This window comes from Carassius gibelio, chromosome A6 (assembly GCF_023724105.1).
Source record: "Carassius gibelio isolate Cgi1373 ecotype wild population from Czech Republic chromosome A6, carGib1.2-hapl.c, whole genome shotgun sequence".
Lineage (NCBI taxonomy): Eukaryota > Metazoa > Chordata > Actinopteri > Cypriniformes > Cyprinidae > Carassius > Carassius gibelio.
The window spans coordinates 18,539,565-19,025,935 of record NC_068376.1 but is presented as its reverse complement, the minus strand read 5'-3'; the positions used below and the strand labels follow the sequence as shown (position 1 = coordinate 19,025,935).

The window sequence follows — 486,371 nt, the reverse complement described above, 5'->3', positions numbered from 1 at the left end:
TAATTTTAATACAGTTATCATTTTATGATTCTGCAGTCCCATTTGGCTTTTGCGCTATGGCTTGATATCATTGTCTGAGGCCCATTTTTGAAAACTTTAAAGTAAACAGTACTGTGGCATCTGCAGAATTCTTTTCAGCTACATCACAGTCAACAAGTGTTTCGTGTCCTAAATCAGACAGGGGGCAACATCACTCTAGTTTTACCAATGTCGTGACGCAGTTTGTTGCCTGTGGCAAGAATTACAGTAGCTGTTGTCCCAAATGATGCATGCAAACTAACTATTGTATGAAATTAATTAGGTTATTACAACATCGGAGTATGATAAACCCTCACCCTCCCTTAAAGAAAGCCGCAACTATTGAGTTTTAACTTCTGTATTAACCACTTAACCTTTTGATTTAAATAAGTGCATCATCCAGGTATTTTAAAATAATTTCTCTTTGGAATAAAATGGCACAAAAAAGTGCACCAGTACCAATTAAGTTTTTTATTTCCTTCTCGAAAGATCCTCTTGCAAAATAATCATCTGTGCCTCCGAATGACCATATTAGGAACCTGAAAGTTGGACATATTTCAACACACCTAACCATAGCAACATGCGTCGCTTTATATATAATGCGCTGCTGCAAATAAATACTACAACGCCCAGACTCCTGTGCGGTACAGCTTGGGCATATTTTTCAGGGCGATGCTGTACCAGAGGTGTTTTAAAATAGGGCGTTTATGTTTCTGCTCCATTCATTTGCAGAGAGGAGACGTTCGCGACTACATAAAGAGCAGTAGGCGGCGCGTCAGACTGAGAAAGGCTGGTCAGGTTTAACGAACAGTGACCACGGGCTCTGTCTTCAACGTGGAAATAACCGTTTAATAGTACTGTACTGTGGGTGGGTAAGTTTGTTTGTTGTTTTTTGACCTGTAACTTTTAAAGTCATGTCTCTTTGTATGAATTTGTGGCTTTATTCGATGTTACAGGTCACCCACCCCTCATTCTGCACCGAAGAGCTGCTTTAACAGAATTGTAATATCTGAATTGTAATGCAAACGCGCACTGTGTCGCAAACTAGCCCACGTTAAATAAGTGCACGAGTTGCATGATTTCTCTACTTGTAATGCTGAACTCGTTTTTATTGTAAACAGGGCAGTTCAGTGCGGAAATGTCCAGGTTATTCCGGGCTGTTATCATGGGTCCACCAGGCTCGGGGAAGGGGACCATATCCGAGAGGATCGCGCACAGTTTCGGCCTTAAACATTTGTCCAGTGGAGACTTTGTCCGAGAAAACATCGCTGCGAAAACTGGTACTTGCTGCTCGTTATCTCTGGAAACAAGCATGTCGATGCCAACAGATATAAGCAATCTTGCTGGGTTTTGAGACATAGCTACTGTGAAAAAGAAGGGAGCCATTGATCATCCACTGTTGCGCTTTATACGTTTAGATTAAAGGGTTATAGATTCTTTAATTTAAACATTTGGTCCTCCCAATCTGGAATATGTGGTTGGTACACCCGCGGGCGTAATTATGTTTGGGTTCATGTGAGGTAAATGCCTTAAAAAGTTGTCATGCTGGCAAGATGCCAGTCCACATTTCTGTTTTAGTGCACTGTAGCCATACCCGCCTCCCTACTAGACTATTAATACTGCTGGCATTCATTATGTAGATAAAAACTGATTCATTTTAATACTAATCAACATATTGTATAGCCTACTGATGAACACATTAGTTAGAGTACACTCTTTATTCATGCTCAGTAGAGTTATGATGGCTGGAAGATCCATTTTAAGTAAAAAGCCTAAAGTTGAAAATAATTGAACTTTTTAAAGATAATTATAATTAAGGTCACTTTTTGCATTAGCACACATTTTTTTCTCATTTATGCTAAATATATTTGTCCATTAAACTTTGAAAACTTTGAAGGCTGAGCGCTGATTTAGCTACCAAAGAAACATAAATAGTTGTTCCAAACACGAGCCCATCCATGTTTAGGAATTTTATCATACTTTGTTATTTGTATGCTTGTAGATAAAATTATGAAACAAAATGATAGGGTATCAATGTCTCAAGTCTCTCATGTGACCGCTCCGATCTTTTATATGATTAACACTAGTTGCTGGTTAAAAACTTATATGATTAATAATTGCTTTGTCTCAGTTAAAGTTTATGTTTGCCATTTAAAGTATGGTTATATGTAAAAAATTAAATACATGAATAAATAAAAGTCATAGATATCATTTATTAACGATATGTGTAAAGCCGTAAGTTTGATGATTATTATGAAAGATATGTGTTCCATTCATTGTCTTTTCTGCAGAGGCTGGTGTTCTAGCTAAGACGTATATAAAAAAAGGATTGCTTGTGCCAGACCATGTCATGACGCGTCTTCTGCTGCCTAGATTGGAGGAGATGACCAAATACAGCTGGGTGTTGGATGGTATGGTGGCAAATTTAGGAACTGATCCTTTTGCTATATTATTTTTTCTGTGTTTAGGACTAAGGCAAATCTCTTGAGGGGAAGCAAAACTTTCATTTCTCTATTTAACAGACACTCAACACAATCTGTAATTTTAGGAAGTAAGCTAGGAGCATTGAAAAACATGTTGCTTTTTATTGCCTATTTCAGTTTTAGCAATTGATTACTGATTTGTGAGATCAGAAAATTCAAGATGTAACAACTGCTATCTTAGAAAGTCAAAGTCTCTAGCTCCCACTATAGAATGATAGGATATCAAACATTTACTGAAAAGATGTACAGCGTGACCTACAAAACCGGTTTAAGTATTCTTGCTACATGGATTGAAACTAGTGTTCCTTTACTGCAGGACCGTACACATTAAAGCTGAAACTGCAAAAGCTGAAGCTTAATATTTAAGAAGTTGTGAAACTACACATTGCAACATAAGTGACATTTCAAAATAGTATTTATTTATAACTCTCACATGATATCGTAAACATGTAATAATCAAATAAGAACAGAAAAATCAATCACTCATGTGAATAAATCAGGTGTACACATGCACATTTCTTCCTTTATTCATGTATTAGAAGTCATTTTGTGCACTTATCCTTCAGGTTTCCCTCGAACGCTAGCTCAGGCTGAATCCCTGAACAGTGCCTGTGATCTGGATGTAGCTATCAACCTCAACATCCCTCTGGAAACACTGAAGGAAAGGCTACGACATCGATGGATACATCCACTCAGCGGCAGAGTGTACAATATGTGCTTTAATCCTCCCCGCGTCCAGGTGAACATTTTAGTCTTTCAGCTAACAGAGAACATTCTCAGAACTTTGGCTAATGTTCTGGCAAGGTCCTCTCAAGGCTACAAAACTTAATTTTTGTGTAATGTTAACAGAATGTTCGTTCAGTGTTATCTGGTCTTTAATAATGTTTTCAAAATGTAAGCACAAAAATGTTATTAATAAATTGTTCATGGAATAATGATGAATCATAAATCAGAAATACACTGGATACCCAGGTAGCCTGCAACTGTTACCTTAAAGAGCTATTTCTATCTGATTTGACTCATAAAAATAGTTTTGTTTGTATAGATTGATGTACTGTATTGAGGTTGATTCACCGATATGAAATAATAATTTTAACTCAACGCTAATTAACCCGTTCATTTAGATGTTACCATTTTTATTCACAATTTTTGTCAGTCTGGATGACTCCCTGGTGTGTCCCAACTTGCAAGTGTGAGTTGTGTGTTCACTGAAACACTAAATGCTTCTGTGTAGTAGAATTAAAATTTTCCATTTTGAATGACACTACCCTTATAGAATTCATCTACCTTCTTGCAGAGTTTAGTTCCATCGTTAAAGACCCCGGAACCAACTGATAATGGTCTTTGAAATTCATACAAAATTACAACCAGCTGTTTTAAAGCAAGGTTGGATCTAAACTCTGGCCCTCTAGGAGCAGGACTTGGTACACCGCTGTTGCATGTGCTTATTTCACAAAAACCTTGTGAACGTTTTCTAGCTATTACAATGCTACCTTTGTAATCTCTTTCATGAGCACTTAGAGGACTTAATTGACCCAAAAATGAAAATTTGTTAACCTCAGGCCAACTAAGGTGAGTTTCTTCATGGGAAAAGATTAGGAGAAATTACATCACTTGCTCAGCAATGGATTCTCTGCAGTGAATGGGTACTGTTGGAAAGAGAATTATTTCCAACAGTAAATTTTTTGTTTTGTTTGTTTTTTTATACAGGAGGAAGCCTTATTATGGACTCTGGTTTGGTATTTTGGCCAGAAGCAGCGGTTCAAAGTTAAATTAGCTGTATAATAGACTTGTTTCTTACAAATATGCACTGCAATTGAATGGATTACTTGTGGATTGTTATGATGCTTTTATAAACTGTGTGAGCCCTCAATCTAAAAGCTCACTGCAGAGGATCCATTGGTGAGCAAGTATGTAATGCTACATTTTTTTATTTAAAGAAGCAAACTCATAATGTTTGGCCTCAGGGTGAGCTCAGCAGATTTTCAGTTTTGGGTGAACTTTTCCTTTAACTGCTTCCTAGTACTGACATTAAAATAGTGAATAAATTATATATATATATATATATATATATATATATATATATATATATATATATATATATATATAATTTGACCTTGGACCTCAGAAAACACAGTGGACCAACACCAGCAGATGGCATGGCACCCCAAACCATCACACTGGCCTCAAGCAACGTGGATTGTGTGCCTCTCCTCTCTTCCTCCAGACTCTGGGACCCTGATTTCCAAAGGAAATGCAAAATGTACTTTCATCAGAGAACATAAGTCAAGTCAAGTCACCTTTATTTATATAGCGCTTTAAACAAAACATTGTGTCAAAGCAACTGAACAACATTCATTAGCAAAACAGTATGTCAATAATGCAAAATGATAGTTAAAGGCAGTTCATCGTTGAATTCAGTGATGTCATCTCTGTTCAGTTAAATAGTGTCTGTGCATTTATTTGCAATCAAGTCAACGATATCGCTGTAGATGAAGTGACCCCAACTTAGCAAGCCAGAGGCGACAGCGGCAAGGAGCCGAAACTCCATCGGTGACAGAATGGAGAAAAAAACCTTGGGAGAAACCAGGCTCAATTGGGGGGCCAGTTCTCCTCTGACCAGACGAAACCAGTAGTTCAATTCCAGGCTGGAGCAAAGTCAGATTGTAACTTTGGACCACTCAGCAGCAGGCCAGTCCTTTTTGTATTTAGCCCAGGCAAGATGGTTCTGATGCTGTCTGTTATTCAACAGTCGCTTGACACAAGGTACGGACAACTAAAACCCAATCTGTGTGTATTGGTTCTTGAAGCACTGACTCCAGCTGTAGCCCACTCTTTGTGAATCTCCCCCACATTTTTGAATGGATTTTGTTTCACAATCCTCTCCAGAGTCTGGTTATCCCTATTGCTTGTACACTTTTTTTTACCAGATCTTTTCTTCCCTTCGCCTATCTATTAATGTGCTTGGACACAGAGCTCTGTGAACAGCCAGCCTCTTTTGCAATGACCTTTTGTGTCTTGCCCTCCTTGTGCAAGATGTCAATGGTCGTCTTTTGGATAACTGTCAAGTCAACAGTCTTCCCCATGATTGTGTAGCCTACAGAACTAGACTGAGAGACCATTTAAAGGCATTTTGCAGGTGTTTTGAGTTAATTTGCTGATCAGCGTGTGGCACCAGGTGTCTTCAATATTGAACCTTTTCACAATATTAAAATTTTCTGAGATACTGAATTTGGGATTTTCCTTAGTTGTCAGTTATAATCATCAAAATGAAAAGAAATAAACATTTGAAATATATCAGTCTGTGTGTAATGAATGAATATAATACACAAGTTTGACTTTTTGAATGGAACTAGTGAAATAGAGCAACTTTTTGATCATATTCTAATTATATGACCAACATATTCTGTTCCAGAATTGCACACAAACTGCATTGCAAATAATTTCCCAAAATGTAATTTGTGTGGAATTTTTATGAAGTCTGTAAAGAGGAGAACACATTGTACCAGTCAGATCAAGCTCACTGTTCGTAAAGCTCGATATATAGGTTTATATGAATGTATCTCTGAGAGGAACTGACCATCTTCAGAAATGTGTTCTTTTCCTCTTACCTTCAGTTAATGCATATTAAAGTAATGTTTATAAGTGCAGCTGCTTTGTTTACAATAGTAACCAAGGAAACCCTATATCACTGCTTTTCTGTCAGAGATTAAATTAGCATTTTCATTCAGCCCATCTGCTGTTTTTGTTTTGTGCAAGTGTTTTATGTAGCATAATTTCACAAATGTAAAGTCAGACCATTCTTTTTTTGCTTTAAATCTTGAAATATAATTCAAAGCAAAAAATAATTCTTGTGCTACATCTATGAAAAAAATAAAACAATACTTTTCCTGTTGTAACAAACTTTGATCCCAAAACCATGGTACGTACTCAACTGTGACTTCTGTGTACATTACTCCCCTAATGCATACATACACACTTTTATGCATACATACATGCTTTTATTTTTCTCATATCCCCTCTTCTTCTTGCTTGTGCTATGTATGAAGTTTGTATTGCTGGTGTTATTGCATCAATATGATTAATCACTTGTTGTATTCTTCATTTGTAAATTGCTTTGTATAAAAGCATTTGCTAAAGGAACATATGTATGTAATCTTTCTATCAGTTTTACTCATTTCTGGTGTGTTTACAGGGGATAGATGACATCACAGGAGAGCCATTGATTCAACAGGAGGATGACAGACCAGAAGCCCTGGTGGCCAGACTGAGACACTACAAAGATGTTGCCAAACCTGTCGCAGACTTTTATAAGTAAGCTCATAACACATTTATAGAAATTACCACACATTTTGGAATGCAAACCAAATTTCACCCAGTGTCCTTGTGATTGTACTTCTATGAGTCATTTTAAAGAATGACAGAAAACCTTGTTCTTTTTTGTTAAAATCAGTGTAATTATGTGTACCTTTGCAGGGGTAAAGGGATCCTGTACACATTCTCGGACACAGAGACAGATCGGATCTGGCCGAATATCAGCACACTTCTCAGCACAAAGATCCCTACCATCCAATCAGATGCTCGGTATGCTTCAACTCACTGAGGAAATCCACTGAAAGTCTCATATCAGAGATAACGGTGTGGCCTCCTCTTAGAGGAATTACTAATTGACCACATTTGGTTTCCAAAGATTCCATGCTAGTCATTTTTATTATCACAACTTGTCCATTGGTAGTATAGTATTATTCTTCATAGTGCTAGCTTTGATTATTTCAGTTTCTGTAAAGATTTTATACATTTCAAGGACTTGTTCTCTGCTTTAAGCATTTGCTGGAATCTGGGAATCAGTCTGTTAAATTCAACTTATATCTTACAATAGTCGTAAAAGATTGATAAAGGGTCAGTTCATCCAAAAATGAAAATTAGCCCATAAATAACTCACTCTCACTGCTTAGTGCCATTAAACAGCTTGAAAGATCAAAGACAAATTTTAACATGACTCCTACTGGATTTGTCTGAAAGAAAAAAGTCATATGCACTTAGGAAGACTTGAGGGTGAGTAATTTATGGGCTAATTTTCATTTTTGGGTGAACTAACTAGGTTTCAACTCAGAGCGCACAAATTTATATAGATGTTATTAAATCACATTAGAATATTGAAGGGTAGACACATGTCACCTTGTGTAAGTGAATGAGACACTGAACTGTTCAAGCATTCCAGTGAGATTTTGTTATTTCTGAAGGGGCTTTACTAGATATCATCTCTGTCTGTTGTGTTTGCATATATATATATATATGTGTGTGTGTGTGTCTGTGTGTGTGTGTGTGTGTGTGTGTGTGTGTGTGTGTGTGTGTGTGTGTGTGTGTGTGTGTGTGTGTGTGTGTGTGTGTGTGTGTCCAAATCACATACTGTGTGCCTTGGAGAAGTACAAATTCTTGATCTGCTGAAATTGCTATTGTGAACACCAGGCTTTATTCTTTGAAAAACTTTGATAGAGTGCTTACCTGTTAAGAATCAAACCAATGTTAGAGTAACACTATAGAAAATGGCAATATATAAGAATAATGTGATATAATAATCATATACCATATCAGATATTCTTCAAACACTGCCTTTTTTGGTAAATACTGTTCAGTAAGAGCCATACTTATGAACTAAAACCGTTGATAGAAAATAATCTAATGAGGTTACAAGATTATGTATTGTACCCATTTAATAAATGTGCCAGTGTTCATCCAGAACAAGAGTGATGTATTCTGTATCCAGAAGATTTAGGCAAAGATTCGTCAAAAATCACAGATTAAATTACAATTAGATTTACATTGTTTGTCCCCAAAACATATAAACTGAAGGAGTGTTAGGCACACATGACTTTATAGTTATCAACCTATGTTTATATCTTTCTGTTTTCTTTCATTCTTTCATGCTTCCTGTTCTGTCTCCCATGACATGATATGGTCTTACATATCGGACAATATGGAATGGAGAAAACATGTAAAATATCTCCACACATTCTCGTTATGCAATACCATAGACAAGAATTTACATTCCTGAGCTTTCCTCCCCACCCCCAAAGAAAATAAACTTATTTTCACAGAAACGTTGGGTGTATTATTTTGATTGGAATTGAATCTTCATAATTTATTTTCATATAAATTTGTCTTTGGACCTCCACAAGTGGTATAAATAATACCCGTGAAAACATAATACACACGTCATAATAATAATTATAATTACCAATGTCAGCAGTTTATTAATATTATTTTAGCTTTCTGCAGGTAAAAACGTTCTACCTAAAAGCGACGTGGCATCTAACCAGCTGTAAGAAAGGGTGTCCTCTGGGGGGTGGGATGCGCGTTAATGTGTAATAACGTTTCCAAATCCTACTACGGCAAAGGCTTGCCTCATGAATATTAATAAGGTAACATATAACAGACGCTCAGAGCTGCTGGACGTTCCAGGAAGTTTATCGAGTAACGTCACCATCATCGAATTAATATTCATGAGCTCAGCTTCAGTAAAGCCACAAAAAGAAAGAGTAGCACATACCGCCTGTGTCTGTAGGCTGCGTGCGTCATCATGGAAGACCCGAACGTTTTGAAAAAGGGAATCCAGTATGACACACAGCTAAAATTATAATCATCCCTCCCATAAAAAAAGAGTCAAGTCTGACTGCTTAGCCTGTCACTTAAAATAAAAGTACAATAAATCAGCGATAGATTTGACGCTACTGACAGTCGGCTGTGGATTTGGCTTGTGGGTTTTGATTCGATGATGCTGAAGTAGCGCTTATTCAAGACGCAGCACGATTCGCTGGGATTTGCGCCAATCTGACCTTTGACAGCCAGCGGATGACAAATGAAAGGTCAGCGTTTCTGACATCAGCTGGGGCATCGGAGAATGATATACAGTGCATCTAAAGGTAGGAGGAAAACGCTGTTTATAAACCACCGAGTGTGTTTATTATTTAGTAGATGTAGTCATTCAGCATTGGATGAGACATCTTTGACATTACGTAGTAAATTGTTATTATTATTCAAACCGTCGTTGCTGCCGTGATGTCACGATCGATCCCGAGGTTGGATTTTTATCCTTATCTGCATATAAATAAGTAATATGTTTTATGTAGTGCCATAGGCGTTTTGTTTAGATGTGGTCTTCTTCATGTCAACATCGCTGCAGCATAATATCGCATTTGTTAATTTTATATGACGACGGGCCTGTTTTTAAGAAGCAATAACCTAACGTTACATGAGTCACGACATGCAAAGCAGATCAGCTGATCGGATGCATTTCGACACTGATGCATAGGAGGCGATTGTTTAATAGTCATAATAACAACCGTAGCTTTAGTATTATTATTTAGAATGATGAACCGAGATTTCGACAGAAGATTAACGATGACCACATTGAAAAATTCTGTTTTAAGATTGTTGATGATTTGTAACATGGTAGATGGTTTTAAGATGGTCTAAGATTGGCTTATTAGCAGGTGTCATTTAACTTGAAAATCTTAAACTGTCGTGGTCTTTTATTTGTTATGATTTGTATGCATTCATTAATTTACGTATGTATGTATGTGTGTATGTAGCTAGCCTAGCTAACTATCTTTTCCAAGATGCTACAAGAAGGTACCATCATGGAACATCTGCTGACTGGTTTAGACGAGCTAATGATCATCTTAGACCAATTGGAAATCAGCTATATATTCTAAAACGTAATTTTCCAACAGGGTAATAATAATAATAATAATAATAATAATATATATATATATATATATATATATATATATATATATATTTATAAAATTTAGACTTGTTTTATTTTTATTTATTAAAAAAGGGGAAAAAGGACCCTCTAACACTTGCACTCTCTATATTAGTTTTCTATTCTTACTACTTGTTTTCTTTTTTTTATTATTTTTACAAAAAATACCCTCTAACACTAGCATTCTTTATTATTTTTCTATTCTTTTGACTTGCTTTATTTTTATTTAAAAAACGATCTTCTAACACTAGTGTCCCCTATTCATTTTCTGTTCTATCTGCTTGTTTTCTTTTTAAAATGGTAGTAAATAGCACAAGATTAAATAATCTCATCTGATCCATCTTTTCCTCTATGTATAATGGGGAGAAAAAATCACTGAAGTTTGATCAATGACAACGAAAGAGTTATGTATTTGATTGCATTTGATTTATGAGATGTGTAATCTCTAATACACACAAGGTCAGTTTATGGCTGTCTAAAAGGTTAAGGGAAACCCCTTGCATCCTAATGGAGCTGTGCAGAAGGGTGCTCTTACTGCCTCTGTTGCCATGGAAGCAATATTGCATGTCCTCACAGTCTCAACTTTACATTAGAATGTTTCTCATGACTGATGATGTTGCATATTATTCATCTGAATTTACCAATTTCAGTTGTATGCATATATAATTTTTTGAAACCAACTGCAAATAACTATCGGTTTCATCTATAAGGTTTCCTAAAGGGTTAATGCAACCTAAGTAGTTTCTTTTAAGCAAGTCACTACAATTTAAGGTTTCATAGTGTTAAAAATTAATCCAATCCCAGCCATGAATCCAAGTCCACTTCATTCAGCCTACTGTACATATTAACCAAGATACACTGTGGTCTAAGTGTCACCTGAATCCCTTACAGTGTGTGAGAGGTGTGTTAGCTTTGTTAATAGTTTCATCATATTTGTTGTACTATTATACAGATGCCAGTTTGTGAATATGAAGACTGTCTTTTAAACATATGAAAATAAAAAGAGAAAATAATGCTGAAAAGAGTAAAAAAAACATCAGTGCTTCTTATTTATTTTCTCTGGTCCACTCTTGCTTTCTACAAAGGTATAAACTACTAGATCTGAGTGGTACAGTGAATTCTTTTTTTCTTTTTTCTTTTTTTTACTCTTGTAACATTATCAGTGACAGATTATCAGACATTTACATTTATAAGCCTTGAAAATGATCACAAGATGTGTTAAAAAACAACCTTATGTGAGTGTAACATTAACTCCTAGACAAGGCCAAATGCTTTTCTATGAAATCATTTTTGCCAAGAAAAAAAAGAAAGGTAATGTGACTTTTTTTCCGAAAATTGCAAGATATACATTTCTTGCAGTTCAGAGTTTACACTTCACAATAATTTTTTTCTTCTTCTCTAAAGTTTCACTATTTCTTTTCCCTTTTCTGCAATTGAATAAAAAAATGTAATTGATGATTACTACTCCGGCTGCTGGTGGGGGTTTCTTCTAAAAAATATAATGTGCATTATGCTTACCATTTTCTCAGCAATTGATTTTCATTATATATACTAAAATAACAATACTAACATTTTCTTGCTCTTCAAATAGTACCATGAGAGTAAATCAACATTATCATATATTTTTGTCTTTAAAGTTTGCATTTCAAGTGTCCTCCAGCTGACCCAGGTTTACTTAGTTGTTTTTATAATGGTAAAGGTAAACAAATAAATTAGAGTTAGCGTTAAATTGGTAATTAATGGCAGACAGAAACCAGAGCCTTTCTTTTGGTGACACTTCCTAAAGCTGTGTTCTCAGTCTCACTCTTCTCAAAGAGTTGCCCGGGCTCCAGCTCTCTTAGGAGAAAGCATGTAGCCCTAGTGGCTGCCAAACAAGGGGGCTGCATGAAGGGAAGCATCAAGTAGCTCAATTAGACATAAACTATCCTACTAGAGAGGAAGTCTTGGATTGCCTGACTTCCACTGGCAAATCACTGACCACTATATCCGAGTTAAGCATAGACTATAAAGCCGTAAAAGCATATTTTTGTGCAACTGCTTGGCACAGAAACAATGCAAAGCCCATGGAAACAAAATTAATAAGTAGCACTATTTACTTAGCACTGCAGTGTACAGAAACAGCCGAGACAAATTTAGGTTTGAACTAAACAGCCATAAAAGTGCAGTTGGTTTGTCTTTACTGAAAAAAAAAGGAATTTTAACTTTTACATACCGCATATGCATGCCTTATCATAAAGAGCCTTTAGTGTTTAGAAATTACTTGTTCTGAAATGTGTATTTGTACATGCAAAGCAAAAACAAGCAGATTTGAACAAGAATAAGCTGTTTGCTGAATCTACTAAATGAATCAATAAGATTCTATGACTAAATCATAAACAGAAACTGCATATTTACCCCCAATTTCTCTGTGCAGATATTTTTGCATGATGAATTTTAAGTTTTAAATTGTATTATTTTCATGATAGTTAAGCACAATTCCATCCTAAATATTCATTTATGTATCTTAACATTTGAAATAAGTTTTGTTTGCTTGATTTCTATTATTATCAATGATGAATCATATTATTGTAATACAGTAATATTTAACAACTTTTATAGTAATTAATTAACTTTTACTGTAATACAGTGATTTTTTTTTTTTCAAATTAAATCATGGTAAATGTAAATGTGCTTAATTGATAAGGAAATAATGTTGCAATGCAAAATAAAATATCTTTCTTGCCTGTATATATGATGGCCGTCGTAAAAATGTTTGTTATTACTATCATTGAAGTTATAGATCTGTTATAAATTAGTTTCACTGAAATAAAGAGATATAAAGCAGGCACAGGATGTGGATAGAGGGTGCAGAGAGGGATGTTCACTGGCTGCACTGATTGGCTGCTGGCTCTGTGTGTGTGCAGTGTAGTAAATGCGGCGCTCGATGACGCATCCCCTCTTCTCTCCTGCAGCTAGCGGCTGTATGTAGCGGGACATTAGGCTATTCCCTCCCTCCGAGCTGTCACATAGAACATGTGCATTCCCCTAGTCTCTTGAAATCGTCGTTGTCGTACGTCTATGTGATTCCCAATTGTGCTCATGAGCCTGCTAGGTGGCTACAAGAAAAAGAGCAGTTACGATGGCTACGAATCTTTGCAGCTGGTCGATAGCAGCGGAGACTTCTGCACCGGGGGACGAAGTGGTGGCGGTGGCGGTGGTTTGACGGCAGTGACCCTCGGCAGCGTTAAAACAGGCCCTGCGCGACAGGACGACTACAGCACCATGGACAGCTCAGGTATGAAAACCGAGTCGACCGGTTGGCGCTTGCAGGCCAGCCGCTCCTTCATCTGAAACGCATCAGACAACCTGTTTTGTGCTTGTTTTTAAGACATGCTGGTTTCCTGTAAGATTCCAAGGTGGTGGATTAAATATTAGTTGTCGATATCCGCCGGAAGCATGTGTTTCATGTCGCCTGTTCGTGTGCTGTGTCATGACAATTGATCAAAGTCACTGAGCTGGCGTCTGGGAAACTACAGTAACTACTTTGATTGATAGTTCACAGATGAACTATTGAAATTCGAGTATTGTGAATTAGATATATGTGTATAAATGGCGTTTGCGGTTGCCTCGTACATTGAATGCTATGCAGGACCATCCATGGATTGCTCAGCATGCAGTTCGCATTGGACGTGCATATAGTTGGGTTTCTTGCATACAGTTTTGTATGGACTTGGATAGCAATACTTTTGGTTGTCTGTGTTATACTGGGATTGCTGCTGTTTTACTGCAGTGATTTGAGATGAAAGGTGGCCTTCAGCACTGAGGAAGAGCTAGTGTCAGATGTTTTAGTCCCAGCTGATGTCTGCTTCTGGTGTTTTTGCATGTGTTTGTGAGAAAGAGAACTTATAGGATATACCGCAAAAGGGTGATTTTTTTTGTTTGTTTTCTTTTTGTGAAAACAGTGGTAACCTGGATTATCTTGAATAAATATTTCTACTTGATTTAGCCCATACAATGTATTTAATTTTGTTGGTATAAATTTGATGTATTTAGGTTTATTCAACAATATTAAATAATTGTGCGAATTGAATTAAACCAGTTCATTTAGATGTTACCATTTAGATGTTAGCCCCTTTCTCCATTGATCATAAGGTGATACGCTGTAAAAAGTGGTAACCTGCAATTGTTACCATAAAGAGCTATTTCTACCTGATTTTGTCCTAAAAAATGTTTTGTTGGTATAATTGAATGTATTTATGTTGATGTATCAATATATTCTATAATATTTTTGACTTAAAACCAGTTAAGACCATTTTTAGGTTACCATTTTTCTCTATTTCAGTATTTTCCCATTAAAGTATGCACATGGCTTTGTTAAATATACTCTTATCTTACAATATTTTGCCTGTAAAACCTGTCTTTTAAAATACAATGGTATGGTTAACAATTTATATGGTTAATTGCTTCTTCTGTCTTTATTCAAAAGGCAGTTTTGACTCAATATACCATTAGGTTTGCATCATGAGGCATTACCAGTTTGGTGTTATGGGATTTGTTGTGATGTAATGCTGGGTTGTTACATCTATGACTACTTTATTGCAGTGGCCATGTTTTTTAGCATGCACCCTAGTCAGTGTATTTCAAGTGCGAATCTAATATGCACTAATTTTAACAAAAATACTGTGCTTATTCAAACCTCTGTTTATTTAGTTTTATTATTCACTTTTGAATTTTATGAGAGAATTTGGAATGTTTTAAATTGCTGCTTGAAAGGACAGTAGCTTTGTTTGAGCCTTTAGGTGATCTATAATTGAAAAGCCAGTCGGATCTTGTAACAAGACACACAAGCGCACAATTATACCCGTAAACACACAAGGGGGTTGCACGTCACAGAAGAGCTCTCTGTGACTCAATGCTGCTGAATTAAAAGGAGAAAAGAAAGGAGGATTGTGACTGAGAATAAAAGAGGAAATGTGTTAGGAACCAAATTTTTTTATATTACAAATGCACTGACCTGATCTCTGTGCTCAGGACAGCCCTGTCTCTCTCTGACACACACATACAAGTCCTCTTGGGCTCTTTGTGCAATTAAAGGGACACTGACTTTGAAGTCAACTGCACTCCTGCGTATTTGCTCACTTAGAATAGCGCTCCTCTGTACCTTAATGGCAAGTCTGAAAGGAAGCCCACTCTCTGGTTGGGCCCACTGTTAAAGCAATGCCAGACCACCCTGTTCTTTTAGATAAAACAAGAAGTTGGAAGCAGAAAAATGCTGACATGGTTTTTATTTTTTTATTTTTTAGAAGTTCACGGTTTACTGGTCAAAAATAGTAATAGTACAATTTAGCAGTACTGGTAAATATTATTGCAATTCATAACTTTCTATTTGAATATACTTTAAAATGTAAATTATTTGTGTGATGACAAAACAGAATTTTCAGCAGCCATTACTCCAGTCCGTCACAGGATCCTTCAGAAATCCTTCTAATATGCTGATTTTGTGATCAAGAAACATTTCTTGTTATCAGTGTCAGTGTTAATGCAGCTTCATATTTTTTGTGAAATTCGTAATCCACTACCATTCAGGTTTGGGGTTAGTAAGATTTAAAAAAAGGGAGTTTATAATGTTACAAAAGTGTTCGATTTCAAATAAATGCTGTTCTTTGGATTTAATTATTATAATTTTTTTTTAATTAATCAAAGAATCCTAAACATTTTTCTTTTTTTAAAAGACTGGACTTACAGCTGCTGAAAACCTTTGCCATCACAGGGATAAATTACATTTTGAAAGTGAAGTGAAAGTGAAAGTCATGACATTTTGCCAAGTATGGTTACCCATACTCAGAATTGGTGCTCTGCATATATATATATATAACAGTTACTTTAGATTCTAATACTATTTAATACTATTTTTAGTAATTATATTTAGATTGTAATACATAATATTGCTATTTATACTGTATTTTTTGATCAAATTAGTAAGCACAGGGCTGAGGTGAGGAAAAAACTTAAATAATCCAAACATTTGACCACCTTTTATATATTGTAAGCAACATTGCTGATATTTCATTATAGCACAGTATTATGTATTTATGTATGTATTTTTCGGAGGCTCTTAAAAGCCTGAATTTTCACCGCATGACCCAACATTTTAAAAACACAGGCAAATATAGACGTGTGTATTCTTATTATATTTCTCATCCCTGTGAAGACACAGGATGTTTTATCCTAGCACATCTAAAGAGAGCACACTAAACACTAACAGCCTTCTCTAACAGCTGCAGCTCTTTCGAATGAAAAACATTTAATCCGAGTGTAAGTGCACAAGTGTTCAGCTGCAAGGAAGTGATCCGAAAAGAACAGAGAAATGACAGAAAATTACCGTATGTTTATAGATGTTGTCAACAGTTCAATGTGCTGACAGTTCAAATCAGTTTGGATGTGTACATACAACCTGTCTTTGATAGATAAGAAAAAGCACAATAAAATTGTTTTTAAAAATCAGTAATTTATTAGCCATTAGGACAAATTGCATTGCTTCGCTTCAGTGTACTTAGAAAATGCTCTTTTCTTTTCTGTCTTATAAAATATCCCCTTACTATTTTGGTGTGAGAAAACTGCTTCAAATGATTCAGTGCATGAGTGAACTGTTCTAATGACTCAGACCGAATCGTGAACAATTTCAGACCTTTTTGTTTACCCGTTTGACCCATTAGATCAAAAGAGTGATTCATTCGCAAATCTGGCTCGATAGTTTTGATTCTAAGAAGCTGATAAAAAACACACACATGACTTGATTGCTGAAATTTTATCTGAGAAAATGATTCTCAGGTTGGTATGCAGTAATCTTTATTGACACGTAAGGATTTATCAGGGCACACAGCAGTTTTTCACTGGGACTCGTGCCTCATTAAAAATGATCTTGGCGATGCCCTTGCTAGAGAAGCTGTCACTGAGGAAAAAGATGATACAGTACTGATGTATTAGATTTTTATTTTCAAATGTTTTATATGAAATATTTATTCATTTGAATTTTTTTTTATGCATTGGTTGAATGAATGATACAGTGACTCACTCAATAGGCATTTACTTGTTTCATTCCTAAATAAAAAAAAGTGTGTTTGAATGAATCATTTGAATGAATGACTCATTCATAAACTGTCATTTGTCTCCACCTACTGTCATAAAAGAAAATTAAAAGTCATTTCTGTTGGAATGCTATTAGTCCAAACCGATTTGAGAGCTAGAACTGTTGTATAAACTTTTATAATGATAATTTTTATCATCAATAATGATTATTACCTCTTATCATCGGTATGTTATAATTACCTTTGCCCTACATGTTTGTTTACAGTGAAATACAGCATAGGAGAGCGTATCTATTTTATATGTTTACATTTCTGATAGTGTAAATATTGTTTATTTAACTAAGAAAATGTGACTGGGACATGAATTTACATTTGATTTACATAAATCAGAAATATAATTTCTTTTTTTTACTATTTTATATTTTTACATTAACAGTATAATCAGTATTATATTTATTAAAGCTAAGTATAAGTCTCATCAAGTTAGTGTTTTTAAGCATTTTACATTTAATCCAAAATAATAACTCAAGCCTGTAGCAATTTATACAATATATTTTATTTGTGAACTTATGTTGAGCTGTTATTTTTTAATAGTTAACTCTTAATAGTTAACTCTTATTTTTTAATATTTTTTACATTTTTCATATTTTCAGTAAACATTGTTCACAGACACAGAGATTTACTTTACATTTTACTAAGATGATTGCTCACTAAAAACTTCCACAGCTCATGTTTTCATGCCATTTAAGTCTTATTTTGGCATAGTAAAGTGGTTATATCTAAGTGTGTAAGTTGTTTTCTTACTTTTTAAAATGAGTCTTCCCATTAATGCCATTATATTGGTTATTCAGACTGATTTCACGAACATGAAACACGCACGAGCAAAATTGGCCGGATTTATCGCATATCTAATCATATCGCGATGGAGGCATTGCCTCCCCTCACATGACTTTCGCTCATTCATTCTCAATAACCCTTCACCAAACTCACTGTACACTTTAGGGGGTCTTTTAAAACTCAATGGGCTCAGTGGAGAAGAGAGATGATGGACTCTCATTGTAACTTTATCTGCAGATGTCACTGTTTCATGTTTCTTTAGAAAATCAAGTGATTTATACATTATAAGTTTTAATGTTATAATTTGTAATATTGGCGTGTTTTTGGCACTGCCTTCCTTGCCTCCTCAGAGGAAACACCCCTGATCTGTATGTATCAGAATGCTGATGCATGACAGTGTTTGACCTGAATACTGTAGCCTTCCTACTTATTAATGAGAATTGGCAGACTTGTTTTCAGTACAGTTGTGTGTTTATAAAATCTGCAGCTGAGTGGGAGGAGGCTGAGTCAGATTTTTTGAATATGGGTGTGGTCTAGTGTGCCAGGCATATAATATATAAACTGATATATGTTCACAAACATGCCAGATGCTCATTGTTTTCTCCATTTTCTCATGTCTGTTTTATTGGCTCTTTTCCACTGCACTTACACAAGCACTTTATACCATCATCTAATGCACATTTGACATACAGTAGCATCTTTTATTAATAAGCCTGTTTACAGTATGAGGAAGCTTTTGTGAAACTTGTATAGTTTAGAGGAGCAGGTTATGGACCGGCTTTGGCTTTGAGTATATAGTAACTGCATTTACAAGGGAAACTAAACCTTCAGATAAACACGAAAAGCACATGCTTTGACCTTGAGTTTCCTCTGTGAAAATACTTTTTTTTTTTTGCATGTTATATATGCATGTTATGTTATTTAGTCTGCATGCTAGTCATTGTATAAGCGTATGCGCATGTATAATGTGTGGTCTTGACTAGTGGTTTCGCTTAGTTTATACATGACCATTTCCACTAAAATATTAAACAGCAACTGTTTTTAACACTGACAATAAGAAATGTTTATTGAGCACCAAATCAGGATATTAGAATAATTTGTGAAGGCTCATGTGATATTGAAGACTGGAGTAATGGATGCTGACAATTCAGCTCTGTCATCAGATATTACATCTCAAATTGTATTAAAATAGAAATTGGTTGTTTAAAATGTTATTCCATTTCTTATAAACATTATATTTTATTTATATGTTTCGTGGATATTCCAGTCTATCACTAGTCATGACATGTCAAATGTGTGGTGTCCCATCTGCATGTGTGTTGTAAGATATGAAATTCTGATCATTTGAAGGCCCTCCGTCTCCAGATATGGATGGAAACATTGGAGGGGGACTTTTGGATATGGTTAAAGGAGGTGCTGGAAAGTTCTTCAGCAACATCAAGGACAACCTGAAAGACACCATCAAAGACACCTCTACCAAGGTCATGAACCAAGTGGCCACGTGAGTCCTCATTGTGTATTCATGGTCTTGTGTACATCAATTGTCCCAATGTAAAAAACAGCTTGTTAAACACACCAAACAATGTAGCTCAGTATAAAAACAATAGAAGTCTGTGGAAATTCCCCACCATGACAGAAAAAAACACGAATGTGTGTGTTTGTATTATGCATGTTTGCACTTGTGTTCATGTGTAAGACTTTAGAGAAAACAGAGTCAAGGTCTTTCAATAGAGTTCCTGGTGGCCTAGTTTTGTATAACGATTGTTACTATTAATATAACAGGAGTCCTCAATGTAATGACTCTTTTAGATGTGTGTGTGTGTGTGTGTGCTCTTGTTTTCGTGACATTTCAGGACACAACTCTGTATAATGACATGGGTATGACACAGGTATTACAAGGAGAGGGTGACTTATGAGAACATAACCCATGTCCCCATTTTTCAAAACGCTTATAAATCATACAGAATTCGTTTTTTTGAGAAAGTAAAAATGCACAACGTTTCCTGTGAGGGTTAGGGTTAGGTGTAGGGTTGGCTTAGGGCAATACAATATACAGTTTGTACAGTATAAAAACCATTACACCTATGGGATGTCCCCGCTTTTCACAAAAACAAACGTGTGTGTGTCTGTGTACAACACGGCACTCTCAGGAAAGAAGGTACTAAGCTATCACTTGGTACCCTAAGATACAAAAGCTGAAAGGTATGTCTTTGTACCATATTTACCCCTGAATGGTAAAATACCTTAAAGGTAAATATTGGTACTGTAAAAGTACATACAGTATTAGTACCTAAAGTGAACATATTAGTAACTTTTAAATGGGTACCGCCCAGTGAAAGTTTTGACAGTTTATTTCTGAGAGTGTGACATACAGTAAGTATTTAAAATAGGGTCTATGAAACATGAGAAGAACCAGCAGGGTTCTCCTGTACAGCAGGGAACTCCTGTTAACTCTCTGTCATGCATGTGTGTTTTGTGACCCAGCTGGTTTACTGTTATCCAGAGCATACTCTGGTGATACAGGGGATGGCAGAGCTTCCAGAGCTCCTGAACTATTCATGTGCATTTAGCACTCGGCCAGAAGGAAGACATTCAACACTAATGGGCAGACATTGCATGGTGTTCTTATGAAATGTATAATATTACCCCCTATTGACCCAGAAACCGTTCAGATCCACCAGGTTACCTGTGTTGCTCCTAATTGGGCTCAGATCATTTCAGTGAAATGTAAATGTTCTAATTAGGCACATCAGATCAAATTATATAAAATATAAAAACAGCTATAAAAAAGATAAAAGAAAAAATGAAATAAAAATATATATTTCTTAATAAATCATCAGTATGTTGGACGTTAAAAAGTACCTGGGGACTAAAAAATGGCAACATCCATTTAAGCAGTGAACTTATTTAAATAAAACATTTAATTGTGAAATTGTGGGAAAAAGTGAAATAAGATTTCCACTTTTAAATATTGCGATATAGATATTTTATTTGTCCAATAAAAAATGATTGGGACATGCATATGGCATAATAACCCTGCTAAATTAAAAACTATTTAAATTATCGACATGAGGCATGATGAAAGGAACTCTCTTTCCAAATCTATGTGCCTTTCTCTTACACACACTATTACATTTGTAATGATTAAACAAGCTGCTATTTTCCACCAACATGTAAACAGACAGACAGACAGACCACTGCACAAACACACAAACACTGACCCTGTAAACTAGTAGTGTGTTTCATTCACCTCTTGCACAGAAGCTCAGAATAGCTTGTTTACATATGATCTCATTAGAGAGATTACACACTTCAGCAGATTACTCAGGTATTGTGGGTGTTGTGTAATGCTGTCCAGTATGTCTACAATTAGTGTTAGCCTCATGAGTCTGCGAATATGATGAATATACATGCCAATTCAAAAGTTTCACCGAAGCTGCATTTGATAGTACAGTAAAATACTGTGAAATATTACTACAATTTAAAATAACAATTACAATATTCCATTTTAATACATTATAAAATATAATTTATGTGTGGATAAGATGAATTCCTCCATTCCCTAGTGTCACATGATCCTTCCGAAAAAAAAAAAAAAAATAATAAATTTAAAATTTAAAATGCTCAGGAAACATTTCTTGTTATTATAAATGCTGAAAAAAGGTTGTGCTTCTTAATATTTTTTTGTGGAAACTGTGGTACATTTTTTCTGTTCGTTCTCTGAGGAATAGAACTTAGAATAGAAAAAGGCAGCAGTTATTTGAAAAAGAACCATTTGTAAAGTAATAAATGTCTTTACTGTCACTTTTGATCAATTTATTGCATCCTTGCTAAATAAAAGTATTATTTTATTTAAATGCTGCTGACTTTTGAATAATAGTTATAATTGTATACATATTACCACAATAATATAATAATAATATCATTTTTGCATTTTTAGCAATATCAGAACAATTTAGTGAAATATTGTACCTTTAAAATGGATATGAATATATCTTTTGCTGTTGGTTGTGAGTTTAAATGTGCTTTTATGTGTGATTTAGGTATACAAAAGGAGAGTTGGACATTGTCTACATCACCTCACGTATTATTGGTGAGTAATGTATAATTCTGTGGTAGTGAATGATAACCATGTCCGTATACCACAGTATTTGCATTTCCTCTAAGGTATTTACAAATGGATGGATTTACGTGTATCACATACTGTATGTGTAGACATGTTATGTGTGTGTAGTCAAGTTTGAATTTATTTAATGTAGTTGCTTATTTCTCACCCTAAAAACTTTGGTTATATTTATAAGGAAGTTGGTCTAGTTTAAATGCATTTGAAGCATATCCGATACTAATATTGTCATGTTTGAGTTCGGGCTATATATGCTAAATGCATTGTCACGTATTTGTATTGGCCTCATTGGAAATACTAGAAAGAAATATAATTGTCTCCTAATTTTCCTTTCATTTTGTCAGTGATGTCATATCCTGCTGAGGTGGTGGATATGGGCTACAGGAACCACAGCGAGGATATCCGTTCTTTTCTGGACTCACGGCATGCCGACCACTACACTGTTTTCAACCTGTCACAGAGGAACTATCGGGGGGCCAAGTTTTCCAACAGAGTGAGTGCAATAAGCTGCATGTCCTGACTTACATACTTTCAATCACTTTCAAAGACTGAAAATCACTTAAGCTTTGTTAAACGTCCCATTTGGGAAGACAAAAATGTGATTGCTTAACTACAAACAACATTTGGGGTTTCACCATAAAAGTAAATACCTTTTTAGTATAAACCATAATAACCATACAACCAAAAAAATATGTTAAACTAAGTTAAGTTATTAAGTCAAAATATAATTTAAACATTTAATAAATTTAAACATGAAAAGCTAAATTATATAAGATATTATGACACTCATGAGAATGTAGCTTTGATATGAATACATTTAATGTATATATGAAGAATTATTTTTTCCTCATTCCATTCTATGACAGATTGAATCTAATTTATTTTAACAAAAAATTTTTTTTATTAAAGCCCAGAACACGTTTTTCAGAAGAACTCCAATTGGAAGTATCATGGGCCGAGATATCTTTGTTTTCGTTAAAAATTTAATGGAGGGGTGGGGGGGGTGGGGTAATCTTAAAAATGTATAGCTTAAATTGTAATCCATTTTAAATAAGTCATGTAAAATATTTATACAGCAGTACCCAAAGTCTCATTAAAAAAGAGTGCTGAGTATGTTTTTCAATCACAGCATTGATTGATGTTAGTTTTAAAGTAAATCATTACTTTAAATTATTAACCTATTGGCTGTTTATTAGTGACTATAAAGTACATATTTTGCATGACCATATTCTACACAATAATCCTACCCAATACCCTAAACTTAACAACTACCTTCCTAACTATTAATAAGGAGCAAATTAGGAATTTACTGAGGCATAAGTTTTAGTTAATGGTTTTTTTAATCACGAGAATTGGACCTTAAAATAAAGTGTGACTGCTAAGGGATACTAACTATGAGTTAAAAAGGAACACATTTCTGGTTCTGTGTAAATGAAGGGGTATTTGAGCCTTATTGATGGGGCCTTGGTGTACAGAAATATTTGGGGAAACAATGGTGTCGTGTGGAATTCTTGTTCTACGAAGTTCATTTTTGTCCAGAATGAGACTGGTGGCTAAGATGATTTCTCTTGCGTTATTTAATTAAATATTAAACAGTGCTTTTCCCATTTAATTAAATAACTCCCAAGATTAACTGCATGACTCAATTATTTCCAGCACTTTGGCTGCATGGCTTATTTGCTGCTGTAGTTATAAAGGATATCTTAGTTCATTTTGGGATCACATGATTATATTCTTATTTCAATGACAAAAGGGGAGCAACATTTATATGTTATTTATTTTGACGGTTTGGCTTAAATATAATATATTTCATATATAATGACGTTTCATTCTTACTCAAATCCCTTGTTGTCATAGGATCTTGTTTTGTTGTTGTTTTTTGACATGCTGCTGTTTCATAATGTACATAAATATTCTTTTGGATGTATTTTATCCATGATTATCCAGCTCTTTATTCTTTTTGTATTTCTGTCATGTTTAGTTTTAACTATTTCCTATTTCTCTCACACATCTTCCTATCAGTGACAGTAATTCTTTGTCTCATTTCTCTGTAGGTTTCTGAATGCAACTGGCCTTCCAGGCAGGCCCCGAGTCTTCACAATCTATTTGCCGTGTGTAAGAATATGTACAACTGGCTTAAGCAAAACCCCAAGAATGTGTGTGTGATCACCTGTTCGGTAAGAAGATCTCCTGATGTTCATGTCTCTATGTGTTGTGGACTGTTAAACCAGATTCATTTTCTACATTTGAGTCAGGTTCTTTTCACACTGACCAAAAAGGCTTTTTTTAAGGCTAAATATGACTTAAACCCTTGAAAAAATGTACATTTCAACGTTTCTATTGAAAATATTTTATAGTTTGTTATAGAAAAACAAGTTATGCTCAGAATCCAGAGCCTCGATCATTATAACGGGCATCTTCCTAATAGAGACCTGCAAGATTGTGGGACCCATCGCAGCAGAGTGGGGCACGGGACAACACTTGATGGATTGGTAGAGACTCATGTGTTCAGGATGTGGGAGAATAATTAGGGTGTGCTCACACTAGGCAATCTTAACCCCCAAAGCCTGGTTCGTTTGACTAGTGAGATCGTTCCACTTAGCAGTTCATTTATTCCTTCTCTTTCTAACTTGTACTTTATTTGAACAATGTCTAAAACTTGGTATTACAAGCACTTTCTGTGTCTGTTTGCCTCTTTAAAAAGAATCACTTTATGTATCCCCAAATTGTAAGTCGCTTTGGATAAAAGCATCTGTAAAATGATCAAATGTAAATGTCCCTGGCTCGGTTGGAAAAGCGCTGGGATGGAGATCTTCTGATGCATGCTGCATGATTGCATGAATATTTCTGATTGGCAAAAAGCGATAGATCTGTACAGCAATATATTGTGAGAGGGACATGGGGACGTGGGTTACCGCATTCCATACAACTCAAAATAATAAACCACCAAGTTAACAAAATGATTCATTCCACTGTGTTGAGTGAGAACGCTTCTCTGCTGTCTTCACGTGCTATTGGAAACTTCCTTTTTCCAACTAAAAAAAGTCATGATTACGAGCTTGTTGTTTTCTTTTCTGTTAAAAATAACAGTGGACCATGGTTTGTGAATGTTGATGCTTAGCCTAAATAATTTGATCGGGAGCATCCCGCCAGTGAGCAATGGACTATTCATGATATTCACAATTTATTAATAATAATAAAAAACTGTGTTAACGCATGATAAAATAATTGTCGGTGATAATCAATTAATGCATAAAACGATAATAACACTTTATATATATATATATATATATATATATATATATATATATATATATATATATATATACGGACATACACTCACACACTCACATTGTTTATTGTTACTCTGTATATTTATTTTTCATGTCATTACTTGTTTTTTATATAATACTTAGGCAATATTGTATCATGGAAAAATGCTAATAAAATACTTAAAGTGAAAATTTTAATTTAAAGAGGGAGATGCAGACACACACACACTCAAACACACACACACACACACACACACACATCACAAAAGATGCTGACAGCATAAATTAACTTTAATAATATTATATTATATAATATAATGGCTCTTGAGGGCCAGAGTTGAGAACACCTCATATGATATGATATGATAAATCTGTATCCAAGCCTGTCCTAACACTTGTTTGCTCTTTCAGGATGGCAGAGCTCTTTCAGGCGTGCTGGTCTGTGCCATGTTCTGTTTCTGCCACCTTTTCGCCAACCCGGTGCCAGCCATGCAGCTTCTCAGCGCCAAGAGGCCTGGATCTGGCCTGTGGCCCTCCCATAGGAGGTACAGTACAACCCATCAGATTGCTCTGAATATGTATAAATGGAAAAAAAAAATTACTGAATGATATAAATACTCAACAATAATACTACAGTGAATTATGAACTGATAAAATGTATCACTTTGTGCAAGAAATGTCCATTTATTTTCCTGTCAGTTGTAAACAAAAAATAAATTGTTGTTATTCATAAAACGTATGTCACGTAGTAGTGCTGTAAAGAGCACACAAACGAAGGAGAGAATTCCACAAAATTATTTTAATTATAAATCCAAGGAGCAAACAAGGCAGGCGTAGCACAAACACAAATGTAAGCATTACAATACAAATAACCGATGTCCTGACATTTCATCCTACCCATCAGATTGTCCTACCAGGGCTTACTGCACATGTGCACATCAATACCGCATCAATTTTCTCATGCTGAACAACGCATAATTACTGTATCTGCATTACTGTAAGGGTAGGTTTAGGATTGGGGTAGGTGTACATGTTAATAAAGCATAATCTGTTGGGTAGCATTTTTTGTTGTTGCATTGTGCTACCTACTGTTTCAATGGGAGGTAGCAAAATCTGACAGGGTAGCACCAATCATCAGAATACCAGCATAGGAACTGAACAAAGCATGGAGTATAAATGCCAAAGCAAGTGAGGGACTAATGACTAAATTAATGCAACACAGGTGAACAGAATGACATCATTTAACTTCAGGAAAACTAGGTCAAGGGTCAACTAACAGACACGTGACAGTATGTCCTACACATGGTATTTTTCCCAAACCCACTGACAGTCTTGTTTATGTGTGTTTATTTATTTAGGTACATAAGTTATGTATGCAGTTTAGTCTCAGAGAAGCCAACCATACCACACTCCAAACCGCTAGCCATTAAATCCGTCACAATGAGTCCTGTACCTTGCTTCAACAAACAGCGCAGTGGCTGTCGGCCATTTTGTGACGTACTTATTGGCGAGACCAAGATATTTTCTACAGCTCAGGAGTACGAGAAAATGAGGTAAGCCTGTCTATATACAGACACTCTACTAACGGTTCCTTTAAATATAATCTGTGTAACTGAAATGATATGTAATTAATGGTCATATAGCATTCTATCAAATGTGGCTCTTTGTAGTCTTATTGTCAGTTATGACAAAATTTTTTATTTCATATGTGGTTTGGAACAAGTCATACAGCCAGGGATTAGCAAAATCAAGAATAGAAACATTCCAAAATCCCATTAATGCGTGTGAATTTAAATTGAATTGGCCATGTCTCACAGGAAGTTGAAATGGAGTGGAATTGATTGAATTAGAATGACAGGAAGAATTCACTAAATTGAATTTCAAAGATATTCAACATAGTCACCCAACAGATCATTACAAAGCAAACTAAACATGATGACATTAAATAAGCATCTAGTCATCTGGATACATTTAAAAAAATAAAATAAAATTTCCACCATATGGTCCATAAAATTTTAATTAATTTAATAAATATAAGTTATTAAAAAGATATCATCTAATGTTGTTGGAATGTTGAAAACCCCCATGTGTTGTTTGTATGCTGAATACATTCATTTATAATACATACAGAAAAATGTAATGTATTATTAAAAAATACACTAATGGCAGATTAATATATGCTATTCCATTTTAATTATACTTCCATGAAATTATTTACTTTCATTTTATATTTTATTGTATTTAATAAGGCATTTAAGAATTGCGTAAAATATGGTTTATGTAGCATTTAAAAATGATAATATTTTTTGTATACTAGTGAAGTGTCTCTTCATGTTTGTTGCTCTAAAGGGAACACAGAGTTCAAGAGGGCAAAGTGGTCTTTCCTGTGGGAGTGAGTGCCCAAGGAGACGTGGTGATTTCAGTCTATCACATGCGTTCCCATGCACTACAGGCCAAGGTATGAGACTGATAACTAAATGTTACCCCTTTTTAATTTAAAGCTGCAGCAGAGAAGAAAACTATAGATGAGTCAGAATTTGTAGGCTTTTTGTTCTTGCTTGTTGTTTGTGACTGAAAGGTTGCAACATCTTGGCAGTGTATAATGTCAGGTGTGTTCGCAGGTAACAAACACCCAGATATTCCAGATTCAGTTCCATACTGGTTTCATCGCCCCAGGCACCACTGTCTTAAAGTTTCTGATGTAAGTGTTTTTATTCACTTATTTCATTATCATGACATTGTAGTCTGAAGCAGTTAATCTAGCTTTCCAATTGATGCTAAATCCTGCTCCACATAATGTCTAGTCATCCTTTGCCTTTTACGATCAATATATCTTGTTAAGACAATAACTCTGGTTTCCATGAAAAAGATTTCTTGCTGCTTTATCATGTGGTTAGCACATCTGATTGGGGTATAAAACTTCTTCAAAAATGTAATTTTATACAACATGGAATATTTGTGCTGTTATTATAGATTTGTCACACCCCAGAACTATTAAATACACTGCTAAAAGGTGATTAAAAATGATTAAGCCTTTCTTCCTTTTTATATTTTGAATGGACTTTTTAAAATGAATAATTATTAATTAAAATATCATAACTCAATCTTCTAGTGGAAAAAGTCAGACTTCTCGTTAGTGACGTATGCAAGACTAAGTATGCTTAAACACCACCCCTTCACAATGGACTAAAATCTAATCAACAGCCAATGCATGGAACCAAGACCTGACCTACATTTTTGATACGCATGCATCATAATACAGAAGTAAAGATCAATCACTTCTTCCATTTCATTGCAACTTTAAATATACAGTATTGTGTGATCAGTATAACACCCCATCATATAAACTTTCCCTTATACATTCATAGAAATTTTAACTCAAAATATTTGAAGTTGAAAAAAAAAGTTGATGGAAATGTTGTTTAACTATTTGTAGCTCTGCACTTAAGTCTGTGTGTGTGTGTGTTTATCCAGGATGGAGTTGGATGCATGTGATTCTCCAGAAAAATACCCTCAGCTGTTTCATGTGTTGTTAGACATTGAGGTTGAAAGTACAGAGAAACAGAAAGATCTCACCCCACCGTGGGAGCAGCTCCCCACCAAAGACCTGAACCCAAGTGTGCTTTTCTCCTGTCATCAGGAACACCAGGATGCACTTGCTATTGCAGGTAAAACATAAATCCTGTATATTACTATGCCATTTAATGGGCTATACAACACAACATTTTTGTTTGCTGAATATAAAGTTAAAGCAACATTTTTGATAATTTTTGGCCATTTAGTTATGCCATGTTATGAGACTTTTGTATCCATCAACTCAGAAGTATGAGAACTGTAAAACATGTAGTGTTTAATTGAAAAAAAAAAAATCACCCTTTTAACGTATTTCAGCAAATGCATAAATGTTTAATTGAAAAAAAGAAATCACAATTGTTGGAATTGTTTGTGTTTTTTGAATATCATAAATAGTGTAAAGTTTCTTAAGATTACATGACTGCATTTTTTTTATCATAAATACAGTAAAAATAGTAATAAATTGAACACTTATTACTATTTAAAATAATTATATGTTATATATTTTATATTTTGAAATGTAATTTAATCCTGTAATGGGTTTTACTCCAGTCTTCAGTATCACATGATCCTTCAGAAATCATTCTAATATGCTCAAGTCCTCATTAAATTTTTCCTAATATTAGCAACATTGAAAACAGCAGTTATTTTATCATTTGGATCAAAATATTAATTCATTAAAAAAACTAAATCGGCAAAGGGTGACAAAATGGCCTTGTGGAGTTTGGTCACCATTAAGAGCTCAGTAGTTTGTCCCTCAATAGTCTCAACCTCAGACGTCACATCCACAGATCATTGGCTTAACGTCAGATGCATACGGCACACAAAAGTGGTAACATTTCAGGAGTTTCGAAGTTGTCGGATTGGTTAAATTATACAGGATTTCCGGTGGACACGTCGCGTTCTTTAACGTTCTGCCTGGATACAAAGATTCCGTGATGCCAAACCCCCTCACGAAAGAACGTGAGTTTACAACAGTTTACAACAGTTTACAACTGTGACGACAAGCGCTTATCAGGATCAACTAAATGCTAGATTTTCAAAAGCATGTGAAATATTTGAAGTTTGTGGCATAAAATCTTTAAAGTATGTACGTATAAATTTTAAACACCGGTTTGTTATGTCGACATTTCCATGCCCCAAAACATCACGATGAACGAAACAAACTCTGATTACCGTATTTTCCGGACTATAAGTCGCACTTTTTTCATAGTTTGGCTGGTCCTGCGAATTATAGTCAGGTGCAACTTATTTATCAAAATTAATTTGACATGAAACGAGAGAAATGAACCAAGAGAAGACTGAGCAGCATAGAGCGCCCTCTCGCGGCTGGAGACGGTAATGTTTTCTCTTGGTTCTTGGTTCTAAATAAATGCGATTTATAGTCCAGTGCAACTTTTTTTCCTCATCGTGACGTATTTATGGACTGATGCGCCTTATACTCGGGAGCGACTTATAGTCCGAAAAATACGGTAGTTGTTTGGAATTTCGTTCAGCCTTGTCCAATGAAGGTTGCCATGGATCCCAGACCTTCAGCAGTCAGTCTGAAGGTCTGGCTACACGAGACTAGTCCCTCAATGACACTTTAAACAAGCCAACTCATCAGTCACTCGCTGGCATTGTGTCAATGTCTGTGCCCCATTAAACTAAACATCATCTGTTTAATGTACTTTATTCTCTGCTGAAAAGATGAAATGGAGGGCTTGGACTTGGAAGGTAAGATGTAGTGTAGGAGGCTCGTGAGAGTCAACAGAAAATAGATGATTGATAGATCTGTAGTTGACCATTGAATTTAGCTAATTATTTGATGAGTAGCTAAAAACTAGTGACAATGATTTTAGAGGTACAATGTTGTTATGTTTCTCACATTAAGCTGTCGGTTGTCTTCAGAAACATTACAAATATTTATGGATGTTGATGTTGTTCCCAACATAATTTGATGTTATTTTTTTTTTTTAGATCTAACCATTTCTCCGTTCTTTCCTTTAGATCCCGCACAGGGCCATGGGAGTTGCGGAGGCAGAGTGGGCCCTAATGAGGAGAGCGAACCATCAGATGATGAAATGCTCTCCCTTTCTAGTCAGCAGAGTAACACGAGCAATGAGAAATCAAAAGCAGCTAAGAAACCAGAGCCCCATCCTGCAGCGTCCCCTCCTCCAGCAGCTGAGGAAGTAGATCTGCTGGGACTGGATGGTGATGCAGCTACGGTTCCTCCGTCCTCCCCACAACCTCCGACCACCAGCTCCACCACAGACCTGCTGGGGGACCTGTTTGGAGCTCCTCCCACACCACAGCCAGCCAGCTGCCCCACTTCTGCGCAGTCCACCCCGCGGAGATCAGCAGCCTCCTCCTCACCCGGTCCATCACCTCGATCTGGAGACAGTAAGTATGTTTTATGTTTTTTTGGTTTTTCAACAAAAACTGACAGTTGAACTAATTGAGCGGAGATGTTCATCAGGAGTCAGTGAAGTGGAGCAGCATCTTGGTACAGTGAGAAATCTGAATCATTCTTTTGAGTGGGATCCATTCAACATCAAGACACAAAATGGAGACGCAAATTTGTTTAAAACTGCTGTATCTTGGTAGATTGCTTTTATAAAACATCCAAATTCAACTAAAAGTTGCTTTATTAATATGATTATTTAAAATATTATTACTTTACTACTACTGTACTACTAATACTATTATTATATTATTATAATTTTTACTAATATTTTATTATTATCGGGGGTTTTTTGGACTATAAGTCACACCTGAGTATAAGTCGCATCAGTCCAAAAATACGTCATGATGACGAAAAAACATATATAAGTCGCACCGGACTATAAGTCGCATTTATTTAGAACCAAGAACCAAGAGAAAACATTACCATCTCCAGCCGCGAGAGGACGCTCTATGTTTTCAGTGTAGACTACAGGAGCACAGAGCAGCATAGAGCGCCCTCTCGCGGCTGGAGACGGTAATGTTTTCTCTTGGTTCATTTCTTTCGGTTCATGTCAAATTAATTTTGATAAATAAGTCGCACCTGACTATAAGTCGCAGGACCAGCCAAACTATGAAAAAAAGTGTGACTTATAGTCCGGAAAATACGGTATGTTGTTGTTATTAATAGTAATAAATGACAATAATAAACTGTTTTTTTCATCAATAATGTTTACACTACCATTCAAAAATTTTCTATTCAATGTATATTTTTTGAGATATTAAAAAAGGTTGCATTAAATTGATCAAAATTAAAAGATTTAATGTTAGTAATGTTAGTAATATTATAAAAAAATATATATATTCAAAAACATGCTGAACATCAGAGAGTGCATTCGATTAACTATACTATTACTAACTATAGGATATTTACAATTACCATAAGCATATAAGAATAATATACCATTTTATTGTCTGTTTTCCAACAGCTTTGAACTTGTTTTAACCAATTTCAGCAAAAGTCCTTTTTTTTATTCATCAGCTTTCGACCTGTTTGGGTCTGGGCCTGCTCCCGCCCCTAAGCCGCAGGACTTCATGGGGGCTTTCCTGGGTCCAGGTAATATGGGGCAGCCAGACCCCTTCCTGCATGCTGCACGATCTCCGTCTCCTACAATGCAGAACATGGGCATGGGTAAGGCATGTGCCTTTGCCTCTCAGTACTGTCAGTGTGTGGGCAACATCACCATAACAACCAGCAAAGCTCTTTTGTGTTAAATCCTTCAGAATATGATTAACAAAATAGCCTTGCAAATGTATCTCTGTAAAACAGCTCTGTAGTAAATGTCATATTTAACATTTAATGTTTGATGTTTTGGAGAAAGTGGAATTAATATTGGGCCTTGAGTTTGATTATTTATTTTAAGTACAACATGTGCTCTGTTAAGGACAACTGAAACCCTGTTTTATGTATCTGGGAATATGCAAAGCAGATTAACATCAATATGGAATAAAGCAACAACATTCACTGCTTCCAAACATATATTGTATTACAGTCTGTTGTTTGCAGTGGTAGTTTGCATGTATGGAAAAACTGCATGTGAATTTTAAAGACTTACCAGTGCCATATGCTTTGAGACATCTTATCTGAATGCATTACTGTAACATAAAGAGCTTGATATTTGTTTGAGTAATTTTTTTTCCAAGCATGCGACAGAGCTGGAAAGTAGCACTGCATGATGCCAAAATCTGCAGATTGCTACATTCTGTTACTCAGAACCTTGAGAGATTTAGAGAAATATGAGAGAAATCCCACCCCTTTTCCTCATTGCCTGTTTAAAAAATGTAGCACATTGTCATAATATAATTTTAACTAAAAATCAAAAGAGCTTTATTAACCAGTTAGCCCTATGCTAAAATAGTAAGATACGCTTTTAGCTTGAAAACACTAAAGGAAAATGTGTAGTTTGTCATTTTTTTTAGCTACAGCATTATAATTATCACATTTTCATTTCAGCTACCAATTAGAGTACTCATTATTTATATCTCATGCTTTACCACTGACAGACTGCATTTCACATCATGTTACAGTCACTAGTGAAAGTTATTATGGTGCCATCACCAACCAATCAGCGATAGCGTAAATTATATTACTTTATTTAATTATTTTGTATAAAATTGCGGTAATTTCTTAGTCTATGTTGTCATTTTGCTGTGGTTGTTATATGGCAGAATGCTATTTACATGTATTACCTGTCTAATTTTCAGTATTTTGTCTTAAACTGAATATGTAAATGATAAATGGAGAGCCATCAAGACAAGTATGTTCCCTTCATAGGTCGTAGTTCACCTGTGCCGCCCACTACTCCCACTGTCAACATCCAGCTACAGGGCTCTACAGGAGCATGGGAATGGAACAAACCAGCACCTGGAGGTAAGTGTTAGAAACACAAGATGTGTCATAGGGACTCCTGGTGGCCTGCTGTGAAATTACACTTAAAAACAAAATGACTCACTTCTGACCTGCCATCTGGACTGCTGAGATGAGCTCATATAGTTCATAAAAGTTCATGTCTGGAGAAACATTACATGGCTGACTTCATGGTTTTTAAATCAATAGAGCTGGATACTTTTATTATTCTTAATAGCCAGTAAAGTAATATGTGTACATGCACAGTATTTCAATATTCAATACTTTCACTGGCCCCAACAAATGAATGATAAATTATTCATTTCACACACACATACACACACACACACACACACACGTGTGTGGGTGTGTGTGTGACCCTGGCAGTCTTAAGTGTAAATTTTTCGAATTTGAGATTTATACGTCATATGAAAAATGAATAAAGAAGCTTTCCATTGATGTATGGTGTGCTGGCTTGAGATACAACTATTTGAAAATCTGGAATCTGAGGGTGCAAAAAAATCTAAATACTGAGAAAATCACCTTTAAAGGAATGCATTAGCAATGCATATTACTAATCAAAAATGTTGTTTTCATATAAAAACTGTAGGATATTTAAAAAATATCTTCATGGAACATGATCTTTACTTAATATCCTAATGGTTATTGGCATAAAAGAAAAATCTATAATTTTGACCCATACATTTTTTTTTTTTTTTCTATTGCTAAAAACATACCCCAGCGACTTAAGACTGTTTTTGTGGTCCAGGGTCACAAATGTTGATGGAAGCATAATTCACAATGTGCAGAAAACCGGATAACTTAAATTTGTAATATTTTGTTTTATTTTAAATGATCTCACTTCAGGTTACTAAATTATAATCTTGATTAGTCATACCAGGTGGAGGTTTTTCGATGGGAAGTAAGTCTGCCAGCACTAGCCCAACCAGCTCAGTTCATGGTACTCCCACCCACCAGGCCAAACCCAACTCTTTGGACCCTTTTGCTGATCTGGGTAACCTAGGAGCTGGTCTAGGAGGAGGTAAATGAGAGAAAAAAGTTTTTGAGCCTCATGAATTTCCTTCTTCTGTTGAACACAAAAGAAGATATTTTGAAGAATGTTGGTAACAAAATAGTTGATGACAGCCATTAACTTCCATAGTGTTTTTTCAGATTCATTTTTGGGTGAACACTTCTTTTACTACATTCATCATGAATTCGCCGTTTAATATAAGTGTGATCATTCCAAGGTGGTTCAGGGTTCTCTAGCAAGCCAACCACACCTACTGGTGCAGGAGGAGCATTTCCGCCCATGGGCTCCCCCCAGCGTCCCGCCCCCTCTCCCCAGCACACTGCCTCTGGAGGCTGGCATCCCAGCACGGGCTTCCCCTCATGGCAGCCTGGAGGGGGGGCTCAATGGCAGACGCAGCCCCAGGGTGCACAGCACCAGACCCCATCTAAAGCACCGGGACCCTCTATGCCTCACTCTTCACCACAGAACAGACCCAACTACAACGTCAGCTTCTCCAGCATGGGTGGAGCTTCGCCAGGAGCCACTGGGGCAAAAGCACAGTCGAATATGGGTGAGTAACTAGACATAGAATCTGGTCCAGTCTTATGCAGTTGTTTATGCGTATGTGTTAATTGTACAATTCTGACGTTTTTAGGGATGCTCCATTATTATAAGCCAGTATATATAAAGCTAAATAAAATAAGTTGTTTTAAAAGCTACAAGTGAATTTAGGCATCACAACGTGCATATATAATCTATAATAAGAAAGATCAATATTGTTTTTGAGGCTGGCTAAAGATGACATTTAAAGCTGCAGTAGGTAACTTTTGTAAAAATATATTTTTTACATATTTGTTAAACCTGTCATTATGTCCTGACAGTAGAATATGAGACCGATAATCTGTGAAAAAATCAAGCTCCTCTGGCTCCTCCCAGTGGTCCTATTGCCATTTGCAGAAATACACCACTCCCAGTAAGAAACAACCAATCAGAGCTGCGGTCGGTAACTTTGTTTGTGTTCAAAATGTAGAAAAATGTATATAATAAGCGAGTACACCATGAATCCATTTTCCAAACCGTGTCTTTAGCTTGTCCTGAATCACTAGGGTGCACCTATAATAAGTGTTTATATTCGGACTATTTTAGATTGCTTCGGGGATACCGCGGCAAGGTTACCCAGTACCTTTGTGATTCTTCATAAACATAAACAGAGAGAAGTAGTTCCGGCTACGATGTTCTTCCGCAAGACGCAAGCAGTTCTGTTTATTAACCGCTAGAGCGTCAAAAGGTTACCGACTGCAGCTTTAATAGTGATAATATTTTTATAATAACATTATTATAATATTTATATTATAATTATAATATATATATATATATTTTTTTTTATTAAAATTAAACAATAAACATTTTCAATTTAACATTTGCAAGTCGCTTTGGATAAAACTGTCTGATAAATGAATAAATGTAAATGTATATTAATTAAAATAAAATCTAATTAAAATTAAATGAATTAAATTAGAGGAAATAACAAACACATGCAATTATGTAAGCTAATACTTAAGATCACTAATATTGATCAGTGATAACGAGATTGTGTATGCCTCAATATTTTCTTTAGGTTTTCATTACTACTACAACAAAGAATATTTTAAACAGCAATTCAGACTTTATTAATTGTTTCCTTATTCTTCCAGGAACCAGACCAAAGGTTTCGAACGCTAACTTTGATGACCTACTCTCAGGCCAGGGCTTTGCTGGCACTAAGGAGAAAAAAGGGCCAAAAACCATAGCAGAAATGAGAAAAGAGGAGATGGCAAAAGAAATGGACCCAGAGAAAATCAAGGTGAAAAATATTATAAGGCTGACTGGAATATTGCTTTATTATTTTGTGATAAACAGCATTTATGTTTCATGTTCCTCTTTTTAAAGACTTTGTTCAAGTGTGAATCGCATCATTATGTTTTAATATAATTTTGTTATTTGTGGCAGATCCTGGACTGGATTGAGGGGAAGGAGAGGAACATCAGAGCGTTGCTGTCCACCATGCACACGGTGCTTTGGGAGGGGGAGACGCGCTGGAAACCTGTAGGCATGGCTGACCTTGTCACACCAGAGCAAGTGAAGAAGGTCTACCGCAAAGCTGTGCTGGTAGTGCACCCTGACAAGGTGAGAGACGCACTTGTTCAGTGTCAAGAGAAATGATGAAGCCTTAAAAGCACAACTGCCAAATACACTCCTATTCAAAGGTTTGGGATCTCTAAGAATTGTTAAAGTTTTTGAAAGTCTCTTATGATCACCAAAGCTGCATTGCTCATGGATTATATATGATATACGCACTTTTTAAAAATATCTAGTTCAGGCATCTTAAAGACAAAATGTATCGGTTTTCTCTCTCTTCTCATCTGCAGGCTACAGGACAGCCCTACGAACAATATGCCAAGATGATTTTTATGGAATTAAATGACGCCTGGTCAGAATTTGATAGCCAAGGACAGAAAGCACTGTACTAAGACTTACTGTATATGATCACAACCAGTCAGCAGTTCCTGCCTCGATTAGACACCCTGCAGCCCACCAGTTCTTAAGAAGCTCCTTTGTTATCTCTCCCACCTCCAGGACCCTGCTTCATAGAGACGTCAGAGCTTACATCTACAGTATAGTTGTGTGTATCTCTCTATCGATCCATGTGTCAGGTCCCATCATGCACTAGACCAACATAACTGCTGTTGGAAAAAGTAGCATTTCCGCTTTGATTTAGAAACTCGCCAACATAACAGAGATCAGACTTTGTCGTTAAACGGCTGTGTATTGTTTCTGTGAACATTAGCAGTCAACAAGATCATCAACGAATTTATTCAGGAGCTTTCAGGTGAGTTTTGACTTAAATGAAACGGGTTTAGTGCTGACAAAACATCTACAACAAATGAAAGAAATGTTTAGAAACTCCGGAATTCTGCAAGACAAACCTCACACTGCTTTGGCTTGCAGAACTTTATTAAATGACTTTGTCAAAAACCTTTGTCGGCTGTTATTTAATAAAGTTTTGCATGCTACAGCAGTATTCAGGACCTTATCGATTTCTTCCATTGTGTCCAGCGCACCTGCTCACGAACACTTATCTGTTGGCTTTGCAAGACAACTATGAAATAAAAGAGGATCTGGGTACATTGAGCTACGACTGGTTGTAGTTCAGTCAGGGGCTAGAGCTTAAAAAAAGAGCACTCCAGCTAAAATTAATAAAACTTATTTCAGAAGCTAAATGACGTGGTACTGGGGGGCAGAAGCACAATAAGTATAAGAGACTGCAGAGGAAATGGAAGGTTTTTACAAACATGATCTGTGAAATGCAGCTGATTTAACTAGCAGTTTATTCTTATGTTGTTTTCTACTGAATATTGATCTGTTTTTATATGTTGCACTATAATAACATACTGTTTACAACACAAGTCAAAGGAAATTGTTTATTCATCTAGTTATTCTATAGAAAAAGTAGTCTTGCAGGTACCTCAAAGTGACATGGCTTATTCAGAGCTGAAAGTTGACGGTTATGTTCACTTAATGTCTTTAACTGGTTAATGGTGCCCTAAAGAACTAGTTAAACTACTTAGGGGCCAGTTTTTGCTTTGAAAAACATTTCGTGTGCGCGAAGCTGCAAAAAAACGAGAACGTAGCGCATTAAAAAGTAGCGCATTGGAATGGAAAAACAGGCTTTGGGTGAACGGCCCCTTAGTACATTTTTTTTAATTACTAAACGGTTATCAGGAAATTTAAAAGGAACATTTTGCTTAGCATACAATTCAACTGCGTCCATGCTTGCAACTGAAACATCTTTTGACTGAGGAATGTGATGGATGGATAGTGTTCAAAACCTGTTGTTTTATTACCATAGGTGTCTTTTAAACCGACTGAACATATCATTCAGAGTGGACCGTTAATGTTTTGACATGAAATCATGAAGGCCATTATGCAAAACGTAAGTGGATATGTCTTTAAAATCCAGTATCGGTATCCGTATCCTCATAATGTACTGCATGTTTGACTGTAAGTGGCACGTGGTCCAAAGGAAGATTCTAGAGTCTACAGCCACTAAAATCTGCCCTTTCTCTTCTCAGTATATTTGCACTTGAATGGCATTATTTAAATCCAGAACACACTTGTGTCGTAACTTGCAGTACTTGCTTGTTCATGCTCTGCCTTCCTCTTTTCGCAATCATGCAGTGAAATACTGAAGCTTTAACTGTATCAAAACGGTTTTCTCTATCTCATACGTTTTGCTGTTACCTATGGACAAAGACAAAAGATTAGCGAGAACTGAGCAAAAGAAAGGATCCCTGTATCTAGGATGCAACTTTTCCACCCCCGTCTTGTGGACTGAGCCGTTTATCTTCGATCTTAGGATGTCATAATGTTGGAAGCTAACCTCTGCGTACAGTAGTGAGTGTGTGGTGTTCAGTAATGCTGTTCTCTGTAAGGAAGAGATACGTTTGTGATACAGCTCTGTGTTTGTTTGCTGTATCAGTATAAATGTGACATGAATTTGTTTTCTGTGTCCTTTTTTCTGTTCCTTTTCTCCATATGGAGCTGTACATACAATGATGTGCATTGCACAAATAAATGGGAAACATAAAGATGTCAGTGTGATTTTTTATTTTTTTTTTAAGTGACATTTGAAATTTCATGTCATTCCCAGTGTTAATATCATATAATTTATTTTCAGTTTCTACTTTAATTGTAAAGTTTTAACACTTTTGTTAAAAGCCGGTGAGGAATGATGCATGTTACGGAACACCTAAAAGTTTATAGCACAACACATTAGCAGTAAAGAATGTAATGAAAGGTCTGACTATTCCTGCTGAGTCATCAGCTCTCCCTTCATTGGCTGATTCATCTCGCCTAATCTGCCCACATCTTTGGAATGTGGGGGTTTTTGAGCATCAAAACATGTTATGTTGAGAGTGAGGGGAAAGATGATCATCAGCAAAGTTTGATAGGGAACATATGTGACTTTGGCGAGAGAAAGAAAAAGGGAGTCAAGATTAAATCTTTGCTTGACCCTCTTTTACTCTTTGACTTTGAATCTTTAACACAGATTTCTCTGGTGAGATTTCATCAGTGCTGTGGCAGACTGACCTTTGACCTTTAGGAATCCCCTCAGCTGTGACTAGACGTAGAGCCCACAAGATGGCAGCAGTGATCCTCTTCTTTCAACTACATAGAGACTAATTTCCCTGAATCTTTTATCCCTCTATGCAACATTGTCATTTATAAATGAAACCCAAGATAATTGCATTAAAAACAATAATAATTTTCAACCAGTGAAATTATCTTTTAGTAATGTTATAAGACAGCATCTTTAACCAATAAAATTCAAATTTATTTGCCATGCTTCACCTTTTTGGCAACAAGGGAGAAACTAAAACATTAGCACGTTTGGTCACATGGCACCAGGGTGAGTTTATTTTAAATAGAATAGAATAGAATAGAAAAATAAAAATATTTTAAAAAGAAAATTTTTTTAAAGCTTTTCCCATCATTTTTAATTACATTTACATGACAAAAACTCAAAGGCCAAAAACTATATGCGTCATATTTAAATGATAGTCCTTGGATTTGGAACAATTCAAAGATAAAATAAAATCTGTAAGTTTTAATGGTTTTGAAACACTAAGCAATTGCTGTTACTGTAGGGCATTCAGTTTGTTTATGTGACATTAAAGCACTCCAGGGTGTTATGGATATAACAGCAAGGCATAATGAAGTACATTAATACAGTCTTCACTACGTCAGTTGTTACAGTCAGTGATTTTTGTCTTGTAATTTCAGACGGAATATAACAAGAGTGTTTTTTTTTTTTTAGATATCATCTAGACCTAGCTCATAATAGTGAATGAACTGGGTCATTATGTTAAGAACTGGAGTCATTCCTCCACTGAGGGTCCATAACAAAGAAGCTCTTGTGGAATCACTGGTCCTTAAAACAAGGGAACTCTGAGTCATCCTCATATAAGTGACTGTAATGGGGTGAAATTTCTTCTCCATTCACAATCTGCAGCTCAAGAACACTTCACGTCTCCACTTTGTTAATCTTTATAGAGCGCATCTGTCCTTTGCTTCTCTCAGCACTTGAGGAACATTGATGGAATCTACTGTATTCTGGTAAGATATTACCAATCCTATACATTATACCCCAGAAAAAGTTTTCTTATTGATGTCTCTAACATTTTTCCAGATCTTTTGGTACTTGTCCAGGTAAAATATCTTCCCAGGCTTTTTATAGACATGAAAAGAAATATTTAGCTTGAACATTCATCATATTGCATTGCCAATCTGCAAAACAAAATTAGCTTATTCTTTTGTTGTTCAAACTTGCAAACGTATATGAATATCTTTCTTACATTTCCAACTGCTTCGTTAGATTCCAGAGTCACTGTAATTCATATTGTGAACAGCATGAGCTTATCAAACTCTAACTGTTTCCTGCTAAAAAAAAAATGCAAATAATGGCAGAGATGGTTTGCTAATATTTCATTGCCTGATTTTTCCAGTTCAGTGCAATTTTGTTTGTGTATGGGGTCAGTTAGGGCATTTGATTTCCTGTTGTCTGTTAGTTTGAGCACAATCATTGAACACAGCATGGCAGTTTGCATTGTTCACAACTAATATGGCAGTTTCATTATCATGCACCTGCACTGTAACGCACCTGCTTTATCAAAATGACGTCTTCTAATGCATGATACGGAGCTGTACATGGACAGGAATATGTATATATAATTGTCTGTATACTCTTTCATATTCTTTTGTTCGGCCCTCTCAGTTGGCATTGCAGACTCATTCACGTCAGTGGGCTGTGTGGATGAAGTTTTAACAAGGCCAGAGATGAGTCAGGCCAGAAAACTTTATGAGAGACAGTAAAGTAAAATGTGCTTAGCACAAAATGGAAAATTAATTTGAGATCCAAGTGAAACATGAATAAAGGACAAAAGCTGTCAGCTGTCAGGATGGCAAACAGGGGCCTTCGATTTGACAGTAGCTTAAATAAATATTGTGAAAGTTTTGACAGTCTTTCACAGATACAGCTGCCGTCCTCCAGGAAAACGTCCAGATTTTCAGCCAAGCCTGAGGGTTTGATTATAGCAGTCACAATCACATTATAGCAGAGCTGACTGATGGAAATCTCTGGAAATGGAGGCCAGTAGTCTGATCATTACCACATGCTTGACTATAAGTCACATTGATGATTTGGTGTAATTAATGAATTATTCTTGGGTTAAATTTCAGCGGCTTGAGAATTTGGACCAGTGCATGTTAAAGAGCCACACAGACGGGAAATCAAAAATTACCTGTATTACAGTGTATGATGTAGCTGTCCATCAGTGTAAACAATGTGCAAAGTAATTAAACCAAAAAGTGCACAATTTATAAAGTTATTGGCTTCTAAAGTAAGGAGTCGACTATGAATCGCTGAAACGAGTCGTTATAGATTTCAAATCTTTTGCCCATCTCTATGTACGTCACTAGGAACACTTTGCATAATAATCTCCGCCTACCGTGTTGGGAGAAACAAAACTCTGACCTGCCCCACCCCCCCACACAGACGCTCTGGTTGGTGTGATAGCATCATGTCGAGGAGACAGTGTGTTTTTAATTGTAAAGGCAAGTTTGTTTTATTTTCACTGCCAAAGAATGAAGATCAGAAGAACCAATGGCTAAAATTCATTTTCACCACAATACCAGAGCAGTACAACAAATCCTTGTGTTCACAACATTTCACTGATCTCGGTGAGTACAGCGGGATTTTCAAAGCGTTTGGCCATAAAAGAGGGTTCATTACCAACTTAATTTAGAACAACGAGCATCTCCGAATCACAACGCGAAGTATGATTATGAAGTTATGTGTTTGTTTTCTCCCCAGCGTCTTATCAGTATGTGTGCTGTCTGCAGCCTTTGTCTGCGCTGATTGTCATGTACAAACACGTCATTAAAATGAAGTGTAACTCCGTGAATACTCAACGAAGATACATGAGAGAGATATCTATAGAAAGCTTGATATGTCTACTTTAAAACTAAACAAGTGCTGCTAACAGATATTCTGTGATAAAGTAATCCATATGAAAACAACGCGATGTCAGTTTTTCATGTCTCCTTCATTATATCTAATGTGACCACGCCCCCGCGCTGAACGCGCTATTCAGATTCAAACTGAAGCACTCGGCTTGAATACACCCACACAGAAGAAAAAGCAGTGAGACTGTTCAAGTTTTTTATTTTACTGTTTGCTTTGCGGTGAGAGGAATAAGACATAATTCACCCCAAACAGATGCTAACCCATAGTTTACCCTGGAGGTGTGTGCGGAACAACCAATCAAAACTGACTATGTTAGTTGACCAATCAGAACACAGTATGCTACCGAAAGGTGGGGTTTAAGGAAACTGAATCTTTTGAACAGCTTCGCACGAACCGTTTGGGGATCTCTGAGAATTGAGGTAATTTTAAAATGATATTTTGACAAAATGACAATGTTTTTTAACCTTGGATGGATTTAAACCTAATGTACAGGACTTATAAACAGTGATAGGAAGCTTAGAATTTTCATCTTACTGGCTCTTTAAGAATATAAATATAACGTATTTTCCGGACTATAAGTCACACTTTTTTTCCATAGTTTGGCTGGTCCTGCGACTTATTTATCAAAATTAATTTGACATGAACCAAGAGTTTTAAAATAATCAAGACAAAACATTAACGTTTACAGCTGCGAGAGGGCACTCTATGCTGCTCAGTGCTCCTAGTCTAGACTGAAAACATAGAGCGCCCTCTCGCGGCTGTAGATGGTAATGTTTTCTCTTGGTTCTTGGTTCTAAATAAATGCGACTTATAGTCCGGTGCGACTTATATAAGTTATTTTCCTCAACATGACGTATTTTTGGACTGATGCGACTTATACTCAGGTGCGACTTATAGTCCGAAAAATACGGGTAGTAACTTTAAGCATTAATATTGCCTTTTTAACTGTTATAGCACCATCTGTGGTATGATCACCACAAATCTTTGCATGCTTATTTATTTATCACCTGTCGCATGTGCTTACTTAGTTTTGTGAAGTTTTGAGTTTTTGTTTTGGATTTAGAGGCTTTATTTTATAGGGTATATTTGGACAATCCTTTTCTAAACGACCCCCTTATACCGGAGCCCTGCAGAGTTTAGATTCAACCCTAATTAAACACACTTGATCCAACTAATAAGTCCTTCAGGCTTATTCGAAAACTACATGGTATGTGTGTTGGAATAAAACTCTGCAGGGCTCTTGCCCTCCAGGAATTGAGTTTGACACCCTAGCCATTAAAGCTACTTTTTGGACTAGTACGCAAAAGTAGTTTGTTTCTTCTTCTTAAATATTCTCAATTATTTAACAACCAGTTTGATTGACAGGAGTGGTTCTAGAAGTGAAGTTGGAAAAGTTTAGAAAGTTAAGAAGTTTAAAGTTGTTTGAAATGAGGAGGTGTATCAGATGATGTGAATATTGTGTGTATGTGTTTGCACCCTTGAAAATGAGATATCACCCCCTCAGTGGTTCAAATTTCTCACAACGTTTAGGGCCATGAGTCAAACAGGACCACTGAGTTTCATTCTGATCAACCTCCATTAACCTTTTATAATAGGTGTTCATATTTATTTATTTTTTTCGTGTGATCTCAGACTGAACTTTTACATGAACGATATCTCATTCCGTTCAAAAGCTACAGTCATTTCATTAAAAGTGGTCCTGCCATTTTCAAACGTTTTTGGCATCCCTTTGCAATGGTGAGTCGAAAGTTATACTTTTTTGGGGGATTATTATTGATATTCACTCCCCAGAGAATCTTTTTGCACTGGTTTACAGTTTTTTTCAATCGCTAACAAGTACTTCAGATACTTTTTCTAAACTCTTAACACAGACTCACACCTACAAAACACAATTGGCCAAATGGATAATTTTCTTCTCAAAAACACATTTTGTTAAATATATACTAAATCTTCATTTCAAAATAGAACGCATCTTTCTCTGCACACACCAACTTTGTGACAAAATCTGACTCAAAATTAAATTATTCTGTCAAAGAATATCACTTGTTTTCACCTCAAAAGGTACATGCAGTCAATCAAAGTACATCAGGTTTCAAAATACTGGCTATTGTTGACATTACAAAAACTGCATAGACTTTTCAGTCACAGTTTTACAGGTATTTGCATGCAAAACATGCAATTCACTGTTTTACACTAAATTTCTTTGTTAGAAACTGTATGTCCAAATGTACAGTAATGTTCACATTCAAAAGCATTCCAGTAAAAAGCTATTTTTTTCCTTTACCGTTTACTGCAGGAGGTACAGTAGAAACACGGTATGATAGAACAGAAAAGGTTTGACAGTATTACTTACAGTGAACAAAATATCCTTGAAACACATAAGAGCATTCTGAACAAAAAAACAACGACAGCAAAAAGCCCAGAATAAAAAAAGGGGGGGGGGGGGGGTAAAATAAAAACAATCTCTCACTGCTCCTTTCACTGCTCCTCTCACTGCTCCTGCTCCTCTCACTGCTCCTCTCACTGCTCCTGCTCCTCTCACTGCATCTCTCACTGCTCCTGCTCCTCTCACTGCTCCTCTCACTGCTCCTCTCACTGCTCCTGCTCCTCTCATTGCTCCTCTCACTGCTCCTCTCACTGCTCCTGCTCCTCTCACTGCTCCTGCTCCTCTCACTGCATCTCTCACTGCTCCTGCTCCTCTCACTGCATCTCTCACTGCTCCTGCTCCTCTCACTGCTCCTCCTCCTCTCACTGCATCTCTCACTGCTCCTGCTCCTCTCACTGCATCTCTCACTGCTCCTGCTCCTCTCACTGCTCCTGCTCCTCTCACTGCTCCTCTCACTGCTCCTGCTCCTCTCACTGCTCCTGCTCCTCTCACTGCATCTCTCACTGCTCCTGCTCCTCTCACTGCATCTCTCACTGCTCCTGCTCCTCTCACTGCATCTCTCACTGCTCCTGCTCCTCTCATTGCTCCTCCTCCTCTCACTGCATCTCTCACTGCTCCTGCTCCTCTCACTGCATCTCTCACTGCTCCTGCTCCTCTCACTGCTCCTCCTCCTCTCACTGCATCTCTCACTGCTCCTGCTCCTCTCACTGCATCTCTCACTGCTCCTGCTCCTCTCACTGCATCTCTCACTGCTCCTCTCACTGCTCCTGCATCTCTCACTGCTCCTGCTCCTCTCACTGCATCTCTCACTGCTCCTGCTCCTCTCACTGCTCCTCCTCCTCTCACTGCATCTCTCACTGCTCCTGCTCCTCTCACTGCATCTCTCACTGCTCCTGTTCCTCTCACTGCTCCTCCTCCTCTCACTGCATCTCTCACTGCTCCTGCTCCTCTCACTCCATCTCTCACTGCTCCTGCTCCTCTCACTGCTCCTGCTCCTCTCACTGCATCTCTCACTGCTCCTGCTCCTCTCACTGGGCCTGCTCTTCTCCCCGAGCCCCTTTCTCTTACTCTTCCTCGTCCATACAATACAGTGTTTGTCTTTTTCTGTTTCTGTTTCCAAAAATATCACTCTTCAAAGTCCTCCTTTTATTGTATAAGTGTCAATGTAATAGAAAAAAATAACCCCTGCCATTGAGTCTAAGCCAGATTGGAATCAGTTGTGGTTGGCCCAATTTACACAACATAAATCAGCTTAGATATATTGTTTTTTAACTGATATCATTGCAGAAGCAGAGGTTTTTATACTGTATCTAAGGTTTGGAACATTGTTTTTGCTATTGTGGGATGTTGTATGTTAACATTTGTAAATACTACAAAAACTATCCATAATTTTGTTGGGAGGTATAGCTTGTCTGTTCAGAAAATGTAAGCATTGTGGAAATGTGTTCAATGACTCCATATTGTGTGAAAACGACATGAAATGTGTGAATGGTATGGCCACAATAGACAGATGCTGTGCTAATTGTGTTTAGAGTTTTGAAAATGTGACAACTGCTTGGACAAATGCTTGTTAGCGACTGAAAAAAACTGTAGTTCCGATCAGGCAAAAAAACCTAGGACTAGTTCGCAAAAGTAGGGTTTTCAAAAAATCCTAAATTTACTGAATGCACAGCCACCACTGAATATTTTTTAAGTCTTGAGGACAGACATGATTAATCAGTGAGTGAATTATTTATGAGCCAGAGTTTAGGTTTTGAATCATAATAACCATTGTCCAAACAGAACTGTTGGTTCATTATTTGAGATTACATGACGACGTTTACCCAAACTCACTTGAGTCAGACAGGCTTTGCATATGGAAGTTATCAGTGCCTTGAAGTGTGATTTCAGTTGTTGATCACTGCACCTCCTTGAGAACTCGACATTGGCACTGTGACATTCCCCCTTGGCCTAACTCAGAATTTTAATGATTCTTTTTATTCATCTCACATGTTCAAAATGAGAAAATATTGCTCCAAGCTTACTCAAGGTTGCAGCAAAATCTTAGCTTCTCTTCTGGAAACCTAAGGACATTCTAATGAGGTCACATCAGCCCAGTGTTATTGTACATGTAGCAGAGAATAAAGTCAAGTATAAAGCTACAAAGTGTAGAAAGTGCACATCATAACTCAGAAGCTAGTAATAAATAAATATATCTTCACTTGTCCACATCATACAGACCAGATGATATTTTCTCTAGTCAATATTTAGCTCTTATTTTATGGTTATATAATCCTGTGAATGTTTAAACAATATTGACTTTTAGGGTATATGTGTATACATACATACGTACATACATAATTTTTTATAGATAGATAGATAGATAGATAGATAGATAGATAGATAGATAGATAGATAGATAGATAGATAGATATGCATGCTATATCACAAATTAATATATTGTTTTTTTTTAAATGAAATCTTTGCAGTTAATTTAAATATCATAAAAACTGCACAATTTCATTTCAATTACATGTCTTTACACTATTTTTCCACCATTTATATAAATGAGGCTGATACTGAACACTCTTTTGAATGTGTTCCAGGAAAACTAAATTTAGGCAGTTCTCCATCCTCTTTTACTGTTAATCAGGATACATATTGCAGCTGCTGCTGTGGAGACTATAGCTATAATAGTATAAATAATAAATAGTTTGGGGGAAATGTTTAACTGGAGCCAGAATAACAGGTGTAGGGATTTCACACAGAAGCTTTGATGGGGCAGTTTATTCCGTCCATCAAGAATAGAAAACTTTAAAATGTAAGATCACTAGATAGCTGTGAACAGCTGTGTACTGAAATGCTGTGAGATAGTGGTAAAGAGATAGTGATACATTTGTATTCAGGTAATGCACTGCCCGAAAACAATGATTAAGACCTGAATCTTGAATGCAAAACATTTATTAAAAAAAGTAAATATTTCGAATAAAAATCTTATTGAACTTAGATGACATACTATATTTTAGGTCAAGGTTATTTTTTGTCATAAATAGTCACTATTCATTAAACATTTAAACTACTGTAAATGCAGACTATGCAACTGCCAAATAAAGTATATTACAAACATTTTCCAACAGGAAAATTGTATATAAAGGATCCATTGTTTTGCTGAGGTCGAGAAACCATGCTGGCACAGTGTGTTGATAGTCATCCATGAAAGCAGATCTATCTTCATTTTTAGCGTCAGGTTGACCAAAGTGATAATTCTGAATATGCAAGCACATACCCATATTTTTTATAAAAATCTATTAAAACTCAGTATTTGTTGTCTGGCCAATTCGGAAAGAGTCTTTGCCCAAATCTCTCTCTCTCTCTCTCTCTCTCTCTGTGTGTGTCTCTCTCTCTCTCTCTCTCTCTCTCTCACACACACACACACACACACACACACACACACACAAAATAATAGTTGATTGGAGTGTATTTCTAGCACCCCCTCTTAGAATAGCTCCATGTTTGCTTAGAGACCCAAGAGATGGGGGCTTCAAATTCACTGGAACAAAACTAAGCTTTCTTACTTTTCACAAACACTGATTGAGGGTTTCTCTCTTTCAAGAGCACAGGCCACATACAAAGTAAACAGGTGAGCTTCTGGACTTTTTTGGCAATAATAATTTTATTCTTGATTCTTGCTTATTCTTGAGTTAGCAAGTATATATTGGGAGCTCAATAATGGATGCCTGAGGTATATTGTTAAAGCCTAAAATTAGGATTTATAAAACTATGTAAAAGGTCACAGCTGGTGAACATTGAGATTAATTATTATATAAGGTAGATACAATACCAGGTGGAAAATTCATTTGAGTTAGTTATGCTAACAGATGCAATGTGTCAAATGTAAAAGGGTTCATTGTCAATGTAAAAGAGTTCATTGAGCCAGACTGAGTCAAAATGAAACCTAGGTTCAGGTTATGTCATATGTTTACTCAGTCCTTGCAGTAGGAGAGCTGAGGATTGTTTTGTTGTCCCCTAAGGACAGAAAGAGAGCCAAGGAGTGCAGCTTATGAGCTCCTGATCTAGTCTTTGAAGTGTTCTGAGCAGACTGTTCAAAATTACACCCAATTTAGAAGCCTGCAAAAGCACATTTTGTTGTCAACCCTTGAAGGAGGACAAGTGTTGTGCTTTTTTAGATCTGATGATGACCCGGTACTGCTCAGTTGTGTAAGGGCCAATTTTGTGCTGAATTTTGAACTCAACCCCACACCTATTCCTAAACCTAATCATACTGGGGACTTAAGAGCATAATAATGTAGCAGGAATCAGACTTTGGCACAAAACCAGTTCACAAAGCACTGCTTTTTAATTGTTTTTTAATTTAAACATGTGCCAGACGGACATCTTTGAAATGATACTATTGTGAAGTGTCTAATGGACCAAGGAAGACTTGCTGTTTAAGCAGCTAGATGGGATCCCTCAACACACACATTCACTTACATATTTTAGATGCTTTCACCCCAAACAGCTTACACTGCATTCAAGGCATTGGTTTCCCTGGACTTATAATATTTGAGCTAGAAGACTGCATATACAGTACTAGTGTTCAGCCATGCTTTTTTTTTTTTTTTACTCTATTAAAACCGGAAAAGTGAATTAGCCGTGGGTTTCTAATGGGTTTTTAGCACAGCGGTTTTGGATTTATGAGTCTGTGGTTAACATTGCCAGACAAAAGACTTTCAATTGTAAAACAACATTACACTCAGTCATATTTTAAAACATTAAAGGTATAGTTCTGCTAACCCCCAGGGCATCCAAGATGTAGATGTCTTTGTTTATTCGGTAGAACAAAAACAAAGATTTTTAGCTCAAACTGTTGCAGTCTATCAGTCTTATAATGTAAGTTTATGGGAATCATGGCTAAAACGTACAATAAAACAAAACAAAACAAAAAACATACACAAACAAAATCAAATGAAACCATTTGGCTTGTGATGATGTGTAAAGACACAAAACGACCGGTCTTTTTACCTCTGATTCACACAATATCTGAACTCTCCTGTGCGTATTCTCAGCAGAAGGCTTGTGAGGTGTCTTCTTCATATTCTTGCTTTATGTCGGATCGCAGACTTCTAAGTGCATTACAGCCACCTATGTATCAAATGGACCATTGACACTCTATCTACAATCTCAATCAGGAATGTCAATGGTCCACTTGAGCGATAGATTGGGGTAATGCACTTTTCAAATTCCTACACAATCACCACCTCAGAAGATAGTTATGTTTTGTCATGATAGCAGGTTTAATTCAGTAGGGAAACAGTAAAAGTTTGATCCACACAAGGTTCATTCCTTACGCCACAGAGTTTTCAGAATTCAAATTCTGATCAGCCTTTTCAGTGTGTAGTAGGATGATAATGGCTCATATGATTATCTTCACTGCATTAACACTAATGACTTCAGCACAAAAGCTACAGACAGGGCGAGCGGCCGTTAGTACGGGATGTTGCAGTTGTTTTGTTGCTGGGTCATCCAACGATTGGTCAGCAGTTCCAGGAACATGCTGTCTTATTCTAATGATCAATTAGCATTAGTGATTCAGTGCGGTGTGCTCTCGTTCCATTCAAGTGACAGTGTAATCCAGTATGTAGCTATATTATGTGCCATTATAGCCAAGCTGTCAGGCCAGGTGGGTGGCAGGAACTGGTGCCAAGAACCCTTCAGAGCTCCATTTTCCTAACGTGGATACATTCCTTTTTAAGTGTTGTTCTGTTGTCACTGACATGAATACTACTAGCAATATCTGTTTATATTGTTGATTAATGAATTTACATCAATGTTTTACTGTATTATACATTCTATGTAGATTAGTTATTATATTCTATTTGATTATTTTATATTGATAATATATTGAGATTAAGATCTTTTCTAAACATCTGAAGTAACTGATGTGCACTTAGACAGTGATAAGAATCACACACTCATTTTCCTTCATTGGAGATTACATGAATCACTGTTAACCTCATAAGTGCTTTTTCATTCGCTCTTGAAGGAAGTATTTTAAAATAAATGTTTTCCCCAAAGTGTAGAGTTACGCATTCTGTAAACCCATTCTGTGACTTATCGCCCACAAGCTATCAGTTATTTAGTTTGGCTCTATAACCTGAGCTGGTTCATTCAGAAAAAATGGAGCTGTGCTGTGCATGAATGTATCTAATAGGTCCCGCATTCCCCGACCTACAGGATGAATGGTGCTTATATGAGACGCTGAATGCAAATTACATTGTACAGTGTGCACATGCATTACCTTGTCATTCATAATGATTATGTGGGTGATACCAACAGTGTAATGTAGCTTTAATGGTCTATGTATGTTTTCATAACTTGCAATATGTTTTGTTCCTCATGTGCTAAGTAAGATAATTCAGATATTTCTACATAAGAACCAAGCCATGAAGTCTATAAGGTTAGATGATGTGCAATAACAAGTCCTTATCAGGAGTAATGAGAAAAGTTTCCTGATTTTCTGTCCACATGTAAAAATGTGTGATGCGGCACAATCGCAATAAAGGCCAATCGGAACAGTTTTCTCTGTTTATGTGCTCGCAAACTAGCTGAAGCATATACAAAAAAACATACTTTTATGACTTCCATGATATTTAAGCAGATGTCTTTTTTATTGTGCAAACTGAGGGATTTGTCATATAATATTGACCTCTATACACATCTACTTTCACAATCTGTCCATGTTGGATGTTTAATAAACATGAGGGGTGACACTAAGGACCAATTCTCAGAAGAAACTACAACTAATATAATTTATTTTGTTCCCATTTGCCCCAGTAGCGAAATAAAAAATGGTTTGGATACAGTTACCAGATACCAGACATTTACTAATGGAGTAATTTGTGCTTAATTTAAAGCTCTGAATGTTAAATTTTATGTATGCTAGAATCAGAGCCAACGTGCTGTTTTGACAGATATAAGGTGTAACCTCAAAAAAAAATAATGAAGACAGATTGGCTAAACTTTGTTTTTAATTTGTTTTCAAACCAAATCAGGTGTCAGTATTAGTAAGGTTAGGCTTCTGTTTTATGTTTCAAGAAAAGGCTCTGGTTAAACACATCTGGGAAAGTTTGAATGCAGGACTTGTAATACATTACTGCTCAGTTGTCTGCCAGCAAGATGTCAGTTATGAAAACCACTCAATTTTTTCTGTGAAGGTCATTGTTAATCTTTGCATCTTAAAATATTAACTGAACTTTGTTTCACCACAAGATGAAATAAAAACTATGGAAAAAAATTTAACATGGTTATGTGGGGAAAATGAGCACAGTGTGAAACAATGATGAGATCTCTCTGAAACTCTACACTCTAAAAAATGACTGTGATTTTAACGGTAAAGAAACTGTGAAATGCTACAGTACAAACCTGTTTACTGGTTAACGGTAATTTCCTGTAAACTTTACAGGGAAAAACTGTAACTTACGTTCCCAGAATTCTCTGCGTTGCATTTCAAATTTTGTTTGAATTTGATGTTTTTTGTTTGAAATAACTATGTTTCTTCTTAATTTTTTTTCATCTGTTATGTTTATTAGGTTTGTATGTTACATAAAATGTTGTTAAATTAATGTTTATTGCATATTTCAGTTTAATGAGTCTCACCATGGTGGTGTTAAGTGCTTGTGTGAATGACACAGCGCACCTTCTATGTATCTTATTATTTAAAAGATGCTTGTGATGGGATTTTTTTCACCACGTGACTCTCTCATCACCACCTGCTTTTGGTGGTTACCAGTGTAATACAAATGTACAAAACAGATTTCAGTGCTTCAATAAGTTCATATATGAATATTATATGAGTTAAATTATGGTATTAAACTGTAAATATAAAGTAAAACCGTTAAACCTACAACAGTGTAACTGTATTTTTTACGGCATAAAACCATTCAACCAAAAACGGTTTTACCGTATTTTTTACGGTATAATTATTTTACCGTATATTTTATGGAATATTTTTAACAGTGTAGGAAACTATGAAAAAAAGAGAAAATGGAAAAAAGAAAAATTGACTCCTAAATATACTCATGTTACTACATGGAGCCATTGTTAACTGAGAAGATGTGCAAATCCACTTCATTTTCAGCAATGGCTCCATGTAGTAACAGCTGCTCTATGTGAAATCACGCACCTGAGGGAATTTACCATTGATTCGAGAACCGGCTTTACTGATGAGATCCGCATAACGATCGGCCGATGGTGATCGGAGCAGCCCTATTTTAGAGTGACCTTTTATTGTGGCCAGCTTGGCACACCTGTGCAATAATCATGCTGTCTAATCAGCATCTTGATACGCCACACCTGTGAGGTGGATGTATTATCTCGGCAAAGGAGAAGTGCTCACTAAAACAGATTTAGACAGACTTGTGAACAATATTTGAGAGAAATAGGCATTTTGTGTACACATAAAAAACTTAGATCTTTGAGTTCAGCTCATGAAAAATGGGGGCTAAAACAAACGTTTTGAATTTATAATTTTGTTCAGTGTGTTTGTCTATACAGAAAATGAGTTTCAAAAGTAAACCTACCATGACAAATATTTACTGGAGTCAAGTGTGACAATTAGCCCCAGGCTTATACTGTTATATAACCATAAACATATCCTAAAACATGGTAACGTACCTTAAGAACTAGTAAATAACTAGAAAATAATAATCCTGAGGGATCTGTGAAATAGTTTTATATTTGTTTTTGTAAAATAGGGGAAGGTAGTGTATGGAAATGTAATTTGCTGGGTCCCTGTTATAAAAACACGGAATCACCTCCTCAGCAGTTTTAAGTTTTAAATTTCACTTCATCTGAACTGTTTTCATTTTCCTTACTTTTTGGCATATATATATGCTCACTTCTGGGAAATGAACATCTTTGAGTGAAGTTAGTCAGCTGGCGTGCACCAGCCAATCATGTGACATGACTTTATGAGCCGGACTGTGGAATTTCATGCAGTCTGCATCTCATCCTGGTAGTACTGCGTGGATTTCCTGCTCACACATATTCAATTCAAAACATATGAACATTTAATTGGAAGTCACTGAACTTGTATATCAGCACAAAATCATAACACAAACTTTAGAGAAGAAATCCAGAGATTTGTACCAAAAATTTAACTCCTAGACTGACAACTGCACCATTTAACACAGAGAACAGCCCTTTACCTATTATGACGTAAACTGTGTGATTAACCTTTAGGCTAGAGGTAATTTCCTTTCTTTGAGAAGAAAGCATTATTTATTTTGTCTCCTGTGGTGCTTTAACGAAATCCAATTATTGATCTGTTGACATGCATTCCATTCTCCTATATCTGAAGGAAGGTAAAGTCATTAATATTCCAGTTTGCGTAATTTTTCAGAACAGTCATGATGGAGGCTTGAACCAACAGTGCAGAATTCACAAATGAAAATTCCATTCTCAGATAGCATAATTTTTAGTACCCACTGTTTATTCCATCATAAGATTCAGTAAAGGGATTAGGCTAATCATGCAATGACACACAGATAAAGTCATGGTCTAAAATATCGGCACCCTTGGTATTCATTTTCACAGCCTCCTTAGATCATATTCAATATGACCAAAAGAGGCTGTGAAAATGAATCTGCATTGTTAATCCTTTTTGATCTTTTATTAAAAAAAAAATAAAAATAAAATCACAAAAATCTAAACTCGCATTGGATATTAAGAATTTAAAATGGGGGGAAGTATCATTATGAAATGAATGTTTTTCTCAAATACACATTGGACACAATTATTGGCACCCTTAGAAATGATTTTGAGTAAAATATTTCTGAAGTATATTACTATTCATATTCACAGTTTTGAGCACTCCAGGATGATAATGAACATGGAATTATCCAGCCATTGCTTCCTGTTTTATAGAAATATAAATAGGAGGAAAAACAAAGCCCAAATTCCCTTAATCATCAGTCACAATGAGAAAAACCAAAGTATATATTTCTGATAATTAAGTTTCACAAATTAGTGTAGTGGCTTTAAGAAAAGAATTAGAGCAGTGAAAATTCACATTTCCACCATCAGGGCAATAATTGATAATTTCCAATCAACAGAAAATGTTACGAAACTGCCTGGAAGAGGATGTGAGTCTATATTGTCCTAATGCACGGTGAGGAGGAGAGTTGAGTGGCTAAAGACTCTCAAAAGACCACAGCTGGAGAACTTCAGAAAATAGTTGAGTCATAAAACCTTTAAAAAAAATGGCCAAACAGTACCTACATTACCAGATGGTGTTTGGGATGGTTTCAAGAAAAAGTATCCTATCTCATAAATATGCAGCTGTATTTTTAATGTCTTGGGCCAATATTTCTGCTGGAGTTCCTGGACGTCTTGCTCAGACAAATGGCATCCTTTCCATTATCAAATACCAACAGATTGAAAAAACGTTACTGACTCTGTTAGAAATCCTAGAATGGTCCAAGTTTAGATCTTCCAACCGTACAATGATCCAAACACAAACATCAAAAACAAAAAAAAATGGGTCACTGGGCACAAAACCAAGCTTCTGCTATAGCCATTTCAGTCATCTGACCTGAACCCTACAGAAAATTAGTGGAGTGAACTGAAGAGGAGAAGCACCAACATGGAGCTGGGAATCTAGTGATTCTGGATGAAGGAATGGTCTCTGATCTCTTGTCAGGTGTTCTCTAACCTCATCAGGCATTTTATGAGAACATTTAGAGCTGTTAAACTGTCAAAGGTTTCAAAAAGTATTGAATAAAAGAGTGCTGTTAACTGTGGCCAATGTGTGTTAGAGAAAAACATTTATTTCATAATGATATTTCTCCCCATTCGATTTTTGTGATTTTTTAAAATAAAAGATCAAAAGGATTAACAATGCAGATTAATTTTCACAGCCTTCTTTGATTACCAAGGGTGGCGATATTTTTGGCCATGACTGTAAATACACCCAAACTTGTTCTGAAAGTAGTTGACTTTTGTCAATAAGGTCCAATCTCTATAGAAAAGAGGTGTGTTTGCACTCAAAGTCATCCTATCTGAGTGTTAGCCAAGCACATTTAGCTCATGGTTAAACTAGATTGCATAGAAATGATAGATGTAGTTTTTCACTGAAATACTATGCAAATACTATACCCCCCCCCCCCCCCCCCTTACACACACAGTAATTTAGCATCCCTATGTCTCTAATCAAAGTCTGCACACAGGTACCCATCCATATTAGACCCATTAAGCAACATGGCACAGATCCAACAATAATAAGGTGGGAACATATTGTTTAGAGCTTCCATTGTCAGAAAAAAGACCTCTCTTGTATGATTTCAAGGGAAATAAATGATTGCCCTTGATTAGCACCTTTGCAGACATGAAGGGGAGAAATGATCAGTTATTATATAGTTACCAGTCATTTGGCAGAAGTTTTTCCAATGTAGCCTATGGTACAACAGTTGCATTGGTGGAACCCTTAGAGCAACCCAGTGTTAAGTGCCTTTCTCAAGGACACAATAACACGGTAGGAGCAACTAACAGGCTTTGAATGAGCAGCCTGGACCCTAAAACTTATAGCAGCACCACTTCTCTGCAATTAACATAATTGGAATGCAGCCTTATCTTAAGCATATGCTGTGTTTATTTCCTGTCATGCTTTTGCCTTCGGTATTGTATCAGTACAAACCAAATATCCAGTAAATTAAACATTCATTCTCCATTCTTTTTAGTTTCAGGTGAAAGAACATGAAATCAGATATACAGTGGCCCTAAAGATGTATTTGGGCAATTTAGCCATGCTTAAAATATACAAATTTCATTGTATAATGCATCAAAACATTAGACAAATTTATTTTAAAAGAAATTCAGTGCAACTAAAAGGGCATTTTAAATGATAAAACATTTAGTCAAAAGTTAGTTGCAATCAGGACGTACTACAGTATATGCCATGTTGGCATCATCATATGACCTACATCGTCTGTTGTATTGCTCCTTCCCTGTAGCCTCATGGGATGTCCATAGGATATGTATACATTATCCATACTATGATTGAGTATATTGAAAAATAATAACAAAATCAGAAAAGATTTTTTTTTTTTTTTTCAGTTTCCACTTGGTTTTGATAAATTGCTATCAAAATGTAAGGATTATTTATAACAAACTTAAACCCCATGTCTGCATATGCATATTTGATTACAATATAGTATGTGAAAAGCAGAATGTGAAATTAGTAGTATTTAATGACCAAATTCGCAGTATAATCGAAAAGTACGGATCATATACTATTTATGCCAAAATTCTTAAATGACATTCTACAGAAGTGAACTTACAGTGGAGGTCACATGACAATGCCAACATGGTGGGTAGTAGAGTAAGTCCATACTGCTAGTAACTTTTGATAACTAAATGTGTCTATTATTATTGTTTTATCCCTTGAAAAGCATTTTTTTACTTTCTTTAAATATGGGTTAACTGTCCACATTTACAAAACCTATAAAACTCATTACTCTACATTGTTATCAGATTAGTAGCACAAACTAAATAGCAAATATGGCAAATATCCTCTTCTGATTCTCACTATATTGTACACAGAAACATTTCAGAACCTTTTCCTAGTATACTTTGTATGTGTGCTGATTTGTGGTGATTAAGCAGATGCTGCTATGAGTCAGCTCATTAGAGGGGGTTAATTGAAATGGTGACTTAAGGGCCAGATATGTGTCAGTTTGTTTGGGACCAACAGCTTCATACTCAGAATTAAACCTTTAAATCTGTTACTGACCTTTTCAAGGCTCGCAGACCACGCACTACACTGACAAGAAAAAGAGGTGAAGTTCAAAGGTTTTAAATTGATTTCACAGATATTGTATCCTTTTATTGAAAAGATTGATATCTAGTAACGGCCAAAACTGAAAACAGAACATTTATTGCATATTTAAAAACTGTTCAGTATAATTTCTTATAATTATTGTTATTATCTTCCTGCTTTCAATTTGTCTTCCTTGCTATTCACTTGTGATCTTGTAATCTACAAGAATACCCAATAACATCACAAATTAGAGTTACTGTTTCTATCAGAAGGCTGAGGCAGTGTAATATTGCTGGCATTTGTTTCCTGAGCCCTTGCACTGTTCGCCACAGCATGCAGTGGATGCTTTGCAACCTCATTATGGTAGTTATTCTTCTCATTTGTTAGCCCATAAATCTCACAGTCCTCCTTGTACTATATTTCTCAACCATGCAAAAACAAGGGCACTTGTGAATGGTGCCTGTGCATTGGGTGTCAAAGGAAAGAATGTTTCAGACTGTTAATCTCCTTTGGTATTCAGCCTGCTGTAAAATTCTCCCTCACCAATTGCTTAATTTCTTCCCCAGTAGGAACAAATCTCTGACAGAGCCTGTTGTGTTTACAATGGTTTGGCTTCAACATCCACCTCTGTATAGGTGGTGTTTTTGAATAAGGGAGTTTTTTTTACCTCCTTTATTTCCTAAACTAGAGCATGAGCAAACTTCTGAATATTTTATTAAAGCCGCACATACAAGTTCCCCTGAGACATGAAAGCGCATGAGGTCATATCTTCAACCCTCCTGGATGATGGTGAGAGATGATGTCATTCACATACTAAGTAAAGGAATTTAAGCAATTACACCTCTAGTCTTCTACATAACTGCTTCTGCCATACATTCAGTGCTTTTATCTGAGGAAATATATTTGAGCTATGGACATAAACACAGACTCTTGGTATTTCAAAAACTTTGTTTTGTTATTTTTGTAATTTCTAGGAAAAACACACATTTGGCAGATTGTCCATTGGGTGCTCCCTTCAGAATGTTGGTGGAAGTATAGTAGTGCATTCATACTTTTCACCTATACTATTTTGTAAATGTTACAAAATTGAACAACCTACTTATTTAACATTCATAAATTAATTCATATGTTTATTCATTCATTTATTAATTTGCAGTGATGCCACAGAGAGTTCTGAGAAAATGTTTAGCAGAACATCTGAACGTTTTAAATTGATTTATTTTTGCAATTACCACTTGGTTTGACGATTGCTTCTGCCACATTTGCAGTGCTATGAAATGACAGATGCAATATATAGGAGTATAAATATATAGATAGATCAGATATAAAGATGATATTCTCCCATTCTTGTGTCATTTTGAAGACTTTCTGATGTTATTATGTCATAACAATCATTGCACATCAGTGCAACAGTTGTTGTGCAGCCGTACTGCAGTAGTGGCCATGTGGTGACTCATTTGAAATATCTCCCTTGGTGATACAGTACGCCTCTGCCCTCGCCATTCAGCCTCTGCAGGGCTTCCAAGGCGCTAGTGATTTAACCGCAGCTCATGCTATGCATGACTAGTCTCATTCTTAAGGGTCAGACCTGACCAGAAGGAGAGCATCAACCCCACTGCTGTCGAAGAACACCTACACCAATTGAGATTAATACCAAGCATTGGCAGCCCACATGCAAACATACCCACACAAATGAATCTGCTGTCACTGTTTACCATGGCAACACATATATTTGGAAAACCTGTGGAGAGAATAACATGAACAACATTCAACAAATAAGCATCTAATTGCCCTGCATTTTAGGGATGATACAAATGTAGATAAAAATGGCATGACCCTTAATAATAAATGCATTAATCATCCAATACGATTATGAAATGAAAAACTTGACCATTACACCAACGAGGACTTATACATAGACATTAATATGTAGTTGGTTGTCCCATTGCAGCTATAACAGCTTCTACTCTTCAGGAAAGGCTTTCCACAGGTTTTTGGAGTGCTTCTATGTGAATTTTTGCACATTCATGCAATAGAGCACTGAGATCAGGCACTGATATTGAACAAGAAAGCGTGGCTTGAAATCTCCATTCCAGTTCATCCCAAAGTTATTCATTGGAGTAGAAGTATAAGAGCTCAGTGCGGACCAGTCAAATTCTTCCACACCAAATTCACCCAACCATTTTTTATTGGACCTTGTTTTGTGTTCTGGGGCAACAGAGTTGGCACAATACATTCAGGCAGGTAATGTTCTCCTGGCATCCACTAAATCTAGCCTTGCTCATCAGATTTTCAAACACAGAAACGTGGTTTGTCACTACACAGAACACATTTCCACTGAGATTTCAGTGGTACCGTGCTTTAAACCAGTCCATTCAACTCTTGGCATTGTACTTGGTGATGTAAGGCTTGCATTCAGCTGCTCAGCCATGGAAACCTATTCCATTAAGCTGATATTAATGTCAGTGGGCATTTGTAACATGTGCCTCAACACTCGATTTCTCACTTTATGTGATTTTCTGCTTCATGGCAGAGTTCCTGCAGTGCAAAAATGCAGACTGCATAGCTAAGTACTTGATTTTATACACCTGTGGCAATGGGTCTGACTGAAACACCTCAATTCAATAATTAAGAGGTGTCCCCCAATACTTTTGTCTATAAAAGTTAATATTTTGGAAATGGTTCTTCAGTTGTAGAACCTATATTTGTATTATTTTACAGCTGCAAATCTAATCCTAACATGTTTTCTAGGTACTAGAATTTAAAGTTTTGATTTTGATAAGGTTTTGATAAGCTGGCGGCCATCTAAATTGCATCCCACTGACTGTCTCCAACCTGCTGTGAGGAGATACATAGTGTTCTTGGTCTAGATCACAGCATGAGAGGGGCCACATAGTGCATGCCATGCATTTAAATGGATATTGTGAGCACAGACTGCAGTAGCATTATGTGTATATGTGGCTGTAAAATGCTGATAAAGGCTGATAAACATTTAAACCTCTGAGCATCATTATCTTCTGGACTGCTTTGGTGTTTGTATCTGCCTTCACACATGTGACTCAAATGTTTGTGAGTATTAAAAAAAAAAAAGAAAGTCGCTTATGGCTTCAGCATCATCTAAGGTCTAATTAATGTCAAGGCCAAGATGAATAAATGCTTTAATACTGAATAAATGCTTTAATAGTATTTAGGCTGAATTATATAACTAAAAAAAATATTAAATCAAATGTATGCTTATGAAAAGTTATAATATGAGGTAGAGTCTAAGTATTAATACATATGTTTAAGTATTAGTTCTACAGTGAACAAACAGTTGTGGAGTAAATTTCATTTGACCTCAGTGTGTGGTCATTATTACACAGATCCCATGTAAGATCATGCATAAATGAGAGAAGCACGTCACGTGGGATCCTCCTCGCGCTCACTTTAGGTGATGACAGAATGTTGATATCATGCGGATGACGTAATGTCGCTCAACGCAAGTGATACAGAAAGACGTTCATTTTATTAAATTACCGATGACTCATTATTCAGCTATATTCAAGTATTACTCTTTACAGAACTGTTGAAACAATAGCTATAGTATATCATTGCTAAAAATAGCCTACCACGTTATGAATATTTGTGAGAAATGTCAGTTTAAAGGTAGACTATTAGTTTATTTATTTATTTATTTATTTATTTTTTTGTAGTTTGTTCTCAAGCGCTTGGGATTGAAAATAAATAAATTAACATCAAACACTTATATTTAGACTATTTAGAGTGAATTTCACAGGAATAGAGTAGAATAAAGAAGTATTCAAACATTTCCTATAGGAAAATTTTGTACGTTGTTAAATAAAACAATTGCTGCAGATTTTCATTCCCTTGCCAAAAATTAAACAATGAAGATTATGGTGTGACGCAATACTCTCCGTGGATGCTGCCCCTCCCTCCGCCGGGAAGCTCACAGCAGCAGCGACGGCAGTGTGCGCGAGACTCGAGCTCAGGATGCAGAGCTCTAGATACACTCGGAAAGTAACACGCCTCTTCTAGTCTGCAGAACCGACTACAGGCATTCTTCAATACAGGAGGAAGAGCTTAACTCTGGATCTGGGGCTTTCCCCTCATTTTTAAGCGAAGTAGGACTCATACTGTAAGACTTTGCCAGTTTTGTTGGATCAAATCCACGAACACAACCAGAAGTGCGGATCACCTCAGGTGAGACTTACTGCACATTTTTCACTCTATGAGTTCAAGCAGATGATCTCAGGCAAACTGTCCTTCACTTTTAGCAAACCACTTAATAGCGCTTGAGATCTTTTAATCACAAAACAAGGTAGACCTTTTAATTAGTTTCCTATTACGTTACTTTACTCACCTTTTGTAGTTTAGTGACCTGTTTTGTGCGTGCTTATTCAAACAGTCTCCTGTTATTCCAGTCTAATGAACACGATTCATGTTGTGGTTTTGCTTAGTAGCAAGCTGAATATCTTTGGAAGTGTAATTCATTATCTTGGGGTTTCCTCCTGTATGTCTGGAGCAATGTCATTGTTTCCGTGGCCATTATAGCGATGTGCTATTCGTGAATGAATCATTATTTTGAATTGAAACGTTTAGTGAATCTTTTGAATCCGTGGTATACAAATCTTTCCGAGTAGTTTGTGAGTCAACTACTCACTGAACCGACTCATTGAACTGAGCGTCATCTCTTTTGGACATGTCCGATCATAATGAACAGAAGGGCTGAATGTGCTGATAGTCAGATCATGTGGACTGAACGGAGGATTTAACAGATTGGGGGAAATTACAAATAAAAATTACATAAATATGTTCACAGCCTTGTTTTATTTATTTATTTTTTTAATTATGAATTGTCCGCTATTAGTGGACAATCTATAACTATAAGTAACATCTGATTTTTTTGGAGTGTGTATTACCACCATGAGATGTCAACAATTACATGAGGATGCAATAATGACAATCTCTATATGGAGTGTTGGTTCTGGAAGTAAAAGATCCCATTCATTTTCTCCAATCAATTTTTTTTTATGATAACTTATAAACCTCTAAAGACAGACCTTCTGTGAAATATGTTTTAGTCGAAGCCATCAGCATGATGTGATCGATTATGGATGATAACTTCCACATTAAGCTTGAGTGGCCTCAGAACTTCCAGTGCTGCACAGTGTATGGAAATTGTGAGAAAATCAAGCACAAAATTTAATCTTGAGTAAGGACAGAACAAATGAATATAGTACTAACCACTTTTACACTAAAGCTATTTAAACTTCTGGAACTCATTATGAATTGAGGTTAATACAGTATTCAATGTATTGTTTCATACAGTATACCAAAATGTTATGCTTACCAGTGAATAATAAACTGTTTTATAATATAATGCAATTAGTTATTAGAAATATTACAGAACAAGTTTGCTACTACCATGGTTCGCTACGAGACAATACTATACCAGCTTGCGTACCATAGATCTTAGTGGAAATATATATTTATTTATTTGATTATATTATTCATAATGCTTCGATTTTGTGTCAACAACATAAAAACAAATGCTCACCAAAATGAATATTAACTTGGGCAGAATTCTAGAACATCTCAAAGCTTATGCACTCAATGTGTTGCTTGCTTTGACTATTAAAGTGAGGAGGGAAATAGTGATGTAATGAAGCCACTCAATGGAAAACAGAGTCCAGATGTTCTGGGATAGGCTTTATGTTTAACCTATGTGTGATTTTTATTATTTTTTTTTTTAAAGGAACCTAATCAATTAGAGGATATCTGTTGGATGTGGCATCACATATGTGACATTGTAGTAAATGAGAAGATCATTCCAGTAGCTTATTAACTGATACATCAACCAATTCTTAATCTTCTAGTTAAAATCATTGTAACTAAAAATGTTTAAAGATCTGGGCTTGTAACTGCAAGATTGTTGGTTCAAACCCCTTGATGGGTTTAATTATCACCGTTGTGTCACTTGAAAATGGTGATTTAAGGGTTAACCCACCTTTTTTGTTTTTTTGCCAATTTCTGCACCATTTAATTCACATGTAGGTTAAACATAAAACCTATCCCAGAACATCTGGCCTCTGTTTTCCATTGAGTGGCTTCACAATATTACAGCTATATATCAGCTTTGAGATGTTCTAGTATTCCGCCCGAGTTAATATTCATTTTGGTGAGCATTTGGTTTTATGTTGTTGACACAAAATCGAACATCATCAAAGCTGTTTTGATATTTGATAGGGGATTTACATGAATATATGAAATGTTCACAAGAGCCTTCCTGGAAAAAAGGCTTTAGTGAAGTGAATGGCCACTTGCCTTGTCTCCCTGCATATTCACGTCCGACCTGTTTTTATGTTATGTTATTATCTTATATCACGTTTGGTTCAGCAGCATCTCCAGGTGGCTCAAACAGATGGTGTGGAAAGCATTGCATTATGGGGCCTGTAGTGTTTTACTTGCTGAAAGCAAGGCGGGTTATGAAGTATTGGTTTTTACAGTATATTTTTTTCACTTGTGTTCAGACCGATCATTGCAGCATTGTGGCAAAACAGGTTTTAGATTTCACAATATTAATCAGAATAAAATGGGTGTTGTTGTCGTTAACATGTTTGCGCAGACACAGAATCAAAACTTTGTTAATTTAACTTAGCATTTCAGTACATCCAGGAACAGAGGATATGGAAATGTGGGAAGCAGTCATGCTTGTTATTGCCTTCTACAAGAAAGGTGACTTATCTCATCAGAGAGAATAAGCCAGCGAATCAAAAGCAAATAGTCAGAGCAGAGTAATTCACTCTGAAGCCGGTGTCATATTACTGCCTCATACGTTTAATGCGTGCCAAACTCTTTTGCCTGTTTTATTTTCCATTAAGTGACTCAGGGATGACTTCTCCATCCCTTAAGAGAGTAAAACTATTCCTGCGTTCTTCTTATTCTTCAGTGTTTTAGTTCAAATCAAATGAGTCTATCTTCCCACACAGAGGCCATTCCTCTCTTATTGTCTCTTTCATTGCAGATTCCATCACTCCATCAAGAACCCAAATGATGCTCGCCGTCATATGAAATAATGTAAGTATCTCTAATTAAATTTGATTAGGGCTTCGATTTTAGAATGCCTTCATTTGACGTGCTTCATTTAATTGATGAGCCATTTCAAAGTGGTTAATGAACTGTTAATGAGAGGGAATTATTATTTCTGTGAGTAATTTTGTTGTGGAATATATGAAGCTAGCCGAGTAAATTATTGCACACACATTGCACAGTATTGCACAATATTGCCCATTTCTTGAAATCTTGATGTTATGGAAGGCAAATGTTCTTTATGAGATGGAGTTTGTAGTTTGATGGGTAGAGGCATGCTGTTGGGTTTTAAGCAATCTGACTTAAAATTGTCTACTGAAAACAGAAAATAGATCGTGAGATGCACGATATATCGGTACCATATTTTTTTATTTGGTGATATTACAGATCAGTTGATATTTATCATCTGATATTGGATGTTTCATTGTGTGTGTCAATTAACCTTTGTCCTCAAATGAAGTTCCTAATGTAGATTTGGGAGGAGCCTAATTGTTCAGTCCTGTCAATTATCACTATGAGTCTATGTAAGCAGTAGTCATTGTGCCGTGCCTTCGACAATTCTTCCAGCTCTCCACGTTCTCTATTTGTTATTCTCCCTCTATGTACAGTAGCACCATCAGGATTAGATGAGCAGGCAAACTAGTGAACTACAATTAAACCGATAGTTCACCAAAAAATGAAAATTGTCATCATTGACCAGTGTTGGGCAAGTTACTTTTAAAAAGTAATTAGTTACAGTTACTAGTTACTTCTTCCAAAAAGTAACTAAATTAGTTACTCAGTTACAAATTTTAAAAGTAACTAGTTACTTAAGAAAGTAACTATTGCGTTACTTTCAAGTAAAATTAAATTTTAAATGCTCAAATGTGACCCCACCTCTACCCCTCTTTAAAGGAACTTAAAATACATGTGCATGTTCAATTATTTATGATAAATCTGAATAGTATAATGAAATGGACACTTAATACAATACATTATTAACAGAAACATGAAACATTGTACACACATCTGAAGTGAGACTAGCCTCCAATCAAATTCCATGTATGTAGATATTATGTTTATATAGTGGATCAATGCAAATAACACGATAGATTTTTGGGAACTTTTGATATTTCCTTTTATTGTTTCTTTAATTTCTTGAAGGAAAAAGTAATGTATACTTCTATTTAGAGAAGGCTACTGTTGGATTATTTGGGCTCGTCGCCATACCTGTCTCTCGTTGACTGACTGGCTTGTGTTGTTCCTTGTGTGTCCTGTCCTGTCCGACTATGTGTTATGATGGGTTGTTCGCAATTCATGAGCGTTAGTGATGATGGGTCGTTCGCGAATGAGCGTTAGTGATGATGGATCGACTCGTTCGCGAATGAGCTTTTGATGAGTCGTTCGCGATTCGCGAATGAGTCGACTCTAAGAGCCGGCTCTTTTAGTTGAACTTCGGGAGCTGGCTCGCATATCTGAAGAGCCGACTCTATTTTTTTCAAATTTAGCCTATAGAAATTAAATAATTATGTAATAAAAATTGAAATATTATAGTCAAAGTCATTTAAAGAGCCGTTTGTGAGCCAAAGAGCCGGCTCTTTTCAGTGAGCTGAGTCAAAAGAGCCGAATTCCCATCACTACTATGCGTGCTTTCGAACACCCGCCCAACTCTACCTCTGATTGGCTTACAATGAAATTTTACTCTACCTCAGCCAATCGTCAGCATTTATGGGCTTGTCTCGTGCTCTGCCCACTAACCAAGGAAGAACAGTAAAAAAAAAATATTTGCCTCTCGCTCAGAGATCTAGTTGGTCTGATGAAAAAAAAGAACAGCTTCATCATCTGTTATAGTAACGCGCCGCATTTTTTGGCAGTAACGGTAACGGCGTTATTAAGATGAGAAGAGTAATCAATTAGATTACTCGTTACTGGAAAAAGTAATGCCGTTAGTAACGCCGTTATTTATAACGCCGTTATTCCCATCACTGTCATTGACTCACCCTCAAGTTGCTTGAAGCTATATGACTTGCTTTCTTCTTATTTTAGTCAATGGGGACCAGAAACTTTTTGGTGGAGTAAATAGACAAATAAAAAAGAAATATAAATGATAGAAGCACATAAAGTACTAAAATGCAAGCTAAAAAGAAACGATGGTTATAGTATGTAAATAGCCCTAAAATAACAGTACACAGCAACCTAGCATTATATCGGCACCACTAAGATTTGAATCAGAAAATGATCAGAAAAATCTAGCTTATTTACCTGGAAGCATTTTCAAACAGTAGTGCTTTTGATTCAGGCAGCACTGGAATCATATACTGAGTTAACTAAATGCTGTCGCACTGTTTGAGCTGAAATATTTGACCATTCCAGTGTGGAAGATGACAGTGAGTCATATCCATACTGAACCATTTTACAGATGTCCTCTCTTTCCCACAGGACTCGGTTTATCATGCTTGCACTTCTTGTGAATTTCATTACCATTTCACAAGGTGAGTTGTTGTTGTTGTTGCACTAAGCTAAAATTACACTTCCTGTTTTTATTCTGTTTTAAGTTCTGTATGTAGTGTTTTTTTTTAAATTTTTTTTTATTTCCTATTTACTGTCGAGGCAAAGACCTAAATAACATGCTGGACACACACCAGCTGTCAGCAGTCTCTCTGCCCACCTCAGAGATGCATTAGTGTGGGTTATGGTTGAACGCACAGAGTGCAGGAGACTGATGAATGGACAGAGATGTAGTGAGAGAGAGAGGTAGATTAAAAGTAAGGGGTGTAGGAGGGAGGTGATTGAACCCTCATCATGAATCAGACTATAAACTTTTAACAGTCGCCTGGAGGTTTCACATATAGACAGATGTACAGATTAGAAAGCGCCATAGGCCTTCAGGGTGACAGTAGTGCAGTTGGTAACTGAAGGTGATATTTGTTGTCACTTTGGATGATTTTAATTTAAAATGGATATTATTGTAATTATTTAAAAGGATAGGGATGCACAATATATCAGCGCCATACTGATTACCGGTAAAAAAAAAAAAAAAAATCATTATTGTCAGTACTGATCAGTGTTTATATAACATAATTAACTGTGAATATGTATTTCACCTATTAAAATTTTAATTACTTTTCCATTATCTAATGCTTTAACACAATAATTTAACATTGCTAATAATCTTTAGAAAATCTCCAAATTAATATCCATTTTTCCACATTAAACCATAAGTTATTCTGTTGTGATGCCTAAATTCACTTTGAGCATTTGAAATGATTCATTTATTAAATTTTTTTATGTTTAGCTCATTTTGGGAAATCGTAATATAAGCCTAAAAAAATATTGTCTTATCAGAGTTAGCCAGAGATGTGCAGGGACAGCTGTTTTTATGCCATTTGACATAAAATGTAAATACTGTGTCACTATTGCTGCGATTACAGCCTAACACATAAAACAGTAATGCAACCATTGCCCTTTTTTTGGGGCCAGGGTCATCTGTCTTACCAACCGATGAAAGATGGATATTTGGGAAACTTGTTTGAAAATAGTCATTCTTTTTGCAATTCCATGTGATAACACTAGTGGTGCAGAACGTGTAACACACTACATTTAATAAAGTGTGCACATTATTTAAAAATATTTTCTTGAGTCAGATCACACTTTTTAACTAAAAAAAAAAAGTATTAAATCTTTGTTTCGAAATGTACGAGTGCTTGCTTATGTTGCAGTCCTACACAGTTGTGTCGCCCTTGAGTAGCTTTCAGATGAATGGTCAGTTCTGAGCACTTCTGAGAACTGATTCTGTCAATAGATTTTTCTTTCATACATACTGTAAGGTCTCTGTATTATCAGAGATTTTTTTTTTTCCCACTGTTTGTTCAATTTGAATAGTATGGCAAATGAGTGTCACTCACATTGAGATCCTCGTGTTCCAGGTCTTTCTGCTTTGAGTCCTTCTGATGGCCAGGGAGGAGTTTATGAAGACCTGAAGTGGAAGGCTCTGCTATGTTGTGAGCTGCCCTTTGCTCAGACACTTGACGGTGGTCTTTCAGAACCCCCACCTGTAGGACAGTGTCAGCTACTAAATGCTACAAAACCAGAATTCTCAAATACATCACCCACCCTTTTTGGTAAAATCAATCTTCTTTTGGAATGAAGAAACATTATTAAAAATCTTTTTTTTAAATAAAATGTTATATTAATGTCATATTTGTTAAAACCATTGTTGCTAGACACATTATTGTTGATTTTCATAATTAAGCTAATACTGTTTAAAAATCAGCGAAAGGCTATAAAATGGAATTGATTTTCTTCACATGTAAATGTCTGCATTTCATCTGCATTTTGACAGCTAATGCGATATGTTTGTTTACATTATGACTTTTAGACCAGAGAAATGATCAATACATTGAATGACATTTAAAAAGTAAAAGTAGTTAAAAAAAAAAAGTATTTAAGTTTTCCCAAAAATGGGGATCAGCACAAAACTATTAAATATTGATAAAAATTAGAAATATTTTTTTGAGCTCTAAATCAGCTTATTAGAATGATTTCTGAAGGATCACGGGGATAAATTACATTTTAAAGTATATAAAAATATATATATTTAAAATGGTAATGATATTTCACAATACTGCTGTTTTTACTGTATTAATGATCAAATAAATTAACCCTCGGTGAGCATTAAGTGACTAGTAAACGGTAGTGTCCAAAATAAATAAAAGGCAATTTATGCGATCTCCTTGTCATTTTAAGGTCTCAAAAAAAGCAGCTTTGTTTATATTTGCGTCAGAGGTCTTAGCTACAACTGTAAACCAGAGAGACTGAGAGGATTGACCTCTCCAGACAAGTAGATGGGTGCCATTACACTTGCTAATCAATTCTCATTACTTTCTCTTCTCTGCGGTAGGCCAATAATTAAAGTCTATAAATACATTTATAGCATTTAAGTGGAAAATATGTTAAGGTTTGCAATTCTATTAAAGTGTGAAGTGGCTCTGCGAAAACAGAAAAGGAATCAATACAAATACTCAGAGATAGATGTTTATTTTTCCCTAACATTATAAAGCATCCATTAAAGAGGTCATATGATGCGATTTAAAAATGTACCTTTCTCTTTGGAGTGTTACAAGCTCTTGGTGCATGAAGAAGATCTGTAAAGTTGCAAAGACTAAAGTGTCAAATCCAAAGAGTTATTCTTTATCAAAAATAAGACTGCTACACCCCCACACACGTGTACGTCACGATGTGTAAATATTTGCGTAATGCCGCCCAAATGTTCACAGAAAGAAAGAAGGCATGGTTTCAGTAACTGCAGTGTTGAAGCAGCTATGTCAGGGAGACGCTGTGTGTATCTAGGCAAAAGCACTTTATTTGGCCTTCCGAAAGTAGATGCATTTAGGAAGCTTTAAAGGGCTAGTTCACCCAAATATTAAAATTATGTCATTAATAACTCACCCTCATGTCGTTCCAAACCCGTGAGACATGACAAAAACATCATCAAAGTAGTCCATGTGACATCAGAGGGTCAGTTAGAAAACGCGCTCACAACAGACCCGGAAGAGAAGACAATGCTGAATAAAGTTGTAGTTTTTGCTATTTTTGGACCAAAATGTATTTTCGATGCTTCAACAAATTCTAACTGACCCTCTGATGTCACATGGACTACTTTGATGATGTTTTTCTTACCTTTCTGGACATGGACGGTAGACCGTACACACAGTTTCAATGGAGGGACTGAGAGCTCTCGGAGTAAATCTAAAATATCTTAAACTGTGTTCAGAAGATAAACAGAGATTTTAATATTTGGGTGAACTAACCCTTAAAGATTACTAACAACAGAACAGCACTGCATTTTATGGACAATCGTTTTGTGAACCTACGTAGATGAGGAGGTAATTCTGACTTTGCTACGACAATCTAGTGCTTCTGAATCAGCTACTGGAAGTATGCTTGATATAAGTTTAATTATTTGCTATTGAATGTTTAAATGAGGACCTACAATAATGTACAGTATTTGGATTTTTTGAACATTAACACGTAAACATATTCTGTTACACCAAATACACAAAATAATGATCTTTAAAAAAGGCATCATATGACCCCTTTATACATGAAAAAAATTATTATAATAATTTCCCCATCTACATTTAATGGACTCCTGCGATAGTGCAGGTTTAAAACTTAAAAACTATCCTGACAGAATTTCAACTAGACAGTGAATAATTTATGTTTTATGTTGATTCAAAGCATCAGGTTTTTATCTTTCATGTTATTTGCACACTATACAATGAGGCTGTGTCCTGACAGGAAAAAAATGGCATGTTATTTCTAGAGGCTTCTAACTGCGATAGGCTGTGATGAAAGAAGCTAACATAGGAATGCAATCTCTTTTCAGGAAACTGTTTGGACATCCTGTGCTGGCTTGAAGGTGAACGGACAAATTTGATTTGTTATGCAAAGAGCCACAGAGCAGGAACGGCTGCAAGCCTGCTCACCATTAGACCTCAGTTAGTGTGAGTCCTCGCTTTTTATTCTGCTCTCCATAGACTGCTGATTGGCTGCTGCTCCCATTCATGCTTAAACTGGATTCAGGACAAATTAAGGGTGTATGTGGGGGGTTATGCAGAAAATGTAATACATCTAGACGCTATACTATATTTTTAATGGTCAACTTTTAAATGATCTGATAACTTTGTGAATATTTCCCCCGTGATAAAGATTAGCCTGTATTGATCCCAAACTTAAGGCACCATATTATAAATATTTTTGTTTGCATGATTTCCTTAGAGGCTTAATCTAATGTAATGGATTTTCAGTTGTATTAATGTTTTTAAGTATAAATTGTTTTTATTTATTTTTTTCTTTTTAGTGTACAGATGAATGTCCGTTCAGATGAAATCATGAGTACTGGGTCTCATGCTGCTCAGTGTGCCGGGGAAGAAACTGTCATGTGCTCTGTTTCTCTTCATGGCAATGATGCAACTGTCTTATTGACCATCAGCATTACTTTGAACGAGACTACTGCACTGTCACCCAAGATGCAAGTCAGCACACATCATCTGCGTAAGAACTGCATTATGATGTACAATTTTATTGACAGTTTTTTTTTTTTTATCTATCTACTGTATCTGTCTGTCAGTCCACCCATCCGTCCGTGTTATCATTCTGTCGATCTTAGCTCCTTTGGCTGTTTGACAGTAAGCGAGTTCCTGAACAGTTCTGCGAATAATGCTGATTTTGATCTTATGTTGTCAGAGTAATACCAGCTATGTCACAATTGAGGGCTTAAAGTTCCTAGAAGTGCTGTGTTTCCTTTTGGTAAAATGTACTGCAGATTTAGTTATTTCCTGTTTTTTATGTATCTTAAACATGGTCTCACAACACACACCTGTCTTAGGGAAACCTGCTACATTTTTGTACATGATTGATTAAACTGTCATATAGTTATTTGATAACTAAAGTAGAAATGGCCATACATTGTATGTATTGTTTATAATAATTGTCCTTCAAGTTTCCTTCATTAACTATTCAACATAAAATGTTAGAGTAATACATTTGCGTAAGTGACCAAATGACTGATCATTTTATTTTAGTTTAGTTTTTGTAGTGAAAATATTTTGCAAACTAAAATTCATCTTCACAGTCAACTATAAATACATGATTTTAGCCAAATTGTTCCTATGAAACCCGTAAAAGTGTTGAGTTCATGGAGACTGATGCCAGGGCAACAGGTGTTTTATTAGGTTGTGTTTGTTCTTTGGGATTGGACGCTGAAGAATACACATCTGTCTCTCAAGTGTTTTTCCAGTCAGTGGATTGAAATGGAATTTCACAATAGCATGGTTAAATGAAGGTCCAAACCTTAAGTCAAGCTCTTTATTGTCATTGTACACTTTTTTTTTTAATAAAGCAACATTGTGTAACCCCCTTTTTGTTCCATGGAGCAAAGAAAGTCAGGGTTTGGAATGACATAAAGATGAGTAAATAATATCAGATTTATATTTTTGTAGCTAAATAGTTCCTTTTGTTTAATTTTAAGGGAACAAATTGTTCTGACCTTTTCACGTCCTTCTTTTCTTTGAAGTACATTGAACGCTTGTTGGAAAAGAAGAAAATGAGTCAATAACTACAGTAAATTAATAAAAATCCAATCAGCGTAAGCCTCTTTGTATTAATTGCAACAGCAGGAGCCATTTACTTTATTATGTTTTAATGTCATCGAGGTAGCGTTTTTAAAAGAAAATGTTAGTCTGTTAATAAAGCCTCAGCTGATTAGTATTAATGGTATTCCTATTATTGAAATAAAGAAAATTGCTGTGCCTTTTTTTTTTTCAGCAGCTGCTGAGGCCATCGTTATCTAGACACACATAAATACTTTTTATACTTGATACAAAATAATACTTGAATGTGAACAACAGACATATACTTATGTATTCTATATATATATTATATACTTCAAAATAACATTAAAAAAGGCACCAGTTCTCAGTTTGCTCACATCTGGCTTGGTTTTCCATTAGCTAAAGGTGTTTTGCTAGTCTTCATAAACGGGTATTCCCCTTTGAACTATGTGGTGTGAATATGTTTAACTTTTGATATTTGCCTCATTCACACCCTCCACCACTTTTTCACATAATGCAGTGTGTGGATTCCCCTCCCTCTGATAACTGCCATTGAAGACACTCTCATGAATAGTGAAATGTCAAAAACAACATCTCATGAAGATAATAAAAACATATACATATATATATATATATATATATATATATATATATATATATATATATATATATATATATATATATATATATATATATATAATAGACTTATCATTATGAAACTGCGTCCTATCTTTGGGAAGTCTAGACGTAGAGCTGTTATTGGACTTAGAAGCTTTGCTAGATTTTTGAGATTCAAGAGCTTCTTTGGGATCCGCAAATACATCAAGTAATATATTTATCGGTATTCATGATATCTGATGGTCATTATGGTTAATCACAATTACTCTTAACAACTATCGTATTGTAAATATATATATATATATATATATATATATATATATATATATATATATATATATATATATATATATATATATATATATATATATATATATATATATACACACACACACACACACACACACAAATTAATGGTGGGCATAGATTAATTCTTTCAATCTAGATTAATCACACTGTAATCTTAGAATTAACCTAGATTAAAATGGCTCATTTGAATTCTGACGAAGGCATTCAGAATATGTGTGCTACCCAAATAAAATAATGACTGAAAGTAACGTTAAGTCTTTGAGAACAGGTTTCTCAAGACAGATGGTGCATTAGACCAGGTGCTCAACTCCTGTTTCCAAAATGCATCACAAACTGCTTGAGAAAGCTGTAAACGAATTCCACATTGCACAAGGTGCAAACAACCTTACGCCTGTTTCACACATACTCCGTCTGCAGTGTGTATGCGTTTAGTATTTTTTTTACGCAACCATGTTAACGAATTCCAGCGTTACATCAGTGCGTTCCAGGAGCGTTGCATCTGCAGCAGTGCAGCGATCTTTACGTACCGAGTAGCGGACTGCAAACGCGTCATGTGTGAAAACACAATGAGTCCGTGCTGCTTCTGCCCCACATACGTAACGCACACGGACTGCATACGCACTGCAGATGGAGTATGTGTGAAACAGCCGTGCGTCTTGTCGAGGTTCTTTAAAAAAAAAAAAATCCCTAAAGCAAACCCTGCGGCATTTTAGCTGCATCCATGTTAGCAAGTCACGTTTGATGTGATAATTTCACAGTAGGCATACACACAGGTTTGAAGACTCGTTCTCGCCCCCTACAGATTCGGCTAGGTATACATCCGCGCTAAAATATCAAGGTGAAAGTCATCATAGCTCGCATAGTATAGACCCAGCTCCCAACCCAACTTTGATAATAGATTAACGGCGATATATATATATTTTTTTTATCGCCCGATAAGAGTCTCCTGTTAACGCAGCACGTTAACGCTGATAACGGCCCACCACTAATACAAATACAATTTAATATTTTGTGAATATCCTCTCTTCACAGGAAGACCAGACGCACCTGTCAATCTGCATTACAATGTGACGACTGAAGGAGAAGTAATATTCAGGTGGAGTGACACACAACCTGACAGTTATGCTGTAAACTATGAGATCCGATACTCATCCAATTCTTCGCTTCAGCAGTGGGAGGTAATTGCGTTCATTTGTTGGTGTGATGAATGTGTTGTAATAGCATTACAAAGTGATGTTTGTGAGAACTGTTACAGAACCCAAAGGATTTCCACAGAATCAAAATTAAAGGGATTTAAATGTACCTTTCACCTACCGAAAAGAGCTACCTTTATCCAAAGATCTCATTGCAGTTTGTACATATTTGGATCTAAAGTGTGATTTTAGCTCCACATACTTTTTGGTTTATTCAGATAGACTATGAAATATACAATTTCAACGTATTGACAACATCTAAAATCTAAACCCTTATGCATATGAACACTTTTTTTTTTAGTTCCAACCAGTCTCCAGTGCATTTTTATTGATTTATACATCTCAAACTAAAAGGGGATTACAGAAAAGTATAATTTCATCATACAGTCGGTGTGTTGATATTATGCGTTTCATGATATATCCTAAAGTACAAAAATATCAACTGTGAATGAATACTGTTTCAATAACAGTTATATTTCAATTAAATTAATCTAACATTTAATTTAGCAAGCTTCTACAGATTTTCCCACATAATTGTTAAAGAAATTATGTGATAAAAGCATTTTATAATTGACCTTAATAAAATATTTAGACTATTACTCAGGTCTTCTGTTAGTTATTTTTATTTATTTATTTATTTATTTTTTGCTAGAATTTGTATTTAATTTAATATGTCAAAGGAATTTAACCTACACAGTGTGAATGAATTGCTTGAACTATGGCTCTTTTAGATGGTGAAGGTCAAAGGTCGTTCCTGGGTGCCTCTGAATGATCTCAGTTCTGCGATCAGATACACGGTCCAAGTGCGCTGCCAAAGCCACTTCAGCTACTGGAGTGAATGGAGCCAACCCTTCTATTTCACGCTGGATGGTAAAGATTTGTAAATGTATTGTATGATCTGACTCTGCTCATGCTGCACATGTGTACATTTAGGTAATGAATGAATTAAAGACCTCCTTTCATTTAATGGCTCATCAGGTATAGTGAATAAGTAAATATATGCAAATACTGACATTCTTGAAAGGGTACTCAAATTGTTGCTGTCTGATATGCTCATGTTCCCATGACTTACAGCCTTCTGTTCTCAACAATAGAGTGCACAGGTCAACACATTTAACCTAACACCATTCAGTATAAAAGCGGCTTTCAGTGTACATCAAACTTCATGCAAATGAGTGCTTTTGCTGTTCCTGTTATATTTATCTTTCAGAGAGTTCCGTTGTCTTCCCTAAGCCTCCACTTTAAGACTTTGACGTTTGATAATTACATTCATATATATACTCTCTGCTGCTCTGCATGTGTATAGTGCTTTGACTTGTTGCTATGCATTCACAATATCACTTTGATTTGTCCTCTAAAAGGTGAATCCAATTCACTGTTCATTTTCAGAATTAATTACAATGCCAAACAGTCCGTTTTCTAATGTTTTGCGAAAGCATTAATATGCCATTTGCTTGCAAGCTGAGGTTAGACATTGCATTTGCAACGCATATTGTATTTGCATACTTAATACTCTTAAACCAGATTTACAGTGTAGAATAGAGTTTGCACACACATTTAATATGCGTTATTATGCATATAATAATTGTTCATGTCCATAATAACCAATTAAAAAATACAATAGAATATTTAGAGTAATTCTTAGAAGACAATAGGGTAATGTATTGTAAATGTTTACAAGGCCACAGTACAGTATACGTACTGTGCTTGAGTTCTTTTAACTTGGCATTGTTAGGTTAATTAGTAAGGTTTAGATTCCTCCTTGTAAATGTTTTTGTTAAAAGCCTTCATAATTCAAACGGAACCCCAGTTTGCATATTATAAAAGTCTTTTGCTTGACATCATGTTCAGTCTCAGGCCAATAAAAGATCTTTGAATTCACTGAAGTTGAATGTGAGCACTGCACCTATAGCAGTTAAATAGGTTTGAAATAGCTAGGTGATTCATACTGATTCAGACCAAAATTTTACTCTAGATTCACGTGAACTGCTGTGGGTTTTTGTAAGTTTGTCAGATGGCTCAGTATTATGAAATAAATAGATTTGGTAACATGAATAAAGCAACCTTTTCTAAGAAAATTCTTACTTAACTTACTGTTACGTAAAACTGTTTCTTGGTAGAATAGAGCTTCATTTTGTTATCTTCGCTGAATACTGACATTAATCAAGTGGGTGTTTTTGTTGTTGTTCCATCTTTTCTTGCTTTTAAATGCCCACACCACAACAGTGCCCATGAAATAAAAAAATAAAAAATAATCAGTTGAGTTCAGTAGTCAGTCTGAAATACTGCTGCCAACTAATGCTGCACTTTAGTTAATGTTTCAACAGTTATGGCTTGATTTAACATCACAAGAGATTTGATTCTGTTTCTGTTTTCATACTTTGATGCATTACTCGATGCATACACCTGCCATTTTTGTATGTGCTTGTACACAGATCATATATATATTTTTTTGTATGTCAGTTGGGTTGTATATTTTCCGAATCCATGCTGCGCAAGTCACCATAGCAACTAAGCTTCAGGGGCTGGTTGCATAAAAATAGCCATTGTCTCAAGACTACATCTAAGAATTAGCCTGACCAACTCAGTCAGTAGGGAAAGACTGTTGCATAAAATAAGTCCATTCTTGCATCCCAATTCGCCTACTTATACTATGCCCTGAAAGTATGTATTCTTTTTGCAAAGAAAACGTAAATACTTTTGAGTATGTAGAAGAATAGTAGGCTCTATTCTTGATGCTGTAGACTTGCGTACCCCAATGACATCTGCAGCTGCATTAATAAAACATCCTGTGGCAAAGAAGCATAGTGCTAGACATAATTGTAGCAGGAAAGGGATGCTGCAATTTCTTGAAGTTTCGGGCCTCATCTGCTCCTCCAAGTCTATTGCTAATTGTCGAATCGCATGTCTTGGAAATCTAAAGTTCTCCAACAATTCCTTTTCAGAAAGCACTTCCAGTGGATTTGAACGGTCTTTGAAAATGCTTTCGTTTCTTATTGTACGTTCACAAAACCAAAGATGACTATTTGCCGTAGCCCAAGACAAACAAATCTTTCTCTGCTCCTCAAAGTCAGTTACATCCCTGCTGAAGTCTTCACGGCGCCAGGGTCAGAGGTAACGGTTTCGGCTGTCTTCCACAACCGAAGCTGGAGCGCAAGTAAAGCTGTGTGGATGCTTAACGGGCAGGTGAAGATTCCAGAAAGCCATTACAGAGTGATCAACGAGCAGGTTAGCGCAGTCACTGTGACGGTAGATGAACCAGGGTTTGATACTCTGATGTGCTGCCACCAGTGGGGAGAAAGGTTCAAGTGCTTCATCGCCTACGCCAAAATATACACCCAAGGTATGAATTATGGAGGATCTCTAACCAGATGTTTAGTAAAATGTTGTTGTTTTTTTAAAACAAGAAAATGCTCTTTTTTTCAGGGATGTTTAATGCAGATATTACCTGCCAGAGCAAGAATTCAGAGGAAGACACCATGAGGTGTGAGTGGAATAAGAGCACTTGGGCACAAGTTAGACTCCTTTACAGGTATGAACACAATTAGAGTTCATGCATTTCTATTCCAGCCAGGTTGTTTATTACAAAGATTTTACTTTTAGTTCTAGACGATATACAATGTGTGAGACCATATCAGAGATGGAGGGCAGCGAAGAAGCTGAAGAAAGCATGTCTTTGGTAAAGGAGTGTCCATCTGGACCAGGGGACCACAGAGAGTGCACTTTAAGAAACCTTAGCATGTTCTCCTGCTACAAAATCTGGCTGGAAGTGGAAGGAGGGCGTGGGAAAGTGAGATCATTTCCTGTCTATGTTGCACCCATTGACGTTGGTGAGTCCCAAAGTTTTCCAGCAGCATTCCAATGAAATCCAAACTGCTGGTATTCTGTTAACTTTTAATTATAGACTGAATTTCTGAAAGCATAGTGAAAAGCAATAGTGAAAGCAGTTATATTGTGAAATATGTTTACTATTTAAAATAACTGCTTTCTATTTGAATCTATTTTAAAATGTAATTTATTACTGTAATTTTCAATTCAATTCAATTCAATTCAAGTTTATTTGTATAGCGCTTTTTACAAAATAAATCGTTACAAAGCAACTTTACAGAAAATTATGTTTCTACAAATTTAGTAGTAGCTAGTAGTTTGTGCACATTTGACAGGATTTTAGAAAAAATAAAAATAATAATAATAATACAAGACGTAGTCAGCTAGACGATGAACTATCAATATTATTAATTAAGTTATTATATGATTCAGTCACACATTTAGCAATAATTGTTAGTTCTGTTTGTTGATTCAAGGTAGCATCATCTGGGGTCCTCTGAGGGTCAGCATCAATTTCAAACCAGATTTTTTTAGCTTCATTACTGCAGTCTTTAAGTGTCACATGATCCTTCAGAAATCATTCTATTATTGAGTTGCTGCTCAAAAACATTTAATATTGTTATGTTGAAAATAGCTGAGTGGAATTTTTTCAGGTTTCTTTGATGAATAAAAAGTTCAGAAGAGCAACATTTATTCGAAATTGAAATCTTTGTAACAGTATAAATGTCTTTAACATCTATTTATCAATAAATAAATGAAATAAAAATTATACTGGCTGATAAATGCTGATCTTTCTATTCATCAAAGAATCCTGAAAAAAATGGACTCCACTGTTTTAAATATTATTATTAAAAATAATAATAATAATAACAAATGTTTTTTTTTGAGCAGCAGATTAGAATACTAAAATGTGTCTGAAGGATCATGTGACACTGAAGACTTGAGTCTTGCAAAAAAAAAAAATCTACTTCACAGGATTCACAGAAATACAATACATTTAAAAATATATTCAAAAAGAAAGCTTTTGCTGTATTTTGTATCAAATGAGCAGAAGGGAATTATTTTCAAAAACTTTTGCCATGTATATATATATATATAAAAAAAAAAAAAAAAAAAAATATATATATATATATATATATATATATATATATATATATATATATATATATATATATATAATTAATTAAATCTATCTTTAAACATACACTTCTTTTCAAAATTTTTGCATTTTTAAGATTTTGTTTTAATGTTTTTGAATGGCGTCTCCTATGCTTATCCAGACTGCATTTATTTAATTAAATAAATAGTAAAACTGTAATATTGTGAAATATTGTTGTAGTTTAAAATAATCTTTATTTTTATATATATATATATATATATATATATATATATTAGGGGTGTAACGATACGCGTATTCGTATTGAACCGTTCGGTACGACGCTTTCGGTTCGGTACGCGGTACGCATTACGTATACCGAACGGTTCGTTGGAGTAATTAATTATATTTGAAAAAAAAAAAAAAAGAGAGAGAAAGAAATATAATGATATGCGTTCAACAAGGTAGCCCAATAACCCAAACAACGTAACAGGCAACGCCCCTGACACTCCCGAAGAAGAAAAAAACACCATCTTATATGTTTATGTTAGGCTACTCAGCAGGCGCTCGCTCACTCAGTACACGCTGAAGGCTCGTTGCAAAATAGCCAATGCGTTTAACAGACTAGAAATGAGAAGATCCCCCAATAACCAACAGGTCTGGTGTTTGGGTGCACTTTGGATTCCCTTTAAGCTATAATGGTGATGGCAAGAGAGTGGTGGATAAAAAAACAACGGTATGTCGCATCTGCAACATGACAGGGTACACCAGCGGGATTACAAAAAAAAACAAAAAAAAAAAACAGCGGGAATATCTGGGATATATGCGTCAGTACTATCTGGGAAAAGACGAAAAAAAGGAGAAACATGCACGCAGCAAACTATCCCTGCAGCATTTAGACACTATAGCTTACAGGGAATCCAACCCAAACACCAGACCTGTTGGTTATTTTAGGATCTTATATTTCTGGTCTGTTAAATGCATTAGACATTTTGCAACGAGCCTTCAGCGCGTGCTGAGTGAGCGAGCGCCTTAGGGGCCGTTCACATATCGTGCCTAAAAACGCATGGAAAACGCTAAGCGCGTCTTTCTCCTCCTTTCCAAAGCGCTCGGGCAGAAGCGCTCATGAGGCGTCTGTCTTTGCTAAGCAACAATGACGTGCTCTCTCCATGAGACGCGGAAATTTCAGCGAAGGATAAATGGATTTGCAGCTCTAAAAATCGCTTGCAGTAGCTCTGCTACTGAATTTATTTCAAAATTGCAATCCATATACAACTATGATCAGCTGTTCCTTCATCTTGGCTGAGCTCTCAACGTTGTTACGGGAAAGGATGAAGCTGATTGGTTGGTTCTTGTCACATGACCCGCGGTGCGCTTGCGGCATTCTGAAAAGTTAAGATGTTTTTACATTTTGCTGTATCTAAAACGTATCGAACCGAACCGAACCGAACCGTGACATCAGTGTATCGTATCGAACCGAACCGTGAATTTTGTGAACCGTTACACCCCTAATATATATATATATATATATATATATATATATATATATATATATATATATATATATATATATATATAAAATACTTGTTATTTCTGGTTAATTTTTTTCCCCCATTCCTATTTGCCCCTTGCTAATAAGAGTTTTCGCTGTTTTTTTTTTTTTTTGCCCTCAGTGAAACCATCTTCTCCCACAGACCTTGAAGCAACCACTTTGCCGAATAAAACCCTGAGTGTGAGCTGGAAACGCCCAAATTTACCTGTGTATGACATGCAATACGAGCTGCGCTTTGTGGCTTTGCGTGGGATGGCAAATACACAATGGAAGGTAGGAAGAAGTTTCTGAAAGCTGGGGTCTCAGGTGGACAATGAAACCAGAAAGCTGAATAAAATATATCTGAGTGAATGCTTCAGGCATAGTGTTTATCACGGAGGGCAGGCAATGAATTACTGGGCTCTGATCTGTTTATCTGTATAATTGAGATGGTTGGAATTGAAATGACAAGCTAAATTAATCCTAAATTAAAATGGTAAATGTTCCTCTTACAGTGCCCACTAAACTTCATAGCATGTCATTTTCAATTTAACCCTTTTTAAATTTCAGAATGAAGATGGTTGCACTCTGCACTAAGGTATAAGGTCTGCAATTTTCTGTGGCATTTACGGATGAGTGTTATGTCCCTTACAGGTCATGGGTCCTCTTTTGGAACCAAACGCAGAGATTCTGCTTGAAGAGTCCTGTGTTCAGTTTAATGTAGAAGTTCGCTGTAGAAGACTGAATGGGTCTGGATACTGGAGTGACTGGAGCATGAGTTACACTTCAGTTGTTTACAACAGGAAAGGTAACTTCATCAGTATAGTTGTGCTACTGTTACTTAGCCTATATAATACAGAAGCCCGAAGAGGTATGCTGATCTCAGCATATCAAGTTGTGTTCACTTGCTGTACAATTGCAAACCATTTAATTGCCAACTATAAACTCTACAAACACTATTACTTAGATATTCCCAAGCAGTGTTTGTGATTAAACCCACAGTACTTTGACAGCATAAAACAAAATCAAACTCAGTGAAGACAGACCAAACTGGAACTGGTGACAGGAATATGCAGGTGAAAAAAAAACCTTGGCAGCTGATTTAAAAAGAAAAAGAAAATGAAAAAACTTTAGTCTTGGCCTTGAAAGCCCAGTTGATTTTTCATATTTATTCTGAACACACACCTGTTTTGTAATATCCATCTGTGTCTGTGAGTCATGATGAGTAAGGAATAAAGTAGACAAAGTCATTTTTACAAGGATGTATTCAGAGGGCTGATAACATTTTTTAAATAATAATAATTATACAATTTTATTTTAACGGATAGAGGACAGGGAATATATACATATATATATATATATATATATATATATATATATATATATATATAATAGCATTATGTAAAGGCTAGAAATTGATATGCATTTAAGTGAGTGAAATTAGTATTAAATCCCCAAGCAAAACATGACTTGGTACTTCAACTTAGTGCAGAAACCCTTGTTGGCAAGTACAGAGGTAATAAGTTTTTTGTAGTTGGTCACTAGGTTTGCACACATCTCATGATCCACTCCACTTTACAGATCCTCACCAAATCTCCAAGGTTTGCATTTGGCAACTCAAAGTTTCAGCTCCCTCCACAGATTTTCTACTGGATTGAGGTCTTCAGACTGGCTAGGACCCTCCATGATCTTAATGTGCTTGTCTTGAGCCAATCCTTTGTTTCCTTGCGTTGTGTTCCAGGTCATTGTCATGCTGGAAGACCCATCCATGAGCCACCTTCAGTGTTCTGGATGAGGGAAGGAGGTTCTTGTCCAAGATTTTATAGTTCATGACCCTGTCGATTTGCCCCTGAGTGCGGTGATTCTTTCCCTCCAAACGTGGCGAGTCGAGTCAATGCCAAAGAGCTCAATTTTGGTCTCATCTGACAACAAAACCCAAGTTTTCCCTGAATAATTTTTGATGTTCTTTGGCAAACTTTAAATGGGCCTGTACATGTGCCTTCTTGAGTAGGGGGACCTTGTGGGAGCTGCAGGATTTAAGTCCATTGTGGCGTAGTGTGTTACCAATGGTTTGCTTGGTGACTGTGGTCATAACTGCCTTAAGATCATTAACAAGCTCTGACATCCTTTGACAGCTCTTTGTTCTTGCCTCTGGTGGTGGGAGAAGTTAGAATGGAAGATAAAGATACATATTGTGTGGACAGGTGTCTTATACACCTAATGAGCTGACATTAGGAGTAACTTCTTAAAGTGACAGAACTAATGTGTTCCACATGGAGACAAAACCAGTCTGTGGGAGCCAGAACTCTTGCTGGTTGGTAGGGGATCAAATACTTATTTCACTCACTGAAATACATTTTTAATCTTTATATAATGTTTTTTTGGTTGATATTCGGTCTCTATCCGTTAATATAAACGTACCATAAAAATTACAGACCCTTCATTTCTTTGTAAGTGGGCAAACTTACAAAATAAGCAGGTGATCAAATTAATATTTTCCCCACTGTATAATCAGAGTCTTTCTTGTCTGTTACAGTAAGTACAGAGTTGTAGGCATTTGCTTTTCTTAGCTTAGAGAAGACTTGACTAGATGTTTGTAGTCAGAAGTTGCATATAACAAATAAGGGAGGTGATCCATCATACTGTGCAACAAAGATTTGTCTGATTTAAGTTCAAGTCCCAACTTTCCCAGATCTCATTTCCCTCTCTCCAGTCGGATTGTTCCCTGTCTTTCTACATCCATCCTATCTGAATAAAGGCCCAAAAAAAAAAATCATGACTGTATGGTGTGTCATTTCAGCACCAGAGATGGGACCAGACTTCTGGCGCATCATACAAGAGGATCCTCTTAGGAATGTGACTAACACTAACGTCACACTTATTATTAAGGTTGGTGAAGATTGACTTGATTGATTAAACTCTAGCAAAAAAAATGAATGTGATATAAAAAGTTTGAGCTCGAATGTTTTTTTTTGTCACTTTTAGCAGCCCATCTTGGCAGGAGATCCATATAGCTGCGTGGAGGGTCTGGTGTTTGAACACCAGGCCTCAGGCAGAGCCGTGTGGTCAAATGAAACAACCTTGGTTCAGTTTCACTCATTCCAGTGGAGGAAGGAAGCGCACACAGTCACTGTAATGTCACGCAACGCTTTAGGCATCTCTACTCGGAATAGAAACATCACCTTATTTCATCAACCCAAACGTGAGCTGGCTTGCTTCATACCCTTCCTGTAAAATCATGAGGAATTCTTTGATTGTTTCAGTTGTTTTTGTTTGCCTTCAAATTAAATATGTGTCTATTTATTTATGTGCTTATTGCTGGTGTTTTATTTCATTCTGTCCTAATTTTTTGGGGTAATTGTTTTGATTTTAGCTCAGTGTTGTTTGTTTGGTAAAAAGATTGTTGGGGAAGGAGATTTGATTTGGTTATTAAAAATATACAATGAAATATAAAAATAACAATAAGGTAATCTGATATTTTGCTCATTTTTGCTATTATCTACTTTGCATCGTAAGTGTTTTTCACATATAAATTATGTATATTCCCTTTTTTACATGAATTAATGTCCTTCTTTCCTTTTCTAGGACGTGTCGTACGTTCATTCAGTGTAGTTGCAAATGCTAGCTGTGTGCATCTTTCCTGGAGCCTGTTACCTGATCACCCAGTGCCTCAGTCATTTGTCATCGAATGGTTAGACCTGAACAAAGACCCTGAACAGGACATGTCTCTCATTGAGAGGCTGCAGTGGGTCAGAGTTCAGTCCACAGCGAGAGATCTCTCCCTTTGCCGTATGTTATTTTGCTTGCTATTCTTTACATATTCCTTATATTTGCATATATGCGTGTAATAAAACAAAAGAAAGTTTATCCTTAGCAGTATCAATGACAGTGTAATTTGTTTTTGTACAGGCCGTTTTTATGGCTCAGAGGAGTTCACCTTGTATCCAGTGTTTGTGGATGGTGAAGGGGAGCCGGTGCGATACACTGGTGGGTTTTACAGCAGTGACATCAACTAATGCATTGACGTCATGTGATCAGCTAAACCCCTGAAGACATTTTTATGTGCATTTGGTGCTTGGCGAGTTGACTCTGGTTTACAAACATTGCAGTATTATCTAGAAACGGTTTTTTTGACAACTACAAACATTATATAAATAGCTCTCTAAGGTTTTTTAGATGGGTTAATTTAAAAAAAATGTATGACAATGATGTCGATTTGATAGAAAAAGTGTTTCTATTTTCTTTTGTCATCCAGCTACTAGGGGCAGCCCAGCAGCGTACATACTCCTACTGATCATTGCGTTCTTGTCGATGGTGCTGTTTGTCACTCTTCTGATTTCACAAAACCAGTAAGTCCTGCAACTATCTTCTTACAGTCAAAATAAGTTTGCAATAAGGTACGAGAGGCTGTGGTGCATTGTGAATAAGTCGCGGCTGAAGGTTGTTGTTCCTGCAACCCCTTGAGCCGTGACTTCTTCACAAGACAGCGTGCCTCGAGTAGCTTAGTGCTTTTATAAAACGGTTATCACACAATGAAAAATATTAAAACCAAAAATGTATGTATTGATATGTTACTTTTTTGAAGTAAATTCGTTAAATGCTGTTCTTCCGCTAAAAAAAGTTCCTGATAGAAACCTTAAATGGCAAGAGAATGTTCTGATGTGACATGCCTAATTTACCAATCGATGATGGATTAATCTAGAGAGTAAAACCAAAGCTCAAAAGTGCCCTGAAGGAAAAATCCTTGGAATACTGTCAAATCATATTACAAAATCACAGGTCTTTGAAAGAAGTGGCAAAAGTGCAAATAGATTTTTGGGAAGTTTGGATTTTACAATGTAGGCGATAAAATATGGATCGACTCTAGATTATGATAAAGGAATAGTTCACAACAAAATAAATATTTGCTTAATTTACTCAGGCCATCCAACAAGTTTCTTCATTACAACAGATTTGGAGAAATTTAGCATTACACCACTTTCTTAGCAAATGGATCCTCTGCAGTAAATGGGTGCCGTCAGAATGAGAGTCCAAACAACTGATAATAAAAAAAATCATGCTAAGTTTGTAAGAAACATAATCCACAATAGTACTTTTTCCAGTTAAAAAAAGTTAATTCCATGTTGTCCTCCAGCACCAGCACATTTGTTTAAAACTGTTTTGGCTTGCAAACAGGGCTTGACCTGTGCATATTTCTTACAGGATGAGAAAGCTCATGTGGAAAGATGTTCCAAATCCCAACAACTGCTCCTGGGCCAAAGGAATGGACTTCAGGCAGGTCAGTGTGACCAACCATTAAAAGCAACTGTCACTTAAACATATTAGCGTTCAGTGACAGAAGATTAGACCATTTTTATGAAGGTGTTTCTCTCAAGATATTATTATATTTGTTAGCAGGAGCAGAGCACTCAAGCTTTTTTAGCTATTTGTTCTACCTTAAAATGGAGTAGATCCAGATTTAAACAGAGGACCGTTGTTTAAATTATTAATGAAAACATATTTATTAGGGGTGTACGATATGACCGTCTTTGATCGTGGACGATAAAAATGTCTCCATGATCTTTTGAAGAAATATCGTAGTATCGACCTACAGCGCACATTCTATCAGCTGCAGTTCTGGTTCCTCCGTCATATACTGTACAACCACACATGCATTCACAGCAGTGTTAACTCAGCAGTAGAATTACTCTCTCATTATCTTCATGTGCTTTTAAATGTTCCATTCGCGCACTGGTCTGACCTGTGCTTTTTCTGAGCACCGCATACACCGAAAGCGCAAGCTAAAACTTGTCAAACAGTGCCTGATTATTGAACTAAGTTTTATCTTTTGCGCGTATACTGTCAAAACACACAAGGTTTACATGTAGACTCAGTTGTTTATGTCTAAAATGAAAGTAAACAGTATACATGCCTGTATATCAGATGTGTGCAGGTCTTAAAAGGACGGTAGGCCTATTAAACATGCAGCCCACTGTCATTACTGTCAAGGGATAGGTCACCCTAAAATTGAATTTCTGTCATTATTTACTCACTGTCATGTTGTCCCAAACCTGTATTAATTTCTTTCTTTTCACGAGTTCACCCTTATATCTAATCTGAAGGCAAATAGTAGGCATATTTTGGCGTGCTGTCCTGGGGGAGGGGTCCGGGCCCGGAGCATAGCCCGAACCTAAATAACTCCCCCTATCCCTAATTTGGGATAAATAGATTAGAAGTGAGGAGTTGGGGTGGAGGAGGGTTGCCGAAAAACTTTCGTGGGACAGTAGGTAGGAAGACTGGATATATATACGCTTGCGTGCTATTTAAGATGATTAGCTAAACGAGATGCACCTGTGCCAAATTGGATGATTATCTGATCGTGCTTCTCCCGAACTTTGTTAATAAAACCACATTTCACGAGTTCACCCTTACATCTAATCTGAAGGCAAATAGTAGGCATATTTTGGCGTGCTGTCCTGGGGGAGGGGTCCGGGCCCGGAGCATAGCCCGAACCTAAATAACTCCCCAAAAGAAGCTTAAAGCCATAGGACAGCAGCCAGAGAGATAAAATTTAGTTGCCCCCCAAAATATGCGTGTTGGGAAGAAAATGCAGAGCGACCGGGAGAGCCCGCCCAGTGTTCGACGAGAGCTGCGGCTCGCAACGTCTTACCAGCGAGCCCTCCGTCCCGCTTATGGGAGGAGCACGATGCCGGATATCAAGAAATGAGGGACTCTTGCTGCCTCCGAAGGGAGCTGCGGCTCTGCTGCACCGGAAGGGAGAGTCCCTCTTGCGGCTGAGTACGAGGCGCGGTTTGTTGCATCTGATGGAGGGCTCTCACTGCGACTGAAGGGAGCCAGCGACTGTATCCCATCGGGAGGGAGATCCCTGGCCGCCATAGAGTATGCAACATAACTCGGACGGGGGGTTCACACTGCGACCGAAGGGATCCGTGGGTCTGCTGCACCAGAAGGGAGAGCCCCGTCAGATGCTGAATAGGCAATGAGATTCGAGCCGCGGTTTGGCGCGTCGGATGAAGGGCTCCTAATGCGACCGAAGGGAGCCAGCGGCTGTACCCCATCGGGAGGGAGATCCCTAGCCATCGTTGAGCATGCAACATAACTCAGATGGGGGGTTCACACTGCGACCGAAGGGAGCTGTGGGTCTGCTGCACCGGAAGAGGAGCCCTAGTCCGATGCTGAGAAGGCAAAGAGACGCGACTGTTGGAGGGACTCTCGCTGCATCCGAAGGGAGCTGCGGCTCTGCTGCACCGGAAGGGGGAGTCCCCCATTGCGGGTTTATGGAGGCACGTTTTTTTTTGCCTCTGAGGGTTCTCCCAGCCTCCGTAGGGGGTTCGCAACTCTGCAGCAGGAGTGCTGCCCCGGAGGGGAGAGCCCTGATTGACGCTAACTGGAATACGACTGTTGGAGGGACTTTTGCTGCGTCCGAAGGGAGCTGCTGCTCTGCTGCACCGGAAAGGCGAGTCCCCCTTGCGATGCGAGGCATGGCTTGATGCGTCTGATGGAGGGCTCTCACTGCGACCGAAGGGAGCCAGCAGCTCTTTTCCCCCGGGAGGGAGAACGCTGTCCGCCCTTGAGCATGCAACATAACTCAGATGGGGGGTTCAACCTGCGACCGAAGGGAGCCGTGGGTCTGCTGCACCGGAAGGGAGAGCCCCATCAGATGCAGAATAGGCAAGAAGATTCGAGGCACGGTTTGATGCATCGGATGGAGGGCTCCTGCTGCGACCGAAGGGAGCCAGCGGCTGTGTTCCCCCGGGAGGGAGATCCCGGTCCGCCATTGAGCATGCAACATAACTCAGACGGGGGGGTTCACCCTGCGACCGAAGGGAGCCGTGGGTCTGCTGCACCGGTAGGGGAGCCCCGTCCGATACGGAGTAGGCAAGAAAACGCGACTGATGGAGGGACTCTCGCTGCGTCCGAAGGGAGCTGCGGCTCTGCTGCAGCGGAAGGGAGAGTCCCCCTTGCGACTGTATACGAGGCTTAATTTGATGCATCGGATGGAGGGCTGTCACAACGACCGAAGGGGGCCTGTGGCTCTGCTGCACCGGGAGGGATAACCCCGTCTGCCGCTGAGCGCGCAGCGCAACTCAATGACAGATGAAAGGCTCACACTGCGACCGAAGGGAGCCACTGCCCAGCTGCACCGGAAGGGAGAGCCCTGTCCGATGCTGAAATAGGCAAGGAGATTGTAACGATGGCTGGAGGGCCCTTACTTTGGCCGAAGAAACGATAACTGAGAGGCTTCTATTATTCAAGTACACAACATGATTTAAGGAGGAATATTTTTTTTTTTTTTTTTTTTTTTTTTTTTTTTAAATGTCTGATGAGCAACAACCGAGGGCATCTATCGGATTATGTGAGAGGCCCCTTTTGAGCTGCTTAAGTTTAGGGCTGAAACGATTCCTCGAGTAACGCGATTACAAAAAATTATGTAGGCAAATTCCTCTGCTTCGAAGCCTCTTTTAATTTATTCTAAATCTCACGTCAGGTTCTTTCGCAATGATTTATTGTATTTTTTAAAATGTGACAACGCTTTTTTTTTTTGTTGTTGTTGGCGGAAGGAGACAAGCGCTGCGTCCGAAAATCACGTACTGCAAGGAGTCAGCAGTGTTTTGATTTGAGGACGTAAAGAGAACGTTGTGGCATGTGTCCATTGCAAGATAGAGCTAGCATACCACAACTAGGGCCCTACAATTTCCGCGATGCAGAAAACGTGGAGGGGATCGCGGAATCCAGTCACAAAAACGGAATTTACAGTTGAACGCGGAATGGCAAAGAACTTGCCAATTATTATTATTATTATTATTTATTTTATTATTAATTTTTTTTTTTTTTTTTTTTTTTTTTTTTAATGAATGAATCAAAATAGGTAATTGCACTTACATCCAATTCACGAATTAATATCTCTAAATATTAAGCCGGAACAGTATTTAAATGTAAATCCTGCATGTTCTGTGTGTCTCTGTTAATGAATGGAGCAGGAGCGCGACTTCCTTTATCACACACACACTGAAGCGCGCGTTACGCTCACGGTAATTTCTGCGTCTGCGGTCTCACTAAATAAGGACTTGAACAACATCTCCAGAACTGCTCTGACAGTCAGTTCATGAGCATTTGACCATTTGATTTAAGTAAAACTAGCATCACATCACATACACAGAACTGAAAAGGTACGTCAACCCGACTAAATAAAAGTCCGGGGTCCTGACATTTTATCCTACCCATCAGATTTACTGTGCATGTGCACATCAGTATAATTAAGCAAAAACACATTTTATTTTATTACTCGATTTTTTTAAGAATACTTGATTACTAATATTTTTAAACCAGAGTCGTTGATGAAAGGAGGGTCCATCGTGAATTTAGATTGGGCGTTCCGGAGTTAGACAAAAGTGAGCCTGATGAGGTTGAATTGGAGAATGGACATAAAATATATATTTTTATTTATTTATTTATTTATTTATTTTTATTTTTTTTGAGGCTCTTGCGGCAGCGAGAATTGCGGCAGTAGGGAAGGATGGAAAGGGCTCCTGCGGGAGCAGACACTGCTATGGCAGTGGTGAAATATAGGTAGAGGCTCCTGCGGGAGCAGACACTGCTGCGGCAGTGGTGAAATATAGGTAGAGGCTCCTGCGGGAGCAGACACTGCTGCGGCAGTGGTGAAATATAGGTAGAGGCTCCTGCGGGAGAAGACACTGCTGCGGCAGTGGTGAAATATAGGTAGAGGCTCCTGCGGGAGCAGACACTGCTGCGGCAGTGGTGAAATATAGGTAGAGGCTCCTGCGGAAGCGGAGACTGCTGCGGCAGTGAGGAAAAAACAGAAAAGGCTCCTGCAGGAGCGGACAATACTGCGGCGGTGGGGAGATATAGAGAAGGCTCCTGCGGGAGCGGACAATGCTGCGGCGGTGGGGAGATACAGAGAAAGCTCCTGCGGAAGGATGGCTGAAGTGAGGATTGACCATTACAGATAGATAGGGCATGTTAGGAGAGTTAGCTATGGTAGATTAGGAGTTTTAGTGAAAGGGGATGAGCTGGCGTTAGAGGGGTTGGCTGAAGAGGGTTCGAGATAGATATATAAATAAATAAAATAATCGGCCTGACCAATAATAGGTCTGGTACCCTCTGCCTTCTGGCAAATCTGGAGCTGGAGGCCACTGAACAGAAAAATGGTTAGTAGCATGAGGGAGCGGAAGAGTTGAGGGCGCGTTTACGAATGGAGGCGGCCTCACGTTTGCTTCAGCTGCTGTAGCTGTGGGTCGTGGGAAGGGGCTGGGGTGTGTGATGTCTTGAAGAACCTGTGTAGCCTGCACTGCTAGCAGAAGTAACAGGATGGAAATACTGAAATGTGCAGGCCCGTGTTGCAAGTAAAAGTAGCTTCATGCTTGCTTTGGCTGCTGTAGTTGTTGGCTGATTTGACAATTGCTCAAACCTTGTCTGAATTAATACAGTCCTGTTGGAAAAGCATCTTTTCCTCTTGTTTTGGCCTTCGGGCCCTTTTAAACAGCCTCCGGAGCAGATAAATTTGGGATGCTGTTTTCCTGTTGTAGTATGGACTGTGAAAATAGAGGCTTTGAAACGATGTAGCATGTTTAGTTTTATAAACCATTGTACCAATAGACATGTCTATAGCAGTAACGTTAATTGCAGTAATTCAAATTCAAGCCGTTTCTAAAGACATTTACTTTGCATGCTTTTCATATAACAGTCCTAAAAAGACGATAGAAAATTTACTCACACTTGTTGTTCTGCAGCCAAACACGAGGCAGTAGCGTGAAAAATTCTGAATAATCATGCCAGTAAATGGTGAAATATGTCCCTAAATAATTGATCCTGCCGGAATAATTGCATGAAACTTATGTCTGTATCATCTCAGTGAGGTTTAAACATGCGCAGTAAAGCAAATGTAATGTCTTTAGACATTTCGGTGTGGATGACAACTCTGCAAAAAGCCTTTGCTTCGTGGTTAAAAAGTGGCATCGTCATCGGACAGAGTTAAGTCATAACGCCGTTTAACAAATTTTGGCGTCTTCATAAGCGCATTCTATATATAACATCTATTTAAGTTCAGATGAGCAAATCACGAGGTTTTCTTGCATGATTAGCATTTTAATTGTTTGGTCAGACGGTTCATATATTGATCTATATATTCACGTTCATAAATCGGGGATTAAACGTGGAATTTATCTTTTGTATGCTAAATATGTAAACAATATGTGCACAGTACCTATAACTGCGCTTTACATTTTGCAAGATTGACATGCTAAATGGCTAACTGACCCGGTTTACTCTCATCAATTTTGTTAAGATAAGATATGTACCAGTTCATTGCGTTTACGAACGACATGTATCCGTTTAATCAACTCGACATGTATACCGGTTTAGTCCTTTCGTTCACGAATGAGAGCTCTCGATCTCTGAGACTCATATGAAACTCGCTCATTGTGGATGACAACTCTGAAAAATTCTTCATGAATGAGTGTAAACTGAGAATGATTCATTCGCCTAGAAGATTCATTAAAAAAAACGATTCTTTCACGAACGACATGCCACTACAACAACGCACGGTCTTCGCCGCTAGTGGAGGCAGCATCGAACTGCGCCACGGCTGAAAAAGCGAGAGCGGTTTACTGCGCTGAGAACTGGAGCACGGCTGCGATCCAGCATTATAAGAGAGCCCGGTCCTGGTGAGAAAATCGTGTTGTCGAGTGAGGCGAGCTCAAGGATTTGCACGAGCTTTTGGCCACAACGTGTGGCTTGGCGAGAAGAGCAGCTGACGCGATGACGCTTGTTGGTGTTCGGCGGATAGATATCTTCGTCGGAAGGAAGATTGGGCCTGTGATAAGATGACGGACAGAGCGAAACGAATGCTGACAAACGGTCTATGCCGAAAAACTGTCCTGCCGAAAAACTGTCGTGGGACAGTAGGTAGGAAGACTGGATATATATACGCTTGCGTGCTATTTAAGATGATTAGCTAAACGAGATGCACCTGTGCCAAATTGGATGATTATCTGATCGTGCTTCTCCCGAACTTTGTTAATAAAACCACATGTGCTGAACACAAAAGAAGATATTTTGAAGAATGTGGGTAACCAAACAGTTGCTGGTCCACATTGAACTGTTTGGTTTTCCACGTTCCTCAAACTAGCATTTATGTTCCACGTTTGAGTGAGTAAATGGTGGTATAAAATAAAAAAAACACTGTGACAGAATTGACAGACAGCTGACAGAATTTGTATTTTTGGGTGAACTATTTAATAATATTAATAAAACAACAAAACACAAAGAGAAAAATCACTCACTGCTCTTGACTGAAGAAATTTAATACAGTTGCTTTAGGAATCAGTTTACATAGTATTTTATTTTTATATTTGTTCATTCAGTTTCTTGATTGCTCCTGCTAAATACACCTATTGTACCTGAAAATAATGCACTGCTTGTTTTATTTGTGTGTTGCGTGTTTATATATATATATATATATATATATATATATATATATATATATATATATATATATATATATATATGTTCTGTTTCTTTCTGCTTGCAGATTGACACCATGGAGAACCTGTTCCCTCACTCAGAGGGTCTCACTGCCTGTCCACTGCTGCTGGTCTCTGAGAGCATCTGTGAGGTGGAAATCATTGAGAAACCACATCCTGTCACGCTTGAACATGAAAAAGACAATGTAGTACTTACTTATAACTCTGGAGACAAAACAACTACCAGTTCTGCCCTTCTAGCAGACTCATCTGAACCTCTGTCTCTGGAGGCTTCCACTGCTGCTCCTACCCCAGAAACATCGGGCCAGTCCTCAGTGACGTACTCCACCATTCTCCTCTCCGATCAGCCCAGTCTCCTTCGAAAGCAACAGGAGAGTCTGAGCAGCTCCAGTGATGAAGGCAACTTCTCTGCCAACAACTCTGACATCTCTGGCTCTTTCCCTGGGGGACTCTGGGACTTGGAGAACCACGTGTGCTCTGACAGCGCCAATCCCCGTCATTCCAGCTCCTACAACTCTGTGGAAGAGTTCTCGGATACATCAGATCAAGATTATGAAGCATCAGAAAATACGGGTGTAGCCAAAGACCTCTACTACCTTGAGGTGAACGAAGAGGAAGATGAAGATGAAGAGGAGATCAAGGAAACACAGGGTGAACAGGAAAAGAATGAAATAGTTGTGAGGGTAGATGCCAGGCCTCTTCTGGAAAGCAAAGATTCCACATCCGTCGATTCCAATAATATATCTCACAGCATTCCTCTTTATCTTCCTCAGTTTCGAACTGAATGCATTAATCCACCCTGAAATAAGAGCAACAGCACCACTTGGTGGGTTTACTGGATGGAGGTCCACATAATGTCTCAGTGGTTTTCCACTAGGGCTGCACAATTACATTTTTTCAATTAGTTCAATTAAAAAAATAAATTATATATATATATATATATATATATATATATATATATATATATATATATATATATATATATATAGTATTTTATTTAATTATTATTTTTTAAGGGCCAGGCTGCATGATCTTTTGTGATTGGATCACATTTTTTGTGTGATTGCAATCACATTGGAAAAAAATTTGATTGCTATTTTTTTTTTTTGCTCCAGGTTTTCTGTGCTTGCTTTGTAAGGGCTGCAGAATTTGTCCAAAATTAGCTATCAATATGACTATAAAATAATGATTGATATTATTAAAGGAGTAGTTCACCCAAAAATTGAAAATTCAGTCCCATTTTCTATTGTCCCTAATACCTGTGTACTTACACTGTGGTTACACATTGGTACATACTGTACATAGCATCTACAGCTGTAATATGTCTGTAACTAAACACATGTAACAACCTCATGTAACAGGAATTCTATAACTACTTTTTGTAACCACAATAAGAGTAATTGGAACCATTTGATCCAAGGGGAGGAGATGGGTAGGTTTAGGGATATGTAAACTGGGAGAAGTTGGATCTCGAGTTGGAGTTGGTGCACCACTGTAATACCAGTGTACTTGCATGGTCACTCCTCATGAACTGTAACATTCTGGACACCAACCACAAATTATATGTAAACCGAATTTACTGGCCACTGCTGTGTAACATCAGAGTAATTACATGATAAATCTAATATAAAATGTAACATTTTCTTTACCAAAAAGTGCTGTTAGTCCTGATACAGATTTGTATTTTCATTACCAAAAGGTGTTGTTACCAACGTCCTGTTACACATTTGTACCATCCTGAGGGTTGTTACATGTGTGTAGTTATAAAAATATTACAGCTGTAGATACTATATACCAATGTGTACTTACACTGTGGTTACATACTACGTACACATCTAGTTACCATGCAAGTACACAGGTATTAGGGGATACTTAATATAAAATGGGACTGAAACTGTGTTCTGAAAAGGTCTTACAGGTTTGGAACGAAATGACGGTGAGTAATTAATGACAGAATTTTCATTTTTGGGTGTACTATCCCTTTAACATTTTAATTTTTATTATTATTGTTTGATGAAAATATTAGAATAACTAAAATACAGAATGGTCTATTTAAATACTATAATAAAAAACAATGTTACATTATCATTTTATTTTAGAGTACAACTAAAATTACAGTACTAATATTTATGAACTTAATTTTTTCATTTAAACCATCAGCGGAAGGGAATCTGCAGGGAGCCTTCAAAGCTTCTCTTTTGTTGAAACAGCTGGCTTCTCATTACAAGTTTGGTCAGATGGTTGGGACGTTGCATTTTTGCACAAAGTCCATTATTATAAGTGTTATAAGAGATGCAGAGATGAGTTTATGTGGAGCAGCATTTATTTTGAATCAAGTCACACGTAAAAGATAAAAGTGCCGTGCTTCACTCTGAAATGTGCAGGTCTTCGAGACTTGATAACCACACTGAGCCATTTCGCTGTTTTGCTTTTATTTTGATTTAATTGTGCAGCCCTACTTTCCACTCTCGATCTTCAATTAAAAAAAAATCAAAAAAACATTTTTTTTTCACAATCCTCCTGCCAACCCAGTGTATAAGATGGTCCATTCTTTTATGATCCATTTGATTTGTTCTTAATGTATTAAATCTTTGAGGGTTTACAGACAGGTTGCCTAGGCTCAGTTGATAATTGCTTTCCATCTTCATCACATGGAACCTTTTGAAGCCTGGCTCCAAGCCTGAAGTTAGATCTCGTAAAGACCACACTGACTGGTCTGAAGAAGAAAGGACTTTGTCATCTCTCAGTGTGGTGGTCACAGTCACGGTGTAGTGGCTGTTTGTGCATTTTTAGGTGCTTCATCAAGTCCAGCTTATCATAAGTGTAGGGGCTTGTGAAGAGGCGTCCATCAAAATATCAGCTTTGTGAAGAAATCGCCTCTCGTGTCTGCATTTACATTGGGCTTATTCATTCAATATGAATGTATATTTTGTCAGTGAGGTCTGTGTTCTTTGGAAACTCAGATATTTTGAGTCTACAAAGTGTCACCTATTTTCAGTGTATGGGATGTTTTGATGAAATGAGGGTTGAAGTAACTCAGTGAATAAAACTGGTTAAATATGTCAGAGTATCAGAAAGAATGTCTGTACAGTATACAGTATTTCTTGTTCTATTTTTCTGGTCAGAATAAACTATTTATTGCAGTGATGGCCAAATGTTTGTTCTTAAACTGGTTAGATCCAAGTTGAGAATACCAATAGATTAGCTAGTTGATTACAAGCAGGGTATATACAGCAATCCTTAAGTTAAATTTACTACTTTTTAATACCTTTTTCACTACCTTCAGAATATTTTTTAAAACCATCACGACACTGAATTGCAAGTGTTAATCAGCGACCTTTCTATTATTTACACCGATTTTGACATATATAACATACAAAAAATAATAGATTTAGAGACTGATGTTGACAGCATATTGCACATTTATTTCACTTAGTAAATAAAAATAAAACAAATACCATAAAATGTGCAATGGAGAAAATGGATAGACCGAACAATAAGCCTGCCTGTTAGTGTTGTCACGGTACCAATATTTAAGTATTCGGTACCGATACCAGTGAAAATCCACGGTTCTCGGTACCAATTTCGGTACCAAAGCAAAACACAAAAATTTGCTAATAAAGAAAAAAAAATAACTTTTTAGCACTAAAAATAAAACCAGTGCCATTCTTTATACTTATTTAGAATTGTGTTTAAAGTTTTTCTACAAGTTATATAATTATGAAAAACCGTAAACAAGTTTCACCCAAATTTAATTTGTCTTTTAATTTATCAAATTTAAACACATTTTATGTTTGGTAAATAAAGGGGATTTGCTATTAAAATTAAAACATGGGAGAAATATTGAGATTTATTATTTTTTTTAAATAAAGTTTTTTATTTTTTTGCAACAGTGGTAGCAGTATCACATACGTTTTACTAAATAATAGTAATATTTCTAGCACAATGCCCTTATGTAAAAAAATTTCTTTTAGGCCTAATGAATGCATTTGTCATTTTGAAATTTCTATTTGCGCATTAGCTCCGCCCACTACCGGAGAAACCGGTATGTCTTCTGCTTTTTCGAAAATGAATATGAATAATTCTAAATGAACTCGATTATTTTGACAGGAGAAGACAACAGATGCTGAAATTAATGCAAGCGACATGCGCTTCAGTCTATGTAGTAAATAAACCTGCACGTCTCTGCCATTCATTAATTCACACAGAGACGCGCAGAACACGGATTCATATTTCAAACAACTTTTGCGGCTTAACATTTACAGATACTGGTCCATATGTAGATTTGATTTGATTAATTTATGCTTTCACAAATTCCATGACTGTCCATATTAAAATGTAAGTTTCATTTACATGACTGGATTTTGAGATTCCGTACTCGTTTTCTGCTTCGCGGAAATCATAGCGCTGTATGCGTCAAGAACCGGGTTTGAACGGGACCTCGGTACTACCGGTCGTTAACCCAGCTATTAGAAAACTTGCATTTGTCCATGAAGACGACGATGGTTGTCCAGTCGTTGAAGATATGCCTTGAAGCAAGTCTAAAATAAAACGTAAGCCAGCCACTTCTGTTGAGCGCGCAGTGTTCTGAGATGATGCCGAACGACCACTGAATATGACGTCAGCATCAAACATAGAGTGAGACGGAGACGGAAGATCTTTGATTATGTGCCCAGATATGCTAAAGCCCATATAAACGAACTAACACGAACGCAGATAGAATTTCAATCAGAATAAGACACCTGATAGTCTGGAAAAAATAATACCTAATTTGGAAAAAAATAATACCTCTGAGACCACATTTAACACTTTTAATGGCCTTAAATTTGACCATTTTGATTTATCACTTTTTAATACTTTTTAAAACCCCGCGGACACCCTGTACAAGACACAAAATTTGATTAAGCAATCAAATTTACTCAAATTAATCAAAAAATCATGTTATTTTTCCGAATGAAGAGGATTGAAGCGTTTCCATTTTGATTACTAAATGCGAAGGAGATTTTCTGCGTCTTCGGTTCTTCTTCTTCTTCTTCTTCTTCTTTTTTAAATTGGCGGTTGGCAAACAACTTTTAAGTGTGCATTACCGCCACCTTCTGAAGCGTCTTCGGTTGCGGAAGGTTGACTTTCTTGAATGGCCGGGACTCAGCCAATGAGAAAGCGCCTGTAACAGCGCGCGTCTTCACTGTACCTGAATAATTAATATCAGGTGAGTTAAATTTAAGAAACATCTGAAATCGTTACTTTAGCTTTATCCGATAGCAGAAAGTACATACGTGAAGTCATGCAGAATTAATACGGTTTAATCTAAACGCTGTTTGATAATGATGTCTAGCTAGCTCGCGTTTATATAGTTGATTGCACATTTGCGGAGTGAAAGAAACATATGCACGCGCAACATATTCGCGTAGGCACACTGGAATCCAGAAATTTTGTTTACTCGAGAATGTCGGTTTATGGCTGAAAGCAAAATGATTTGCCCATTCATTATGGATAAAAAAGGAGACATAAACCTAATGTAAGCCCCGTTCGTTTTTAAAATATATTTGTAAATGTATTCAAAACTTTACAAAACAATGTTTAATTCGACATGTAATTGCACGTGTTCGTTTGTTTTAATTTGGACGTTTATATTTTGTCGTCAGTGTATGTATATGTATACATTTTTCATAGAATAACAAAAGTATTATTCTATTTAAAAAAATAATAATATTCATAGAACAGCTGGTCATCATGAAGAGAATGTAAACATAGGTTTGATTTTGATTCAGCTTCTATGGTTCTGTGAATAGAGCTGACCGACAGATGGCACTGCAACACTGTTAAATGCCAACATACACCTACAGAGCAATAATTGTTATATATTACGCTATATAATAATTAATACATTATAGGTATTTTACATATTTTGTATATAAACATATTGAATACTTATTACATTTCTTTCCAGCAAACTGACCTCTTGTATTTACTCCATGGGTCCCTGAAGGTGCCTACATGTGCCTCACCTTGCTTTTATGCAATAATTAATGTGATTAATTGTAATGTGCTATTTCTTTGAAAAAAAGAAAGAAAAAAAATCTCATGGCTGATACTTTTTGACAACACTCCATAATCTACTTAAGACAGCTTTAACAGTCTCAAGAGAGACAGGTCAATTGGTTGTGTACTCACTCATTCTTATATCCTGCTTATCCTGCTCAACTAATAGACACACATGTGCTTTAAAGAATCCCCCGGCAGCATCAAATCCAATCCTTTATAATTAGTTTCTTATGTTCACCTAGGCCAAATTTATTTGATCAAAATACTATAAAAACAGAAGTATTGTGCAACATGGTAAAACTGTTTATTTGTAATGTAATTTATTTCTAAGATATCAATGCTGAATTTTCAGCACTCATTACTCCTGTCTTCAGTGTCACATGAGCACCGAATCAGAAGGATTTCTGAATGATCAAGAAGCATTTCTTCTTCTTATTATTATATTTTTGTGGAAACATTTAACAATATTTCAGGATTCTCTGAAAAGCAGCAATGTTTTGAAATAGACTTTATTGTAACAATCTAAAAGTCTTTTGTGTTGCTTTTAATCAGTTTATTGAATAAAAGTATTTAAATCTGTGGTCTGTGATTGGTCAATAAAAAGTAGATCTAAAAATAATTATAATCTTAAAAAAAAAAAAAACGTTTGAACTTGATATATGCCAAGGAATTACATTTTGAATTGGAATCGCATTATATTTTGTTTAGGCCTTTTGTTAGATAAAATGTACAATACATTTCTGAACTGTTGGTGGCGCGAGAGGGTTTACAAAATTGGCACATTTTCACAGCTGCCATGGACTACTAGCCAGAAAGGATAAAAAGAAAAACAGCAGATATTTAGTTTAGCCCCTAAAAATAACCTTATGTATCGAGATTTTGAAGCAAAACATGCTTGTTATAGCTAATTCAAACTGTTGGGAAGGAGATTGTGTTCCTTGAGGCAATGTTCAACCAGAAAATGGTGTGAGAATCTTAGAGATTTATGTCATATCTATTTCCTCTCATGGTAATGGTTGGAAGTTGGATTGTTTTTGTTTTATTGGTGCTGAATTAAAGAGACATTTCACAACAGGCACAAAAACTAGTGTTTAGACAAGAAAGTTTCCTCCGTAGATAACCCTGTGGTCACCTTTTCTTATTACTGGTTGGCCTAAATGTGCCTCAGTGATTTTGGAATAATTCTCTGCTCAACCTTTATGGCCAGTAACTCCCAAGCTTTCAGAAAGCCACTTCAAATATTAGACACTAAACAGTTCAGTGGAAAATCTGTGCAGGGTAGAGAGGACTAAATGGGTTGAAATGGAATCAGATTGTGCTGTGCTTGTACAGGTACCAGTAAGTGCCGCTAAGTGGCTCTTTCATCCAGCGAACAGTCCAAAAACTCCTGCAGGAATCGGCATTTCGTATGAGATATTCCATTAGGTTACATCTGATGGACCTCACTTAGATTGCATAGGAACTGTAATGCTTTCATAATGAGAGTCTTTGATGCAAAGTGGTGATTCTAAGGTCATAAGTATTGTGGGTAGCAGAAGTCGTCAATATCTTCAGAAACATAAGCACTGGAATAATATCTAATGGATATTGGAAAGTTTAAAGTAATACAGGTTCTTCTCAATAAATTGGAATGACGTGATAAAGTTCATTTATTTCAGTAATTCAACTCAAATCATCACAATGAAAAGAACCAAAGACTTAAACTACTTCAGTCTGTCTGCATTTAATTTATTTAATACATTAGTTTCACAATTTGAGTTGAATTACTTAAATATATGAACTTTTTCACCACATTCTAATTAATTGAGAAGCACCTGTATGTGATAGGGACGAGAAAGAAAAGCATAAAGCTGATTTGATATTTATTTCATGTGTGTGTTAGAGAACGCTGCTTGCTATACAGCAAAGTGTTCGAGGAAGAGTTTAAAACTAGCAGAACAGAAATAGAATAAATCATGGAACAAATCAGATGGCTGAAAGATCGGTCAAGGTTACTTTCCTCATGGCTAGGCAACATGTTATTTAACTTGATATATATGTGTAAGTTCGTGCTTCGATTACAGTAATGGAAGGACAAGACTGTCATTCATAGCGCATTCAAGTTTAAATGATAACTAAATAGAATATAAAAGCAAAAACTCACTAACATATCCTATAATATGAAAATGAGAATGGATTTCTTACCATTGTGTTCCCATAACCCCTTCAGTTTTCTTCCAAGACATCATCTGTTTTTCTAAAATTTTCTTTCTTGCAGTATATAAACTGTTTTTATAATATTAAGCTACCTTCATATTTTAGGAACGAGGGTCCCTTTGAAGAGGATCATTATATTGGGGGGTCTTTGGCATTAAACAGTTTGAAAACTTGAACCTGAGTATAGACTTCTAGTATCTTAAACTGAGTCTACTTTGTTTTTTCACTGGCCAATGAAGCTTGAATCCTTTGAAGAGTCTCTAACACTAGGACTTAAATTCATATTCATTAGATTCAGCCACTGAGGTGAATAATATCAGCACGATATGATTGAATGGCCGTGTTTGCGCAGCCAAATGGCTCATTAATGATGACCGCACCGCACAGTTGTTAGCTCAAGTGTGAGAAAAATGAAAGACAGAACAAAAGGAAGGTGTCTTATGAAGGGGGAAAGGAAATGGAGTGGATGGCAAGAACAGCAAAATGGCTTATTAACAAAATAAGATGAAAAAAATTATTCCAGAGTGTATGTGAAGGAAAAAAAAGGTTCAAAGATGGAAGAGAACAGGATCTTGAGAGGATAGAAGAATAAGTGGAGTATTTCCAAAAAAAGAGGGAGTGAAGAATGGGAGACAAGTGGTATAAAGAAAGCAGAGAAGCAGGAGATACAGATGAGAGGTTTAATGATATGTGCTGGACGGATATGAATAGAATCTGAATCTAATAGAAATAAAGGGGTAAGAGAGGTGGGTAAATTAGACTGAGGAGGAATGGTTGGCCTTGTTGGTGACAAACTGCCTGTCATGCTCAGAAGTGAAGTGAAGTGAAGTGAAGTGACATTCAGCCAAATATGGTGACCCATACTCAGAATTTGTGCTCTGCATTTAACCCATCCGAAATGCACACACACAGAGCAGTGAACACACACACACACTGTGAGCACACACCCGGAGCAGTGGGCAGCCATTTATGCTGCGGCGCCCGGGGAACAAGAAGTACCCACAGCACACAGAGGGTGATAATCGGCACTCACCGGCCACATTATTACACCTTGCTAGTATAAGGTCCACGCACTCTGTCCAAGGAAGGTATCCCATAGTTTTGAGGATGAAAACAAATGGTTCCCTTTCAAGGGAACTTCGAATTTCTTCCTCTAGGGGGCGCTATGGGGAACACCTCGTCGTGATCCGTGTCTGAAGCATACATTGAAAAAACACCAACAAGATGGCCGGTGACAGCCTCTGACGTCACTACCGGAGCGAATATAAACAGGCATCGGGAGAACAATTCATTCTCTACTTCGTCTTCACTGACTGTTTTGTTTGAAGCGTGCATCTGAAAGAACCGGTAAGAGTGATCTTTCTCTGTCTGTCATGGCCACTACTAGCAAGCGTTTAAACAATGTGTTCATCTGTGTCTGCGTTATTTGACACCCGATGACACACGTAATCTTTGCGTCATTTGTTTGGGTGAAGAGCACGCACGCGATGTCTTTGAAGAGGCAATCTGCATGCATTTGAGCGTTTTTTCAATGAAAAACCTCCGCTCTCGTTCGTCTCTCTTTCCGAGAAAAAAAAAAAGGGAAAAAAGGCGGCCATCTGCTTCCCGCAGTTCAGGACCCGCCGCTGCTGAGGCACGGAGGAGAATGAGCTTGTCAGAATTTCAGGTGGATCTGTCTGAATGTTTTAGAGAGGGACTTTCCCTTTCACGCTCGTAATGGCGGAGGACGAGAGAATGTAACCATGGTTCCCTGAGTAGGGAACGAGACACTGCGTCCTCTAGCTCCCTGCCATGCTTTGGAGGCAAGCTTCAGACGAAGAAGTTAATTACATGTTCTCCTGGTGCCTGTTTATAGTTGTGCCGGTAGTGACGTCAGAGGCTGTCGCCGGTCAACTTGTTGGTGTTTTTTCAATATATGCTTCAGACACGGGTCATGACGAGGTGTTCCCCATAGCGCCCCCTAGATGATGCAGTGTCTCGTTCCCTACTCAGGGAACCATGGTTACATTCGTAACCTGAGACGTTATCAAAGATCTTTATTGGGACATCTCCCACATCAGAAGAACAGGTTTTGTATTGTTTATTCTTGCCTGTGCTGTTGATGCAAGAGTGAAACCAACTTACCAGTCGCACCTGACGTATTTCTATTGACCACACATAAAACAGCTTGAAACAAAAGATTTTTGAAAATTGGATGACTGAGACCTGAGGGGAAGGAGAGGGGATGAGGAGGAACCAGTGGATATGTGAGAGGTTTTTTTCCCGCATTTTCTCTCATTGAGATGTGGGAACAGATGTCTGTATGTTAATGCACTGTGTGTCTATTGTATGTCTCAGAAGATCAAAGTGTTTGAGGTTCTGTAATTCTTACACTAGTATCAGGTTGGACCCCCTTTTGCTTTCAGAACTGCCTTAACTCTTTGTGGCATATATTCAGCAAGGTGCTGCTGGAAACATTTCTCAGAGGTTTTGGTTCATATTGAAACGATAGCATCATAGCATGTCACAGTTACTGCGGAATTGATGGCTGCATATCCATGATGCAAATCTCCTGTTCCACCACAACATCCCAAAGATGCTCTGTTGGATTGGGATCAGGTGACCTGTTCAAAAAACCAGATGAGATGATTTGAGCTATGGGACATGATGTGTTATCCTGCTGGAAGCAGCCATCGCAAGGTGGGTATATGGTGGTCATAACATGGACAAGGTCAGCAATAATAGGCTGTGGCATTTTAAAAAATGATCAATTGGTACTAAGGGGCCCAAGGTACGCCAAGAAAATATCCCCCACACCGTTACACCAGCAGCCTGAATTATTGATACAACACGGGCTAGATTTTTATGTGCAATACTTTGTTTTATAATTGTTTTTATTAATTAATTTATTTTTCTTGTATATTGTATAACATACTACTATATTGTTTTTCTAATGTATAACCTTTGCCATGAAATAGCCTGTGAAGCTGATGTGGCAATACATTTAAATTAAACTAAACTCATACAAGGCAGGATAGATCCATGCTTTCATGTTGTTTAAGCCAATTAGTGACTCTACCATCTGAATGTCATGCAGAAATCGAGACTCATCACACCTGGCAACCCTTTTCCAATGTTTTATTGTCCAATTTTGGTGAGTCTGTGTAAAGTGTAGCCTCATTTTCCCTTTCTTAGCTGACAGTAGTGGCACCTGGTGTTGTCTCCTGCTGCTGTAGCAGCATCTGTTTGAGTTACTGTTGCCTTTGGATATGAATATGAATATATACATATTTATTAAATTAATTTATTATATTATTAACCATGTTTTCAATTATATACAAATGTAGTATTATGTAGTATAGTATAATATATATTTTATGCGATCTGGGAAAACCTGATGGATGTCGTGCTGGGACGATTTCAGGAAATTAAAAAAATAGGTCTTATTAATAGGTCAAATTAGGGTTTCATTCAATTATTATTTTATAACATCTTATCTATCATCTCTGAAAGTAGCTTTGCAAAACTCACTTGTTTAGTACAGAAAAATAGCGATTTATTGCAGCAAGCAGAAAAGACTGTGTCTTTCTCTCATATTAAGAGTGCTGCGGGGGTGCACTTGTGCAAATGAGACCGGAAGCTAAACCCATAGAATTTACAAATGGCGGCGCCCATTTTTACGTAAGGAAAAGGTGGATAATAAAGGTGTATCAATGCACATTTACTGCCAGTTCCGTGTAAACTACGGCATGCAAAGTTTTATTTATTTATTAATATCTTGAGATGGCAGAGCACAAGAAAACGCAGTCTCAAGCTGCTCACTTAGACGATCTTGCTCGTCTCTGTCTGCTCAATCATGGTAATGTCAGTGCCCTAAAAAATGTTAAAATAGGCTATTTCACATCCAGAGATGAAGGAATGGATGATGATGTTACTAAAGAGGAGTAGACCGATGTTATATGTTATATGCGCAGGTGCGCTGCGCTCGCTTTTCTAACTATTCGTGCTATCCAAACATACAAGGGGTGATACAAAAAATTCAGAGACTATGTATATAATAAACGGAAAACTGTCCTCTTCAACGTAACGTTAGTCTTTTTGTGTAATGATGCAGTATAGCACTCCTGACAGAAAAATGAAAATGATGTCATTAATAACTCACCCTCATGTCGTTCCAAACCTGTAAGACCTCCGTTCATCTTCAGAACACAGTTTAAGATATTTTAGATTTAGTCTGAGAGCTCTCAGTCCCTCCATTGAAACTGTGTGTACGGTATACTGTCCATGTCCAGAAAGGTAAGAAAAACATCTTCAAAGTAGTCCATGTGACATCAGAGGGTCAGTTAGAATATTTTGAAGCATCGAAAATACATTTTGGTCCAAAAATAGCAAAAACTGTGACTTTATTCAGCATTGTATTCTCTTCAGTGTCTGTTGTGAGCGAGTTCAAAACACAACAGTTCAATGATATCCGGTTCGCGAACGAATCACTCGATGTAACTGGATCTTCTTGAACCAGTTCACCAAATCGAACTGAATCTTTTGAAACAGTTCTCGTATCCAACATGCATTAATCCACAAATGACTTAAGCTGGTAACTTTTTTAATGTGGCTGACACTCCCTCTGAGTTAAAACAAATCAATATCCCGGAGTAATTCATGTACTCAAACAGTACACTGACTGAACTGCTAAGAAGAGAGAACTGAAGATGAACACAGAGCCGAGCCAGATAATGAACAAAAGATTGACACTAAGTAGAAGTGAAAATGAAACCCGTCTCACTTTAAACCCGTTTTGCTCAAAACTCCATTTCGGAAAATCATAACAATCAGTCAACTTCAGATAGCCATAATATTTTGTTACGTCCAAGCTATGGACAAAATGAATGGGCTTGAACTCAGCCTTCATATGGTATCAAAACATAAAAAAGGAAAAAAAAATTGAGTTTTCCTAGATCACATTTTCCTTTCATATTGGAAGAATGAATAACTTGTATTCACATACTTTACTTTGAGCTATGATATATATTGTATGGTAAACAGTTGGATTTTTCTTCCATTTCATAAACAGAATTCCTACATGTCAAAGACACACACATGGCTGGCAGATGATAAGGGTTAGGGCAGGGGGATGCTGGGGAATCACTCTTTGCCGAGGTGCATCCCACGCTAATAGAGCATTCTGTTTACCAAGCAATGTTAATTACCCTTGTCCTGATGTGCAATCCTCTTCTCTTTCAGTTCAATTAATTATCTTAATCAGCAGGCTGAGACTTCACACCTCTAACTACACTGTTTGTTTTTTTTTAACAAGAAGAGGAATATAGCACTACAAAATGTTATTTTCGTGTCATTATATGAAATATTATCCTCTCTCTCACTTTTTCCTTGTGTGTGCTTCTTGGATGATTATTCATTATTAATCACAGTGGCATGCCAGTGTTTATTACATAAGTGCTTTCTTCTGACGTCAGGAAACACTCGCTAATTTGAAGGCTTTTTTTTATATAGTTTGGCAGGCTGATTGAGGTTGGAGATTTCCTAGCCTTAAGTGTCCTTATAAATGATGGTATGTCATGAAATCTGTTTAACGAGGGAAATCCGCCTTCATGATCTGAAGCATTAATTTTAAAGTCATCCCACTTGTTTATACAGTTTAATATTTTGGCTTTATGTATGCTTGCATGCATGCATTTTTCTTTCAAACCACATATTTAGAGTCAAAAAGAGTGGAATTGCTCATTCAGGTGGATAAATAAGTATATGTAAGAATTGCATTTACTATTATGCCCAGTTTGTCCCTTGTAATTCAGCAGCTCAAAACGAATGCTCCGTAGGCATTGCTTAGTATGAATTTGAATATGTAAATGATAGTAGAACTAAACAGAGACTGAAGGACAGTGATGTACGAGTGATGAGTCATGCCTCAGGGTCGAGTGAACAGTTGTTGCAGGGACAGTCTCTGATTTGGGTGGGAGGCTGTACTGTGGCTGCTCACACGTCTTCCATTAGATGAGTAACACCACCCCACTGGGTGAATAGTACTGATGCTCAAGTACAACTGCTTCAGCGGATGCCAAGAAGTTCTATTGAAGTAAACCTACAGTCATCAGTAATGCAGTCCTCAGAGTTAAAATCCAAAATGAAGAAGATTAAATAAAAAGACACCGAAGGTCACCTCCTGGCAAGTGTGTGTGTTTGTGTGGGACCAAATGCCAACAGGCATCCACAAGGCAAACAAATTAAAGTAATAGTTCACCAAACAGCGAAATTCTGTCATAATGTACTCACCTAAATGTTGTTCCAACCTATGATCTATGTCTTCTGTGAAACACAGTTAGGATAATATGTTTTGTCCAGTCAAGTCAATGGGGTCCAAAACAACAGCACCTGACTTTCTTTCATGAAAATCATTCATGCACCTGCATTTTTTGTACCTATGTACCTCTGCTATGACCTCAAAACACATTTATACTTCATGATTTGTAAACTAAACCATTTTGACATTTGCATTGAATAATCAGCTTTATATTTATGGCTCTTTCTGACATAGTAAACTTGCTCAGTAGCTCACCTGATATGGCATTGCACTTGAGGCACAATAAGAGCTCAGACTTGTAGCGGCATTATTGCTTTTAACATTTTTAACTCCCATTTTCTTCTGTCAACACTATTGGTTACATTTAAGAAAGGTTTTAGTTTTGGTCTTATGTTATTTTTAATGTGATAGAGCATGTAGTGCCGCTCACAGATTTCAAATATTCTGTAATAAATACCAACTTAATAAAATGGTGCCACATTCATGGTCATCTGTTTTAGATAAAATTTAGATAGAAGTCCAATTTATTAGACATTTCACTTTGGAAGTCACATGAAAAGTGCATGAAAAATCATATTATTTTGCAGAAAGGTTACCACAGGCATGTTGTTTTGTTGTTGTTGTCGTTGTTTTTTTGGAAATGTCCTCATTTGTAAAAATTATATAACTTTTTTATTATTATTATTATTTATAGTAAAGGAGTAGAAGGTTTTATGTTTAGGTTTAAGGTGCTGGTTAGGGTTAGATTATAGTATTTATAACCAGATGTATATAAAAACAATAGACGTCTATGATGAATGACCCATTTAGGTACGTATGTGTGTGTATTTCAGGAAGGTTTTTATCACTTATAGGCATAAAATGTTTTCTGAAAAAGCATGTTCCTTCTTTCCTTTTCAGAAAGATTTAATAAATGCATCGGTATTTTCCTGTGACCTACAGTATATTCAACTGCTTTTCCAGTGAACTCTGTAAACACGTGTGAAAAACAAATCTTGATTTCTAATCTAAACAAGGCCTCTGTGGGGGTGATTAATCGCTAGGCTAATTGCTGGTTGGTTACTAGCGAGAAGACAGTGCTTGTGTTACACTGTGTGTAATTGTGTCCTCGGGGACCCTGATATCCTCTTGCTCTGTCTAGAGTTAATGTGATGAGTCTGACAAATTGAATGCTGTCTTATTTGTCAAGCTTGGACTATAATGTCGGTGTGCTATAAGGTGAAAACATTTCTGAATAGATGTTCTTGTCCACAAACATTTATAAAGCACTTTTAAAATGGACTAGAGGTTTAGATGGACATTACACAATATCATTAATAAAGTGTTTTCTCATTGAAACTAAAATGCTTTAGTAAAATGTGGGCCGTAAATGTTTATGCATGAAAGCTCGACCATATTACACACCTGTGTGCCTGTTTTTTCATCTGAGTTTTGAATGAATGTGTGTGCATGAGAGAAAGAGTGTGCATGTGAAAAACGAGACACTGGATAGCAGATGGTCTTGTTCCTTAATCATGGTCATGGTGCTTAAGCACTAAATCCTCAGTGGAACAATACAACCAGGCTTTAGCTTTAGGCTTTGCCTGACCGACTCAAACACCCGCCTTTAGTTACTGACACATTCCCCGGCCTTGTCCTAATTCCCTGAGTGGTCAACCCAACCTTGTCTTCTTCAGTCGTTATTTGGGATTTCCATCCATCAGTAGTCTGAGTGTCTTATCATTGTTTTAATGCTAAGTAGAGTGATTCCAAAGCAGATTATGGAAATGATCAGTGGAAAACGTTCATGAGGATTTAACCACCTTGAAGTTACTGTGTGCTTTCAACATCTGAAAGATCCCTAAGTGTCTTGTCAGCCAAATTAAACTCTAAAGATGAAACTTCTGATGCATATCCTCGCATATCTGAATAATAAACTGATAATCATGTGGATCATTCATCCATTCATTTACTTCGTCATCAGGATTGAAAACTGTCCAGAGTTTTTCATCTGTATATTTTGGATTTGTAGACATTTAAATCCATCTAATAATCTGAAATTGCATACAGTAGTTTAATGACAATAAATGTCATTGTTAGATATTTATTTTATGTACTTGTACACTCACCTAATTGGATATTCACAAGTTATAGAATTCAAACTTTAAGCAACTTTATGTAGGTTACTTTAGTTTATTTGTGTGACTTTAGAGCTCCCTACAGTTAAATCAGGAAATTACTGTCGTAAATAAATCTGTTGTAATTGTTTGCCATAAAGCTATTGCTAACCCCCTTACTAAACTTTACATACTCCAAGAACAGATGTTTATGGGCAAGCATGGGAAAGAAACAGAAGTCATTATCCTTATTTGTCATTTGTCAGTGTATTATCAAAAAATTATTTTGAAACTGCCATTTCAAGGTAAAAAATAAATAAATAAATATATATATATATATATATATATATATATATATATATATATATATATATATATATATATATATATATATACACACACACACACACACACGTACATACAGTTGCTTTAATATAGGTAAAGTACTGGCCAACATATAAATAGTAGACTTCTCATAGTCGTGTGTGAAAACAACAATGAATTTGTGACGAAAACATAACTTGAGATGAGATGAAGTAACCTAAACCCTGCAGTTATGGTTAAATAATTTAGGCAATTATGGGCTTGACACTTAGTTTGTAAAGGGCCACTTACAATGTATGGCTTGTAACTGAACATCCTTTTCTTGTTTTTGCAGTATTTTAGAGAAGACATTGTACTATTTTATGACGTCCAGCTGTAATCAACATACTTTTGTTCACAGTATGCAGTATGAAAACTGACTTCCTCTTTATATCGTGTGGTGCATCAGTCTTTTTGACCATGTTTGTGTGAGTACAGTATATTCAACAGTGTCCATTTCTTCAAAGTTGCTTTATAATAGCCCTTGGAAAAACTGTGACAAGACCAACACTGTTCATCATATGACTGAATCATTGCTAGCTGACACATAGGGAAATGCGTCACAAGGATGCTCTGGTCAAAATAACACACACTGGCACACATTCATGTAAAGTCTACTGTATAACTAAAGTAGATTGTTAACCAGAAATCTGAACCATGTTCTCATGACAAGTATTTTTTGGATGGGGAGTTGTCACAATATAATATAATATAATATAATATAATACAATATAATATAATATAATATAATATAATATAATATAATATAATATAATATAATATAATATAATATAATAATTAAATAAAAATTGTAGGCCAACATTTTTAGTTTCAAACAACAACCCATCCTTAAAAAAAGTCACTGTTGTTAAAAAAAAAAAGGTGACAACTTGCCCCAATTTCCACCATGGCTTTGATCAGTCTAAATGACTCGTGCAGGTATGGACAAATGTTCTTTTTGAACCAATGCCTGGAGACGGAACATAAAATAAATGCAATAAATTGAGCATTCATCCTCCCATCCAGTGACTTAATCACACGCATCCCACGTCTCAGTGTTCATAAGCGCTCTTGTATCGGAGATCCTCCTCTGCTTTGACAGTCACATTGAACGCTCAGCCTTGAGAGGGGAAGTGCGAGCCTGGTGCGCGTGGAAATCGCTTGCGTCTAGCCAGAGCGAGAGCGAAACCGAATCCCAGCATCTTTTAGGTGGGTCGGAGAGCTCGTTTCTGCACGGACTCCGTATACCAGTTCAGACAGTCTGAGAGCAGCAGTGTTGAAGGACAGGAGCGGAGCGGGTTTCCATACCGGGACAGAAGATGCTGCTCCTTCTTCCTTGACGGCTAGTCCGCCTCATGGGTTATACGCACAAACAGGAAAACACAACGGCACAACACTCGTGTTCTTGATCACGAGTTTAAAACGTCCTTTTGTGCCTCTTTTGTCTCCCACGTGCAAGAAAGTGGATCCGTATTTGAGGTGAGAATGTGATTCTCAGATACTTGTTCCAGCTTTTGTTTTATTGTTTACACTGTTGCCGTTGTTTTTGATATTTGAGTGTTCAGTTTTGGTACGTGAGAGTGTGTTTGCATCTCCGGATTCTCAGTTGGGATGCTGAGGGGCTGTTCAGTGATGTCTGATTAAGTTGCTCTTTTAGATTTGATACCAACGCGCATGACAGCGGGTTTTATTTACAACCGTGACCATTAAGAAAAAGTACTATGAACGATATGGGTAGTTTTTGAGTAGGCCTACTGTTTTTTTTTTTTTCTATTACTCCGTCTCCGTTTGTACAGCAGCATTTACAATGAAGTCTTTTGTAAGCAATTGTTCATTCGCAATCACAATAGTTAATTAAAAGAATGTAAATGCAGCGATGACACGGGGAATTAAAATAACCACAAGATATGGGCTATATGAAGGAAATATTTCAAATTAATTCATCTGTAAATTTGGTATTTTCTCATGTGAACGGAAACCGAGTTGTTGGTTTTGTCTGCTGCAAGGAGCGGGGTTTTTTTTTCATTCCACGAACACGCTTTCTTTTTCGCTCGTGCGTGGGACGTGAAAAACCTGGAGTGGAATTAGGGTCGAATGGTTGCAGAGAGAGATGGGAAATCTGTGGTTCCGGTCCATAGCCTACTGTAGGTTGAAAGTTGAAAAGCGACTGGCTTTAAGTTTGTTTCTTATTCTGCAGTCTTATTATGCAGTTTTGTGCTTCATTCTACAACGTCATCAATTGTCGAATTCATATATTAAAGAACAAAAGTATAGAGCAGGGTTCCTCCAATCTTGGCCTGGAGGTTAAATGCGCTACGGAATTTAGCTCAAACCCTTATAAAAGTAATCTGCTTGTGATTTTCTAATGATCCCTAAAACATTGATTGGCATTGACTTACATGCCCAGGTTTGTTTGATTAGGGTTAGAGTTAAACTCAGCAGGAAAGTGAATCTCGAGGTCTAGATTTGAGGATCCATGGTATAGAGAATGCATGTAGGCTACCTTAATGTGTTCTTGATATCAAGGATGCAATGAATGCAGACTTTAGTGAATCAAACATTAGAAAACACAGGACTCTTTGTGGGCATGACATTCCTGTGTAAGCTTTAAACTTCAAGCTTAAATGTCTCACTGCAAGTTTGCAAATACGTGGTGGCTTGTAAAAGTAAACTTGTCATTTTGTTTGGTTTAATTTTAATAAAGTGATAAAGACCTGGAGTAATCCTGCCATATTGGCATTAAAAAAAAAAAATCTTAACACTGACTAAGCACAAGTAACATTACATTAGAGGTCCACAGGCCTACACCTTTACGTTAATACAACTTTTTTTTTTTTTTTTGCTGCTATTGAGGTGGGAAACAGGTAAGATTAGGGACAGATTTGGTGGTATGGGTAAGTTTAAGGGTGTGTTAAGGTGTAAGGGATGGGTCAACGTGTAATTATACATGTAATTACAGACATTAATTACAGATGTAATTATGTGCAGATATTTTTCAAATATAAGTACAATGTAAACATATGTATGTAAACAATAAGTGCATTGTACCAAATTAATAATTAAAATGTAACCACAAAGTAGTTAAGGCCACTTAATATAAAGTGGGTCCTGAACTGTTATACTAAAGCAATATCGCACTTGCAACTGTGTTTTACTGAATATCAGCATGACTGATTATATGTGGCTGCATCACAGCCATGCTGATCTTGTTCACGACGAACCATTATAAAAAGAAAATGAGCTATTTTTATTTCAACATCGTCAGTCTGATTATGGTTTATTATGATGGCTTTATTGCCAATTAAAGTGAAAGGACACATTGTAGTCTAACAGAAGTTTCCTATATGTAAATGGATTTGAACAGAACACAACCATTAAAAATTACATGCTTGAATAGGTAAATGACTGTTATGGGAGGAATCACTCCTTTCATACAGATTTGTCTAATTCTACTGTATTTATTCCCTCAGTAATTGATCTGATGCACTATAAATTTATATCTGTCCGATTTAGTTATTCAATCTGTTGCCTACATTCAGTATCCAGTTGTACTCTCTTACTTATCCATGCAAAATGTTGGTTTACAGTCAGTGCAATTAACCTTGCAATAAAATTATGATAGTAGAAAGAAGTAAGCATTTGTTAAACCCTGTCTTGTTTGTTTAAAGTCATCACTGCTCAGCCAACAACAGCAAAAGTAAAGTGCTGTCAGCTGCCAAGACAGTGAGCCCTGGGAAATACCCCCATCTATCACTGCATAACCACATACTATTTCCATCTTTGTTTTCTTTGTAGTAAATCGGTGTGTGGTTTTTCTAATATGACCATATTATACTGTTTGTGTCTTGAATAATTCTCCTTTCCCCCTTCCATACTGTCACATTTGTCACACATTATCTGCATCATGTATTGTCCATATACTTCTGATTTTGACAACTTATAAGATCTGTATTGCTGACACACAAAATATTAACTTATCTGCTACCCAAACATATTAAAAATGCCCTTCAGTTCAGCAGTGCTAGGGTCATTTCTCAAACCGAATTGATGCAGAAATGGCAAACAAGTCCGATAGATTCTTATCATGGCATCTCTATATGTGTACTGATCCAGTCATTTAACTTATGATTATTCACCAAGAGAGTCCATCAACCACAACACAGACTCTCACACTACACATTACACCATGGACTACATTTCCCATGCTCCATTAAACCAATCACATTCACCTGATAACAATCACACACACACACACACACACACACACACACACACACACACACACACACACACAGCACAATCATCAGACATGCTTTATAAGCATTGGACTTCCCTCTCACACACTGCTGAGTATTGTTCTGTGTATATCCTTCTCCTAGTGATCCGAAAGTCTTTCTGTGTTATTTCTCTTAGTCTTGTCTTGTCTTAGTGTCTAGGATTCAATCCTGCCTGTGTTTTTGATCATGTCTGTAAATAAAAGCTTGCACTTGGTCTCGTCGGCTCAGTCATTACAATATGGTGTTCCACAAGGAGCTGTTATGGGTTCTCATTGTAGTTTCTTCAACCAGCTAAAATAATATATAAACATAAAGTTCCTTTAGCAGTTAATCCAGATGAAATAATTACATTTCCATATAGTTATCACCGCTCACGTCACATGACAGTCTGGAGTCTACTTAATAATATTGCACATAATTTCTAGTTCCTAATCATCGCAACCTTTGCAACTTTAATTTAGTAACTTTAGTAAGAGTGTATATAACACAGATCATATGTGATTCAGTTTGCCCTCCTAATGCTACTTGGCTTTTCTCCTATTCTGAGGCTTTCCTCATAATTACTTGCCCTGTTGAGACAAGCATGTTGCTGCCATTATCTCATGGACAATCAATCAGATCTTGAACAGATGGACACTCAGTGACACAGGATTAATGGTTTGCCTTACGAATTTCATACCCGAATAACACATACACTGCTTGGTTTGCAGGAATGTGTGTATTTTTATGTTTGAGTGTGGGGGATTGCTGTCACACTCAACTGAATGTGTGTTGTGAGCATGTGCCTATGTGTTATGGGGTCTGTGTGTAACCCATTTGGTGAATTTGAGTGTGTTACTTTTTTAAGACGATACCCAAGGTCTTTTCTTGTAGTTTGTACTGTGTGCTATGATTTCTCATGTATAATTGTTGGTGCAGAACCTACACAGTACCTAATCTATTAGACCTCAGCACATGGCAGTTGTCATCAATCTCCCTGATTGTTTGTTCACTTTGGCTAATGAAAACCATAAATTGTATTACTTCGGTCCATTGTCGGAAATATTTTCTAGAATACAGAATAAACCTCTATATTGTCAACTCACGGCACCTTCTACCACTGAGCCAGAACTGGTGCAGAGATTGAGGGGTTTTGGCAGTGGTGTCACAGTGCAATAAGCATCAGGTGCTTATCTTTACACTCTGCCAGCAGCACTTACTGTATGCACCTCCTCATTGCCACAGACTCCTATTGTGAGCTTGGCCATGGGCTGGTAAGGGAAGGGTCAGGGTGACATAAATTATAGGGTTTGCTTCTCTGTCTGTTTGCATATGCATTAAGATGTAGATAAAGGTCGTCCTCAAATTTTCCAGAGATGGGACTTTGGCCAGTATTTACTAGCTTTGTATTCAAATTTAACATAGAAAAGTGATAGGGCTGCATCTAACATAAATTGCTGTAACCTCTGGCAGTTTAAAATATGAAATTATTTGATTTATTTAATTTATTTAATTTATTAGTCTCCTTTCTCTTATAACATCTCCGTTGTTTCTTAATTTTTATTGTGCAATAAATGCATGACTGACATTTAGAAGAACTGTAAAATGAAAGGTTTGTGATTTAGTGAACCTTAATTGGCCATATTAATAAACTAGGTCACATGTTTTTGCATAATTTTTGAATTCCAAAAAAAGCTAATTTTTAGACTTGTCTTGAAGGTATGCATATATTTGCGTTATTAAAAGTCAAAATAAAATAGCAGTCAAATCAAGCTTTCTGTCCACACTGGATACAGACAGTAGACAGATGCCCGCTGAAATTCTGATGTACTCCACACATTGCAGTTTGTGGTATTTGAATGCAGCTTTGTTGGAGGGTTTGCAAATAAACCTTTTTTGAAAGATGACACAGTGGCCACTGTATTAGATCTGACAGCATCGACATCACAATTCATAAGTAAAGCCAATACTATCAGTGACACTTTTGCAATAGCTGAGGTATTTTTTTTTTTTTTTACTATTCATTTATGTTAGCCAATCATAATAGTCACTGCTTACTCGCACAACATTTAATTAAAATTAATGTTTCTATTAATGAGTTCTCATGCAGATATGCTTAGATTGCAAATGAAATCGAGTAAAACAGCCTGACAGGCCACTGGGAAGGAAGAACACACAAACTGCTGATGTTGTGCAAAGTTGCATGGTTGTGGTTGCAAGCATGTTGGGTTTTAGAGCTGAACTGAAATGGGGATGACACAACAGTCGTTTCTTTTTGGTTCTGCTTTTAGTTATTTGCATTTAAGATAACAAGGTCAAAACAACCATTTCCTCTCACAAGAAATGTCCACACATGCAAACACTGTTCTCTGTAGATTGGAGATTCTTGCATCAATGCAAAAATACTTAAGGGTCTTTAGCAAAACATAACAGTTTCCAGTTGCCATTACAGTATGAGTCCTGTAGGTGTTTTTTGATTAAAGACCCTAAGATCATTGTCTTATGATGCCATGTCATTGTAAATTGTTTTATTTAATACAGTTTAATAAATTTATAAAGGTAACAAATGTTGAGTTTTATTCACTTTTGATGAGATAAGTAGATGCATTTTGTCAGCTGTGAATTTGCGTCTGTTTGAGTGGCATTTTCATTAGTCTACTCTAGACAGAATGATTGGATTATTCTTCACATCAAGATTAATCTATTTTATTTGCCTACTGGAAGTCTTACGGATTCGTATCTTTTGAGCAATATGCAGCTCATTTAGTTTTGGCAGGTAATGTTAGAACCTTTATAGCTCAATAGTAATTGGAGATGATTGCATATGGAATGGTAAGATCCAATGTATTTTCTTTATGGTCTATGTATATAGAGTATTCACATGTATTAGTAAGTTAGTCTGGGAGGTTGGCTCTCAATCAGAGAGATTTCAGATAGTGTATGAGTACATGATCTGTGATCTGTGTCTGTGTGCCTTTGGCTCTCACCATTCACTTGTTCGGTATGCTGTCACAATTTGTCTCAAAATGCATGTTAGCTCATTTTGAAGATAATGTTTTGCATCTATGACTGACATTTATGCCTTATGTGAATTTCTATGGTACTGTTTGAAATTACACATTTTAATTGATTTTAAAAATGACATTCAAATACTATATTTGCTGATAATTATTTTTATTTTATTTTCATGTTAAGTAACCATCATAAATCACCTCTGTAGGCCCAAAAATGCAGCCAAGCTTTACAGCAAGGTTTAACTCAATAAAAACAATGTGCTTCATTGCTATTGATTAAAGGAGCTTTCAATTGAGAGTCACTGAGCATAGTGTTTGTGTTGAATGTACATGACATTTGAATCTGATCAATTGACAGTTTTCTTTTGTACAGTGCACAGTCCCGGCTTGACCTGATTCACCATAGCATTTACAGTGACAGTGATTTGAAAAGCTGCTGTTGAGATGATTTGTCGTGATCTCAGCTTCAGACGCATGGAGAGTCAGATTATCTCTTTAGATTTTAATGCATGAAAGTATTTTAACAAGAAAAAAAAAAAAACTGTATTTAATGTGGTTTGGCAGCCTCTGAATTAGGACACCAATTATGCAGATTAAAAATGAAAATAAAATCCTAGGTTCACATTTTGGCTTAAATCATCTTTGTTAGAAAAGGATAAATGCAGAGGGAAGCAGAGACTGGCTGTGCAGAATTAAGCTAAAGCCAAAGAAAATCAAATCCGTGGCCCTGACAATATTATGAAACCAAAAGGAACAAGGTGGATGTTAAAAATTGGATTCTAAAAGGCATGCTTTGTTTTCATTGAACATCTACAGTTAAATCAATCGGGTCTTTAGGAAACTGCATGATGTAAATAGTAAACAGTATATTCCATTAAAGCTTCAGATCCTGCATGTTGATAAATAACTGAATCAAAAATCCATCCACTTAACTTTTTAATCATAGAGAAAATGGAGGAGGGCACATAATGTGGTGTGTAGAGGCTGGGTAATTTTTTACTCTGTGGTGAGTTATAGGCTTGTGTGTTTGTGTGTGTGTGTGTGGAGAGAGGAAACCTGTTTTTTCCACAGGGTGTCTGGAAGGAGCTAATACATCATGATGAGGCTGGCCAAGCTGCTCCATTTGATGCCTGCATGTGTGGCCTTTGAGAATTTATCTGGTTTCAGCTCTGCTGTTATAACCTCTAATAGATTATTAAATAAGACAGCTGCTCCGAGATGGTTTATTGGGGAATTGTGCAAGTACACATGTAATCGTACCATTTTCTTAATAATACATAGGCTGTGGATGGCCACAAGCATCAAGTCACATGATAATGGATACTAAATGAATCTGTTCAAACACACACACAACAAACAAACACATTACCGTTCAAATGTTTGATGTTGATAAGTGCTCAACAAGGCTGCATTTATTTGATCAAAAATAATTTAATTAATGATTTTGATATTTATATAAATGTTTTATATATTGCAGTAAATCAAAAATAAAATGAAAAATCACATCACATGATCCATTAGAAATCTTTCTCATATGTAGATTTGGTGCTGAGGAAACATTTCTTTGTCAATGTCACATTTGATCAATGTAATGCTCTGTTGCTGAATAAAAGTATATATATATATATATATATATATATATATATATATATATATATATATATATATATATATATATATATATATATATATATATATATATATATTAGTCCTCATTTTTCTAGCACATTTTGCCTAGGATAGTATAAATTGTGCCAACTATGCAGAACAGCCCAAACATAAACTGACAAACTAAATGCTGCATTTAATGCCTTCCACTGAAATTCAGTAGGAAGACAGTTAGGGACTTTGTGACTCTATTCCTTTGTGACAGCATATTTGATCTGAACACTGGCTGAACGATTTTTTACACAGCACTTTCTGTTTTATGAATACATAGTGTTGTTGGTTGTTGTGAGAATGTTTTTTTTTTCTTTCATTTAAATATTTCTGGTTGAAATGTTTGAACGTGTGCCTGAACCTAAAGCATTTGTTCCTTTGAGAGTCTGCCCAAAGTCCAGCCAACGCTGCTCAGGTTCTGCTTGGCCAGATGTTGAATGCCTCTCTGCCAGCCATATTTCACTATATCACAATAGAAAACAGCTTGGCATGCTGTTCCCAGGTGTTCCTAGAGTGTCATTCTGAGATGTCAGTGGAAATCGTGCCCTAGTTGTATTGAATATTTCATGTTGTTTTTAGACAGTGGTTTTGGGGTTCTCATATAGTGGTGTGAATGTTGTTTTGAATTTCTAAGTGTTGTATTATTAAATTTGTCTGTTTTCATACGGTCAGATTTGCCAACTTGCACCATCTGGTGTTCACCAGAACATGAGAGGAAACGTCAGTAAGTTTAATAGAAAACAGGATTAGAAAAGCACATGTGTTGAAAGGGACAGAAATACTTGCGGTAGATTTAAAAGAGCTGGTAGGAGGCAGTGAAATGCATGGATGACAGACAGTTCCACTTGGGAGGATTTTCAGAAAACACCTTGTAATTAGTTGGAAAGCGCAGTTTTCAAAGCACCTTGTCCTCTTCCCAGCCACCGTTGACTTCAAATTGGTGGAGCAGCTGGCTCAAAGGTAATGATCTCAGAATATTTGTTGCAGAACAAGCGCTGCTCTCCGGGGACCTTCTGTTTGCCATGTCTCTGCTTTTACGTTTCTCCATACACTTTCTGAGCAAATAATGAGAGTAGGTGATGGATGGAAAAGGAGTGGGAGGATAAAAGAGGGAAATTGGGCTGGAAACAATGGAAACAAGTGGGAGAGATTGCACAAAATGGCCAGACAAAAAGAAAACTGCTTGTGTTTTTCACAGAAGTGTAAGAATACAGTGTATAACAGAAGCTGGGAGAGAATGAAAAAGATAATGAAATCACTGACAGAAAGTGGTGTATGAACCCTAGAAATGGTCTCCTTTGCGATTTTATTGTCTGAGTGTTTTCTTTACGTTACACAGCAGAACGTCTGTCTGAGGTACATTCATCAATTTTCTTTTTTTTGTCTATATCTATAAATAAAAATATACTGAACACAGCCCCACCCACCCACATATGGTATAATTTTCTCAAATGTTTGTCAAAACATTTCTCACAACGTTAAATAGAATTACAATAATGTCCAGAGATGAATCAAGAAAATAAGAGAATGGAAAATACACAAAACAATTAAAATACAAACTGGTCAATCAAAGATAGTGCATTAAGAAAAGGAGCCCAAATATAGTGAAAGTCTGTGGGGAACAGAATAAAGTATTATCTCAGGGGTACCATAAGATAAAAGCTCATTAATCTGATGTTTTTACTCTGGGGGGTTCGTGGATTTTCAGTTTTTAAGTATGCATTTTTTTTTAGCTGCAGTGCTTGCAAGCAAAATAAAATAGCCTTCATGATAGGTCATGCTAAGTGAACAGATTTCACCTAGTTTTCCAAATTTTAGGATCCAGATCAATATGATTCTTTTGATATTTCAGAAATTGTTGCCATGACATACTTCCAGAATGTCTCTAAGGCTGGACAACTCCAGAGCATATGAAGAAGAGTCTCAGTAGACATTTGACTTCTTTGACACATAGCAGAGATCACACCATTAAGTTTGTTTAGTCTATAGGGGGTGTAATATGTTCTATGTAAGATGTTAAATTGAATTTGTCTGTGTTTGGTGGATACCTATACTGTTTGTGACTTTTCTAGAAGAGTACACCAATCATTAGCATCCAAAGAACACTCCAGATCTGATTCCCATTTATACTTTGTTGAAAATCTTTGGTATGCCTGAAGATTGTTAATAAGAAATCTGTATATACAGTAGAAGATGTTAGGCCTTTTTAGAGGTATGTCTGATATCGAGCAGTCTGGGATTTTTCAGATAGGGATTGACTCCAATGAGTGACGTCTTGCCCAATGTCTTATTTGTAAGTACTTAAAAAGGTTATCCTTAGGCAAGTTAAATAATTCAGATAGCTGAAGGAAGGTAGCAAATATGCCATTTACATAAAGATCACCAATTGTTTTAATTCCTTTCTAAATCCAGCTTTGTATAGTTTTGGGATGGCACTTGGGATATTAGGATTTCCATCAAGAGGAGTGTTTGTAAGTAACAATGTATTTAAACCCAAGAGTCTATGTGATTCCTGCCATGCATCAAATGTGTCCAGGAGAACAGGGTCAGAAAGACAATTTAAAAACATATTTTGGAAAATGTCTTGTTTTTTTCTTTTTTGATCATGAAAAGTCAATTCTTCAGAATGTCTTCTATTGTGTGCAGTTACAAAAACATAGTTACTATTTATCTACATAGTCTATTAAATTATATTATAGTTACAAAATAAAATAAACTTATGGTTGATTGAAAAAAAAAAAGCTTTTTAAGCTACACATTCATAAATGTAGATATCAAATGCCATAAAAAGACTGAGATATGATATTTTAACTCCCAGCCCTGCTACATTATTTACTTACTAGGATCAAAAAAAATAATGACAATACATTTTTAATTAATGTCTGCCTTATTCTTCCATTCATCTTAATAATCCTCAGTGTTTTATTCTCTCTTGCGAGAAACCTATTTTAAACGCTGTTGAATCCTGTAACACTCACCCATGAATCTTCAGTTTGTGTTCATTTATTGTTGCTAGCCAGCTTAGCCTCGTTGCTGAATAGAAAGATTTTACATAGACAAAACTAGCGAGTCAACATTATTTTCTTCGCTAATTGACAGCAGATGCCAATGATAGAACTTGACTTTAGAGTTTAACTAGTTAAACTGGGATTTATTGTCATTGTATTTATTTCAGTGTAAGTGTGAGAGAAGCCATTCTGTCACACCATATGCTCATAATGATGTTCATTTCTAAATTCCAGACTTTTAAAATAACCGTGCCCTGTCAACCGCCCATAAACACATGCCCACACAAACATGCACATAAATATATGCACAGACAAAGAAAAGTATTTATAATATATGCGTTTCTCAACATGTAATCTTAGTTGTGGATGAGGTGGCACTGGTCTTTTTGAAATGAGCTTATGACAGCAGCCATAATTCTTCCACTCAGCTTGGCAACTTGGTTCTGTTTCAGCTTTTAAAACGAACTAAAGCTTAGTCCTTTGAAATCAACCTTCCCTTCAGCTGCAACCGCTTTGCATTTACATGAAAATGCAACTATAGAATGGAAGAAGACAATAGAGAAGGCAAACTCTTAAAATAGACTTGCTCTATATTTTTGTTTAGGAACACTTATATTTCCAAGTTACAGTTGATGGCTAAAATAAACGAGACTTATACACAACTACTTTCTACACAACTTGAAGACTATTGTAATGATGAATCAGATAAAGGCTATGTGATTTTATTTATTTATTTTATGTTTTTCAGGCAGCAAGCATTTTTTAGCATTCTGGATGTCCAAAATTATTTCAATGTTCATTTGACGTTTCAACTGCCTTAGCAAATATACAGTATATGCACAACTGGCTGCTAATAACAGCTGTAATATGCAGAGAAACTATGATTCAGAAATTCAATTAAGCACAATCCTAAAGGCATTACTTGCATGACTAAATGTCAGTAAACAAGTTGGTGTCATGTGGGGGCAGAGGCTACATCAGCTTTGCATCTGCTGTTGAAGTTTAGCCTCTGGATGTTTAATCTTAGGATCGGAGAGTGAACTATAGATTGTGTGCAAAGTCATTCTTCTTAATGCCTGGTCTTCCAGTAAGTAATCTGCACGTCATGTTCTTGGCACTTTTCAGTGGGTAGCATATTCAAGTTAAAATATATATAAATATATATACAGGTGCATCTCAATAAATTATAATGTCATGGAAAAGTTCATTTATTTCAGTAATTCAACTCAAATGGTCAAAACTCATGTATTAAATAAACTCAATGCACACAGATTGAAGTAGTTTAAGTCTTTGGTTCTTTTAATTGTGATGATTTTGGCTCACATCTAACAAAAAACCCACCAATTCACTATCTCAACAAATTAGAATACGTCATGAATTTTTTAGTGAATAGTTGGCCTTCTGGAAAGTATCTTCATTTACTGTACATGTACTCAATACTTGGTAGTGGTAATTGACTTGGTTTAATTCAATCATGAATATTGTGTAGTCTAATAGAGAGAGGGTTGCTCTGAACTTTCACCCTACTAACTTACTGGAAGGGCTCTTTATAAAAGTCACAACAATTGCAACTCTAAATATGATTTTTCAGGTCTTATACCATAGGTCAGTGAGGTGTGGAAATGTCCAAAGATCAGGAAACCCTAGAGAGTCTCGGAGGTCTGGTGTTAGTTGAACTCACTGAACTTTCTGCCTTCTAGCTCACTGAGAGGACCATTATAAAGGTTAAAGCATCTGCTGTATGCCTCTATCTAAATGTGCATTTTTTTAAATGATTTTAAGATTTAAGAATAAAATGTGTTTACTCATCAATAACAGGGTTAAATTTCATAAGTGATGTGTCAGTGATTACCATTCACTCACAATGTCTGCCAGTAGCACTTGCTAAGATATAACTAGATAATGTTTGGATGAAAATTGATTGATTGATTCAGTCATCACTTCTGCCACTCTATTTCTGGATTTGTTTTCATGTCAGTGGTTAATGTCTAAAATGACTGGACATTGTAATGGTCTTTTAAGGTACATCGCAGAACCTGAGCTGATTCATGTTTGACTGGATTCAACAGAACACGCTGCATTCATGCTTAAATAACTAGCATGCTATCAACATGTTGTTGTGAATGCTGTAAGTTGAATGGGCTGAAAAGAAGCACGTTCACAGTGTTTTTCTTTTTATTATTAATTATGAATGCCATGCTTCACAGCTTCCAAATAAAAGATACAATAACAAGTCAGTATTTCGTCATAAAAAAAGAACAAAGCAGAAGCACAAATACAGGAACAGCAAAGTCAGGTTTGTGACAAGATTTCTTAGAAAAGGTGTATGAATATCACTTTTTGTTTTATCTCATACTGTACCACCTACTATCACAGTAAGTATTGCCAGTATCAGTATCTCTGTTAAATGGCCAGTTTGTATGATTTCTAAGGTAAATATAGCATTTACAATTTATACATATATAATTTTTGTTATCATTCATTATCAGAATATGATTAAAATATGATTAAACCTTTTAATAATTTTTAAATGAAATAAACATCACCAGGTGCCCTTTTTCCCTACTGTACATTACCGCTTTCTGTCTTTTCACCATTTCTGATCATTTTGAGATAAATTAAAAGAATTATTTCCTATCTTCCACACCAATTTGCTAGTGCTGTTTATTTTGATTTGGAAGTTTATTATAAATTCTTTAAATAATCACATATAATAAAAATGCTAATATTTAATATCAATAATTTGTTCTGCCCATTAACAGTATCATTTTATTACACTGATGATGTGAGGAATTCACTTCGGTCTCATTGCACAGTTATCAGGCTCAGTTCTGTTGACCCTCTTCCTTATGCAGGGTTATGTTACGGTGGAACTAATTAAGCAAAGTGTCAATTATCCAGTCCTACAAGAGTATGCGATGTGTAATTATGTTAATTATAAGTCTTCACTCTATTATGAGCCAAAAATTGGAGGTTAGTATCTAGAATAACAACAGAGATTATTCAACTTTTCTGAATCACTTTGAGGTCAGAGTCTGCAGAGCACACTATTTTTTAAAAGGTTTTAAAAATTGGTGCTATAAAAAGTGCTCATTAGTGAACGATTTTCTGCTGGAGAAATCCATTCATTTCAATAGGAATCTACACAACAGTGACTTCCGTGTTAGGACAGAAGATATTAGAATCAGTTTAAGTTGGTCACACCGATGCTGCATTGAATAACAGAGAGTAGCTTGGTTTGAAAGTGACTTCTGTAAGCAGTATATTGCTGTACTATTGACAAGAGACAATTAACATTTTTGTCTGATAAATTTTTACAAATTATGGCCAGACATTTATTTGATCAAACTCACAGTTTGCTTTATGTACTACCAACATTTTTTTTTTAGATTGTAGGTATAAATAAATTATATTAATGAATAGTTTTAATAAATTTGAATTCAGATTTTGAATTTATTTGGGTATTACAACCCAGAATAATAGGTATGAGTTTCACTTAAGTGCAGCATTCTGTATTTTGCTTAAAAGAAAATAAAAAATAAAAAACCTTCTACTGGTTCCGAAGATAGCTGTCCTGAACGGCTGTACTCAGAACTCCAGTTTGGAGACGCAGCAGAAGGGAAGAGGTGTTTGTATTTATTCACCCATGTCCCATCTGAGAGCAGAATGCCAGTGTGACTGGTATCTAGTGGTGAGATTACGCCAACTGGGAATCCATTGCACGCAACACATTAGATTTAACAAATAGGACATTTCCATGGTACCTTCATGTGCTTGATTCCTGTGTTCTTCTGACGTCCAGGAACCCTATAGGGAAGACTTAAAAACACATAGATGTACCATCACCAGACCCGCTGGGTGCAATAAGTCTATCATTAACTTTTAACAGATCAGATGATGACTCCTTAAAAATCTGATAAGCTTTAGATACGGTCTGGAACTGCTTTCACAAACTTATTTCCCCCTGGGTCCTGGAGCCCTTGTTTGAGTGTTTAACAAACTCCCGTGCTGTTTCATTGTTGCTACTGGTGTTCTGTAATTGATGCTTGCGCCTCCTCCTGTGTTCAGGTACTGAGTTTGCAGACTATTAAGTGACAAAGTTCTGCCTTTCCAATCCTTGTCACTTTTTTTTTTTTTTTTAAGTCTTTACTTTTCTAATGATACATTTTTCTTCTACAACAGTGCAGCATCTGTTCCTTGCTGCTGCTTGGTTGTTCTTTGATCTGGCGTTGGTACACCGCTTACACCGTGTGATGTAAAAGCATTTGCCACAAGCATAATTGGCAGACTGGAGTTTCTGATGTCAGGCTTTCTTTGAGGGATGTTATCTGGGCTCGGTTAAATGAAACTGTGGTGCATGGCTCACGATCAACCACACTTTTAATCTACGCAAGCCGCAAAGTGAAATAGCACTTTTGACCGAAAGAGCCTTTCTAATCGGGGAGTTAAGGGACTTCAGTTAACCTGGAAAAATTGCTTCGAGGAATGTAATGGCATTGTAAACAACTTGATAAAATGGACATTATCTGCTGAAAGTAGTAATTTACTGTTTTGAACTGTGTGATGTAGTTTTTTTCAAAACATTCTCATTTGCTTTCTTTAAAAGAACTAGAAGTCATCTGTAGAAAAGAAGCACAGTACTGTGCAAATGTTTTATGGTGCAAATGAGGATGTTTAAAGACTTCTTATATTAGCTAAATTAAATTAATATTTAGTTTCCAGTATTATGTTAATATTATTTATATACTATAATAGTTTTGTATTTACAGAGGTTCTAAGCAGCCATGCATTATTATTCTTGTTTTCTTGTTATCACGTTATTTCTCGTGATCTCGGCATAACGAGAGTTGTTTTCTAATTATAGCGACTTAAATTTTCTTGTGATCTCGACATAACGAAAGTTTTTTTATTCATTATATATTATATATATTATTATACATTATATATACTCATTATATATTACTTAATTATCTCGATTTAAGTGATTTTATTTTTATGTTTATGTTCAGTTTATATTTTCAGTTTTCATTTTTAATAAATTATGTACTTTTGCTATTTTTCAGTAGTTTTTTAAAAATATTGTTTTATTTCAGTTCTAGGTTTAGTTCAGTTTCAGTTTTTATTTACTTTATTTACTATTTCCATTTAATACAGGGTGGCCGCGGGTCTTTAAAATGTTTTAAATTCAGATTCGGTGGGTCTTAAATATTTTCGGTTCCAATTACTGCAAAAGATTTCTCCTGTCTGATGGACCCAGTGACCATTTACAATCATTGCAAAAACAGATTCATATAACATCAAATAACATCTTGAGGTTAATATCCAAAACATGCATCAAAAACGTTATTGTAAACACTAAAAGAACACAGATAAAATATTGCTTCAGAATACATTTTACACAACCAAGAAATCCCAGTTAGGCAGTGCTTTTGTGGATTTTTTAGTATTGGATATTGTCTGCTGATATGAAAAGTTTGCTGTATATCTTAATAATAAATAGAACAGCAGCATATAAATCTTTTTACATTTAACAAATGAAATATTACACATACAAAAAATAATGTGTGATTTCCATCAGAGGTTTGGTCTTAAATGTCATATCAGGTGGTATTAAAAAGGTCTTTAAAAGTCTTAAATTTAACTTGTTTATATCTGTAGACACCCTGTAATAACTTTACTGACTCAAACATATTTCAGTTTGTTGTAAACATTTAAAAATTTTATTTATAGTTTTTAATATAATAGTTATATTTTATTCTATTTAATCTTTATTTCAGTTAACAAAAATGTTTTTAATAGTTTTCATTTTAGTTGATAACCATTTTAGTGCCTTCAGAACAGTACATTTTCACATTGTTTTAAAGGTCATTTTCAGGTTTTTCTAAGCATTCTGGAAAGTGGAAATGTTTCGACAGTTCATCTATGTATTTTGACTGGCATTTTTTTCTCGCTTCATGTCTATGAGGTTGAGATCAGGGCTATGTGTGGGTCATACCGTCTGTTGCAGGACATACAAAAATCTCACCAGATTATGAGAGTATTTGTAAAATAAAGGTTTAAAAATTTATTTTTTTCTTCTGAAACTCTAAACCAAAATAATGTTTGTTGTTGTTGTTGTTGTTGTTTTGTGTTTGTTCACATTTGTGTGTGAAGCAGTCATCTACTATTCTTAAAAAGTTAGTTCACCCAAAAAAGAAAATTATGTTATTAATAAAAACGTTATTATTAATGACATCATTTTCCTTTTTGGGTGAACTAACCCTTTAAGCCCAACGTGATCTCATTAGAATACGTGTGTATTTTTACGTTAAATGTGGTTCTACCACACGTACATTTACTTACGTTTTCATGCACATAGAAACGTACAATTTTGACGTATTTATAGCAGTAAAACGTACAAATACTTACGTGTTAGAAGCTAAAAAACGTAAATCTAACGTAAAGTGTGAATGTATATGAATTCCCATGTATTAATATTAAAATCGTGGCTTTAATGATTTAAATCTGTTGTATTTAATTGTCATATCAATACATGTTTTTATTCAATTTATTGAAAGCAGTTTACTCGTCTACTTAATAGGAAATAACATTTCTGTGCATGCTGCAAACCATAGATACACAAAAGCACAGCATACAATTACAAATCACATCGATTTTATTTGTTTGCTGTACTGCATATCTTTAGAATCCAGATGTTTGCAAGGAACATATCCAAATTCAGCCCTTTATCAATCGATCTTCATCTTCATTCTCAGCAACAGCGTCCGTCACAGTCAAAGATCGCGCTCGTTATGATTTGAATTTGAAAATAGCGCCAGTTCGCCACGTTACAACATGGTTTACGGAACTGATATCGAACGCTCATTGGTCCTCATCCAATTCGTCACAGATTGCGACATGTCGTGTTTCAGTTTATGACATTTGAGTACTACGCCAGTGCGTCTTCACGGAGAGAAGACGTAGACATAATTTCATGGATTGATAAATTAAATTCTGCTCTGTACCCTATAAAAACTATTACCTCCATAGAGGACTGCGACTGGAACTCTTTATAATTTGAACTACTTTTGGTACCACTTTTGATATTTTCGCAAAAAATAAATGATTAACGTTACGTTTGTTTGTCTGTTATTTGTTTGTTTATAACAGTAACGTTATGTAGTTTTAAGAAATGGTTATGGGTAGGTTTAGGGGTAGGTGTAGGATTAACGTTAGTGGCTCAAAATATCGTTTTAATGTTATATTTTTACTAATATTGTGTTTTATTATGTTTTATTCTTTTAACATTCTGTATAAAATGGGTAGGTTTAGGTTCGGGTCGGGTATAGGGATCTTACATTTATCAAAAAAATATATAAAAAGGGAAAATATACATAAATATTAAATTAATCAGATACGCATTGAAAAGCAGCTTCATGAGCAAATTTCTATGGATAACTGACTGGTCAGAGAACACGTTCTATCAGTATATATTTGAGGTTGTTTTTACGTAAATTTAGATACTTATCGAACCTGTAATTACGTCCAGATAATACGTAAACGACAGTGTAAATACGTAAAGGCACATACGTATTGGACAGTTTTAATTTACGTCGAAATATGTACGTTTTGATTGTGAGATCAGGCTGTTAAGCCATGGTTCATTGCCACTCATGTTCTCAGCACTCATGTCTAATGAAACCTAATGATGCCCCTTGGTCTTGTCTATGTTTTCTGTGTGTTGAACCAGTTCAGAAAAACAATAATCCAGTAATAATTGAGCAGAGGTGATTCCAATTAACTAGTGTTGCCGTGTCCAATTGTTTTAAGCAAATTTGGGCTTATTTTCCTTAATAAGTTACTTTTAATATGGGAAGTAATGGCTGTCTCTTTATATCTCGCTGTTCCCTCTTAGTTTTAAGCTCAATAGTAATGTTGGCATTCCCTGATCCACGTAAGCCATTTCCCCTCTTACACTCTGGGTTATTACTTGCTATACTCAATGGAGAAATGGAGAAGAAATTCCCTGCTACAAACAGGTTATTAAGGGAACCTAAATTGCCTCACTGGAGGGGAGAGCAGCTTAGTGACTATAAAGTCGTTTTAACTGAGTCTAGGTCATTAGGACATATTAAACACTAAAGACCCATTATCCCACCATAATCATTAACTCTTTAGTTAGATGTCCAAATGGGTGTGCGTGACCCTTACTAAGCATTCCCATGGGAATTTTCTCTATGCTAAAAGCAAAAAAGCAACAAGGAAGCATAGCATAATAACACATTTTTTCTATGAGTTTGTGATTATACCATGACACAAGGATTTGTGCTCCAGCAGTTTTTCATTATTTGTCAAAAGCTATTTTGTTGTATCATCAATTTTCTCTACTCAAGCCCAAATGTTTAACCCTGTGTAGTTTAGATTTCCTCAAAGAACTTTCATACAATGACTGGCCAACTGTTAGTGAATCACAAAACTATAGTTTAGAAACAGTTCAGCTTGGCAGTAACCCTAAAACAAATAAAGAACATCCAGCTGGCATTTTATGGTGGTAACAACCTCTACAAAACTACAAATCGAGCACAAGTATAAAAGCCAAACTCACTTCCAAATCCAAGATTATTGGAACAATGAAGGAAAGTTTAACCAAAAAGATGTATATATTTGTATTAGGAGTTTTGTCAATACATTTTCAAATAATAATACTTTTGGATGGATGATGCAAGAAAAAGCTGCTGATAACTGCCATGAAATAACATTTAAAAAGGAGGGTGTGTGGATTGCTGCACTCTATGGCTCAAAGAGAGAGAAGAAGCAGTATAGTTTAATAATATATATCTTTCTAAAACAATTTATCTTTCTAAAACAAATTTATTCAAACGGACTGTAACTAATTGTGTTTAACCACTGAAACATAGAGTATGTATGTTTGCTTGAAGGGGCATTATACATGCTGCCTGTCATATGTCAAAACATCTGGCAAAAGAAGAGTTTTAGTCACAGTAATTATTTTTCGGGATGTCAGAGCCTTTCACAGAAGAACAACAAAACGACAGCAGTGGGACCAGATTGTGCTGTTGCTCAAAAGCCGCGTCAAATATTAGAACCCTTTCATGTGATTGTCTAATGAGAATAGACTAGCAGTGTTTATTAGGCTGTTTTTAAAGCTTAATGTTGTTGGAAAGTGTGCAAAGCAAGCGAAGAGCAAAACAGCAAACTTGACCTTTATGTCAAAGAAAAAAACGAATCTTATTTAGAATTCCAGGAAATGTATTTGTGAAGTGCTTCTTGCAATACTTCTAATGCAGCTTTACAAAATCAGTGGCAAGAGAGAAACTGCCTCAGATGTTTGAGAAGATGAAAAATATAAACAACCACATACAGTTATTGATATTATTAACTAGATTGACGCTACCATTGAATATTAAAACAATTACTAATACGAATCCATGCAAAATGCAAATATTTGCAAAAACCAGATAACAAACAAGTGAGGAACTGAGTAAAACGTCTATGTGAAAACATAAAATGTAAGGTAAAACAGGATTTGAGATCCACAGATGCTGACATACAGTATTTGTTCTGCATCCGTAGAAGACTTTGTGATTAGCAGGAGGATGTAATGTGGATGGTAACTTAGCTGGCAGTGACTCACCACCATTTCTTTTGGGGGCTGGTGATTGGGCAGATTGCAGCAATTACAGTATTATATTATAACACAGTTATCATTAATTTACTCTTTGAATGGGTAGAGGTGATTAGGTAAATTGGTAATTGGGGCCTCAGACTGTGGAGTATCTGTGAAGCTCATGTTTTTCCTGATGCACATGTTATGCATCCATTCTTTAAATGAATATGAGAGGTTTGCCTCCTGGGCCTTTTATTTCAAGAGTTTTTTTATAACAGTAAAGTTGAAATGTAGACTATAGACCACTTTGAACCGCTCCGCTCAAAGGGTGTTTTTTTTTTTTCCCTCAGTTTTAACTTTAAGCTTCTTGGCTCTCATTCAGCCAGGCAACTTCTTGAAACTCACGTTGTGATTTCAAATCTCACAATGTAATTTGTCAAAACAAATCTCTGAGAGTTTGGCATGGTAATGTACATGACAATGTTGATGTGTTTGGTCTTGGTGGAATAGATGTGCTTCACTGCTGCTGCGGCAGAGCAAGTACAGTGACTCGCTACATCCTCAGATATGCTGCTGTGAGCATGTAAGAAATATTGCTGCTGCACATATATCATATATGTGTCACACTATACGCTGACGGAAGGAACACTGAGCTGAGGATAAACGAAATTGTCTTTATTAGTCCAACACAGGGGTAATTCAAAATATGGAGAACAGGAGGAAGACCCACATATGTAACTGGTAGACCCGACAAAACTGAACTGAAAGGACTAAGGTTTATAAAAGCAGGATAACAAGGAACAGACAGGTGCAGGGAATCAATTATAATCAAACTAAAAAAATGACAGGAAACAGAACAAAATAAGGAAAAACAGGAACTTACCCCCATATAACACAAATGAAATCAGCCCATAGCAGATCTATACAGGTGGAGCTGGGGAAGGTGGATGGTTTCTGAAGCGCACTGCAAATGCTACAGCGAGCACTAGCCAAATCAATGAATGTTGAGCAGCAAGCTCATTGGCTTTTGATACATAAAGAAACCAATCAACTGTAACCTGTGATTAATGATTAGTTATTATATCAAATTAGAACATATCGGACTGCACTATATAGGGTTTCATGGCAGAACCCTGTATTTTATTTGTCGTAAAAATATGACTTCATGTGCCACAATTGCAAATTTATATCTATATTTTTTTCTCTTATGTTGTATCTCTCAGTTGCCAATTTTACTTTTTACTCTGGGGCAAAAAAAAAAAAAAAGTGTTTCCGTAGTCGTGTTGTCACGGTTTGCGCTGCCGGAAGGAACACGGAGCCGATGATAAACGAAATAAGGCTTTTAATATATACAACTCATGGAGCACAGCGATAGACACACGTAAGTGAGTGAGTTAGTAGCAAATAGGCATCAAGTGAGGAGACCCGACAAAACAGAACTGAAAGGACAAGGCTTATGTACAGAGGATAATGGGGAAACACAGGTGGATGGAATCACTAAATTAACACACATGAGGAAGAGAATAGACACACCTGGGAACTAATCAAACCAAATACGGAAGACAGAAACTGGGTCACAGGGGCAAAAACACTAAATGAGTCCAGGTGTGTGACACGTGTGAAGTATTTATTTAGATTTTTTTTTATTTAATATTTTGCACTAATATTGAACAATTTACAGATTTCAGAAGCACAACAAAATACTTATGTCAAGTGATTGGTTGTTGAAAATGTACATTTCCACCTAGTAAACCACCTGAAATGTAAAAAAAAAATCCCTTTTAGAGCTCTTTGTGTAAGTGTCTAAAGATAAGTGAATGTCATATAAAAGACCCACATGGTGCCAGACTCCTTTACATGCTGCATGAATTCAGTGACATTGGCAACATTTAAAGCAAGCTTTTACTTACTATTAGACCCGACCGGCCATCTAACTCTTTCTCTAGTTAATGTCAGTATGGTCAGGCTGCGGGGAGCTCCCTGACAGGGTAAGAAAGCAGAGGTCAAATCAATAGAAAGTGGTTATGGAATCGTGTTTTTAAGGCTTTCAGCTGTTGAGAGACAGCTGCTATATTCCTAGTTCACCATGGCCTGGACTGTCCTTTGCATTGAGTGGCTGTGGATTGAGCTAGGCACAGAAGTGACTGATGGATTGACAAGAAAACATAGCCTTAAAGAGATACTGAAGAGAGAACCTTGGCAGTGGCCGCAGACAGCTGTGGCATAAAAAACAAAATGTTCAGTCAAGTTCAATAACAAGAAGAGGAATGAGACTGGCAGGCCAGAGTGTAAACTGTGTAGAGAACATGCAGAAAAAAATATTATTTTATAAATCTGATGCATTCTGACCTGTGATGAGCTTTCATTCAGACAGTGTTCTCTTTTGTTTTGTTTTTTTCTTCCAGAGAATCTTCCTCAAATTGAATTTTCAAATGCACTTTGTGTCGCTACAGTTGAGCAACTCCAATTTACAGCAACAGAACATTGTCAATGTATTATTTTCCTGCTGGTTAACGTTGCTCATTGAAAATCACATTCAAACCCTGTGGAATATTTCATTAATTCAGAGTCACGTTTATAGTTATAAAAACCAGCTCATCTGTATGATAATTCTCATTCAGTACACAACTATAGAAGAGCAGGATTGTCTAAATAACCCTTTAATTGTACAGTTTTCAGAAAGACCCATCCCAGAACATCTCAATTATGGACTTGTGTAAATAGCATGATTCAGTAAAATGTACTTATACAGCAGTAAAATTGATTGATTGGAAATTATTAATATGTGGGATGTAATAAACCATGATATTGTAAAGCATTTTTATCTATAATTCTGTATTTTAAAGAAACACTATAACATACTTCTAACATAAGACAGTCAAATTTAGTGCAATATCTTTCCACTAGTAAATTAAAAGAGATTATGATTACAATAACATTAGTCCAAAAAAATCTACAATGCACTTTATTTTTCTTATTATTTTCATTTTAGGGATGTAAAAATGCTCCGTTCCGGGATCTCATCTTAAGATCATTTTTGCAAGTCAGTTTAGACAGGCTGGAAAAAATATTAAGGTGATAAAAGGTGACTTGTGAGGGGTTTAAGAGATGCTTGTCACTGTCAGACTGCAGACAAACTTTGCTGCTCTCTTTATCACTTTACTTAAGAATAGTGAAAGACTTCCCATCTTAAAATTACCCTGTGGCATCTCTCTCACAAGCAAGCAAGGTCATATGTCTTTTCTCTCCTCTGTTCTTTGTGTCTTTGCTGCAAGAGTTGATTGTGTGGGTTTGTGTTGATGTTTTGTGCAGGAGTGTCAGCAGAGCAGGCCTGTGCAAGACGGGGAGAGGAAAACTTCACAGAAGATGAGGAAAAGCCAGAGCGTTCTGACTGTGTCACCTAATGAGGTGAGCATAGTGGCACAGGATCATGTATTTCAAAAAACTACTAGTGGATTTGACTAATGTGGGTCAGTTTTTGATTCTGATTAGTCAAGCATTGACAATGATTGACACTGTATTAATATTGAGTTGTAACCATTTGTAAAACCTTTTTACTGCTGTTTTTTTATTTTTATTTAGGCGACTTATTTTAGAATGTTTCCCCATATGTTTCCTGGCTACGTGTCATGTTTGTCACGTGATATACCGCAGCTACGAAAACACTGTATGACAGATGGATCGCATTTATTTAGTTTTTTACTTTTTTATTCAAAATATTTAACACATGCTTACAATGTCATCAACTATCTGATATTCAGATTAACAAATATGTTTAAGTGAGTGGGTTGTTTAGTTTAAAAACGGTCATAAAAGAGCTTGATTGTGATCTATACCGTGAGATGCGCACCGCCATGTTTGTTCGATCTGTAGTTCAGAGAGTCCTGTCAGTCGGATTTACAAGACGTGAATTCATCAATTTCTCCTGAAATACATGCAAGTAGTGGCTGGTCCATAGACATCCATGTGCATTTTATAAATGAAATGTATCGTTTTACTAGGACTTATGTGTATTTAAATATCTGAAACCTAAAATATACATTATATGGTTAAAAGCACAGTTATATGACAAGTGCAGAGTCTGGCTTGAAATCTCAGCGCCAGAATAAAAGCACGAAAGCAGTTTGAATTTGGCAGTTATGTGATGTCACCAAACCCCATATGTTAGAATGTATTCCCAGGGGAACAGAAATAAAAATACCAAATGTGTGACCGCACCACTCAAAGAGTTAAAATGAAATTGAAAAGAACTATGTTTTTAGTCTTCTAATTGTTGATGGGTTGGAGTTCCATTGCCTTGCAGCTTTGACTGAAAATACAAACTGACTAAATGTAAAATAACTGAGTCACCTCTTTCTCCACTCTTTGTGGAAAGATGTGCAGTTGTTCTAATATTCACATACAACCGAGGATTTTGTTGATTCGAGGAAGTTCATTTGCGACTTTTGACACACTGCTTTCATGTATATAAATAATAGTGTCACCCGGATACATTTGGATGTTACTGTTGGGACAAACATGACAAAAATGTAAAAAGCAATGGGCCCAGAATAGATCCTTGGGGAACACCTGTGGATATACTCAAGGGGGCTGATTTATAATTCTGTTTTCTGACACATTGTGTAATTGGCTGTACGCTGCCACAAGAACGCTGATATTTAGTCCACTATGACTTGTATCACTCTGCTTGTCTGTGTTTGCGTGTTCCAGAAAACTATCAGTCTATGCATTAGAGTTGGGGACTTTTCTTTCGACCCTTTATTAAGTTCTTATGCGTAGAGTTAAGAGTTCAGTCTCAAAAGACATACATTATGCACTTGACATTTAATTTTTCCTCGACTCACCTCCCCTTCTAGCCATGAAATTTCAACTAATGTGATCACATCATTATGCAGTGATTTTGTTATCCGGCTTTGAAGTCTGATGGCTCCTCTTCAGCTTAAGGAAATCTGCAACTCTTGAGTGCAAGAAGTGTCCAACATTTCATGCTTATTATAAACAATTGGTCAACTACTAAACCGATTCATTCAAAACACTGGAACATTCATTCAAGAACTAAGCATATGACTGTCATTATTAGTGAGTTATTGAATCATTCCGCCAGCTAATAAAAAATAGCAAATAAATAAAAAACACAGATTCATTCAGGAACTCCATCTCTTTAAATATGATGGTTATTGCCTAAAATGACTTTAATGGTTTTTAGGAGCATATGTGAAGACAAGGACATCAAGAAGTGGATCTATATCCCTGAGGTAGGGAAGAAATGAGAAGGAATGGGAAAAGTTAAAAGGGACATAGAGGAGATGGAGAGGTGCTGGGAAATTGTTCCTAGATAGGAGCTGATCCAGTGAGCTGATCCAGTAATCAAACCATACAAAGTGTTCCTTGACAATCAGACTGTAGGAAGTTGTGTCTCTGTAAAGATGAAAATTGACGATATACATACTGCATTTCCTTACTCATCCCCTCACTTCAGCACAGTATTTGACTGTGCAGATTTATCATTTTTGGCTCCCTCTTGGTTTGCATGCTGCCGGACTTCGTGTATGTGTCTTCTAGTGTTTTCAGGAGCTTTTGTCTTTGTGGTCTTTTGTGTAATGTTGGTTGACCTTGAAAAACACCACACTTATTACAGAGGATGTAACCAAATATTCAAGATTAATCAAATGTAAATGTTTAATTAATAACCATCATATTAAATCACATAGTAACCACTATTTACTATATTAGAATATTAGAACTATAAGGCCCTCATAACTAACCTTGAACTAACAAACATTTCCATCTAACAAAGCAGTACACAGTAGCTGGTGAATATTAATGCCTGGTGTAACTTGGAGACAGTGTTTGAGGATTATTTAAGCAAATATACTAAATATCTCATTTTGACACGAAGATGAAAGATTTTAGTAGGATGTTTGTTTTTGCAGGATACTTTTCAAGGAAATTGTGACCTACATCTTACTCTTACATGCACACATAGATGAATGTGTACTGTCCTCACACTTTAAAGACATTTTGCACTTCATTGGCACTTTTTCAGTTTAAATTCAAAATGAAAATGTGGGGAAACTGTTTTTTTTTATATATATTATTATTAAATTCCTACTACGGTACATACTACGTCTACTACTACTAACCCAGTCAGAATAAAAGTGTGCAAATAGTAATATGTAACAATGTCATATAAGGCATGAATTCACCAGAAACTCAAATTTTAAACCGTTCATGACTGATGACACTCCTTCACATCAAAACTATAAGCTGTTGGCCATAACATTAAACGTTTCTCAACTTTTTTTTTTACACTTTCCTTGCTTTCTCTGCTTCTTGATCTCTCTCACACAATTCCTGTGGGAGTCTGTCAGTCCCTTAGAGGATACATTGAAAAGGCTCTGCACACTCCATCCCAGTAGATATAACACATACTTTTTCCATCAGCACTTGGTAAGTATAAAGCTGATCCTTTATCAGCACTCTGATTAAACTCTACACTTGAACGTTCTTCAGTCTATTTTCTTTGATGAGATTGTTCTTTGTGCTGCAGTCTGGTCTGTGGCCTTGGACCCATTACATTGAGCTCACAGAGCTGTTTAAAAATTGATGGAGACTTTTGCCAATGGCTGACATGATGAAGACATGAAATGCAGTTGATTGATTGTGTAACCACAAGGTTCATTCAGATTGACTGTTAACATAAAATATAGAATAAACCGTAAACTGCAGAGCACTGTCAGACTCAATATTTTTGAATTTATTTTGCTGAGAATTCTGGTAGTGGAGTATTTGAGTGTGTAAACATATGCTTTGATCCATAGTGAGCTTCTTATATGGGCTGTATTTTAAGGCATCATGGATACAAATGCTGATTTAATATCTAAGTATTTTAATTATGCTGCCACCTAAAAAAAAAACGTTTTCCAAATTTAAAGGCAGAATGGCATGCATCCTTCACAGAAAATGCAGTTCTATTAAACACTGAGATAAGTTCTGTGGAAAAATAAATCAAAAATGGCAGGCAAGGCAAAAGAAATGTTTAGAAATATACACATCGTGTAATTGGAAAACTTCTAATCAGCTGAGCCGAGTCTCAACATGAGTGGCTGTTTTAAAATATTGTAAATGCATTGATAACAGCAAAAAAAAAAAAAAAAAAAGATAAAAAATTAAATGCATAATCTATTATATCATGAAATTATTAAACATTAAAGGGGTCATATGATGCAATTTAAATGTTTCCTTTCTCTTTGGAGTGTTACAAGCTCTTTGTGTATAATGAAGATCTATAAAGTTGCAAAGACTAAAGTCTCAAATTCAAAGAGACTGCCACACCCCACTAAAGAGGCTCATTTAGACATGCCCCCACGTCTACGTTACTTTGTGGAAATATTTGCATAATGCTGCCTTAATGTTCACGCAAAGAAAGAAGGCATCATTTCAGTAACAAAAGTGTTGAAGCTGCCATGTCAGGGAGATGCTGTGTGTATATAGACAAAAGCAAAAGCACTTTATTTGGCCTTCCGAAAGTAGATTCATTTAGGAATCAGCAACGCATTTTATGGACAACTGTTTAATGAACCTAGAAGAGGAGATAATTCTGACTTTGCTACGACAAATTGATTCACTTCTGAATCTGATACTGTAAGTATGTTTTGTTATTAATTTAAGTATGTGCTATTGACTGATCAAATGCAGAGTTTTATGAGCTTCATCACTGTGTCAGTCACCCAACTTCTGTACCCCTTTCGGCCACAATGCACTGGGTCAGTTAGCCAATCAGAGCAGACTATGCTTGTCAGAAGGAGGGACTTTGTAGAAAACACGTTTGAGAGAGGCAGGGCATAGAGGACCTACAATAATGTACAGTTTTTGAAAAATAATGTGATTTTTTAACATAAAAACATGTCAATATATTGTATTAAACCATATACACAAAATAATGATCTTTTAAAAAGCATCATATGACCCCTTTAAAGATTTTAAAGGACCTTATAGAAAAGTCCACTCAAACTAAAAGACTGAACTGAATCGAGATATGTTTATGTTTTGAAATAGTATAATATAAGCCTCGTTTTCTGAAATCACATGACATGGTCAGTTTGATACACACTGTGCAGCAATAATTTGAAACAAAAAAAAATTGGTAAATTCATGTTATCGTGATCATCAACAAAAACTGAACTGGCTTGAATAGCTTTACTGTACACAATGAAACTGTCACTGTAATTTGATGGTGGATGTGATGAATAAGCTGCCAGCGATCAAAATATTGATTTTAAAGTCCCTAAAAAATTTATAATTTTGAGAATATGGTTGAGATTGCAAATATGAGCCAGATGCTGAATGTACTGGGGAAGTGCGCTCTGATGATGACAGTGATAGTAAAATCATCTGCTCAAATTGAACCCTTCTAAGCTTCGAAAGGTTAGCAATTTTATTTTGCCATTGCAGCAGTTAGAGATCTATCCATGTTGGATATATAGGTCCAGGTTGCCAAAGACCTTAATATGTAATAATGATTGGCGAAACATCCATGCATTTAAGGGTTAAAGGTCAGCTGATCATCAAGGATCAACCCAAGATTACTGGCCAAACTCAATGAGATTTTCTTTGAAAAGCCCAGCTGTATGGTAACCTGGTGCTGTACTAATGGGGTGGCTAGGAAGATGATAAGTTCTGTCTTTGCCAGGTTGAGCTGCAGGTGATGATCTGTCATCGATGCTGAGATGTCTCTTAGGCAGTCTGAGATCTAAGCAGGTACCATCATCTGGTTGAAATGAGGAGTAGAGCTGTGTGTCATCAGCACTGCAATGATTGGAAAAACCATGAACCTGAATGATGGTTCCAAGTTATGTAGTGTACATAGAGAAGATGAGGGGCCCAACAAGTGATCCCTGAGGAACCCCAGTGACCAGTTGATGTAATTTGGAAACTTCTCCCAAAACTCCCCAAGCTACCCTCAAGGACCTACCTGTGAGGTAAGACTCAAACCAGTTGAATGTAGTTTTGTTGATGCTGAGCAATGAGACGGTGGACATCAGTTTTGAATGCAGCAGATAGATCTTGGAGAATGAGAACTGAAGATTTGGACTCAGCACTTGCATTCCGTAGCATTTCAGTGACTGACATCAAGGCGATTTCAGTTGAATGTCCACTTTTAAATCCAGATTGGTTATTGTCCAGCTGGTTATTCTGTGAGAGAAAGGAAGACACTTGGTTAAAAACAATGTGATTTTGCTATGAAAGGAAGGAGAGAAAAGGGCCTGTAGCTTTCAACAAGTGAGGTCTATTGTAGTTTTTTTAAAGCAGTTACTCCTAGCCTTCTTGAATGTGCCGGGAGAAAATGCCTATGAAAAGAGATGTGTTTATGATATGTGTGATTGAATGCAGAAGTGCAAGGGAAGTAGCTTGTAGGAGATGTTAGGGGAGTGGGTCTGGAGGTGAGGTGGTAGGGTGGGTGGAAAGAATAAGTTTAGATTCTTCATCTTCTGTAAGAGGAGAGAAGGAAGAGAGAAGATGGTCAGCTGTGTGAGTGTTTGCTGAGAGATCCTGGATAAGTCGAGCCAAGAACTGACTGCTAGTGGATGTGGTTTTGTTTGTGAAGTGATTAGTAAAATTGTCAGTAGTTAAAGAGATGTTGGGAGGTGGCAGAGGGTGACAAAGTATTGCATGTTTTGAAGAATTTACATGTGTCTTATGCACTGTGAATATTGTTATGGAAGAAGGTTGGCAGCATGGACTTTGGTGGAAAATGAAGATAGACTGATACCTGCTGAGATCAGATGAATCTATTGATTTTTTGTCATTTTTTTGTCCAATTCTCACAAAGGACATCAGTTAACAAGGGGTTGGAGGGAGTAGCACGTACTGGTCTGGTGGAAATAAGACAGATATTGTCTAGGCAGCTAGCTGTAGTATCTGTGGCACAGTTCACATCTAATGATGAGAAGTGTGTAGGGGTGGTTAGAGAGGATGATTCCACAGAAGAAAGTCAAGAATGAGACCGGTGGTGCAGAACAAGGTAGATTAAAAGTAATAAAGAAATTATGTGAGACATGAAAGGGTTTGACCAAGATGTTATCTGTGATACAAGTGTAAAGATGAGGTTGAGTTGGTTTTCTGATTTATGGGTACCTGTGATGTCGAGCCGCCAAGGTTGAAAGAGGCTAGGAGTGGAAAAGAAGTACAATAAGAGAATGATACTACTGTGTCTTGTCTGTGTCGTTGCTTGGTTGAGTTGCGCAGGTAGAGTCGCAGATCTTTACCTCATAGGTCTTCCTCTACCTCGATCTTTACCTCATCGGTCCTCCGCGCCAGCACATTGACTTCACTTAATTACACATCTTAACCCACTTGATTGAATACAGCTGTCCACGCCTTTCTAATTAACACAGCAAAGCCTATAGGACAGGAATGGCTTGAAATGAAAACTTCTGTGGTACAGTTTGACCCTTTTCGCAAATGAACAGGTGACATATATATATTTATATTTATTATTTACTATTATTATTATTATTTTATATATATATATATATATATATATATATATATATACATATATATATATATATATATATTTTAGATTCTAATTAAAGTAAACAGAAAACAATATGTACAATCAACAAAGTTTTAAATAAAATAAGCAGTAAATGAATTAAACTAGCAGATATGTATTCTAAACGACAGAAACATAAAACTGGTATTAAGCAGAAAAACTCTCGCAGTGCCCACTGACAAATCGCTTTGATGCACATGATAAAGAAATATGCAAGAATGAGAAAATAAAGCACGGAACATGCTTGATGTTAAAAAGAGTTATTAAGTGCAATGACCTATGAAAAGCTGTGAAAAAGAACTTAATGCGATACACACTGACTGACCACAAAGATGCACATTTTCAGCAAATAAGATGAAAATAAAATTTAAAGGCAAAAAACTAACAAACATGAAATACCGGTGGGTCAGGCTAATGTTTTGAAGTATACTTCTCACCAAGTTCAGTCAACAAGTTAGTTATTTTACCCATTATTTGTGAATGCTGTGTATTTTTATGCTTATTAGGCTATCACTCCTATGTGCCATGCTATTTGTATTGTGCAACGATTGCTGCCTATGTAGAGCATGCCAAATTACTCACTTATGAGGCCCAGTTAGGATGCCGCCGAAAGAACTGCCTATTGTGTATTGTGTCTGGTAGTCCTGGTTTCCTGCTGAGCCATGAGATTGATGGGCACAGATCCAGCTACAGTGCTCTACTCTTGATCTGCTGAGCCTTCCTCTATGCTTTCTGATTTCCTTGCTTCTTGCTTCTGCGTTTGCTCCGTCCTTGTCACACATTGATGCTTGACAAACCCTCTTGTTAGCAGCAGGATATGTGATAAAATACATGTGTTCTGTTGTGCAATCTTGTGTCTGGCTCATCTGATAAAGCCTCAGAAACAGTGACATAAATATCAAACAGCAGCAGGATTTTTTTTTTTTTGTAAAAAGAAGCTTACATTTGTAAATTATTAGTAACATTATATATGCCAGTCCTGTCCATAGAATTTTGTGTTTTGCATTGAATATTTATTTATGACAGTTACTTCTGGTCCTTGAATTTGATTGACAGAGTTGTATATCAAGACAAATAGAGTGTAACAGCTGGGTTCTCTTTAGGGAAATTGATTTTACGACATAACAGAAAGTCATTTATTCTGCTTTGGCTTTATTTTTTGACATTCATTTGTGGAATAAAATAATAGTATTTTTATACTATTAAGTCAGTCAGATGTTGATTCATTAAACCACTCTTTGCAATTCGGTTTATTCAATGATTGACTGAATAAACCTTGTGAATTCATGAGTCTTTTAGAAAAAATGATAAAAAGAACCCAAGTCAGTTGCTTGTCAGTTGAACTACTGTCACATATATTTTTTTCTTTTTGCATGCAGCCCTCAAGGACAACTTCTTAAAAAGTTTTTGTCTATTATGCAGTCTATTTTTGTCTATTATTATGCAGTACAGTCTCATTTTTGTCTCCTCATATTCAGTTCAGACTGCAAACTCATTCATAACTCGTAAATATGAGGAAACACTGGTATGTCCAAACATACAACGCCATATAATAATTACAGTAATAAAAGTAATAATGGTGGTGATATTATGACAACTCATTTGTAAGCCACTTTGGATAAAAGTGTCTGCTAAATGAATACATGTAAATGTAACTCAGTATCACAGAATTCATTTGGTCAAAAGTAATTACATTTTGTAAGATCATTTAGTAAGATAATTTTGATCTAAGTAATTCCAAACTTTGGAGGCAAACAACGACATTCTGTGATCAAATACAATCAACTTTTTAACATACTCCATAGCGGGACCCAACGCATTTAGTTATAACTGACTTTTAGTTTGCATGGTTAGGATTTATCATGGATTCCCTGCAATTATAGCTTAAAATTTGAAAAGTGTTTTTATTTTTCCAATAATAATTACAGATCAAATATAAAAATATTTGGTTATTTGTGCACACACCTAAACAGTAAATGGGTATACTAATTAATTTATAAATTTTTAATAGACCGCAAATAAGAAACACTAAGTAGGGCTGTTGCCAGGAAATGGCAAACGAAACTTTCGACTAGTTTTCTCAAGCATGTTGCCAAATAACGTGTACCTTGAACGTACTCTGTCTATGGGCAAAATTTATGAAAAAATGTTTTTAGTGGATATCAACATTTTGTTCAAGAAATCATGAAAATATAGAGTAACAATTTTTTTTCTTTCAATTGATTTGAGTCAGTTTGGCATCAAATGTAATGTGATTTTCGGCAATCAAAATCTGGCAGCAAGTATAGTTTTCCGCTTGCATAACCAATTCATGGATAGCTTTACTTGAGTATGAAATCATCCACAGGCCAGCAAACCAATGAGAATGTGCAACAGTAATGACGAGTCATAGCAGTAAATGGGATTTGAATCCCTCTGTAACTGGTACAGCTTTTGAGAAAATGTCCGTTGTTTGGCTAATAAATGTATAGATTTATGGACAGTTACATACGTATTCCCAATATTAATATTGATTAGGCAGTCTGCAAACTCATTCTCACAAATTGCTTGGCTTTACAGAGCAGTAACAATATATGTATGCTTGACTTTTAAAAAACATTTCATGTCTGTTGTATATTGCTTGTATATTGCCTATGTCTGTTGTATAGGTTGTTTTATAGTTGGTGGCCTTTGCTGGTTGCCCTTTTGTCATGTCAGGGCCTTACATAGCTTGCAGCTGGGCTTGCTAGAGTTTAACCTTGCAGGCCTGAGAGTTTGTCCTTGTGTGCTTTCAGATGGAAATCTTTGGGGTGGTCTGTGCAATAAAGTGTCCCTGGTCTATGTGTAGTTCAGACATGAGGTCAAAAAGTACACTTCTGTTTCCAGTTAATTTGTGTGCAGTGGGGACACAGTGTGGATTCTTTCATGTCTGTCCCTGTCTGCATGTCTCTTTGGATACTTTTCTTAGTCACTCTGCTCTAATGTTCTAACAGTTTGCACTCTTTGTTTAGGGATATTCACCCCTCCAATTGACTGTGTTGTGATGTTGCTTCTGTCTAGTTTGAGGTATCTCTCTGTTTGTGTTTCAGTAATTTGGCTTGGTCAGCTCAGTTTTTATTAATAAGCCATGTATTTGACTAAGTCCTTGAAAGCTTTAAACTTTGTGATGGAGGGCTTGTTTGTCTCTATTTTTAAGTGCATATTAAATGACTATCAGGTATTAGTGGATGCAATTCTTGTTCTGTTGCAGGCACTATTTTGGGTCTGCTCAATTTATTAAACTCTTGGTTTATGAGATGAACCCCTGAACTCACATGAATAGTGTGATGTCTCTTCTGTCTCTCCAGTCACATTTAATCTGCTGTGGGATAATGGCACTAATATTGTTCTCTGATGTCCCCAGTTTGTGTATGTGAAGTTTTATCTCAGAATACCTAATAGATAATTTTTTATAGCTTGTTGAAATTGCCACTTTTGGGGTTATTCGTTTTTGTCCCCTTTAAATGAAACTGCACCACTGCTCCCGCCTCCCTTTTCAGACAAGTTTGGAGCTCAGTGTTGTCCACTGTTTCCCACAGTAACATGATATTTAGCCCCTTTAAATGCAAATTTTTAGCAGGGCAATCCCACCAAAAACGTGTATTTTATCCCACCAGAATGTAATTTTTAAAGGGGGATCACCCTCAAAACAGTTTTGCGTAGCAATTTGGCGGGTTTTATTGTGAAAACCTGGCAACCCTGGCCCGGAGCTTCAAGAGCTCATGCTTGAGGGCATCGCAGTGTTACAGTTGCCCAACTCCAGCGCAGAACTGACCTTCATTTGTGAGGCAATCTGGTGTAAAATGGTAGCTCTAATGTATAGGGTTTGTTTTTTTTTCGAAAATGAAAGTTAATAACCGTGTCCTCATCAGTCTATGAAGACTCCTATGTTCGTTGGTGGATCCCAACACAAAACACGTTTAATGGCTCTTTGTACCTCCAACAGCTACAGCAAGAGAATAGTAATGGCGGACCCTAACCCTAACCCTATGTCATCATAGTAGAGAGAACTGCTAGTGTGGAGAGACTGTTTATGAATTATTGGCATTATAAAACAATGAGTGGGTGGATTTTTACCATTATAGGCTTGTTGTTTTCACCAGTGTTTGGAATAACGGCGTTTAAAAGAACGGCGTTAGGTAACAACGTTATTTTTTCAGTAACGGGGTAATCTAACTAATTACTTTTCCCATCGTTACAACGCCGTTACCATTACTGAAAGTTAAATGCGGTGCGTTACTATGCATTGATTTAATAAACTATACAATCCGAATGCACCCCTGGCTCACACAGCGCGTGTGGAGGTGGGTTAAAAACGAGATAAGCGATTATGATTGGCTAAGGCAGAGTCATGTGTTTCATGGTAGCCAATCAAAGCCAGTGTTTTTACACACATGCCGGCACACGCGGCAGCGCCAGCAGCGCCAAACACACACACACGAACACACAACACACATGCAACAGCTACACAGAGATTCGCAGCAGCAGCAGAAATGGCGAGTCAGGAGCAATCCGATGAAAAGTTGGCATTTTCAAGGTGGAGATATAAGCGCTACTTCAAATTCATTGTGGTCAAAGGCAAGAACATGCATTTAATGTGTACATGTAATGTGTGACATGCATCTACAAAGCTAGTGGCCAAAAACACTTTTCTTACAAAGATAATACTTGAAGTGCAGGATAAAACTCTTGCTGTCTTTTGACGTGCAATAAATATTGAAAGTTATGTACAAACACCTGTCCGTTCTACTCATTTCAACTGACTTGTGAAAACTGCTAAAAAAAATAAAATAATTGACATATAGCAACTTTTTTTTTTTTTAAATAGTTACTTTCCCTGGTAACGAGTTACTTTTATTATAGAGTAATTCAGTTACTAACTCAGTTACTTTTTGGAAAAAGTAGTGAGTAACTATAACTAATTACTTTTTTAAAGGAACGTTCCTAACAGTGGTTTTCACACACTGCAGCCATTCAACTGTGTTCAAACACCTTATAAAAGTAATTTTTGCATTCTATGGCATGTTTAAAGGTACAATTTGTAAGATATTTGCAGTAAAATATCCAAAAACCACTAGGCTAGTGTTATATATTTTGTCCAGCTGATTACTAACAATATCTCTAATGTTTTCAACTACTTTGTAAATCATGAGAAAATTCCCATTCTAAACAGTGACACGGGGCAGTGCAGTCGCCTATCAGTGTAATCAGTAATCTACTCGCGCAAATCGTTGAACTCGCATTAAATCATTTTTAAATCATCTGGAGGCTCCCTTTAATAGTTAGCTGATGCCCTCCTGTGGGCCCTGGCCCTGTGGTTAAGAACCCATGGTCTATCTATGTGCATGTGTCTCTTTGCAGGTATAATGAAATGCTTTTACTTTCTTTATACATCTTTGCTTGCTTTACTCTCTGAAAAAAGGTATAAAGCTGTCACTGGGACGGTAGATGGAAAAGCCAAAAGGTACATCTTTCTCTCTAAATGTTACATATTAGTACCTTTTGACAGTTATGTACTTTGTTATTGAGAGCATTTGGTGTCTTAGAAGTTAATGGTTTACATGTATATGTGTGATAAAGAAAGAGAAAATATTGTGTTCGCATAACCTTAGTTAAGAATACATCAGACTGATTCAAATTGAACTTGAACCAGCAAATATGAGTCATTTGTTGGTGAATCTGACTACTGGTTGTGTTTATGTATTTTTTTTTTTTTTTTTTGTGCGTGTGCACCTCATGGGGATGACTAAACTGAAAGAAGTCTGCTTGTCATGGTTTTTCAGTTCACACAAATGAACAGCGTGTATGTGGGAACACAGCGGTAAAGGAAAATTTATTAGAGCAACCACTGCATGTATCAATCAATGCAGTGCTTCTCATATCTCAGTCCTGTGGGGGAGTTTTTAGTCTTTCCCTTTCCTCACAAAATGTGCAATGGATGTATAGTGGTAATCCATTGGATTTTAGGTGGTAGTACTTTTGCTAAGCAGTATTTTAATATTCATCTAAAAAATAAATAAATACATAAAAATCACAACCATACCATATCACATTTTCGTGCTTGTTTTTAGTATTTGTAACGGTGCTTGATTGATTACTGAATATATTTGACTGTGAAGATTTACCTGACACGTCTAATCCAAATATTTGAAATATTTATCTTCTACGTTCCCGCTTTTAGAGCTTTTGTTTGTACAACAGACTTCTATTAAATGTCATTTTGTGTTTTCAAGAAACCGAAGTTGAATGTTGAGTGAAAGGCGCTGGCACCCTCTAGTGGTGTGAAATTCTTTACAATGTTTTCATTTGTCTTATTTATTAAAATTCCATAGTCCACTTAAAGCAATTCCAATTTTTACCCTCTTGTTTATCTTTCTTTCTCACTTTTTATTTACATTTTCATTGCATTTATAGAACTCCTGTTTAACTGGTAGAACATGTACAATACAGCCATCAAATAGCCTTAGCTGCTGACATTTTTTTTACCATCTACCTACTTCGTTTCTCACTCCAGGACAGTACAGAGCCTCCGGACTGCAGACTAAGTGAATCTTTCACCTCTTCGGGTTGCACGCTGGGGGTGGACCTGCGGCGAGGACGGCGCCGTTTTTCCGGTAACCTACAGTTGCCTCCTTTATCATGGCGGCAGACGGAGAGGTCCCGCAGTCCAGATGACGAGATCATGGCAAGACCAACCACACTCCCCTTCGTTACACCCCCTCGCATTGACATCACACCTGTGGACAATGAGTGGTGAGTCCATGTCAATCAGCTCCTTTCACTGCTCCTCCACTTTCATTTCAGAAATCTATCTTAAAAATGATGTGTGTAAAATATTGGATGTTAAGGAAATTTCTTCAATCTCAGTTTAAAATGCAGTGACAACTGTTAGTAAGCATTTTGTATGTTTTAGTAGTTTTTTGTCTTGAAGAGTGTAAACAGTATGGTTCTGTGGTTCATTAATAGTATTGTTTGAGCTTTAACAAACCTGTTTGGAAACCATTCATTTTGCAAATCTTTGTGAGCAGGTTATATTAGCTTCTATATTATATGAAAATGGGCTATATAATACACTTCCATTTAAAACTTTGGGGTTGCTAAGACTTTTTGTTTTTTAAGTTTTAGAAGTCTCTTCTGCTCACCAAAACTGCATTTATCTGCATTATTACAATTGTAAATAACTGTTGTCTGTTTTAATATATTTTAAAATTACATTTATTTCTGGGATGGCAAAGCATAATTTTTATTATAGTATTTATAGTTGTTCATAAATCATTCCAATATGCTTGGCTCTCATTTATTGCTCAATAAACATTTCTTCTTTTTATCAATGTTGAAAATATTTTTGCTGCTTAATATTTTAAATGGTGATATTTTTTTTCTATTTATTTGATAAAAAGAAAGCTCAAAAGCACAGCAATAAAAATCTTTTGTAACATTTTAAATCTTAATGACTCCAGAGTGTTGAATGATAGTGAGTATTACTGTATTACTATATAAGCATTTTGGTTTATTTGGTCTTGTCTTAAACAACAAACAAACAAACAAACAAAAAATCCTTATATTAGCTGTAAAAGTGGGGTTAATGTTTCATTAAAACAATGCTGACAGCATGCATAGGCCTTTAAAGCCCCTATGGACAGGTGTTGAAAATTAGCACATGTGCTATAACACTTTAAACATTGCATCTGGTTTGTCCAATGTTTTAGCTATGTCCACATGAAATAAATAAATAAATAAATAAATAAATAAATAAATAAATAAATAAATAAATAAATAATATAAAACCTGTTAAAATACATGGGTGAAAATACTTCTTTTTTTTTGGTTGCTTTGGCAGTGTTACTTTTGCTTAATTTATTAATAACTTTCTAATATTAATTGAGAGGAATTGACCTCATCCTTGTGGCATCTCTCAGTATCAAAATTCCCTGCTAATTTGTTTCTGAAGTTGATTCTCATCACTCATGAATTGCATAATGTTCTTTAGTTATGTAGAAGTGTCTGGAAAGCTGGTAAATACTCATATTATACACTTTTATTTACATCTCTTTAAAGGATTCAATCACCCAAAAATGAAAATACTGTCATCATTTAATCATTCTCAAGTTGTTCCAAACCTGTATGAGTTTCTTTCTTCTGTTGAGCACAAAAGAAGATATTTTGAAGAATGTGGGTAACCACACATTTGACGGTTGCCATTGGCTTATATATTCAAATTATCTTATTTGTGTGTGTGTGTGTGTGTGTGTGTGTTCAGCAGAAGAAAGAAACTAATACGGGTTTTGAAGGTGAGCAAATGATGACAGAGTTGAAATTTTGTGGTGAACTATTCCTTTGTACTTGTATGTCTTAGCATCTTCAATATATTACATATTAATATTACAGTGGCTGCCCACTGCTCCGGGTGTGTGTTCACAGTGTTTGTGTGTGTGTGTGTGTGTGTTCACTGCTCTGTGTATGCACTTTGGATGGGTTAAATGGGTCACCATACTTGGCTGAATGTCACGTCACTTTTACTTTCATGTATAGAGTTAGTAGTTGTTGTCATTGTTTGCCAGTGGAGAGCAGCATTGAGACTAAAATACATCATGGATCCTATTCTCAGATGTTTCTGTGTGTGACACCTCTGGTTTAGTTAACCTCATGAGCATTCATCAGTTTGCCCCCTAAAAACACACCTGACCCACATTTGTCATAAAATGTAATAAAGTAGGCCACAACGGACCGATATTCTTGACATCTCACAGGAAAAGGCAGAATTTCAGTGGCTTAAATTTAAATCTGTTTGTCACAAAAGCTGTAGTATGACTTCATTCCAGTTAGAATACTGGATATAGAATATAAAATAAAAAGGTACAAAGCTACTAATCCTTTAACTTGGAGCTTAACAGTCCCAGACATCCTTCATTTCAATTATATGGTAAAGAGTGGCCAGAGTGATTCTGGCTATTACATTTTGTTTCAAAATAAGTCGAGTTTATGTTAACAACATGAAGTTGAGTAAATGATAAAATAATAATTATAGAATTTTTATTAATATAAATATACTGGTTCTTTTTCACTTCTACAAAGGTTTGTATATGCACATTATACAACATGAACACACACACACACACACACATAAAGGTATATATCTATATATATACATTAATGTTTATTTGCCATATCTCTCTGTGTGTGTGTGTGTGTGTGTGTGTATATATATATATATATATATATATATATATATATATATATATATATATATTAGCATTTGTTATTTGCCCTGCTATCTCACACTCTTGCATTTCTGCTCTTGTTGAGCTGTCCGTTTGATGTGTGTGTCAGGAGAATCAGGAGACAAGGTTTAGAGAAAGTGCTATATTTGGAGCACAATTATTTTCCTGCTGATGTGACTCCATTGCAGATTGATCTGGGAGCTCCCAGGTGGCTTGTGGGATAGCTTTATGGACAAGGCATAAGCAATGATGCTGGAGGACAGACACTACAGGGCACTGAGCTGTCTGCCAAGCAAATTCATCAGTGACTTTACCCACTTTCTTGGAACTGAGCACTCAATTGTGGGTGTATGTGTGATCGTGAGAGAGAAAGAGAAATTTCTGACATCAAGTCATGCAGACAGTGTGAGGCAGATTCATTCAGAAGTCCCATTGCACAAGACCCCAGGGCAAGAGACCTCCTCACGCTCTTGTGTCCGGGTCAGATCGAGGTCTATTTAGTTCTAATCTGTCACTTTCCTGCAGGATGAATGGCTATATGATATAAGAACACATCTACCTCTGTGACTTTTAGTCATCAACATCTCTAAGAAATATTACTATACTGATCCTGAAATCTGCATGACTTTGTTTTCTGAGGAACACAAAAAGAGAAGTTCAGCAGAAGGTTGTAGCTGCTGTTTTCTTTTCAACAAGGCGTGAAAGGACAATATGTTGGCGTCAGATTTGCACTCAGAAGTGAACCACTTTACTCAGTTAAATCTGACAAATGCTCCTTTTGGGGACATCCTCATTTGTTAAAAAGATACAAAATTACATTTTATTTTATTTAATTTTTTTGTAAACTGAAGAAAGTGTTCTCTCTTTGTGTGTGGGCATGTTTTTGTGACATATCAGGACACAACTCTGTATAATGACATGGATATGACGCAGGTATTACAAGAAGAGGGTGACTTATGAGGACATAACCCATGTCCCCATTTTTCAAAATGTTTATAAACCACAGAATGAGTTTTTTTGAGAAAGTAAAACTGCACAAAGTTTCCTGTGAGGGTTAGGGTTAGATGTAGGGTTGGTGTAGGGCCATAGAATATACAGTTTGTGCAGTATAAAAACCATTGCACCTATGGGATGTCACCAGAGGTTTAGTGGTAAAAAAAAGAGGTGGGTAAACTATAAATTCTGGGTGACCACATTGTGGTCACGGTAAGGTGGTCCACTGCCTACCGGTGTAGGGGTATCCTGATGACATCGCTATAGGCTATCATTTGATATTACTACCAAGAGTATCACTGGTTATTCCCTCATATAGGATTCAATTCATACATTACATTAATCTAAGTGTTTCCCCAAATGCCCAGGATTGGTCCTCAAATGGTCCTCTCATTTTGTCCACAACTCAAAGATATTCAGTTGACTGTCGCATAAATCAGTGTAAAATTAATAGAAATGTTATTCTGTATGATTAAATATTTTACAAACATGTCATAAAATTATTATCTCTTCAAATGTGCGCACCATTGGACTATAGCCCTGGCGGATAGTGGATATTGTATATATACGAACACAAATAAACCGGAGATGAGATGAATGACTGCTGTATGAGTGATGATTTCTATTCAAAATAACGAATCTTGATGCAGTCTGTTGTGTGTCGTTTATTTTGAACGAATCTTTAATAGAGTCTGGGAACATGACGTCAGCAACGCAATGCTTTCTGGGACTTTAGGACACGGACGCTGCTGTATGTATTGTATTGGATTGATAATAGACCGTTTTGTTTGCCCTCTACAGCTAAAAAATAAGTTACAATGGTCAAACCTTGTTGTGTAATTAAGTGCCATACTCGTACTCATGACCGGCATGGAAGAATAATTTGAATGGAGTGCGATTTCTTTCTTTTTTTTCAGCTTTCCCGCTGGAAAACCGCACCTTGATCTCAGTTCTCCGAGTTAACAAAGCGGCTTCACATAGCTTGGTTGGCAGCAGTAAGAAGGAAAAGAAGGATTGTCCCTTTGGTCTGATATATACACACGCATGTATGTGCATTCATATATATTTATATAAATATACAGAAATGTACGTTATATAAACAACTTTTTTTGATGTGATTAATCGATTTGACAGACTTAACGTTACATTAAATGTTACCTATGCATGAATCACATCTCCTGCATGATCAGTGTTATGCATATTGCATACCACCTGTTACAGAAATAAACGGCAAAATTGATCAATTCTGTATCTCTTTATTTGTGCATTATAACACACTGAGGTTAATTTGTACAGTTTACTGCATATAACGCATATTAAAAAGTAAAGGGGCCGTGTAACTCGCTCGTTGACGCGGAAAATGTGTAGGTTCTGCACCCATCCATTTGTAAATTGCAGGTGAGACTCGAGAGATTTATCATTTTTAAACTGATCAGAGATGTACGCTCTGACACTACAAACAAGGTTAGAAAACACATTGGGGAAGGTTACGAGCGGCAGCTCTTTAAGATCATCCGACCACTCTTTGTGTTCGTGCAGATTGAGTTCGTTGATTGTCTTGATTTTTTTCTAAATACCGCATCTTTGCTTCCTTGTTGAGTTTTTCTTTATATGTAATCTTACACTTGATCTGTATGTCATGTCACTTTCACTTTCACTTTTACTGATAAGCGTGTCCCCAAAAATGGCCGCGACTACCCAGAATGCAATGCGCAGTGACGTAGTTTCCCAAGCTCTATATGACTCAGCACTACCGAGTTGTCTCAGAGAGTGATTCGTTCATTTTGTGTTGACTGCACATGCGGATGACACAACATGTGGGTTCTGAATCGACAGATGAGGTCCGAGTCTTTTAATCTTCCTGTCAATCCCATAGAGACGGGAAGAGAAAAGATTAGTTCATTTTGCTGAACGAGACTCAAAGATCCGAGTCACTAAATGATCCGAACTTCCCACTACTACTGGCAACAGCGCAAGCATTGGTCAACACTGACAAGTTGCAGCGCAATATGAAAGCCTTCATCTTTAACAACAAACAACCTATGAAACTAATAATGAACAAAATGAAACTAAAATGACATAAGCTTAATTTAAAATGTCATAGGAACTGTATGCTATTTAGAGGTGGATAAACTCAATTTAGAGGTGGATAAACGCACTATGGAGGTGGGTAAATGCTATTTCTGAAGTTTGGGAGGTGCGTAAAACGGCGTTTACGTGCGTTTACCCTCCACTACATCCCTGTATGTCACCACTTTTCACAAAAACAAACGTGTGTGTGTGTGTGTATGTTTTTTCCCAGTCTGTGTCATTTTTTCATTACTTGTGGCCTTTCTTTTTGAAGATTAGATTCAACTTTCTTAAAGGCTTTTAATTTTGTCAATTGATGGTGTCAAAAGTTCAACGCTCTTAGTGGACAATTTTAAGACATCTCCTTTTATGTGACCCTTCACCTGAAAATGCCAGAGTAGCCATCAGACAAGAATGAAGATGAAAGATGGCTGGATCTCACACACACACACACACACTGACTGTACCATTAGAATGTGATCACACTGTGGACTGTGGTCATAGTCAGACATATTGTGTGTGCATTTAACAATGTTAAACTGACCTGCATTTCCCACATTGTCAATTACAATGTCTCCTGCTGTGAAGTGGAGTGCTAATTCTAATCATTTAAATAAATTTGCTAACAGGACAAAATAAACGATTTCGCACAAAATTAGCTAAAAAGGAGTAGAATAAGCATGTTCAGTGTATTTGAACAGGAATTAGAGCATTTCAGAAAAAAAATATTTTTCGAAGATTTACCTATTTAAAGTATTTTGTATTATTAAAAAAACATTAAAAACACCATGTTCACCATTTACATGAGAGTCCCTTTGTTAACATTTGAATCCCCATGTTAACGAACTTTCAAGACTTTAAAACGTTCAAATTTATAACTGACCAGCTTCTAAAAACAAATTCATAGTTGTCTTTGTAAAGAAATATGTAACTCTGAAGCCGCAGCTGTGAGGCTGTACAAATGGTTCCAGTGTGAATACTCTTGCGAGTCTGCAGCTGACTCTGAAGCTCAAGCTTGCGGTGTGAAATTATTGTTAAATGTATAAACAGCGTATTAGTTTACAAAAACTAGAAAGCGATGTGACTATATATTAAATGTTTTGGGCTAAATAAATGGGAGAAAATTGCATTTGAATGCACTGCAACTATATCCAGCTTTCTAAATGATGGCTTTTTGTTGTTGTAAAAATAGATCAATTTAATCTCCTTGTAGCTTGATACATTATTTAATATGATAGGCAGAAATCACAACTGATGCAAACAGTGTTTGGAGTGAATCTTCATGGGCTTACAGATTCACAAAATACTTAGCAGCAATGTGCAGGGTGAGAAATGTTGGGAGACATTTACAAGACAGCTTCTCACAAATTGTAATCCTGTGAAGTGATTTAGAATTTAAGTCTGCAGGGGTTGTGTTTGCCCTCATTCTCATTCTGTCACCAAAACTCGTTTTCCCTCTCATCTTAGCTTTCTATTTTCCCCCATAATGTCCCTGTTGGTGCCCAGAATCTCTGATCCTTTTTACTATATGAGCTAGCATTGGGAGCCATATGAATTCCCTCATCGTAACAGTCAGCAGTAAGGAAATGTCTTTATGTAAGACCTTCAGTTATGTAAGACCTCTTCAGTAAGACTCCATCATTGAATAGGCTCACATCTCAGAAAGGTCAGTCAGAGTGACTTGATCACACTCCTTGTCATTGAACTTGGTGCTAGACTTACATTACTACACAAAACACAAGGTTTGGATTTTGCAATAGTAAAAACCCCCTACAAAGATTAGTAGTAGTTGTAGTAGATTAATAGTGAATGGGCATGGTATCCCAAAGTTTATATGTTCAAACCCTAGCAGCAGTGGCTCATGAACTGTCACCATTTAGCAAGCCACTTTACTCAAGTTTGATCCCTGAGGACTGTATGTTGGATAAGGAAGTGTTGGCTAAATGGAAGACATACCAGCTGCAGGGTCCTCAAAATACTGTTTACAAATTTGCACTGCAGTTTTGTATCTTGGCATTATCTCCCTACATGGTAGCTTATATGTCAATAAATAGAATAGGAGTCCCAGTTTCCCCTCTGTGGGAGTCCATTTACTGCAGCGGGGCAAGATCTTTACACTGCAAAAACTGCACTGAAGCCGTGTTATTGCCGTCTTTATGGAATCAGACAGATCCTGTCAAAAGTATGCTTCCAGTCTGTTGATGTCTACAAACACTTTGCATAGACTCGTGAACATTCAACAGGGCATGTGCAAGTGATTTGAGTGCTCCAGAAAACAAAGGTCCACTGGGTACTGCATGAGTTCCGAATACGTCCAACAGCACTCATGCGCCATGTAGTATATGGCTGATACTATATATTATTTTATTTTATTTTGTTTTAGTATTTAATTTTATATATGCTGAACTGTCCATTAGATGGAACAGAACACAGAAAACGAAGTGTACCTAGGCCCTAAGGTTTCCTGAAGAGGAGTATGTTTAAGATTCATCAGCTAGCCACTGAGGTGCCTCAAGGTTCAGTTCTAGGGCCCTTCCACTTTCCGATTTACACAACCTCATTTGATATAAACAACCTCAATCATAGTGTCTCAGTTGACCAGTGAATTTTTATGATGTCCCTGTTTAAAGTGAATGCAGTAGAATATCAGAATCTCAATCCAGTTTAAACCCAGCTCTTTACTTGCTAAACAAAGTTATATATTAAAGTTATATATCATAGGTCCTCTGTGTTGAAAGATCTGTCAAAACAGCTTATAAAATATAAGATTTTACCATCTGTTCCAACTTTTTTGTTTATCCTTTCATTGATATGTTTTTCCTGTTCTCATTACTTCCTCCTCTCCTTTGTCTCCATGGTGAAGTCCTGGCTGCCAGCAGGTGTTGACTGGCAGGTTGATAGCTGGCTAACATACCTATATTCTTCAGCATGTCTCTATGAGAGCCGGAGATAATCCTGCTGTGTTGCTTTCACACAGGGTAAGCGGTATGCTGTTTCATGTACAAATACTCTTTGAATGGTATTCAACAATTCATCTCCAGAAATTACTTTACGGTTCTGCGATTTGTTTCATTAGGTGTTTATTGGTGTATATGTGTCTAGGTGTTACATTGAAGTAATTCACATATTATAATTTTTTGCCTGTATTTTTCCTCTCTGTTTTAAATTGCTTTTGATATATTTGATGATCTATATGTTCAATTAAAATCATTTTCTCTTAACAGTTCACTCCCATTACTTTCTCTTCAAACCAGCCACTTTAGTAAATAAACCTTCATTTACATCAGAGCTATATTTATTTCCCCAGACACTGCTAATCCTTGGCTTAAATTGCTTTTGATTTTTTTCTTTTATCATTGTCTTGAACGCCACTGAGCTGTGAAAGGGCAGAAGCCCTCATCAGAATTCAGCCAGAGCCACCCATCAAACTAAGCACAGCTCAGCCAATCAGTTGCAGGGAAGGGCGGAGCTTTTACAGTCACTATGCACATTTACTTAGGGCTTTTTGTTTTTTAATCCAAGGATCTCAAAGCTATTACATTTATTTTCAAAGCAGACAGCACCTGGGGTAGCAGTTTTACTGTAGGTGCGCTCAGTCGATTTCCTTCCTCAGGGTTTCCTCCCTGCATCAAGTAAACCTCTGCCTGGTAGTTCCTGAAGAGAGGCGCCACTGATGGGAGAGAAGACCTGCTCTTACCCACTTTTGAATAATTTAAGCTGGAGTTTCCTAGTGCTGAGTGAAGTAAGTGCGAGTCTGAGGATCTGCGAAAACGGAGCAGGAGGACTGAGTGGAAGAGAGGCATCTAAATAAAAGAAAGAACAGAGGACATCCAAGGCAGTTATGTCTGTAAAAGAGAGAAAGACTGTCTTTTTTCTTTCGTTTTGCCTAAAAAGAGAAAGGCAGAGAGAGGTTTGGTTATAGAAAAAGAGAGAGAGTTTTTTTTTCTTGTTCTCAAAGGAAAGAGGTGTGACTACACTGACGGGGACTGCTCTCAGTGTGTCAGTGGAACTGAACGAGGCAGGATTATTCTACTGCATTGCCGAAAGCCTAAGCTGACAGAGGGACCGAGAGAACAGAGCAGCTCAAGCGCACACATTTATTCCTGTCTGACACACGAAACATCAGCCTGCATGGCATAACCTCTAGTTGACTGAGAGAAACGGAGGGAATAGTTGGTAGTGTGACCCAGAAAAAGCGAAACATGGCTGTTTCAAACCGCAACATCACCATGTCATCCAATGAGCTGAGTGCTCCGGAATTGGACCCCTGCATTCGTACCTTTAAGGAGCACATGCATTTGGAGCTGGAGCCTCCGAGATTGGGTGCCAGCAGCAAGCGCATCACCTCCCCCAAAATATCTCCCCGCAGCTCCCCGCGCCTCTTCCGCAAGCTCATGGTTAACAAGGGTGTTCGCCACAGGCGCCGATTCACCGTCGCACACACCTGGTAAGCATGTCTGGGGTATGACGGGTGAAGAGTGGTGGATCGCAAGAGGAAGGGTGAATGATGAGGGTTTCAGTACTACCTTGTTTCAGTTTTTTTTGCATGAATGACACTGAATTAGTTTGGGTAAATGTTAGTATGGGTCAGTGAGGAGCGATGGCACTGCAGGTGTGATTATTGTAGTGCTATGACCAAAATTTGATCTTAATGAGAAAAGTAACTAGTCAATGACAAGTGACTTGTCGACTTCAAGAGAAGATGAAACAACAGGGTAATTCTGTCAATGTGAAATGACATATTGTGATGCTCTCTTGCATCCATTGTAATCTACTTTCAGGAACGAGTTAAAGACTGTTAACTCTTTCTCTGAAAACTACTATATAGATTTTTGTGGAATTTATGATGAAATGGTAGACATGGATTTTATAGTCTGTTGGCAATGTCAACATAATGGCCAAACCCGAAGTCTTTTGAAAAGTGCTGTGTATATACATAATATTTATATATTTTAATAATTTTGCATTGATTTCTTAATATATATTCCAATGAAAACATATAATATATAAATATGAATACATATAATGTTAATATATTGTATGTGTATAATGTTATTTTTTTCCGATTTTGTGATTATCTACGTTTTAAAATGGATATGTGTTCATGTATCTATATTTGTTTATCAATATCTTAATATCTAGTTCAAGACAAACTATTATATTTATACAAATCTATTATAATTTTATAAATGTAATGTATTTTGGGATTGAACTGCAATGATGTAAAGTAGTTGATGCAAAATAAACTCTGCTCCATATTAATTATTTGAAACATTCATTTAGAAAATGAGTTTTGTTTTTTGTTTCCTCGTAAAAGTGTGGCTGGTCAAAGCATCAGCTTTGAAAGAAGGTTTTGGATCACTCGTAATAATAACATAGCAAGAGTCCTATCCACTCTTATCACTTACTGTAACAAAATGAAAGCTTTGTGTCGTGAGATGCTTCCTGTCTATTGGAGAGATTGGATCAGTGCTAGGAGGATGTGGGCAGGATATGATGTGACACGGAAGGTTTTTTTATCCTTTAGTAAATAGAACATTTGTCATACTGTCTAGACTCTTGCTACGGTTATGTTTTTACTATAATGGAATGGTGAGCCACTTTTTATGAAAGATCTTATTGAATCCTCTGAAAAGTGGTCACCATGTGCAATAATAATTCCGTTTTATGTTCTAGAATGCAAGGTTATTGCTTTCGTTTGCAAGATGTACACTAAACTTGTGATGTAGGTGAACTGGATTAGGCTTCGCCTTGTTTTAGTGACCAGAATTTAAACCAGTAAGACATGTTACTCTTGGAACTGAGCTTTGGATGTTTCCCACACATCAATGGGAGGTCTGTTTCAAATCCATTCTGTGTCTAAAAGGTGTCCCTTCTTCTGCCTAGTTAGCTTTAATGTGTCAGGTACAATGAACTGAATTACACCGTGAAACATACACGGTACCCAGCACCTATGCATTACTCATGCAGACAGCCATTAGACACAGAGAGAAGAGCATTTAATAGAGGGAGTTTAATGGTGCAGACTGCAACAGCTGCAGTGATTTGTATGAATATAATGGTTGATACGTTTAGCACCTGCTGCGTACAGTCTCAATGTACTGTAAGCGCAGGCTTTCAATCTCAACCATTCATAAATTGAGCCACAAATGGAATCAGAGTGATTTGAAATGTCATAGCAGGTCTTTAAAGAATACTGTAGCCTTGAGCTATGGTTCTCATCCTTTCAATCTGTTTTAATCTTAACAGATTCAAAACTGTTTATAGAGAAGTGGTTTTCTTGACCTAGATGTTACGTCTAAATGCAACCTAAACGTCGTCAGATGATCGGATGTAAACTTTTGCAACTCATCAAACATCTGTGCATTGTGTAACCGGTGGTTTCACATCTTGTGCAACAGAGCATCTGGATTACCGTGAGTGGAGACTTGTGTCATAGTTCTGTTTGTGTTTGGTTCTCCTTGCCATGTTAGGTAACACACATGGAGAAAGAGGGCAGGGCTGTCTTGAGGGAGTGAGCTGGTGCATGAACATGGATGGAGGTGGAGAAAAGACAAGTGCAGTGGTGTGGAAAGACACTGAAGAGAGTCCCATCCCTTAAGGAAAAAATGGAAGGATCATCTCTGATTAACCTTAAGTGTGTCAAAATGTGTTTTGTTCATATTAACCTCTCTATTAAATACAGATATATTTGAGAGTAGCAGGAAATTATTGATGGAGAGAGAGGCAATGGTGTTGGGACATGAGCACCCACTCAGTGTCTTTAATATGTGCCATAATCACTGTGCCATGTCTCTGCCACATTTCTTTGATGCATTTTTTAAATGTTAAAGATTACAAGTAATTATAATACCACATCCTAATTGGGCATGACAAGCAATGAGCGCAAGATTTGGTATGTAAACCTGAGGTTCTGTCCTAATAAGCTGTGACAGTTGACATTAAGTTTTGTTGACTGTTTTGTCTTGATCGATTTTTAATTTTAATTTTCTGAGTAGCCCCACCCACACTGAAATCACATTGGCCTAAATTTCAAAAATGCTGATTTGGTTCTAAAGAAGAAAAAGAGGTTTTAAAATCTAAAATATTAAGGTTTTATAGGTGTTAGGTGTGAAAGAGCGTTCTATGGACCAATGCGAATAAACACGTAATTTCCCAGAATGCCTTGGCTTAGACCTTAGACTTAAATTTCTTTGAAATGCAATTCATTGCAAATCCCACTTTCTGTCATTTCATTAATGTATAATTCATTAAACTTAAAGAGAGCCAGTTCTTTAAATTCAGCTCGGCTTATTGAATCAGTGTGAACAGACAAATTACTTGTTGCTTGGTCATGACATTTTTTAGGGTTAGACAATTCTCTTCAGGTTTTGAATTTGAATCTGAAGGTTATCAAACGCACATTTCACAATGGAGGACTGCAAGGCAGATGTTACTAAATATATAACGATAACATTCCCTCAGCTGTATCTAAAATGAGAAAAATCAACATCCTCCCATTTTTTCATATAATCTATTTATCTAATGAGATATTGTTTTATTCTGCCTCCCCAGGGCCTAATATTTGGGTCTGTTCCCTCTCTCTGTGGGAGACATAATACTGCATTAGCATACATAAACATCCGAAGCGTCCTAAAAAAAAGTTAGGTACGCTCTAGTAAAAGTTAAGCAAACAACTCTTTCGCTACTGAGTTCCGTTACTGTGGCTTTGGTACAAAACCGAGTATGAAAGAGGTTTTATTCACATGCCGTTTTTGGCCAAAGCATCACTTTAAGCTTGGCTCATGTTTGCATGAGGAAATCAGATTTTAAACCTAATGTTGCCCTTATACGATTCTTAATTTGGACACATCAGTGACTTGCATTTTAAATGGGCCAGTTGTGCTAATAATGTTGGCGTGTCTTGTATTTTGTGTTGTAAACTAGCCTTCCTGTCCCCAGTTATACTAAAAGTGCTTGTTTACTCGGTGTTGTGCAGCGTGTCAGTGTCTATGCTGCTTTGCCTGCTGGATTCATCGGGCCGCTGGACTGGAATGGTTGATAATCAGAATAGTGGGAGAAAAAGAAAGATTTGTGCATGCACTGAAGTGGACTTACACACACACGTGTGCAGAGCCTCATACAAATTTGCTTTCTTTAATATGACAGGCCTGAATCAGATTCCATGGGATCACATCTCAGCTCTTGACATGTATCAAGAATTTGTGCCTTCTAGTGTGAAATTATATTTGTGTTAAGCCAAGCACAATGTGGGCAATATTCAGATTTTATCTCTTTTTAGTCAGGCATGTACATTTTATCTTTTTGTGTCATTATTATTAACTGTTAAAGGAATTATACTTTGTTGGCTAAAGTGCTAAAGGTACTATTATGCAGTTCGGTTTGTAGAGAAACAACAGTTAGGAAAGCAGCATGGTTGATGCATGCATGCGTATCGATGACTTGGTTTTAGCACAAAAAGGGGGGAGGGTGGTGTGGTCTTTTTAAAAAGGTGCTGAGTAACAGGATAAACAGAACTAACACACAGCAATACTCTTACTAGACACATACAAGGTCAAATGTCAGTTGCTTTTAGAACCGTAGCAACAGTTTACAGTAGCATGGGCTAAGTACAATAAAGTGCACCAGTAAAATGGGTTCAGTATCTCCTCTTCTCATACTATTGATGCTGCAGTTATGTTGGGTTAAGCGCTCAAGATCATTTGCTGATAAACAAGTTTGCCAACAGCTTCACCACAGAGCTGATCCAATGATGCAGACACTTTAGATTGAATTAGTGATTTCTTTCCTCACATCCTTTATTGGCATCAATAATGCTGATGCAAACACACACACACACACACACACAGGTCCTTTGTTAGTCTTTCAGTACATTTAATTGAAGTTGGGAAAAAGTGTGTGTGTGTGTGTGTGTGTGTGTTATGCTTTGTTTGCTGTGATCGCATCAGAGTCATGACTCATTGAAACAAGATAAAGATAAAGTTTAGACATTTTATCATGTATTGACATACTGTAACAAACATTGTAATGTAATGCTTTGAAAACACACACATACGCATACAGCCATTTTTTTTAAGTTGGGTTCAAAAATGTGATACCACTAGTGAAAATACTTTTTCATTACAAATATCATTGCATCAGTATAGTCATTTGCTTTAGCTCTCTTTACCGACTTTTGAACCCAACTGTAAAGAAGAAAATGTTGTGCCAACTTTGTTAGAATAGCTAGGTGACCTTTTCACTTGCCAGTTGTTGTAAATGCACCTCGTTCTCTGGATCAGACATTTTCAGGCTGGTAGACTCACTTTTTGCCAGTGAGTTAATCAGTCTCCAGGGCTGAAGTATCTGGAACACAGTGGGTCTCCTGGAAGCAGACTCTCTCAGATGGATTTATGGCTCCAGTCTCATCCAGTCATTATTCTGCTATCTTTCACAAGGACGCTGGTCAAGCCCCACATTAAAAAAAGCAAACACACAAGGGACTACAGTTGTAGTTTAGGGTTTGAGAAGCTGTTTCTTTCAATTGATGTTACCAAACAGACCATATCCTTAAAAACAGTTGTGAAATGACCTGCAAAAAATACTCCCTCCCATTCACTAACAATGTATTAGATACAGTCAGGTCTGTTTTCTGTACAATTACATGTTATTATAAGTCATTGTTACTTATTGCAATGCATACAGGCTTTAAAAACTGTACTAAACATTAATGATTACAAGACTCAAAATTATCTCCTCAAATGAGTGATTGCAGTTTACTGACACCCATTGCCAGCCTCCATCCCTCCATGTATTTATTTTGCTGTCTGCTAGATCTTTAATCAATCAAATCGGGTTCTCAGACAGAAAATAAACACTTGTGACATTCATTTTTGTCAAAGCCGTGATTAGGATATCAAAGTGGGCTCAGCGGGCTGGACAAGAAAAGACTGTGAAATGTTGAACTGCACAGGAAGAGCTATTATATATTTAAATGTTGACGTTAATGATGCTGATGTCATGCATACGCTGGAATGATATTCTTTCATTGGCTGCATGGATTTTGTGAGATAATAGCAGATATATGATTTGATACTAGGCTTATGATGTCCACTATGTTGTTTGCAATCTAACTTTCTTTTACAGTAACTTCCATAATTCTTCCAGATTTTTTTTTTCTTTTTAGAGGATTAATTTTGTTCTTAAACATGGTAAGCATGCATGAGAAGGATTGAACTCAGAACCAGTTTGTTATCTGAGTGTAATTGTCTTACTGACTCACCTCACTTCCTTTACCACGAAAGCAACCCCAAGGAGAGTTGCCCTCACACTGTATTTTGGGACCATTGCAGCATCTGCCATTGCAGTGGTTCTGTAATGAATAAACCAAAAGCCAAACACACTCTCTGCTCTTATAGCGTCCCCGTTTTTTTGAGAGTGATTGCAGTTGAAAAGCTTTAACGGTGCTACATGTGTGTATCTGTACCAGAGGAACACATTAACTAATGGTCTGCTCTAATTTACTTGAGACATCACGGCGCTGTTTACTCTTTCTATTTTGAAGTTCAAACAAACACTTCTCTCTGTTTCTCTCTCTCCCGCTCTCCACCAAGATCTCCTAAGCTAGACAGAAATGTATTGTTATTGCTCACTTTTACACATTTGTATTTTTATTTCTCAAAGTGGAACTGTGCGGGGGAGAACATCATCCATTAGGATGAATAGGAATGCTTAGCTTTTTTCCGGTTCTCTACTGTTCAAGCATTTAGCAACCGTATAATTGTTATTAATAAAATTATTAAGAAATTAAAATTTTTGTTCAGCAAGGATGCATCACATTGATCAAAGGTAACAGTAAAGAATTTTTACAATATTACAAAAAACATTTTTCTAATATATATATATATATATATATATTCTTTCTAACAGTCAAAGAATCCTGAAAAAATTATTTAAGTAATCATTTATGACATTTTAATTTTATTAAAAATCATGTAACACTGAAGAATGGAGTAATGGCTTCTGAAAATTCAGATTTGCAATCACAAGAATAAATTATATTTTAAAATAGGCCTATATTCAAATAGAAAACAGTTATTTTATGTTGTAATAATATTTTACAATGTTGCTGTATTTATTTATTTTTTATCCAATGAATGTGGCCTTGTTGAGCAAAGACTTCTTTAAAAACATTTTACCCACCCTAACTTTTAAACTGTAGCCTGTCATAGACCTCCTTGGTTTTCTAATCAAATTATGACCTGTAAAGAGACTGGATTTAGCATTTTATGTGTCCTTGCATTTCCAGAAAAACAGGTGGACTTTGAGTCACTAGATGTCAGCTATAACGCCAGATCAATTTGTCATCCTCTCCAGATTGCCAATGTGAATGCCAAGAGATTTATTAGGGGCTTTATCTGGTCTTTGATTCAAAAGCTGTCTCTAAATATGAGCATGTATCCTTTTATTGAATATATGTTCTCTTTTAATCACTACAGACTGATGGTACATGGCCCGGTGCAGTTTTCCAGTGCCTCATTAGTGCCTGCAAGAATCCAATTTTGCTTCTTAAGAAAGTCCACCCACTCCCTCAAGAAACTCTTACTGCTCATTAACAGCCTATTCATTATGGAGTACTTACTGAACATATGCACACACCACAGGTGACCACCCTCCTACATACTGTACTCCCAAATCACAACTATAATTATAACAGGGAGCTGAATTTGGTTTTGTTTTTAAACTTGCTTTCATCCCCTGTGCCCACCACAGCATAGACACAGAGCTGTCTGCCACTCTTGTGGGAATGTGTTTCTGCATTTGTGAAACTGAAAGTCTAAATTTGTGCAATAAACCGCATCATATACTTGTTTAAAGCAAAAGTGAACACTAGAGTGCCACTGTGGTCATTTCGTAAAGTTTAAGCAGTTGCTATTCCAGTCTTAAGTGTCACATGATCCTTCAGAATTCATCTAATATTCTATAAATTAGTTAAAGTAGTTATTATATAAATTGTTACAAATAAATGCACTATGGCAAAAGTGCTTTGAGGTGATAACATAGCTATTGTGCAAGAAACCACACTTGATTAGCGGCACGACTGAATATCAGTTGATAATCAGTTGTCTGATAAACATAATTTGCATGAAAAGGAATACATGTTGTTGGTGTTTTACTGCCTGTTCATTTCAGCTAAAACTTGCAGTGAATTGTACATATTCAGGTATGTTTTTGGAGTTTTGCAATGTTTGTAAAGGCACATTTCCCCAGTGAGCCTGGGTTGGCAAATGTACACTTTTTCTTTGCAGGTTTCTCATCTTGAAAAATCCGACAGCCAGGGTCTTTTAATTGAATTTAAATATATATTTTCAGGTAGAAAGGTTTGAATTGGTGTGTTTTATCAATATAATTTCTTTTCTGAAAAATGGCATAAGTCTAATGTACATAGAAAGAAGGCATTTGTACTCTGTAAAGTACAATGACATAGTTAAATAGCATATGCATGACACAGAGCTAGACTGTCATAGAAAAAAGTTTCAACTGGTTTACGGGTGTTTGGTTTACCCAGGTTTTTGTGCTGAAATACAGAGAACTGCTTAGAGATTTCGTAAGTCCTTTTTCTCCATTGGTAATCACAATGAAGCTTTCCATTCCACAATAACATGGACAAGGAATGAGCCACATTGCTCTTTCTGAGCGTGTGTGCTTGCATGCATGTTCCATCTGTATGTGTTAGCCTCCTACACTCAGCAAAATCTGTTTATTGCTCTCCAACCTTTGTCCTTGAGTCATGCATGTGTATTTATGTCTCCATACCTTTGCTTGTCATGTGGATGGATTGTTTCTTCTCAGTATATAAGACCTAATTCCTAGGAACCGAGAGGAAACCAATGTAAGTCCCACACTCAGTTGCTAAAGCTGAAGCATCGGAATGCACGGGATGGCAACACACACGTCATTTAAAGGTCATCGTTTCACATTTCTCTGGTGGAATGCTGTGATACCAAAAAGGTTTTCAGTCCTCCTGACTGGTGTACAATGCAAGTTTGGGTAATGGTATTTACATTTCTAACATAAATGTTGAGTGGAATGAGATTGGCATTCTTTGATTGATATTCAAATCTTTTGCAAGAGAGAAAATTAGATTATTATTTTTTTTAAATACTTGAAATTCTGCATGACTCTCATGGCACTCAGCACACCTTAACATTTAAACATGTAAAGGCAGCTATAGAACAAGTCTCTTATGCTCAGGATATACAGTATTTATTGGATCGTGAATACAATAAATGATTACAAATTAATATTGTAAATTTTATTCAATATTCACATGACATTTTCTTTACTTTATTAATATTATATTATTACAGTTGAAACTATTTTTTTTCCATTTCAATATTTCTTTCTTTCAGAAATCATTCTAATAAGCTTATTTGTCTATACAAAATAAAAAGTTTGATATTGTGATCTGTAACTGTAATGCTGCCAAGAACTAAATTACAGTGTGCATTTGTAGAAGAAAAAAAACACACACTTATTTAGACAATCATAATATATATATCAATTATAATTAGCCAATCAATGGGGTATAATTTCCTTTTCAAATATTAAGTTTACAGAAACAAAAATAGCACACTTAAGGATGGAATCTGCAAAGCAAACTTATATACACATATATGGCATATACTGTATAGCCTCATTACTCTAATTTTATCCTCCATTTAATTTAATATGAATAACATATTGTTTACAATATTAATAGTAACATTATCTACAGTATTGAGTAATATTAGAAAGAAGAAAACATCATGTTTTCATCTCTAATTAGATTACACAGTGGACTAGCTTTTCATGTTGAATACATGCCATAAATCAGAATAAACAAACACACACACACACACATTAGAATATGAGTCATAGAGTTGAGAAGAGAGAAGCAGATTTCAGGAATGTTTTTACATGCTTCCTCAAGCGACTGATCGGCTGTGTCCAACATCTGATTTAATGAGTGCATATGAGAATCCCTTAAAGAGGTTAATATAAGGACAAGAGCAGTGGGAAACTCTCATTCTCTCTCTGATAAGCATTTATTATAGATCTACTATAAGCATTGCTCCACAGTGAGAGAGATAATCATATGGTAACAGGTAACTGTTTACTGAAGGAGCCCTGTGCAATAGATTCTGACTAAAATATACATTCTACACTGAAGCTCCTGGCATCCCGTTACAGTTTGTAGAGTTAAGTACATCATTATGATCTACGTGTGTAGATTTTCGACAACAATATGCAGTTAAAGATGTTCAGCTGAAACATAGACACACTCATTTGGAGGTGTAATGTGTGTGTGTTGCCGTGTTCACGAGGTAGCTGTATCGGGAGGCAGCTTTTCGCTGGATGATTTATTGGCCTGTTACGTTTCAAATGAATGCAATTGAGAATCAGTCGATAGCAGCGGCTGCTGTGTCAAGCAGTCTCACATTAACCTGTTACCCAGAGTTCAGCTTAAATATGATTCAGCTCCTCTGGGAGCGCAGGAGAAGTGAGAACAACGAGAGAAACACAGATACTGAAGAATAGTGAGAGAAAGAAAGCAGATAAAATAGATTTCAGATACACACTGAAATGGCCCTTGTTGGTTTCCGTTTAGATTCTGTAAATCAAAAACATGTTTCCTATTTATCACACCACATGGAATACAATAGATACAAAGGAACCAATAGCAATAGAAGCTTTGCTTTGTCCTCTTTTCTGTCTTCCACAACACTGGCTAAATCAAACATTTAGTTTGAGCACAGCTGGATGCATGTTTTGTTGATGAGAAGCGTTTGCTCATGACTGCTGTTTGCTGGAATCTTAGCTCAGATTGCCAGCACGTCTGGTGGGTTAGGTCACATTGTTAGGTTCATTATTAATTTGGGTTGAAGAGAAGGTAATAATGTCTAAAACATGGACTCTGTGTAAACATCTAAATTAACTGGCTTTAAGTCAAAATGGTTTAATATTAAAAATCAGTTTGAATAAATGGGTAACACCTTTTATAATCAGGGTCAGATTAGTTAGAAAGAGCTTGTCAAAGGGATTTTCACAAAAAAAAAAAAATGAAATACTGTAATAATTTACTAACGATTATGTTGAAATCAGTGAGGTTTATTGTTTATTCTGGACCCCACTGAGACAAAAACTTTATTTTATATATATATATATATATATATATATATATATATATATATATATATATATATATATATATATATATATATGTCAGAATGTCAGATTTTAAATGACATGAGGGTAAGTTGATGACAGAATTTGTATTTTTGGATTATTCTTTTAAGGTTACGTATGCACATTTATTTTTAAACTGTGTTCAACAGGTTACAGGACTGCAATATTGAGAACAGGTGTAATATGAAATCTAATAAAAATATTTACAGCCCTTTGCTTGCTTGCCAGAGAATTTTTCATGATGAAGTCATAAAAAGCCAGTTTGAAAGCTTACTTTTATAGTGAAAAAACATGATAGGTCTGTTTATTTTTTTACATGTTGTGCCATGCATTAGAATGTGATTAATGTGAGACATTAATGAATATAGACTTTTATCATGAAGAAAATCACCACAATTGCTATGTGGGATATTTATTAGGGGGGATTGAAGATTTATGGATGGAAAATGCTGAAAGTAAATGTGGTTTTGCCTTAGAAAAAGCTGCTGAATTTTAAGACTCATTAACAGTGAGGTCTTTTGGTTGGATAGTCTCTCATATTGTCAATTCGGACTTGGTGACATTTCAGCAAAAAAAGTTATTTGCTCACAGTTTTTTTGTTTTGTTTTTTTTAGCTTTTTTTTGGCACCAAAGTAATCAATATCTTTGGAAATAGGAACTCTGATGATTTATTTGAAATAGATATTGATGTATTTATGTGTTTTATAGTCAACCATAATCAAGCACACCATCATTTGGAGACAATTTACAAAGTTATTAAAGGGTTAGTTCACCCAAAAATGAAAATTATGTCATTAATGACTCACCCTCATGTCGTTCCAAACCAGTAAGACCTCCGTTCATCTTCGGAAAACAGTTTAAGATATTTTAGATTTAGTCCGAGAGCTCTCAGTCCCTCCATTGAAACTGTGTGTACGGTATACTGTCCATGTCCAGAAAGGTAAGAAAAACATCATCAACGTAGTCCATGTGACATCAGAGGGTCAGTTAGAATTTTTTTAATTAAATACATTTTAATTTATTTAATTTTAAATTTAGTTCAAATTTTTTGAAGCATCGAAAATACATTTTGGTCCAAAAATAGCAAAAACTAAGACTTTATTCAGCATTGTCTTCTCTTCCGTGTCTGTTGTGAGAGAGAGTTCAAAACAAAGCAGTTTGTGATATCCGGTTCTCGAACTAATCACTCGATGTAACCGGATCTTTTTGAACCAGTTCACCAAATCGAACTGAATCGTTTTAAACGGTTCACGTCACCAATAAGAATGAATCCACAAATGACTTAAGCTGTTAACTTTTTTAATGTGGCTGACACTCCCTCTAAGTTCAAATAAATCAATATCCCGAAGTTATTCATTTACTCAAACAGTACACTGACTGAACTGCTGTGAAGAGAGAACTGAAGATGAACACCGAACCGAACCAGATAACGAACAAAAGATTGACTCGTTCTCGAGTCAAGAACCGTTTCTGTCAGACGCGTCCGATTCGTGAACCGAGGAGCTGATGATACTGCGCATGTGTGATTCAGTGTGAAGCAGACCGACACACAGAGCGTCTGAACCGAACTGGTTCTTTTGGTGATTGATTCTGAACTGATTCTGTGCTAGTGTTATGAGCGCGGGTAAACTGAAGGCTTGAATGAAGGGCAATAATCGCCAATGACCCCATTACGAACAGAACTGGAGTTCCGAAGATAAATAGAGGTCTCACGGGTTTGGAACGACATGAGGGTGAGTTATTAATGACATAATTTAGATTTTTGGGTGAACTAACCCTTTAAGACTTTCTTTCTTTTTACTATATTTAGGAAACCATGAAATGAACTGACAAGTGCAGTATTCCTTCACAGTATTATTTTTTGGTCACTATAATTTTTGGTCCATTTTCTCAGAAGTGCATAAATGTGCTTAAACTGAATAAATCTCCTAAAAGTTTCAACGAGTAAATTAGAATTTACATGGTCTACAGATTAATAGACAGTGACAAAAAGCTAAAGCAGAACTCACTTCACTTGCCCTCCAAAAGACCTTCAGAGATTTTATCATTCTTCCTGTTTGAACAAAAACGGCTTCACCACAAATCACCTAAACCTTGCCTTAGGTTTGACTCATGACAGACTAAAATTCCCCCATACTCTGTTAACACACCATTTGATTAACAAACAAATAAACTAATTTTTAAAGTGCCTTCACTAGCTACTCTACCCATGTTTAAGACACAGGACACATAAAAAATCGTATCACATCAGACATTCATTTTGAGAGACAAATCCCTCTAAGATGCACCTGTGTTCACACTCACACACAAACACACACAAAAACAGACATATGGAGCATGTTTCTATGGGGCACAGGCCCACCAGCTAGCCAAAGGTAGAAGTTCTAGCAGGTTGTGTATCTGGCTGACCGCTGGTATCTCTCCTCTTTACCTTCATTTCTTCTCTCGGTAACTGCACGCCATAAACCTGTTGTCATCGCTGTCCTTCAGTAACAAAGGTTTTCCTGACTCAGAGATGTGAGCCAATCGGTTGATCTCTCATTAGAGTGGGTCATTCAGACTGAAGCCCCTTTTGTCATCAATTTTCTTGTTGAAGCTTTTGCACATCCTGTGACAAGTGCTCTGTAACAAGCTCAGTGGCTCGAGCCCCTGCCCCTTTAATCACTGGTGCTAAAGTTCAATCAAGGTGCCCCCAGACCTCGATTTTTACCGAGGGGCACGTCTCTTACCATTCTTCTTCATATCATTATATACATAAAATGTAGGCCTAAATTGCCATTCAATAGTCTGTGGTTGGTAAGATTTTGTATTTTTTTTGTATGTGTTAAAAGTCCTTTATTCTCACCAGAGTTGTATTTATATGGTTAAATAAAGTCAAATATTATTGTAATTTAAAATATGTTTTCTTTTCCCATATATTTCAATATGAACTGCATTCATTTGATTGCAAAGCAGAATTTTCAGCAGCAATTATTCCAGTCTTCTAAAATTTGCTGATTTGTTGATCACGAAACATTTCTTGTTATCAATGTTAAAAACAGATGTGGAAACAGTGATACATTTATTCAGGGTTCTTTGATGAATACAAAGATCAAAAGAAAAACATTAATTTGAAATCAATATTTTGTAATCTAAAAGTATTTCATAAAAAAAAAAAACCAAATGCTTTGTAAGACATAGGCTAATAATTTTGATTATAATGAATGAGCAATTTACCCATAATGTACCTAATTATTTCATAAAGTAGATAAAAAATATATATATAAATCTTTCAAACTATGTTTTTTCTCAAAATTTGCTGTTTTCTCATTTAAGTATCCAGGCATAATATTTTCATTACATCAGTGCCTATGACCTTCCATCTTTGTCCTTCCTAATAGCAGAAATATATGGTGTGTGCTGACAGCGTTCATTACATTAAGCACCCAGCTTAAATAATATGAACAAATAATATCATATAAACAGCAAGCTGGTGTGCATGCTTAAATTTTGCTGATCACAGCGTCAGTTTCTCAAGACAATAGCATTTTAGTTCAGTGTAGAGTCGTGACTGACTGTGGCCATAAATAATTCAACATACATGTCACTCTGTATTTGGATTCAGGCAAAGAGGAGCAAAGTCTAGGCCCCAGAGAAACAGGTGGAACAGGTTGAAAAGTAATCTATTTATGCCTCTATTAATATGTGGGGCAGGCCATTCCATGCCCCTCTCGGCCCTCATGTTCATTGCTGCTGGGTAAAGTTGCTGAACCCCTGTTCACAGACGGCACCAGCTCGACCAACTGCTGCCATCTGTGCCACCACATTTGCAGTGTTCCTGGACAGAGAGGGAGAGAGAGGCAGGCGGGAACGGGGGCGTTTGGCAGCAAGAAGAACAGTCGCATAACAGACCCATTGACGGCACATGTGGTGATGGATGTAGTGATGGATATTACTTCAAAAAATCGTTTGAATGATGGTGATGATGATGATATTCATGATGATGACTGTATACACCTTCATTTTTTCATATACATGTTACAGTTACTATTACATTGTAACGATAAAATCTCCATACTCATCGGGAAGAAGGAGGCGGGAACCGGCGCACAATCAAAACACTTTAATAATTTAAAAATACGGACGACTGGTGCGCATAAATAAAAAGCAAACACATAAAATAATGTCCCAGGCCTGGTCCTCTCTCGTCCTTCACGGTCGTCGCTCCAGTTTTAAATCCTTCCATCTCCTACATGTGACTTGATACTGGTGGTGGGGCGCAGGTGCAGCTCATCTTCAATCACTACACCTGGCCTCACTCCTCGTTCCCACGCCTCTCGGCCCCGCCCCACTTGCCACATACATTATCCTACTGGGATCTGTCTGTCTGTCTCTTATTTTAGTACTGTGTATATGTTGTTGCAGTATTTATAAATGATTTCGAATTATTTTACTAATTAGCTTTTATTTTTATATTTTCTGTTTTTATTTTGAATTTTAGTGTAAGTTTTAGTCATTTTATGTGCTTTTGTCATTTTTACTCTTTAAAAATAAATATTTCTACTTAGCCCATTTTTTTTTGTAAATTATTTATTTGTTTTATGTATTTTTCCGTTTTTTATTAATGAAAAAAAGTAAAATGAAATATTTGCTTAATTATCTTTTATTTTATGCTTTCAGTTTTTATTTGAATTTTAATGTACATTTTTGTAATTTTGTGAATAGATAGATCGATCTATCTATCTATCTATCTATCTATCTATCTATCTATCTATCTATCTATCTATCTATCTATCTATCTATCTATCTATCTATCTATCTATCTATCTATCTATCTATGTATTAGGGGTGCACGATTAATATCTATGTGAAATCAAGCACCTGATGGAATTTACCGCTGAATAGAGAATCAATCATCATCCGATATATATCTGCATAATCTATCTCTGCCATAGTTGTTAAAGTCATTTGATATTGAATTACCTTTAATTATTGGTCCATCTGTTAAGGTCATGTAAAAGTGACTGCTGTTCAATTCTGTGTTTTCATTTAATTATCACATGAATGTTGTTTCTTTTTTCTTTTTCATGCTTTTAATCAGGGTTGAGGTTAGTGCCAATGTCTTCGAACTCTCTACAACTTCTTGTCTTGTTCTCTGTGTCTTTCTCTCTTTCCCCATATCTCTTTGAGCTATTAGCGAGTGAGATCCAACTCTTACATAAGAGGAGGTGAAGTTAATGAGATGGGAGATATACACTCTTACCTCTGGTATCATATATCACTCTGCAATAACACTACTGAGGAATTGGCAGTGGTGTGGCCGCTATTACTTATGCAGAATCTATTTCACTGCTGCCGTCAAAGTGAGGCAATAAGCTTTTTAATTACAGGCTACTTATACCACCTTCTAGAAATTACCATCTCCTTTTGTTGCACAAGCAGCTTCTTGGGGCCACTCAGCTTTGTTTCTCTTGTCCCTGTTCAGTAACATAACATTTAAGTTTTTAACGTGTCTCATAAAAAACCTTTAGGAGGGGATAAAAACAGCAACAACAACACTTGGACATGTCTTGGAGTTGTATAGACATCGTATTATTATTACAATTTCATTTGTGGCTGCTACTCTGTATCAAGATCCACAGAGCTAATTTTTTGTTCACTTTTTCCTATAGCAAAAATATATTTCGGTGAGGTGTTATTTTAGCTAAAGGGTTTTTGTTTAGTTCCATTGAATTGCATTCTTCTCTGTGTTCCAATTCTGTGTCCTTTACTTAATGCGTTCCATTTCATTTACCACAACTAATCAAATTGAACAACTCTGTTTTCCACTAACAGTGTCAGGGACTTTTGTGGTGAAATGGCCTGGAGGAAACATTGTGGCTGAAGAGGTTCAAACAAATCAAATCTAACTTTGCAGGTTCAACATCACCAAGCCCATTTCTATCCACTGATCAATATTTTATGTTGGGTGTAGGTAGCGGAAAGTGGTACTAGGGACGGCCGTGAGGGTTACCCTGGAAACAAGCTCCATGGCATTTGCGTCCTGTAACCAGCCAGACTGTTCACCCAGAGGTTAATTGTCTCTCGTCAATACTGGAAATGGCAAAATGGATAGTGTTTGATTTCACTGGCATTTACAATGTGTAAAGACTCTTTTGTTTGATTTGATTCTACATTCTATCATGATAATGAATGTGAACATGTCTAATGTATTGAAACCTGATATACAGTTTAGTGAATTAGAAAGGAGTGTTTTTTTTTTTTTTTTTTTTTTTTTTTTTGCAGCGCTAAAAAGAGCTTTTTTTATATTATTTTGTAGTTTACTGTTTATTTTTTGTATCCAATCGCATTTATTTCAGTATTCATGCTCATAACTTGTATTACTTATCATAACTTCATAACTAAAATATCAGTTGTTGTGCCTTGTGAAATTAGATCTGCCTAAATAGTGTTGCAATAATATAACATTTATAGTTTAGAGCTTTATTTATCCCACTGGGACAATTAATTCAGACTGTCATCATGATGCTTCTCATTTAGAGACAACACTTAATACACATAGCCTACATACAAAAACTCAAAAGACAATATATATATATATATATATATATATATATATATATATAGTGGCCGAGATACCACTATTTGAAAAAAAAATCTTGAGAAAGTTTTTATATATTTACGGTAGGAAATTTACAAAATATCTTTGTGGAACATGATCTTTACTCATTATCCTAATGATTTTTTTGCATAAAAAATATCTACTATACATGGGTTACCATGTATTCTAAATTGTCTGCTACTATGTCTGCATTATAGAGCATCACAGTCCCGCCCACAGCTGGTGCCGGAAGTAAAAATTCAATGTAATTTCTGCATTGACATTTGGGGTATAAGCCATAAAAACGTAACCATACATGGTAGACTTAAAACCAGCTACGGCAGTACTAAGCGATAGTATATGCTCATATAAACGCAAATGGATCATGGGGCACTAACCTTGTTTTGATATAAATGCCTTTTATTTGTGATGTCTTGGCTAAGTACTTCATTACCCACAATCCTGAACAATCCCACAGTGATTCATCTGATTGGTGGAGCTCGTGTAACCGTCTGGTTAAACCCCGCGAAGGTCCGTGAAGACTGAAGATCATTAATAAAATAAAAAAATAAAATAAAAACCTGTGTTGCGTTTTTGCACGATAGACTTATCAATACAATCTTGATCTCCTTGGCTGCCATGAGAGTTTTGTAGGGAGGTTGGTAACTTAGCTAGGCTACTGTAGCCTTCATATGGTATGAGTCTTATCAAGCATTTTATAATGCCACTGACAAAACAATATTTAGCCTAGGCATACCTTTTTGTGCATTTACTGAACATTTATGTAATGGCAACGACATGTGTTGATGACTGAGCGGTGATTGCAGTCAGGTACAAAGCACTGCACCATGTTGCTGACGTTATTGTTAACTACTTTCACACACGCACATATATAAAATACACAATAATAAATATAAAAATCAATACACAATACCTATATAAAACACTATTTATTTACATGATTGTAAATTCACTACATTCACTATATAAAATAAAATTCACTGGAGGAAAAAGTTAGCACGAGCGGCCGTCATCAGATTTGGAAGTCGCTCAAAAGGCTCGTTCGCGGCTGTGGGCTTCAGTCGAATTCAATGAGGCGCGGTGGTTTATGGGATGAGTAGTTCCTGCGCTCGAAATGAAAATATGTACACAGTCTTGTACCTTTGACTTTTTTGGATTTTCTCTTAATTTTTTCACTCAAAATGATATGTTATATGCTTATGAGTTCAGCCGTAGCTGGTTATCCTCACACATGCTCTAAAACTCTTAAGATACGGATTTTCCCGAAGGTCAATGGGAGAAATGAATGGGAAATTTACTTCCGGCACCAGAACTCTCTCGGGCTGTGGGCAGGACTGTGATGCTCTATTGAGTTGAGTCCATGGTTGATGCTGTTGAAATAATTTTATTTTCCCGTGTTTATCTCATTGAAGCTGCTTTGGTTCGGTCGGGTTCGGGCTTAATTTATATAATCTTACGCGGACTTGGGCTTGAGCCATAGACAGTAAAAGAAATGGACACAGCGACCCCATTGGAACTCAATTGAGACAAGTGAAGCCCATTTTTTGCTATTTTTAGCACTTCCGTTTCTGACGTGCAAACTCAAACTAAGCTTGATGACGTCAGCAACCTGTCTGACAGATGTAAATCTTCTAAGTGGCTGTGCGTGCAAACTGCCATCGTTAATCTTGCAGAGACGGCGAGCTTGAGCGGGGAGTTCTTTGGCGTGAGTGAGCAGGAGTAAGTATTCTAATTAATTATTTTGTATAGTATTTTAAAATGTAACGCCAGTACGCCAAATTAAGTTAATTGCCTGCGAGCTTCTCCTCCTGTCTGTAAGGTAATTTCTCTACTGTGCGACAGAGAGTCGAGTGGTTATGATGCAATCGTTAGCCTATTTTTACAAAAACTGTTTCTATGGGGCCATAATGTAACATAAAAGGTAATGGAGCCCTTTATACATTGTCGTGTATCTTTAGAAATAAATAATCGACAAATGGAGTCTTTAAACGCCTCAGATGTAAAGTTATTCGCTGTCAAAGTGACGCCAAAATGAATGGGAGGTTAATGGGAATGCTAATGTAAGTGAAGTTCTGCTACAAGATGGCGGCACGCGGCCGACTTCAACTTCCGGTCGATTTCCTTGCCGCCTGACTTGAGCTCCGGTTTGCGAGGTGAACGAGCGGTCATGTGATGTGTTTCGATTAGCGCGAGAAAATGCGAAAATGGATGCTGAGTAGGTGAAACGGAGGCTTGCTTCTGACGATTACGTTTTGGTAGCACCAGCAGCTAAAGCAAAGTCTGAGGTGTGGAAAAGTTTTGACCGTGTTTATAATGAGAATAATGAGTGAATAATGACACACCATCAGTGAGCGCAGGAGCGCGCTGAAGCCATCTACAGTGGATTCAATCATTTTCCTCCACAAAAACTGGGCTTAGCCTAATCTCTGTTAGTAAAGGTTTTTTAAATGATAACTAAATATTAATTGAGTCTTAAATGCATAATGTGGACAGAGTATATACGCTAACGTTGACATTACTCTTTAATTAAATGTCAGCTGCTAGTGGCGAAGCAAATCCGGCGGAGCCTTTATCTTAATTTCGTTATTGCCAAATACCCATCTTAATTTAAAATTTATCTTAATTTAATTTGTTAAAAAAGACAAATTTTTATTGGTGTGTTGGTCTATTTATAGGCTAAATAAGCCTATATCTATTTAGAGTGCTGAGATGTTAAGATGTTACAGAGGACTTATTTTATTTCTTTATTCCAACTTCCAAGTGGTCTAGTCTACGTTAGTTATGAATAAATTGTGTTAAAACATGTATAAATGACTCATTTTTGACAAAAGGCAAAAGAGCTGTGTGTGCGCGCATATTTGAATAGTGTCGGGCTGTAAACGGGTTCGGGCTTTTAAAAAGCTGTCAATTAAAATGTACTTGTCGGGCTCGGGCCGAAACCTGTCGGGCTCGGGTCCTGTCGGGGCTAACTTTTCTGGCCCGATTACAGCTCTAATCTGTATTATATAAACCTCTATAGAAATAAAGATGACTTGAATTCTTGGAGAGAGATGAGAGATATAGTGAAATTAATACTTTTATTCAGCAAGGATTAAATTCATCAAAAAAAGGAAAGGGACAGGAAAGACATTTGTAATATTACAGTACGAAGACTTCTGTGCCAATTATGCTGTTCTCTTGAACTTTCTATTCATCAAAGAATCCTACAAAAAAGTATCAGTTTCCACAAAAATATGTTATTTGAGCACCTAATCTTATATTAGTATTTTTACTGTATTTTAACAAATAAATGCAGACTTGGTGAGTATAAAAGACTTTCAAAAACATACAACAAATGATGATGTCGTTAGGTAGAGTAAATAAGGTCTTTCTCATAAGCCCTATCTTCTTCATGTTTGTGCAAAAATATTATAATTCAGACTTATTCCAGGTACAGGAATCTGCTACTATATGCTAGGTGTGATAGACAGCCGCATGCTTTAATTGTTTTCCCCTCCCTCTGTTCTTCACCTTTGATCTGGTTTGTCTCTATTTGGCAGGCATTTCCCTGAGATTTATGAGACCATTTTTAATATCAATTCACCGACTTACTCCACTCAGTCATCTTTCATGTTTTAATACGTGCTCTTTTAAGAAAATTGCTCATGAAATGAATCTTATAAATCCCTTCAAGGCAGTACTTATCAAAGGCTACCATTTATAGTCACGTATACACTGTCTACACAGACACAGACTTCACATGTTCGTTCACTTCTATTCGCCCAAACAGCTACATTTGGCACTGTAGCTTAAAATAAGAACTTCTGGCTTGCATTAGTTTGCTTTCTTCAAGTATCACTCTCAGAAGTGTGGTGATGGCTTTTCTTAAAGGCATAGTTCACCTAAGAATGAAAACTCTGTCATTGTTTACTCACACACATGGAGTTCGACAGCCTCAGGTCACCATTCACTTTCGTTGCAAGGAAAAGAGCAGTGTCAAAATTTTGCTAAATTGATCTTTTTGTGTTCTGTTGAAGAAAGGAAGTAATACAAGTTTGGTAAACAAAGGATAAAAGCATTTTAATTTTCGTGAGCACAGTAAAGTGCCCTTTCTTTTGAATCTTTTGAACATGGCCATTCTTTCCATTTTCGTAATTTGCTGAAATTCTCAGTGCCTTTTGCAGCACAATGATACTTTGAGAAAGAAGAAAGCCTTTTTTCAGTTCTCTACTCGTTCAAAGGTCTGCACTCCTGCTTGTACAAAGAAAAGGGTTTTCAGGTGTGGTATTAATCATTGGTTCTTGCACAGAAAGATCAGTGAAGTTGGCTTTACTTTGGCATTATGTAATAGGTTATATTTTCTGTGATGCTGTGATTCGATCCATGGGTTCTAGTCGAGCCAGACTCCAGGAGATGTGATGTGACATCTCCTGTATGTGGAGGGGGTGTAACACTGGTCCACTTGGGGGTATCAGACGGTGCCGTGCAACAATGGCATGTGGAAAAAGGAGCCTTTACACACACAGTCTTCACAAAAGAACCATCGTCACTGATGATGTCATTCCATCACTGAAAGCTTTCCTGGGTAGTGCTGGCAAAGATTACAATGGGATATTTTATCACAGCTCTTCCAGCCAACATACTTTATAGTTAACTGGTACTGTTCCATTTTAGCTAACAATGCTTTCCTATTCAGGAAGGTATTTTGAGATGAGATCACATGCATGCTTGCTAAGAACGCATTATTTTGGTGATGGTGAATTAGAAATGCATTGGCCACATGCCACAGGAATTGAAATGGAATTTAGTAATTTAGTAAAAAAAATTAACTAAATTTAGTAAAAAAAGATATATTTCAAACAAATAGTTTGTTGAACCTTTTATTCAACATGTACAATAATAGTTGAAAAAAACTTATTTATAATAGTAAGAAATGTTTTCAAATCACCATATTAAAATGTTTTCTGAAGGACCATGTGACACCGAAGACTAGAAATATAAAAACTGAAGACTCAAAATGTAGCTTTACATTGCAGGAATAAATTACATTTTAAAATATATTCAAATAGAAAAGTCATTTTAACTTGCAATAATATTTTTGATCAAATAAATGCAGCCCTGGTGAGCTAAAGATACTTCTTCTAAAAACAACAACAACAAAAATAATATATAATAATAATAATAATAATAATAATAATCTTGCTTACCACATTTTTTTTATATTCTGTTCTGGAAAATGAAGATTTTTTCCAGCCTTTTTTTTTTTATGTAATGAAATATTCAAACTAAAAAAGTAAGTCTGTCTAATTGTAGTTCTGTATCCCGTTTGTTACCAGCAAATTCAGGAATCAAATGTAAATTCAAAAGTCGTTTTTAATTCAGTTCTGAATGACGGCCAATCCTGCTACAAAATCCATCACACATCTAGCTTTAAAATAAAAGAATTCACGTAACCAGATAGAATGTCATTTTTAACCACCATCATCATCTTTAAAATGGGTCACTTAGACCTCTAAAGGGAATTAGTTTGCACTTATCGTGATATTTGTAGTGGTTTAATTCTAACATGAGAAGCGTTTGGAGCAGTGGCAGTTCTCGTGTGCTCTGAAGTGATTGTTCCTCTGAAGATACATCACACTGAGATAAGTGTCGCTGAGTGCATGCTTCACTCTTCTTGGAACGACCCTTAATTTTTCCCTTATACACAGCACTCAGCACTTGCGAAATGTATTTCATATTGATTAGGAGAATATCAAGAGTGATTTAGCAATGGCAGAGGATGTAAAGTGCGGAGGATTGCTTAACGCTTTTGCAAATGCATCACAAAGTGGGATTCCCGACCGTTTGATGCTGATCATCTGTCTTTCTTTCCTAGAAGCCTTTTTGTGCTGGTTTATGGTGTCTGCTAAATGCCAGAAAATTTAATAGAATCTAAAATATTATTGCAAAGAATGTAATTGCATTTAATGATGTGGTTTTATTAATCATTTAATTCAATGAAGGATTTTAGAAGAATCTGTCCTTGTGTATGTAATTGTGACACAGTTTTCTCAGGTATGAGAGGAAGTGCAGGGGGATTTTTTTGAAGGGGCTTCCTGTCCAGATGAGATAAAGAAAGGGGAAAGAGCAACATATCATTCATCTGATGCCTTTGAGTCATGGCAACAGAAAGATCTTTTGTTTAGCTTGCGTCATGCCCAGTGACTAGAAAGGGCCCAATTCAGCACAGACTTACAAATTAGCAAGCGCATATGCACGTCTGTTTCTGTTTGTTGGTTTTAAAGTTAAATCTACAGTCTTTTGTCTGCAAACAGGTCAAATTCAATTTGGTTGAACACATTTTATACACATAGAAAGCCTAGCAGGTGCACATCATATATCTGATGCAGGTCATCCCGTGCATTTAGCCAGTAAGAATCATCTCAAATAGCCACTGAGAGACATTCATTCTGAAGTAGATTGTTTAATCTATCTTTGAGTGGTGGTGAGCATTCTATTCCACATATTATTTTCCGTGTATTGGTTTGTAAGTGTGAGACATATAATGTACTGATTCTGAGCCCAAGAAACATTTCATATAATTTATTTTAAATTTCGAAAACAGCCGTGCTGCTTGATACAGAAATGGTGACACTTTTTTTCATGATACAATGAATAGAAAGTTTAAAAGCACAGCATTTAAAAAGGCTGAAATTCTTAACAATATAAATGTCTTCACAGTCACTTTAGAACAATTGAATGCATCCTATCTGAATAAAAGTCTTAATATAATAATAATAATAAAAAAAAAAAATCAGTACCCGTATTTTTTCGGACTATAAGTCGCACCTGAGTATAAGTCGAATCAGTCCAAAAATACGTTATGATTAGGAAAAAAAAACATATATAAGTCGCACTGGACTATAAGTCGAATTTATTTAGAACCAATAGAAAACATTACTGTCTACAGCCACTAGAGGGCGCTCTATGTCTTCAGTGTAGACTACAGGAGAACTGAGCAGTATAGAGCGCCCTCTGGCGGCTGTAGACAGTAATGTTTTCTCTTGGTTAATTTCTCTTAGTTCATTTCTCTTGGTTCATGTCAAATTAATTTTGATAAATAAGTTGCACCTGACTATAAGACGCAGGACCAGCCAAACTAAGAAAAAAAGTGTGACTTATAGTCCGGACAATACGGTAGTGTACCTTCATATAATAACAAAGATAATTCAATAATGTAATTCTGAATAAATTACATTTATTTAAAAAGCTCACTAGAAGCCATTTTGTATCACATTAATACATTTAAGGCACTGGATGGGTCTACACTATATCTATTCTCCATGCTCAAGTTTGGCCACAAAGACAGCAGCTATAGTGCATTATACATAATTTGCAACTTATATGCATGCCCATAAAAACATGCATCTAAAAAAGACAGTACTCTAAATAAACTATGTTATTATAGTGGATTAAATTTGCATGTGTTGTTATCCACGCAAACCCTCAGTAAATCAGATCCTTAGTCATGTAGCCAGATGTGTAATAAATTTCATGACGATGAGCTAATGTTTCATCTTCTGGGAAAAACATTGCCTCTATTTGGTTGTATCACTATTTAGCACTTATTCTGTGAGGTCATTTCAGAATTACCATTGAATGTTTCCCGTGGGTTTGACGCAGACTTTGTGTGTGAGTGTGCACATGCACCTCTTTCATATACGCTAGTTTATTGGACGTCTGTGCTATCTTGGCGTTGTTTCACAGTAATCTGTTAACCCAGCCAATTAGTATGGTGACAGCACACCATCCATATACCTGGGTCAGATTTTTGCAACATTGCTAATATCTGTACCAGTGTAAAGCACAACTATCACCTCTAACCACAGAGGAGTACATGCTAAATACACAAGAATGAAATTGCATGTTTGTTATATTGCTAAAATTCTTATAGTAATGCCAATTGGTCTGTATAGCAATTTGACCTTATCTACTGGAAGCCACTGGATGTTATAAATGTGTGTTCTCCACATGTTACAGATATTAACACTTACCCACACATGCAAGACACACTAGGTGTAGATTTGCTTTGGGAGGGGCAAAATCACAAACCTGGTTGCCATGGAAACAAAGACAGGACATTAAAGGGATTACGTGACGAGGTTGCCTCGACGACCGTGCGTGGACTTGCGTGATTATGACTAGCATGAGCATGAATACCACGTCATTGAACTGTGGTGACGTTGTTCGCACTTCATCATGAATGCTGTGGATCCGCTGCATCCAGAGGATCCAAGTTTTGCTAGTGATTCATAATGCAGCATGTGTGAATCATCTTTTATTTGCTGAACAAAGCCACAGATGACGCTTGAAGTGACTGGATCTTGACTGGCGGGATGGATGGTTGTGTGTGCGAGTTTGACATGAATGTGAGAAAAACTTCTGCATTCTACAGATAAAGCTGCGTAAACCTTGATTGTGTTTAATGTTACGGTTTTTAGTTACAGCATTAATATTGGTACTTTGACTCAGAAAAACACTACTTACAGCAATAGGATGACCAGGTTTAGAAAAATATGAGAGCGAGCTCTTTAAAAAAAGGATAGTGTTGATTGTGTCAACAAAATTACTGATAGAAATGTCTTGTTGAAGAGTTTTTTTTGTCACTGTTAACAAATAAGAGATGAAAAAGACACACCATGACAATAATATTAGTGTTTAATCACAAAACAAATATTTTATACATTACCATTCAAGTCTGTGGTACAGTAGTGTTTTTTTTTGTGTGTGTGTGTGTGTTTGAAAGAAGTCTCTTGTTCTTAACAATACTGCATTATTTCATCAAATGTGCAGTAAAAACTGTAATATTGTGAAATATTATTACAATTTAAAATAACTAATTTGTATTTGAATATTAGAATTTATTCATATGATGACAAAGCTGAATTTTCAGCAGCCATTACTCCTTTGGTTATTCTAATATGCTGATTTTGTGCTCAAGAAACATTTCTTCTTCTTCTTCTCCTCTCTTATTATTATTATTATGTTGAAACCAATTGTGCTTAATATTTTTTGTGGAAACCGTGATACTTCCCCCCCCCCCAGGATTCTTCGATGAATAGAAATTTGAAAAGAACAGCATTTATTTGAAGTAGAAAATATTTGTAGCGATTGAAAAGTCTTTGCTGTCAATTCAGCGCATTCCTGCTGAAATAAAAGTATTCACTTCTTTATAAAATAAGAACCTTCCCGACCTGAAACTTTTCAGCTGAACGCTATATATAATATATTTTTGGTAATATAATGAACAAACATGAATTGACAATAGACAATCGTGCATTTAAATCAACTAAGCTTAATTAATAAATATTAGCGGGAAAATATGTTCATTGTTAGTTTAATATCAAGTCAAACCTAATGCATTGACTAATATTCATTAATTTAACCTTTTTTTTTAAATGTGCCATTATTTTTATTTGTTGTTTTTTTACAATATTTTACAATATATATTTTTTTACATTTTAGTCTGACTCCTAATAATCTATTAACTCTGTTTAATGTGATGAATTCCTGCTGACTTGCAGGTTTGTGCTTTATGCTTGGCTGGAGAGTGAACTTGAAATGAGAGAAAACACAGACGCTCCAACATAAACCTCTTCTTGTTCCAGCCATAATCATGCAGCTTTGCTCCCCGCTCCACTTTCACTAGACACTGCTCACATACAGTACTCTGGATGTACAGACACACGGTAAAAGAGATCAAAATGATATCCTCTGCCAAAATGGGGTGACTGGACATTTTGTTGATTCAGGAACACCATCATTTTATATGGCCATTGTTCAATTCCTCCTCCAAAATTGGTTCTTTGACCTAATCAGATGTCATTACCTTGGTAGCGGCACATCATTCTCAAACAAATTGCTTGCCTAATGGGCAGATTTCTGTGGTAGTGTGGTTTTAGTTTTTTCGAAAATTGTCTAATTATGCTTTGGAGACAAATTCATGCGCATGAAGCACAGTCACCTTGACGACTTAAGCCAAATTCAGACTGAGTTCAAAAGCACAGTTGTACAAATCTGATTGGAGACTGATAGACCATTATGTCTGACGATTGATTGCTTTTGTCCTTGCATTAAAGCCTAGCTGAAGAAACTATACACTAGTCCAAGCGGCATATGGCATTGACTTTGCCAACAGGATAGGCCTTTGGCAAGTTTGAGTGCACTCAGCTTCCATCCCTTGAGTACATATGTCCAACAGCTGTGTGTCATGTTCCAGCCTTTTGATAGCCAAGTTTGTCTCTAAGATGAAGTTCCAGCATGGGTTTCTGTGTCCAAAACAGGTATCGTCTCAGCTGTAGTAAAAAGCACCTGCAGAAGCCTGATGCAAATTCACATCCTGAGGATACATCTGCGCATTTTGATGTCCTATTCTCCAGCAACAAGAAATTAATAAAACCAATATCCAATTTTGATCTAACGGCAGCATTTTGCAGTTAAAATGATTTCCTTTTACAACAGACTAAGTTAACTCAAGAAACAACAACAACAACAAAAATGTTACAACTGGGGCTGTCGACTATTTCTATCAGTTTTATTTATTTTTTATAATAATAATAATAAAAAAAATTCAGTCTAGTATGATTAATAACCAGGCACTCCAATGTGAACCAGTTAATAGAATAAGTAATGTAAAATCAACATACAAAACCTCTCAGCCTAGAGATCTTTTTTCGACAATATGCTAAATATGTAAGTAATATGTAAGTATATGTGAACTAGTGCACAATGTCACAATATCAGATTTTTACTACACGAATATTGAGGCCAAATTAATTCAAAATAATGATATTATTGCAATATCTATAGACCCCCCCCCCCCCAAAAAAAATAAATAAATAAATAAAATAAAAATAAAAATAATAATAATAATGCGATCAAATTGCATTATTGGGTTTTCTCTTTTTATCCGGTGAACCTCAAAATATAAATGTAGGGAGGCAGAGAGTTTGTAACCAAAACTCTACAAAAGCATGCAGTACAAAGAAAAAACTCACTTTTGATCAGCACTTCCTGCAGACTTCCTTCTCCTTTTTTCTGTTTTATGGCTGGTGGCCACCAGCATTAAGGTACCATTATGTTTTAACATGATTTTCATTATTTTTTAAATATCACAGTTAGCTGTGTCTCATACCTCTCAGTAACATTTCAAAATAGCTAGCTAATGTTGTTGATGTTGTGTGCTTGAAATGATTTATGGCAGCTAACACCGTCTAGCTGTATGGTCAGCTGTGCTCTGGACTGAGCCATTTTGAGCTGGTAACCATGACATAGCTTTAGATATGATTGACAGGGGCAGCTATACTCCATTTTAATACACAGACCTCTGTTTCTTCAAAATAATCATCTTTTACTCTTTTCTTAAGTTTCATTTTGGTCACACAGATACTGTTAATTCCTGATAACATGAGCCAACAGTTGTTCGCATATCCAAACCATATTGTTATTGTTTCATATACTTTTCCTATTGGAAGTATTTGTATTATGCCTAACATCTTTGGAATGTGCTTTGATTTTCACAGCTGTCTTTCAGACTGACAACTTGTGAAATTGTGGTAGTTATCTGAATAATTCACAGATCAGGTCACAAGCTAATTGGAAGGCAATTATAATTTTGTAATATGCAATCGTTTTCTGTCTGTGTATAATTCTGAAACACAAGGACTAAATATTTAAACAGCTGTTAAGGGGGATGTCTAATTATATTATCTGACTTATTTAAATTGCTAAATATTTGGATTCTCGTGCTAAACATGACCACAGTCTCAAAAAATTTGTTTGATGTTTGACTGAGTATTTCTGTGCCAAATACACTCCTTCAGGATTCGTATACATTTCAGAAAGTTTTTTATTGAATGTGGCCCTGTATGACATCATAAAGGGTAAAATTCCTTGTATGTGCTTTTCCCAGAAGAGTGCACACACACATCAACCAGAACAAAAGCAAGAGGATGCACATCAACGTGCTTCATTCAGGTTAAGGAAGACATCGGGATCTGATTTTGGATTTTTGTCCCTGTTTTATTTATGTTGATGTTACAGCTTGCAGACAATCTATATGCAAAAGCTTTGATTGCTTGTAACTCTTTGTGTATTTGGTGTAATGTAATGTGTTTACATGGTTTAAGGTTCAAAAAACACAATATTTTCCACATACAGTACATTATTGTTCCCTTTCAGTCGGTCACGTTCGACGTTACGAATGGGATCTCGCCCGAGAGCCCAATCACCTTCGAGTGGTACAAAACGAGCCAATGGTACACAAATTACCTTGTTGTTTTACTCCCTGACCGAGGGCACCCTCGGCCCGGACGCCCTGGCACACAGCTGGCCGCTTTGGCTGGCTTTGGCTTCGGTGAAGAGTGTCGGGGACCTGCAGGCATTTTCAGTTGACGAAGCGTGCCTGGAATTCTGGCCGGCTACCTCTCACGTTATCTTGAGACCCCGGCCTGGGTACATGCCCAAAGTTCCCACCACTCCTTTAGGGATCAGGTGGTGAACTTGCAAGCGCTGCCCCTAGAGGAGGCAGACCCAGCCCTGGCGCTGCTCTGTCCAGTATGTGCGCTTGGCACCTACGTTGGCAGAACTCGGTGCCTTAGGACCTCAGACCAGCTCTTTGTCTGTTACGGAGGCCAGCAGAAAGGAAAGGCTGTCTCCAAGCAGAGGTTATCCCACTGGATAGTGGATGCTATTGTCCTGGCTTATCAGGCTCATGCCCCCTAGGGGTGAGAGCTCACTCAACTAGGAGTGTAGCTTCCTCCTGGGCGCTGGCGCATGGCGCCTCGCTAGCAGACATCTGTAGAGCTGCGGGCTGGGCGACACCTAACACATTTGCGAGATTTTACAATCTCTGTGTAGAGCCCGTGTCCTCCTGGGTACTCGCCCCTTCGGGCCAGTAAGGATCCACATGTGTATGTCCACAGTAAGTCTCTCCGCAGCATGTGTCTTTCCCTTGGCAAGCCCCTTGCCAGTTCTGTCGTTGAAACTTCCACCCTGCGGGCTGGGTACCTCAGAGTTCTTATGTATCACCACCTTGGTAGATACCTGCCTCCCACGGGCAGGCAGCCTGCTAGCATCTGTCCAGCTGGAATATGCTACCCATTGTATTCTGTACGAGCTATAGGCCCTCACTCGTGCTGGCCTCACTACAGGGTGCTATCACTCACACGGGTCGCTGGAAGACAGCCATATGGCGTTTTGTAAGGGACCCCATTCGTAACGTCGAATGTGACCGACTGAAAGGAAACATCTTGGTTACGTATGTAATCCTGGTTCCCTGAAGGAGGGAACGGAGATGTTACATCCCCTTGCCACATCGCTGTTCCGCTGAACGGCCGGGTCACTGGCTCGGCTCCTCAGCGAAGACTTGAATGCGAGTTGCTCGCATTGCTCCTTATATACCCGCTCTGCGGGGTGGAGCTCGCGAAGTAAATTCTGCAGACAAAGGTACTTTGTGTACCATTGGCTCGTTTTGTACCACTCGAAGGTGATTGGGCTCTCGGGTGAGAGCCCATTCGTAACGTCTCCGTTCCCTCCTTCAGGGAACGAGGGTTACATACGTAACCAAGACATTTCTCCTCTATGCCCCGCCTTTCTGAAATGCGTTGATCTGTCAGTCTGAATAGCGAGGTGTGCTCTAATTGGCCAGCTATCCAGTGCATTGTGATTGTCCAAATGCCTTAAGCATGTGACTGAAATGTTATGCCCCTTAACTTACTGTGATGCGGTGTCCCAATTCGCAATGAGACAAAACCAATAAAACCCATTACAAACAGGTCATTTGTTGGATCCAGTGGGGACATAATTACGGATTATAATTACTTATACTGTCTTTTTATGTGTTGTCTGCAGACTGTCATTGCAAAATTAGAATTGCTCTACTTTATAGAAACAGACACTGGCATTGTAGGCTACTCTCTCACGAAACAGTCATTGTCCTCCGCAAAATGTGCTGCACACATCTGAACATTTGGGTTGAACTGTTCTGGAACAGTGTTGTAAATACAACTTAACCTAGCTGTGTCCTCTTTTGGAAGGCTAAAAAAAGTACCAAATGAAACACAGCGTCTTCAGAACATGGCGGCGGCGGCAACAGCGAGAATAAAAGTTACATCTTCTTTCTTTGCATGAACATTTGGGCAGAGTTATGCAAATCTTCCCACATTGTGACGTAATGTAGAGATGTGGTGGCGTGTTGGAAAGAGCTGTTTTAGGAGTGTGTGGTTGACTCTTAACTTTTATAAATAATATTTCTTTGGTTTTGAAACTTTAGTCTTTGCAGCTTTACAGATCTTTATGCACCAAGAGTTTGTAATACTCCAAAGAGAAATGGAAAATTTTAATCGTATCATATGACCGTTTTAAGAATATTTTACTGTTGCAATATGTGTCATATTTAGAAGAAAAACAGTTTGTTGAACAAATCTTAAGTGAATTAATTGATCTGTTTTGCTTCCATGCATCTCATTCGTAAACTAACTGAATGAACTAGGGCACCTCATTCATGAATGAACTGGGACATCTTGATTTTGAAGAAACTGAATGAACTGGGGCATCTCATTTGTGAACGTTGATCTGTTGATGACTGTCATTTGATTCATTAGTCTCATTCACAACAAGGAGAGAAAGAAAGAGAAAACTAATAATGTGTAAAAACGACTGACGCTGTACACAAAATAACGATCTTATTGAAACCTGGTATTGAAATGTATTATGGCTATTATTCTTGTTTTTTATTCTTTAATAAAATGTAATGCTGAGCAATTTTTGCAGATTTGTATAGCTCCATATTTTAATAATGAATAATAAATATTGTGAACGACTTGAGATTCACTGAACACACACAAAAAGTCACCGACTGACACAAAAAGTCGGAAACTGGTGTTCGGAAACAGTATTCTACTTGCAGAAAGAGCCACTGAACAAAACAGCGAACAAATGTGAATTGATCTTTTTAGTAAACAGACTCGCTGAGATGAGAATCAAAATCCCTACCACATCAGTCCCTAAGGAGATTTAACCGCAAGCTATTTTTAGATGAGGATGGTTTCTGAATAAAGAGATGACAGCTTGCGCCACATATAATAATGAATAAACATTTGCAAGAAAGGAATAAGCGCATTTAATTATCAACACATGTTGACACTAAGCTCAAAAGTAACAACAAACACAACATCAGTGCAAATAATGCAAATATCAGTAAACAGTGAAGTGGTAATAAGCATGATTTCTTCATACTGTGGTGCATGCTGGGAAAAATAGTGGGAGAAAAATGGATGGTGAGGTAGGTCAGTAATTAACGAGAATAAAAATAAAAATGCCACTTAATGCTGGAAAAGTTAAATGAGTACAGTACTGTTCAAGTTTGGGGTTGGGAAGGTTTGTTTAAAAGAAGTTTTTTTTACTAATTAAACATTCATTAACAGAAAAAGTGTGAAATATTATTACTGTTTGCAGTTGTAATATATTTAAAAATTACATTTGGTAATGTGCTGTAAAAGCTGAATTTTTGCCAGCCATTATTCCGGTCTTAAGTGTAACGTGATCCTTCAGAGAACATTCAAGTAGGTTGATTTGTTGCTCTAGAACCTTTTTTATTTTATTTATTTATCAGTTTTAAAAACATTTGTGCTGCTAGTTTTGTGGAAACTGTGATATATATATTTTTTCAGGATTCATTTTGAATGTTATAAATGTCAGTTTTGATCAATTTAATGCATCTTTGCTGAACAAAAGTATTACTCTGTATTATTAGTCTTATCATTATGCACATCTTACTGACCTCAAACTTTTAAACTGTAGTGTTGTTCACTTATACCATAGCTTTGTTTTAGAATGCACCCAAAAATAAAATAAAAAAAGGTTTCCAGAATCTAAATAAAGCTACAATAACAACTTAAAAAAAAGTCCTAAATATAGAACCGAAATAGGGCCAGAGAGATACTAAATAAAGGGATCATCTGCAAATCTCTCTCTTTTAGAACAGGAAGATACGACTATAATGGATTTTGGATAAAGCATAAATCCTCATCACCACAGAGATCAGCGGGGCGTCTGGTTTTTCATTTTCTAGACTGTTACCATGTGTACAGTCTACTTGTTGGTAAACTCCATCAGAGTAATATTTAAACTGTGCAAGAAAAGTAGGTACGTGCCTTCTGTCTCTAAGTGTGATTGGAAACAGACTTACCCACTGTGTGATTTCCCCCCACACTCCGGATCTTCTTGTTTACTGCTGAGCAGAGACCACCGTCTTCCTGTTTTGAAAGTAAAGAGCTGCGGTACACTCAAGAGACAATGTTTCTGGCAGGTGTGAGCGGACCTATGATACTCAACCCCATGAGGAGGTAGAAGCGTGACGGACTGACAATGCAACCAGAGACTCCCACTAACAGATACAGTAACCATCTCTCCTCTGCCCCGAGTCCCTCCAGTGTTTTTGACTGGTGGAAGGATGAGTTTAGAGTTCAAAGATCTTCCATTGGACAACTCCTGAATCTGCTGGGAATTTAAATATGACGGATTTTAATCTGCCGGACAACGAGAGGTTTTTAAAGTCCTGTCTGAGTCTGGGTACCTACTCATACCGCCGGCACTCTTGGGTCTGGTAAGCAGGAATGTGGGTGTAAAGGTTGTAACCACTGCAGCCACCTGTTCTTTTGTTTGGATTACATGCATAACTTGTAATGGCAAATCAAACTAATTTATGTTCTAGGTGCACAGTTGCACAATGTTTCGGGAGCAGAATGTTAAAAATCGGCTCTTAAACTTTGTGCCATCACAGTTTTAAGGTTATCCATTCATTGTATTAGAGACTTTGCTTGTGAAGTGTAGGTGTGTAGGATTTTGTAAACCTATGTACTGCATGTGCCACCCTATAACTCTAGCAGACCGAGATCCAGGTGGATGGGGTTTCATTTTATTCATACAGAAGAGAGCGCTGCCTTGAAAGGATTTTTCTCCAGTAATACTAAAAATGTCTTAGAAAAGAGAGTGAATTTCTTAAAAAGTAAGCTATTTTACTCTTGGAAATGTATGACCTTTTGCCACTCTCTCTCATTCACTCTCTCTCAGCTCGACATTTTCTCATTGCTCTCTCTCTCTCATTGATGGCTTAATGGAAGAGCCACGGTGCTTGAATGGGTTCAGTTTGTGGTTGATTTACTGCTTTTTTTCAGGATTTTTTAATACATTCAATTTTATATAGCAGTATATAGCTGCAATTATTGCAGTATCTCTCTGGCCTACAAAGAACTAAATGTGGGGGTTTCAAAATCTTTTCTGAAGCTCACATGCTCATATTCTGGTTGTTACAAGAGTTGACTTGGATGTTATACTGAACAGCCGATCAATATTCAGTGACCCTAAAATATAGGGGTTATTTTGGTCATTTTTGGCTGGTCATGTGATCTCAAAATGACTGCACCCATGAGGGTGACCCTCTCCATCTAGAATAAATAATAAATACCTTTAATTAGTGGATATTAATTGTGTTAATTCACAATTGAGTTGTAGATCAATTGTCGTAAGAGTGAGATAGACTGTTGCTAAATGCTTGTATTGTGTTTGACAGGATTAGGTGCACATGCTCCCCTCAGACCTTTTGTTTTAGAACTCATTTGTAAAAGCTGCACACTGGCACACAGAAGGCAGCTGTCATGCCTGCACAGCAGATCAGCTTACAGCATGCTCTGTGACAGGGTCATAGAATACTCTGCTCGCTGCATATCATGTCCAACAACAGCCCTGACCCCTCGAACGGTGTAATACAAGTGTCTGATATGGAAAAACTTTGATATTGTTATAGCATGCTTTTAAAAACAAGGAATCACACAAACACACAAGAAAAATGCAGTACAGCTTTTACTGGTCTACTCATGGGTTATTCCTTAAAGTACATATTTTACTCATAGTGAGCAATTTTATTAACTCTCTGACAGTGCATTGAACATTTGACGCATTTCTATTACCAGTTCAGCCACTTTTTTTTTTATCGACCCGAAATGTAATTCACAGCTCTGCATCCCTAGATCTCCACTCTACCATCTCACCTCCAACCTTAGTGAGATTTGAAATCGACTGCATTACAGATGGAACTGATCCTCATGCTTTAATGCTTTAATACAGTCTATTATGGAATACATCTAACGCATTAAGCAGCAGACACCTGATAGGGCCACATTACTCATGAAAATAAGAAGCAGTTATGGGTCATTTTCATGATCAGCAAGCAGTTATCCTAGTAGCTGAAACCTATGTGCTATCCTGTGTTTTTGCCAGTTAGATAAGTTTGTATAGAGTGAGCAGTGAATGTTGAAAGTGTGTAGACTGGGTTCACCATCTTTCCTACCTAAGCCCATCTAGAGCAGAACACCCCTTACTCTGCCATTTCATTTGTTGTATTGTGACACAGAGGTTGCATATTTATTCATTCACAAGCAATATTTTCAAGATTCATGTTCAGGTGTATTACTGTTTAGGTTTGCTTGTAGATTTAGTTGCAGCAAAAAGTGCAAATGAGGCCTCTTACCAATGCAAGATAACATCAAATGACAAATGAAAATGAATTGTTTTAGGATAAATAACCAGCAGGCGAATATTGCAAAAATCATGATCACAATATGATTTATCGAGCAGCCATAGTTTTATGTGAGAAACACGCTGAAAGTCATTACAGTGTGTTCTTCATACAGAATTACCAAATAGATTCAGATAAAGCAGGTTTTTCATTTCTGGGTGAACTGTCCCTTTAACTGTTCCTATCTCTCTCTCTCTCTCTCTCTCTCTCTCTCTCTCTCTCCTTAGCTGCCTTCTGTCTCACACCTGTCAAAGAACATCACATCTGTGAATAAATCAAAGAGATGCATGGAAGTTCCTATTGGACTTGTTAGATTAAATTAGACAGAGCAGGTAAACAAAGGTCTGTGCACTTTGATTCGAAGCGAGAGAGTGAGTCTGTCACATGAATCAGTGACAGGTATGTGATGTTATGCAATGATTCAGTGATTTTCAATTGAAGACGTTTCTGAGAAATATTTAGTTAATGGTTCTCGATCATCTTATGTATTTTTTAAAGGTGGTTTTATTGATAAGTGCTCACACAGATTTTGTTCAGAATTGACTGTTTATTCATGTTTACAGGAATTAATGTCTAATCCTGTCTATGACAGATTTTGAGAAAGTCAATGCCTTGTAAAAAACTGAAACAACTCCATCATTTAAACCAGTGCTTCTGGCCAAGATATAAATCAAGTCCATAATAACACTTCCTCAAGTAAAAATATCCATTCCTAGTTTTCGTCTCCTATCAAAATCCCCCGCTGTATTTGTTCAGAACTGTTTTGGCCTGTCTTCACTTGTAAATAGTGATCTGTGCTTAATTCAGATTGGATTACTTTGTGAACAGAAGGCTCGAATGTTAGCCGGAAGACCTTAATTGATGGACTAAAGTCATGTGGATTATTTTTGGATTATTGTGATGCTTCAATCAGCTTTTTGAACTTCTGACGGCACCCATTCAGTGCAGTACATTATACAATATATAATGTACTAAACAAATATGTTCAGATAAAGAAACCAACTAATCAATATCTTGAGGTTGAGTAAATCTTAAGCAAACTTTCAACTGTGGGTCAATTATGCCTTTAACTATGAATCTGAGATATTTCGGAGACCAGAATCAAAAGCAACCATATATCTGTAACAGGGCGAACGAGACGTGCAGATCCATATGCAAAGCTTTATTAATAAACATGGTCATACACAGTCAGGGTTGAGTATAAGTCACAGCACAGCACAGTCAGGGATACGTATAAGACAAGACTGGGGCTGGCGTAGGTCATCGATCGGCAGACAGAATCCAGAGGGCTTGACAAGAGGGGTAATCCAGAAACATGAGCAAAAGTCCAGATGAACTAGAAACTAGGCTCCGTAAAGCAGCTATCACTAAGGGAGTGATAAACACAGAACAATACTAGAGACTAAACAGAAACACAGAATGGCTCAGTAAAGCAACTAACACTAGAATAGTGATAAATGCAGAACAATACTCAGCAATCTGAACAAGAAAGTCCAGGCCTTATAAAGCATGTTTGAATGGATTCAGCTGTGTATGTTTAATCAGTCCATTCAGCTGTGTGTGTGTGTGTGTGTGTGTGTGTGTGTGTGTGTGTAATCAGTGCAATGGATGATGGGAACTATAGTCTGAAGTGACATGTAACAGTCTGTGTGGTGTGAGAGTCAATATGATGAAGAGACGACCTCTTGTGGCAGTCGGATAGAAGTCTACGGACAGAATTCATGACAATATCCCAAATACTCTTTAGTGGCCCTGTCCCAAATGCCACACTTCATGTGGACTTTCGGTCTTGTGGACTTAAATTGCACATGCTCGCCAAGTCTATGAGTCCGTAGGCCGTCCCATTCAGCATTTTAATACTCTGAAGTGTGCTCAACAGCGCCCCCTTTGTACCTTTGAAGCAGTCTTCCACGAAGTCCGCATAGATGCAGGCTCCGCACACTTTAACTACCCGGGAATCCTTGCGAAATTCCAATCAGACGACGGATGGGAGGAGATTTCGCTCAAGAGCAATTGATGACATGGCTGAGAAGAAAATATTTAAGTGTAGGTATCATTACGGTTTTTATGACCTAGGTGTACATTTTACCAGTTGTTACCTACAGTTTCTACAAACATTATGGTCATCGACCAGTGGTTGACATCTCAAACGTCATAATAGCGTGTTGAATAATACAATCGCATTATGATTCATTAAATAAATAGAACCGAATGTCAGGGCTTTACTGAGTCATATGTAAACCTAGTTTTCATATTTAAACCTGTAAATTCATCTGAAACTCACGCACATATATTTTATGTGTTAAAATTGTAATCTTAGTTCAAACGCATAAGCAACCAGACCAGACTAGACTGTTGTTTCCGGCGTGACGATCGAGTCTGTCCCAAAAATACCTCTCAATGCGCCCTCGTGGACTCGCGCCAAGGGCCCTATAGGTCTGCGCTACATGACATCACCAAAGTGTGGACTCTGAGGAAGTGTGCAATTTGGGACAGGGCCTATTTTGGTCATGATTCTTAGTCAGTGTCACTCTTTGTATTTTGAGAGATTAGACTATTAATATAGGTCAAGTACATTGATCAAGTCTGCGCATCAGTAATTAATCATTTGACATCATACACAGATATCATATTGAAACTCACAAACTCAGTTTATCAAAATGCATTTACCTTAACTATTGTGATGTGATACAGATTTTTAAGGCTATAACTATACTTCATAAAGAAAGATTTCCAAACGTTAAATCCAAATATTATTGACACCCTAATTCATGTTTTCTGTTCCACAGTTCCTGTAGTCTATTTGAGGTGAAATTACAATCAAGGATAATTTGTAATCAGTTTACTTGAGCACCAATCACCAATCAGAGAAATGACATTAGAACTGAGAGCTGGTGTGCTGCTGTGCTGTTGTCCTCTCTTTCCCGTCTGTCAGATCTGGAGGTTAGCTGTACGTACAGGCTCAAAGGAACCTAGTAGGTGAAGTCTGCTTAGTGACTGTTCTGATTCAACAGACGGTTAGTCAGCCTTCTGCTGTTCATGCTGCCAGAGATGAGTGTCTTAGTGGGGTAGTTCCAAACAAAAATGAACATTGTCAACATTTACTCATTCTCAAGTTGTTCTAAACCTGTATGAGTTTCTTTCTTCCGTCGAACACAACAGAAAACACTTTAAAAAATGTTGGTAACCAAACAGCTGATAGTAAGTCGAGAGAAAAAAACGCTACAGATGGTTACTAACATGTGTAAAGTGGCAGTTTCTTATATATTAGAAGTTTTAAAAACTATAAATGTTAATATTATGCTGTTGATATGATCTTAATTTGTTTTAAAAAAGTACTATGCCACTTTGTATTTATCTGTTATTCTACAGTTAAATTAAACGTTTTTTTTTTTACATCGTTTAAGTGACGTGACATTCAGTCAAGGATGGTGACCCATACTCAGAATTTGTGCTCTGCATTTAACCCATCCAAAGTGCACACACACAGCAGTGAACACACACACACACCCGGAGCAGTGGGCAGCTATTTATGCTGCGGCGCCCAGAGAGTAGTTTGGGGGTTCGGTGCCTTGCTAAAGGGCACCTCAGTCATGGTATTGCCTGCCCGAGATTCGAACCCACAACCCTAGGGTTAGGAGTCAAACTCTCTAACCACTAGGCCACAACTTCCCCCTTTACTGAGGTCAGTTTCAAAGAATCGCTTTTTTTAATTTATTTAGATTAATTTAACATAAAATACTGTAACAAGGAATGGTATTGGCTCAAAATATTTATTTATAAGGTTATTGCAGAAGCAGACTCATCATGAGTAATTCTTGTATTGTTAGTTGAAGTTTGATCTGCTAATTTATCAATATTACTTAGTTGCTTAGAACCTGTTCATAATTAAGTTATAATAGCTCAAAATATCATAAAAGACTCGGCAGGCAAGGTTTTCATTAAAGTCTTACTTGAGGCTTGGTTTTTCTTTATTTGTAAAATTCTGCCATCTAGTGGGCAGTACAGTTTTATCAGCATAAGTAGTTATAGCATTCCAGATTTCTGTGTACTACAAACCCTTGAGCACCAAACAGCCATGTCTTTTTGGATGATTTTATTTCAAAAATTGTAATTAAAATCATTAAATTGATGCGATTAAATAAGAAACCAAATTAAATAAATGATTTAACTGCAGGTATAATTGTGGCTTCTGAGGATAGTTTAGTGAGTGAAGTGTATGAAGTCAAAAATATTAACTATTAGGTTCTTACACATTTAAATTAGACACATTTTGATGGATGATGTTTAATTGTTTCGTTTCGACAGGCAGTTTTGTGAAATATTTTCACACTGAGTCAACTCTGAATTAACACTAGCCTGTTTGACCCAGTCTTGTTTTTCTTATTATAATCAGTTTTAAGGCAGACAGATCTTTCCATGCGCTGCCATTGTCTTTTCTGCTCCTCTGCTCAGCTCAGACTTCACACTTATAAATTGTTTTGTCTTGTGTCAAAGTTTTCTCTATTTAGCTTCATATGTGTCTCTTCACGAAAGGTCTGTGATCTTTAATGGTATTTTATAAGATGACGAAATTAACTCTTTAATCCACACAGCACGTCATCACACATCAAACAGTGACTTGTAAAGTAGGAAAGACTCTTAAGGGGGAATGATTGGAATGTTTTGTGATCCTATAATGCAAAACACACTTCTTCTCATTGATGGTAATAATGTTTCCAGGAGTGGTTTCTCTTTTGTTTTTTGTGTGTTTTTTTTTTACTATGTTTTAGTCTGCGTTACAAAACTTCATGCGCTTCATGTTCCACATGCTCATAAAAAATAAAAATAAAAACACTGTATATAATGGCATACAGTGTTGTTTCAATTGTATCTTTATTTTCAGTTTAAAAAAAATACAAAACTTGGATTTATAGGCATGCAAGGTAAAAACAAGACCCGAAACACAAGCTCATGCAGTTTTGTCTTCCGCTGTATACCAAAGTTCAGATTTGATAACCTCTGACCCTTGAATTCACAGAGACATTTGAGCAATAGGAGGTTCTAAGTATTCTAAGTGTTTTGTTTCAGTTAAGGTGATTGCAGCTTAAGAAACGTAACAATCAATCAATAGATAGGCTACATACAGTACATGCATAAATAATAATAATAAATGTAAAATACAGAAATACAAAAATAAATACATTTAGCTTTAACTCTGTCAACTTTAACTGTCTGAACTGAAGTTTGAATCTGTTAGCTGTCTGTCAAACCATTATGCAAACAGTTATATAGTACAGACAGAACATACTAAATAATAATGCAATTTGCTTATAATTATTTTCATATTTTTGACAAAAATCTAAAATCAGTTGTTTAAGGGAATTTAGGCATCACAGCATTATAATGTGCAGGACAAAAAATATTTTATTTTTATAAGAATTTATTTGTAACATCATTATTTGTAGTAGTAAATCTATTTTTAAAAAATCTAAGATTTTAAAAAATTAACTTTGAGTGGGCAAAGGTATAATTAAAAAGTAAAAAAGGCAACATGAATATGCCATTATCGACATTTTTTTAACGTATTACTTTCTCAGTGCATTAGCAATAATTATTCATAATTTAATTAGGTGGATACAAACAGATTGCAGTGTAGTAACTCTCAGTGCTCACACATAGATTTGGATGTACTGTGTGGTAAGTTCCTTATCATTATAGCTCAGAAGTATCACCACAGTTCATCACTGAAATAGACAGCGGTTCATTTCAAAAGTCCCAAATAACCCAAAACATTTTTACACTTCTTCAAAAGTATCCCTACCATGATTGGAGGCATTCAGAAAGTGATTCTGGAATGTTGTATGCTCATTAGAATACATTGTTTTTTATTCTATTTTTGTCTACAAATGCCATTTAGGAATGAAACTTCTCATTTGTTCAGACATTCCGACTCCCTGTTGAGAGCTCCGCCCCGGGTTTCATGTGCGGCCGTGTTCTCTCTCAGAGAGCTGAGTTGAGTTGTAGCGTAGCTGGACTTCAAAAGGAAGTGGCTGTGTGGTGAAGTTGAGCTCTGTGGGAGGGCACTAAGTGTTAGGGGAGTCGTGCAGTGGAGACGCTACTAGAGCGCGCTGAACAGCACAGCGGTGTGTCTCAGGGCCATGCTCCGCAGGTCGCCCTGCCACAGAGGCAGGGTTCACTTTGACTTCAGTGAGGAGGTGGTGAAGAGGCTGCACACCTCCACCTTAAGGTCAGAACTAACCTCCTCTTTCTCTCTCTCTCTCTCTCTCTCTGTTATGTCCCAGACTCTGTGTGGTTCACATGCTTCCACACACTCTCTCTTCCTCTCTGTTTTTAATTTCTTCTGCTGGCTTATGTATATGGTACTACTTTAAACATGGGCCACTCTTTGTCCATCTCTCAGCCTGTCTACGTCATGAATTTCAGTGCCTTTCTTCAGGACCCTTGTCACACAGCGATCAGATGTCCTGTCCTTTACTCCCGAACCAGATCTTCATCTATAGTATCACTTTCTGTACGTTTTCTTATTCTCCCTCCCCTTTTTCTGGGCTTATTTTTGAGTTCCTTGTGATGAATTGTTGTTTCTCAAGCAGTTTGTGAATGTGTTTGTAAGTAAACTGAGCTCTGTGTTTATATAAGAGTCAAACTGTTCACAGCTGTTGTACATTTTCCATCAGGTTATTGTGTGCATGCAATGGATCGGACGTTGTACGCGCTCTTTGTGCTCCTGATATCAATTGATACATTCACCTCTACTGTAATTTCAAACCTGAGAGCTGTTTGTGCTTTACTTTGTTTAGGTAAACATCACCACAGCTTTAGCTCAATTTCAAACTAAAATAAGCTTCCCCAATGATAATTTTTTTTTTTTTTTTTTATTCTGTGTTATTGTAGTATAATGGAGATACTATTATGCTGTTATACTATTATTATAACATACTATTATAACATACTATACAGTTTTTATTAATAGTTTGAACATTTTGTTTTTTTTATTTTCCATGTTATTGTAGTTAAGGTTAAGATTTCAGTAATTTTGGGAGTGCTTTTGTCATTTTGTCTTTAAATTATTAATTCAGTTTTAATTTTAGTTATTTTAGTCCATCAAGTAATGCACTTTTAAATGGTCTTTTTTGTTTTTTGTTTGTTAACTATAATAACCTTAATTCAGTCATTCCATGGCCCATTCATTCATGTATGTATGTATCCTATGTACTGTATGTAAACATTCAGTGTTCAAACTTTTAATCAGCTCTGCGATTTGTTACATGCTTCAGTTTTTCCGTTTGTATGAGTGCACGGTTTCTTCAGTTATGAATATATCTTTGTGTCAATCTGTAATGCATGTTTATATACACTCTATTTGTCAAACAACTGAATCAATGAGTTTGTGAACATCTGGGTTTACACACAGCCTACTCTGACGTCCGTCATAGGAGACCATGTGTAAAGGTCTCCAAATGCCAACAAAGATTATCTCCACGTTTGATGGATTTGTGCTAATAGGCAGAAATGTGTGGCTTGAAACTGGCCTTTGTGAAATACTTTTACCTTATAAGTTCAAAATCTCTGAACTGAACCTTTAAAATATACTCATGCATAATATACAAAACATGTTACCATATAAAATTATTTATAAATGATCATCTGAAATGACTTTGTTTGGTTTAAACTTGTGTATTCTGGTGGATGCAGTCATATTAAATCATTGTTATTTTAATAATAAAAAAGGCAAACTTGTTGTTATGCATTTACTATCATAACTTTAGTCTTAAAGTATGTCTGTGTGGTTAATGATCTAAACATACTGTCCAGGTTAGAAAAAAGCAAATATAAATTTGACATTGGGACCAGGGATTTCAACAAGTCACCAGCGATTACTCTTGGGGGTGTTTCTCCTGCGATTAGTCTACTAAAGTTGGCACAAACAAACATCCTCTTGCATACCAACTGTTTTTTTGTTTTTTTTTTCAAAACAACCACGTCATCTCAAATTATCCTCAGAGTTGGGCATCTATTTGTTCCGAAATATGTCATGGAAAAATAGCATTCTGCATTTTTCAGTCTCATAGAAAGCCATTTAAAGCAGGGTCCACAGCCTTGAATATTCTCACGGACCGGATCATATGAACTTCCCTCCTCTGTCTCTGAGTTTCTGATGCCGGAGTAGAATCCAGTGCAACTTGCCTTAGAAGTCCCCTTCTTCCCCACAAACACGTGAGCCAATCCAGCATTACAACAGATCTACGATGTCTGATAATGTAGTAATTTAATAAATGTTACAGTGAAGTGTCATTTTGTCAAACAGTTCCACTAACAGACAGAGGAACTGAAAATGTATGTGAGGCAAAGAGACCTTGTGATTCGAAACCCATTCCAATTTCTCACTGTGTAAAGATGGACCGTTGCTAGAGTGGAGGCCATGACACTTAAAGCAAAGTATACAAGTAGCGGATGTCTTTTGGAGCTTCTCTGTAAATTACCTGTATTGTTGTGTTGTACAGTATGTGCTACCAGACTGTGACTCAACAGCAGTCACAGGATAATTAGATGCTTACTGGAAACAACATCCTATCCTTTTAGTTTCATGGTGAAAATATAAACACTAAACATCTTTATTCTATTTAAGTGCTGAAAAACATTTTCATTAGCTTAAATCCATGTGATGTTCTTTCTCTGTCTTGTAGGAGGGGTCTTGTATCAGCCTGAAGGGGTTTATTCTGAGAGAACAACTGGCTGGATGTACATTATCCTGCTTATTACATGGCTACTTGCCACATGAGTAAATAACTAGACACAAAGTATTGATTCGAGTTGAAATATTTGAACGCAAAGCTTCCGTGAAGACAGCAGTTGTGAGCAAGTGGCAAGTTCAACTAGATGGACATTTAAGGGAAACGGTGAAGGCAAGCCACTTATTACACGACATTTCACATTATAAATTAGTAAAGCAATAAAAGATTTAAGACGAAAATTTTATTAGTTATTATTAGTTATTTTCTAATCCGTTACGGCGTACAAAACAATCGTAGCAGAATGCAGCAGCAACGTTTGTATGAAATGAGAGTGCGAGTCCGCGATACCAGGATGAAATTATTAAATAATTGTACACCATTTTGAATCGAGTTTTAATATTTTATTAGCTAAACAAACACAAAGCTTCCACCAAGAAAAACTGTTCCTAGAAAGAGTACAGCGCCAACTTTTCCCTGGCAACATTTTCACTGAATATAAATATAAGTAGTAAAATTACTAATACTAAAACTGAAACCAAAAATAAATGAAAACTTAAATAAAAGAAGAAGAAGAAAAAAACCTCATAACAAAATAACAAAAACTTAAATTGAAAGTAATAATTGCAGCTATAAAATAAAAGTGGATTTTTACTACTCTCTAGAATGAGAATAACCATTCCCTGGAGCCTACCAAGAAGTAGCACAATCATGGTTCATGGTTGTGATGCAAATAAAGTTGGCAAATGGCTAAACTTCACATCCTAAATCACCACATCATAGAAAACTGCACTCATTAGTGGATTCAATGGGGTCTTTATGTTGTGAGATGTCAATTTGGCCATTTTACAAGTTGTGCTTAACTTGTACTTAATTTAGGATTGTTAATTTCCTGTTAATGTAAAGCTACTATCACCCTTTACATGAACTCTGTCATTATAATGTCATGGGAATCAGAGATACTGGTTACAGCTGAGGTCAGAGGCTTCTTTCTCTCTCTTGACCTCTCCAGGGAGCTCAGATGACCCCGAGTGAATTTTGCTTTAGACATGACAGCTACTTTATGAAACTGCCTGGCAGACTCACATTGAACATTTGTTACGAATAATTTCCATTTAAAGGAAACTGTAAAAAAAATAAGTGCAATAAAAAAAGCCACAGTGAAAAAAACACAACTGCCAGTCAGTCAGTTTCTGTGAAAGTGTTTTTTTTTTTCTGGCTTTGCATGATCTGTTTAGATTATTTTGTTCAGCATTTGATGTTGAGTCAATGGCGGGTTTTGCTTTATATCATAAAGCCTCTGTATAGTGGAGTAAATGATCGAGCAGGCTGAATGTACTGCATATTGTCCAGAGAGAAATCACCAAAATGTAAACCTGTTTCAGTTTTTTTGTAAGCAGTGTTGTTTACAGAATCGTCACACCCTTCCTTGATGTTCACATTTGAGCTTTGTAGCATAAGCATTAAAGAACTAAGTTGTGTTATAACTATTTTATAATGATGGGTGTTATTAAAGACAATAGTCAATGTAGTAACCCCCGAAATCACTTTTTTTTCTGTATAAAGCCGCAGCAGCAGACATGTTGCTTCTTCACTTGCTGGTGTTGCTTGGGCATGCACAAAGAAACAAGCATTGCGGACACATCAGAAAATCACTTGTGGTTTTCCTTCTTAGTAGTGCAGTTTCTAGTGCAGTCATATCTGACTAATGATCTCATTTATCAAATAAGCATTTTGGTTAATGCTTTCCAATTGCATTGTACTTTTGTGTAACAATAACAACTATATTGATAAAAAAAACAAAATAACGTCTGAGGAAACTCAAGCATACTGTACTTTGTACTCAGTTTAATATACTCATATTAATGTTTTGTGCTCAGTTGGTAGAGTATTGCGTTATACGATGATATGTAATCATGCAATCATTGGTTCGATCCCAGACAACGCACATGCTCATAAAATGTATATGCTCTATAAATCATAATTTTGCATGATTTCTGTGAAGGGTAGGTTTAGGAGTGGGGTTAGGTGTGGTCACTCAAACGAATAAGCCACCTAGTAAAAAAAATGTCCGAATTACTGTGAGATTGGTGTAAAAAGTCCACACATTGCATTTAAATAAACATACATTTTGATTGGTAATGACGTTTTATGTCATTTCATGATGATACGGAACATGATACTATCATTATTTTTATGCCAGCTAGAGGTACTTAACTTTAAAATGTAAATCTAGGTAGTAATAAGGTGCTTACACAAACAACCTATATGGTCGTTTTTTGTTTGAGGACAGGCTTAAACAGAAATACATAAAGTAAAGAAGACACATACGGTGGCTGAGAGAGCTCAATGCACTGCAAAAAACAAAAAAAAAAAAAAACATTCAAATAGAAAAAAAACACACCTGCAAACTAAGAAAACATCTTCATCAATCTGAAGACACACATGCTGCAACTACCCACAACAAAATCAAATAAAATTGGTAATTGCAAATATTTTAATTTGTATGTGTTTTTTATTTGCAGCGCGTTGAGCTTTCTCGGCCATCGTAAGCACAAAATAGAAACATTTGCAAAAAGATGAGGGATATATTGATTGTAATCACAAGACAGAGGCAGAATACATAAACACTTCAATAGGGCCAAGTAAACAGATGCATTTATAATTGAGTTTTTGAAGAATTCCGGTGTCTAGAGGCTGTGGCGCTTTATCGATTTATTTTTCAAGGAGGATAATCTAAACTTCTGAAATAACAAACCTAGAATAATTGTCCAGGCTGTTATTTAAATATGTTATTTCCCAACAATTATCAGACCCCATTTGTATCAAAACCTGGGTTAACATTCTTATTTACATATTTGAGGTGTTAGTGTCATAGACTGATTAAACATAGCACACAACCTGTTTATATAATGACTTGTTTCACTCTTGCACATCACTTGCACTTATTCCTGACTGTACAATCTAATTTGTCCTGAATACATGTTCTCAGACCATGACTGCATGAAATGTGCTTACCCCTTTTTAAAAAATACAAGTGTGAAACACTCCTTTGCTGGGTTTAAAAAGGCGATAAACTGGGGTTAAGTGCAGTGTGAAAAGCACAAATGGTTGTTGTGAATGGCTGGCCAACAGGAAAAGGAAGCACAATAGGAGGATGTTGATTCAGTGTTGGCTGTTGGTTGTCAGACAGCGGACCTCCGCGTTGATCAGGACATTCAGCAATGTTTCCATAACTCTCGTTATCATTAGAGAAATATTCGAATAGCATTTATCAAATTGATGCATGTATGTGTGGTGTGTGTGTGTTGTAGTAAATTTCCATTGGTCAACAGCAACAAAACAAGGAACTGGTTTTCAATGGTTCTCCTATTCTCTAGTTTTTTTTTGTTTTTTTTACTTTGAGACTCTCCAGTGTTTTCAGCCACAGCGAAAGGTCACCAAACCTGAGTGGTGTAAAGACTACGCTACTTCCTCTGAAATCACAAGCACATCTGAACCAAACAGATTTTTTTTTAACTGTTTATTTGACTTGAACGTAATGCGTTTCCCCTGCTTCTCTTCTTTCTGATGTGGGCTCCACTATGTTTCCCATATGGTTTGGAAAGATGAGACACGCTTCCGCCCCAAGTGCTGGGAATCTTTGAGACTTTCCAGAGCTCTCCGGTCCCAGAGGACAGCTTGTGTATTTCTCCTGAATTTTTTTCATTAAGCCATATATAACTTTGAATCTTGCGGATTGCCAAGGTGGATCAGTATTGACTTGTTTTTGGTTTCGAATGAACAGTCTTAGTCATCAGTAAAAGAAAAGTGTGTCAAGTACTAGAGATAATATCACGTATGTTAAAATAACAGCATTCCAAGACCGTTAAACAGACGTATGTGTTCTGACCTACATTTTAATGTATTTTGTTTTTCGGTTTTCAGCTTTGATGTTGAAAATGGCCCGTCTGCAAGCTGCAGTCCTCTGGACCCCCAGGCCTCACCAGGTTCTGGCCTGGTTCTGCACGCAAACTTTCCCAGCCACAACCAGCGGCGAGAGTCCTTCCTCTACCGCTCAGACAGCGACTATGACCTCTCACCTAAGTCAATGTCTCGAAATTCTTCTATCGTCTCAGAACTGTAAGTAAAGTTGTTTTTTGTTTTTTTTAAATGTTAAGAGCTACCTTTTTTATGTATTGAACCAGTTGAAAACCAGCCTAAAATGGTTTACTGGTCTTGTCTTCCAAACTGAACTGGTTTGCAGGCCCCTAGAGATGTTATATCAGCTAAGACCAGCAAACATCCATAGCTTGGTTCAAGCTTTTTCTTTTTCACTTTCGTACTTTTTCACAACAGAAATTACTGAATCATCTTCACTAATGAGTCATGTTACTTGGAAGCCACTTTAAAATTTATTTTTCACCACATCTAAAGTTGTTTAATAAGCCTCGTTTTTCATTAACACTAGTATTTCTGTTTCCAAACTTTTCTGCGGGGCAAAGGTGGAGGCGGGGCTGATTAGTGGAGTTGATTTATGCGCTACTGCTCACGGCGGTGAGATTTGCATGCCAGAGCGTATCTCAATCAAGGCCTTATTTCCCAAGCCTTCTGGCAGCTACTGGCTGGAATTATACAAGAACGCATTTTCCAGAGCGTTAGATGCCAAATATCTGTTGAACTCTGAGGAATGTGTTGGATTGTTCTTGGAAACCCCATTTTTTTTGGTGCCATTTATGGCCCTGATAGTGAACGGAACCTCATCTGACAAGTGCGTCTGATGGGTGAAATATTACTGACTGGAACTAGATATTTACCATGTAAAAAATGCAAGATGGGAATTTAGCAAGACTGGATTAGAGTTTGCTAAGCTATCTGGTTGTTAGTAAGTGATGTCAGCCTGAAAGGCAAAGTCATTTCAGAAAAAGAGCCAGACTTCTTTTCTGGATTCAAATTAACCAAAGCATTGCTCACAATGAGATCAAGAACATCAATTAAAATAAAGGCTCATTTTATTTTTCATGACTTTGTTTGAGTGTTGACTTCTCTGGATGTTAATGTATTCTCACTTGATTACAGGCATGGGGATGACTTGATAGTCACACCTTTTGCTCAGGTAAACACATCAGTGTCATGTTTCTTTAAAGATTGCATTTCAAATGGACATGTGCTTGGTTCACCTTACAGTTTTACGTTATTTCTGTCTTTTTCTAGGTTCTAGCAAGCCTTCGAAGTGTCAGAAACAACTTTACTGTCTTGACCAACGTTCAGTGTGCATCTAATAAGTGAGTGTTATTGTAAACAGAATCTATATGTTAATCCAAATAATTATAATCCAATGGTCCATTCAAATACATTAAAATTAACTTTTTTTTTTGTATTTGAAAAATAGTTAATTTTTTTAAGGATTGTTCTATGTTCAAAAATAATAAATGAATCTGTTCTGTTGATTACAGAAAAGTCTGCAAAATATTTTAGACTTGTGCCACAGTTAAAAAAAAGCTGCACATGCAGTAATGGACTTACAGTTAGTGTCTATAAGGGCAAAGTATTGTATTGTAATACAAATTACAAATAAAAATACACACTGTATTAGACATTACACCACAAAACTTTATCCATGTTCACACGAGACTAGAATTTCTTACTATGCTGAAGAATACAAATGTTTAAAACTTAAATCTGATCTCCTTTTATCTCCTTTGAGAATATATAAAGCTACCAGACCTTGTCACTTTCACATGATGCATGCGATGAAACCAGAGAGGAATATGATGGAAGTTCACTATCCACAAAATACTGTTTACATGAACCACACTCCACCAGCGGGGATTACCTCAGTAGCGCAGACCAAATAAAAGCTGGGAACAGTTTTCTTAATGCTGCTAAAAGTATTAAAAGCTCAAATAACACACACGTATTGTAAGACGTGATTAATGTAAAAGTTAAGCTTTATAAAATGTACTTTTATAAAAGAAATAGGCTTTATATAATGTAGTAATGTTAGTGTTCATTTGTTTAAACATATTTATTATTATTATTATTATTATTGATATTTTTAATTCAAATTAAATATATATAGACATTTTAATTCTTTTTCTTTTTTGTCAGTCCACACTGTTGTTTGTAAGAGCAACCACAAGAGGGCAGTCTTTCCAATCGTTTGTTTTATGGACTTGGCCACCCATGCACACTCACTGACATTTCACTATAGCCATTTTCCACTTAACATGTTACTAGTTTTCAAGATTTCAAATCCCAGCCCAAAATCAGTTGCCTATGGAGAAGATTTCCACATGCCCCAGATTTCCATTTTTCCACCTGAGCGATGCGGGTAAATTGGGAAAAAAGGTGTTTACTTGCTGTTACTCATGGAACAACTATTTCGCCCTTCCAAATAATCATGAATCTACGTCAGGGCAATTATACCGCACTGTTAGAGGCTTTTGTTGTGCTCTTCACTAGTCTGTACAAGGGCAACCCAGTTCAGATGAACTTAGAGGGAAATTCAACGGTATGTGCGGAAAAGAGGACACTTGAGAAAAAAATATATATATTGCAAAATGCACAGGCTTTAAAAGAGCTTCGTTCATTCTTCTTTAATGTGGAAATATGCTCTGTTCTTTGACATTATGCATCCTGTTACAGTTATAGATGACGCAAAAGAATGGCACCCAGAAGTGTTTGAATTGCAGGGGTTTCCTGCTTGTGTCATAATTGTTTGTGTCTATTTATTCAGCTGCATTTTCAGTAATTCTTCAACATTTTCTCTTGAAGGAGGTCCCCTGTGTCCAACCAGCCACCCATCACCAGAGTGTGCCTACCTGGTAAGTCCCATACCTTCACACCTGTATACATTTATTGAAAATGGGGTCCAATCAATCAAAAATAGGTGCATAGGATAAAAGACCAAAAACAGGTCAATCGTCAAACAAAAAAGACTAGCACTTCTAGCAAATGTATCAAAAATAGTTTTATTCACAGCGTTTATACACGACCATGATGAAGGTCATAGGGCTGAGACATTGTGAATAAATCGATTTTTTATACATTTGCAAGTAGGGAAAGAGTGCAGGATTTATTTCCTTTTTCCTTTGAAAGTGGGGTCCAAAAAACATAGACCACTAGTGAAAATCCTGATATTTGGCATGTTTCAGATTTTTTTAAAATTACAAATGATATTAACAACAAACTGATTTAAAGGAATAGTCTAGCCAAAAAGGAAAATTTAAATATACCTTTAAGCCATCCAAGTTTTAGATTTTTAGAAAAAGAGTTTATTTCTTCATATTGTATTTTTAATTTTTAAAATTCTAAAAACAAATCACATAAAATGCTTTGTTTTCTGGGTTAAACGTGTCAAATCCTAGATATTCAGTATTTACTCTTTAGATTTATGGCATTTCCCATGCTTTCAAAATTACTACATCTTACAGCTCATGAGTTTGTGTGTGTGCCTGTAAACACGCGTTTCGTTGTGCTGTGTTTAAGTATATTTTTAATGATAGAGAGACCTCTTGCCATGCTACGTGACTGCCCACGGCGTTGCCCTCTTGTATCCCTCATCATCACTCATCTCCTCCGCAGCTTCTGCTGATTGGCCCGGCAGTGTTGAAATGTTTAGTAGACTCTACACACACATTCAAGCACGGTGCCCATATTAGTGGCTGTTTTGTCTAGTTGCACAGAACGTGTTAGACTATAGGAAAAGGCCATGGGTGCTACGTGTTGGTCTCTCACATGCATGCACACCTGCCAAATATAATAACACGACGGACAACAGGCCTACCTCAGCAGAAGGCTTTGTATAACGGGTGGGAAAATTCCTCGGAGTTCACTCTCTGTCCTTGAGGATGGCTCCCAGTGTGATATCAGAGAACACGGAACTCAGAGATTTCAGAAAAAACTGTAATCTATGCTATAACTAAACAGTACAAGGCCATTCCTTGGAGCCTCTATTATACAGCTCAAACTGTTTTTTAAGAAATGTCGGCGAGGTGAGGTCATTTCTGAAGGATAATAAGAAAGAGTGTTCCTGTTTAGAGAAGGAAGAGCATTCATAAAAATGCAATCTTCAGCAGGTTTTGTTTAATGAAATGCAAGAATATTATGCAATTGACTGTATTCTTGTAACACATGCATTAAATCATAACTCAAAATCTATAAAACTAAATTAGCTTGGACAAAAGTTTGTGTGAGAGCACTGTCTTGTTTTTTTGTAAAATATGTTCCAAAATATATCAAATGACATATTTTTTCTTGTTTAATCATAACATTGTACTGTCAAACAAATCAAAAAATAAATAAAAAGAGAATTTTTTTTTTTGCAGTGTAAAAAAGTAATAAGATTAGTAATAAGTCCTGATCACATTTTTCTCCCCAAATGAATCCCTTTGTCCTCTCTACTATCTATATAAATAAAAATGGCAAAAGATCCCAAATAAAACACGTTTACGAATTTCAGAAAGCATTTTGGGGGGACATTTGTATCAAATAAAGAAAAATATGTATAGAAAATGTATAGAAAAGATCAAACTGTTAGTATAAAGAATACAGATTGCTGGTTTTGACCTGTACAGTCTGCTTTGGCTGTAATTAGGATGCTGCATTCACAGTTGAAACAATATGTTTCTAGGAAAGATGGAAAAATACAGTGGAAGAGAAGGGATATTGGAATATTGTCTGTGTGTGTATCATTTCTTGTTTCAGTAGGAAAAAGTATAAAGGGGACATGAGTTCAGCTCCACATAACACTGTTGTAGATCCAGTAAAAAGCTGAAAATGCACTTGTAAGATCAATAATGAACATCAATAATCAGGCCATACTGCATTAAATCTGGCCTACAGCAAAGGGACGAGGCCTTCTGTGAGTAATGTGAAAGAAAAGTGGTAAGTGGCATTCTACTGAAGCTAAGAGCATGAGAAATGCAGTTTGTAGGAGTTCCTGTCAGGTGCGGTGAGTTGTGATTGACGTCAGTCAGCTTGAATGCGGCTTTGTTGACTTCCTCTTAAACCAGGTGGACTGAGATTCACTTCCCGATTCTCTTAAGGCTTGATCGCTCTCTGATAAATGCCTGCTATGCTGCCTGTTGAGTAAAACGTCATACATACTCACCTCTTAGCAAGCTGTTCGATTTTAATTATGTTGAAAATATGCAATCGTCATGCAGAATTCATGCATTTGTTTACAACATAAATGACACATAACTTGACTGCTTAAAGCTAATGTATCATACATTTTATAGTATGCTACTGTATGTAAGATATATTCCAATTTTTTTTTATATAAAGCCCTGCCATTGCAGAAGCATAGATACAGTACTTTCTCTTCTTTTCCAAAATGTAGTGCGCTGCCTACAGAGGCAATATTTTAAGGGATCAAAATTGCTTATGATGTGATGGTTCTACATTATGCTTCCTTCTGAAATACCTTGTTTAGCAAAATTAAAAGGCAGCATCATATGTATTTTTAACAGAAAAGGCAATCCTGCAATGCATTGTAATGAGTAAAAAAAGAAAAGAAAACCTTGTTTCAAAACCAAAAAGTAGCGAATAATTATTATTTATTTTTTTTGCTAAAAGTGTTATCAATGTTTTGTCCTATTTTATCCGCTGATAAAAATTGCTCTGATAGTGTTTGCAACAATATATTTCCATTGTGTCATTATTATTATAGACTCGGTGTGGACTTCACTATTCTCATAGAATTAAAATGAATATCACTTTATAATTGTTATAGTTAACATCCTTTAGCATTGCAACATGGTAATGTCAAACTCCATTGAAATGAATAGTGACTCTGACGTTTTGTGGCTTTTTTGTTGCTTCCTGTGTAGAAAGTTCCAAATAGCTTCTCAAATACCTTCTGTTACTGTTAGAGGCAGTTCACACAGATTGTGTTTTATCATTTCTCTGCCCTGCTTCTATGTAAACATGAGGTAGATAGATGTGTTAGCACTCTTATCTTGCATCTTGTATGACACAGCGCAGTAAAACTGTGACATTTAGGTTAAAAGGAATTCAACTTAGAAAGGTAATCTTGCGGGTTATTGTTTTCTAGCTCCACTGCCCTGCGTTGTGTGTTTTTAACAGAAAGTTTTTGCAATGACAAGGCTGTTTAGTTATTAATTGATATATTTAAATGCAGATAGAGGGACTAATCTGAAAGGAAACAATGACAGTAATCTCCCATTCACAATGTAATCCCCCAATGCATGTAGAACTGTAGTGATGTAACCATGTCAGAGACAATGAGACTGAGCCACTGACTTTCTGCATGCACCTATACTGCCTCCTGTGTGTCATGCAAACAGGGTCATTGGGCAGGAAGGAGAGCGCAGATTTTTCCTGTTTTTCCCATACCGCTGGAATCCTCCGGAACCCAGGAGGTGTTTTTCAGTGCGCGGGTGTTAATTCCTCACACACGCAGGTCGTGAGATGAACTTGCCTGTGGCTTAATGACCAAATGGGAAAAATAGGATGTAGACTGACAAACACCATTGTCTTCTCTTTCAACACAAACTGATATGGACACACACATGCTCATAATGACTGCTGGATCAGGTGCCTCTGGTTTGTTGCATTGTATATACTGTGAGCTAAAAGAGTTGAAAAATATAGCGTGCATTCCTTTTGTGACTATAGCATCTGAAGAATATAAACCAATGTCTTTTTCCACATTAGTTTATATGAACGGTTCATTTGTCCATGATTTATGATGTATGAGGAATTTGTTGTGATGGCCAGAATTTCTGGATCTCTCCGTCTCCGGCAATGGGAATGTTTTCAGTGTTTTTGTGAGCTCGGGAAAGTCACAGGTAAAACTTTGCCATTGTTCATGCTGAGGAGAGCAGTTAACGACTGCAGCAGCTGATCTAGGGTTAGGGCAAGATGAGGAGGAGATTAGGATCTCGAGAACCGATCATAGATCAACATCTAGAGTATTTACAGAGAAGGCAGATTAGCCCGGAGTTTTTTTCTTACGCCCTGTGAGAGATACGTTTCAGAGAAAAATACAGTAGCAGTGTTTGTTTGACTATAGTTTACTTTATGAGATTAAATCGCGGTAGACATCTCCGCACGTACATATTTCTTTACAGAAAACATCGTCATTTATGAAGATTGCATCACCTCGGGCAGAGCCAGTAGAAGGGTTCATGGCATATTGTTAGTATCATTATTGTTTCATAAACTATGATTTTAAGCAAGGGAATGTATTAGGTTCCTTGTTCTCATCTTCCTTGATCTCGGTGTTCAAGGACTTTCCGATAAAACTTTTACTTGTTATACAGTTGAGCATAATTCAGGGTGTGGAAGCACACAGTGAACTTATATAGCATGCACACCTTACATGTGCCTGGAAATGTGCTTGCATACAAATGTTGACTCACAATTTATTAATACGCCACATAAAAAATAAAAAAAATCATTGAAACATTTACTGGTGTGTTATCAGACAATCTGACAGATCTACTCATCAAGTCACTCAAAACATTTACTTTGCAACATTTATTGCAATATACTTACTTTATGCCTATTTAGTACTTTTGGCTATTCAGGAATACATGAATTCATAAATACCTTCAGAAGTAAAACAAAGTTTTTTTTATTTCTTATTTTATTTTATGGAAACTGTTATGGAGTTTCTGAGGACTGATGAGGGAGAATGTTTCATGACACTTTTAAGATGCCATTCATCCGGGCATTGTGTCAGTCTAATGAAACGATAAACAGGGGGTAATGCACAAATTAACTTCATGACTTTTTCCTTATCTTATCCTAGCAGGCTTGAGCATTCACACACATAGTAAGGTAAGCTTACTGTTACAGATGTAAAATGTAAATATGTCTGTAAGATTATAGAGATGAGGAGCTGTAACAATAGAAAAGTGCTGTCTGCAGCACGTAATGACATGATACAAAGTGTTCACAGAGTAACTAGAGAAGGTCAGTGCAACGTTCTTATCAGCCGACTGGCCTAGTTTTGGATTGAGCTTTCCCCACTTGATTCAAAAACAGGCACTTTAAAACATCCTTGTGCTATGAAATTCAATGTTTTGTACTTTTTTTTTTTATGGGAAAACAGTCTACCCACGCTTCTCGAGTGAAAATAATTTAATTACTCTTTACTTTTCTTCAAAGTTGTCTTATCTGTCAAAACCTTGCAAAAGTAGGTCTGTCTGTTTGCTTAGTCATTTTGGAATCCACGGCTTTCCCAGCAGCCAGATCCACCTAAAATGGTGCCAGGAAGCTCTGTTCAAGGACACCTTGACCAGTGTGCAATTAATTTTAATCTGAAATGATACCAGTGTGCGATTCACCCTGAAAGAGCTACCAAACAATGTTGCTGTGGAGATAATTTCCTGCCATTGCTCCGTGAGCTAGATATAGTGACACTTCCAGTCACAGGACTAGTCAGGGTGCACAATTTTAGGCTCTCCATGTTTGTATGTGCTAGACTTGCTGAGCAGTCACTCTTGTATGTCCAGTAACTATCCATTTCCTTTTCCCTAGGGGAAATTCTTTCTTTTCCATTATGCTCTTTTCTGACACTTTCAGTAATGGTTGTCTAGGTCTATATTTAGGTTGAATTCTTCTTTGAACTGTCACCATTTCAGAACCAGTTACTAGTTTCCCGCACATTTATGGACTGCGGTGTTACTTTGAGTAATTGTATCTCTGTGAAAAAGCAAAATGTTCCCGTTTATTATTTGTATGGTTTGTTTTAGAGAATTTTGTAGTAGGTCTGCCAGTTGCTGTACACATTGTAGTATTGCATAATTGTATACATTTTTGGGGGGAGTGTTATTTTTTGTGTTGGGCCTTTGTTTGCAAACTCAGTAAAAATGTAAATTTGTCTTTTTGGTGACACTTGATACCGGCTCATTTACATAGTTTTTTCATGTTTTTCCAAAAATACAATTTAAATACAAATCGGTTTCTGGTCATTTTCAACAGGCTTCAGATATATCGAGGGAAAAATGCCCTGAGAATGCTTTCTGGGAAATCCCTTCAAGTTCTCGCCTCAGCGCTCTAGTTATTGAATATGTATGCAGGTAGTTCACGTACCACACGTCCGATCTTAACCCACAACTCGAGCTTTGATCCATGATGTTTACGTCAATAGCAGCCTATTCATGCTGAACCGTAATCAGTTTCGTTTTCGGTCTTTTTATGTGTAAAAGATCAGAACGTGGCTCATCTAAATCTGCTTTTGCGTCAGAGTTTGACGAATGGCTTAATAGTTTAGATTAGGATTGACAGGGTGAAATGTGACCTCTGATCAAAAATGTTGCACCGGTAGGTAGCATTCCCTCTGAAGTTATTTCCCTGGCAGGGGTTTTGTTGGCTAATGATATTAGCGTTAACGGCTTTAGCTTCAACAAAACACTCAAACTCCCCATCAGGTATTATCTGGCAGGGGTGTTTTTGGAGGTTGTTTTTGCTGGATTTCACAATGGTGGTCTTTATAGCGGTCCACCCAAGGGAGCGATGACCTGCGTCAGTGTCATCGTCACAGCTATTGGGGTCATGCTTCAGAATGGCACGAGAGGTAATGCATCACATGTTCAACTGCAGGTTTAGCTTGCACATGAGTGGAAATATTGTGAATTGAAAGGGGACTTTGGAAACTGAGCAGCCACAAATGTTTTGGCTAATTCTTTGGTTAACTGGAGGCATGAGCTCAGATTTCCCTTCCGTATTAACAGAAATGAATGATGGTTTATGAGAGTATACTATTATTATTAATAATATTATTTTCCCCTTTTTTATTTGCAAGCACTACATGAATTAAGTTCAAGAGCACCCAGGGTGTAGGAAGGTCTTTATAATAGGTGAAGATTATGGAAAGCTCCAAACAATGAGCTTTGTATTTCCACTTGCTTCCTCAATTACCACAGGAAAGACCATAATAAGACATTTTATGATTATTACCAGGAAGAAAGACAGACTCTTCCTGTTTGTTTTGCACGGATATGCAAAAACATGCATACCTGGTTTGCGCTGTTGTTTTGCATCTCTTTATGACATAAAAAAGATTACATTTGCATCCCTTTATTACATAAAAAATAATCTTTATCACAGGATCCATCCATTCAAATATGCGTCATCACTAATGTGATTGTGCATGATATTTGTTTAGTTGGTGGCATGCAATATTGCTGGACAAACAATAGAGTCCAAACGTTTGGAATAAAAATTAAGATTTTTTTTTTTTTTTTTTTTTTTTGCCAATTTAAGTCTTAAAATAAAATGTTACGATTTTTAAAATAAAAAAAATGATACATTTTTGACATAAATGACTAAAAAACATTAAAGATTTTCCGTTATTTCTAGGTCACTAATAAACTAAATAAATAAATGAAAGAGAAAGAAAGAAAGAAAGAAAGAAAGAAAGAAAGAAAGAAAGAAAGAAAGAAAGAAAGAAAGAAAGAAAGAAAGAAAGAAAGAAAGAAAGAAAGAAAAGAGAAGAGTATTTGTCTTTTGGACCCAAAAATATGAATCACTGAATCTACCAAAACTTCTCGGCCGTATTCATTCCTGGAGAGGAATTACATACTTCATAGTAGAAAACTCTTGAAAACAACATGGTACCTCTGGTCAAATCATTTCCATTCATCATCTACCTTAGACTCGGGTGCCATAGCAACCGCTCTAGCAACAGCCCACCCAAACAGGCAGGGTCTGGCAATAAAGTGGGAAACGTCAACAGAATGGAAGCATTTGAGACTGGAAGACCATGATGGGTCAGTGATATTTAAGTACACCACATCCTTACCAGTAAGGGCCTTGTAATAGCTGTAGAGTCTAGAGACATTTCCCCTGGGCCTTTGTATGTGTGGCTTGTGTGTCTATGTGACATCATTTGTCTTCGGTATTTGACTACTAACTGGCTTAACTGCTGTGTACGAGTGTGTTTGTGGGAAATGTGTACATGTCATCACAGCCTCGACTGCCTGACTGATGTCTAAAGTGTGTGTTGATTGTGTGTGTGACAGTGTGGAATGCCACACTCTCTTCTCAAAGCCCAACTGGCTTCAGATCCCTGTCTTGCACCATGTTTATACACGCAAGACCCCTAGAGACGGCGTGACTTCATTACAAATATTTTCAAACACCTCTGGTCTCCAGCAAGTGCATCATGGATGTCTACATTATGTATTGATGCACCATTTTGCCAAACGGATATCCTGACAGATACCATTTATAATATATATTTTTGTAATTTTGGTTGTTAACAGTAGCTGGATTCACTCTGAACTCTTCTAAGTCACCCCACATTGTTCCACTGTGTAATAATGAATGAAATGTGGTATGAATGAAAAGACCAAACCTCCTGCCATAGTTTAAAGACAGGTGTTTTCAAATGTCTACAGTATATAAATGTTATATATGCTACACCATTGACATCACATTGTGTTCAGATGCTCGTCCTGAAGGACTAACATGGGTCTGTTGAGACACGGGCCTGTGTTTTGCTGATATATTACAATGGCAATACATACCCTTTTTCTCTCCAAGGAATATTACATAACTCAGTGTTCTCTATCAGTTTACATAACTCACCATTCTCTATCAATTTTTTGTCTGATCAAATCTATTATACTTTTAAAGAATCTTAAGGAATGTTTCTCACCAAATATAAGACACTTAGATAATTTATAAGTATGCACATATATTTACAATTTAAATAGTCAGATAAATTTGAAATGTACAGTGTGTAGGGATATTATAATGTTCTAGTTTCTATGCAAATATGATTTAGCAAATTTTGCAATGCCTCAACCAACGCATATCTTTTAGGCAACGACAAACACATTCTCATTGCAATGTGTAACTGGTGTACATTTTGGCAAATATGTGGTTAATTTTTTTTTTAATTTGCTTTACAAATCACATTTTACAAAATATATAAGATCACCTGCCAGAGGTGCAAAAAGGGGATACGCAGTGCATAGGGGTGCCACTCGGAGGGGGACCCATGTTCCCAAAATCATTCTGTGAAAATCTTGTTTAATAAAATGTTAGAAATAATCAAAAGCTTAGTTGTTAAAAAATAATATAATTATATATTTTATTTAATGGCTGTTTGGCATTTTAAGGAGTTCAAACATTTATTTATTATAATATTATTTATGACACATATCAACCGTTCGACTATACTTTGATCTTACTTTATGCTACTATTCATTATAAGTCATGAAGTCATTCAACATTAAAAGTGGTTGCCTAAGAGGGCAAAGTGATTAAAGTTAGGCCCAATATCTGTTCATTTCTGTACATCTCTATTTCTCCAAAAATATAAAATATTAAAACTTGTTATATGTTTATGAATGGGCGTTTGATTTACATTTGAGAGAAACTGAGAAGTTGGAGTTGAAGTCAGCTTTCACAAAAATTGCCGTTTTGTATTCAAATTAGGCCATTTGTGTAGATCAGATTTTTTAGTACAAGACAATGCTAAACTTTGACAAAAAAATTATCTTAAATGTTATAGTAGTGATTTTATAATGTCAAAATATAAACCCCAAAAGCAAAACGTGAAAATAACTACAGGTACAGTATGTTACAGGGTGGGAATGGTAAATGAGACAATGAGTGATCCTCTGCAGCCATTTATTTGTTATAGTGGGTATATCAGGACAATTTAATTTTAATAAGAGTATATTTTCCACCAAGTGACCCTTAAGCATGTCAAATTTTCTTTGAATTATGTCCATAAGTAAAAATTAAAAAATGCATGTGTTTTTTAAAGTGAATTTTACAGATCATTTTCAAATTTTATATAAAAATATACAACAATACGAATAACAAAAAAAAAAAGAGGCAAAAAAAAAAAAAAAAAAAAAAACAGAAAGGTGAGCAATATTACATGTTTTTGAAAAAAAAAAAGATTCCTAATTTTTTCACTCCTGATGAGTGTGTATCCTTACATGCACAAGCTAGTTATTGGGCTAGTCACTGACTTGCAGACAGTTTTCTGTGAGGGTTAATGTTAGGGGGCTAGAATATATGTCAACACTGATCTTGCATACCCCTAGGCAAATGTGCGGTTGTGCCCTTCACCACCTCGTGATTCTGTTGTCTGTCATAACCTGACAAAAATGATTTTTGTTTAGCCATTTCAGAATCCACAGCTTTCTCAGCAGGGATTTTCTATAGTTTGCATGCCTTTGTAGGACATTGGATGTCTTAAGATGAATGATTTTGCTTGTGGAGTTGTGTTAAACATCAGCATCTGTTACCAGCCCTGACCTGTGAATTCTTGGGTTAGAGTCAGTTTGTGAAATTGAATACAAAAGTGCTGACTTTAATCTCCCTAACAGCCTTTAAAATCAGTGATGCAGGAATTCAAGCTTTGAGAATTATTATTTAAGTTGCCTTTAACAATATGTCAGATTAAATAATTTGTTGCTGTAATTGCAAAGAGTTCAGAGCTCTTTATTAACTCTTTCTTTAAAATCAATGACTTCAGTGTCTCACAAAGCTCAGGCAGAGTTAATCATGCCAGTAGGAGCAAGAGGTCTGTGGCTCAAAAACACTCTGCTATCTTTACCCATAGGGAGTAAGGGGGATAGCTGGAAAAGCAGAGATATTATGGGTCAGTCAATCTGTCAAATGTTGGAGTCAGCTAGAAAGAGTCAAGTCTTTTGCTCTCAGTCTGTAGACATAATTCTTTCAAGTCTCTAAACAAAAAGTGTGAAGTGTTAGTCAGTGTTTAGCACCTTAGATAATCAATGCACTGTCGCTTTCATTTATATATGAGCAGGCTTTATCTAGACAACAGTGTTGATTGATCTATAAGCAAATGCATACATTTTAAGATGAGAGGTATTCAATGAGAGGAACAGATGTCAGCTGAGACTTCTGTCTGAGAGAAATCTGTCTCGGGTTTTAGCATTGGCTCTGCTGTTGTGCAGCTTTTGAAAGCTGGGAGCATGCACCCTGCTAACTATTTGAGTTATGCCATTGACGTCAGCACAGCCATAAAGCAGACAAACTGCCCTTCCACAACGAACAACCCTGCCAAATGGCCTGCATGTCTTCAAATAAGCTCAAAGAGAAAGAAAGAGAGAGAGAGAGAGCTAGGAGTAGATGCTTTTGTTTGGGTGTTTTAATCAGATTTAAATCTCCTATGGACAGCTGGGAAAAAACAGTCGCCAGCTATTTAAGAGAACTAAGGCAAAAAATGACATTACTGGCTCAAAGTTTTATTTCCTTCTCAGAAAATCAGAGGGAGGAAATAAATCACAAATACAAACATCTGTGAGTCAACTTATTGGAAGTTGTTAATGGCAGTGCAGGTTAACTAACAGGTTTGTTAGTTATCTTTCATTAGCGAGGCCTTTTTAACATTTATTCTGACACAAGCATACTTTCCAGTTTTGAGAAACGTTCACGTAATGCTTCACATTAGACAACACACTATTATACTATACAGACTGCTCACAAGTTTTACTTTAAGGATTAATTCACCAAAAAATGAATTGTCATGGTTTATTAACACCCATATTATGTTGTCATGTGGTCTGTTATGTGAAAAAAAAAAAATTATATATATGTATATATATATATATATTCTATACAACAAAAATCAATGGTGATTACTCCAAAAAGTAAAAATATTTATTTACTAATAATTATTCAACATCAGAGTTTAATCATGTTTGAGTCATGTGATTTTTCCAAACAAAATTTTGTGAACATAGATCCGATATATTTATTAATATTATTACCTTTATTATTATTATTATTATTATTTATTTTATTTTAATTTTTTTATAAATCTCAGGTTAGCAAAAACCCTTTCAAATCTAATGTTCTCTGGCATTTATATATATTTAATCCACAATCCATCTCTATGTTCCTCTGTTATAATGATGAGAGTCTGCTGGTATGTGGAAATGGATTGTGGATTAAGTATATATAAAAAAATGTCAATTAATGTTAGATTTGTTAGGGCATATGCTAATTTAAAAACATTCTGATACTTGGTATGGATCCAGTGATCACTTGCTATCTCTGCTCTTGTGTTTTTGTATTTACTGCCATGACTTTGCTCCGCTTTTGGTCATAAATTTGCCAGATGAGCTTAAAAAAATTGTGTGACTGAAACAGATGAATAATTTAGAAAGAAAAAGAAAACAGAGTCACTGAATAGAGTAGTGAGCATGATGGCCACAGGTTTGTTTTATTGCTGTTGTTTTATGCTATGAAATAGTTTTTAGCTTTAAGTTGGTAATGAGTTGTCTGCACACAACTCCCCTCCGCCACCCTTTATTCCACCCTAGTTCTTTCATTCATATGGATTTGTTTATTGAACACAGATGAAGTTACACGTGAATCCAAATGGCATTTTTGTGCCCTTGACAGGCACTGTGGGAAATCCACTGCTATCCGCAGGGTTGTTTCAAAACAGAGTGGCCAAGAAGCAATATTGAGTTTTTCGTGTTATTTGCTACAATAATCTTAACATCTATAAACACAATGTTTTGCGTATAAATGCTAAATGAATAAAGTGTCAGTAACATATAGTGACAAATACACACATACAGTACCACTCTGACCTTGTGGGTGGGACATCATAATGTTTAATTCCAAATTGATTTCACCCATTATCTGGCTACGATTCCAAAGTCATTAAAAGTCCAGCTGGTATCCATTAAAACTGCCATCATGAATTTGTTCTAGCATTGCACATCATCATACTGTATACAGTATTCTACTGACCCCAGATTTCCTTAGGAATCTTCGTTGACTGTTCCAGTAATGGTAGGAGTGAGAGAAAAACCAAACCTGACAAAAGTTAGAGCTAATTGAGTTATCCTGGCTTCCTAGTCTATGGCAATGGGGTTGGAATGGGTCAGCGAGTTACTGACAACAGCCCTATTGAGTTCTGTCAATACTGTAGACTTTGGTGGCAGGGTTCAAGCCAGGTGAAAGGACAAAGTCTTCCCTGTGTGTGTATGTTCACTTTAACCACCAGGACCTCGTGAATACAAGTCTGGATGTTGTGTGGTCGCTTACCCCATGTCCCCTCACTGAACTGACCATTGACTCATGAAATGCTGCTCATCAATTCAGAATTTAATGGAACAAATCTGGAAATTTCCAAATGCCACTGTCAACAGAGTGATCTCATTTGGATTCTATGTGCTTTTACATAAAGTGAACAAATATACAGTTTGCTACATTTGGATTAGACACTGAAATGTAAAGTTTTAACATACTGACAATATCTAAAAAGGTTTAGAGACCTACACATCTTTAGCTGGTGTCAAATCAAATGTTACCTTGTTTTATTCATTTCTGCTCAGTTATTATAAAAACAATAAATCAACCAATTGGTTTCTACAAATTCAATAGTCTGTGAAGCTTAAAGGATTCATAAACATGCGTATGTTTCAGTACAGGGGTAATAAAAGCTTTCAGAATATTACAATTGTATTGTGATTGTTAGTTGTCTTTTGTTACTAATGTACTGTAGCTATGTATAAAGCACAGCTCACACATAAGACAGTTTAAAAGCAAGGTGGTTTCTGTTGGTTAATACAGTGAATCTGCGCAACCAACTTATACCTGTTGCAAACCCTTGTGGTAATCTTTCATCCTCGCACAGAATTCTTGATTATGTGAATTCCTATTAAAAAGACTTCACAAACAGAAATTTTTCGAACAATGCCAAATGTGACAGCAGCTTCATAATGAAACTTTACGTATAAATACCAACCTATCAGTTCTAATATAATGATACTGATTGCGAACATGAAAACCATTGTTACAACTCCAAATATTTACCTATTGTTGATGTATATTGTTTTCTAGCTCTGTGTTTACAAGTGATTTTTTAAGTCCTGTTATGCTTTTCATTTTCTTATTGGGCAAATGTGAGTTTTCTGGAGATAACATATGTGTGAAGGGGTGATTCTGACCATAACTAAACTAATGGGTGTGAGGAACGAGGGGAAGGATTTGGATCAAGACTGGCCGTGGGTTTTAGACCATTGTTGATTGATTATTTGTGCCATGCTGTTTCTTAGTTTCACTTGTTTTAGTTCTTGTTTCTTAAGCGTACCCTTGTAAATGAGTTTAGAATATGTCTGGAATAGTTTTCGAGAGGTGGATGGACACCTCTCTGATGGAGAAAGAAGAACTGAGGGGGCTGTTTTTCAAAACACAGGCTTTGTAAATTGGGTGGATTTGGCCCGTCTCTCTCACACCCACACATGGAAATGGAACAAAAAAATAAATACAATTAAAAATTTAATGTTTTAACAATTGAACAATGAAATTCTGAAACTAAACATATTCTAACCTTTAATTAAAAAAAAAAATAAAAAAAACTTGGCCCTCAGTAACTCATTGCTCACTGGCGGTCCTTTCTCATTTTCTCGTTTGAAAATATGGCTTCAAAGTCGTGTTTTGTGTGGTCTAACATGCCCAATTCAACAAGCACCCATTTCAACTTCTGCAGAGGACTCCCATTCATGTGGTCGGGTTGTCTCGCTGCGGTCTTTTCCAGCACTCTTTGTTTATTCGGTGTGTCTGTTGTTGAAGTGCTCAGAGCCAAAACAGTGGCTTATTCTTAATGGAAAACCTTTTTTTATGCTTCCATTTAAACTGCCATGTTGAAAACACCATGGAATGCCAACCAGCTCATGGAATGTCCCACATAGTTCTAAGATGCTCCACTGTTGCATTTAAAAAGTGCATAACATCTTTTGAGAAAGGTTATTGCATCACAAATGAGCACAGTATCAACTTTGTGCACAGTATTGCCTTTCACATTCGCTTTGAAAAATCAAGATCCTTCTGTGCTTCTTTTACATGCTAAAGGCTCAGAAATGAAGCTACTGAATCTGCTGTAAAAGGTGTTGTCTGTATGGCTCTTTGGAGGCTTAAAAACATACGTCAGAAATAACTGACACTTTCAGTCCTCACAATCCTACTCATTGCTGCATGAACTGTTGGGCAATATTTCACAATCAAGGCGGTGCTGCGCCTCGGGCAGGGTTGCACGTGCTAAAAACGCTGTGCATTTTTACAAAGCCTTTACTATAATGCAGTTGTTTATTGTTAACTTGACTCACTATAATTGAATCAAGAGGTGTCTGCTGCAAATTTAATCTGGATCAGTCTAATTCAATAATTGGGACATTCAAAAGCGTTTTACGTGAAAGTATGTGGCCTTATGCATTAAAACGATGTTTTAAAAAGACCAAACTCAGTAGAAAAATTATTAATAAAGCATTATATTTACAGACAATCAGATTTGAGGCCAGAATATGAATGCAACATGTTTAATTAGGCGTTAAGCATTTTCCTCCCAAAACCTGCTTGTCTGTAAATACAGTAGAATGCTTTTTTTAAAATGTTTACTGAGTTTGGTATTTTTAAAACACGTTTTAAAGCATTACGTCACATTACGCGTTTTCCTTTTAGTCTAATGGTTTTCTATGGGAGGACAATGCTTAAGGTGTAATTAAATGCATTGCATTCTTATTCTGGACTCATCTGCTTGTCTGTGAATAGAATGCTTTATTATGAATGTGTTTACTGAGTCTGGTCTTTTAAAAACACAGTTTTAATGCATTAAGCCACGTTAAACTTAGAATGTCCCAAATCATTCCAGCTGATAGAAAATAATCGGCTCAATAATGATCAAAAAATGGGTATCGGAGAAGATACCAATTTAATATATTAATTTAATAAAATAGATCATACTTTATGAAGTTTACCTATTTGACTGCAATGGCTATGAGACAACTGCACTAAAATAAGAGCATTATGATCATGAAATTGTGTTCGTTACTATTGCAACCAATTACAGATATGTCCTTTCAGAATCATCACTGGCCGGAAGAGAAAAAAATAATAATAATAATTTTTCACTTTAAAATAATGAGGAGCAGCATATTTTCCTGAAATAAAGGGGAGGAAAAAGTCTGTGCTTTGCAATGTTGTAAAGAAAATTAAAGTTTCATAAAAATTGAAATGGCACACAGACATATTATTGCAGTGTCATTTATCAACTGCACAACAGATAATTATATGTAACAATAATTGTCTTGTCATTTTATATAAATTTAAACAATACTGAAACATCCTTTTCATTTCCTTTCTCATACTCTGATGATAAGAAATAATCAAATTAAAAAAAAAAAAATTATTTAATTCATAATACACTTTTCTATCTGAAGAGCTGATCCTCCCACTGTGGATAATCGCCCCCAATTCATTTATTGAATGTAGTGGGTTGTTCGTCTGTTAGCCTAAAAATCTGCTTAATTTAACAAAACAATCATTTCAGGGACACAGCTAGTTACAGGCTAATGTTTTTTTCTTTTCTTCTGTGCATTATAATGAAGGCTTTGTAAAACTGCACTGCATTTTTAGCCTTTTAATCAACATACTTCGTCCTACACCAACTACTCACACATTTCTTATCATGTATGTCTATGAAAGACGATCGAACCAATCAGAGTAGGTACACCTTGATCTGCAGGCTGCAGCCGGGTGCTTCTCATATTTTGCTGTGATGTCCATACCAGTATGGGTGCTTAGTTGTCCCAAAGGGGGTGCTATTGAGCACCCTCTAAAACCTACAGTACATTACAAAAGCAAATAAGACACCTTATGTCAGGGGTGTTAAACTCAATTCCTGGGGGGCCGGAGCCCTGAAGAGTTTAGATTCAACCCTAAATAAACACACCTGATCCAACTTACCAAGTCCTTCAGGCTTATTTGAAAACTACATGGTGTGTGTGTGTGTGTGTGTGTGTGTGTGTGTGTTGGAGCAGGGTTGGATCAAATCTCTGCAATTTGATTGAATTTAATTTGTATTTATTTTTATAGCTCTCATGACAACAAATATTCTTCCAACGAGACAGTGTTGAGGAGCTCCATAGAAAGATAGTACTGTAGACTTTAGACTATTAAAAAAAAAATAAAGTATGTATGGAAGAAGATATGAATCTATTCTAAATTACCAGTACATATTTTTTTTATAAAGGTTGATGATTTGTTTACATAAAAAATAAAAAAATAATGTACTGAGTTTTGGATAAAGAGTCAATCTTCTGGTAAAGAGTGTCCCAAAAAGCTTCTTTTTTTTCTTTTTTTTAATCTGGATAATATACCATGTGATCTAAATGATATTGTTTGTGTTCCTTAAATTCAGAAACCCATTAGTTTTGCTCTGCTCACAGAGAGAAACCCATTTTTTTACACTCTTTCACAATGTCCTTAGGCTTTTCCAGAATTTCCCCAAATCGTTCTCTCTTTCATTCTTTCTCTCTCTCATCTTACAATCAGAACCAGAAGAAGCGCTTTCTTAGTAGGTCCCTTGAGATCTGAAATGACGTCAGTTGTCATACTTCCTCTTTATTGGAAATGCTAGTGTTTATCCTTCCACTGCTTGACTAAGCATTGAGACACTACGTATGAATTCAGGAGGGGCATAGATGAAGGAATGCGAGAAAGAGAGAGACAGGAAAAATGACACATTTAAGCACATGCTCTCAACTAATTCTCAGTGCGTATCGGGGAAACGACACACACAACCCATCTGACAGCTCACACACATACGCACATCACTCACCCATGACATTAACACCTTCAAACGACCAGAAGACATGATTTGAAATTTGTGATCTGCAGTAACCTCAAATGACACATATGCAAACAGTTTGCGGTCACAAAAGCCAACCTCTCGGCATGCTGAAACTTTTTCTTTTAACACCACACCTACGCTTGTCTTTGAGTGATGCAAGTCAAGTTCACACATATCTCTCTATCATTTCTTTATTATTTTTGTTTGTGGATGTGAAGTGGCTTTTGTCTGTAATTGGGTGACCTCATGGTATGTGGGCAGATGCCTCCTTTTTCTGAATCAGCTTGGGCCGTCAAAGCTAGTGTGTCTGTCTGTTGTGCATGTCTTGAAGGAAGATTTTTTTCTATTTTTAAGAAAAAAAGAATTACGCACCCCAAAGAGCTTTTTTCTCCTGGTGTTCAGAGAGCAAATATGCTTGTGTGGCTTTGAGCGTGTGGAGATTAGAGAGAAGTATCATTCGACAGGGCCCTGCTAAAGTTCTACTGCTGTTTTAAAGCCTGTTTTTCTGCAACTAGGAGACCCACAACAGCAAAGTCAGAGGCGCACAAGGGCTCGTCTGTGTCCCAGAGCCTACAGGGCACCGATTCACCAAACTCCCCTCTACTGTAAACACATCTATGCTTCAGCAAGACCCACACAAACACAGCTTACTCCGTTGCTTCATACATTTCTGTGGTGTACGAGGAATGATGCAGACATGTTTACGTACATCTTGACATACATTTAAGCACATGATAAAACGTGATGCTGTGTCATTTGTGTGTGTGTAAATGTGCTTTTTGTTGCTTTTGTTTATTTTGTTGGGTTGAACAGTATAGGCTTTCAGCCTTTTGACATTATTTGATTTATCACATAATCTCATAATTTATTTTTATTCTCATAAAAATGTCTTTTTTCCAAGTAGATTTAAAATGTTTAATATAAAAGCAAATTGTGAAAATCTAATGAAAAATACAAACATGTATCTTTTTTTTTTTTTTACATATTTTTTATGTAAAACAAATTTTTTATGTCTGTCACCAACATAACAACAAACAGCAATATTTTCCAAACACACTAGCATTCAAAAGTTTGGGGAGGGTACAAATGTTTAATTCTTCTTAGAATTAATTTGAAATATACATTATTTACTTTTTAATTACTTTTTAAAAATATTCTTCTGACCCCAAACCTACAGTATAAATGGTATTGCAAGTTTTATGAAAATGTTTAAATACATGCAAAATACAACAATTCCATGCAGGGCAAAAGTGAGCTTTGACAGAAATTAATCAGATTTACTAAAGTTTGAAATAAAGATGCTTCCAGAAAATGACATTTAGGTTTCCTAAGTAAAAAATTAAAATAAGAATAAATTAAATCACTAAGATGCAGCTTAATTGTATATTTTAATTGAAATCACTGTGAATATACAGTGAATATTTGTGTCTTAAAATGAGCATTTAGTTTTAATTTGTGTTTTTCACAACAATAAAGTGTGTGTGTGTGTGTGTACAAGGTTGTTACTTTGCAAAGTAACAACCTGGCTTGGACTCCTCTCTATTGACATCAGAGCCAACAAAAGCCAGAAATTATAAATTGGGGAAGGGTAGAGAGAGAGAGATGCCAAATTGGGCGATGAAATGAGGAAGCACAGAGCTAAGAGGCTGCATCACCCCAACACAGCCAACTCTCAGACATGAGTGAGAGTGGCACGCAAAGAGAGGGCGACACCGAGAGAGACAGGATGGGGTGAGAGGAAGGGGCACGAAGCCAAAGAGGCAGTATCACCTAGCCACGAGGACCGGGCCAATGAGAGGGAGCGCGTGGGGGTGGGGGGGGGTCTCTCTCTCACAGCTAGCACTCAGAAGAACCCACTCTTCACTCTCTCATACATTCTGGGAGTGTGTGTGTGTGTGTGTGTGTGCGAGCCCAGGATGAAGGATCGTCTGGCGAGCTGTGCTGGAGTGGCCGTGCAGCAGGATTTTCACGGTGCCCCCCTTTTTGTGTGTCTCTGTCCAGACGAGTCCTACCAGAAGCTGGCCGTGGAGACCATGGAGGAGCTGGACTGGTGTCTGGATCAGCTGGAAACCATCCAAACGTACCGCTCCGTCAGCGACATGGCCTCCAACAAGGTGAGAAGATGCAGCACATCACTTTTAGGAGCTCCTTTGGAAGTCCGAGGATGCTTGCGCAGTAAGCGAGTTCAATACATTTTTCCTGACAGCTTAGATAGTTTGTAATGCTTCTGTCAATGGCCGCTTTGTGAATGGGGCTATTGAGAGTCAGTCCTCATGCCAGTTAATTTGCATTCAAAATTCAAGCTGCTGCTTTCTAGTTTGTTTTTGGAGTATATTGAATATGCAGGATATACACTCGATTTTAAATGGTAAGGTTTATTCTGATTTAGTTTTGGTGCATTTTCCAAGGTATTTGAAGTACAAGGCTCCCTTGGAGATGCCACATCACTTTATTATCATAACAGTCTCACACATTCTCTGTATAAATGTGTTAGCAAGTCTTACAAGCCTATTGAACAGGTTATAGCATGCCTTTTTTCCAGCACGTTTTCTCCACGTTGCTCTAAAATTGATTTGATTGACAGCTTGTGGGCCAATTTATATGAACAGGGAAGTATGTACATGTACAGCACTTTATTGCGTGATCAAAGCAATATGATATACAATATAATTAATTTTTTGAAACACAAATAACCTGTTTTCTCACGAAACCTCTGCTAATATGACAAGCACAATATTTGTCAGGGTTACAGACTCGTACATGTTTCAACCTATTTCGTTTGTCATCCTCTTTTTACTTTTAATAACTGTTGTTTTCACATCTTCGTCAGTGTCATCTCATGTGATACACTGCATATCTCCACAGTGTGTGTGTGTGTCCTGCAGCTGTGACTCAGGTTTCCTGTCTCCTTCCTAAGCGTTAGCCAGGTCCAGACTACAATAGGAGTGAGTGCTGTATGGCATGGCAAGGCCGCACTCCCTGTTTGTTTCTCCTTCTGCTGACGTCAAACAGGCATACGCTGCAGCATGGGGACTTTTACTGCAGACAATAGGGATGAATACATACACACTAACTTCCACACACACATTCAATAATATAGATACATCTACAGAAAAAGGGACCCAGAGTTTTCACTGTTAATAATTTTCTTAATCATTCATTTTGGACTGTTTCCCTGTAAAGGTATAAACATCCTTCAAATGTGAGCATTTTCTTTTCATGGAAATATGCATGTTAATACTTGTTATTAAGAAGAGTTAAGAAGATTATTATTAAGATTTTTTAAAAGAATTTATTTATTTATTTTTGCACAAGCCTCAATATATTTTGTCAGACTTATTCTTAAACAAGAATCGTTTAAAATAATATTTCTCAACAACTGTTATGCGCAAATTAAGCAAAATTATCAGTCTAAGGATATAAATATATAATTTTACTGGAAAATGTGCATGCATGCAGGCCAGCAATGAGATGCATGCAAGAATATACAATATAATACATATGCAAGAAAATGGGACATTTATAAAGCCTGTGACCATGTTATGATTGGCTCAAGATGTACTCATATCCTAGGAGCTGTTGTATGAGTTTGTGGAAATAACACATAAAGATAGTCATCAGACTTGTACAGAGAATACCAGGACATCTGACCTTTTGCAACCCTTTCGGACACATGTCCCCGATGTGTATTATACTTTAGCTGTATGTGCATATGTGTGCATGTAAAATCTATACAGTATCAGCTCCAGGATTTCTCTGCCAACATGTAATATATATATATATATATTCTGTTTCAGTCAACTGGCCATTCCGGTCAAGATAATTGATAATTGATAATTATAGTTGTTTAAATAGTTACTAAAGTCCATGGACATGAAACCCCAAATGTAGTCATTGAATTGAAGCTATGAGAGAAAACATGGTTTATAATACATGAACATTTCCTTTTTGGACTATTTTGATAACGTTCAGTCAAATTTAATCATATGTTTCTAATGAAATTCCTATGGAGAATTAAAAATAAACTTTATATTCAATATAAAAATAACATCTTATTTATATTACATTAAATCTTTTTTTTTTTTTTTTTTTTTTTTATTGCAGACTTGCCAATCTCTTAAAACTAACATTAAGAGGAGACACTAATAAAGTCCTCAGGAAAAAGATCTGAAAAGCAGGATACATAAAAGTTTCCACTTCCCTTCTACAGTATATACTGTATAATCTCATTGTCTAGTAAGAAGCAAATGAAACATTAGAGATTTCATTTATGATTATCCTTTTGGGTGTAGCTTGTAAACTTTCAAAATTGTATAACTACCGATTGTCTGATTTGCAAGTCAGGAAGTCTTATAAATCTGTATATTCGTGGCAGTATATGTTTGCTCTGATGACTTCAAGAGATTACATCAGTTTGCTTGACCTGATTCTCGAGCACACTATTTACCCTATAAACTGTTGCAATGTGGTTAGAGTTCCAGTGTATGTGTGTGTGTGTGTGTGTGTGTGTTTGTCAGAAGGAGGCGGTCCCTGTGTGAGAGGGGTAGTGTGTACACACTGAAGGATAGTCCGCGCTCACAGCTCAAAATTAGTTAGTACGACAAACCTTGAGACTCAAGACAGCCAGGGTGACACAACCTCACAGCAAGCAGGACTTAGAAAACTTAACTCACTTAAAATGGGAGCTTGCTGCTTTGAAAGGAAAGAACAGAGAAAGATCGGAAAAGTTAACTCCTGGAAAAAGGTGAGCCTCGTCTTATACTTTATAAGTTGTTAGTGGGATGTTCATTTTTGTTGGAAGTTACTTGGTGGACTTTTCAAGCACATAGCTGTTGCCTAAAGTAACGTTTGATTTCTGAATTCTCAGGATGAATGTGCTTTATGTAAAAGGGAATTGCTGAAAAGGTTTATTTTTGGCACAGGACTTTCTTGTTTTGGAAGGTTATAAATGAGACAATGTGGGGTCATGTAAGCAGTGGTCTTTAAGTTATAACTTAAAAAAAAATGAATTGTAATAATGAGCCTTGTAATATTGAACAAATGGTCTCAAGTAAAACTACTGTTAGTTTCTAAAGATCCTGCATAATTTGTATGTTGCAGACTGAGAGCACTAGTATCAGCTTGCATGGAAATTACTGTTAAATGATTAGTGTAAATGTTCAGTTTGTGCTTTTAATATTATTTTTTGTTGTATTTTCCTGATAATCGGAAACATTGCAAACAATCTTCGTCAGTTGTAAACCGCCTAAGTTCCTTTCTAAACTTTAAGGTTTTAGAGTCCCTCTTTGCCATGTGGATATAATTGAGACTAAAGCAGCTTAAAGTATTTTAGCCTGTAATGTAATAACTAAATATTTTATTGCGTCCAATTGTGGATTTTGTAAACACGCACACATTCGTGCACATACTGAGAAATCTAGAGGAAGTGAAACGTTGCGCTTGTATCCTCAGGCATTGTTGGTTTGTCACACAAAGAGATTTCTTCAGGAGCTGTTGTGTCATTATTGATGTTACCATTCAAATATACCAGAGAACTCGTTTGTCATCTCAGTGTGCGTCACAGTCTTTCAAAGTCTTCTTTCAGCGATCATCATACAATGGTTGTTGAGAATTAGCAGATTTTGCAATTATGTGCTTCTCAAGTGACATCATTCAGTGCAATAAAATTCCCACCAAGAAACAGATGGGGGGGTTTCCCACTAGATGATATACACAAGACATTTACTGTAAATAGATGTGATTAAAAAACATCAGTGTAGAGTGACATTTACACACAAGCCTGAATACAGAGAGAGGTGTGAAAATAAACAATGGGCAGCTGAAGAAGTGAAATGTATTTAGATGATTGATTGACTCGCCTGTCCTACACCAGACACATTGATACATTAGACAAGGTCATGATGGCAGTACAAATTAAATGAACATGCCGCCGGCGAACAGTGTGAGGTGACTGCACAAATCTATCTCACTTAATGTCTGTGGGTATATACTGCCCACTAGTGGAGAAAATAAAATTGCATCTAATTGCTATATTTCCCATTCTAAAGAAAAGTCCAAATGAAAACTTATTGAAATTATGACATGCATATTTGCTGCCAAATATGGGTAGTTGACATGAAACACATTTGGGAAGTTGGTGTTTCCATTGGTGTCTCAAGTCATGCTCCATGAAACTATTTTAAAAAGCAAATTGCTTATTATTTTTTTATTCTAATGTAGCTTTTATGAAGTAATGTTTACTGAGATACAGAAGGAAATGTGAAGAGAATATTTGTATTAAAAATGATGACCATGTAGGTTCATTTAAATTAATTACTGATGTCAGAAAAGGCTGAAAAAATACATTTATATACATTTTTACTTTAAATCTGGTTGTTCATTAAGTGTCAACTATAATTTCCTAAATAAAATAGTTTTTGCCTCTAAATGCCTTACACAGGGAATCAATGTTAGCTGATAGAATCAAGTGTTTGAAGGCTCTTTCTCTACAGAAGAAAGGTCTTTGAGAATGAAATTGCCTTCATTCACCCTTTACTCTTCTCAGAGCAGAAGTGAGTGCACATCCGCCCCCCACAGCCATGTTTCTCACGGGGCTTAGAGAGATACACTCACGTGGATTTATTGATATGGATGATAAGAAGAAATGTGAGCCGTGGAAAGCAGCCCGACTTTGATATGTCAGAGTTGTTTACTCTGACTAGACGTTTCACACATAGCTGAGGAACCCCCACTGCAGCATAATGCAGAGATTCTCCACTATTTTCCATCTTTCTCCCCCCCCCCTTTCCTTTTCTCCCTCCCACTCTCTTTTCCTCATGAAGGCGAAGACAAGCACACACATTTCACAGTACAGAGAATCCGAAATCATTGCATGAATTCATTGAGCTTCTCAAATCTGAGACCAACTTCTCTGTTTTAAGGGGTGAAAACAGGCTCAGTTGCATGTAAATAACAAATTTACTGTAGTAAAAAAAATAAAAATAATAATAATGAAAGATTATTAAAGCATGTTTCACAAGTAAACACTAGATTTAATGTTAATTTCAATATTGCTGTTTCTTTGTAATTATTAATGAAATTTAAGAGCATTTTTTTGAGTGTAAATCCTTTGTGTAATTGTGCATCTAGTGTTTTTATTGGTTGAGAAATGCACCATTTTATCCATCCTAGGTGAGTGTGATGAGGGCAGCATGGTCTGGTCTTCTGTTTTTGTTGGTTTTGGCCACCTTAAAGATTGTACATTTGGGAAATAAAATGGGTTGTCCAACTAAATCATGCAATCACCATCCTAATCCAACAATTGGCTTATTTTTTCCTTATATTCACTAAGGGTTTTCCCTGTCATTGGACTCTGCTCCCTGTGGCTATTTCAAGGACAACTCATCGATTTTGGACGTTTGCCTTCTCCCCATTCTTGATGAATTGGGGGTTGATTTGGCAGATGTTATTGAGACGCAGTGGTGTCCTCGTGATTCCCGGGCAGCCATCTTTGGAGGCTGGGAAGGGAGGGAAACCTCAGCGGCAGCCCATGTCACATGATGCTGTTGCCATGGCGTTGGGATGTTGGTGTAATTGGTGTTTGAATGTAGACAGAGAGGCAGAAAAAAAGTGACAGAGTCATGGGGGGGGGGTGTTGATGTCATCAATAAAAAAGACAAAGACAGGCAATTATCCAATTCTCCTCTACCACCATACTCTATGGTAAAAATAGCACAGCGCACCATGTGGAATCTCATGCATTATGGGAGTGCAATAAAGAAAGCTGACCAAGCCTGAAAGCACCCAGACTCATGTAACCCTCCCAGCTTTGCAAAGGCTTAAAGTTATTCTCAATTAAGAATCCCTTAAAGTCGATGAATTGTGCCCAAAATGCCAAGAGCATCCTTAGATCTCCCCGAATTTCTGTTCTTCTTTACGTGTCTTTTTCTTCTCGCGCTTTCCCTGCATAACAAAGCAGGGGCTCCCCCCTCCTCTGCCATCTCTATGTCAAATCTTATGTGCCTGTGGAGCGTGTTGCTGGGGCTGACAGACTCGAGACTGGGGGAGAGACGCGTGAGGGAGGGGGCGAAGCGAAAGGAGAGAGAGAAAGGCAGAGCAAGATGATGAGAGAGCGCGAGCGTACTGCAGCAGCGGAGCGGCACTAATCCAGCAGAGGAAGACCCCCCTCCAGCCAGATGAGCATCCCAGCATTTTTTTTCCACATCCTTCCCTCCCTCTGCTCCACTGCTCCTTCATCTCCTCCATAATTCATTGGCACTTCCAGACCCTCCGCTTCGTTTCCAGCTCCGGCCACCACTCTCTGGATCATCCTCCATCCCTTGACGGGTGTTCCCATCCGTTGTCGGCCCCCGCTCGTATCTACAGCCATGGACAGTCAAGCGCAGAGCGATTCGGACGATAGCTGCCGTGAAGACGGCTTCTGTCTGCTTTTTGGCTACTAATCCATACCAAGCAGAGTAGGAGAGGAGAGAAGAGGGGATTTTTCGTTTTTCCCAAACAGAAGAATCCCTTTCGTCTGCCTCTCTCTGGCTCTTTTCCTTCGTGGTATAGGAGTGCACTGTTGTGGATTTCGGGAGATTAAATACAATCCAAAATGCCTGAGGCCAATTACCTTCTCTCTGTATCCTGGGGTTACATTAAGGTGTGTATGGTGGCTACTAAGCTGTTTTTGGTCTGCTTAATGGAGGTTGGTTTTGGATCGGTGGTTGTTGGTGGTCTTGAGAGACACTGAGGAGGGAAACCTACAGCAAGTCTCGCTGTGTGGCATCCTGTGCTGGAATGTCTAGATCTGAGCTCTATTTTGAGCTGTTCTTTTCTAAAGAATCTGTTGTAATTAAGCAGAGATGTTAATTTTGTTGTCATAAGCACAATTATATGGGTTGGTTTTTGTGATTTATCCCCTTGAACTAATAAAGCTTAAAAATGAGATGTGGCGCAGGATATGGCTGCCGTTTTTTGACTTATTTAATTATATATGCACTTGTTTATTTATTTCTTGCCAACATTGCGTCTTTTAGAACCAAATCAGTGCTTTTGGAACTTATAGTCATACATTATATGTGGAGAAAAAATGTTAAAGAAAAATATTACTTTAAACTTGCCAACAGTTTGAAAATTGCAATTTACAGATGAAATCCCAACCAGTGTCTTCCTTGTCTCCTTGTCTCTCATTCTTTATGCATTTGCATTTGTTTACGCTTGGTATGAGGTATAAGAGATTTATTTAGAATTTAATGCATTCAAATTTGTTGCATAAATATTTTTAAAAAGAGATATTAAGATCTAAATATTAAGATATTTAATAAAAATTTTTTTATTATATTTCTATTAATTATATTATTTATTTGGTCATAACACATTGCAGTATTGTATGTAAATGCCTATAATGTCTATAAAAAGGAATTTTAAATATGCCATTTTGCAAGACTTTGGAAAATGATTGCCCTACTAAAGATTTGTAATGTTTTTTGACTAATAATCCTCCCTCTCTATCTTTTCCAGTTCAAGAGAATGTTGAACAGGGAGCTGACGCACCTCTCTGAGATGAGCAGATCTGGCAATCAGGTGTCAGAGTTCATCTCCAACACCTTCCTAGGTAATCACCCGCATATTTACTCTCACACTAAAACAACCGCAGTCATCACTAAACATTGGCTATATACAGCATACGCCATTGTGGATTGAATTTGGGCTGCGTCATTTCCAGAACTGAACTGCGGTTGAGATTCAGTGATGCTGTGTATCTAAAAGCTACGAAAACAAGGAAAAATAAATCCATTATTTGTGAAAGTGTTGTACGTTAAAAGATAAGACATGCAGTAGGCTACAAAGGCTCATTTTGTTTGTGGAATGCCATGAGATGGCATCAGACTTTCGTTTCTGCATGAGGAGAGAGATTCCCAATGCAGCATTTGGAAAAGAGGAAGGGGAGGGTGGAAAGGAGAGCAGAATTAGAGAGACGGAGGGGGATGGGATCCTGCTGTAAAGCAATGCTGACGGTGGAACCCCCCAGCACGGAACATCCAGGCAAGAGAACCTGTGACTCATCCAGCTCCTGGGCTCTCATCGAGACACCATCGCATGCCCCGTCTAAACACACAAACACTCATGTTCCTTGCCGCAGTCTGAGATCCCATTTTACCACAAAAAACTATTTCTTAATCATTATTTTTGACTTGCTTACTAATAAAAGAGAATGTTTAGATATTTTAACTGATTAAAAAAAATGCTTTTGCAGTGTGAAAAGGTGTCCATTTTGATGGTGTACAACTTTCTGGAAGGATTATTTGGGACTAAAAGTGGTTTGATTTTCCTGGAATTCAATTTTAGCTGTGAAACATCTGTGCGCTGCGTCACGTGTGACTGCTTTCTTTATGTGATTCCGCTGTCTGCATCAAAACAGCAATGAGATTAAATCTGACCCGGACATAATGACGCTTTCCTTCTTTTTTTCTTGCTTTTTCTGAAATCTTGGATCTATGCACACAGTCTGTACATGTGGCTTGCCTTTGGTTGTTTGCTTTTTAAATGAGAAGGAGACATGGAGCGACATGTGACGGAGAATCTTGAAAGGAATGAGGTGGAGGGGCGAAAGGGGAAAAAAAAGCTCTGATGGATGTTTATGAAAAAACAAGCAAATTGGCTATAATGAGCACCGCGAATGCTCCGTGGGATCAGATAAGAGGCATTTTCTCTTGATCAGGCATCTTTACCACAAGAGAAGGAGAGAAAAACAGACAGAGTCTTTTGAGATGAAAGAAAAACAAGTATTCCCTCATTCCTGTCCCTTTCCGTTCCATCACTGTAATAGGATGCCTCGTTTTTCTTCACTCAGGATATAAGCCCATCTGAAGGACTGCGGTGCTGATTACAGCATGGGTTCATGTTTAACAGAGACATATGATAATGTCTGTAGTGAATAAACTAATTCTCATATTTCACCTCCCCTTATTCCCCATCAAGCCAGCGGCTATTACCAAGTGTTATCAGCCACACGCCAGAGTTTTACGGCAAGAGAGAACAACGTTATCTGCAGTAATCGAGAAACTGGAAATAAAAATTGAGTCCACTCACAGCCTGTGGCTCCTTGAGATAGATTTGGATTAGCATTTCCACAAGGAATCCCAAATACGAAGGTTTATGGCATTATCAGCATTGTTTGTCAGTTGAGATCTCCTGATGGTTGACCTTTGGAGATGCCATATGAGGCAGACACTGGCTCCCCTGCAGTTTGTTGACAGGTCTGTCACAGTGAAAATGGAGAGTGGAATTGGAGGAGAAGGAAAGAAGGGGCAAGCCCCACTTGAATAGCTCAGTGGCAAAGTCGCTGTGAATTGGGTGTCTGTTTTGCCGTTCAAGGGCAACAAATCCTTAGAAGCACATGCACTGAGTGCAGATGTGAGCTATTCAGCTGTGGCACTGCACCTGGGCCAAAGCTGCCTGCTTACGTCACTGAGGGAAACACAATACATGGCTACCGGTTTCCCAACATTGGGCTTTTGTTTGGGCATGTATGTGTCTCGTCTGTGTGGAAACTACAATGAAAAGAGTGAGTGATCTGGAATGCGATCTGCCAACAACTGACACAGTTGTGCATAATCGGTATAGAAAGATTTGAGGACTATCACAGTTTCATGGTGACGAGTTAGCAATCGGTCATTTTCCAAAATGCCAAGGGAAATGTCTTTAAACCAGGAAAGAGACCAAAATCGTTCTAATCATTTGGTTCTTGCTGTTCCTCACAGACAAACAGAATGAGGTGGAGATTCCCTCGCCTACTCCTAAAGCCCGCGAGAAGAAGAAAAAACAGTTGATGACTCAGATCAGTGGTGTGAAGAAAGTGTCCCACGGTCCCAGCCTCAACTGCGGCAGCGCTCGCTTCGGCGTCAAAACTGACAAAGAGGATTTACTGTCAAAGGTATGTAGAAGATTGAATACTTGCTCTACAGAGTGTTCAACTGAAAATTGCTGTTGATCTCATTCCACTTGTGTCTTCTATTTCCAGGAATTAGAAGACCTCAACAAATGGGGCCTGAACATCTTTACGGTTTCAGAGTATTCTTACAACCGGCCTCTCACTTGCATTATGTACGCCATCTTCCAGGTCAGTTCTTCCTCCAGCCTTTCTTTTGCCAATGACTTCCAAGATTTTGCAACAAATATGTCATATCATCCAAGATAATGTAATAATATTGCTTCTCTCTGTAACAGGAACGTGACTTGCTTAAGACATTTAAGATCCCGGCAGATACTTTTGTGACGTATATGATGACCCTTGAAGATCATTACCACCAAGATGTGGCCTATCATAACAGCCTTCATGCTGCTGATGTGGCCCAGTCAACTCACATTCTGCTGTCCACACCTGCACTAGATGTAAGAGCGATATTTTTTTCAGATGCAATATTAAGAGTTTTCCCCTCGAAAGATTTCACGTATCTCACCATTTTCAATTTGTCCTTAACAGGCTGTCTTCACTGATCTTGAGATCCTGGCAGCCATTTTTGCAGCAGCTATTCATGATGTGGACCATCCTGGAGTTTCCAACCAGTTCCTCATCAATACAAGTGAGTGTTCTCAATTCCCACCCCTACCATCAGCGTAAAATTCACGGAGACACTTCATTTAATTCTGTTTTTATTCATTTCATACAGACTCCGAGTTGGCGCTCATGTATAACGATGAGTCCGTTTTGGAGAATCACCACTTAGCGGTGGGCTTTAAACTTCTCCAGGAGGACAACTGCGACATCTTCCAGAACCTCACTAAGAAACAGAGGCAGTCACTCCGAAAGATGGTCATCGACATGGTGAGGTTCTTCCCTTCTTTCTTTTCTTCCTTCCTTCCTTCCTTCTTTCCTTCCAGGCCATCTGCTTTCATTAACATTGCAGTGATTTATATGCTAACATATATTGTTCAATGTTTCTTGTTAACAGGTACTGGCCACAGACATGTCTAAGCACATGAGCTTACTGGCCGATCTGAAGACCATGGTAGAGACGAAGAAAGTGACAAGCTCAGGAGTTTTACTTCTGGACAACTACACAGACAGGATACAGGTACAGGTCTTCCTGTTCTCCTTCCCTGTCAATGAATGATTCATGTAAATTCGAGGAACGTAATGTTTTGCAGTCATCTAAAATTGTGGTGTTGCTTCAGGTTTTGCGGAACATGGTTCACTGCGCCGATCTGAGCAATCCCACCAAGTCTCTAGAGTTGTACCGCCAGTGGACTGACCGCATCATGGATGAGTTCTTTCACCAGGGTGACAGAGAAAGGGAGCGTGGCATGGAGATCAGCCCCATGTGTGACAAACACACTGCCTCGGTGGAGAAATCCCAGGTTAGTTACTGTCTGAGATGTATGAACTCTCCTGGAGTACCTTATTTGAAGTACTTTACGACATCTAATGCATTGTTCTCTCTTCAGGTGGGTTTCATTGACTACATCGTTCACCCGCTGTGGGAAACCTGGGCTGACTTGGTGCATCCAGATGCCCAGGATATCCTGGACACGCTGGAGGATAATCGGAACTGGTACCAGAGCATGATCCCCCAGAGCCCTTCCCCACCGTTCTACCAGTCCGACAAAGAAGGCAACGGAGGGGGTTCAGGGCCGGACAAGTTCCAGTTTGAGCTCACGCTAGAGGAAGAGGACTCAGAAGGCACGGAAAAAGACGAACAGAGTCAAGGTGACGAGGAAGAGGAAGTGGAAGATGAAGACAGAGGGGAATTAATGGAGTCCACCACACACATCCAGATAGTTACCGAAGACGCATCACCTGTCGACACATAGGACTCGGCGTCTCTTAATATATGGTAGTTGTTTTTTCCCTTGCGAGAGGAGCAATCTTGCAGTTGATGCTTTTTAAAAAGCCCACATGGGGTGCTTTTTAGGCCCTCATGGGAGGAGGATGTCTTGCCCTCCTTGCACTTAGGTTTGGAGACAGTTGGTAGGAGCTCTCAGGAAATAAATGCTGCAGACATTTTGGACCTGAACATTTGACAGGCGACTTTGATAAACATGAAGGACTGGGGCCAAGGTGGATAGTTTGTTTGTTTGTTCATTTACCTGCCGGTGAGGAGTAGACACTACTGAGAGGATTTCTCTTCTTTTTTTTTTTTTGTACCAACACAAACTTTTTGTAAAGCTATGGGTATGTGTTGAGGTCAAAGATGAACTACTGAAGAACAAGTATTTGTAAAGAGAGAAACTGTTTACTTTTCTGTACCATTTGTCTAAAGACTGTGTGCCTTTTTACTATTGTCTTTTTATCAGTCTTTTATTTATTGAAAACGTTTTAGTATAACTGTACGTTGAAATGTTTTCGTTTTCTAAAGCAAAACCAGACCGAACATGCAGAATTGTTTTATATCTACGCTGGAGAGAAAACTTAGTGTCTTCCTTTATTTGGCAATATAACTTAATAATCCAAACATCTGACAAACGATCAGAAAACTAAGAAATGATGACAGAGGCACTTTCTGTTTATTCTATCTACATTTGTATCAGACTTTTTAAAGATGAGCACAAATTCTGTTTATTTGGATCCGTACATCATCCCATCCACATTAGGGTAAAAAAAAACCTGTTAGGTAAATGCATTGTTGCACAGATTTTTAAAAATGCCCTTAAATATGAAGACCCCATTCGCTTAGATCGTAAAACAAAATACAAGCACCCCTCAAAAAAAAATCCAATAACCAGGGGTCTCGTAATTTACTAAAATCAAAGGGGAAGCCAAAGCTATATTCACATAAATGTTATTTGACAAAGTCTTCCTTAAAGCATTAATTTTTCATTCTTCCCATCATACCTCAGAAAGCAGTCTATACTAGCTTTTGTAGCTTTTCTACACACTTTGATACAGAACATTTCCTCATTTATCTTCTAAATAAAACATCTTCTCTTATGATTGGCTCACTTTTATAACAGATAAACACATTGACGTCAACCGATTTCCTTCCCCATCTCGTAGAACGCCAAGATATGATTAAAAACATTTGAAACATCCCACTTACATCTGCTCTAGTACTTCAACGATTATACTTGTCAGATTTCAACATGCCAGTTTTGTAATGAATCTATTGATGTTAGCATTGTTGTCTCATGCATTTTGTCACCAATAACGTTTCAGTTTGTGTGTAGTTCATACTTTGAGGTACTTTTACTACCTTACACTCAAAGTCTCAACAGTGGCAACAGTTAATGGCCAAAGTAGCATGCAAATGTACATTTATGCACACATATATATATATATATGTGTCTACACATTACTGTGTTTGTGTGTGTAAGCAACCGTCAGGTCGCTTGATCACCAGCCCACACTTTTCATGACTCCTTCCATTCACCTTGTTTCTATGCGCTCAGATTGGTCCTCTACTGTTTATAACAGTGTATTTATTATCGTTAACTGTACATAGGAAATAATGTTTCTTTGTAAATGGATTAATTTATATGCACTTGCATTACCGAAAATTGGTGGTGTTTCTTGTGTAGTGGGCTCTTGGACTGAGTCTGTTTTATTTCGTAATATTGTTTGTTTTAATATAAATAAATATATTATATATACTATGTATGAATATATTGCACAATTTTCAACTGCCCAGAACAGTAGCCTATGAGACACGCGACCCATTGGTAACGGGGAGAGTCTGTAGATAAGACATAAATGCATACTGTAGACATCTGTCAGATATTAGAAGCTTTGTGTATCACTGTTTGCTGTAACATCAATAAATCAGTATCTCACAAGATTCTCCACAGAAAATGGCCCTCAAATATATACAACATTTTGGATGAGGATTGCTAAAAATGGCTCAGAAGTGGCCTGTAATGCACATTTACAGGAGATTAATTGGTCACCAACATCACAATCTGTGAACAACAATGTGAAATCCATATAATTACGAAAATGTGACCTTCTGTAATTATTTGTGCTGATGTTAACTATTTTTCTGACCTTATTAGCAGTTTTGAAATTCAAATTGTCAGTATAACTTTGTTTATCTATGTTTGAGATCTTTTGGTCCGATTTGGGTCCAAAAGGATTCAACAGAATTAGTTCTATCTGCATGAGGGATGAGTTTTTATGTCTGGTTATCCCACATTGTTGCAGGTGAATATTCAATGTTTCACACAATGTATGGTAATAATATTGTATATTGTGTTCAATAAAATCTGAAGCTACTTTTCTATGAAGTGATTAAAGACAAAGCATGAACATACTCTGTGTTAATGTCTTTCTTTATTGCTTTTATGCTATATGAACTCTAGTTTATTAAAATCAGTCTCTTTTTGAATTACCCAGTTTATCCATTTGATTGATTCTAACAATATTATACAATATAACAGTAAAATAAATTAATAGGCATATAATATATACAATACCTTTTATTTAGGAAAAAGCCATGATTTTTTAAAGAAATTAATTATTTGATTAATATAATGGAAGCATTATATTGTTAAAAATGACAGTAAATATATAAAATTTTACTATTTCAAATAAATGCTGAGCATGTGGGGAGAAAAACACACAGACAGTCCATAATCCTGACTATATATATATATATATATATATATATATATATATATATATATATATATATATATATATATATATATAATTTTTTTTTTTTTAATTAAGTGACTTCTTTCAAAAACATTACATATACAAAAAGCAGCTTCATATATTAAATACAAATAAAACACACTGTATATAATGTGAATACAGGAATCTTGATCTTAAATGAGGCCATCAGATTTTCATTTGAACCCTTTGTGTTATCGCCTTGTTTGAAGTTGAATCCAGTGTGACAGGTCACATTGCATCCAGTGAATATCAGTCCTGAGCTGTTCCTCCAGCTAAGTCAGCCCTCAAATGACACAGTCCTGAGTAAAATCTCTGTGTGTGAATCATTTTGAGACCTTTTGCCTGGAATATCAAGAATTTATGTAAGACATGAAAGGAGAAAGTGAGTTTTTTTTTTTTTTTTTTTAAATGGCAAAAGTAAATTATGAAGGCATGATAAACACTGGGACATAGAGTTGCTTGAAGCTTAAAAGTGAACAAATCCTGATCATTTATTCTATTCAAGTATATTTTCAGTGAATTCTGCATATTCATATGGAAGTGCCTGCCATAAATTAAACAAATAAAGACATTTCTCTCTCATGTTCAAGCACCTTGCAGTAATGAAGGTTATCAACAAATGTTAAGACTTTCAATCTGTTTCTCTTACTGATAAATGCATGAGCAAGTGCTGAATATACTGCAGGACCTTCATGTCAATCGATAACGATAAAGATTTGGAAACATCATGCAGAGTGAGAGTGTGTTAGCCTTGTAAATGAAGGCTGTAAATCAGTCCCATGATGGCTAGCCAGAGCTATGTTTAACCTCCAACCAATTAGGAGCCTGGTGACAGTCTTTCTCCTTGTGAGTTGATGCTCAGTGTCAAGACGTCTACCTCAGCCTGCTCTCCCAAAATCAATTGAAAATGAAATCCATTGAACACTCAAGCACACACAGACAAAAATGTGTGCATATACTGTATAAACAGACCCAAACACCAGACAAACATGTAAAATATTTGGGTGGTTTGGACACATAAATAAGCTCTAAATATTGCATATTATGAATTTGTGCATTGTATTAACATGCTATCATGGTAATGCATAACTATTTTAAGTTTTTAAGTTTCTAAACCTTCTTTAAAACAATAAGTGAGTTTAAAAACGTGAGGCACAGCACAACAGGATGGAAAATAATGCAAGGACTCAAGATGCGATTTCTGAATTTCTCTCTTTATGACGCTCATGCGGCAGCTTTCTAGGCTTTCAGCACTGATTTTGTGTCGGAGAAGATTTTTCCAGTCTGCGTGCTGGTTGGTTGATTATTTTATTGCTTGTTCCCAGTTGCACAGCAGTCCGTGACATCATGCTTTACTAGAATCAAGCAGTTTACAAGCAAACTAATAATTAGGTAAAAAGAGATTTGTAGATTTTTTGTTGTCTTTAATTAATTAACTGTCAATCAAACAATCAAATAAATAAATCACAGGCTGTCACTGTATTCAATACACTTTTTCATTTGCAATAACTGTTGGCCAAAACAATGGATTTCTTTGTTGCACATCAATAATGACACACTATTTATCAACTCATCTGATCTTATAAGTATTGAATAATATTTATTATTAATAATAAAATGATGTGACATGGTGCAGTATCAGGTAGCTGCATAATTCTCTAAATGATTCTTTGCCTACACCCAAACGCCCCTGTATCCGCTCAGCTGGGCAGACAGAGGGAGGGATGGAGGAGGAGAAGAAAGGGAAGCTGCTCTCCCCTGGGGGACAATGCCTCAAATGAGGAACCGAAATGCTTTCTGACATTTGGTGGATACAGCATGTGCCTGGCCTCAGCTGGCCCACAGAATGACTGAACACACACACACACACACTCACACAAATACACGCAAATTAGGGTAATGCATAAACCAGTGATTTAGAAAATGCACTCACTTTAACCATCTTTATATTTCATTTAGAGTGTAGGAATGTGTGTTTGATTTACGTAACATTTCTGCAATGGTAAAAAATGATGGAGAATGAAGAACCTTATTTGCCATTTTAAGATGTCGTACTTCCCCACAAAGAAGGAGAGAGAGAGTAAGGTCGAGATCATTTCATGAGTTATGACCGTATGATATAATGTTGAATGCTAATAATCCTCTGTCTCTCCCACAGACATCAGAGCTGCAGAACAGGCTGCGCTAGAATACAATGTCTGAGACCTCTGATGATCTGCAGTTACTATGGCAACCTCATCAGTGGACTGCATCTGTAACTGGTGCACCTCAGCATTAAACTTTGGAAATTCTTAAGAAACGAAACCTTGTCATTTCATGTAAACACAAAGGCTGAAACATTTCACATTTACATAGGGGTAGGCATGATGCCATTTGACTGTGACTGCCTTAAGGATCTTCAGTCAATCCGGGATTGCTGTGGTTACGCAATATAGATTTATTGATCTGTGTGCTCTGTACAGAGAAAATGACCCACAGCAAGAGGTGTGAAAACAAATGTACCCTTTATTCAAAGTCAGTTAGTCAAAATAAATAAGCTTCAGTGTTTCCAGAATTTTTTATTTTGGTGTTTCTTTAGTTATAGGTATTTTCGACCTTATGGACAGTAACTGTGCAGCATGCCTCATATGAGAACTTTGACGTAATTATTTCTGAAAGGCATGAATATTTTCATCAAATATCTGCTTATGAAATCTGTGGTGAAAAAAAAAAAAAAAAACATTTGTGTTGCTAGCTAAGTAAATCTGGGACATGTTTAGTGTAAAATGTGCAAGTTTATTATGACATTTTAATAAATTATTGTTAATATTTTTTTATAAAGGAAAAAGCAGTTAATTTTAGCCCAATAAAAAAACTATATTTTCATTTGCCGTCATTACTACATTAAATAATATGCAACGTATCTTGAATATAACTTAATACTTCCATATATTCTCAAAAGCAATATACATATGACAAAGTGCAGTGGCATCTATTTTATAAAGTAATTCGTAAATCAGTTAAATCGTTCTCTTTCTCTCTCTCTTTCTATTTTTATGTATTAATTTATTTATTTTACATGTGTCTCAATCACGTGGAAACAGTTTCCTCTCTCTAATATCCGAGATTAACTTTCCAATATTAGCCAGATTCTCTATATTTACAACAAATTGCGATGTCGAATCTGCGCCTCGTCGAAAGAATTTATTTTTATTTTTTTCTCTGAATGTTAGTGGGAAAAGTTTGTTTATGTTTTGAAGGGCAGGTCCACACAAAACTCACACACACACACACACACACACACACACACACACACACACACACACAGAGAGAGAGAGAGAGAGGCGGTGGCTGTTTTTGAGACAGTACACGAAGCAGGAATCCGAGGAAATGTGGTAATGTGGATTCATTTATTGTTGTGCTTTAAATTGGAGTTATGGGAGGAGGTTCTGTTTCCATTCAATGTGGGGCTGTTTCATTTCCTCAGTATCGACAATGCAGTGTCAAATACTGTGACAATGCATTCGTGATACGCTGCACAAAGTCATCAGTAAATACATAGTAGTTAGTTCTGTACAAAAACCAACATGTAAACATCCTTAAACAAGATAGGCTACAATTACATTTTTAAAAGCAAAACTATCATGAGCTATTATTTAATTTGTAACCATATATATATATATATATATATATATATATATATATATATATATATATATATATATATATATATAATATTATATAATTAAATTTTTCTTGGCCCATGGGTAGTTTATCTTTGTTGTTTTATGCATGAACCCAATATATAATGAATTTGGGCTATCAATTTTTGTAGGTTATGTGAAGATTCTGTTCTTCAGTGATGAAGGCATGGGTGTATATTTGACAGTCAGATTAGGGGCGAAAAAAAAGTGGATTTGAGTTGTGTTTGACGAATTTGGAGTATTTGGGGATTTATGGGTAGAATATTGTACTGTAGTTCTAACCATGTCTTCTACACTCTTTGTGCTAGTGTACATAGATATGTTAAGCATTTGTGTTTGTGTCTACATAGGTGATACAACAAGTACAGTTGTGCTGGATCAGCCGGTTTATTCTCCGTTTACATGCGGGTTTACCTTATGGCAGCCACAACATGTTTCCTCCGATCCTAGGACCTCAGCTTTCAAGAAAGTCACGGTAAATATTTAAACTTGATCTGTATTACCAAGGTAATTTACAGTTGTTTACTTTGTTTTGGACTTTGTCTGTAACTAAGTGATACAGTATCTGTATAACACGTAGGATAATCTTCACCATAACCACTTAAAATGCATAGATTCAAGCCTGCTTGTGTTAGTGATATCTTTTATTTTTACAAGTGATAAAATGTTAAGACAAATTTAGGGATGACTGTGCATTTTAACCTGGAGGTCAAAAGGATAACTAAGACAACTTAATAAAAATGACAAAATGATGGCCGAGGAATGATGGCAAAATCTGCTCAAGAAATGCATCAGATTTTCATCACTGACTCTTTTCAGTTTTAAAGGGATAGTTCTCCCAAAAATGAAAGTCCTACCATCATTTACTCAACCTCAATTTGTTTCAACCCTGCATGAGTTTCTTTCTTCTTTTGAGCATTTTTGGGAGCAAAGATTGGACGGTAGCCATCAACTTAAATAGCATGGGGGGAAAAAAGCTACTATGGAAATCAGTGGCTACTGTCAACTGTTTGATTACCAGCATTACTTCTTTTGTGCTGAACAGAAGAAAGAAACTCATACAGGTTCAGAATAACATGAGGGTAAGTAAGTGATGACATGATTTTCACCATTGGGTGAACTCTCCCTTTAATATCATGTCACAGCACCAGGAGAATCCAAATTTATTCAATACAGAGGGCATAATTAATACACAGTCTTTTTAATCCTAATCAACCCAGCATTTGTAAAACTATGCACATTCTCAGGAACGTCTTTTCACTAAAAAGGAACCAGTGTAGCAGCTGCAATAGAATTGCCTGTAACAAGTAAGGACTTGTGCTGGCTATGAAATCCCCAGAGGTTTGCATTACTGTTAACAATGTGGAAAACATACCGTGTTAGATAGCTTGTCAGATAAAGTGCATTTGTTTTATTAGATTCTTTCTATTTTAATAATGCATTGTGAAGACCGAATGGCATGATGACAGCTTAAGTTGAATGGGTTAGTGTTTGTGGGAACCATTATTTGCAACACCTCCTTGATATCTGCAGTACAGTACGTGACCCACCGCACACACTCGGCTCAGGTTACACATATTCAATATAGTGTAACGTTTGGCCAAGACAAGAACCAGAATATGATCTAGTAACTTGCCAAGATATGCTTTCTGTGAAATTGCAAACTCTCTGCTTTTTGCAGTTGTTCATCTTTAACTAAGAACATTGCTAACTCTTTATCTAACCAGCAATGTTTCTTGTAATGCTTCTTAAAGGTGCTGTAGGGAACTTTTGTAAAAAAAATATTTTTTACATATTTATTAAACCTGTCATTATGTCCTGACAGTAGAATATGAGACAGATAATCTGTGAAAAAAATCCTCTGGCTCCTCCCAGTGGTCCTATTGCCATTTGCAGAAACTCCATCGCTCCCGGTAAAAAACAACCAATCAGAGTTGCGGTCTGTAACTTTGTTTGTGTTCAAAATGTAGAAAAATTTATATAATAAGCGAGTACACCATGAATCCATTTTCCAAACCGTGTTTTTGGCTTGTCCTGAATCACTAGGGTGCACCTATAATAAGTGTTTATATTCGGACTATTTTAGATTGCTTCGGGGATACCGCGGCGGAGTAACCCAGTACCTTTTGTGATTCTTCATAGACATAAACAGAGAGAAGAGGTTCCGGCTACGATGTTCTTCCGCAAGACGCAAGCAGTTCTGTTTATTAACCGCTAGAGCGTCAATAGTTACCTACCGCAGCTTTAATGATCAAAACTATATATACTGTATATATATTTCTTTCTTTTTTTTCACAAACACAATTTTACTTCTAATAAATAAAGAATAAAAAATATTCAAAATATATATTTAAATCAACTTAAGAATCAAGAAGTTAATTGAATGCATTAATTTTTCTCCTTCTCAACTTTTGATTTTACTCTACACACAGTTCTGGAAACTTCTAAAAAATACAAAATGAAATTTGGTAAATTCATATATTTAAAACACATTTTCAGATAATAGAAAAGAAGCAATGCAGCATCAAACAGTTAATTGACATGCAGGTGGATTTCAATTTTTTTCCCCCAAACACTTTTTTTTTCTGTCTGTGCTGGAGCAACATTAAAACTGCAGAGCTGTTGTCATTTATTTTTGATCAAATAATCATTTTGGTTTACAGTTTTCTTTTTAACATTTTGCTCTAATGATAGTTTCAAATTATGGTTAGTCTTTTTAATTATAGAGAAAAGTCTCAGTGTTTTGCTGACACTCTTTCTTGGCTGCTCATGCTGTTCATGGCTCCCAGCACACGATGAGGATCCATTTGAAGTCTGTATCATATTTACTCACACTTACCTGAAGAAATCTAACAGCTGGTCAAAATTTGTGACACAGCCCTGCAAAAGACCACATTAAAGTTAAATCAGAATCGCAAAAAAATGTCATAAAAAGGGGGGCAATGGGGGACACTCTGAAGTTTTGCAGACACACAGCACAAATACATGACACACTTTGGAAACAAACCCTGTTTGATTTGAGATGTCTGAATGCCTAGCAACAGTTGTGCTATTAATTAAGCCGATTATGCAAGTGACAGTGATTCAGCCCCACTGTAATTGAAACAGCGATGCTGCCACTGCGCAGACGTTTTTGCTTGTTCTCATTTTAACTTGGCACGACAGAGTGACATGATGTTGGAAGGTGGCTGGAACCGAAACCAAACCATCATCTACGTCATACTTGTCATACCGCCATCGCAACCTCTGTTGATCCAGTCATGACTCCGCGACAGTTGCAGCATCTGGCATTTGCCCGACTCCTTTCACGTCCCATAAATCAGCACTCTGTTTCAGTGAGCGTTTGGCAGTGGCCTGTGACCTTGATTCTCAAGGTCTAACAGCTTCCTGCATTTCTACAAAAGCAAAGTTTGGAAGAGCAAGGAAAACATATTTGATAAATGGCTCTGCAGTTCATCTTAGAAAAGGTTCACCACAGAGAATGAGCCGAGGGAAATCAACAGGATAGGCCTTTGTGTGGGACACTTAAAACAGTTGTGGGTCTAAACACACACACACACACACACACGGACAGCACATTAATAGAATGGAATTCTGGATTTATTGTTGTTCTACTGTGCCTCAGTATATGGTAAATTAGGTTAAATGATCGGAGGCCTGCTAGAGGCCCTCAACAAACTTCCAAGTGGGACTCAAAAGGATGATTTAAATTATTTAAATGAATAACAATGAATCTATATTTATATAACTATATTTTAAAATATGGAATCACAAATCACAAATAATTTTCTGATAAGAGACTGAAATCAAGCAGTTTGGTCATAATTACAGAAGAAATCCTGGAGTAAATAACCAAGCCTATATAATATTATTGTTTGGATGCCTTTATTGTGTTGGACATTAGATTTAAAAAAATATATACAGTACAGACCAAAAGTTTGGACACACCTTCTCATTCAAAGAGTTTTCTTTATTTCCATGACTATGAAAATTGTAGATTCACACTGAAGGCATCGAAACTATGAATTAACACATATGGAATTATGTATGGAATTATATACATAACAAAAAAGTGTGAAACAACTGAAAATATGTCATATTGTAGGTTCTTCAAAGTAGCCACCTTTTGCTTTGATTACTGCTTTGCACACTCTTGGCATTCTCTTGATGAGCTTCAAGAGGTAGTCACCTGAAATGGTCTTCCAACAGTTTTAGATGCTTAGCACTTGTTGGCCCTTTTGCCTTCTGTCTGCGGTCCAGCTTACCCCTAAACCATCTCGATTGGGTTCAGGTCTGGTGACTGTGGAGGCCAGGTCATCTGGCGCAGCACCCCATCACTCTCCTTCTTGGTCAAATAGCCCTTGATACCTTCAGTGTGACTCTACAATTTTCATAGTCATGAAAATAAAGAAAACTCTTTGAATGAGAAGGTGTGTCCAAACTTTTGGTCTGTATACTGTATAATAAATCAGATGGTTGGTTGGTGGTTGGCTTTGGGCAAGTTCAAATTTGAACTGGTCTGAGTAGGCCAGCAGAGGAAATCATTACTGTTTAGCTTTGCCAGATGAAAACACACAATGAAAGATGCTGGAATATTCTTGGTGAGCTGTGTTTCAAGTTAGATGATTCAGTCTTTAAGTGGGTTGAAGCTTCATATACTCAAACAATTCTTGGTAAGAAAACAAAGGAAAGGAACCCCATTTTCTTCATCAGGTCTTTGTGTATACAGCAATTTTTTTCATAATGCTCTATCACATGCTACAGTAGTTAACTGGCCTACAAGCATAGTCTCTGCCAACTTCTTTGTGTCTTCTTTTAAAGCCCTATGCTTTGCCACACTGCCTCAAGAAGAAGAGCAGGCACAGTTGTTTCTCTTTCATGTGCCAATGCAGATTTTTAGTGTGTAGGAGTGCCCTACATACAGGTTCCCTAGTGTTTCTGCAAGATATCTCTCCTTCTAGTGCTCCAATCTCATGAGATCCGAACCCTGAGATTGACCTAACCAATGTGGGGTCCATCAGAGGGTCATACAGTGGAAGCGATTTTTCCTCTAAGTCTAGAAATAGAGCATGCCTAAAAGTGTCAGTTCACTGTGAATTTATTTAGCTTGAGAAATCCCAACTCTATTACAGAGACCTGGTTATTTGCGCCATTTCCGTCACTACATACGCACAACCCAAATTATAGTGTCCTGTCTTGAATTTACCCTGTAATAAATTGAGTTAGATAAGGAAGAGTATGATAGAAGGTCAAGGCGGACAAGCTCCATTTTATAATGACAGGGACAGTAGAAGGCAGAAAACAATACTGAGGGATAATAATTGAAGATTAAGTCCCTTAAGTCATTTCCCTCAGCAGCCATCTTTGAAACACCTCTCAGGCATCTATTTCAGTCATGTAAGTACAGCCCCTATCTTTCTGAATGAATAAACATCAAATTCTCCAAAGCTGTTCACCAAGCTTTCGAATAAACTTTCTCGAATACACCTGTTTAAAATCACCAACAAAATCTGACAACAATTGTCTCATAGGTGTTATTTCTTATTCTCAAATGGCATTAAAAATTGTATTTTTCAGGCTAGACCAGTCTTATACCGGGAGCTGCAGAGATGCGATGAGTTAACCAATTAGTGATTGGCTCATTTATTCAGAAGGCGGGACTATTACAACATATTGTGCATAGCACTTTCTTCCATTCGTAACTGGTGTTAACGTTGTATATCCAAAATCTTTGCTTCTACCACTTGAATTGCACAAAATGCATATAAAGAAACTGACTGAAATGTACAGTATTCTATATTATGTACTAAACAAATATTTTTTTAAGTAGGTGTTCATTTATAAAGCGGAAACATTCCAAACCGGTTCTAACAAATATGCCATTGGATTTTAATGTGAGAGGTGATGGTCCTTTTCACTGGAGGAAGCATTATTATGGATTATAGTTATTTGGACAGAAGCAATGGTTTTAAGTTAAAATGTCTTAATGATATTACAAACATGCAGCTTTTCACTTTAAAAGGTTTTATTTGTTGGACTGGAGTCATGTGAATTACTTGTGATACTTTGTTACTATCATTCTGAAGGCACCCATTCACTGCAGAGGATCCATTGGCGAGTAAGTGATGTGCTGCTAAATTTCTCCAAATCTCTTCAGAGGAAGAAACAAACTAATCTTCTTCTTGGATGGCCTGAGGCTGAGTACAATTTCAGCAAATGTGCATTTTTGCATGAAATATTCCTTTAACCACACACTAGCCTATGCAGTTAGTGTACCCAGTTTATGGGAAGTATACTTCTCTGCTTTAGGTGGGGAGTGAGGGAGATGCGGGAAATGAGATCAGGGGAGGGGTACAGAAGTACATTTACTGCCTTGTTTATTCAGGCCTATGGTCCCATCTAGAAACTCTAACTGCCGGGAGTAAAACTAAATATATACAAACACACACTCACACACAGTATAATGACACCAGACTATTAGAGGTCCTAAACTGAGACTCTCTCTAGAGAATTCAAATTATAAGAGTGGTGTGTTAAACTTTTCCACTGTCTCATTCTCAGCTGTGCTCTCAGGGCCACTCAACACACTTGACCTTCTATCCGTTAATAAATCATGTGAGTGAAGATTACAAAAATCTTTAAAATATTAATTCATGTGATGCTGATTGATTGGTCTAGTGCAGCATTCTGTAGTCTTGGTATAATGACCTCAAAACTGTACATTAGAACGCTGCTCCTGACGAGCAGTCAGGCTAATGGATCTCATGGCACTTTCTTCTCAGTCATTTAATCTAATATCAGTATTTCATGGCCATTTATTTATTTATCTCTCCGGTAAGACGTCATGTAAGTATAATGTTCAATCTGGTTCTCAATATCGCAAAATAAACTCCTTCAGGATGATGCAGTCCTGCTTTGCTTCCGTTGGGGTCCTAATCACCCTTTCTGGGTTTATTTTGTGATAATGACAAGTGCGCAATATTTTTTTGATGATGTCCTATAAATATATCTCTGATAGCATCAGTTGGTTATGATAAAGTAATAATTTATTGCAGTCATTGAACTTCTTTTAAATGACTCTTTAATAAGGTGAAAAAATATATTGCTAAAGTGTTTGGCTTTTATTAGGTCTTTCTTATCTTCTCATACGTCCCTAAGCTCTTTTATATTAGCTATACATCTTTTTTTAGTATTGTATGGAGAGACATTTTGAGACAGAGGGAAGAGTTTATTGGCACTAATAGGAATAGTAATAAAACATATTTTAAATTTTAAAGTGCTATTATTACCTCAGTACTATATTATAGTACTGAGATAATAGATTTTATGTTAAAAGCTTTAAAAGATGCCTTTAATTGATAGGGTTGTCTATATGCTAGATGAAAAAGTTATCATGCACATTTTAATAAGAAATTAAAACAAAATCTTATTTCTTTCTTCACATAAAGAAGGGAGGAGGGGTGTCCTGTGAGTTTTGACAGGAGTGTGGCATTCTGTTTAAATGATTCAATTATGTGTAGAATGACTGATCTGATTGCATTCTCTAAACTTATCCAGTGAATAGGTCATTTCTGCCACAGGGATCTAGACAAGCACATTTTTAAGCTAGAATAACCATGCAATTTAATTATCGACGACACATGGGAGAAGCATTAAAAATACATTAGGCTCAACAATTCGTGAAGACACTTCAGTCAGTCTGAATGGGCATGACATTTCTGTCTCTTCTCTTCAGACGGACGTATACAAAAAAATGACATCAACTGCAATTCTAGAATGTGGTGGGTCCCTTATCTCCTCACAGCATTTACCGGCACTGCTGATTCAGGCAAGCTTGCACTGAGATCAGCGCACACTAATGAAGTCATAGCCTCTCTTGAACCCAAAACTACTGAAGGTTAACTGCTAAACACGTCTCCTTGTGTGGAAAGTCCCCACGTCTTCATAAGCTTTGTCTAACAGTGACTCTCGTTCCGTTGCCGATGAGCGACGATGATTACGGGAGCGACCCAAACCAAAACAACATTCCTGGTGCAGAGCGATGGCACAGATTAGCAACGTGCCCGTCTGCTCCTCTCCTTTGCCTACGTGCCGTTTGCCAAGCAATGCCCTGTAGAAGATGGACGAGGGTCATCTCACACTTTCACACACCCTCATCAGCTCACTTCCTGCCTACTTGCTGACCAAAAGGAGTTGAGCCAGAGAAGCTTTTAGAGCATATCGCAGCATCTCATATCGGCAACAATTGCTGAATAACGAACTAAAATACAGTAAAAATGTTAAAACAAGACTTAAGACACTAGACTGTAACTCTGATGGTTGTAGAAATTGTTGCAAGTGAATGACCTGCATAACCTCTTGTTTGTAGCACTTACTTTGTTCTTTAGCTCTGATGGTTCTGATTTAGATGAAAAGATATGAAGCTATTCTAAACAATTTTTTTAATCTATTACTGGAATTCGTCCATTGGTTATGAGTTGTGGAGATATACTTTTGTGTAAACATCTCATTATTAAAAGGTCATTCTAAGAAACGTTTTTTTTAATTGATACAGATGATTGTTATGACTGATGTTAATATTCTATATACTGTATTTTTTGTTAAAACGACAATTTTTTATCTTTTTTTTTTTTTGTCTCTTAAGTGGACCATTAATTTATTTGATCAAAATATAGTAAACACAGTAATATTGTAATTTATATTATAATTGAAAACAACTGTTTGGTATTTTAATATATTTTAAAATGTAAGTTATTCCTTCTGATGGCAAAGCTACATTTTAAGTAGCCATTAAAGGTACAATTTGTAAGATATTTGCAGTAAAATATCCAAAAACCACTAGGCTAGTGTTATATGTTTTGTCCAGCTGATTAATAACCACATCTTTAATGTTTTCAACTACTTGTAAATCATGAGAAAATTCCCATTCTTAACAGTGACACGGGGCAGTGCAGTCGCCTGTCAATGATGTTAGTTACCCTTTGTTAGCGCCTTTACTGACGTAGAAACCACATGACAACAGTCGTAGACAAATGAGGAAGTAGTGTCTAGCGTCCAGCAAACCACTAGCTTGCTTCAAGCAGTTCCTTATTTACTTCTTCTTGCATATTTTATGGTGGATTGTGTTACTTATTTATGGAACATAATTACTGTTTACCATCTGCTGCTGGTTCTGTCGACAAGGACAGCTCCCTTAAACGTAAGCGTAGGGGCCTACCAAACGAACCAAGAAAGAGCGAGGATCAATATCGGTGTTGCATTTTCTAGCTGGAGAGAGCTTCGCGACAAACTTCAACTAGAAAGAGATGCCGATCTCGCTTGTGTTTTACTCGACAGGTTTGATTGAATTGTTTTGATTCGTATCTTTACAGAAAACGTATGCTATTATAACGATCAACAAGATTAGTATTATGGGGAATATACACCAAAGAGGCCATCGTGTCTCTAGACGCGTATGATCCATAGTCTGATTGCGTCTTTGCATTGACTTTGTATTTGCATGTGTTTGAATTTAAAGGAGTGTATATATTTGTTGAACAAGTGGTAATCATTTTCATATCATCTGATTGATGGCTGTCAGCGGTTGGCTAGAAGACAACAAATCCCATCATTCCACGCTCCTTCTTAGCGTCATCAAACCACGTGATTGTTATTGATTGTCCGCCCTCTAGTGGCAGGTCCTACAACCCGTATCTTTAATCCACTTTTCAATGGCACACAATCCTTCGGAAATCATTATACTGTAATATGCTCATTTACTGTTTAAGAAACATTAAATATTATTGTTATCAGTATAAATAAATAAATTAATAAATCTTAATGACCCAAGACTTTTGAATCAAAGTATATGTTAAAAATAAAGCGCTGAGAAATTCTGTAAAATCATTTCTGTCGTTTGAAGTACTACAAGTACATTAAGGCATCACAACACTATTATAAAAAATGACTTTTAATCTTACACAAATTAGTTTTATAAATTAAGATTAACATTTATTATAATAGAAAATACATTTAAATCCGTTTTTTTTTTTAATACCAGTAGTGGTGAAATATTGGTTTGTACTCAGCATTTCATTTAGTGATTTCACTGAAACCAAGAGCATTCAGATGAGAAACGCTGCGCACATATCAGATGTTGCCTCCTATGTCTGCTGTGATAGACTTTGGCTATATTTATGCCCCCTAAATAGGGATCTATCAACGCCTATGGGTGGACTTTGTCTTGAGGGACAATCACACCCAGTGAGATGGGCGGTTGTAGGCGGTTTTGAACTCGGCAGCACTTTGGGGCCCATTTTTGACTCCAGCAGGACCGTGGCAGAATTACACGTTTACATGTAGAGCACACCCTCAGAAGATCCCCAGATAAGCAGCGATTTACCAAACAATTAAGGCCAAACAGGTGCACACCCATCACATGCACTCACCCATTTCTAAATCAGTTTGTAGCTGCTAGTGTGCATAGACGTACGTGAAAACTAATGATACAGACGCCCAGAGCCTGCCTGCCATCTATTGGAAACTAAAATAACACTTGAGGGGGAAAGTAGGTCAGAAAATGTGGAGGAGGAGAGAATTGCAGGAGAAAAACCAAGATGAGAGAGATAGAGAGAGATGAAGTAGACAGAAGGGAGACTTGAGAATATCACTGGTTACGTTTTGTCTCTCTCTCTCTCTGTCTGTCTGTCTCTCTCTCACTCTCTTTGTTTTGTTACTGTCACACATTTGTCTTTTGCTGTATCTGTCTTTCTGTCTGTTAAATTCTCTCCCATCCCATATATATCAGTCTCGCATCAAACATTGAGAGGTGTTTTACAAAGTATGTGGTATTTTTGATAATAACTAGGCCTTACCTGGCAGTAAAATAATATTATATTTGTAAATAACAGAACAGAAGGGGATTTTATACCAGCAGCAACCAAAAATACCAGTTAGTTATTTTAATTATGTGTCCAGTGGACATGTATGGACATGCAATCTCTGTTGTATCCTTAGCACAGCTTGAATTAAAACGTAAATCTCACTACAGCCATTTTACTATAATACTGTTCCATTCTCTATACTGTGGTGCATATAGTTGTTCTGGTTAATTCAGTCAGGAGGAAACTTACACATTCTTCAACGGAAGGGGTATCTGTTTTTTTAAATAATTATTTGATTTAATGTAATATTCTTTTTTGGTCTAAAATACAGAGAATTTCTCATGTTGACTAGCTAACTAGCACAAGGTGGCAGTGTTGCACTGTACTGTTCAGAATTGCATACTGCGTATAGTAGATCATGTATACTGTCTTTAAAAGCTTAAGAAGCAGTATTGAATTATGCAACCATTAGTATTTTTTAATGGTGTGGTGCTAAACTGTTTCCAGACTTTCAAACAAACAATGCGATTCGAGTGCTGTCCATTTATAATCTCAGAAATATAAGTATGTTTGTTTAAAGTATGATTATTTAATGTTATTTTTTTTTAAAGTATGATTATTTATTTTTTAAAAGTGTTATTTTGATATTTTTTGTTTATTACAGTTGATATTATTTCCATTTAACTTCCCAGCTGATATATATATATATATATATATATATATGATTTATTTATTTTTTGGCATGCAAAGTGATTATTATGTTCAAAATACAATTTACAGATCACCCACTAAATTTAGCGAAATATTTATTTATTTCTGGATTGAAATAAGAGCACACATATACCGTAAACTGGCTTTTTATTGAAACAAGTCATTTAAGAGGTTTATGTTTAAGTATTTAAGAAATATACTTGAATAATGAATTAATTATAAATTATATAATTACAGCTCCAAATAAACAAATCCATGAAAAGAAACATGACCTTCCAAATTGCTTTTCAGTTTGTTAACTCTACACTGAGGATTATTTCACTTTTCATGGCATTGGAAAGTGATATAAATATGGCCCCCATGCACAATGTCACTGACCCTGGCATGTCCACAGAACTATATTACATAACCAAAAACTTTAACAGACACATCATGAATCTGTCAAAACAGGCCCAGAAGCAAAACTATCATAGCTTCTGTTTTATTTACAACGGCTGCAGTGATGTGTAGTCAACAGCAGGGGGCAGATTCATTTATGTTTACATTTGGATGCTTTGATCCAATTTTATTTTATTTATTTATTTATTTATTTTTTTTTGAGAATTAAATCCATGATATTGGCATTGTTACAGTCATGCTCTACCAGTTGAAATTCAGTAACTTGTTTTTAATTAGTAGCTGATATTTGTTATTTTAAATTGTGTGTGTGTGTGTGTGTGTGTGTGTGTGTGTGTGTGTGTGTGTGTGTGTGTGTGTGTGTGTGTGTAAGATGCAGATTCACATGATACCATCTCTGTGTTGTGGTTTATATGTGTGGTCGTTACAGTGTGTTGGGTTCTTGTCATTGTGTGCTACACTAGTGTTTGTCCTCTGTAGAGAAATAATTGGACTGTTCTGGCCTGTGTGTTCTTTCATGTGTCAGATTGCTGTCTGTCTGCTTCCAGTTCCTTTGACAATCTCCATCACAGTCTGTTTCATCTCTTTACTTAGCACCTAGAGACGCTGCAGTTTGTGTCTCACAGAGATTGATAAAGATGAGTAAAGAGCCTCTTACTGGATAGTTATTGAAATTGGGTTGGTGTGGTAGCATCATTTTGTATGTGTCTGTGTGCTCATATGTGATCTACTCTGGGTCTCAATGTCAATCCTTTGCATGATGTGCTACTGAAGTGCTATTTTTTTGTATCGCACAATCAGCACATTGTGTTGAGTTCTGAAAGGTTTTTTGTGCCAATTCTTTACAAATATGGTACACTTTTGGTGTCCCATGACTTTTGTGAAAGCACTAGAGGTGCTCAACAAAAGTAACCCACTGGAGCATGGCAAGTAGGCAGTCATATCACTTATAAAAAATGCCTGAAAAGTCTTGAACTTTCTAAAATCCATCAAATTATGCTATATTGTCTGCAAATAAACTTTCAATTGGTTGTATTTTTAATTTTGAACTAATCAAAAACATAATATTTAGTTTAACATTCTACATATAACCTAGGATTCTCATTTTGAGGTGTTTAAAGGTTTTATGTATTAATGAAATATGTACAGACAAAATGGTCAGATCAAGTGAAATGTTTTTGCAACAGTTTTATCAGTGTCTGAATTCACACTATATATAGAGAATAGTGAATGAGGCAATAAGGGTGATTTGGGATACAGCTATAGTTTGTTTGTTTATTTATTTATTTTGTCTGCTTCATTTGGCTTTCCTCCCTTGTCTCTATTTTTCTTACGCTTGAGTTATTTATGTGTGTGAAAGTAGGTGTGTGTTTACCCCCAACATTTTACTCTTTCCCACAAATATCCTTTGACAAATATTTTGGACCCAGGCGGATTGGGAGGATGTTGACAGAAGTTGTGGTTGATGGTAAATGGTTCATGATTTGTAGCATTTTAAATCACGTATAATTGTAACCTCATGTGTACTGTATATATTTTGTCTCTATTTTAGCTACGCTACTGTTCAAAAGTTTGGGGTCCGTATTTTTTTATTTTTTTTTCACTCAGAAAGGATGCATTTAAATTGATCCAAAACAACCTTAAAATGTTTACATTGTTACATTACAAATATTCTCTTTAAAATAAGTGCTGTTCTTTTGAACTTTACAAAAACAATTAGCTAGTTGCTAGCAAGCAGGAAGTTCAAACTAGGGATCACTACAGTCATACCACTTATTACACAGCATTTCACTATATAAATAATTATGGGAATAAGAGATATTGATTTGAGATTAAACTGTTTTAAAATTTTAACTGTTTGTTATCTTATAATCCATTAAATTGTAAAAAAGAATAGTCACAAAATAAAAAAAGTCACAACTGGCCAATCAGAATCAAGCATTCTACTGAGATGTGTAATAATAACTAAGCAATATCAAACTTCAAACTTTAAACATTTTTACGAAGACATGTTTCTTGAGCAGCAATTAACTAGTCATACAGAGCGATTTATAAAGGATCATGTGACACTGAAAACTGGAATAATTGCTGCTAAAAATGTTGCTTTACAATTGCATAAATAAATTATGTTTTCAAATGGAAAACAGTTCTAGTAAATGGTCAAATATTTTGCAAGATAACTACGTTACGGTGTTTTTTTTAAATACAGCCTTGATAAGCATAAGAGACATCTTTTAAAAGCATTGTTATGAGAGCAGCCAAAGTCCGTTTTCCTTGGTACTACTTACCAATAGCGACAAGCTGAATAAAATAATGTCAAAGTGAATTGCAAAAAAAGAACAGATTGTTCTCATAGTTTACTGCCTTAACATTGGGATTAAACCTTAAGGCTTTATTTACCAATATGTGTAAACACAGACACAAATACATGTGCACCTGCACACTGGGAGGATAAGATCGGGTCCACTGGGAGGTGTAGGGGGTTATAGAGGTGGGGTGAAATGGGTGGAGTGGGGGAGGGGAGGTATTCACAGACAGCATCTGCTGTAATAGGGTGGTGCGATTGTGGGAATGTTTGGTTGTAGGGTAGACTGTGTTGAGGCATAATACAGATTGAGAATGTGTCCACATTTTCAGGATTGAGAGGAAGCTAAATGTGGGTAGGTGGGTATCCCGATCAAGGTTTGGGTCTCTTTGGCCTTCAATGTGTTCAGACAGGCGGAAGACTACAGACAGAGGGTGCTAGACAGACCGTGATAAGGGAAAGAGATGCTCACATGGACCAGAACATGACTTAGGTGAACAGAGGATTGAGAATGAAACAGCTTCTTGACTTAACCATGAGAATAAAAAAAAGAGTGTTTGGTTGGAGAATAGCCACAGAGAATTTACACATATTGGTGTTATAGTCCTTATGAGGACTCAGGTTTAACATTTAAATGTTAATTTAAAGAAATGTTAGAATCTCAGAAAAAAATATCACAGTTTGCACAAAAATATTAAGCAGCACAAAAGTTTTCAACTCATAATAAGAAATGTTGGGCACCAAATCAGCATATTACAATGATTTCTAAAGAAAAATTCAGCCTGGCCAGCACAATAATAAATTACATAAAAAAAAAATGGAAAATAAAAACTAAAATATAGTTATTTTAGATTTCAATGCTATTTCACAATTTTACTCTTTTAACTGTATGTTTGATTAAATGCTTGGTGAGCATTAAAAATTACTGACACAAACTTTTGAATGATAGTGTACATTATATACAGTATTTTATAGTTTTCTAAAAAAAAAACTTTTTAAACGTATGATTTTAAATCAGGTACATTTTAATAACATGTTCCTCACAGAATTATCAGCCCCTTTTTAAATTTTTATCAAAACTGCAGCTGGTGCTTTTGTATAAGAAGTAGCATTGTTTTAGTCCATCCAACTTTTTTTTATCTTTTCATTAGTAATCCAAAGTGACCCACCTCCTCATGTTAAATGAATCACCAGCCCTCACACAAACACACAGCCTCTCTCTCTTCTTCCCTCCTCCTGTGTCGTAACTCAGTGTAATGAGTGCTGGCTCCACCCTCCATGGGGCAGCTACTGTTTCTGTCAGATGTAAAGTCACATTGATTGATTTGCCACAGAAAGACACACAGACAAATATACAGGCATGGGCTGCCAGCGGAGTCTCAACGTGTACATCTACAAATGCAACCGCAAAGAAACTCAGTCACTCAGACTGTCACTCAGTCTGTGTCTGTTCTCATGGACAGTTTCCTGTGTTTAGCTGTGTGGAACCAAACGCGCCATTAATCCAGATCCACTTCTGTTCTGGCAGGAGCGGCACGCTGCACCATAACAAGGTAAGCTGTGTGCTTGTGTGAGTGTGTGTCCATGTATGTGATTTCCCAGAGAGGACGCTGACAGAAGCGATGAACCGCTTGCCATGTGACATGCAGCAGTATCCGCGGGATTGGCTGAGTTGAACGATGACCTCAGCAAGCTTTCCTCCCTCCCTCCCAGCAGCTCTCTCTCCCCTCCCTCCCTCTCTCTGTCTCTCTCCACTCTGCTTTTTTTCCTGCCCTCTTTTGAGCATCCTTTGGTGATCGTGTAGACCACAGCCGCAGTGGCTAGAAGCAGCATCCATGGCCTAAACACGGAGCCCTAAAACATCCACCGGCCCGTCGTACGAGGGACACGGGGACTTTAAACCCGAGGCTGGAAGTGTACTTTCTTTTTTTCTCTATCTCCATCTGGTAACCAGGGGCTTCTCTTCTCCCCTCCTCCCGTTTCAGGCTCCTAGGAGATAGAGGAATGCAAATCTGCAATCATGATGGAAGGTGAGGGCTTGGTCTATTTTTATCTTATTGGCTCATCTTTGCTTCTCTTTCGGCCCGGCGTCTGCTGACTTTAAATGCCATAAGCTGTCCGCCTATTTTGAGTGGCTTGACATTCCTGTAACTCAATATAGAAATGAAAGTGCTGGATATCTCAAATATAGACACACATCATTACATACACACACATCTCATATATACACACACATATATGCATTTGTACTCTATTGTACAATAGCATGCATATATTCAGTTTTTTTTTTTCTTTGTGTTTTCACCTAACCCCCCTTTAGATGGCTTGTCTTTGTAAAGGATTATTTGGATTTTGCACTATGGCTTATGTGCCCAGCTGGCCGCCTCTGAATTCTCTTTGTATATAGAGTTCACACACATACTCACGTACACATCAGCACTCGTTTTTAATCATGTGTCTGCTCAAGGCCGTTTCTTTGGAGGGAGGTGTTCATGTGTGCAGTTCGGTGTGTGCATGTGAACGCCGCTGTCAGCTGTGTTTTGGAGGAAGAAACAGGGGATGGTTTGTTTCACATGTGTGACGGGGGGGGGGGTTTATGTAACTGTCGGCCTGCCTAGAACATATCATTTATTTATACCATTGGATCAGATAAACTCGGTATCATGTCACCTGTTCCCAAACACTCTTGTATGAGTGGTTCATGTCATCTCTAATGTACAATCATATTAAATCAAATTCTAATTGTTGAAATCAGAAGAATGGTGATCGGTTAAAGGGGATTTAAGCATAAAATGTTTCTACAGTTTACTAAGACAAGAGTAAAGTGGCATGTATTCTTTGTGTATATGGATTACAACGTGTTATGCACAAGGATAGTAAAAGCACTAATATTGTGAAATCACTTAATAAATGATGTCTTAATGAAACCGTAAACCTGCAGAATGGTTTCTGTGAGGGTTAGGAGATATAAGTTATCTTTTGCTCAGTATAAAAGCTAAAAGTCAGTGGAGGTCCCCATCTTGAGCCTTTAGGTGTTGGGTAACGCAGTAGCAAAAAGTAATAGCGACAGTCACTGAAGCCTCAAGTAGATGTGATATAGAGGTGAGTATCTTTGTGTGACTAGTACAGGCTTAGCCATGCGTGGATTACCTGAAGGTGTAAAATAGGAAGGTAATCCACTTCACCGGGTGTTTTAAAATGACGCTTCCAGCCTGCTTTAACTCCCAAGCTATTTTTACCTCTAATCAAGTCTGGTTGGAGTTGCCATGTCCATGAATTGTGAAAAAAGATAGTTTGTAGTAGGTTAATATGCATGTAGGGCTAATAAGATACTCCTGAGGAAAGGAAGTGTAGCAGGGCTTTCTCACACTCAGTTTGAGTCAAAGGTCAGGGATCAGGCATTTGTTTGTGGTGCACTTAAAATGGGCTGTTTATCTTTCATTTATTCATTCACTGTGACTTGTTATATTACAGGGATATTTTGAAAGAATTATTGGCCCTCTAATTGGTTCCTCATGTAGAAATCTACATTCTTTCCCTCTCATCCTGTTGCCATCCTCTCATGGATCATTGAACCTGAATGTTAGCTATATGGAACCCCAAATAGATCATTTGAGATACTTGACTATAACAAAAGGATGACAGAACGTGACAGTATTGCTGTTTCTTACCTCATGACACCAAAAATATGATAAGTTCAAATTAACAATACTTTTGTTTTATTAGATGCAGATAGTCTTGTTTTATGTGAGATCAATGGCATGTGGTGCACAATAAGCACATGTAAGCCACATTTATGTATACCACATTCAACCATTAAAAGCTCTTGCCTGTTATTGCAGTGGTTCCTTAATAATCACCATCCATTTCGAGGTGAAACAACAGTTTGCTTGTGTCATTACCCATTATATGTCTGCTCTGCCTGCCTGACATCAATTGTTAGTGACCCTGGCAGTGTATGGGTGGGGTTAGATTGAGCTTTTAAATAGAAGGGTTGCCATATAGACCGCTTTAAATAGTGCCAGTGGTAGTGATAGTATTTCCTGTACAGCAGCAGTTTTACTCCACCCAACCCCATGTTAGGGATACAGGGGATTTTTACAAAGAATCTCCATGATTATAAATTGGGCCTTATAAATAGATGTATTGCTGTGAATAATTTGAAATTTTTTCTCATGTTGTCATGTAGATATGTTGATTTTTACATTTATGACACAAAAGTATAACTATTGCAGAATTCACAAGTGAAATTTAATGAAGTTAATTTCCTGTAGTCTGTTAGGGTATTAACTGTGCAGTTTTGTCTTAGTGCCATGCGGTAGTCGTAAAAGAATAATTCCATTATTTCTTATTGTTCTGCTTTTAATTAATATATTAAATTGAGTAAAGACTTGCTGTGAGTGCTTATTTATTACTTTGTGTAGGAGGCTTAGAGAAATGTGTGAGTAATAACAGAAATGTGCAGTAGCTGGAAATTATTTTGTTTCTGCAATATAAGGCAAAATCATCAGGCAACAAAAACAAAGTCTGTAAAGTCATGATTTACAATCATGTTGAGTGAAAATAAGTATTGGACAATTTTAAGAAGTACTGAATAAACTGAGGACTGTGATATCTGTCTTTTATTTTAGCCAATCAGAAGACTTTGAGCTGCTTTCTGTCTGTTTGTTGGGGGCGGAGTTTGTAAAGAGGGGGCGTGTCTAATTCAGTGGCTAAATGTGCTTGAAATTCAAGAAAGTCTAAAAGACCATTCAACTCATTTTTGTTTTGTAAAATATATATATACATACATACATACATACATACACATATGTATATATATATATATATATATAAATAAATCTGAGATGCTAAGAGAGAGAGTCAATAAAAACTGTGTCAGTAAAAAAACAATGCTTTCCTACAGATACCGTAGAAGATGAAGTGAACACACACATCATATGAAAGGGTTCTTACTGTACTGCGGCGAGACAGAGGCCGGCTCTGGTTGTTTTGGCAGTAACTGGAGATGAGCTGGAGCTGTATTTCCCAGCAGGCTAAAGCAAACAGTGACTTGGCATCTGTCTGTAGTGGAAGAACTGTCTCATGATGTCAGGAGCATCCCAGTGTTATCAGACAGTATTTCAATAATGCGTATGAAGCATAGACAGGGCTCCACACATGGAGAAGTTGTCAGGAAAGAAGCTTGGATTCACTGAAAATGTAGTTCTTAACTGGTTTTGCTTCAGGACTTATAAATATCAAACATTACAATTTATGAATCTTACCTTATATGCAAAAGACCCAACAACATGCAAAATTATTAAGGTGACAGGCTAAACTGAAAATAGACAACTTTGATAACATTATACACATGGGCACTTTGTATGAATTGTATTTATTTATTTTCTTTGCACCTGTCTGCACATCAGAAGAGCCACTGGGCTTTCGGTTCACTGTGATAACTCTCTCCCCGCCCCCTGCTACAGAAACACTCCATGCTTTGAAGAATGAGGGCCTTTGTTCAGTGGCAACAATAGACTGGTCAAAGAACTAAGATGAACTTTGCAAAATGGGGGAAGAAGCTGAACTCGTTACATGAAAGTTTCTAAATTATTTGTGCATGTACCTGTGTTTATAACACAGATTGAAAATACAAGCATGCAGTATAGAATATTTGATAGTGGTTTGATATTGCACATGAAGCTGGCAGAGGTGTATTGATTTGATAAGCCAAACAAACCTCATTAATAATACAATAAATTAAATGGTTTCAGCCCTGGACTACAGTTTTTGTAGTGTGGATAGTTGAATTTTGATGTGTTCTGAAACTGACTGTGTGCATTAGCTTCTATAGTATGAGTTTACAGTTTAATGTATTTCTGTATGTTGTATTAGTTAAAAGTAGTGGAAGCCAAATTATTATTAGCAACCTGGCCCAGGTGACTTCATTCTCTAGGAAGGGACTTTTTTTGTGTGTGTGAGGGAAAACAACAGCAAACATGTATATTATCAGTTAGTTTGACAAATACTGTGATGCTCAATTATTTGATTGTCTCACTCTACAACATTCCATCCTGTTTATCAAAATTACATGAATCAGTGTTATAATGTTAAGTTCAAGTCGACACTGACTCTCAGTCCCTCACCGAGCAATGGCTAACTTGAGCTCTTCATTCCATCCTGTTTGGTTCCATCCGGTTAAGCATCTGGTTATTTTTCCTACCATTGAGTAAATAATCAAGTTCAAATTAAAAAAAAGTGTCAGTGCCTGAGCTTGCCCAGAGCGCATTTATCAAAGTCTGGAGTGTGCTTTTATTGAAATGCTTATATTGCAACAACACAGCCACAGGGTTTCTCTCTCTTTTAAAGTGTTCTATATAACTGAAAATCAGTTACTGACAGCAATTCAAAGAATTTACCTCTTCTCGCTATTGAGGCATTTAATTTACTTAATTTGTAACATTATTCATTATTTCCCTGTGTTTGCAGCAGAGTGTGTGATGGTTCCAGAGGCCCCAGTTTAGAGCTGTTTGCCAAATATGACCCTGGATTAACTCATCCCTCTTTTCTCATTTCCCTCTAAAAGCAACACAGGGCAAACAGTTGAGAACATGCTGTTGGAAAAATTGTGACAAGGGAAAAGAATAGTGCTGCAGTGGTTGATATGTTTTTATAGAAGGTGTGTGAGAAGAAGATGACTGACAGTGAAGGAGTAAATAGAAAGGTGCTGACAGTCACATTTCTGGAAGGGACAGGCTGATAGGCTGGTGATATGGTACTGAAGACATTTACCATGCCATTTACTTTGTAGTCTTAAGTATTTCAAAGAAGTCCATTTGGTGGTTTTAAGTGTGATGTTAGTGTTTTGGCCAGTTTAACTCAGTTACAGTCTCAATACACAGTACTGTTCAACATTTTGGTATCATTAAGATTTCTTTTAATATTTTTGAAAGAAGCTTTTTATGCTCACCAAGGCAGCATTTATAAAAATAAATTAAAAATACGGTAATATTGTGAAATGTTATTACAATTTATTTCAAAATATTGCTTTAATATATTTAAAAATATAATCTATTCATGTGATGATAAAGCTAAATAAAAAATAATCTTTTGTTGCCATATAAAAGTCTTACTCTCGCTTTCATTCAATTTAATTTGTACATCCTATAAATTCTTACAGACCCCAATGTGTTTAACCACAAAAAAAAATTCAAATATTAATTTTCTCTGCCATAAATAACAATTTTCATAATTATTTACTTACTGGGATATTTCATTCGTCAGAGTACAGTGTTAAATGTGGGAATAGATTTGGAGACATGCAGCACAGGGTACTTCACAAATCATTTCCTGTTTACAGTATTAAGAGTGTATTATATCGTTGTTTCCTTCCTCTCTTTTTTTTCTGGTTTGCACTTAACAAAGGTTACGGGCAGGGTTTAAAATTAACTTTTCCACACACCAGCCAATTTAGCTGCTAATTTTTTACGCTGAATTCAAATTAAATATAAATAAAAACAGTTCTCAGTGACTTCTCTTATTAAAGAGCATTTTGTTGTAATATAGCTCACTTCAAAATGAATGTTAAATGGTAAACACTTTAAAATGTGTGAAAATGCTCTCAGTTCATAAAGTAAGTTGTTTCTTCACAAAAGTTTGTTTTATTACTGTCGGAAGCTCCTGGTTGGAGGACTTAACTTATGAATCATAACCTGCCAAATTGGCTAGTTTATATGTTACTGCCACGGTTGATTTTCATTCACATTAGATGGGTTGGACAATGTTAATTTCTAATTCTGGTTGCAGGAGTTGGATGGACAGGTTGTGCCACTACTTGAAATACATAAAACAACTGAAAATACAAGATTTCTTAATGTCTATTGCATTTAAAGTAGTGGAAGCCATTAAATAAATAAAGATGGACTGGAAGAGAGTGACTCCATAAGAGTTACTTCCATTCCTTATTGATTAACCATTTGTCCAGGCTTATTTATCCAGGCCTTTTCCTGTTTCCCTTCCAAACTGTGAAAATGTGTATGTGAAATGAATTGTCATGCTCAATCAAACTGCAAACAACTTCCCCCATTTAGTTTGGTTTCATCTTGCCTATAGGGCACAACAACAGCTAGAAATCACCAGTGTAACCTTAAAAACATGGTGCATGACATCCCTGTATGTGAATGTAGACTTTAGTTATGATCATGTCATTATGAAATGGTTTATTGGTTTGAAGGTTACTTGAATATGTGTACTTTTGTATATGACCCTATAATTCAGAGCCCTGTTATGCAAACAGCAGTCTTGCCTTAGAGCGAAAAAGCAATTTATTGTCATGCCATTGTGCTCTTTGTGGAATGATGATTGAAAGCATTAGTTCTATTACAGGAAGGACAGATTAAGTACCTTCTGGATGGACCTTGCCTATGATATAACAGGAAAGAGCATCTGTCATCCAGACACATATATGATGCATTACACAGAAAGGACCCTTGTTGCTTGTCAGTTTGTGTTCATTACACATTCATTTCTGTGACATATGTATTTGGATAGGAAATACACATGGATAGGAAATAAATGGGGAAGTTGTGGACTAATGGTTAGAGATTCAGACTTGTAATCTAAAGGTTGCGAGTTTGAGTCTCGTGCCGGCAGGAATTATAGGTGGAGGGAGTGAATGTACAACACTTTCTCCACCTTCAATACCACAACTGAGGTGCCCTAAAGCAAGGCACCGAACCCCCAACTGCTCCCCGGGTGCTGCAGCATAAATGGCTGCCCACTGCTCTGGGTGTGTGTTCACGGTGTGTGTGTGTGTGTGTTCACTGCTCTGTATGTGCACTTTGGATGGGTTGAATGCAGAGCACAAATTCCGAGTATGGGTCACCCTATTTGGCTGTATGTCACTTCAATTTCACTTCAAATTTATTTCTGACCATTTTATTTTAATCATATATGTTTCAGATTTCTAAACGATCAACGATTTACATGGCTGTAAATTCATGTGCATGTCAGTTGACTCATCTGAATGAGCTGTGCCACTCACCGTGGGCTGACTATCTTACGGATGGCAGATATGTTGCTGATCCACTCAGAGCTGACTGGCTGCATTAGCAGCTTGAGCATGAGCTGCACTCCAAACATTGCAATAAAAGAGATGATAGTGTGTGTTTTACTGAAAAGGGGTTTGGCATTCTCCTTAAATAGGGAACAAAATAGGTTGTAAAACAACTTGGTCTAGTTCAACAAATGATTAGTGGAGAGCGATGGCATTGTTGATCATCAAACTCAGGTCAAAATAAATATTATGTGAAAATATTAATTTATTTTCATTTTCTGAGGATTGTAATATTTGAAACCCTGTTACCTTAAAATATATATTTTTTTACATATATAGAATCTGCTTGTCAGGTTTTTATGTCAAGATTACTTTTTCCTCATCCAAGCCTCTTTCAATAATATATTACCTCAACAGCCATTTATAAGCATTTTCCTTACTGTCTCAGGCTCACGGCATCCCGGACACTAATATTTTAACGATTAACAAAGTTGAACTACTGCCTGCTGATTTCAGTATGGAGCTAAAGGCTAGTATCATTATATTTTGTTAGTATTATAGCACACCATGAGTGTATTATACACACTGTTTTTGCTTTATTTTGACATCTGACTCAGAAACGTTGACACGTGACATCAGACTTAACAAGATATATGAAAATAAATCAAGTGAACTAAAAGACCAATTTTTTGTAATAAACAATTCCCATTAATTACAGAATTTAAATTAAATGGTAATTTGTAAAATAAATACATTTTACAGTTTAAAACAAGATAGTTGCCAATCACACAGAAGATATAAGGTTGTTGACAAAATTATGTCTTTGCTAACTAAAATTAGTTAATAATAATAATATAAAAATAATAAACTACTTGAAAGTTAATTCAACAGATTATTGTGAATTATGCACTGAGGTAAAAGGCCAAAAGGTGGGACAGGCCAAGATCACCATATAAAAGGGGTACAATTATTTCATTTTTAAAACTAGTTACTTCTCATGAAAGGTTAAATTTCTGAGTTTTTTTTTTTTTTTTTTTTCATCTACAGTAGATGTAGCCATATCAGTGGCAGTTAATTTGATGTGCAGGCCATTCCATGTGTAACCGGGCTTCAGATGAGTTAAATACTGACAGTAACTGTGCACCCCATGCTACTCTGTCCTTGTCCCAAAGATGAGTCATCTTGATTAGGTTTCATTACCTCCCTGCTCTAGACAATAGAGGCTCCATTGATTTTTATCATCAGCAGAGTGGATCAGGGAAGAGAGCAGTGCAAGAGAACAAATCAGCAGAATCTGAGCAGAAGGCATTGTGCAGCTGCCTTGAAATGTGTGTTTAAACTGGAGTTTGTGTGAGCCTCTCAGAAGACAGTATAGATACTGAAAACCAGAGTCATCCAAAGACTGTGTGAAGCAAAGCAGAATGCTCTGATATTGCTGAGTGCTGCTAGATTAATGTTACATAATCATTAACGTTGTTCACTTACAAAGCGCAAGATTTGTTCAACTAGTGGTACAGTTTAGATCACCACAAGTTTTATGCCAGTAGGCTTTAGTAATGTCAGTACTAGTTGGTTGCCAGTGGTACAACATTTGATTTGCCAAAAATCTGTGTAATATATACCTGATAAAAGTTCAATTGTGTACAGGATAGGTAACCTCAAAGGTAAAACACCTAGGCTGAAAGGCAAAGCCGTGAAAGAACTGTGCTACATTTTGTTACTGTTAAGCTCAGGTTTTAGGTTAGGTCTATATTACGTTTCTACAGTCCTAATGTTAAGAAAGTACACACCTGACTTTCTCAAGTGTGGCATGAAGAGCATCAGCTGGTGAGGCCTGAAGGCTAAATGAGCCCTTTGAGAAACCACACTGCTGTTCTCTCCTGTCTTTCTCCATCATGTGAAATGTATGCAGATGTTTTAATATCAGTAAACACTAACCATCTTTTGCAGAAGGGTTGGATTTGCACTTATGTTATTGTGAGGGGTGTTTTTTATTAAGTATTTTTTTCTGAGTAGAAGTGGAGCAGTAAACAATATAAACATAGAATATAGAACCATCTCATTTTTGTGATCTTTCTTTCTTTCTTTTTTTTCTTGAAACATGTTTAAAATATATAGCATTTTGCTGATCCCACTTTCTTAATCTGGTGCCAGATTTTTTTTATGCCCTTTTAACACTCCACAATTGAAATATTGGTTGCAAGCATAATGACAAAGGCTCAGTATAGTTATAGTAGATTTTTAATTTGTTGCTGCTGTTATAAAGATGTTTAGAGATTAGCCTGTAATATCTCTGTGTGGGAGGTGGAGGAAAAGAGCAATCTGGGTCCGCGTGGACCAAACCCATCACAAACATTGTTGGTTGCTGCGCTCAAATCCAGCTGAAGGGAACTCCCATGTGCAAAATCAAGATTAAAGATAGAGGTTAATGTAAGAAACCCACGGACACTCCTTAAAAAGCCACTTCCATGGGGAAAGTCATGAGGGAAAGAGAGAACAGTACTTACAGACAGGAAATGGTAGGAGAAAGTTTGTTTTTTCTTTTTCAAAACAGTTGCTGGGATAGGGTAAAAATCATAACAAACACTGCAAGGAATTGACCTATAATTTCTTGTGATATTGTAATGTAGTTCTGGGTATTATAGAAAAGTAGTTTTTTTTTTTTTTTTTATAAAAAAAAAGAAATGGAAATTTGCCCTCTTTTGCATCCTAAATGCATCTTATTACAGAAGCCCATTTCCACCATGGAATAATACCTGGTCACATTTTTATTGAGGAAGAAATTCTCACTATTAACTAACTAAACTACAACTTTTGCCTTAATAAACTCCTAATGTGCTGCTTATTCATAGTTAGTAAGGTAGTTGTTAAGTTTAGGAATGGGGTAGGATTAAGGGATCTACATGGTCAAAGACTACGTGCCGGATGTTGATCCAGGAACATGTTGTACTTGGTGAAATTACGTTCACCGTTATGATTAGTGATCAAATTATTTACAAAAAGTGCTTTCATAGAAAGGGACCTGATATTCAAAAAGCCAAGCTTTATCATTTGTTTATCCGTTTTACATCTGCTTTATGTTTGTTAAAAATCAATTAAATTGTCAATCTCAAATTGGTTTTGGAGGTTTTTTTGTATTTTCTAGTTCGGTGGAACAGACACAGTGTCTATACTTTGATATCTCGGTGAAAGAGTCTCTATGTGCTGAGAATTAGCTGATTTCTGTGGCGTGAGGTGGCTAGCAGATGGTCGGTTTAGCCACTCTGTCTGCTTCCTGACCTGGGCCAAAGTTAGTTAAGTGCAAACTCTTAAGACTATGTGCCGTATTTCTAGAGAGAAGAGCGGCACCACCCCAGGAAGTATGGTCAAGTAGAATAAGGCATAATTTTGTCAACTGAAAGCTTGCATACAGATCTGCCTCCATCCAATCAACAAACGATGGATGGAACAAAGTCTCCAACCTACATTTTGTTTCTTATTCAATAATCCATTTCACGTGGATATGATAAATTGCTGTTGTTACTTCAGTTACATCATGACTATAAGGTCTCTAGCAGTCTTTTCTCAGGTATAATAAGCCGTTTGTGTTTTGTATTGAACATTATTTAAACAAACACCTATTTTATAGTTTCTTGAAAATGTAATTTAAAATTAAATTAAAATTAAATTAAATGTATGCATTTAGCAGACGCTTTTATCAAAAGTGACTTATATGCATTCAAGCTAACAATTTTCTCCTAACGTGTTCCCTGGGATTTGAAACCCAACTTTGCGCTTGTTAATACAAAGTTCTACCACTTGAGCTACAGGAATGCTGAAAATGACCATAATTGCCCAAATCATTTTACTAGTAATTAAACTTGTATTTAAATTTGTGATAGGATTATACTACACAAAACAGTCTGTGGCTTAGCAAGTAGAAAAACAAACTGTAAATGATGCTGGGGTTTTTGAGCTTGTTGGTGTTGCTTTGAGTCCGAAGCAGCTGATATTTTAATGTTCAGTATGTGTAAGCTTCCCTGTGCTGTGACTCTCTCTCCATCTGCTTCTGTGTCTCATGACACTCCATTTGGTTCTCAACAAAGAATTTTCATTCACTGCCAGTATTGAATCAATTCAGTGTGAAGATTGTCTATAATAAACAGGATTTCCATCTAGCAGAGCTGACGAAGTGAATCTTAAATGGTGTCTTAAAAGATGAAGCCTGTGGTCTGAAGGATCAAGTATGTCTAAGTGTGGTTTTGACAGACCAGTGGTAAGGGAGCTACAAGTTATTTATAAGTTGATCATAATTTGAAGAAATTCCACTGCTCACTGTAAAAAATTATTGTAAATCGGTAATGGTAATGGCAAAAGACTGTAAAAATGCTATTGTAAAAACCTATTAATTGGTTAATGATAAGTACTTTCTCATCACCACCTGTTTTTGGTGGTTATCAGTGTATCACAAAGTAGTACACAGATTCCAGTACTTCAGTAGGTTGGTATATTAACAGTACTGTATATCAGCTAATGAAATATTTCGGTCACACTTTATTTTAAGGTCCAATTCTCACTATTAACTAACCATTAACTATGACTTTTGCCTTAATTAACTCCTAATTTGCTGCTTATTAATAGTTTATAAGGTAGTTGTTAAGTTTAGGGTATTAGGTAGGATTATGGATGTCATGCATTATATGTACTTTATAAGCACTAATAAACAGCCAATATGTTAATAATAGGCATGCTAATAAGCAACTAGTTATTAGTGAGAATTGTACCCTATACTAAAGTGTTACCAATATTTCTTTTGTGTAAAACCTAAAAAGTTGCCTTTAGTGTTTTCATACTAAATGTAATTTAATTAGTTGCATTGCTACTTTTAGTTTACTAACACTGTGGGCCCTATTTTAACGATCTAAACACAAAGTGTAAAGCGTACAATGCAGGTGCACTCAGGGTGTGTGTCCAAATCCACTTTTGCTATTTTAATGACGGGAAAAGGGTTGTCCCTATTCGCTTAATGAATAATGGGTGTTTTCTGGGCGTATGCAATAAACCAATTAGAGTCTCATCTTCCATTCCCTTTAAAAGCCAGTTGTGCTTGTGCCATGACGGATTTGCTATTTACACGGCGGAATTTGGCAAGCGCAAAGACAGAACACGTCTCCGAGATGAAACGGAGCTGCAAATAGATAGCCTAATTCTGATACATGTGATGACTATCCATTATGACATGTAGGAATTTATATATATATATATATATATATATATATATATATATATATATATATACATTAGCCTACAAAAAAATTCTTATGCATTGCAATCATTTAATTTTTAATATTTGTTTGTGTGTTGCTGTGCGTCCCTGTGTTTAATAAGCATAATAAGTATTGGACCCGCCTATACTAATACGCTCTTTAAATTACAAAGAACAAAACATTGCGCCAGACTTTAGACCAGGTTTGAGTTGGTCTATGGCGCATTCTATTTTCAGCTCCTTAAAATAGCAATGCGCCAACAATGCGCCTGAACACACCTCTTTTTTAAGACCAGCACGCAAAAATGAGCGCAAATGCATTTGCAAATTAAACGACGTGGCGCTGGATGGGAAAATGCGAACGGCGCCGGACTGAAACTAGCAAACACCTTGCATCGCATTGCGCCGGGTGTATGATAGGGCCCTGTGACTTACTAGTTTTTCTCTGCTATCACCTGCTAGTTTTTTTTTTTTTGACAAGTCTTACAATTGATTGCCATCAGCATTCATTGTGCTCAGACACTTGGACAAAGACATTTGGTTAGTTGTTTCATTGGCAGACAGCTCAAGGACTTGGCACATGTCACATACACTGGCACGAGAGCTGTACTTCCGCTTAGTCTTACACAGAGTGCCCAGACCTCCACCAGATCTGGTGTGATTTAACATAACTGCTCCAGAGCACTTCAGTTTCATTTTTACCACTTATAATTTAAGGAGTTATTTAGTAAATGGCAATAATGTATAAATTAATTTAATTTTGTTTTGTTTGTAAAATATCAGGCGACAATTCCTGAATCCTCGTCTCATTCTACTTCTCTTAGGAGTATTGTTGCAAAACTGTACTGAATTTCTAACCTGCTTATGACTTTGGGGATCATGTTGTGGTCATTGCGTCTTATTTTTGCACTTATTTTTGGGACGTTCACCTGTACTACAGCAGGTTGCTCAAAGGACTAATGGGGATAATAGTGCCATTTCCTTCTAGAAGGCATGTAAACCTGACCTTTATGGATGCTGTGTTGGAATATACGAAATATGGCAGACAGTTGTTAAAGGGGTCATATGATGCGATTTCAAGTTTTCCTTTCTCTTTGGAGTGTTACATGCTGATTTTGCATACAGTAGATAAGATCCCTTAAGTTGCAAAGATTAACGTCTCAAACCCAAAGAGATATTCTTTATCAAAGTTAAGACTCTGCCACGCTCCCCTAAAACAGCTCATTCAAACACTCCCCCACAAGTCTACCTCACGATGTGGGAATATTTGCGTAATGTCGCCCAAATTTTCACACAAAGAAAGAAGGCATGGTTTCAGTAACCGCAGTAGTGTTGAAGCAGCCATGTCAGGGAGATGCTGTGTGTATCTAGGCGAAAGCAAAAACACTTTATTTTGGCCTTCCAAAATTAGATGCATTTAGGAATCTTTAAGATTACTTAGAAACAGAACTGCAACGCATTTTATGGACAACCGTTTCATTAACATATGAGAGGAAGTAATTCTGACTTTGCTATGACAATCTGGTGCTTCTGAATCAGCTACTGGAAGATTGTTTTGTGATAAGTATTTCCTATTGATTGTTCAAATGCAGAGTTTTGTGCGTTGTGTGTGTGCACGTGTGTGTGTGTGTGTGTGTGTGAGAGAGAGAGAGACAGCCACATCAAGGAGGCAGCTGTCTTAACCGTCCGTGGCTTGTGTACTGAAAGCACATACGAACACATCATCACTGTGTCACGCGACTCTGTTCGCCTTTCAGACTGATGGTAAAACTAAGGACATAATTAACTGTCTTAACATTTATTTTGAATGATGAAGCTGCCGATTATGAAAAGGTGCATTACATTTACGACGAGTGCTTACTGTGTTTGGCCAATCACAATGCACTGGGTCAGTTAGCCAATCAGAGCAGACTGTGCTTAACGGAAGGTGGGACTTTGTAGAAAACTATTAGTTTGAGAGAGGCGGGGCATAGAGGACCTACAATAATGTACAGTATTTAAAAAATTATGTGTTTTTTTAACATTAAAGTATGTCATCATATTCTGTTACACCAAATACACAAAATAATGATCTGATAATTTGACCCCTTTAAACGTCAGTGACTTTATAATATTTCTTAGTAGAAATTAAACATTCATATTTTTTCCACCAACCACCTATTGTAGAATATCATGAAAGCTTCTTAGTAGAGAGAGAGGATGTTACGCAAACATTGGCACTGTTAACATTAATTAAATTTAAGAGCTATTTTCTCTGTAAGTGTTTAATTAATGTCAAAAGACCTTTATTTAGCATTCAGTGATTATTCATGTAATCACTGCTTTAGCAATGCCATTAATCAATTATATTACAAGATAAAAGTACAGGTGAGATGTCATGATCCTCTTTTGTCCCCAGAGTAGGAACAAATCTTCACAGCCATTTCCAATGTGGAGGTTATTTTACATGTGCAGGTGCAGCGAGTGTTTACTATTCATAAACACTCAATTATTCTGCGTGACTGTTGGTGTATTTCCATAATAATGGAAAAACGGACTCCACCATCCTTTTAACCAAATGAGTTGGCCAGGTTTAAGTATTTGTTAGTCATAACGTGTCCATGCAACGTGACTGGGCATTGCACTTGACTGCAAGTGAAAGAACCCAGCAGAAAAAAAATATATAATTACAGCATCTTCATAAAACAGCCAAAGTGAAGTGGATTTCTGAAGAGGTCTTCAGAAAGCATGAAATTTACATTCCACTGTTAAGTGTTTCCTTGGTCTTCTCCAGGGAAATCTCAGCCTCACTTGCCCCATACTTCTGTTCGTTTTTTTTTTTAAGATGTTGTCATTTTAAACTTGATATATATATATATATATATATATAAATATATATATATATATATATATATATATATATATATATATATATATATATATATATATATATATATAGCCTACACACTGTATTTTAGTTATGACATGACTGAATATGTGGTTGTATAAGTCAAACTGGCTGAAGGTAACCTTCAGTTTGCTGAATCATTGGCATGAAATGGCATATTTAGTGATTGTTAAAAGCATTGTGATTTTCCAGCACAATGTAATGTAATATAATGTAATATAATTATTATTAGTTTTTTATTATTAAACTGTTCAAAAGTTTGGGCTCAGTAAAGTTTTTTGATGCGTTAAATTAATCAAAAGTGACAGTAAAGACTTTTACATTATTATATTTATAATTATATTGTATGTAAAAATATAAATTTAATTTATACATTTTCTAGTCATCAAAGAATCCTGAAAATATGCATCACAAAAATTGTTGCGACAAAAATATTAAATAGCACTGTTTTCAAAATTGATAATAAGGAAATGTTTTTGGAGCACCAAATCTGCACATTAGAAAGATTTTTTAAGTGACACTTAAGACTGGAGTAATGGCTGCTGGAAAATGAGCTAATTTAAAATAAACAGTTATTAAAATAGTTATTACCAATAACTATATGTTAGTAAAAACATTACTGTAACATTAAATGTATTTTGGATCAAATAAATGCAGCCTTGGTGAGCATAAGATACTTTTTTCAAAAACATTATCAGAATTCTGACCCCAAACATGGCAAGCTTAACATACTGTAATATGTAATATCTACCATATTTTATTTTAATATATAAGGTGTTAATACAGTAAATTCAAAGATAAGCTAGAAATAACAAGACCATTAACACAAAATCTATATAGTAATGTTTGAGAAAATAATTGTTCTGCCAAAGATTAATATAGCTTATGATAATTGTGTTGATAAATGTTTTTGTTAGAAGTTATAAAAGCTCTATCAATCTTTCATGAACAGTTCATTTAAGCTGCATTCACAAAAAACTGAACTCCATCCTCTCAATCTTGTATATGTTTGCAGAGTGGAAGAATGCATAATGCATGTTATAGCATTGAGTCTAGAGGCAGACTTGGCAACCCCATTTACTTCATGTTCAACAGCTTGATAGGGAGAGCCGCTGGGTAATAGTTTTCTCTGTGCTGGCAAAACTTGAGTTGCTTACAAGCTATTAGTAATATCAGCCAACAAAATATTTTCCTTTCTTCCAGTACTCCCTTCAAGAGTATTGTTGCTGAAGTAATCAAAACGTGTTCATTATTAATACATTATTATAAGTATTATTATATAATTTGTATGCTTTAAAACGGACATATTTGGTGGTAGAGAATAGTCAATAATTCTATTATGCTTTTTAACCTGTTAACTGTCACTCACGTTTTTGAAGATAGTCATGAATGTGCATGATACAAACATACATTTTTATAATTCATGACTGAAAACATTTTGTAACATGATTTTGATGTGCCATTTACATGGTAATGCAATGTCTGACTTTAAAATGGGTTTTAAAGGATGAATTTTGAGATTTTATGTTTTCAAGTGATATATAACTTCTGATGATTTCTAAAATGTGATAGAGAAAAAGGCAACGAGGAAGTCTTCTTTTTTTTTTTTACAAAGGTCAAAGCTCCTTTTGTAATGTAGATTTCTGAGGGTGCACTCTTGTCATAAATTCATCTATTACTTTTCCTACATAATTTTTAACAAAAAATATTGGTAAAATATATATTTGGGAGTCTTAGACCTTTCCAACGATATATAGTTTGTCAAGATTAGATTAGATTTGATTGTAATATAGTATAGTCAACGTAGGTGTCCTGTATACGGGACAGGGTGACATTTAACAGGTTAAAGTCACCTACTGATTATAACTGCATTTCCTGCATGACCTTTTATTTTAGGTTATTGCTTGTTTGTGTGTTCAGCATTTTTTTATTTTATTATTATTGTTATTATTATTATTATTTTTCATGAACCTCAAAATCTGATCTGGCAATACATTTATTAACATCTGTCTTCAGACTTGTTAATGAATATTCTCAGATTATGATCTGCATTCTTGGGTTCACTGTAGCTGTGTGGATCATTACAGAACGAGTTTAAGATTAATGCTTGTGCTCTCTGAACTCTTCTCTCCAAATGAACTGATTGTTAAGCATTAATCCCTCTCTAAGTCAATCTGCCGTGCTACCTCTGGCAGCGATATATTAGAATTGAAAAACCCGGCAGATTTATCTTACTGTCTCTTGTTTGTTCCTCTTTATCCCCTGCTGAATACCAGTAGGAACTGGACCCTGCCTCATTTAATGGCCTTCCTCTTAACTTGCAGGATTTATGTTTATGATGGAAGAGCTCTTGTTTGTGAGAGGTGCTGTGGTTCCACAACCATTTGGAGGCTTAATGAGGGAGAGGATATTTCAGAGTCTTAATAGTTTGACCCTTTGATGACATCATTGGTTTCACTGTTCTATAATAGGAAATGTCATTTAAATTCATGCATTTCACAATGTTATTTTTCGTGTGAATACTTTTCAAGAGCATTTTCATAGTTATATATATATCCTTTTTTAATGTAAAGTACATTTAAAGCTATACTTTGTGTTATATTTGTATATACTTTGTATTGCATTATATAACATTAGCATTTCATTTTTAGAAAACTACTTAACGGTGCTGTGTGAGTGTTTCTAATAACAAATTTGTTATCTTTCTCTTCTTGGACTACCATGATCAAGTTCTCTCCTTCTTTGAAGAAATTCTATTTAAAAAACATTTTCAAAACGGCAGTTTCCTTCACCACTATAGAAATGTAGCTAACTATGATGACTTCTGGTTCTGAGAACCCTGGAAATGTAAAAAAAAAAACAGTGTTTGCTGTATTTCTTCAGTTAAATGCAAAAGTAAATAAATAAATGATGACAGAATTAATTTGGGGTAATTTTCTCAGCGTCACAAGTGAATCATATGCCTTAAGGATTATCTTTCTGGCTTTCCAAAATGCCTCTGTGTTCCAAAACAGTCTTCTGTCTCAGCATTTACTTTGTCTTTGTCTTAGTGATGAGCACAGGCCATTCTTCTTCTGACCCAGTTTCCCCAGTGGTGGACAGTTTTCCTCTGGGGGGTTGAGATTTCAAGCGGAGTGTGTCTTTTGAGTATGTGCAGTCATTTATCTGCTTCTGTGTGGATGAGAGTTTGTGTGTGTGTGTGTTGGTCTTCTGAGCACATGACGTACGGTGAAGCCACCTGGACCCAGTTAAGGGAATAAGCTATTTGGTTCACATTTTGTGCTCGAAGCTAATGAGCATTTTAGGTAAAATGACAGAATAGATGATAAGGACTTTCTGTTCATTTGTCCAATTTTACAGTATGTCAATTGCAAATTGTTGGAGTGGAATTTGAAGTAAATTTTATATTGTTGCTGATATTGGTTAGCACAGATCTAAAGACAAATACGTAAGCTCTACAGTGCATGCCGAAACCCAGCTGTTTATCTCAGTTCAGCTGTTGTGGAGTTCTCTCTGAGAAGCTCAGTGGTCCTTTTGTTAATGAATAAGAGCTCTCACTTAATTAAAAAGGACTATTGTAATACCATGTTATTTTGAACTGTTGATGTAATGTACCATGATAATGCTATGTATTTATGACCATGTCATGAAATGTCCATTTGCATCATGGCCATAATGAACACCCTGCCACAACCCTGATCTTAATGTATGCTGAATACTTTTTCCTTTTATTCCTTTTTGTTTTTCTCTCTGTGCCTCTTTTATATTAGAGGATGCAATTCAACAGCGTTGTTGATTTGCTTTATGAGGGCCCAGCTAACTTTGAAGCTTTAATAAATAATGCTGGTACATTATTTTGCTGTTTGCTAAGTTAATGTTGTTGTTGATTCAGTAGTCAGTTGTTAATTGGTATTTGGTGATTGCTGATTGTCATCATTATTGAAGTATGTTTGTCTATATAAAACTGTTTTGCAGGATGTTCTTTTGTGAGTTACCTTCACACTGTATAGTATATGTATTCATAAATAATTGATTGACAAATGAATGCCTATTTTAGTGTATATGTATAATATACAAACACACACAAAGGTGTTTCAAAATACGTTTCAATACGATTTTTTAAAATATTTTTAAAAGATGTCTCTTATGGGCACCAAGACTATAATAAAATAATATATAATTTATATATATATATTTTTTTCCTGTGATGACACAGCGTGAAATCCGTGGTACATTTTTTTCAGGATTCTTTGATGAAAAATAAAGTTTAAAAGAACGGCATTTATTTTAAAATCTTTAGTACCAATATACATGTCTTTCAGCCACTTTCAATAAAATTGACATATCCTTGCTGAATAAAAGACTTCATTTTTATATTCTGTCTTACCTCCAAACCCTTAAATTGTAGTGTATCATGGTTTCCACAAAAATATTAAGCAGCCAAAACTGTTTTCAACACTGATAATGAAATGTTTCTTAAGCACCAAATCGGCATATTAGAATGATTTCAGAAGGATCATGTGACCCTGATGTCTGGTGTAATAATGCCTGCTGAAAATTCAGCTTTGCATCAAAATAGAAACTTACATTTCAAGTTGTATTCAAATATAAAACAGTTGTTTTGATACTAGTAACTAGTAATACTATTTCACAATATTACTGTCTTTACTGTATTTAATTGTATTATACTGCATTGTGTTATATAATATACTGTATGCTTTGATATGATCTGTCGTATTGATCAGTCATCTGTACTTGGTAACGTGGATAGCTCTCACGAATTTACAGTATTGTTTGTTGGGTAAAAAACTCTAGAAATTTTCAGAAAAACTTTCTTGGCTATAATAGCAGAAAAAAGAAAAAGAATCTTTCTGAAACATGATTTGGACTGATATAACAGGTGATTCACAGCTCGGTCGCACCTACATTAAATCTCTAATATTTTTCTCGATAGTCTCTAAAACCCTAAAGACCATCTTTCTTTATTTTCACATATTGCTTTCTCTTTCTTTTTCTGGTTGCTTAAGTGTTGTCCCTGGATGGTTAGTGCTGTCATTTTCTCTGGCCTTCACTCCATGAGATAGCTACTGGTAATCACGTTACCACTTCCATCATCATGCTTACATACGGAGGCTATTATTTTCATTGCCATTAATTAGTGTTATGCTGTGTTTAGAAATCTGTGTTATCAAAAAATGGACTAAAGCCATCTCAAGGGGGTTAGCTTATATGGAAAGTGTGACTACGCTGGAGTATGTGCCATAATCTGCTTTAGTAGCTTGTTCAAATGCATCCCAAACTGTACTGATATACTGTAGTTGCTTTTGTGTTTGCCAGTATGTGAATTTAGATGAAATTTTGATATGTCAGGGTTCAGATTTAAAGCTTGATAGAGCTTGATATATGTGAGCATGGAAATCTTCCGTCCAGGCTGAACAGAGTTCACCGAAAAATGAATCAAATCATCCTAGGTGTGCATGATTTTCTTCTTTCAGATGGTTCCTCAGAGTCATGTTAAAATTTGCCTTTGATCTTTCAAGCTGCTTAATGCCACTCAGCAGGTGTTGCAGTGCATCAGTCCAAAAAAAGTGAAATAAAAAGCATCCATAAAAAAGTGCCTCACGTTATAATCACTTTAATGAAGCTTGTGCCAATTAGGGTTGGGTACCGAAACCTGGTGCCAATATGGGATGATCGATTGAAATATTTGTACTGGTCCTCCGAAATGTACACAAGAAGCATTGGCGTCGGTAGGCTTTTTTTAGCAGGGCTATTGTGATTAGCTCCATAAACTGTACACAAATTCGCGATAGCCCTTAGTGTCAGTCCTCTTAAATTTCACATGAAAACGGCGGCAGACTGGTCTCCTTCACGTCTTTCAGCACGCTCTTTAATCCACAGACTGCGGTGGAGCAGCGCGAGCAGTCTGTTAGAATATCTGCATCTGTGTAGTTCTTTGTCATAAATACAGTTTTCAAAAGGTCACAAGGGAGCAATCGTTTTCCCATCTACTGTAAAGTTTTCACTTAAAAATCTCACTAGATTATTATTCAAATTAATGGTAAAATGAATGTTTGGAAATATAAACTGATATTTCCTACTGACATAGTACAGCAAAATAATAATAACTGGCTTAAAACCCTTTTTTGGGGTAAAAATACTAATGTGCCTAAGACTGTACTTTACAAATGACATTGTTGCTACTTTATAAAGAATGACCATACAGTAATTCACAGAACTGATTAAAGACAGTGACAGACAGCACTCATTTTAACTAAATATCAGAGTGATTGACAGAGATACAGTAGAAACATTATGTGTGGTTTTGCATCAAATAATGACCCAGATCATGAAATACATTTATTAGCCTTAGAGTAAGGGAAATACAACTTGGGAAATGAGAGCATCCAAGGAGCATGTGAAAGCTATGGATTTATTTTCAATATTTTGTAATGTTTTTAATGTAATCCATTGTTTTTGTGGCTCTTTTTTTATTCTTTTTAAGTATTAGTTCTGGCACCATTTAGGCACCGGTACCATTTTAAAAGTATCGAAATGACACCAGTAAGAAACCCAATTGATACCCAACCCTAGCACCAACAGTTGTACACAGAAGCAGCTCCAGGCTGAAGATGTATGAGGTCTGCATTGCTCATATGCCGGTGAGTCTCGTGAAAACCAATATTTGTTAACAGGAGCAAAAGAAGCAAAGTTTCCTTACTTTAGTTTAGGAAAACAAGTCTCCTGTTGGCTTATATTGAAATCCTCCGATATTCTTCTGTACAAATCATTGTTTTGTACTTCTAATTAGTGACTGTTGTTTTGCTTGGATCTCTCCGGTGCGCTTCCACGTTCATCACCTCTGAACGGCGCATGCATACAGTGCGCAAGCTAGAATACATTTGATTATTACATTTTAAACATGTTTATTTTTCTTACAAAACCACATCGATTCGCTACAGGAGGACTTTTTTCACCCCGTGTGAGACACTTTTTTTATGGATTAGCTTAGATGGAATATGTAAGGCAAACAAAGTAGACATGTAAAGGCAATGTCTGGGAATTTTCTTTGATGGCTCTGAGAAATAGATTCTCTCTGTATTCTTGCTCTTAGCCAGACCAGAGTATTTGAGCCTGTGGATGTGTTAGGAAATATTTAGTAAAGATCAATAATGCCATCTGCCATGTTGGATCTCCCTGTTGCTGTAGATGCTTGACTGGATCGATGCTTGACTCAGAGCCCTGTAGGCCACATAGTTGTGTAGTGGACATGCCCCTGTTACACAATCATGTCCTCATGACTATATGGGTATTTACTGTAAATTGGGTTTAAGGATGTTTTGACTGTTTAAATTATATGGGGACCATGATTCATTTTACTACAGAGAATATTTGTTCAGTCTGGGGTTATTTTTGAAAATCATTTGCTGTCTAGACATTAAGGGTAAAGTCTTTGCTACAAAATAACAGCCACTGAAACCACCATCTGTGTACTGTTAATTTAAAACCCTTTAGGCATGTTGTCACAATGGGAACCTGTTATTTATTTGTCCTGATTTGAAATACTGATCTACAATGGCACTTTGAAAAATTCAAATTATATATATATGTGTATATATATATACACATTGTTGGGGAAAGTTGCATTGAAAAGTAATGCATTAGAGTATTGCGTTACTTCCTAAAAAAAGTAACTAATAATGATACTTTTTATGGAAAGTAATGTTTCGTTACTTTTGCAATACTTTTTCTTTTCAGGCTTAGCATAATTTTTTTATATTCAGAACACATACCAAACCCCCCCCCCCCCCCCCCCCCCATTGCTACTGATCATTGATGGTTAATACTGGTTAATAAAATAGAATTAAATACATAGAGGATATTTTTATTATTTAACATGTTTTGGATTTATGTCTTGCATTTGCATTTGACTGTTTTTTGAAGAATACTGAATCTGTTTTTGTGCAAGTGAGATAAGTAAATACATGTTGACATTTAGTCTAGAACAACAGTAACCTCATGTTCACACAGATCACACAACGCCTCTGCAATTACTACTCTCAAGTAGTTCTGTCAACATGAGGACAGGAGAGCTCTCAGTCAATACATGAGGAAACAAAGTAACTGGCGTTACTAATTTGAAAAAGTAACTAAAAATACTACTTTTAATTTTACTTTTACATTAGTTTACTAGTTACTTGAAAAAAGTAATCTGATTAACTTGCATAACACTGTATATATATATTTCCAGATTTGGGTCAAATATGGACTAACCCAGCTTTTGGTAAAAAAAAAAAAAAAAGATTACCCAATAGTTGAGTTAGTCCATATTCGACCCAAAGTTAGGTTGTAACAACCCAGCATTTTTTAATAGTGTAAATATATATAGTATAAATTTTACATATTAATATAAAATAGCTTATTATATACATAAATAAAAAAACTGACATACACACACACGCATATATTTAAAAAAATGCCATATATAAAACTGAAACATTTAAATGTGTGATATATTACCTTTATATCAGTGTGAGAACTCTGACATTAAAGGATAGTTCATCCAAAAATGAAAATTTGATGTTTATCTGCTTACCCCCAGGGCATCCAAGATTTTGACTTTGTTTCTTCAGTAGAAAACAAACACAAAGATTTTTAACACAAACCGTTGCAGTCTGTCAGTCTTATAATGGAGGTGAATGGGAATCACTGCTAAAACATACAATAAAAATAAAAAATAAAAATAAAAAAACATACACAAACAAAACCAAATTAATCCCTGTGGCGCATGACAATACACTGATGTGTAAAGACACAAAACGATCCGTCTGTTCAAGAAACTGAGCATTATTTATTTTATTTTTTTACCTCTGATTCACCGCTATGCCTGAACTGTACTGAGTGCATCCTAAACACAGCCTGTGCATGAGGTGTCTTCTTCTTCTTCTTGCTTTATGGCGGACCGCAGACTTATAAGTGCATTACTGCCACCTATTTCCTTAATGGACCATTCACATTCCCAATTGAGATTGAACAGACTGATCGTTTTGTGTCTTTACACATAAGTGTATCTTCACGAGCCACAAGCTTTAATTTGGTTTTGCTTGTGTACATTTTTTTTGACTCTCAAAGACTCCCATTCACTTCCATTATGACTGACAGACTGCAATGGTTTGAGTTAAAAATCTTCATTTGTGTTCTACTGAAGAAACAAAGTCACCTACATCTTGGATGCCCTGGGGGTAAGCAGATAAACATCAAATTTACATTTTTGGGTAAACTTTCCCTTTAATGCAAATGCTTTCTGTCTTTTATGTTTGTGATGCTGAAATCAATTTTGTATCAGCAGTCGGCAGTGTGATTCAATAATGGATTCAGTTCATTCTTTGATCTGAAATGTCATTCGACTTTGGACACGAGCCGTTTCAACATTCTCTCTTTACAAACATCCACCCACCTACATTCACACACACACAGGCACACAGATACACACACCCACAGTTACAGCACATTCGTAAAGTCATCATATGCCATCTGTCTGTGTCTCTTAGGATGTACAGTGTGACAGTGAAAGTGTTTTTAAGCCATATCAAATCAGACAACTAACAACATCTCTCCACACCACAGGATTAAAAAAACGAACCAGGAAGGCTTTCGGGATACGGAAGAAAGAAAAGGACACTGACTCGACGTAAGTTTTACTAATTTATATACCAGAAATTTGCCTGATGTATCATATTTTATTACATTTTATCATGATTATTAAATGTTAAACTGTATATATATTTATATATATATATATATATATATATATATATATATATATATATTATAATCATAATAAAATGTGATAAAACAGGCTTTAAATAACTAAATATAATATTGATTTGTACATCTCTTAGTCGTTATTGTATTGCATTGCATTGTTTTGTCCTCAATAAGAATACAGAGCTTTTAAATATAATCTCACTAAAAACTACAATTGGGGATATATTTATATGCAATTCATGCCAGTAATATTAACATAGATTGCATGGTCATTATAAACTTTTTAGAATTATATCTTACTTTTTGGCCTTAAAAATATCAGTAACTGCACTGAATTACATATTTCTGCCTAAATATGCTTTTTACTTTGGCAAGTCGTGAGCTGTAAAGGCTTAATGTGTTGAATATGATGTTCAACAAAAGCTCATATGCAACTTTTTTAAGGATTTTATTTGTAGATTTTGTCTAAAGGTTTAATTAACTGTTCCATTTCAAAAAATAAAAATGAAAAATTTTTGTCTATCTCACATGTCAGTCTTTACAAGATTAATGAATTTTTAATAATAGAGCTTCCTAATGCAAGCTGATGGAGTTCTCTCACAAATCTATCAACACAATGGAGCATTTGCTGCTTACACATTATGAATCCCTGTCTCCTGCTTCAGGGTGTTATAGGATGTTTTGAGTGTGTTTGTCTGTTTGGGACCCAGCACACAGGTGTTTCTGTGCCTCAGAGTGAAGCCAGGCTAATTACTTCTGTGCTTGAGTTGAGAAAAAAAGAGAGGCTCGCATGTTAAGTGGCGATTAAATACCTCTCTGTCTCTTTATTTTGTTTTCTCTGCTTTTAGGGGGTCACCGGATAGAGATGGTGGAGTAAGTATCGCTTCATTTGCAGCATTGTTTCAAGAGACAGATTTACTATTATTTGTCTTTTGGATTTTAAATTTATGTTTTTTTTTATTTATTATTATTTACTGCTGCCAAAGTTGATGATTAGCATGCAGTTAATCAAATGTTTCACATTATTAATGTGTGTATTCAGTTCACTCCTTTCTTTGTGATTTCTGAGAAATTATGTAATTATGAAATATTCTGAGCTAATCAGAGGCCAGTAAACCCAGATTAGTCATTTGCATTCTTTGTATGGTAAAAAAGGTCATGTAAACAAGTTTTTTTTTTATTTTTTATGTGAAGCCTTATTGGAAATATAAATAATCTGACATGGTGAAAAAGTTTAATAACTCAAATGATGTCTTTATTTTCTGTATGATGGATGTCCATGAAACAGGAGCCCCAAGACACTGAATCGGTACTGAATATAGAGACAGCATGGTTATATAGCTTAAGTCTAAAGCTAGAACTGAATACTAAGCACCTGTAGATTCCCCCAAGCGACACCCCCAAATAGGCCAGACTCATCTAATTAGAAATCAGTGAAACTGAGTGATGTTACTAAAGTTGTGTTTTGATTTGCTCAGCCACAGAAAAAGACCAACGGGGCTCCAAATGGCTTCTATGGGGAGATTGATTGGGACAGATATGTAAGGACATCATTTTTAATACCTTGATGATACTCAGCAAAGCATGACAGCTCGAGTCTGCTACATTAATGGTAGTTTGGTTAAAAAAATACCTTCCACTGCATCTGTAAAACTGACTGACTTCAGTTCTTTTCTTTTGCAGAACTCGCCTGAGGTAGATGAAGAAGGATATAGCCTCAGACCAGATGAGGATGAGGGAGATATCCTTTCATTTTGCCATAAATGATCGTGATTACATTTTTTGAATCTTTGATTGTATCAATAAGCAATGAGAATTGTATTTGTATGTCATTTTTAAAAATTACTAATTATTTGTGAATGAAAATGAAGCTGTTATCCCTTAACAGCTCTCCACCAGCTCCCAAAGAAAAGTCTTACTTTTTCTCCTCCAGTGAGTCTGAAGAAGAGGAGGACCACCGCAAAAAGTTTAAGATCAAAATCAGACCGCTGCCAGCAGATGCTAACATTGCGGCTCCCTCCGTGGATGAACTAAAAGCCTCCATTGGCAATATAGCTCTGTCTCCCTCGCCTCTGGTGAGTCCAGCCAATGTTACCATGCATTTCAAGCTAATGATGTTGTTTCCTGTCACTTTTCTTACTTTAATATCACATGACTCAATAGTCTCTGCTGTGTTATATGTGTTAAAGGGATAGTTCACACAAAAATGGAAATTTGATGTTTATCTGCTTACCTTTGACTTTGTTTCTTCAGTAGAACACAAACAGAGATTTTTAGCTCAAACTGTTGCAGTCTGTCAGTCTTATAATGCAAGTGGATGGGAATCACAGCTAAAACATACATTAAAACTAAAATATATATACACAAACAAAACCAAATTAAACCCTGCGGCTTGTGGCGATAGATTGATGTGTAAAGACACAAAACGATTGGTCTGTTCAAGAAACTGAACAGTATTTATATAATTGTTTACCTCTGATACACGCAATGTGCAAACAGTTCGAACTCTCCTGAGTGCGTCCTTCTGTGCGTATAAATACTGTTCGGTTTCTTGCACAGACTGTGTCTTTACACATTAATGTATCCTCACTAGCTGCAGGGTTTAATTTGGTTTTGTTTGTGTGTTTTTTATTTTATTTTATTTTTTTATTGATGTTTTAGCCGTAATTCCCATACATTTAAATTATAAGACTGATAGACTGCAACAGCTTGAGCTAAAAATCTCAGTTTGTGTTCTGCTGAAGACACAAAGTCACCTACATCTTGGATGCCCTGGGGGTAATCAGATAAACATTAAAAATTTGAGTGAACTATCCCTTTAACAGTTTTGTATTTTGTACTTATTTTGACAAGCCCTTAAAAAAAATAAATAAAAAAAAATTATTATTAAAACGCTAACATGAGTTCAATAAATGTTCGATATAATGTTTATACGCAAAAAATTTTTTACAAAACAGTGCTGCTATTTTAACTGAGCCACACGGACCATTTATCCGGTTAGCACAAAGTTCAAATGGCAGTGCAGCACGAGCTCACTAGAGCAGATGCGATTACTCACTGATAAGTCTCGATCATTAAACAGCGCTGTGAGAGCCAGTGTGAAGTGCTTGAATTCAGTGAACAGCACATATGACTTGGTAAACTAGTTTGAAACTGGATGAAACTGTGCTAAAAAACAGGAGAAACACTGTGTGCAATGGTACAGTCAGAAGGCTTTTCAGTCTACAAATCACCATTTTTTTTTTTTACCATAGATTTACTGTAGTAACACTAGCTGCACCATGGTATTGTGGTAGAAATTGGTTGTTGATATCGAATGTTATTATATTATTATTGCAGACATGTATTAAATGTATTAAATTTAATATAATATAATGTATATAATAATAATAAATATTGTTATTACTAATATTGCAGCCTGCACTGTAAACTTTGTTGAAAATACACATCATCAATGTCAGGCAACACAAACTGATTTGAACATGCACAAACTAAGAAATACATTTTCTATTGAGATATTTACTTTAAAGAAAAATTACTGAAAAAGTGTAAAGAATTCAAAACCAAAAGTGAAGTGTTTGCAATGTTCTGACCATAAAGAGTAGTTTATACCACACCAAACGATCTGGTTTCTACAACTATCACTTAAGAGTGAAAATCTGCAAAAGATGATGTGAAATTTTTTTTTGGCCATATCACTCAGCCCTACTTATATATCATATGTAGATTTAGTATTACTATTATGTAGATAGTATTACACGTTACTTCTACAGTGAATGTATACTTAAATTTGTTTTGCTGTCATGCTGTGAGTAAGCCTATTGGGTCAAGATCACGTCTGCCCTTTCTGATTCATATTGACTGTAACTCTCAGTGCATGTTTGAGAGGCAATTTATGGACACTTTGTGTTGGTCAGTAAGGAGAGCAAAGAGCTTGTTGCACTGTTGCATATTTTATTTGTACTATATAAAGAAGCTCGTGAAATGGAAGAAGTGCTTTAGGTTCATTATTAACCTTGTCAACTCAATTTTATTGTCACATAATGACAAAAGCAGTGCAAATTGCTTGTTTTTGTGGGGTGTTGCATGTAGATGTGTAGTTAATATGAGACTATCACACTGTGGAGGCTGTTTCTAGAGTCGCAATGTGAGCAGTTCAGATGAAGCTGCTTTGCGTTTTAGTAGTTCAAAAACGCCTACCTGCCATTTCACTAAAAATATTTAGCAGTCTGTATGGCTGCATCATATTTTTTAAACAAGAATGGCTTGTTGGTGTGCCATATATACTGCATTTAGGAGATGTCTGTGTGGTCAATCCATGTCTAAACATTCTCCACTGGATAAAAACAGACTCCTTTAACAAATCAATATTAAAATGATTAGTCATTTTTTTATCAACAAGGAAGCATTATATTTGGCTAAAAGTGGCAGTAAAGACAATATACAATAATAATTAAAATTTTTCACTGTATTAAATGCATGCAGCCTTGGTGAGCATAAAAGACATTACAAAATATGACCAACCCTAAACTTTTGAACAGTAGTGTATGGTAGTACAATGGTAATTTTGGCACGTTTGGTACTCCAAAGCATCCATCAGATTTTACCATAAAATGTAAATATTCATTAACTCACAAGAAAGAATATCCTGAGAACATCTGATTCATATGGCGTGTGTGTGTCCAGACTGAAGTACTGACTTTTAACAACTTTTTGCCGGTGAAATCGTCTGGATTTCTTATTACGGATGTCATTCAGATGATATATGGTGTAGACAAGTCTTATCTGACTCACTATTTTCATCTGGAGTCAGAGTGAGTAGGAGTTTCAGGTGGAGTCTCGCACTGGAGTGTCACTCCGTTCTCTCTCAATAATTCAGATTGGAAACAGGGCACAATGACTCCACTGCATGGAGCAACAAGTCTACTGAGAGAGCACAGGCCGCCGGGCTAGAGCATGCCACATGATGAACTTGCACACTAAATTATTCATGCGCATAGATACATGTAATTCCGTCAGTGTGCTTTCAAACCTTTTTTTGTGTCTTGTTAATTAATCTTACTCTGATCTACAACTCAGGACAAACTACTGGGGTGTTTCTTTTTCTGCCTTGTTCCTAAAATTAATTGGTATTCGGATTGGTCTTTAGCTATGACAAAGTAATTATCTTTTCTGGGGTTTTCATTAGCTCTTATTCCCGAAGTTAAATTTGAATCTGCACGTTTATGAATTGCTCTCTCAGTATGTTCAGTGAATGCTAAACAGTGCAGTTTATTTAGCTAGAGCTAGCTTTATGAACTGATTGCATTGTGCCTGTTGTGGAATGTGTAGAATGAAATAGTTCCAGTCCTGGCTTCTTGAATCCATGATGAAGTAACAGTTATGATCTGATACTCCCTCAATGGATCGTTATTCTTTTTATTTTTAATCCATTTATAAATTTTTAGGGATAAAAACACACTGCATTCATAAGGGTTAAAAGAATTGTTATATTGTTGCAATAATGATCCTGTTTAGACATTTTTATTTATGATAGATGTCCACAGACATATGCAAGTCCATGGATTTTATAATTACTGCATAATCAGTAAATATAAAACATAAAAAATATGTTTTTATGGAAATTTTGAATACAGTTTGTATGTGTTATATCCCAAAATGTACATAAAATATATGTACCTAATGGTTATTTTTTTAGGTGAATCACCCTAACGTCTGTCTCACACTTTCTTTGTGTTTTAATGCTGAAAAATAGCACTTTAAGCAGTCTTATGAGCTCAGTGACTGAAATCCACTCCGTCCAGTTTATTGGAACGCCTGGCATTCCTTACTCATGAATTAAACATCAGTCACATGCCCATCCTGTGCCATGGCAACCTGTGCGTATGTGTGTAGCCATGGTGATGTATTCTGAATACTCATCAGAAGAAAGTGGGAGCAAAGGTTGCACAACAGAAACTCTACAATAGAAAGCGCTCTCCTTCTATCAGAGTAGTGTGATAACTTGATCAGCTTGTTGAATTCCCTACTGTACTTCACCTGGGTAGCCAGAAAAGAGATATTGCATCCAGCCAGCCATGCAGAGCGCATGGAGAGGTAAATGTAAATGTAATGGTGGAGTTATAGTCGAGTGAAAACAAAGGCATGGGGGTTCTTCTTATAGCACACCTCTCAGCCAGGTGCTGTGTTCCATCTGGTATTCATGTTTTATTGATAAGGTATTATTTTTGGTAGTGTTCATCAAATTACAAGTACAGACATTCATTCAGTTCACTCACTGAAATCTTATTCTAATGCCACGTTTCAATGATCTCCCTATTAGCTGAGATCTACTATTTGCTGGAGGCTGAAAAATGGACTAAATGGGTTTGCACAGTGTTGCGTCATACTGTGATCGGTGTTTGTAGACATTTCTGCCATGTCATTCCTCTCAAATTCACTGTAATGTGTTTGTCGATGCTTACCATCACTATACTAATGTAAATCATGCTCCCTCTTCTTCTGTCTTTCTACCCACCTGTCTGTCTATTTCTGTCTGCTGGCTGATATAGAGGAATAGTCCGGTAAGCTGTTTATATTTTGTCTAACCCTTTTGTAGTGACATTTGCACACGTTTCTCGTATGCCATGGTGAAGGTTGCATGCTTTGTGTTTGATATGCCATTAAGAACTAATCTAAGGTCAGTTTGGGTGTTTAGGGATGACTGGTGAGTGCTGAAATGGACAATATCTTGTAGAGATGTGTAGAGACTGTTTCCTGTTCATTCATGGACAGAAAACAAAAGCGTGTAGTTTCACCATGAGACTGAGAATTGATTAAGTAATATAATCTGACTACTTTTTGGTCATTTTTGATTACTTTTGACCTAACACTCATTTGTCTCATTGATTTGAATAGGATAATAATGTACCATATTGATATAGAAATAAAAAGAGAAAGAAGTAATATTCTGTTCTTCATTATCAGTGACATGAAGTGCATTAAACATTGGCCTACATTATATTATATTAACTGCAGGGGGTTCGTAAATTGATGACAAGCTAATAAATCAAATCATAAATATATATGATTTAATACATAAAAATAAATCAAAATAAACTCTAAAAGAATTAACTATAATAAATGTACAATAATTTACTGTCATTGTGTGAATAACATGTAATCTTGTAACCAATAATAAAGTAACTGTAATCTGATTATTAATATTTTAAAATTTAATCACAAGTGCTTTATTTCTGGAATCTGATTATGAAACCCCTATTACAATTAAATGACTACCCAGTATATTAAAATGTGCTTATGTGCTTGGATCCTGTGCTTGTACATTTGTTTTTTTAGATGAATGATGAATTTCGATTCTTCTTTGCATCTGGTGTTTATACAAGTTTCACTTCAAAAAATGCCCAACTCTTACGTTAACGTGTTTGGTTGCATGGCATCTTTCTGCATGTCCATTCTTGGCTCTGATTGGTTGGGACCATTACTTACAGTCTTTAGGGTTAGACTGGCACTGGTACATCATCCTAATCACTCAGAACTCATGAGCCCGACTGAACTCAAACCCTTGTTCCTGGACCGAATCCTGTGCTGTGAAGACAGGAGAAATAGGAGGGAAAAAATGAAATTTGAGGTGAAATTGGAGTGAGCAAAGAAAGGGTGTCCACGTCCACGAGTGGATGTCAATAGAAAATGAACTTTTTTTTGTCCTTTAATTTCCATTCTGATTGTGAATTTGGTGCAAGAGTATCATGACCACAATTTTTTGTTTGACGTATCTTTGACGTATCTCTTCGTAGTGTCTCATGAGCAGTGCATACTTTCTGTACTTTTAAATCCTCTGAAGACTAAACAGTGCTGAGACAAGCAGCTCTGCACAGATGCACCGTTGGCAATACAGTATATACCGTTTTTAAGCTGAAATCTGGAAAAGTGTCTTCTTGAACCAAATTATTTATAATAGCACTAACATAAGATGAGATTTTTACTGGGATGTGAATGTTACTCTGACAGTTACATGAAATATCTCCCTCATGCCATTCAAAAGCAAAAGGCTGAATTTTGGGAAGAAGGACACAAAAGGGAATAAAAGTAATATAAAAGTGCTCAAAATGTTGACTTGTGTTTCGTATTTTCTCCAGCTGTATGATAGTTTTATATGATGAACAGATCAAATTCTTTATTCAAAATGAAAGAATATTTGAATGAAAATCATTATTAAAGCACATCAGAAAGGTAAATGTTTAGAGGTTGCTTTTGTTTAAAGTCTGTATTACTGATTTATCACTTTCTGACCAGGTGTCTCTTCTCTCTTCCTTTTTGCTGGTCACAGAAACGCAGCCCGGTAAGTGTCTTTTAACATTATTTTTCTGTTCCCCAAGTGCTTGAACCACTGTGTGATTCAGTTGAAACAGTTATACAGAAGCAGAACTTTTGAATTTTGAAGTTAGCTTTGTTAAAAGATTAGAAGTTCAGAGAGATATGATACTTCCATGTAATGATATTTCTGTATAGAAATGCAAAGGTCAGAATCTGTATGAGTTTTTTATTATTAAAGTGTAATAATGACTTTTTTAGGCATCACTATTAGTTACATTTAGCACTTTTATTCAAGTTCTCTTTCAACTCAGTCTTTTTTTAGCTGAATGAAATGCCAGTGTGAATAGAAATATTGCTTACTCATGTGTTATACACCCATGTGACCAAAAATGCTTGCTTTGAAGATCAAATTTTTTGGGTGTTGTAGAGCCTTGGCATGAAGCAAGTTCTTAATCTAAATTTGACAAGTATCTAAATCTGGAAATATTGTCTGAATAATCATCTGAATAAAATATTTCATATTTTAGTACAAAGAATGCCATCTTGACGAATGAAAAATGAATGCGGCCTTCTTGTATTTGAAATTCCCAGCCACCCTGAAGAACCTGATGTAATAACATTTATGACAGTGTTATTTGTTACTAATGCATCAGTGAGTCAGATAAGATTGTACACCACCTGAGTCAATCAGAGGAATCAGATCTTCTGTCAGCTGTAGAATGCATTGTGCAACTGCTATTTACAAGGCATCAAGGCTGAATTTTACTCACCATTCCCTTGATTAAATTGACCTAAAATGCACTCTTCTCAGCTGATGAGCGATATGGTGTTATGAGCTTTTAGTCTTATGAATGTTTTGGCCTTCTGTTTGTTTCAGGGGCTGGCAAAAAGAAATCCCAGTAAGTAATGCAATTTATTCTTGGGTTTATGAGTTTGATGTCAATTCAAATCTGACACGAAATAGTTGTCTGGAATTAAAATGTGAATATACAAAGGTTTGCTTGCATGTGTATGAGTAGGTGCTGTTTATTTGTGTTCACTTGATCATGCTGTTATTATCAGGTCAAGAAATTGCACGACCGAGACGTCCTGTTCCAACGCCAGCCCCAGCTCCCGCCCCTGCCCCGACACCTGCACCTGTGCCCCCTCCTGAGCCTGCTAGGTATCTATATGCACACTTACAGACTTAATGAAACAGTCATTTTGTCTGTTGTTTCCATGTTTATTATTACAAATATTAAGAGAACTAACTAAAACTATTTTTAAAAAAAATAAGTTTGCTAAAATAAAAAGGAAATTTCTAAAACGCAGGTTGCTTTTTGTACATGACATTTAGGTGAAAGTAATTTACATGCTGTTCAATGTTACAAAAGTTGCATTTTAATTTTAAATGTAGAGGTAATTTTTTGCAGTTAATTTCATTTCTCCAAGTACTGCTGTATTCCATGTCAATGTGATTTGACAAAGAAACTGTTAACCTGAATGGTATTATTTTGAGTATGGTACAGTGTAAACTGCTGTGTGCATCATTACATGTAGATGGAACAATTTGTGCTAGAACTAAAATGTCTGGAATTGAAACCAAACAAAAACTAAACATATTTATTATTAACAAATATAAATACAATCAAAATTATTTATGCCCCGTTTAACCAATTAAACTATGTAAAACTTAAAACCAAAATACAAAACAGAATTTTAAAAAAATTAAAAAAAATAGTACAGTACATAACCCTGGTTGTTGCAACTTAGTGTTGTTAAACATTTGTTGACGTTTAAGTGAGTCTAAATGGATTATATTAGACAGTTTTAGAGTTGCAGCCTGGTGTGCATCTGTGTTGATGAGTCATGCAAATCTGGCTGAATTCTCCTCTATTTCAGTAAAAAGAAATCTCCAGAGCCAGAGGATGCAACAGCCTTGTTTGGCCCTCCACTGGAGACAGCCTTTGATGAGCAGAAGACCAGTGAAGGTACTGTTTGATGAAAAAGCAAATTACTTACCCCTGTGCTGCTTATAGATATAGATCTTTCATTTATAAAATAACTGATATTTAATCATTCACAACCCAACAGAACCTGATCAAAGCCCAGCTTCTTTACGTTGATGTCATTTACTTGAACAAAAATTCATTTTATTATATATCATATACATTATGTGTCTTCAAGGGACACACAGAGGATATAAAGATGACATTTATTTTTATGCTAAAAATACAGTTTTTTTGCATGCTTCTATAATCTGTGCTGTTTTTTTGTTTTTTTTAGCTTTGTGTAGTGTATACTACAGAACAGAATATTTATTAGTGCTTACTAGTTGCCTCCCACTCAGTTCCGTTTGCAGCAGTTGAAATGAAATCAGTTAGATTTATAACAGAAGCTAGGACTGAAAAGTGTTGCATGGTGATTCCTTCCTCTCTGTGAGTCACACAGTTAATTCTGCTCCCCCATCAACTGTGTAACATGTCCTCTTCCATAAATTAGTGGTGATAGAAGAACCTGAGGTTTGGGGTGCACCCCTGCCTGAGCAACACCTAGACTCCTCTCTGGCAAGACCTTTTCCTACAGGAAGTAAGTCATTGCTTGTGTGGCATGATTGCCATCATCCTGGTATCATATCCATACGTTCCAAAACAGTGAACCATTTTTTGATTGGAAAAATCATGATTGCCTCCAAATTTTTATTTTAATAACTTTCCCTTTGGCAGTTTCCATTAACCTACTAATTTCTAAGTCATTAGCCAGGAAAACAGACAAAATCCTAAGAGTCATCCAACTCATCCTGTACTCTTGTCATCTGGTGACGGTTTACTCAACGTGGCCTATTTTTATGTCTGCCTAAACCTCTAAAAAGCTAACTGACACTGAGCCTAATGTGTGGGTTCATTTAAGCTTAAGGCTAAATGATGTTTGGCTTGCTAATAGCGATATATTTTACATAAATGTGTCAGTACTAGGGCTTGCATGAGTACTAAATTTTTTCCTAACAAATTTTCTGGACCTCTAAGCATCCTTGCAGTCCTATAATGGTCTATATGCCCCAATTTGAAAACCCCTGGATTAAAGGACTAATTGTAGAAAATATGGACTAATTGATTAGTCTGTGCAAGCCCTAGTAAGTGCATACTAAACAAATACGTGACGTTTCTGCATATATTAACATAAGAATTATGTATCGTCCTAAAAATTATGAAAATTGTGTGATTTAGTAGGTCACAAAGAGTAAAGTGTTATCATTGAGTCTGAGCTATTCATCCCATGCCACAGTCCTTCTCTGTTGTCTCTGACTATCTGAATGAGACCTTGCCTTTGCATGGTGCTGTGGGGCATGTAGTTGTGGCCTATGGGGGGTGGGAGGGTGTATGTGAGAGCTTGTCTCAGCCGCACTAATGTCATTGCAGCTCTGCCTCCGCTTCCACCTAAGAATGTGCCGACCTTCCCCCCTCCGATTGAATCTGCTGCTACAGAACCTGCCGGTAAGATGCCCTCACGACCCAGGCCTCATCTATACCAGGGGTGTCTGATCCTGCTCCTGGAGGACCACGGTTCTGCAGACTGTATTTCCAATCCCAATTCCAACCACACCTCAACCAGCTAATCAATGTCTTGAGGAATACTAGAAACTTTGAGGCAGGTCTGTTGGGGCACATTGGAGCTTAACTCTGCAGTGTCTCCAGGAGTAGATTTGGACACCCCTGGTCCATATCAATATCTGACCCCAATGAGTGTGTGTCTGGATTCATTTGTGCTTGTCTTTTGGTCTTGTAAATTTCTCTTTTGTTGGGAAGAGCGTTACTTGGTATCTCTTGCCGTTTCCTTTGTCTTTCCTTCTGCTTTCAGTCTGCTTATCATTTTTCTGTTTTTCTATGATATTTGTCTGGCTCCTGATGCAGATGGGCATAAAGTAGATGAGACCCTGCAGAGGCCCTCTATAACTGATCTAGACAACATCTTTGGCCCAGAAGATGCTTCAAAACCTGGTGAAGATGTTGGAGATAAGTGGGTCTGCTTCAACGATGAGTCACCTGAAAGACTTCCTCCTCCTTCAGAAGGAGAAACAGCACCTCCACTCCCCTCATCTCCACCTCCCCCAGCAGAACCTGCGCCCCCATTACCTAAATCACCACCTCCATCAGAAGAGCCGGATCCTCCTTTACCAAAATCTCCACCTCCTCCTGCAGAGACGGCACCTTCTCCTCCTTCCATTAAGTCACCAAAGGATAGCCTCCCACCTGTTCCCAAAGACACCACTCCTTCTCCTCCAACTGTCCCTCCTCCTCCGGTTGAAGAGGCCCCACCCACACTGAAATCTGATGATCTTTCTCACTCCAAAGCAGACTTTTCGCTATGTGCTCCCCTGACAGAGACCCAGTCAGGCTCAACCAACAGCCCGCCAACCACTGTAGAGACAAGTGAAGGAACAATCACTTCACCCTTGGTTCTGAACCAAGAGGACAAGAAGAGCCCTGAAGAGAACCCAACAAAAGAGGACCCAAGTGAGAGCAGAGCTTCACCCAAAGACATTGGTCAAGGACCACGTTCGACACCTCCTCCTCCTCCACCTCCCACATACAGGGCAATAGTGTCATCCCCAGGGCCCATCCCTCCAGCTGGTACAAGTGGAAATGAAAGTGGTGAGTCTTATCTAAGAAAAGCCTGTCAACCAGACCATCGATCACAGAACATTTAAAGGTTTACTTCACCCAAAAAATAAACTTTGTGTTATCAACATTTCACTTGTCTTTTGAAACCTGGATGAGGTTTTCTGTGGGGCACGAAAGGAGTTATTAGCAGAAAGTGTTTTACAGTGAATGTTTCAGTGTGTTCCTCACACAAAGCTATCATATGACTTCAGAATATTTGAAAGTCGTATGGATATTTTGTGATGCTTTTTGGTACTTTTTGGAGCTGGTCCCCATCCAGTGTCATTGTATGAATGAGAGCAGCTTAGACTTTCTGCTAAACTTATCCTTCTGTGTGTCCTTGATAAAAGAAAGTCGCCCAGGTTTTGACATTTCATTGGCAAAATAATCATTAGTTGCTAACTTGTTTTATTGTGTTGATAATTTTGAAAAGGTTTTTAATTTTGAATAAGAAACTAAACCTGCCTCTCACCATTAACATTAAAAAAAGGGAAAAAAAATATTAGTTGAAGCCCCTTAATTTTAGGTGAACTAACCCTCAAACAATGGCAACCAGCAATATAAAAAAATCCACGTTATTGAAAAAACAAATGTATATTTATAGAATATACTCTAAGGCAATAAACAGTAACAAAAGGTTCTGCATGTTGAAATACATATAAATTTGGTTGAGTCTGAATATCAAGTCATTCTGCTCTAGTCACCATCATGTTACGTGTACTGTATATGGGTTTTTACAGGAGCACCGCCTTAGGAAGAAGGATGAAGGGTATCTGACACTTTTTGCCTCATTATAGAGTCATATTACTAAATTTTTGGATTTGTATTTTGGCAGTTTCAAGTTTTAATGTTTTTGTTTTCTATGTTTCTGTAATCTCGGCAGGTTTCTGTGTAAAGTGTAATGGTTCTCTTAAAGTTTTGTTTAATCTGAGCAGACTGGCTTGTTTAGGTAATTTCTGAGACTATTCCAGTCAAGTATCATACATTCTTGAATGTACAATCATTTAATTTGAATTGGGAAGACATTTTGATTGAGCTTGATGCATGTTACTCTTTGAATGGCTTTGCTTTAATGGAATACTGTCGCTCCACAGGCTCCACCTCCCCTCCACGTCCCTCTACGCCATTGGCTACCAGCAGCTCTCCCCCTCCCCCTCCCCCTCCTCGGCCACCCTCACGACCCAAATTGCCTCCTGGAAAACCAAGCGTAGGGGATGTGGTACGTGCTAACATAAAAAATGTACAGTACCTTCAAATACTATTACTGTGCCTGTTAGTTTCCTCCAAATTTCCGATGTCACTGACCTTTTAATAGACTATGTAATTATTTTAAACTTTTATAGGATGTCAGAACTCACCCCTCAAAATACCAGACCAAGCCTAGGTTGATATTTACCACCCATGTAATATTCTTTAAATAAAAACATTAAGTTTGGTGAAACAAAATACAAGAAACACTGCCACAGCGTGCTTTGTGTAAATTTCCTCTTGATCATCTGACTAGAATGAAAAACCCATACTCTTTTATTACTAACTTCCCTTCTGTCTGTTCTTCCTTTTCCCTGCCTTGCTGTCAGAATCAGCCGTTCAGCCCCACTGTACACTCGTCAAGCCCCCCTCCTTTGGCTCCGCTGGCCCGTGCAGAAAGCACTTCTTCAATCTCCTCCACCAACTCTCTGAGTGCAGCCACCACTCCCACCGTCGGTAAAGAGCTCTCCGTGTCTGTGTCAGGTGTGACTCCATTTCCCATCATTCTCTCTGCTTTGCCATGGTGCTCTGTCTATATGTGTCTGCTTTGGAAATTGCCTTTCTAACTAGAATTTGGCATAACAAGGGCATCTGTTTCTCAAGTGCCTTTGTTTCTCAGTATTTAGCACGATTTTGAATTCACTGTAGTAATGTTTTCACAGCTTTTGAAACCGGAATCAACTCTGTATTACTTGTGCACTGTCTGAAACGCGTCTCTGTGCGTGCTTGGGGTGCATGAGTCTGCTGTGCACAGAAAACAGTGCGAGTAACGAGTCAAGCTCTCTTTCGCTTCATCTTGTGGTTTAAAATCACAAATGAATCTGCCAATCACATGAGTGCCGCACTGCGGGGTCTGGTCCATATGTATCACGGATCAACTGCGCTCTGTTTAACACCTAATATATGACAAATCAGAACAATCATTCATATAATTGAACGTTTCATTTACATGAAATTGTCAAATTGCTACTCCATAGCAAACGCATACAACAAATGAAAATACAGAATAATTAAGAAACACATTTTAATATTTAAAGAAAAATGTAACTGATAACATTCAAACTTAATAAGCTATTTGTGTCCTTTCTGGACTTTTTGAAATGCCATGTATGGCATTTGCTGTACCAGTTTGAATGCTTTTATCGGATGCTTTCATTAATGCTGGACAAGTCGTTTTTTGTTTTTGTATTTTCAGTATCAGCATTTCCTGAGATTTGCAAACTACTTTGTCTTGTGAATCAAGAGTTTTTGATTCATCTGATTTATGTAAGTTATATTTTATTAGTGTTCCTGTAGCTCAGCTGGTAGAGCACTGCACAAGCAAGCGCAAGGTTGGGGGTTTAATTCCCTGGGCACACATGATATGTAAAAATGTATAGCCTGAATGCACTGTAAATCGCTTCGGATAAAAGCGTCTGCTAAATGCATACATTTTAATTTTACATGCTTTTTATTTTTTTTCAACTATTAAATTTTTTTCTTCAGTTATCATCTTTTTTTATTTTAAATGTGTGCTGTGCATCCATTGTGATGCCTGAGTTTAATGACTGTGACCTTTTTGGTTTTCTTTGCAATTATTTGCCATTTAATTTGAATTACGTTTATTTTTTGTTTGTGTTTTGTCATCTTTTTTGTCCTGTCTTTTGGGCTGATGTCAGAAGATGATGCTTTTGTAGAAAAACTTCCCAGCTTTGAGAGACGGGCAGACATGCCAGCAGGTATGCTATAAACCCTTCCTGATTTGACGGATTGGACTGAGACCTCCGATTTCCCTAGTGTCAGAGCATAGCTCATTCATGGTGTTCTTTTGCAGTTTCACCAGTGACTAAATTAGTCAGTAAGATAGAAAATGAGTTGATTTTCACGTAGAGTCATTAAAGGATTTTTCCAGGTCATTTATTGCTTAATGTCCATGGGCAGATTCTGTAGCTCATTGTTGATTACTGCAGTACACTTATAATGGAAGCTTGGCATTTAAGCTGCCAGCACAGCCAATAAACTTTTAAAATGTGTTACTCTCACAGTAAAAACCAAAACTAATGGAATGGATGCTTGATAGCAGACTGGTGTGTTAAAACTGCACACAGCCTTGTATGTTCAAACGTATATGACTCATGTCTGCAAACTCCACTGGTTTTCCTAATACATTTGGTAACTAGCATTTTTTTTAGCTCATCTATTCTGAAAAGTGTTGTTCCCCCTCTACTTTTGTCATGTTGATTACAGTCCAACACTATTTACCACAGTATTTACTTCATCCATTTTTTATTCTTCCAGTCATATTTTGCTCTTCACATCCATAAAAGATGACATGTTTGTAGCTCATCATGCATGTTAGAGACTAAATGTTACGCAACATCCCACATCTTACATCTGCACTGACATCAAGAACCAGGAACAGAAGAGTCTTATAGTCCCTGAAAATCATCTGTCTGGCTGAAGACTCTTCAAAAAACTCAAAGAGCACCACCATCCTGCTTGAAACAGATGAGGCAGACACACACACACACACACACACACAGCCTCTCAGTGTTTGAAGTGCAGCCTGGAATTTGGCCCAAGTGGCTGCAGTGCTGATCAGTATGCCTGCCATAACACTAGTTTGAATAGAGAGCTCTCTGATGTTGCATCTGGGTAAAAAACATTGCTAACATCATCATGCTGCAAATGTCAAGCTTTACTGCCACATGATTTTAATCCTCACAGGTGATCCTTAAATTTATATCTTTAAATTTTATCATCAATATCCACACCACCTATGCTGCGTTTCATTTAGGGGTGCTCCGATCACAATCGGCCAATCGTTATGAGCATCTTGTCAGTAAAGCCGGTTCTCTAATCAGCGGTTAATTCCATCAGGTGCGTGATTTCACATAGAGCAGCTGTTACTACACAGAGCCGTTGTTAACTGAGAAGATGCGCAAATCCACTTCATTTTCAGCGTTTATTGGCGCATCTTCTCAGTTAACAACGGCTCTGTGTAGTAACAGCTGCTCTATGTGAAATCACGCACCTGATGGAATTAACCGCTGATTAGAGAACGGCTTTACTGACGAGATGTGCATTAACGATCGGCCGATCGTGATCGAGCACCCCTAGTTTCATTCAAAGTCGAACGTACCATATTCCCACTTGATATTTCCAACCATACAGTAAGAAACAAAATGACATTGCCTTTATCTTTGTAGTCGTTTAATTGTCAATAATTCCAATATATTGTCAAATGAAGTAAAAACATATAATAAACCTGATAAAAACAGGAACAATTTGTTTTTTGATTTTATTATTATTATTATTATTATTATTATTATTGTTGTTGTTGTTGTTGTATGCAAAAAAAAAAAAAAAAAAATCCAAGTCAAATTCAGTTGGTCTTCTGTTGCTCTATTCCAGTTATGACTTTCTGAGTTGAAGGGAACGCAGCATTAGAATGTCAAATTTACAGTTACACAATGCTCAGTATTACTGTACAAATCACATCTTCTCATTGCTTAAGTGATCTTCACATCATTCGTAGTCCTGGTCCAGTTTTGTCTGAAATTGTATCACCCCTCTCCAGTAGAGAAGCCCTCACATACACTTACCTCTTGTGTCACTCAGTACTGCCCCCTATTGTCTATCATCCCAACTGCAGCTACCTTCTACCATTCACTTAACAGACATGAAGAAATATACATGATATACTTTTCACAAAATGCAGACTCTAACTTCCTACTTTGACATTGCGCAGATGATACCAAAAGCACTTAAGTAATAATTCAGAATTTTTTTTTTTTTTATAATGTTCACCCAAAAATTAAATTATTTATTTATTTATTCACCCTCATTTTATTCTAAACCTTTTTTTGCTGTTATTTTTTCCATGGAGCAAATCACATTGAAATTCAATTATAAGAAAATGTTATAAAAATCACCATAAAAATAGCCTGTGTATGACTATGAAAAATGTATGACTTTTGTTATATTATAATTTGTCTAAGGAACAGATTGAAATGTAAACCACTATATGCTGATTATCTTCTTCTCCAGCAAGGATCATTAACTTCAAGAATCACATCAGTGAAGAAACAAATTTCAGTCTGTTCCTCACATAAAGCTATTATATCACTTCAAAAGACTTAGAATATAGTGCAAAATTCCTGCTGCGATACAAGTCACTTTAGATACCAACATCTTAATGAATAAACGTTAATGTAACATAGTTGGCAGGATGTTGCCAATTAGAATTTTAGGGAAAAAATTAACAGTGTACAACCTGTATATTTTATTTATTTTTTTTATCAAAAGGGTATGACATCAAAACGTCAATGATAGAACTTTCCATTTTGGATGATCTTTTCCTAACATCATCCTTGAATCTGAAGGGTTTAATTCGTATAAGCAGCTCAAATCATCTCCAGCTTTCATCTGTCCTGATATTATACGAATATTGAATTTTGAAATATTTGTAAGACCATACTGTAATTCTCTCGGAATCTCCCCAGATTTAAAAATGTCATTGCACATCAAAACAGAAGTTTGCACATGCATTGTTATTAATAGTAGCTATAAATCTGAAGCTAATAGTAGCTGTATGTCACCTTATTTATTTATTTCGAGTCTTACTTCAAATAAAATAACTGATAACTACACAAAGATTGTTTTCTTTTTCCTTTTGCCCAGTGTGCTGCTCTACATTTGTGAATGTTTCACATATCATAGTCATCTCCGTCTGCAGTGAATTGTGTCCGTCTTTGACCTTTGACCTGTGCCCCTGGTCCCCATCACTGTGCCATATGATGGACCTGTGTGTGACTCACGCTACTGTCCTTCTCTCCCCCTTCTCCTTCCCTGCCTCTCCTCACTCCCCCCATCCTTATACCTCCTCCCCCTCCAACACAGAGACAGACCAGCCCTCCCTCGTGTGGTTTGACAGAGGCAAGTTTTATTTAACATTTGAAGGTAAGTTGGGGTTAATATCCAAGGACGTAGCGCGTGCACACTCAAGTCTCATCTGACATCTGACTTCCCCCTTTTTCTCACGCGTTCGTTCCTTCATCAATCTTCCAAACATCTGCTTTGCTCTGTATACCTGCTTTGCCATTTAACTGTTCATCTTAAAATCATTGGCAGGTTTTCTTTTCTTCCAAGGATCATCATATTTTTACCTTTGTCACTAATACTGTGTTTTTTCTCGCTCTTGTTGTGGCTGGTCTTCCTTGATCTCACCATTTCAACTGTGCTCTTGGATCAAAACATTATGATTCAGCTTCAAATGCATGCCATGGAAGCTGACTGTTTTCTGTTTCAACTTCCTTTCTTTTTCTCTTCCATCTTTTGCATATATTACACCTATCCTTGATTGTTCTTATGAATCCAAGTTAATGGAATTGCATTCAAATTTAAAATTTAAACTAGAATAGAAAAAGCTTTGTTGGGAAAATCATAAATTTAGTATGTTTAAAAAGAAATACTGAATATTAAATAATATTAAGTTGCATCTCCTAAAAATGGTACTAGATCTGTTGTTTTATAATTTTTTCATGGTTACAATTTATAAAGATGCAATCCCGTACACTATCAATTCTTACTATATTTTACAGTTTATTAACGAAAGCAATGTTTCAGTCCTCTGACCTTCATCGGCATATGGTTACAATTTGAAAAATTTTATTTGTAATTGTATATCATTACCCTTTGGGTCAAATCTGAAAAAGTTTTCCAAACTTTGAAACAATGAGCATTTATTGTTTTTCAATATTACTCAAATAATAATTTAGGGACCAAAAGCAATGGAATCGGAATCTGCATTAGAATCATTACATTTCTTGTAATTATCATCCCACAAAACCAGATTTAATATTCCTTAAAATAAAATTACAATTACTTGAATTAATACAGATATGCTTAGTGGTTTTAATGCCAATTTATTTACTAGTGTCTTTTCTGCTTACTTATCAAATTCAGCCATATAAATAACTACTCATTTTTACTTTAGTTAAATGTAACTAAATGTAAAGTTTCATTTTTTTTTTTTAATGATTATTATTCTTGAAACCAGAGTGTTGAACTTGGGTGTGCATGTTGTTGTATGGGCTCTCTTTTGTAAGGGTATCAATTTGCATCAGTTGGTATGCCCCGCTAGTGAACTGCCCTTTTGGGAACTAATGCTTGAGGTGAAATCTAATCACGATTAGCCTATTCAACATTAAATATAATTGAACAAACTTGCTTTTACTGACTAGTCTAAACAGTGTGGTCTAGCTAAGTCAACAGAAAATAGAGTCCATCTGAAGAAGGCACTGTTCTGGGTTTAAGTGCAAATGGAAAAATTAGTTGAAAAATTGCTGATTGTCTCAAACTAAGAGTCTATTTGTTTTTATTTCCATTTTTCTCGTTCTTTCTCACCCATGTATTTGCCTCTGCGTTGTATCTCAGTGATAATCGAAATTGTGTTTTGTTTGCAAGCACGCTGTGACTGCATGTGTTTCTGTTCTCTCAGGCTGTTCTCGAGGGCCCAGTCCCCTCACCATGGGGGCCCAGGACACACTGCCTGTTGCTGCAGCTTTCACAGAGACAGTTAGTGCCTACTTCAAAGGAGCTGACCCCAATAAGTATGTTACAATCTCAGAACCATGTTAACACAGAGACACACACACACACACACACACACACACACATATATATAAAAGCATGCATCAGATATTTTAAAATGTACATAGCATTTTTATTTTGATTTTATGTACATAAAAATGACATTTGCACCCTTTTAAACAAAACTTAAGACTGAATGTACCTGAAAATATCAAATGGTGTGACTGCCAAATATTAATATGAAATTATGAAATAAATGTTTTTTCTCTAGTTCACGCTGGCCACAATTATTGGCACCCAAATATTGCAACGTCGTTTTCCCAAGATAACAGCTCTGAGATTTCTCCTATAATGCCTGATGAGTTTAGAGACCATGAGACCATTCCTTTATAAAGGAGGATCTCTCCAGATCCTTCAGAATACCAGCTCCATGTTGGTGCTTCTTCTCTTCAGTTCACCCCACTCATTTTACATGACCAATTATAAGATTTCTAACAAAGGCAGTCATTTTTTTATCTGTTGGTATTTGATAGAATCAATGCTGTCATGTATCTGAACAAGAGACTTCTGGCAGAAAAATACGCAAATAATATTTAAGATCCAGCAGTATATTTAACCGTGGACCTGGGGTATTGTTTTATCCCTGTTTGCTTTACTGCCAATAAGCAGTAAAAAGCAGTTCTTTTTTTTGATCTCACCATAGAAGCCAGTCCCATTTGAAGTTCCAGTCTTGTCTGGCAACTGAATAAGCTTGATTTTGTTTATAGATGAGCAAGAAGGATTTTTCTTGAAACCTTCCCAAGCAACATGTGGTGATGTATGGGCTGTATATATATTAGTTTTTCAATGCTTTAGCTATTTTCTTACAGCCACGTTCTATTTTGTGAAGTTCAACAGTCTTGTTCTGCACATCAGAACTATATTCCTTGATTTTACTCCTTGTGAACGCCTTTATGTTCCTCATATTTATAATCCTGTGGTACAGGAAGCCATGGCTGGAAAATGTCATGCTGTAAATGTAAATATGATTGGGAATATACTTCAGAGATATTTTACTCATAAGAATTTCTAGGAGTGCCAATAATTGCGGCATTGGAGAAAAACAACTATTTCATAATGTGAGTTTCTTTCCATTTTTTTCCCCACTTCAATGAAATGTTAGATTTGTTTATACGAAAGCTCAAAAATTCAAATAAAAAAACAAGTCTTGAGATGCATTTTTTTTTAAAGTTCAACTTCTTTTAACTTGAACGTCTGCTTTTTAGAGAACCAAACATGTCCATCTAGCATGTGTTTACATAGAAATACAATGAAAATTAGTGCAGTGGAAAGTAAAAAACCTGTTCAGTGTGAATAACCCTTATGAAGTGTTTTATTGATCACTCTCTGTTTCTACACACAACAGACCTTTACTTATGTATGTATGTTTCTAAGGTGTGTGGTGAAGATCACTGGAGAGATGGTGTTGTCCTTCCCAGCAGGCATCACACGGCATTTTGCAAATAACCCCTCGCCTGCTGTGCTAACCTTCAGCATAACCAACTACAGTCGTCTGGAACACGTCCTTCCTAACCCTCAGTTACTGTGCTGGTAATAACATTCATCTAACATCAACTACAACAGAACCTTCACAGACCATAAACGCCATCATATTTATTGACTAGTGAATGATAATTATAAATTTCCTTATTAGTCACTCAAATTAAGCAGCAGCCATCAAATATATGATCAATTATTGCTTATGGACTTACATAATTAGTAATGGAAGGAGGGTTTGTAACTTAAGGTTATACTTCAGTATAGCTTAGCACATCCTCTCACTGTGAGAATTACAGTCACAGACTGTATGACTAATCACATGTGATCTCCACACTTTTGGAGGAGAAGTGTGTCTTTTGAAGGGTGTACGGAAAGAGACTGGAAAAACAGATAATAGCTCATTAGTTAAGTATGATTTGCAGATTGAATGCTTTTTGTTAAATTTCCTACAGTGACACCACGCAGCCCAATCCGAACTCAAAGGAGTTCTGGGTGAATATGCCAAACCTGATGACCCATTTAAAGAAAGTGGCGGAGCAGAAACCACAAGCAACTTACTACAATGTAGACATGCTGAAATATCAGGTGAGAACCTCAAAGCAACACTGACTACAGAGGCATACGAGTACTTGAAGTCATTGGATTGTAGAAAATCTAGAACTGGTATTTCCCTCATATTTAAAAAAAAAAAAAAGTGCTTCTCAATTGGTTTTGCTTCGGGACCCAGATTTGACCTTGGACATCAAGTAGTGACCTAGTAAAGTTCTGAAATTGTTAAGTTGACGAAATAAAAATGGCGTTTAAAACAAACTTATAATAAAATGAACATGTACCATCTCATACCACTTGAATGAGGCTATGTCATTAACACTTCATTACCAAATATGCCTCAGGTGTTACCGAAGGGCCCACAGTCCACTCCTCTAAATCTAGCAGTGAGCTGGAGGTGTGAGCCCAGCAGTACTGATCTGAGGATAGACTACAAATACAACGGTGGGGCCATGACCACTCCTGTCGCCCTCAACAATGTTCAGTTCCTCATCCCTGTGGACGGAGGCATCAGCAAACTGCAGGCTGTGCTTCCTCCAGCTGCCTGGTGAGAGATGGACTGGATTCTTCAAGTCCTTCAAAAATATAATTGTCATTGTGAAAATAAAGCATTGTGATTTGCACTAGATTGCGTGGGTTTGAAAAATTATACTATGAGTTTCTACTAGATGTGGAGGAAGAATATAATTTTTTTTATTATTGCTATGTTTATAGGAATGCGGAACAGCAGAAAATCTTATGGAAGATTCCAGATATTTCTCAAAAGTCTGAAAATGGAGGTCAGATTCATGGTTCATTCTTGTGTGTGCATATATATATATACTATTGTTCAAAAGTTTGGCATCTCTATTCTTCATTTATGTGTTTAAAAAAAAAAAAAGAAAGTAAAAAATATATTTTTTATATCGTAAACAATTATTACAATATAAAAGAAATGTATTGTATTGTATTAAGCTAAGCTGAATTTTCAACAGCTATTACTCCAGTCTTTAGTGTCACATGATCCATCAGAAATCGTTTTATTATGCTGCTGAATATTTTGGAATTTGGAAATGCCAAAAGAACAGCATTTATTTGACACAGACACATTCTATAGATAATAATAAAACGATTGCTTCTCTTTTTTTCATCCACTCTTTTTTTATATCTTCAGGTGTGGGATCTCTGCTGGCCCGTTTCCAGCTGACCGAGGGTCCCAGTAAACCCGCCCCGGTGGCAGTGCAGTTCACCAGTGAGGGCAGCACTCTGTCAGGCTGTGACATTGAGCTGGTTGGCCTTGGATATCGTTTTTCCCTCATCAAGAAGAGGTTTGCAGCAGGTGAGTTATGCGTCTGTTTCAAGCATTAATTTGCTAGGAATCTTTAGGAGAGTCAGAACATGAGATTATCGAGGCATTGTCAAAATAAGTTACGCTGTGTGTGCTTTTATCATAGGAAAATACATGGCAGACAACTAAACAACACCAGGCAAGTCTGCATATTTTGGACCAATTCTGAATATTTAAAACACAGGACATGACCCCAACCTGAGCTTATGGATAAACCTTTGTAGATGTACAATACAGGTGGACCTCACACACACTCCAGAAGTATTATTGTAAACTTACATTGTAAAATGTGGACCGTTTTAGGGTGTTCTTCTAATTGTGAACTGTATTCACTTTGCAACATCTGTATTACGGCGGTTAAATGACTTGGGTTTGTTCGTAAGGTTAAGCCTCTGTTTCTGTTCGACGTGTTATTGGCTGTGCCTACCTGAACCTGAATTCTCTGTATCCTTCTCTAAAAGTGATACCTAACATGTGATGTTTTTATTACTCTATGCATTCAGTATCAAATTTTCGAACAAGGTAGCAAATTAGTCCAGTGAACAAGTGACTGTCTAAAAGATGAATGAGCCTCTGCCACAAGATGGCGCTATACTGTTGCATGTAATATGAGGTCTGCATCGGATTTTGGAATTGCTCAAGCTTATTTAGTTAAGAAAACGTATTCAGGAATATCTCATTTTAATTTAAACACCACAGTCAGGTTCATTAATTGGAAAATAATGGAAATTATATTTTGTCAAATCTGTTTTTAGACAGCCACAGCTTTAAAAATGTCCTGCTTGCAGAAGACTCACAAAAAAAGATTTTACTCAACAGAAAAGTCATTTTTAAATTGAAAATATATATCTTGAAGGCCGTTTGGTGTTTTCTTGTATTGTTAAATAGCCTTTCTGTTGTTCCCGAAGGGACAGTGTTAGACATCAGAGTACATGACATCATTCTATTTTTATTTATTCATGATTTGTTGTATAAAAAAATAAATGAAACAAGTAACACTGTATATGAATAGGCTTTGAATGGTATCATAATTTAGGATCCTTGAAGTTTTTGACTTTTTGTTATCTGTGTAGTTGGGTAAGTTGTGTACAGTATAATGCTGAGGTATAATTTTTACATTTATTTCAGATATGTTTTTTTTAACTCAAGTGCAACAGAAAAGTTATGCTGTATTGGGTCAGGGGTGCATTTGAAAGAGAAAACGAAACAGGATGCTGTATCTTTCCCAGATGCATCACGCTTGATGTTATTACAGTGTTATATATAGCAGCACTATTAGTTCAACATGGATTGTCAGCTTTTGGACTTTGTAAATTCTTTTATCATTCTATAGGATGTGTTTGTATCCAGCCTCCTGAGCATGAGCCCCTGCGCTTCAGAACATCTTTATTTTGCAAATGGTAATGGTCTCTGTGAGATGACAAGGTTCTCGAGTGGTTAAATGACCAAATCGCTTTTTCTTTTTTTCATTTATACGTGTATCTCCAGAATTGTCCTTTAAGAGAAAAGAAGCTGCATATTTTTTAAATGTTTAAACCTATGAATAAAGTGAAAAAATATTGTTTCTTGTGGGAAAAAAAATGAAAAGGAAAAAAAACAAAAACACTGTGTTACTGTTTAACTTCCCAGATGCTCTGATATATATATATATATATATATATATATATATATATATATATATATATATATATATATGTAACATTTTGGTTCCATCTTTGAGTGTGTGATGTAGACGTTGTGATGGTTTGGAGAAGAATATGCTGGTGCTTTGTGAGTCACAGGTTCCATCCACATTTAACATTAAGGATGAGCACTACCATCCGTTAACACTGCATTGCATATTTTCTGAGCACTTAACTAAAGGGGTTTTTATTGCACTGAGTTCAATTGAAGAACAATTTGGGGTCTGTCAGCCGAGAGAAAAACCTATGAATTTAATTGCGTGTAATGCTTAATCAGTATGTCTACATGGTCTAAAGTGAAATGTCAAAATGTGAGCAAAAGAAATAAGAAAACACGTGTCAGTTTCGATGTAGGTGGAGCTGTGTGTGAATGTTGAATTGCATTAGTTTGTGTGGAGTTGTGTATGTGTTCGAGGAAGAGTGTGTGAGTGTGCTTGTACGAGTGTGTGTGTGTGTGTGCTTGTACGAGTGTGTGTGTGTGTGTGTGTGTGTGTGTGTGCGCATGCGTGCGTGTGTAGGTGTGTGTGTTGTCTGGTAACTGTAAATCATTTTTTCCCAGCAACATGTGTAAGATGTGTTTGTACAAAAAAATGTTAACAAAGATCTGAAATCCTGAGATTACTTTGCTCTCTCCAAAACAATAAAACGTATAAGCCTGATAAATGGATGTATTGTGTTATATTTCAGATTTATCAATTAATAATACTGTAAAATATTATGCCTGAAATGTAGTAATATAATATTGAACTTAATACAGAACATCTTAATTTCATATCAATACTCAGTTAGGTCCAAATTGGTTTAACCACCAAAAAAAGGGGTCAAAATATTGTGAAATCATACTAGAAAAATAAACACCTTTTATGCATATGCAATAATGTTTATTGACAAAATTGTCAAATACAAGTTACAATTAAACACTTTGAATGCAAGATTAGTGCTGTGGACCTCACTATGTGATTTCACTGCTGATATTAAACCACATTTCATGGTGCATCTTAGAGTACAAGTGAAGCAGAATGATCTAATCCCAAATTAGACATGCTTTTTACATAAATTAGTATCATCTACTGGCAAATTAAGCTGTTACGTGAATCACAGCTGACTGTACACTTATAGAGATGTTCATATTCATCTGAACCCGATGTGGAAGAAAACATATGGTGAGAAACAAATAGAAAAACACAGGTTCAGTTCTCAGCAGAGCAATGTGAGGTCACTTTTCTTGCAGCCCATCTGACAGCAAACGCTATTCAGGTCTCGTCTGGTCAGGTCAGATCCCAGACTCTCACTCAGATCCTCAGAACTGCTTAGATCTGCATTCAAAAACCCTGTGCAATGACAAACACAAAACACAAAACTGTTGTGCCTTTTGAATCAACAGTACTCTCAGACTTAAGAGACAGGAGATTGTGTTTGCTGCACTGTGAAAAAGCCAGCAGTTTAACTCAGCTCGTCTCAGTCTAATGGGAATGTAATGTCACCAGACGTTGTTTATCTGTTGACTGGAGAGGACTTGATCTCACTGATACAATTAAAGCAGTGCTCTGTTAAATATCATCAGACTTTAAGAGTAAGAAAGAAGAAGAGATGCTTAGATACTCATACAATCATAGGTCGTTTGCAGAAACTTTTTTTTTAGCAACTTATAGAACCATTTTAGGAAAAATATAAATGTCAAATAAGCAGTACATAGAAAAAAAATACATTCTAGTTTTCTATACTTGTACAAACTAGCATTTTTTTTTTCATTGTTTTACTGTTTATTTGATATTGAAATATATACATATTAAATGTATTTTTTCAATATGTTTATATTTTATATATAAACAAATAAATAAATGTATATATATATATATATATATATATATATATATATATATATATATATATATATATATATATATATATATATATATATATATATATATATATATATATATATGGTACAATATCACCAAATATTTTTTTCATAAGAGACAACAAATTTTTTTTTTTTAAATGCCTTCCATCTCCCATTTTCTCATATAATCTAAATTTCCAATTCTTTAAATGATTTCAGATCTACTTAATTATTAATCTGGATTCAGTAGAAATCAATAGAATTTCCAAAGGGTCACAGAGGCTGTTGATAGAATAAATATTATATTAGTAATAAATTTACATACTATTATTATTTAAGAAATATTAAATAAATATATTTCTAATGATTGCATTCACATGATTGAAACCGATAATTAACTACTATTAATTGTTATATAGAAAGAGGTTTAAGATTTAATAAATTTTCATAGTGGGGTAAAAAGTCTTTTTCATATATAAACTAGATCTGTTCTAAAGCCCAACACTCACACCAGCATTTAAGGCACATGATGATGTTTCAGAGTCTGCTATAGAAAACTCACCTTCCATATCCAGGGGACTGCCGAATCTCCTCCACCTGGAGCCCCCACACGTGTAGACGATGGCACGGATGAACTCTCGGCCGCACAGCTTGACTGTCCTGGCATCAGCCTGCACGTCTGACACACTACACGCCGCCCACAGCAGCAGGACGGGCAGCAGTAGTGCGGGAGAATGAAAACTTGTCATAGCGGCTTCAGTCTGAACGTGCTCCTCCTGTTCTGCCCTTGTGTTTTCTTAGGTCCTCTCTATCTTCTGCCAAGTGCCAATCTCTCTCAGGTCTGGCGAACGTCTGATTTGCTCATGAGACGTCACCCCAATTTATGGCGGCATGTTGGACAGCTCATGCTGGACCATTCCAGTCTGTCCAAACCCCACCCAGCACTTACTCGATCCCCTCAAGTCAAACAACTTTGATCAGAAAACAAAGGGCAGCAGGTATTTAGGTGCTTTACTGCCCCAATCTGGAATGAAATTACATCCTTAGGGACAAGCTGTTGTCTCTTAACATCACCAGTTTAATGGTCTCACTGCAATGATATTCTCCTTAATGAATGGATAATCTAGTCACATAAAGACCAACGCTGCTCCCCGAGCCAAACAGATGTCCACTATCTGCTTATGTGACCATCAAATTCTGTTCCCTTAAACCAAGTTGGTCAATGAGAAGAAGTAGTGCAAATGAGCAATATGGCTATAATCCCAGCAATTATGGTTTTATGGCTGATGATTAACAGTATGATCTCTACTGACAAAATAACATCTGCCTGTGGTCAATACAAGGAAAGATAACAGGAAACATATTCAGCAAAAAGTTTTTCCTCAAAAAGAAAGAAAGATTTTGTTTTCTGAATTCAGTTACAATTTCATTAACAGACATTTGGTATATAATATAATAATATTTGAGATTTTGTGTTGAAGGACATCCATGGCACATACGCTTACAAGTAAAAGCTGACATTCATAAATATTATATTATATTATATTTATTATGTAACAAATGTCTATTAATTAAATTGTAACAATTTAGAAATTAAAAAAAAAAAGTTTTTACCTTCCATTTCTTGCTATATTAAATTATTAATGACTGCAAGACATGGTGAATATAATATAATAGAATTATATATTACAAATTTCTCTTAATTACATTTTAATTTATTTCAGAAAGCATAATGAACATAATTTATAATCTAATCAAACATCAACTTATCATTTTATGTCATTTTTTATTCCAAACGTCAGTTAATTACATATTATTTTAATTCAGAAAGCATAAATATAATATAATATAATATAATATAATATAATATAATATAATATAATATAATATAATATAATATAATATAATATAATATTTATGAACATCAACTTGTCCTATAATATAATATAATACAAATATATTTATAAACATCAACACAAAACCCCATGCGGGAAAATGTTTTAAAATATAAAATGACCATATGCCATATGGGTAAAGTCCAATATACATTAGTAAACAAGCAGGATCCATTTCCTGTCATAATGTCACAGCTGTTCTTTTTAAAAGCCCCCTTGTTAAAGATGAGGTGCATCTTCATCGCTAAATTGTTTGATTTGTACTAAAAAGCTCAAATGATCGATATTTTGAGAGATGTTAAGAGAGAAAAGCAGTTCAGTAATGAGTCATTTCTAAAAGTGTGATGTGGTCCTCGTGTTGTAGATAAGCTGTAATGTGTGGAGGCCAAGTGGTAATAGAACTGTGTGTCCATTACCATAGAACAAACACTTACATTCTGTCTGTGGTTCCCATGGGAAAAAAAAAACAAAAAACAATACCATATGACAATACAGTATAGTACTTTGACTATTATTTGGGGGAAATTGTGTTCTTAACAATCAGTGCCTGAATGCAAACGTGTTTGAAATACAAACCCCTGTTATCTCCAAAATTCTTTGGTTTCATTTTTTACAATATATATTTTATACTTTGTTAAACAGTTAACAAAGCGATGTTGTTATAGTACCCATAATGACGCTTGAAACGCTTAAAAAATACATTCACCTAATCGAAATTACAAATAATTCACCATAGTATAATTTAGTTCAAGATTTTGACATTTACCTAAAAAGATTACTTATTGTTTTTTAGGAGTATATTTATTCCTACAAAGAAGCACAATAAGGCACAAACAGGCAATGTGCTGTAAACCCACTGTTGTGTAAATGGAGTCGCTCAGTCTGCCAGAGAATAAAGATTATGATGATGGAGAGGTCAAGACAAACAGCCTGACCCTCCTACAGTATGTGTCTCCGTCAGTCTTTCCTAATGTGTGTTGACTGGACAGTGTGGACCGGATTACATCCTCCAAATTCTCCATCTACACAAGAGATATAAATGATTTCCACATTTGAGTAAATGGATTACTTGGAGTATGGCACAGATCGAACTACATGGAAATGAACAGATAAAGCCTCACCTGTGTGCTGCCTCCATCTGGCAGGTTCTTCGGCTCGTACACAGGGACCTGCCCCTCACTGTCCCCCACCAGAACACAATCTGTCTCGGGGGTGAACAGCAAGGCCATTCCTGGACTGGTCATGCTGAAAATCGTCAGGTCCAGACTGTTAAAAAAATGAGTACAATGTAAGACTAAGAAACTAAAATTATGTTAAAATAAAATGGAATAAGATAAGGGATAAGACCTTCGGGTTCCACCGCTGGTTGTTCGTTATCACGGCTTTAGTTTCATCACATCTAACTCAGACAAATTACAAATTAGTCAACACATGGCTCAAACATACACAAATGAAGCTATTTCAACTAAAAGTAGCTAAACTGGTCAGTATTGTGCAATAGTCAAGTCAAGTCTAGCTTTATTGTCATTCCGCTACGTGTGGACATACAGTGGAACGAAATGTCATGCCTCACAGGACCACTGTGCTACATAAATACAGACATACAATCAAGTAAAACAGTATAAACCTATAAACAACTAACCTACTGACAGATTTTGTCTATATACTATATATAAATGTATACCTACTGTATACAGTGGGTGTGGAAAGTATTCAGACCCCCTCTTCACTCTTTGTTATATTGCAGCCATTTGGTAAAATCATTTAAAAGGGGGGTGAAATGCTATTTCATGCATAATGAGTTTTTTACACTGTTAAAGAGTTGGATTCCCATGCTAAACATGGACAAAGTTTCACAAATTAAATTGTACGTTTGAAGGAGTATTTTTGTTCCAAAAATACTCCTTCCGGTTTGTCACAAGTTTCGGAAAGTTTTTTTCGAGTATGGCTCTGTGTGACGTTAGATGGAGCGGAATTTCCTTTTATGGGTCTGGTATAGCAGAGCAGAGTCATTCACTGATCAGAGCTAGAGCGAATTGTCACAAAAGGAGTGTGTTTTTGGTTGCCAGGGCAAGACAACCCTGCACAGATTACCAACCCAAAAAAAAAAAAAAAACAGCATTAAGGGACCAGTGGATGGAGTTTACTTTTACAGAGCATCAACGGAGTTGTGCAAGTGTTTTTGTTTGTTCCCTGCATTTCGAAGATGCTTGTTTTACAAACAAGGCCCAGTTTGACGCCGGATTTGTACATCGTTTATTTCTTAAGGATAATGCAGTCCCAATGAAAAAGGGTCACGATCGTGTGTTGGAACCGCAGGCGGTGAGTAAAACTGCTTCAAATATCTTTGTGTTGTTAACTTAGCTATCGGCGCGTAAGCACATCAAGTAAACAACATGCGATGTTGTCATCAAACTGCACTTTCCACATGTACAGCTTAAAAAAGAAAAGAAAAAAAAAAAGACGACATAAAGTGGAACTTAGTCATTTTCCAAAACCGCTAAGAAAATATATACAGTTTCAATACATACTAGGGCTGTGCAAAAAATCGAATGCGATTTTCATGCACCTCTCATCAGTAAAGACGCTCCTGTAATTAGAAGTATATCTCCAGCATGTGCGTTCAGATCAGGGTTGCCAGGTTTTCACAACAAATCCTGCCCAGTTGCTTCTTAAAACTAGTTCAAAACTAGCCCAATCGCGTTTCCGGGAGGTTCCCCGATAAAAATTGCTTCCTGGGGTTAGAATATAAATATTCTGGAAGGAAGGGAAGGGTTTCCCTGGTAAAACAAGCATTTTAGGGGCTAAATATCACGTTATTGGTATTGGGATTGCTTCAAACTGCGGACATGAAAAACAACCGCAGACTTGGCAACACTGGTTCAGGTGGAGCGGCAGTTACTAGTTACTACAGAGCCGTAGTCTACCGACAACTAACACAAAATCGCTTTCAAAATCGACAAAGAATCGCCTGCGATTTTAACATTGATGTTGTGTAGATTGTCAGTGAATTACGGCTCTGTGTAGTAAATGCCAAACAGTGTTGCCAAGTGTGTGGTGGTTGTTTTTCATGTCCGCGGGTCAAAGCGACCCCAATACAAATAAGTGATATTTAGCCCCTAAAATGCGAATTTTACCAAGGCAACCCTGCTAAAAAACGTATATTTTAACCCCGGGAAGCAATGTTTTATCGGGGAACCTTCTTGAAGCGGGATTGGGCTAGTTTTGAGAAGCAACTGGGCAGGATTTGTTGTGAAAAACTGGCAACCCTGATCTGAACACACGTGATGGAGATATACTCCTAATTACAGGAGCGTCTTTACTGATGAGATGTACATGAAAATCGCATTCGATTTTTTGCACAGCCCTAACATAGAGACGTTATTGCTGATGCTGCTCTTGTTAAATTTCAGCCTCTGGATCTGATTCTGGATCATAAATATACGCTGAATCTGACTGTTAGCCTTGGTTTGTTTTGGATGATGTTTTTTTCCTCAAGGTAATGTCAGCTTCCAAACGCTCTCAACGCAAAAGCTTACTGGCGCTCGTGATTCTTTAGCTCCGCCCACACGTCACGCCTCCAGCCGGTCGTGTTTTTCCGGGAAAAATCGGTACAGACTATTTTTCTCTTAGAAATATAATAAGACTTTTTGGAGTTATGAAGGATGCAGTACTACTCTATAGGTACTCAAGATTAACAGGATATTGAGTGAAAACGAGCATTTCACCCCCCCTTTGAGTTTTTTTTTTTTTTTCATTAATGTACACACAGCACCCCATATTGACAGAAAAACACAGAATTGTTGACATTTTTGCACATTTATTAAAAAAGAAAAACTAAAATATCACATGATCTTAAGTATTCAAACCCTTTGCTGTGACACTCATATATTTAACTCAAGTGCTGTCCATTTCTTCTGATCATCCTTGAGATGGTCCTACACCTTCATTTGAGTCCAGCTGTGTTTGATTATACTGATTGGACTTGATTGGGAAAGCCACACACCTGTCTATATAAGACCTTACAGCTCACAGTGCATGTCAGAGCAAATGAGAATCATGAGGTCAAAGGATCTGCCTGAAGTGCTCAGAGACAGAACTGTGGCAAGGCACAGATCTGACCAAGGTTACAAAAAAATGTCTGCTGCACTTAAGGTTCCTAGGAGCACAGTGGCCTCCATAATCCTTAAATGGAAGATGTTTGGGATGACCAGAACCCTTCCTAGAGCTGGCCGTCCAGCCAAACTGAGCTATCGGGCCTTGGTGAGAGAGGTAAAGAAGAACCCAATGATCACTGTTGTTGAGCTTCAGAGATGCAGTCGGGAGGTGGGAGAAAGCTGTATAAAGTGACCCATCACTGCAGCCCTCCACCAGCCGGGGCTTTATGGCAGAGTGACCTGACAGAAGCCTCTCCTCTCCAAATATTGAGAAGTTGTCCAAAAGAAGTTCTGAGCAATGCATTTTACTAAAAAATAGGTTTTGATATATTTACAGTAGGACATTTACAAAATATCATGATGGAACATGATCTTTACTACAATAGAAAAGAAAAATCAATCATTTTCACCATACAATGTTTTTTGGGCTATTGCTAAAAATATACCCAAGTGACATAAGACTGGTTTTGTGGTCCAGGGTCACATACAAACTGTACACACACAAATGTTTCATGGTTTGTAAACAAAAATATTTATGGCTGGTAAGTTTTCTCAAGTCACTGGCCATTGGCAAGTGTGGCAAAATGTTAGTTTTAGGACCTGTTTGTACATTATTAAGGTGTAGTCACGTCTGCGTGAGATCTTTTCTGTCCTTATGCAAAACTCCCAATCACACAGATTCCTATTGAAATAACTGGATTTTGCCTGCAACATTTTATAGAGCATAGATAAACATGATTGCTTCTTGATACAAATATGACATTATGTAGTCTAAGGCTTTTTTTCATATTTTGAGTTAGAATGAAAATGTAAAAAAAAAAAAAAAAAAAAAAAAATATATATATATATATATATATATATATATATATATATATATATATATATATATATATATTCCAGTACTTTGTATTGGATCCATTTGCTGATTCTTCCATCACCATACAGAGATGAGTATTTCCCCATTATCCTCTCCAGCCAGACCTGACTCATGATCAACCCATCTGAGCATGTCAGTGCAATGAGTACTACTAAAATAAAGGTAAGATTTGTGGCCAGTTATAGACTAGTCTTACAAGTTAAGCATCTAATTTTTTTGACTGATCATCAATGTTCAGAAAATCATTGATCATCACTGTTACAAAAAAATATATATTATAGATCAGTGATTCTCAACTGGTAATTTATTTTAACAAGTGACAACATAGTAACAAAATTGTTTATCTTACTGAAGTAAAAAAAATTACTTAAAATCACTAGAAATTTATAAATTATCGTGAATTCCATATCATCAAAAAATAAATGCAATATGCAAAATTACATGAGTTTAATTTACCAGGCTTATAATTGAATCTTTTGGATATGAGAAATAAATATGCAGACCCAACAACTAACATTGTATGCATTAAGTTAGAGCAGCAATACAAATACTATAGACTTCAGAGACATCAAAAACCATACATTCAACCAACCTAATTTGGCTATATTTTAGACAAATTAGCTTGGTTGAATGTATGGTTTTTGATGTCTCTGAAGTCTATAGTATTTGTATTGCTGCTCTAACTAAATGCATACAATTTTAGTTGTTGGGTTGTCTGTGCTTTATAGATGGCAATGGTGCCATTATACTGTACATGCCTACTACCAACTGATACAAGCTGAGAAATCCAGCGCAGTGACTGCTCTCTCACAATAAAAGATTCAGTCAGGCGACTGAAAGACCTGAACAAACCTATTTAAAGAATAGAAATACAAGACTAAATGACATGCTAAGGCATACAATAACAGGGAAAAAATACAGTGGCTAAAAAAAGTGTTTGGCACACTTCCACCACATGTATGAATGTATTTGCATTAGATTATAAAATATAAGTGTTATTTATTTTAAAGAAAAATCAAAAGCACACTTTTCAATCAAAAAAAAAACAATATGTGCAACATTTGTTTGTCATTTGTTCGCACAAGGTACTTTGTTTAGTATATTATTATCTAACGCAAAAAAAAAAAAACATTTTGTATGACTGTGATTTATACATTTTGTACGTCCAAATATTATTTTTGGGGCCACTGTAGGTGAACAAATAAAGTTCTTAATAAACACCTTTGCACTGGCTAAATCTGCTATTTATCTTTGTTCTAAAGTGTGCATGAGTGGGCAGAATACAGAGGGTTCCTCAAAGACCAGCAGAACACAAGTCCAGGTTTCTGACCTGTCCGTATCCCACAGCAAGAAGAAGGGAAACATGTTATTCAGCGAAGATAAAAACAAACAAAAAATGTGGATGAAATGTGTTGGTAAGATGGATAGTACTTGTTTTTTCTTGTTCCAGGTCATACTGCAAACATTTCGCCCCATGGTGAGTTCACACTTGAAGGCCCAGAGATGCTCAAGGAATGGGCTCATGGAGTTTTTAGACTGCTCTGTCCAACTTTGTATATGAAATTTGCAGAGGTGTCAAGTAACGAAGTACAAATACTTCGTTACTGTACTTAAGTAGAAATTTGGGGTATCTATACTTTACTTGAGTAATTATTTTTCAGCCGACTTTTTACTTCTACTCCTTACATTTTCAGGCAAGTATCTGTACTTTCTACTCCTTACATTTTAAAAATAGCTTCGTTACTGGTATTTCATTTTGGCTTGTTTTCATTCCGGGTGTCATCATTCAAAAAAAAAAAAACAAAAAAAAAAAAACTATAGTATCCAGATAAATCGCGCCATCCGGAAGCAGTGAATTTGATTGTGGTTGGATGAGAAGTATAAACATATACCATTCTGACACCCTATTGGTTTGTACGTGATCCATCGCACCTGCACATGACACAAATCACATCACACTCCAGCAAGGACATAGCCAGTTTTGGGCTCGTTTATCAAAAAATATATATTTCTTAAAAGTAGGGTTGGGTTTGGAACCGGTATCCGATCGCCTCAGAGTCAGTCCCCTTAAATTTCACATGAAACCAGCGTCAGACCGGTCTCCTCCCGTCTTTCAGCGCGCTCTTCAATCCACAGAGGCGCAGACCGCGAATGGAGCAGCGCATGCGCACTTAAATAAACAGAGGACACAAGGTATGTGTTTAATAAACAATCACTCGGTTTCTCATCTGTAAAGTTTTCGCTCATCACACCACAGCCGTTTCCTCCAGCGAAAATCTAGCCCTTAACACATATGAACGAACACATACTTTAATTACACTTATTTAAATATACTTAATTTAATCATACGTACTTTATACATACACTACTGTGCAAAAGTCTTAGACACGTTAGTATTTTCACTTAAAAGAATGGTGTTCGGCCAGTAATTTATATATATTGCTGTAGTGTGTCAGTATAAAATATCAGTTTACATTTCCAAACATTCATTTTGCTGTTGTCAAGCTGCTTGTGCATTCAAAATCGCACTAGATTATTATTAAAATTAATGGCAAACTGATATTTCCTACTGACACACTGCAGCAAAAGATATAAATAACTGGCTTAAAACCCTTTTTGGGGTGAAAATACTAATTTTTCCATAAGACTTTTGCACAGTACTGTATTTTAAAAACGACATTTTTGCTACTTTATAAAGAATGAGCATACAGTAATTCACAGAACTGATAAAAGACAGTGACAGACAGCACTCATCTTAACTAAATATCAGAGTGATTGACAGAGATACAGTAGAAATATTATGTGTGGTTTTGTATTAAATAATGACCCAGATTGTGAAATATGTTTATTAGCCTTAGATTAAGGGAAGCACAACTTGGGAAATGAGAGCATCCAAGCTGAAAGCTATGGATTTATTTTAAATATTTGTAATGTTCTTTAAAGTTATCCATAGTTTTTTTTGTGGTTCTTTTTTTTAAAGGGGGGGTGAAATGCTATTTCATGCGTACTGAGTTTTTTACACTGTTAAAGAGTTGGATTCCCATGCTAAACATGGACAAAGTTTCAAAAATTAAGTTGTACGTTTGAAGGAGTATTTTTGTTCCCAAAATACTCCTTATGGTTTGTCACAAGTTTCGGAAAGTTTTTTTTCGAGTATGGCTCTGTGTGACGTTAGATGGAGCGGAATTTCCTTATATGGGTCCTAAGGGCACCTCTGCCGGAAGAGCGCGCGCTCCCGTATAGCAGAGCGCACTAAGAGGCTGAGAACAGACACTGATCACTGATCAGAGCGAGAGCGTCGCGAAAAGTCACAAAAGAAGTGAGTTTTTGGTTGCCAGGGCAAGACAACCCTGCACAGATTACCAAAGAAAAAACAGCATTAAGGGACCAGTGGATGGAGTTTATTTTTACAGAGCATCAACGGAATTGTGCAAGTGTTTTTGTTTGTTCCCTGCATTTCGAAGATGCTTGTTTTACAAACAAGGCCCAGTTTGACGCCGGATTTGCGTATCATTTATTTCTTAAGGATGATGCAATCCCAACGAAAAAGGGTCACGATCGTGTGTTGGAACCGCAGGCGGTGAGTAAAACTGCTTCAAATATCTCTGCCTCCTTGTTAGTGCGTCCGCCTCCCATGCCAGAGACCGGGTTCGAGCCCCGCCCGGAGCGAGTCGTTGCTGCTGCTGCTCTCGTTCAGTTTCAGCCTCGGGATCTGATTCTGGATCATAAATAAACGGCTGAATCTGACTGTAAGCCATAGATTGTTTTGGATGATGTTTTTTTCCTCAAGGTAATGTCACAGCTTCCACATGCTCTCAACGCAAAAGCCTACTGGCGCTCGTGATTCTTTAGCTCCGCCCACACGTCACGCCTCCAGCCGCTCGTGTTTTTCCGGGAAAAATCGGTACAGACTATCTTTCTCTTATGAATATAATAAAACTAAAGACTTTTTGGAGTTATGAAGGATGCAGTACTACTCTATAGGTACTCAAGATTAACAGGATATTGAGTGAAAACGAGCATTTCACCCCCCCTTTAAAGTATCGGTTCAGGCACTGTTTAGGAGTACCGTTTTAAAAGTATCGAAAAGGCACTGGACCCTACTTAAAAGTTATTATTTCTCACTGGCTCATTTACCAAATGAGTGCTTTTTCTTCGTCCTCCACAAATTAAGCTACTGTAGGTAGTTCGGTAGCGAGACGTTTGAATAAATTAGCATTTTCGATTGACGATGCGATTCACAATGTTGTGATAGGCTTTACCAACTTTGTAACTCGTTCCCCCCCCCGAACACTGGACATAGCAGATGTATGTACCGAATACAAGAAGCTATCAATCAAGAAGGTATCAGGATTATGACTTATTTTTCAGTTTTAGTTTTTGATTAATCACTTGGAATAATCATTCATTTTGACAGCACTATAATGTTTATTGTAAATAGACAGCCATACAAGTGTAATTGTTACTAAGCCTGCACCAATGTTCTTGTCCATTGCCCTCGCAGATTCCTGCAGCTAAGTTTGGATGTACATTTACATTCCATTAAGGGTTATTGATGACATACCTCTAAAGTTTGACTTTTTGCACCATAACAATACTTATTGGCAACTAGTCATCATATCTCTAGTCCTTTAATGTATTTGCATTGTACTAAAGTGCGTTCATTTTAAATGGGCATATATGCGGCTGATGAAGACCTGAAGGTCGAAACGTTGCTTGATTAAATTCCTCTGGAGCAGTAGTTTTCAGTGTTCAGACTTCACTTCTTTATTTGTCTATATCATTCAGTTGTCTTGCACCTGCGTCCTAATTGGATGTTTGGGATGTGCACACCATTTTTGTATTTTCATATATGCGGCTGAAACAGGAAGCCTAGTGCATCCCAAATTTTTCAACATGAACATTTTAATATAACATTATAGTCATTATGGCCTATGGCCTTTAGAAAAATGTTTTTTTGAGGAGGTGGGGTAGTGTACAATAGGCCCCTGTGGTGCGGCCTAAGCTTTTGTTCTTAATGGCATTTTTTCCCCCTTACATTACTTTTACTTTTATACTTTAAGTAGTTTTTTAAACCAGTACTTTTACACTTTTACTTGATGATGCAAAAAATTTACTCTAAATCCAGGTCAGACGGTGGGGGTGGTAATTTAGTATGCAAATTTATTCAAAGAATATAGGAAATGAGAATACAACTCATAACTTACAAACAGATTTAGTAAGTATTAAAATCAGCTTAAAATATAGAAAATACAAATCCCAATATTAATATAGTTTTAAAAGCAATCCATATATGATGGGTGTTGCCCAATTAAGAGTAATACAAAATGCATTATAATATTCTAAAGTAATCAAGATGTTAAAAATAATAATACAAAGTATACAACAATACCTGTATATCCAAAGTCAAAAGTTATACTAATATTCATATAATAACAAATAATATAATAATAATCATATCTGAGATGAATAAAACCTGAGAGAAGTTGAAGTATTCAAGTGAGCCCGGAATCAAAGATGAAGAAGAAGGTGAGCAAAGACTAAGTCCAGCTAGAAGGGTCTAGTCTGAACTCAGCCTGAGCTAAACCAGGAGGGATACATTGCCTCCTCTTATAGCTCTGCCAAACAAAGGAACTCGTGATTAAAACTAAAAACCGTCTATGCAGCAAATATCAAGAGGTGTTAAATCATTAATCCAAAAATATCAGATGAGCTCTGCAGTCTGGTTTCAGTTCCCTATTTCAGAACAGTCGGCCGATAGTTGTTGCTTGTTGGACTTTGAGCATTGCTCAGAAGGCTGTAAATTAACCTCAAATTTAAATACATGATGCACATACGTCTTCTAAGGTCTAAAGTTCAACTGAGACCTTCAGAAACAGACTGTTCTGTACTTTTAAGCACGTAGCCAATGCCCTCAAGACAGAGGTCCAAATTTGGGTTACACCAGTCCCCCACTCGAGTCTTAACAAAAGACTCGCAACCAAATTTCTTTCCCCTAAAAATAAAATACATAATATTCAAAAGAAACAAATACATATGCAGAAAAACGAATAAGTAAAACATTTCAGATAAGCACTTAATCGTGTAAGCATAAAGGAAATATAAAAGTGAATAAATCTTTTCAGATAGACTGTAGATACCTCTTTAACCCCAGCCACGTTAAAGTTGACAGGAATTCTTCACCAAGCTGATCAGACGAGGAGCACTAAAAGCATCCGACCCCTGACCTCACCTGGACTTTTGCTGGGTCGAGGACTTACTACAGCATACCCTTCTTTCCATCTCTAAACTTATCATCATACTTTCTCTTCTTAATGGGTAGCTTCTTAAGATATTTGTCTTTATCAGATTGGGGTATCATGTCGCAAATTTCCAAACTTTCGTTGATCTTTTTCAACATCTCGTATCTTTCCTTACCCTTCACCTCTAATTCATACATTTCTTCATCACTGCTGGTAGCAATAGGAGTAAAAGAATCTTTTTGATCAATAATCTTGTCAGGCATCTTGATGTAGGGATTTGTAAATCTATATATCAGCTGGTAGATTAAAGCACAAGTCTCTCAGATGATGTAGAGTTAGCGTGCGATGTGATGACGATGCGTCCAGTTCTTGGGATCCAACACTGATGTCCAGCTACGAGCACCGCAACCTCTCCCGAATCATCGATGAGCTGCACTGTTGCAGAAGTCAAACCAAAGGGTCACCCTTAGAACCAGTCGTGTGGTAAATGTACGCAGGATAGGTCCGTATCAGCATGCACTCATACCTGTTTAGTTTTAGAGTAGTAGGAACAGAAATATGTGGAAACAAAAAGAACACAAACACAAACACACACACACATATAATGCCAAAGCGAAGCGACAAACATTACATATAACATTTTGACACACACACACAACAAGAAAGATAAACACATCAATTACATTTATCACATGTGAACATCATGGTTTTCAGTTTCATTTCATCATTTTATAAACAAATAAACACATCAGATCTAGGGGAACTCAGCACTGGAAACCTGGAGAGAAGTTAACAATTAATCATTGTACGTTCATAGCAGCATTTTTGTTGATGAAGTACACACCTGTTGGACCAATTTTCATTAGAAAAGGTATTATTCACAAGTCATAATTCACGGGGACATGCATGATGGATAGTAAATTAATTTAGTTTTTGTAAGGCCGGGCTAAGTGAAAATTAATCTCACTCCTGACATCAGTCAGACCCTCAGTCACCTCACAGAGGTTGAAAACAAACATTGATTACAACCTTAATTTCAGAAAGGGTACCCTTAATCTATAAAAAGAAAATCTATTGTGCATTGAGAGATATTGTTAGTATAAGCAAGCTGCAACAGGGGCTTCACTTGTGCAAGATGCTTCCATCGAGTCAAGCCTGGCTCGATTTCAATGAGTAGAGAGAAGTTGAATAGTCAGCAACACTGAGTAAGGACCTTCATACCTGGAAGACCTAAATCCCCTATTTTCTGAAACATTACTTTGTCCCCCACTTGTACAGGATTTTAGCCGTTAAATTAAATGCAGCAGTCTTTAAGTCTCCAGCATTTTGGACGCTGAGGGCACTGAATGGGCATCCTTAAAACCGCATAATGTGTACCCATGATCAGAGGGTACAAAAATAAAATCTACCTGTCAATGTGTAAAAGGTCCTCGCGGGCGAGGACTGTGGCTAATTGATATCATACCTCTTCATAATCGTGGCTTTGTTTGAAAATGATGGATATATCTGGACAGTCTGTCCCTCACAGTTTGTAACACCTCTGGTCAAAACCATGTTTGTTGTAACATAGTATTAGTTTTATGAACCCCTTGGTGTGCAATCCTGTGGTATAGATCAATTAATATCCGCTGGGTGGAACACCCTTTTCATTTAGAGCATAAATTCCTTCTTCAGTTAAAATAGCTCCTAACCTTTTTGACATATTTCATTATCTTCATTTGTGTACAATTTAGATAGAGTTTCTGATCCTGCACAATTTGGATGAACAGGGAAAATTCGAGTTACCTCTCCAAGTGATGCACCCCTGGCCGCCTCTCTCACAGCCTTATCAGCTAGCAAGTTTCCTTTTGCCCACCAATCATTGAAAGTACTGTGACCTGTAACCTTGCAAACCGCAACACTGTTAGGTGAAATGTTCTTACATGTTTCAAGAATTTCTTTAATAATGGTTTGATGACTTATTGGCGTACCGGCGGTGGTCAGATAGCCGCAACGTTTCCAGACAGGGCCATAACTCTGCACTACATGATAACTGTATGCACTGTCTGTAAAAATGTTCACATAAATGGAGCTATTTTCGCTTGCAGTTAATTTAAGTGTAAAATTTAAAGCAGCCTTCAAAGCATGCAGTTCAGCGATCTGAGCACTTCCTCCCCGTAGCGACCCTTCAGCCAAGACTTCGCCCATCCTCCCCTCTACTACCGCCCAACCTGTGTAGCGTGCTTCCCTCTCATAAAAGCTGCTGCCGTCCATGAACATGTCCATGACATTTGCAAATGTCTAACTTCTGACGAAATGTCCTCTGTCACAAGTAACCACCACAGCACAGTCATGTGCACTCCCTTCGTTCTCCATCAGGGAGGCAGGGTTCGTCCGGTTATCTGTAACAACAGTAAGCTGAGGACTCATTAGAGCAGTTTCCCACTTAGCAGGTCGCTGATTTGAGATCGATTTCACCTTTGTTTCAGGTAGCAAACGTAAAAAGCGATGTGGGGTATGTAAAATAATCTGGTTGTAGCCGACGATGTGCTCGGTGAACTTCAGTGCTCACTCTGCACAGTCCAACGCCATCAAGCATGGCATCTGTCCTTTCATAGAAGAAGGAATCACAATTGAATAATATCCAACAGTTCCAAAACTTTTGTCACCTTTATGCTGTCCCAGCACGCAGTTGTAAGCATCCTGGCCTACATGGGTCCAAATGTGGAGCGGTTTTGGTCATTTAACAGGAAAGAGGCTAGTGCGGATTTGAGAAGAGTGGAAGACTCAGCCATGTCTGCTGTCCACTCTAGAGAGGAAGCACCCGGAAGGCCTCCCTTAAGAGCCTCGGTTAGAGGTTCAGCCAAATCAGAAAATTCAGGAATATAAACCCGATTAAAATCAAATAGCCCCATTAATGATCTTTAAACCAGTAATTGTGGTTGGCTTCTTTAATTTTGTAATTGTTATGACCCGATCTGGAAAAGGTCTTTCTCCCTCACGACCAACACTCTGACCTAGAAATGTAATAATGGTTGAAACAGCTGTGCTTTCCCTTTGTTTAGATGGAAGCCAGCCTCTTGAAGTGCTCTCAGCAGGAGAGTGAGTACACTCAGATGCTGCACCTTATTTGGAGATGTCATCACAATATTGAATTATAACAGACGGCACGCACGATTCTTTAAAAATGGTTGACTGATTGGCAACAATGGGGTTGCTTTGGTGGTCACAGCATTCAATGCGGTATAGTCTATAGTAAGCCTATAGCTCTCGTCTGGCTTTCTTACAGGCCACAGGTGAATCACATTGAGAGGCACATCTTACCACAATCCCTTTCTCGAGCTGGGTCACAATTGCCTGTGCCGCTCTCTCTTTTTCTCCGAAGAGGATACTGGAATACTGGAGGAGGTGCAGGACCTGAAACATTCAGAGGTTTAATTCTGCAAAGACCAACATCAAGTTTAGCAGTTGACCACAAATTTGAAAATTTCTCAGAAAAATATTGTATCATTGGAGAGTCAGTAGACTCTTTCTCATTTGCTGTAACAGCTCCAATGTTAAATTTAGGAGTTAAATTTTTCTGACGACTGGAATGGGAACTGGCAAAATTTGACTAACTATTTGATTAGTTAATAAAATATCTGCTTCCAATTTCTCCAATATATCCATTCCCACTACAGTGCCAACTTGACTTTCTCCAACCCAGAATTGCATCCGAAAGGGTTTGCTTAAGTGGATAAATTATTAAGGGAATTAATTGAGACTGTGTGAAAAGACTGCCATCAGATAATCCTCGAAGAGTCATGTGTTTATTTGTAAAATGTAAATTGGAGTAGCTAAATAAATATGTAGCTATCCTGATCTCAAGTGCTTTGGTCAGCCTGTGGCATCAGCAGCTTAAGCTGTGCCTGCATGTCGACTTCCTTTCTCTGCATCACCTATATTTTCAGAGAGAGGCCGAAGGGGGGGGGGGGGGGCTACTTTGGTAGCCTTCGCTGTTGCTGAAAAGAGGAACCTTTTTAAACATTTTTTTAAAACCCTCGCTCTCCATCTCGCTCAGGGCACCTATTTACGTAGTGGCCTGTTTCCTGACGATTATAACGGGTAATTACAGAGACAGTGGGTGATCCAATCGCATCATCTGCTCTTTTCGTTTGGTCAACAATATCTTGAGCTCTGGTTCCCCACGTGTGCAGTGTGTAACAGTATATGAGATTTCAAATCAACAGCTTCTTTCGTATCAACAAACTCTTTCAAAGCTCGAGTGAAATGCTCAGTATATTTAACAAAGGGCTCGTTAGTGCCCTGTCTGATCAATGTTACATTAGTAAAAGTTTGGATTACTGATCCAGTCACCCACAGTATTTCAGTACGCAGTTCATTAAATTGCGTATCAAAATCATTTGCGATTGTAATTTGTACAGTTAGATTTCATAATTGGCAGCGTGTTTACAATGCTAGTTAAATCACGCATATCCATAGTTTGATAGACCCCCACTTGGCCACCTGCTTATAGCATGGTAATCTTAAATATAATTTCACATATTTGCCCCACTCAGCCTCAGCTTCTTCCAAACTGCCAGAAGAAATAACAAACTATATTCACAATTCTCAGAAATCTGTTACATTTCTGCCAGTTATATATGTCATCAATCTTAGGAGCTTTGCCCATATCGGCTCTCGGCTCCTTTATTACGAGATTTAATAAATCCCACATATCTTGTATCATCTCTAGCTGCTTGCGCTAAATTATAAACCTGTACAATTCTACCATTTCTGTCTGTCAAAAACCCTTTAACTTTCCTTATCCATAAACAACACGTGCCTATTTCTTTTGTTCTTTGTGATCAGTAATTTCCTTCAACCTGTTAACTGTCACCCCGTCCCGAATACGGGACGCCTACGTTGACTATACTATATTACAATCAAATCCAATCTAATCTTGGAGAAACTATGTATCATTTGAAAGGTCAAAGATTCCCAAATATATTTTGCCAATATTTTTGTTGAAAATGATGTAGGAAAAGTAATAAAATTAATTTATGACAAGAGTACACCCTCAGAGATCTACATTACAAAAAAAAACATTTCCTCATTGCCTTTTCTCTATCACATTTTAGAAGTCATCAGAAGTGATATATCACTTGAAAACATAAAATCTCAAAATTCATCCTTTAAATCCCATTTTAAAATCAGACATTACATTACCATTTAAATGGCACATCAAAATCCTGTTACAAAATATTTTCAGTCATGAATTATAAAATTTTAGGTTTGTATCATGCAAATTCAAGTCTATCTTCAAAAACCTGAGTGACAGTTAAGGGGTCAAAACCCATTCACTCGTGGACCCGAAATCTCTCTAAATCCATCTTTAACCATTTTCTGTCTTATTTCCTGTCCTACATATTCATTTGGAGTTTCTTTTATTCGAACAGGTGCCATTATCTCATGTGCTGACAAATCCAACAAGGAAAAGGTTTATTCAATTCAGATACACTTAATTAAAATTAATTCTTTTATTTATCTTAACTTATTTTTACTTATCTTTACTTATTTTTATTTATCTTTACTTATTTTACTTAATTCCTTTACTTATTTTACTTAATTCCTTTACTTATTTTACTTAATTTCTACTTATTTTTTTTTTTACTTAATGCACCGTCTGACAATTTATTGATTTTAATTTAGTCGCAAGGTGGAGTTCTGTTCGTGTCAAAAACTGCCGAGTCTAATCCTGGAGAAAATATCAAAACAAGAGACGGCCCTCTGTCCGACCAGCACGCTGTAAGTACCCCTCACAGCGCGTGTCTCAAAATACTGTTGCACCTTCGGTAACCCCAAAAGTGCTCGCAATACACCCCCGGTAACCCCGCAGGATGTACAGCGCAGATATTTATCCTCACTACCAGTACCCCTCAATAGTGAACAACACATTTAATGCCGCGAATCACCGTCTCGTCCCACAGCGCGCACTGTTTTTTCAAATACGGTTAAATCCACCGTCTACGGTTAACCACCGGCTGCCCCAAACTCGTTCTCTTGCTGCAGTTCAAGAATGTTGAACGAAATGGGTCCGCAGATATATCTCCTAGACCCGGCAGGCAACACCACAGAAGCCCATAAAGAGAAAAAGATGAGCTACTCACCTCTCTTTTTAATGTCCCTTGCGGTACGCATCAAAACTTCAATGAAATGAAAACTTCAACGATCTCCAGCGGGTGCCTCCATAAACTGATGCAAAAAATTTACTCTAAATCCAGGTCAGACGGTGGGGGTGGTAATTTAGTATGCAAATTTATTCAAAGAATATAGGAAATGAGAATACAACTCATAACTTACAAACAGATTTAGTAAGTATTAAAATCAGCTTAAAATATAGAAAATACAAATCCCAATATTAATATAGTTTTAAAAGCAATCCATATATGATGGGTGTTGCCCAATTAAGAGTAATACAAAATGCATTATAATATTCTAAAGTAATCAAGATGTTAAAAATAATAATACAAAGTATACAACAATACCTGTATATCCAAAGTCAAAAGTTATACTAATATTCATATAATAACAAATAATATAATAATAATCATATCTGAGATGAATAAAACCTGAGAGAAGTTGAAGTATTCAAGTGAGCCCGGAATCAAAGATGAAGAAGAAGGTGAGCAAAGACTAAGTCCAGCTAGAAGGGTCTAGTCTGAACTCAGCCTGAGCTAAACCAGGAGGGATACATTGCCTCCTCTTATAGCTCTGCCAAACAAAGGAACTCGTGATTAAAACTAAAAACCGTCTATGCAGCAAATATCAAGAGGTGTTAAATCATTAATCCAAAAATATCAGATGAGCTCTGCAGTCTGGTTTCAGTTCCCTATTTCAGAACAGTCGGCCGATAGTTGTTGCTTGTTGGACTTTGAGCATTGCTCAGAAGGCTGTAAATTAACCTCAAATTTAAATACATGATGCACATACGTCTTCTAAGGTCTAAAGTTCAACTGAGACCTTCAGAAACAGACTGTTCTGTACTTTTAAGCACGTAGCCAATGCCCTCAAGACAGAGGTCCAAATTTGGGTTACACCACTTGAGTAAAAAGCTTGAGTTGATACTTCAACTTCTACAAAAGTCTTTTTAAACCCTAGTATCTATACTTCTACTTGAGTAATGAATGTCAGTACTTTTGACACCACTGGAAATTTGTATATCAAAATATATACAGTGACATAACAGGAATACTGCTACACTTCTGATTTCTGATTTTTTTTTCTCATATCAATGATGATTTTTTCCGACTGTAAGATCAGCTCAAGGTCTGGTTCTTCCTCCACCGGAAGCACACTAGTCATCTTTTCAAGATGAGTGCTTGAGCCACTGACTGAATTAATGGGTTGAAATTAATGTATTTTTAACCATGTAGTGTAAACAAAATAAATTATTTGTTATAAAGAGCCAAAAATGTAACAAAAAGAAGAGAAAGGAATAATTTACTTTTGGTATGTATGTGTGTGCAGGGCTGTCCTTAGCTGACGCGGGGGCCTGATGCAAGGTAGGGAGCAAGTGCGGGGCCCGATGTGGCTGCACCAGTTGCACCCCACTAAGAACAGCCCTGACACTGTGTGTGTGTGTGTGTGTTTTTTGGTATAATAATAATAAATAATTACATAAAATGAAATGGGAACCATTACTCTAAATTAATACTAAATGGTAAACATGATTACCTGTACTGGTGGTGCTGAACACAGATATGCTCTGCTCAGGACCACTTGGGTTTAGCAGGTGACTTACTAAATTGGAGTCTGGGACAGTCGCATTATTTCCTTCAGCAGACATCACAGTGTTTTTTCTGCTATCAGATTTATTGCATCATTAAATGTTTGCACTGAGCACTCCACATACTGTACTTATCATTGCTCTGTCTGTTTTTGCACAGCTCGGTGTAAACAATGTTTCTTTTAAAGGAAAGAACAAAAAACGTTACTGGTGAAAAATGATAATAAATGTGACTGTACCAGAGTCCTTCAGCATCCTCTGAATCTACTGACACGGATACTGTAGTAAAGTCCAATAGCCAGATGGTCTCTGTCTCAGTCAAGTACATCCACCATCCTGTCCATAACGTCCTCAATGACCTGCTCCTTCACCTCCTCTCTACGAGCCTGAACATCTGTATGGAGCAAAAACACCAAAATGAAGTGGAATCTCAGATTGTTATAATTAAAATGTAATTAATCAGATAATGAACGAGGAAACTTGGCAAAAGTAAAATATATATGTATAGATGTGAATGAAAATAAAAACCTGAAAGACTGCTGGACAAGTCTGGTTTCACTAACAAGTCTTTAGTTTCATCACCCACTTATTTAGGCTCTCTGGCTTGTTCTGGATGCTAAAACGCTCCCAAAAAAAGAGATCCCTTGTTTGTTACCATAGCAACAAAAGTGGGATAGTTCTTTGTGGCATTCATGTGCACTCTAAGTGCTGCAAACAAGTCATATTTGGACATTTCCCCTCAATTACCTTGTAAACGGTCCAGTAAAACTTGCGTTGGTGGTCTTTAAGGCTACCGAGGCAAAGTCTGTCATGGTAGACCATGATGTATCATGTGCAGGGAATATTTTCCCTTGTTTAGGTTGTAAAACCCCGGGATCTGGATTATATAATGGGTGAGGAGTGACATCCTGCCCATGTTCATCAAACAGCCTGTGAAATAAGTACAAACATGTATGATTATTGTTAGATTTCTCTCTTTTTTATCAAACTAAATATAAGGAATATACTACAGCATACATATACCTAATAAAACATTACTGTCACTTGCTGAGCTGAAACTCTTTCCACTGAGTGAAGTGTTGATGGTTTTGTGATGCTTTGATTCACACGAAGTAGGCTACTCCAGATGATACATTCAGTGTTTCGGATGACGGAGGCAGAGAAGTAACGTTACACAAACATATTCAAGTCAACATAACATGTTGTTTTAAAATGGTTTAAGTAGTATAATAGCATTTCAAACCTTAGGATACTACTTTAAACCTCATATACAGAAATTACTCTGGTTGCTGACTGTCATACACAACTAACGTTAGGTGCACAAGATGGCGCCGGTGAGCTTCAGCGACGCGAGTGTGAGTAAACATAAGAAACTTGGCTAGATGTATATAATTAATGATTTTCAAATTTAACAGCGGATAGTGGTATATCAAAAACATAGGGAAACATCCTCCATACATTTTTGCGTACCTCTGTGTGGAAATTCATCAAGATACAACACGGATTGCTATCTTCTGTTGATTATGCGGATCAGCTTCAGCATCAGGTTCTTCAGTCCACAGGGATTTCTTCTTTCAAGCACAAAACCACTCAAATATGCAATATGCAATACGTTACATTTTCGAAGAGCTGGTTTTGTTCTGACTGTTATGTAAGATCAAGGTTTCTGATTGCCTAACAAAGCGCAGGATAGATTTCTGATAAAGCATGTTTTATTAACTTTATTTGATAACATAACAATTAAACGTAATGTAATTATGGTAAGTTAATTAAAAGATCGCTGTTTGCATTTTTGTGTTTTTTTATCAATGTTTATTTTATTTTTTTTAAATGTGAAAGATATGCAGCATAAATCATTATCTGACTACCAATGCATGTCATAATAATGAAAGCAAATGGTGTGCTTCTGCCATCTAGGCAGAAAAAAATGAACAGAAACTCTGTACTTGCCTCACTGACATAAAAATATATAGCTATCTATAGAAAGTGAAATGTCTACTTTAAACTTGAACCAATTCACATGAAAAAAAAATTCTGATTATAATCTGTTTAAAACTTGCATGTCCACTCCGAAAATACAGAACACTGTAGTTTATCACTGAATTATTATAATATTAAGTCTTCTTGCTGTTTTTTTCCCTGACACATGATAAACATTACTTCTGCCAGTGTGCTGCTGCAAGTTTTATTTGTGCGCTTGAGCACTGAAAGGCTATAGGCCATTAAAGTATTATGAATGATAAGGTTTATTAATATAAACATGCGATTAGTCGACTAACTGCTAAAAATGACTACTTGTCGACTAGAAAAATCTTTAATCGAGGGTAGCCCTACATAACAGATAATGTCCAAGTATCTTTTTTCTGTTTCTATTTTTTTTATATGATAACTTGTGAAAACTTAATTATTATCATTAATTGTGATTTTTTTTTTCTTGTAGAGGAAATCTGAAAGAGATGCCAGAAAGGCAAAGGTTAAAGCAAATAAGGAGCAGAATGAGACAGAAGCATTGTTAACCATTAAGGGACTGAAGAGGCAAAGTTGAATTATAAATATATATATGTATATATTTAAAGAGCAAAATCTTTAATGTTTTTTACTAAGGAGCATGGCATTAAACTTCTGAAAACCGAGCCCTCTCAAAACAGGAGTTCGGTGAGAGAGGAGGATAATGGTGATGGAGGTGCATCAAGAGCCCTTGCTGATCTGGAGCTTGATGAAATCGGCTCGCAGGAGGCCACAGGAGTGTTTATATATGGATGAGCAGGGAGTCCTTCACTGGCTAGTGCTGTTCCTCTACCGTGAGCACAGCCAGACGGACTTCGTATCTGCTTGCTGTGAGAACTCCAGGTTTGGTAAAAAGTCTTTATCAAAATGTTTATCCTTTATTAGGAAGGGAGACCTACGGAAAACCTTGAATTACTTCTGGAATTTGATTTATTCTTTAAATTGAAAATCTGCATATAGATTAGATTTTTATGATCACTCATTTTGTGTTGTTCGGCAGTTATGTTTGGTGAAGAGCTTCCCCCATGGGATTTAGAAAGAAAATATCAGCCTCAAAATCTACAAGTCGGTATACAAAGAAATCTACAAAGAGACAAAGAGAACAACACTGGTGGAAGTATTTTCCATACCTGTCCTCTGATGCTAGAATTTAAATTAGATGTGAAACCAAAAGATTTGTTTTTTTGTAACCTCTGTGTCTTTTAATTTTCAGCTGTTTCTTGAGGATCCTGATAACGGAGACCTTTATCAAGTTGATCTTGAAAAGTCACCAAAGGTATTTCAGAAGAATTAGTTTTATCACTGCTTTAATAGGTCTCTGGTGTTTTTCTCTCAATTTTGTTCTTTCCATGTGCTCTGTGAAGGCAAGGACACCTAGTTTCATTGTGCTGGTATCAGGCTTTCCATTCTCAAAGCAGTTTTTATCAGGAAAAAAGGTCCAGAGATTGAAATGATGTTCTGTTTGGACCTTAAAAGACTTTAAATGCCTTGACTATGAATCACCCTCCTGCTATTAAACACATTTCAGCTCAGTCCACCCCTTGAGAAAACTTTGAAGTGGATTTCTTTTGCGGCAACATCAATGATTCACCTTAAAAGCATGTACCATCCCAACCCCCACTCATTTTTAAGGGGGAAAAATTTCTTTCATGTGCAATTTGAAATACAAAACATATTACAGGTGTAAAATACTGTTATAAAACATGAAAATGCTGATTATTTCTAGATAGTATTTCACTGCATTTTTACAATTGCTTATATCGTTCCAAACTGTGATGACTTAAGTTCTTAAGCAGTACTCAAGATATATTAACATTTGAGACCTTTGTCTTCCATTTGTGTTGACAGAAAACAATGAGACATTTCTTAAAATATCTTTCATGTACCACAGAAGAAGGTAAGTTATATGGTTTTATAATGTCATGAAGTGAATAAATGACAACAGAAATCATTTTTAGGTGGAGGATTGCTTTAAAAGTTTAAAAGTTTCTGGTATGATAAGACTCAAAGATGTTGTATCCTTTCAGACAACATTAATAACCAGTGTTGGACTGGTGTCTTGTTTACTATTTAATTCAGACCTCATTTACTGAGGTTTAATTCAACCACATAAAACAATCTGTGATTTAAATTTAAGCCATATTTTTATGATATTTATAACTACATTTTTTATTTCAAGCGTTATTAGCACAATTTAAATTAGGCTTTTTTTTATTGACAGCAGCGTTCAAGATGACATGAACCACACATCTGTGTAAAACTTGTGTAGTCCAGTGTGATTTGAGAATGTTGAGAGGTTTAAATGATTAATTTCACAAACGTGCTTATTTTATAAGTGACCTAGAAACAGTGCAGTATTTATTCATTGTTTTAACTGAAAGGTTTTATTTGTTTCCTTGTAAATGTAAATGTTTATTTACATTTTCGATGTGGTCTCGGGGCTTGTGAACCCCGTAGTACATATTCAGGGTTAAACACTTATTTCTTTTTTACAGTAACTGGCTCTTTATGCTTTTTGACATGTGCTAAAGGGAAAAAAAAATGCCATGAAGACAACAATCCAAAACAACTTTTTGGACTTTAACACCATAGTAATACATTTGGAATTTTAGAACAACTTTTCCTTGTCCATCACTCAGCATTACCTAAAGTGAATACCTCTAGTTTGAAATGAGTAAGCTACATTATTGTTAGTTCCTGTCTTAACATGCATAACTCATGGACATCACATAATTGCCCGTCATAATGTTATCTGGAGTCCCTTCCCATTGTTCTCTTTCAAATAGACATGGACCTTCCCAGTGAGAACTTTTTCCCTTGTGGCTGTAAGCTCTTCAGCAACTTTCTAACCACTTCCAACCTCCCCTTCCTCACCAGATCTTTTAAGAGCTCTGTCACCTCATCTATGTGTGCTCGGCACAGAGCCTTCAACTCAGTCTGAACAACGTTTGCTCCATATCGCTCCTCTGCCTGCTTTAAACATTCCTCTAATTGGATTATAGCATGACCTGTGTCGTTCCCGCTCTGGGTGAAGCTCACTAGAATAGCCTGTAGCATGCAGCGCAGGACTGTCGTGTCTTGGACGCTGGAAGGCTCCAGTTCAAGTGCTTTCCTAAAACAGTCAATGGCATTCTGTTCCTCTCCTTTCAGCAGCAGGCAGCGACCCCGCAGGAGCTGTAGTTTAGAGATTGTAGAGCCCAGAGGACACTGCAAAGCTTTAGCTAGACTGACCAGGGCCTGGTTTATCGCCATCTCATCGACCAACAGGCTCTCCTGCAGAGCATCCACACCCATGTAGTAGTAAACCTAAGAGATGGATATATTCGGCTCTTAACGATTACATTTATTAGTTGTTAAACTGTACATATAGAAGGCTGCATTTATATGATGAAAAATACAGTAAAAATGTGCTGATTTGTTGCTCAAGAAACTTTATTCATCAAGTATTATTAATCAAACGGATAAAAAGTGATAGTAAAGAGTTATTGCGCATAAGGGACATATTACAAACTTTTGATCATAGTGTATGGTTTATGGTTTCATAACTACCTGACCCATCTCCAAATGAGTCCTCAAGCAGGGTCGCACAGCCAGAACACGTTCCAGGTCGGCACGGGCTTCTTTCAGAATCTGACGGTCAGGAATGCCACCTTGGCCGCACTTCGCTTTATCAAGTTCCTTTGCATATGCCGTAACACCAAGCTGGAGAAAAAGATTCAGATTGCAAATAATACATATTTTGAGGAGCATCAAAACTATTAAAAACAAGATTAGGGGAAAAAAATTTGCCAAATCAACTGGAACCAAAAATTATTTGAATGACATTTTTATTTAAAAAGGCATTCGTTTGTTTCAGATAAAACAATTAGTGTCCATACATTTTGGGGCAACTTTTTATCATGAGTCACAAAATGGGTGTTTCTTTGGCTTTGCAGGAGCAGGTGTTTATGACATCCTAGTTTATCCTGTGGTGTTATTCAAAGCTAGGTTGTAAAAATTAAACCGATACACCGCTATTTCAACATATTCAATGTCTGAGTGCTTTCGTCTACAGGCACTTAAAAAAATAAAAATGCAAAAAAAATTGTTGGGTGGTAATCAAGTATTTTGCTTACTGTACCTTGGCACGAGTGCAGTATGCCTGCCAGTTGAGTTCTGCGTCAGGCAGGACACTCAGGGCCATGTTACAGATACCTGTGGCCATCTCCAGTTTGCCTGACAGGAAGAACACGTTTGCTAGCCTGTTGAGAATGAATGCATCATCCGTGGCGAGCTTAATGGCCTGTGGAAATCAGCGGTGAGAACAAATCTAATCATTTAGAGCCTTTTACACCTTCATTATTATTCACACAGTTATGGTATTATTAGCTTTAACGCATCAGCATGTCAGTTTGTCAGCTTTTGTTTAATCATATCAAACATAAGCCTAAGCACATCTTTCTCACACCTGTATCAAGAAACAAGTTACACGTCACACCCATACATGTTGTGGCTACAGAGGAAATGTGTGCCAATAATCTCAAGACTGGAATCTGATCTATTAGCTTGACCAGAATATGGCATTCTACATTTTTCCAGAGCTGAAATACAGTACAGTACCGATCCATAACATGTCAAGGGGTCATATCCAGAGAACCCACAGTCATGGACTGACATTGGCACAGTGGAGAACTCCTCTGTCTGCTCCAGCATGAGACCAACGTAACACCAGGCCATTGCTAGAAAGCAGAGAACAGAGATACCAATACATTGTCTTAATGATTCCTTGACATCTGAGATCTGCTAGATGACACTGATAATAGGTCATGAAAGAGCAAAACGTGACGTACAAACAAAAAAACAGAAAGGTTAGTCTGTGTAACCTTTCACTTCTCCACTGGGTGGCTTTGGTTGTCAGGGTCCTCAATGTGAGAAGTACATGTAACATTTTAGACAGACAAAAACGAATGTGTGCCAGTAAATATATTTTTGCAGTTTGGATGCATAATAGTCTCTTTTGTATGAAACCCACATGACAAATTAAGAATTCATTCCCACAAATTTGTTCCCTACATGTATTAATTCCTTCATTTTTTGGAAATTTGTGGCCACATTGTAAAATTAATAAATTCTTAATTTGTGGCCAAAAAGCTTCATATTTTTGTATTACACACACCAAAAAATCCAAACATGAAAATATAAACACATATATCACATTTGAAACATCATATCCAATATTTCCCACACATTTGCATTATTTGGACATTGGATCTCGCATCTGGGGGCCTCTGAAAACTATACTCAGTCATTGATCTTTGGTATAATCTATATGGACAAAGCAGCTGACTGTGTTTACTGCTTTATTAAAAACCTTTATCATATCTACTCGGTGAAAATTACCTTTGAGATGTGTGTTGTCAGATTTTAGAGTCTCTGTGAGAAGTTTGAGGCCCTTGTTGAAATAGTTCAGTCTTGTGAGGTCAATGTCTATCGAATCCCTTACAATTCCATCTAACCTATAAACAATAAAAAAAGGTTATTATAAGTTAATTATTTGCCTCAAATGCTTAGATAGGCGGTAAGATGTTTGATGATGTTAAAAATGGAGCTGAACAGGTAAATATAAAAAAAAATACTTATGTAAATACCTTATGTAAATTGCTGCCATTTTGAAATACCAACTTCTTTTTTCCTCTATTGGTATCTGTCAGAAATAAAAGAACAGAACAGTTAACTACACACACACACACACACACACAAAAGTCTTATAGGGTCCAACATACTGTTTTAGTAAGTTACTAATATGTCTTAATATTTAATACTCATTTTATTAATTATCTGATATTCTCATAAAATATTATATAATTTGACCTTTTTATAATGATCCAAGTTTAGTATATGTTAAACCATATGGTATGACCCAAAAATGTAATGATATCTACTGTATTGTACATCAGAATATGTGGTGTGCTCACCAGTTCCTCTCCATAATCGTGTGCGCGGTTGTATAACATCAGCGCGGCTGTCAGTCTCTCCTGTAAATCTTCATCCCTCTCCAGCTCCACATCATGAGGGTATGTGTACGCCTGTTCAGCCAAGCACCGTGCTACCCTGAGCCTGCAGTCTGTCTGGTTCTCCCCCATCTCTGGGCCCATAAGGGCAGCCACACGTTCCATGCACTCCCCCTCCTCCAGCTCGCGCCCCAGGCGTTCATATACATAACCCAGGTTGGCCCAGGCATTGAGGTTTTCTGGATCCTCCTGGCAGATGCTGTGAAAGGCCTCTTCTGCCGTCTCCAGTTCATCTACATGGAAGGCCAGCAGGCCCAGCATATTACGCACGGCATACTGCAGTCGTCCCGTCTCAGCTTCAAGCTCAGCCCTGAGGCTCTCGCGTTTGAGCTGGGTGTCCCGGTACCGAAAATTGACTAGTCCATTGGGTTCACCATTCAAATTCAGCTCCAAATGAAAGTGGCCAGGGATGTAGGCCATCCCCTCAATCAGAGACTCAATGTCTTCTTCTGTGCTGTCCTCCATTGTCCCCAAACACTTACTGACAATGCCTGACTAAGACAGAACAACTTATATGTGGGACAAGAAATACAGGTTTGAAGAGGAGGAGAATTAAGACATGAGTAAAGAAAGATGTTAAACATGTGCTTTCATGCTTCCTGTAACAGGTTTCTCCACCCCAGTGTTGTGGTTTTTACATTAACTATGGTCATTTCAAAGGACAACATGGGTGTTTGCTTCAGGAACTGTGTAAAGAGTGAGTCTTACATTCCGAATTTGAGTGACACACCTTGGTTTCATGTATGGTTTGCCATAGCCATGAATTGGCCGAACAGGACACCAGTTTGGGAAAGAAATCCTGCAATCGTCTGCATGTAAAAAATTTTTTTAAATGCACTGTTGAACTCTGTTGTTATTTCACAGCTTCCTGAACTGTTTGAGAGAAAAAAGTTCTTAGGAGTGAAATAAATGTCACCAGACATCAGGAAGTTCAGTGTTCTGATGAGCATTCTGATAAAGATTTCCTTGAGCTGATCTGAACTGGTTTGAGTGCTCTCACATATGAATAATTATTACCAGAACTGTAAACTTCAACTTCTCCTGTTGTCATTAGACTTTAAAGGGTTTATATACATATATATATATATATATATATATATATATATATATATATATATATATATATATATATATATATATATATATATATATATGTATACAGGAGAAGAGTTTATATATATATACAAGAGAAGGGTTTATATATATATATATATATATATATATATATATATATATATATATATATATATATATATATATATATATATATATATATCATTTACATGTTATTTAATGACATACATAAACTCTATACCATATAAAGCAGTTTTGTGATGCTTTTAATAAGATTTATTTATTAATATATCACAGTTTTAAGCATTTTTTACATAAAAGTTTTATGAAGTCAGTTGATTTTCATTTTAGGTGCAATTTCCATCATGACCACTAGGATGAATCCTTTCTTTAAGTATAGAAAGGATAGGAATTGTGGGTCTTCGATCATGGAGAAATGTTTTTGCATCATCCAAGTAACCCAGACATGAAAACAAGTGTCAGGTTAATAATGAATTTTCCCAATGTTGTTCATCATCTTTGTCAAAAAATATCTTCAGAACCTTGACACAGTATCTTTAAGCAGATACATAGATGTTATTTTCATTTTTAAATATTTACATATTACCATCTGGCTGGAAATAGGTTTATATCATGAAAAAAAGAACCTTCGAGGTGGAGTCAGTGCTATATATTAAGCTTCCATTTTAAAGTCCATGAATGAACAGTGACACTTTTATGGTTACCTCAGGCTGGAAATGTGGGTCCTCACGCTCCTGTTCTGTTTTTGTCCATGATGATAATAACAGAGGGGGATCCTCTTTGTGCAGCCAGCAGATGTTTAATGATGTCATCTTGACATGGTCTTGGCCCTGAGAGAACATAAGTGAGAGACCGGGCAGAATAAGGAGGACTCATAGTTCTTGTCTAAATCTGCATTTAATTTCTATATGTAACTACACACAAAACAGACTAAGCATATCAGCCATGTGGTAATATAGCCCACAGACCACAACTTTTTTTATTAGTATGGAAAATAGTGACAGCTCACCATTTACTGTTCTGATTACGGTTGGCAAGCAGATTACAGATAGCTATTTTTATGGAAACAGCCTATTAAATGTCAGTCTAGGATGTGTTTAGCAGACAGCGGTGCTTGATATTCACCAGTTCCTGTCTGAAAAGAAACTTGTGAACATAATCAGTTTGCGTATACATTATTTAATGCTTAGTACAGTTAGTTTTCATCTTTTTGTTGAAGAATGGGACAGGTTAGTTTCTTGTTTGCATGTGTTCCCAGTGCACATATCACATTCAGATAAGAAAGAAATGTTCATGTAGAGAACTTAAATACAGTTTTTAGTTAAAGCAAAGTTCATATTTAAAATAGATATTCGCTTAGCTTGAAAAATATTTGGATCGAATGAAATGTGTAATTATTTTGTAAAGCTGCTTGGCCTACTTAGCAGTGTCCTTGTTACGTTACACTAGCTTACTATATTAAAAACAGTAAATTATTTATAATTATATGCAACAAACCATAACCAGGCACATGTTGTGAATTAATATTGCACAGTACTTGTAGAATTATGTAGAATGTAGAATTACACTGTAACAAGGACACCCTAAATAAAGTGTGACTACTGATCTATATATGTTCTATATTATAGATCAGTGAGTGTTACCATGTTTCATTATAATTGCATGTGATATATAAATTTAACAATTACTGTTTATATATAAAGTAGACCTTATTTAACTTGTGGGAGTGAATTGCTCATTTCCTCGGTCGCGTTTTCTCCGTTGTTTACGGCAGTGAACTTCCTCGCTCCGCTCGCTGTCATGCAGGTGGAATTCAGTCCAGCAGTCGTGAGATTCGAGCACATCAGGACAGACATTCAGTTTGGGGAGAGTTCGTGTTTAAACCTGACTCCATCTCCGAGCATCACATCCACAGTTTACCTGATCATGGTCACGGAATCTTCAGCACTGCCAAGGAGACTGAACAGCACGCAGATCGGATGGATTTGAAAGAGACTCGCATCATGCTCAGGTGGTCTGTCTTTCCCACTGAAGGAGATCATACAGGCTTCATTTGGGGAAGAAAACAGTGGTGTGAATGTTTAGAATATTAAGCAGGTATGTCACTCTCATGCGTGATGATGCGTTCAGCTCAGTTAACGCGTGTGACGCGTTGTTGATGTTTTTTTTTTTTTTTTTTTTGCGGATTTCAGCAATAATACTGGATGACTGTTATAGGCGATGTTTACATATAATCACAGGTTGTCGAGTAAGATTTTTTAGGCATAATACTGTATTTCAGTGTTAATCATAACTTAGTCGTGGAGATACATTTTTGAATCCAGAGCAATAGTCAAGCATTTCCTTTCTTTTTTCCCCTCTTTTCTTCTAAATAGATTATATTTTTTATAATCATGGAGGAGAGCAATAGCTGTGAAGCAGTCCCAGATTTAAAGGATCTGGAGTTGAAAGTGGGGAGAAAGACCCCAGAGGGGCTATTGAAATGGATGAGAGAGGAGCACAAAATGATCTCTCATCATCAGACTGACAGTAATGAGACTGAGAAGAAGGGCCTGGATGAGAAGATCCGAAAACTTAAAATGGAGATGGTAAGAGCCAATTCTACATCTCTATTATTGCTACTAAACTAATAAATTAATTTCATTTACTCCCATCAGGTTTATCCATCCATGGTTATTGATTTCTACCCTGTATTCGATAACCTTATTTATACTCTTTATCTTAAAATTTACTCTGCATAAAATGAATAAAGGGTGTGACAACGGAGTTAACAAAAAATGTGTGTACAGGTATGTGCTAGTTTTATAAATGTGTGTGGATGGCACATGGAGTTTTCTCCTTTTTGATGAAACATAAAGCCTCTGGGTTTTTTTTTTTTTTTTGATTCCTTGTTTTTTCTGTTACATATTACAGTGTAAAGCTCTTATACTGATTGTATCTTTTCATAACATAACCCTCAAGAAGAAGCCTGCAGCATGTTGTTGTTTTCTCATTTTGTAGGGTCCCAAACCACATTCCACAAACCAAATCATCCGGAAGCAAAATTATTCCTGACAGTATGCCAAAGAGTAAATAGTGCATTGAAACAAGACCCTAAAGCTGTCATACAAGCAATGATCTTTTTAATGAACAGATGAATTGCTTGCAACCACAAGTCTGTCATGATGTTAAAGTGAAGGATTAGCTTGAGTTGTGGGAAAAGATTTGCTGCTGTTTCCAGTGTTCATGCTTCATACTGTAACTTTAAACTCTTGGGGCGGATGCGTCCTCGGTTGTATAAAGAATTGTTTGTAGTTAGGGAAATGCGCTTGTTTCCCTATGGAATGCAGAATTATTAAGCAAGTGGATCCTGATGTTGTGGCTATTGTGCTCTTTACTGAGTGGGAGAATTTGTAATAGGCCCCAAAACTGTCATGGATTATGCTACTGTCAGTTGCATTTCAGATTTGGAAAGCAGTGTTATTAATTTGCTGAGGATACCGCTGGGATGATCTTAACATGTCAGTGGTTTACTGCATCAGCCAATATTCTAAAAAGGTGAAGGGTGCTAAAAGCAATATCTTGACATTTTCTTTCTAATTATGTGTTTATTATCTGTATGCTTTGGCAAACCCTAGTTCAACAAAACAAGTAATTGTGCTGTAATTGTGTAAAACATCTAGAACTAATATTTACATATGGTTTACAGGCTTGAAACAGAAATGAACAGAAAAACAGAGAAGGAAATTGCAAGGTGATCCACAGAAATTAAGAGGACTATTATTCTTATATTTTTTTATTTTATTATTATTATTTACAGTATTATGATTTCAATGTATCACTAATTTGCCACTAATTTCTATTTTATATTAAGTTTTATTATTTACACTACCGGTCAAATAAAAAATGACAGTAAAGATTTGTATATATTTAATTCAAATAAATGCTGTTGTATTCTTTCTATTCGTCAAAGAGCAAACAAGTGTGTCATGATTTTCGAAAATATTAAGCAACACAGTTGTTTTAAACATTAACAGTTCTGAAGGAACATCTAACACTGAAGACTGGAGCTTTGCCATCACAGTAATAAATTACATGTTAAATTTTTACAAAAATAGAAGACATTTATTTTAAATTGTAATATGATTTTTACAGTATTTTTGAACAAACAAATTCAGCCTTGCTGATCATAAGAGACCCCAAAATTTTGAACGGTAGCGTATTTATTCTATTTGACAGCCCTGTTTTTTTGCCCCTATTATGCCATGTCTGTTAAAGGGGGGGTGAAATGCTATTTCATGCATACTGAGTTTTTTACACTGTTAAAGAGTTGGATTCCCATGCTAAACATGGACAAAGTTTAAAAAATTAAGTTGTAAATTTGAAGAAGTATTTTTGTTCCCAAAATACTCCTTCCGGTTTGTCACAAGTTTCGGAAAGTTTTTTTCGAGTATGGCTCTGTGTGATGTTAAATGGAGCGGAATTTCCTTAAATGGGCCCTAAGGACACTTCTGCCGGAAGAGCGAGGCTGAGCAGCACAGACATTTCACTGATCAGAGCGATTCACTGATCAGAGCGAGAGCGTCGCGAAAAGTCACAAAAGAAGTGTGTTTTTGGTTGCCAGGGCAAGACAACCCTGCACAGATTACCAAAAAAAAAAAAAAAAAAACAGCGTTAAGGGACCAGTGGATGGAGTTTATTTTTACAGAGCATCAACTGAGTTGTGCAAGTGTTTTTGTTTGTTCCCTGCATTTCGAAGATGCTTGTTCACAAGGCCCAGTTTGACGACGGATTTGCGTTTCGTTTATTTCTTAAGGATGATGCAATCCCAAGGAAAAAGGGTCACGTTTTTGTGTTGGAACCGCAGGCGGTGAGTAAAACTGCTTCAAATATCTCTGCCTCCTTGTTAGTGCGTCCCCTCCCATGCCGGAGACCCGGGTTCGAGCCCCGCTCGGAGCGAGTCGTTGCTGCTGCTGCTTTCGTTCAGTTTCAGCCACTGGATCTGATTCTGGATCATAAATAAACGGCTGAATCTGACTGTAAGCCATGGTTTGTTTTGGATGATGGGTTTTCCCTCACGGTAATGTCACAGCTTCCACATCCTCTCAACGCAAAAGCATATTCACGCTCGTGATTCTTTAGCTCCGCCCACACGTCACGCCTCCAGCCGGTCGTGTTTTTCCGGGAAAAATCGGTACAGACTATCTTTCTCTTATGAATATAATAAAACTAAAGACTTTTTGGAGTTATGAAGGATGCAGTACTACTCTATAGGTACTCAAGATTAACAGGATATTGAGTGAAAACGAGCATTTCACCCCCCCTTTAAGGTTGCTAATTTTGTTCTACTACAGGTTCACATGCATATGCAAGGTCAAAAAACATGTTGCTTTCTCAAAAAATAGATTTAATTTTTCCTAATTTCTAAATGATTCGTAAACGACTGGTTCAAAGAATCAGTCTCTCTAAACCCCTCCTTTTCTTGAGCCCTCACTGTTGTAATTGGTCAAATGGCCCAGTCCTTTGTGATTGGTCTACTTCATACAGCTCATGTCGGAAACGAAACGCCCATGGCAGCCCAATTTGAGCCAGAGTCTGATGGCTGATGGACAAGAGACTGATTCGCATGCATGACTGGAGCAGGACATTTCTCAGTGTTAAAGGTGCTGTATGTTTTTGACTCTACTAAAGCATAAAATACCATAATATGTTTGCAGATATTTAAGTAACATGCTAAGTTAACATACTTGTTTATCTGAAAAACAATGCTTACAGTCAGTTATTCTCCTTTGAAAATGTGCGAACTGGGCTGGAATGTCGATCTTTGGTTTGGTTTGTGAAACCCACCCACTGCCAGTTTATCCAATTGTATTTCGGCACCCAGTTGGCGGAAAACACAAGAGTATTTCATTTCATTCATCATCAAGTGTGCTAGTTTCTTTTGGGGTCGTCAATCTGGCAACCTGCACGTGCATCAAGTCTGGGGGGGAGGGGCCGGGTGAAAAAAACCCCCATTCCAATATATTGTATTTGGACTGCAATACCTAGTTCAACAACTCGGTGTCAATCCTACATACAGCACCTTTAAGTGTGAAGTGTTAACAAGTTTGTGGTAATTGTAAGATGTGATGAAGCAAATTTACTCTTACAGCGTAGGATACAGCATTTTATCGACATGATGTTAACCACACAGGGATTTTACTATTTCAGGGCGGGCAAGTTGGCAAGCGTAGAACATGGGCGAAAATTATGCAAATGTGTTACTTCGTGCCATACAGACGTAATCGAATAAGATTCGAAATCCTGATGACTCCTTTTGGCAATTGCAAGCCGCAATTGTATTTTTTTATTTTTGTTAAAAAATAACCTTGTTTAACAAAAAAAAAAGTTTATGTTCACATAAAGGTACATGACACACTGCATGAAAGGTAATATTCAAAAAGGCATAATAGGGGAACGTTATTAACAGTTAAAAATACAAACTATAAATGCCTAATATTTTTTGTGTAATATCTTGAACATAGGTCTTCATATATTAAAATATCTATAGCTACTTTCATACGTTTGGAAAGAAATACCTCACAAGGGGATCAGAGTCCATGGCATCGAATAGCTGAGTATAATTCAAATTCATTGGAGTAAAACACTTTATGGCACAACACTTGCTAGCGGCTTCCAGTTAATTTCACAACATAGCTTGCTTCCGGAGAAGATGGGGTGTTAGAGAACTGATTTAGAGATTTAGTGTTCTCCTGATGCTATTTCACACTGTTCCCAAATAGTCATGAGCTACAGCAATCCAACCGTCATTGAACTTTACCTTCACATAGTGGCATTGTGACCTGTATTGCTGCAGTCTAGTGACACTCACACACCTACACATGCCATTAATTCACACGCACCAGTAGTGTGAGACAATGTAGACTTTTTTAAGGGAAAAAGTTACAGAAAAAAGAAATGACTTACAAATCATTACAAAAATGATTGTTACCTGACTTAAAAACATAGGAAATAATTGTTAAATCAAACAGCTTGTTATTTATGTCACCTGTGATCTGCGTGAAGATAGAGTGAGAGATGTGTCCTTCCACAGATGGGAAACACAGGGGATGGTGTGTGCTGACAGATGGAGGAAAGGGAGATGACTCTTCCAGTCTGATAGAACGACAGTAGAGGGGAAATGAGGGAGGGAGAAAGAGAGAAGCAATAATGGTGAAAGGAAGAGTGGGAGGACGTAGAGGTTAGGCAGGGAGAGCAGTGACATATATCTGTAAACTGTGATGCCCTTGAAATGGGTGAACAATTATTACATATCAATTTAACAATATATACAGTAGCTTTAAATAATGAAAAATAATATAGTACTAGAAATATTATTCTTATGATTTTAAATAACTCACAAGTTACTATGTTACATAGCTCTCTACTGTCTACCGTCATAGCAGAATTGCAGTTATGAAAAGATTGGGAGTGTTTTCTTCATATTCACTGTTTATACAGCTGACTTAAGTTTTTAATCATCCAAAACAAAAAGTTTTATCTATGGGTCACTATGGTTTCTGCAGAGGTGCGTTACTGGAATAGAATTGAATAAAAAAAAAATACTAATAATAGCACATGAATATCTGGTGCATTTTTGTCCCCTGTCATTTTACATTTTTAACCCTGACTGTAAATGGAGCACCAGAATCATCATTTATATGACTGTGACTATCCATGTGATGGATGTGTGATATGGCAAGTTTGAATACACTCAACTTGTGTGTACTTGAATACATTCAACATATTTTTTGGGTAAACTATTACTTTAACTGATTAGTTTGTCAAAAAAAAAAATGTGTGCAGCAGCTTTCCTTATTACAGTATTTCACAATGGAATGTGCAGAAATGGCAGTGTCAGTGTTTTTCACATACCTGACTGCATGCTTAAAGCCTCCTCATCTTTGAAGGGCTTTTTTTTTATTTGCATTATTGTAAAATAAACGGAATGCTGCTGTATAATATTATAATATATCTGTGCCTATTGTAACACTGCTATGAGTGATAATATATTTCTTTTAACACGCACACAGAGCTACATGGTGTGGTGTGATACTTAACAGAGCAGGACAACACAGCATGGAAACGAGCTCTCCAGAATTCCAGGGATTAGAACACACGATGTTTAAGCTATGGTTTTAAGGAGTGGGAAAATGGAATTCTTCTGGCTTTGAGAATCTCCAGTGTGAGCCTCAGACACTGTGGAATGTTCTCCCTAAGGAGGGTCTGTGGGTCACTGTGCGGCTTGTGTGGAAGGATGGACGCTATATACCATCATTGCAGTGCACTGCATTGCATGGGGTTACATTGACAATGTTTTCATTTTTTTTAATGAAGTAGTTCACCCAGAAATATATCTGATAATTTGGTCATTATTTACTCATAGTCATGTCATTCCAAACCCATATGGCTTTCTTTATTCGTGGAAAACCTGGATCTGAGCTACCATTTTGGCTTTCAAAGATATTGGACTACTTTTGTAATATGTTTTTAGTACTTTTGTGTCCTTTTCCAAGCGAAGTCAGTTGTCAATAAGCAACCAGTACGTATTCCAGAATTTGTCCTTTTGTGTTTCACAGAAAAAAATAATGTCACAAGGTTTTGGGATGACATCATTTCTACTGTTGAACATAAAAAACAAAAACATAAAAAAAATATTTCAACCAGACTCCATACTTTTGAACAGTAGTGTATGTTTGGTTCATCCAGTTCCTACTGCATATATAGAGATGGAGCTATGCACAGCCAGATCAGCGCTCACCACATCAATGTTAAGACAGGGAGAATATTTTCGTGTGTTTATTAGTCTCAGCAACTCAGACGAAGGTGGCGGCATTAACCCAACCAAACCCACACCAGAGCAGAGTTGTTACAATCTGTTCTCTGGATCTCTCTCATCTTTTAGCCTATGTATTAACAACATTCCCTATTTGCTGTAAAAATGCTTGTTTATCTTTGCCTTCTAAATTCAGCTTGATTTCTTCCCCCCTCCTCCGTGCCTCATTTGTTCTTTTTGTATCCCACGTTTTCTTTTACCGAAATGTTCTCTTTTGGTTTTTTGTACTGTAATTAGTGTGGATGACGTCAACAGTCCACTATGGCCTTTAAATTACACAGATGATTGGATGTGTGTGTATATATATATATATATATATATATATATATATATATATATATATATATATATATATATATATATATATATATATATATATATATATATATATATATATATATATATATATATATATATATATATATGCTGTATGCTGCAGGCCCAGTGCACTTCCCATCCCATCCTGTTCTCAAGCTGGTCCTGAATCTATTGGCATTAAGCACATGAATCCACATTTTAAAATGAAAATAAAAAGTCTTTAATTTTCTCTCTGTAATCTTGTGCCAACCCAGTTTATTTCTTTTTCTTTCTTTCTTTCTTTCTTTCTTTTTTGTGGAAGACAAAAGGGGAAGTTAGGCTAGACAGAATCACAGCCTCAGTCATCATTCACTTTTACAGAATGAAAAAAAAGTGTAGTGAAAATGAATGATGACTGAGAATGTCAGTTTCCATTGTGTTCCACAAAAGTAAGCAATTTGGGTTTTTGAATGACTTGAGGGTAAGTAAATGTTGACAGAACTTTACTTTTTGGGTGAACTGTTCCTTTAAGAAGCGCTGTGTGACCGTAGCTGACGAGGTGCAGACAGGGCAGTATCCGGCAGGGATTGTGGGAGCCAAAGTACTGTGGCTTTCAGAGGAAGCACTGACTATTTGATGAGGAGCGTATTATGCGCTGGAGAGCTATTCAGTCAGTCAGAAGAGTTCAGGACATTGCATATCATGTTACATGTAGTAAATGTCTAAATTCCTGACAAAAATGTTTCGCTGCTGCCAAATGAAGCTTCATAACATATTTTTAAAGGAATGTTTAACATATATATGTATATTTATATATATATATATATATATATATATATATATATATATATATATATATATGTTATAAAATGAGAATACCTTACAAAAGCATGATCTAATAAAAAATCCAAGTGAAGATTCAATAGCATCCTTTTTACTCTTGATATGGCCCAAGAGGAAGCTAATCATGTGAATGTTGAGCATATATAACATCTGTCTGTCCGGCTGTCTGTCTGTATCATTTAGGTGGATGGAAACTTAATTTACTTATTATAATTTCATTTTTAGTTCAAGCAGATTATAGTTATTAATATTCATTGCCCTCAGAAGTCCATTCATTCTTTTGCAACAGTTTTACTTTTATTTAGACATTAAGTTTAGATGTTTCAGATGAAAATCGCTTAGGCTATTTGCTGTGGAAAATAGGAAGAGAAGAGTGCTTCACAGGAATGGATGTTGTCAGGAAGATCTATAAATCTCAAAGCATTTACAGTAATGGACCTCCGGCTCTGCAGTCAGCACAGGACTCCAGTCATGCTTGTGAAGCCCAGACTTAATGCAACAATCAGCACTAATCAGAATGCATTCAGAGCATTTATTAAAGTTGTCACACTTCCTAAATTATATAAAAAAAAGATTTTTAGAGCCATACAATAGCTTTGTGTGAGGAACAGACTAAAGAACTTATATCCTCAAGCAAATTAAATCTCATTCACATTATTTGAATATTCACATTACAATATTTTAATATAAGCAAATATGCATGAGAGGATTTGGGGTGGACTACTATTCCTTTCTACAGTTTTAAAAATAAAAGTTCCAAAAGAGGGTTTTCACGGTGATGCAATAGAAAAACCACTTTAGGTTCCCTAAACAACCTTGATTTTCTTATTGTGAAGAACATTTTAATAACCTTTTTCTACTATGAAGAACCTTTTGTGCAATGGAAATGTTCCATGGATGTTAAAGGTTCTTCATGGAACTATAGATTCCAATAATAAAAAAAACTGGTGTAATAAAGTGTAGCGTGTACATTCGTTTAACTATTTATGATTGTTGAAACATGTCTTGATGTCCATGTGTATTTCCTCTACTCAGGCTCATCTACGAGCAGCAGATGTCAAGATCTTGAACCAGTTGCTTGCGCTTCATGAGGGCATCGAGGCAGTGAAATGGCTTCTGGAAGAGCGTGGTGCACTCACTAGTCACTGCAGCAGCCTGACCAGCAGCCAGTTCAGCTTAGGGGAGGGTCAAGACACCTCATGGAGGGGCAGCTGGAGCAGTCTGCAGGACCCCCATGACAAGCTGGACAACATTTCCATTGGCAGCTATCTGGACACATTAGCTGATGACCTAGATGAGTACTGCCCCTCTAGTGGGACTGATTCAATACTCACTGCCACCCCTTTGGGGACAGATTGCTCCAGAGGTAATGGAGGAGGAGTGGGAAGTTCCACTGGATCTGGAACCAGATCACCACAAGTCAAGTCAGATGCCCCTAAAGAAGAAGCTCAGGTTTGGAATAAAGCACCCTCTGATACAGCGAGACCGTACCAGCCCAACAAGACCAATGGAATCCTGGACAAAGCAGTGAAGCAAATGGTCAGACCAGATTCACCCAGGGCTTTTCTCGCTGAGAAGCTGGGGAAGAATCTGAGCCCTAAAATGAAACCCTACAAGAATGGCACAGTTGAGTTGGAAAGCTGCAAAATGAATGGCAAAGTTCAACTGGAGTATGACGCACACTGGCGTTGGGTGCAGTCACAGGATGATGTGACGTTTTTGTGATAATATATGCATGATCGAGCCAAAGGTGTTGATGGGAGACTCCTCTGGTTCTCTATTCAAAACTGAGCTTTTGTTTGTAGACTTAGATCTTTGATTAATTTGAGGCCAGCTTCTGAGATCTCCTGAAAGGACAGAGGTTAAGAGGTCAGCAACGGAAAAGAATCAGGAATGGATGGAAAGAAGCTTAGACCCGTGGGGGATCAGTATTTAAAAATCCTGAAATAATGACAGTATACTCTTTGTTAGGTTATGTTGATGTTTATGGACGCATGTTTCAAACGTAAATTTCATGTGATATCATAATCTTTTCTGTAATGGCATCTATTGATTCAGCGTAACTATAAATTGAGTCAGTAATCCAGGACTTTATTGAATATGTCAGTAGATTTATTTCATTTAAATGATGTAATTTCAATTCTATGGGCTTAGATAATTTTAAAACAGTTCTCAGAAACAATCAAAATCCACAAAATTCATGATTATCTTTTTTTGCATACTACCATATATGTTGTTAAAAGAATTATCCTATGCTCACCAAGGTTGCATTTATTTGGTCAAAAATACATTAAAACCAGAAATATTATTAACTATTATTACAATTGAAAGTAACTTTTCTATTTCAATATATTAAATAAATGAATAAATGTATTTACTTATGTGACGGCTGAAGTTTAATATTAATCCTTAACATTTTTGTGGAAACTATGATAAAATATTTTTCAGGATTCTTTAACGAATAGAGAGTAAAAATAAAAATAAAAAATAGAGCATTTATTTGAAATTGAAACCATCTGTAACATTACAAATGTCTTTACTGTATTTCAAAAGAGTGCACAAATGCTCACATTTTACATTTCCTTCATATTTTAAAGTGAACCAAAGTTTGTTTAGCTAAAACAATCCAAAAGCTTTAAACCACAGCAACTTATTTAGTTAAAATCAGATTGAATAGATTTTTTATGCTGTCTGACCATTTTGTTTGTCTTTTATGCTGATTACAATATAGACAAAAATGAAGTGCAGTGTTTGCTCTTAAACTGTAGGGAATGTTTAAAGCATGCTCCATTTGAACACCAAAGTCCAGTGTGTTCCTTTGACTTAACATTTAAAGGTCAAAGAATAAATCCATTCTGAATACAAAGCATGTGCCCATCTGTTACAATGTGACCCTGAGTTCAGAATCAGCAACACCCTTGAGTTGCCTATGACAATTAATTATACAATCAGAATGCCATTTTTGCATGGATATAAATCATGAAAAAGAAACTGCTTTACTCTGTAAGAATGCATATGTAATCAATCAGTAAAAATGCTGTATTGTCAATCTAATCAGGGTTAACTCTGGGTAAGCTTTAAGTAGGATCCTGTTTTGAAGTACTTGTTCATACTGGTCCTGTTGGATCCCCAAATTAAATTAGCTAAGAAAACAGGAACAGGAAATTGAGGATGTCATATGGCTTATTACTCAGATCCAATAGAATAATATTACTCACACAAAGGTATGGAGGCCAGTGGTTGTGATGTGCATTTGTTATGTCTTTTCTGGTTATTTATCAAGCAACTAAAGTGCACATTTAATTTAAAGATGTTCAGATGACTAACTTTTACCAATTAATCAAGTTCTATATCTGTTATATATAGTTCTATGTTTTGTATGCCAAAAGAACTGCATTGATGTAATTATTATTATCATTATTATTATAAAAAAAAAAATTTGGTCTAATGGAGGAACTGAAAGTGCAATCAGTATTCAGCAATTTAACATTAAGTGTGTTATCTAATAAAACACTGTACTGTTTTTATGCATTCATCTATTGTTGTTCAGAAAAAAGAGGACTGCATTATAACAGTAGGTAAACTCAGACTTTCTTTCTCCAAACACCCATTTTCAATTAATAATCCTTGTGCTTCTGGGTTTCCATGACTACTGAATATGTGTAACTTATGCTTGTGTGTCACTGATCCCCAAATCCCAGAAGCCACTGCATGTGTGAAGAACTGGATTATGGCAGGAATACAGTAGGTGAGGATATTGAGTGAGATGGTGAAGATGATCAAAGAGAAGGGAGCAAATGGATGGAAAAATGACAAATGGATTGGTTGGAGAGAGATTTAATAAGAATAGAAATTGAAACAGCAGTGGTCCTGAATCACATGCTGGCCTATAGGTGAGATCAGATGAAACTCAAAAAAAGTACTTTCAGAGGGGTCCGAATCTCAGACCACAAGTGAAAATGCTTTTTGCAGTCCAAACTGGTATTATATAAAACTTTACAATAACATATGTCATACATATTTGCACAAATCTAACAAAAAAATAATAATAATAAAATAAAGGTCTCCAGAACATGTACTATACATTCAGAGTAAACAAACAGATATTGCATCAATGCCTCAAACTAGCCAACTAGCACTTTCATTCTCATTTATTCAGCCATATTAAACATGATTTCTCTTATTCATATTTTTTTGAGTGGCCTCATGAAATGAGCAGCATAAAAGCATTAGTCAAAAAATGCTGAATGTTAAAATGGAACCATCTTTTTCTTCCTTCAGTGGTAGTTAGTTCATCTGAAAAACAAACAGCTTTATGTTGAACGTAACTTGTTTTAAAAACCTTTGCATTGGCAATGTTGGTGTTAAATTGGACATTCCTCGGCACAGCAGGGTGTTAAATCAGCTAATGGGTTCCAAATGAGAGATTCTTGCTAACTTAGCATATAGCGGCTAACCCTCTGTGTTAAATGTGCTTCGTTTGTTCAATGCAGTGTACCTTATCAAAAAATAAAGCATCTCTGCATCTAAAAAAAAAACTAACACAGAGCTAACTGACGGCATAAATCTTGTACACTTGTCAAGTGCAGTTTTGGTAGCTGTCTAGCCAAAAGAAAATGTAGGCCCTGATTTTTCTTGACAGTTTTATTATTGCATTTTTGCTATCTGCTACTTAAATCAGCCCACCCATTTAAAGAAATTATATAGCCAATATTTTTGGATGGTTAAGTTGGTTGCCCTGTAGAGGAGGACAGGAAGTGCCATATGGAAAGAGGCTTTTTTACTTCTTTTGAGGCCTTTATGATTTGCAGGCAATGGCATTTGTTTTTCTTTGGGGAATAAGGAACATAGGAGACGATTAAAGAAATGTACTCCTCTGTTTTCCTTCACTACCTTTGATTTTACCAGTGCCTCACCACTCCTGAAAGAAGGAGGTCTGGTCAGATTTTCACACATTTTCCTTGCTTGTTTCATTTGCCTACATCCGGTGTACCCAAAGAATAGAAGGAAATGCTTGTGGAAAATCCCTTACGATAAAAATAAAGTATTAAAAACAGCTTGAAATGAACAGCAAGAAAGCAAGATCCATTTATGCTGGGCACACATTATATTGCCTATCCAGAATGTGCTTTTGAATTAAAAACACAACACCACCTTACTGTTCAAAAGTTTCTCAGTATAATAAGATTATTTTTTTTTTTTATAAATAAAAAATAAATCTCTTGCTCATCAATGCTGCATTTATTTGATAAAAAAAACGATATTATGAAATGTTACAGTATGAACTATTATAATATATTATGACATATTTACAATATAAAAAAGTTTTTTTGTTGTTTTTTTTCTCTGTAATTTATTCCTATATTGGCAATGCCGAATTTTCAGCAGCCATTGCTCTTCGGTGTAAAACCATCCTTTGGAAATCATTGTAATGTGTTGATTTGGTGCTTTTTTTATTGTTAACAATATTGAAAAACGGTTGTGTTGTTTAACTTTTTATCTTAAGAGCACTGGCAATTTCTTTGCCTGTGTGCAAAAACAAATATTATTCATTTTGTCTAGATGAGATTTCCCCATTAACCACATCGGCTGTTTAAATGGCAGAGTTACAGATATAGTAGGATGCTGATCATATCCCAGAAGCCACTGGAGGGGCTCGGTGGGGTTTTAGCCACAGAACGTCAGCACTAGGGCTCCAAAGATCACAAAAAAACCAAGGGTTGGCGGAAATGAGCACCATATGATTTGTAGATAGGGAAAAAATATTGGGCCTTCAAGCGCAGTGAGGACATTTTTGCTTAATTTCACAGTATGTACACAGCAGATTATTTCATAGAAGCAAAGAACACATTATAGATGTGGTGGGTTTAAATCATAAATGAAGTTTTAATCAAACAAGATGTGTCTTTAAATGTTTACATTTAGCTAAAAAGTTGTCTTTTTTCAATAATGGTAGGTTCCATTGCGACAACTTAGGTCAGTGTGTCCATCCTTTCCCTCAAGGGAATTTTTTTTTTTTTTTTAGCAAAGCATTCAAGGTCTATTTAGAAGTCTAATAAGTTCTATTCAGAAATGGTCTAGCTAACTAACTAAATAAATAAAAGAAACTTATCTTAAGCAAATGTAGTAAAAGGTATGATAGGTACACTAATCTGTGCAAATCATATATTTATCTGGCTGCTTTGGATGAAACATTTATTAGTGCTTCCACTGATGCATATATGTAATATTTACCTCATGTCATAAAACTGACATTTCTGTTTCAAGGATTCTTATGAGAGCTTCCAGCATTTATTCTGTGAGTGATCACATTTGACTATGTTGTTATTGCAGGTTTTGTGTATAATGCTCAGTTTCAGATTCCATTTATGTGCTCAGCCATAATTTTCAGAAAAGCAGCCAAATACCAGGAAAGGTTTTGGCACCTGCAGTGTGGAGTTAAATCTGGTGATTTACAGTGGCTTTGATATCTGCCACGAAATCTCATTTTCCATTGTCTGTTTGTGCAGCTTGGTTGAAGTAGTTTTATCCTTGAGTCACTCTTGTTGATTGAAAAAGAAAGCAAGCTTAAAAAAAATGCTAGTATGGAAAATGAAATAAAAATATGTATGTATCATATGAATCACTCTATCATAAAATAACGAGGTCTATTTTATATTTATTCAGCCACAGTGGTCACTCAAATATTAGTACTGTAACTGAATGTGCAGCAGTTTTACAAACTGATACAATATTGTAATAAAGCTCCAGGCTGAGGGCCTATCCAGAGCACAGAATCACTTCAGCTGACCACATCAGACAAACAATCACGCTGTAAGTCTTTCCCTGACTGTGGCCTAACCACAGTTGGCCCTCTTTCCCTGTCCTTTTGTTCTGGCCCACAGATAAACAACTCCATCGATGGGGAAAGTTAAACTCTGCTCTGTTTTTCTTTCAACTGTAGCCCTTCAATTTTATTATTTTCTTTTTCAGTCATTCAATGTAAGGTACTTATTCTTGCAATCAAAATGTCTTTGTTGTTATTATTATATATGACACCATCACCATGTATTTCTTAATGTCTCTTTAGTTTAAGTTACAAAATGGCCTTTGATCTTCCTAAAATGTAATGCAGATGTTATGTAACACTATTGTACATATATATATATATATATATATATATATATATATAAATGGATGGAACTATTCCCTGGAGCTTTCTATCAACATCAATAGGTTAGCAGAGTGTTTTCCTTTGGAGTGCGGAGGGGGGAGTGCACAAATGGGCAGAAACAGGCCGCACGGTTCCCACACTATGATGCAATGAGTCAGTGGCAGGGGCAAAGAGATCCTCACAGATATACTGGAGTCTCAAATGAATAACAGACAGAAGAACAGAATAATGTCTCAGGATTATCTTCTTTCTCTTTCTGTGTTTCAGATGAAATGCCACATGCAGCTCAAGCCTCCACTATAGAAAAATAAGCCTGACACGTAACAACATTCAACTTCATGAGTTACAAAACATTTGTAAATAATTTGACAAACATTCACCCAAAGTTATGGATTTATGTGATTAGAAAATTTATAATAATAATGATTATTATTATTATTGTTATAGAACAAAAAAAAAAATACATTTCCTGCTATTTATTTGACTTTCACATTCTAGTCATCTAATCATTTAAACTTAATAAAGCAGAGCTATATTTGTTGAAATGTGGGACAAATTCAAAAAGGATGGCCTATACAAGCCCTTCAAGCAATGTGTCTAACAGCACTTGTCCTGTGTGTCTGAATAAGCCTGTCCACAACCTCTTACATTCAATTAGACAGAAACAAGTGTGCTTTGTTCAGCCTGTGCTAGTCTATTGGCTTCCTGTTCACAGTGAACACACATTCGATTCGACACAAACTCTTAAAAGTTTTTCATGCTCAAACCCTCACACCTTAAATGTTCTTGACCTGAATATCAAGCTTCAAGTCACACAGAGTGTATGTGGGTGGGAAAATCCAATCCTCCCCCAGTCCTCAAAAGTCTCTTTCTTATTGGTCTGTCTCTTATTGGTTCCTCCTTGACTACTGATGCTGAAAGTAGGAAGCAAGAAGCAGTAGAAAACATTAAATCAAGGGCCAGCTTTCTAACCCCCACTGGGAGCAAAACGGTGTTTGAGAGAAAACTCTGAGATAGCAAAAGAGAAAAACAGACCTATCATACATTTTATACACAGAGTAGCAGTCGTTTTCAAACATTCTTTTAACTTGGAGAATTTGTTCAAAGTTTGACATATTTTCCATCTTTATTTATTTAATGTAATTGAATTTTGTTTTGTTAATTTGTTTCAAAGGTTATTAGTGGTATAATTCATTAGCAACATTCTACAGTTTTAATTATTCACTTATTATATTTTGTGTGGCAATGACCACATGTTATCATTTCAACTTTGAAGCTTTCTACCTAACCTTGCCCGATAAATCAAATCGGATACTGACGTTTGTTTTCATGGCTATTATGAAATCAACGAACTATTTCCTGGGAGGCGAGGTGCCTGCTAGGAAAATATTTGTGTAGAAAGAGATAGTGGCTGTTCTCTAGATAAGCCAAGTTTCTGTGGCCTTTTCATTCCTGTAAGACTTAGAGAAAAGGACTAGGGGATCACATAAAGCCAAATAAATAATAGAAAGTTTGGCATCTGTTAATGATTCACCTATAAACAGAACTTATGCCCAGCAATAGAACATCTGGGTAAAGAAAGTGTAAATAAAATTAAGAACATTTGTAATATTTCCTGTTACAATTGGAATCTACCTAAATAAGTAATATGTTTGGGACGGGGTTATCATGTAGCTGCACCCAAATGAGATGAGCCTTAAAGGGGATATCGGATGCAAAATTCACTTTTTATTTCATTTTATTACATTTATTACATTATTTATATTTTATTTACAGGTATCTGCATATAAATGTGTCATATGTGTGGACACAACCACTCAACAATTATAAAAATCCATTCAATCCTTTTTTTATTCGCCCAAAAAAATCAACAGTCTAATAAATCAAGCCATTTGGATTTCTTGAACAATGTCATATTGTTCAAGCCCCGCCCACAGTCACTGACAGACTGTCCAGTATTAGCATATCTCCACCCTTAGCCAGTTGCACGCTGTCTGCCGTTTTCTCAGCACTCGAGCAGCTGTAGCGACAGCAATATCGCAAGTCTCGTAAACAATGCAGGTGTTTTGTTGGATGTAAAAGTGAACATAAGAGTCTTTCTCCTGACATCAGAGCCACTGAAGACGCCTTGTATTAGTTTTGTTTTTGATGGTATTGCGCCACCAAATACACTTAAATTTGTGTATAGCTGTGCAAATCATTTACCAGACTGCTTTCGGAATGAGGGACAATTCAAGGCAGGTTTTGCTGAAAAGTTAAAACTCAAAAGATGGATCAGTTCCCACTTTTTCATGGGAGTGAGGGGCGGGGTGAGCAGAGCTCATTAGCATTTAAAGAGACATGCACAAAAACGGATTGCTGTTTACAGAGCTGTTTTTGACACGGTTTAACAGTGTTGTTTTACATGACCATTGGGGAATTTTAATAAAAGTATGAGCAGACCGTTCATGAAGACTGTCATCAAATCAACTTGTGGAAAATGAGCATCCCCTTTTTAAAATTTGTTATAAAATGGGTCTCCTCATGAGGGCTGACATGTTGAGACATGATCAGCCGAACACTAATTAAAAAATGAATTAATCACAGCTGACTGTGAATAGCACATTTCTCACATGGTAACTTTTGATTTGTTACTCCTGCCATCATGACTTGATGTCAGTATCAAGTCCATCGATGGTTTAATTTAAGGCATCCAGGTAAAGCAACAATAATCATACCAAAACATTACTTATTTTAGTAACAGAACACTAAAATTAAGTCATGGAATATTAAAGAACTATTAAAATACAACTGTTAAAAAGATCAACCAGAGTTGTATTGTAGTAAAAGTCTAGTAACCATGTTTTTTTGTTTGTGTGTATTGATTACCATTTGTACAACCAGTTTCACTACAAATACCATGGTTTAACTATGGCAAGTGTAGCAAAACCATGGTTAATTTGTTGTTACCATGGTTTAACTATAGTAACCATGTTTTTTTTTTGGTAGTATTTGTAGTAAAACCTTGGCTAATTTTCATAAGGGATGAGCAGTAAGCCTGAATGAGCAATGTCTGTCACCTGCTTTTCTGATATTGCTCCAAAATCATTCTCTTTCCTGTTTCCTGTTTGTTAACACCAGTCTACCACAACGAATCCTTTAAAGGACAGAGGTGACCATCTGGTATGACTGTGACAGGAACAAAAATGACTTCATTAACTTACAACAGCAAATTCATATGCATTACGTAGTTGCATTTATTGACTATTTCAGGCAACAAAGCCACTAGGGGTTTTGCAACAGGGTGTTGCGGCAGATGGAATTTGGGTCATGTGTTTTAGTGTCTCTGTTAGGGATTTCTATATAAAACAGCTTTACTGGCAGAAATAGAGAAAGATAGGCCTAGCAGCAGTGCTGTTTATTTCAGCCGGTTACAGCAGCTGAGCACATCATATGTTCATCACTGTGTGGTGTGTAAGGCTGTACGTCACTAGTCCCCCTGACAGGGAAGATGGAGCACACGACTAATTAAGTGCAGTACACACTGACATGGATAAGCTTACAAGGGAAATCGATAAGGACTGTTTACATACCAGGCTTCCCAAAATCACTGTGATTTCCTAACACAGTGGAATGTGAGGAGAATGATTGATGGAAAACAAAATACTCCCTTAACAGCTGCTTTCCCCATTAAGAACACTCGACAGAAGAGCACAGAGTTTCTGAGCCTTGAGTGGTTGAAAAGATAAGATTGTCCTGATATTAATTTCACCGTAAAATGAAAATAATGTCTGTTTACTCATCCCTGTTTACATTACCATGCGCTAATGCTTTTGAAGAAAAGTCTTATGCTCATCAAATCTTCATTTATTTGCTCAGAAATACAGAACAAATAAAAATAATGTGAAATATTATTAAAATTTAGATTTTAATATATTTTTAAATGTAATTTATTCCGGTGTTGGCAAAATTGAATGTATTGCCCAAGAAAAAAATAAAATATTAATATAATATAAATAATATTATATATATATATATGTGTGTGTGTGTGTGTGTTACAAAACAGCAGTGCTGCTTCATATTTTTGAAGATGATTTTATTTTCTATAATACGTATTTAAAAAAAAACATGTTAGCTGTGTGAAACAAAAAAAGCAACTATTAGTTTATCTTTGTAAAATGTCAACAAGCTTAATTATTACAAGCTTAATTTTTTTTTCCTTAAGATTGATTTATGAATTAATTTCAGTTGCTGATGTGAGAAATGCCATTGCAATTCGATAACCTCTAATTTGTGGTTTTTAGATAAAAAAAAAAAAAATCAAAGCTCTCCATTGAAATTTCTTTAATGAGAGGATTTATGCAAATGTTTAGCTTTCAAGATCATTAATGATTACAACAGAAATTTAGCTGTATTTTTAAACAAACAACACAGTCTTCTTGTTTCTAATGCTTCGATTTTCACCTCATTAATGTTCCGGATCTGATGCGTTTGAACTAAACCTGCCGTGCCTCTATTTAAAGCCAGGAAAAGTGCTAGAGTGGACCGGAATCACTTAGCTGAAGTTAATTTAATCACCCCATGTAATGGTTCATTAATAAGCCTGCTGTTAAATATTACATAGCAGAAAAAAACGACATAGCAAAGGATGAGGAGTAATATGTACAGTATCTAAGGATTACTGTGTGCAGTTTTGTAGTCTACAACATTGTTTTTTTTTCCTGAAACACCACCAAAACACATCTACACACAGAAGCAGGTTTGAGACGCCACCTTCTGGGCAATTTAGATAAAAAATCTGGAGGAGTAGAAGCCTTTCCCATATAAACCTGACATCAGTACACTAAAATGAATAAACCAAAGCAAACAATCGTATTGCTCTAGAAGGATCAATTCGCAAAATCAGCTGCACTTTCACGGTTTAATGCTTTTATCCTCATAAGAGAGGTAACACTGCAGGTGTTTTTACAGACAGCATACAAAATTATATTTGTCGGTATATTGAAAAGTACAAGTAATAATTCATATTAATAATTTTAATAGAATAACAGCACAAGGGACAATGACAACTGCAACAAAAGTGGATCAAAAAAAAGTGACATTTGAAGTAAATAACTTTAAAGAATCAGGTAACAGAAACAAAATCAGCCAAAATTTCCATTCTACTGTACGTCAAAGGAAAAAAAAAACACTTACAGTAAGTGCTATTTGTTTTAAGCTTTATAAAATACATTAAAAAGCAGGGAGCATTTTTATTTCCTTCAAGGAAAAGTACTATAAAATAAGTTACAGTACAGTGAATTTGTCTAAACTGACTTTGTTCCCGTCTTCCAGCCTTAAGTAAGCGTAGACATCGAAATATCAGAAGTACATCGTACTGGAGTAAAAAGATGCTTTTTTCTTTTATAAAAACGTTATTTCCTCCTTTAAACAAGCAGGAAGAATTGCCAAGATGTCAATAATTACATAAAATATAAGTGTACGTGTTCATTAGTACTACTACACGCACACACACACACACACTCTCACAAGTCACAATCACACAAACAACCACACACACGCTTGTTTTGTACAGCTTTCTGTTGTTCGAATGTTGCATATCAAATAACTCGTAATCTTTGTGCTGAAATAACTACATTTTTGTTCTAATTACTTCATGGGCATGAATACAAAAATCAAAACAGACAGATTCTTCATATTTGATAGTGTGGCCTAGGGGGCGCTCACACGTCGTCGGCTGGCAGAGGCGGGATGTTGAATCTTGGTCTAGTAAAGAAAGCCATCTTCTCTCTGCAGCAGGAAAGATGAATACATTTAGCATTTTCTAGAAATGTCACGATAAGACCCTACGAGTCGAGTAAGAGAGAACTCACTTGAACGTCTGCACAGGGAGGGGCTCTTTGTGGCTCTGGCCCCTCATTTGCATAACCTCTTTTGAGGCCTTTCGCAACCTCCTCTCAGCAGCTTCCTCCTGCCTCTGCTCCTGTCTACTCTGCTTGGCCTGCCAGAGAGAAATGAGGGGAAAAAGAAATAAATTATCAATTATATTTGTGATTTTATAATGAATTTACAATTCACAAGGTCTTGTAAATCAGTGTTCCACCAACACAAAATAATTCATTAATATAAATAAATGGTAACGCATTGCAATATGTAAAGTGTGAACATACGGTAATTAAATATTAAATTCTTAAGATACTTTTGTTCATTATTAATTAATGTTCCCTCATAATAAAACTAAGAATAAATGTATACAGCTTCATCTTTAAAATATATGCGTTTCAAAATGTTGGGACCAGAAAGCTTAGTTAATTAGAGAAATTAATACTTTTATTTAGCAAAGATGCCTTAAATTGATCAAAATGGCAGTAAAAACATTTATATAGTTACACAAATTTTTTTTTTATTAAATAAATCAATAAAAATAAACCGTTTTCATCTTAGAAAATAAAAGGTAATGTTTCTTCAGCAGCAAATCAGCATATTAAAACTATTTCTGAAAGTAAATGAATTATTTGTTTATTATACAAAAAAAAAAAGTATTTAAAAATGTATTATTTTACAATATTGCCATTTTACTGTATTTTTGATTTTGGAAATGCAGCCTTGGTGAGCATAAGAGACTTCAAACCAAAAAAAAAAAAAAAATCTTACTGCCTCCAAACTTTTGAATGGTAACATTTTGCAGGAGATTAAATTTGTTACCATTACATATTAATTAATGTTAATTTATAATAAAAACACTATTGTTCATTGTTAATTTATATTAATGTTAAATGTATACAGTTTGAAATGTTAAAAATGCACATGTAGAAATTAACCTAGTTTAATAAATATTGTAAAAGTACTGTTCATTGTTGATAACTGATGCATATATGTTAGCCAAAGTGTTGCTAAATGAAAATACATGTAAAACTGTAAATGTGAATTTGGAAAGCGTCAGAGTGAATGGGCAGTACCTGTCTCTGGGCGTCACGGAGCAGGTTTCGGAAATGCTCATCCCGCAGGGCCCAGTGAGGAAGTTCCGCGGGGCCACGGGGGCCCTGCATGGGCTCCTCCAGCCGCAGTTTGAGCTCCCGCAGTGTGACCAGCTCCTCGCTCAGCTGCCTCTGTCGTGTACGGCAGGCCTGGAGGTCCAGCTCCAGGTCCAGAGAGGTACGTGTGGGCTGCTCAGCCAGAGAGGAGCGGTGAGACTGCTGCGTTCACGTAAAAAAGACACATAAGTACACTTCCAGACCAAAGGATGAATAATAAGAATGCGTGTTAAACATCATTCCAACCTGTTTATATCGCAGGGTTCGTCTCTCTAGAGTGTTTCTGATAAAGGGGGATTTCTTTGGTAGAGTAGAGCTATCACTGTCACTTCTATACAACTGTGAAGGAGGGAAAACATCATGTAAAGGTGGTTATTTATCATTTTAATTTATTTGGTTCAAATCATCTACTGAGTCAAATCATTTTTCATTTAACTGTTTAATTTTAATCTACTTGATTAAAGAATATTTTAAATTAAGCCACAACTTGTTTGACATATTATCACATAATGTAATAAAATATGCTATGGTTATTTAATATGATCATGGAACATATGATTACTGTGATTATAAAATGATTTAAGCTCTGTTTGAAGGCTTTGGACAGATCCCGCATCACTAATCCACACTAAGTGTGTGCAGTGTGTGTTTCTTCTTACCCTACAGACATACTGACTGCGCGCTCCAGGTGAAAACGTCTGAGATCTGACTATTGTGCTGCTGCGCATGAACGGCGAGCTGTGACCCCAGCGGCCCGTCCTCTCCTTCGGCCGCATTCTCATTGGCTCTGGAAGCACACCTTCTGTGTTGGTCGCCTTGTCCACCTATGGTGGGAAAAACAAAAACACAAAATAAACTTGTTTAATGATCTGTTTTTTTATATAGTTCATTGCTCTTCTTTTTTATTATTCAGCAGTGATACATTAAATTGATCAAAAGTGACTAAAGATTTAGACGTTGCAAAAAATGCTTAAGAAATTGCTTTTGTGTTTTAAATTAATTTAAAAAAAGTATCAAATGTAGTCAGCATTGATGATAATAATAAGAAGAAATTCTTGAGCATCAAAAAATAATCACCAAATATTAGAATGATTTTTACCGTATTTTACCGACTATAAGTCACACTTTTTTTTCATAGTTTGGCTGAAACTTAATTTGACATGAACCAAGAGAAAACATTACCGTCTCCAGCCGCGAGAGGGCGCTCTATGCTGCTCAGTTCTCCTGTAGTCTACACTGAAGACATAGAGCGCCCTCCGCGGCTGGAGACGGTAATGTTTTCTCTTGGTTCTAAATAAATGCGACTTATATGTTTTTTTCCTCGTGATGATGTATTTTTGGACTGAAACAACTTATACTTTGGTGCAACAGACAAACAGGGTGGTTCAATTAACAGCAGAAAGGTGTAGCTTGTATTTAAATAACTTCTTATTAAATCTGTAGGAGAATTCTTTCAGTTGCTATGACTTCTGTAACGCTTCACAATACCTTTACTATTGGATTTCTCTCTGCAGCCTGGAGACAGCGTTTCACAGAGTTCTGGCAGATACCTTCACCGCAAAGACTCTCAGGACAGGGAATGACAAACGCTGTACTGTTACTGCAGCCGCTGTCCACTGACTCAGCCTGCCAACTCCTAAATCACACACAAACTCTGAAACATCATCTGATAGAAGTGCTCTAACAGTCTAACAGAAGCTCAAAGGTTTACTGGTTTATAGGAAGACAATGAGTGTGTGGACCTCTCAGAAACTGCTTCTCCTTGCTCTTCCTTCCTCTCCAGCTCCTCTTCACTCCTCTGTAACTCTTTCTTCATCTCCTGCAAATGAGTCACCACAGACACCTGTTCAAAAATAGGAAAGAGAAAAAACCTTTTGATTTAGTTTTTCGATTTTGTTGTTAATTATTTTTAACTAAATATGCAGATACATCTAAAACCATTTTGTAGGTTGATTTCTCTTATAAAGTGTAAAAACTGCTTTAAACATTGTTCTGTTTGTTCACAAAATATAATATTCTATCTAATAATCTAATAATAAATAATATATAATAATTTATTATTAACACACACACACACACACATACATATATATATATATATATATATATATATATATATATATGTGTGTGTGTGTGTGTTAATAATAAATTATTAAAAAGTTTAGTATTATTATTAAATAATAAAAAAAAACAGTAAATTACAATATAATTGTTTCTGGTTGCTTTCATTTCTTTGCTTTAAAATTTGTCAGAAACCTGTGAGACTTTAAAGTCACAATGAAATCAAAATTGACTATTCTTATTTTTCAAGGAATATAGCAACATTTATTAAATTATTTATCTGTGCTAATGATTATTATTATTATTTTGTTTTTTTTATTCCTGTTTTTTTTTTGTTTTTTTACTATTCTTATCAAAAATTTGAGAAGATGGTTAGTGTATTATTGCATTTTGTGTAGGGCAGAATATTGAGGCAAAGACAGAACTAAAACATGGGATCAAATTCTCTGCATGCCAAATGCGTGAATTCAGATGAACAATTAATCGCTGATAATGCTTAAGCCAGAGGAAGTCTCCAGTGCTGTCATCTCACCTCCAGCGTCCCTTGCCCTTCATTCTCCTCTTCATCCATGATGCGGTTAGGTTGACTGTGGCATCTTTGCTCAGGCCTGTGGTTCTCTGTGTTGTGAATATGCACTTTAAGCCACTGGAAGATCATTTCAGTGCTGCCTGCACAGTCTGTCAGCGAGACGTGAGCAGAGCCCTGAGCCACAAATAGATACAGGTCAGTTCAGCATCTCATAGCTGACAAGCATCAACATATAAATGCTAAAGCTAAGGCAGAAAACATGCTTTAAATGCATATTTTTTTTTTATACATGCAGTAATTATACTATCTGCATAATAATGATTTGAGTGACTATTAGTCTAACCAGTAGCTCCTCCTGGGCAAGGGGTCCTACAGTGCAGAGGTTTAACTGTAATGCATGGGCCCCGGGGCCTCCAGCACTCAGGGGGATCCGGAAGCCCTCATTAAAGCTGAGAAGAGATTGAGGCTCCTGGGGCTTACAGCAGTAATATGTGCAGGGCTGGCTGGAGTCCACCGGGAGAACATGAACCTTCACAAATCTGAGAGAGACAAACACGTGTGCATAAACGGTTTCTGCAGAGGATATCACTGCAGTAGAGAAGGACGAGTGTATTCATGGAAAGCTGATGGGACTACTTACACTTTGCATCCATCTCTAACAGAGGCCTTGTTTAAACTTCTCATCTGAAGGACATGCAGCAGCAAAAACATGCCGTTCGAATCATATCTGTAAAAGATTAGTCAATAGTGATTTGGTAGATTATGATGAGGGAATAAGCGGCAGGTATGAGTATGAGAGGATGTGGTGCTTACAGAAGACCAATCTGAATCTGAACTGGATCTGAGGCTGGGACATCTTGAGTAAAACTGACTTCTTCGGATTCCTCCGTCCTACTGGTAAGAGACATTTTAGACATTTCTGAATAATTATAACACTAAAACCACTTCAACTGACTGCATTAATTGCCCATACAGAAAGTATAACACAGGCTTAAGATTGCCTAGTGTGAGCACCCCCTAATTATTCTCCCGCATCCCGCACACACAAATGTCGTCCCGCACCGCGCTCTGCTGCAAAGGGTCCCGTGATCGTGCAGGTCTCTACTCGGAAGATGCCTGTTATAATGTTATGATCAAGGCATAACTTGTTTTTGTACAACAAACTATAAAATATTTTCTATAAAAATTTTAATTTCCTGGCAGTAACACATAGCTTGTTTTGTAATTATTTAATGTAACAAGTTGAGATTTAGGCTACAATAAATATTTTAACTGCTACTATGTAAAAGGAACACTGCTGTATAAAGCACCTTATTTGTTTCAAGTGTTTGCAAACCAATTGTTATACAGCAGAAGGCCTACTTTTAAATGAAATAAAAGTGCATAACACACTACTTTTGAATGCAGACAAAAATGCCATTAATAGTGATTAAAAATTGTAATCGTAGCCCAGCACTACTGAAAATATAAGTTATTCTTGTGGTGGCAAAGCTGAATTTTCAGCAGTCATTACTCCAGTCTTCAGTGTCACACGATCCTTCTGAAATCAGTCTGTGCTGCTTAGTATTTTTGTGGACACTGTGGATTATTTATTTTTTTTCTCCAGATAATCAAAGCTTTGTAACAAGTCTTTCATTTCACTTCTAAACAATACATCTTTGCTAAATGCAAGTATAAATTCTTAAAAAAAAAAAAATCTTACCGACTTCAATCTTTTGAACAATATTCTATATTTCTGGTACAAGAAAAAATAATGCGTGATATTTAACACATTCTAAAAGTAGGTACAGGCCAGTGGGATGATTATGAAAATATTCTTTGTTAATTGATGATTTTTTTTTTTTTTTTAATGTCCAGTAATTGAGGGATTATGGAGATACAGCAAGTATTATTCTACAACGACAACTTAACAGTATTTTTCTTTTTATGATATATTCTTTCCTTTATAGTTTTGGAACAACATGAGTGAACTGAAGACAGAATTTATTTAGTTTTTGGTGAGCTATCAGTTCAAAGTCTTTATTGCAGAATTTTCTCTCACCTTCTGCTCCAGGCTTCAAACACCCCACTGTCTGTTGCCAAAACGTCTTCATTTACTCCTGCAGACACTCGTCTCGCTCTTCTGCTGGTCCTACTTGCACTTTTACAGCGCAGGGTCACTCCTACACACACACACACAACAGGAAATTCAATCTTTTTAATTAGAACAGTGTGATTCAATGTTTAACCTGTTAAATGTCACCCCGTCCCGTATACGGGATGCCTACGTTGACTATACTATATTACAATCAAATCTAATCTAATCTTGACAAACTATATATCGTTGGAAAGGTCTAAGACTCCCAAATATATATTTTACCAATATTTTTTGTTAAAAATTATGTAGGAAAAGTAATAGATTAATTTATGACAAAAGTGCACCCTCAGAAATCAAAAGGAGCTTTGACCTTTGTTTAAAAAAAAGACTTCCTCGTTAACTTTTTCTCTATCACATTTTAGAAATCATCAGAAGTTATATATCACTTGAAAACATAAAATCTCAAAATTCATCCTTTAAAACTCATTTTAAAATCAGAAATTGCATTACCATGTAAATGGCACATCAAAATCATGTTAGAAAATGTTTTCAGTCATGAATTATAAAAATTTTGGTTTGTATCATGCACATTCATGTCTATCTTCAAAAACCTGAGTGACAGTTATCAGGTTAAAGCTGTTTTTTTTTTTTTTACATTTGTAGTTCTAAAAATGTTACTTTTATTTCTAAACATTTTAAATGAACAATTATTACATCTTTTTTTGGTTTTCTATCATTAGAAAAGAACGTAAATGGCTTAACATGTCATTTAAGAAAAAAATGAATTAACTGCAATTAAATATTTTAAATCAACTGATAAGTCAAGTTGCAGTTTGCTATTCATCACCTGTGGAGCTGTGTGTTCCTTGGAGAGCTCCATCTCTCAGGGGGTGTGCAGTGGCTGGGATTCCCACTTCCCCTTCCCCAGGAAGAGTAGTGTGCTGCTGGGATTGAGTCTGATTCCGTAGTCCTTCAGCCAGCAGACCCCTGCTGGCCACCTCCATGTACTCCTCTGTCATTTGGGCCAGAGGGCAGTCCTGGGGGGCCGAGTGGTAGGTGGTGTCCATGGGGGAGCTGGGAGGGGAGAGCGAGGAGAGCGAGGACCGAGAAGAGAGAGAGGTGAGAGACTGTGGCGTGTCGTGGGACCGTTTTGGGCCGAAGGCTGAACCATCCCTACTGTGGGTCTCCAAGGGGAGAAGGTAGCGGAAAGATGGGTCCAGAACATCAGAGCTGCCTTCTGTTCGTTCATACTGGGGCAGGCCGTAGATGTCGGTGAAGCTGATGGAGCTGAGCGAACCACGGCTGGATGCCAAAGAGCCACGGCTCGAAGCTAAAGAGCCACGGCTACTGCTGGAGGACACCGTCAGATTACTGGCTGACAGGCTGCACACAGAGAGAGACCTGCTTAGACAGCCTCCATTTGTCTTTGTGTTTTCATCATCTTTTCATTAAGGCTTTCAATTGATGATATATTCATATTCAAAAATATATATTATTTGGTTGTTTAACAAACCAGTCCCAATAATCACATTTTATACTCTATCAACAATTGCCAGGGAAAAATGACAAATGATAATAAGAAAATCTTTAGAAAAGAGGCTTCAAAAGTCAAACGTTTATTTTTTTTGAACATAAGTATATTGTTTGCTTACAATCCAAATTAATCCAGTTTTTAAATAACGTTTTATAATCAATATAAATGTAGATTAATTTAATATTATTAAACAATGTATTAATAAAGTATGCTATGAATGTACTAATAAATATTATATATATATATATATATATATATATATATATATATATATATATATATATATATATATATATATATATATATATATATATATATTCTGAAATGTATACACCATCTCAAAGCAGAGTACATAAGCTTTCTATTTATGTATGGTTTGTTAGGACACTATTTGGCCGAGATGCAACTATTTAAAAAAATCTGGAATCTGAGGGTGCAAAAAAATCTAAATATCTGAAGTTCTTAGCAATGCATATTACTAATCAAAAATTTTGTTTTGATACATTTACTATTGCTACAAATCTACCCCAGCGGTTTAGGACTGGTTTTGTGGTACAGGGTTAGGTATGCATGTATGTATATCTGTATGAGGGCGTTCAGCTGGTGTGTGATGTACCTCTTCAGCTGAGAGTGTAGATAGGTGGTGATGCGGGTGGCTTCCTCAAGTTGCCTCATAAGTACATTCCTCTTCTCCTGCTGTAATATCCTACCCAACACACATTATCATAAAGAGTTACCACATTTAATACAGTCAGTTCGATTTAACTAACCATTAGATGTCTGATTGATATCAGAATTATAGACTGTAGATCACCAATTCAAACATTTAAAACAATAAAAACACTTTGAAATAAAAAAAAAATAAAATACAAATGCAGGACTGTTTGTTAATATGTTCAACTGTTCGTTCTGCAAAAGTGGGGATGATTTAAGCGCATCGTCTGCGAAAGACTATTGCAGTATAAGATTTATGTCATCTAATTTTCACCATCGTAAGAAAAAGCAATTTTTATCATTTTATGGCTCTTAATGTCACAAAAAGAAGTGGATCAATATCCATAACATGACAGAAAAACATGCAGGTGCGATATGGAAGCTGATATGTATACTGACGTAATATGGCAAAACAACCCCTATACGTCTCAGCTGAGGTCTAAGATCTAAGACGCTCACAATGAGCAGATCAGAGCTGGAACAAGGACATCTGCTTTGCTCAGTGGGGAGATGAGGGGTCCCTTATTTACCTCTGCGGGCATTTACAAAGCTTACTGAACTATTCTGTTAGCAAGATTTTCCGATAACAAATACACAAGTCTCCCACCATGTTTTGGGTAGAGGTATATTATGTTGACAGGACGTGCTTTTCTTTATTGCCATGCTATTGCAAATGTTCTTTTTTCACATTGATGTAACTTGGTCTGCAGAACCTGCCAAGTAGCCCTTCACAATTCCTCCGAATTCACAAACAGATACACTTGATCAGTTTTCTTTTAGAAGACTACACATGCTACAAAAAAACATCTACAAAATCTATCTAATGAGTCTATTCTATTCCGGTAGTGACTGTATATGAAGAAATAAAGCAGACCTCTGATTGGCTCCCTGACTCTGGACACTCTGGGCTTTCTGCACCTCCTCCTCCAGCCTGTGTTTCTCCTCCTGCAGCTGGAGCAGTGTGTCTGGGGAGTGCTGCTGCTGCTGCTGCTGGCTCAGTAGAGTGATCTCCTGGAGCAGGGCCTCCTTCTCCCGCAGCAGCAGCAGATAGTCCCAATCCCGATCGGCTTCTGCACGTCCAGACCAGCTCTCACTGTCCAGCTGAGCCAGCTGATGCTGAATACTGGACATCCTGAGAGACAAGGGATCAATTTGAATGTCTGTAAGCAGATACATGCGAGAGCAACTCAAATAAAAGACATGATGAAATGGTTGGGATCGCATATGCTACACATGATTTGTATTAAATAAATTCAATACTGATCATACTAATTTTTAAAAGTTTGAAGTCAGTAAGATTTTTTTTACTAAAAAAAAATAAATAAAAAAATGTATTCAACAAGGATGCATTCAATTTGATCAAAAATGACTTTTTTTTTTAATAAACGCTGCTCTTTTTTTCAATAAACGCTGCTCTTTTTTTTCAATAAACACTGCTCTTTTGAACCTTCTATTCATCAGAATCCTGAAAAAGTATTAAAATTCAATATTAAAAAACAATATTAAGCACCACAACTGATTTATAAAATAATAATAAATTAATAAAAGTTTCTGGAGCAGCAAATCTGCATATTAGAATGATTTCTGAAGGATCGCGTGACACTAAAAATATTTTAATATATATTGTAAAAATATATAAAAGTTCGCAGTATTACTTTTGGGTTGGATCTTTGGGGAAAAAAATTCTAAACTGAAATTTTTATTTATAGTAAAATTAATAATGTTATAATGGAATACAGGAACAACTGCGTGAAAATAATGTAAATTTGTGAATATGTATGTGTGTGAGGGTGTAAAAATGATGGCAAAAAAATTAAAGAACAGACAGAGACTGCAGCTTTATGTTTGATGTGAGAAATTGTGTTTCTGCACTTTTGGAGTACAGATATTGTGACTCAGGCAAAGAGCATGCAAGTTTCCAAAGCTTTCTCCTCTCTCAACTCACTCTCTTTACCCCTTTCCCCCCTCACTTCCTCTCTCTCTCTTTCTCTCTCTCTCTTTTTCTCTCTCTCTTTCTCTCTCTCTCTCTCTCTGAGGTCATACCTCACACTTTATGGCCAGCTCTGTTTCCATGGAAACATGCATCTTGTAAAAAGGTTTGCATGAAGCCACTGTTACAGCACAGAGGCCAAAAGCTACAGCATCAGTTCCTCCTCAAAGGAGGAATTGGGAGGCGTGATACTATTTTCTCCTTCATATTGGGAGGCGTGATACTATTTTCATAGTGATCTGAATCATCTTTTACACGGTAGATAAAAATGGGTGGAGATTCATATAATAACATTATGTTCTATGCATATTTAGTAAGCACAATGTCATATAGATACTGGCCAGTATCTGACCACCTGGCATCTGTCAGAACACCCCTTTACAATGCCATATGGCAACAACAACCTCTGACCATATATTTCCGCGACTGCATAAAAATGCTACAGTGACCACCAACTTTATTTTGGCAGCCCGGGTTCAGGAAAAAAAGATTTGCATTAATTTTTTTTCCCCTTTGGGATTTAAAGAAATTCCTCTAAATGTTCCAAACCAAAACAACCAACTCCAAGATGAATCACATCATTATAAAATTATAATATATTAAAATGAAAGAAAAAATGTTGAAGACTGTGTGCTTAACATTGTGATACATTACACAGTCCATGATGCACTGCAAATGTATAATAAATGTAAAAAACTTTTTTTTTTTTAATGATGCAGAAACCACAGTGAATTTTGAATTCTGTACATACTGTATAGTCATTTGTACATACATACTTTTAACAACCTGAGAGCTTATGGTAGGTCTGTTTATAGGTTATTCATAAAAATAATTTCAAAAAAATTAATTACTGTTATGCAGCATGCGATATGTCTGTTGTTTCTAACAGTTATGCAGTGCATATTTGCAAATCCACTTACTTTTTCTTAGCCTCTTCATACTGCCAACTGAGTTTGACTCTGTCTGCAAGCAGCGATGGGTCCTGGGTGCCAAACTGTAAGAGAGAAAACTAAGTGGACTCAGCATGATAATTGTAAATGTATTTCTGTGATGACACAAATTTTTAATTTCAAATATAAAATAACGTAAACTTCAGTTGTAAAACAATGACAACAGCAAAATCCTGACAAACCTCTCCCATCAGATCAGTCTGGCAGCCAGTGTCTGTGTACTGTTGCACACTACAGGTTTCTGCACTGTTGGCCACCTCATTAATGGAGTCACAGAAGTTCAGCGTCAGCTTGGCCAGGCTCTGAGCACAACAAAAGAATAACAAATTAAAGAGATATTCATAACAGGAAGTGATCACTTGTGGCCACAAGATGGCAGCACCTCTTAAAATAAAAGATATTTGAGAGGGAGCTGAAGGTGATGGGACATATCAATGTCTATCCAGTGAGGATTGATGCATTTAGTACAGCTGAACTAAAACCATACTAACTAAAGACCATAATCATAAGGAAACCTTTGCTACTTGAAATAAACTCAATTTTAACTGAAATAAAATTATATATATATATATATATATATATATATATATATATATATATATATATATATATATATATATATATATATATATATATATATATATATATATATAGCAACATTTCTCATTTTCATTTAATTTAATTTGATGAATTCACATAAACTAAAACTTCAACAAAAATATAAAAAATTATATAGAAATATATTTTAAAAAACAATTATAATAAATGGGACAATTTTTTTTAATAAAGCTTAAATTAAAATTATAAATTGAAAAATAAAAATACAACAGAATCTCAGTGAAACCAAAATGAAAACACTGACATGAAATTCTGTCTGCAATAAATTTTACTTCTGTAACAACAATTCTGAGTGAATCTTCTAAATCATTGACACTACATGTTGTGTTAACTTGTTACTTTGCCATTAAATTCTAGAAAACAAATATAAGAATACTATATATATATATATATATATATATATATATATATATATATATATATATATATATAAAACCCCAAATAAAATTCGAAATTGAAAAATACAATAGAATCTCAGTGAAACCAAAATAACACTGACATTAATTTCTATATATATATATATGTGTGTGTGTGTGTGTGTGTGTGTGTGTGTGTGTATATATATATATATATATATATATACACACACACACACACACACACACAGAGACACACAGACACACACAAATCTATGGAGATGATGGACTTGGGTCTGTCTAACCTGGATGAGGTCCTGCCTCTCTTTCTCGCCGGTGCTGATGGCCTTTTTAATGCTGCGCAGCTCGCTGAAGATGGCCTGTGCTTCATCTAATTTGTAATTGGTCTGACTGCTGGACATCTTCCGATCAATTCTGCTCAAGACAACACACAAGGAAAAAACATCAGCATGTTGTTAATCTGCTGACATGAATTGCTAATGGGCCACAGTGAGCAGAAAAGAACAGAACAGAAAATACAAATACACAGATTTCTTTCTTACACAAAATAATGCATTGGAGCTCTAGAAGATCAAATCAAGCACTAGACATATGCCATCATTTCTGGTGACTCGCTGTTAGACACAATTTGTTGTAGCGCGGATGAGTCTAAACGTAGACTGAAATTGTGTTCTATTCTGCATGCACCAGGATATGTATGCTCATAAACATATATATATGGTTTAAAGAATCCTCATGCTGCTGAGCTAATTATAAAGAATTAAACTAGCAATGACATCAGAGTTTATTTACGCCAAACAGGGCGTTACACCACCAGAGCCAATCCAACCTCACTGCTCGACAAAAAAGTTAATATACCACCATCTAAGTCATACAGTATTGTGTGAGAATTTAAAAGAGAGAGGAAAAACAAAATCAGTCAGAGATAGATGGCAGTGGTAGATGAGATCTTCGATTTATTAAAAGTTGCCTAGTGTCTAACAGACTGGTTAACCATTTATCTGTCTTGGAATAATATTGTTTTAACTTAAACCAGCTTCTAGTCTCAAAGGCATAATAATTAGGCAAGTGAAACTGGAGAGCACCGCACTAAAACCCTCCCGTCGGGGAATGTCTGCCTTCCAATGCACCAAAGCACTGTGGGATATATATCCTCCAGAGTGTAATGCCTGAAATGTTGGGCAGAGAAACAGGATGCCATTCTAGAAACAGAAACAACCAGCTAAACTAGCTTAAAAAAATGTCTTAAGGTTATAAAAATGCCTTTCAATGCCTCATTGTACATCAGTTTGCACAGGAAAGCATTATGAAATACTTTGTCTCTCAATAAACTATTGAACAGAAAAAACAATAACATCTTCAGCTTTCATACAGATGATAATGGACATGAAATGATGAGAAATGAAACATATGACATTGAAAGTGTTGAATATGATGGTTATATTAACAGGAGTGTGTCTCTGGCATACAGCCTGAGCTCCTGCCATAAGCCACTTCCTGCAGGCCACCCTCCTCCAAAAGCAGGTACTGTCAGCCTGCCTGCCCTGCCTCTTCCTCTCCTCCTCTCCGCACAAGCAGGGCTTTGTTTACCCCCTTCAAACCTCCAACCTTACTACGGACATCTGCCCACCCCGCCCACCCCATCCACCCCAATAGTGGTGACACAGAACAGACATGCCGACTGCTAGTTTGTAAGATGTAGAATGAGAAAAAGAAGGATGAAAGGGAAGGGATAATGTGAACTTATCAATACCATCCAAATTTACGTTTAATATGTTTCCCTGCAGATATGTGAAGACATTTCTTATAAAGTGGGTATTAAATTAAGATTATTCTCTCATCTACACTCATGTTAGGTTTTAGTATAAACTGAAAAAATGTGGTTACCTAAAGTCATAAGATACATGGTGTACTGTTTAAGGGAATATGCTCATCTTTATTAATTAAACAGTTCTGCTTTGAGTAATCAGCTTCACCAATTAAGTTTAACCAATGTAGTGTGCTTATTAGGAACTATAAGTTATACAAGGGATAGTTCACCAAATAAATTATTTATTCACCCTCATGCTGTTCCAAACCTGTAGGAATTTCCTTCTTCTGTTGAACACAAAATTATTTTTTGAAGAATGCTGGTAACCAAACAGTTCTTGGTAGCCATTGACTTCCATAGTGTTTTTTTCTGTACTCGAGAAGTAAAGGGCGACCAGCAACTGTTTGAGTAAATAAAAAGTTATAAAATATTGTTATTTTTGAGTGAACTATTCCTTTAATAGCCATTCTATAATATATATAGTATAGTGTGTATATATTATACACAAAAGTTTAGGGACAGAATTTTTTTTATGTTTTTTTTTTTTTTAATGATTTTAAAGCTTAAAAAAAAAGCTTAATTTATTTGATAAAAAATACAGTAAAATTTCAAAAATATTTCGGAATAGTATTGCAATTTAACTGTTCTCTATTTCTAGAATACATTTTTATTTACAAATGTAATTTATTTCTGCCGTGGCAAAGCTGAATTCTCAGTGTCACATGACCCTTCAGAAATGAACCTAATTTTCTGCATTGGTTTCTTATTATTATCAACGTTGAAAAGAGTTGAGCGGCTTAATTCTTTTGTGGAAATCTTGATACATTTTTTATGGATTCTTTGACATTTAAAAAAGTGAACCAAAGAGTAGTGTTCTATCTAAGAGATAAGGGCCCTCTCTGGGATGCAGGAAGCAGAGAGGAATTTGCTGCCAGATATCTTTGTGTTTTTCAAAATGCTTTCAAGCACTTTTTGCCCCCTCCTCGTCTCTTCCCACCCCTCCTCTCTCTCTCTCTCTCTCTCTCTCTCTCTACTCCAGACTCTCTTTTCCTGCCTTGGCAACCCACAGTCAACTGGTGCATCCTCTTCCTGAGGTGGAGTCTCCTTTTCCAGACACACACACACAAAAAGTTTTTTGTGGGTTTAGGTAAAATTCCCCACACACATTCCTGGACCATAAATTCATGAAAAATGCTACACAAACATTACAGAACAGCCAACAAACAGCTCCACTGGTTATTTAAAACACAGCACCCTAAATACTATTCTGTTCTATTTTAGCATTGAAAACAGTATGAGAACATTACATTTAGTCAGACATGAAGTAGGTTATTGAATCAGATTTTCTTTTGGAGTTTGGTATCTGGTAACTGTTTGGTTTCTGCTCCACTGAACTGAATAATACTGAAAATTGGGCTGAAATTAGCCCTGAATGCACTAGAAGATAGACTGCTATACTAACTATAAAGACCACTTTGTCTAAATGAAGAACTCAAAAGCAAAATATTACTGGAGTGCTAGCAAAACAGCTAATGGGTAGGGTTTGTTTGAAACTGCCAACCCAAATTAACAAACTACAATAGAACGAATATATTGTAAATGTATATTGAAAAAATTATTTTCAAACGTAATTTCTTCCTGTGATGGCAAAGCTGAAATTTTCAGTGTGGAACAATCCTTTAGAAATCATTCCAAATGCTAATTTAGAAACATTTGCCATTATTATCACTGTTGAAACAGTTCTGCTGATTAACATATGAGTGTGGTGATTTGAGCAATAGAAAAGACTAGTGATGAAATACAGAGTGACATCATAAGCTGCGTCTCATTTGATGTGCACTTACTGAACCTGTCCAAGGAGCAAAGTTTGTGGACACTTGGAAAAGTTTCAGTTAAAAGACAACTACCCTACCAGAAACATGAATAAACAGGAAACAGAAGACAAAGCAGGAAACTAAACTAAAAGACAGGGTGGGGTCATGTATCATAAATCACGAAAAAGATTGGGGGCAGGAAGAAATAATAACATTTTACAATATTTATGCATGAAACAAAATATGAGTGGTTGTCAGGGTGTTCCAAAGTAAAAAAAAAATATATATATATATATGCACTCTATTACATTCTTTTCCCTTTTCACCTTCTAGTTGTAATCTACCAGACAAAAATCATAACCCTAACCACTAACCCTAAATACGGCCTGATAGTGATGCTTGCCATAACAAACGCTACTAATTTCATACTAATTTGTAAACTACACGTGCTGTGTGTGCGGCAGAGTTCAACTCAGTTTAACTCACTCCTGTAGGGTCTCCATTCCCATTTCCTTGTACTGCAGCTCCTGTCTCATCTGTGCCAGTTCCTGTTTGAGTCTGGAGAGCTGTGGACACAAGAGCCACTCAGTCAATACACATCAAAACAAACTGCGGGATTCCCTTCAGAGCCACCACTGCAAAACAAGATTAAGTCATCAGCATAGATATGTATAATCTTTCCCGACCCGCCCAACATAGACAGAAACGTAAAACGACTTTGGACACACACAGCCCTCCCAAAACCACAACGAAGGAATGTAGGGTCATTCAATATACAGCGAAAACCATCAGATATGTAGGTTACAGGCCACAGTAGACCAATCATGACATATTATAGAGTTTATTTGCTAAAAAACATTTTTTTTTTCCACTTTTTGATCAGTTATGATAAAAGTCTTTTAACTAATTGTTCAGAAATTCTGTTATTATATATTTTCTCAGGCTAAACCCCAATGTTGTCATACGACAAAACCACTACGACTAACAGTTTTGAGTATGGAACAGAATGAAATGCAAGAATCAAACCTGAAGCTGTGCCATGATGAAAATGAACTAGCTGTGTAAATATTCTTCTAGATTTCTCCTACTGTATTCCAATGAAAACAAATAATATGGTTTGGAACTAAAAAAAAAAAATCTTTTGAATTCTTACATCTGTGTGATTTATTCGTTTAATACGACAGATTTAGTCAAGATTTAGAGGTAGTATTTATCATCCTCGAGCCAGTTTTCTGACACAATGACTTTTCCTGTAGTACTGCACTAATTCATAGAGGCCTAACAAGCTCTGCCCTAGAGAAACACTGCAGTGAACCCAAACCTAGGCCTCTTCTTCCTAAAGGTACCCACCTCCCCTCAACACACGTATGCAAACACACAATCAACACAAGCACAAGCACATGAGGGGCCCTGCCTCCCCCCTTGGGCCTGACGTATGAGGCATTGTTCTCTGAGGATAATGACCTACCCGCTCACGCCTACAGGCGATTTCCGCTTTGATTTGGTCAGGGTCATATTTTGCATTTGAAGAGGAACCAGAGTGAGCTATGAAAGAGAAAAATTTGTCAATTTTTTTTTTATTTTATTCACAATCACATCTTGCTCATGTGGTGCCACTGACTGTAACTTGGTATTATGCATGTACTGTTAAAGTCATTTAATCCAAACCAATCAGAACTATTCAAATATAAAGCTAAGAAATCAGTACATCTGCCAAAGAGTACCATGGTTAAACCATGTTTTATTATTAGATACGCATTAGTTTTAGTTAGTTATTATTAGATATGCACAAGTGCCAATGTAAATACCATGACATGTGTCTTTCAGTATATAGTAAAACTATATAAAATAAAATCTGAGTAACACTTTAGAATACGGTTCCATTGGTTAATGTTAGTTAATATATTAATTAACATGAACAAACAATGAACTATATATTTGTTATTATATGTTATTACAGTGTTTATTAATCTTTGTTAATGTTAGTTAATTGAAAATATATTATTAATTGTTAGTTCATGCTAATTCACAGCGCATTAACTAATGTTAACAAGCACAACTTTTGAATAATGCATTAGTAAAAGTTTAAATTAACATAAATAATTTAAATAAATAAATGCTGTAGAAGGATTGTTCTTGCTTCGATAATGTTAACCAAATTAGTTACATTAAATAATGGACCTTATTCTAAAGTGTCACGAAATCATTGTTTTGCCCCAATACTTTTTTGATAAAGCTGGATATGCACGTCTTAAAAAAAAAAAAAAAAGAACAAAAGATGGAAAAAGTGAGGAACATCTGAGAGGGACAGAGAAGTTGTGAAAATTTTCTGGTCAACTGATATATCGCCATTGGCCGATATTTGCCAGTTTTCAAATATTCTCTAAAACTGAGAGGGAGAGAGAAGTAGATATTTCAGTAACACTTTATAATAACTGCACACTATTAATCATTAATTAAGCATTAGTAAAGAGATAATTCAAAATTTATAAAGCATTAATAGACAGTAATAATCAGTTTATAAATACAGATATAAATGCTTTATTCTTGATTTAAAAGCATATAAGGTGTAATTTCATACTTTATTCATGATCAGTTTATCATTTCTCAATGAAGTATAGCATTATTTACAAACCAGTTATTTAGGAGTTGCCAGTGATTCATAAGATCACAAGAAATATAGTAAATTCAGGTAGTTATAAAGCATTTAGTAGTGGTCAGTTAACTATTTATGTGAGCTCATCTAAAGTGAGGACTAGTTATGCCTTGTAAAGCATTTATAAAGGATATTTAAAGGCTTAGTTATCTTCTAAACAAAAAACAGAAACAAACACAACACAGTGATACAGAACATATAAATATTAACAGCCTTTAAATCTCATTTGTAAAAGCTTTACAAGGCATAACTAGTCCTCACTTTAGATGAGCTCACATAAATAGTCCTCACTTTAGATGAGCTCACAAAAATAGTTAACTAACAACTACATGAATTAACCTTGAATTACAGTAGAAATACATGTTAATAAACCATTTATTAACACTATAAGTAACTATTACTATATGTCTGAATAAAAAGATGTATGAATGCACATTTAAATAGTTTATTAATCATTTACTTACAATTTCTTACCAAAAAAGTGATCTTATGAACCACTGACAACTCCTTAATAACTGGTGTGTAAATAATGCTATACTTAATTTAGAAATTATAAATTGATCATTAATAAAGTATGAAAAATAATTATTAAATACATTATAGATATGCTTTTAAAACAGGTATAAAGCATTTATATCTGTATTTATAAACTGCTTTTAAATGTCTATTAATGCTTTATAAATGATTAATTAACTGTTTCCTAATGCTTAACTAATGATTAATAGCATGCAGTTATTATAAAGTGTTACCGATATTTCTGCTTTGATTATGTTAATATTTAGAATTTTAAGAGGATTATTCATAAAAATTTTGTGGTCAACCGATATATCACCATGGCCAAGTCAAGTTTTTCTGCATGGTCGATGTGTTCAAGGTGGGACTTTTATTTTGACGTCGATGAGAACGGCAGCATATGAGCACACAGTGCTCACACTCACCCTATATATTTCTGTGAAAAAAAAACTTTTTCAGCAGTTTTGCATAAGTTTTTCTACAGAAAAACGCTTAATAATCTTAATAATTTTAGAATTAAATATGTATTATTAATATTTAAGGGATAGTTCACCCAAAAAAATGTAATACTGTGACCACTTTCATCTAACCAAACAGGTGACGATAGCCACTGACTTTTTTGTTTATTCAGCAGAAAAAAGAAACTCATACATTTGGAATGACATGAGGGGGAGTAAACAATGACAGAATTTAAATTTTAGCATGAACTTTAATATTAATAATATTAATGACTATACCATTAATAATAATAATACCCTTATTATTTTATAATATCAACTTTTTCTAAACAAATCAAAAATATGTACACTTGCCTGGAAGTGATGGTATGAATAAATGCGCCCAAATGTTTTAGTGAGAAACAGGAAGTAAGAGCATAACTGATGAATGGTGGCAGGAAAGGGAAGGGAAGGTGAAGGGAGAAGCAGGGGTGAGTTGGACTAGAGGAGGAAGGGAGGAGGCCATGGAAGTACGAGTGAGGAAAGCAACAGACTGCAGCCAGTGAGTGACAGTGAAATAAGCCTAGAGTAACAATGCCTTCATTGAAAACCTCACACAATATGACTAATAGACTGGTGCGATGTTTGACGGCTGATCAGCAGTGTGTGTAATGTGAGTGTGATTAAAGTGAGATGTGATGCATGTCTCACAGCTGGTGATTGAACGGTTGTCGTCCTGAGTCAGCTGGTTGAAGAGTTGCATCTCTTGCTGTGCCAGCTCAAGTCTTTGCTGTTTGATCTGATACATCTCTTTCTTGGCATCCAGAGCCTCCTGTGCCACCACCAGGTACTCTTTTAACATGCGCTCCTGCTCCTGACGCCATTGAGTGCGAGGGTTCTCTATCTGGGTTGTCTCTGGGTGAGAGAAACATAATCACAGTATTAAAGCCATAACCCATGATAAAGTACTCCATAAAGAAGTATTCGATAACTATAAATGGTAAACAAAGAAGCACATATATTAGAACAGACAGACAGAATGATAGTGAGAACAACATACAAAAATAGTGGAAACAATTATAACAATTATTATTAACTAGTTGCTTATTAGCATGCATATTACTAGAATATTGGTTATTTATTAGTACTTATTAGGGATGTTCATTTCGGTTATTTTTCCTAACCGACAACAGACGCTCGTTAACCGATTATTAACCGTTAACAGACAAGATTATTTTAAATAAGTACTGAATTAAATTAGAAGATAGCTAAGTGTCTGTGACCGTTTGAAAATACTAACATTTGTTTCCCGGGAATTAATTTTCATGTACAAAAAGCAGCAAACGAATAAATAGGCCAAATAAGATAATTAATTAAGTAAAAATAATTTACGAAAAACTTTGCAACAAGTAGCCTAGTATGCAGAGTTTGGGTTGATTTTTGTGCTGCGCGCAAGAAAACCAGACGGCAGAAAGCAGTATCCTATTTCTCTTTAGGCTAATATTACAAAATATTTTTTTTGTTGTGAATGTATACAAATAAAGGTAAACCTTTAGTGAAGTAGCCTTCACAATAAATAATAATCCAAATATAGCGAATACAGAAACATTTGATTTTGTGTGGAATGAAAGACCCAACATTGGTTCCATTTTTGTTTTAAGCCCAAATGAATTCCTGTTGGCTTGACGTTTATATTGCTGTAGCATCTTATATTTTTAATTCTTGTTCTAAATACTGTTAATTGAGAGGATTCGTTGTAGAGTGAGGGGAACTAAAATAGCCTAGCTATGTTTACAGTGTTTATTTATAATGTTTGTAAATATTTAGAGTCTGCATTTGGCCTATTTCTGAATTAAATTATAAAATGCAACTTATACGCGACTAATGTTTTTTTTCTCTGTAAAAAAAAAACAAAAAAACAATTTGTTTATACGCGTATTTTAACCATGTAGCAAACCTTTTGAAATATTTTGATAAACTTCTGAAATTAAATAAATAAATGACTTTTTAAACCAATAAATCTTTTACTTTTAAAACGTTTAACTTTTTAAACTGATTTTATTAATCTGCCAAAATTCAGGTTAACTGTTAACAGGTTCAAATGAACATCCCTAGTACTTATAAAGCACACATTAATGCCTTATTATGAATCAGCCTGACCATATTTTAGATCTCTTAGTCCTACCCCATACCTGAACTTAAGAACTCCCTTTCTAACTATTAAGGAGCAGCAAAGTAGGAGATAAATGAGGCAAAAGTCAAAGTCAATAGTGAGAACTGGTCCTACAAACTAAAGTGTGATCATGCTACTACCACGGTTTCTGGACATTGTACCATGTTTATACATGTTTTATTATTGCTTCATAGTAGTGTCTCAAATAATGCACTGGCTATAATATTTGTGCGTGCGTGTGTGTGTGTGTGTGTGTGTGTGTGTCTATTCACTATTTAGTTATCCACTTTCTAAAGGCGAATTGTGGTTTTGAATGCAATTTGGAGGACTTTCTCAGCAAATATTGTTTTAGGTGATTATTTGACAGCTGTTTAATTAAACAGCATATCATGCAATTAATTCAACTCACTGACAGCTCTAGTTTAACAGAACTGACCAGATGGGCCAGATGTGTAAAATATGACATTTAAAAACAAAACTGAAAAGCGTAACTTACTATTGATGTGGTCGATGTAGTAGACGCCCACCTGCTGGTCATACACCACCTCCCAGCCCAGAGGAAGCTCATCGCCCACACAGTCAGCAAAGGTCAGGGGCTTGGTAATCCTACAGGAATACAGAGAGAACAACTGAAAACACCTCAAATCTGTGCAGTACAGGAATATTTTGGAGAACTTGCCCTTAACCGGCCAGTGACAAAAAACAACATATTAAACTCAACACAAAAGTGTTGAGGCGTTATAATACCTAAGCTACTTTCACAACACTATGTGATATGCATCAGGTATTTCTGGGTTTTAAAAGCATGTGTGCAAAAACTATTTGGTAGAAAGACTCACATTGGGTCAAACAAAGCTGTGTGGACATTTGAAGAATCTGGAGCATTCGCTCCTGAGATCACTAATGAATGTGCGCTCAGTCAGTCAACAGCTACTGATCTCCTCACCCCAGGTCAAAAATGTGTGTAATATAGGCACTGCAGGAAGAGACGGCCCATAAACACATTCCACACAGCAGAGAGCTGGCCTGCCCTACGGCCCACAAACACAAGCAGGACACTGGATACTGCACAAATCACTTTTCACACTTTTAATGAACCACATCAATGTAAAGCTCAAATAACTCATTGAAATAATTTCTGTATCCCTGTGAATTTCCGATGTTGAAAATACTGGCACTGAAAATGATTAAAAAGTTATTATATAATTTAGTAGTTAAAATAATTAAAAAGTTATTAAATAATGAAGTAGTTAACATTTTATGAATTCAATTGTTAGACATGTTTTTATTTGACTTTATTTAAACTAAGACCGAAAACTCTGAATTTGGAAAAATAAAAATAAACTGAAATATGGGGGGGGGGGTTTAAACTAATTTCATAAAGCCTAAATAATTTAATGTAATTTCTGTTATAAAATGTAACAATTTATTAAAAGTTAAAATGTCATGATTGCAATCAATTAGACATGTTTTTTGATTACTCAGGTTTAATTTAAACACTAAAACAGAGTTTAATGGAATATAAATATAACAAGAATCATATTTGGAAAAGTTCTGAAAAAAAAACTGCATTGGAGAAAAAAAGCCTATTTAAATAAAACATTACTTTTTATAATAATACAAATAAAAAAAAACATTGCTTTGTTTAGTTATTCAAAAACCATATACTACCATTGTACTTTTTGGTTGGTGTGATAACACGAATCACGATCAAGTCAAATTTAGTTGAGATGAATAATGCCTTTTGTATCTAAACATTTCCTGGAGGATTTTAACTTTCTGTTTTTGCTGCTTTTTCCATCACAGTTTCCCTCATTGGTTGGTGGCATGTTGGAAAGAGCTGAGGAGGATTCCTGGTTCAAATCCCAGTCACCATGCCCTTGAGCTAAACACACTTAACCCCTGTTTACCCTGAGGTGCGCAGTAGGACTGTCTGTGTGCTTTGACCCTACTCTTCGTCTGTGCCAGATAACTTCAGGGTTATGAAAAGAATTCCATGGAAGCTGTGGAACCTACAAAAAGTTAGTAAAATAAGCCCTTAATTCCAAATATCTTTGTATCCAAATTAATAATTGTCAGACTTCAATTGGATCTGAATCAGAAATGTCTAGTGCATGGCTTTAGATTTTCTTTCTGAATGTTCTAACGATGTTCAAATCCCTAAGGAGCCTCACAGAAATGGCCCGAGTTACTGAAAATAAAGGCACTTAATCAAGTAAATGTGCTTCACTTTTAAAACATTTTGACAATTTTGAGATATATTACAGGCTAGCCCGCCATGTGGACTTACATAAAATCTGCATGCCGTGGAGGCATGTGAAATATGAGAGGAGTGGACTGATGAGGAATGTTGAGATTCCATGACCCCTTGGAATTACCATCATTAACACATTTTTGACACACCACCACAATTAGTGACGTTAACAGCTTTCCTTCATTTTAAAGCAGTTTAGCACATAACTAGTATCATATGGCTATGCCTTCCAAACTGGACAAATAAACAAACCAACAATACATTTGTATTACACCTCTATGATTTCCTGGATTTCACTGCAAGAAAAAAAAAAACAAGAATGGAAAAAAGTTGACAATGGTCCAACACCAAGGACATGCACTTTACAAGAATGACATGTTCTAATGTGAAAGAAAGCACTGAGAGGTGGAATTACTTAGCAATGGTCTCAAAATCCCAATGATGTCACCAAAGTGATGCAATCCCTGCGATTTAAATGCAATCTTTACACCAACAAAGGAGGCAAAAATGTCAAGGCATGATTTTTATGTTATTTGCCATTTTTTGCACAAACATTCTGGAATGCTCCAAAAAAAAAACTATGTGGAATATGACACAAACAGCCATATATATCAACATGAATATGCCGTCAGCATGTTAATTAAGGCATAAATCAAGGCAAATCAATAAATTGTATATGCACTATCAATGTGGTCAGTTTTGGGTAAAAAAAAAAGTTTAGACGTGGACCAGACCTTGTTGCATTCAGTCAAAGGTCCGGCTATGCTAGACTAGTCTGCCGTGAGCCTTTGGACCCCTCTACAGATGGCATTCATACAACACATTCCATTCAGCCAAAAAAAAAACCAAAAAAAAAAAAAAAAAACCATTAGAGTTCAATGTGTCATATAATATCTTTATATATGTGTCAATAAAGATACAATATATTTAGTCATTGAAATGTTCTTGTTAAAATGAAGTTCAACAAAAAGCTTTACTGAAATTCTTTGACTATTCAAATCTTTATATAAAAAAAAAAAATAATAATAATAAACAAGACATTACAGAAGCTGGGGCACATTTGTCAATGTCTTAAAATAACACAGACAAAGGCCTGTTTGATCATAATGCTTCTAACACAAGCCAATACAAACATATAGCAAAGATACAAGAGAAAACAAGCACTGTGGCAATCATATCATCAAATTTCACAAAATCTCTTTATTCTCCTATCAAATCTTTACTGTAACAACTATGTCAACCCTGGAACAGAGCCCAGAAAGCAGTGTCGTTATCTCAGTGCTTTGAAAGACGGAGATGAATGGGTTTGTTAGCGGGGTTATAAAGAATTGTTTGAGGGGATTTGAAACGCAGTGAACTCGGTTTATTTCTGTACTTGTTTATCTATTAAAATAATCTGTGCTTGTTCTGAGTCACATTTGACATGATTCTTAAGACTAATTAAGACGAAGTGTAAATGCATACAAGACACTGTCACTAAAGCCACATTTGGTTTAAATGCATTAATCCAATTACTCTGATTATTTCACAGCATTACACTTGGATTCTCACTTACATAAACCAAAGTTTTTCTTGACATTTCTTCCCTTCTAACACCTATTACCATCCTTAATATTGAGGGGATTGTAAATAAAAGAAATACATGAAATGGGGTAAAGCATGTTGAATTATCCAACAATGCATTAAAACTATGTAAATGTTTCAGCTGCACTTTCATGTAATGCATAAATGTTACAAATGTTTGAGTCTTGTAGTGTGCACTTATCCTTGGAGGGAGGTCAACAAACAAATGGCTTGTTTATAGTAGTCTCTTGACATTCAGCTTGGATAGAAAAAGTATTTTACATCAAACAATATTACATGCATCGCAATTTGTAAGGAATGAGTAACAACAAAAACATTAGTTCTATATGGAGTTTTAACAAAAGCCTAGAAGCTGACTGTTTTTTACAGCGCCAGGGCTTTTGTTAAAACTACACATGCAACTTCCATATTTTTTGCATTGCATTCTCACACATTTGTCAGTCGACAAAGGGGAGGCACCAAATTCAAAAGTGCATCATGGGTAGGGTTGCAAAGTGGAAAATTTCCGCAAACTTTCCAAAAATCCCTGGAATATCCTAAAAAGTTTCTGAATGTGTCCAAAATTTACTGGAAATGTTCCACCTTTTTGCAACCCTAATCATGGGTGTTGTAGATTTTGGCAAAAGGGAACACCATAGCTCTTTTTCTGTCTCCAGTCATGTAGCACCAAATAAAAAGAAAAACAGTTTCTAGAAAAAAGCTCACCTTGCCAGCAGTGAATTACCCATTTAAACAAAAAAAGATACAAAACAAAAAAAGATATAGAAATAAATATACTGGGGAATTATATTAGAAACCATGAGAAGGCAGATTGACACAATGTGTGTGAAAGCAAGTTCCAATAGACATTCATTTGAGAGCAGCTGAAATATACCCAAGCATTTAGGAAGAGCTGGGAACTCCTTTTCTATAAAACCAGTATAAACTTGCAGAAAAAAAAGTCAATGACACAGCAAAAGAGACAAATTACTGAGCTTTTCACCAGGTCATGTGAAAAATCATTGTGTATGAAAATCAGGATATGTTTGGCTTCTAAAAGCTCTGAATGCAACAGCAGTTATGGCTAAAGGGTACATCAAAGAGAAGGCTGGAACTACTGAAGCCCTCAGTTCAACATACTCTGTTAAGGGCATTTTCAACAGTACACAATAGACAGCAAGCTCAGCTTGTGATTGTGACACAACAGGCAATGTGATACTGAACTAAATTAAACAATATAAAACAGCATTTACATTTCTGTTCAAAAGTTTGTGGTCAGTAAATGTTTCTCCCAAAATAAATACTTTTATTCTTGCTTTTAATATTTCTATTCCTCAAAGAATCTTCAAAAGAGGAGCTACGACAGTGAAGGAGGAGAGAGGACAAGGCCTGGATTTTATTTTGTGTTTGGTTTTGTTTGTGCACGGCAGTCGTCCGTTAGGGGCTGTTGCGCTGTTTTGTGTTTACTTAATTATTAAAGTTTCATTTAAATGTCCGCCAGTTTCCACCTCCTCCTTCCCGTGCCTAGGAAGGTTTTTATATTGTTACACTGGTGTCGAAACAATCTCCTCTGTGGGACTCGACCGGTAAGTGGCGCAGGTGTCGCTCATTTCCAAATCACTCCACCAGCCTCGCTCCGTTCCCACGGCTCTCGGCCCCGCCCCACTCTTCACAATTATGTATAATACAAAAAAATATTATGTCTTCCAGCTGGTAATTCAGAATAAAACTAAATATTCAGAATAAAAGATTGTAAAGAGTTCAGAGCATCAGCTTGAAATGACTAGTCTTAAAGGCCTCTACACACCAAGACTCACAACCACAGGCAACTTACTTCCCACAATATAACACAGCAGGAAACACCACATACACAAGCATGGTGTCCATTTCCTAAATCAGAACTACAGCTTTACAGCAGGGCTCCTGCTAGGTTTATCAAACTCTCCAAAGGACTGAAGAAAATCATGCCCAATGTAGTAGAGATTTTCACACAGACTGTAACATTGAACATAATGTGAGACATGGACCTCTGACAGGAAATAGGACCACCCCACATTCTCACCAGGAACCTTGGGTCAGTATCCTCTTTCTGCAGTGCTTTTAAAAACAAAGGAAGACCAGATCTCAAAAGCTGAACTCTGAAATCTGCATACACATACATTTTTCATACTGAATGAACTGAACAAATCACTAATGTGATGAATATGCTATACACACTGGCAGAGAACAAACATCATAACGCTGCTGCCCTCAGTTTCAATTCGGCACTGAAGTTACTTGCAAGTTTCTCAAGCGAGTGTTTTGTTTCAGTTCCTGAGAGACCCTCTGTGCTCTGAGAGAGCTAATCTTCCCATACCACGCCTTTTCTTCCAGAGAGGAAAGCAGCTCTGCCAGAAGGAGAGGTCTCGGAGTGTTTAGCGGGCTGAATCCCAAAACCCGTCATCGGCAGAGCAAAAAAGGGTTATTTTAAGACTTGGGAATTTCTCAAATACACTCTGAGCAATGCAATTTCTCCCAAATTTTTAACCAAACGGAGAATGGATGTCAATGCCATTTATGAAGCACAAACTTGAGTTCTATGAAAATTCAATCACTTAAAATCCAAAAAGTTCAGTTAGTTAATAAAGGGTGCTTTCACACTTGGTTCGCTTGTGTGGTCCGAACCGGAGTTCAATTGCTCCCCCCTCCCCCTGCCCCCGCTGGACTGTGTTCATATTATTTTATTTGGGACCGAACCAATGGTTCATTTGCGTCATCAAGACTGCAGCTTTTTAACCCGTTGCTTAGTAATGACAGCGCAGAAGAAGGCAGCAAATGCATAACATTGCTCTCTGCACTTATATAAATTTAAATTTTTGAACCGTTTATTTTGTTTACAAAGCTTCAGTACATAACGGAACTTATGTCTGTCTTATGAATGTACTGCAGGTGATCTAAAAAATACTGAAGGTGAACAGAAATAAGATATACAGCTCTGTTTGCAGGAAAGGAAAGTGAGTGAAACACACACATTTTTATCAAATAATTCATCATTAATAGCAATTCACTTCTGTGACTTGGTATGATTGCATTCACATCAGCAGCGAACTGTACCAGAGTTCACATGTTACAAACCCCAGACCACCCTTTTTAAGTGGACTCAGTTAAAGGTACAGTTTGCTGGAGCGCACCAGAGTTCGGAAGACAATGTTCACATCATCCAAACAAACCGAACACCGACGTCAATCGAGCCCGGGTGCACACCAAAAGTGCTAGTGTGAAAGCACCCTAAATCAGTCTACAAGAGGAAATAATATGGAACTAACCAAGTCTCTGTCATATTCTGAACACTTTTGAAATTCAAATAATCTCACAAGGTACAAGTTTTCTCTTCAGAGAGCAGTTTTACTCCGGAATCCTCCTACAAGGAATGTCATAGAATTTCACTCTGGGGCGTACAGGCCAAAATTAAAAATTAAAAGCAATTTAGCACACAACGCACAAGTGTAAGACATTTGCTGTTTCTATAATAATCTACTCCCTGATAGTTCCCAGGAGATATTTCCATCCGGAACAGCGCACTTTTCCCTGGTGGGAAGGCATTTGTAACTGGAATCTGGGCCGTAGGTCCAGGCCTCGTCTGGACATCCACCCTGACGCTTCTTCAGCTTGAGCCGTTCTCGACAACATAGAGCCGGACCAGCATTCCGCCTGCAAATTAAGATGCTCCCGAACAACAGGCTCTGCATTCCTCGTCAAGAATGTGTTTCTCTAAAAATAATATACCCAAATAAACGTATTATAGTAGCCTGGAGGCAAAGTTTTAATGTCTTTGGAGCACCAAGCACTTCTTTCTCAGTTCTGCTAAATCCAGTGGCAGAACTTTTGTTTTGGCAACCATATGTTTTTAAGTAGCATTTTCATTTGCAAGCTGCCGTTAAAGGCATCACCTTTCATGTGGGCTGATCAGCTCTGTATAACTTTATGAGGACTTTTTATTGGCTTAATTAATTCACAGCCTTCGTTTAAACATCTTGTTGCTATGGCACAGCGCGGCCTCTCCTCTGCGGTTTTACGTTTATTTGTTTAATGGCTTGCTTACCAGCAGATATATTCTAGTGTTAAAAACACATCACCACTCTACAAACCAAAAGTTTTTAAGGGGAATGGAATAGCTTCGATGCTGCTAAACGTATGTCTTGCACAATCTCAGCTCTTGCTTCCATTTGGTATTCTATATCATCACCGTCACAATCAAGGCAGAAGGCATCTGAATTAGATATAAAAACAACAGAACAAAAAATGTATTTATAAAATTACATTATTTTCCTCAAAAAAAAAAATAACAAGCAAAAATAGATATGGTCCATAACTTTCAAGATGACACTTATGCCTGAGCTAAACCTGAAACCGTAAACAGCATAAGCGGTTGTTCTATGTATATGCAGAGATCCACAAGCGTGAATCTAAAAATTGCATTCTCAGTTTAAAACACTGTATCAAAACTATCAAGGAATTTCAGTTATGTTGTTCATTCATGTCCCGGCAGCTGAGTGCATCAGACAGCACCGGACAGACATCTCCTCCTATCGTTAAATACAGCATCTTACAGAAATAGGCTGACTATAAGCAGAACTGCTGAAGAACATCCGTTCTGACACATTTAGATACAGCCTTGCCTCCTGCTATCACTCTCACATCAAGACAATGATAAACAGGGAAAACTGTGCAATAAGAAATAGATGGCGAAAGGAAGAGAAAATATCTCTTGGGATATCTCACAAAGCCTGCCAAGGACATGATCTAAAGATCTTCTTCTTTTTTTTTTTACTAACAAACAAAATTTTTAATAATTTTGAAATATATACAAAACAAAATGAATGTTCCTAAAATATTCAAAACATGAAAAATTAATACTTTAAAGGGATAGTTCACTCTCAGATTAAATTTTGGTATGTTTTAGCTTACCTCAAGGACATCCAACATGTAGGTTTCTCTGTTTCCTCAGTATTTCCCATTTTGATATTTTTAGGTCCAACCGTTCTTGTCTATGTCTCACATAATGGATGTCTATGGTCACCACCTCAAAGAGCATGCACAGAGGAATTCCCCATCATAAGTACACACTGATGACCTAAGACACGAAACGAGCAGTTTTTTGTAAGAAAACGAACAATATTTATATCGTTTTTACCTCTTCTACACAACCACGTCCAACTGATCTGAGTGCACGAGTGATTTCTGGTGTGATGTGCGCGCGCTTCGGCTTAGTCTGCGCAAGCGCGGAAAGCACCGGACGCGATCTCTCACGCGTGTACATCACTCATTGTTTACACTTACTGTCTATGGTTTACACAGATTTCAGAAGCTTTACCTTTCACTGTGAAGATCTAAACATATTTAGACGTACAGGAAATTGCAATGGAAGACGATTTCAATATATCCATAGACAACGTTGAATTTTTTTCACAACCACATTAATTTGAACAAGAATACACAGACCAAGTACTCAGGAGCGATCCGCTGCAGCAGCACGTCTTCAAGCCTCAGAGAGAAAGAGATCTCTTCAAAATTGGTGGTGTTTTAGTAGCAAGTGTTGTGAGATGCCAACAGAAGTGGAGAGCATATGTTGTCACGAATGGAACAACTACAAGACGACAACGAGGACATTGACAGTATCGCATCACACACCTGCCTGACTGAAGATCCTGAGTTTTCTCCGCTGTTGAGACCCAGCGTTTTACACGTTGTGTGTAGTATGCCACGTATAAACTGGAGGCGACGTCCAATGCCGGAGGGACCCAATGGCACGCTGTCAATAGAGTGAGTAATGTGTTGTATTTTTATTATAATCGCAATGATTACAGGGTGCATTATAAACAAATTAATTAATTACTGCATTATATTACAGTGCAGATTGGTGGCGTAGCGTGTGGTAAACAATGAGTGATAAACATTTTTTTTTTAAAACAATGAGTGATGTGCATGCACGAGAGACCACATCCGGTGCTTTCCGCGCTTGCACAGACTAAGCCAGAGCGCGTGCGCACGTCACATCAGGAAGCACTCGTGCACTCAGATCAGTTGGACGTGGTTGTGTAGAAGAGGTAAAAACAATATAAATAGTGTTCGTTTTCTTACACAAACCACTCGTTTCATGTCTTAGGTCATCAGTGTGTACTTACGATGGGGAATCGTTTAATTTTGACTCCTCTGTGCATGCTCTTTGAGGTGGTGACCATAGACATCCATTATGTGAGTCACAGACAAGAACGGTTGGACCTAAAAATATCAAAATGGGAAATACTGAGGAAACAAAGAAACCTACATCTTGGATGTCCTTGAGGTAAGCTAAAACATATCAAAATTTAATCTGAGAGTGAACTATCCCTTTAAGTGCTCGTTAAATATTACATGTACTTACTATTGGATTAAAAGAAAAAGTTGCATAATTACATACCCTAAACCAAACCCTAATTCTAATTCTAACCCTAGACCTATAGCAAGTTCATGTTATTAATTCATATTACTCGGTACTTAAATTCACAATTACACTGTAACAAAGCTACTGTAAAATAAAGTCTAACCTACAAAGAATTCTTATAAAATTTTCTGAAAAATGTTCTTTACATTGTGATCACGTTAAATACAGTGGGTATAGAAGAGAATCACCCTCCTTTAAAATAATCTCATATTCTTGCTTTGCAGTCTGAAATGAAGATGGACAGTTTTTGCTTTATCCAGGTATTTGGTACAACAAAGACCCTCCCTTGATCAGGACGTCACTCCAAAACTGGATGAAAGAGCCAGGAGGAAACCTTTCAGAGAGGCTATGACTACACAACTTCTCTGGGTACACACTCCGAGTTCACACCGGGTTAACTGACCCACACGGTGACATGATATTGATGTGCTTTGCAAATGAGTGGTAAAAACCCAATCTTATATTGTTTTTATTATTTTTTTCTTGTTGTGAGTGCCCAATGCCGCCCATGCCTAAATCTGCTGCTTTTATTACCTAGATTAGAGGACAGCTTGTTTTTCATAAATGCACAAACTGAACACATTTTATGAAACATCTGATATTGGTTCAATATGACATACACCAAATTAGGATTAGGCTAAAGTCACAAAGCTTGCTGAAAAATTTCTCAAAAGTTTCTTGAAGGTGTGTGTGCATCTGTGGTATGAGTTTGGGGCATAAGTGTGGTATAAGTGTGGCGAATTTATTGTTTTCTGGCTCTCAATGGATTTCTTCAGACAGCCGTGCATTAAAATTCCTCAGTAAACGGCCCTGACGAGTTTGGTACATCCTGCTAATCTAGCATTCCAGGCATGATCGGCATAACCTGTGTGTGACCAAATGCACCTGGCATGCTTCAAAACCAGAGTGAGGCTGACATCTGTGTCTAATAGTTTTGGTTTTAAGCTTTTAATAGGAAAATGCTTAACCATCAAAATACTGCAGATATTACTGATGTCACACTGATTTCATTCTATCACATAAGTCTTAATTTATTTCTAGACTGTTCTGAAATTAATATTTACCAATCTTCAGGCAGGAACTGAGGCCAAAGAAGTAACCATAATGTGATAATACTTTTTTTAAACTGGTCTGATAAAAGCAACAGAGCAAACGGTCCTAAATATATGGCATAAACCACAATGCGTGCGGCCTTGACCGAAAGCTACAACCACATTGAACAGGGATCATGATACACCCACTCACAGCTCATCCCATTTAATCAGTCCATGCAATGAAAATAACAGACAATAAAACATGGGTGCATCCCTAAATAACATCTATTACAATGAATTATGAGGTTTTTTTATGAGTATTATTACAATGAGTCGGTTTCTACCTTTAAGTCCATTAACAATAAATTAAAGTAAGAATCAAGTTGTATATTACTTTAAACAAGACACTGTTATCCATGGGGTCGTGATGCCCATCCAAAAATGGAGATGGGCATCCAAGAGATTTTTATAACCTGTATCTTGAAGACAATCATACACACATGAATATCTTTTACATCTTTTGAGCATATTTTGCAATCGCAATATGTGAAACTGAAGACTGGAATTCATGTTGAAAATTCAGCTTTGCAATTACAGACATAAACAATTTAAAATATATAAAAAAAATAAAAAAAAAAAAAAAAAATATATATATATAATATTTCTGTTAATACACATAAGTGTCACTGACTCAGCGATCAAAAACTGCTGATACTGTCTGTTTGCACTCATTTGTGCAAAGCAAGACTGAGAGCTAGTTTGCATAAAGACTACAAGATTCAAACTGATCCTACTGTACCTAAAAACATTTTGTATGCTGTAGACCAAAAAAGACATTTGATACTTGTGCCTTTACAAGCATGCTATTGTAGTCTCTCATAATATAGAGCCTTAATGAAGCAAACACAATATCTAGCAAAACTATTGTCAATTCAGAAAAGAAATCTTCCAACCAAACACACTCCACATGAAACAAAAGCCATGTTCACCAACCCCCTTTTAACAAAAAAACTTGCCCTCTTAACCGACATAATGAAAACACCAAGAGAAGCAAAATAGCACTGAGGGGTTTGCGCTCATGTGAATAACCTTTTGGCGCTGGCAACACGGCTTCTACTTTCCAGAATAATTGAATTCGGTGTGCATTGTGACCATGTATAAAGGCTTCCCTTTGCCAAGCGGCAGGCCCGACTGTGGCCATTGCATAACAGAGCCTGTAAAGAATAAAGGAAGAGCCGCTGGGGCCTGGGGATGGAGGGAGAGAAGACATGTGGGAACTGCTGCCTCCATTGGGCAGCTTTGTCTGGGGCCGATCACGGGCAGAGTCCCTCAGGCATTAGTGTAAGCATGCCTGACATTGCACTCATTCCTGAGTCACAAAAGCCTCCCCACAGAAACTACACTGGAGCAAGTGGACGAAGGAGATCGGACACTTAGGGAGTCACCTTAGGAAATCATGCAGTGGACAGTCCTTATGGCAAACAGACGCAGGCAACATTCGCTGTTTACCCAACTATTGTCTTGCCGAGGTGAAGCACCCTTCCTGCCACAGAGCCCCACTTGTAAACAACAGAACTAAAGACAATGCCAAAAATATTATAAAAAAAGACCTCTTTTGTGTTACTGAGATCAAAGACTAATGCTCGCTAAAGAACGCCAGGGATGAATTCTGAAAAGTAGACTTCTTTTTTGCACATCCAGCACTGTGAGGTTTGCCGCTCGAATTGCAGTCATGTGACATTTTCAAGCCATGACAGAAAAGCAATACCACAGAATATTGTTTTTCAGCCTTTTTTCGATGGAAGTCACGCCCACCCAAGAATGATCAAAACTTTACAGATACATTCTAAATGACAGCTTATTATCAATCATCTTCACATAAAGACACAAAAATCTTCAGCATTCTTGCTCTGCTTTTAGGACTTCAATTATAACAAAAAAAAAAATTATTAAATGCTAATATTCAGTTAAGAAGTGTGGGGCAGGTGCTGGAATATAGCCCTGTTTCACAGAGGAGCTCCAGTGGTTTCCCAGGTGACTGAGCAGTGATTTCACACACTGATTCCAATTTTCACTACAAGCCGTCACCGTGCCTGAAAACCCCGAACTTATGTTCACATGGTGCACAGCAAACAAGGTGTTGATGTAAAACATCATGGCCATTAACAACTTCATTTCCTCTCAATATTGTATCTTTCTGAAGAATTTAAAAACCTATGAGCAATTATTTTGTATTAATTCAATTATTATGTTAATCCCAATTAGATTTTTTGAGGTAGGACCATACAGTACCTCAGATAAAAAAAATGTAAAGCACTAAAGGAAGTGTCCATAAATGCAAGTAGAATAAAAGCTGAAAATTCAGTTTTCATGGTGAATTCTATTCCGCTCTAATGCTCTATGGCCTTATTTGCCCTTAAGAAATGGCTGTAATTCAAATAAGAGTAAAGATCTAATTTAAAGTTCCGACTCCATCATAATATTTATTTTTATTTCCATATTAATTAGCTCAATAACTTGGTGTTAATTTTCCTCAAACGTAATCAGAATTTTGCATCAGAAAATTAGCATCTACATGTCTGTCAACTAAACCATTCTAAAACCTTAAATACTAAATATGATCAGCCCTTTCACTTTCTGGTGAAATAAAATAAATGAATTAAAAGGTAACTGCATACATACATAGGTGACCCCCAGACTTGACTAACCTGTTCTGGCAGAACAACAGTCAGTTTTGACAGAGGTGCATTCAATAATAAAGTCCACAATGGGCAAGACTGCAATCAGTTTGTAATGTAAAATACATTTAAATTAAACACTGTTTTAAACTACAAATTTCAGTACAGCCAGGAAATTAAAAATAGAAATAGGGTACAATCAGATGCATTAATAAAATAATAATATAGTGCATTAGAAACTCTGATGCTTGATTCACAAGGATAGACTTGTATTATTTTCAACTATATTGAGTTGGCGAGAGAAACGAAGGAAAAGGGTGAGAATGTAATGAGACGCGCTTTAACTCATGTCGCCCACATGAACGCCCCAGTTCAACATGTCGTCCTCTCACATCCACCTCAACATCTGCTGGATAACTCCTTACCGCTCTCCGGACATGAAAATATAAGATTTCTCAGACTCTAATCAGCTTCACATTACAAAATCATGTCACACATTACCTTGTTGAGGGGAGCCTTCAAGCAGATCAGGTTCATCTGATCTAGATTCATTTCAAGCTACCCCATTCCTTCGCTTGAAAAGGAGAGGGAAAGTGGAAGGAGGGCATGAAAGATGCTTTTGAGTGAAAATGAAATAGGCAGAATGTAACACAAGAGCAATGAACACAAAAGCAAAAGACTTTCAATTTGTGTGGGACGTTGCAGCGTCCATGACTAAGCCAGCAGTGTAATGTAAAAAGGCACAGTTCAGCCAAAAATAAAAATTCTGTCATCATTTACTCACCCTCCAAACCTGTACAGACACAAAAGAAGATATTTTGGAAAATGTGAGTAACCAAACCGTTTCTGGTCCCCATTGACTTCTGGTATTTTTCCCACACTATGGAAGTCAGTGGGCACCACCAAATTTTTGGTTACCCACATTCTTCAAAATATCTTCTTTTATAATCTACAAATGATAGAAATTCATCACACAGATTTAGAATTTTTTGGGTGAACTATGCCTTAAATAACATTGACAAAAAAAGACGCTAAAATCGTGTTTTACTCATAAAACTCTAAAAAGTATTTATTATTACTATAAAATTACATAGATATTAGTTTTGTAAACTGAATCCAAATGATCAGTTCGCAACACAATGACACCATAAAATGAGAGTCATACAATGACAGAACTGCCTTTGAGGTGGTGATCTACTAGCTCATTGTTTTGACAAAAGTGACCGTACAAATTAAGATGAAACCATATCAATGACCCTAAAGGCAGCAAATCCCCTCTATTTGATTTACACAAGGCTTCTAGTTAACCCGTGTTTAAATGAGTTGTGCTGAAAGGCTGGTTTCTCTGCTGCTGAAAATACAGACCTCACAAAGCACATCCACACTGCTTTCCCAGCGGCCCAGCTAGCATTCCATACATATTTGCACATGGAACTCTTGGAACTACAGTTCAATTCTCTCTTTCATTTGAACACTGTTTACATTATGCGACCACTTTCAAAAAAAGAAAAAATAAAGGGGAAAAAAAGACATGCTTTTAATAACTAACTGTGATTTACATTTCTACAGTATCTTAGGGATACTGGAATAAAGGTGTAAACTGATATTCTACATTCTTCATGGTCCAAAGAGAGAGACCACCACACATTTATATATATATATATATATATATATATATATATATATTTATTTTATTTTTATTTTTTTAAAGAGCATTCTATCGTGGCCCTGTGCTAGGTTCCCGTTACAAGCTATCTAGATTGAGCCAACATAGCTAATGAGGGAAATTATTGGGTGACACAGTGACAGATGCAAATTTGTATCTTTTATAATTGACTGACAGTCATGATTAGCTCAACTGTGCAACAGTGATAATCAGGAATCTAAATGGAAGCAAATAAGGCAATATTCGGCAACTCAGATCAATCCCATATAGACTTTGATAACACTGATCAATTCAAAGAAGATATTCCCAAAACTTAACTCAGTCATAATGGTTATCCCTCATCTTTTAAAAAGTCTTATAATAGAAGATTCATTGATACAGATCATTTTGTTCTCACAGCTTTCATAAAGACAACTCAGCATCTGAGAGAATATTACAGGATGCTTATTAACATCACTCAGCTTGTTACATCAGTCGTAAAAAGTGTTATTCATCTTTATAAATTATATACTTAATATTCTATGTATTGTTAAACATTTAAATTAGTTAGCATATTATAGATTTTTTTTTTTGCAGTGTTATATATAATTGAATAAAAAAGGTCTCATACATTATATATATTTAGGTTGTTAAATCCCAATCCAACCAAGCGCAATGCATTACATTGTACAATTTTTTCCAGGTAAATAGTTAGTGATGTGCAATCCAGCAACCGAACATATTATTTACAGCTCATGTGATAGTTAATTAGCATGACAAGCCCAAAGAAAGAATAAACAACCAGCCATGTTGCACTGTGTCAGCTCTAGAATGTGGAATGAAAACACTTCCATTCCTAACTGTGCAACTTCCCTCGTTTCTTAATCATCACTTCAATCTGAGCCCCCGCCCTCTACAACCAAACAATCATCAAACTTCAGCCAATAAAGCATGCAGCCCCTCTCCCGATCACTTTTACCTGTCTCTGGGGTCGATCCATGAAGTTTGTCGAGTGTTGTGGTCAATGTAAAAGACTCTTCCATCATAATCCCTGGCTTCCTCCCAGCCCGGGGGCAGCGGCAGCTCCGAGCTCTCTCGCCGCTTACAGCTGCTCACCCACGGCATAGCGCTACTGGGACGGTAGGGGGGTCTAACCCCCTGCCTTTACTCCAACAACAAATATATCTCAACTCTCTACTGCATTACAAATGTTTAACTCCCATCGACTCTCGCAAACAGAAAACTTCACGGCGAAGAAACGAACGTGGGTTAAATCGACACAGGCAGTCCTGCATCCACCTTTTCCGAAAAGTTTTGCGGCACTCTCATGACTCTATGTGTCGGTCCTCCATGTTTGACTCTATCTACCATCTTTCATTCCACACTGCCCATATTCGGGCAGGCGTATTTGCATAATCACCGCCCCCAAGTGACTACGTATATGAAAGTAAGCCAATAAAGACGCTCGTATGATTTCGGGATTGTTGTTGATGGAAGTGGATACAGTTTTTCTTCTTCTTAGTAGTAGAAGAAGTATTAGTAGAGTATTAATAATAATAATTATAATAATAATAATATATAATTTATCAAAGCAACGTTTATTTCATTGGACTAATTGAATGGATAAAAAACTGGTCTAATCTAATCTAAAATACTTGTTTAGATTATGTTAGAGGACTAGTCTGGTCCAAAATGTTTAAAAGTAGCCTACTCCTAATTGAAACATATTTCGTTTCGTGGTGAACTGTTGCAGTGTCTGAATATGTTACATTACAAGAATGAGAAGATACTGTTTGTGCTTAATCACAGAACTTCAAACGCTTCATGAGTGTGTTAATTTAATTTTAATTTTTAATATAAGAGCGCCCTCTGGAGACTGTTTTTTTTTACAGCCGATGTGTTGTAGTAAACTCAGGAGAGGCAGCGTCTTTAGTTTTAATCTGTTGTACATCATTGCTCATCTACAACAAACATACCTGTGTTTAGTTTTGTTGTTTTCTTGTCACGTGAATACTATCCATAATTCCATAAATCCACTTTTTAGACTTCCAGCAAAAATTTTGTTTTTTCTCTCTAAAAGTTTGCCAAATCAAAATTATGAACATTTATTTTCAGTGCACATTTTTTATGTATGTATTGATTGCTTGAATGAATGATTGATTTACAGATTTTTATTTATTCATTTATTCATTTTTCAACAACAGCCTGCCCTGGCTGTGACCCAGGCTAAATCTGCCATATTTTAAATAGATTTTCAGTGTTATTAATGTGTGTTGTCCCTAAATGAATGAATGAATGAAATTAACCTTTATTTTTAAGCCTATATTAAGTCACTGACATGTTGTACTTTAATGGCTCACCATATACACATTTTAATACCTTTACATTTTTAAATCTAACCTCTAACATTTAGTTCTCACATCATAGATCAAACCTCTGAGTGCCTTGCCATCTCCTTATCTCACACTATTTGCTGTCTGATCAAATAAATCTAGCTTTTGTTTTTCTACTCCTCATTTGTTTCCATTTCTCATTACACTATTTAAACACATTAAACTACTCTGTGAACTTTAAAAAAAAAATGAAGTTATAAACTGATGCCCTTGCCTGTGTATGCTGTAGTTTACACTCAGCCTGCATTTTGTCAAACCAATTTAAATGTCATCAAAATATAAATTCGGAACATTCTATAAAATATCAGAAAGAGTGAGAAAAAGATACTAGGACACTGGAATACATTTATCAGATAGAGATTACAGCTTTATACGGTTTTCACAAATAACCACAACATCCTCAACCTCTGTAGACATTTAAAGGAAAAGGTCACCTAAAAATATAAATTCTGCAGTAATTATTGCACACTCATGTTTTTTCAAGTATCAGTTTGTTTAATCTGAAACTCAAAAAGAGCAATTTAGAAGAATGCTGATGCTATACCCTTTTCATAAATAAACTGTGACCATGGACTTTCATATTCAATCTAAAAGAGGAAGATCAAACAGGTTTGGAAAGAGAACTATTCTTTGACTATAGGAAAGTTAAGAAAAAAATTACATTTAATTAAATAAAATCACAAAATCACATGTCTGACTGCAAATGTTAATAACTAGCTGTAATCAACATCATTTTCAGACAAAGTCTGAAATGTGTATGTTAATTATGTGTTTGTTGAGAGCCAATTATGTGTTTGTGGAGAGCCACTGTATCGCGTCACAGATTTTAGCCTCCTGCAATACGTGGCATTCTGTAAGTCTGTCTCAACACAATCTCACACACTGCAGAAGCCAGATCTCTAACCATCCAGACTGCCTCATGCTTAAGGTAACACTCTTTTCCTTGAATATCTAATACATTTTTATGCATGGCAATATATTGCTGACATAAGTATCAAAGTTACTTATGTTAGAAAACAAATATTTTTCTTGCACAATGCTTAATTGTATTGATATTAATTGTATAATATGTCAAAACATGAAATGGTTATGCAAGTGTAAGACCTTTGAAAAAAAAAGGTATTACCGGCATTAATCAGAAAGGTTGGAAAGGAGAATTGTTTCACAGGTAACAGAAAAATATAAAAATTTCTGAAGCTACATTGAAAAATCAGCTTTCAAAATAATTTAAATCTTGAAATTGTCAGTAAAAGCATTTTTAATGTTTGTGTAGCTCAACTGGTGGCGCATGACTAACAACGCAGGTTTGTGGGTTATACTCCCAAAGAATGCACATACACGCAAAACATTTACCTTGAATGCAGTGGAAGTTAAATTGCTTTAGATAAATGCTTCTTTCAAAATACATCTTTTTAAATAAATTGATGTAAATGGAAATGTTTAGGATTCTTAACCATTTGTTGATCCGTACAGATGATCAGATTGAATCAAAAGATGCTCTCATTCTCAAATCATGCTGGATATAGGAAATCAATCATGAAATTTTATAAATCAACTTGAGGAACATTTCAAATTCTTAAATTCATAAATTCAACCAAAAAGGTTTAAAATTAAATTAAAAATTACTAAAATTTGTGTCAAAGAATGGACTGCCAGGAATTTAGCAGGGCTTATCTCACACCCATCCGTTCCTCTGCTAAATGCATTAATGGAAAAAAAACTCTGTAAACAGTTCAAATGTTTCTTTCTTTTTTCCAATTGCAACTCCTATGGCAAGTGCTGTTGCCGATGGCAGAGAAACCAAAGGAAAAGATACAAACAAATTGTAATCAGGTAAAAATGTTGTCCCTTGAAAATGACAACAATCAGGATTTTAATGGCATCCTGTCTTCAGTTTAATGACATCCCATGTGGCCTTTGGTGTCCTGCTGCCAGACTAGCGTCTGAATAAAAGGGTCTCTCTCTCTCTCTCTCTCTAAAAAGGATCCTAGAGGGCAGGGCCTAATGTTTGAGTGCCCTTTCTCCCCATGTGCACATTTCCTATACCTCTTAACCTCAGATGATGAGTGCCTCCTACTGAAGACCGACAGACTGTGAAGAACCTGCAACTCTCCAGTATCTGGATCCAAGGTGCTACTGTACTTCTGTTCCCCCCACTCTCTTCTCCATTTCTCATTCCTTCTCATCGAGAGGAGGTTCTTCAAGTGCCAGCCATACCTGAGGGCCATCGGACCCCAAGAGGTAACCATGACAAACCCATGCATGGGGTTTCTGGAACTGCTAGGGATGCTGGTCGGGTCGGGGGGCTGGTTTTGTTCACTGGCGGCCACCATCATGCCTCAGTGGTTGTCACTTTCTACTGAACTAATGGGCATGGAGAGCTACGAACAAGGGCTTTGGGAGGCTTGCGTGATTCAGGAGGTCGCTGGCACAGAGTGTCGGCCCTATGACACTATCCTAGGCCTCGAACCAAAGTTTATGCTGGCCCGTGTTCTGATCTGTGTTTCGGATGCCACATGTCTACTCGGACTTCTCCTCGCCATCCCTGCCATGAGTCAGATCAATTGCTGTAAGAGCGAGGAGGGATGGAGGACCAAGCGAGGTTTGAAGATCACGGCCGGTGTGTTTTTATGCATCGCTGGATTGTTTGTGCTCTTTCCCGTTTCCTACATCGCTCACGATATTGTAATTAAGTTCTTTGATGAGTCCATACCTCACGTGGTGCCACGTTCAGAGTTCGGGGATGCTCTGTTCATCGGCTGGGCTGCAGGACTTCTTGACATTGTGGCAGCCGTGCTGTTATTCACTTCTTGCTCAGACTCGAGAGACAGTGAACGATATCTGGTGCATCACCATCAAAGGCAAGAGATCCAAACTATCGATGGTTCAAGAAAACACACTCAAGAGTACGTTTGAGGTACATTTGTCATGAAAATAGATTTTTATTTTTTCTTCTGAAAAAAGTTACCTTCAGTGTATCAATCAATCAAACCCATGAAACAGGTATAGCATTACCATGATGCATTCATCCTTCAATATCTACTAGTCTATTTGATTATTTGTATTATCTGTAAAGTGTTAATATTGAAAAGTTACCAATATGTTTTCAATTGCTTTAAAAGAGATGTTGAATTTTTTTGTTGTTGTTGTCATTTTTGGGATTTCTGATCACAAATATTGTATGCCTTAATATAAAAAATACATAAATAATATACAAAATTATATATACATATAACTAGTAAATAAAGGGTAAAGGTAAGATTTTGGTCTTCTTTATTTAGTATGCATTTCTAGATCTCAATTCCATCGGCAAAAGTAATACAAGGGGTGCTTCTCAATCAGAAGGATGTGTCCTCTATCTCAGATGCCACATTACCAAACCGAAAGATGAAGGCATTATGTTTTCTTTCTATCTTTTTTTTTTTTTTTTTTTTGTAAATGAATCACATAATGCACAACTATGCATAATACAAACCAATGGAAGAGCACAGGTTGTAATTACGTATACTGCAATATTAGAAAGTCAGTTAACATAAAGTATTCTTCAAATTACAATTTGAATAGTATTTCTGTGCTGTGACCATCTCATTGTTGCGTTTAATTTCCGAGCAGGACTGGACGGACACATCATCACTAGGATGCAGCCTTCCGTTTGAGAAAAGCCCATTGTTTGGGGATCATTGTTTGTAAACCTCCTGGAAATCAGCTGGTACTAGCCCAGAATACTGTCTATTTTAGTACGAAATAAAAGATGCTTCTTTACACATGTTTTACTATGCACGAAGTAAAAAACATTCAGTGATATTATGAAGTTTTAAAGCAATGATTTTACTTTTAAGCAATGATTACTTTGAAATGTGAGATATAGTTTATTGAAATAAACTATAAGTATTGATTTTTTTTATTTTAAAAAAATCAACAAAATTCCATTTGACTGAATTTCATTTGATTGTATTTCAATTTCCTGAAATGGTTTTCAAGCAAGAGTACGAAAAGGATAAATGGATGAAAATCCGCTCTGGTTCTAGAGTGTTCAGTGAGGTGAGCTCATGTATAAATGCCTGCTTGAGTGTAATTGGCTCTGATGGTCTCCCTATCTCAGAATGGAGACTAAGCTGTGTTTAATGAAGGCTCTAACGAGCAATGTGTCCTCTGAGGAATACCAAAGAGTGTGTAAATACCAATAGCGCCTCCTCCACACCATCATTAGTCTGATTTGACCAGGTTAGGAGCAGACAGGGCTTCTTTCCTAGGAAAGACTACAGCAGGTAGGCTACAGTAGCACAGTCCCACCTCAGATAGATTCAATCTCTACATGAAGATGACCCTGTCTTTGAGAAAACATTCATTAAGATCGGAAAAGGTAGATCAATCCAAGCACATACATCGAAAACACACTTACACTTGTACATTTCTTTAGGCATGACGGAAATATGGTACATGGACAAAACATTCTCAGACTCGAAGGCGCCACATAGATTGTACCCTGAACTTCCTGCGATGGATATTGATAAGGAAACTGAAAACGGGCGGCATGTTTAGACTTAGATGTTTAGCTATCAACGCTCATTTCCAGCTTCTGGTTGGGAGGAGACGTACCCAGGGCTCTCAGAAAGGGGAAATGGTGTGTCTTCGACTCATTAGGAACAATGTCCTAATGCAGCTCACTGCAAACAATCGGGAGTGAAAGAAGCTGATAAACGAACACATGAAACTGAATTTTAAACATGCAGGATAAACACCGTTCACAAACACTGTATTGATTTATATATTTGTAAACTGTGATCTCATAATTTTCCTTTTAATAACTTTTTCGTCAGAGAACAACAAGCAAAATGAACACAAATATGCTTGCTGCACAATTACTGAAAATGCAATCCATTTCATGCAAAGTCTGATTCATTTAGTGAAAAGTAATCACATCACACATGAAATAAATGCACCAAAAAATAGGGATACGAAAAAAAATTTAAATCCACATTGATACTCATTTATTTCTTTAAAATAATTATATATTGTATATATATATATATATATATATATATATATATATATATATATAAAACCCTTTTTTTAATTAACAAACATACAAACAAATCTATTTTTAAGAAACAACTTCCCAGTTGTCATCCCAGGCTTGGAATTATGTTCCAAGAACTTGCAGTTGCAGTATATTAAAGAGATGGCAAAATGCAATTTAAACACATTAAACACATTATATACCTAATTGTTTAAAATCACTTTATCAAACTGGAAAAAGAACCCATTGTCCAAAACATGGCATTTTAAGCAGAAGACTATTACCAATCAATCAGTAAACATATTGGTGTGACACACACACACACACACACATATATATATATATATATATATATATATATATATATATATAAATATATATATATATATATACACACACATACTGTATAAACTTAGAGCACAAGCTTAGATAGCCTGATTTGTGCAAGCATGTACAGTATGTGAATAATTAAAAAAAAAACTGTGCACCTGGTTTAGTATACAGACTTAATAAATGCCTTCAAGTAAAATTATACCATCAAATCCTTAATTATTGGTGTTACTTATTGAGTTTATACCCTTTACTTAGTTGTTCATACCCTTTACAAAATGAACATAACAGCAGAGGGTAAGATGACCTCTGTGTAGATGAGATACATGCTGCAGCTCAAGGCCAGAAGAGATACTTAAAAGAAATAACAGGATAGTCTGAAAATGCCAGTGGTTTCTCACAGGTGAAAATCTGATGCAGGTGAAAAAAAAACAAAAAAAAAAAAACACTGCACCAGCTGTGCTGATCAAGCAACTCTCCCAGCAGTGTGATCACATGCACACCCTGCAGTACACATCCACACTACACCAAAACTGCTTACTTATTTTGAAATATGACTATTTTTCATAGCCTATTTAGTGCATATTTAAGCAATATTATTAATAATAATAATATTTTTTGAATGGAATTGATTTTTAGGAATCCCTGTGAAAGTCTCTCTCTCTCTCCCTATATATAATATATATATATAGTTCACTGAACAGTGAATATTCCCATTACTGTGTTCAGCATAGTCATCATGACAAATAAACCGATATACTTGGAGGGCTGTTTTTATTCATTTTTTTGACTATGCCTATGCTGAACACTGTAATGGGAATATTCACTGTTCAGTGAACTATATATATATATTATATATAGGGAGAGAGAGAGAGACTTTCACAGGGATTCCTAAAAATCAATTCCATTCAAAAAATATTATTATTATTAATAATATTGCTTAAATATGCACTAAATTCTGATATTGTTCTTGCCCCCATCCCTTGTTTAATTCCACCAACATCACGTGCCACTCTCGGTCACATGAGAGCAGAAACGTGTTTGTGCTAGTTGCTCTCTCTAAGATAATGCTTTCGTCTCAATATGGGGTCTAGGCTCCTCTCTTTCTGGATGTTTCTTTCACCTGTTTCTCAGAACAATACATTAAATCGCCAATGGCCATGGGAGTCCCTCCTGGGCTGGCAGACAAATTCGCCACACTTCTTATGAACCTTAACACTTCTTCTTGTGGATACACAGGGATCTCAATGGACTGAACCTACACCGAAAACAAAAAGCACCTTTAACTGGCAATAAATTATTTCCCTTTATCAGAATGATTAGGTGGTTTTATAACAGAAGAAAATCATGTAATATCCAATGGGATTTGTCAAAAATTTATATTCAATTTGAAAAAGATTAAATAATGGTAAGTAACAAACTCAAAGCCCATGGGGTGTTGAAAGACACAGTAATAAGGGCAGGTATCCAGCTGTGAAATAACAGTAAAGTTCATTCCCCTCATGGCAGGGGTTATTTCCTCTGAAATCACCTTGTCCCCACTCTTAGTCAGCTAAATCATATCTTACATCAAATTCAGGATATTTTGAGGTAATAGCTTTTAGTGCCAGATTAACAAATGAGATCCAAATATCACTTTTACTTTAAAAGAATTACAAAAAATTGCATAATAATAAAGACATATTAACAATTTGATACCAATAAAATTGCCTCAAAGTGTTTGTCTTTATTGCTTTTCAACACTTTCGTGATTATATAATTTTATACTACGGGGGCTGTTGAATGCTTGAATCTGATTGGCCGATGAACCTTCTGAGGTGTACAATTATTTTCTGGAAACGCACAGCGAACGTAGTTCCAGGCAGCTCTCCTGCATGCATTACAATTCCATATCACTTCACATAGTTAACTGTAATAACGGTCACGCAGTTTGCACAAAAAGGTGTTGTCAGTGCTGCCCTGGCGATTTTATCAGTTAGCCTATATAATATATAGCCTAATTCACACTAGCTCTTTCTCTCTCTCTCTCTCTCTCTCTCTCTCTCTCATAACATAATTAATAGCTGTATTAGAATGCTATCAGCTTAAATTTTTGTAAAAATGTCCCGTTTCTCCACTTGTTTTGAGATACCTGTAGTAGCACAGTAAGAGTAGTCCACTTACAATGAGCAGCCAAGCTGAACCGATCCCAATCCCTGGACAAACTTCCTGTTTTACTGGAGCAGAAGGCAAGTAGAAGTCAGGCGGGAAGTCTATAGTGAGATTCGTCAGTACGGAATTCATATTCCAAAAGACGGGCACCAGCAAACACACTGCAGTTAGCCAATACAAGGAACCAGCTATCACAAAGGTCAATCTGACATGCCCTTTGTCAACCCCAAAGATGGCATTTCTCATCGTTCACCCCAGAAACGAAGGCTGTCATTATCCATCATACAAACCCAAGCACCAGACCTGCAAACTGTCGATGGACTGACTGGGCAAGGCACGCCATTGCTCAAACTGCTGAGAGCCGATACCATGTGGTGATGAGTGTTTCCTCCACAGGTTTGCACACTGTCCTTCAGGACCATGGCTACATCACGGTCATAACACTTCTGTCAGATTAAATAAAAAATAAAGTAAAGAAAAGAAAAGAAAAGAAAAAAAACAGTACAACTATTGTCAACACTGATAATAAGATGAAATGTTTCAGCAAGTTAGGCTGATTGATATTGCTGAAAGTCTTTTTTTCTGTTTTTACTGTATTTATCTTACAGACCACAAACCTTTAAATGGTAGTTCATATTTTCATGTAAAGATGCATTTATAATGTGTTGGAAAAATAGTAAGCATGATATTATGTACACAACATGGTAAATTAAATCATTAAAATCATTTAAATTCAAAGCGCAAAAAATAAAAGTAAACAATTGACTTTTGTATTGTTATTGTACTTATAAATAAATTAAATGTAAAAAAAGGAGTAAAATATCATTTGGAACATATTTAACTTGTTTTAAGAAAAGTATAAGCCATTTCTTGTATTGAAAGCTCAAGAAAAAGATATGATTCTTTTTCCTGGGATGTCGATAGAAAATTGACTATAAACATCATGATTTCTGAAGACCACCAAAATCCCCTTTGGACTTTTTTTAACGGGCTTTTGTATCTTTTATGATATGACAGTGAAGAAGAGACAGGAAAATACAGGAAGCAAGAGGAATGGGACATGACGCAGACCAGATTGAAACCTGCATCCCAAAGTGCCACAGCTCTGACTGTAACAGCCTACTTGACTATTCACAAAAGAAGTAAATGTTTGGAATATTCAAAGGTCTTCCTTTGGACACAAAAGGTTAAGATCAAGCAACCATTTGAGACTGAAGAAAATGCTTTTCACATGTAGTGTTTGTGGTGATGAGCGGTGTTTCCAGCGTGAGGAAAAAAGACACTATATTTAAGGTCAACCACAAGGCTATTCATTTGAGACCAAGCAGAGGAGGAAGAAGAGGACAAGAGGAGAGAGAAACATGAGAGAGAGAGAGGGAGAGAGAGGTAATATTTCCTGCCTCGATCCCTGCACACCTGGGGTTGCGGAATGTTCCAGGATAAGCTGAAAGGTCATTTACAATAATCAGTTTCTTCACGCACAGGAAAACAGAAATGGCAACAAATGAATAGAGCTTTGGGGAATGGATTTCCTTAACACTTTGCCAACCCACACCCCAGTAAACAACTTCCCCATATTACATAGCCAAAACACGCCATATTTATTGATGTAAAGTGTATTAAGAGCAATAACTTGTTCTATGTATATGGCCTTTTCACTGTTTCCAGAAGTTTCTCTAGCTCTTGTTATCCACAATTTAACTTTATAATCGACGTTTGTGTAAAGATTGAAAATGTGTCTATAAATCCTTCGCAATGTCAGTAAATAAACCACAACAAACCCCTGCTTACCTGTGAAACGTCTGGAGCTCTGAAGCATCTTTTTAAGTTTAAATCGCTTCATCTAAAACACAGAGCTCCTCACCTCTGCCGCTCGTACCAAACTATGATGGAAATCACAACTTTGCGAACTGACAAGTACAACTGTGGTTATTGATTAATGTAGCATATTCAATAAATGGATAAGACAGTGCGGGCAGGACCAATGCCAAACAATGAAAAGTTACTCTGCAGTGGATCTCTGAATTACCTCATGGTTACCTTGTCTGTTGCTTTGTCTTGTCTTTCCGGATGGTCAGCTGAATATAATGTAGGCTATAGTTGTTTTGTAGATTATTCACTGTGAACGTCCCTAAGTGTTCGCATATTCACATAATGTACAGTAATGTGTTATTTGTGTAGTTTCATCTCAAATTTAATCTGTAAACACAAGCAGGTCACATTTGCTTGAACGACAGGTATTAGGGGACTATATTTTAATATCATATTTCAAATGATCAATAAAATCTGACAACATTGACATCGTTCATCATCGTTTTTTAGTTATATCCTCCTAACAACCAGCTATTGAGTTTTGTTCTCTGTAGAGGACATTATTTTTTTTGTGATTTCTCTGAGACCTTACAAGTCTGGATGTCATGTGCAGAGCACATTCAGGGCTTTTCAGGGATACACAATGTTCGATTGTTTTAGCATGATGATCACTCCTTCTTGGCCTTTAAAAATGGCTGACATTAATTTGATCAAATTCAACACTCTTGTGGAAATATGACAGTATTTTGTAATAACCATTTAACTCTGACTAATTTTCCAATTGTTTGTCATAAATCAACATCTCAGGAAGATGTTATGGGGTTTCAAATCAAAATATGACTTTCTGTTATGAAACAGGACATTGATTTCATACATGTCATCAAAAGATGTTAATTACACATTTTGTGAGACACTAACAATGAAAGAAATTATATTTAAATATCGCTATGAAATATTAGATATTATGAAAAATTATTATTACTCCCAATATCACTTCTTTTTTAATTACATTGACCCAAAAAACGAATTAATACGAAAATTAGGGTACATTCATTTTAAATACATATGTACAATATTGTACATAATGGGACAACCTGGACCTTTTACACATGTTGCATAAAGCAAATATCATGTTTCTACAAAGTTTGGTATTAAAATGGATTATGGATTTAGAAACTGTTTTTGCCTTTTCATGTCTTTTTTTATTGATTTAAAAAACAGGACTATGAGGACATAGCATGACATGTGGATAAAATACAATTTTACAAAAATGTTATTTTTCTATTTCTTTCTTACTCTGTAAACAATATAATGACATGAAGAAAATATTAAATTCAAAGTTTCTTTCCCCTTCTGGTAGGTCAGGAGGATATCACGCTGAAGTCCTGTTTTTTTTTTCACACGGCTTAAGCTAAACTATCAAAAAGCAGTTGATTTTTTCTAATTACATGACTGTTTTCAGATTTAAAAATAATATATTTATAATTTTATGTAGAAATATATTAAAAGGGGTCATATGATGTTGCTAAAAGAACATTATTTTGTATATTTGGTGTAAATGCGTCTATTTGGTTTAAGGTTCAAAAAACACATTATTTTCCACATACAGTACATTATTGTTTCTCCTCTATGCCCAGACTTTCTGAAACACATCATTAATACAAAGCTCAGCAACTCAGGTATGCCCTGATGGGCCAGCTATCCGGTGTTTTATGATTGGCAGAATACCTCATGTGTGTGACAGAACTTTATGTCACAGTCCTTAACATATTGTGACGTGTGTCCCGGACAGAACACCGGCGCTACAAGACAAAAACAATAAAACCTATTACAAACGAGGCATTTGTTGCATCCAGTTGGGAAAAAAATTACTGACTATGATTTACACTGTGTTTTTACGCGTTGCATCGCGGTGCGTAAACATAAAACAACCTTTGGGGTTGTCTGCATTTTTGATCAGAGAAACCACAAACAACAAGCGTTACTCTACACTGCTCAAAACTGGCATTTGAATCATCAGTGGCAAATTCTTTACATTATGTAAATGTACTTACAGACTGTAAATCAGCAGATGCGGCATTGTAGCCTTCTCTCCCAGGATCAGGAAACATTCCTCCATAAATTGTGCTGCACACATCTGAATATTTGGGTTGAACTGTTCTGGAAGGTTGTGTCCTCTTTTGTAAAGCCAAACAAAGTAGTTTCTCATTTACAACAAAACACAGCGCTGGCGGCAACAGTGAGAATCAAAGTTATGCCTTCTTTCTTTGCGTGAATATTTGGGTAGTGTTATGCAAATCTTCCCACATCATGACTTACACATGTGGGGGCATGTTTGAACGAGGCATTTTAGGAGAGCGTGGACGAGTCTGAACTTTTATGAAGAATATATCTTTGGGTTTGAGACTTCAGTCTTCGCAAATATACAGATCTTCTTTATGCACCAAGAGCTTGTAAAACTCCAAAGAGAAAAGGAAAACTCAAAAATTGCATCATATGACCCCTTTGAATATTGCCAATTTAAAGGCTCCACACATATCCCATAGTATTATTTTGCTCTACCCGCTATCAAGCGAGTTTTACATGTCAAAGTCTCTTTTCTGAAAGGCCAGAGCTACTTTTGTTGAATATTAGGCGATCAGAGCTATTCAGATAAAAACAATGATTGCTCAGAGAATCAAGAAATAAAAAGACTGAATCAAATAATACAATTTTAAATAGTTTACTGATACAAATAATGTTGTAGTAACACACCACTATAATAACACTAAAAGATAATTCCTTTGATCTGGATTGTGGAAACGTCCAGCTCCATCTAAAGTTTAACATTTAAAGATGTGCTATTTCTACAGTGTTATTGGAAACGATGAATATGTGTGTCACACGGCATCCATGCCATAAAGTCAGTATATAGTAATGGTGACCATGCTGAGCTGTCGCATGCAAGACAGGAATTCATTGCATGCTTTAAAAGGCCTCCAAAATAATGTCACTGGTAAAGCAGCTAAAAATCACATATTTGTGGAATTTGAGCAGTTATATTTTGGCTACGATTAAGTTAGACATGCTGTCTTTTCTTTCTTGTGACCGTGAAATATAATAAGTAAGAGGAATAATGTCAAATGCAATACACACGATGCTGCTTTTTATTAGTTATCTGCAATATTGTCAATGCTTAATATATTACATGCTGTGTAAGATGTAAGTTGTATATGATGCCTTTTTCCTCTCGAGTATATTCATTTGTTCTAACTCCATAAATTAAACATCAAACCACAAATATCCTACAGAAGAAATAATAAAGGACACATACACATTGGAGTAAAAGGCAGCTTGCATTTTATAGAAAAGCCCTGGATCTTTAGTGAAATAGAGTTTATGCAAGTCTAGATTCTTTAAACAGCAGAAAACTTAAGTCAATCCTAATTCTGATGTAACAAAGCATCGTATGGTGAAATACATCTATAAAAAGCGCGCAGACCAAAGTGGTAGTTTGCTTGGCTAAAATAAAGTGAAAGAGTACAATTCTAGCCGATTCTAGTTATATACAAAGACTCAAAAGGCTAAAATAAATTACTAAAAATATAATTGATTTATTTTTAACATGACCCAGGATAGTGACACGTCATTTGAAATAATGCACCATCAAAAAGTCATTTTCGGAAGTTAATTACAACCTCCTGGTGTAAATAGAAAGATAGCTTACATGTGCAAAGCTTTATGCCACCGGGATTTGAGTGTGTGTTTGAATCAAAAGTGTTTGTACTGGCATTCAGGCAATTGAGGTGTTGTTCATTGCCCTCTAGTGGTTAAAAAGATACAGCACAGTGAGTGAGCGAGGCATACAGAGGGTCAAATTTTGAAAGCACATAGGGGCAAAAAGGGCATGACCTATTTAAACAGATGTGAGAAAAAAATTCAAAGCGTCTGTTAAAATGTATTATTAATTGACAATATAATTCTACTGGTCGTGTATCATTGAAAGCTCATAAAAAGTATAAGATCAGCTGACAGGTGATTTGGTCAAATCATGATCTAAAAGTGCCCAGCACTTTCAGGGTCTTCATGAGTCATGCCAAAATGCTGTCTACCGTGGCAGATGAGGAGCACTCAATATATGACCAGAATGCAATTCCATTGGCAGTAAATGGACTACATTTAGGACTGCTTTGGAACCCTGTTATTTAGTGTGACGTCAAGAGAGTTGCTGCGGATCACTGCATGAACGGTTTCTTTTGAGTCCTCAGTTGCTTATCCTCTGGTCCATTGGGAGACTGTCCATCAGACACTTGAGCTGCTCCTCCCCCAGTTTGATCTTGTCCTCGAGCTTTCGTTGCTCTATAATAAGAGCGGATTTCATCTTCACGAAGTGCTCATAATCAGCCATATTCTCCTCTGACAGGTAGCTGGCCAGGATGTCGTAGACCACCCGTTCTCTCCTGTCAAGATTCTCCTTCAGCTCCTTGGCATCCTCATGTTGACGGATCAGAAGTTTGCGCTTCTCTGTCAGTGTACGCTGCAGAAGGAAAAAGAACGTTTTCAATCAATATCAAGTTTTCGTCAATCCTCCACAACATCAAATCTCAAAGGCTTTCCCGAATCCCACTTTTTCAGTCTCACCCTCTCCTCCAGTGAAGCGTCTTCCTCCAGGCTGTTCAGGGCATTCTCTACTCTGGCCAAGCGTCCAGACAGAGACAGCAGAAGGTTGACCACTTTATCAAGATCTCCAACGAACATCCGGAACTTTTCAAGTTCATTAGGCTTGCAGACACCCTGTACGATGGCCTCAACTTCCTCCCCAAGAGCATTGTTGTCCTGCACATCCTCCTGTAGACTCTCCTGAGCTTCCTTCAGCACCTGCAACTTCTTGCTGAGACTGTCAATCAACTCTTGCTGCAAAGAGAAAGATAAACATGGACAAAGTCACCTGATAAAACGGACTAATAAGAGGTATCTGACTGATGTGTTGCTACAGCTTGTTAGTACCTTCCTGCTGGCAAGATCACTTTCATTGTCCTCCTCCAGCTCCTCCTCGGAGTCGTGCTCCACACTCTGTTCCTGCATGTCCTTCATCTTGTTCAGCAGCTCTGCTTTGGGTGCAGATGTACTGTAGTAGGTTGAATTAGTCACTAAAGTAGTGGCTGCCATCAGGCTGTCCTCCTCTTTCCTGAGAACCCACAGATGACATTTATGAGAAACATAAATTGATTATAATATAAGCAATTGATCCAAACACCACAGAATTATTTTTGACATTATTAAGAACGAACAAACAAACAAAAACAGTGATGTGGGTTTTAGGCGGGATCATCCGTTTGCCCAACCAATGGCAGACGGGGAGAGTTTAAGGATAATTATTTTTACCATTCTGTTTCAATGACTTTAGATTTACACAAAGTCTGCCTGATTGCTAGATGAGTCAGCGCCCAAGATTTGCAACAAGAAAAATAAACCATGCTTATGAATGATAACTTGAATGAAAAGTTCTAAAATGAATTGCTTCAATCTTGATGAAAACCACATGGGTAGGGCTCAATAGCAACCCTGACCTATTGATTAAAAATAATAATAAACCGGACATCAGACAGCCAAGTTCAATCTGTCTTCCTTTTCAACAGGTTTGCAATTAAGGATCGATCCTCATAATAAATAATGACACACAAATTTGGCAAACTGGGGCAGGAAATAGGAATCCAGAAAGTTTACAAGTAAGAAATACTGACTTCTCCACAGAGTTGCGAGGAGAGAGCGGTTTAGGTGCAGCTTTCCTGCGCTGTTGGGCCTCCTCCAGTAACTGCTCTCCCTGTGGGAAAATCCCCTCCATCAGATCCATGGTGGTCTTCATCTTACTCTGGTCTAAAATGTCCACTAGGGACTTGTCTTTGTCCATTATGTCTCTAGCCAGCTCCTTTGTTTTTTTGTCATCATCTGACTGCGAGGGATGTGAAGACACTCCGTTGCTGCTTTGATCTGATAAAGGGATTGTCTGCAGGCCATGTAACGAATACGATTCTGGGTTCATGTTGGTTTGCGGACCCTGGTCTTTCAGAGGACCCATATCTGCTTCTCTAAGACCAGACCCCTGGTCCTTTTGCCTGGTGTAAGTACAGAACAGAGAGTATGACTGATCCGGGTTCCCCAAACTCTGAAGAGGAGTTCCTCCAGGTCCTTGAGAGCTGACAGGGGTCTCAGCGGACAAGTCGAGATATTGTCGACTTTCTTTTTCAGTGTCACTCTCGAAGTGAACTATCTTAATGGGAACTTTCTTCACGGACATGTTCTCATCTTTAACCCGATCCATCCTGGTAAAACAAAAAACAACAAAAACGAAAATAAATATTCTGGTGAATGAAAAAAAAAAAAATGGAACATATGAAAAATGGGGAAAATAGGCAAAAGAATAAACACGATAAAGGCAGGGGAAAATTTTCATGGGTATAATCTGTGTGGAAAAACATGAAACTTGATCTTTTACTTCAGGCTAATAGGCTTTGCATATAGGAAAATGTCAGTTCCTCTGACTACATCCATGAATATGGTTAAAAATCAAACTATTTTTCTGAAACCCTCCTGTCCAGTTTAAAACCCTTGGTTTTCTTCAGGCTTCTGATGGCTACAAACTGTAAAACAAAGCCCCAGAAATGATATTCTTCAACAGACTTCAGTCAAGGCTGGGGAGGTATCCCTTTTATGACTGATCTAAAGAACTGCAGTACACATGGGCAATCTGCAGTAAGGACACGTATGAATAAACCCCTTGTATGTGCATGAATACAATAAAGAGACAGTCAGAGAAGCACTGTCATTAAATTACTGGGCTGTAGGGAGAGTTTCCAGTGATGGTTTTAAGGAGCCCAGCTGTGGTTTGCCAGTGGAAATCTCCCTGAATTCCAGCACAGACCTGAAGGAATTCCTGAACGGCAGAATTTAACTCTAAATACAGAAAGTCTTACCTTCCAGGAGCTTCATCCTGTATGGAGACAGAGACAGGGGGCTTGTCAGTCAGCCTCTGGGGAGCAAACTGGGGTGAGGGCGAACGCTGCCCCTCCATGCTGGGCTGGGTCAGGCCAGCGGTATGTTGAGTGGGCAGGACAGCTGGAGGGGGAGGAGGAGGAAAGGGAGGAGGCACAAGCTCTTCTTGTAGCTCCTCCTCCCTGGTTGACCCTTTGCTGTGCTCTGAACCCTTCCAGGGAACAGAGGCTGAAAGCGGGGCGGAGCTTTGATTGTTGATAGGAGAAAGTGAGGCCAAGACTCCTCCTTGGGATCCAGGCTGGACCTCCTGAAATTTGCTAAGAGGAGGTGGTGTGCCCTCAGGGCATTTGTACTTCTCCAGATGGGGCAAGAGAACAGAGTTCTTGTTTCTGGAACTCGCAGGTTCACTGCGAGTGCTGTGGTCAGAGAAATGCAGTGCAGTTTTATGATGACAGGATGGAGGATCTGAAGTATTTTTTTCCAGGTCTTCAGTCAAAGCCAAAGGAGGTTCTTCTGGTTTCTCCTTGCATACGAGTTCGCTGTATCCTTTTTCATGGAACCTAAGAAAACACAAGGAGAAATTAAGTAAAATTTGAAGTAAAATTCTCAACCTAGCAATGCACGCAATCAAAGAAGATTTATCAAAGGCCCAGACTGAATTTATTTCGTCCTTTTTGGTGCACAAAGCCTCACTGTTTCCAGCATAAATCGATAGGCAGGCAGGCAGACATTTCTCCCACATTTCACCATCTCTCCATGGTAACTCCCAGGCTGGCTGTCATACCCTGCATATTTCTGTTCCCACAAGCCTGTCATGCTGTGGAGAATGAATGATCTTTCCTCTGCAGCAACTGGCAAAGAGAACGCTTTTCCCTTCTTAATCTTGATTGTTTCCGTTTATGTTTTACACTCTTCCTTGTCTACTCAGATTTATGGAGGTCGGGGAGGAATAAGAAGGCTATTGTCAAATGGCTTGGGAAAGAGAAAATTCACATATATAATACAACCACCTATGAAAGTAACCTTAAATGAGATATTAAAATGTATTTCTTTTTCAGGCTTAGAGAGCCAGCCACCTATTACAGATGTCTATTAGAGATGGGTGATTGTATATATTTATACCATGCGACATTAGAAATGTGTCAACTGATAGATTCTACTTTACAATAATTTTAGTGCTAGCTCCCATAGTCAATATTTGGCCTGTCTTAAGTGTCAATTTTTCAAAAATTGAGATTTATACATCATCTGTAAGCTGAACTAATAAGCTTTCCATTGATGTATGGTCTGTCAGACAAGATTTGGCCTAGATACAACTATTTGAAAATCTGGAATCTGAGGGTGCAAAACATCTAAATATTGAGAAAATCTCCTTTAAAGTCGTACAAATGAAGTTCTTAGCAATGCATATTACTAATAAAAAATTAAGATTTGATATATTTATGGTAGGAAATTTACAAAATATCTTCATGAAACAGGCATAAAAAAAAAAACAATAATTTTGACCCATACAATGTTTTTTGGCTATTGCTCAAAATATGACCCAGTGACCCAGGGCCACACATGTCCAAATAAATTGTACCAATTTAAAAACTAACTACTAACTATACTGAACTGCACAGAAAAACACAGGATACTGAATTACCTGATGGATGTATAGAACCAGTGGCTGTGCTCCAAAGAAAGAGACATAAAGAGATTACAGAAGAGTAAAGAAAGCAAATAAGTAGTGAGTAGCTGTAAAATGGATAGTGGTTATACTACAGATAAATGTTTGTGGTCTGTAAGATTCTTAAAAATGATTTGAATCGAAGTATCTTATGCTCAATACGTAATTTTCTATATTACAAATATATATTTACTGACCTAAAACCTTTGGGTAGTGTTCAAAAGGAAGACAAAAGGTAAAGTGCAGAAAAATGAATGAAGGAAATGTCAGATGCAGAAATATAGAGAATGAATACATGCATGCAGGTTCTTTCTGATACTATAGTGTCTAACACATGCATTTGATCTCAACATGAACTGGCATGCAGAACATCTCCGCTATAATACCACATAAGCTTAGTCCACAACACCCAACCTATAATCAAATATCAGTCTCTTGCCAACTTCCCTTGTTTAATAAAGTTCATATGACAAAACATCTACCAGTCTCAGAAAAGTCTAATAGAAAGACATACCAAACATCAAGTTTTCATAGTTTACTAAGAATTTTACATGCAAACACTGACCTGCATTCACCAATTAAGTAAAAACGTTGAAAAGTATCATTAATGGTAACTAAAAACTAAGAAAACAACTCTTACGTTGAATCTTACACTCAGGATGACTCCAACTTCACCAGAAAGACTTCAAAACTGCTCATGCTTCTGTCCATATAAAGTCCATAATTCAGGTACTCATGCTGTTGTCCATATAAAGTAGCTATAAAACAACTAAACCGCAATCCTTGCATTAAATATGAAACTTGACTATGAGAAGCAGCGCTCACCTCTGATGATTGGGAGCTCTCATCTCCGCGACAGGTGCTTCCTGTAGCCCTGAACATATGTAATCTCACCTGGGTGGGGCTAAAGTGCTTGTAGCTCAATTGAAATGTTTCCAACTAGATCTAGTCCACACCAGCTGTACTTATAAAAGCCAAGAGTTGTAAAAATGTTAGAAGTACACACATCGGTCCCTTTCTCTGTGACTAAAGGTGACTAAATGAGACAAAATAACATCAAAACATTTAGTCTCGTTTTGGTCAGTGAAAATGAAGAGACATTTTAGCATTGCTTTTATTCTGTAATTTTTATTTGCCAAAAATATTGCATTATGCATTTAATTATATTCATCGTAACATGACCAGCATTTACATTGCGTCTCGTCTCATTTTCACCATGTGATAAAGGTTGGTTGACGGCGATATTTAATCATAATTTCCGTTGAAGAAAGCAACACTAATTAGAAGTCTCTGTCAATATCACTTACTGAAGTGAAGAATTTTTTCAGATAGGACTTTTCAGCTAGGACATTAGATTTTTATAACTGGAGTTGTGCACGTTTGCACGCAAGTAAAATGACTGAGTGGGAGACAGGAAGACTTGGACATTTAAAAAATTATTTCTAAGAAATCTCATAGCGCTACGAAGTGAAGATGCAGGTCTATGGTATAATTCATAGTTGCTCTTCACAGCACCTTAATTACAAGCAAGAATAAAGACAACACCTTTCATGGGGGCAATTTACAAGGCTTTAGATGATGGATGTTTGGCGGTAACATGCTTAGTCAAGTTTGCCACTCCTTACGTCTACACATAGAAGTCGAAGATAATGACCCAGGAAAGCCAAGGATGATAATTTGTTAAAAATGAAAAATTTTTATAAGTATTAAGATAAATGAAGATAAATAGGTAGGTCATATGTCCCACACACAACTGGGAGCTGTTTGAGACACTGGAAAATGATCTTGTTGCTGTTGTTTTGAAAGAAAGAATCAAGTTAGAGGCAGTAGCCGCATTTCCACTGTCGGGCCAGTGCGAGCCAGGGCTTAAAGCGGGCCGGGCGGGGCTCATAGCCTCAGGCCAGTAGCACAGAGGCCAGAATAGCAGAGGGTTTCCACAGTGAAGCCTGAAGCTCTGCTGCACGTCACTAAAACACGCCCTTTACACGCCTCTCAGAACAACGTCATGTAACCTCATCATTTCACCAACAAAGAGAAGTTATCAGAAACCTAACAAATAAGTCACTGGAACATGCGCGATCACAAAACGAAGATGATAAAAGCGGCCGTTTGTTTGCATGCTTTGTTATATATTCAAATTCAAAAGCATCGATGTTTTAACTATAGAATAAGTGATACATTGATCATATTTATTTAATTTATCAGGACTCAAAATTAATCACACATAAATACACTTATTTATATTTTATTTATTTTCACAATTATGAAAATAGCCTGCTTATTCAGTCGAGTCTGTTTCTGTTTATTAGCCACAGTAGCCGTCACATTTAGAATGAATGATAATATCTCTATTTTTATAAAAGCAAGTTATTTCAAAGACTCTGCTGACTGAAAGTGAGTTTTGAGCTCAACTGATTTAAAAAAAGTATTTAATGCTGGTGTTAAAGCTGTTATCTTTCTGAAATGATTCGCAGCACAGACTCTCTATTTTTATAAAAGCTCCCGAACAATAATCATTGTTATATTTTGATGATATGCAACGTGGAGCTAAACTCACGAAATGAGACGACCGATAAAATGTTACATAAATACACAATTGTGATAGAGAATAAGAAGCTGACGTCTGATTTATCCAAGCTGTCATATTTACCATGTTTACTATGGTAACGTTAATGTTTAGCGTGCATAGTCTTTTACATTGCTTATAAATATTTCTGCCTTGTTTAGTGATTATAATCCACATCGGATCAAGTTATTTCAAACACTTGCTGATAACTAAAGAGTGAGTTTTGAGCTCAACTTATTTTAAAAAGTATTTAATACCGGTGTTAAAGCTGTTATCTTTCTGAAATGATCCGCACTTCCGCAGCGCTGAGCTCTCCAGACGCGGAGAAACTCCGCCTTTGTTCATAACCCCTCCTCTAGCCCCAGCTGGCCCGCTTGGGCCCAAGGATTTCGTCGGGCCAAAAAACCCTGGCCGTTGGCCCCGAGGAAGCCCCGATTAGGCACGATCAAGCCCCGGAAGTGACAGTGGAAACGCGCCCGGTTTAAGCTCGCCAGTGGAAACGCGGCTAATGTAAACAAACTGAAACTTTAATTTGCATCTCAAACATTGAGAGTACATATTCAATTTGATCTGAATCACACTATTGGAGCCCCACTCACGCAGTTTGCATGTAAATGGAATAACATCTCAGCCATCGCTCCCTTATCTTTACACTGCATCTTCAAAGGACACAGTTCCTTTCATTTTGTGTGTTCTAGATTATAAATGAAAGAAGTGAGAGGTAAAGTAAGTGAGGATCAGTTTAACATGTTTCACAAGTTAGACATGAAAATACGTGGTTTCAAAACTTGCCAAGGTAACTGGAGGTCATTTTATGCCCAGTTTTCAATAGTAGAACTGTAAAACTTTAGCTTCACAAAATTAACACTACTTTCTTTCTGTGCTAGTTTTATACATTATTCAAGCACAGATTATACAAACAAACCTTCTATTCTTCATCCAGATGGTTTTAAAATTCAGAATTTTCAGCATTATGAATTGGATTAAGCATTGAAGTTTCTCCACAGCACGAGTACAGGGCTACCATTCACGGTTCTTTCAGAATAGAATACAATACTAACTAGATTAAATGCACATGCAGAGTAAAACCTGAATAAAATTCTATCTTTGCAAAGTTATAAAGTTTAAATTATTGAAATAGGGCAAAATCACACACACACAAAAAAACTTATTTTACAGCTTCTTTTACAGAAGTAGGAAGAGCAAAAATTTAATTTAGATTGCTATTTTACTCTTTGGCCTTATTAAGAATAAACTTAAAGGACACTTTCTATGTCATACTCACATACCTACACCTCAAAACCATCTTGTTGAAATGAAAGCCCAGTCACTGAGGATAGCAGTGCTGTCACAGCTGGGCTAAATCCCAAGGCTGCAAGGACTATAAAGGGTCTACTGTTTGTCTTTGACACAACGAGGGCTGACTGATGGCACAGCTGTGGATTTCTGTATGCAAAAAGTTCAAGATCAGAGCCATTAGCACTAGAATAGTTTCACCGACAGAGTTGTAGCCAGGACTGTTTGCACTGGTATAACTTTAATTACAAAGGGAAGAGCTGTCTGATTTAGCTTTAAACATGCCCAGGAGTATCATGATAATCATAACAACAACAACAAAAAACTGTGCAGAGTGACATTCAGTAAGCACATTAAACCTATGTATGATCTTTTTACTCTTTAAAACAACTTACGAGGCAATGTAAAAATAACAATACAGCACTCACCTTGCACTATTCTTATCCCGTTCGCAGAGTTTTGTCTCAGGCTTGGAATAGTCAGCTGACTTCTTTTCTTGAACTGGAAGTTTCTGGAAGGAATATAATACATATAAAACTTAACTTCCTCATTCATGTATTAATACATCTCAACTACTGTTAACTTTGTCTATTTTCAGACTATTGATTTTTGTATTTACGGTCTTATACGGCTGACATGATTGTGTGAATTTACTCGGAACTGGTCCGAGGGTGTGACTTTTTGTAATTAGTTTAATGTTTGACTAAGTTCTGGCTTTTATATTGCTATCATTGCTATTCACTGGGGACATACAGTTTATGAGACTCAAGTCACTTTTGATTTATGATGTTTCTAAATAAAAACAGTAAATGTGTTGAAAAGAGTTTACACCATTTAGAACAATAACAATAGAATTAAATCAATGAAAACTGAGTTAACTTTATTAAATATGAAATAATCTATTATTTAAAAAAAATCTAACTACCTTTCTAATCTTTTTGTATTCTATTTTCTTTCATTTATTATACAATTATAAAAAAAGGAACTCTAACACTAGCTGTTTTCTTTTTATTTATTATATTATTTAAAATCCCATGCTACGTGTACTGTGTTAACCTAACTAAGACTTGTTATAGCACTTCTATATCATTGCTCTTTTGTTGTTTTTATAGCTTCCATTGTCCTCATTTGTAAGTCGCTTTGGATAAAAGCGTCTACTAAATGACTAAATGAAAATGTAAATAACCAACCTGTCCATAGAAGTCAGCAGAAGGGGAGGATCTAGATCTTTCATGCACACTGATGGGGTTACTCTGTCTCTCATTCCCTGTATCAAGGATGTTATCAGCAGAGTGATATCGCCCAGATACTCTTGGTTCGGCTGCTTTCCTTTGGATCTTCCATTTAGCTTCATACTCCGCAAAGGTGCCAAGTCGCTGTTGTTCTAGTATGGCTTGTCGGTTCACCGAGTGAGGGCCAACTTGACCTTCATTAAGGTGGTGCTCTATAGGGGTTAAGCTTTCACTGTTACGCTGCCCTGCTGTGTCACTCTTTGCAGAATAATGCATGCCTCCAGATCTGGAGTGTTTGGTGTCTTCAGTTATCTGCAGGTTTTGCTTTGGCATAGGTTTAGGGAAAGCTGGTTTTCTCGCTGCCTCAAATAATCTGTACCTATTTTCTAACGGTACAGCATTTTCATGCCCACTGGAGCGCTCATTAGCTCCAACTTCATGAATTTTATCCGGCTCAGAAAAAGACCGAACTTTCCTTTCTGCAGAAAACCGTTTGCGGTTACCAATGCGAAGCACCTGATTACTCCCTGGGACCTCGGAGACACCAGGAAGCGAAGGTGTGTCTTTCCGAGTGGGACCCTCAGTACCTGGATGCTCAAACAAGACTGGCTCAAGGTCTTTTCTCCTAAACGATGTAGCCTGGAGGACTCTGGCCTGGGCTTCTTTCAAATGGTCTTTATAAGAACTGGAAAAGCAGCCATCTGAAGAGGAAGAAGAAGTTCCAGTGGTCTTCCAGACAGCAGGATCTTCTACAGCTTCAACCGGACTTTCTAAGGTTGCTGAGCTTTGACGCTTTTGAAGCTGGTCCCTCCTCATCTGGATCTCGTTGCGCAAGGTGGTGGCAAATTGGTCACTTCGTCTTGACTGTTTGCCACTCTGACTGTCAAGGGCTTCCTGTTGTGCACTTCCACTGTTGACCTCATCTTGACAGTCCTCCACGTCATTGTGCTCTTGGGCTAGAGAATACAGCATAGGTGTTTTCTGGGGACATATCTTCGACTCGCTTTTAGTTGGAAAAGGTTGCTGGGAGTACTCTTTAAGATTGAGATTAACTGCACTTCTCCTGTGCTCGGGTTGCTTACTAGGGGGATAACTACCAGAATGCTCATTTGAGCTAGACAAATGGTGTTGCCTTTGGCTCCCCCTCAGTTCAGAAGGTTTTTCTGAATCAGGTATATTGAAGGGATTATTTGGAACAGAGAAATTGCGATGACAGATGTCAATTTGTTTGAAGGTTGCATTATTGTCTGTATGATTTGTCTCATGGTGCTGTGACTGAGGTGGAAAATAGCTGTCTTTTGTTCTTCCTTGTGAACCTGTAGACATCCTGTCTCGTACACTAAGTGACATTTCCGAGACTGAAGAAGCTTTAGAGTCATCAACTCTCACTAAAGGAGCCTGAGACATTCCCTGAGCGATACGATGAGAGGTAACTCCAACATGACTGGACAGTGATGCAGCTGGCCTTCTAATTTGATTCTGGCTATTGATTTGCATGTGATTGTTTGTGGACAGCTCCTGCATACTGCTAAAGTAGCCACTGAATGGAGGTTTCAGTGCTGGTATTTTCCTAGTTTGAGCGTGGAAAGTGCCCTCATCGCTGTATTGCCGTGGATGGTATGGAACATAGGCATATGATTGATGTCTATCTCTAACATCTATCGTTGATAGGGAATATGTCTTGTCTGATGACATATGGTGTGGACACGGATGATGGGCATCAGATGAAATGTAGGGATTTGAGGAACAATTTTTGGATGGCAGGTTATAATCGTGTCGACCCTCAAGCCCTGTCTCGTTGACTTGGTGCGACCTTTGCATGCTTTCATGAGTTTCTCCTGCCTTTTGCAAGGCTTTTACCTGAGGCTTTAACTGGGCATTAACACCAAGGCCCTCAGAGGAGCTTGTGATCAAACCCTTCTCATGTACCTTGGTAGCTGCAAAACTATCACTGCGTGCCGGTGGAGTGGGAGGTGGGGTGGAGCATACTGAGTTTTTCTTCATATCTGGGACATGCCAAACAGGTCCAATACTAACTCTTCCAGAGCTTGAATGCCGAGTGCCTGGCTGTTCTTCAGCTTTTGGGACCTCATGGCTAACTGAACCTGTGACATGCTGCAAGTATCCAAGCCTCTCATCTTGTCGTACCCCATCGCTTAGGCTTTGGCTTTGGTTATGTCTGCCATTGCTGTGCCTGCCACTTGAGTCCCACTGATTAATTTTGTACAGCATGTTCTCAGTGGAAGCAGCGTTAATTTTGGACAGTGTGTAATCTGGGGTTCCTGAGCTTGTAGAAAAGGAGCTGTATGCAGAGTCTCGTTTACCACCCAAATGTTCAGAGCTGTTATTATTGGACTTGCTTGGGGAAAGATGGCCAGGTGGACAGGGATGAGAGCTATGCTCTAGGCTGTCCATGCTACCCAAAGAGCTGAACTGATCAGATACTCTCCGTAGATTTGTTTGCTCCCAGCCAGCTGGGACTTCAGAGAAGAATGAACTAAGAAAAACAAACACATTTAAGAAAGTGTTTAGGCTGTATGAACAAATGCAACTGCAGTAAGCCATATGAAAAGTTTCTGCCATTCAATATACATTCGAAAAGGATAAATAGATTCATTCATTCCTAAATCTTTACTGAAAGAAGCAATACAGATAGAAACAAATTATTTTCTGTCTCTCAAATTACCTTGCATCATTTCTTGTTTGCCAGACTGGTGAGGGTGTGGACTGTTTTTTGGCTTCCGAGTGGCTCTCGTTGAACTTGGTGGCATGCCAGGAGTGAGGTCTGCTCATGGGTTCATTTCTCCTGTGGGCAGCAGACGGGAAAGAGAGAAGGAAAGAGAAAGAGGTAGTGCAAAGGAGGAAAGATTAGAAAACAAGGCAATAAAATGTTGTTTTGTGAACAGCTGCAAAACGAAAGGCAAACACAGATCACCAAGCAGCACTACTATAATTCTGAAGGACAGGAGAGTGTCAAAACTTGGTAGATAATTATGGAAGTAGAGTAATGGTCATGGCAAGAGATAGAGAAGCAGCCTGTGAGCATGAAAATGTTGCACTCATTCACTATAAACACAAAGTTTTTCAACCGTCAACCACGAACGAAGGCAAAGCCTAACAAAAACCTACAAACACAGCTAATTATCTGTAAACCACAAGAACACGCATGCAACACTCATATAATAGCAACATACCCTTTAAACCGGTTCTTTCTGGGATGCATGAAGTGAAATAAATGTAATATATAATTATTACTGAAAGTGCTGCAACAATTGAACAGGGCCTCTTAAAAGAAGTCACATACATTTTAAGACTAATGCAAATGAACCATATACTTAAAATAATGAACTATTAAACAGGGTTCCCACCCCTTCCAATAAATTTCCAAACTGGATAAGGATTTATAAAATGATTTTATTGAGACCGCACTCAAACATCAATTTCTAGAAAATAAATATTTTTGAAAATTGTTCTATTATTGAAAAAAAAAAAAATAATGCCTGGAAATCACAATTTTAAAATTCCCTAATAATTCCATGTTTTTCATGAGTGTGGAAACCTTGATTAAGAAATGTAGAGGATATGCAGGGTGGAAAACTAATAGATAGAAATTTGAACTTCTGATGGATGATATCACAAGGCCATGGAGGGAATATGACTGTAGATCATTATGACATGACTGGGTGGTACAGGATTAGAAGTGGGGTTTTTCTTGTGGATACGTTGATACCATACCTCATGGAACTTCGTAAAATCTTCGTGAGAAAGCTCCGGGCCATATGCACGTCACTCTCTGATGGCATTTTCTGTGCTACAATATCCACCATTTTCATCTTCCTGAAGGGAGTTAAAAGGGGGAGGGACACATATGGTCGGATTCTCTGAGTTCAGTAAAGTTTGACAGGGACTCTAGTGCTGAATTCTAAACGGAGACATGAAAAGCGATCTGTGTGATGAGAAAATACAGACATACTAGCATGGGCCACAACACTGTCTGTAATTAGTCAAGGATTACAAGCAAGAACACAAACACAAAAATAGCATTGCGTAAAAACATAAGCAATTCAGACAAAACAACCACAAAATGTTATACTTAAGATGTTATATACTGTATGAAAAATACACTGGAAAAACACAAGACAGTCCACATAAATTAAACTTGTGTTTTTAATGGCTATGCCTATGAGTTGAGTTGAGAAGCACATGCACAAAGAGACTTTAGCCTTAAGTCCATTCAGAAAAACATCAGGATTTATAAAATCTTATATTTATAAAAAAATCTTAAAACTAAACAAAATATATTAGTCTTTCTCTCCTCATGCCTATAACATACTGACCATAGATCTGCAACTAACAAACGCTTAGTGTCAATAATAGACATAGGGAGACATCTTGTGGTTGAGGTTTAAAACTACCACTTCATGTAACAATGTGCCAAAAGTGAGAAAAAGTAAAAAAGTTAAACTTTTCGAACTCTTTCTAGGATGTCTTGTCTGAAGATGTGCTTCCACTTCTTTTACACCAATGAGTTTAGCATGAAACATTCCTCAGGATGTTGCCCAACATCTCGCTAAACTAAAGAGTCCACCCATACCTGACCTGTGACCTTTTAAGTTTTTAGAGTCAAAACATTCCTGCCATTTCTGAAATCTAGTTGTTTGGTTTAGTGATAGGACTGTAAAAACAGAAATCCATCTCCTTGAATTTCCAAGAGTCTAAAACCCAAGCTTGTGCAACTCTGCATGAGACTGGAGGGGTTAGAACAACAGTCATAACATGCAGTGCTACTCCATTAGACCATGAGATCAAGTGCCAGTCACCCTCTAGCCAGTAAACAGTAATAGACATTCTTTGAAATACTAGGAAAATAAAAACTACTATGCTAACCCAAATATTTTTGACTTCAAAACATTTGCTTATACCACCTTTGGCTAACCAAGCTGATGTTGTCTATAAAAAGATGTACATGTAACATCTCTGTCACAGATTAAAAAGATGGAGGAAGAGCAAAGCAAATTATGGACAGAGTGGCCCAAAAGACACCCTTTGCTTTCGCTCAATGCTGCTCTCTTTTTCTGTGTAAAAGTTTCAAGTGTGTATGTGCCCGCCACACATGGTGCTTGCTATTCAGATGCTAATGACATTCTCTCCATTAGACGCATTGTCAGGGCTACAGCTGGTCTAGCACAGATATGCCAGTGGTCTGAATCAGTTGCACCCAGGCGGAATAGAGGCCAAGGAGGGGGGTCCGGAGGGGAAAGTCCTCCACCAATGTTTTCAGAATAAGGCATGTTCAAAACCAAACAAATCGCTTCTGAAAAGACAACAACCTATTCCAAAGCTCGAAGCAAATCATTCAGTTTGGGTAAAGAGTTAACATTCAAATCTTATTCATAGAATGATCAAATATGAAAAAAAAGTGTTCAAAAGACACCTACATGAAAAATCAGCAAGCTTTTGGAAGGGGAAAAAAAGTAGGGGTGACCCCAAATAGTCGACGATTCGATGCTTCGATTCGAGGAGCCTGATTCGACTACCAATATCACATTCGAATATTTGCAGACTGTTATGATTATGCCATTCTGTCAATATGGTGGAGCTCATGTCTGATTTCACAAAGAACTTGCGGTTTTCTCCCAATAAGTTAATATACAGCCTATTATAATAAAACCGTGAATAAGAATCTGTAAAGAAAGAAGCTTCAAATAAATATATTTTAAAGTGCGTGAATAAATCCAACCACTCCTACAGAATTATGTTTCACTTTCCATAATCCGTGACCGACAGAGGAACATCTTGGCGGCATGGATTTAAAACTTTACCAAGACTCAAACTGACACAGGCAGAGACTGGATTTTTTCGAACAGGTAGGGCACAAGCGATTTCAAAACATTTCAGCTGGTCGATATATATCGTTAATATATTATTTATCTGATATAAAATGTGTTTGGTTCAGTCAAGCGCTTCATTGTAGTACAACAGTGATATATCTTCAGCGCGCAGCTACAGGACAAGCTACAGCGCAGAATATTAATAACTATGACTGGGACTGTCAGACACATACCACATAATGAGAACACCATGATAATAAAACGCTGTGAATTTTTTGAGTTTAGCTGCCGTGTTTCTGCACATTGTTTCGTGAAGAACGCGTCCACAAAATGAGTTAATTCAGAGCCGCGCAGACACGTTCATGTGAATTCGGGCCCTATTTGCAGATAGCCTATAAATCCTAATATTAACGTTATGTTGTGTAAATAACGAAATGTATTCTACATGAAAGTATGAGTTTAATCCCATTGATTAAAAACTTGCTATCAAATGCGTCACTCCACTGGTCATCTTCAGTGCGTGCCTCTCAAAACAGAAATGGAGAACATTAATAACTACTGTCATATAGGCTAACTTTATAATGAGAGCACTAATGTAAAAAATTGTGAATTGTTAGGGTATCGCTGACGTTTAGTGTTAACTATATTTTAATCAAAACATAAAAACATTATTTACCCCGGTCGTATCTGTGAGGCATTTGTTACACATTTTACCTGTGTGTTAACATCAGTAATTATGGCTGGTGAATGTCTGACTTGACTTAATGTATTTTGCCCCGCCCCCAAACATATGATTCGACTATCAGTCGAATATGAGCAAGTTTCTAAAATTCTGCTTCGACTATGAAAATCCTTAGTCGGGGACACCCCTAAAAAAAAAAAACTATTGTATACTTATAAAATGGTTAGGATCTGATGCAGTGTTTGAAAAACATCAAAGGTTGATTTTGGTTTGCCAAGATAAATGCAACAGGTTTCAGGAGGTCAAGTTAACATGCTATCTACTCCTTTACACATGGCCCGAGCTGTCTGAGGGACAAGCTGCACCAAAGCTTAGATTTCACAAACAGTCAAATAAGAGAAGACTAAACAGATGCCAAGATAAAAGCAAAGGAACAACAACAGGAGTGAGACAAAGACGGCAGATGAAAACAGACTACAAAACGTAAACTTCTAAACTCACCAGATGGTCCATCAAGCAAGGAAGTTTACCAAACAGATCCCTAAAAGAGCAGACCTGAGATGCTTTGATGGATGAAATGATACTGAGAGTCCGGGTTTGCTCCAATGGACTCCCCAGGCAGTGCATTCCACATTCACATCAAAGACAGGCCAGGACAAAGGGCCCTCCATAGACGGCCGGTCCCGGACCACAGTGTGAGTCTTTTCAACCATCCACTTCTTCCATATGAAAGACTACAGAAAAAAGTAGCTTTGAGGAGCCCCATATAGAGAGCTGATCATATGGACCTTAGCACATACACTTTCATATCGACTTCCAATGCCTGTGTGAGTGTTGCAGTCAGGGCAGATCTCTACAGGGATTATGGTGATTTTACCCCGGGAAGGAATGGGGGAGGGAATGAGGATAGAGCTGTTGTCATAGCCAGCCTCCTTGAAGCAATCTAGCAACTTCTGTTTTCCTATTGGCTCAGGGATGGTATGCTAATGAGCAGTCGAGAGGGCCAAATGTTCTCACTGAACCCCTCTTGTGCAGCGGTCCTGTTTCTTCTATTACTATGGCAACAGGTTGATTTTTGCAGTCTTAAGTGCACTAGTTTGTGAAGTGGAACGAAACCAGTGAAAAAGATAATAATAGAATTACATTGAAAAAAAAAACGGTTTTATTTTAAAACATGATCAGATGAGGAAAAACATTTATTTTCATAAATTGATCAATCCAACAGTGAAAATTCAGTAGTGGCTCTGGACTACACAACACCAGAGTTTACTATTGAGGCGCCCTACTCACTGACGGCACTTGACATCACCATGACCACTGACCTCAAGCCATAACCCTCCCAACCCCCGAAACAGATCATGTGACCAGTAGATCACTCTAGGTCTGACAAAAGCCATCTGGGTAAAACAAGTTTAGAGATCTCAAATAATCAACCTGTTTGCTTCGTAAACCAGATATCTCAAGAGTGAAGCTCGACTGTGATCGAAGCTTGACCTACAAAGTTTCGTGCTTAATTAAACCTTTTCTTGGCATTAAAAAGTGGTCTGGTGACAGGCAAGAAGATTACAGAATTGTTTTGGCCTATGCCTGATGGGCGGGCTTTTACAAAATCTTTCACAATGATCTATTGTGAACTGACTTCTCATCCATGCATTCCAGACATGAGGCCATTCCCAGGAACTAACGCTCTCATAAACATAGCATTTTTCTTGTGGCCTCAAAAAGGTAAAGCAGGCAAAAATATTTGTAAATTTGTAGAGATTTGTAAAGCTCTTACTTTAGAAAGAAAACCCATTCTTAAACGATCCTGTCAGCTTTTGTTATTCAAAGAGTCGAAAGTAAATGTAAGAAGAGATATTCAGTGAAATGTCCAACAAGATATTATCTGATCCATCTGGCTTTGATCCATCTAATGGAAATCACACTTTGTGCAATGTCATATTGGACAGAAGGGGATACCGCTACAATTTTGGCTGCATTGGAGTCAGTTATTCATCTGGCTGTAGAGTGTCGGCACAAAGCCCTTCTTCAGAACGCATCTCAATTAGCCCGCTAATACAGGGCCAGGAGAGGCCAACCGTGAGGTGCCTGTAATGACAGGCACATTCCTGAGCTGCATATCATACCAGCCAAAAAAACCAATAGCCGTCTAGCCCACTGCTGCGTCTCTCTTATTTGGATATACTGTTCTGTACTAAGATTACTGTACAGTTTAAAGCATTTCTTAAACTTAAACATACTACTATTAGGGCCGAACAATAAATTCTTGGCTTGCTTACTCAGGGTTTCCTGCATGTTGATGTGATTAAGGATGCCCTTGGTCTAACCTCAGCTAAAAGTGTAAGAAGCAAGAAAAGTCAGACTAAGGTGACCAAAGGACTCTAAATTCATTGCTCCATGCCAAGATTTCTTGGAAACAGTAAGTACAGGAGACTAAACGCTTCTGTGCAAAATTTTACATTCCAAGAGACTTAATATGACCTGTGGATCAACATCTGATTATTAGGGCTTCAACAAACGATTATTTAGATATCCGATTAATCTAACGATTACTAGAATGATTAATCGACTAATCATCGATTATTTTGCTGGTTAATGAGTAGACATTTGATTATTCAGCTTTTGCAATTAGTTAAAATATTTAGTTATACATATTCTAACAAATAAAAGATAATCACTTCAGCTTTTGAAAGTCATATGTAATTACAGTTATACAATTAGTTTATACAAAAATATATTTAGCACACAAAATGAAATGGCAGAGAAACTCTCTTATTCACCATTTAATTATTTAATTAACTAAAATATACTTGGTTAAAAGAAACAAAATAAAGGTTAAGTGATGACGTTTTATTTTTTGGATAAACTAATATTCACAACATAATCGCTCTTAAAATACCTCATAGGATTATGATAATCAAAACAGTCCTGAGCTAGAACGCCCCCCCCCCCCACTAATACAAATATTTTATCATTTGCTAGCTGCTTTATAACAGAAAGTCAAGTTGTGAGCTAACTGAAACTGTCATTAACTAAGTTTTTCATGTTTAATAATACTGTAAAGCTGCTTGATTTAAGGCTATTGCATAAAGTACTAAATAAATAAATGTGATGTGACGTGACTTACTGGAGTAATGAACTATAGAGCTTGTGCAAACATCCACATCTCACTGATCGTTGTCAGTTTTTTATGTGTTTATTTTGTTATTGACAGCGGCTTCAGGTTTGGCTGCCTTTGCTCTGAAGCACTGCCACCCAGTGTTGCCAATCCCTTCCCTCAGAAAATCTCTAGAACCACCCTCAAAAAGTTGCTAAATATGAAAATAAAGTAAATACAGGAAAATTAGGTAAGTATATATATATATATATATATATATATATATATATATATATATATATATATATATATATATATATATAAGATGTTCATGCATTGAGTAGATGTAATCAATGAAATTGTTGTGCGCGTCATGGCAGGCATAGCGTACTGGTGTGTTCAATGTGGACACTCATTGGCATGATCGAGAGCAAACATGAGAGGTCACAGGCCTACAGCAGGGTGTGGCCAAGTAAAAAAATAAAGAACCTAAAAAAAAAAAATTGCACCTACAATGAGAAAGTAGCTACATTTGGTGACAAAATCCCCAAATTGGCAACCCTGCTGCCGCCGCTGCTTCGTCTTTTCTTAATTTGCATCAGGAGAACTGAATTAGTCTTGCACTACAGCGCCACACTGGTCAAACCGCGTTATTGCAGGCTTACATTAGTTCATATGACATAAAACGACTACTCGAAAACAAAAATATTTCTCGACAATTTTTTATTGTCGATGTTGTTGATAATGTCGACTAATCATTTTAGCCCTACTGATTACAATAGACTGAGAACAGGGATTACCTTGCAGTGAACTGATAAATTACTGAGATTAAATAAACAGCGTGAATTTAAATTAATACATTCATTCTTCAGAAGAAAATAAACCATTTGACCTAATTTAAAAAAAAAATCAATGAGACATTAACCTGGTTTCTTTCAGAAAACACAAATCACATCACAACCTTTTTTTTTACTCTTTTACAATACATTTTTGAATCTAGTTTATATTTTGATTAGCCCTGATATTTTTACACTTTAATCATCGAACTTAAAAAGTCAGAAAAAGTGGTACTCATGTGAATATTGCTTTCATTATGCATCATAAAATTACTAATGAATTATGAAGTAATTATAAGAATTAAGTAAGTAATTAGTAATTAAGGAATGAGAATACTTTTGAGATGAATTTGATGAATGGTTCAACCCAGAATTGTTTGAGAAAGAATCACAATGAATAAGTGAATTATAGTAAGCAATTTAAATGACACATATTTAGAGTAGAAATTTGTAGCTACTTTGTGTGGAGATTAGGACCAAAACTAGCACTAATAGTGTTAAAACCATTTCTGGTTAGGCAGCCAAATCCCTGAGCACTATCTTTCCCATGTACCTTTCACTTTCACAGGCTGCTGATGTAACAGGTGTCATAGCAACTAAAATAGAAGAACACAGCTTCTCATCACCATAGCAATATAGGAGCTTGTCCGAATTATTGGTTGATTTTGCTTCCTATAAAGCCAACCCACCTTTTGTGAAAATATGACCTGAGATATTGTTTTTTTTTTTTTTTTTTTAAATAAAAAGCACTGAAACAAATCAGTCTGATTTCTCAAGTATTTGTTTCAGCCTTGACTCAAAGTGCAATAAAACAGTAAAATATTGTACATCTAAGTCATGAAATCCATTCACTACAAAACTGAAAATGTATGGCAACCTTTCAACATTTCAAAACTTAACATACCTCAATATCACCTGTACAAAAAGTCTGATCCCACTACAGCATCTGGTTTGATTCAGTCATGATGTGCTTCAAAGACCAGCTCCCATTACTGTGTTTATCCGTGTTTGATTTTTCCTCCTAAACTAAGTACTTGTGAAAACAGCAGCTCTTCCTGATGAAATGTGTCTAACTCACGGGTGTCGACTCACCTCGCCAATGGACCGTTCCACAAACCATTTTAAAAGAGGGTGGATCAAGAATTAGCACCACATGACATTTCTAATTAAAAATCACTTTGGCATTTAGATGGCTCGAATTCAAAAGTTGCAGTGTGAAATTAAGAAAACAAGAAAGCAGTTTAACTGGATCACTGAGGACCTCTTTAAATCATACACGGATGATTTGACTCCACCCCTGCTGTGGTGTTCAAGTTCAAGTCATCCTCCCTCAGTTAATGCTATAGGAGAGATTTACTAGTACTAATTGGATTCTGAAGCTCAGAATGACACAGCTCTTGTCACCAAAGCCACACACCTTTATTACGCTATTGTGCAGAAGCATAGGGATCACATTGCGATCATACATTTTGGCACAGCAATATACGTCCTTGAGGAGCAATTACTTAATGCATCACTTTAACATTTAAAGCTACATCCTTAGTCCTTAAGATGCAGTTTAATAGCTAAATATATATGCAAGTTCTTAATAAACGAGGGAGGAAAAAGGTTAATGTCCTATTTTAAGCAGGTTTTTTTTGGAACAATGCTGCATCCAAAGTCTGTACTTTAGCAAATGGAAGAAAGAAACTCATTCCAGCTGTATCCTGGGAAAATCATTAATTACTGACAGTTGGTCTATTGCAAGAGGGATGTGGATTCTTATCTTCCTTTAACAGAAAGCTTACAGGAAGTGTAACACAAATGTCAACACAGGTCCAAAAATTCAAGGAATGAAAAGAGCTCTTTTTCTTAGCTTTGGTCACCCTAGGTTCATTCCATCTAAAATACCAGTTCACAACATTGTTAACCTGCAAAATATATAAAATAGAATATCTATATAATATATAAAATAACTCTCTCTCTCTCTCTCTCTCTCTCTCTCTCTCTCTCTCTCTCTCTCTCTCTATATATATATATATATATATATATATATATATATATATATATATATATATATATATATATATATATATATATATATATATATATATATATATATATATATATATATATAATGTGTGTGATCCATATTGAAGTAGAACTGACAATATTGTGAAATGGCCTATTATTATAAAATGACAGTTCTAGACTTTTTAGAATAGAATGAATGAATAAAAGCTCAAAAGAGCAGGATAAAAATATATATATATATATATATATATATATATATATATATATATATATTGTAGCATTATAACTTTTGATCAATTTGTGTCTTTGCTGAATAGAAGTATTCTGAAGTATAAACTAATGTTTTTTGAGAAAAAAAAAACACCCCATAAAAATAGCATTGTACACACACAGACTCACTCTGTATTTATTCATTTAAAGGGATATGCTCGTTAAAAACAAATCTTTGAATCTTTGTATTGTCCTTTTTACTTAAGCTAGTGGCACTAAAGATTTTTGATTTCCCCACTACATAAGACATAAAGGACTTATCACACAAAATGTTCAGCTTTTTCCATACAATAGATTCTACTGTCTGACCATTTTGTTAGAGGCACAATCAATAATTGTGTTGTGGCTCTTGGCCACTAGGTGGCAGTAGTCGATCTATGCGAGAAGCTGGCTTGAAGGACTGGCCTCTGAATAATCGGTTCATAACAAAAGGTCTCTTGGGTCAGTAATGTCAATACAGCATTCGAACACATTTCAGTTAGAAAACAGAAAAAAACACCCTCTGTTATTGTCAATAAGCTGTGATGAATTAAAAATGCTCTCCCGAGGTCTTTTTCCAAACAAGGTTTCTGAGAATAGTAAATAAACAAATCAACAAAACTTCACAGAAAACCCAGAGAAGATTTATGAGAATGACCAAATCTGAATCACAGAGATAAACATTCTCTTTGACAGTTTCACCGGGGAATTCAAGGTCATTTCAAGACAAGCCAGTTGGCAGAGGTTCCTAAAACAATAACAGTTTACAAAAAGATTTCTTTGAATCAGTCACAACAGAGAAACTCTGATCGTCACTCCAGACACGCATCTGTCACATGACTGCCTCCTCTCATCTGTATTCCACTGTTTCAAGGACTTTATGTGAAGTCACTGTTTGTTTCTGAACCCAACAACCACAATATTCATGTGGAGCATGCACAAATAATATGATTTAGGACTTTTTTTTTTTTTGACAATTATACTTTTGAGAATTATTGACTCTTTCTTTGAGCAATCTGTAGGTACATCTCTAAATAGAACAATGGTTCTCACCCTTTTTTGGCCCAGTATTGTGAAATATAGGAACAGTCATGAAATCATATATTAAACTATGAAAGAGTATTAAACCGTTCAAAAACTACAGTAAAACCAGCACCCAGATTATTTCAATTTCATCTGATGTTTTCTGTAGCACATCTGTGCTATTGGTTTGTAGGGTTCTTCTAACAGACAGTCCATTTCTGAAACTCTTTTCTAATAATTTATAGTCAAAATGTTATTTTACCCCTTTGAATCTCTTCTTCTTATTCACCAGTACCAGATGTGGCTTTTTCTTTAAAACTCAGCACTTAAGGCTAGCATCCCAGATGAAACTGCTGCTTAGCATATACTTTTCAATGAAGCAGCCAGCTGAGAAGATGTAAGGTATTGCTGTCTAAAACTACACTCTAATGAGTTTGCCCTCTTGTTATTGCGTATCTGCACCATCCACATCCATTTCTGTCAGGGTTAAATCCTGCTTTTGCTTAAAACATCATGTACACTCACAGAATAGACTTAATTTCTTGAAAATTTTTTAAAGCCAAATTCAAACTTTGAAAAACCCAAAATAATTTAGAAACTAGGTGCCTGCTGACCGAAGATAGATCTTGCATTACAATTTCCACACTTTTTAAGTAACAGTACTTACAGAATCAAATAGCTCCTATTTTAGCACCAGACAAGAAAATCTGTAAAAGTGTGGATGAGTTATCTAATCCACAAGCAGCAGACTCCAAATCACATTTTAATCACACTGACCATAATCCCAATATCTATGTAGTTAGATTACCATCTCAGTGGGGCATCCTGGCACACTGGCATTCACAGAAACAATCAACTGACAATATCAAGTGACAATATTTGGTGTTTCATTCACCAACAAGAGTTTAGTTATCATGTTCGTTTAGGTTAGTTAATCTATTTAATCACTGTGGGACATTTATCACTTGTATTACTATGGCAAACTACAATCATTGTATAAAAAATTGGAATGCGTAAAAAACAGTTAAATGTAGTTCATCAGTATTACCCAATATTTTACTGTGTAAATATAATGGTTAAGAAAAAATGCTGAGTCATGCATTAAAAACCAATCCATGCAAAACCAATTACAAATGTTTCTAGTTACCAGTAACTCTGTAGAAAATTCACAGATAGCAATGAATGATTTATTACACAAGCAAAAGTTTACATTCATTCATGGAAACAGTGAAAAGTGAATAGCACTGGGCTGGTCATGTGATCTCAAAATGGCAGCCTCCCATGAACAGACCTGCTTATTCTAAAATAAAACGGCTTTTATTAGACTACTGATTAGGGCTGGGATAAACGATTATTTTTTAAACGATTAATCTAGCGATTATTTTTCCGATGCATCGATTAATCTAACGATTAATTTTTCCAGACCAATTCAATTTCGATTATCTCCCCATTAATTGACTACTAACAATTTATACATGTTGATTTACATATCTGAATGAAAAAAAAACATGAATTCCTTAACATTGCAATATATGTTTATTGCTATTAAAATAAAAGCAACAAAAAACAAAATAAAAGACTGACTAAGAATGCATTACTTTGCACTTGTATAGAGATAACATTCAATAAAACATTGAAGCCTTGAAAACACATAGCTTACTGAAACAAGCTTACTGAACACATAGGGCCTAGCTTACTGAAGAAAAAGAAGACTGTGAGTGCGAGCGCAGCCGGGGCTCTCTCTTGTATGCGGCCTGTCAGGCGCAGCAGTCATTCTATTCTACATCACTCATCGATCAAATAAGGCTTTGACAGCCGCCCAAAAAAAAATCAATGCAGAAAAACCCCTGGATTGGTTATATAACGTTTGACAGAATGTTGATCCGGCCATTGCGTATATTCAGCGCACATAAGGTAAACGTTTTGCAAACGTTTTTTAGAGAAATTAAAACAGATCGACGAATCGATGCGCATATTTTGCGCGTCGATGTCAACGATGACCTCGACGCATTGTCCCAGCCCTACTACTGATATGACAGCACTGTTAAATAAAAAGTAGAGTTGTTCCGATTTTGATACTAGTATCGGAAATATCACCGATACCACAACAAATTCTGGCATCGGCGAGTACATGAACCCATATACCGATCCGATACCATTTTCTTAGTTATGACCGCTAGCTTTGAAGTTGTGCTGTGTTACTACAAGCAACCCCTGTTCAGGGAAGCGAAGAATAAATGAAAACGTGTTAGCAGCACTGATGTAAATATGACTGGATCGCTCATCGCGTTCTAAATTGCCAACAGACAGTGAAGCCGCTTCTATATTATAGATCAGTGGTTAGCAGTATGTCCGCTGTTTAGCAGTATTTCAGACTGGACCAACCAGACAATAAAACGGCGAATAGTGATGACACAAGTACTGGCACTTCACTACCAAGTCGGTGCTGAAAATGTAAAAATATGATGATACCAGCGTCTCTGTAGTACCAGTAGTAAGTATATTCGGTACCCGCATATAATGCAGTCACTTCCGTGTTAGTCTAAGCACAGGGCTCCAGACTGTAGCCAAATATATACTAGTGTCTGTGAATATTAAATTGCAAAATACTATTTAAATATTACTCCTGCAAATTCTACATCTCTGTGGGTGACGGGCGAAGATGCACGGGAGCTCGCTGTTTTGTACTCTCTGCCATGTGTCACTATATGAGGACACGAACGCATAAACCGTCACTTCATGAGAATTTACCATTTAATTTGACAAAACTGTCATATAATAAACACAGACACTCAAAGATCTTCATGGCAACCCATCAAAATAAATGTTCGGTTTAACGTGAGTAAATTGACAATATGTTAAGCTACTGTTGTAGCCTACAGTAGATTTAGCTATGTCTCTATGTAGTAATAATAATTAGTCTCTATTGATAATAAAAATTAGGCCTAGACGGTTGCTTGTTTTTTACTTGTTTTGTTGTAAAGAGATTATCTGATTAATATATAATTTTTTAATATTCCTAGACTCATTTGTTGCAGTTTTTTAAACACTTATATTGTAAAACTAAAATTTATTTGTGTTAGATTTTTGGCTGCATTTGAAGTTCTTTTTCGCTTAAGAAAATAAATAATATTACTGTCAAATTCATGTCAGATAATAAAAATACTGTAATAAATACAGTAGTTCACCATGTATTTGTTAATTTTTTATTAAGGGATAAGTCTGAAGCACACCATAAGATAATTTTAACAATTTACACAGGGCTAGTAGTTTATACAGCTGTATATACAGATACACACCCAGGTATCGGATCAGTACTCGGTATTGGCCGATACCCTGAGCCCAGGTATCGGAATCAGTATCGAGAAGAGAAAAAGGGTATCGGAACAGCTCTAATAAAAATAAAATTATTACGAATTGTTCATTTAAATAAAGCTAATAAAAATTAAAATAAATATGAAATACAAATGTTAAATGTAAAACATAACATCTTAAAATAGATTAAATGAACATTTAAAAATTTTGCCTTGGGAACTAAAATATGTTCATGCAGAAGTACTAAAGTTAATAAAAAAATAAAAAAATAAAGTGATTAAAAAAAACTAAAAACTTATAAAAGAGACAAAAGTAAATATCAAAAATACTAAAACTAAAATGGAAACTGAAGATATAAAAATAGAAGCTAATTTAATATATTAATACATATTAAAATAGTATATACACATTATACTAAAATAACACTGTACGAGTCTTCATCTCATGTGATCCCTTTTAAACACTTTAGTACTGTTCATTTCTTTGTATAAAATATTTTAGTTAGGAAAAAATGTATGACATTGAACGATGTATCCAGGCATACAGATGGCCTTGTTCCACCATAAATGTAATGTTTTCTATTTGTCCAGTGCCTTGGCCATGCCAAACTAAACAATCTATCTCCAGCTCATGCGTATTAGTTTCAAATGAAGTCAGAGTATGCAAAACTGGCACCGCCTACATACTTCCCATTTCCTCATTTCATAGTCAAAGGCTTAATTTGTTTAGGCCTTTTTTCAGACATGCAATCTCTTTCAAAAAGCACACGGTCCAAGCCCCACATCACCATAATGGTAAAGATTGAGCCGGGCTCAGGGTCGTTCTGGGCACCACCCAGTGATCTACCTCTGGCTGACTTGACATTTTTCTTGCATTTATGAAGAATTATGACAATGACACCTGCCATGACAGGTTTTTAAAGCAACATGAGGGTGTGGGTGGAGGGATGTAAAAGTATTTTATTTGTTAAATGTACATATGTATTGTAATACAGTGTGGTTCAAAAGACTTAAGACCACTTTGCAAATCTGGGAATCAAGTATTATTTATTCACTTTAAAATAAGTTTTACATTTAATGAAAGCTTTTCACTCAAACTGACTGTTATGCTGACAACACAAAATAGTGTTTTAATTTAAAAAGTATTTTAGTAAGTGAACCCCATAGTTCAGATTTTTACTTGCACAAAAAAAAAAAAAAAAATTGATACACTACCATTCAAATTTTTAGGGGACAGCAAGATTTTTCTAAATGTTTTTAAAAGAAGTCTCTTATGCTCAAAAAACCTGCATTTACAACCTACAACTTATCTCCACCCAGAGGCCAGAGGGTGCTCTCACATGGAAACCCCAAATACGCCCATCAGAAGAAACCCAGAAAATGTTGCAGCTGAATAAAAAGAAGATTTAACTGCTTTCATCGATTCAACGTGACCAATAAACACATGACTACAACAAATTATTATACTTTTCTTTATTAAAAAAAGTATATAATATGCAATGCCTTTATCACTGCTTAGAATACAATGAAATATGTTGCGTTCCTTATTCTGAGATAGAAGCCACATCATCTAACAGAAGGATTTATTTCAAACACTCGACTAATGTAATGAAGTGAGTTTGGAGTAAAAACATGTTATTAAATGTGGTATTTTCAGTGGTATTTTCAGCTTGTCAGTGAGCCGTTGTTCACTGACAAGCTGCACAAAATATGCGCAAAATATGATCATGGTTTTGCGCAGCTTTATTTACCGCTGATTACAGAACCGGCTTTACTGACAAGATGCACATTAAATAATCGCATGTGATTTATCGTGCAGCCCTAATCAACACAAAGCTTCGTCTGGTACTAAAAATCTGTGTTTTACTGTATTTTGTTTAGTACCTAAATCTGATATGCTGAAAATGTTTGTGGAAACCAATGATACTTTTCAGATTTTTATATATATAAATTGAGAGAGGAAGAGAGAGAGCGAGAGAGAGAGATAGAGAGAAAATTCAAAATAACTTTTTATTTGATTCACGGCTCCCGAATGTTTGAACTGTACAAGAGCATGAAGAATCTGGCTATCTATAATGACAACCATTCAAAGCCATTTTAAATTAGATTTACACCTCTTGTTAAACACATGAGTCTGCACACTGCCCACCCATGGCCCACCTTCTACTGTGGTCCAGCAATGATTTATTATCTGCTCTCTGTTTGCTAATTCTGACTCATCACCCAATGAAATGACCCACTAAAGGCACAGGAAAATACAGAAAAATGTATGCACAATATAATCACAGCTGCAAATAATAAAAATATTTTTGTCCACTTGAGTTTTTAGGTTCTCTTGGTTTAAAAATCCAAACATCACTTCACAAAACATTCCTGCATTCTTTTGTGATTACTCTAATTCAACTGAATAGCCTGTGAGGAGTTGCATGTCTGTTTAACAATGTCAACCACCTTTCCCTGACTGCCTAATCGGACCACATTCATGTCACTTTTGAAGACACGAAACCGTGACTCAATCCTTGGTTTTGATGTCACCATACACAACCCCCATTTTATTTCCCATCTACAATAAACATTACTACAGTAAAAAAAAAATGCACATGCCAAAAAAATTCATTGCCGAGAGAAGAGAAGTGGGTTTAATCTTAGCTTTGAATCAAACAGAGCTTTAAATTCATAACTCTACTACAACTACTGTGAATCGTCAATAGATTTTCAAGTCACCTTAAAGTAGGATCAGAGTCACCTTCTATCACATGGCAAACCTGCTGTAATGACTCTGTCCAATAGATAAACACAGGCAGTTTTTCTCCCTAGATGACATTGTTTGTTTAGCAGTTACGCTGTAATGCGACCAAATGCACTTAGTGTTTTCCAGATAGGCCAAGCTGAGACAAAGGGGACAGTGTTTGGCACACAAAGAAGTGGACTAACCAGCCTGCTCCTCTTCAACTGCAATGAGCCAATATAATCAGGGGTTAAAGCAAAAGCCTGAGCCTGAGGTTTTTTCCAGGTTTGGGTGTTGCGGATTCAGACACAGGGTGATTTGACAAACAAAAAAAGAAAATGATTTTCCTTGAAACTAATTAGTAACGAATATGCCATTGCCATTAGCCCTTGACAGACTCAGACTACATATTATGATGGGATATTTGAAACAGCAATACCAAGAAAGGTTACTCACAACAATATGGTGCAAACACATGTAACATTTAGTATGCTTTTGATATCAAATTTGCTAGTTAGCTTTGTCCTTGACAGAATACAAGATGACCTACAATCTAAAACATGAAATGTCGGAAATTGTTCAAAAGAAAGAATAGTAAATTAAAAACTAGGAAATTAATATAAAATAGGAAAGATACAGACAGTTTAATACAGAAAACTACAGTTCAAATAACAACAAAAACATTCAAATGCGAAAATGCTTCAAGAACTGGTAACTTAAAGAGTTAATAAAATTTTTATATATATTAAAAAATTAATCTCTCAATATTGTCAACCTCTTTACGATATTCAATATATATCTCGATATGTTTGCATTTGCATTTAAATAATTTAAAAAAACATGATTTTCTTTTGCCCATTAAAAAAAATAAATTTAGATTGAACCGCTAATTTAAGCAGTTTTAAAAAATCGAGACCAAGTGATCACTTACTGCTCTTTATTAAATGAAGATCTGTATATGTAACTGATGTAATGCAAAACAAGTACAGAAAGTACATTCTGTCAACTTTTTTATTCATGCAATTCACAATTTAAACGATGCAACTGGGGAAATAACTAAACTGGGATAAGTATTTAATAGATTTTTTTTTACAAATTTTTTAGTTAAGCACAAGTCTGTCAACTTTCTGCAGTTTTGAGAAAAGCTCTGTGGCATGAAACTATATCCCCACTGACACTAAAAACTAGGGCTCCAAAATATTGGGAAAAAAATGACATTGCGATATTTTATTTTTCTGCTATATATATTGCGATATGAAATCTAATCTTATTTTTTCTTACAAACAAAAATGGGGTTAGCACACTTACATTCTCATTTTAAATGATTTAAACATCAACACCATTGTGTCAATTGATTAATATGCACGAGGGAGAGTTGTTTGAAGACAGTGAAAGTGCGGAGAGAGTGCGACGCTCTCACATTCGCGAATCACATTCATCAAGGGCCGGGGAGCAGCTGGCCCGTACAGTTAATGAATAACGGATCAACTACGACAGCCTACATCGCACACCCTACGACACATCGTGCAACTTTACTAAAAACCTTCTTAGATGGGGAGCTAATTGCTGAAGCACACACACACACACACACATATATACATACATCGTGATATCGATGCTTAAACGGCACATCGTGCAGCCCTACTAAAAACCTTCTTAGATGGGGAGCTAATTGCTGAAGCACACACACACACACACACACACACATATATATATATATATATGAGAATACCAAAGATTTTTGCACTCTCTCTGTCTATATTATAAAAACTGGTAAATATAACAGTGAAAGTCCCTAATAGTAGTTCCAAATGGTTGAGTAAGTGCATTTATGCAGCGATCTACAGTCGAGATCTCATGACAGAACACAGACCGGCTAAACAACACTTTAATTAGATTGCTAAACTTCAGCTTGTTAGTGTTTTCAGATCAATCATTGGTGGCGCTTCATCAATGGGGAGTAAGCATTGTTGGCAGACTGCTTAAAATAACCAAACGCCGGGCAGAAAATTGATCTATTCTAACAGCAAAGTTCTAATTCTGGGATTTAAACTCTTGTTATCTGGCAACTGCTCTCATGAAAGCTTGTAGTAGATTCATGTAGATCAGTCCGCATTTACATGTTCCTTTTTTGAATGTTCGGCGCATTCTTTTGAGAAAGTATGCTTGAATTTGAAATATTCAATATTCCCGATATCTTCCAATTTTACATCGTCGAGAAAGAAAATTACGATATTATCACTAATATTTGATACATCGCCCAGCCCTAATTGTTATTATCTTTAAAATTCTGATAAATAAACTAATAAAACAAAAGGGTACAAATAAAATGCAGCACATGCAAAGAATGGCAATTTTAACATTTGAAAGGATACTAGGGCAAAGATATCGCCTTATTCAAACTGATTTTTTTTCATAAATATATGATTGACCTGAGGAATGAAAGCTATGTCATACACATGCAAAATTATGAGCTATCACTCTCTTAGACACTAGGTGTGTGACAATACGCAGATACTTGATTCACTAGAAAAAGACAATGTTTTAATACTTTAAGAAATTTAAGAAAATTTTCAAATGACAAAATATTTGTATTTTAAAATCACAAAAAGTAAAACAATGCAGTTGTATTTTGAAATGTTTTAACTAATCTAGTGCTTAACTAATAATCTGATTATTTTGACAAGTGAGGAAAAACAGGCTTTAATATCTGTCTATATTTATATATAAAGTAACAATGAGGCAATAATAATTGGCCTCAAATAAAAGTATCAAAACCAAGTGCATGGTTTTGTCTAAATTATAAAAAATACCTGCAGAGGGCACCAACGGCCTGGTCATGTATCATGTGATTCAATGATGTTTAAATCCATTAAATTTTTATATTTGGCCACATGCAAGGTCAGTAACTTTTATTTTGAAATTGAGATGTACAATAAATTGCATATTTAGAAATATGTTGATGCATTCTCCTCTGTTGGCATAGGTTTAAATGGTTTACGTTACAAATCAAGTGGGTTTACCTAGATGAACGTTAAGCAACCCAAACTCACCGCATAAGTAGAGTAAGAGTTTTTCCCCCTTCTACACACACAGTCTTTACTGGTAAATTACAGTTAAGAGATCATGTGTGAACAGGACCTTTTCAGTAATCCCGGAAATTCTGGCAATCGTATTGTTCTTATGGAGATGACTTGATTACTATAAACGGTTTACAAAGCTCCGCTGCTTTTTAAAATATATTTTCTACGTAAATATGAAGCTAGATGGAAATCTCTGACCATTGCGCCTCGCAGCTTTTTCAATGCGTCACGCTTGAAACCCAGGCTTCTTTTCCAATAATCAACTAATGTGCATCTCATGTTTATAAAAGAAAAAACTTATGATTGGCTAGTAACGTTAGTTTGGTTAAGAATGAAAGCTGTGTGGCTCTCATACATTGGCAGGTGAACTCATGAACTCGACCGTGATATCAACAAATGTTTTTAAATGTAGGACAACGTTTTTTTCACGCAACCAAACACCACACGGCGGAGATCCGGCATGGTACCGGAGATCTTTAAGCCCTGTGTAATGCTTCTTTAACAGAAGAATACTGTGCCTTTCATAATGCAAATTTTTCTATATAGACAAGATAAAATCAAACCTGAAACTAACTCATTAATTTCTCACCAAAAGTAAGTGTTTCTGTAAACATATGCTTACATTGCTTTTAATGTGAAATCTCACATCGTGTTTGAAGTTAGAAAAGAGCAGAAGTCCTGAGAAAACTGATAACAATCAGACGCATGAATCAGGACCAAATCACTTCATTTGCATCACAGAGTCAACACGTGCTCTTTACCAGCAGTGTCCACTGGCTGAGAACATCACTTCCAACCCGCATGCAAATCAACTACATCAAATAGAAATTTCATAGAAGGTTATTAGTGAAAACAATGTCTGCTCACTTTAACGTTTTTGACCACGTCAGTAGAAACAGGAAGGATGGCTGGGTACAGAATAGGGCTGCCCCCAATAGTCGACGAGAAGAGGCTTGGTCGATCCAAATTTTTATGAGCTGCTTAGTTGCAGAGAAAAAAAAATATCCACAGGAAATTGTGTGGTCACACAGTCCGTGATGGATAGATCTTTGACGGCTAGTCTTCTCTGTTTTTCTAGAAGAAATGGAAAACTATTTGAATGTAATCTCAGTATCTACTAATAAGAAAGCTATAAGGACTGTTAGAATTTGCTCTGCCTTTGATCATGTGTAATTTTGTTTAGATTTTGGCCCTCTTTACTTTATTTCTATTTTATTCTTTAGTGTTTTTTTTTGCGGTTGATATTATGTGATGTATGTTTATACTTTTGAATGTTTTTGTTCTCTGCATTAATAGAAAAAAAAAGGAAAAAAAATATTGCGGTGATTTGAATGCAACCTCATGCCTTTCATAATACGTCATAATATTTGACCTTCGATCGTCTCAGTTTGTAAAGAGGAGCTCTCAGGAGAGACACGGGGTGGCATTGTCTTCCTCCTCTGCTTGTCCTTCAAGGCAGCTTGAAGTAAGCTTGTGTTACTGAAGTAACCAATAACATTGATACAAGTTTTTCATCTTACAGTGTGGTACAGTTTGTTGCGGGTAATTATTGTCATTCAGTAACACAAGCTTACTTCAAGCTGCCTTGAAGGACATGAGCTCATCTTTACAGACTGAGACGATCGAATGTCAAATATTATTTACATATTTAGTAATACAAATCACCGCGAGAGCTTTCCAATATGCGCGCCACTCTCTGGCACCACTGAGTGGCGTCTTTACTTCCCAATCAGAGAGCACCTGTCCATCAAAAGCTCACTATCCATTCAGAATCCACGATCAGCGAAAAACTAATCTTTGAAAAACATTAACAAAGAATGGAGCATATTTGAAGAGCCTGTTACATTTGTGCAACTGTGTTAATTTTTTTCATTTCCATTGTGTTTTTCTTCTTTTGTAATGGCATATTTTTGATAGTTTCTGAAAAAAAGTTTCGTTCATTTTTATTTAAGCAAATGTAATTCCATACTCAAACAATATTGAAGTTAGCTTCTAACGTTAACAGGAAGGCTAGTAGTTTATGCATGCTAGCTTTAATTAAAAAAACCTTCTCTGCTACTCAAGAATGCAAACTCACCATTATTGCGGGAACGAAGGATCGGGTCCTTCAGGGTCTTCACCTGGCCCATCATGATGGAAAATGCATTCCTCGTGTTGTTGAGTGGTGGTGGCTCACTTTGAAATTTCAATTTTAAAGAAAGCACTTTGATTTATGGGTCAAATTGTAGCACGTCCTCAATAGCTTGAGTTTCCTCCACCAACATTTTAGTGGTTTCCACTAGGGATGGGAAAAGATCTGGGCAGTTTTTCCGGAACTTCGTGCCAAGTTAAAGTGTTGTCGAGCTGTTTTAATAAATGTTTTAGATGTATTATAGTGCCTGAACTCGTATGACTTTGAATGGTGACCGCAAAAATTTTGTTTACTGCAGCCTACGGGCTGGGATAAACTATTATTTTTTAAACGATTAATCTAGCGATTATTTTTTCGATGCATCGATTAATCTAACGATTATTTTTTTCAGACCGATTCGATTTCGATTATCTCCCCATTAATTGACTACTAACAATTTATACATGTTTGATTTACATATCTGAATGAAAAAAAACATGAATTCCTTAACGTTGCAATATGTTTATTGCTCTAAAAATTACAAAATAAAAGACTGACTAAGAATGCATTACTTTGCACTTGTATAGAGAAAGCATTCAATAAAACCTTGAAGCCTTGAAAACACATAGCTTACTGAAACAAGCTTACTGAACACATAGGGCCTAGCTTACTGAAAAAAAGATTTTCTTTCAGATGAAAATAACAACAACTTGATGTCTAGCATTCAATAAAAAAGTTCACCCAAAATACTTGTTTAGAGCAATTGAAAGAATACAGTAACCAATGTAAACTTGAGGGCTTTAAGCTAATACAGAGAGTGCTTTTCCAAAAAAAAATAAAAATAAAAATAAATAAATAAAAAAATTAACAGTGGGAGCCAGCAGCCTGTCATGGAGAAAAAAAAATCTCAGAATGCTCCACGTGAAACTTTGGCGTTCCGCCCTTTTTCTATGGTGTCTAATGATTTTGGTTAATATGCACGAGGTAGAGAGAGAGAGAGAGAGAGAGAGAGAGCAAGACTGCGCTCGTGTAGTTTGAAGACTGTGAGTGCGCGAGCGCTCGTGAAACTTTGGTGTTTCACCCTTTTTCTATCGTGTTTAATGATTTTGATTAATATGCAAAAGGGAGAGAGAGAGCAAGAAGCGCTCGTGTTGTTTGAAGACTGTGAGTGTGTGCGCGCAGCCGGGGCTCTCTCTTGTATGCCCCGTCAGGCTCAGCGGTCATTCTATTCTACATCACTCATCGATCAAATAAGGCTTTGACAGCCGCCAAAAAAAGAACAATGTTTATATTGTTTATATAATGTTGGACAGAATGTTGATCCGGCCATCGCGTATATTCAGTGCACATAAGGTAAACGTTTTGCAAACGTTTATTAGAGAAATAAAAACAGGTCGACGAATCGATGCGCATATTTTGCGTCAACGTATTTTTTGCATCGACGTCAATCAATGACTTCGACGCGTTGTCCCAGCCCTACTGCAGCCACAGCCATCATTACCAAGCGTGAACTATTGACTCTGACAATGAATGAGAATATGAGACGAAGCGAACACACAAGCCATAGTGTGACATCCATTAACCAACATTGTAAACATAGATGACATCATGGGTTTTTATTTAAAAGAAAGAACGTAGCCTTCGTTTGCATGTAGGCCTAGGCAATTCATATATTTACAATACTTACTAAAATATAATTAATATTATTTTATTGCTTTTGTATTAGTTGTTTGAAGAGTAAAAAAAAAAATTGGTCAGTCATAACACAAATTTACAACCGGCAAGTTGGTCAGACTAAAAACAAAAAATAAATAAATAAATTTGAGTCTGTCCTAAATTGACAGGGTCGGTCAGGTTACGGCAAACAAGAATATTTTTAAGGATGGCCTAAATTAAATCCAAACCTTTGGCTATCATTAATCGATCCCAAATATGGCTTATCAGCTGAAATATGTAAGTATTAGTAACTTTACATGGCCGCTCAATCTAATGTTAAATTAGAAAAGCTAGAAAAATGTGCGCTGTTCAATTACCTGAGCCGAGTATGGAAGCTGAACAGTATCGTGCTCACAGCTGGAGGCGCCAGTGCACTCACTTGCTATAGAGTGTAAAATGCCTACTTTCAAATGAAACAATTAAACACTGAAAAAACTAATATTCTTACACTATGTAATCCAAATGAAACTTGCATGCAGGCACATCCACAATGCAGTTTAATCTTACTGTTTTTCCCTGACACATTCATAATCATTACTTCTGCCGGGGGGCTGTGGAAAACTTAATGCATGCGCTCAAGCTCTTATTTGGCTATGTAGGCAATTAAAGGCTCATTAGCATGATTTAAATGGTTTATCACTAAATGTGTGGTTAGTCAACTAATGCTGAAAATTAACAACTACTTGTTAACCAGAAAAATCTTTAGTTGAGGGCAGCCCTAGAATATGCACTATTTGATGTTTCAATTAGTTTAGTAATATAACATGTTACTGGAACAAAAAAAATGTATTTGTTCACTGACTACAAATGTGACTGAAACCCTTAAATCTCACTTTCCACAGACTGTACCATATTCTAAATACTGTATTTAGAAATGATTACCAATTAAATTTTTCATACAAATTCAATGATGTTATAAAAACGTGTTTTTCATGTAATGAAAACTACACATTTAAAATTCTAGGTCAATAATCAATTAATTTATGACAAAAAAAATATACAATAATACTAAAAAAAATGTTTATATATATATATATATATATATATATTAGTAATACTTTAAGCATTTACTTTTAGTATACAGCTGAAATGAAAAATTAAAATGAAACATTTTTATTTTAGCTTTCTATTCCTCAACCTCACAGTGTTTGCTTGTAAGTGCTAGAAAGCGATCTGGCAGAACTGGACCATCAAGCATTCAACGGCTCCCCAAGCTTCATATGAACTAGTGATGCAAACAACACCAATCCCCAAAGGCTACACTCACTCACTACCTATTTATTCATTGGTGTTTCTACCAAACAGGGCAATGAAATATTGATGGGAACACAAAGAATCCTGCTCAAAATATTCAATCCATCTTTTAACATGTAACAAAAACAACAACAATATGCAACCACATATGTCTTTCCACTGACATGAGGAAATGTCAAAGACCCTGTTTACGCCTGCCATTAACATTAGTTTTTGACAATCTGAATGGAATGGCAGTGTAAGCAGGGTCCAAAATGTTTTGCTAGCTAGATCCTTTCATTAGCTGCGTTTACAAGGACTCTACTAATTCAATCGTAATAGGACTAAAAGAACAATCAGAATAAAAAAAAAAGTCACATGTAAAAGCGTCATTCGGACTGAATTGACCAGTTCAGACTAACATTTTATCCAAATGTAAGGGGTGGTTTATTCCTTTTGTAATCTGAGCGAGAGAACATGTAAACACTTGAATGGATTCAATACCAAAACTGGAAAGTACTGTGCATGCGCAGTGACGTAGAAATAGCGTAATGATGTATGACACGCGGAACGATCTGTTCTTCCTGGCGAATAAAGTGTCATAAATAAGCATCCCGTCATAATAAAACTCCCCTTTGACTCAGCATTTGTGAAGTGGTGCAGGACAACATTCCACCAGAGTCCTTGTTTAAGACTCTCAACAACAAACGACTGGTTTGGGGTGCAGGAAGGGGCACTTTTACTATTGTATTTTTTTTTTAAGTAAGCAGCACTGCACAATAATAATAATAAAAAAACCCGAAGTAGATAAATATCATGTGTTTTTTTAAAACAGTATGCGACAAAAGCGGGAAACTATGTATTCATGCAGTGTGCGCATGTCAAAAGAATAAATCCGATCAGAAGTTTGTGACATAAACAGGCATATCATCCCCGATCACTTTATTTAGCGTTCATGTAAACACTACGTTCAGATTCGTTGATCAGAATGAATTCATTCCGATGGAAGCAAAAAGTGTCCATGTAAACACACATATTGTGACCTCATTCAGTGATAGTATACATGTAAACATTACACCTGTGGCATAAATGCTATTCCACCCTGATAACCTGCAAGTCAATCATTGAGCTAAAACAATGACTTTAAACCTAGTCAAATGGGTTTAAAATGTTCAGTTAATATAGCAGCTTGACTAAAATAAATTAGCATTCTGCTCAAAATGTCCCATCTGCAGTGAGGTTAAAATCTGGAAGTGTATTGTCAACTTTCTGTGCTTGCATATCACCGTTCAATAACACACTGACATACAGAGTGATGCATGCATGATGATGTCACAAAATCAGAGAACCTCCCCTTAAAACCTATACAATCTCTGATTCATGTTAGGTGAAAGCAGCTTGACCACTTAAAATCAGATTCCACAGATAGGTCTTAATCTCAGGTGTAAATCGGCCCAAAAGTGAGGTTGCGTATCAATTACCTTTTCACTATCAGGCTGAGAGTCTTGTGGGAGCTTTTGATTAGGCAGATGGCCTCTTGTCTGTAGCCGTTGAGAGAAATGTTGTTGACGTTGACAAGTTCATCTCCAGCCTGCAGTCTTGCGGTCGCGGCCTTGCTGCCCCCTTCCACCTGTGAAACAGACAATACACTCAATCTCAATCAAATCTCTCAGTTTCACGACCATACCTCACCTACAGATGAATTGACCTGTACCAATAGCTCTGCCTTTGTTGAGAGACTGAAACTAAACAAACTATGACAATCATTTTTGGTTCTTTCTTTTCTCTAGACAGAGTGTGCAATATTATTTGCGATTGGGATAATTTGAGAATATTTTGTTGAGCGCGTTTTTGTGCTGGCCTATTGTGGGCTTCCTATATTTTTATATATTACAACTCAATTCAATAAAAACATCTGATTCATTCAGAAACTAAGCAAGTGACTGTCTTCATGATTGAATGAATCATTCACTCAAATGAGGTTAAAAAATACAAATACATTCGCACAGCTTTGAAACTACTTTTATTGGCATTCTATCTGCATTCTACCGTCAATGCATGGACTCTCAAGGCATGTTTTGTTTGGTTTTGGCAACATGAGTGACATCTCACACATCATTAAAACAACAGTGCACACCTCTCCTAGACACTATGGTACATAAACTGAAATATTGACTATTAAAGAAACATCTGATTTTATCATGTGCAAAAGGAAATGTGGATAATCAGTCCTAAAGATCTGATCTGAAAAACAAGTGTCAGCAAAGTCTTAGAGCATTTACTAAAGAACTGCACACAGTACAATGCCAAATACATTATTTGTTGTGTTCTACCTTAAATGACCAAATCAGAAAGGCAATTCATAAGCTTTCCACATCAACACTTTACTTCCAGAGCCGAGCTAGAAGTGAGTGAATCATAAATATTCTGTCATAAAGAGCAGATTTCAGGGAACATGTAGCCAAATAGGGGGTTTGGTCTAAACTAAAGTAAATTCCTGACATGATATGTAATACTGCTCAATCTTCCAGAAAGCCAGTTATCTAAGCCTTTCCCCCAAAGTTCTTCATTATGTATGTCTATAACTCATTAAACATGATTCTTTATCATAATATGTTGCTATTAGTACCATACCATAACATTTTTAGAAGGTCAAATTTAAGCTCAAATAGACAACAAACCTTGAGTTATTATTCTTGCTTGCTTTATCACCAGCTGTGGTAAGATTCAAGCACAAATCGGTCCTGTAATAAACTTCTCTTACTGCTTATACATGCTCAGTCAAGAATGCACAAATGTGCCCATTTTAGTTATTCCTTTGTTGCATGCGGTCTTCCCTGCATTTATTATTTTAACAGCAGCAGGACTCTGTCACAGCCCCCCTCAGAGTTTATATAAAAAATGGAAAACTAAGGATTCTGAAATAAGAAGTACTTAGAGAGTAACTAAAAATGTTAATGTTAAACAGGCACGCCAGTGGGTGCCCCCTGGCATGCCGCAAGATACTCAGAGAATAAATGACTTAGAACAATGGAAATGTTCACTAGAGGTATCAGACCCACACAAGCATTGCAAACACAGTCAGAGTATCAGAGATACGCGTCGAAGTGCCCTTTAATAGGAATGTGAGGTAAAGGCAGAGGTAAGACTGAAAAAAGTTTATTCTCTGTATCATGCATATCCATGACCTCAAAATGCATCTGCAGAGTCCAAGTTGAGACTCTATCTGAGTTTGTGACAAGACCATGACAATGAAAATATGGTCTTGGACTCAGACTTGTGTACGGTTTCTTGTGTACTACAACACTGACTACCAAATTCACACGTCATTTACATGGTACTTCAAGGTTTGTCAAAGAACACAGTATTATAGTACAAAAAAAAAATCAGGGTATAAATCTATTGAATTCACTGTTTATGCATTCAAAAGTCATTTTACTATTTAGAACTATTTCAATTAACAATCCTATTAAATTGGATTTCGATTAAATTTAAAAGACAACTTTATTCAATTTCATTAACAATTTTATTTTGTAACATTACAACACATTTATAAAATACGTCCCCCTCTTTCTTATACATTAGTTCCTCTTTTTTAATTCTTGTCTATGAATCAGAATGACTTGATCAATGGATATTGATATTTATCACAAATTCACAATATTCATTTCATATCATTAATAGGTAAGGCGATGCATTCCACAAGTTTGTTGGACCTCAAGAATAAAACGTAAGCAAATGAACATATAATAATTAATTTACAACATTGTTTCTATTGAATGTCAAAAGCCCCTTTCACACTTCGATTCTGGCAAATACACGGGTAATGTGTCCAGGCAATTGTTCCAGGGTCGTTAGATTTTTCCCTTTCACACTGCCAGTGATTACCCAGAATTTGTGCATGCAAATTCACACACAACCAGTAAAGGTCCCGTAACGACACGTGACATCAGGGCGTGACATGTAATGTACGAGTCGAAAACATTAGGCACGTTATACTTTCACTGAAGCTAGCGAACAATCTCAGCATCAGCGCGGAAAGTGAGGAACTAACTGATATCTGCTTCATTACAGTTTGCACATATTTTTTCATCGCGAAGGTTGATCTTCCTTCAAAACACCTGGTAAAAGAGTCGCGCGATAACGTGTGTCATCACTACGACACCGCATTCGATCTGGTTTTTGTTCACACAGCGCTCATTCTGGAACTGAACCTGGCAATGTTACTAGGTCCTCGACCTGGGATGAGTCCCGGAATCAATCCAGGGACATGTTTGCTTTCACACAGAAGGCGACCTGGCAATGTTCTGTCAATTTGCCGGGTCCGAAGTGCAGTGTGAAAGGGGCTAAAGAAAGTGCTGCACAACAGTATTTATATACTGTTAACATTAAAACATGGATGAAAATATCTTGCTTGTATGGTATTCCTTGAGAAGTACATTTTCCAACACAACAGTAAAATATTTGTCATAATTTCTTCAAGTTAAACCAACCTTTTATTTTGGTGGAGTGTTGTGCAGACCTCATATAGAGAGACAGCAAGCTGAAAATGCATCACTCATTCATACAGAGACACAGAAATCTTTAGCAACATCTAGATGTAGGCTAAATACAGAAAATTATATATAGAAAAAGTTTACCAATGTCGTGGATAATTTTTTCCCCCCTATAAATATTTTCTTGCAAAAAATGATTGTCCATCCCTACACTGGAAGTGAATGTGTCCTTGCAATATCATGGCTTTTTTCAATATATATCATAACCTTAGTATCAACTTGGAGTAATTTCTTAATGCCATGGTAATGGCACCATGGATCACTTTGTCATGGGCTAATGGCATCACTACGGCTTCAACAACCAGGTTGTATTTTTCTAATGAATTTTTCAAAAGCTTGAAATGTTCCATGACCTTGCAGTCTCAGCATGGGGTCTGGAGCATGGGGTGGGGTGGGGTGAGGGATGGATGTGGCTGAGAAGAATGTGTGAGTTCTGCTGAATGGTGTCCTTTGCTCTACGCTGACAGAGCACTGAGCTTTTCAGCTACTTAACAGCCTATCCTGCTGTGCTCAACACACACGCTCTCTCTCTCCCTCTCGCTCTCTCTCTCTCTCTTATACACACACACACACACACACACACACAATACTCCAAGTACAAATGTTCTTCCAAAAGACATCACCTCTCCACAATGGTGCCATTGTCAAATCTTGACAATGAAAGTACATACAATGCACACCGGGAGCTATAACAGGACTCTGCCTGCATGGAACAATAATATGACTAAGTTTTTATTTTTTCAGCTGAACTTGATCATAGACTAAAGAATCTGAGTCGACTCCAGCTACAACAAAAGTGCTGAACTGTAAAGATTAAGCTCTTTGGATGAACACTGTATCCTAGCACAAACAAAAGAACATGAGCTCCTTGTGGTTTAGCATCAGGAATGCATCTAAATTCCTGCCCCTCCAGGCAACAAAATAAAGACTGAAAACATACTTTCGAAAAAGAAAAAAGAAAGAAAGAAAAAAAAAGATAGTTTGCTGCAATTACATCTATCGAGAGGCCTACATCCACACTCCTAAAGAGCGCTACTGAGTATCTGTGTTTCAGGGGAATGGCCAACCAACCCTTGTATGTTGAAAATATCAAGAGTAGAGCTGAAACGATTCCTCAAGTAACTCGAGTAACTTGATTAAAAAAAATGATCGAGGCAAATTCCTCTGCCTCGAAGCCTCTTTTAAATTATTTTAAATCTCACGTCAGGTTCTTTCGCGATGATTTTTTAAATGTGACACAACACGTTTGTGTCACCCACAAAGCAGAAGGAGCCACGAGCATTGCTTCCGAAATCGCATACTGCAAAGAGTCAGCAGTGTTTTGATTTGTGGGCACGGGCAAACGTAAATAGAACGTTGTGGTGTGTGTCCATTGCAAGACAGAGCTGGCATACCACAACAAGGGCCATATGATTTCCGCGATGCAGAAAACATGGAAGGAATCACGGAATCTAGTCATAAAAACTGAATTTACAGTTTAATGTGGAATGGCACGGAATTTGCCAAATTTTGAATTAATTAACCAAGGTCATTGCACTTCATCAAATCACAATATGGACTAATATCTGTAAATATAAAGAACAGTCTATTTAAATATGAATCCTGCATGTTCCTTTAATGAATGGAGCAGAAGCACGTCTTCCTTTATTAACACACTGAAGCGCGCGTGACGCTCGCGGTAATTTCAGCATCTGCTGTCTCACTAAGTAAGGATGTGAACACATGAACAACATCTCCATAACTGCTCTGACAGTCACTTCATGAGCATTTGACCATTTGATTGGAGTAAAACTAGCGTCACATCACATACACAGAACTGTAAAGGTATGTCAACCCGTCAAAATAAAAGTCCGGTTAAAGACTATTGTTCAGCAGAATGTACATAAGCCTACCACTAAAAAAACAAAAATCAAACATTACTATTATTTTTTTTAAGGTTTAATCGCACAATATTTCTTCCATGTTTCATTTTTAATAGTAAATCCCCTTTGTTTGCCAAAAAGTTAAGTTAATTTTCAATAATTAAAAGATAAATTAAATTAATGTTTTATGTGTTTAATGTTTAATGTGCATCTCAGAAAATGCTTTATTTAAAACCCCAACTAAATGGAACTTAAATGCACTTAATTCATCTCTCAACATTCTTGTCATTGTTCACAGTACAAGTACAGACAGAGAAACAATGGGTAATAATTAAATGTTTATTTTTGATGTATGCATTGCATTCTATGCATTTAAAAAAATAAAAATATCTTTTTTCTAAAAAAGGAAACTTAGTTGTTCAATGCGCATTCAACATGGATGTTAATACGCACAAACACACACCGAGACGGTTTGGTGATACATGAGTTCATGGTAATTATTAATATTGCACTTTAATTAAGCAAAAACACATTTTATCCGATTACTCGATTAATCAATGGAATTTTTGGTAGAATACTCGATTACTAAAATATTCGATAGCTACAGCCCTAATCAAGAGAATCATATATATTGGGGATGCACAATATGTCATATATTATTTCTTAATTTATTTGTATTGTTTATATTAGGGCTGTAGCTTTGTAATGGAAGGTAGTCTGTGTTTGTTTCTGCAGTGGAGAGTGTGGCCTGAGAGTTGCAGTTATTTTATTCACTCTCTGATCAATAATTACAATAAACTCTTGTATCACCAAACAGTCTCGGTGTGTGTTTGTGTGTATTAACGTCCATGTTGAACGTACGGTCCGTCCATTACCGTCACAGGTCTCTTAAAATTAAAAACTAAGTTTCCTTTTTTAGAAATTTTTTTTTTTTTATATTTTAAATGCATAGAATGCAATGCATACATCAAAAATAAACATTTAATTATTACCCATTGTTTCTCTGTGTGTACTTGTACTGTGAACAATGACAATAAAGTTGAAGATGAATTAAGTGCATTTAAGTGCCATTCAGTTGGGGTTTTAAATAAAGCATTATCTGAGATGCACATTAAACATTAAACACATAAAACATTAATTTAATTTATCTTTTAATTATTGAAAATTGACTTAACCTTTTTGGTAAACAAAGGAGATTTACTATTAAAAATAAAACATGGAATAAATGTTGCGTGATTAAACCTTAAAAAAATGTTTGATTTATTTATTTATTTTTTGTGGTAGGCTATGTATATTCTGCTGAACAAAAGTCTTTAACCAGACTTTTATTTTTACAGGTTGACGTACCTTTACAGTTCTGTGTATGTGATGACCAGGCGGCAAGGAAGTCGACCGGAAGTTGAAGTCGGCCGGGTATTTTTATATCAAGACTACATTTGCCATCATCCAACACACACTTTAAAGTTAATCATTCAAAGCACTAAATTATCATTGTAATCTTTAGCAAATCTCAAAATTAATATCATTCTTTCATAATGCACATTCAAATGTGTTTTTTTTTTAATTCTCTGTGAAGAACTGCACTACCTATAATTGCTGTTGAGAGATCCACCAATATAAGTTGCTATTACTGTGTAAATCCCCATTCACACCAAGAACAATAACTATAAAGATAACTATAAAGATAACAATATTAGCGTCCACACCAGCGAACAATATCGTCTGTTTATTCTAAGTGCACATGCGTCTGCTGCTTTAAATTCTCAAGCTCGTTAGAGGATGGATTCTGATTGACTGTCAATGTCCGTATCGTTCATCAGCTGGAAAAAAATAATTCTGAAAATGATTCCAACGATATCTTTCTCTATGCCTTTATTGTAGTGTGGACTTTGCTATTCTTTAATATTGAGAACAATTTTTAGAACTACTGTATTTTCCGGAATAAGTCACACTTTTTTTCATAGTTTGGCTGGTCCTGCGACTTATAGTAAGGAGCAACTTATTTATCAAAATTAATTTGACATGAACCAAGAGAAATGAACCAAGAGAACACATGACCGTCTACAGCCGCGAGACGGTAATGTTTTGTCTTGGTTCTTGGGTCTAAATAAATGCGACTTATAGTCCAGTGCGACTTATTAGTTTTTTTCCTCATCATGACGTATTTTTGGACTGATGCGACATACTCAGGTGCGACGTATAGTCCGAAAAATACGGTATATCTTTATCGTTATCTCTATAGTTATCGTGCTTGGTGTGAATGGGCCTTGAACTGGAAATCAAAGCAAATTAACTCAGCAGTGACTCCCATTAATTGCATTTCCATTGTCATTTAGCAGACACTTTTATCCAAAGCAACTTACAAATGAGGACAATAGAAGCAATCAAAACCAAAAAATAATATGTAAGTGCTGTGACAAGCCTTGGTTAGTATAACAGTACGCGTAGCAAGTTTATTTTTATAATAGAATAGGAATAGAAAAGAAAAAAAATAGAAAACCGTATTAGAGGGTGTATTTTTTTATATTTTAAATAAATAAAAAGTACACAGAATAGAAAAATAAAGCTAGTCTTAGAGGGTCTTTTTTTAAATAAAAATAAAACAAATAGTAAGAAAAGAAACAGAATAGAGTGCTAGTGTTAGAGGATCAAGTGTAGATGGAAGAGAAGTGATTTTAGCCATTTCTTGAAGATAATATTGCAATATTGCAATGGAGTCTCCATACAACCTCAGACTACTGAATATGTCTGAATAATTTGCAATAAATATTATTATTTTATGCATCCTTGCAGTCAAAAGATTTATGAAGTACTGTTGTTTCTGATTTAATTTTATTAGTCCAAATTGCAAGTTCAAAGTAAGAATTCAAATATTTTTTATCAAATGCTTGGTTCAAGGTTTCAAGAATTTTTAAATGCCTACAGAAAAATTGAAACACACTTCCTGATATAAAGCTGCTAATAAAATGTGCCAATATCTGTTGAATTTTTCTTCAGAACACAAATGGTTGCTGTCTCCATATCCAAGGATAGCTTACACAAAGCAGTGTGTTCCTTTACACAAACACCATTATTTTTCACAGAAGCCTTTGGCAGTTTGGTGCAGTCTAAACAATAGATGCGTGCGCATGTGTGTATTTGCATTGAGCAAGCTTTCAGAAAAGACAAGAGCAAAGGTCTTGAAATACTTCAAAACATGCAAAGTGAGGTTAAATACTCTTTCCTGATACTTCTTCCTCTAAACATGAACAGACATGCACTGTAAAGTTAAAAGTCAAGCTCTTCGGAGACAAAAACTAATGAAAGACGGTCTAAATTTGACTGGATCCTGCCACTCCTCAAGTGAAGTAATTATCATAAAAAAGACTACCATTAGCAGACTATCATTAATGGGTTTCAGTGTGTGGGTGAAGGGTTGTTGGCACCAAATTTGCTCTGAACAGGTCAGGGTGTGACAGTCGACTGATGAATCCTGTTATCGACAAATAGATTTACCATTGCTCATTTAATGGCTGCACTTTTAGGGTCTCTGTGTGTTGAAATGCATAAAATAAAAAACAACAGAGCTGGTGTGTGAAAGGCTACATTGTACAGGATTATTAGAGAGATTATTGAAAGGAATTAGGGGAATTTTAATTTGTCCCATTTTTCTGTATAAATACCCTGTTTAAATAAAGCTGCTTCCTGAAGCCCTCTTTCAGCTAATGTACAGATGAATAAAGCAACAACTAATGACTTACACAGAAACACAGTTTGCAGCAATAAAATGTGCAAAAAAAGTCCCATAGATTTACACTGAATGTCAGATCCAAGCCATATCAAGGAACCAGAACATCATAGACTTCTGTATGGAAAACCACCAAGCAACCAGTCCGAAAACTCAGAACTGCATAGCCTGGCAACCACCCACAACACCCTAGAATCCATCAGCAGAATATACACATAGATATAAAAAAAATCTCTTTGAAAAAAAATATGCATTAAATTAAACTGATCAAAAGTGACAGTACAGATGAAAAAATTTATATTTCAAATAATTCTATTATAATTAGCAGCACAAGTGTTTTGACCTTTGATACCAATAATAATAATACATTTTTAAAAAATCAGAATAAAATCTGCATATTAAAATGATTTCTGAAGGATCATTTGACACTCAAAACTGGAGTAATGGAAATTTAGCTTTGCCATAACAAGAATAAATTACATTTTAAAATAGATTAAAATAGAAAACAGTTCTTTTAAATTGTAATTATATATCAGAATATTACTGTTTTTACTTTATTTCTGATTTTTAAAAAAATCCAGCCTTGATGAGCAAGACACTTCCTTCAAGAGCAGAAGTAGGTAGTTTATACGATCACATAGCTCAAATCAGACCACATTTCATCCAGGTAATAAATAATAAGTGAAAATGCCTTTGCTAAAAAGTTGTGTATAAAGATGTCACCAAACATGTTACGGTGACCTCACTTATCAAGGTTTTCATCCCTTACTTACAAGATGTCAACGGCAAAGTGACATTGCCCAGGTTTCTTTAATCCAATCTAAATTGATCCCAGATGCTGTATCATGCAAGTCCAACTGGCTTCAGGCTGTCAAAGATAATTCAGTACATTTGGATAATCAAGCAAATCTTCAACATTCCTGTGCTGCTCCTGGCACTGCCAGTTTGCCTCAGGAATCACAGAAAAATGTAGTGAGACAATCCACTGGAATGAGCTAATGAAATCAAAAAATAAACTATTCAATAATTAAACTGCAAACCAACTAAATGCCTTAAATTCAGCCTTTAACTACTGTAGCTGAGGTAAAGTTTCCCTAAATTTAACTCCCTGATTTACATCCTTTTATCTTTTCCTCGTTTGTGGTTTAATATAAATATCAGGGAACAGTCAGCTTCCAAGACAGGCTTCCTGAACACTTGGCATCAAATTATTTTCTCATCAACATAGTATGTCTGTCACTTGATGTATGAGGTTCGGATGAAATCCAGAACACAATAACAGAATGTCTACTTTCACAAAGACCAGTACAACGAGAAACAATTGTTGAACAGATTTGACAAATCTTAGAAATGACCTCAGTTCACAATGTTCATTTCTCGCATTCTATTTAGGACAGCTTAATAGTATGCAAGAAATGAATGTTGAAAACAGCAAGCCAACAGATTTCTTTTTTTTTTTTTTTACTTTCTAGGCTAATATTACCTGTAACCTCTTGTACTATAATACAGGAGATAGACTTTTACAGTGTATAAAAGTGCTTATGGGCAGGAAGCTGAAGCAGTTTATAAATATATGAACTCAATGGTAACACAAACAGTACAGTTTCATTACCATATACTGTGCCAATAAAAGTGCTGTCTTACTGCATATTTTTAAATATGTACTTTTTCATCAAGAGTATACATACCTCTACCACATACCTCTGGCATGCATATTGAGATACAGCCCATGTTTACAACTGGCCTTTGTTCGTGCAGTTTTCATAGATGATCTAAGATTTAGGAAGAACTGAAGGGAAGTGATCCACACCAAAACGGGATACACTTGGCTCAGAAATTTGATTATACTTAATAAAGGTCATTCAATTGTTTTGTCTGTGGCACTTGTACTAGAACAGCAGGTTGGGACAAAAACACCAATGTGTCAGGAATAACAATGGATTCACAATTAATGTTTCAATATGATTAGAGTCAACAAGCAAGCTATGGAAACCTTTTACCTATATAATAAATGGATCCAGGTTTAGTGCTTTGCAAAGTATGAAGGTTCTGGTTTCAGTCCTTTATGAGTTATGAGGGATACTGAGAGCTTGAGAACCAAACAATCAATCAATAAATCAATCAATATATCTATCAAACTAATTTTGTACTGAGTTGAAGTAGCCTGAGGTGAAGTTATACATTTCTGAAAACACAAATGTATAAGAAAAAGAGAGATAACGCCAAACTGACCTCATAAAATACAGCAAACAAGGCAGGAACAAGAACAAAGAAAAAACATGGAAAAATAACTTAACACACTAAAAAAAAAAAAAAAAAAACCTTGATGAAAACAATGACACACTTAAGCCTAAATCTCGAAAAACAGGTACAAAGGTTATTTTACGGCAGGATTTGCCATCATATGATCCAGTAGGAGCAACAAACATCAAGCGCATCAACAAGGGGGGTAAAAAACTTCAGTACATTATTAACCGCTCTTACCAATTCCTGAAGTGTGACAGGGTCTGCAGGACTCACAGAAATGGTTCTTTATGAATAAACGTCCAAAGATATGAAAAACCACACTCAAACTTTAAACCATCCCCTGAGAAACTGTGTTCTATTCAATCGAAGGCTTCCATGAAATGACCTATCTTAACATTTTAGCTCCTTAAAGACCTCAGCAATGGCAGGAATTTACTTCTGAAAGTCACATGCACCTCAAAACTACAGTGTATACAGGGACGGCCACCATAGTTTTAAAAACATATTAAATATTCTCTTTAGCTAAACGTTGAGCTAAAATTGTCTAAAAGAGATAGATCTACACACTTAATGCAGAACATAGGCATGCTATGCTGAAAGTAAGAGCAAAGAGTATTCTTTCCAAATTTATCTGCAAGGTCCTTCAAAGTTGATCAGTAACCAGAAAAGCACACACAAAAAAGTTTTGGTCGCTGTTTAAAATGAGTTGCTGAAAAACTGCAAGAGACCAAACTGCCATTTCCACAGCCATATATGTACAAAACATTTAAACTACAATAAATAAATAAAAGTTGATCTAAAATTTGCCAGTTGTTGTTGGACAAAGGACTTCCTTTCAAGCAATCACTAAATATTTAAATCTGTAATCAATATGTAAGAGTAACTATATGCATTATAACACAACCATATACACTACCGTTCAAAGGTTTGTGGTCAGTAATATATTTATTTTTAAAAGAAAATATTCATCTAAAGTGACAGGAAAGACTTTTACATTGTTACAAATATTTCTATTTTAAATAAACGCTGTTATTTTGAACTTTCTATTCATTAATGAATCCTGAAAAAAATGTTAAGCAGCACAACGGTTTTCAACATTGATAATAATAAGAAATGTTTCTGAAGGATCATGTGACACTTAATAGTGAAGTAATGGCTGCTAAAAAAGTCAGCCTTGCCATCACAGGAATGAATTACAAGTTAAAATAGTACAAATAGAAAACAACTGTTTTAGTTGTAATAGCATTTCAAATAAAGCATGATAAATTAATAAAAATATTAAACAGACACTTAACATTTGAACAGTAGTGTATACACAACTGTAAATGTAAAGGGTCTATAAAATTATTAAATTCCACATGACTGGAAATTAATTAAATAATTACTAGTGTACTCATTTTGTCCTTTACATAAAGCTAATACTTAAGTCACAAATACTTCCTATGACTGGTCTAAAAAGGTTGAAATACACTGGATTAGACCACTGCAAGACACCTTTGTTTTAAATATCAGCAAATTAGGTAAGACCTGCCTAACTCTATTTGCATAGGTTAAAGCCATACTATAAAGTTTTGGTTTTCCTTTAAAATGTGCTTAAAATACTTGTTCAAAAAACAACTGTCTTTACTTTAAACAGCGTTCTACAGGCCTTTCTGTGAAGTATCTCTCATGACATAATCTATAGCGGTCAACAAACAAAAGAGAGCTATGAACAACATCTGATGACCAGACTAAGATCACCTAAATATTCTGGTGCCCTATGCAGCGTCAAAATGAAAACTGTCTTTTTCTATACTAAGAATATATTTGATAGTTCAGATTAAGACTGAAAGCTCTGGTAATGTGCAAGTGAATATCCGGACAGCGGTCTGTTCCAGCCTCTGTTACACAACCAGTTCAAGAAGAAATTTCTTTGCTTGCATTACCCATTTTTGAGACCTGTACTTTCTCCTCAAACAGGTTTATTTGAATGTTACTTCCTTGTTATGACCCAGTGACTCCTAGAAAGTAAAACTTTCTGCAGAAAAACATTCTTGCGTTGGCCGGGAATCGAACCCGGGTCAACTGCTTGGAAGGCAGCTATGCTAACCACTATACCACCAACGCTCTGTGAACCTTCATGACTCATGCTCACGAGAAATAGAAGAAGGGAAGCTACTCCTCTACTACCTCAGAAGGAACAAGGTCAATTCAATTAAAAATTAGAAAGAGGAACATAAGTAAAGTAAATAAATTTCAGTAATAACAACATGTCTGAATAAATACATTACAACAGATTAAGAGCAACCAATGCTTTGTTATCGTTAGTCTACTTTCAGTAAACTCAAGATTCATTACACAAAACGTTTTAGCATGTTTTATTATCTGTAGTATCTGTTTACATAGCATTAAAGTATATAATTTACACAAAATAAGCACACACATATATACATTATATATTTTTTATAACATAATATATCTGGCTTTACAACAGCTAGACTGAAGAATCTTGACGTTTTTGCACTCTACAAAGCTTGATACACTTAAGTCTCTCACAAACAATACTGTCCAGGTTAGATAAACTGTCCTGGGGTCACCCTGTCTTACACAGAACTCACCTTGGTTATAAGAAGAGGTTCTCCGTGCTCCAGTCCACCTCTCAGGGTAAAACCCCATGGTGCTCCCCCGGTAAGAGTCACATCCATCACTTTCCATCCCTCACCATTATCGTGATGTTCATCAAAACTCCCAGATCTGTCCGAACTATAAAGTTTCCTCTGATCTCCTTCGGGAAAGCCAGAGTCTACAGGATATTGGTTGATCGTGTCCATTTCATAAACAACCTGTCTCCCAAACAACAGAATGTCAGTCCTTTGTGTTTTTGAAAGAAAAAAAAAAGTAAAAAAAAAAAATGTATTCCAAAAGTCAAAATCCTACATAGCCTTTCACGTTAACAGCAGCTGTTGAAGTTATTGCACATGAACATCTCTTGGATAACCTAACGTTACTTTGTTTCCTCCTCTGGACGAGGCACTGTCCATCATTCAAGACCGCTGTTTAATAATAAAGTGGAGAGTAAATTTACAAAAATAACTTACAAACGTAACTTATATATATAGCTTAACTATATATATAGTTTTGTTTCAATTCTTGAAACAAACCACGACGAAACGAAATATTTATTCTTGTTTGTTTATGGTTTATCTGACGTCAACCCCCTTTCATTATGTTAGCATTAGCCAACGGATTCAGTTCAAGTTTTTCCTAGCCATTTAGTGTTTCCTGAATTAAAAATAACAAATGCTCACCGACTGACTGTCGATAACGCAACCGCCCGGATTCGAGTCGTAAATCCGAAACACAGATTAACAGTTAGTCATAAAGGTTCCGCTGTGCTCATACTGAAGGTGAGGTGAGGTTCGTATAGTCTTGTGTTAAGTGCGCGCCGGTAGAGCTAACGTTAGTCAGCTAACCGCGAGTCTTAATCAACAAGTGGATGAACACCGCACTTTACATCTCTTTCCTCAGCCACATTAGAAGTTTCCCAACGTTTGTAAGAACCGAGGCAAATACATTTCCTGCTTAGTTTTTATCCCAACACAAAAGTACTCAGAGATGAGGCTGAAATGCTGGATGGCAGAAGGCTGATCTGTTTGTATGGATTACGCTTTAGAGACTCTTGATTACCTGTGCGCTCCTCATCAGACGTGATCAGAGAGCAGCAGCGACCTCTACTGTTCACTGTGTGTGCACGCACTCTTTTTCAAACACTTATGAATGAAGTTATGTTGATTGCCTACAGAGTAGAATTGCTTCCTTCATATCTCCAAAAGTCTTTAGTTTTATTATGTTTATAAAAGAAAGATTCAGCTTTACCATTACCATTTACCATAAATTCCATCATGAAAGACTAGAAAGATTAAATGCGTTCTTACCGGATTCAGTGCATCTTGAATTTATATTTTTTTATCTGATCTGGCAGCTTCGAGTAGGGCCTTCTCATTCATTATGTGTCTGTAGAACTCCTGGCAGGTGTAGCTGTAGTTGACTCTCACCAGGAGTTGCGCGGTTCCTTGTCTCTCTCCACGCAGCAGTCATACATCCCCCTCACCCCCATGCGTGATGGTGAAACTTCGGTGGCATACACTGCAATCTCCTTTCTTAGGGTCACCTGTAACTGGTTTTAACTATGTATATTTTTTCTCCCATTCCTTATTATACGAACAAAGACGCTTTTTCTACTCGGGAGCTCCGGATATAATCCATTTGTTCTGTTGGGTTTTTTTTTTTTTTTTTTTTGTGGGGGTTTTTTCTCAGTGTTTATTTTCCCGCTCTGACTAGCCGCTAGAACCAATAATAACGGCTGCGCTGCTTATGTTCATTGTTTTCTTATTAACATTTTTTTTTTTATTGTAGAATTGTAATTTAAATGACGAAGACAAAATTAAAATGCGGGACACTGCATATGACTTGCGGGACGCGGGACAAAGCTTCAAATTTCGGGACTGTCCGCTTTTGGTCACCCTAGGGCGGAGCAATACACAGACATTTGATGCCGTTTCACTTACCGTCTGCAGTTCTCATGACCGGGATCTTTTATAGCTAGGACCGCTCCATCCTTCAGTGTCAAACGATGTGCAAATACAGCGTCGAATTGGGCTTTGTTTTATAAAACGGTCTTCAACAAACACACTTGTGAAACTCCTTGGTTGCCCCGAAAAAACAAACTTTATCCACTGTTTAGCCTACATAACGCTTGGTTCTTAAGGAAGCTGTACAAAGTTATCTTTCCCTTAAAACAATAAACACACTTCTTCAGAGACATTCTTCCCGAGGATGTCCTGTGCTGTGCAGTCGAATGAAGCACATTGATGGGCGCGATCTCGCTCTCACTCCTGACGAGAAATGCCCATATAAGGAGTTCCACACTAGTTTACATCATAAAGAGCCACATACGTCCAAATTGTTATGAGAATTCAACTTTTTAACAGTCTAAACAACTCTGAATGCATAAAACAGCATTGTACCCCCCCCCCCCCCTTAATACGTGTTTTAAGGTAATTAATTAATCGCAATGGAGAATGGAGCAGGTGAATGGAGCACCAGCACAGAGGAACATATGTCACCACACTGAAACTAGTTCCCCCCTTTACAGTTTGGTTCCACCTGACGCATAATGGTCAGAAATTACAGAGTTCTTCTTTGATATTAAATAATGTTTTTATTTAATATACCAATATGCAAAGGTGGGTAGTAACGAGTTACATTTACTTGAGTAATTTTTGGGGTAACTAATACTTTTCGGAGTATATTTAAAAATGGGTACTTTATACACTTACTTGAGTAAATTTTGGGGGAAAAATCTGTACTTTTACTTCGTTACTGTGGGCGACGCACCTCTCGTTACTTTATCTTAATGCAATAAATTCTTCAGTTTATCTCCAAACGCGCCATCTACTTTTCTGTGGGAAATGAGCGATGCCCATTCGCAAATGATTCATTCTTTAAAATCAATTCTGTTCAAAGGGCAAACGAGTGAATTGTTTCATGAATCAGTTTGAATGAGTCATTCAGTTCCCTGCCGCACGCGCTGAGCGTCTGAAGCGGTTCATTCAGAGTTGTAACGTTTAAGAATATCAGTAGCGTTGAAAACGGGGCTATGGAACTGCACTGAATTGAAAGCAAATCTGCAAAGGCTATTATTTGCTTGCGATGGAGATACTTATTAGATGAACACCGCGTGTGCTGTCTACTGTTCAACAGGTAATAACTTGGGCTACATTCGATTACAGTACACCATACCACTGACATTAGTTTGTTGTACGTGTGTGGCTTATAACAGAGGGGAGTCAAGTTGAATGCAGCTTCCAAAAGACAAAAAATAGCCGATTAAGATTTGATTAATTTTAATACAGTCACACCGGTGCGAGTACGTTCAGCAAGTCATATCATCAGCTGCTAAATTCAGATCTGTGATCTGAATTTAGCGCTGAGGCAGAGACAGACGCGTTTTTACAGCGCTGCGTATTATAACCAATCACACACGATTCTGTTTAGCTTTTGAATGCAATGGCCAATCAGAGGCGTTCAGATGAGTCATCGCTGAAATGCCGGTGCTTCCTTCACAATACCTTTCTGGCGAATTCTCTCGCCAGAAACAACAAAGAGCAGAATCTATAATTAAGATATTGATTTCACAGTGTTAACAGTTTCAGTGATTTTAATGGGAGTTTCTGAGAGTGATTGAAATCTAGACTGTCAGTGAAAATGATCTTTAATAATGTAAATGTTATTTGCTCTCTTTCTGAACAATGAAAGATTAGTAGCAATATTTATATCACATTAACTTTCAATGTTAAATTCACATTTAATATAAAGTCAGTCGTATTAAAAATATGTTATGGCATGACACCTATATCTGTTACTTAAGTAAACAGACAGGGTTTTATAATAAATTACATAAATTGGAGTAAAGGCTGATGAAATATATAGGCCTACATTTATACACACACACATACATTACATACATTTTATCTATATATCTAAATAAAAATAGGCTCAGTATATATGACCCAAAGTAACTAGTAACTAACTACTTGAGTAGATTTTTTATCCGATACTCTTTTACTCTTACTCAAGTAACTATTCAAGACTAGTACTTTTACTTTTACTTGAGTAAATATTTCTAGAAGTACTTTTACTTTTACTTGAGTAAAGTTTTTGGGTACTCTATCCACCTCTGCCAATATGTAATGTTGGGGGGGGGGGGGGGGAATACAAGCTATTTTTAAATATGAAATAAACCGCCAGTAGGTGGCAGCAAATGTCTTAATGAGTATGTCATTGAGTAGCATAATTCATTCAAAGGGTTAGTTCAAAAGCCTGATTCATTGGAGAATGAGGCAAGTGCATGCCTTTATGAATGGGTTACTGAACCATTGAAACGCTGAAACATTCAGATGTGTGACTGTTCTATGTGTGTTCCCTGGGAATCGAACCCATAACCTTTGCACTACCACTGAGCCAAAGGAACAAACTAATCAGATGTTAGTTTTCAGGTCAGGGCAAATCAAAAATTTTCTAGAAAAAATTTGAATAAATGGCTGTCGTTATTTGATAACGCTTGATTATTACGAAGAAATTAAAATAAATAATAAATTTATAAATACTTGTAACAGACACGCCAGGCTCCAGCACCAACCAATCACAGCGCACTCCCTCACCTGAATAATCACTCCCACCTACTACTCATTCACTGGCAATCACCCTTTCCCATAAAAACCACACACATGCACCCAGTCACCATCCCGTCACGTTTGCAACAAGGTCTATACCTGCCTGCTTACTCAAAGGACTAACCGATCTCTCTGCTTACCTCTCTCCAGCGATCTCCAGTCTCCCAGTATCCATCATGTGCGTGTGCATGTGTGTGTCCTCTACCTCCAGCGTCTTGTGTTCATCACCTACGGATCCATTCATCTCCACCTCCATCACCATATCCTCACTGTTCACTACCTGCTCCTCTGCTTGTGCCATAATAAACTGTGTTCTCCTGTTATTCCAGTCTCCTGTACCTGAATACCGTAACAAAACTGGCCCTTTGGCAGTGAGGGGGAGGGTCATTCGAACTATCATTAAAATATTTTACAGGTTGCCTTTTTGATCTGTGATGTGTTTTGACATGCTTTTGACACAATCATAGAAAATTTATATTTTATGAGAATTTGTCAAACTTTAATAACATAAATCAAATATGGAAAATAATATATTCTCACAAATTTAATGTAGTTTTCTCACAATAAAAATCATGAATCAATACATTTCAAAGACATATAATGTGATATCTGCTGCCAGAGAGGTCACTCAAGGGCAACTTTCTATTGATTCTTCTGTCCTGTTCATAATAGTTTCATTTCTGTGAAAACGAGTTCCCAGTGGACATTTGATTCACTTTGTTTTTCTTTTCTTCTTTGCCAGATGGTTCTTGTACAAGTACTGTCTGAAGTATCCTACTCTAGCCTAATTCAGAATGCATGATATGCCTCAGAAATATATTATGATAGGCTTGCAGACTGAGCTGCCCACTTTCTTGGTCTTTCTTGGTTTCTTTCCCACTTTCTTGGTCTTTCTTGGTTTCACACCTGTTTTAGATGTATCTGTCATCTCTCAGAAGATCTTAGTTGGACCAAGATCTGGACTATCAATAGAGGGTCGATTATATTGAAGGTACAGCAAAACCTTTGTTTTTTTTAAAGCACTGGGTGAGAAAAGCAAGCAAGTCTATCCGTAGTTTTATCGTCAGTGACAGCCAAAAATGCAAAAGAGCATTTACATATTCAGCAACAGGTGATTAGAGACCTCTAAACCAGTAGTTTTTCTCATCAGCTCTCCCCATGCTTGCATAAAATGAAATAGTTCTGTAAATTATCCAAATTGCCACATGAATTACCACATTAGGTTTAGAAACTGCTTGTGTAAATATTTCAAAGTAATTAAAATCAGGTTCCATATGCATACATTGGTACAGCATGGTTCTCTACACCAAGCTTGTAGGATTGAATTTCAGGATATACCAACTGTAAAATGTGTGTCTTGAATGCCATGCAAGTTGTTTTGGATAAGTTTCTGCCACATGTTTAAATGTAGTAAAGCTTTACTGATTTTAGTGAAATTTACCAACCATTAAGACAAAAATTAGATAGACTTATACAGGTGTCCATGTTTTACAGACTTTTATTTACACTATAACAAACATCTCGGTCATATTCTGTTCACACTAATTACTTTCACATTAAAGTAATAGTTCACCCAAACTTTAACATTTGCTGAATAAACAAATCCATCAAGGCATTTTAACTTCAAACGGTTGATTCCTGCTAAAATATTCTTCTATGTATGATATTGCTTTAAACAGTGAAAAAGTATCTGAACCAGGAAAGAAATATGCACAGATCTAAATAAAAATGTATTTTAGTTTTGATGTGAGAGGACAACAGGGGAGGACTTTTTTACTGGAGGTAGCAGTATTATTATAACAGATTTTTACTTCTGGCCAGAAGCAACAATTAAAAGTTTTTCCTTACAAACACACAGCTTTTTTTTACTTTAACAAGATATTAATTGATAGACTGGAGTCATGTGGACTACTTGTGGATTATTGTTAAGTTTGAAGTCTCTTTTGAACTCTCATTCTGAAGTCACTCATTAACTGCAGTGGATCCACTGGTGAGCAAATAATGTGCTGCTAATTTCTCCAAATCGATTACGATGAAGAAACAAACTCACATCTTGGAAGGCCTGGGGGTGAGTACAATTTCAGCAAATTTTCATTTTTGGGTGAACTATTCTTCTGATTTAACCTCATACAGAACACACACACAATTTTGTTTTGTGAAAAGTGGGGACATCCCATAGGCATAATGGTTTTTACACAAACCCTACACCTAGACCCTAACCCTCACAGGAAACTTTGTGCATTTTTACTTTCTCAAAAAAAATAAAAAAAATAAAACTCATTCTGTATGGTTTATAAGCATTTTGAAGAATGGGGACATTGGCTATGTCCTCATAAGTCACCCTCTCCTTGTAATACCTCTGTCACACCCATGTCATTATACAAAGTTGTGTCCTGATATGTCACAAAAACATGCCCCCCCCCCCCCACACACACACACAGGTTTGCTGTAATGTCTAGAGTAGCACTAGAAAAGAAGTTTTGACACACTGGCAGTGCTGAGTGGATGCGAGCATTCTGTCCTTGGTGTACTGCCATAGAAACACCACAACCTCACTTACTTTTAAACATTTAGATTTCTTTTCAGTCATAATATAGGAACAATGTGTTCAGTTATTCTTAAAGCAGTTCATTTCAAAACCACTTATTTCAGTAAATAATTTATATATATATATATGAAGAGTTCAGATGCAAAAGCCTCTAAATGCCATCTGAAATTTTCATCTAAAATTTTGATTTATATCAGGCTCCTATATTTATTTTCAGTTATTTCACTTTAATAGTCTGACAAAGGACCTGCACATTGCCATTAAAGTAAAATGACTCAAGCTAAGCATAGGAGCTTGATAAAAATCCCAATTTTAGATGAAAATTTCAGATGGCATTTAGAGGCTTTTGCATCTGAACTCTTCATATATATATATATATATATATATATGTGTGTGTGTGTGTGTGTGTGTGTGTATATATATATATATATATATATATATATATATATATATATACACACACACACATATATAAGCTAATCAGCGCAGTGGCTAGTCCATTCACCTCGACTCTATCGTGCACAATCAAGACTTCCAGGTGTGGACTGATAACTTTTGTGAGAAAGATGGAGTGTAGTAGCTCATTCTAATTATCACTTAATTTGTCTTCCTTTTTCCCCATTGTCAGATTTTGACTCATGCCTCTATTAGTTGTGTGAATTACATCAGGTTTTGTCCTCCATCCTGTGCATTTGTGTGTGTGTGTGTGTATGTGTGTTTACCTCTAATACCCACAACTAAGAGGGATAGACAGAAAACTGTTAAATTTATTGCTCATAAGAACCTCACAGAGATGGGACCAATGTTCTCTGCATTCTGTATCTAAAATTAATAATGAGCATTGCCTATGAAACATAAAATTCAAGCTGGTTCAAAGTCAAGGACAAAATAAAGAATGAGCATGAACATTTTTAAAGAGTTAGATTCATTCCTTCTGCATTGCACTTCTCAGAGATCAGGCTGTTGCTAAGCAACTGTAAAATAAAGCAGAATCATCTTAAGTCAGACAATCTCCTAACAATTGCTTTACAGTGCATACATCAGTATTTCATGTGTATTTCTCTCAGCTGATGCTTACTGTAATATGGGAAAAGAGAATGTAACTGAAGTCTACTTATTCAAGGAACTTCATTCAGACTCTCAATGGCTTGAAATATAATATTTGATCATGAGAAAACTGTCAGCGTCACTGGTGGTTCAGTCTTTGTGCTTAATCTATACTGCGGTGTCCAAATTTTAAAGTACTACTAAGGCTTTTAATGACTCATTGCATAATATCACATTAATACGCTAATTTTATAAACTAGGCCTATATAAAAAATAGATATGAGTAGATCCCCACTGTCCCTTTATGTAACGCAAAACAACTTCCAATAGCTCAGTCTAAACTATAATACATTGTAGACCATTCACTGTATTACCTATTATTTGTGATGGAAAAGTAATACAACATTACTGTTGCTCACTGAAAAGGAAAATTAATTTAGCTCACTGGTGTATTTTATGCATGATCCATAGTTGCCATGGTAATGATGGCTGAAACAGTATAATGAATATCACAGAGCGTTAAAGTTCTCACTGCTCAATATTTTCACACACTAGGACAAGCGATATAATAACAAACAGTCTACTTATGCATTTGTGGAGTGTTGGATTTCAAACTAGGGTACACCAGCTTCTCTCACATTTATACTGCAGTTGGCAGTTTGTTATACAATTGTTTATACAAAGCATTTTATATGTAGGCTACTTCTCAAGGTATGCATTTCATCAGTTCTTGGGAATCAAACCCAGGAGCCACGACCCTGTCATTGCTGCTATGCACTACTGTTTGAACCCCCCTACCTAATCTGACTTTTGTTTTGTGGTTACTGATGTTGAAAAATAATTTTTACATTTAACAAACGTAACCCATCGTTTTGTCT

The 486,371-nt window shown here is 36.5% G+C and overlaps 12 protein-coding genes and 3 long non-coding RNA genes across 56 annotated transcripts; 9 read left to right on the top strand and 6 right to left on the bottom strand.

Annotated features, from left to right (window-relative positions):
- Positions 1-154: 154 nt before the first annotated feature.
- Positions 155-8,602, top strand: LOC128015619 (adenylate kinase 4, mitochondrial). 4 transcript variants are annotated; one of them, XM_052599629.1, is made up of 7 exons: positions 155-886; positions 975-1,020; positions 1,140-1,298; positions 2,310-2,429; positions 3,068-3,240; positions 6,697-6,815; positions 6,978-8,602. In XM_052599629.1, the coding sequence occupies exons 3-7, from the start codon at positions 1,157-1,159 to the stop codon at positions 7,102-7,104; spliced, it is 681 nt and encodes a 226-aa protein (XP_052455589.1). In that variant the 5' UTR covers positions 155-886; positions 975-1,020; positions 1,140-1,156; the 3' UTR covers positions 7,105-8,602. The 4 variants fall into 4 exon arrangements, with proteins under 4 accessions (XP_052455589.1, XP_052455588.1, XP_052455587.1 ...); XM_052599628.1 differs by having other exon boundaries at positions 155-890; XM_052599627.1 differs by lacking the exon at positions 975-1,020 and having other exon boundaries at positions 160-886.
- A 376-nt stretch (positions 8,603-8,978) lies between these two features.
- Positions 8,979-39,609, top strand: LOC128015617 (putative tyrosine-protein phosphatase auxilin). Of its 7 annotated transcripts, none has more exons than XM_052599624.1 (19): positions 8,979-9,424; positions 13,408-13,543; positions 19,539-19,674; positions 22,217-22,266; positions 22,641-22,789; positions 24,351-24,473; positions 25,980-26,113; positions 26,927-27,121; positions 27,918-28,026; positions 28,190-28,269; positions 29,043-29,236; positions 31,131-31,523; positions 32,605-32,754; positions 33,898-33,993; positions 34,862-35,011; positions 35,220-35,552; positions 36,676-36,824; positions 36,971-37,147; positions 37,390-39,609. In XM_052599624.1, the coding sequence occupies exons 2-19, from the start codon at positions 13,531-13,533 to the stop codon at positions 37,489-37,491; spliced, it is 2,733 nt and encodes a 910-aa protein (XP_052455584.1). In that variant the 5' UTR covers positions 8,979-9,424; positions 13,408-13,530; the 3' UTR covers positions 37,492-39,609. The 7 variants fall into 7 exon arrangements, with proteins under 7 accessions (XP_052455584.1, XP_052455581.1, XP_052455582.1 ...); XM_052599622.1 differs by having other exon boundaries at positions 8,982-9,424; positions 19,524-19,674; XM_052599623.1 differs by lacking the exon at positions 8,979-9,424 and adding an exon at positions 9,431-9,580 and having other exon boundaries at positions 19,524-19,674.
- Positions 39,610-62,073: 22,464 nt separating this feature from the next.
- On the top strand, positions 62,074-95,417 carry LOC128015616 (leptin receptor). The gene is made up of 20 exons (XM_052599618.1): positions 62,074-62,425; positions 65,250-65,302; positions 67,733-67,785; positions 69,220-69,414; positions 71,682-71,799; positions 72,156-72,349; positions 75,367-75,512; positions 76,259-76,397; positions 78,598-78,870; positions 78,954-79,059; positions 79,131-79,357; positions 82,125-82,276; positions 82,637-82,790; positions 84,783-84,871; positions 84,968-85,184; positions 85,568-85,771; positions 85,892-85,969; positions 86,238-86,331; positions 87,185-87,260; positions 94,533-95,417. Coding segments are annotated over exons 2-20 (3,273 nt in total). The 5' UTR covers positions 62,074-62,425; positions 65,250-65,300; the 3' UTR covers positions 95,289-95,417.
- Positions 95,418-112,511: 17,094 nt separating this feature from the next.
- Positions 112,512-245,840, top strand: LOC128015614 (cAMP-specific 3',5'-cyclic phosphodiesterase 4B). 5 transcript variants are annotated; one of them, XM_052599611.1, is made up of 17 exons: positions 112,512-112,962; positions 136,340-136,435; positions 150,118-150,356; positions 208,950-209,144; positions 210,081-210,117; positions 210,216-210,286; positions 211,779-211,828; positions 231,616-231,728; positions 239,116-239,209; positions 241,359-241,531; positions 241,619-241,717; positions 241,825-241,989; positions 242,081-242,180; positions 242,268-242,422; positions 242,550-242,672; positions 242,773-242,955; positions 243,043-245,840. In XM_052599611.1, the coding sequence occupies exons 2-17, from the start codon at positions 136,394-136,396 to the stop codon at positions 243,406-243,408; spliced, it is 2,205 nt and encodes a 734-aa protein (XP_052455571.1). In that variant the 5' UTR covers positions 112,512-112,962; positions 136,340-136,393; the 3' UTR covers positions 243,409-245,840. The 5 variants fall into 5 exon arrangements, with proteins under 5 accessions (XP_052455571.1, XP_052455572.1, XP_052455573.1 ...); XM_052599612.1 differs by lacking the exons at positions 112,512-112,962; positions 136,340-136,435; positions 150,118-150,356 and adding an exon at positions 159,884-160,334; XM_052599613.1 differs by lacking the exons at positions 112,512-112,962; positions 136,340-136,435; positions 150,118-150,356 and adding an exon at positions 193,959-194,319.
- Positions 245,841-249,484: 3,644 nt separating this feature from the next.
- On the top strand, positions 249,485-317,636 carry LOC128015611 (SH3-containing GRB2-like protein 3-interacting protein 1). 16 transcript variants are annotated; one of them, XM_052599594.1, is made up of 29 exons: positions 249,485-249,579; positions 250,239-250,363; positions 265,626-265,715; positions 266,148-266,192; positions 290,959-291,022; positions 291,948-291,972; positions 292,388-292,408; positions 292,578-292,640; positions 292,783-292,840; positions 292,996-293,174; positions 297,651-297,662; positions 299,429-299,440; positions 300,293-300,314; positions 300,478-300,577; positions 301,297-301,385; positions 301,897-301,983; positions 302,814-302,888; positions 303,306-304,046; positions 305,150-305,274; positions 305,633-305,786; positions 306,962-307,021; positions 310,185-310,244; positions 311,785-311,896; positions 313,311-313,466; positions 313,868-314,000; positions 314,309-314,511; positions 314,679-314,743; positions 315,118-315,282; positions 315,398-317,636. In XM_052599594.1, the coding sequence occupies exons 4-29, from the start codon at positions 266,183-266,185 to the stop codon at positions 315,418-315,420; spliced, it is 2,814 nt and encodes a 937-aa protein (XP_052455554.1). In that variant the 5' UTR covers positions 249,485-249,579; positions 250,239-250,363; positions 265,626-265,715; positions 266,148-266,182; the 3' UTR covers positions 315,421-317,636. The 16 variants fall into 16 exon arrangements, with proteins under 16 accessions (XP_052455554.1, XP_052455558.1, XP_052455555.1 ...); XM_052599598.1 differs by lacking the exons at positions 249,485-249,579; positions 250,239-250,363; positions 265,626-265,715 and having other exon boundaries at positions 265,917-266,192; positions 305,633-305,759; XM_052599595.1 differs by lacking the exons at positions 249,485-249,579; positions 250,239-250,363; positions 265,626-265,715 and having other exon boundaries at positions 265,917-266,192; positions 306,965-307,021.
- A 194-nt stretch (positions 317,637-317,830) lies between these two features.
- LOC128015615 (relaxin-3-like) lies at positions 317,831-319,720 on the bottom strand. Its single transcript, XM_052599617.1, has 2 exons — positions 319,379-319,720; positions 317,831-318,304 (listed from the first exon to the last, which is right to left on the bottom strand). The coding sequence occupies exons 1-2, from the start codon at positions 319,563-319,565 to the stop codon at positions 318,171-318,173; spliced, it is 321 nt and encodes a 106-aa protein (XP_052455577.1). The 5' UTR covers positions 319,566-319,720; the 3' UTR covers positions 317,831-318,170.
- Positions 319,721-321,544: 1,824 nt separating this feature from the next.
- On the bottom strand, positions 321,545-325,172 carry LOC128015113 (dynein axonemal intermediate chain 4-like). Its single transcript, XM_052598803.1, has 3 exons — positions 325,063-325,172; positions 321,833-321,977; positions 321,545-321,733 (listed from the first exon to the last, which is right to left on the bottom strand). Exons 1-3 carry the CDS (start codon positions 325,170-325,172, stop codon positions 321,611-321,613), a joined length of 378 nt encoding a protein of 125 aa, XP_052454763.1. The 3' UTR covers positions 321,545-321,610.
- Positions 325,173-330,840: 5,668 nt separating this feature from the next.
- Positions 330,841-338,560, top strand: LOC128015610 (uncharacterized). Its single transcript, XR_008183960.1, has 2 exons — positions 330,841-330,963; positions 338,321-338,560. It is a non-coding gene; the product is annotated as an uncharacterized LOC128015610 (long non-coding RNA).
- Positions 330,882-338,469, bottom strand: LOC128015609 (uncharacterized). Its single transcript, XR_008183959.1, has 2 exons — positions 338,116-338,469; positions 330,882-332,513 (listed from the first exon to the last, which is right to left on the bottom strand). It is a non-coding gene; the product is annotated as an uncharacterized LOC128015609 (long non-coding RNA).
- Positions 338,561-342,620: 4,060 nt separating the features above from the next.
- Positions 342,621-347,915, top strand: LOC128015608 (uncharacterized). Its single transcript, XR_008183958.1, has 3 exons — positions 342,621-342,806; positions 342,955-343,017; positions 347,780-347,915. It is a non-coding gene; the product is annotated as an uncharacterized LOC128015608 (long non-coding RNA).
- On the bottom strand, positions 343,819-349,839 carry LOC128015606 (tetratricopeptide repeat protein 22-like). The gene is made up of 8 exons (XM_052599593.1): positions 349,591-349,839; positions 347,696-348,286; positions 347,369-347,424; positions 347,121-347,236; positions 346,341-346,459; positions 345,862-346,023; positions 345,291-345,443; positions 343,819-345,047 (listed from the first exon to the last, which is right to left on the bottom strand). The coding sequence occupies exons 1-8, from the start codon at positions 349,726-349,728 to the stop codon at positions 344,520-344,522; spliced, it is 1,863 nt and encodes a 620-aa protein (XP_052455553.1). The 5' UTR covers positions 349,729-349,839; the 3' UTR covers positions 343,819-344,519.
- Positions 349,840-350,646: 807 nt separating this feature from the next.
- Positions 350,647-362,403, top strand: LOC128015605 (leucine rich adaptor protein 1-like). Of its 2 annotated transcripts, none has more exons than XM_052599592.1 (3): positions 350,647-350,897; positions 351,262-351,474; positions 359,916-362,403. In XM_052599592.1, the coding sequence occupies exons 2-3, from the start codon at positions 351,280-351,282 to the stop codon at positions 360,603-360,605; spliced, it is 885 nt and encodes a 294-aa protein (XP_052455552.1). In that variant the 5' UTR covers positions 350,647-350,897; positions 351,262-351,279; the 3' UTR covers positions 360,606-362,403. The 2 variants fall into 2 exon arrangements, with proteins under 2 accessions (XP_052455552.1, XP_052455551.1); XM_052599591.1 differs by having other exon boundaries at positions 350,647-350,983.
- Positions 362,404-371,032: 8,629 nt separating this feature from the next.
- LOC128015604 (protein WWC3) lies at positions 371,033-410,319 on the bottom strand. 6 transcript variants are annotated; one of them, XM_052599584.1, is made up of 23 exons: positions 409,916-410,319; positions 393,796-393,905; positions 391,838-392,041; positions 388,989-389,065; positions 388,007-388,086; positions 384,181-384,310; positions 383,084-383,203; positions 382,872-382,960; positions 380,836-381,093; positions 379,864-379,953; positions 378,561-379,096; positions 377,678-377,798; positions 376,450-376,530; positions 376,277-376,363; positions 375,980-376,175; positions 375,640-375,810; positions 374,789-374,889; positions 374,535-374,682; positions 373,706-373,870; positions 373,293-373,385; positions 372,972-373,208; positions 371,886-372,013; positions 371,033-371,802 (listed from the first exon to the last, which is right to left on the bottom strand). In XM_052599584.1, exons 1-23 carry the CDS (start codon positions 410,059-410,061, stop codon positions 371,736-371,738), a joined length of 3,435 nt encoding a protein of 1,144 aa, XP_052455544.1. In that variant the 5' UTR covers positions 410,062-410,319; the 3' UTR covers positions 371,033-371,735. The 6 variants fall into 6 exon arrangements, with proteins under 6 accessions (XP_052455544.1, XP_052455546.1, XP_052455550.1 ...); XM_052599586.1 differs by having other exon boundaries at positions 372,972-373,205; XM_052599590.1 differs by having other exon boundaries at positions 374,789-374,865.
- A 3,155-nt stretch (positions 410,320-413,474) lies between these two features.
- LOC128015145 (putative claudin-24) lies at positions 413,475-415,105 on the top strand. The gene has a single exon (XM_052598826.1). The coding sequence runs from the start codon at positions 413,577-413,579 to the stop codon at positions 414,243-414,245; it is 669 nt and encodes a 222-aa protein (XP_052454786.1). The 5' UTR covers positions 413,475-413,576; the 3' UTR covers positions 414,246-415,105.
- An 8,650-nt stretch (positions 415,106-423,755) lies between these two features.
- On the bottom strand, positions 423,756-479,533 carry LOC128015602 (protein Shroom2). Of its 8 annotated transcripts, XM_052599583.1 has the most exons (14): positions 479,232-479,509; positions 477,282-477,506; positions 463,774-463,922; positions 438,113-438,214; positions 437,572-437,589; positions 437,064-437,183; positions 434,336-436,874; positions 433,574-433,656; positions 429,260-429,319; positions 427,596-428,174; positions 426,366-426,944; positions 425,629-425,809; positions 425,263-425,535; positions 423,756-425,158 (listed from the first exon to the last, which is right to left on the bottom strand). In XM_052599583.1, exons 2-14 carry the CDS (start codon positions 477,492-477,494, stop codon positions 424,886-424,888), a joined length of 5,169 nt encoding a protein of 1,722 aa, XP_052455543.1. In that variant the 5' UTR covers positions 477,495-477,506; positions 479,232-479,509; the 3' UTR covers positions 423,756-424,885. The 8 variants fall into 8 exon arrangements, with proteins under 8 accessions (XP_052455543.1, XP_052455536.1, XP_052455537.1 ...); XM_052599576.1 differs by lacking the exons at positions 429,260-429,319; positions 437,572-437,589; positions 438,113-438,214 and having other exon boundaries at positions 479,232-479,533; XM_052599577.1 differs by lacking the exons at positions 429,260-429,319; positions 437,572-437,589; positions 438,113-438,214; positions 479,232-479,509 and adding an exon at positions 478,599-478,726.
- Between the last annotated feature and the right edge of the window lie 6,838 nt (positions 479,534-486,371).

Excerpts from the sequence above, each read along its gene's own strand:
- LOC128015602 (XM_052599583.1), bottom strand. The coding sequence starts at position 477,494 with ATGGACACGATCAACCAATATCCTGTAGACTCTGGCTTTCCCGAAGGA. Across the intron at positions 463,923-477,281 it reads AACCTCTTCTTATAACCAAG|GTGGAAGGGGGCAGCAAGGC; the intron begins GTGAGTTCTGTG and ends TCTGTTTCACAG. Across the intron at positions 436,875-437,063 it reads CAAACAAGAAATGATGCAAG|TTCATTCTTCTCTGAAGTCC; the intron begins GTAATTTGAGAG and ends TGTTTTTCTTAG.
- LOC128015619 (XM_052599629.1), top strand. The coding sequence starts at position 1,157 with ATGTCCAGGTTATTCCGGGCTGTTATCATGGGTCCACCAGGCTCGGGG. Across the intron at positions 3,241-6,696 it reads TTAATCCTCCCCGCGTCCAG|GGGATAGATGACATCACAGG; the intron begins GTGAACATTTTA and ends GTGTGTTTACAG. Across the intron at positions 6,816-6,977 it reads CCTGTCGCAGACTTTTATAA|GGGTAAAGGGATCCTGTACA; the intron begins GTAAGCTCATAA and ends GTACCTTTGCAG.
- LOC128015617 (XM_052599619.1), top strand. The coding sequence starts at position 13,348 with ATGAGCCTGCTAGGTGGCTACAAGAAAAAGAGCAGTTACGATGGCTAC. Across the intron at positions 13,544-19,523 it reads CAGCACCATGGACAGCTCAG|GCCCTCCGTCTCCAGATATG; the intron begins GTATGAAAACCG and ends GATCATTTGAAG. Across the intron at positions 24,474-25,979 it reads TGTGTGTGATCACCTGTTCG|GATGGCAGAGCTCTTTCAGG; the intron begins GTAAGAAGATCT and ends TTGCTCTTTCAG.
- LOC128015604 (XM_052599584.1), bottom strand. The coding sequence starts at position 410,061 with ATGCCGTGGGTGAGCAGCTGTAAGCGGCGAGAGAGCTCGGAGCTGCCG. Across the intron at positions 379,954-380,835 it reads AGTCAGGGAGCCAATCAGAG|GATATTACAGCAGGAGAAGA; the intron begins GTCTGCTTTATT and ends TGTGTTGGGTAG. Across the intron at positions 377,799-378,560 it reads AGGAACACACAGCTCCACAG|GAGTGACCCTGCGCTGTAAA; the intron begins GTGATGAATAGC and ends GTGTGTGTGTAG.
- LOC128015605 (XM_052599592.1), top strand. The coding sequence starts at position 351,280 with ATGGAGGAGAGCAATAGCTGTGAAGCAGTCCCAGATTTAAAGGATCTG. Across the intron at positions 351,475-359,915 it reads GAAAACTTAAAATGGAGATG|GCTCATCTACGAGCAGCAGA; the intron begins GTAAGAGCCAAT and ends TCCTCTACTCAG.
- LOC128015145 (XM_052598826.1), top strand. The coding sequence starts at position 413,577 with ATGACAAACCCATGCATGGGGTTTCTGGAACTGCTAGGGATGCTGGTC.
- LOC128015615 (XM_052599617.1), bottom strand. The coding sequence starts at position 319,565 with ATGACAAGTTTTCATTCTCCCGCACTACTGCTGCCCGTCCTGCTGCTG. Across the intron at positions 318,305-319,378 it reads CAGTCCCCTGGATATGGAAG|GGTTTTTGAATGCAGATCTA; the intron begins GTGAGTTTTCTA and ends GTCATTGCACAG.
- LOC128015113 (XM_052598803.1), bottom strand. The coding sequence starts at position 325,172 with ATGCATTGCTCAGAACTTCTTTTGGACAACTTCTCAATATTTGGAGAG. Across the intron at positions 321,978-325,062 it reads GTGGAGGGCTGCAGTGATGG|TCTGGACCTGACGATTTTCA; the intron begins GTCACTTTATAC and ends TTTTTTTAACAG. Across the intron at positions 321,734-321,832 it reads CAGATGGAGGCAGCACACAG|ATGGAGAATTTGGAGGATGT; the intron begins GTGAGGCTTTAT and ends TCTCTTGTGTAG.
- LOC128015616 (XM_052599618.1), top strand. Across the intron at positions 72,350-75,366 it reads AGTCAGCACACATCATCTGC|GAAGACCAGACGCACCTGTC; the intron begins GTAAGAACTGCA and ends CTCTCTTCACAG. Across the intron at positions 85,185-85,567 it reads CTTATTTCATCAACCCAAAC|GACGTGTCGTACGTTCATTC; the intron begins GTGAGCTGGCTT and ends TTCCTTTTCTAG.
- LOC128015606 (XM_052599593.1), bottom strand. The coding sequence starts at position 349,728 with ATGTTCTCTCAGGGCCAAGACCATGTCAAGATGACATCATTAAACATC. Across the intron at positions 347,425-347,695 it reads ACGATTATGGAGAGGAACTG|ATACCAATAGAGGAAAAAAG; the intron begins GTGAGCACACCA and ends TATTTCTGACAG. Across the intron at positions 347,237-347,368 it reads ATGGCAGCAATTTACATAAG|GTTAGATGGAATTGTAAGGG; the intron begins GTATTTACATAA and ends TATTGTTTATAG.
- LOC128015614 (XM_052599611.1), top strand. The coding sequence starts at position 136,394 with ATGAGGAAAAGCCAGAGCGTTCTGACTGTGTCACCTAATGAG. Across the intron at positions 210,287-211,778 it reads GTTCAGTGTGCATCTAATAA|GAGGTCCCCTGTGTCCAACC; the intron begins GTGAGTGTTATT and ends TTTCTCTTGAAG. Across the intron at positions 211,829-231,615 it reads CACCAGAGTGTGCCTACCTG|ACGAGTCCTACCAGAAGCTG; the intron begins GTAAGTCCCATA and ends GTCTCTGTCCAG.
- LOC128015611 (XM_052599594.1), top strand. Across the intron at positions 291,973-292,387 it reads CACCGGATAGAGATGGTGGA|GAGCCCCAAGACACTGAATC; the intron begins GTAAGTATCGCT and ends TCCATGAAACAG. Across the intron at positions 305,275-305,632 it reads AACCAAGCGTAGGGGATGTG|AATCAGCCGTTCAGCCCCAC; the intron begins GTACGTGCTAAC and ends CCTTGCTGTCAG.